The 465,145-nt window shown below is 41.5% G+C and overlaps 43 protein-coding genes, 2 long non-coding RNA genes and 5 other non-coding genes across 146 annotated transcripts; 29 read left to right on the forward strand and 21 right to left on the reverse strand.

Moving 5' to 3' along the window:
• Positions 1 to 1,866: 1,866 nt before the first annotated feature.
• LOC120285387 lies at positions 1,867 to 2,900 on the forward strand. The gene is made up of 2 exons (XR_005544690.2): positions 1,867 to 2,570; positions 2,645 to 2,900. It is a non-coding gene; the product is annotated as an uncharacterized LOC120285387 (long non-coding RNA).
• Positions 2,901 to 11,163: 8,263 nt separating this feature from the next.
• LOC120285386 lies at positions 11,164 to 12,105 on the forward strand. The gene is made up of 2 exons (XM_039298041.1): positions 11,164 to 11,548; positions 11,896 to 12,105. Exon 1 carries the CDS (start codon positions 11,164 to 11,166, stop codon positions 11,284 to 11,286), a length of 123 nt encoding a protein of 40 aa, XP_039153975.1. The 3' UTR covers positions 11,287 to 11,548; positions 11,896 to 12,105.
• A 615-nt stretch (positions 12,106 to 12,720) lies between these two features.
• On the forward strand, positions 12,721 to 28,279 carry LOC6725875 (protein-tyrosine sulfotransferase). 2 transcript variants are annotated; one of them, XM_039298039.2, is made up of 7 exons: positions 12,721 to 12,879; positions 15,248 to 15,378; positions 19,301 to 19,541; positions 20,063 to 20,242; positions 20,913 to 21,049; positions 21,116 to 21,314; positions 25,031 to 28,279. In XM_039298039.2, exons 1-7 carry the CDS (start codon positions 12,721 to 12,723, stop codon positions 25,490 to 25,492), a joined length of 1,509 nt encoding a protein of 502 aa, XP_039153973.1. In that variant the 3' UTR covers positions 25,493 to 28,279. The 2 variants fall into 2 exon arrangements, with proteins under 2 accessions (XP_039153973.1, XP_016039202.1); XM_016173845.3 differs by having other exon boundaries at positions 21,116 to 21,276; positions 25,031 to 25,125.
• A 266-nt stretch (positions 28,280 to 28,545) lies between these two features.
• On the reverse strand, positions 28,546 to 37,443 carry LOC6725876 (troponin T, skeletal muscle). Of its 22 annotated transcripts, none has more exons than XM_016172622.3 (10): positions 37,331 to 37,443; positions 35,051 to 35,098; positions 34,397 to 34,441; positions 32,423 to 32,446; positions 31,426 to 31,795; positions 30,409 to 30,627; positions 30,245 to 30,337; positions 30,099 to 30,179; positions 29,925 to 30,003; positions 28,546 to 29,146 (listed from the first exon to the last, which is right to left on the reverse strand). In XM_016172622.3, exons 2-10 carry the CDS (start codon positions 35,071 to 35,073, stop codon positions 28,890 to 28,892), a joined length of 1,191 nt encoding a protein of 396 aa, XP_016039224.1. In that variant the 5' UTR covers positions 35,074 to 35,098; positions 37,331 to 37,443; the 3' UTR covers positions 28,546 to 28,889. The 22 variants fall into 22 exon arrangements, with proteins under 22 accessions (XP_016039224.1, XP_039153974.1, XP_016039222.1 ...); XM_039298040.2 differs by having other exon boundaries at positions 31,423 to 31,795; positions 34,397 to 34,438; positions 37,331 to 37,441; XM_016172620.3 differs by having other exon boundaries at positions 31,423 to 31,795; positions 37,331 to 37,441.
• Positions 37,444 to 41,009: 3,566 nt separating this feature from the next.
• LOC6740114 (late secretory pathway protein AVL9 homolog) lies at positions 41,010 to 44,435 on the forward strand. Its single transcript, XM_002076959.4, has 4 exons — positions 41,010 to 42,372; positions 42,605 to 43,006; positions 43,070 to 43,250; positions 43,319 to 44,435. Exons 1-4 carry the CDS (start codon positions 41,343 to 41,345, stop codon positions 43,803 to 43,805), a joined length of 2,100 nt encoding a protein of 699 aa, XP_002076995.2. The 5' UTR covers positions 41,010 to 41,342; the 3' UTR covers positions 43,806 to 44,435.
• Positions 44,436 to 44,542: 107 nt separating this feature from the next.
• On the reverse strand, positions 44,543 to 46,998 carry LOC6740112 (golgin subfamily A member 4). Its single transcript, XM_002076960.4, has 4 exons — positions 46,793 to 46,998; positions 46,663 to 46,722; positions 46,215 to 46,599; positions 44,543 to 46,146 (listed from the first exon to the last, which is right to left on the reverse strand). Exons 1-4 carry the CDS (start codon positions 46,876 to 46,878, stop codon positions 44,650 to 44,652), a joined length of 2,028 nt encoding a protein of 675 aa, XP_002076996.1. The 5' UTR covers positions 46,879 to 46,998; the 3' UTR covers positions 44,543 to 44,649.
• LOC6740113 (selenoprotein BthD) lies at positions 46,986 to 48,132 on the forward strand. Its single transcript, XM_016181084.3, has 3 exons — positions 46,986 to 47,114; positions 47,174 to 47,626; positions 47,689 to 48,132. Exons 1-3 carry the CDS (start codon positions 47,085 to 47,087, stop codon positions 47,944 to 47,946), a joined length of 741 nt encoding a protein of 246 aa, XP_016039225.2. The 5' UTR covers positions 46,986 to 47,084; the 3' UTR covers positions 47,947 to 48,132.
• LOC27209458 (homeotic protein female sterile) lies at positions 48,094 to 51,345 on the reverse strand. Its single transcript, XM_039296966.2, has 2 exons — positions 50,569 to 51,345; positions 48,094 to 50,313 (listed from the first exon to the last, which is right to left on the reverse strand). The coding sequence occupies exons 1-2, from the start codon at positions 50,871 to 50,873 to the stop codon at positions 49,332 to 49,334; spliced, it is 1,287 nt and encodes a 428-aa protein (XP_039152900.1). The 5' UTR covers positions 50,874 to 51,345; the 3' UTR covers positions 48,094 to 49,331.
• Positions 51,346 to 51,581: 236 nt separating this feature from the next.
• Positions 51,582 to 54,073, forward strand: LOC27207641 (transport and Golgi organization protein 2). Of its 7 annotated transcripts, XM_039296967.2 has the most exons (5): positions 51,582 to 51,662; positions 52,074 to 52,470; positions 52,653 to 52,775; positions 52,926 to 53,226; positions 53,465 to 54,073. In XM_039296967.2, exons 2-5 carry the CDS (start codon positions 52,329 to 52,331, stop codon positions 53,919 to 53,921), a joined length of 1,023 nt encoding a protein of 340 aa, XP_039152901.1. In that variant the 5' UTR covers positions 51,582 to 51,662; positions 52,074 to 52,328; the 3' UTR covers positions 53,922 to 54,073. The 7 variants fall into 7 exon arrangements, with proteins under 7 accessions (XP_039152901.1, XP_039152903.1, XP_016039228.1 ...); XM_039296969.2 differs by lacking the exon at positions 52,074 to 52,470 and having other exon boundaries at positions 51,644 to 51,662; positions 53,097 to 53,226; XM_016183326.3 differs by lacking the exons at positions 51,582 to 51,662; positions 53,465 to 54,073 and adding an exon at positions 53,288 to 53,440 and having other exon boundaries at positions 51,801 to 52,470.
• Positions 54,032 to 59,275, reverse strand: LOC27206642 (RRP12-like protein). The gene is made up of 10 exons (XM_016182446.3): positions 59,008 to 59,275; positions 58,391 to 58,950; positions 57,407 to 58,317; positions 56,466 to 57,347; positions 56,266 to 56,400; positions 55,772 to 56,204; positions 55,441 to 55,703; positions 55,190 to 55,383; positions 54,607 to 55,126; positions 54,032 to 54,542 (listed from the first exon to the last, which is right to left on the reverse strand). Exons 1-10 carry the CDS (start codon positions 59,147 to 59,149, stop codon positions 54,440 to 54,442), a joined length of 4,143 nt encoding a protein of 1,380 aa, XP_016039231.1. The 5' UTR covers positions 59,150 to 59,275; the 3' UTR covers positions 54,032 to 54,439.
• Positions 59,276 to 59,586: 311 nt separating this feature from the next.
• Positions 59,587 to 97,344, forward strand: LOC6725877 (putative uncharacterized protein DDB_G0289263). Of its 7 annotated transcripts, none has more exons than XM_039296957.2 (11): positions 77,016 to 77,159; positions 80,014 to 80,674; positions 84,124 to 84,248; positions 84,402 to 84,808; positions 87,421 to 88,044; positions 89,314 to 89,734; positions 89,843 to 89,999; positions 90,066 to 90,313; positions 90,388 to 90,571; positions 95,152 to 97,110; positions 97,183 to 97,344. In XM_039296957.2, the coding sequence occupies exons 2-11, from the start codon at positions 80,416 to 80,418 to the stop codon at positions 97,185 to 97,187; spliced, it is 4,389 nt and encodes a 1,462-aa protein (XP_039152891.1). In that variant the 5' UTR covers positions 77,016 to 77,159; positions 80,014 to 80,415; the 3' UTR covers positions 97,188 to 97,344. The 7 variants fall into 7 exon arrangements, with proteins under 7 accessions (XP_039152894.1, XP_039152896.1, XP_039152891.1 ...); XM_039296958.2 differs by having other exon boundaries at positions 80,039 to 80,674; XM_039296960.2 differs by lacking the exons at positions 77,016 to 77,159; positions 80,014 to 80,674 and adding an exon at positions 59,587 to 60,489.
• A 749-nt stretch (positions 97,345 to 98,093) lies between these two features.
• On the reverse strand, positions 98,094 to 102,281 carry LOC27207332 (DNA ligase 4). Its single transcript, XM_016183038.3, has 4 exons — positions 101,803 to 102,281; positions 101,571 to 101,735; positions 100,605 to 101,515; positions 98,094 to 100,542 (listed from the first exon to the last, which is right to left on the reverse strand). The coding sequence occupies exons 1-4, from the start codon at positions 102,113 to 102,115 to the stop codon at positions 99,175 to 99,177; spliced, it is 2,757 nt and encodes a 918-aa protein (XP_016039234.1). The 5' UTR covers positions 102,116 to 102,281; the 3' UTR covers positions 98,094 to 99,174.
• A 26-nt stretch (positions 102,282 to 102,307) lies between these two features.
• LOC6725878 (ribonuclease H2 subunit B) lies at positions 102,308 to 103,731 on the forward strand. The gene is made up of 2 exons (XM_002106838.4): positions 102,308 to 102,883; positions 102,956 to 103,731. Exons 1-2 carry the CDS (start codon positions 102,457 to 102,459, stop codon positions 103,615 to 103,617), a joined length of 1,089 nt encoding a protein of 362 aa, XP_002106874.1. The 5' UTR covers positions 102,308 to 102,456; the 3' UTR covers positions 103,618 to 103,731.
• A 415-nt stretch (positions 103,732 to 104,146) lies between these two features.
• Positions 104,147 to 109,855, forward strand: LOC6725879. Of its 2 annotated transcripts, XM_016173847.2 has the most exons (6): positions 104,147 to 104,185; positions 104,569 to 105,092; positions 105,717 to 105,862; positions 106,613 to 106,805; positions 106,864 to 107,554; positions 107,616 to 109,855. In XM_016173847.2, exons 2-6 carry the CDS (start codon positions 105,003 to 105,005, stop codon positions 108,563 to 108,565), a joined length of 2,070 nt encoding a protein of 689 aa, XP_016039236.1. In that variant the 5' UTR covers positions 104,147 to 104,185; positions 104,569 to 105,002; the 3' UTR covers positions 108,566 to 109,855. The 2 variants fall into 2 exon arrangements, with proteins under 2 accessions (XP_016039236.1, XP_016039235.1); XM_016173846.3 differs by lacking the exon at positions 104,147 to 104,185 and having other exon boundaries at positions 104,566 to 105,092.
• A 220-nt stretch (positions 109,856 to 110,075) lies between these two features.
• On the forward strand, positions 110,076 to 112,392 carry LOC6725880 (fatty acid hydroxylase domain-containing protein 2). The gene is made up of 2 exons (XM_002106840.3): positions 110,076 to 111,876; positions 111,951 to 112,392. The coding sequence occupies exons 1-2, from the start codon at positions 111,161 to 111,163 to the stop codon at positions 112,069 to 112,071; spliced, it is 837 nt and encodes a 278-aa protein (XP_002106876.1). The 5' UTR covers positions 110,076 to 111,160; the 3' UTR covers positions 112,072 to 112,392.
• Positions 112,393 to 112,609: 217 nt separating this feature from the next.
• LOC6725881 (pyrimidine-specific ribonucleoside hydrolase RihA) lies at positions 112,610 to 114,685 on the reverse strand. The gene is made up of 3 exons (XM_002106841.4): positions 114,082 to 114,685; positions 113,089 to 113,535; positions 112,610 to 113,008 (listed from the first exon to the last, which is right to left on the reverse strand). Exons 1-3 carry the CDS (start codon positions 114,334 to 114,336, stop codon positions 112,625 to 112,627), a joined length of 1,086 nt encoding a protein of 361 aa, XP_002106877.1. The 5' UTR covers positions 114,337 to 114,685; the 3' UTR covers positions 112,610 to 112,624.
• A 1,770-nt stretch (positions 114,686 to 116,455) lies between these two features.
• Positions 116,456 to 117,905, forward strand: LOC6725882 (pyrimidine-specific ribonucleoside hydrolase RihA). 2 transcript variants are annotated; one of them, XM_002106842.4, is made up of 2 exons: positions 116,456 to 116,994; positions 117,052 to 117,905. In XM_002106842.4, the coding sequence occupies exons 1-2, from the start codon at positions 116,782 to 116,784 to the stop codon at positions 117,871 to 117,873; spliced, it is 1,035 nt and encodes a 344-aa protein (XP_002106878.2). In that variant the 5' UTR covers positions 116,456 to 116,781; the 3' UTR covers positions 117,874 to 117,905. The 2 variants fall into 2 exon arrangements, with proteins under 2 accessions (XP_002106878.2, XP_039153785.1); XM_039297851.1 differs by having other exon boundaries at positions 116,860 to 116,987.
• Positions 117,906 to 118,175: 270 nt separating this feature from the next.
• On the reverse strand, positions 118,176 to 151,589 carry LOC6725883 (glutamine-dependent NAD(+) synthetase). Its single transcript, XM_016172600.3, has 7 exons — positions 151,397 to 151,589; positions 140,986 to 141,105; positions 134,287 to 134,551; positions 122,002 to 122,297; positions 121,833 to 121,922; positions 120,344 to 121,777; positions 118,176 to 120,271 (listed from the first exon to the last, which is right to left on the reverse strand). The coding sequence occupies exons 4-7, from the start codon at positions 122,145 to 122,147 to the stop codon at positions 119,578 to 119,580; spliced, it is 2,364 nt and encodes a 787-aa protein (XP_016039239.1). The 5' UTR covers positions 122,148 to 122,297; positions 134,287 to 134,551; positions 140,986 to 141,105; positions 151,397 to 151,589; the 3' UTR covers positions 118,176 to 119,577.
• On the forward strand, positions 125,926 to 151,205 carry LOC6725884 (cytosolic carboxypeptidase Nna1). 22 transcript variants are annotated; one of them, XM_016173859.3, is made up of 16 exons: positions 125,926 to 126,333; positions 139,488 to 139,666; positions 142,889 to 143,041; positions 143,311 to 144,262; positions 144,435 to 145,221; positions 145,404 to 145,677; positions 145,940 to 146,220; positions 146,277 to 146,436; positions 146,491 to 146,649; positions 146,710 to 146,877; positions 147,899 to 148,014; positions 148,096 to 148,231; positions 148,304 to 148,885; positions 149,038 to 149,600; positions 149,658 to 150,050; positions 150,113 to 151,205. In XM_016173859.3, the coding sequence occupies exons 1-16, from the start codon at positions 126,240 to 126,242 to the stop codon at positions 150,897 to 150,899; spliced, it is 5,784 nt and encodes a 1,927-aa protein (XP_016039249.2). In that variant the 5' UTR covers positions 125,926 to 126,239; the 3' UTR covers positions 150,900 to 151,205. The 22 variants fall into 22 exon arrangements, with proteins under 22 accessions (XP_016039249.2, XP_016039250.2, XP_016039246.2 ...); XM_016173860.3 differs by having other exon boundaries at positions 148,304 to 148,870; XM_016173856.3 differs by having other exon boundaries at positions 146,710 to 146,778; positions 148,304 to 148,870.
• A 349-nt stretch (positions 151,590 to 151,938) lies between the features above and the next one.
• Positions 151,939 to 155,212, reverse strand: LOC6740116 (E3 ubiquitin-protein ligase MGRN1). Its single transcript, XM_002076962.4, has 3 exons — positions 153,591 to 155,212; positions 152,588 to 153,528; positions 151,939 to 152,522 (listed from the first exon to the last, which is right to left on the reverse strand). The coding sequence occupies exons 1-3, from the start codon at positions 154,847 to 154,849 to the stop codon at positions 152,353 to 152,355; spliced, it is 2,370 nt and encodes a 789-aa protein (XP_002076998.2). The 5' UTR covers positions 154,850 to 155,212; the 3' UTR covers positions 151,939 to 152,352.
• Positions 155,213 to 155,393: 181 nt separating this feature from the next.
• LOC27208834 (DNA topoisomerase 2-binding protein 1-A) lies at positions 155,394 to 160,082 on the forward strand. Its single transcript, XM_039296498.2, has one exon. It carries the CDS (start codon positions 155,554 to 155,556, stop codon positions 159,829 to 159,831), a length of 4,278 nt encoding a protein of 1,425 aa, XP_039152432.1. The 5' UTR covers positions 155,394 to 155,553; the 3' UTR covers positions 159,832 to 160,082.
• Positions 160,083 to 160,304: 222 nt separating this feature from the next.
• Positions 160,305 to 169,537, reverse strand: LOC6725885 (AP-3 complex subunit delta). Of its 2 annotated transcripts, none has more exons than XM_039296508.2 (13): positions 169,206 to 169,537; positions 167,898 to 167,993; positions 166,938 to 167,066; positions 166,726 to 166,866; positions 166,525 to 166,654; positions 166,300 to 166,439; positions 165,839 to 165,912; positions 163,741 to 163,889; positions 162,877 to 163,553; positions 162,202 to 162,811; positions 162,000 to 162,143; positions 161,805 to 161,937; positions 160,305 to 161,736 (listed from the first exon to the last, which is right to left on the reverse strand). In XM_039296508.2, the coding sequence occupies exons 1-13, from the start codon at positions 169,302 to 169,304 to the stop codon at positions 161,130 to 161,132; spliced, it is 3,129 nt and encodes a 1,042-aa protein (XP_039152442.1). In that variant the 5' UTR covers positions 169,305 to 169,537; the 3' UTR covers positions 160,305 to 161,129. The 2 variants fall into 2 exon arrangements, with proteins under 2 accessions (XP_039152442.1, XP_016039255.1); XM_016172598.3 differs by lacking the exon at positions 165,839 to 165,912 and adding an exon at positions 164,740 to 164,813 and having other exon boundaries at positions 169,206 to 169,536.
• Positions 169,538 to 169,759: 222 nt separating this feature from the next.
• Positions 169,760 to 177,814, reverse strand: LOC6725886 (gamma-tubulin complex component 3). 2 transcript variants are annotated; one of them, XM_002106845.4, is made up of 5 exons: positions 177,400 to 177,814; positions 175,514 to 176,839; positions 175,252 to 175,444; positions 174,858 to 175,179; positions 169,760 to 171,026 (listed from the first exon to the last, which is right to left on the reverse strand). In XM_002106845.4, the coding sequence occupies exons 1-5, from the start codon at positions 177,512 to 177,514 to the stop codon at positions 170,322 to 170,324; spliced, it is 2,661 nt and encodes an 886-aa protein (XP_002106881.1). In that variant the 5' UTR covers positions 177,515 to 177,814; the 3' UTR covers positions 169,760 to 170,321. The 2 variants fall into 2 exon arrangements, with proteins under 2 accessions (XP_002106881.1, XP_039152443.1); XM_039296509.2 differs by having other exon boundaries at positions 177,302 to 177,401.
• On the forward strand, positions 171,327 to 172,406 carry LOC6725887 (probable methylthioribulose-1-phosphate dehydratase). The gene is made up of 3 exons (XM_002106846.4): positions 171,327 to 171,586; positions 171,650 to 172,120; positions 172,196 to 172,406. The coding sequence occupies exons 1-3, from the start codon at positions 171,459 to 171,461 to the stop codon at positions 172,278 to 172,280; spliced, it is 684 nt and encodes a 227-aa protein (XP_002106882.1). The 5' UTR covers positions 171,327 to 171,458; the 3' UTR covers positions 172,281 to 172,406.
• LOC6740119 (peroxisomal multifunctional enzyme type 2) lies at positions 172,953 to 174,281 on the forward strand. Of its 2 annotated transcripts, none has more exons than XM_016181085.3 (3): positions 172,953 to 173,069; positions 173,171 to 173,336; positions 173,854 to 174,281. In XM_016181085.3, the coding sequence occupies exons 2-3, from the start codon at positions 173,204 to 173,206 to the stop codon at positions 174,066 to 174,068; spliced, it is 348 nt and encodes a 115-aa protein (XP_016039257.1). In that variant the 5' UTR covers positions 172,953 to 173,069; positions 173,171 to 173,203; the 3' UTR covers positions 174,069 to 174,281. The 2 variants fall into 2 exon arrangements, with proteins under 2 accessions (XP_016039257.1, XP_016039258.1); XM_016181086.2 differs by having other exon boundaries at positions 172,956 to 173,069; positions 173,168 to 173,336.
• An 878-nt stretch (positions 177,815 to 178,692) lies between the features above and the next one.
• LOC6740122 (programmed cell death protein 4) lies at positions 178,693 to 188,581 on the reverse strand. The gene is made up of 4 exons (XM_016180817.3): positions 187,990 to 188,581; positions 183,731 to 185,160; positions 183,464 to 183,603; positions 178,693 to 179,944 (listed from the first exon to the last, which is right to left on the reverse strand). Exons 2-4 carry the CDS (start codon positions 185,036 to 185,038, stop codon positions 179,872 to 179,874), a joined length of 1,521 nt encoding a protein of 506 aa, XP_016039259.2. The 5' UTR covers positions 185,039 to 185,160; positions 187,990 to 188,581; the 3' UTR covers positions 178,693 to 179,871.
• A 1,155-nt stretch (positions 188,582 to 189,736) lies between these two features.
• LOC6740121 (gametocyte-specific factor 1 homolog) lies at positions 189,737 to 190,486 on the reverse strand (the record flags this gene model as incomplete). The annotated part of the gene is made up of 2 exons (XM_039296510.2): positions 189,737 to 190,071; positions 190,139 to 190,486. Coding segments are annotated over 2 exons (579 nt in total), but the record flags the coding sequence as incomplete, so codon positions are not given.
• A 106-nt stretch (positions 190,487 to 190,592) lies between these two features.
• On the forward strand, positions 190,593 to 192,188 carry LOC123327344 (probable RNA 3'-terminal phosphate cyclase-like protein). The gene is made up of 3 exons (XM_044923573.1): positions 190,593 to 191,542; positions 191,608 to 191,764; positions 191,832 to 192,188. The coding sequence occupies exons 1-3, from the start codon at positions 190,730 to 190,732 to the stop codon at positions 192,014 to 192,016; spliced, it is 1,155 nt and encodes a 384-aa protein (XP_044779508.1). The 5' UTR covers positions 190,593 to 190,729; the 3' UTR covers positions 192,017 to 192,188.
• Positions 192,189 to 192,981: 793 nt separating this feature from the next.
• On the forward strand, positions 192,982 to 194,613 carry LOC27208495 (vitellogenin-3). The gene is made up of 3 exons (XM_016184044.2): positions 192,982 to 193,251; positions 193,319 to 193,701; positions 193,764 to 194,613. Exons 1-3 carry the CDS (start codon positions 193,047 to 193,049, stop codon positions 194,436 to 194,438), a joined length of 1,263 nt encoding a protein of 420 aa, XP_016039262.1. The 5' UTR covers positions 192,982 to 193,046; the 3' UTR covers positions 194,439 to 194,613.
• Positions 194,614 to 201,562: 6,949 nt separating this feature from the next.
• Positions 201,563 to 210,938, forward strand: LOC6725888 (protein retinal degeneration B). Of its 10 annotated transcripts, none has more exons than XR_001599851.3 (13): positions 201,563 to 201,703; positions 202,183 to 202,327; positions 202,389 to 202,580; positions 202,657 to 203,067; positions 203,336 to 203,664; positions 204,332 to 204,370; positions 204,700 to 204,775; positions 204,865 to 206,073; positions 206,143 to 206,280; positions 206,371 to 207,338; positions 207,404 to 207,576; positions 209,067 to 209,952; positions 210,262 to 210,938. XR_001599851.3 is itself a non-coding variant. In XM_039296506.2 (12 exons), the coding sequence occupies exons 1-12, from the start codon at positions 201,626 to 201,628 to the stop codon at positions 210,317 to 210,319; spliced, it is 3,816 nt and encodes a 1,271-aa protein (XP_039152440.1). In that variant the 5' UTR covers positions 201,563 to 201,625; the 3' UTR covers positions 210,320 to 210,938. The 10 variants fall into 10 exon arrangements, 6 of the variants coding, with proteins under 6 accessions (XP_039152440.1, XP_016022708.1, XP_016022709.1 ...); XR_001599850.3 differs by having other exon boundaries at positions 209,580 to 209,952; XM_039296506.2 differs by lacking the exon at positions 209,067 to 209,952.
• Positions 210,939 to 213,527: 2,589 nt separating this feature from the next.
• LOC6725889 (cathepsin B) lies at positions 213,528 to 215,622 on the reverse strand. Its single transcript, XM_002106848.4, has 4 exons — positions 215,290 to 215,622; positions 214,952 to 215,212; positions 214,649 to 214,816; positions 213,528 to 214,166 (listed from the first exon to the last, which is right to left on the reverse strand). The coding sequence occupies exons 1-4, from the start codon at positions 215,407 to 215,409 to the stop codon at positions 213,693 to 213,695; spliced, it is 1,023 nt and encodes a 340-aa protein (XP_002106884.1). The 5' UTR covers positions 215,410 to 215,622; the 3' UTR covers positions 213,528 to 213,692.
• A 293-nt stretch (positions 215,623 to 215,915) lies between these two features.
• Positions 215,916 to 216,893, forward strand: LOC6725890 (TM2 domain-containing protein CG11103). Its single transcript, XM_002106849.3, has one exon. It carries the CDS (start codon positions 215,987 to 215,989, stop codon positions 216,659 to 216,661), a length of 675 nt encoding a protein of 224 aa, XP_002106885.1. The 5' UTR covers positions 215,916 to 215,986; the 3' UTR covers positions 216,662 to 216,893.
• Positions 216,894 to 217,186: 293 nt separating this feature from the next.
• Positions 217,187 to 246,884, forward strand: LOC6725894 (diacylglycerol lipase-alpha). 8 transcript variants are annotated; one of them, XM_039296500.1, is made up of 16 exons: positions 217,187 to 217,775; positions 219,195 to 219,446; positions 237,262 to 237,356; positions 237,482 to 237,588; positions 237,648 to 237,752; positions 237,819 to 237,920; positions 238,133 to 238,310; positions 238,375 to 238,794; positions 238,867 to 239,391; positions 239,450 to 239,591; positions 239,653 to 239,757; positions 239,824 to 239,951; positions 240,906 to 240,929; positions 241,941 to 242,073; positions 243,797 to 243,826; positions 244,681 to 246,884. In XM_039296500.1, exons 3-16 carry the CDS (start codon positions 237,262 to 237,264, stop codon positions 246,559 to 246,561), a joined length of 3,975 nt encoding a protein of 1,324 aa, XP_039152434.1. In that variant the 5' UTR covers positions 217,187 to 217,775; positions 219,195 to 219,446; the 3' UTR covers positions 246,562 to 246,884. The 8 variants fall into 8 exon arrangements, with proteins under 8 accessions (XP_039152434.1, XP_016022701.1, XP_039152435.1 ...); XM_016173871.2 differs by lacking the exon at positions 243,797 to 243,826; XM_039296501.1 differs by lacking the exon at positions 240,906 to 240,929.
• On the reverse strand, positions 224,253 to 225,598 carry LOC6725892 (pre-rRNA-processing protein esf2). The gene is made up of 3 exons (XM_002106851.4): positions 225,201 to 225,598; positions 224,624 to 225,127; positions 224,253 to 224,550 (listed from the first exon to the last, which is right to left on the reverse strand). The coding sequence occupies exons 1-3, from the start codon at positions 225,523 to 225,525 to the stop codon at positions 224,336 to 224,338; spliced, it is 1,044 nt and encodes a 347-aa protein (XP_002106887.3). The 5' UTR covers positions 225,526 to 225,598; the 3' UTR covers positions 224,253 to 224,335.
• Positions 232,199 to 233,661, reverse strand: LOC6725893 (galactose mutarotase). Its single transcript, XM_002106852.4, has one exon. The coding sequence runs from the start codon at positions 233,561 to 233,563 to the stop codon at positions 232,385 to 232,387; it is 1,179 nt and encodes a 392-aa protein (XP_002106888.2). The 5' UTR covers positions 233,564 to 233,661; the 3' UTR covers positions 232,199 to 232,384.
• Positions 246,885 to 246,991: 107 nt separating the features above from the next.
• On the forward strand, positions 246,992 to 248,256 carry LOC6725895 (nucleoside diphosphate-linked moiety X motif 8). The gene is made up of 2 exons (XM_002106854.3): positions 246,992 to 247,429; positions 247,496 to 248,256. Exons 1-2 carry the CDS (start codon positions 247,143 to 247,145, stop codon positions 248,058 to 248,060), a joined length of 852 nt encoding a protein of 283 aa, XP_002106890.2. The 5' UTR covers positions 246,992 to 247,142; the 3' UTR covers positions 248,061 to 248,256.
• Positions 248,257 to 248,869: 613 nt separating this feature from the next.
• LOC6725896 (chloride intracellular channel exc-4) lies at positions 248,870 to 257,637 on the reverse strand. Of its 2 annotated transcripts, none has more exons than XM_002106855.4 (4): positions 257,217 to 257,637; positions 249,827 to 250,336; positions 249,293 to 249,403; positions 248,870 to 249,226 (listed from the first exon to the last, which is right to left on the reverse strand). In XM_002106855.4, exons 1-4 carry the CDS (start codon positions 257,301 to 257,303, stop codon positions 249,149 to 249,151), a joined length of 786 nt encoding a protein of 261 aa, XP_002106891.1. In that variant the 5' UTR covers positions 257,304 to 257,637; the 3' UTR covers positions 248,870 to 249,148. The 2 variants fall into 2 exon arrangements, with proteins under 2 accessions (XP_002106891.1, XP_039154077.1); XM_039298143.2 differs by lacking the exon at positions 257,217 to 257,637 and adding an exon at positions 254,755 to 254,778.
• A 622-nt stretch (positions 257,638 to 258,259) lies between these two features.
• LOC27208712 (nuclear pore complex protein Nup93-1) lies at positions 258,260 to 261,293 on the forward strand. Its single transcript, XM_016184274.3, has 5 exons — positions 258,260 to 258,545; positions 258,609 to 258,789; positions 258,869 to 259,672; positions 259,746 to 260,371; positions 260,450 to 261,293. The coding sequence occupies exons 1-5, from the start codon at positions 258,385 to 258,387 to the stop codon at positions 261,144 to 261,146; spliced, it is 2,469 nt and encodes an 822-aa protein (XP_016022700.1). The 5' UTR covers positions 258,260 to 258,384; the 3' UTR covers positions 261,147 to 261,293.
• A 31-nt stretch (positions 261,294 to 261,324) lies between these two features.
• On the reverse strand, positions 261,325 to 265,642 carry LOC27207721 (LIM domain-containing protein jub). 4 transcript variants are annotated; one of them, XM_039298139.2, is made up of 7 exons: positions 263,921 to 265,642; positions 263,511 to 263,540; positions 262,839 to 262,979; positions 262,601 to 262,770; positions 262,286 to 262,348; positions 262,030 to 262,195; positions 261,325 to 261,961 (listed from the first exon to the last, which is right to left on the reverse strand). In XM_039298139.2, exons 1-7 carry the CDS (start codon positions 265,287 to 265,289, stop codon positions 261,714 to 261,716), a joined length of 2,187 nt encoding a protein of 728 aa, XP_039154073.1. In that variant the 5' UTR covers positions 265,290 to 265,642; the 3' UTR covers positions 261,325 to 261,713. The 4 variants fall into 4 exon arrangements, with proteins under 4 accessions (XP_039154073.1, XP_039154072.1, XP_039154076.1 ...); XM_039298138.2 differs by having other exon boundaries at positions 262,286 to 262,363; XM_039298142.2 differs by lacking the exon at positions 263,511 to 263,540.
• Positions 265,643 to 265,954: 312 nt separating this feature from the next.
• LOC27206632 (AMP deaminase 2) lies at positions 265,955 to 284,092 on the reverse strand. 12 transcript variants are annotated; one of them, XM_039297000.2, is made up of 11 exons: positions 283,613 to 284,092; positions 272,783 to 272,927; positions 270,054 to 270,388; positions 269,396 to 269,431; positions 268,122 to 268,249; positions 267,953 to 268,047; positions 267,426 to 267,882; positions 266,912 to 267,366; positions 266,551 to 266,845; positions 266,379 to 266,489; positions 265,955 to 266,313 (listed from the first exon to the last, which is right to left on the reverse strand). In XM_039297000.2, the coding sequence occupies exons 1-11, from the start codon at positions 283,734 to 283,736 to the stop codon at positions 266,134 to 266,136; spliced, it is 2,361 nt and encodes a 786-aa protein (XP_039152934.1). In that variant the 5' UTR covers positions 283,737 to 284,092; the 3' UTR covers positions 265,955 to 266,133. The 12 variants fall into 12 exon arrangements, with proteins under 12 accessions (XP_039152934.1, XP_039152930.1, XP_039152929.1 ...); XM_039296996.2 differs by lacking the exon at positions 283,613 to 284,092 and adding an exon at positions 274,726 to 275,244 and having other exon boundaries at positions 268,122 to 268,240; XM_039296995.2 differs by lacking the exon at positions 283,613 to 284,092 and adding an exon at positions 274,726 to 275,243.
• A 2,712-nt stretch (positions 284,093 to 286,804) lies between these two features.
• On the reverse strand, positions 286,805 to 403,364 carry LOC6725899 (nuclear pore complex protein DDB_G0274915). Of its 4 annotated transcripts, none has more exons than XM_016172595.3 (9): positions 402,648 to 403,364; positions 340,822 to 340,982; positions 324,748 to 324,939; positions 322,923 to 324,668; positions 322,707 to 322,835; positions 295,138 to 295,304; positions 293,373 to 294,894; positions 292,787 to 293,250; positions 286,805 to 292,492 (listed from the first exon to the last, which is right to left on the reverse strand). In XM_016172595.3, exons 2-9 carry the CDS (start codon positions 340,960 to 340,962, stop codon positions 292,219 to 292,221), a joined length of 4,635 nt encoding a protein of 1,544 aa, XP_016039264.1. In that variant the 5' UTR covers positions 340,963 to 340,982; positions 402,648 to 403,364; the 3' UTR covers positions 286,805 to 292,218. The 4 variants fall into 4 exon arrangements, with proteins under 4 accessions (XP_016039264.1, XP_016039263.1, XP_039152928.1 ...); XM_016172594.3 differs by lacking the exon at positions 402,648 to 403,364 and adding an exon at positions 371,232 to 372,063; XM_039296994.2 differs by lacking the exons at positions 286,805 to 292,492; positions 292,787 to 293,250; positions 293,373 to 294,894; positions 295,138 to 295,304 and adding exons at positions 298,235 to 309,362; positions 309,925 to 310,008; positions 310,075 to 310,870.
• Positions 372,558 to 373,649, forward strand: LOC27207666. Its single transcript, XM_016183357.3, has 2 exons — positions 372,558 to 372,970; positions 373,363 to 373,649. Exons 1-2 carry the CDS (start codon positions 372,648 to 372,650, stop codon positions 373,466 to 373,468), a joined length of 429 nt encoding a protein of 142 aa, XP_016039267.3. The 5' UTR covers positions 372,558 to 372,647; the 3' UTR covers positions 373,469 to 373,649.
• On the forward strand, positions 390,825 to 392,181 carry LOC6740294. Its single transcript, XM_016180350.3, has 2 exons — positions 390,825 to 391,276; positions 391,346 to 392,181. The coding sequence occupies exons 1-2, from the start codon at positions 391,022 to 391,024 to the stop codon at positions 391,994 to 391,996; spliced, it is 906 nt and encodes a 301-aa protein (XP_016039268.1). The 5' UTR covers positions 390,825 to 391,021; the 3' UTR covers positions 391,997 to 392,181.
• A 16,975-nt stretch (positions 403,365 to 420,339) lies between the features above and the next one.
• LOC120285301 lies at positions 420,340 to 425,225 on the reverse strand. Of its 3 annotated transcripts, none has more exons than XR_005544558.2 (2): positions 423,353 to 425,225; positions 420,340 to 420,965 (listed from the first exon to the last, which is right to left on the reverse strand). It is a non-coding gene; the product is annotated as an uncharacterized LOC120285301 (long non-coding RNA). The 3 variants fall into 3 exon arrangements; XR_005544559.2 differs by lacking the exon at positions 423,353 to 425,225 and adding an exon at positions 421,167 to 423,344; XR_005544557.2 differs by lacking the exon at positions 423,353 to 425,225 and adding an exon at positions 421,073 to 423,344.
• A 5,723-nt stretch (positions 425,226 to 430,948) lies between these two features.
• Positions 430,949 to 434,486, forward strand: LOC27206397 (ubiquitin-conjugating enzyme E2 N). Its single transcript, XM_016173879.3, has 2 exons — positions 430,949 to 431,137; positions 432,738 to 434,486. The coding sequence occupies exon 2, from the start codon at positions 432,818 to 432,820 to the stop codon at positions 433,271 to 433,273; it is 456 nt and encodes a 151-aa protein (XP_016039270.1). The 5' UTR covers positions 430,949 to 431,137; positions 432,738 to 432,817; the 3' UTR covers positions 433,274 to 434,486.
• A 7,488-nt stretch (positions 434,487 to 441,974) lies between these two features.
• Positions 441,975 to 442,047, forward strand: Trnar-ucg. Its single transcript has one exon. It is a non-coding gene; the product is annotated as a tRNA-Arg (tRNA).
• A 158-nt stretch (positions 442,048 to 442,205) lies between these two features.
• Trnas-cga lies at positions 442,206 to 442,287 on the forward strand. The gene has a single exon. It is a non-coding gene; the product is annotated as a tRNA-Ser (tRNA).
• Positions 442,288 to 442,624: 337 nt separating this feature from the next.
• Positions 442,625 to 442,706, forward strand: Trnas-cga. Its single transcript has one exon. It is a non-coding gene; the product is annotated as a tRNA-Ser (tRNA).
• A 681-nt stretch (positions 442,707 to 443,387) lies between these two features.
• Trnar-ucg lies at positions 443,388 to 443,460 on the forward strand. The gene has a single exon. It is a non-coding gene; the product is annotated as a tRNA-Arg (tRNA).
• Positions 443,461 to 451,220: 7,760 nt separating this feature from the next.
• Trnas-aga lies at positions 451,221 to 451,302 on the reverse strand. The gene has a single exon. It is a non-coding gene; the product is annotated as a tRNA-Ser (tRNA).
• Between the last annotated feature and the right edge of the window lie 13,843 nt (positions 451,303 to 465,145).

Raw genomic sequence — 465,145 nt, forward strand, 5'->3', positions numbered from 1 at the left:
ATATTTAGCTCAATCAGTTAATTTATTGATTTGTAAGCCGCTGTTGCAAGCAAAAATCTAGATTGAACTAGTAAACAGCTTATCTTATAATTTTTCGATGAGTTGTTTCGTGTCATTCAATTTGATTTTCAACTTTTTACTTGTTTCGTCACCTACGTGGCCCTTTCTAAAAATATTAAAATATTGCAGCTTGTTATTCTTTCGAACTGGAAAACAATGTAAATCACAGTTTAAGTTTAAGTTACGTTTTTTTTAACACTTTAGTTTGCACATTTAAGAGTGAGCAAAAAAGCTGCCAGTAATTATATTATTATTATGGCTTATCCATAATATTTGTTCAACATTTTGCAATCCCATTAATATTTATTTTATTTAGTGCCTGAAATTTGTATGCAGCTAATGCATTTATTTTAATGCATTTTCCATCAACAGTTAAGCTGTTTTCTTTGCTCTTGCCATCGCTTTCGAAAAATGGGAATTATTTTTGCTGCGGTTACCACTTTTTGCGCTTCCTCGTCTCCTGGTCTTTATCACCTTCTTCTTCTTCCTCTTCATCTTCTTCTGGTTCCTGCTGCAACTTCTTCTGCTTCTTCCTCCTAATGAGAGTGCTTCAATTTCAATGCAGTTTCTTTTTTTTCATACAACTCGCGATTTTTTCACATGTGTGTGAAAATCTCCAGCTGCGGCTGACTGTCTGTGTGTGTGTGGTTGTGTCTGTGTGTACTTGCGATTTGAAGTTGCAAGAAGGGGCGCTTCATCGGTTCGCCGCCCCCATTGCCACGCCCCGTTTGTACCTTTGGGCGGAATTTTCGTTTTATTTTGTCAAAGTTTGTTGCACTTTTCGCAGTCAGCAGCGCGAACAAGTCCTTTGCATCCTGCCTCCTTTTGTCCCCTAGTCCTTTTTTTTATCCGCCAACATTTTTCCCATTCCTCTTTTTTTGTTTTTTGTTTAATACGTTTTTTTCTTTCAACAATTAGTCGCAGCTGCTGGAAGAGCGCAGAAATGCAAAAATGCAGAAATGCAGCGGTAGAAACAGACACACAAAAACGGCGATAATAGACAAAAGCGGTACAGTGGAGAACCAATAAGAAAAACATAAAAAAAGAAGAACAAATTCGTTGGAAAAATGTGTTTTTAAATGTAGAAAATCGCTCAAAGTTGCAAAATAATTAAATACAATAGACTTTGTATAATATTTGTTTGAAACTTTCTTATGAGAACCACTAAAAACATCTTCACTAATAAAAAAAATTCACTCAGTTAACTTTCACAAACATAACAGATACTATTTCAAAATGTATCTTTTAGGGCCAGTGAGCACTGTATCTGTATCTGCATCGCATAGTATCTCTGCGCTGGCTTATTTATGTACATATTTCACTTGGCACTTGTTATATTTATACGCTCCACACACACACTTATAGTTCCCCTTCCCCTCACCCCGTGTTCCCCCCGAACCCTTCTCCTGTGTGTCGTCATCAGTATGCCAGTTGTCACTTCATCTTTTTAAATGCGCCTCATGGTTTTCAATTTCGAGAAACAAGTGGCCCAAAAGTGCTGCTGCCCAAGTGCCCATATTACATCTACACGCAAAAAAAAACTCAAGAAATTAGCCATTTAAAAGACACACTTATAAGTAATAAAAATAAAGAAACTTTGAAGTGCGACTTTGCAAGGAGTTATTTAAATTAAAATGCTTAAATCTGTGCAGATTCTGCAGGAGAACAATGTTGAGTTTCTAGTTTTATTTATGAACTATCTTTTAGTTACTTAACAGAATAATAAGCATCTAAAAAGATTCTATAAAAGATTTGTTTCAAGTCGAAACAAAGGTATTAAATATTGTATTCTATCTATCTTTTAGCATTCTTATTAATTAAGATGTATATATCAAAAATATGCCGACAAAAATCGCAGACTAATCTAATAAATATCTGAATAGTAAGCTAATATTCCTTGTGTATTTCCCACCCCCGTGTAATTTCCGCTACCCCCTTTGCTGTCCTCGAACGACGCCTCTTTGGCTTTCGGGCAAACTGCAGCCAAATGAAATTAGTCATTGGAGTAGTTGGCTTAAAAGGAGCTGCCTGCGAACGCGACAGATATACGGATGCAAACTCAATAAGCCAACTAAATGCAGAATTCAAATTTATCCGCTCGGCACAGAAACTGGCGCACAATTTGCACACTTTTCGCCAGATTCAATTCTCAAAGAGAAGAAACCCTCCGCCTCCTCCTCCTCCTCCTCCTCCCTGCAAAGTTCAGCAAATTGCCGCCCATCCGTTCAGATCCCGAGCCATGGGATTGAGTCATATATACCATCACCATTACCATCGCCATTACCATCGTTCGTAATTCTTTGGAGCGGCGTAAAATCATTATTCGTCACGCTCAGATTGCCGCACTTGAGTGGCCAGGTAGATGTGTTTGCATACAACTCTATAACTCTGTCACACTCACCTGGTCTTTTGCATTTCGAAGTTGAAGTTGAAGTGGAAGTTCTCAAGGGGAAACCACTGGCTATGACAGCCGATGGTGTGAATCCATTTTGGGCAATGGAAAAATGGTGGTTGATAAAGGGGGCTTTTCTGGAAAAGTTCGGCTGCATTTCGTCGATATAAGATATTGAAAAATATATTTCAGTTTGCAGGGAATTCAAACAACTTTATGGGTCTGAAAGAAGTGATCTGTTCTACGTGGCATTTCATTTATTTGCTGTAGATTGACATATTTACAATGCATTCGATCGATTAGCTGGACTAAATGGTATCAAAAGTCATGTGGTTCACCTACATTCATTCATTTTTATCAGAGATTATGAAATCAGAATTAAAGCATTTCAATGCTTATCAAACTGGAATGAAAATAAAAATAAAAAAATAACTGCTGCACCTAAAAATAGCATATCCGCCATAAACATTTTAAGCGTTGTCTTTACGATAAAAATTACGATGCGAGTTGATGTGCTTTTACCCGGGGAATCGAACGATGAAATCTGCACACCTGTTGATTCTGCTCGGATACCGTTTTGGCCAACATGCAAGTGGCCTACTGAGTTACCCTGCAAAAAAGAAAAAACAGCAACAGAAACGTGACACTCGTGCCATTAATGGGCACTTTAGGCTCGAACAAAAGAATGAATCAAAAAAAAAATGAGGGGAACAGTACAAATTAATTATGAACAAAAACATTGTGCATTTATCATCATTCATTCATATTAACTTGGCCCATCAGCATTTCTCATCGTTCCCTCAAATCGCGGCCCATTAAAGGCCGGAAAGAAATAAAAACGAAATGAATATGAGAATAATGAAAATTAAGGCAAATATGCAAAGGGGGCGACACGCAACGTTGACTTGACTGTTTGTTCTCAGCTGGCCAACAAAAAATTTTGATGATGGCCTCCGAAGAAGAGGAAGGTCGCTCGTTTTCGTATATATTTTTTTTTCAATCCTCATTTTTTTGGCGGCGAGTTTTCCACTTTTTCGAACGTGGAAATGGCGATGAAGAAGGAGTGGGAGGGTCTCTGCAATTGCACAAATTGCCCCGGCGAAGTGAGAGAAAATTCTTGCCGCCCATCGCGAAGGGAAAAGGAAACTCCTTGGCTCCATTAAAAGTTGGGCCATTTGACAACCCTCTTTTGCCGCCGAAAAGAGAGAAGTTTTAATGGCCTTTCCACCAAATCTTCTCGGTGGGACACGTAAGCCCTTTTGTCAAGCTTCTCTTTAGCGCAAATATCAAAAAGAAAGCACGCCAAACAAGTGACGTCAGAGGGCATTAAAAAAAACCCAAGAAATACCACAAACAGAAATGCCACAAATAAGCTTATTTATTATTAAGAAACAATAAACTTTTATTTTTATTAGAACTCTCAGAATAACTCTAAGTTTTTCGTTCAGTGTAGAAACACCAGACGAAACGCCAAGAAAGTCATGCAATAATAATGTAGTAAATGGGGTTAATAGTATGCCATTTCGAATCAATAAAAAAAGTCGGGAAATACGCGTTCATAGAAACAATGATAAGTTTCAAGCTCCATTTAATCACATTATTTGAAAAGCGCCAGTTTATGCATATGAATTTGTATTTTTATGCAAAGTAGCCGACTCATTGCGTTTCAAAATAATTGAAGCACTTACAAATCTGTACACATCGCGGTAGCTGATAATTTATAATCAGCAAAAAAATCGTATTCCAGCGAATATATAATTTCTAATTAAGAAAAAATGGTTTAACATTTAATAGGTCAATATAAATATATATTAAATGCCTGGCGTTTATTATTTATTGTATGCTTCTGAAAAAACCCAGCCAACTAGAAAGTATCTTAGGGATTTGGGAATAACCAAAAGTCTTTTTTTTCGGTGCGCGAGTTCAAAAGTGCCAGTGAAATGAAATGAAATGAAATCAGGGGCATGCTTATCAGTTTTTAGCTCAGAATAATATAATAAAACGTCGCAACGCCTCTTCAGCGGAAACTTTGTTGCCAATTTGCATACAATGCAGTTTGTAATTTGCAATTTGCAGTTTGCATTTTACAGTTTTCAGTTTGCAACGTGCAGTTTTCATCTGGCGATTTTGCAGTCCGCCGTTTACAATTCACAATTCACTGGGCCGATATTGTTACATTTTGATCACTTTGTTTGCATTATTTGCAGTGAGTTACTCTATTTATTTTGCTTGGCTGCCGCACAATGTCAAAGTCATTTGATGTTTGATATGTGTGTACGTGTTTAAACTATATAGGCTTGCCTTTCAATCGATTTAACGATAAACGCCCTCTTTTTTAATTTTTTTTTTTTTTTTTTTTGTCATCAGAAGAGTTGCGGGTTCATTGACTCGCCGCATTTGGTATTATATATATATAGATAAATATATATGTGTGCGTATGAGCATTTCTTTCGCTCGCCATCTGGGGTGTTAATTACTTTTTGTTTTAATTGTCAATTTATTGGCGCCATATCGAACGCACCAATTTGCGGGCAAAGCCACTTTGAAGGCCATTTGCTCAAGGATTTTGCTTGTGCTGCTCGGCAAATGACAGGCGCTTACAACTAAATAAGCACAGTGGTCACTCGATAAGCGGCACAGAGGCAAATACTCAATTGTGATGATGAATTTGCAAATGTTAACTATCAAATGCAAAACGTTGCGTGCAAACTGAACCAAATTCGATTTAATACAGAGTGCAAGCAGTGTTATGAAATGTTGAAAAATGGCAAAATTCAGAACTGCACGTGAATTACATAAAGCAGTAAAGCACCTTACCATCGATGCGAATCTGAATGGAATTTTGAGTGAAACGTTTGTGGGTTTATTTCGGGTGCTTCATTCATTTGAGTAGGCAGCCGGCAACGTGATTGCATATTTATGCACTTCACAAACACACAAAACACGCACATGGGCCAAAAATCCCTGGTAACTCTCGACTGGTTCGTTTGGGTTGCCAATTTGAGCTAGTTTTCACCCACAGAAGTTGGCCTGCTCTTCCGATTGCCCACTGTGATGATGCCTGACGGTGTTCCCGAGGAGCTTATGGCCCTAAGCCCCTCAACTGTTAATTACAAACAAACCGAAGAATGCTCACTGGTGCGTTGGCCATCGGAAATTATATTCAACAAAGTGGTGTATCGTTGGCTTATCGCCATGGCATCGCCGGCATCGCAAAATCTTCACTTCACTTCCAGCCGGACTCATAATCTATGCCCGGTTGGGTTCAATGCACTTGTCGATTTCACAGCTGAATAAAGTCGGGCACGTCGCTTAGCCCGTTCCTCCAAATGAATTCATGTGCCCACCATACGTATATATACATATATATATCTGTATACTCACGTATATCCCCCGGATTCGACGCTATATTTATACAGCAGTTGACATAACACAAATTGAATTATAACATTTTTACCGTCTCCGCTTTCTCGGCCATTGGCATCAAACCATCGGTTTTTGCTTTTTTTTTTATTTTGGTTTTCATTTTTTTTTTAGTCCGTGTTCCGGTGACGTTTCGTGTGTAACGCGATCAGACGTTAAGTTTTAATTAACACATTTTCCAGGCAGCGACCCCGCTCCACTCGGATCGTTCGTTAAGGGGCTTTAGGGGGTTAAGCAGGGCGTTATTCACTATCCGCTAGTCACGTTAAATCTAACGACGCTGCGCTTCAGCGTGCAAATATTCCCGGAATATTCGCTCCATTGCATCCGCGAGCTGGAGGGGATGGGTGGGGGATTTTAGCCCCGTCAACTGTCCCCGGGTTTTGATAACGCCCCTTGGTATGGAACACACCCGCATCCTGGTAATGATGCCAACCAGTGATGGCAACTACATTATTTGATTACCAACATTCAGCAAACTTTTAATTGCAAAACACTGGCCGATTACATGAAAGTTTTATATGTACGGGAATAACTTTTTACATTTCTTTTAGATTACGCTTATTTAATAAATATAAAATTAACTATGTATTACACCTAGTGCTTGTTTCGCACACTAAATTATTCAGTTTATATACAAATATAGGTTATTTAATCACTGACACAAGGAGCTATTCCTTCCTGTTTACCAAAACCATTTGATTAGCAGTGGCCAGTGTTGTTTATAGAGACACATGTTGAAATCGTTCTATTTGCCTTATGTCAAACCAAACTGTCTCGGGAAATCAGAGAAATTTGCTCACAGACACATTTTGTTTGCCATTTATCAAATAGTTCGAATGCCAAACAAAGTGTGCAAATGAAAGAATGTTTGCCAAAGCAAAAGAACTTAAAGCCTTTCAAATATTTATAAATCGCAACAAACTACCAGTCTCTTGGCCTAAACGCACATAATTCAGCTGCACAAAGATCTAATTTCATTTTAATAGCCACATTTCATTTCGGTTTCGGAATGTTTGGCAATGCAGGCGGTTCAGATATTCGTTTCATATGGAAATTAAATGGCAACAATAAACCAACCAAAAGCTGTGAACCGCAAAAAAGCTTGTTTATTTTGGTTTTCTATTCTATTTTTTTTTTTTTAACAGTTGACCGTTTTAATTGAATTAAAAATGCCATCGTTCGGCTCATTTGCCTGGGATTAGTGATTGATGTTTTGGCATTGCTGCTCCACTCAACTCAACCCTGTGGATTTGTTTGGCCTTCTTTAACGTTGGCCAACACTGACGGGATTATAGCCAAGTTAGACAACTCAGAAGAACGGGGCGCTGCTGCATATTGTCTGAAGTAATTTATAATATCACGACGTGACGTGCTTTCGCCTGATAAATGAGCCGAATGTCGCCACGGAGTCAGTTTGCTAAATAATAAACTCTCGCCGCTCGAGCGGCGGGAAATGGAAATGCGGGGTACAAAATATTAAGAGAGAGCCACCACGTTTCGTTGGAAAAAATAATGGAATAGCCACGCTTCACCGGCTGGGATCAGCCCACATTTCCAACCCACTTTTCCAACACACTTTTCCAGCCCATCGTAGCATCATCGTCCCATCCCCCGGCTGGGAGAACCCATTTTCTTCCGCCTTTCTAACTGCGCTTAAGCCGCAGCGTTTTGTTTTCGCACTTTGCGCGCTTTAGTTTCGGAATTTTCCATCAAATCATCAACACTTCCCGCAGAAAAGCGTGGCTCAACATTATTTATGCAGATTTTCTTTCCACTTTCTGCCCGCCTTTCCCCGGGAAACAAAAGGCAGGAGATAGTGGGCGCAACAAGCGTGTGAACTAGCGCCAGGCTATGTGTTTCCCCAAAGTACAGTGGGACTGGATGGGCAATAATTCGGATATAAAGTTCACAACTAAAAATGAAAAAAGCTAAAGGCAAAGAAGAACTGTGAAAAACAGGAGAAAATGAGTAATTAAATAAGTAATTAAGTTTTTTAGGATGCATATTTATGTAGTATGATTCGTTTAGAAAACCAATAATTCATCTTAGTTGCTTCTTTTTTATTAGATTATAATTTTATGATTATATTAGATTTAGCTAATCGCCTAATTCGATTTCGAACCACTGTGCAACGAAGCCGAAAACAAAATGCCATTAAGCTTAAGTTGAGCATAACATAAGAACAAAAGCATCTGAGAACTGTTGGTGGAAATAAAAAACTCAAAGTCCCATAAAATAAAGTAGGAAAAACTCTTCGTATGCATAAACAATTTAATGCGTTCTCGGTGATTGTGTGTGTGTGTGTGTGTGTGTGTGGCGATACAATACAATTTACACGCTTATTAATTTTTACAAGACTTTAACCGACACTTGAGCCAAACAGCAAACAACCGACAACAAAGGCAACAAAAACTGGAGCGAATGTTTTCGAATGTGTGTGAATGTTTGCCAACATTACACACACACACACACACACACACACTGGCAGCGCACCTCTTCAAACAAAAATTCAACTTGGTTTTCGGGCTATTATTATTATTCTTTCTCTGTATACTTTTTTTTTTTTTTTTGTTTTCTGTATTTGCGTGGGAGCAGTGGGAATAAACGTAGAAAAGGGTTTTTTCTCTGTTGCCGTAGCAACTTTGGTCTAAAAAACTTTTTGGCACCCATTGCGAGCGGGGAAGTTTTGGGGTAAAAAATATATATAAGCCACAATTTTAGCATGCAAAATATGGCCAAAAGGAATTTCTATTTTTATTTATTTTTTAATATCACAACTTTTCGACACACGAAAAGCAGCAAAGCGGAGTATGTGGCAAGCCAAAGAACAAGCAAGGCCCTTTAGGGCTTTCTGTCATATGTGGAAATACATTTTCGGTGCTTATGCACTGCGAGAAAATGCGCTGTAAGTTGGGCAGCGCAAAATGTGGCAGTAGGTTCTCATTGTCGATCAGAGCTCTTTGGTTGGAAAAACTAACATCTACAGTTGTTTTTCAAGTAAACACTCTATCTAAACATTCTAACAATACTACAAAACTAGTTCAGTTCTCAAATGAATTCTACAAAAAAATATATAAAATTATATAATATAGTAAATAAATAAATAAATAAATAAATATAAAATTATATAAGGTGAGCATACTTATTAGATATTACTATTGCCAGAATGTTAAGTACGTGTCAAGTATATTGCTTTTGCCCCAGTGTAGTCACGCCCTCTCTGCGCCGTGTCCTTGCTTGTTGTGCTCCAGGTTTTTGGGGGTCCTTGGGATGGGGAGTGACCAACAAGTTGGCAGGATCAGATGGCAGGAAGCACACGAGCACACGCGCTGCAAAAGTGCATGTGTAATTGGGAATAACGAGATATATGTTTGCAGCAAACGCCAAAGGTGAAATGTGAAAGAAAAAGGGAAAGGAAAGGCGAGGGAAAGGGAAAAGGAAAAGGAATTGGCAAGGCCAAGGGAAAATGGGAAATGGAAGTGGGAGAACTCCTGCGACGACGACAAATTGCCAGCTTTTTGAAAGTTTTGGCCAAGCCAAAAAGAAAAAAATAGTTTCTAAGGTTGAACGAGTGACGAAAGCTCCACACAACCCCATCCAAATGAAAATCATTTTTGAAAACTTACGCTCTGCGTGGGCGGAAAACTGTGCGTGCAACGCGTGTGTGAGAGTTTTCTTTTGCCAACAAATAATTCGAATTTTAAATTAATTAAAGTTTTGCGGAATTGTAAAAGTTTACTGCCAGAGTTTGTGCGTAGCAAATAAAAGATAATTAATGAGAATCGGATTCCAATTCAGAAGGCGCTCGTTTGTGTAGTAATTTGTATTGAAAAGTATTACAAAAGGCGAAGAGCATAAAAGCTAAACGATGACTTTCGTTAATTTGTTAGGCTATAGTTTATAATATCTATGCTAAAACTAAAAAACCACTGTCATGCAGCCGTAAATTGGCTTTAATCTGTGATGTCTGCTTTTGTTTGGAGAGACAGCCGCTTAGTGAATGAATGCTTCATATTTTAGCCCGAATTCATCCAAAAGAAGACCTCGATGGCCTTTAAGCTTTTTAAGTTCACCCAGCACGACTCGTTGCACACTATACTCTATACATAGTAAATTTTTCGCTTTGTGGCACTTTAGTCTCCTATCTGCTTGCCAGTTGGTTGGTATCGCTCCGTGTGTATTTCTGTGTCTATCATCCATCCTGGCCTGGGCCACCTCGCTTCCGCTCATATGTGTGTCGGAGTTGGGAAAGGAAAGTTGAGAATTTAAAGGAATTATAAGTACTCGAGCATCTGACACGTCGGCCGCACTTGGGAGACTTGCCGGCACCGGGACTTGGCAGTTGGCAGTTGTCAAGTGTGCTCCGGCCACTCACTATTCCTCACTCACCCACCCACTCACTCAATCCTTTCCACCCGCTCTCAATCCTCTCCAGCCTGCCCGTTTCTCCTCCGAACGGGCGGAAAAACCCAGTGACGAATGTCGCCTGAAACTCATATGCACTCCAGCTCCTCCTTAAGGGCGAATAGTTGGAGGGATTTGCAACCACAGTGTGTGGGCAATTACAGTCAAACTAGCTTGGGTTGGAAAATTGATAACCTTGCCATTCAACTGGAAAGTTGTTAAATATGAATTTCAGTTCTCACGAGAACTATGCAAAATCACATGGCATCTTAAGTAACGATTTTACTTAAGATGTAACATAGATTCTCTATAGTTTTGACATAGAATATATTGGACTGTTAAGGGTACCAAAAATGTATTCCTATAATTAAATCTTAATTATTCAGTTAATTTCTTAATGTTGAAATTTCTAAATAAAGTGCAGGGTGCTCGATTGGCGGATACTCTCTATTGTTCTCGGTTTAATAATGGATATGGAATTCTGCTGTACTTCGGAGCACTCAGAGTCGCTGGGAAAACATCTGGTAAATGTCTTGTGTGTAAGCCGCTTACTCCGCTCCCTCCGCCCCCTCTTAGGTGCCCCGCCCCCTACTCATGCCCCTGCCCCTGCCCCTTGTCCCCCTGGGAGTCACGTTCATATGTCATATTGAAAAGGAAAAGAACAAATGTATCGTGGATGATTTCTAATCAAATATATCATGTGTTCCATCGCCCTGCCAGGGAAATTGTGTTTGCACTTTTCTTTCCTCTGGGCTTCTCCTCTACAGTTCTTTTCGTTTTGGTATTTTTTATTTATTCGTTATTCGTTTTTCTATTTTTTTTGTTTGCGATGCAAGGTGATTAATAATATTTCCATGTTTGCCATGTTTCCATCTGCAGGTATGACGGAGGAAATAACCGGCGATTGGAGCTACTACGTGTATATATCGCTGACGTTGGTTCCAGTCTATTTGGCATTTCGGCTCATTAAGTCGCTGGGCTGGCAGCTCTTCGTCAACAACTGAGCAAACATCTGGACCCGAAACTGTAGCTCAAGCTGAAGCTGAAGCTGAAGCAACACATATCTGTGGCACAAGCTGAAACTGAAGTTGCAGCCGTCATCAGGGGAATCCGTCGTCGCGGAAAAAAGGAAAAGACGAGCGGCCAAAGTCGTTGAGGTGCGTAGTCACTTGAGGTTGCCAGTCAGAAGCGGTCGAGTGCCGAAAGTCGAGTGTCGATAGTCGAGTGCCAAACATTCGAAGTTGCACGGTGCCAGCGAAAAAGAAGGTAACGTGATAGCTGGGTTAACTTGCGAAAACCGATGTGGAAATGCCCTGCGATTGGTATGAAAGAAAAGTTGAAACAGTGCGCTTTAATTTATTTAGCTATGGCAGTTATATATATTAACTAGCACACAATTTGTGTCCATAGAGTAGCGTATATCAACCTATTTGAGAAAATAGTTTAAAAACTGAGATTTTGTTCAAGTAAACATCCACATCCATGTTGCAATCTGTTTGCCATAGCGATATTTCCCCGTAGGCATCAGAGCATCGAATATCTTGACGGCAAACAATAATCCGTGGCAAACCATTTAAATATGCTTAACGTAGTCTTTGCTTTTTCCGTTGCAGCGTGTTATCAATGTATATATACATTTTGTAAGAATGCAATAAATGGAAAGCCAGGACTAGAAGAGTGATAAACGGGGGAGCCTGCAGCAGCTGCTAGGATTGCCAGGACAGTCGGGACACTGCCAGGATTGCCAGGATCGTGTTCTGTTGTGTTGTGCTGCGTTGTTGGCCAAGCCGAGTTGTTGTTGCTGCTTCTGGCTGGCCAAAAAGGAGCAAACAAAAGGCGAGGCGATGCAAAGCAATCAACGTCATAAGCAGGAGCAGCAGCAGGACCAGAAACAGGAACAGAGACCAGAACACAGACCGGAACAGGACCACCAAGACCGTGGACGGAGTTATTGTGGTGGCACCGCCAAGCCGCCGCCGCATCAGCATCAGCATCAGTATCCTGCACTATAGGCACATCACCGCCAGCCCGTCCAACGCCCAACACCGCATCCTCCCGATATTCCCACCCTCCGCATCCTTGGCAAACAAGTGGAGCTGGCATCACAAGGAGCAACACGGCAAACGGGGCACTGGCAACAGCAACTGCCTTGCTGTAGCAAAAGCAAAAGCCAAAGCAAAACTCTCGCTTTGAGGACCTCAAGAAAACCAATTTACATATTTAAGCTTTGGGCAAACGTAGAGCGGAGTAGCAACTAGACGCAATCAATAGGAGCTGGGAAAATAAAAAGCGACGAGTGGGCGCCTCCGGGAAGAAGGTAGCCACCCCACACACCAGATCAGATCAGCTTGGAGCAGGCCGGAGTAGACCACAACATCGTCAACCGCCGTCATCCGAATCAAAGGCCGGTTATCTGCGACACCTAGACCACCGCCAGAATGCGACTGCCATATCGAAATAAGAAGGTCACCCTGTGGGTGCTCTTCGGCATCATCGTCATCACCATGTTCCTATTCAAATTCACCGAACTGCGGCCCACATGCCTCTTCAAGGTGGACGCCACCAACGAGCTCGCCTCCCAAATGGTTCGCGTTGAGGTATGTACCCCCAAATCGAACACAATCTGTTTGCCCCACACCCAACTAGCATATCCATCCTCCCATCCTTTCCGTTCCGGAACAAAAAGAAAAAATTGGAAAAGCACACATAGTCACACCCCCGAACATCTACTTCCTTTGCTCCAAGGTGCGTGGCAAAAATGTAGGGATGTGAATTACGAAATACGAAATATTTAAATTGAATCAAATGGTAAAAGGGCTGATATACCTGGCGGCAAGCAGCAATCAGTTCCTCACAGATTCTAGGCTTGCCTGATTTGATAATCCATTTTTGATTCCGAAATCAGTGGGATGCTGAGCAATTTCAATTCGAACTTGATGGGTTATTTGAATTCCTGCAGCCAAATTGAGCCTATTCCAGGACATTGCTAAGCAGAGATGCTGTTTCAAGTTGGAACAAAAGAATGGAACTTTGGGCATTGAAAGGGATCTACTATTGTTATATTCAAATGCCTCCATTTAGGAGTGATTCCCCAACTCTGTTAGCCCATAGAGCTCTACATTTGTGTGACGCACTGTGGCGTCCACTTCCCCTCGTGCTGACCAAGCCAAACAAAAACATTTGCAATGATAAATCAAAGGAAAAAATGCATGGGAGTAGAACCTTAGCTGGATAACTAATTTCATGTTGGCTGAGCACAGATGAAAATCCAGCCACACCTCCCCATCCCGGAAAACACCAACCGCACACGCAAAACCAAAGCAAAAGTCATTCAGGGAATTTAACTGGTTATCGGATGACCGAACACGATTTTGTAAACATTAGTCGAGACCAAAATGGTCTCGTTGGAGTTGAAATGGTCGATGGCGTTGGGGTATATCCATTGATTAGCATTGGGAATATCGAAGGCGGAGGTCATAAGCAGCTTTCGACATGGGGAGGGAGCGGAATCGGAAGATGACGACTCCACAAAATGGAAGACAATGGAATGCGACCGAGATGGTCAAATCATTTCCACAGAGCATTAACACATCCTTGGTTCCTTGGTTTTACACATGAAAGGGGCCTTAATTCCGGGGATTTTGTGGGTCCAATTATGTGGAGATGTGTGTAGCCATGGCTTAATTCGGCTATCATGCCGCATGCTGCATGCATAATTATAATTATTTGGACCCATCGATTTATATGGCATTGCATTAAATTCAATGCAATTCAATGCACACAGAAATTCATCTTATTTAATGGGAAACACACTGTTCAGCCAAAACAAATAGTATAAATTAATGCAAATGTTACTGCATTCGGGTAATTAAGGAAGGATATAAATAAAAAAAACGCTTTAATTCCGTAGATTTGTGCGGCCAGATATGGAAAATTTGAAGCCCAGGATGGCAGGATGCCTTTTCGAAATGCGAAATCAAAACGTGACTTAATTAACCCTCTCAAATTGGCTGACGTGCAACACAGAAAGGCAAATTAATAGTAATCCAGGGATTAAAGTGGTTGGGCGTTGACCAAGTAGTATATTTATAAACAAAGCACTACGAACAATGGGCTTAAATTTCATAGACTTTAGTTCAGCATGCAAATGAGCAGCAAAAGTGATTGATAATTTAATCCATCTTTACTTGGCAGAAGCAAAAATCAATTTTGTAGCTTAATTGGGGAAAACCAACAACAACAAGTATGAAACTAATATGGAATGAGTGTGGATTTCAAGTTTTGAGTTCGTTTAATTAATGCTATCACGAACAATGTTAAATCTGTGTCGGTTCAAAATTCTATTTATCTTACAAAACACTTTGATTAGATACAAAAGAGAGCTATGCCACTTTTATCACCTTTCTAATTGAATGCTTATGATGTATGAAAGTCGATCGATTTCCCATTAGGCGGTTGAAAAAAACCCCCATCGCATTGTTTACCTTTGATAAGGTGTAAGGTAGCAAATTTATCACTGGCTTTTGGGCTAGCGAAAGATAAGGCTTCGTCCCCTTTTGGGGCTCCATATGGATAGCTCGCATCTATTTTTAGTAATGCCCATCACCTGTCGCCTCCACTTTGTATGTCTTCTGACGCTAATGCCCACGATGGCGTTGACACCTGCGCTCATTCAGCCAAAGAAGCCATCACCCACAATCCACCCGGCTCTAGTTCCCATCATCATCATGATTATAATGCAAATCATAATAATAATCATAATAATAATCATCATGGCCGTAAGCAAGAGCTATGCCATTTATTTTACGCCTGCAACTTTTCTCTAATTTCATTCCTCTTCTCTTATTTTTTATGTTTTTTTATCCACCTACACATTGACGTCGCGGATGCGGATGCGAAAACCCGGACACGGTTACGGCTACGGATACGGATGCGGATGCGGATACGGAATACGGACACGTTCAGAAATACCTCACAGATGACAATCAACGCGTTTATTCATACAACCGTGAGATGCCATTAATATTCATAGGCGGCGTGCCGAGATCTGGGACGACTTTGATGCGCGCCATGCTGGATGCCCATCCCGATGTGCGGTAAGTCTGCTGCCCGGAAACCCCAGCTGCCCTGCTCACCTGCTCACCTGCTCCTGAGTCCCGAAGCCTGGCTACTGGGTTCGCCCGTAACCGGATAATACCCTTTCCCACTGCGCGTCGCCTGTTCGATTTGATTGTTTGCCACAATGCCGCGGTCTCGGGGGCGAATGCTTCACTTCCTTCCTTCCTTCCTTCCCTCCCTCCTTCCTTCCAATCTCCCAATCCCGGGAGACGACGGAGGAGTCTTGCACATATCGGATATCAAAGGCGATTTATTGGTTTGCCATTGAACACGGGAAGGGTTGTATGTACAGTGATACGTTAAGGGTTCCAAGATGTTAAGTCATAATTAATAACTTGATCAGTTGTTCTTCCATATTACTTGTTACTCAAATACTCGTATTGAATGACATTTTCAATGGAATCAAAAGCGTTGAATTCCATTCATAAATGAATCCCCGTGGCGATGTTTTGTAAAAGGACTCGAAATCAATGCTGTCAATTCAATTAACATTTAATTTTTACCGAAGAGGAAACTCAATTTAAAGTTTGCCTTGTGTCACTTTTGCGTGGGAGAAGTCCTCTTCTTTGCCTTCGAGTTCAAGTTCTCAACTTTGACATATCACAAATCTTTATTATTCAAATATGTATATTTGCAATGGCTTGTATTTCTCACTTTTGTAACGAAACGCCCTTTTCAAAATTGAATTTTCATGCGAAATGCATTCCAGGGCAATGACTGCCGTAATTTAGTAGGAATTTTCATTTTCCTGAATTGCGAGAAAAAGTTCGAAGAAAACTGCTTCCACTTTAGTAGTTCAGATATTTCACACGTATCGCATAGCACAATCAATTTATTTGTTGGGCTTTCTGTTTAAGCTGATCTCGTTTATTTCTTAGCTTTCTATTGATTTAATACAAAAGAATATTTTTTTAAAAATCATGCTTTTAAAATAAAGTGCCTTATTCAATGTGAATTCCATTGCGTTCATTTAGAAGTGATTCAATGGGTAATATCCATCCCATCTCAGATGGCAATTTCCGCCACCTTGACATCTCATCAAAAGTTTGTTTACCATATTTTGCAAATCCTTTAAGCCATGAAATCTGCTAACCAAATTTCACACCTACTCTGAGCAGAATCAAACATTTGCCGACGATGCCTTGGAAAAACATTCGAATTCCAAATAATTTCCTCTTCCGTTTTTGGGGGACCTTTTCTGCTTTTGCTTCAACTTCGGCTTTTTGCACTGCCATAAAGTGTATTTCCACACCGCTCTCTATGGGGAAAATGTTGTAAATTTTAATATATACATTTTTTGGGGCGGTGCTCTCGGTCGGTTCGGTTCGATTCGGTTTGGTTCGAAGTTCGGGGTTCGGGGTTCGGTTCAACTCCCCAATTTCAATCTCCTTTCAACCTCATGCAGCCAGTCAGGCAGGCAAACCAATTCGATATATTCCGTTTCTGCCCTTTGGCAATTTTAATATTTTCTCTTTTTTTTACTCTTCATCCTGGCCTGGCCTCCATTTGCGTATCTGTATCTGGTCCGGGTTTTATCTTTCCGGGCATACCTTCTGGCTGCTGCGATATATTATTATAATAATTTCTTAAGTCTCCCTTACGCATGAGTAATTAACCATGGAATTTGGCGCAATCTGAAAATGAGAAATGGTCAAGTAGCAAAAGGGTTTCCTCGTGCTACAGCAACTAGTTTTTTCTTTTTTTTTTTTTTTGTTAGCCCCTTATTTTATTAACAATTTGCCTTTTTGCCCGGCCCATTTCCAGACCATTTCGCTCCATCCTGTCGTCCCATCGCATCCGTGGCCTATCCTGCGTCCTGGATCCTGACATCAGGATGCTGGGATGCCTGGATGCCTCACTGCTTGGCTGGTTGACTTGCTGGCTGGCTGGCTGGCTGGCTGGCAGTTGGGGTCGCTTTTTCTGATGGCTGCACAGCGCAATTTCCGCTATTTAAAAACCGACTTCCCTTTCCCTCAAGGATCTCACGGATTTTAGTTACAGAATGGGTCCTCGTCCTTTGTTCGCCTTTGCAGGACTCCAAAAACGTGGGCGGTGCAAAGTGTAAAACTTGCCTAAGCGTATGTGGAGTAGGTCACCCTCGTTGCCCCGTTTCCTCGCCCTGTGGCGCTCCACATACCCTCCTGGTTTTCAGATTAAATCTGGTTTTAGTATTTGTAGCATTTAGCATTTAGACTTGGCATCAACTAATTGAGTCTGGTGTAAGCCCCGAAACAATTTTGTGGGATTTGCATGGCGCTGGCACTGGAATGGGAATGGGAATGTGGATGTGGATGTGGATGGAAATGGGCATGGGGATAGAGGGATACCCGCCGAGATGAAGAGGCTCCCATGCTGAGGTGCGAACAAATGTAATTGGTTGGGGCCAGATAAAGTTGTGACCCCGATTTAGATGGTGCAAAATAGGTGACTCCATGTTTTCGGGCTATAAAATTGCGGTTTTAATGGGATTTTTTTGGGGGAAACTTTTGAAAATTCAGCCGGAAAATAATGTAGGGTAATTTGGGATTGATAACTTGTATGTTTATCTTGTTAAGTTTTTGGATTATTCAAGAGGCAACTAAACACGTCAACTATTTTGAATAGTTTTCTTAGTAACTGCGAGCACCTAAGTGTACAGATAACAACTTTAATTAACAAATAGATAATACAAGTTTACTTACAACTTAAAAGTTTATAAATTTAAAATGCCAAGCGCGATAACTTTAAGTGCTTACTGAAATTATGCACAATAAGTCGAATGTAACAAAATGCTGCATTAGTGTGTTAAAACAAAACATTAATATAGAATATGCTAATTAGAATTCACTACAAATTATTTGTTATTAACTCAAGCGTAGACCGTAATTGCTTAAAACTATTGCTCAATTTCATTCAATTAAAAAAGGCAATTAACTTTGATTTAATTGCTCTCAAAATTGTGCGGTCACACAAATTAAATCAAATATTTGATTTGTATCTTTGACATTAAGGAGCAATGGATAAACATGTAGTAATTAGTTTATTACCGCCCGCTACTGTTTTTGATATACGTTGATTAAATAATTTCGTATGGATCTCTGACGCACTTCAGTGGCCTCCAAAAATTGTTGAATCAACACAAGGCTTTGATCGACTTTGATTACTTTCCTTTGGGGTCATAAGTTCGAGTCGCTCTCCTTCTCATTTTTTTTTTATTTTTATTTTCAATTGCCGTTTGACTGGCGCTGCAGTGTGGGATATTTATGATAATTTACGCAATCAGGCAGTAATTTTTTGTGTGTGCTCTGAACTTGATTACGGAGCACTGCCGGCGGAAAATTCTAGAGCGGCAAACGAATCGTTTGAAGCCCTTTATAGTTCAGTGGTTTCTGCAGTCCTGGAAATCGGAGCGGGCCACACAGAAGAGGAGGGGACGCAAATGGGAGTTATGCACCAGACATGGAAACGCGACGGGAGACTCCACTTCCACATCCACATCCGCTGGAGGGTAACCCAAAGAGCTAACAGCGGATGGCATACCATTTCGTTTTGTCGATTGCATTAGAAGAGCAGAAGGATGAGGAGGAGTCGGTGGTGGAGGAGTCCCGAACTGGTCCCGTACTGGTCCCGTACTAACAAGTCCTAAACAGCTAACAAGTTGGTTAAGCTAGTTTAAGTAAGGGAACGTTATAAACAAATGCAACATTGAAATGATTGCAATCGTGTATTCCATTTGTGCTGCATTTTTTTACCCAACTGCTGAAAGCTTAGATTTCAAAATCCATAGATCCAACATGGCCAACAATGCACCCTATCCCCACGTGAACAGAAGCTGCCCCGCAGCCACTACTACTCCGCCGCTTTGTGTGTATATATTCTCATCTGTATATATATTTTTTTTGCTTTTTGGGATCCTTGCAGCTGCGGGCAGGAAACCCGTGTCATTCCGCGCATCCTGCAGCTGCGCTCGCACTGGCTGAAGTCCGAGAAGGAGTCGCTCCGCCTGCAGGAGGCCGGCATCACCAAAGAGGTCATGAACAGTGCCATCGCGCAGTTCTGTCTGGAAATCATCGCCAAACACGGCGAGCCGGCGCCGCGCTTATGCAACAAGGATCCGCTGACGCTGAAAATGGGCTCCTATGTCATCGAGCTATTTCCGAACGTAAGCACCCGCGGCGATACAATTTCCCCATCCTCCCGCCGCATCCTGGACAAGCATCCACACGCGGAGCATAAAAAACATAACCATATCAGTAATGCAATACCATTTTCATTTACCATATCTGAGTCTGGCATTTAAGCCATCCTCGGCCGTTGTCACAGAAATATCTCTTTTAATGGAAATTAACTGGGGTGGAGCACTGTCAGCCGAAAGAACGCCGAGGAGAGATAGCAACAAATATTTCATTAAACATGTTAAGCTGTCTCGACAAGCGATTTTAAATCTCTGCGGGCTTATAAAACCATCTTTGCTGTGTTACAATGTGATTAAAACGTAGTATTCATATTTACCGTGAAAGCGCATAAGCATAAAATATCAAAGTAGAAATGTAACATTTAAATGAAATGCATATACACTTGACTGTTAATATTTAAACACCGTTCTTTTTTTCATTTGTATTCAAAGTGTTAATCATATTTTTTTCCGGGTGCACCTGTTACCTGTTTTTCTGCTCGTTACAGGCTAAATTCCTATTCATGGTGCGCGACGGCCGGGCGACAGTTCATTCGATTATATCGCGCAAGGTGACAATCACCGGCTTCGATTTGAGCAGCTACCGGCAGTGCATGCAGAAGTGGAACCACGCCATCGAGGTGATGCACGAGCAGTGCCGGGACATCGGCAAGGACCGCTGCATGATGGTGAGTGACTCACTAGTCCTGGCCACCCAGCCATCCAGTAGTCAGATGCTCACATGCCCACCTGGACACCGTGCCATCTGGCCACCACGCCACCCATCTCAATCAACGATGATTAACTTGGTCGGGGTGCTGCAGTCTGGCACAGGAAATTAAGCGAGCTGACTTTTAAATTCCGCTGATGGCGGGTCTTAAAAAAAAGTGTATATTTAAATGTGTTCGGTCGGCATTTAAAGTGTTAAGTATTTGTAGTGCATTTTAAAGTCATTTAAGTAAGCATTATTCGCCTAAAGTGCTTATTTTTTATTTACCGCAATAAAATTGCAGTATTTCAGTCGTAACAATGGAAATAATAGTCCGAATTGGGAATATTATACCTCGTTATGCTCGTAATTTAATTCCCAATCGATTGGCATTCAAATTTGGAAATAAATTTTTTTTGGCATTTTTTGCAAATTTTTATGATGTTACCCCTTACCAAAAATGCAAAAATTAAGCCAAAAATTAATTTTTGTAAATCATTTAAACGGTGATAGGGAAAGTTAGCTGAGGTTGTTAGCTGCACAAAACAGTCGACTTTTAAACTGTGAGCCCTATTTTATTGAAGTTATAGCCAAAATATGAAAAGTATCAGTGTCCATACTTATCATTTGTATTTCTTTCTCTCCGCCAGGTGTACTATGAGCAGCTGGTCCTGCATCCCGAGGAGTGGATGCGAAAGATACTGAAATTCCTGGACGTGCCATGGAACGATGCGGTGCTGCACCACGAGGAGTTCATAAACAAGCCGAACGGAGTGCCTCTGTCCAAGTAAGTGAAAATCGTAGAATTGCGAAGGGACCATGTCCATTAATTCAACATTGAACGCAATCGCAGGGTGGAGCGTTCGTCGGACCAGGTTATCAAGCCGGTTAATCTGGAGGCGATGTCCAAATGGGTTGGCCAAATACCCGGCGACGTGGTGCGCGACATGGCCGACATAGCGCCCATGCTGTCCGTGCTCGGCTACGATCCGTACGCGAATCCGCCGGACTATGGTAAGCCAGATGCATGGGTGCAGGACAACACGTCGAAGGTAAGGTGCAACCCCGTCGGTTCTCGAATGCAAAACAAACTCAAAACACTGCCAAACAGCCACTTTTTTCATGTTACCACTACACCCAATCATACCAGGACAACAGTGATGCCAATGTCGAAGTTTCCATAATATTGATTTTATAACTCTTATATTCTCTGCATAGTGTTTATTATTTGACTTTATTTCACGTTTACACCAAAATGCAAAACGGAATTTACTACAAACTCTGTGGCTATGCGTTTATCAACTTTAAAATAATAATGAATAAAGCTTAAGCAAGCATTCTTTCCAATTTAGGGCTCTTAAGCTACTTCCATTGGCATCACCACTGTCAAACACAGGCAATTTCACTCTATCCCTATTCCACCAGCACCACCCACTGGAATCCCTTTTCGTGTCCTTTGTTTTTGTTGCTTGTCATTTTCCCAGGCTCTTGTTATCTTTCACCTTTCACTTTGGCTCTGGGCCGTTGCCGTTGCCGCTGCCGCTGCCTGTGTCATTGGCATATTTTGCACTTCCCTGCATAGCCCAAGCATATAACCCATACGCACCGTATACCATACCATACCATACCATACCCCGCCAACCATCAAAAACCCACCCACTTACATCACACACATTGTGCAACTCGTTTTTATTTTTTTGTTTTTTTATCCTTCTACTCGATTTCGTTCTGTATGTGCGATTTGTGTTTTGCTTGTTTGTTTTGTGTTTTGCACTTCGCCTTCTCGTTTGTTGGTTGCACCTAGCGATTTTACTTTATATTTCGTTCTTTTTCCGCCTTTTTTGTATTGTTCTTTTTCCAGCTACTTTGATTCATATATGTATGCATTGGCTGGGGTTACAAAGCCATGAAACTGTAAGGAATACCATTGATCACAATGATGGTCGCTTGGTGGCGCCATCTATGTATGGTTGATGGCGTGCACATTGTGCGTTTAAAGATGGGAAAAACTATAAAATCTCTTGTTTTTTTTTTAAATCCTGGTATATATATGGAGTACATATGAATTTAATCGAAATATAGTAGTCTATCGAGGGCAACGCGAAAAAATTGTGCAGTTTTTTCTTACCTCAAAGGTGCAAACTTTCGGCGGAAAAATGTAATTTCATTATTTATTTAGCACTTTCTGCCGCTATATATTTTACCAATCGAATGATTTTTTGCACGCATTTTTATAATATTTGACATTCATATGCGTTCGTTTATGCCATCAATAGTTGCAAGAGTTGATTTCCTGAATAATTTATCAAGATCCCAAGTGACATTGCAGCATTCAAGAACAAATTAAATAAATTCAATGAAATAATTTGTATTTTTTGAGCAGATTTCCGCCGAGATAGTTAAACATTTAAGCATAAATGGTACATTTTACTTGGAAATAACCATTGATTATCAGACAGTTAAGTTCATCGCTGCCTAGTGATTTTAATTAGATTATAATTGGTTTTTATGATTTGGCCAGGGATTCAAAGCTTTGCGCAGCCACTTTCCTTTTAAGTTAGTGATTACATAGCTAACAGCTGTCGCCGCCGGCCGGCCAACTGAATTTCCAACTAACGTTTAATTGAAATTTTCGGTTAACTTGGCCATTTTTACCGACCTTTCACCCCCTGTCTTCCCAGCTGGCTCCTCTCCTCTTTTTTTTTCCTGTCCCACCCGTCGGCAACTGGTATCTCTGTTTGCAAGTGCATCCTGCTGAGTTATGTCCGGAGCAGCGAGGCGTTAAATTAGCTGCTAATTAATTAGTCCACTCCTCGTTACTCCGGACCACTCGACTCGAGTGGCGTTGAGTTAACTCAAGTTCAGCTATCTGCGCGCTGATTTACGCCTCCTTTTTTTTTCTCCAGCATATATCTGCTTGTTCTGGAGCACTATAGTTAATCACAAATTGTGAATTCAGGGGTATTATTCATAAAAAGAAGAAGAGTAGTATCAAATGTAATTACACAAAACTGCAGAAACTTAAACTTCGGCTTGCCGAATTGATCGTTCCTTCTTGATTTTTGGTGTAATTTCTGATACTTCAACGCAACGATGAAAAATGAAAATTTTCACTCGATTTGCTGCACCTAGGCTGGGGGATTTTTTTGTTGTTTTTTTTTTTTTGCGGTGCCAGTGGTTTGTTTTTTTTATGATGTCCCCGATTTTTGTGCGTTTTTATTGGCCTGTCACAGGGGCACTTTCTGTTTGACAGTTGCAATTGCAATGTTTCCGCGCTGCTGCCAGTGGTCTGTCGGTGGGCGGCAGCTGCGGAGGGGGCGTGGCCGTGGCTTGATGGCATAAGTGGCAATTTATACATGCACGCCACCGGCAGACGGCAGGGATGAAGGATGGAGGAATGGACAGCAAGGAGATGGAGGTGGATAAATGCTCACGGGAGCCGGACAAAGTTAAGTCAACTTTCGCAATCCCCGCCAGCTTGACAGCCATCCGATCCCATGCCACCCCATCGCATCGCAACCCATACCGATTCCTATCCCCATTTTTTTTTTTTTTTCAGTACTGATGATGCCTCACCGGTCAGTTATCCCTTTGCCCCCTCGCGGATGCCACGCAACGTGCCACGCAATTAATATCAATTGAGAGTCCGGCAATTTCATTATATTCCTTAATTTATGTTAATGGCAAATATTTTAATTAATTGACGGCTATGCGCCGCAACCCCCCCATGCCCCATACCGTTTATTGGAAGAGAGGTGTCTGCAAACATTAAATATTTTAAACATATTTGCATATTTAATATTTATGCAAAAATTAAAAAGCGAGCGGCGGCAGTTGCCTTGCGTTGCATTGCAGCGGGGAAATTAAAATCAAATAACGAAACGTTAATACCCTGAGGTGGATGAGGTGGGTGGGCGAAAGGGAAAATAGCAACCGAGTCGAAAGGAAAAACCGCACAAAGAAAGAAAATGTTGTGAAAATTACGCTCACGTTGTAAAAACAAGAGTTTGCGTTCAGCTGCATTTGTACAGCGAAAGATAAACAGCAATCAAATGGAAATCTAAAATATTTAACAACCGACAGAATGCACGAATTAAACGAATTTGAATTGTTTTCATGCTGAATTTGCGAGAAAAGTCATTAAAACTAATGAGATGCGGAGATAGAATCTAAAAATAGGAGAATAGAAATTAAGAAACACATTTCTGTTCTTATAATAATCCCAAATTAATGTTCTACGAATCTTCTATGGTAACTTGTCATTTTAAGTTCGCTTTAAACAACTCATGCTAGAGTAAATATGCACAATAAGTGGGAAAGTCCACTTTTTTTCCACATTTTATGTGGGACTGACAAAAATACATAGAAACTGAAATAAGAGCCCAAGGCAGCTAAGGAATTTCTATAACTGTTTTTCTTGCGCTTTAATTTGCACAACTGCGACGTCGCAAAGTTGAACACCAAATTGTTGTGCTACCAAAGTTTTCGCTTTGACAGGCACTCAAACGTTTTGGCAGTCAAAAAAGAGGGGGCAGATGTATGCATATGCTGTATGCCACATAGTGCCGCAGTTGCAGCAGCAGCAGCAGCAACAGCAGCAACATCAGTCGTAATGAGGAGGCCATCGGCAGCAGCTGCAGTTGCACGGGAAATACACGATTTGCTGGGCTTTCGGTGGGGTGGGAGTGGGAGGCTTATTCACGCACAAGTGCGCCCATTATGAGTGGTTTAATTTGAATACGCATTTCGGTTCTGTCTCTACTTTCAGTTAAAGGCCAATCGAATGCTGTGGGAGAGTAAGGCGAAGCAAGTGCTGCAGATGTCATCCAGCGAGGATGACAACACGAACACCATCATCAACAATAGCAACAATAAGGATAACAACAATAATCAGTACACAATCAATAAAATTATACCAGAACAACACAGCAGACAGCGGCAACATGTACAGCAGCAACATCTGCAACAGCAGCAGCAGCATCTGCAACAGCAGCAATATCAGCGGCAGCAGCAACAGCAACAGCAGCAGCATCAGCAGCAACATCGTGAGGAGGAGAGCGAGTCGGAAAGGGAAGCGGAACCGGATCGAGAACAACAATTGTTGCATCAAAAGCCAAAGGATGTCATTACGATAAAGCAGCTGCCATTAGCTGGCAGCAACAATAACAACAACATCAACAATAACATCAACAACAACAACATCATGGAGGACCCCATGGCGGATACATGATATCCGCACATACCCATAAGACTGCCGCGTGGCAAGCATTGAACCTGGCTAACTCTCTTGGCTGCCGATAAGGACAACGATAATGATAACTGTTGCTGCTGCTGTTGCAAGAAACCAATTTTAAATTGTATTAGCCGAGACCTTTACATGCTTGATACATATATGTATTTGCATATAATGTACGTGTATTAATGCTTCGTGAAGTTACCAAAAAAAAAAAAAAAAAAAAAAACAAGCAGAAAAGCAAACAATTAACAAACAACAGAATAAGTAGTTACACTCTAAAGAACGTTTCGTGACGAAAAGACTTAAAGTTGCAGGGAGAAATGCCAATTTAAAAGCCAACCTCGCCCTGCGCCCTTTAATTCGTAGTAATTTAATTTATGCCTTAATTAATATCTCATAACTGGATTTACCTTAATGCGGGCTGGGCGTTGAATTATTAAATTTATTGTGCAATGAATTGCTTCATTTGGTCCATTGAAATGGTCAGTACAATTACTATTACCTTGATTACCAGCTAATCGTGTTCAACTGATAAGCTACTTAATTTAATGAAAAATGGCATTCATATAATTTAGTTTGAACTTTTGATTAAATGCGATTTTTGAAATAATTTAAAGGCGACTAAAATATGATAGTTTTTTGTTTAATCGTACGGTTGGCATTTACCCCTTTCCACGTCGTCTTACAGTCCAGAAACGCACTGTATGCCTAAATATTATTAAATGTGTTGCAAGATAAAATGATAACCACCAAAAGAAGCTGAAGAAAAAACGAGGAGTTTTTGCAATGAAGAAGATGCAGGAAATCCATTGCATACTCTCACCGACCTCGTTTACAATATGAAAAGATAACAAAACATTTTAATTTAGTTTAGAACTCTTTTTAAGCCTTTTTTGTACGAATGTTTTTTGAGAGACTCGTGTCGGTTTATCACTTAGAACCCCTTTTTTTTGTATCTGTAATTGTGTACATAAAATATAAATATCTGAATTATGTTTCCCACTAATCGAATGAATCTCTACCTGAAATTCGTCTATGGGCTCGCGGAATCTTTATAGGTTTTTATAAGAAATACATTACAATATAAGCACTGTTTATAGTTTGCAAACGGTAGGACAAAGCAAAACGAAGTGTTTAGAAGTGTTAAATTTTTAACGAAAAGAGCTTTTAAGGTGTTTAGTTTAATAACTGTAATCGTATATTAAAATATTTGCTGCTGATGACAAAGAAAAAAAGACGTGAACTAGTATAGAAATATTACAATTTTGTAAACTTTTTTTTGTGTTGCAATAAATTGACTGAATGTAAAGAAAACCAATTTAATAAAACCATATATATATATATATATCTATAAATGTATACCTTAAACTGAGTGTCTAAATGTATATGAAAGTTGTAATAGATTTTAAATGTATATGTGTGCGTGCAGTTAATGAGAGGAATCGAAGTTAGCTAAGCTAAATTATTTGGTCTAGGAAATGTACTTCAAACTCAAATGGCTGACATAGATCAGCAACATGAGGTCAATGTTTTATTTGTAAAATGAGAGATGGCGGCTTTTGGACAGACTGTACTTACACTCGAAGTTTGACAGTTATTAAAGACTGTACATTTGGATTTTGACAGAATGACAGCTTCTGGGCTAACTGTATTTCCAACTTTAAATCTTTCCATCTTCCTCAGTCATTTGAATTTGAAGGTGGTTTTTTGTACCCATTTTTTTTTTTTTTGTAGCAAGGAGAATATCCTTGCACACAGACAGACACTCACACAGACACACGAGCCTTGTCCGTCCTAACTGCTGTGTGTGTGGGCGAACAGGATGGCTATATTATGTACTTACTTGCCGTTAGCTTTGTGCTCAAAGAAAACTATTAATGTTTGTTTGTTATATTTAATTTCATGAAATAAAATGAGAATTGCTGACAATAAATAAGGAAAAATGATTGCTTAGAGGAAATTGAAGTTTATTTGATGGCGGCGATGGAAAATACCGCTAGCTCGCTAATAGCTAAGAGAAAGTTAAAGGAAACGAAAGTCAAACATAATATAAAGGAGAAAAGTTTATATAATGTGTGTTTTTTTGTAGTCACAGTGCGTGTCGCAACCATAAAACTATTCAGTTTTGTGATTAAAACCGCATCGAATTTGTGAACTATTATAAAAAATATATATAAATGTGAAACGTAAACTATTTTTGCTAGCTTTTAAGATGCATTTTTTTCTCAAAATTACGCCTGTATGTATGTAATATGCATAACTATCTTAATACCCATGTATTATATATATTATATTGTACATTTTTTTTGTGTGTGGAATTGCTGCAGTTAGGACAGGAATCCAGTCACCAATGTTGAGAAACTAACGATCTACTTGCAGCTGACAGACAATCAGAGTTTAAATGAACTTAAAATTACACTATATTGCACTCCGCTCCGTAATCCCAATATTATTAACCCAACCCGTTGACCCCAAAAATCCATCAAACCATAATGAAAAACGTATTTAGCCAATTGTAATCCGCGAAAATAGGTTAACTGTACGCTGCAAAGATCCGATATGGAAACGAATTAATTCTAATTACAACACATTTTCTGTGCGCAGTTTGTAGCCTAAGAAAATTGTACAATATTGTATTGATAACGACATCCCGGCAAAAGATAAACGATGAATCAAAAAAAAAATATATATATCTACGAAATTATACTGTACAAGAAAAATAAAATCAACTGAGGAAACAATAAAAGTTAAACATAAATGTAAAATCATGCAACCGAAAAAGTAGTATTTATTTTATTTGGCTGGCAGATCGTTTAGTCTTGCAATTTCATATTGTTTTCGTAAAGTTCTGGGTACTTTCAGAAAATTATAGAAAAGAGATCCACCCAGAAAACACCATCTTGGGCTAAAAGTTTACAAAGAACGCTGGGACTTCGTCCATCGTTGGATGAATAGGTAGGTATCCCTATTCCCACTATCCCCACTATGACGACGATGATCTGGAGACCCGATCGATACACACAGACATGCACACAAACAACAGAAAGTTTTCATAGATATGATGCCATAACACACTTTAATATCTTGATTGCTTATCTTTTTTTTTGGTTGCTTGTTTTTGGTTTTGCTAGTATTTGACTTAGTTGGTGTTGGTTTTGATGTTTTATTTTAAAAGAAATCTTACATTTCTCGATTCAATAAAAAAGATGTTGAGTTTTTGATTTTGAATAGCAAGTTGTTGGGCGAATAAGCTAAGATATCATAACTACTTAGTTCATTCTTTTACTTTTATTAAAATTGTTTGGCTTTGGTATTTAAATGTAGTGTTTGTTTTTACGAAAAGTGGTGAAGGAAAGTGGTGCGCGAGGGCGGGCCCAGAGTGTGGATTGGTCTATTCCTCCTCCTCCTCTTCCTCTTCTTCCTCCTCCTCCTCTTCCTCCTCCTCTTCCTCTTCTTCCTCCTCTTCCTCCTCCTCCTCCTCCTCATCCTCCTCGGCCTCCTCATCTTCCTCCTCAACGACCTCCTCCTCGACCTCCTCATCATCCTCGACGATGTCCTCATCGGCCTTGGCGTCCTCCTCGCCTTCGGGTGTCTCGGGCTCACCGGCCTTCTTGCCTGGTCGCTCGCCGAACCACTTTGGCAGTTTGGCTGTGGATTAAAAGTATCGGATTACAATTAGCATATTGCTGGTACAAATCGAAATAGTAAGGTAATCGAAACAAATCGACAGGAAACAGAAAAAATCATAATAAAACACAGCACGACAATGAACAAATTAATGAATGTTGTTCTGTTGTTGTCGTCCCTTTGGAAGGGGTACAGTTGATCCCCATTTACCCTAGCTACATAACTCGCATCTGATCTAAAGTACATACATTTTTGACGGCCGGTGTATTGCTCCTTCTTCTCGTTCCAGATCTTCTCGTTCGAGTCCTTGGAGATCTCATCCCAGCCCTGTGTGTAGTAACAGTGTTGTGTTCGTGTTTTGGTGTGTGATTTTATGAGCACAGTACAACATACAGTTGACAATTATGAAATATGGTACATAAAACATAGAAAGAGATAAAAAGAGAGTAGACGTTAGGTGCGATATTGGTTGTCAGCCGCCCAGAAAGACCAAAAAATACCCCAGTTTCTTGTCAATTCTGTTACGTAATTGCATTGACGACCCAACCTTTTGACGTTACTGTACTTTTGAAAGTGTTTCATAGCTTTACTTTTGGTAGCCTTTGAAATACCCAGCCCTTATTTTTACCGTGACTGTACTTTTAGTAGTGTTGGAACCACCTCAACTTTTGACATGACTGTACTTTCGGTGGTAGTGATACGAACAAATAACATAGTTTATGATGTAAACATAAAACAATAGATAGATAGATACAGAAGAAGAGAGACACGTAGACGTGAATGTTTCAGCGACGCTTACATTTTGTGCGCTGAGTGAATCTTTCCTGTCTTTCTTGCCAGGTCTTTTCTAAGGTTTCCGCATAGACCGTATTATAGCCCTAAATGTGCGTAATATTGATACAGTTTTACAAAGAGGCAACCCAAAAAAATACCCAAGTATAGTTAGCTTTAGAGAGGAAACACGAATACTTACACCCTCGAAGAGCTTCTTCTTGTCGTCATAAGAGCGGGTGTCCACACGTCGCTCATACTTGGAGGCGACTTGGATCTTGGGCTGTGGGGAAACATGGCACGTTAGCTATGTGAGCCAGGGATCTCTTAAAAGTAAGGCTAACTTACCGGGTATTTGCCAGTCAAAGCTTCCGGGTCGAGACCCTTCTTCAAGGCTTTGTGCCTGAGCTGTTGCTTCTGTCTTTCCTTCAACTCTTTCAACTGTCAATGGACATGGGTGTCAGCAAATGTGTTCCCTTGAGGATTATAGGCCTAAGCCAAGTGGTACTCACATCGTAGTCCTGACGTTTCTGCCTTTCTTCCAAGTCATACTTCTCAGTTTCCAATTTGACAATGAGCTCCCACAGCTCCTGGGCCTTCTCGCGCAGCTTAGCCTCGCCGAATCCTTCGATGGCCAAGGGCTTGATGCGGAACGACAGCGAGATCTTCTTCTCCTCCTCCAACTGTTCCTTAGTCTTGTTGCGTTCCATGGCGGCGGACGAGAGTCCCAACTATTTTTTGTTTCATGTGGCGAGTTTTTTTTTTTTTTTGGTTCGATTCGAATTTCGCGCAGGATGCGTTTTAATATTTGTTTTTAGTTTTGTTTTGCATAGCAGACACATTTCGTTGTGTTTTTATATATATGTAGTTATATATATTTTTTTTTTGATTTTTCGGATTTTTGAGATTTGATTTTTGGTACGTGCGGTACAAACGTGGTGAGAGACAAACAGTGAGAGAGATAGACACACACAGAGAAAAGAGCGCAAAACAAAGTGATATTTTGTTTGTTCGTGTTTGGTGTGTGTACATGCGTGTGTTTGTTTTGTTTGTTGTGTAAAAGAAAAAAGAAAACAAAAAAAATGTTTTGTTGTTTCAGTTTCACATTACAGTGTAGTGTTTTAAATGCACATTTTTAAGCGATCGATATGAACACAGACGATTAACGATTGAGAAATGTCGGAATGATCGATTTTGGAATCAAATACAATGGATAAACGGTTGTGAATGATCGATGGAGCCAAAAAACACAAACGATTAACGATTGTGGATGATCGATTCGGGCGCAACACAAACGATTAAGGATTACAAATGATCGATGAATTCAAAAACCGACGATTGATGATTGATGGACACGACGGGTGGCAAATGAGGAGTTGATATGGAATTGATTTGGAATCAAATATAAAATAAAAAGAACGAAAAAGAAGAAAACGAAAACAGGAAGAGAGAGAGAGACAAATGGGGGGAGGTGGGAAGACGGAGGCGTATCAGCAACCGGCATTGATGAAATCTCATATAATTACCACGCCTGCATCCTTCTTGGCAATGGTGAAGTTGGGGCCCTTCTTGTCCTTGTCCTTCATGGCCTGCAGCATAGCCTGGCGCTTCTTCTCGGCCTCCTCGAGACGCATGCGCTTCTCCTCGATCTCGCGCTGCTTCTTCTCCTCAGCCTCACGGACACGGCGCTCCTCCTCCTCCTTCTTGCGCTGGGCCATCTTTTGCTCCTCCTCGGCGCGGGTGACCTTGCGCTTGGCCTGCTTCTCCTTCAGCTTCTTCAGCTCATCCTCCTCCTTGGATCTCTGTTTGCGCCACTCGGTGATGTATTCTTTCAGCTGATCATCGAGGTCGGAGCGCTTCTGGTCCTGACGCTTGATGAACTCTGGGTCGCCCTCTCCTCTGATGATCGTTACGGTAAGGGACGGGTTCGGGAATGAGAAAGAACTCGATTAGTTAAATCTGTCGGATCGTGATCACTTTCTTCGATAGCCACTAGTACTACGAGTAATGTCTAGGCACTAAAATTAATTACAGAATTTTGACGGAATTTCTAACGGCCTGTTTATTTGTTTGGTGATTATATTTAGATTATTTGGTTCGATTTGGTTCCGAAAGTCAAAGAGTTGTTTTTACAATTAGTATCCACCAAAGTGCTGATGTGAGAAAGCATTAGATAACTACATTCTACGTATGGCAATACTACTACTCTAGTTATAAAAAAAAAAATACAGAAACAGAACAGAAACACACCAAAAAAGATAGGGGGATTGCTTCGATGGCACTGGAGTGGTGAGTTGTGGTGAGTAAGAGTTTGTGTTGAGTAGTGCTTGCTACAGAGGTACAGTTTACACCTTAGAAACTATTTTATTTATTTTTTTAATTTTTTTTATTTGGTTTTGAGTGTTTTACTGGACACGCACAGGCGGATTAATCGGGGACGATCTTAAGATAACTCTAAGGGTTTAGTCTTGGTTAGCGTTCTGGTTTCATTTGTTGTTCACATTTGTTTTTTGTACATAGACTTACTCGGCTGGTGTCTGAGGTGGTTTTCTATACGTGAGGCATTGAGGTGGCAACAAACATGGAGGTGGTGATATTTTTTATTTATATATATATATTGGTTTTGTGTTTCAAAAATTGACAAATTCACGATGGTTTCGATTGATTGATTGATATTTGTTGTGGGTTTCGGTTCGAAAAGTTCATACAAAATGCGATTGTTTTCGTTATTTCAGTTTTCAAACAAAAAGGAACGTTGAAAAGAAAGAGAAAAACGGTTGGTTGTTTAAAAAATTCATTTGCAAAATATATTGGTTTGTTTGTTGTTTTTTTTTTTTTTTTTGGTAAACGAAATGAAAGAAGAAGATAAGATGGAGAATATATATAGAGAGATATTTGCATAAAAGGTTGAAAAGAATAATTAATTTTGTAATGGTTGGTACGTAATTGTTTTTGGTTTGGTTTTGTTTGTTGTTTTCTGGTTGGTTGTTGTTCTAAAGAAAACTCAAAAATGATTCCAAGCAACGAATCTTTGTACAGTATGAACTGGAACTGGTACTGGAGCTGGTTCTGGAACTGGAACTGGTTCTCTGATGCATATGGAGCAGAAATGCACACACAAAAACTTGAAATTTTGTTCAATTTGTTTCAGAAATTGGCAAACGAGCATATACGTAATTTTGGGGCCAGGCAAATAGTAATTTGGGAAAAAAAACTTTTATACAGATATGTGGGATCTTTATAGGTCTTTCTTTCTTCGTTTCATTGGTTTCTCACACAATTTACTTACTTCCTGCAACAAGAACGAGATCAAAAAGAGATGGAAGAGAGAAAGAGAGAGATAAACAGAATTGATATCAATGATTTCCAAGTCTTATAGGCAACAACACTTTTGCTAAGCCAGGCCAGCGATAGGCAGAAAGTTAACTTTTGGTCAAAAGTCTTTTTTTAGAATTTGGAAATTGCGTTTTACGGCTTTGGAAATGTATTATCTTGTGGGGAGAGTCGGGAGATACGATGGTAAAAATAGATAGACAGATAGACAAAAGACGTGTTACAAGTGATACAAAAAATACACACTAAAAATCCGACTGGGTTCAAAATAATAGTGCAAATTTTAAATGAAAAATAAATGTACGCAATGGATAGGTAGGAATTTAGTTGTTTAAAACTTAAAATTGGTATTAATATTAATAAATAAATGAATTATTATTTATTTTGTACCAATTTCATTAAAATGGATGATCTACGTATACGCAATATTTTGCTTTTTTAATAGAAAATTACTACTACCATTATTTTGAACACAGTTTCATACACATGTGGGTGGTGGGGATACACACAGCTTTTATATACACAATTTGCCAATTTTTCGCTAGGTTTTTTTTTGGGAGGGGGTATGAACTATGAACTCGCTGCTTGAGTGGGTGTGGGGTGAACAGTGGGTGGGTGGGGTGGTTTGCTCTCGGGTTCCATTAGTAAATTTTGTACAATTATCGGATATTGATTTTGTGATCGTATACTTTTAATTCTAAATTCAATTTTGGTTTTTATAGACACACACAACAACACATTGAAAACAAAAACCAAAAGAAATAACAAAAATGTACACAAAACAGAATAAAAAATAAAAACCAAAGAATAATTAATAAACAAATAAAATTATTTACAGACGAGTACACAAAACAAAAATGTTGGGTTGGTTTCGGGTTTCTGGGTGTTTTTTTTTTTTTTAAATCTTTTTTGGGGAATACATATTTCTACCAATTTTAAAAAAGGGTGTTTTTTTTCATTGCAGACATTGACAAAATACAACACATATAGAAAATTTGGAATACAAAATGGTGGGCAAGGTTCGGTTTCGAAAAAAATCAAAAAATTGGTTATAGTTAGGGCAAAAAAAAAAGATAGACATAAGTGAACACCAATCGAGTTCTTTAGGCTGCTGCACCAAAACCAACAAAAGATGTCGACAAAAATCGGCAACAAAAATGTACTTACGTCTCCTCGCGGGTTTCCTCGACAACCTCCTCCTCCTCGGAGCTGCTTTCGAGTTCGTAATTAAACGAATTAATTTTTTTTCGATATTTTTTGGTTTTAGATTTTTGAATAAGGTGTTTTTTTTATATATTTTGGAGTGAAAGTGCAGGGTTACACACGGCACACGGGTGCAGAGGTGATATTGTTGATTTGTTGTTGAATTGTCGTGTGGTTGTTGTTGAATAGTTGTTGATTGTTATTAGTTGTTGATTTCAAAAGAAACGAAACGACAACATTAGCGGTTGTTCGAACAGATTCATGGGTTGTGGTTGTGGTTGTGGAGGTTTTTGGGATCGTGGTCGGTTTTTCGGTTCGGGTTCAGGGATGACAATGCGTGGAAATAGAGAGAAAGGAGTACAGATCAAAATAGGTGCCACTGGTAAACGTGATTACAAAAAGTTCTCTTACAAGAATCCACAAAAATCTGGTCGTTGAATTAGTTAGTACGTATAACAATAAGGGTTCAAACGAGACCTTCAAATACTTCTCTTCAACTTTGCTACTTTACTTAAGTTATCTGTTTACTTTACACACTTTTAAATCTGGTTCGCGGTCATACGCGTCGTATACTTAATATTTGCATCGTCTCCTACATTTCCCATGGGTTCTACTTACGTGTACTCTTCATCGTCGGACATGGCTACGGTTTAGGGTTGAAAAAACCTGCAATAACAATATACAGAAAAGAAAATGTTTAGTTAGTCTTTATATGCATATATTTAAGATAAACTTAGGAAGCCATTGTAATAGAATAGAAAAGACACCAAAAACGTGAATGTGTTCCATTATTATATTTCTTTTTGAATTCAATTGATATAAACAATAATGCTTATTAAATATAACCCCTTTTTTTTAGCAAAAGCAGCAACAACAATAGAGCAGCGAAATACAGGTGTACGAACAAATCAACTAATGATTGCCCTTTTTGATAACCTCTTGTCTATTTTCTATTCAGGGTTTCACTGTACTTGAAGCAGCCTTTGATCGCCCTGCGATAACTCTATAATTAGACGGATCTGTCCCCCTATATATATATATATATATATATATATATATATATATATATATATACGCGATTCCGCTGTGTATATGTAGGCAGGGCGACCTGTCTTTTTATAGCCGGCAACAATGTCTCGTCCTCACATCATAATCTTCCAAATTCAAGAAGAAAAAAATAAACGATAAATTCCGTACGCTCTGCTCTAAAATTATTTAATTTCCCATGCTATCTATATCCACATCTATATCTGTGTGTGTGCGAAGGAGAGAGCCGTAGTCCAATCTATGTATATCGGTGGTTTTTTCTTTTTCCTCCGATTTTTTCTCAATTAAAAATAGACTTTGGGGCAGTATTGAATTTCCCGAAAGCCGAAAGCTTCCGAAAACATCAAAAAGCTTCGGCGAAAGCCTTTTTTGAAAATTTTAGTTTTTTTTTACCTTGGCACTAAATCGGAAAATCTAGAGAAGCTTTTGAATTTATATATACGTATATATATATATTTGGGCGTACTGGTGTGGAATGAAAAGAAAATCAAATCAAATGCCATTCATAGATCGCCTGTATATATATACCAGTTATTATGCCACGAATTTATATATTTAATATGCTATTTGAAATGTCTGGGAATATGAATATTCTATTTTTATAATCTTTGCACTTTTGCGTGGAAATGCAATTGCTGAGCTTATATTTTTAGCGTTAGATAAACTGGGTCAGTTTCGGGGGAAGTGCTTGCAAATAATGTGAAATATATTAAGAAAAGTTCTGGAAAAATTGTACAAACTTTTCGATTGAAACTGGATTGACTATTAGAAATATACGTCCATCGTCTTATCACACAAAATGGTATGCCTTCAAAAACATGGTTTTGAATCTTACTTTTTGTCTTTTCAAGTTCAAAGTTTAAGTAAGTGTTAGCTACTTCCTGCCTAACAACACTAAACTGTCATATGCTGTTTTTATATCCTGTCATCTTATCCTTGTCGAATTTACTCTACAAATTTCCCTTTCTATAACTCGATCTATCTGTTTCCATTTATAGTCCTATATATATCCTCCAAAAACCTCCAGATCTCTATTCGCCATCGATCTTGTGTGGGTGGCTATAGTTCCGTCTCGTTTTCGCCTATTCTATATCTTTAACATCTGATTGGCGCCTGCGCGGAAAGCTATAGAAAAAAGTTTTCACTCTGCGTATCTGTGTGTGTGTGTGTTTGTGTGTGTGTGTGTGTAACTTGGACATTTTGCCAAGGTAAAAACACACTCGCGCACACATACGAATCGAATTTATTTTTAAAATTAGTCGAAAAAAATTTGAGAACTTTTCCTCTCAGATCATATAACACTTTCAGAAAGCAAAAAGATATACATATATTTTTATATGTATATATTCCTGTCTGGCATTGTTGTTGCTTTTGATTTTGTTGTTGTTGTTGCTGCTGCGGCTAATCCTGTTGTTGTAGTTGCCGTTGAATATTGTTTTTGGCGCCGCCAATGCCTGGGCGAATTTTTTCAAATTATTTTTAGCCTTTAGCCATTATGAAAAAAAAAAGTTTAAAAAAAAAGATTTTTGAAAAAGTTGGCTTCAGAGTTCGTTTTTGGTGGCTTTCAAGTCAAGTTATTCGCACTATTTGTTCGTAGATTGCACTTTAAAAAAATTTCAAAAAAAAATAGAATGTTATATAACACTAGGATTTTCCAATTCGTAACTTTCTTTTGTTGATGTTCGTGGTTCGTGGTTTATTCCCAAAGGATTCGGTTTTCTCGTTTTCGATAACTTTCTTTTCGTTTTTAGGCACACAAGTTTATTATATTTTCTTTTTATTCTTTGGTGATGCAGCATTTGAAGGAGATGTGAAGCAGCAGTAGAGCAGAAACAGAAAAAAAAAACTTACTTAGGGAGAAAAACAAATTGAATTGAAGTCCGAGCAGCTGACGTCGTAGGAGCGAATGCTGCGGTTCGACTAACCAAACTGACGATGAAAAGCGCTGCTACACGTTATGTTAAAGAATTTTTCGTCGCGTTCGCGGAAAAGCCATTTCCACGCACACACCGATCGCCTTTCTATATAGCCAATAGCTGGCCATGGGTGCGAGCAGGCCAGCGCTATATGCCACATATCGCTGGCCGATGTGGCAACAAGTGGGTGGTGGTGGGTGCCTGGTCGCCTGCCTGTGTTGGCTGTGTTCAATGTGTGTTTTGGGTGGATTTTTCAGGTGGGCTGCAGCTGAAACATAAACTTGTACACGCACACATCCGCCGTCGAGTTTTCCAATTTTCCATTTTGGCCAGAGCGAGATGAGGCATACGATATAGTACATACTATACTTTAGACCATAGAGGCGCACGCACATAACTAGATCATACATAAGTATATAGCGCATACGGACGTTCGGAGCGTTGGCGGCATTTTACACATTTGTTTTTGGAATCAAATATCGTAGAGCATAAATTTCACAGCCATTAAAAAGTCGGCCTGCATATAGTGCTCTATAATATATACGCACAGATGTTCGTGCCGATATATAGCACATATAGTTTGGATTCCTCAGCGGATCGTTGCAGCATTTGAACCCCAGAGTGCACGCCCTACAAAATCTCCAACCCAGCCCGCCCCGATCACCGATCATCCCCCTATACAAATACAAATATGTATATATATTTATTTACCTATATCTATATCGCGATCGAACTGCTGACGTCGAACGGCCTTAGGTGGCCCCATCGCATTGCCATTTGTCTAACACTTGAATCTATTCGTCATTGTTCCGATTTTCTTTTTTTATTTCTCTCCTTTTGCTATGCTATTTTTTATTTTTTATTTTCCTTTCTAACAGATACTTTTGCCAAATAGTTTCAGATACACTTACACGCCTTGCAGCACTTTTAGCTATCGAATTTAATTCATTCTTTATTGGTTTTTTTTTTTCAAAATATACTATTTGAAGAATTTGACAAAATCTCTTTTCCCTATATGCAAATTTTTCCAAAAAAAAATCAATTTTTTCATATCGTTTAATAAACATCATAACACAATAAGAAATATTAGTATTAAGTAAGCGTAGTGAAACATATTTTGTTCTGTATTCATAGCTTTCTTTCTAGTATTTATAAAATTAAAATAAAGCAAAAACTTATAATATTTTAATAAAATGTACTTTCATCTACACCGATTTCCGTTATTTTTTTTTCCAACATGTTTCATATAATAAATTATGAATTCTATAAGAATATAAAAAAGAAGAATTTGTACTTTTCATTTACATTTGAATCTTCTTAAATTATAAATACTGCAACAAAAAAATAATTGGGCTATCTGAAAGATACTCAAGTTCCCCAAAATCAGGATAAAATAATTGTTATATTTATACATGATTATATATATTTATTTATGATTATAGAAAAAATAATTTAAGCCCAAGAGGATTCCTATAATTCCTTGCATAAACCAGTTGTTCAAATAAACAGACTTCTGTGTAATTTAAAAAAAAAGCTATGAATATTATTTTAAAATTATATATATTACAATATTCCCCAACAGTAAAATTACTATATAGTCGCAAAGTTTCGGCATTTGTTTTGATTTCGTTTTTGGTTACCAAGTGTCTTAAATTTAGAACATTTTTGTATCTGCACCTCAGCGAAATGCAAAATGCACACACCAGATACGCAGATAGATACATATGTATGTGTATGGGTAGTTCAGTACGGTCTAGGTATTATGCATGGCTTGCCAAAAACCACAAAACTACAGAATCGCAATGGGACACAGGTGGGCAGGTCGAGTTATCTGGGATTTAGTGCATGAAATGGTCCGGGCGTGTTGTGTCCAGATATAAACGACATCTGTAAGCGCTTTTTGGCCGCTTCTAAATTTTGCCTGCCATCTGGCTGGATTCACATAACATCCTCCGTTCAATAAACAACTATGAACCTATTGCAAACATCGGGCTAAATAGCTCAGTGATCCGTAGACCAAAAGTACGGACATGTGCAGATCTTATATGTGGGCGTGAAAGTGGGTGGGAAGTCGGGTATGCCGTATGCCGTATTCAAGTAAATTTCAATTCGCATCATCTTCTGAATGTCCGAATATCAGAAAGTTAGAAAGGCAAGTCAGAATATTCGAAAATCAGGGAATAACAAATAGCACAGTTTCGAATTTTTGTTGTTCTATTTTTGGCCGTTTTGTGTGGGCGCTATTCGTCTGTAGCCTTCGGTTTTTAGTGCCGATCGTATGCACGAAGATGCCCGATATAAAAAAAAATATATATATATTAAAGTATGTATATGTATTTGTTTAAATATCTTCTATATGTCTATCTATAGGTTAGCTTTCTGGGGCGATGTTTACGGGCAACTGTGGGTAATATCTGCATAGATCAGGAATAACATAAACATTATCCAAGATCTGGAAAAATATTTGATTTCAGACAAGAAAGATGGCCCTGGGATTATATGAATGAACAGCGTATCCAAAGTCTCGAATAATTTCAATTGATTGCAATCAGTGCAATCTTAAATAATAAGGCAACAATATCGCATCACTTGCATTTTTTTAATGTTGTATGATGCAAGAAAATATTTGAAAGTCTATAATATGTTTCTTTTAATGTTAGATTTCAGTCACCAGAATAGTAAGATCTTCCTATTATTAACTAAAATGTATTTAAGAATTTAAATCAATGCACTTCCCAGCATAAAGTTAAAATATATAATTCATAAAGTTTTCAATGAATAAGATCAGGTCAAGCAAACATATTTTGTAAAGAACAAACAAGCGATGCGTGCCAATTTTAGAATCTATATGTTGGATGTTCGATTTAAAAATACGCTCTAACTAAATTAAATGAAATGAAAACGGACCAATTAAAAAAAGCAAAAAAAAATTGGGAAAAAGAAAACAACGGAAAAATCCATAAGAAAAAAAAGACACATAGAAGAAACCCCGAGATAAAACAGCAGAAAATATAAAAACGTTTAAGAAAAGAGCCATCATACACAGTCTGGCTATATAGTACCTAATGCTCCGTCTACTATATGTATAGTATTACACGTTTATTTTCAGAATTTGTTTTTGACTTAATTTTCGGCTTGTTGACACTTGGAAATGTGTATCAGTAGTCAAGCCAACAAAATCGCGACGGAAACCAAAATGTTACACCTATTTCAACATACTCGTATTGATAGTTTCGAAAAAATCATGTTGGTAAGTTCGATGTGTGCTTAAAGAAAATTATTATTTATTTTTGTATGAAAGTAAATGCATTTTTTTATCGTGCATTAAGTCCGATCTTGTGAAACTCGTAACTTCGCTCATTAAAATCAAAAAATGTAATTATCCTTTTTTTCTGAATGAGTATTTTCTCTTGTATTTGAAATAAATATACTTCTTGTATTGTTTCTTAATAAAGATTAAAGTGATACAAAAATAAGTTGCACTGTGAAGTTTTATTTTTGTTCATAGAGTGGTCAAAATCAATTTCTACTAGTTCCTTAATGGTTATTTTGAATTCAAAAGTAACCGCCAATTTTCGCAATGGTGTAGTCGATAATGCCATTGGTCGAAGGGAAACATATCGATAACCGGCAAATGCACATCTAATTGGAGTACAAAATAACGCCTCCTGATATCGATACGCTATCACAAACAAGAAAATAGAATAAAAACAAAATCGTTTGGAAATCGTAAAGAAAGAAAGTTAAATACGACTGACAGATAATTGCAAAACAAAATAAGTGCGCCGTGGTCCGAATAGAACAACAATTGCGTGGCGTGGCTACACGAGTGCGAGCGAGAGGGCCGATGTGGTAGTGGCCAATCCTATTGGATATTCATTTTGCTGGCAAAAAACGCATTTTTGGTGGACACCGCTTGCTCCTTGGTCCAAGGATAACGACCAACGATGGCCAGCGAGCCGGAGAACAAGCCACCGATCCTGCACATCCTCGTGGTGGGCTTCCACCACAAGCTGGGCTGCCAGGTGGAGTTCTCGCACCCGCCGCTAATCTCGGGCTCCACGGGACGCCACGAATGCCCCTCCGGCTGGAAGTACCTGCCCACTCTGGCCCTGCCCGACGGCTCGCACAACTTTGCCGAGGACACGGTGTTCTTCAACCTGCCCAGTTTGTATGAGCCGGCTGCGAGTATCTACGGCGTGTCCTGCTATCGGCAGATACGCGTGGAGAAGCTAAAGATTCGGACGGCGGACCTCACGCGCAGCACCGTTCAGAAGTCCGTTTGCATATTGGCCCGCCTGCCCATCTACGGGTACATCGAGGTGAAGCTAGCCCTCATTGCCGATGCCTTTTTCGATCAGGGCGACTTCTCCGGCACGGAACTGCTGGTCAAGGCCTACCAGCAGCTAAATGCCTGCCTCCAGGACGACGAATCGCGCCGCCCGTTGCGCCACTTTCACGTGGGCCTGTCCCTGCGCGAGATCGTACTCCATTGGCGCCACAAGACGCTAATGCTCTTCAAACTAATGCTGCTGCAGCGACGAGTGGTGTGTTTCGGTTCGCCAGTGCGCCAAATGTGCGTTCTGATCCTGGGCATGGCATCGCTGGTGCCGCGGCTGCTGGAGAAGGGCTTCCAGGAGGTGGCCTGTGTGCGCACGTCGCGTCCACTGTCGCCCATGCCGGATTTCACCGACTCCCTGCAGCGGGAGGCGCAGGCGGAAGCCGAGGCGGAACTGGAGGCAGTGGCTTCCGTAGCATCTGCCACCGATGAGCAGAAACTGACGCCCGAGAGCGCCACAGCGGTGGAGGGCGAGGCCGAGGAGCTGGCCCTCGTCTCATCCGCAGCGTCGGCGGGCGAGGAGCAGGCCAGTGGCGATGACACGTCGACGCGTTCCACGCCCAACTCACAGTCGCAGGACTCCTCGAACGGCAGGAACAGCTCGCTGACCAGAGAGGCCAGCGTGGACACACTGGCGTGTGAGTAGCCCATTAAGTCTGCCACCGATTTTGGCGTAACTAGCATTTTAGTCAATTGTAACCTTTGTTATTGCGTTCATTCATGTATGTACATACGTATTTATCATGCCATATAAGTGAATCATACTTGATAGGAGCTTACAGACATCAAACATTACGTATGACGCAGTTTCAGGGAATGTACTACGAAAAATATTGTTAACTGATCCGTGTGTAAATCTTTCGTCCATAGCCAACCTCGCCGCCTTGTGCGCTGTGAATCCGGATGAGTATCGGGCACCGGTCAGCATCTTCGCCAGCGGCAACCTCTGCCTGCCGTATCTGTCGCTACCGTACATGGACCTGCTCAGCGATCCCATGGTGCTCTCCTATGTCATCGGCACCTCAAATGTTCTCTTCCAGCAGAAACGTCAGCTGGCTGACGTTCTGGTGGACATCGAGGCGGCCAATCTGGATGCCCACGATCCGGAGCTCAGGCGCCAGCTGGTGCTGAGCACCGAGGATCTGCGCTACATGGACTACATCATGAAGCACGTCCAATCGCCGAAGGAGGATGCCGAGGGCAGCGAGTACTGGATACGGGAGCAGTTTCAGGGCTACATTCTCGCACTCTTGCGAACTGCTGTGGCTCCAGGTGGGTGCAATCTGGTTGGCTTTCAGTTGAACCATTCAATTAAAATGTATTTCTTGTTTACAGATGCCACGCCCAAGGACAACGATCACTTCAATGCGCACTTCATGGGCGCCTTCAAGCGCACCCAATGCTTTCAGGAATGGTACGACGTTAGGCCCGAACCCGAGTTCTTTGAGGCCCTGCCCGCTGGTCATCCCTTCGCCGGCACCTTGTCCGTGGCGGACATGAAACTGAAACTAGCACAGTAAGCGGTTAAAATCCAGAAATCCATACCGATGGGAATCTAAGTTTCTATACAATTGCAATTTGCAGAACCATGCAAAATAGCGAGAGTGGGCGAAAAATCAACCAGGCGGTGAACACGACGAGTCGTGCGGTGGGCGGTGCCATATCCCAGGCCAAGGGCGCCTTCTCCAGCTGGTGGTCATCCATCACGACGGCGCCGCCCAATGCAACAAATGCAGGGCCCGCGACCGGCAGCGCGAATGGCCAGGAAGGGGATGTGAGCGAAGGAGCTGCAGCCCAAGAGATCTCAGTTACATTCCAGAATCATAAGGACGTCGAGGACCTTGACGTGGCGGGAGTCAGCATCCACCTGGCTGGCCAGGAAGAGGCACACAGCTGCGACAAGCCGCAAGGCATCGTCGAGATTGGACGCGAGGCGGAGCTGTTGGACAAAGCTGCGCAGTCGGAGGAGCCCAAGATTGCGTCTGCCAGTCAAGCCGGTCGGCCAGGATGTGGCGGCGATGTGGCCACCTCGGCCGTGGAGCGCAGCAGTGGCGATGTCTTCATTGTCTGAGGACGTTAGCACTATCGGGGGCATTGTATAGAATTGAACTAAGCTAAATGATAATTATTTATTACGCAACATATTGTCTCAGTCTCAATGTTGAATTTATAACTACTACTCGAACTTCCCCCCCTATTTTTTGTATACCCATACATATTCTGTAGTTGGTTGACTTGTGGTACTAAGAAACCTGGGATTTATGATTGAGCGACAATATAATGAGATACATCACTACTACTTGGAATAATACCTCATTTTCGTTTATCTTAAGCCCAAAAATGACAAACTATATATTTACAAATGCGAAAAGCGCGCACAAATGAAATAATATCGAAATGAATTATTTGAATTGCTATAAATGCAAACGTTTTGTTACTTTTCCTTGCAACTTTGTGTGGCACAAGTCAATCGCACGCGCTAACCTAAACAAAATTGGCCAAATGATAATATAATTTAATATTTATAGATGCCTACGCTTAAGTTACCCTTGCCGTATTCACCCACCACTCAGTGTATACATATGTATAACCATGTAAAGCTAAACCGTTCCAAGTGCAATTTGTAATCCCAAAAAAATGCAGCGGAGATCCGTAATGAAATCCGTAATACGTGTGGCAATAAAGAACTTAAGAAATCTGATATTATGGAGTATCATCCCCTCCTTTGTCCAGGAACCGCCGTGTTCAACTCAATTTACCTAATTCAAATGTAATCAAAAATAAATGCATTTCATAAAACGTAAAAAATTGAACATTGCAAACAGCTTCATTGCCTTTTCAATTTGAAAACAAAGAGTACTCTTTAATAAATCCCTTACAGATCAACTGGACTACAGCAAAACATCCGGATCAAATCAATGATTCTTGATGGCCTCTAGCACGGGCTGAAAGGATGGCAGCTTGGCGGAGTACACCTTTTGCTCCACCTCGCTCAGCTTGGCCTGAGTCGCGTTGACCTTTGATTCCACGGCGAGCAGCGTGTTCTCCGCTTTGGCCAGCTTCTGCTCGCATTTTTCCAGGCGATCTTTGCGGGCCTTGAGATCCTGCTCCTGAAACTGCTCGGCGGCGGTGAGTAGATCCTCGTTCCGTTGCTTGTTGGCTTCCAGCTTCTCCATCGCCTGCTTCTCCTGTTTCTCCAACTCACCCAGACGGGCCGTTTGGTCGTACTGATCCTCGAGCAGCTGCTGCCTGTGCTGCGCATGCATGTCGCGCTTGGTCCGATAGCTGGCCTCCATTTTGGTCAGACGCTGCTTCTGCGCCCGCAACTGAGTGTCCAAGGTGGCGATTTCCGTGTCCAACTCGATGGAATCAGACTTTACTTTGGCCACCTGCTTGTCCAACATCTGACGCCGATCGATATTCTGCTGGCGGTGCTGCTGCAGAAGTTTGCCCAGCAACTCCAGGCACTGCACCCGCTCCGAGATGTCCTTTTGGTTGGGATTTAGCGGCAGAGTAAGGTCCGATTGCTGGCCAATGCCGCTCTTTATCAGGCCACAAATCACTGGGTCCATGCTCAGGTGGCGGACGTGCGAGTTAAAGACCTCAACGGAATCCAGTTGCTTTTGCTTGGCGCGGGACAGCATCACCTGCTGATGCAGCTCCAGCTCGGACACCTCCTTCACCTGGCGCTCATAAGCCTTGGAGTAGTTTTCCATATCGTCGCACTTCATTTGAAGCTCCTTTAGCTGCTGGGCAGAGAACTTCTGGCTGTTAACCGCCTGCTCCAAACGCTTTTCGTACTTCATTTGCTGGCGGAGATTAGACTGCTTTTCTTCTGCCCGGGCAGACAGCTGTTCGAATAGCTTCAGTTTCTTGGTCAGCTCCTCTTGACTGGCAGCTAGCTGTTGGGCAAGCTGGTCGTGCTCTTTGGTAAGACGTTCCAGTTTGTTCAGTTTATTGTCGTCGCTGGGATCATGCAACTTATTCTCCAGTTGCTGCAGTTTCGTTTTGAGATCGCCGATTAGCTGGTCTAAGGCTTTGCGATCGGGCAAATCACACTTCTTGCTGATCACCTGATCCCTGGTCTCCGCCTGCAGCTTGGCCTCCTCCTTGGTGAGCTCCTGATCCCACAAGGCAATGCATTTGCTAGCCTCTTCGAAGAGCAGACCATTGAGCTCTTCATCTAGCTGAATGGCGTGCGCCTGGGTGGTGGACATGATGGTTGTCGACTCGCAATGCATGCTATTCAAATACGAACTGGGCTGCTCCATGGTTTCCATAAACGGAAACTCCTCCTCCACCACATCCGACGAGGGCAGAGGCGGTACAAAGTCCATGAGAAAGTCCAGCAGGACGATCACATGGCCGAATGAATGCTGTGTTGTTGGCGATACAAGCCATGATTTGTTCACCTGCAAGTCACAAGTGGATTTAAGCATCAAAAGAACACTGTAAACCTAAGATCATCCCAGTTGCTTACCTGGTAAGGATACTGCAGCTTTTGCATTGCGCTGGTAATATCCTCGACATGGTTCTGGCCCACTGTCACCCGATTCCGCCAGATGTGATGAAACAGGAAGTTGAGAATGGAAACAAATTGCTTGATGGTCATGTGCCGCAACCCACCGGGCCGACTGAAGAGATCCGCAATTAGCCCTGTGGGAGCCTCGCTGTGCTGGATGCCATGTAAGTATTCCAGGATCTGCTGCGCCCGCTCCGCCACCCATTTCTTGTCGGAGTGTGGCGCAATTGCGCGCTCCGCAGTGGAGGGCACAAACCGGTGGCCTCGCTTGGGCGTCAAGCCCATTTGACTGGCCCGATCGCGCTCCAAGTTCAGCGGCTGCGGCAGACGCGATGCGGATGGTCTGTGCGGGATTGGATTCAGACATTACTGGTTGTGCATTCGATTATCAAATGGTTGTGCCTACCTTCTGGGTGCCGCCTGGCTGGAGGAGGGCGTGTGCGTGGCTGCACTGCGCTTTGTTGCCCTGGAAAAGGATACGCATATGCATCATTAACGAGATTGGCTCAGTTGGATTTGGATGCCGGGTCACTCACCTGGTTTGCCGCTTATCGGCAGTGCCTCGCTCCTCCAGTACATCGCCACGGAACTCGCTGGTCCGCCGGGGCATCAGGTGTGACATCTTGGCGTTATTGAAACTACGTTGATTAAATTAAATGTTTACTCAGTTTGATTGGGAATCGCGCGTCGTTTAACGCCTGTTATCGGCAAATCGATAGTTTCCAGGGATGCAGTAGCGACTGTCACCGCAGCGTTACTCAACCATCTGGCAGCACTGCCAAATAAAAAGTGCGCCATTTACTTAAAAATTCTGATCACTTTAGGATCATGCCACCAAAACGGAACAAAAAAACAGAGGTACGATTGAAATACTATATTATATCAATAGCTAAATGCATTTCCCAACGATTCTGCAGGCGCCAGTCGCTGAGCGGGATGCAGGCGAAGAGCTGGATCCCAATGCGCCGGTGCTCTACGTAGAGCACTGCCGATCCTGACGAGTCTTTCGTCGTCGAGCGGAGGAGCTGCACTCCGCTCTCCGTGAGCGTGGTCTCCAACAGCTTCAGCTCCAGCTGAATGCACTTGGAGCACCGCGGCGAGGAGCCTTCGAGTTGAGTTTGAGCGCTGGCGGAATGGGGAAGCAGGAGCAGGTGGAACTTTGGTCGGGTCTAAAGCGGGGTCCACCACGTGCTCTCAAGTTTCCCACTGTGGAGGAGGTATACGATCGGATTGTAGGGATTCTAAATGACCAGCAGGAGTCCAAGGAACTGACCAACACGCAGAAGTCATCGAAAATTGATTTAACGGAGTCCGAGGCAAAAACATCGCCAAAGAAGTCGGAGTCCACAGAGGAAGCACAGGGAACTGAGGTAGTAAAGCCCCAATGAGTCCAGAAAAAATTAACTCAATATGGTTTTTATCAAAAACAAAGGCACCTTCAACTTCGCGTAAATCCAAAAAGGAACAGAAATCCGAGGAAGAGCAAACTCAAGTCGATTCAAAGGAAGCGAAACAATCCAAAGAGCTGGCCAAAACGAAGAGACAACCGAAAGCCCAAAAGAAGCCGGCAAAGGCATCCGAATCCCAAAAAGAAGTCACCGAAGAGAAGCCTGTAAGCAGCCAGAAACGGAAGCGGACCACCAGATCCTCCACAGACGAGGCTACTGCCAGTGCCAAGCGGAGGAGGTAGTTGTGCCCAAAACAAAGCGTTCAGCAATAGTGCCCTATGATCGATGATTGGCAAATCCTCTCGAGGAACCGATCGTTGAGAACCCCTTTGCCTTTGTTGATCGCTCAATTTTGGACCAAAACTACATACATGAAAAATACTCGGGCATTGTTATTACAAAATATATTAAAACATCTTAGAAACCTATTTCCATTTTTGTTTTTTTTTTTTTCATTCTCTTGTGGTTCATTTTTGTCTGATTTTTTGCCTCTCATTCGTTAAAATTTTGTGGACTTTGATTCTTCCAAAATGTACATGTTTTTCTTTTTTGATCTTGTTTCAATTTTGTCCCTTCTTAGTTAGTTAAAATTTGTTTTCGTCTTTAGCTCAGCTTAATAATTATGATCCTAGAGAAAAAATTTTGGTTTTACGAAATTGTTTTTCCTTTTAGCTTCTTCTAATGCTAGAGATACCCTACCACTTGCCTAAATAGATTACAATTTGAATTGTCTCTTTTTTAACTAAAATTTTGGTTAAATAAAAAAAATTGAATATAATATGTGGGGTGGGGAGGGGTGGGGTGTCTAGGTGAAATAGTATTAAGAACATGCAGCAACAGAAACCGAGAGATTGCGATTAGGTGGAGAGCCAGTCCAAAAGGTGGACTTGCCTTAAGTAGAGTCGCAAATACAATGCATGCAAGTATGTATATATATATATAATGTCTGTACACCCATATATATAATGTACAATATAATGCAATGGGCTGGCGAACTGCTCTAAGCAAAACTTCGGAAACCAGATGGGAAATATAGAAAGTAAGTATTGCAAAACAATACAATTCCGTAACATAATACAAATTGTGCTGTTTCACATAAAATAATTGATTACGAATTGCCTAACGATGACGGAAAAGGATCCTCTTTAAATTCATTGTCTAACTTATGCAATGTTTATAATTGATGGCCTAAAGGTTTGCTACATTACAAAATTGTTCGAAGAATATTTGCTACATCCCTAAGTTTCCGCTCGAGTTATCCTATAGTAGGAGTTCGCCAGTCCCATTGCTAGTTCAAAAAACAACAATCAATTGGCTATGGGAACGTAAAGTTAAGAGAGGCGAAACATTGGAATTGTATTGGTTACGGCCTGGTGCGCGGTTCTGATTCGGTTATCCTGATTCTAATCCTGTTTCTGTCCCTGGTCCACAATGTATTTGTTTCCTTTCTTTCATTTCATGCTTGGCTTTTATCCTTTTGTCGGAGGGGAGCACAACAAACAGTGATCAACTAAGGCTTAAAAACTATATTTAAATTATGTGCGAAAAGTAGGTCGGTTCAATAGGCGAGAAAACACTGCGAAAAACAAGGCTTTGATTGATTACACGTCTGGTGCCGATAGAGCGGTTACAGATACTTCCGATAGTTGCGCAGATGGGCGTTCGCGTCCTCGACCACGCCCACCGCAGCAGCGGCACTCTCGAAGGATGGTGGCTCGATGACCATGCCGGGACTTGTCGGATCGCATGACGCTCCAACGGCGCTGTTTGGCCCCTTGGCTCGTCGCCTGCCACGTGTTCCCGCTCCCCGCGATCTGCGGCTGTTGGCCGAAGCTCCCGATGCTCCTCCGCCGCCGCCGGATCCCGAAACTCCCGCCAAGCCTGCTCCCAGGCTGCCGCTTAGGATGCCTCCGCTGGAGATTGGTCCTCCATTGCTGCCTGGCACACTCTCGCCAGATTCGATGGCCTCCAGCGAGGCGTCCAGCGCCGCATCCGTCGTTGTGATACGCGACCTGGCCGCTGCACTGCGTCTCCGCGAGCTGGAGCTACCGCCGGAAGTGCCGCCACCGGCGGCGCCTCCTCCACCACCACCGCCGCCGGAATCTCCACCTCGCTTGCCTGGGCGCCGCTTGCGCCTCTTTTTGTTACCATAGCGCGGATCATAATCGTACTCATCATCCGCCGGCGACTTGGGCTCCTCCAGTGAATCCACATCGTTCATGTCCATGTCATCGTAGAACCACTCCTTGGGCAAATGCTCCTCCTTGACGGCCTGCTGCTGGTGCTGGTGCTGCTGATGTTGTTGCTGTTGACTGTCCTTGCTGTCGGATGTATCACCGCCGGCGGCACCCAGTGAGCTGGACTCCTCCAGGCTGAAGGCCCCATTAAAATCGTGGGCAGTGTCGCTGTGCAGGGAACCAAGTACGGCCGGCGCGGCTCCGCCGCCCGTAAGCATATTGAGCGTTAGGGAGGAGCTGCTGGCCAGGCTATTGCTGCCGGGCATGGGGCCCACACCGCTGGTCAGGCTGCTCAGTCCCAGATTGACGCCGCTGGCCACCAGAGCTTCGTGCTCCTTGCGTAGCGCCTGGAAGGGACGCTCGGGAAAGCGGCTGTAAGAGTGGAAAGTTCGTTATTAGCAGGGATTACATGGAGCTCACTTAAGAAAAAACACAGGATTTGACGAGATTGAATGGCATATACACAAGTGATATTCTTCTAACCTAACTCGTTTTAAATAAGATTATCATAGGTAACAGACTCCTGGACTTTCAAACTCTAGTGCGCTTCACCAGAGCTATACCTAGCTTTTCCTTGTGCATGTGCCAGTCACTCGAATCCCCCACCGATTGGTGACGATACCTCACCTGTACATCTTGCTCAAGTACTGACGACGGCTCTTCCGCCAGCGGGCCGCCGGATACGTGTAGATCTGGCCCTGCCGGAAGCCGGGCATCCGCTGTCGCTTGTCCAGGAAGAGCTGCGAGTGGTTCTGGGCGACTCCTGTCTGCGGATCGAGGAATGGCAGCCGGTGGCGCCGTTCGCTGCACAAGCGCGTGTTGAAGTTGGCACTGTACTCGATCGTCTCCCGGTAGCTGACATCCTTCAGGAAGCTCTCGATCTTGGCCAGATTCGGCATGGAGACGATCTGGATGTTAACGGCGGAGGACATGGCTGTTCCTGGTCCTAATCCCACTGTTGGCTAACCTTAGAGTCCGGCTGTTCCGCTAATCCATCCCAAAGTCTTGGCAATTTCCGCTGCGCTCCGCCCCGTTTCTTATCGCAATTTTTTCCAGTGTGTTGTGTTCCGTTTCTTATCGCTTTTCGCTGCCTGTTTTTTTTTACTCTTCTTCGTCTTCCTCCTCTCCTCTCGACCGACACATACACGCACGCACACACACACACACACACACGCAAAGCTCTCTATCGATGTGACCCCGCGCCAGGGGGCGTGGGCGGCAGTGGGCGTGGCGAGGGCAGTACGTTTAGATCGCGATCTGCGGCCGGATTTTCCAATTGTTTAATTGATCAGAAATATTAACGTCGTTTTCACTGCTCTGCTGAATGCCAGTGTTACCAGATGGCGACATTATTTTCCCCCCAAATGTTCTCGACCGACCGGTATTTTTGTCCTAAAAAATCCACTCTTTCGCTTCAATTTTAGCGAGCAGCTTTCTTACCGATTTATGGGCTTGAATAGGTCTGGTAATTAATTTATGCATTGCATTACATAGCTATGCAATAGTATTTTCTAGTTTTAATTACAAACCTTTAATACAGGGTTTTTGGTTATTTTTCAAACATCGATAAGTTGTAAGCCATCGATTGCCGGGCCAACGGTCATACAATAGAGATGGGCGAGTGGCGATAACGCCTACCTGTTACGCCAATTTCAACATAGTATTTTATCATCTTGATAGACTCTGCACAGGCGACTAAAGTTAATAAGCTAATATACAAGGTATATAGCTTGGGAAATATAGACCAGTATTACACAATCATATTGACTTGTTCAGTGTACGATCAAGAACTAAATTCTTCAAATTTGAAAGTACGCATACAAATAAGTCAAAGATTCATAGATTGCACAAATAAATAATTGGCAATTAATAAAAAAGTAAAGGGCAGCGGTGGGCTAACGATTTCTTATCGATTCTCCTGTCAGCTGGCAACGCTAAACCAAAACATACAACAAAATTAAAAGGGAAATCAAAACAAGGGAACGCGGTCATTGAAATTTCAGAAAATACTGCTTTGTTTGCTTTAATGGGAATGGGAATGGCTTTTTGCCCCGTAGATATGTAGATATCACATGGAGGCACGGCTCGCAGCGAACACCCGCCAATCCAAACCATTTACATTTACCACCTAGATTAGCTGGGCTCGCAAACAACGGATAAGACTGTATATCAGCTGTACGTACGTACGGCTATTTGGTGATAAAACCAGCGCCATAGTTCCACTTCCACAAAGTAACAAAGAGAAGACTGAGCCGAACAACCTGCCATTCTGATGCCGACGCCCCACCGAGATTAAAGCCCACTTTTCGCGCCCCATCCGCAGTTGTCCAGCGACCCCAAGGCACTACACATCGCAACGATAGCCAAATACGCATAGGATTCCGACGATGTGCGTGATATTCTTTTGTGCGGACTCGAATCCGCAGCCTGGTGGCTACAAGCTCATCCTGGCCTCCAATCGGGACGAGTTCTTTGCCCGCGCCACTATGTCGGCGGCCAAGTGGGCGAATGCCGATCATGTTTACGGAGGTATGTGGTGGGGCTTATGTCCTTGGTTGCCTATGCTTAGATGGAGTATAATCCTTGACAGCTTGATGGCAGTCGAATCGAACGAATCCCTCACAAGATCTGCAGCCTAATTGGATTTCCAGCCACGTTACCCATAAGTGTGGATCAACTTGAGCAAATATTTATGTATCCCCCCATTTTAGGGATCGATCTGGAGCCGGGACGCGAGGGCGGCACCTGGCTGGCGATCGGCCACTCCGCTGGCTTCTTCAAGGTGGGCGCCCTGCTCAACCTGACCGGCGAGCCCAAGCCGCGCGATGCAGTTGGTAAACCCCCTTGAGCTACATACTAATCCAAATTGACGCGAGCACACGCACACACTCTCATCCATACACCTAACTAAAACTTTCACAACAGCGACCAAAGAAAAAGCAAAGCAAAAACAAACTTTCTTCGTTTCTGTTTTCTGTTTGAAGCGCACAAGAACATTTTGCAACCGCATAATCACAACAGCAACAGCACCGGCATTAACCTTTGCCCCAAGCCCACCACCTCCAACAGCTACCGTCATCCGAATCCGAATCCAAATCAGAACCCGAATACGAATCCGAGTAGGGGGCAATCGAATAACGAACATTTCTTACTAGGGCGCGGCATGATTGTGGCGGACTATGTCACCCGGGCGGACGAGGAGCACAGCATCCTGAACTACAACGAAAGGCTGCTCAAGGACTGCACCAAGTACTCTGCCTTCAACTTTGTGTCCATCGAAATTGGGTGAGTCCTGCAGCCCATTCAGATTAACCTGAATTATAATATATTATTATATGCCTTTTAGTATATATATGTACATATATTGCTTTATGCTGTCTTTATCTCGGAATAATACGTATAATTGCTGATTGCAATATGCAATAACATTAGCGATCCGGTGGCCATAAATTATACTTTCTAAACTTGATAAAATCGAGATAAGGACAAATATAAATGAACAACAAACATTCGTTCCCAATAGATCTGCATCCCAGCCCGCTCGCGTGAAGCTGCTGAGCAATGTGCCGCCCACGCTGGAGGATTTCCAGAACGGCGAGTGCTACGGATTCGGCAACAGTCTGCCGCACTCTCCGTTCGAGAAGGTGCGTCATGGCAAACAGGAGTTCGAGGCGATCGTTAAGGCGCACGGGGGAGCCAGCGTGGAGACTCTGTCCGCCCAGCTGATGCAGTTGCTCCGCAACAAGCACAAATTCTGGCCGGACCACGAGCTAAAGACACGTGCGCCCAACTGGGGCGAGGGATTGAGTGCCCTAAATGTCCATATCGAAGAGCATGCCTACGGCAGCCGCACACACACCGTTGTCCTGGTGGACAGCGAGAATAAGATGCACTTCATCGAGGAAACAATGACTGGGTTGGATCCGCACGGCGAATGGAACAAGACCCACATTGAAAAGGATTTTCAAAACAGCGTTTGACCACGGACAGGATGACGCAACTTCTTGACCTCAATCTCGTTCGAAGACTTTCCTTTTGTGGAATAACTTAATTGGCTGATATTCTACTAATCTGTATTTTGACTCTGGCATTTGCGATAATAAATAGTCATATTTACTATATATTTAATGAACATATAGCTTGTGTGGACTTCATCTAACGTTACTGCTCTTCTTTTCGCCACACATCAAACTATTTTGCTTTCAAAATTCTTTATTCAAAGTCTTTGCAGATCAAAAAACAAAAAAAAAAAAAAACATTATTACTTTAAATACATAACTATTCTGTTTCTGTTTTTCTTTATCTGCGGCATTTACAACGTCTCCACATGTTCATATATATTAAGTTATATTTATATATTTAAGCAAAGTAACAGGGGGAAATAATCATCAACGTCTTAGCTTCCTTATCAACAGACCGCACTATCCCGGTGTTTTTATACATCTCTATATCTCTATAGCTTTACGAGCCTGTTAGTCAGTTGGCTTAATCGTCTGCCCTACTTGTATTTCTTGGACACACGGCCACCGCCGCCTCCTCCATTTTCAGCGCCAGCTCCTCGCAAAACGCTCTTGAATTTTCGCGAGTTCATTGAACGTTTTCTGGGGGCGAAAGAGATGGAGGAGCATTAGATAGGGATGGGTATATTAATAATATTAAACGCACCTCTTGTTCAGAGTATTCCTAGTGAGTGGGATGTACGCATAAGGATCCAGTTGTCCTCTCTTCTTCATATCGCCCTTGGCCTTCTTGCTGCTGTACTCAGTGCCCGCTGGGCGGCTGGTGGATTTGCCTGACTTCACGGACATGGCATCCGAGTTTCCAGCTGCCAGCTGTCGATGGATGCCCTTGCCACCGGCAGTGTAGCGACTACTGGCAGTGGTTTTGCCCGATTTCATGCTCATCGCATCGTCACCCTTGCGTACCCGCTTGGGTACTACCTTCCGCTGCTGTTCATCTTCGTCGCTCGAATCGTCTTCCATGCCACGCTTAACCTTGGGTGGCTTGGCCATGGGTGCTTCGGAATCCGAGTCGGAATCGGACTCATCGTTTCCTCCCTGGCCACGAAGTGCCTTGTCGCTGATGATCAGGCGTCCATCGTCGGCAGTCTTGAAGCCACCGTTCGGCAGCTGAGCTTTCGTCTTTAGGCTCTTGGCAGTGGTGGCCGTTTGAGCGGAGCCACTGGCTGGAGTCGGGCAAAAGCAAAAGAAGTGATGATTTGTGCGATTTTCAAACGACTTCAACTTACTCAGCACACTGCCAATGGACTTGAGATCAGCCAAATCGACTATCTCATCGGGATCCTCGCGAATGAAGGTGCTCTTCTGTTGCTTAGATTTCTTTTTACGATCGGTTCTAGCTGCGGCTGCTGCTGCGCCCTCATCGTTAGTGTCCATGTCCTCGGACAGATCCGAATCGGAGTCAGCTAGCATATCATCAATGCTGTGGATGAGATTTTTGTAGTTATTTGCGTAATTACTGTGTATGAAAAACGCTTACGTGTAGCTCTTTTCCCTCAGACCGCTGACCAGCTCATCATCGGAGCTATCCTCCTGCGCTTCCAAGCTCTGTTTCTGGCGCAAATCCCTGCGCGTTTGCTTGCGGATCACCTTGAGTCGGCGATGGATCACATTGTCATCGCCGGGAACGAAGCTGGCCAGCTCCCCGGGACTAAAGCGAATGCAGAGCTTCTTAAGCAAATAACCGATCTGGAGGCGGCAGTATCGCTTCGTATCCTTGGTCATGGCCGACAAGGAGCGCATCTAAAGGAGGGGAAAGAACTGATTAGTCAGGTCAAGTGCCTAATTTAAATGTCGGCGGAAGTGCTCACAATTGCCTCCAGGTGATTGGCCACCAGTGGTATGGGCATCACTTTGATGAATGTAATCAGAAAGACAACGGCTGCCTCCGCTTGCTTGCGTGACTTCTGAACGAGGAAAACAGAGACTTGCTGCAGGACAAATTCCAGAGTGGCCACTGTCAAGTGTTCACCCTGCTGCTTGAGCACAGCCCTAAAGGCCAAAATTGTGTTCGTCACCAGCATTTCATCGCCATTAAATCCTGCCGTCAGGATATCAACAAAGTCGTTAATCTTGCCGGCATCCTGATAAAGTTGTGTAATGGATTTGATTAGCTGCTCGGCCACCGATTCCTTTTTATTGGAGAATTCCCTATAGTTGAGTACTGCCTCCGGAATGGCCTTCATCACAAGTTGGTCGTTGTACGACAGATTGCTGTGGCTGTCTATCAGGGACTTCAGGCAGCTGAGGATTGAATAATAATAGTTTAGCTACAGTTTAGCGATCGTTTGGCACTTTCACTTACTGCAAACGCGATGCCTGACAAACGGTGCAGCGGGTGCTAAATGAATCGAGAAGGATTTGCTGCAGAGCAATGCTGTTCTTGCGGGTAAACTTCTGGCATGACGGTAGCTCCGAGGTCATCAGTTCGCGAAGTAGTCTATAAATAAGAAGGGCTCATGAGTACACTGCAGTGTGACTATGGTTAACAACAATTGTACATACTCGTAGGTCTTCCTTTGCTGCTTCTTCAGCTTCTGCTCATCTTTGGCGACCAATTTCGATTTATCGTTCCTCAGAATGGGAGCCATGTACTTATCGAAATATGCTTTGATTCCCTTGCATTTTTGCACGCGCACTATGGCAGCATTAATGTCAAAGAAAGCGTCGTATTCAAAACTGGCCAAGGCACTGGCAGCCAATTGGGCTTGGGCGTTCTCAAAGAGCTCCAGTTGAACATCAGCCGGCGCCCGGGCAATATACAAACGAATGACTTCCAGGACACGCTTGCGCTGATCGGCCTCGTAGGTTCCATTCGGTTTCTGTGTATAGATATAGAAGAGGCGAGGCAAAAAGTTCTTGGCATACAGGCCAATTGCCTGATGGCATTCGGCACTTTGGTTTTCACCGAGCAGCTCCATCAGACCATCGTAAATGGGAGGCCTAAACTCCGGGTTCTTTTCCAAAGCCGAACCCACAGTGCGAGCCAGGTGTCGCAAGTACTCAGGATCTCTCGGCTGACGACAGAAACCAGGGAACAAGCCCCACAACTGACAGCACAATAGCTCGTAAATGTGAGACGAAGAATTGTTCTTCGCCTCGGCGAACTCCCTCCACTTCTGTTGGCAGTCCATGGCCAGTGGGACAATCTTCTCCTTGAAGAACTGCAGACTGGCACCGTTGGCTCCCTCACGGAGGAGGGGCAGCAGCCAGGATCGCTCCAGCTGCATGACGCCCTTGCCATCGGCAAGCGGTATAGCTGTTAGTACCAGTTCGGGTCCCAAAGCCTTGATGGCACTGATCAAAGTGTGCTCGATCTGCAGACGATGTGGGCTCTGGGTGTCGTAGCGCTTGCTGATTGTCAGCAGCGGGGGTGTGAGTTCCGAACTGAAAGCAATATAATATTATTAAGCATTTAAATATCATGGCACACATTGCAGACTCACCCGAATCGCGGTCCACAGGCCTCAAAGACGAACGAGAAGATGAGAATCACGAATCTGGAGATCTCTCCGAATGGAGCATTTAGCATCTTGTGCAGTGAAGCGATTATCCTGGCCACATATTGCCTGTTGCGCTGTGCATCCTCCTCCGTAGCACAAGCGCGTGAAACACAGTCTTGCAGCAGCTCCTTGATACAATTCGAGACACCGGCAACCAGCTCCGTTTGGTCCGAGAGCCAAAGATCCGTGGTGCAAACATCAATCAGACGTGGCAAGGTCTGCATGCAAAGATCCAGCTGCATGGTCGCCAAATGGAGGTGGCCCTCCTTTAAGACCGTCACCCAGGCGATCGTCTGCCGGATGTCGCTCTTGTCTGGACGGTACTCGTGTATCGCTGCCAGCAGTTTGGCGCAGAGTGAGGCATTTAAATTGGGGCTTTTCTTGCAGAAAAGGGCGTAGATTGTCTGGAAACAGTTCGTCCTAACCAGCACATTGGCCGCCGTCATAATGGAGAGCAGATGCTCGCAAACAGTGCGTATGTCCTCCGTCTTGAAACCGTATAGCGTCTCCTTGAGAAGCTCCAAAGTGTGCAGCACTGTCGTCTGTGCATTGGCCAGTATCTCCGGCTTGAACTGAGCCAAACAGAACTTGGCCACGCGACTGCTAGCCGGATGGTGCTTAACCTTTGGCTGCTCAACCTCTGCATCCTTTTCTTCGTCATCAGACTTGCTAGCCGGCAGCATGAAACAGCTGCCGTGAATAATTAAGGCAATTGCATGCTGGGCTCCCTTGCGGATCTTCGGCTGTGAGTGAATGCTGAACGCCAGAATGGCGTCAAAGTATTGAATCGTGGAGCTGTATGTCCATGCCGCATAATCCTGGGCGCGCAGGACGACAGAAAGGCAGCTGATTATCTGTAAATGAAAAAACAACAACGACGTTAAGTACGTATTGGTCAGCTTTCTGGTAAACACATTCTGCACTTACATGTCGGATGACCGAATGATTAGTGGCCTCCATGAAGCGCTGGAGCAGTTTCTGCATGGTATCAGCGGTCTGGGCGAATCGCTTTCTGAGAACCGGAGCCGGCACCGACTTAATGCCCATGGCAAGCAGTGTTACGCCGGCCACAATGTCCCGCTCCTCGGTGGCGGCCTCGATCTGCTCCATGAGCAGCAGGAAATACTCTGTGGACGACTCGTCACCGCCGTTCTCGCGGATGATTTCGGTGAGGGCGCTTAGAATGGCCAGCATCTCCTTGTGAAGAGCGGACGAGGCCCGGAAGCTGGTGACCAGTTTCCGGAAGCTTGTGTTGCTGCAGCCGCTGTAGTTGGAGGCGAAGGTCTGAAAGGTCTTAAAGGTGCCAGTGGGTGCGGTGCCGGTGAGAGCGGTGCCGGAACCGGACATTCCGTCATCATTGTCATCCAGTTTGAAATTTTTCAAACTGCCGGCCACATCGCTGACTGTTGTGGTTTCCGCATTAAAGGCCTGACTCTGCTCATGCTTGTGGACCGCCTCCATAGTGAGGCCGGTGGGCTTGGCGACAGCTGTAATTAATTTGGTTATAGGTGGTAACATAAGATGACAAGTAAGGAAGGACTCACCCAAACTTAAATTCGGCTGAAAGAAACGCGATTTGGCCTTCATGCGGTGCTTCATCTGGGTGGGATTGGAGGTGGCCGACTGGCCCTTGCTCCATATCTTTCCCTTGCCATTGCGCTTTAGCTTCGATCGGAATTTGCCCATGATCCACGCGAGAAATGCTCTAAAGAAACAGAAATACTCAAAGAACGCAAATCGCAACACGTGCGAACACCAGTGTCCCCGCTCGACCGATAGAACTGTCAATCGAAACAGCAATCGAATGGCAGACCAAAAATCGAGAACGTACTATTGTGAATTTCTATTCTAATCAAGTTCCCCACCTTGAATTGCAGTCCTGGCTAATTCTGCTTTGCTTACAAAAACTAGTTGTGTGCATAGTTTCTATCTAGAATAAATATCTGTTTCCCAAATATAAAATATATTTTTTTTTGATTAAAAGACTTAAAAATATTAGTGGTATGTCGATTATTTCAAGTTTGTCATAAGGGAAAGCCAATATATTTCAACTAAGCCCGGGTAGTGGTGAATTTCCACCCAAGCTATGCACCACATGATATCGACTTAGCCAAGACACCAACCTGTTATCGATATTCCCCTTATTAATGTCGATAACATACGTGGCCGGTCTGGCAGCTCTGTGCAACAAGTTGAAAAATAGAAGAAGCAAATAGAAACAGCGTCCGCAAATAGTGCGCAAAATAGTGTTTTTTTGTTAACGTGCAACAGTGACATTGTTAAGCCATTGAATGCAAGTGATAGTGGGACCAGAAAAACAATGCAAAACACTTGGCCACGCAACAATAACAATTGAGCAAGGCACACACACACACACACACATGTGCAGGCACCCACTCGTGTAAGAGAGAGAGAAAGAGATAGCGCGAGTGTGTGAGTGAGCGAGAGCAAGAACTGTAACTGTAATATAATTGATAAAACAAAAAACGTCAGGAGCAGGAATCCAGTGAAAGAGAGGCAGTGGCAGAAGGAGAGAGAGAGAGAGCTAGCGAGTAAGAGGACAGCGAAAAAGAGCTGAAAAAGGAGGAGGAATTGTTGTTGCTAAAAATAGCAACAAATAGACAGGGCACGAAGAAGAAGAAGACGACGGCAAATAAGAGCAAGAAGAAGAAGCGTTGACGCAGGCAAAAGTCGCAGCCTTTTTGGCCACTTGGACTCTTACTTTGTCCCGTTAGCCAGCTAACGCTCTCCCGGCGAGCAACAACAACAACAACAAACATCGATAGCAACAATAACAATAACAATATCAAGGAGTACGACATCAGCATCATCAACACAAAACAAAACAAAACAACAAGAACAACAACAGCAAGTACGACGACGGACCAAAACTATGCTTTTGAAATTCACAAAAACCAGTGGCGCTGGACCCTCGGCCGTACCGCTACTGACCCCCGCCCCCGCGCCGGGCTCCAGTTCGGCGTCCATGCAGGCAACAACAACAAGTTACGCGGCCCGCGGAACAGGTTTGTACCCCACTCTCTATCGCCCCTTACCCCCTCCCCCTGTGCCCCCCTAACTCTATGCTTTCCACTTCTCTTTGCTCTCTTTTGTTTTGATCTGTTAAGTTAAGGTATAAATAATACACCTTGCCCACTTTGACATCCGAATTTCTGTAATTGAAATTATGTCTCAGAATATCACATATTAATTTAAGCCACTTAAAGTTACATTCAAATAATTAAGATATATATTGAAACAATACTTAGAACTTATGGTAAATGATCTCTTCCATTTCTTACGAATTTCTCGTTCAATTCAATAGTCAACTTGTGTATATAATCAAACACTTGGTCATAATGTTCTTATTAACTGTTTCTATTGGACATCGGAATTTTGCTACGCATTTCTTTCGGCTCTAATAGAACCTGTTTTTGTTTACTTGCAAAAAATGGGTGGTGTTGAACCTTTGTATATACATACATATGTGTACATAAGATAAGGGCTTAGTTCTTTTTTGAACTGGAAAATGAACAACGAAAATAGCACATTTCATAGACAGTTTAGTAGTATGGCTAATAAATAGCACTACTTGTTATCCAGTTAGCTTATGGTAGATGGTGGCATTCAATAGATCTTTGCGAGAGTTCATTTGTTATTTGTATCTTTCATACTGTTTGTGGGCACTTGACGCAAATAGATGGCAAACAAAAATAGACCGCCCGAAGGTGTACACATATTTTGGGTAAAAATATTGCTCCCCCACAAATAATTCTTGATTGATTTCCGCCCCCTCTGCCGCCGCCCACATTCCGTCGCCCACTCTCGATTATACTCTATCGATATCAGCCATGTTAAAAGAAAAACACAAACAAAAACAAAAACAATAAGGAAAACACTATTTGGCCCCCACAAACTTTGCGACATTGAAAGCCACGCACGTGTACCAACACACACGTGCATTTATGCTTACACGCACGCACACAAGCGTGTATTGTGTGTGTACAATGCTGGCATGGGCGAGTAGTACAGGGCTTCCTCGATAAGTGGCACCTGTAGGGTGCAATTGATACCGGCAGTCTGGTTAACAGTTGTTTCTTGTTGATTTCAGCCCTATAATTCCCAGTAAGTTCTGGCGCATGTTTGTATTTCCAGTTAAACACATCACTTGCTAACTTCAAATTTCCTCTGTTTCTCTTTAATGTTGGCTTCAAGTTTCACCGTACGAGTTATCACTGTAATTGTACATGTGCTTTTTTTTTTTTTGACATTCTTTTCATAATCGTTTCTCGGCGAGCAAGACAAGTAGAAAGTGTTTTTCTTGAGCTCCAACTCCTAGGAAACACCTTGCGAATCCTTTTCAAGTTTTCCCTTCAACTGTTTGCTCGCTATTCAATTTCCCAACCCATTTTTCCGGCTTACCAGCACGCCCCCTGCCCCACCCCGCCCAACTGTCTCATTTCATTCCGCTCTCTTGAGCCATTTGTTTGCTCCGCTTAATGCTCATATAATCAAATTGAATTGAATTGAATTGAATGGGATGTTTTTCCAACAAGGTCGCGGCTCCTTGGCAACCTGCTGGAAAACTCAGTTAATGTATATAGTTTCCTTTCGCGAGGGTGTGTCTGTTTTAGATGGGAAAACCCACTCGAAAGCGAAATGGAAATGGAGACAATTGAAAGTGGCAGGACAAGGAATTAACAAAGTGTGTGTGTTGCACTTGTTGAGCAGCAAGTACAGTGGTCAGTAATTTGCATAAACCAAATAGAAATTATGCAACATGTATTGAACTTTCAATCTAAATGATGTTATAAACAATTCCATCTATGGACTTACTTAAATGAAGTTTTAAAAACCAAATTTTAAATCTTAAAAAAATCTGTAAATTGAATATATCAATGGAGCAGTGATTCCGCTTAGCGAACGACCACTGTATCCCAGCTGTCCATGATGCATTTCGTTTATTTTCGTCCAGCTGGGAAGCCCTAGGATGCTGACTGTAAATTAAGTGGACTTTGTGCCTCCTGCGACATTTGTCGATTTGTCTATTTGTCTATTTGTCTGTCTGTCTGCCTGTCTGTTAATTGCATCGCAAGTCTCGTGACTTGACTTAGTCAGCAATTGTTTATTGGTTAATTTAATACAATTTTCTGCTCTCTAGATTAGTTAATGATCGTCGTCGCTGGGCGGCCACTCTCGTTGCTATTGCCATTATTGCTATTGCTTTGCCCATCGTTGTTGTTTTGTTTTGTTTTGCTAGTCCGTCGTCTGGCTACAGGTTGTTTTTCGAATTTGTTTATTTTTTCATTTTAGTATGCAAAGCTACGGCGGCGACAACCAAGCGGCCACAACGACTTGAATAATTTCAACTTAGTTAATCAATTAAATTATGTATGAAAATCGTTTCGTTTGTTGTTGTTGTGTTGTTGTTGCTGATGCGACACTATTATAGTTTGCTCGCATTCCGCTTTGCCCTCAACTTCGTTGTTTACCTGAACTTAAATCTACAAAAAAAAAACAAAAAATACCAAATACCTATCACGAGCTCTCCTCTTTCCGCACTTTTTTCCACCAATTTTCTCCCATTTTTATGTTTTTACCCATTTTATGTTACCAGTTCTTCTCAATTTTTTTCTCTCTCTAATTCTCGGCGGCTTTCACCCAAAAATTTTCAATGACAATCACTTTTCAAGTTGCTTTCTTGTTTCTCGTATTTTTCGTTTCGAATGTCCGATAGCTGAAAAGTTCAAGGGTTTTTCTATTTACTCAGTTGTTTGCAACTTGTAGCTAACTTTATTTACATGCCTACTCACATTTCAATTGGCAATTTAGGATCCAGAAAATATTTGTTAAATATCTCTACATAGTGTTTCATTGGTATAACATAATTTTCAAATAAATTAAATGCTGTATTTTGTCTAACCATAGCCAATTTTTGATCAAATATTATTCAACATTATTGTTAATAAAATTCATTATATTAACATTGAATATTCTAACCAAAAGGGTAAATCCAAGTCGATGAATATGAATCATTTGATCATTTTTTGCGAACCCACCTCAATTATTTTCTTATTGCGACGCTAACACGCATATATGTACATAAATACATATATTTATATACATACGATATGATTGGGAGATACATATCTATAGGAATGGGTGGGAGCAGGTGGAGCAAGTTCATCACTTGCCCGATGTCGATGCATCATTCAAATAAACTTTTCGTTCAAAACAAAATGATTAAATTTTTTTTTTGGCGAGAGCATCACGTTTTGTTGATTGATGTTATTAAAGAAATGGTTTGTTGACTAAGCAGAGCAGGAAGTAAAAACAACATTCCTTTCATGCGTATTTATTAGGAATTTGTTAACAACATTTTGAACAAAAAAAACTGCGGTCTCCGCAATTCAAAAATTTTTCATCAATTTTTAAGTTACAATTTTCAATAAGTATCCAAATAAGTTTCTTTTTTTTTTCAAAAACACGATATAGAATTTGATAGAGGGCGCCAAAACTATTAAGTTAAATTACTATCATTATTGATTGCCAAATCTCACCAACCTCTTTTATGGCTCCACCTGAATTTCTTCGGTTTGGCTTTTATGATTACCTGACAACAACAACAAAAAAAAAAATAACCAACCTTTGCCAGCCAAGTGAAAAATCGAAATAAAGATATTGTAATGCCTGTCGGCCGATAAGTCCGCTCCGAAATTTATATATGCCCCCATTAAATGATTTTTTTTTTTTGCCAGGTTTTTTGGGGCTTTCTGTTTGCTTTTGTGTGTGCTTTCATTAAAGCACGGCGACAAACAGGAGACAATAAAATGCAATCAGAGCGTTTATGGGGGCATAATTTTTGATCCAAAGCAAATCGAAATTAGTGGGACCGTATTGTGTCCCCGGATATTGATTGAAATTGCCGAAGAATGCGTCATCTACAGGACTTTTGAGGCTCGAAATATTGTACTCCCCTCGCCAGCTGCATTTCACAATTAATTCTCAGTAAATGAAATAAATAAGTGAAACAACTGAACGGCCGTGAGAACAATATTAATGCAGCTGAATGATTGGCCCAATTCATGGAATATATGTGTGTACATATGCACACATGCGATATGCAGTAATTAAATGAGTGCTTTGAATTTGCATTCTGCATTAATAATTGCTCACTGGGGAGGAGGAGAGAACATTTTGTTATTTTCATATGAGGAGTCGCACAATCGAACATAAATTCAGTTTGGATTTTCAATCTTGATGCGTTTAATTTAAAATATTTGTAGATATTAATACATATATGGTGTGTATATATTTAAGAACCTATGAATGAACGAATGTATCTTCTTTGGATGTTTTCATTCATGCATTCGTTCGTGCGGATTGGATAACCAACCTACTCCATGATCATTCATCTAAAATTCTCCGCTCCATTGTTGTCATTCGATATGGCATTAAATTCCATTACGTTGCTAGATTATTCCACTGCAATGAGCAGCAGGGAAACGCGAGCCAACAATTGTCTAAGGTCAAAACGCAAGCGTTTCTTGGAAAATTGATCTAGTCCAGAAGCCGGCTTCCCATTTGATTCCACATGGCCCTTTCCTTGGCCCTTCAGCGACCCGCTATCGCCATCGACTATTGCAAAACACAATTGGCTCAAAAGATCACTGAAAGAAATATTTACTATATAGGATTAAAATATTTTTGGTTTAAGATCTTTGAAAAGAGTTAGAACACAACTATTAGATACTAGATACTCGCATTTATCAATTTGAAATCACAAGAAAATGATCCTCTGTGTTCTGAACATTGTACTTGTTTTTTCGAGTGCATTGGGGTTGTCCGGAAATGCCGTGGAGTGAAAAACTTTTCTCCGGCTTTTGTTGTGACGTACGACGACAACGTGGTTCTGCTGTCGTCATTCAGGTGAGTCCCCTCGTCCGACAGCCGGTTTCGAAATGCATCCGAGGGTGAGAAGATAAAGATGAGGACGGGGCAGGTGAACTGGACGAGGAGTCGCGGGCATCCAGGTGAGATGAGGTGGGGAGTTTCGCAAGCAGAGTGGGCCGCCCCGCCGGAATGGAAATTAGCGTTAGCAATTTATTTGTTATGCAGGTCGGTAATTGTAAATTGGAAGTCTAGCGCAGATACAGTGCGTTTCGCGATCATATCGTTTCGATGCTGATCCGTGGAAATACCAGTCGTGATAAATGATCTTCCAGCCCGTTTTATTCATATCGTTTATTCATGAATGACTCAATAGCCAGAGGGACGAAAATAACCACCTGATCATTCATTATTTGGAAAAGTTCGTAGTTGATTCCACTAACTAGCTAACTAACTTGGAATATGAATCATAATGAAAAGTTACACGGTTAGTTGGGTATAATTATTTGTGTAATAACAAATATGAATTCCCTCGCTGACACTAGAATGTTCCATAATTGAAAAGATATTTCGCTAAAACTAAATAGTTAATCATCGTATATACTTATAGTTTCATAACTAGAACTATTCACTATTTCCGTTCAGGGCATTTAAAAGTCCGCACAGTTGGGGTTGATTTTTTTTTCCAATTCGTATTGACCGCATTTTGAGCAGTTTAACCCTTTGATAAAACGCTGTCAGGCTAAAGACCCCGACTGTCGATATTTGAGTTGCGGTTTTATTTTCACTGCGATTTTTCTGGCACTCCAAGCGAAGGCATGGATATATCAGCCCAAATCAATTGTCTTGGCCGTGACGTCAGCAACTGGCACCAATCGACACTGCGCCGCGAACGTTTATTAATTTATTAATTTATGAATTATTATAATCAACGCCAATGGAGCCGATGGAACGCATCGAGATGTAAAGCCGGGATTCGATGCGATTCAAGCCATTTATTACTTCGCAATGTAGGTCTTGAATTTCACCAAGTTTCTATTTGCCAAATTGAGTAATTTCGCTAAAAGTTACGATTTGACGATCATCGTAGGAGATTTTCTTTTTATTGTGTATTTTTTTATGAAAACCCAATGCCACTTTAAAGTTGACTAACTCATATAACTAAGTGCCTTTCGTAGGCTGTAATAATAATACTTTCTCTCATTGGGTATGCAAACATATATCTCCATCAGTGTTTTATTGCCAATATCTGTAATATTCTGCTGTTGTTGTCTATTCAAAATGCCTTGGCCTTGAACCCTTGTCGTGTGTCATTCACATTGTCGAAACCAAAATGGGTGAAAAAAAAAAAAAAAAAATACGAGGTACATATTACTCGGCAAGAAAAAATGCGAAATGAAGTAGAAATGATAACTTGCAGCGTTCGTTATAATCAAAAAAGGCCCGGCTCGGTGTTGTATGTATATTGTACCTTTTGCCTAATGTTTGTTTATCTCTCTCGACTTTTGTAAAATCAGTATCTTGAACGTGACTAAACGGCATTCTCGTTGTTTCACCAAAAAAAAAAAAAAAAAAAATTGAACGGGGAATTTCACTTGCAGGTTACGTAGTATTTTTAGAATTTTGTTTCTATTATGGTTTGAGATAAAAATGTAATTACAAATGAGTATATATCTTGTATCTTAAATTAGTATATTCAAGTTAAACCTACGATTTTATTTAACCAAAAGTCATTTTTTTTTTTTTAATTTTTAACACTTGATTGTTTTTGTTTGCCTACAAAAAGAAGACAACAACATCACAATAAACTAGTGTTTTGTTAGCGAAAAGAGAAAATACGGAAATGCCGCAATCATCGCCGATTCTCACCTGCGAGATACTCGTATACCTGATAATATACCTGAATTTCGCGTACGAATCTTTTCTTTTCTCCTGCGTTTCGGACTTTTTTGCACTTTGGACACAGACACAAATCATCCAAATTATTTGTGTACATTGGCTGTGCGGCTTGTTGTCGTCTTGGCGTTTTCTGTTTTGGTTGACGAGCCCCACCAAATATAATAGAAAATTGGGGAGGGGTCCCAACGCACAGCCTTCGGCAAATATCAAGTGGGGGAGTGTGCGAGATGGGTTTGTATTTTATGTTATTTTCTAGCCCTGTTGCCTGGCTGTGCGTGTGTGTGAGTGTGGGGGCGGTCTTGGTCCATCGACTCTAATTGAAGTTGGAGCGAGATGGCTGTAGATGGGTGTAGAATGGGTGTTTGCCTTGTTGTGCGGGTGGCGACACTGAGCCAGAAACGCATTTGAAATCTTTGTTTGCCTATTTACTTTCATTATTTAAGTGCTAAACGAACGTTTTTCATACCCATTCAACAGAAAAGGGTAACACAATTAAAAAAGAAAATAAACTAATAATAATAATAATAACAATAACAATGAAAAGGGGTCTTTAAAAAAGTAACACAATTGAAAAACAACTTAGAGCCGCTTCAGACGAGTTTTCCGGCCCTATGGCGATCCTCACATGAGCCGAAAATGGCTTAATTTGAATATGAATGGACTCAAACTGTCTAAATAACACTATCATAACATTTGCATAGCTGGTTATGAAAAACTCACGTAAAGTCGATACCGCTAAATACGGGGATTTATCGAATTGCAGTGCCTGGCTTTGCGCGAAAAGTGTTGGAAAACGGATAGATTATAGTTGAAATCGAATATACCGCATAACCTTTTCTTAGATTTATGGTTAAATGATTAAAGTGTGAAGATTGTCGAATATGAATATACCTTTTACCATCCCATAAACCCCGAGACTCCATCTCTGTATACCGGTAGCAAATAGAACACCCAAAAAGATCTTATCATCCGGGGTCAGCAGAAAACAGAATCGCAGAGATAAAGAACAAATAGCGAGAGACCCAAACGAAACTTACCTGTTTGAACTGAACTATTTTTTCGTATTCGTATTTTGTATCTTGTATTTCGTATGTTCGAATTCCCCTGACCGCTGTGTTCCTCTATTGCGTAAATATTTGCCTTTTGTATTTATCGTTTTATGTAAGAGATTATTAGAATTTATGCTCTACCTTGAGTGGGGGCTTTGTGCTGGCGACCTCTGGCGGCGACGCGGCACGTGTAGCACCCGTTTTGGGAAGTGCGGGGGTTTTCGAATCGAAAAACCCACGCGGGGGGCTGGTGGTGCTAGATAGAGTTAGATAGAGTAGGGCTAAGGCTTCACTTACAGCCGCACTACTATTACTATTTAGTCTGTCTGCGAGATAATAGGGATTCCGACTCGACGGGGGCAAACCAATCCGAATCAAACCAGATCACATCAGATCGCAAAAGTAGTTCGCATTCGTACGAGTATTCGCCGTTCGCATTTTGATGACGATTTCTGCTTCCTCTTCCACGCAGTCTGCGGCGGGGTTTTAACGATCGGAGAACCCAAAACCAAAACCCATCAAGACCCCGACCATACCATATACCATACCATGCCCGAAGCGATCAGACAAAAGTCTTGCAATTACTTTATTTATTTAATTTTTTTTTATTTTTTTTTTTTTTTTGGCAAGGCAAATCGCAGACGCACAGCTTAGCGATCGCCGTCGGTCTAGTCGTTTTCGGTAATGTAAGTGGTCAAGGTTGACTTAAGAATACCCTGCAATAAGGGCAAGAGTATTGTCGTTACTTACTTATGGGGTATAGCAAGTTAAAATTATGACTTTGGAAATATAAACATTTCGAACTGCCGAAGATCGAGACAATTCAATTCAATATTAACCAGACTAAATATAGTTTCATGTTGTAAGCTCAGCTTAGAAGATTCCATACACCTCTGATCACGTTTATATAAGGAAATACGCTGTTGTCTGGCTTTTTCGCATGCTCTACGAGTCCAGTGGATGATCTTTGAAACCGCAGGGCATTCACAGGTCGTTGGCATACATACTACTTTGTGGCTGAGCGTGTTTTTGTTGCTTTTTCGCTTTGTATTGTGAAATTCGCGAGCGCAGACGTCTAATGTACACATTTGTACATATGTACATATGTGATCACCGCCTATCGTATCTTTTATGAGCTGGGCGTGAGCGGTGTCTGATAAGATTTTGTTTACTTTTCGCTTGGCGGCTGTCTCGCGATTCTCTCGATTTTTCGGCACTGCCAAATATACATACAAATGTACATATGCATGTATGTTTGTATGTACAAACACTTACGAGGTACGATTACGAATTCTATGAAAATTGCTGTCGAGAAGTGAGAAAACGAATATGTACATGCGATACAGCCAGCAGCTATGACGAACACTGCGATTTGCTTTGGCGCTTCGATGATGTCGGTTTTTGATTGAGGATCGCGATTGAGCACAGTTCAGCATCTTGAAAAGTGTACACATACATATGTACATACATGCATACATATGTACATATGTACGTATATGTTTAGGTCGTTTGTGAGTGGCTGGCCGCTAGCTACTGTTGTTGTTTATTATATTATATTGTATTATTTTTTGTTTTTGCTGATTCTGATTGCTGGCTTTTTGTTTTGGCCCAAGTCACGTGACGTGCGCGTGCCTCAGTTGTCCGCGTTTTCTGACGCGCTCGCTGCCCGCTATCTGCTCACCATTTCTTCCCTCGCCAATTCTTCGGGCTCATTTCTTATCATTCCAACGATTTGTTTCTGCACTTTCTTCGGCTTTGATTGTTCCGTAATTGCTTTCGACAATCTATCTGCGCCGGGTTCATCTCTTGAATGTTTTAGAAACTGCGCTGGTTTTCATTCATGAAATCAAATAAAACGGCCATTCATAAACAAATTAGAGCTTCCTTTATTGTTCCTGCTGTCTTATACAATCCATAATTTGAATATTCATAAAACGCCGGCGCATACATACACATACATATGTATTTTGGTATTGCTTTTAATTTTATTTTTTGCAAGAATGCAAGAAATATGTGCTCCACAAATTATGCTGGCTACTCTCATTACTCTGCCGTTCGCATCGATTTCTGGCTATATTCCATTATTGTTGCTATTTTTCGGGCGAACTCAAGTTGAGAATTATATGGTGATGTGTGTAAACAAAAACAATAATAAATCGCCCAGCGTCCAAAAACAAAAACACAAAAAAGCTGGTAAAAAAAAAGCAGAGAATCCGCAGTGGGAGAACAATGTACGAATAAGACTACTTGGATGAAAGATTTGAAGGCTGTGTGAATAGAAGAAGAACATCTAAACTGAGATATAGAAAACACTAGGGCAAAAAGAGGGGCTGGAGAAATGTATTATTTAGCGCATTTCGTGACATTGCTGGGAAGTTTAGTCATCCACTCGGTGCTATGAATTGATGAAAACGCACGACAAGCAAACCAAACACAAATACATCAATTAACAGCAATTTATTCAGTTCTTGATTAATTTACTCTTCGTTTTAGAGACATTTTTCTCGATCCATTCTCTTTATTTTTCATTTTTCTATCGCCGAGAAGAGAACTCACACTCCCTACGCAAGATATAGGATCTAAAATTCAGTCGAATCGCGTTAGTTTTGCATTTACCCTCTTTTTTGACCGCAAGTCAGTAAATGTATTATTAACCAAACATATATGTATGTAAAATGTATTCTTTTGCTAACCCAATCGTTTTTACTGCATTTAAATATGTAGAATAATGCTGACCAATCAGCTTATTGAACATTATATAATATTATATTTCGAATGAAGTGCTTCGGCTTTAATTAAATGTTTCCAAACTTCCCAACTTGACAATATGATAAATTACATAGTAAATTAATATCGAGCCTTTACAACAACGCCTATCTTTAATTGATCTTTGGTGAATCCCCGCAACTAGACGGTATGCTAATCAATTTAACGCGCAAATGCAAATTGTATATTTTGCATTGTTGCTATTACCGTTCGCTCTTCACCTCCATCTCTTTGAAGTCTAGTGGGCGTGGTCCATTTACATATGCTTTAAAGTGGTGAGGCCACGACAATCAACCATTTCCTCCCGCTGCTGCTGGGGCCAAAATACCAAATCAGGGACAAGTTGTTGTCATGGAACCTGTTATCAAACCCCTGGCCATCCACGTGATGCCAAAAGAAACAACCAAACAACCAAACACCCAACAACCCAACCACCCACCCACAACATCCATAGACGACGCAGGTACATCGGTATGGTCGCCGAAAATAAACATAGATCCCCCGGAAGTTCGTTATATGAATAAATGAAAATATGAGCGAAACTCGAGCAGAGCGCTTATCAAATTCGCCAATCTCTCTCCCTCTCTCTCCCACTCTCTCTCACTCTCTCTCTCTCGCGCGCCTTCAATGTTGGGGGTATGGCATTGGGAATTAGTCGGCGATCTCTCAGTTTTCGCTATGATGATGGTAATGCTGATATGATATGATATGGTGGCTTGGTGGCTTGGTGGTTCCCCCAATTCCCCCCGCCATAATTCCCCGCCCTTATCGCGCTGCCTGTGTCCAAGAGCGCGTTTGCATAATCTATGAAAAGAAACTGGCGATTAGAAGACACGCGCAATAATTCCCATTAAGTGCAAGAAGAAGCAGAAGAGATTAATTCGAATCCGAACATCGAACATGGAACATGGAACATGGAAGGAACTAAAGATCAGGGGTTCTCAAGTGCTGCTCCTTCATGGCCTTTTAATAATGTGCTGTGATTCTTTTTAATTGGCCAGAGATGCGGTCTTCAGTTTCTATTAATATTCGTTTTTTATAGGCATACGAAACAAACGACAATCTTATTTCAATTCAAATCTTTTCTTTCAAGCAATGTGTGTGTGTGTGCGTGTGTGTTGATCATGTGAAGCAGGTGTTCAGGGTTTAGTTTTTGGGAGTTACACAAGTTCAAGTGTATGTCTGCGATTGAACTGAAGTTATCAGCTCAAATTGTACTGTTATCAATTGTTTAAACCTTTGATTAAGCAGCCTGTTTATGTTTTAAGTGTTTCCGAAGGATTTCCGTAAATATTGAAATTGCCCATCGATACGAATCGCATCTAATCCGATTGGCAAGACTGCGATAAACGGTCATTAGTAGTACAACGAGCATTTGTCATTTATCATCTATCGTTTATATAAACAGCCGGCTACTGTTAACGTTAACGTGGCTGTTACTGCCGTGCGGCCGCTGTTAAGTGAGCATGCGTTTAACAGCTGAGATGGCCGGACGGCCAATGCGGCGTATGCGTGATATTTTCTACTGCTTTTGCTTAGTGCTATAATTAAATCAAAATGTAGCGTCAGCAAGGCAATTACAACAAATTTAAGCAAATTAATTAAACAATACAACAATGGAACGACGCGAAAAGAAGCACTAAAAACTCTTTTTCCTTGATTGTTGTTTTTGTGTGTCTTTTGAAGTTCAGTGGCGTTGTTATTGTTTTTACCAATTGTTGTACGTGCAACAGGGGAATAACAATTTGATTTTTGCGAGTTTTTCTGTCTGTTGATTTAACTTTTTTACGATCAGCAGCCGCCGTAAAAAAGCGCCATACGCAAAACGTTTTCAATAACATTTCGTGTCTGGTGTTTCGTTTTTTTTTTTTTTTTGTTTTTATTGCTGTACAAAACACTAAAATTGTTTACCGAAAATGTAAAAAAGATTTGTTAACAATTGTTGGTTTATCCCGCAAAAATGCGTCCAACTGCAAAAGCAAGCATATTTTCATTTGTTTGATATTTTCATTTCGAAGGTTTTCAATTTAAATGTTCTTTTTACTGCGAGACAAAAAAACACACACTTTTATTTAGTTAAATTGTGATAATATAATACAACTAATAGCCAAACTTTTTGCTTGAAAACAACATCGTAGCGCTGTAGAAAAATTCTTTAACCAAAAAACTTGACCAAAAAAGGTTGAAACGCTTTTTGTACGCTTTTTCCTCTTCTTTTGTTTACCTTTGTGGTTAGCGTTTATTCGTGGCGTCGCCAGTCAGAAGGGATTTGGATAGGTGGAGATAAAAGGGAAATGGAGAGGAGGAATCGCGTTAATCGATACGAAATAAATCGTCCGAGATCGTGATTAGGCATTTAACATGATTAAGATATTGGGCTACGTATGTATAGCGATATATCACATAATGTACAGCATCCGTTGGATGTGAAAATATTTTTTATTTTTTTTTCGGTCCGTCGCCTCCGGCGGAAAGTAAATGTCTTATATCGAGATCTGTTTTGGCCGATTTCCCATTGGCTAATTCAGAATTTGAAACGAGACGCAAAAAACAGGAATGCGGAGACAAATGATTGAAAATAATTTGGCAATTTTTGTAGCTATACTAATTAGAGTGCCAATCGAAACAAATCGAAGCGCGAAGTCAAATCAAATTAAATATGTGCCGGCCCAGACAGTGCGGTTCGTGGTTGTAAGGTCGTGGGGAAAAATGGCCAAATGGTAGAAGGAATGTATGCTAAAGCATCACTTCGAACTGTTAACAGTTTCTTATATAGTACAAACCAAATAAATAAATATTTTTATTTATTATTTCTATATACTTCACGGAAGTGCTTAGAATTCTACTTTGTAGATAAACTGCAAACTCCTTCACGATGAAGTACAGTTTTCCGGCTATTACTGTACCCCTGGTACTTTATTTCGCCTATATGTATATTTTTTGTCGTTGCAACTTCGGAAACTGGTAAAATTCCGAAACAAATGAAACATCGTATAAATAATTATAGAAGCCAATTGCTCCTGCAGGTCAAGTAGCTAATGTTGTAGTTGTTTTGTTTTGTCGTTGTGGCTGCCGCGTAGTTGTTTTTGTTGGTTGTACTACTGAAACTACTGATGCAGGTGATGAAACAAAAGTACAATAAACCGTATTAATAAGTGCAGGTTGTAACCTTGAACCTTGACAAATACGCGAGTATATTTATTGTATGTGGTTGTTGGTTTATTATCGTTGTTCTTGTTGTTGGTGCCTGGCTGTGTTCATTGCTAAGGTCGCCACGCACTAAAAGTAGGGTATAATATAATACATTCATCGGAACAGCAACAACAATCAGCGAACACAACAATCAGCAAATACACGAGATGTAATCATCATTTTTTCGGGACCATCGGGGGTTTGCGAGGGGAGCTATACTGTCAACGAACAAAATGTTATAAATTATACATCGCCGAGTGACAAATGTGCGCGATGGCCATTAAATATGTTAGTTATTAATTCAATTTAATCGCGAATCGAGCTAAGCTGCTTACGCACTGCGATTTGGGATCGATTAGTGCTCTAGCTATCTATCATCCCCAATCGAATCTACAGAATCTAGAATTCATTTTGGAGGTGTGAAAACATGGTGTGGAATAGATTTTATGTTATTGCCTAGTCCCATCCATAATATTGCTTTGAGTTTCGTTCGAATTGGTTCGTTTTGCGAAGTGAACAAATTGCTTTATTGCCATTACTTAATTACATATTAATTGTTTTGTTTTGATCGTCTACATTTGTCTTATCCCTCCCAGTGAAAAGGAAGCGCCAAAAGTAAATATTCAGGTTTTTATTATGTATTTTCTTTGATAACGCGCATAAAAAATGGGCGTCAACGCTGCGTATGCGCATTATTAGGTGCGTATGCGTGAGTGTGTGTGTGTGTTTGGCTCTATTTTCATGTTACCTTCGCATACACGCTCCCACTTTTCCCCCTACCCCACCTCCTCTGGCTGGTCCCCCTCCCCTCGATCATTTTCAATGCTAAGCCGAAAAATGTCAAAATTAAAAAAAAAAAAACTATCATCATTAGTTGTTGTTGTGGTTACTGTAGTTGTTGTTCTTGTTTTAATAACACGGTTTGAGGTGTGCGCGTGCTCTCTTTGCTCTGCCAAGAGCCGCTGCCTCTGCCGCTGTTGACTGCGACTGCGCTGCCTTTCATGGTGACGTCGGCGTTAACAATTTACATGTGTTGTATGCTGTGTTTGTTTTGTTACTGTTATAGTTGTTGCTAGCTTTTATCAACACTTTTGCTTTGGCACAGTGGGCTAGAGCGTGCTAAAACCAAAATGTAGGAGAAACATTCCAGCCGATTAGGAATTTGGTACACAATAACACCATTTCTAAAGTTATAACTTAGTGCTTAATTACACCACTAACAGTTTTAATCAAAGACCTTCAAAATCATTTATATTATTGCCGCTCTGTTTTATTTCGTACCACTGTTCGGCCATCGTCAACCAATAAGAAATTAACGCCATTGCTGATACTGTTATTGTTGTTGGCACGATCTTGTCGTTTCGCTTCGTGAGTGCTTCGCATACATTCGGAAAATGAGAGCGCTCGCTCTCTTTACAGCTGTCCGCTACGCTCAAGCTCACGCTCAGCTGGGCCACTTGACATGTGGGGCCAAAGCGACACCCCACCAACCCCCCTCGTTACGCGTGACTGTGGTGTGACCAAATTTGGGGCAAACGAATTTCGAAAAGAAAAAAATTCACCGTTATAGCTGCACACGAGATTTTAATAGCATTTAAGGCCCGGAGATGACAAGAAACATAGAGGAAAATGTGCGTCAAAATGGGACAGCAGATTATTTTTCTATTTTTCAAACAGCAATCAAATTAACAACATCTAATGGATCAGATTAAATTAACCATAAATGAACTCAAATTTGTTGGTGTTAGGCTTTGCCTTTTTTTGGTCACACTTGCCAAATAGTTGTTCGCGCCCAAGCGAAAAATTTACACAAATGCACTGGAAAAAAAAAGAAACTGCTTACAAATTTTAACTTTATGCGGAAATAATAAGGGATTTCTTAGTTGCTTGAAATCGTTCGGAAGAGTATCTTTTATTTGCAACAATATAAAACATAGGGCATAGTGATTGCTTTTCTTCCAGTGCACAATCCCTGGCATTCGTTTGTTTGTCCACTTATCAGCGTTTGTATGTGCGGACCTATGTTGGCACTCCGTTCTGTAGAGTGGCCCTGACTGTCTGCAAGTGACCGCAAAGCGAACGTGTGCTGTCTAGTGTTAATTAACAGCCACGCATAGCAGCCAAACATGAAATTACACACTTTGGGATGGACCGCTCTAGGTAAAATTTGGGAAAACAAAAGTCTAAAATGAATATTTTGTCAAACGAAAGTACACATACGACATGTGGACGACATGATGTCCCCTATTTCTATAATAATAATCAAGCTACACATACAGATATGATTATACTGATATGAGTGTTCCCTCGATTTTCATTTATGCATATAAGGTTCACCCTAATATAGTGCGCATACGCAGCGGCGGTCCGAAGCATAAAAAAAAGCGAAAAAAGATGAAGATGGAATGTGCAGGTTGCAGATCGATCTTTTGATTTTAATATTGATATCGCGGCTCCATCTCTCTCCCTCTCGCTCTTTTGCCGTCCTCTCTCTTTGTGGCTGCTTTATCAATTTGCGTTTGCAATCAGTGCGGACAAGGAAAGCAACAACAACAAATAGAAACTAGGCGCGCGCTCTGCTTGCTCACACACACATCGAAATCAATTAAACCCGTTGTCGTCATTCGGCCACGCGTACACTTGTTGCTCCATCTCAGTCGGCTCTTGCTCTCTCTCTTGGGCAGCTCTGCTCCTCCGCCTCCTCTTCGGTACCCATACCCCTCTGCTCTCTCGCTCACCACGTCTTCATTCAGCATCATTCGATTCGATTCGTTCTTTTCGCCCCGGACCGGACACTTGAGAGAGAGAATTCTCCGGTTCGGATTCGGATTCGGGTTCGAGTCTGCGCTAAAGTTATATAGCGCGCCCACCTTTTTCCGCCGCAGTCCATCGATCTCAGCGTAAGTGTTCGCATCGCCACTCGTCGCCGCTCTTCCTCTTCCGATTACGGGTCACGGTCTTGCGGTCTTGCGTTTCGCGACTTACGGAGCTACGGTCTACGGCTTACGGTTACAATTACGGCTACAAAACTCGTGCTGAAAATTCGCACTTTGTGCTACCCGCTTTTTTTTCTGGTGTGATGTGCTCAATTAACGTTCGTTATTTGAAATGTTAAAACTGGTGCGGTGCGCCCTTTTATTACCAGCCGAATAATAATGATCTGATCGCGGAATTCGAAAAAAAATAACACATATCTGCAATTATAGAAGAAAAACGAACAGACAATAATAACAACCGTAAATCGAAAAAATTTAGAAACGAAGAAACTATATATTTATACCAAACCTGTTTACATTGGGTTGTATTTATTTCTTGGCGCTTGGGCATAGGCATATAAACTTTAGCAGGTTGCAATTCTTCTTTAAAGTAATTCAGTTTTTTGTTTAAAATTAAAAAAAAAATGTATATACAAATATAACAAATTTATCTACTTTCTTTGTATTTTCTGAAGTTTTTCATGTAATTTTGAATTGCCTTAAAGTAAGTTTTATTCTCATGGTTCTTATAAAAACCATGTATATTTCTTAATATGTTCATTTTTTCACTGAAAATCTTGATTTAAACTATAAGTACTGTCATTTTTTTTGGTTCCTGGTTTTCTGAGTGAGGCCCAAATAGCTTCTTTCGGTTGCTCGGGGTTTATCTTATCGGCTTTTGGGCCGCGGGGCAGAATTCGACGAGCGGACAGTCCCTGCGCCTCTATATGTATGTAAGTCGCTTCCAGTCGCAAATCCCCAGAGCCGCAGACCACAACGAAGGCAACCGGAACCCGTCTAGAATCTCCCAAGCGCCAAAAAAGAAATTAAATACAACACAATTCTATACACAATTAATTCACTTTCTGTCTGTGAGTCCCCGCATACCAAATATCGCGTTAAAAACTTTTGTTTATAACAAATTTAAATGCGGCCAATGAGCAAAGCAGAAATAAGAATAACAAGAAATGATTATAATAAGTGATCGTAGAAGTCGGTGAAAGAAGTGTTTTCTTCGGGGCAGCCAAAATTATTAACTCATCGAAGTCGATTGTTAAAATATGATCTCTGGAAATATGGTTTTTTTTTATAAAAGTTAAAAGCAAAGTAGTTTTATCATTTAATGCAAATCAATTCGATTTTTGTGGGACTTTTTGTAATGCATTTCGTTGAATAGTTTATTAGTGCATATTTCCAAACGGGTTTTTTGTTTTTTGTGTAAGAGCAAGATTTTTGAAGGGATTTAGCTGGTTACTGTCGGAAAACAAAGGCAACTCAAATTTCAAGACTAGTTTCTTGAACCGTGAAATTTGTAAGCATCCTCGCCGCAGATTTCCCGACGCTTCCTGATCGTAAATTAAAAACGAATAATAATCTGAGCTGCGCGCAGATCAGATAAGATCAGCTTAGTTCGTTCTGCTCACTCGAGGCTCGTTTATTACACGTTCAATGTGGGTCAATGAAACAAGATCATGATTTTTCACAAAACCAACGGCTACATAGTCGCTACACACATTACACACGACACAGTACTTACATATATAAAAAAAAACCGATTGCTGATAAATACACCGTACAATTTCAATTAGCATTTAATCAAGCCAAGAACTTGCCTTGGCATTTGATTGTCAAAAAACAAATAAAAAATAATACCAGAGTACAGACCAATCCATGCCGAAACCACAGGCCATTGAAGGCAGTGCCCAAAAAGAGGCGGTGGTGGGGCTAACAGAAGAAGGGGCGGGGTCGTCGGTGCTAACACACTTATCTGTGTCACCTCGATTAGTCGTTAAAGTCGTGTACAAAAAATCTGAAATGCACTGAGCGAAAAGCAGTTGTAAAATGGTATTCAATACTGTTGAGACTAGTTCTTATCACAGCATTGAATATACCATTCATAGTTGAAGATTTCTTTACAATCTTTAATTATTATAATTATTATTCTCAGCATAAAATGTAGTTCTGAGTTTTGGAGCGTGTAATGTGTAGTTCCTTGAGACCTTGTGGAACTTGCCACTGAAAAAGGGCTTTACATTCCTATCCGAAAAGTAAAAGGGCATCCAAACAAGTAGAACAGGGAAGAATTTCGAGATCGTGTGGAACTCGTTTTCCTAACTGTAAAAGGGGGGGAAGATCATGTAGCAAAAAAAAATATAAATTAAAAAAAATAATAATAAGACAGATACCAGGAAGCTGTTGAAGGATCGAAAAAAGAAAAATGGAAAACAGAAACGAGTTCAACTTTTCAAGGCGCCTTGGACAACGAAACCAGTTTGGGGAAAGGGAAAAAGAATGCACTTAAGTTCCCCGTCCAATGCAACTTCTCACCCGATTATCATAATCATTATCAATATGCAACAAAATGATCATTAAACCATTGCGATCTCCTTATTTGCTGCCTGCTCTTGTCGCTTGGACTTTGAACCGCGCCGGCTATTAAAGAAGATGTGTGTATAAAATCAACATTTTTACATCGGTCAGTCGGATTCAGTTTTTGGCATCGAGCTGTAAAAACGAAATACAAAAACAAAACAAAAAACCGAAAACCCAAAAAACCAAAAAAAAAAACCAAACGGCCATATGAATAAATAAATAAGCGAAGTGCCGAAACAAAACAAAAACGAAACAACGAATTTTTCAACCTGTTTTCGAAGCGTTTTTAGTGCGTTTTACGAGCGTTTTCTAAGCGTTGCAAAATGTTTTTAAATTTTGTTTTTAACGCGTTTCGTTAGGGCGTTTTACTCTCAACTTTTCCGCGTCTCATGCGTTTTAATTAAAGTTGTATTTCTTTTCTATTTAAATAGCTGGTAGATACAAACAATTAAAGCAACTGCAGAGCAAATTTACCAACAAACAAAACAACAACACACACAAACAAATGTACAAAGCCAATCCAAAATTACAAATATTAATTTAAAACACAAAGAAACAATTAAATGTGCCAACAATATTTACCAAATCAACAAAAACAATACAAGTCAGAGGGAAGACAACAAAATCGATGCCTGTAAACATAATTATAAAATATACTAAAAGCACTTATCCCAAAAAGAGAACGAGAAACTCGAGGAGAGAGTAGAAAGAGTGAAGGAACACTAACTGAAAATAAATTAATTGCAACACAAATAGCCATAAGAGTAAACTAAAGTTAATTAAAGAGTCCAGTGAAAATTCAATCAAAATGCGATTCACCTACAATCAGTATAAACATTACGAGTCCGGTTATCGGATTCCATCTAAAATGCATAATCTGAGCCACCACAATAATAACAACAGCAACAATAACAATAATAATAATAGTAATAATAATAATGGGGGTGGCCACAACAACAATGGCAACAACAGTGGCCATCACTATGCCCATCACAACAATAGCAACAATGGCGGCAACAACAACACAAATTTCCAAGCCTATCAGCATCATTACAAAAGTAATTTCGGTAAGGATGTGTAAAGAGATATGAAATAGAAGGTATCCTTCAGATACTTGCATAAGAAAAGTTCGCCTAAATCTTATGCTTACATTCTGCCTACTCATTGTTCATATTCAATGAATGTTTGATTAGTTCCCAAAAATTCTGTTGTTGTTGTATCAATTTTATAGTTGCCCCATAAAGATACCCATTCGTTTCTCAAAAAATTATGAGTTTCTAATATCTTGCCAAGGGTTTTGCGATAGATAGATAGACTTTGCTGGAATTGCCAGCTGACAACAAGAGTTGGACGTTTTTTATTTGCCAATTTGGACGATTTATGGACAATTACGTATGTACAAAACATATATCCGAAATCCAGACATCGCCTTAATTGTACTATCCCAACATCCAATGCTAATGGCTGGCTTATCGGCAAACACGCCACGGTTGTTTAGACGAATGAATAAAAAAAAAAAAAACAAATCTCTTGTTGCGCCTCCGCTCTCTGATAACATGTCATTATCGATATGGATGGGTGTTCCAGGCCGGTATTTCCTAGCCAGTTCTAGCCAGCCCCAAAAGATCCAAACATCCAAGCTGAAATGTCGAGCTCCCCAATCTCCGATTACGCGAGAGGCGCCAGTTGTCGCCGGTGATTCAATTTCATACTCCTCCATATCGGGTTTACTTCTTGGTCGGTTGTCGGTTCTTGTTTAACGCTTTTCGCCAGTTGCCAAGTTTGGCGGAGCGATAAGATTACTGGCAAAACAGTAAAACTATAGCCAACAGACGCAGGCATTTCAATCAAACGCCGAACCACTTGACCAGCCCGCTAATTGGATTGCGGATGGTGACCAAAAAATGAGATCAGCAGGGAGAAGAAGTGCTCGTCAAGCGATCTAAACAAAATATGCCTTTTCAAAGTAATTGAACATTTCGATTAAAGATGTGTGACATTTTAAAGTACCCACTACTATCTACTTTCAATCGAACAAATTGGCCCGACTTCTTGGGTTCTCATTTCCGCTATGACATGGTTTTCGAACCACTTGACCGGCAGGAGCTCATCTTTCACAGTAGCGAAGGATGTACAAGTGGGGAGTGGGGGAGCACAGTGGGTCACAGTGGGCTGGGTTCAATACACTTAATTTATTGTTTTTATTGACAATCTGTTTTGGATTCACCTCTCTACGAAGCTGTTATTCCGTCCGTAGGAGTCTGCGTTTAATTATAGAACTTGCAAATTCCCGAGGCAACAACATCTGTGTTTAACTATTCAGGTTGATTCTTTACGCCAACCTCGCCCAGATCTTCTGAGCTGAGAATTGAATTAAAGTCACCTTATTCTTTTCTGCCAGCCAATTGGGTGCAAAGTCTGGGTGTCTGCTTCTGGTGTATCATCCTAGATAGACGAAAGTGACTTTAGGCTGGCTCCGATTGTCATATCGTTAACGTATCCATTTATCCGCAGTATCTTTAGTATCTGTATCTTTAGTATCTGTGTCTGCATATGTTTCTGTATCTGTATCTGTATCTGCTCTGTAATGAGACGACAGTTTAGCTGCTTGGAAACAATGGGCGCGTATCGCCGCGTATCATCTCCCACCCACCACCGTTTCCGATCCCAAACCGTGTATCTGCCTTATCTGCAGCCGTGCCAGGTAAAGCCCATTTGGCGGGATCCGTTCTGCGGGTTCCCGCTTTGGTGGCTCTACTTGCAGGTAGTAGGCGCGTTCCGCAAGCCCAACAATAAATGTTTGCCTCTTTGTTTGATTGCCAGCCAAGGTTAGGCCAAAAGGGTGCGGATCGCGTGGGTGTTTTATTTTCCTTTTTTGTACCCAAGAGCCAAGAGTCGAACAGATTTTCTCACCTTCCTCATTTGTGTAGCACCTATGTCTACATAATTTCCATCTTTTTCCGAATTTTTTTTGTTGTGTTTTCTGGGAGCGCAACGCACGTCACCGAGGGATATTCGTAATTGAAGATCAAAGTTTGTTTGCTTTCGTTGCTGCTATCAAAGGCGCTATTGTTTGCTCGACTCTTATCTCATAAATTAGCTCGTAATTGTTTAACGATTTTACCGGAATTAAGGAACGGAACATAGTTTCATAGGAGATTTCTACAGAATTAAAATGGATTTCGTTTGGGAAGTGGGCGTTCGAATTTGACAAAGTAAATAGTTATGAGTTAATTTTTGGGTGGATTTCTTTTTAGAATTACACCTTTTATTTGTCGTCATTTATAGCAGTTGACACTTCTTTATATTTGATTGTTTGCATTTTTCTATGTTTTCCCATTGGATTTGAAAGGAGCTATTTTATTTGTAAATGTATAAAAAGCTTAGGCAGTTGAGCCCAAAATCCTTTTTTCCCTTTTCTAATTTCCCTTGTTCGGTTTTATCGTTTTATTTTTTTCTTTGGCCTATCCCAACAAATATTTCTGAACCCAGAATACCCAATGCCCCCAGAGATATAACCCCCAGTCGTGTATGTTTGCAATTGATTCGCGTTTTAATTAAAATGCTCCGTGAAATACACATGTAAGTTCAAATAGGGAAACAGCGAAAGCCAAATATACGATCGACTATGGCATGGAAATAGTAATAATAAAGAAATAAGGCTGCCAGAGGAGTGGACCTGGACCCAAGTGGCGGCTTGTTAATGGGTTGGGTTCGCTTGGTTTGGTCGGGTTTGTCTGGCTTCCTTATCAGCGCACTCCGGCTCATTGTTCCGCTGGCTGTGCTGCTGCTGCTACTCCTCCTGCTGCCCATGATAATGTACAAACAGCGCCCAGCCAGATGAGATACGTATGTGCATGTGTGTGGCTATACTTGTGGGCAAGAACTTCATGTAGAGCAGCGGAAAATAAAATGAAATGAAATAAAATGAAGTGAAATGAAATGAAATGAAATGAAATAACGCTTAACTGCTGTTGAAATTGAAATGGAAATGCGAATGCGAATGCAAATGGAAATTGAGCTTCAATTGAGATCAACAATGAATGCGACAGTAGCATCACCATCACCATCATCATTGTTACAATGAAGGCGGATAGTGCAGCTGCAACAGATTCTATGCTCGGACTCAGACTCAGGCGAAGGCGACACTACTACTACACGGACTTTAGGTCTCCGGGTTTGCATTCTCCGGCGGAGTTCAATGCACCCCATAGACGTCGCAGCATTATCAGTTTCCCCTGGCATATAACTTGCAACTTGCGAACGGGCACCACAAATCAGACAATGTTTTCTTGGTTCGCCTCTATCTGGATTTTAATTCTTTTGTGCTCCAATAAAGCCCAGTACCATAGGCGCTATGTGGAACTGGAAATGAGGCGATCGTTGTACGCGTATAGGAGTTTTCACTTCCACTTGGCTTGACCTCATCCAAATGGATGAAACAAAAGACATACTTTATAGATATAATGGCAATCGATTAGTACTAATCACAACTCTTGTTTTACTTACATTCCAGGCATGAGAATGACCATGTCCACCAATTCCACAATGAGTGCGCGAATACATCGAAAAGGATTTCGCATACCATCGAAAAGACAGCCGGGTAAGGGATTGCCCGGCAAGCTGCACACCATATCCAGGGTGAGTCTTAATTACTAATTAACTAGCATACTTAAATAAACTACTTAAAAACATGAGCATTGGGAAACTTAACTCCAGTCTTCACTTGACTGGTGGCTTGAAAATGGCAAAGTTATTGTACTGATGGTTTCCATTTCGCTGGCATTTTTCCAGACGGGTCCTGGCAAAATGGTTCCTGGGAAGCGAATACCACAGCGACCCCATCCGCCGCCCTGCGACAACTCGAACGACAGTGGGCTGGGTTTCGATCAGCACACGGAGCTGAGATCCTCGGCAGGAGCTGGGGGCGTGGCTGATCCGGCGGCCAATGGAGGCAGTGGCTCCAATTCCGGCCAGCGATCCAGTTTGCTGGTCAATAGCGCTTTAACCAACACAGTGGCTGCTGCAGCAGCCGCAGCAGCTGCCGCGGTGGCCAGCAACACGTTGCAGCAGCATCAGCAGCACCACCAACAGCAGCAGCAGCAACAGCAGCAGCAACAACAGCAGCAGCAGCAGCAACAACAGCAGCAGCAGCAACATTCACCGCAGCAGCATTTAATCAGAGCGATACCTGTATCAAGGTGAGTCACTGCCACCACCACCTCCTGCCCCCACCCAAAATCCAGCCATATATGTAGATATGTCCCAAAAGATCTTCATGCGAGTTCATGCGCAGGCGCAACTCAAGATAATTGCCAGCTCATGATTTCATTTCGTTTTGCGTTTGATCCATGGTTGCGAGTGAATGAATATTGAATATTGATTGAAATACACCCCACAACTCAGATGCACAAACTTACACACATCGAAGAGATCGAGATCTTGTTAGATATTTCATTTATTTACCAGACTGCTGAGGTATTTCTTTGGCTGTCTGTCCGCATGTCTGCATGTCCGTAAATAATGGTAACAGATTTCATAGCCTAGGCGCGTTGGAGCCGCACCGTATAAACCAAAACCTTTGGGTCTTGTTTATAATATGTTGAACTTGTTTATAGATTCGGAACCCTGCTTTCTTTATGATGAGTACCAGCGAAGCAATGCATTTTCAGACTGACTACGCTTCGCAAATAATAAAAAATACCGAATCTGCATTAATTGAACTTCGGGGAAATACTGCTTCGCATTTGGCAATGTTTGTTTGTTTGTTGGGAATGGTCGGGCTCACAAAAAGCTGAAAACTCATTTCGGGAGGAAGAACATGGGACCGAGGCTCGCCAATAACTATAACAACTTCATTAGTTCAGTTTGGAAATTCATTTCGATAGGAACGCGTGTGCTGCTCGTGCGGTGATCGGATTTAATAAGAAATGCAAAGATATCTGTGGGATACCCAAAGGTACATGAATACTACTACTAAGTATTTAGTTGAGTTATAGGAAAGTGAATCGTTTAAAATCCTTGAGCCTTCTGTTGCACAAATATGCTTTCTTTTCTCCACACTCTAGTCTTCTGAAGACTCTCGCTGGACAGGTTTTGCTTTTTGTAGGTCATGGTGAATTTGTTTATTATAATTTAGTTTGACTCGATGCGGATTAAGAGATTTAAATGTGGTCTGTGTGCGCGATCGTTGCTGTTTCTTGCTGTTGTTGTGGTATTTTGTAGTCATAGGTATTGTAATTGCATGGCTACTATCTGTGTAAATCGCCGCATTATCTTATCGGCTTATCAGCTATTGCAAATTGCAGTTGGGGAATCTGAAAAGTGGGCAGAAGGCAGAACTAGGTGGGCTAATTCAGTAGGTGCTCGGCTCTTTGGGGGGCAACCCCAACAAGCCCTTATCTCTCAGAAATCCAGAGGGAAAACAATGGAAGTGTTGTGATTTTTATTGGGGTTTATTTAGGGCTTTCGTTAATTACAGGAACGATCGGTTAATTGTTAAGTGCTTACTTGTTTTTTTGTATCTATCGACATTGACATACAACTAGCAGAGAATATATATTTTCTAATGTTCAAAAAATGAGTTTTCGAATATTTGAATATTCTGTGTTGCATTCATTCGTTTTTCAGTTTGTTTGCCAGCTTTTTTTTGTTCATCTTGCAGATTTGCACATTCTTTGCTTGGCTTAATTTAATTAGCATGCATGAAAAATACGCAATTTTCTCTGTCGCACTTTGGCCAATGACTTTTAGATGCGGTTTGTTTTCTTCTGGCTGCTTGTTTCTGTTAGTATATGGACGCGATTACTTATACGCACTGTTGCCGCCGACCGCCTTGCGATTCGTGATTTCGCTTTGCTTTGCTTTGCTTCGTTTATTATCAATCAGCTGCACTCTCAGTGCTCCATTCGCCCGATTTGGGTTAGGATTGAAGCGCAGTATCTGCGCGTAGATTACGTATGCCCGTTATGGATGCAGGGAAATTATGGCATGCGACTTTATCAGTTTTATTAGCTAATGGGCGAACCTAGTTCCACAACTCAACAAGTTGCCTGTGGACTTTCTCATGAGTAACTTTAAACGAGCGCATATCTAAACTGGAAAAAGGTGCAAAGAACCGAGTCCATTGACATGAAACTAGTTATTTTTGATTGATTGCCAGCCAATCGTTGGTGTTGCGATTTTATCCAATTGACATACAACATTGTGGGCAAAATATATTGAAATCTTTTAACATTTTTTAGCTTGTAGCGTGTAAGTGTTTAGTTTTTCCCTATTTCCCTATTTTTTCAACCTTCAAGCGTGATATTGTTTTGATTTTCCTGTCCATTTAAATGAAATCAGTCCTCGATTGAGTTCAGGCCGTTAGTTCCGATCAGTTCCGTTGAGTTCCGCCGAGATCCGTTCAGTTATATTCGGTTTAGCTTTTTTTCTATTGAGCTGAGTGTCGATTTGGGTTCGTTGAATGCATTCGAAATGCAATCGGACATTGATTGGCGCATTGGAATTCGAAATCTATTTATTTGTAATCTCTTTCAAGACAAACAGATACTACGCTCTCGTCAATTTAATGCCAATTATGATTCTACCTAGATGATTAAATGGCAACCTGCCAGTTATGTTTGTAGATAGTTAGTTCTATATGCAGAAATTTAATCTACTATATTCAGGCATAAACTAGCTATCCCCAGCTAAAAGACAAAAACAAACGATCCATGAATCGATTTATGTATAAAACATTATGTAATGCGTGCGTGTGTTGCTGTTGTGTATCCATGTACATGAATGTCTGTATATATATGTTAACGTATAGATCGCGGAACAACACGAAAGTGATGGCTCACTGTCTGGAGGATCTGGACCTGATATCGGCGTCCTCGGAGGACGGCTCGGCCATTGCGCCGCCGGCCGTTTTGGACGAGGACACGGGCTTCGTGAACGACACCAAAACGACGACAGCCGGTGGCAATAGTAGCTCGGATCCATTTGGAGGCGTCTTCAAGGCAACCGAGGCAGCCGTGGCAGCAGCCGTTAATGCCTTCAATCTGCAACAGCAGCAGCATTCGGTGCATCAGCAGCAGCAGCATCAACTCTTTCAGTACAACGGATTGCTGTTGCAGCCGCAGCAGCAGTTGCAGCACCAGCAGTCGCAGTCGCATCACCACCAGCAACAACAACAACAGCATCACCGCCATGGCAAGCATATCAAACGCAAGAAGCTCGAGTGCAACCAGGTGGAGCTGGACAACGATGATGCCTGCAGCGAGGATGAGTTCATCCGCAAGATTGCCAGTTCGGTAACGATGTCACCCGCGCTCGAGGCCACGCCCTCGCCGCCGCCCATTGCCGCCTCCGTTGCACCTGCCACGACCATTGTTAACCTCCTGCCGCTCATCAGCAGCGGCAACAACAACAACAACAACAACATTGAGACAAAGTAAGCGGCGTGTTTTCTTTTGCAGCGTTAAAAAAAGAAAACAATGTTTGCCACACAAATAACTAATACGTTCCTTGGTAAATTTTCAATAGTTTAATTAAATTCTATAATTTAAAACCACAAATTGTGTAACCAAACTGCAGAACTAGATGCACATAATATTGGCAAAAGCATTGCCAATTGATTTACATATAAATTGCAAACCAAATAATTTAGACGGACACAAAATTTGTAGCAGCAAAACTTTCGTTAACCAAACAGACAAGATTGGCGAAAAATAGTCAGACTTAATTGTTAAAGTTTATACATGCGAAACAAAAAAAAAATGGCACACAAACAAATTTATAAAACAAACAACTCGGAAAGCACTAGTCTCGATAATATTTTAATGACCCAGAAATGTTTAAGCAATGACAAATTACTAGATTACCTTTCAAAATTTAAACAACAAGTGCCAGAAAGACGCAAAACAATTAGAAGCCGCCAAATAAATTATTTCGGTGCCAGAATAATTGACTCTGCGAATTAAAAAAAAAAAAAGAAAAAACACGTTTGTTATTCCCAGATTATTTACTTTGATGGCTTTGACTTTTGTTCTTTAATAATTTTCAAATGTGCGTTTGCTCCCATCTTTCCGTAGGTATTATTTACACATATATACATGTGCCTATGTGTGTCCGTTTGTAAACAAAGGCGTATAAATTCGAAACAATTGTAAACAATTGGTCAAAGCTAAGATTTATTTAAACAAAACAAAAAAAAAAAAAAAACAAAACAAATTGAAACGAAACGAAAAACCGAACCGACTGCAAAGTGCAGCAATGAAAATTTGCGAAAATTCCTTTTCGGCCTTTTTATGTTTCATGTGCGTGTGTGTATGTTTGTGAGTAATTAACAGCATTCAAAAAACTCATATATCATTCATTATTTAGCTATACATATTCAACTAAATCCGTATCTGTGTACGCGCAGCCCAGCTGCCTTTTCTATTTGTATCTAAAAAAGAACTCATGCAATCTCATGCCGCCCCAACATCCCTTTTTTTTCGGCCAGCACATGTGAAAAATAATACATAAATCATTTAACCCAAAACGAATCGAATCTAGATTTCCTCATCGGCCAAAGTTCAAGTACAAGTTCCGAGTTTTCTTTTAACGATCCTTAGACAAATAAACTCAGCCTTCGATTTTTAACGATCGAATGGAAAAGTTGCGCCAGTGAACAGACTAATACAATTCGATCTCGGTCTCTACTTGTTCCAACCCACAGATTCATATCGGCCAGGAATGTCACTCGCGTGGCTAACAAACGTCAACCCACTACCCCGCTGAACAGCGTCGCCAGCTCCAACGATGGCCAGGTGCAGCTGGAGATCTTGTCGCAGCCGGAACAACAGCATCGGGCTCGCTACCAAACGGAGGGCAGCCGCGGTGCCGTCAAGGATCGCAGCGGCAATGGATTCCCGATCGTCCGACTGACCGGATACGATAAGGTTGCCGTCCTCCAGGTCTTCATCGGCACGGACATTGGACGCGTGGCACCGCACATGTTCTACCAGGCCTGCAAGGTCGCCGGCAAGAACTCGACGCAGTGCAACGAGAAGAAGGTCGACGGCACCATGGTCATTGAGATCGATTTCAAGCCCGAAACGGACATGACCATCACTTGCGATTGCGTTGGAATCTTGAAGGTGGGTGCACGAAACTGCACAGGAGCACAAGTCCTCCATAATGACAGTTTAGATTTGTATAGTAGTGATAGATTGAAAGATTCTAATTACTTTTTGTTTTGCTTGCAGGAACGCAATGTGGATGTGGAGCACCGATTCCCCGAGCATCTGGCGCAAAAGAACAAGAAGAAATCGACTCGCTGCCGGATGGTGTTCCGCACCCAGCTGACCCGTGACGATGGCACCACCGAGACCCTCCAGGTCTGCTCGAATCCAATCATCTGCAGTGAGTGCTCAACACATTTAGCTGTTTAATTGCTCTGTATAATTAAATTGATGTTCGTGCCTTTAGCTCAACCACCTGGCGTGCCGGAAATATGCAAGAAATCATTAAACTCCTGTCCCGTTGATGGCGGCCTCGAGCTGTTCATTATCGGCAAGAACTTCCTGAAGGACACACACGTGGTGTTCCAGGAGACGTACGACAGCGTCAACGGCGACGATCCGGCCACGGAAATTGCAGTGCGCCAGCAGCTTATCGGCGGAACAGCCGCTCTTTGGGAACAGAGTGTTCTGCCGGACAAGGAGTACCTTCACCAGGTGCGTGTCCATTGTACCATTGATAGTGTATGGGAATGTGTGTAACTAACGACTATTTGCAATTCTGCTCGCAGACTCATCTGATTTGCACGGTGCCACCGTATCTGCACCAGAACATCCTGAAGCCGGTCCAGGTTCAGGTGTCGATCGTCTCCAGCGGCAAGAAGAGCGAACCGCACACGTTCACCTACACGGCCAAGGGACAGTACACGACGCTGGCGGCGGCCAGCACGTTAAGTAACACAATCCACGCCCAAGGTATCTATTTGTTGACTAAGCGTTCGATTGCACCCAACCAACCAAATTACCAACCACAAACTCCCATTCGGAGATCGCGACTCGTTAGCTGTATAGAAACCGAAAGAAATCGAGCATATCGAAATACGTTAAAAACGAGATTAAGATACATACTTGAGGTACTCAGGTTTAGGCAGTTATTTAAAGTGTATGTTTAGTGACATTTTTATTGTGCCTCAACCACGTTGAAGCTGCAATTTTTTTTAATTTCTTATATTGTTCAGATCAAAGAATCGAATATTAATTAGCTAAACTAGAACCGTTTGCGGTTACTCAAATAAAACTATTCGAATCGTATAAACTGATAAGCGATAGGTAAAACAATCTGATCTCTTCATGCGTTATTCTGCTCTTTCCTTTCCCCTTCTATTTATCTTCTACCTTCCTTGCTCTTCTCTTCTTACCTTGGTGGCTCTCTGTTTGCGGTTTGGCTAAAAGTATTTGCATTCATTATTAAATATATATTTAACAATTAGCAAGTCTGTGTGTAGCTAACAGAACAAAGAAGACTGTACGAAAGTGTTTTGCCAAATTAATATGCTTTTGAACTGAGATAATATGCAAAACGAAAATTAAGCAATTTCGTGGACTTTTAAAACCATTTCTTTATATTTAAAACAATAAGGCAAAAATATATTTAAAGTACGAAATGTGATTCAGAATAGTTTAAGGCTTAAGAGGAATAATTTTAAAAGCTTCTGTCATTATTCCCATCCATTTTGCCTGATAAACTACTAAAAGCCGTCGAATTCATTGGCTAATCATTAAATATACTAAATTAATAAATATGCATACACATGGGTCACTAAGAAGGGTTTGATTTGATACTCATTTCTTGCCTGCTACCCTTTCTGCTCCTTTTACCTTCATACTACTCTACCTACTACTCTTTATTTAGCACCGAATAACGCATGAAAATATCAATACCTTTTATAATTAAGTAGGGAAAAAGAACAAATCCAACGAAAAGTATAACATAAAATATAACTTAATCTATAAGCACAACAACAGAATGATAAAACAAAAAAAACCTAAATTAAATTAATAACCATAAATGATTAAGGCACAGGACTGTGCAAATCTTCGGAGAACCAACTCCTCCAGTCTTCCCCCACCTCCCGTCTCTCACTTTTACTCTCTGCTCCTCTCTCTCTCTTCGTCTCTGCTCCAACCCTCCGCCCAAAAAAAAATCAGGAGCGGAACCGGAAACTGATCGAAACAACTCTGCCGAATGAATGAACTTGATTTTTCCCTCCAAACCGATCCTTTGCGATGATGAAGAATAGTTTTTTCTATTCTATTTTAATATAATTTTCTGTGTAGAATATTTTCAACCATGCCTGAGTCGATTTTCCTTGCTTTTTTTAAATATGTGCTTAAACAAAACAAAAGTTTCGCTTTTCCTGGGGACTTTTCTTCTTGCTTAAGTTATGCGTGTGTCTGTGTTTGTTTGCTTGTTTGTTTGGTCGAGTGTTTGCGTGTGTGATTGCCTATTTGAATACGTGTGTGTTTGTGCCGGGTGTATTTTGAATGAATCGCAGAGTTTTCTTGATCATGTTCAGCCGAGAAAAGTACCCAGTAACAGATGAAGGAAAGCAAAACCAAAGCGATAACATAAAAGAAATCGAACATAAACCGACACACGACGATTCAGCAGCAGCAGAAGCAGCAGAAATATCGGGAGGATATATACCTATATAAACCAGACAAGAAGAACAGCAAGGCAGATCCCCCCACAAAAAACTGTTTTTCAAGTCAGAAAAAATGATAAATAACATTAAAGATCAGGATGTCTTTAAAAAATATAAAAACAACCGAGTAAAAACTCCCTTCCCCACCATACAAAACAAAAATCAAAAAAAAAAACAAAAAACTACCTCTCCCTCCCAAAAAAATATGCATATATATATTTTTACTTTATATTCTTCCTCCTTCCCCTTCTCTTAGCAATTTAGGTGCTCAATCTAACTATATAGTCAAATATGTAAATTTTTGAGTGCTATAAAATGCAAGGCCAAAATTAAATCAAAATTAAGTCATTAATCGACAGTCAATATAAACAAGTATATAGACACCGATATATCCTGTATCTCTCTATATATACAAACACGAACAGCAACCATAGCAAAGTGGCCAACGAAAAGCGAAGCAATAAATCGAAAGCTTGCCTGGAAAGCAACGCTGGACAAAAGCGATGTAATCGAATGAATCGCAGCAATCGCTCGATAAGTGACTGCCAATCGCTTGCGCTCGATGGCGATAGATACTCACACACCCACACACGTCACACAGACACACAGAAATCAAGAAATATAAATTATTTGAAGGACCTATGGCACCGAGACAGCAATATCCAATCCAACCGCATGTGAAATGATGATCGGCGACGGATTTTCAGCCCCAACGAGTCTTCAACAGCCACGTCTGCTCATCTCTAGCCCCATCTCTAACCTTCAAGAACAACAGCAACTACAGCATCAAGGATAATTTTAGGGTACTGGTTAAAAAAAAAAAAACCATTCAACTCTTACAGAAACCAATTACCAAACAATAATTACCGATTGACCAACGTACAAATTCTTTTTTGCCATTTCGTAATCCATTTTCTATATGTCTATTAATGAATACACACACACACACAAAATCCTGCCCTTCAAACACACACACACACCACATATACCATTACTATTAACTATAAGGGAAACCCATATCACATATAACCTTAGAGCATTACCTTTAAGCGTCTATATATATATCTATATATACCATATATTTTACGTACTCACATAAAGCTAACACCATCCAAAGATTTTTTGTCCTGTCCTGTTTGCGAATCCTTGCGATCATTCAGGAGTTGTCATATGTTAGGGCTCAGTTCATTTGGCTAGATTAGCTCTGAAATTGCTTTCAACAGGGTACGAAAATAGTTGCTAAATTTATTTATTCAATCATTGACACATTTTTTAATAATTCGCAATCCTTCATAAATACAGTAATGTTTCAATCAATTCATATGAAAATTGCAAGATGTAATTACATCTTAATTCTCCTACGTATAATTTCTTATAACTTTTTTTCCAGAAATTTCATAAAAGAAATATGGGTAAATTATTAAAATGTATGGTATTCTATATAGTGACATTTCTTCCCTATAACATTCATTGCATACCCTTTAAAGATCAGTTTCTGTTCTCTCCTGTCTAACCATACGATTCATGTACAGAAATTGCAGTTCTATGTGAAGACTGAACTTCAGTGGCTCGCTCCCCGAAGATTGAATGGAAATTTTCAATATGCAGACAGTGTCAGGGTCCAGTTAAAAATCGTTAACTCAAATGTATAAAAGAAAAGACACGATTATAACAAATAAGAAACCATAAGCGGGAACTTGGTCTGAAAGACCCCAAATAAGAGGTGGTAGTGATGGGACTCGTCTAGAACGAGTGGAAATTCAAGCATCGCTCGACTTCAGAGCCTCAACATTACGCCTAGAGAACGACATCAGGTTTAGATCATTGCGACCCCGCTTAGAAACAGAAAATTGAGATATTTGGGTTATCTGGCTCCTAATACTAATCCATAAACACCTTATATCTAAGCACTAGTACTTAAGTCCAGCAATTAGAAGTAACTATTATGTCTATTCATTAGAGCAACGAAAAAGCTTGGAGTGCGTCAATTGATTGATTGAATGATTGAGTGTATAAACTTTACGATTGGTGAATGACTGTTTGAATTGAGCGATTGCCGTTGAGTATTAGTTGAATGGTATAGTTTCGTAGAGTGTGGTGCTTTGAGATTATTTGTTAAACAAATCTTGTCTTTAGCTGTGTGCTTGATGAAGACTTAAGGCTTACTGAGAGGAGTCTGTCTGATCCCTTTTCGATCGGGTGCGTCTTGTCATTTGTAGCGTTCAATGATTGCTTTTATAATCGATCTGGTCAGCTTGGTGTGGTTTGATTTAGTCAGTCAGTCATTTCTTTCATTGTGCGTAAAGTTGAAAGAAGGAATGTTCTAAGAATACTTTCTTTCGTAGCTATCTTGTTGCTCTATTCCCTTTTCTAAGTGCCGTGTGAATGGTGTTGCCAGTGAAACTTCGCAGCCAAGCTTAAATACTCTTAAGAACCTAATATAAAATAGAAATCTAGTCTTAATTAGTGGCTAAGTTCTAGATTTAGATACCAACGCCCCTGCGGAGATGGCAGATCCAGAGAATTCGAGTGCTTTTCTATCGCTATCGCTATAGTTTAAGTTTTTTTTTAGTTTGTAAGTTGTAGTAGCCCCGGAATAAAGGGAAAGGCACTCGGATTTTACGGACCTCTCTCTTAGCAATCCCCCCTCCCCCCAAGACTCTTTCTCAGAAACCTGGCCTAGGATTAAGAGGCCCCCAATCCACCAAAAACAAAAAGAAAATACCCTGCCGTTTATTATATCTTTGTTTTTTATGATTTCTTATATTATGACCCAGTGATTCTTGCATGACATACCACCAAAATGAGATTACTAAGAGGCCTCTTTTCTGTCCATTGTTCCTCTTGTAGATGTGAGCGGTTTCATGGACACCACATCAGCGTCCAATGCGAGTGGCTCCAGTGGTTGGAGTGGGGCAGGCGGCTCCGGAAGCAACCCATCTGCAGGCGATAATGTGGAGGCCAAGCACGAGATCGATTCGGGCATGATGCCTCCGCCCATCACCACCCAAATACCGATGGGCGTTCGACGCTCCTCGCTGCCCAGTGTCACACCCATGATCACGGACCAGCAGCTGGTCCATCTCAACGCAGTGGCGGCCAGTGCCGAGGCCCTGAAGACGGAACTCGACGACAGCAACTCGCACAGCCCCCTGACCGGTGAATCCACACCGGACAGCCCCAACGCAGCCTTGCAGTATCATCGCTTTGCACGAAAGCCCAGCCTGGACACCATTATGTACGATCAGTCGAACAGTCTGCCCGGTTTCCCGGCCGTTGTGGCGCCGGCTACAGCTGCCGCCGTGGCCGCAGCAGTTGATATTGATCCGGCGGCGGTGGCCGTTGCGGTGGAAATGGCCGTAAAAAACGAGATTGTGAAGCATGTCGTGCAGCAGCACCAGCAGATGCAGGAGCAAATGCACGAGCAGCAGCAACAGCAACAGCAGCAACAACAGCAGCAGCAACAGCAGCAGCAACAACAACAGCCCCAACAACAGCAACAACAGCAGCAGCAACAGGTGCACAAGTTCATTGATGAGCTGACCAAATCCACTTCGGTGGTTTCCAGCAATGGCACCACCGAACCAGCTCTGTTCACCACCTCGGCGGTGATCGATCATGCCCTGACCGATATTCTGCAGGCCAAAGTCGGCATTGCGCCGCCCAATGTGGTGCTGGAGAGGAGTTTGTCCCTAAGCTCCACAAACTCCAACAGCTCCATGAGTGGCAGTGAGACTTCGCCGAATAGTTCACCTTTGACGCAGGATATCATACTCAATTCGGAACCGGCAGCAGCTCTGGCCGGAGCTGCTGCCTTGGGTGGCCCGGCGCCTGTCGATGTCACCGGTGGTCTGTCCACCGATATCATTATGAATCCCGCCGTTTCACCCTCGACTATTTTGTGCTCCGCAAATGGAGCGGCCACTGCCGTAGTGCCGAATATACTCGCACCTCACCAAGTGACCATGGCCAACTCCATTTTGAACGACATTGCCATGCAGCCGGAACCTACACAGCAGGATGCAGCTGTTGCAGCCTTGGCATTGAGTAACATCATGATGAGTCCACCCACCGCGGCATCGGGTGTGGGAGTTGGGGACACACTGCCACCAACACCAGCGACTATGCAGCCAGAGGTCGCAGCCACTGCCACATCCACTGCGGTCAGCAACATGATTATTAAGGCGGCGGCGGACTTTATAACCACCCAGGAGCAGGAGCAACACCACTACCACCACCACGGTCGCGTCCACTCCCATTCGCCACAGGCAGCTGTCGGAGTGAGCGGTATTCCTGCCGAGACGGCATCGGATCCATTGGTTAACCTGCTATTGAACCACTCAAACACACCAGAAACAGCGGCTGCTGCCGCTGCCGCAGTAGCTGTTGAAGCGGCCAACTTCCAGTCGATGAATCACAGTCACCACAGCCATCATGGTCATCATGGTCACAGTCACGGCCACGGCCATAGTCGCGTCCCAGGACACGTATCCGGGCATGTGACCAGTCACCATCGTGGTCACCACTTGCCGGTGGTGCCGCCGACACCACAAGAATCTCTGATCGTTGCGCTGGCCAGCGAGAATGCTCTGCAAAAGTCGGTGGCCACCGCCGCAGTGACCACCAATGGAGCAGTGATGACGCAGCAGGCATCTGCCCCGAACACAGCGGGCAGCATACTTCCGGCGGCGGTTGGAGCGGTAGCTGCGGCGGCCGCCGTGGCGGTGCAGCCGCCCATTCCCCAGGAGCTGACCACGATGTCGGATCAGGATCTGATCAGCTACATCAACCCGAGCACCTTTGATCAGCGTGAGTTTCGTACATATGATATCTTATGTGTATTGCTTACATACTAATTGATTTTCTTCAAATTGCTTACAGTTTAAACGGCTTCAGATCAACAAATTAAACTATGTGGACTTGCTTTTTTTTTATCAACGATAAATGTCACTCCTACACAGGCTTAGTCTTAAGTATATATGTAGTATATAGAGAAACACACACAAACAAAAAAAAAACACAAACGATAAGACGGAATAAAGGTTTCATGTGGACCAACTTTTTGACCAAGAGAAAGGAATAAAAACGGGATCAGAGAATAAAAACCACAAACACAAACACATTTGTAGCTTTAGATTTGCTTACGTTTAGGCATAAACCCTATTTAATATAATTACCTAAATTTAATGTTTTTTTTTGATTTTTTTTGCTATTTTAATATTGATTTAAAAAAAAGGATGAACTTATCTCAAAAGGTTAAATTAAAACAATGATAACGACTGCCATATACCTATGAAATATGAAGTGAAATCCCGAAAGTGAAGAATGAAAACCGAAAATGAAGAATTCAGTTATCAACCTTGAAAATCGATAATTATAGAAAGAACCAACTTTCATAAAACAAATGTTGATTACGCTCTTTGCTGGAAGACCTATTTTCATAATTAAGTCTGATTTGAAAACTTCCTTTTTATTTGTTTGAGAATTTTAGGTATATTTTACAATTAAAGCCTAACTAAACGTTTTGGCAGTAAAATTAAGCTTATTTAATTTTGGGTCAAAAGAAAAACCACGAAAGGAAATTATTATTATACAGTTAATAATTTATAAAAAAAAAATACATATTATGTGTAGCTACGAATATAATGAATATGCGAGAAATTCCAAAAGACTTTTGATTTAAAGAAAATGCAATTATTATTTTGTTTATGGTTTAATCATTTTTATTTTCAATTATATTGAAGGAACGACGAACACACACAAATAAAGTTGTAACTGATGTTATTACTATTATTATTATTATTATTATGATATCGCTATTATTATGCATACCCTAAATGTTGATAGTTGTTATGTGTAGCGTTGTAACCTAATTACCATGCCGGAATAAGAAACACAAAAGTGAAAATATAAGAGAACAAACCCACAACCAAACTACATTGAAAAGTAACGACTAAGTTTAGTATACCGATTGTTATACCCCAAATAAAGATCAAGATCGAGAGTACTCTGCATTTGTATGCCCAAGCCCAACAATTTATGTATAAACATCTACAAATATTCCAACCACGAATTTCGCCCACTCCCATGAATCGAACTAACTGAGAAACTTAAACATAGTTTTTTTTTTTTGTTGATATTAGCTTGGTAAATTTTAAACAATTTGATTGACATACGTAATCTATATGTTCATAGAGTCGATAAATGTGTTAAACAATCTCAGAGATTGCATATTCCTCATTAAATGTTAAAGTCAAGTCAATGAACGAAAGAGATAGAGTTAGTAGGTGCAAGTGAGATAGAGAGAGACAGAGAAAGAAATAGAGAGAGAGAAAGAGGGAGCGAAGAGCTCGCGCTTAAGAATTGTTAGTGTTAAATGTTATACACCTATATATACATTATTTATGTTATATATATACAAACATATATCTAACTTTACAATGAATAAAATAAATGTATTTTTGATGTTCTTATTGCCGAAAGTGCAGAACCGATAAACTATTGAAAATCCCGAAGAGAACTCCCTGAATTATGTAACCGAACTGTCGAACGTATCAATTGGCGAAATAACGAACCTAATATCCATACTACCCCCAAAATTTGTCCAAAATCCTCCCAACGGAATCAATACTATTCTGCTCGTTATCTCTTTTTATGTGAATAAAAAACGAAATCATTGAAAAATAACTTTTTTGTGTACTTATTGTCATTCTACTATTGTTCTTCAAAATATACATGCAAATCTTTTTGATATAACATTAGAATTCGGGATAATAATTACATAATTATGGTAAGAAATTAAATTACAATTTTATAACAATGATAACAGGTAAATTTTGTACAAAACTATAAAGCGTTAACAAACTCATCGAGTTAGATAAAAGAGTGCATAGGAAGTAGGATGCCTTCGCGATGGCACTGATGGATCCACGCCGAGTTTAAGACCTTGTCAGCGCTCAACTTGGAATGATTTTGCCGCCAGTGCTCCAAGTGGTCGTTATCGATGTCGGAAGACATACAGATAAATCCCAGATTTAGTTGCGGATCGGAATCGTCGACTATCCGGCCGCCGTTTTGAAGAAACAGAAGCTTAGCCAGTTCATCACCATGCGGACTGTAGAAGAACGCATTAAGGTGGCGGAACATGTTCAGATTCTTTTTCCCATCCAGAAGCTGATCCTCCAGAGCATTTAGGTTAGATGCGGTTATGCCAGCCACATTATCAGCTGTTAAATCAATGCCTTGAAGCAGATCCTGCAGCTCCTCCACGTTGGCAATGTCTTTGGTGTAGCTATCACCGTGCCGGTCAAAACATTCAGCCAGATCCTGCTGCAGTGGTTCAGTGGCCGCAATAAGATCTCTAGGCCTCAGTTCAAGCTCCTGCTTCTGACAGACCCTAAGCAGCCACTCCATGCGCACAATGTCACAGGTGCGTGGCTGCTGAAGGATGAGCCGCTTAACTAAAAACGTCTCATCGCCTGCGATGCAAAAGCACTTTGGATCATTGGGCAGGGGGTTCTCCACGATGCAGCCACCGTTTTTAACAGCCAGCTCCTGCAGCTGATGCTTGCTGTGTCGTCCGGCAGATCCGCTCAGTATGCAAAAGCTCAGACCGTCGAAGAGTTTGGAAGTGCTAGCGGAGGTGCTCGCGTCATAGCGCTTCTCATAGACGGCCAATCCCAGTCGGCTACGCTCCGAGGGCGTCATACGCATCTGCTTCCGCTTGGTGGTCACATCTTCTAGTCGCAGTTGCCGCTTGTTTAACTTCTTGATGGCCAAAGGACCCTGGCAGAGATCGTTAAACTCCTTCAGTGTCATACACTCGCTCCAGGGCTTATCATCTCGTTTCATCTCAGTGCGCGGAAAGTGCAACGATTTTCGGGTGAAAAATGCTCCATTGGGCGCCAGGTCAGCAGCCTTCACCTGCAAAATTACCGAGTTCTGCGGTTCGATCCACAGATCGGGGCATCCGGCCTTTTCCTTGGGCTTGTAGTGAAACCACAGTGGCGGTGGCTCATTGACTACATCGTGCCAATGTGGTTTAAGTGTGTGATTTAGCACTCCGCGCTGTTTCGTATTGTTGGCAACTACTCCAATACTGAAGACTTCGGGACGATTAGAGCTGCCTGGCGGCGCCGGCTGAAGAACTCCCAGTAAAAATGAGTCCACAAAGGTGCGCTTGCGATTGTAGAATGCCCCGATGATCAGCACATCGAACTCGGTAATCAGTCCTTTGATGTACTGGTTGGAAAATTGAAGTGAGTTCATATTATTGCACTCTGCTGAAAAGTGACTCTACTCACATCAGCCTTGTCCTTGTACCACCCACCGCCCAGTCTTACGCCAGGCTGATATCTTGATCCCTGCTTCTTCAGCACAATGCCTTCGGCGTGGGAGTCGAGTGCCTGCTGGTACAGCTCGTTGAACTCTTGAACGGAACCGATTTTGCGTGCACGCATCAACTGCAGCACACCCGACTGTTCAACTATGAGTTTCTGCAATTTGTACGCCCGCTGAATGTAGGTATGGTCCAACAGACTCTGGCCATTAAAATATAGCAGATCGTACACCACGAAACAGGGCTGCCAGCTGCCCTCCGGCTTTAGGCTCTTCACGTCCGTATTCTCGCCTTTTTCCCGAAAGCGCAGTTTGTTGGTATCCCACACCATCATCTCGCCGTCGAGTATGATGGACTCCAGGCCCAGCGGCAAAAGTCCCCTCAGCTTTGGCGTCAAGGTGCCGTGATCGTAGCTGTGGCCAAAGTTCCTGGTGTAGTCCACTCCATTGCGGGAAATGTACATGAAACGACCCCGATCGATGTGCAGCTGAAAGCGTTCGCCATCCATTTTGGTCTCCAGATAGAGCACATCCGACTGCATCAGCTCCTGGATGTCACCCGGAAATCGTTCGCACAGCATGGGTCGTATCTGGTGGAATGGCCGTATGACGGAATTCAGGTTTACAAACTTGACCGCCGCCTTGCTGTCCTTGCTGGTGCTGGCGTCTAGGTCGGTGGTTTGGTCTGCCAGCAGATTGCACACATGTCCCAGATCGGAGCAGCGCTGGTAGATGTCCTGCGCCTTGGGGTGCAGCACACCGAAGATCTTTTGCTCACCGATCCCCAGCCCGAGGCTCTTCAGCAGCAGCCGGATTAGCCACTTCTGTTCCTCGGGCGAGGCCTGCTCCGTAAACCGGATGAGTTGCTGCTGCTTAACTGCAAAGAGCGGGCATATTGAGACAGTCGTTCAGATGAGTTTAAAAGCACCCACCTTCTGTGTCCTCGTTGGCAATGGTGTCCAGCATCTGATGGATTTGATTCAGTCTCAAATTGCTGGGCGGATTAAAGCACCTTGGCTTAAGCACGGAATAAACAACATCGCCGTAGTCCCGGTACATGGTTCCGGTGCGGTGCTGCAGCCTGATTGCATCGCTGGCTAGTGGGGACAACAAAGAGATTCTAAATAAGCCTAAATGCCATTGCCAATAGGTATCTGCACTCACAGTCCGTGGGTAGCTGGAGCACCCTGATGTAGAGCCTGCCCAGCGCGGTGATTTGCAATCCATAGGTATCCCGACCCGTGTCCGCACCCGGAAGCAGCAGTCGCAGCACGGAATAGAAGCTACTGGCACCGTCCTCCGGCTGGTCGTCGTTTAATCCGGTTTGCCGGCGAAAGGATTCGCGGTGCCGGCAGAAGGACTCGTAGTAGCTCTTGAGGGCCTCCTCCTTGTTGACCACCTTTTGGGTGGCCTTCAGCTTCTCGAACAGGCCGCAGATATCCCGGAACTTGATCGTGCTGGCTATATCTACGCTCATTTTGTTGTTCAAAAACAATATACTGTTGTAAACAATTTCATCATTGTGAACATCTGTTCAAGCAATGTGACCGTGCTTGTCAATCAAAGTTGATACCCATTTTAGATTAGTTGCAGTATTAAGATGCGGAAGTTAGTGGCAGAGACTCTTTCAATTTTAAGCTATTCTATTTGGCATAAAATAGATAAAATAGTTTATAGGAACAAGTGAAAATTTGCACACTTTCAACTATAAAATACCAAAATTAATCGATAGACTTCTACTCATAACCAAAAAGGCGGCAAATTGTTTGTTTTGATTCGGTCCACATTTGCTTCACGCTCGGCAAATTATTTGAGAAAATGGGCAAGAAGGAAACGCGAGCGAGCAAACCAAAAGCTGATCCGGATGCGGAGGTATCTGTCAAAATGGGCAAGAAGGAAACGCGTGCGAGCAAACCAAAAGTTGATCCGGATGCGGAGGGAGCTGCCAAGATGTCCAAGGCCTCTGCGCTGAAGAAGGTGTTCTTCATGTCGCAGGAACTGCTGCCCAAAGATGCGGACGACGGGCACCTTCGGCTGGAGCTGTTTTTCCATCCGGGACATGGCAAGGAGGCACTGTTCATAACCCATCCCGATGGCAGAATGATGGAGCTGGTGGCGTTCGCGGAACCCCGTCGCAGTTGGTTCGTGGACAGCGAGGTCTGCTCCAATGGCAGAATCTACATGACCGCGCCCGTGGATCCCACGTTCCTGGCTCTTCATCACCTCCGAAAACATTGTGCGCAAAGTAAGATATAATCATTCGCTTTCGATGGTATACTATACTATTGTATTCTTGAAAATCTTTAACCACAATCAGGAGCAATGTCGCTGGACAACATTGCCGTGGAGGAGGCCAGCACCAGTCGTCTGCTTAACGAGATCCTCGACCCAGGGAACCTTAAATGCGTGACAGATGTGAAGAGCTCCGGCGAACAGAAGTTCTACAAGTACAACCAAGAGCGCACATTGGCCTGGTTGGCTCTGAAGACGCGCCAGGTGGCGAAGATCCTGAAGGAGAAGCAAGTCCACTGCGGCCACAGTGCACAGTCGCAGAATTTCGTGCGAAGCGAGAAACTGGTTGCTGAGAACGTTAGCAACGAAATGGACTACACGCGCATGGCTTGCGATTTTGTGGGACGGTATTTGGATGCGGATCTGCACGGCCTGCTCACCAGTTACCTGCACATTCCCAGCGAGATTCAGGCGATTGTTGAGGAGAAAGCAGCTGCCCAAAAGCGCAAGTCGGTGGCGGGCAAGAACGAGGGCAGCGACTCCAAGAAGATCAAGCTAAATGACAGCGATGCTGCTGCCAAGTTAAAGTCCAGCGGTCTGGTAGACAGCGATGGCGATCCCAATGCCAGCATCACATCGCCCACAGCGGCGCCTCTGAAGGAGCGTACGCTGACCGCCAAGGAGAAGGCCTTGGCCAAAGGAGCCAAGGGCACTAAGAGCATCGCATCTTTTTTCAAAGCGAAGTAGATTCACGTTTCACGGATCTTAAGAATATGTTTTCACTGCTAATTTTATACTTATACCCTATATACTATAAATTTACACTTTTTTTACAATAAATATAGTACTTCTAAGAATTAAGTTAGTTACCTTTTTAAGATTTGTATTTATAAATATGGTATTTTGAAAGTGCGCCTTTTGGGCGCATGCGCTCTTTAATCATCCCTCTTGATTCCGTTTGGTAAATCCCCATCAGCTGTTAGCGTTGCCAGGCTTCCAAGGAATTGGTTTACTTAGGGGCTTCAGTTCCAAATGTTGCGAATAAAGAGTTTCTTAGTCGATATAATATTTATTTTTAGGTATACATGTTAGCATATTAAGGAATGCTAATTAAACATATGAAATCAGAGTATACTAATCAAACCAACTAGAAAAGAAATTAAAATTGGGGATTCATGCAACAAATATGATTTCAATCCTTAGTTCATCGCGCGGGGTGGCAATCCTGGCCGACAGTTACAAAGCTGCTGGCTCCTTTGTTTCCGTTTTTGTCGCTCAGTTGTTGCTGTGCGCGCTCCCACGTTCGAGGCTAACGGTGAATTCCGCTTTGCGCCTTGATTCGCATTTCGCCACCCCCGTTACCCATCCACCCGCAACCGAATATCCTGCTACTCCTGCTCTTGTTGTTGTTGTTTTCTATATGCCTTGAATTTCGGGAACAACAATTACAGGGGTTACATTAGTGAATTTTCCCGTTAACCGTGTGTTCCAAAGACAGTGTTCAAGTTTAAATTGTGAAAGGCAGAGAAAGGAAAAGAGTGGCGTCACACGAAAGAAAATTTTCTTTGGCGTCGTCGAGGTGTTTGTGCCTGAGTGTGTGTGTATGTGTGTGTGTGCGAATGTGTTGTCGTTGGTGTGGCATAAGATAAATAATACAATGCAGCGCTCAGTTAGCAACAAATTCTCTCTTCTCTGCAGCAGCAGCAGCAACAACAACAGCAGCAACAGCAACAATCGCAACGCAACGCACAAAAGCATGCTACGGTAAATTGCATTTGGCGTCTGTCAAGGACAAAACAAAACGCTGTTTGTGTGAGTGCGACCACAACAACAATAGCAACAACAGCATGTGGCACAAATAACGGAACTGCAAAGTATCAACAGCAAAAGAAACAAGAAGAAAGCCAGATAGGAAAGCAAAACAAAAGGCAGGAACAAATCACACACGAGGGCCAAAACGGACACAAAACGGAGGCTGCGACAAAAAGAAAGCGAAGAATCGGAGAAAATAAGGGAGAGGCACACACTCCCCGCACCTCCACCCCTCACCAGCCCCATAGGACATTTGGCGCCAGCCCGAGCAGCAACTGCGACAGCGGCGTCGACTGAGGCAGCGTCAGCGGCTGAGAAAGATGTGGCTCCGTCCCTCTCCCTCGCACACAAACGCGCTGCAGTGTCTTCTGCTCTCCTTGTTCCTCCTTTTGGCGCTGCTGCCATCGAACGTAAGTGCCCTTCATTTCATCAATGTTGCAAGCACTCAAACTAGCATAATAACCGAAAAACAACAAAATGGTTATGCTGTGGTTCATTTTTAAGCGCATTTTACACATGTAAATTGTCAACATGATAAAAATCGGTTGTGAATTTATTTGTAACAATGCACGTATGTGCGAGCAATTAAAACTTTGGTTTTCAACACTGTAATATTTTGATTAAATACATACATATGTACAGTTATTGTGCCCTTGTAGCAATTTGGGCCCACGAAACGCCTTAAATAAAGATAACAGCTAATCTTTGTAAAAAGTTTCCTAAATAAACGCAAGCGCATCCATGTTGCATGCACATTTGAATTTTAATTTGATTGCGATTGCTTTCCCAACGGTAATAAATGCATGGAACACAAACATAAATATGAGCACAAAAACAAGGGCTCAGTACAGTGGTCGCTCGCTATGCAAAACACCACATAAATAAAATAAATAAATATTTTATTTATTGGCAATGGCACTTTCAAAGGTGGATCGACAAAAAGTGGAATACATTATTTTATTATTATAAAAAGTTGCTAATATTTCTTATGATTGCACTAATAATATATGCAATGTTTTGTTCCATTTGACCAGGTGTCTGCCAGATTTTGCGAGGGCTGCACTCAGGGCTGTTGCACCCAGGGCTGCTGTCCGCCGTACCAGGGCGGGCCACGCCCCCTTCCGCCCTCCTCGGACTCGCATGTTCTCAATCTGTTCTTCGCCACCCACTGGTTTTTCTGGTGAGTAGAGCTGAGCCCCGGAGAAGCTGCTCCTTTTCGAAATTGTAAAATAATAGGGATATTTCGTAGACAGTGATTCTTTTAATTGCGCAAAGTAGAAGTGATTTATTTAGTTACTGCGATGGTCAGGGTCATGAATTGCATTTGTTTTTGTTTTTGTGTTTGGGGATTCCCCGGAGGTCGTCTGCAAGGCCGTTCAATGGGGCCAGTTTTGGGGCGTTGGAATGGTGGGATGGATTGGATGGCGTGGGGCTTTCAGTGTGTGCTCTGGCCGGACTTCCAGCTGATTGGCATTGTGTGCCATGCGAGAGATATTATTATTATTGGCAGCAAAGGTGGCGCCCAGCGACGGGGTTGCGTCAAGTCAAAAGTCGAGTCAAGTCGAGAGGCTTATGCAAGCTGTACCCCCGTGCTAGGCCACCACTACCATCAGTGCGACCAGCGCATAGTACCGACCACCTCCCTTGGGGGCTGTGGAAATGGCAATGCCAACTAATGAGACACAAACGGAACCCGCCCACCACCACCCAGCTCATATAATCCCATCTCTTGGCCACCGAAAAGGCAAACAAATTTCAGTCGGAATTCGATTACGGGAACAGCAGGACACGGATCCGTATCCGCACCGGCATCCGGATCCGCTCCAATGGGCTTCTTCATTCAGTCGCGCCAGCTGCAAACCGAGCAGTGAATCACGATCCTCACTTTCATAATACAAAAAGTAATGTAAAATCTATATTCTTCTTGCAGGTGCGTGGTTGTGGCCATCATCTTGGCCATCCTATGTGCCTACTCACTATGGAAGAAGCGGCGGACACTTTGCGGCTGGGGATTCAACGAGCACCACACCCAATCCGAGGGCGATTCCGCCGGTTCCTGCTATGCACCTCCACAATACAGTCGCTGCAACTCGTTTCACCATCCGCCGCCGCCATATACGGAGGTAAAGTAATCATATACATGACCGGAATCGATTCGCTTAACAATTTCCATCTACTCAGGTGACCTCCAAGCCGGATCTGTATCCACTTGTCTTCACCTGCAACAGCGATTCGGGCAATGGCAAGGGCAACGGAAGCTCCAGCTACCTGATGGTGCAGTACTTCCGGAACTACATCGTCCGTCCGGCTGCCGGGGGATCCCTGAGTGCGGCCAGCACCGTCGACTCCCTGAGCTCCAGCTTCATTTGCAATGCCAATGAGGCGAATACCCTGGTGCCACCACCATACTCCCGGGCAGCCAGTCCGGAGTTGGGACTGCATCATTATGTGGCCCATGCCCATGCGCATGCCAATGCTAATGTCAATGCAAATGCCCATGGACACGGGAATGGCCATTTGAGATCCGTGGAACAGGCGCCACCGCATCAGGTGCCAAATGTTCCGCTGGCATCTGTGCACTACGCCATGCCGAGATCGGCATCCCAGCTGGTGGAAACGGATGCCTATCAGCCGAGACTGATGCCCGCCCAGACGCAGGCCCAGCACTATGCCACCGTGGCACTGGGCAGTGCTCCAGGCGGAGCAGCGCTCTACAGCACGCGGCTGCATGCCTCCCACGAGGAGGGAGTGGGCGTGGGCGTGGGCGTTGGTGTGGGCTACCTTCAGTCCCAGAGTGATCAGCACTTCCGGTACATGGCGAATAGCAGCAGCAGTCTCAGCGACATCTTTGTGAACAACAGCTGTGTGGCAGGTGGGTATTGCGATAAGGGATTCCCCATTAATTACTTATTTATTGTGATGATTTCTCGTAGGAATGCTACCCGATAGCGGAGGAGCTGGTAGTGCCTTCCATGGCGCGGAAAGTGGATCGGCCACACAGGCTGCCTCCCTGAATAGCCTGGCAATGGGCGGCTTGGGTGGATCGGTAACGAATGCCGCAGGCGCATCGGGAGGATCTGGCACACCGGTGATATACAGCAATGGCTGCATACAACCCAACCCGCTGCATAGTCTGGAGAACTGCTGCCAGCCATCGGCTCAGGTGTCCGGCGTGAGTAGTCTGGCCAACATTGGAACACCTGGCTCGCCGCCCCAGGCCACCAGTCCGACGGGCGAGGTGCGTGAGATTCTCGACCAGATCCGCCAGCTGCAGGCGGGCGTTAGCTACGAGCAGCTACTGTTGAACGGAACTGGCGCCAAGCCCCGGCTGCAGCACACGCTATCGACGCCCTCGAACTCCCAGCAGGTGTTGCAGCCCATCCTAACCACATCCGCATCCATTTCCGGCGGCACCAGTGGGCGGAGTAAAAAGTTCTTCACCTCCGGCAGCAAAACGCAACCCAATAAGGCTCTGTACATACCCATGGCCGCCATCGGGGGTTCCGGATCGGGCGCACAGCGCTGTGTGCTCAAGAGTCCGGTGAGCAGTGTCGTCAGCGGTGCCAGCTTCTTTGTGAACCGTGGCCGAGTTGCCCGCAAGGGTTGGATCACCCGATCGGCACCCACAACGCCGGGCAGTGCCCTGCCCCCCAATCGCCTCGGGGACGATAGTCCGCTGCTGCTCAACGAGCACGATGAGGATGCCATTGACGATGATGAAGACGAGGAGCAGGAGGTGGACGATCGCCAGCGGGATCACCAGGAGACCCAGCGGGTTCACGAGGATACCGACAGCGAAACGGAGGCGGAGGCGAGGAATCATCGTCGCCAGCATCGCCATCATCGTGGTCATCGTGGCCATCGGCGTGGACAACTTGAATAATAGTGGGCGTGGTCGTTGGAATCGCCAGTGTCATTTAGTAGTTGTTGTTGTAGCTCAAGGTTCTCCTTTAGAAATAAGCTTTTAAACGAAAGTGGAGAAATGTTTGGGAGCCGGCGGCACGCTTCTTAGTCTGAAGAATCCTGAAGAAGAGAAACGGTAGCAGATAGGATGGTTAAATCTAAGTTCCGTTTGTAGTATTAACAAGTTCTGTAAGATTTCTATAGTGCGAAACCCTTAATAACTGTGGATGAAATTTATCCTTTCTAAGTCAGCTTACATAAAAACGCAGGTCCTTGAAGAAATAATCTTATTTAAAGGTTAGAATATATATTTTTAATAATTTTAATAGAGTGTATTATTTATTTATTTATTTACTGTCCTAATTTGAAATATGTGTATTGTTTGAGGTAATCTATTAGTTTCGTGATAATATTTAAAAAGTGAAAACGTAGGCAGTCGAGTATAGTAATTGTAAGAATTTAAAACTAAGGCTAAAAATGTCTTGTGAAATTTTAAACTGAAAGAACGGCATAGAAGACAGATCATTTTGCATTATCCAAGAGTTTTGACAATAGTCCAATAAAACTAACCACTATATGTTCTTCAAACAGTATTATTAACCAACCCTAGCAGAAGTTTATAATTGTTTATAATTGCCCACAAGATATCTAATTTCGATTGAGGATTTGAAATGTCGGTTCGTTGAGCTTCCGTGAATAGATAAACAATTTAAATATACATATAGCTGTCCTTAGGTTCAAATAGTCTAGCAATTGCGAGATTTAACATTTAAGTTTTGTAAAAGTTGGGAAGGTTTCATGACATTTAAATTACACACCTACACACTCCAGAATTCGATTGTTTGCCGAATTTTATATAATTTTCATTTAAGGTTTGCCTAGGAACTTTAAAAAGACGAAGAACAATTGCACAAAAGATTTAAATCAATTTAGGCTAATGTGGTAAAAAATTGAAACAAAAAACGCATAAAAACCAAAAAGAGCAAAATTAAAAAGATTGCAGATTGTCGCCCAGATGGAGAGTTTTTGTAAGTAAAGTAGCGAATAAGGAATACGTTCACGCACAAACAATGCAAACAGATCACGTACAGATATATAGGATACCTCAGTTCGAGGAGATACTTTTAAAAATATGAAATATGCAAAATGCGCGGGCATTCGGTTTGGAAATTAGGGCAGGTGCACTAGAACGAAATCTAAAATTAATTGTGTATTCTAAACTAAAAAAAATTACCAAATGAGACTAAGGGGTCAAGATCCGGGGGCTAAACAAAAAACAATGGAATAGTTTGAATGCAGCAGTGCCTTTTCAACTAATTAAACCACAACCAAAAACAAGCAAATCTAAAAAACCGATAAAATGGAACCAGAAGTTAAATAGCTAATGCTAATGTGCATCCCCAGGCAAACAGACAGAAACAGATTAAACCGATTAATTAAAACAATCCAATGAACACGGCAATATTTATAAATCTGCTTAAGCGTTAGATATATGATGATACTATATGCGAGTATATATAAATGTGTACGTGACAATTACTTTATGTGAATGATATGGATTTTACAATTCATTGAGATTTATCCTAGATGGTTTCGTTGGGTCCCTTATCGATCGGTTATTTTGGCTTATTTCGACACGATCCAGTTCGAGTATCTGTGCTTCATTACACATAACTATATAATTAAACAATTAATTAATAAACTAGCATAGCAACAAAAACTGATGGCGTTCAATCTCCAATAAGTCTCCGAAAGCAAGTGAATTGTTTTAAAAGTCGGTTAACGAAAACCAAACAAATGAAACGAAAACCGAAAGAGAACTAAGAAATCAATTTAAGTCAAATATACAAAGATGAGAAATAAAAACAATAAATGAACAAAATTCGAATTGTGTTCGAGTTATCATCATCAACAATATCAATATCCCCCATCAACTAATATATATTATTATATCTCCCACAGGGCTTGAACTTTGAACTTGAAATCGATGAGATTTAGCAAAGCTGCGAACAACAAACGGTATGGGGTATGGGTACTATATATAGATGGACTCCTAATCTAAATACAATAGTAATGCTTGACCATAATCTGCCATCGACTGCGAAAGAAATGATAAGCTGGCTAGATTTCTAAATTCGTACGCAATATTAATCAGCTTGGACAGTCATATATAAAATCGTAAAGAGTACTTAGGGACCAAAACCCGAAAATCACAGTTGCAGCTCACTGGTCCTTGAAATGAGCTACTCCATGGTTATGGAAAGATGGATTAGGATTAGGATTAGGATAGGACTAGGATTATCTAGGATCCTAACTACAAAAATCATAATGATCAAACATTATTTTTAAATATGAGAAACTTTTGTAACTTAATATTCTTACTTACGAACAGAAGTCACTTGCTATGAAACTAGTTTCTTTAAGGGATTAGTATATTATATATTGCATATTCCACTGGCTTCATCAGACCACCAATGTAACCCACTGGGTGTAGGGCACCAAGGGGCCTAGGTAGCCAACTTCAAAGAGCGGCTAGCGGGATCCGCGAGTAGTTTGCGCCCAGACCTCGACCACAATGGACACCTTGCTGGCTGGTTGGACGCAGTCCGGGGATTATCTGCAGAATAGATGGACCTTGCTGCTGGACACCGTTGGTGAGGATTCGTGGCGCCTGTGGGTGGTGGGCAGCACGCTGGTCATCTTCATCGTATACTGGCTCTATGCGGGCATCTTCACCCTGATGGACATTACGAATCGTCCACGTTTCCTGCGCAAATACAAGATCCAGCCGGGCCAGAATGAGCCAGTGGATCTGGCCAAGTTGTGGCATGCCGTCAAGGTGGTGCTGTTCAATCTGACGGTGGTTAACTTTCTGGTCAGCTGGGTGGTGTACGAGTTCGTTTACAAATCGGAGAACAGCCAGGACATCCGAGTGCTGCCCACATTCAAGCGATCCCTGCGCGATTTGGCCGTGTTTGTGGTGCTGGAGGAGATCATGTTCTACTATGCCCACCGCCTGCTGCATCACAGATCGGTGTACAAGTATGTACACAAGAAGCACCATGAGTGGACGGCTCCCATTGCCGCCATCACGCTGTACGCCCATCCGGTGGAGCATGTGTTGGCCAATCTGTTGCCGGTGGCCACGTCCATTGCCATCCTGGGCACCCATGTCGCCCTGGCCTACGTGATCTTCGCCCTGGCCATCATCAACTCGATGAGCGATCACACGGGCTACAGTTTCCCATGGTCGGCGGGATCGGTGCGGTTCCACGACTATCACCATGCCAAGTGGGTATCCTGTCTATCCTCGCCATCTTCATAGCGTTGCATCTTCATAGCGACTCTGCTCCTCCTTCTTCCAGGTTCAACTACAATTACGGAGTGCTTGGACTTCTGGACAAGCTGCATGGCACATATCGCGCTCCCGCGGAGCAAAAGGCTCACTTGCAGAGGATTAAGAAGGTCAAGAAGAAGTCCAAGTAGTTCAAATGATTCAAAAACTCCTCTTTTTTTTTTGTTATATTAGTTTTTTATTGCTTAAATATACCAGAAAATTATTATATTTTTGGTATTTAAAAAAATAAATGGGATTTCTTTTTGTGTGTGAATGCTAACATAGAATTTGTATTAGTTTTAATTGTTAATTAATTTAAAGATACTTTCATAAGCAATAGTGATTGAGCACATTTTTTCAATTGATTTATACATAATTCTCTTAAAAAATAAACAGCACAAGCTAAAGTCTTACAAATATTACAACATTTTGATTTGTTCAATTAACAATACAAGCTTTTCAGAACCCACTTAGTTAGCTAGCCAATTTTGCAACCGTACGTCTAATCAAACCGATTAAGTGTTTAAAGCTTAAATTCCGATTAAGGTGGTGCCATCTCGGAACTGCTCTATGGATCGTGGTGTGCACCTGTTCCAAAAGCACTCTTATCGCCGAGACCCCCAACCATTATGAACCGTTGATAAATGGTGGAATCAAATGATAGCGCCGAAGAAAAAGGCGGGAATCACTAGAGATATGGGTTTATTGAGTGTCGCGGAGTAGGGCGCCGTCATCCAAGCCGGCGATCCATTCGCAGATCCGTTTGAAGAACTCGACGTCCACCAGCTCGATGATGCGCACGTTCTCCGGATACTTCTCGCGCTCCCGCAGATGATCGAGAACCATCTGGCCGCGGGTGTGGGTGCCCCGCAGATCCACGGTGGCGTGCCAGGTGTTGTGCCTCCGGATCAAGTGATCCTCGAATAGCCAAACGGCCACGGCGATGGCATCGCATGGGTTCCACGTATCGATCCCGTACTGCTCGATCATGGGCAGCCACTGGGCGGCCTCCACCTGGTTGAGCATGGTAATTGCCGGATGTCCGGCTTCCTTGGCCCTTGCAGCGAACTCCTTCAGGCGCCAGTTCTGCAGAAGAAGAGGGATTAGGTTACCATAGAGGATAGAGACTTTTTTTCAACGGCTGGAAAGCCCAAACCTGAACTCACAATGTGTATATTGAATCTCTCCGGGAGACAGGCCTCCCACGGCAGGATGGTGATGGGGCAGCGTGTCCTTAGCAGCACCGTGTGCGCCGCCTCCGGATCCGAGTGAAAGTTGAACTCCGCCGAGCGCGAGGAGTTGCCCACGCCCTGGTAGTTGCCGCCCATGATGAACAGATCACGGAAGTTATCCCCGAACTCCGGACCGTACATCGTATAGCCCAGGGCCAGATTTGTCAGCGGACCCACGGCAAATATGGTGATCTGTTTGGGCCTGGAACGGCAGAGATCATGGATGGCGGTCACCGCGTGCTCCGCCTGCACGATGTCCTCCAACCGAAGAGCGCAGTCGTCGGTGAGACAGTCACCGAATCCGTCGCGACCATGGAAATACTTTTTTTCATCCTCCAGAGAGGGAATGAGGGCATCTACGGCGCCCAGGTATATGGGAATCTGCAATTGGTAAACAATGGTCAGATGCAAAATCGAAATAATTTCAGAATGAAAGAGAAATTCGAATATATATCTAAAAAATATTCCAATAGTTGTTGGAACAATGAATGGCGCTTTCATTTTAAGCAATCGCAGAAAGAAAGACTTTAAAAATGTCACGTAATATTAAACGCCAAGCAATGCAAATTATTATTTTTATATAAGCTAATGTGGCGTTGTTATTAATTCTTTAAAAAAATGTATTCCATTTCTAATATGCACATATTCATAAATAAATATTTGATTGCAAGTACCAATGTACAACACTGATTTGTTTAAATATTTGCACACACAACACTTAAACAAAATATGTTCACATGTATTGGCTTGTATTTTTAATTGTTAAGTTTTAAATATATTAAATAGGCAAGAAACCAAAATGCAGCGTTACAAAAAACGATCTTAAATGCCTCAACTGATATTGAAATTTTTAGATTTTTAAATCATAATCACAACTCTATGGAATAGAATTTTTCTCTCTGTGCACTTGAGTTTATTTATATTTACGTCTGTGCGCTTGCAGGCATCCAGTATCCGTCGCATATTGCGTGCCGCGTTCTCCCTGCTGGTATTGCCGCATCCCATCGTGGTGATGGCCAGCAGATGGATCCCATGGCTCTCAGCCGCGTGCAGGAGCAGGAGCAGTGCCCAGGCATCGTCGCTCCCCCCATCGCAGTCGAGGATCGCGTATCTGGGCGCTGGTGCTGCTACTCCTTCTCCGCCTCCTCCTGCGCCGTTTTCCACTGTGCGTCCGTCCGCCATCGCCGGCAATTGGTGAATGTGCCCGAACAGCGGACTACGGACTACCCATATAGTATGCACATACGACAATCATCTGGTCGCCGCCGCCGGACTTCGTCTATCGGCTCGCCTCGGTTATGAGTGTGCCTCTGGCTCTGGTTCTGGTTCTGGGGCATGGGCATGGGCATGGGTATTACCAGAGCACCATATCGCGGAATTTCATAACGCTCGTTCTCGCCGTTCCCCGTCGCAACTCAACTAAACTAAACAAAACTAAACTGAGCAGCTCACATGTGCGGTGGGCGATAGCGATACTCCGTATGTCACCATGTGTGCAATTCAATTCATATCTGCGCTGTATTTCACGTTCGCGCCCAGCGAGAACGGGACAAACGGATAAGATGTGTGGGAATACGGCCACCAATCTGGTCGGCCATTGAATGCCCTTTCCTCAAGCAGATGTTATGCGTTGGAAGGTCGGAGTTTCCCTGATTATGATTATTATGGTGATCTATTTATCATAACTCGGCTAATAATGATCATACGGCGAAAACAATGACAGTTTTATGTAGCTTTTTACCAATGCCAACGATCCCTATCACTTTTTGAATGATTTAGGAAATAAAAATTTTGGCCATTTTTTGTAAGGGGTACCATCATCAAAATTTGCGAAAAATTGAAAAATCCTAGAATTCCCAAACTTGAATGCAAATCGATTGGGATTTAAAAAACAAACTCAACGAGGTATGACATTCCATATTTGGGTCATTATTTCCAATGTTTTGATCAAAATACCGAATATTTTTGTCACAAAAAATCTGCGAAACTATTTTTGGCAAAAAACTGAATTTTCAAGTTGGCTTTTTTGGCTATAACTTGGCTAATAGTGGTCACAGAGCAAAAAGAAGACCCATTTTATACTCCTTATAACCAATACTAAAAACGCCTTTAACTTTTAAACTAATTTTGTAAAATTAATTTTTGGCCAAATTTTTGCATTTTTTGTAAGGGGTACCATCATCAAAATTTGCGAAAAATTGAAAAATCCTAGAATTCCCAAACTTGAATGCAAATCGATTGGGAATTGAATTACGAGCTCAGGAAGGTATGTCACTCCCCATTTGGTACAGTTCCACCCAAGTTATGGCCAAACATGTTTTTTTTTTTGTTAAAAAAATCCGAAAAACTGACTTTTGTCAAAAACAGATATTTGAACAGACTTTCATTGTAACTTCGTTATATTTCATTATATAGCTAATGAAATTATTGCCTATACAGCTGTTTGCCAAACATACCTATAATAAAATAATAACATATAATAATCCCAATAAAGAGTACATAGGTATTTGTATGTTAAGTACATACAAACAAGATAAGCTAGTTTTGTCCGAATTATTTTCCCTATCAACAAGACTTTCTCCTAGAAATCTTTCTATGGCAATCTGCTGAATAAGAAGGGAAGAATTCAATTTACAATTTAATTCAATGAATATAAGAGACGGGATCCGAAGGGCAACTGGAACCACTATGGTTGCAACAATGGTAATCAAGTTGCGGCAGGTCGTCGCGATAATAGCGATCCATGGTGAGAAGCGCCCACTTGCGACACTTGAGGTAATCTAGACTATAGAATCTAGAATGCCAGACGAGAGTACATCCCATATAAGCAAGTAGTTGGAAATGAGCGTGGAACACCCACTTAAGTCATTAAACGACTATGCTTTATTTGGTTAATCTATTTTCTTATTCGCGAGTGTTGAAATAATAAGCATTTTTAAGAACAAAGATTCCTATGCTTAAGCCCAAAATAAATGCGATTAAATGGGACTTAATGTGACTGGGAAGTGTTCTTTCTTTTAATTGTTTATTAAACAAATTTAGCAAGATCTCAAATCTCTAAATACAAACCAGCTTAAATCAAAGCGAGAAATACAAACATATACCATGTATAGTAAGTTAATACTAATGATAATTCATTGAACTTCAGTTTTTTTGTGTATATATTTACTTCATTTTTTATTTATTAAACTTTTTTTTATTCATTTCATATTATTTTTATTTATTAAATATTTATTATTAAATATGTACAGCTGAATACCCTAACTATAGTATGATATCATATGTTACATGTTGTAAAACTGTTGGTAACAGCTGTTTAAATGATTAGTTCTGCAAATGATTAGTTCTTTTGAAATTTTAGCAAGTAACTAAATAGAAGGAGTGATTATTTACTTGAAATTAAAATGTTACTAAATAATAGAGCTGTAAAATATATTTCTATATATTCAATCAGTAATAATCGCGACCAGAACGGAATTCATCGTTATGCCCCCTGCTTTGCGAGCCCAAAAAAAACCATCCGAATTTAGTTAAATATAGTATTTTATTCATGGGGCCCAACATTGGGCGATAGTTCGTTCCGTAATCGATAGAAGCTGCAGCAACCAGTTTGGAATAACATTCGGCATGGACAAGAAGCACCGCCTCGTGGTCTACGACTGCGATATTGGGACCGATGATGCCTGGGGACTGGCCATGATGCTGCGGGCGGAGGAGCTGACTCTGCGCGGAGGAAGGACGTGCAAAGTGGTGGCCATAACGACGGTGCAGGGCAACACGGACGCGGACAATGGAACACTGAACGCCCTGAGGGTGCTGCACACGTTGAACAGGCGCGATGTGAAATGCTTTGACCAATCGGATTTCCAAATAGTGCTAACAATCTGATCTACACAGGTTCCGGTCTTTAGGGGCTGTTACGAGTCCATAGTGCCCCGCACATGGGAGTACACCAACTGTTTCCATGGCCAGGATGGCCTAAACGATGTGGGCAACTATCCCGCGGTCGATGTGGAGCAGGAACTGCAGCCGGAGCACGCGGTCAATGCCATGTACCGCCTGGCCAGAGCTAATCCCGGCCAAGTGGACTTCCTGCTGTGCGGACCACTTACCAACTTTGCCAACTGCATCAATCTGTATGGAAACTCATTTCTGACGAAGATTGGACGAGTCTATATAATGGGCGGCAACATTTTCGGCAAGGGCAATGTCACGAAAAGTGCCGAATTCAACTTCATGATGGATCCCGAGGCGGCGCACATTACCCTGGAGCGTCTGCTGGAGCCGGCGATTATCCTGCCCTGGGAGCCCTGCATCGATGGAGAGTTCGACACCACGCTCGACTGGCGACTGAATGTCCTCGGCGCTGTTGATCATCCCTTCATAGAGCTGCTCACGCGTGTGGAACGCTCCATGCTGGAGCCGCGAGGATTCGTCAAGTGGATCAGTTGTGACTCCCTGCTCACCGCCGCCTACCTCTTCCCGGATGCGATGATCGCCGAACAGCGGAAGTACTATGCCACCGTGGAGCTGAGTGGCAACCACACCCGTGGCCAGATGGTGCTGGATCACCTGCGCGGCCGGAAGGTGGACGACATCCATGGCAAGAAGATTAATGTGCACATCATTAGGCGCCTCACCAGTGGAGCGACCTTCCGCACGATCATCGCCTGGACGGGATTCCTTCCCAACGCCGATATCGCACAACTATGCGCTTAGCATCTTAAATATACATGTCACGTTTAAAGCAATTTCCAAAACCCTTTCATATGGTTTATGGCCTGATAAGGCATCAGGTGATCTCTGACTTGGCCACAGATTATACTAAATGGACTGGGAGAGAATATGCTTGTAGATAGGGGGGTTATTAGAAAGTCGGGAATGATGATAGCCCAATTACCCAGATATAAGTTAATAGCATACCTGTCATACGAGTGATGATTTGCCAACTGATCTCTTGCATCACTATAGATTCCAGATGGAACCATCGAGTGCCCAGTCCATTTGAAACTACAAAAATGTCTGGTGTATATATTTCCTTCTACAGAAGTGTATAATCAGTGTTCCATTAAATCGATCTGATGCGAGTGTTCAAATTCACAATGTGCTATATAAATCTACATGCTTGACTACCAACAAAAAAAAAGTTATGCCCATCTCCCAAGGAAGTGTTTTCAAAGATTGGGAATTAGCATAAGCTACATTGGTCTTACGTTCACACTTAAAATCGAATTTACAATTCAGAAAGGAAATACAATTTGAATTGCTCTTGTGGGTGCAATATGTTAAATCAACAAAAGTTTAGCTATAGTGAGTTTATAGATGTTTTTAGGACATTTTAAGCGAATAGTTGTGATATTTTTTAATGTTTTTCGGGCCTAAATTGCCCACAACATATATAATTGACCTTCCTAATTGGTTTTTTATAACGTGGTTTGCATAAGGGTTCAGAAATTGTCTTATGATCAACAAATTGATCTTATTAATAAACATACAGTGCGTTTTTAAAAGTGCAACTTTTGGAACATTAAAACATTAAAGTAATTTCCCCCAATTGGGTTACATATAATTTATAATTTTTAAATACGGTGTGTAAATATTTGATCATTATAAATAATTTGATGTCTTAAAAAATCAGGTAAAACAATTAGTTTAATGCCAGTTTAAACCGCACCGTACACAACCAATAACACAACAAGTAATATCTTTCATATGTAAGTTCAGATGATTTATCCGATTATATGTAAGGATGAAGGATCGCCTAGTTGATGATTTAATTAGATTGTTGTACAAATAGTTTGGACAGGCGGACGAACTGTTTGTCCAGTTAGTTTAGCTTGAGCATTAGACAAGATAAATCACTTTTCGATAAGGCAAACTGCAAAGGACTCTACGAAGGCTGACTACCTAGAAAAGGATCTGAACAAAATATGAATTTCTACGCCTAGGCCTACACATATGTATGCATTCCAATTCTGTATACGTACAGGATAATGCCTTTTGCTGCCGAATAGTACATCTACATTATGACTCCCAATTGCTAGATATGACAAAATTTAGTAGTAGTAGTCTGCTATCTTAATAGCAGTTATAGATTGCATAAAACAAATATTTTCTTAATTACAAAGGTTTGTATAAAACTATCAACAATTAAACGGATAAGCACATACTAATTAAGTATAGGATTTTCTTTGGAGGTAAATTTATTTAATGACCACATATGTAACTAGAACAGGACTGATATTTTTAAGGAAACATTTTTACGAGCAATAGAAGGCACATAGTTGCAAAAGATAGCCGATGCCTAATTACAACAAATTTCATGTATATTTCTTAGCGAGGCAGCAAAAGGTCATTAAGCTGTGGTTAAAAAAAAAATCTGTGTATAATATATAAATCCAGTGCATTGCGAGTATCGCGTTCCTAGACGGGAATGCCGGTGCGATCCTTGATCTTGCCAAGCACATTGACGTGCACCTTTGAGTAACCACTGGGCTTCTTGGACAGACCGCCTGGGGCAGCTGCACCTGGCAGCGGTACCGCTGCCGTGGAAATGCCCACGTCAATCGATGCGGACGCCGAGGCCGAGGACAACGGAGACGAATGCTTCGAGTCGTCCAGGTGGGAGGATCTCTGGGTGGAGAGCAGCAAGTCCTCGCTGCTGGGGCGCAATTGTGCCGACGATGGTGTGTAGATCGGTTGCAGCTTCTCCGCCTCGTCGTCAATGGCCTTGAACTGCCAGCTCCAGTTGGGTCGATACAAGAAGGGGCGATGGTCGAACCGATTATCATCGGGACTGTAGCTTTCCGCGTGGACCGACGGCGTCAGCACGGTCATCTTGTGACGATTGATGGCATAGCAGAGGAAGAAGTGCTTCACTTTTTCGGCCACCTCCTTGGGGCTAAGGTCGCTCTTCCAGGTGGCCACCAGGTGGCAAAACATGCTGTAGGGGCCGCAGAAGGACTGTTTGCGCAGGCGCCCGTACTGGGAGAGCTCCGCATAGGTCATTCCCATGTCCTCCTCGTCCGTCTGCTGCAGCTCCCCGTTCTCCTGCAGCGGTTCCAGTTCGGCGGTGGGCGGGGCATCGATGATGGACTCCAACACGGGCAGGTTGAATCTGGCAAATGGGAAATCGAGGTCAGTAAATTCTAGCTATATTCTCCGTCACGTAAAGCAAATATTAGCTTACTTATCCTTGGCATAGGTCAGAAACCTGCGTAGATCCATTTTGGAGATCCCACCAATAGGATTGATGTCCGCCGAGGAGCAGTCATATTTGGTGAGGTAACCGCGCAGCGATTCATCCACGTTGGCAGAGCCCAGGACGAGCAAGCCACCGGGCCTGTTCCTCACCCACAACGTCAACTGGGCAAAAATGTAGGCCAGGACCATGCGTATCCTAGATTGCATATTCTGCAATGCCAGATTCTGTCGAGCACATCCGCCCTGGGTCCGGAAACGAGGCGTCAAGCCAGTGACGGCATTGAATATGCTCAATAGGGCATTCACCGCCGAATCAATGCTGATCTCGATGTGGTAACTGCCCACTTGGTTGGCCAATTGGGCTGCCCGTCGACGGGTTTCCTTGCTGCTATTAACGCTGCCCATGTAGCAGGTGACCAGCAATCGATTGCACAATCCGGCGGCATTATCCGGTGTATAGTCCGAGTCGGCAAGAAGCTGTCGGATATCGTGGAGCACCTGGGCGTCGCCCAGCTGGACAGCCTGCACGATCTGCCGGCACATGGAGTGCACTATTGCGGCCGAGCTACTCGAATCGACACCACCACTTAGGGGCAGGAAAAATCCCCCCTGACCGGATCTCCTCAGATAGTCCCACAGCCAACAGGCCGGTCCCAGGGCAATCTCCTCCTCAGGCGTGTGAATTGGCCAATTCAGAGGAGGCGTCGACGTCTTGAATATGTCACTGTGCGTGGACATCTCAAAGTCACAGTGGATCCTTGGGTAATCCGCTGCCGATGCAGCAGTCATGCAGCGTGATCTCAGGCTCACTCGGTAGGCACGTATCTCCTCCAGATCGATGGTGGCCAGCGTGACCTCCACATCCTGCAGTGCGAACTGCTGACCGCGCGCCAGGATCTCGCCATTCAAGGCTATGGCCGAGCAACCATTGAAGTACACCCGCTGACCATCGCAACCTCGAAGATTGCTAAAGAGATAGGCTCCGCCGGCCTTGAAGCTGGCATTCCGGATGAGATCGCTGGTGATGTGCGCCTTTCGCAGTTCCATATAGCTGCCGGAGCTGTTCACTATCAGCTCCACACCGGCCAACGACATCTCGATGTGCTTGCTGCGCACATTCCACAGCTCCTCGCAGATCTCGTAGCCCAAACAGGTGTCCCTGGTGGCTATCACCGCATCCCCAAAGGGAACCGTCTGCTGACCCGTATGCTGGGCAATCATTCGCGGCAGCACGTACTCCTCCGTTTGCAGGGCTTTCGTCCAGGCGGTGAACCAACGCGACTCCCTATAATTGCCATCGTCGCACATGGCCATCTTGGGCCGGATGAGCAGGATCTGGCGGTTGAAGAACGCCACCCGACAATTGTAGGCCACATTGCGATGCATCACCGGCATGCCCACGTCCACCAGCATATTTTCGCTACGATTCGTTAAGTGGGTTAGGTTAATCCATGAGATAAAATATTAGCACTTACCACATGGGCGACATCATCACCTCCAGCAGCACCTCCCACGAGTGCAGGAATGTGTCCGGCTCACGGAAGTGGTCCTCGCAGCTGTAGCCACTGTGTTGAAAACAAATGGATTGAAATTGTATTTGTTTTTAGTTTGCTACAGGATTAGAGATGAGATCCTGCGACTTACCAAACTTCCAGCTCCGGTCCCGTGCGATAGCTGGCGCCCATGTCCTTGGCCTCCAGGATGGACTGCAGTATCCTCACCATGTTCCCCTCAAAGTCCAATGCCCATTGGTTCAATGTGGACACCGCCACGGTCACCTTGCGTCCCATTTTTACTGTGTTTCCTGTGTATCTTCCACTACGTTCAAATCCCGTGTTTTGTTGGTTGTTCTTTTTTAATTTTTTGGTTTGTTGTTTTGGTTCCTTGTTGTTGCTGTTTCGCTTAGTTTTATTGTCAGTTCAAAAATCGGCAGTTATCAACTGAAAATGAAGAATCGGAAACGAACGGAGAGGTGTCTTAATATGGCCAGGTGGTTCACAATGCAGCTGCAATTAATTTGATGGCAGCGATTCAATTCGATGGACTTGGTCGACTCTTGCAGCTTTTGGCTCTGTCTGTGTGGCATTGTTGATTTCGCTGTTATTGCTTGTTGTTTGTTGTTATGGCCATATATCTGGGTTATTGATCAAACAGCCGCAGAGTCGCCGGTGGCAGCGGTACTCGCAAATTGGCCCGCTGACGTAGCCGGCATCTAAAATTAGATGCTAAGGACCAAGCCAATGGCAGCGGCAGGATAATGGATAATGCGACACAGAGCCCATCGCAAATCGCTCAATTAACCCTCGAACTTTTCGAATTGCACAGAAAGTGGCTATAAACCAAAGCGATTTGGCAGTAAAACTCAAATGGATAAACATATGCTAGTTGCTATTTAAAAATTCGAAATAAATGGGAAATTCTTAAATTGATGGTACTATAGCAAAAGCATTTCCATATACATATATATTTGAAAGAGAGTAGATAGATGAATTGAAAATAATATTGAGACAATATATTTTGCATCGTATTTGTGTATTTATATATATTTAACTCTAGAATTTATGAAGTGCTTTCGGGTTAAATTTAACCCTTGCTAGTGTGTTGCACATTGTAAATTCCGCATGAAGTTAAGGCATTTCCGCTCCTTTGGCCACTTCCTTTCACACCCATGGCCCACTTTTCCACGTAAAAACTAGCAAAACCTCCCTAAAACATCCACCATTAACTCACTTTTTCCCTCCGGTTACCACAGCACCCCATATATCATCATTCATGACGCACTTTTGGCATTTCAAGCTGAAAAATTGAAAGCCAGACGAATAATGTTTGCACAGTAAAAATATGCAAAGAAAAGTTGTCGATTTAAATATTAAAAAAATAAACTAATATTTACTATTCGATGTAAGTAGATTTGTATTAACAGAAGTCAAGTGAAATATGCAACAAGCTTTAGTGCAAAAATAAAGATTTTAAAAACTAGAAATAAGCATTAAATACTAAGTTTTCTACTTCTATTCTATTGGATGGTGATCATTTTGTAGAAACAAGCTCAACTTAAATTGTTTACTTGAAACGATTGCGATCTTCATACATATTTTTGCGCAGTGTTTTCCGCAGCACCATCCTTGTACCTCACTTAACCAAAAAAACCTTATCCAAATTTACTTTGCCAGGCAACAAAAGTTTAAAGCACGCATACACACACATTCACACACACACACACACACATGCATGCATGCATGAGGTGAAATTTCGCATAAAGTTCAGAGTTCATTTAGTTTTGCCCGTAGAAGTCGCGCATATTTCATTTCTCCCGCTTGATGGCTGACAGGAACATTCTCCCCTCAACCGAAGTCGAGCTAAAACTCAAACTCAAATTCAAATTCAAATCCAAACTGGAGAACCAGAGGAGTCCAATGCCCCAACCCCAGCACCACCAAGTTGCCCAAGTTGCCCATAAAAGTCTGACAAAGTTGCGTTTAGGATTTTTCGACGCCTCGGCGTTTTTGTGGAAATGTGTAAAGATGGACTGTCAGGTGCAGCAGAGCTGTCAATTTTGGTGAAATAAAACGAAAATCGGGGTGGGGGAAAAGTTGGGAATATAGCTACTCAATACGATATGGTAGCCATTTGTTGATTGGTTTATATTATTTTAAATGCGTAAGCAATAAATTGATTTTGTTAATGATTAAATGCTAAGGATATCTATGCAGAGGGTGTCTAAAAGTGTGCTGCAAATCTTTGGAATATATCAAAGCATACTTTTGAGAAGCGTTTTTGAGTCTCAGAAGATTTTGTGCTAAAACATTATTAACTATTAATTTTGTAAAGATTTGATTTCGGATTTTGTAAAACGAACTACACTTTGTGTTTATAAATTGGCTTGAAAAGAAACTAGTTACAAACCTAAGGTTCAGCTTTAAAATGGCCACAACAGCAACACTGGTCAGGTGCCCACTGGTAAAGTGGGCGTCAGGGGCGTGGCACATTGACGTGCGCGTGTGTTTGTGTGCGAGTATGCGTGTCGCAAGCGAAATGCATTGAACTTTGAACCGCAGGCAAAGGGCAAAGCCTCAGGACTCACTACTAAGAACAAAAGGCCGCCATGCCAGTGCAGTGAATGAAAACTAGAGGAGAAAGCGGGCCGGAGAATGCAGAATGGAGAATGGAGAATGGAGAATGCAGAATGCGGAGCGCAAAAAAAAAACTTTTGCCAATTGGCAGCCAATTTTAATGGCACATAATCAGCAGTGGCAGCGAAATGGATAGTTTGAATGTGGGAATGTGGGGGGAATCGGATAAATATGCCAGTGCATACAATTATCTGCGATACAGGGTGTCCACGGTGCGGATTAATTGTAACTTTTAAATATATTAGCATATTACCATTTCAAACTGACATGTATTATCAAAAAGACTGCACTGAACTTAGTCATTATGCAAACTCAGTTTCTTTTACAGATTCCTGCTGATTTCAAAGCTAAATAATCCATATTTAATTGTGTTAATCAATTATATATACTAGAATCTGTTGTATTTTTTAAATAATAAATATTCGTGATTATTTGATTAGCTCTAAGTCAATAAAACACAAATAAAAGCGTTTCTGTTACTTTGGACTCATGTTAATATATGCAACTAACTATTAGAACTTCCAATATACATGGTTAAACGTTCTTAACTTCAATACATCCTGGTTAAGAAAGGCGAACACCCTGTTTCCTGGACTCGCATGTGCATTATGGCCCCAGGTGCTGGCACGCCAGGCGACCAGCTCTCTCGACTTGCCACAGGAGGAACTGCAGCTGGAGGTGCAGCTGGAAACGGAAACGGATATGGAGACGGAAGTGGAACAGGGACGGAGACAGGAACAGAGACAGAGACAGGGAGAGTGGCAGGAGAGTCATTGGCAGCGGCGCCGCATCCTGGAGCCGTGTTGCTACCTTTGCCGCTGATAGCTGCCACTAATGCAACTAATTCGCTTTGATTTGTTTGCCAGCCCGCGTCGCATTGTCACGAAGTGTTTCCCGTTTCCTTTCCGATTTTTCCGACCTTTTCGAATTTTCCGACTTTTCCGGCGGCATCGGAGCCCGTCCGGTGGCCAGTAGCCAGTTACCTGGTATCCGGCGTTGGGCGCCGTTCACCGTTAACATTTACCGCTCGCTTCAAGGTGAAAATACCGCTTCGGCGGGAGCGTGCATACATACACTGGGAAAAAAATATACACAGTGTGCATATTCAAAATGTAAAAATGTAAACTTCGCTATTAATTGTTATACAACATATAAATACAAAGTTCATGCAGTAAAACCTTTTATTGCTTTTTTTTCCTTTTTTTTTAGGTTTTTAGCTTAAGTATGTTGATTAAAAGCCTCTAGAAAATAATTTGGCCATAAAAGGATGATTTTATGCCCAATACTAGTCGCAGACAATTTATTTTGACTAGACAATTTTTCTCCAAGTGTACGGTTAACTTGAGATGTGAAATAGTGGAAACGAGTGTGCTAGATGGTCGCAGTGTGCCGTTTGAATTCTCGATACCCGGAAGTAAAAATGTACCCAAGTAGGCCCTGATAATTGAGTTCAGTTCGGCCAACAATATACACACTAGACATTTACACAAAAACCCATCCGTACCATTTTGTTTTTATTCATATTCACCCTTTTCTCACTCATTTAACTCACATGAACGCCCGAAAGGATAAATCGCATTCCTAATCGGGAGACAAATTCAGCACAAGGCTCGTCCATCAATCGCATCCACGAATTGGTAACCCAACATCCGCACATCAAGTAAAGTCACGTAATCTCAAGAAGATTTCGAGGACGTGCTGTGAAGGGCCAGACGGAAAAGGAGGAGGAGAAGGAACAGCGCTCCCGAAATGCAGAAGGGCGTCAAGGACAAGGAGAACCGGAATTCGGCGATGGCTCCGGAGTTCTGTGAGGTCCAACAGCAGCCATCCAAGCAAAACGATGGTGAGTCAAAATATATATCGCATATAATACATCTTTATTTATTAGAATATAATATACTTTAGAATATAAGTAGATATCAAAAAATATCTCCTTAACCGTTTCTGTTCATTTTCTTTTATATATTTTACATCCAAGCTTTTTCAACTCCTCTCTTTAAAACAATGAAAGTATGTATTAATACGATCTGAAATTTTACACAATTACATTGTGCTTAATTATATTGCTTATTTCCATTCCATATTTGGGTCATTATTTCCAATGTTTTGATCAAAATACCGAATATTTTTTTCACAAAAAATCTGCGAAACTATTTTTGGCAAAAAACTGAATTTTCAAGTTCGCTTTTTTGGCTATAACTTGGCTAATAGTGGTCACAGAGCAAAAAGAAGACCCTTTTTATACTCCTTATAACCAATACTAACAACGCCTTTAACTTTTAAACTGATTTTGTAAAATTAATTTTTGGCCAAATTTTCGCATTTTTTGTAAGGTACCATCATCAAAATTTGCGAAAAATTGAAAAATCCTAGAATGCCCAAAATTGAATGCAAATCGATTGGGATTTAAAAAACAAACTCAACGAGGTATGGCATTCCATATTTGGGTCATTATTTCCAATGTTTTGATCAAAATACCGAATATTTTGTTCACAAAAAATATGCGAAACTATTTTTGGCAAAAAACTCAATTTTCAATTTGCCTTTTTTGGCGATAACTGGACTAAAAATGGTCACACAGCAAAAAGGATTACCATTTTATACTCCTTATAACCAATACTAACAACGCCTTTAACTGTTAAACTGATTTTGTAAAATTAATATTTGGCCAAATTAGAAACTATTTTCGGGTAATACAAATACGGCAGTTTTCATAATCAAATTCGTCAGAACAAAAGTTAAACTATCTGCGTGATCAGTAAGGTTAATTGATAGGCAGCAAAGGGATTAATATAATTATTCAACCCTGCAGTAATCAATTAAACTGGGAAAATCGCTTGGCAAATCGAAGACCGCCATACTTTTTTCCGCTCGCCGGAATAAAAAAAAAACAAAAGGAGGAAAAACTTCCACTTCGCCGCTGTAGTTTTGGCTTTTTAGCTGGCATTTGACGTACCTGACGCCTGACGTCCACCGTAAATAGTTGCAATATGTTTCTTTTTTTGGTGCCGGCGTCTATTTTCGTCTTGGCTCCAAAATGCATATCAATAACGGAGAAAATAGCAGAGAACTGAAGGAATGGAGAAATGTCGAAACGGAGCACTTGCCGCTCTGTTTCGGCTCCTGTCACTGTCTTTTACTTGGTTATCCCCCGAAAATGCCACCATGCCCCGCTCCAACCGGAAGTGGGGAAATACCCATGGGGATTACGAACGGACGGATGGGCTTCACTGTGCTGCGGGCGGCCGCAGCCAAAAATACGAAACTAAACACAAAAAAAAAATAGAAAAAAATGCTACACGAAACCATTGAGCAAACACAACAAAAATTGTATATCAAAAGGAACAAAGGAGACGCAACCAATTGGTGAAGCAAAATGACATGCAAGCGACGCAAGGCTATAATATGGGGGTTCCATCTAGGCGGGGGGTCTATATCTGTAGGGGATCGCGGGCGTGTTGTTGCAGCTCGTGTTGGTGGCCGGGTTTGGGTTACCTTAGCTTGCCCCGTGGGCCTAATGACGCATTGCAGACAAAAACGATATGACGCCTCGTGGCAATATCCGGCGGAAATGAATCCTTGGGTGTGGTGGCAGCAAACTACGAACTACGCAGATTACCACGGTGATTCGATGATTATATTAATCGATACGTGGCAATCGCAGATTATCTTTTACGATTAGTGATTGCTGCGGCGCGATGGTATTACGAGTATGATTCTCGTGACAATCGGTAGTATGGGTATTTAGACTATATAGGGTTTATTTAGTAGCCTGTTTTTTGTTTTTTTAAAGCTTGTATGTTAATCAAGCGACTGGCATCTGTGGCACAGTTTTAAGGCAAGCGTTTCCCTTGCGTGGCGCCACCGCCAAGTCATTGAGATTGAGCCGCCCGTAAGGACCTCTTCTCTAAGGACGTCCCGCCGCTGCCAGGGCGCTGTCAAATGCCAATAAGCCGACATCGTCTCCATCTCCGCCAAAAACAACCAAGTTTGAAGCTACTAAAAAAATAAAAAAAAACAAGGAATTGGTGCCAAGCGGGCCATGCAAAACACACAAAGAATGGAGGAGCGAGACTTCGGGTTGGGGGGTGGGCAGCAATGAGTGGGAATCGGTATTGCCAAATCAGCTATTTTTATCGTCCCTTTTGGCTTTTTTAAGATGGATTTCGGTAAAGGAGATTATTACTATCTGATAATTTATTGCATTTTTGTACCAAATATTTATTCCCAATAATAGAACATCATATGCATACGCTTGAGTTGGTTATTTCACTTGCAAACTGCTTATTTTGAAACTGCGGCAATCTGTCATCGCCAAATTAAGTTCATGTGCCAACATTTTGGCAAAACTCAAATAAAACACAAATGTCAAATGGCTGCAATAATGTGCAAATATGGCAAATGGATATAGAAACTTGAAATATCTGTTTTTCATTTAACAGACTTGCAGGTTATAAATTTATGCCACTATGCGAAAATTTCATCATCACTGATGGAAATCGCTCACGCGCCAAAAAGTAGGCAACCAAAAAGGGCTAGACTTTCGCCCGAAAAGAAGGAGGCTCATATAAGCAATGGGATTTAGTGAGCATATTTTTATTATATGTATATTTTAAAATCGCAAAACAAATGCTACGCCAGTGGCGTTACAGGGATGAGTGCTGGGATTTTTCTGCGCTGTTTATATAGTCCATGTCGTGCGCAATTTATGTTAATCACGGCGGAGTTTCAAAGGGGAGATGGAGGAGTGGGGGGGGGGGGGAGGAGTGGTATGGCTGAGGGGGAGTTACAGTGCCACCCAGTCGCCCACTGACCCGCCCACCGCCTGCATTGCCACGTGTAGTAGGCCTACAACAAAACAGCGAAAAACTATTTTTTTGTTTTTGTTTAATACTCTAACGCGGTAGAGCACAACTGCATTTTGCGATCAAGTCTGAAAACGCATGGCATCTATAAAATAGTGATACTAATTAGTGGATAATAATGCACATCTAAAAAGTAGTAATATCAAGTTATGAGCTCCAATTAGTAATGATACAGATACCGTTATGAAACTTGGTAATTTGGTGTATTATCTGCTACTAAACTATCATGTTTTTAGTTGCTGCAGAAGGAGCCCTTGTTTGAGGGTATATCCGGTTCGGCCTTTTGTACGGGCCTTCAGTTTGTTTTTGTTGTACGGTTGTTTTTCGTCGGTGCCTTGCACAAAGGCAACGCCGTGGCAGCAACAATTTTAATGCCGTGGTTTACTGTGATTCGCAATTTCGCCAAAGGCAGCGACATCGACGTCGACAGAGGCAGAGGCCACCATTGTCGTCCGCGTTGGTTTTGCAGCTCAGTCAGCAGTTGCGCTAGCAGCTGAGCTGAGCTTAGCTGGCCGAAGAAGAGGAGAGCGACTCCGAGATAAACCGTTAGTTGGGCTGGACAGGCACGCGCGCGCCTTGATCTGTGTTCTTGAGTGCTGTGTGTGTTTATTTTTTTTTTGAAGTGCATCCATCCAAGATGACGGAGCGAGAGAGAGAGGCAATGTCCGCCTCTCTGAGCCGTCTGCTGAGAACCTTGAGCTCGGCTTCGATGAGCAGACGGCACTGCCCCCTCGCTCTCCTGCAGCCTATACCCTTGCATCAGAGCGAGATGGCGCTGGGGAGCGCGAGCAGCGGGGGCAGTGCGGAGAGATGCTGCAGCAGTTGCAGCGATGATAGCAACAACAATGAACGCTGCAAGAGCGCTGAGAGAGGAACAGCAGCAGAGGAAGTGGGCGAGGAAGAGGGAGTAGAACTAGAATCCAAGCAGGATGCTGACGAGGGAGAGCAAGATGAGCTGGAGCTCAAGAGAGATAGCAGTACCGTTAACGTCAATGTGGTGAGAGCCAACTTCAAATGCAATGACATGGAATGCTCTCTAGTCCTGGGCGACTATGTGAATGGTGAGTGCCGTTAGATGCTCCATGCCCAACACTGAGAAAAATAAAAACGATATGCTGGACTATGCAATTAAATATCACTTTCATGCAATATGTTAAATTGATACAGAGCAATTGCTAAGAAATACATTAATTGTACATACATAATTGATACAAATAATTTCACATAAAGAGTTTTTTTCCGGTGCACTTAGTTTTTCCACCCGCGTGCCACTCAATATGTTCACTCAAGCGCTGTCGACGGATAATGAAGATTCAATTTGATGTGTAAGCAAAAATAAAAGCGGAACAAAGGAAATCCACTCAAGAAGGTTACACAAGAAACGGATTTTGGGTTACCCTTAAAAGTATCTCTCAAATATTTATGATAAGAAATGTTCAAAGACTTCCGTAGTCTTGATAAAAGATAGCCAATATGCAAGCGATTATCAGCTTTTGCTGAATAACGTTTCAGTTTATTACGCATACGCCGTGTTGGCATCTCGTAAAAGTGTGTTATTTTAAAGAGGCTAGCAGTAAATTGTTTTAAAATAATTTAAGCACTTCGAAATGTATTTCTTATAGCTAGCAATTATCCGGTGAGCAAGGCAATTAAACATTAGTCTGCTCACCATGTCGTATACGTAATTTTTGTGAGTATATTTATTAAGGGGTAGTAGATGTCTCCTTCAATAATACGATTATGTCAAATAAGAAAAGAACCACTGACTCACTCCCTCTAGAGCTTAAACATCAAAAGAAGCATGCTCAATCTGCAGATATCCATCAGGAATATTATTCAGCAATCCCATAATTCGCTTTTCACTTCCAATTCGTGTACATCGTTTATCTCTGTCACAATTATTATACGGCATCGAAATGCGGATTCGGGTGATTTTATTTTTTGTGTGAACAAAAACACACATGTCGACCGCTGCCAAAATATGGCAAACGGAAATTTTTAATTGCAATTTGTTAATTTGCCCAAAGCGGCCAGCTCTAGCTGAAAAAGTAGAGATACAGTGCACATTGGCTAGAGAGGAAACATGAACTAGTTTTAGATTTAATTATTTAGATTATATTATATCAATAATTTTGTTCCAAAATATATAATTTGTAGATTCCAAGATCAATCATTATATACTTATAAGAACTGTGAATGCAACTGATTATTGAGTTTATAATATATCATATATCATAGATATATATCTTTAAAAAAGCTTTCAGATCGAAAGTTTTTAGTGCGTTAGACTGTAGAATCGAAAAGTGAGAAAAGTTCTTGGCGGACAAATCGGAGGATGGGGTGGCGAAAGCTAATCGCTGGCACAATTCGATGATTGACGAGGGCCAAGCGGCGCAGGGTCTTGAAAATCGGGGGTGGGGGTAAAGGGGGCGAAAATCAGCGAAAAGCGTGTAAAATGGACAAAGGAGCAGGTGCGCGGGGTCAGGAGGAGGACGGCATGCGTTTACGGTTCGGTTAGAGAGTCTTCTTTTCGCCTTGGCAGTCACGGCGTTTTGCCAAAATAGAAAACACATAAATTGCACGATCAAGATCATTGCTGTTGCTTTTATCGTTGCTGCAGCTTTTTCTTTCAACAATACTCTTGTGCGGGGTATTGTTGCATTTTACATAGATAAGCAACAATATATGTATATTGATTCACCAAAAACAAAACGTACTAGTACAAGTTTTCCACTTTGTTCTTTTGGGGTTTGAACATAATAAGGATAAGGATAACCTTTAGAAGAAAGGGTATATCGCATTCGGCTTTCTTCACCTTATATGGTTTATCTGCTTCTGCTCGCTGCTCAGCCACTTCGATGACATAATCTTAATCTCATAGGCAGAAGCAAATAGAAAAAGTAGGAGAAGCGTGAGGGAGGAGAAAGAGAACGAGAAGGGAGGACGATAGGGAGCGAGTGATTAAAAGTTTGTTCTTCTCGCTTGGCTCTCTCTCTCCTCTCGCTCTTTGACACCTGTTCGTTTTGTGTCCGCGTAGGCAGCTGACAGCTGCTGCTTCTTCCCCGCCTACGCACCCCCCTTCCGCCACCCACTTCTAGTAAAAGTTTCCCACGGTGTTGCACCCCTCTTGCCACATCACTGATTCTCCAACCTCCACCCCCCTTTGCCTATGCCGCTGAGGAGCGACTTTGACAAATTTGTTTTGGCATCGAGGCTGTGCTTTGATTTTTTTCCCTTCTTTCTTTTCTTTTAAATTTTCTATTTAGCTGCGACGTTTTTATTTTTATGCCTGGCTTTTCTAGCTATTAGAAAATTGTTAGAACTGACAGCAGCTGATCTTCTAAATGATTTCCCAAAAATTACAGGAATGAATATAAACATTTAGCATTTTATATAAATATTTTAAAAAGAAGTACGAACTACAGAGATTAAGTAAGCCAAGAAATTCGAATTGGTCGTTCAATAAACCGCTTAATAATACACTTTATCTGCTCTTAACTGGAATCATCTCGTTGTTTAGCAAACAATCTCTATACAGCGTTGGGTGTAAACGTGACCTGGAGATATTCGTATCCGTGAATCGCGCTCCACCTTCGGCAAACATTTGTTGCTCGTTAGAATATGCACAAAAATTCCACGAACTGTGTTCGTTAGTTTTTCTCATTTTTTTTCTATTTTCTTTTTTTTTTTGGCGTATCCAAGGCTGGTTGCCTTTGGCTTTGGCTTTGTTTGAGCCATCGAATCGAATTCATGTTCACGGCATGCCATGGATGGATAGGTTCCATGGGATGGTTAGGATGGCGGACTATGAGCCATAGATATGAAGTGTATGGGTATGTGTGTAGAGTGCCAGGACTACTGCCTTGCACTTCCTTGGAACATTAGACAACGAGAATTGGACAAAAGAGCGAGAGAGAGGGAGAGAGAAAGCGAGCGAGAACTGACGAGGCTTTGTTTATTTGTTTATAACAGTCGCAGTGGAAATTCGAGTTGGCTCACAACGGCTCGAATCATCGACTGCGGCTCAGTTTGGCCAAATCGGTGGTTATCATTTGACGACGCAATGCGAAACGAGCCGTACAAAGAGCCACAACAAAACAGCATAGTGTCATAGTGTCGTAGGATCGGATTAGAAAACGGGATCGAAATCGGGCTCGGAATCGGTTTGTGAATACCAACAATAATGCCGCCTATAGCCGCTATCCACTGCGATTGCATAAGGACCTAGTGTAAAGGATATATCCGAGTGGTTTGCATTTTTTCAATGTGTGCCAAAAGCAAGTGAAGCACGACGGTAGTGAAATCAATCAACAGTCTGTGCTCTCATTTGAGTCCCATCCCAAATACCGCATAGCTAACTAACTCTGCCCATCCTTCCCCATCATAATGCCGTAGGTATCGAGATACTATATATACCATGGACTTTGGAGGCGGTCGCGTGCAGTTCCTGCAGGCGCAGCTATTTCCCGTCTGCACGCTGACCACGTCCAGTGGAGGTAATGGGTCATGTTCCTCGGGATTATACCATATATAGTATTCATTATTATAACACATTTCCAAAAATGCTCATTTTAAGTGCTCTAAGTTTTTCATAATTGAGTGTAGCGCACTTATAAATTGCCTTCAATATCTTAAAACAGATAAATCGAAAGAAGATTTCTCATTGGTTATATGTATTATTTGTGTATTGTTATTTCTTACATTTTATATATTGTTTGCGTTTGAACTTGTCTGCCTATATGGCGTTTTACTTTTCACCATTAGCATAATAACATTTGTCAAATCAATTTGAGCCTCATCGAACAAAGTATAGGTACAGTAGGACATCTGTAACTGTAACCCAATATTTCATTTCAAAATATCGATATCAACAGTAAATTCCAACCGATTGCCATACATAAGTACATAGTTAGAAATAATCAAATACTCACTTTCAATTTGTTGTTAGTTGAGTTTGGTGTTTCTCTTGTACGAATAGATTGTCTAAGGGCACCTCGGTGTTGTTGTTCGTTAGGTTGTTGCTGTTATGGATAGTTCACTGTACTACATGACCAGCATGGGGAATTTGTTGAATGTTGGGCTTTTGTCACCGCCTGCGTCCGTAGGAAAATATCGTTGTGAATCGTTGTTCGCTTTCAAACTTTTCGCCTTTCCTTCTTTCGTTCTTCCTTCCCGCAACCTCACTTCCGGCCCCACCTGAAATCGGATAAAGTGCGGATAAAATGGAATTAGAATTAGCCGCAAAACTGTTTGATTTTGGCTGCCACTTGCGGCTGTCATGGCAACGCCAACACAAAATCATTAACACAGAAATTCCGGAATCGCAATTGGGAAATCAAAGTCAAGTCGTTGCCTGTTGTCAACCAAGAATGAGTCTATACTATGTATAATAGGGGGTATCCGAACTCACTTCAGTTCATTGAATTGCGATTAACGATGTTTCACCTGCATAAATCACAGAGTCAGAGACCCCAAAACTCAGAAGAAGACAGTAAACCCATTAATGTTCATTGACTTGAGCCCTCCTCGACGATTTGAATACGTCTAGCGTGGAATTTTCGCTTGGCTGTGATAATCGGTGCATATCAATTCCATACAAAGCGAATCGCTGCAGGCGAATTGGAAAATTCGGAAAATCCCTTAGCCAAAAGGAGCTCAATTACATGGATCTAGGTTATTGTAGTTGCCTGGCTAAACATTCTAAGGATGAGAATTTAATTAATTTGCAATTAATTGCAATTAGCAGGTCTCGCATAATAATGCACATTTTATTTTGAAAACCAACTACAAGTTAGTTACTAACTTTCAGTAAGAACGTATATTCCCCAAATCCAGGGGTATTTTTATATCTAGAACGATCTGAGGGGGCAATACCATAAAAGCGTCTGGAAAAATGGCAAACAAAGAAAATGTAACAACGAAATGTATTAAACAAATTTCACGAGAATGCAAATTGCAAACTCATAAACGGTGGAAAAAAAAAGGCAAAAATCGCCTAGGCGAGAAAAAAAAATGTCGAATAAAAATTGTGAAATATTGTGGGATGGCAATAATATTGCGCTTTTGCGATCTGCTCAGATTTTTGCGGTCCGGCCTCAAAGGCATTGGCCGAATGCCTGCGATTGGGATAAACAAAATGCCATAAATATTACGAATAATAATACAATTTAATGTAAGTAAATAATATGCAAAAGGCGGCAATTAGAGGCGATCGGGCGCAGATCTCTGGCTTTGCATTTGAGCATAAACATTTAATTAACGCCAAATTCCTGCTGTCGCTTTGCGGCAGACGACAACCGCATTGGCGCAACAATTGAAAATTGAAAGCACAGAGAGGAGCCCGAGCTTTCTATTTGCTAGCCCTTTCTCCACCGAAATTTCCCCCTTCTCTTTTCGCTTTTCCCATGAATGAACGCGAAATGTTTGCCCTTGTCCATTTGGCCAAACCACCGAATCGCCCATGTGGTCCGAGTGCATTCCCATGAAAAATTCAGTGCTTGAATAAAAGGTTTCATGACATTTTACCAACAACAAAAAAGTACTGTATTTACTTTCTTTATCTTTTTTCCAAAAGAAATTTCATGTGTGCAATTGCTGGCGACAAATGACATTTAAAAGCTCGCCAAATTGCAGTCCAAAACCAACAATAACAAAGAGCCACAAAAACCACATGTGCAGGGGGGGAAGAGGGGGTTTTGCGTGGGGTGAAAGGTCAAGGTCGCCGATTGAGCTTTGTCATTCCATTTGAAAGTGCAGCTGAAGTAGTTGAGTGCTGGATATTGTTTTGTGGTAACAGCTTAAGGATAAGGGCGTTTCAAAATGCAGAGTAATGATTTAGTTTTAAAATCCTTTGCCGTAATCCTTTTAGTTTTCGACAAAGAGTCTGGAAATTGACTTTTAGCAAAATGTTAAAAATTTTAGTTGAAAATTTTTAAACATAACTTTGCTAAATATGGTCAGAAAGATGAAAGAATAACTGCTTTGAAAAGCTAAATACCAATGCAAACTATTCCTAAAAGCCAAAAAGTTACAAGAAATTTTAATTCCAAAACTTGAATGCAAATCGATTGGCAATTTAATTGCGAACTGATCGCAAAAAAAAAGTCCAGTGTTGCACAAAGTACATTTGCATACTGAACTGAAGATCACCAGCAACAGAAGTCCTTTAGCTCACTCTCGCGCTTACACACGCAGAAACAGGAAGAAACAGCTGTAGTTGTAGCGAAAGCTCACCCAAACAATAACAATGGCTGGCAGACAAATACCCACACACACACGCTCGCAGGATAACGGTAAAGGCGAGAACAGCTGAGCGCGAAACTTGCAAAGCGAAAGTGCAAAAGCTCTCTCACACTCTCTCCTGTGCGATTTCGCCTGCTCTTTCGCATTAAATAATATTCGCAGGCAGCGACGCCGACAGTGACGTCGGCAGCGCGGCGACAGAACTGAGCATTCCACATTCGCTTGGGTTTTCTGTTTTAGTCAACAACAAAACGCGCAACGGCAAACGACAAAACAAAAAATACAAAGAAAACACACATTCGAAATCTCAAAACAAAATTGCAATATAACCGAACCAAATTCAAAACGTAATCATAATTTTAAAGAAAAATCAAAGACTCCAAATAAAAGACACAGGGTTATCGGAAATTCGAAAACGGAACATTAGAAACAATTTAGATCCAAATACCAAAAAAAGTGTGCCGCCATATATCGGTTTTCTATTGTCACCTTTCAGTTTTGTTTTATTGTTTTCTGTTTGTTCGAGTGCCACGAATTTTGAAAATCGTTGTTCGAAAGAATAACAAAATATCAGCTAATACGTGTGAGTGCTGCCCCCCTTTTTTCACCGCCTCCGCCACCCACCACATTTAGCGTCTTCTTCTGTTTTCGTTTCGCTTTCGTCGCCCGTGTTCCTTTTCGCGTTTTCGAGATCGTTTGGAGGAGCGAGTTCTAAATTCTGTGCCGGTAAGAACATTTCTTGGGGTTACACTGAGCGAAAAATAATCCAAGCATTGGTAGCATAATCTAAAGACTAGATTATCCATCTAAACTTACTACATATATTGCATACAAAACAAGAAACACATTTAATCTTGCATATTAACACGATTACTTTGAAGAATCTATAAGAACATAAATTTTTTCCAAGAAATCAATTTAAATATTAAAGATTTTTGTACATGCTAATTGACAAATGAATTAACATTGGGTTGCAAGTTTCATAAACACAAAGCACTTTATCTATCTTTATATACATACTATACCTATCTATATCTTACAATTGTGTATCTTGGCCATCTCGTTCTTAGCAAATCAAATAAATATTATCTATACATTTTTACATATTTCAAAAAAACGTATATCAACGCAAAGCAAAACAAACGACGTCTTTTTTATACAGTTTGAGTCAAAATGTTTTCGATAAATATGTACGAGCACTGTTTTTTGTAAATAAACACTTTTTGCAGTGCATTCACATAGAACCATTCAAAATGAGCCATGAATAATTTGACATACTTGTGCTCAACTGCTTCCACTGAAAAATCAAGTGAATAATCCCCTCGACAGGTTCCCAAAATAATTGCCAGAAGATCCCCCACAGAACTCTTAATAATAATACTTAACATATTCCCTCAATATGGGAAACTTTTTGGATTAATAGAATATCAAAACACCATTTCAAACAATCGAATATCTCTGATTAAATATTTAAATATTTCTTTACAACGATTCCCATTATACGAATTTGCATCCTATTAAATCATATTTTCTTTGTTTCGAGTCAAACTGCTTGACATTTAGTTGTATTATATATGATTTTCTTTTGCTGCATTTCTTTTGTGAATAATATATGTATTTTCTCAATTCTGATGTTCAACAAATTTGTTAAAGCTATACAGCCGACACAAATTTTATGGGCTTGCATTTAAGGCGAGCATAAGCCACATCGAAATCCATGGAAACTGCCGTGGGTCATAAACATAAAAAGTAAAAAAGCCGAAAATTATTAGCGATATTAATCGACTTGACAGGATCTAAATGGTTGGCTGCTGCGGAAAAACTTTTTCGCTGGAAGCAGCCCCCAAAGATTTACAGTTGGTTGCCAGGCATTAGCCCACCCCCCACATTTTCCGCTTTTCCAGCGAAAAATTGCAATAAAAGAAGCCAACAAGGAGCACAAAGCAAGGCAAAAAAAAAAAAAAATAAGAACACAAAACAAAAAACGATAACAAAATCGGCTTTTATGTGCTAATAAAAACCGACTAAGCAGACACACAAAGAAAGCACAAAGACGTGAAAGAAACCAAAAATTAATTAACAAAATATGTTGCAGTGGCGGGAAAAGAAACCAAAAAGGAAAACTACAAGCGAAATAAAGAGAACGTTCCAAAAAGCGCGAAATGAAAACGAAATATTATATGCACACACTAAACTTTAGTTGAAAATAATATAGGGGACACCCCCCACCTCCCCGCACATATGACAATTAATTGTTGTTGCCAAAAGTCACCCGAAATGCCGCTCATTTAGGCCAATATTAATGGCGATTTGCGCCTATTCAAAAGTAAACTTTTTAAAACTGGAAGAGAGAGGGGCAAACTTTTTTTTTTTTGGCACGACAAATGTTTATATAATTGCTGACCCACTGAATCCCATCGCATTCCCTCATAAACACACAGGCCTTGAGTTGAACATCATATCGGTCGAGTCTCTATATTTTTCAGTGCTGTAAAACAGTTCGTTTTTAATTCGGGAGCAAATCCCATTTCACAAAATTACGCAAAACAGCTTAAGGTCTTTATAGTTTAGCAAAATCAAGAAGTGTCCAAACTAGTTCAAAACTCTAATGAAAAGCAATTAAAGCGATTGAAAGGTATGAATGGGTTGGTCAATACAATTGTCATGGTTTGTAAGCAAAACTAGTGAAAGAAATTGAAGATACATGGATTCCAATAACTGCCATGCATAGCTTACATTTACATAGGTACTAATTATCCTCACTATTTTATTTCTCTTTCACAAGTATTTTACCATAGTACATAACCATGTTCCTCAACTATTTGTGAAGGCATCCGCCTATCGTCAGTTTCTCTTTACTAAGCCATTTCCCTGTTATCCTGTCTTGCAGGCTTCCTTGGCAGTTTCCTATCGAAGGGCCTGAAGACCAATCAGCTGGTTGTGAATACGGATGAGAAGACCCTGCGACCAGTTGCACGTCTGAAGGAACCGCGCGATCTCTTCGCCCTGCCGAAGGACAAGGACAATGACTGCTCACAGCAGGCCCCCAGATGGCCGGTGGAATGCCAGGTGAGTGAGTGGAGTGTAGTGGAGTGGCAGTTGGCCAGGGGAATCCTTCGCGGCCAACCTCAATCGCAATTCCAAGCACCAAGCCCAATCAATGCACCCGTCGAGGAGCCGTTGAAGGACATAGACGTAGACGAGGACGTGGCTAAGGCAAAAGGTGTCCTAGATTTCTACCCAGGATGGGGGATGAGCCTCAATGCCTTTGACACGCACCTCGTCTGCTGGCAGGGAATCGCAGGACATGCGTGCCGCGCCCCATAAATATTAATGCATATAAAAATCCGGCTGACGGAGGGTTAATGGGGTGAAGACCTTTAAAGGAGCCGCCGCAAATCCGAAGATATTACAGGCCAACTTGGCTAAGTCGAACTTTGGGTACAGTTTATATGTATATGAAATGGTAGCGCGAGGAAGATCATGAAAGTTTTAAGCACATTGGCAATCAACAAACTTCTTCTACGTAATTAATTATAAATTTGCACGGATTTTGACGGGCTAATGTTCGACTTAGGCGGGCGGGACTGTAGTGTCCCTCAACCATCTTGCCTCTATGTAGGTCAAATTGCAATAAAAGGTGCACACACTAGGCCACGCCCACACCAACGCCCACACCAACGCCCCCGCTTAACCCATGGCATACCCATGCGGCAAACGCTCGCCAAGTGCAATGAAAATCCTTTCGTTTCCGCTTTGAGATTTTATTTATTTGTTTTACCTTTGTTGTATTTTTTTTTTATTTCGTGCTTTTCCTAATTGTTGGCCAAGTCGTTAGCATTGTTAACAATCGATTTTATTTATTTGTACTCGATTTGCATTCGATGCGCTGCCAAATTGTGTTGGGCAAATATTACACATTACCCATACGCCCCGTCGGTCGCTCAATGAATGCGATTTATGGGAACTGTTAGGAGGTGGGATTTTGGTTGGGTTTCGCGGGGGTTTTCGGTGGGAGGAAGGGTTTTTTCAGGGGTCAAACAGAAAATTGGCCAACTGATTGATTAAACAGACGGCCACCGGGGGGAGGCGGGTGGCAAATGAAGCAATTGGAGGTCAATTGCTGAGCAATTTGTGGCGCAATTCGAATGAATCGAAAAAACAAAGGAAGACCAACGTTTCCTTGTCAATTAACATGGCTTCAAATGCAAACGCAAAAAAAATGGAATATTGTAACAGTGAAAAGAACTAAATTTCAATTTAAGGCGCATAAAATGTATGTAGCACAAACAAAAATATTTTTTTAACAGTTAGGAATAACCAATGAATAATTTTTACAATGAATCCTTAAGTTTTTGTAGTCCATACATTTAAAAATACAAACTCACCACATTTGCTGTCGCTGTCCTGCTCGCACTTCAGCTTCGTCGCTTTACCGTTAAGTCGCTGCCTTTTTTTTTGGCTCCAGGCACCCACGCACACATGCACACACACGCACACTCGGCAAACTGTAAATGCAATTAAAAGAGCAAAAATACACACATAAATAATAAGTCAAGAAAGTTTTTCGAGGGAAACGTCTTTCGTGTGCCTTCATCGTTTTTTTTTTGTTTTGTTTTTTTTTTTTTGGCCTTTTGGCCATGACGTCCAAAATGCAAACTCAAATAAAAAGTGAAATTCTCGAAAAGCGCCTTCGGTGTCGACTTGATTCGCTTTGTTGTTATTGTAGTAGTTGTTGCCACAATGACACTGGCATTGGCAATGGGCATGAAAAAGTTTGCTTCTTTTGTTGCTTTTTTTTTTGCGAATTTTCAATACCAGGAAAACGAGAGGGTCATATTAACTGAAAGCGACAGAAGGCAGACGGAATTCGTTGGGTAAAATAAACAAGCTAATTAGTTTGATATCATCGTACATACAAAATCGCAGCATAAATAAATAAAGCCGAAAAATGTGAGCAAAATAAATAGAGAACCCAAGGGAGTGTGGGAAAGAGACGGCTGTAGTAGCCGCAGAAAGAGAGGGGGATTGTTGCAAAAACTGACGTTGATATGTTTCAATTAAGCCATCACACAAACACAAATGTCTGCAAATCGCTGTTCGTGTGTGTGTGTGAGTGAGTTTGAGTATCAGATTTGCATGCTTTATCGTCCTGTTTTTTGCACAGTAAGCGTAACAGGAAAAACGTGGCAAATATTTTGGCAAAAATATTTCGAAAACACTCTTCAAGTATTTAAATGCATGAAGCTTTCCCAAATTTTTTACGGTCTGTGGCAAATCCCACAGCTTAATTTTGCAACCTAATGTTAAAGTTTATTAAAGATTGCATAGACAAACCAAAAGCAGCGTAGAAAGTACTCATACGCCATGTATGCCAAATGATGATAAATAATGTTTATTCGCTTATTCAGTATATATATATATAAACTTGATATTTATAGTTCAAATATGAAAAATGCGATTCTATGCCAATTGCATGTTTATGAGACAACATTGCGTATGAGTGATATTCAGATAATAGATCCGTGCAGCAGGTAAACTTGACAAGTAAACTTAACCTTAAAGCTTAAATCAAATTTATCAATTTCATTAGTAACTATTACCCATTATGCAAATAGTTATCGCCCCACTGTGCACGTCTTACATGTGTAAGCACATCAGAAGGCTAAGCAAATAAGCTGCTCAAGCTTGTGGGCAGAATTACAACGACGGGAAAGTCAGTAGAACACTGGAATGACATCAAAGCCTCAACTGAGGACAGTCAAAAGGGAAATGGAATGAATGGGAATATGGGGCTTCGCATGGGGCTTGGCAATCAGTGGGCAGCTGGGACACCGGGCACAAAGCAAATCGTTGGTCGTTGGTGACATGGAGTTTAAATGTAATAATATAACTCTGACTGACGTTCGTCAATTTCCTTGGCAAGGACAACAAATGCAAAAACGATGGGAACTGCCATGGCGAGTGACATCTGTTCCATGGAAACCAAATATCACTGCCTTTAATTAACGAGACTTTGAAAAAACAACAGGTGTCGCCGTAATGGTGGAAACTGTATTAATTACACTAATTAAAAGCGATAAGCAAGGACATTTCAATTCAATTTGGGATCGATAAATAAGTTAACTTTGCTTTAATAATTCAAGAAGAAATGCTAACGCAATAAACTGAACAGCAAAATATCAAAGTTGGATGGGTTGAATTATTGAGCGTTTTAGGGAATTTCTAGTGCTTAAATACGTTTTTTGTTTTTGAACTTATTATATATCTTGTCGTTCTCCTTCCATCCAGGTCATCGAGGAGCGCATCATACACATTCCGTACGTGCCCGCTGTGCCGGAGCCGCTCAATGCTCCGACGGGAAACGAGCTGAAACCGCGTCCCGTGGGCGAGGAGAACGGCATTGTGGTGTTCAGCTACAGTCCAATTAGTGCCGTGAACTATGTGAGTATCTTCAGAATATGATTTTTAAGCATAACATTCGCAAGAACTGATTTCGATTTGTAAATCCAATAAAAATTCATTTTCAATGTATTTTCAAATCGAAAAAGTCAGTATAACATGATGCACCTTGCACCTGCACTAACCAGTAATCGGGAAAATCGTATATTCATTAAAACAAAAACAAAATATTGGGGGAATTTAAAACTAACCCACCTTTGCGACCATATGAGAATGTGAAAACTAAAAAGGCAACGACAAAAACCACACAGGAAAAGCCCAAGGCGAAGAAGGAGGACGATGAGTCCAGCGACGAATCGGACTATTCCTCGGACTCCCGCCAGGATTCGACGCCTCCGAGCCGTTCCACGCCCATGCGTCTGGCCGGCGGCGGTGAATGTGCACCTGGCAAACTGAACAGCGTGTCCAAGATGATCAACAATGTGGACAATCGGTCCACCAGTGCGTCCCTAGACGACAACGATGACTACTACGATGATGAGTACGATACGTCCGGCGGTTATTGTGGAGGAAGCGGTGAGGCCAAGGAGAAGGCCATCATTAAGGATCTCATCGAGGCGAAGAAGAAGCGCTACCAGGAGGAGGCCGAGGTCACGCCCGTAGGTGGTGGCACAGCCCGAAATTCGAGAGCTGCCAGCCGTTCGGAACCCAGCAAGGATGCCAGCGATATCGACGATATCTGGAAGAACAACACCAGCGAATATAAGCCTGCCTCGCCGCGCTACGTGCTCAGCCAGTTTGGAAAGAATGTGACCAAGGCGGTGATCGACCGGATCGTGGATCACGAAGATCTCGTCCCGCCATCGGGATCCCAAAAGGTATCGAACCAGTTCGCCGTAGGCCCCGTCAAGTTGCCCAAGACAAACATGGCCCGCTTAGAGGTGGCCTTCGAGCGAAGTGCCTGCCAAGATCGATCCAAATCGCGTTTAAAGAAGGAAGCGAGTGGCAGTCGTAAGCGTAGGGCAAGCACCTCTGACGAGGACTCCAGTAGCTCTAGTTTGGGTGACGAAGAAGAGGATGAGGTGAATGATTCCGATTCGGAAGCAGAGAATAAGAGAAGTGGCGTGGGCTTGCGCAGAATCTTGGGAAGCTATTCGGCCCGGCTCGCTGGTGGCGCCGAAAAGTATCCTTGTCCCGGTTCCGGATCCGTTTCGGATACCGAAACTTTGGTGGGAGACGAGAGCAGGAGCAGGCTGGCTGGCTGTAAGCATATGGCAAATGGTGGGTCACTAGTTGGAGCGATTTTAACTTAACTTGGGGTACCAGTCAAAAATGGGTTGCTTTTCATACAGAATCAAAGATTATAGATTCAAAGTCGCTTCAACTTAATGCCCAAAAGGTTTTCTCTAGTTCCACACTAACCCCCATCCCCCAGCTAAAGGCCTGCATCAGCAAGACCTTATTTGCTCTAGGAATCGGCAGGCGCATTCGCGATCCCCCCTACGAGCGGTACCCCACACCCATGCGGCCACAGTGGCGGCGGCGGCAGCGGCGCTCGCCAGGGGACGCAACCGCGACAAGAACGGTTGTCTGGGTGGCAAGGACGAAAGGAACATGGGCATGGGAGTGGGAACAACTGGCACAGGCTCGATGGGCACTCGCACCCCCTCACCCGTCGGCAACAACGTCTTCCGGCTGACCAAGGATCAGCATATAATGCTGAGTTCAATGACCAGCCAGGAGACGACCGGCACTTTAATCTCGTCGACAAGTACTAACCAGACGACGACCACCAACTCGTCGCAATCGTTTCTTTGCTCCGATTTACCCCAAGCGCAGTTTAGCCGTTCGGCCGTCGGTGGTGCCCGCTTCATGACCAATTGCCATCCCATGAATCCGGAGGAGTACGACGGACTGGAGTTTGAATCGCGCTTCGAGAGCGGCAACCTGGCCAAGGCGGTCCAAATCACGCCCACCTACTACGAGCTCTACCTGCGACCCGATCTCTATACCAGCCGGTCCAAGCAATGGTTCTACTTCCGAGTGCGACGCACCAGGCGCAAGATGCTCTACCGCTTCTCCATTGTCAATCTGGTGAAGTCGGACAGTCTCTACAACGACGGTATGCAGCCGGTCATGTACTCCACGCTGGGCGCCAAGGAGAAGAGCGAAGGCTGGCGCAGATGCGGGGACAACATCTGCTACTATCGGAACGATGATGAGTAAGTATGGGTTAAACCCAATTGAGTTTTAAGTGCATATACCCGTAGAACTTTCGGATACTTTGATATCCCAGCATTTTTAAGTGACATCAAGTCTCTAGAGAAATCTAAGTGGGTTGCATAGGAAATTGTTCGCTGTTCAGCTGCATTTTCAACTGGTTTATTCCCTTATTCCCCACCAGAAGTGCCAGCAATAGCGCCAACGAGGACGACGAGGACAACTCCACATACACGCTGACCTTCACCATTGAGTTCGAGCACGACGACGATACGGTGTTCTTTGCGCACAGCTATCCGTACACCTATAGCGACCTGCAGGACTACCTCATGGAGATCCAGCGCCATCCGGTCAAGTCAAAGTTCTGCAAGCTGCGCCTGCTCTGCCGCACCTTGGCTGGCAATAATGTCTACTACCTGACGGTGACGGCGCCCTCCTCCAACGAGGAGAACATGCGGGTGAGCTGGGCGCACAAACTCATCTATCTCATGGCAATTAATCTGTAGACAAACTTTTGAAACTCCTGCACAAACAGCAGTGTGCTTAGATAAACTCATTCATTATATGCGAACAAAAAGTTGATAGCAGCCTAGGTCGTTAAAGTTATAATTAGCAATTGGAATTATGTTCCAAAAAGGCTCATACATATGTACACAAATTGTTCAACAATCTTCTACTAAGGTGTATGTTAAATTTCCCAATGTTCCCATTCAAATTTAGCGCAAGAAATCGATTGTGGTGTCGGCACGTGTGCATCCCAGCGAGACGCCAGCCTCGTGGATGATGAAGGGTCTGATGGACTTCATCACCGGGGACACCACAGTGGCCAAGCGGCTGCGGCACAAGTTCATTTTCAAATTGGTGCCCATGCTTAATCCGGACGGAGTCATTGTGGGCAATACCCGTAACTCGCTGACCGGCAAGGACCTGAACCGCCAGTACCGAACGGTAATACGCGAGACATATCCATCTATTTGGTATACCAAAGCCATGATTAGAAGGTGAGTTTGTCCATCTTTGGTTAACTATATTCACTGCTATCATTTGTTTATTGCAGACTGATTGAGGAATGCGGCGTGGCCATGTACTGTGATATGCACGCTCACTCACGCAAGCACAACATATTCATATATGGCTGTGAGAACAAACGCAACCCGGAGAAGAAGTTAACCGAGCAGGTCTTTCCGCTGATGCTGCACAAGAACAGTGCGGATCGGGTGGGTATTATGTGCAATCAGATGATACTGTATACTAACCCCAACCCATTGCAGTTCTCCTTCGAGAGCTGCAAGTTTAAGATACAGCGCAGCAAGGAGGGCACCGGACGTATCGTGGTCTGGATGCTGGGCATCACCAACAGCTATACGATCGAGGCCTCCTTTGGCGGCTCCTCGCTGGGATCGCGCAAGGGGACGCACTTTAACACGCAGGTAAGTTGCATGGCCATTCACTTCACTCGAATACCTAGATGATTATCGAATCTCTTTCAGGATTACGAGCACATGGGACGAGCATTTTGTGAGACACTTTTGGACTACTGCGATGAGAATCCGAACAAAGTAAAGCGGCACGCCAAGTTGTTTAAACAAATCAAAAAGATAAGAAAACGCGAGAAACGCGAACAGAAAGCATTGAAATTACAGAAAATGGCCGATCAGGGATGTATAATGAACGACAAATTAAAAGTGAAACGTTCTGTGGAGAAAAGTGTCTCCTAGGAAGGTTCTATCCCATCAATACTAGCCCACAATATAACTCTCGACACACACAGCCCGAAATCCAAAACAACAGCCACACATCGTCTTGTGCCGTTATTTGTATCGTTCTTGAACTATAATCGTAAATCGTTAATCGCCAATTGTCAATCGTAGATCGTTTATCGCATAGAGTAATTGTAATCGCAATTATTGTTACCAACTCGTCGCTGCCTGCGTTTTGTCCCTAAAGCGCTGCTGTGCTGACCCAGAAATCAAATCCCAAATCCAAAGCCATCAACATTATCGTAAATACAATGCAACAATGCAACACACAACAATTACACGTCGGCCAGAGTTATATGGCAGATATACATAGTTTAACGTATATCTGGGCATATACACCATATGCATATGTTATCCAATCGGGTATTACATGTATATGAGGCATTGAATTGTGTGAATTTTAATGCTCTCTATTTGCGCGTATCGCAGTTTTTCTAATGTTTTTGAGCACCCAATTGCGTGGCTAGGATATCTCTATCCACGCAATGGGTCCTTAGATTACCTCTGTAGATCTATCTATATATAATTATATATTTGTATATATACATACACCCTGATTCCGCACAATCGTAACTAGATAATGGCACACAGCACAGCATCGCCAGGCACAATAGGTCTTTTATCTTATCCTAGTCGCTCTAACTATGATTCGCGTTTCTTTCGATGTTGATAGTCGTAAGCGTAACCGTATTATTATAACCGGAAAATATTATTTTTTGAAATAAATACCATATCTATCATATAATTTACGTTTTTGACTTTTGCTTAGCATTCGATTTTTCTGCTTTTCACATGCTTTTAGTGATTCGCTTAATTAACCCGCACACTCACATTGTTTTAAATTGATTACATTTAATTTCCTTTTTTTTAGCAAATGTATGATTTCTGACTAATCCTAATGCATTAACATTTACAATAGATTTTAAATTTACTCAAACAACAGGACAGGCTACGATCAAAAATTATCGAAAGACTGATGCGAGAAGGCTCTAGTGCCGACGAACCATTGAATATACCCCTGTCAGATTACTCAAGGTGGGTCCATCAGCCAATCCTCTACTAACCCTAACTAATCTACTACTACTATCATATCATATCCATACCAACGATCATTAGCGACGAGGGCAACTGCAGCTCCAGCTCGGATAATGAGGGTAAACACTCGATAACAACGTCCGATCTGGAGGGACCATGTTGTGCTCCCACCCGAGCACCGCCCAGTTCACCTGAGGTCATACACGAAATTCGCAAGGTAAGTGGTTTGTCCCACTAGTTTTACTGCACTGCACCTGCACCCTATTTCTCCCCCCAATCCGAACTGCAGTTTCGCATGCGACGCATGCGCAAGGTGATGCACGAGCTGGACAGGATCTATTTTACGCCCCTGTTCCAGCGCAAATTCAAAACACTAACGACCTTGAAGAGGAGGCGTCAGAAAATGGGTGTCAAGGCGGCTCCAAGTGGAAAACGCCTTCGTGGAGGCGGTGGTCCTGCCACACCCACGCCCGCACTGGCCGTCCAAGCGGCATCTCCATTTGTAGAGACCAACAATATCCAGAAATTGCATACGCCTAGACAATTGGCCAGGAATTTGCCATCCAATAGTGATCAACCGGCTGGAGGCCAGAGTTCCGACAGTTCGGACAGCATGGATTCCTCGCAATCGGAATCGCTACAGGAACCGGATGCTTCAAGTGGTAGCACCGCAGCAAGTAAAGAGGTCACAAAGAAGGTGAAGGCTAGTGGTGCTGGCACCAAGAAGACGGCCAAAAAGAAGAAGTTCATGCCCACGGAGAAGAAGAAACCGGTGGTCAATCAGAAACTGCACGTTGATCGCAATTTCCGGCTGTGGCTGGCCAATAGGCGCATCTACATCTATCGTCGTAAGAAGGTATCTATCGTACAGGTAAAACGGTAAAAGGTTTAATAACTTCTAGACAACCTTATAAGTTAGGTACATACCTAACATATTTTTGATACATACTTATAGCACACAAGCACAACTAATTTAATAATTCCCCGATCTCGCCTCAAATCTCCCGCATCTAATCGGCTTAGTCCACGCAGGCGCGTCGCACTAAGGTTAAGAATAAGCCTACAAAGAAACGTGGCGAGGTGGTGCGCACCACCCTGGACCTGCCCACAACGGATCCGGGCTCGGATCTGCACTTCTCCACCGACGACGAGGAGCACTCGCCGACGTCCGGACATAATGGTTACGGTGCAGTGCCTCCGCTCCGACACACGCTGCTCCAGAGCGATCTGCAGAGGCGGTACATCGAGGAAATTGGCGATACGGTGGTGCAGAAACCAAAAGCGGCGCACATGCCGCCGGAACTGATTGTGACCACACCTTCGAAGAGCGGCACTCCGGGCGGTGGGAAAAAACTGGATGTCTACAAGCTGACGCCTCGAACTGCCCCAGAATTGGACACGGGTATTGGCATGATGCAACGACAGGCCGGAGGAACTGGCACATCCGCCAGACGAACCTATTCGTGGCACAATCTCGATCAGCAGGAGATTCCCAATGGCAGCGGCGGTGGTCAGGGCAAGGCCAACTTTTACATAGGCGATTCCAAGCCAGGAATAAAGACGATGACAAAACCGCTCCCCAGAAGGTGGGTGTTTCCAAATGATTTTGCGAAATCTAATTCGGTTTGCTTGCCTCTTTCAAGGAGTGTCCCGAGCAACTTCATTCCCCAGAGACATGGCAATGCGCAAACGGCCGATGACCTGCAGCTCAAGCTTTCGCTGAAGAAGAAAGTCTGGACTGGTGCGCACGGGGATGCTGATGGTCGTCCTCTGGCCTGGTACAAGGGTCACTCGATAACAACATCCCAAATGGCCAACACTACAACGACCATACGAAGTGCAGGCGGTGGTGCTGCAGGAGCAGGAGGAGCTGGAGCTGGAGCGGGTGGAGGTGGCAGTGGTCAGAACCGAAACATGTTCACCTCCAATGGCAGGGAGCAGACAGCTGCTTCTGGTGGCATCGCCATGGGTGTACCACCCGCCTTTGTGGGAGCACCACGAAGACACAGAAAACTGGAGCAAGTTGATCTATTCAAGTAAGTGGGCGATTACTACCTGGTTATTCCTCTATTAAGTCTAACGTTCTTTTCTATTTCAGTGCCTGTTCTCAGAAGCTGATGCTGTGGCAGCAACAAGAGGAGCAAAGGCGCTCCCATCCGCAACAGGCGCAGCGCCTACTAAAGGTGGAGGATCCTCCGCCACATTCAAGGGACCGGGAACGCGAACGTGACCGGGAGCAGCAGCCCTTCAAGCCCATGCACATGGTGAGAAAGTCAACGGGTACGACCAGCCAGGCCAAAGTCATCCAGGCTTTGGTGGCAGCCGAGTCCGGCGGTAAGGTGAAACGCAAGTCTAGTAGCATGATGAAGATAGCAGAGACCACGCAGCTGGTGACTCGATTTGCCCGGAATCGCAACAGCGCCGGAGGATCGACAGCACAGCAGCAGCCGCAGCAGCAGCAGTCACAACATATGCACCACCAGCACAAGCGGATGTTGTTCAAGGGCCAAGGCGGAGTGGGAGCTATGGGCGCACGGATGCACTCTGCCGGCGTGATGGGTCAAATGCAGGGCAACGGCGGAGGACGTGCGCCCAACAAATTCAAGACCGGCGGACTGGTGATCACCGCCGTGCAGCAACCGACCAATATGACCGGTGGAAGCTCCAGGCGGATGAGAAACGCAGCCGGATTGCAGGCCAAGGGCAGCAATGGCGCCTTGGGTTCATCCTCCGGTCAAATGCAATACCAGCGCAGCAATGCCAGTGTCCAGGCCAACAAGTCCGCAACAGAAATCTCCCTGGACACCGTCAGTCTGGTGCGGAAGGTGAAGACCAAGCTGAAGAAGCGCAAATCCCGCACTTTGTCAACAGGAGCACCGAAATAATTGATCCAGAATCTCCGCCAGGTGCATCACCGAGTTTTTCATTCAAAATTTTAGTCAAATGTAATCCGTTTTAGTCCCGTCCGTTTTCGTTACGTAAAAATGCGATAAGAAAATGATTAGAAAAATTAACTAAATAATTGATAACACCTTTAGGCGTATTTTATGCATATGTAAACCCGATCTCTGTACCTACAGTTAATCCCTAAAATATGTAATGTTGAAAGTCGTAGTGTGTATGTGTTCTTTTTTTTGGTCGCCGAAACGTTTTCTATTGAGATTTGCAATAAAACAAACAAAATGAGAAAATGTGTGCCACTCAAGGGTGAGATATGGGGGGATGGGCTGGTTGTTGGCAAATTTTGTAAATAAATAATGCTTGACCGCTGACCGAAAAATCAATTACACTACGCACATGTCCGGCAATCGCGGAGGAGGTCAAAAACTAGGGGGAGGGGGTCACCAAGTGGGAGCAGGACGAGAAGGTCCTGCTTACGTACCTCCGGCAAAACTACGGTCGCTCCGTCTCAATCCTTCGCACAATCAATTCAATCAAAACAGCCACTTTACCACGCGAAAAACCACCGAAAAGAAATGCTTAAACGGGCGAAAGGTAAACAAATCCAATTGGACAATTCCAAGGGTGATCTCTAGTGATGGCAGCTCCTAGCGGCCTATCGAAGCTTTTCGATAGTGCGGGCGCTGTTATCGATAGAGATTGGCAAAAGTTTTTTATTTAAATATTGCATTTCAAGTTAAAATTAAACTTAAAATAGGAAAAACTACACTTTACCCATGGGAAATGGTGTTTGAATTAACTATTTAATATAGAAATGTATTTGATTTATAGTTTTAAGACCACAATTTCGTATTATTTTGTTACTGCTTACTGCCCAAAGTATTTAATTTCTTTAGATTAATATATTAAATTACTTCATTCTTGCTAATATTGGGGTCTATTCACAAGCTACTCTTGATATTCAAGGAGAAATATACAAGCCACACCGCCCATTAATATGTGTAATTAATTTAACTCGATTTATACTGTGGAATGCAGCGCCCTAGCCGCCGTTGTTTATTGGATTTAGTTTAGTTATATACCCAAGCCATTATGCTAGATTAAACTACATACACATGCATGTGGGACGTGTGTCTTTTCGCGTCTGTGGTGTTTGTGTGTGTATGTATATACTGTATACTGGTTAAGTGTTGCGTCCTGGTGTCCTTATTCCTTGCTCCTCCTCCGCTCCATCCTTAACCTTATTATCATCATCAACACCATCATCGTCATCATCATTATCACTATCATCATCATTACCAATAATATAAAATATTTGTTCCTGCGGGCGGGGAAGCAGCATTGATTTAACTAAATCTAGGTGAACTACGAATAAATAGTTTCAACGCAAAGCTAAAACGAGAAAACGAATTCTGAGAAATTCAACTGAGACCGGCTCTAAACATTGACGGCATTCTGCAGAGCTGTCTTGTCATCCACGATAATATTGGCCGCCGTAGTGGTCGGATTGGAGCTGAGCAGCTGCTTGGTTGACGAACTGGAGGAGTAGCTATCACTGGAGCTGCGCGTCGAGGCCGAGTTGCCGCTGATTGGGCTGTCCAACATGTCTGGATGGCAGGAAGATATATGTTTTAATCATGAAACAATGTGAAACCGAACCAGTAGCACCCACCTGGCAGGGAGCTCACGTTGTTGGACTTCAAGTCCACAACCGTTGTCACCGATCCGGAGCCCACCATGTTGCCCACCGATGTGGACTTTTTGTGCAGGTTCTTCTTAACTGCACTACTGAAACCAACAACGACGGGTCCCACTCCACCTTGTCCGCCCACTGATCCTGCGCTCCTGCCCACGCTGAGAACACCATTGCCAAGGCTGCCGGCGCCAAGGGGATCACCGCTTTTGGCTCGCTCCGTGGGGCACAGTGGACTTAATATCGAGTTCTGAGTATCCTCCGGCGTGTAATAATCCGAATCCTCGGCCGTGACCTCGGCGGGTGAGGGTGCACCGCTTCCGCTAAGTTCTGGCCTCGGTTTGGAGCGCTTCAGCGATGAAACCTTCTTCAGGCTGGACTCCTCGGTCGGTCCATCACCAATGCTGCTCTTATTATCGACATCATCATCCGCTTCGAGGCAAGCCACCACCTGCTTCAGCGATTTGCTAGACACGTTCTTGCTCTTGCTGCCGGGTGATAGCAAAGGCGATAGCTTCTCGTTCTCACTGTCCACATCGTCATCTGTCCCCGCGGAGCCATCGCCACCGGAACCGGCTGTGGATCTGGGATACTTTCGTTCGTTGACAATCTGCAGCTTGTCCTGTTTCGGGTCCGGCGAAGTGGATGCCCCCAAAGTTGGCGAAGTACAGGTGGCCGTGCTGGACTTCTTCGGATCGCTTTCAATCTCCACAGAGTGTGTGGATGACCCATTGCCGCCGCCCGATTGATTGGTAATTGTGCCCACCTCACTGGTCGACGTGCACGTCGAAGCGTTCTTCTTGATCTTCGGTCGACGCTGGCTGCTGGACTTGATCGGCGATGTGGCCTTGATGTCAGCACTGGTCATTGTCGAAGCGGCCACGGTGGCAGCTGAATCCGTGATGTCGTGTTCGCTGTTCCTGAAATTGGAAGAAAGGCATCAGCTACGTACGTTTTTCGGTTAATTCATTCCATAGCTCACCTAGCCCTGGCCACATACTGTGGCGGTCCGTTGAGTGCCTCAATTAGTGAGACTGGAATATAGCCTGGCGGAACATCCACTGGCGCTGGCTCCCCGGCCGCCGATGTGGGCGTGTTCTGGTGCAGCACATGCGTGCTGATTCCCTTCTGAACAGCACGGATCTGAAGCAACGCCCGAAACGGAGCGCGGCAAATAGGACAGTTGTTGGCCTGGTAACGCAGCGAATCCGCACATGAATTGCACAAACAGAGATGGCGGCAGGGCAGGATGAGCGTATCCCTCGTCTCACTCATGCAAATGACACACTCGCTGCCATGATCGTCGATCTCCTCGTCCAGAGACGTTTTGTTCACGGCCTTGTTCTCGATGCCATAGATCTCCTGCAGCAGGTAGCACAAGCCATCCACAAAGATCTTTTGCTTCAGGGCACGCAGCACATAGCTGCCGTTTTCCGGATGATGATCGATCACACAGATGGTGGTGTGCGATTGGCGACACTCGTCGCTGCCCTCCTCCACCACACAGTGAATGGCCACCGGATACTGTTCTCGGCCGGGACTATAGCCCAGCTCATCCTCGGGCATCTGCTGCGGATTGAAGACATGGCTCGGCTGCGAGAAGCACTGATTGATGCCCTTCTCGTAGTGGTACGTCTCCGAGGTGAGACCCTCGCGCGGCACCAGCGTCACGCCGCTGGGACTGACATCCTCCGAGCAGAAATAGTAAATGGTAATGGCGCACTTGGCGTCCGAGTCAAAGGTAAACTCGATGTTGTAAGAGCAGGGCGGTGGTGGGGGCGTCATATCGGCATCACCGCCACCCAAACCCATCGAGCAGAGCACATTTCCATCTACATCCTCGATGGTGACGTTGGACTTCTCCTTGTCCAAATCCAAATCCCGATCAATCTCCTTCATCTTGGGCTTCTCGAGTACACCGCCCAGCTTCTTGTCGTTCATCGTCTTGACGAAACGCACCGACTCCTTGCGAATGTTGACCAGACTCTTCAGCGTCTTCGTGGGCTCATTGGCCTGCGGCGGGGGATACGGAAAGGCTGTGGGCCGATTGCCCAGGAAATTGAGATCCGCATTCTCGCCAAACAAGTACGATTCCGGTTGGGGCGTGTCGAAGCGCTCGCCGCCCATGATGAAGTGGGTGCCAAAGAAGTTACCCATTCTCGGTGGATACTTGTAGGCATTGTTCGTGCTCGGATCGGCCTCCTCCACCGCCGCGTTCTGTCTGCTCACAAAGTTTCCCATTTGACAGGTCGGTGCGCTATGGAAAACTGTGACACCGATCCAATATAGCTTTTGGCCTACGTTTTCTCTGCGCTTTGCTTTGGTCTATAATTCTATATCAGTTGGTCACCACCACACACATACAATGGCATGTTGGCATTTCACTTGTTCGGCGGAGAATGGCCGCTGTGTGTGTGTGTGTGTGTGTGTACGCGTCCTGCGAAAGCTGTGGTCGCCTTCAAGTGTAGGAGCCTTTAACCACAAAACTAGGACTAGTCCGAGTTAGTCAATGTCTGGATTACTTCTGATTTCCTTTCTTCTTTCTTCCTTTCTTTTAGGGCTGAGCTGCTGTCGACAACGCTTATATCGATATTTCGCTTGGTCAACGATTTCAAATGAAATATATCGATAACTTAAACCGAAACTGACATATAACTGTTTATTTTCGAAATATTTTATATATTTAAGAAATAGTAAATATAAAATCTCTACACCTAAGAAATGAATAATTATAATTACCCATATATATTATTTTTTAATTCACCGTCGGCGTTGCCACATACCTCAACTCGTAGTTGCCAACGAATCACAAGCCAGCGTTGCCAACGGATTTAAAGCAACAACAAACGGCGCCAAAATAGCGCACGCAAAAAAAAGTGCAGTGCGAAAATCTCCGCAATTTTGCAGCGCATCACGGAGCTGAGAACACACTCGCAACCGCCATCATGAGCATAAGCATGAGCATGGACGAGACCATCTGCGCGTACTTCGTGAACAATCTGAAGCCGGGCGATGGTGGCGCCCAGGAGGCCGACACACTGCAGCAATTCGAGGCGTCGCGGGAGCTACTGGGCCAACAGTTGGCGGAAACGCAGATCCGGCAAATAAAGCCAAGCGAGGGATATCCCCTGATCGCAGCCGGCAACCTGACCAAGAAGGACGTCTTTGTGCTGACCCAGTTCGAGGGCGAATTCTTCGAGCAATTGCAGCAGACGCGAGCACTAATTCTGGGGCCACCGTGCCTGATTACCTGCCTGCGGCGCAATGAACCCATTCCCGAGGGCAGCAGTGCCATCTACACCACGGCCATGCGGGATCTCCAGGTCTCGGCCACGGGCATAACGCCACAGAAGAAAGAGGAATTGAGTAGGCTCATAAACTGGATGGGCGGCGTATACTTTCAGAGCTTCGGGCATCGCACCACCCACCTCATATCGAACACCATAAAGTCCAGCAAGTACGAGCAGGCAACGCTGAACGGAGTACCCGTGATGCACGTCGACTGGGTGCAGTACGTCTGGGATCAGAGCCGTCGCAGCCAGCGCGAGAGCATCATGGCCACGGATCCTGATTTCGATAAGTATCGCCTGCCCATCTTCTTTGGGGCGAACATCACGTGCAGTGGATTGGATGTGGCGCGCAAGGATCAAGTTATGCGGCTGGTCAACGAGAATGGAGGCATCTATCATCGCGCCTTCCGCTCCCAGGTGGTGGACATCGTCATCACCGAGCAAACAAAAACGGACACCGAAAAGTATAAGGCGGCCATACGCTACAAGAAGGATGTCTTGCTGCCGGAATGGATCTTCGATAGCTGCAATCGCGGCTACGCTCTGCCCACAAAGGACTATGAGGTGCGGCCTGGCAAGACGTCGTCCACACCCACCAAGACCACTCGTCCGGGCGCAGCTCCCGGTGCAGATCAAACGCACCTCTCGGATCTCTCACGTATCAGCTTCGTCTCCGGTTCGCGTCGCATGTGCAGCGATCTTAGTACCGTCAACGAATCCGTCAGCAGTGTGGGCAGCAGCTCGCCCGCCAAGCAGCTGCTCAAGCAGGCCACTAGCAGTGGCCGAAACTACCAGCAGGTGCTGGCCGAAATTGAACCGCGCCAGGCGAAAAAGGCGGGCGCCTTTCTGGATGGCTGCTGTGTGTATTTGAGTGGCTTCCGCTCAGAGGAGCGTGAGAAGCTAAACAGAGTGCTGAATACGGGCGGAGCGACCCGCTATGATGAGGCCAATGAGGGCATCTCACACATCATTGTGGGCCAACTGGATGACGCCGAGTACCGGCAGTGGCAGCACGATGGTCTCATGGGTTCTGTTCATGTGGTGCGCCTAGATTGGCTGCTGGAGAGCATTCGAGCTGGTCGCGTGGTCAGTGAGTTGGTGCATCGTGTGTCGATGCCACAGAATCGAGAACCAGACGTTGCCTCACCTGCTAGCAAGCGAACCCTGCGCTCCATGAATCACAGCTTCAAGCAACCAACATTGCCCATCAAGAAGAAGCTTTTCGATCAGGAACCGGATCCCGTGCAGGAACAGGAGCACGAGGAGCCGGATCATACGCTGCTGGATCAGTACTCACAGGACCAAGGAGCAGTGGCACAACTGCCACCGGCAGATGTCAGTCTCCTTCAACCAGCGGCAAGTTCCACCCAAATGGATATACGCCAGCGAGTATCGATAGCCAATCCAAAACCTCCCGCTGCCGGTTTGCCATTGCCGGACCTCAGTGCCAGCACTCTATCCATTGATTTCGATAAGTTGGACTACTTCGCCGGTGTCTCTGTTTATGTGCACAAGGAGTGCTTCAACGAGGAGTTCTTCAACCAAATGCTGACCGAGTGCGAAGCTGCCCAAGGCTTATTGGTGCCATCGAGTTTCTCCGATGAAGTGGATTTCGCCATTGTCAGCTTTGAGGTAGCCTTCGACGTGAAGCAACTACCCGTCAGGGCCCGCCATGTGGTCACCGAATTGTTCCTGGAAAGCTGCATGAAAAAGAATCAACTGCTGCCCATCGAATATTACCACAAACATGTGCCGGCTACCGCACTGCGTCAGCCGCTCAAGGGAATGACTATTGTCGTGTCCATTTATGCGGGATTGGAGCGGGACTTTATTAATGCGACAGCAGAACTACTTGGCGCCTCCGTCAATAAGACATTCATCAAGAAGGAGAAACCGCTGCTGGTGTGTCCCAGTGCCGAGGGCTCCAAGTACGAAGGTGCCATCAAATGGAACTATCCCGTGGTCACATCCGATTGGCTGGTGCAGTGCGCCCGCTCTGGTCAGAAGCTGCCCTTCGTCGGATATTTGGTGGGCAAGAGTCCCGAGGACTTCCCCATATCACCGCGCTTGCGGGACAGCAATACTCGAACACCAAGAAGACCGAATGAGTCCACATTGGTGGCTCAGCCAAATGTAACCATGGAGGAGGCCGAGAACCAACCAGCGGGATCTGTCACACCAGTTACTGCTGGCAGTCCAGGAGCTCCTGAACTGACGCCCCTGCGCAACAAGAGAGTTTCCGAGCTAGCTGGAATACCAGGAGGCAGTGCTCGTCATCGTGGCAGCAGCTCCACATCTTCTCCCGACTCTCCATGCACGCCACTTAGCCAGGTGGGTGCCCCGCAGTACAATCTGGACTTCCTAGAGCAATTCGTTGAACGCCTGGATACAGAGGAGGGCAAGGATTGTGTGCGCGAGATTATCCGTGAAATGCGCGAGAACCAAACGCCGGAATTGGAACGCATTCGGCGGCAGGCCTGCACGCCCGTCAGTCGCAAGCATCAACGACCCACACCGGGAATTCCAGATTTTTGCCTCACTCCCGAGTTCCAGCAGCGGATGGCCGATGATTTTGAGCGGCGCTGGCGCCTGCCCATCCAGAAAATCAAACCAGACACACCGTTGGCCGTCATCAGGAAGCGCGTGATGCGGATCACATGCGAAACTCTGGGCATCGAATATGAAGAAAGTGATGCTAAGGTGCCAGCGCTATCGGAATCGCCATCGACGGTAAAGAAGAAGCCGCCAACCAGGACGACGCAGGCCACCAAACTCAACTTTGATAGATCACCGAAACCACCGAAGCTATCGCCAGGCAAAAAGACGCCTCTCAGGGTGTCCATAGGATCACCACGCAGCGGAACGCAATCACCCTTCGTACCGAACACACAGAGTCCAACCGAAGCAGCGCCGCCACGGCGATCAGATGGACCAACGTTAAGCGAGGAAGGTCAGAGCACCATTAACTTTGACAAGATTAGCTTCGAGGAGTCGGCCGTTCCCGTTATGGCCCCAGATGTTCCCGCAGTGGCGCCAGATGTCAAGCAGATCACCGACTACCTAAGGGACTGCGAATCGCGAAGGAACAGCCTGAAGCGCAGCCACGACAACGACATGGATTGTGGCGAGAGCGAGGTGCAGTATGTGCAGCCCTTCGAGTCCGAGGGCTTTGCCCTGGGCACCGAGGACATGGTCGACTGGCGCGATCCGGCGGAGTTCAATGCGGCAAAGAGAAGATCCTCTGGCGGTTCACCGAAGATGCAGCATGCTGGCATACCGTGCTTCAGCATCTCGTGCGGTGATGATGACGAAAAGCGGGCGGAACTAATCGAACGGATCACCCAACTGGGCGGGAAAGTGTGCGAGAATCTGGTGAACTATGACGATAGCTGCACCCATCTGCTGTGCGAGCGTCCGAATCGCGGCGAGAAGATGCTGGCCTGCATTGCGGCCGGGAAATGGATACTCAATATCCAGTACATCGATCAGTCTCATGCGCGTGGCGGCTTCCTGGACGAAACGCTGTACGAATGGGGCAACCCGAAGGCCATTAACTTGCCCACCCTGGCACCGGAGGAGGAGCCCATCGCTGCCGCCGTCCATCGTTGGCGCACGGAGTTGAGTGCGTGCGGCGGCGGCGCCTTCTCCGATCACCGGGTTATACTCAGCATGAACGAGAGGAGCGGTGCGCCCATCAGGAATGTGCTGCGTGCCGGCGGCGCCTGCATCCTGGAGCCCACTACTCCGTTCTCCAAAGATACTGTGGCCAAAAGTGCCAGCCATTGTTTTGTCGATGTGAAGAAGGCGCCGCTGTCGCCCCAGGACATGGAGTATCTCCACAAATGTGGTGTGCAGGTGCTCAGCCAGATTGCCATCAACGCGTATTTGATGAACGGCAGGGATGCCGATCTGGGAAAGTACCAGCTGCTTTGAACGAATCATTACATTCTGTGTACATGCATTGGATTTTTTGTTTGTTCCTGTTCGATATTTTGATATTTTGTAGTTATATAAAAGTTATTGAATTAAAGCCTTCAAAGGTTTAATTTAAAATAGGTTTAGTTTAATTAGTTGTAAGTCTAATTTTGAATTTTTGATTTCTGTTCTTCTTTTTTTTTAACATAATAAATTAACATCGTTGCCGAACTTCAAAATAAACAAACGGAAATTGAAGTCCAAAAACATATGATAATTGTATTTAGTGATTTATTTCTAAAAGTGTTGTTGAAAAATAATCCCAAGTCAAAGGGCAAATTATTTTTGAAAGTAATTTGACTATTTTGTCTTTATTTGTGTTACCCATTTTCTATTTATTTTATGAAGCGACTTTTGGTTTATTTCTATTATTAGTTCATTCCAACTTCAATTTAATAAAATAAAAAAAATTTAATAAATCAATATGCAACTGTATTGTACTTTTCATTTATTTAACGTTTATATATTTGTATGTGGGCTTGTGTGGGTGTTTGTTTGTATATAATATGCATGTATGTATGTATAATTTCACTTAGCTTCTGTTCCTTTTCTGTATCAGTTTTTGTTTTTTTTGTTTAGTAAATATGGTGTATAGCAGTACTTTATATTTGATTCATACGGTTTCACATGTATACATATATAATTTGTTTTTTACAATCCATGCAGTTTGTTCTATTCTCTGTGTGGGATTCATTATAAAATTCCATTTTATATAACTATAGCTATATAATTGTCTGTGTTTGTGGGTGTGTTTTTTTGTTTTTTAGTGGAATCGCATGCTCTAGGCTACAAATTCATTAAAAATAGATAGTATCCAGGAATCGATCTGCATCGCATGGCATTCTGATTGCCAGTTGATCTGTTTCTCAAATTCATTTCCGATTCTTTGCAGCTTTCTCTTCATGTTTTAAGCCGCAATTGGCAGACTGGCGGCATTTTACATTTTAAAATTACACTCCTATTTATTAATAATTATTTATATACGTATGCATATATATATACGGTTTATGTTGATTTATTTTTTAGCATATCAATTTGTTCAATGTTGGTTTTGTTTGTTTTTATATCGCAGCGATAATTTGTTTAGTTTTTCTTCATTCTCTTGGGAGGCAATTGTTTCAACTTAACGAAAATGGAGAGATTCTGAAGCTAGCTTCGCCTCTCACAAATTTCCGAATAAACGCGTAATAATGAATCGACACAAAAAACAATCGTAATAATGATTAATTATAATAGTGGAACTTGGAGCTTAGCAATTACAAAATCTCTTTGCTGGGCGTTGAGATTCCCAGTGGCTGTTCGTAGTCGCCGATCGAAACGATGGCGGATACGGATGCTGATGCAGATGCAGATTCGGAAGCCTTCTTCTTCTCCTTGCGCTGTGACTTCTCCTTTTTATGCTTCTTCTTGTGCGCCTTGGACGCCACCTCGGACGACTCCTCCACGCCCACATCGATGATGTTGCTCCCGGTGGCGGTGGCCAGTGCATCAGGCGCTTCATCCGTCGACTTCTCCTTGTTCTTCTTCTTTTTGTGATGCTTTGGCGCATCTGGAAGGACAGTTGAAGTGTTGTTCTTGTCGTTGCTATTGTTGCTGGGGGCGGAGGTGTGGCTGGGACTGGGAGTGGGCGTGTCGGCGTCAATGAGATCGATCACCGGCTGTACAGCAGCCTCCTTGCGTTCCCGCTTGCTCTCCCGATGCTCCCGCTTCACCTTCCTCTCCTTGTCCTTATCCTTGTCCTTTTTCCTATCCTTCTTGGCGGCGTTACCACCGCCGGCCGACTCCGCCGGCGTCTTGAGATTCTCTTTGTCCGCCGCTGACTTTTTGGACGCTGACCTCGCCGCGGGCGCCTCGAACTCCGTACTGTAAGGAGATTTAAAAAATACATTTAGCCATTTTTAATTCTGCGAAGCTCTCAGCTCTTTGATTACATGTCCAATTCAATGTCCAGGGCTCGGTGCGGATCATTTGGATCGTATTTGCCATCCTTGTCCTCGCTGTCCGACATGGAGACACCTTCGGGCATGTCCAGCGTGGTGTTCACAATGTGCAAGGGTTTCGGTTCTGCAAAGTGTTAAAGTCATAAGTCAATGTAATGGGACACAACATGTTTAACTCCGGCTTACCTCCTTCCGATTCGGAGCTGCTGTTGTACGCCACTTTATTCTTGGCCTTTTTGCTCTTTTTACCCTTTTTATGCTTCTTTTTGCCATCCTTGCTGCCCTGCGCCGCCTGCTGTTCCTGGAGGTACTTATCCGACCGCTTGGTGACTACAGAAACATATAATGTAAAATATAGCTGATTGTATAATCACTGCTCATAACTTACTGCCCACGCGCAGAGCGGCCACGCCCTCCATGTCCAGTGGCAGCTCCGTAATGGGTATGTCATCAATATTGTCATACTGATCCGCATTCGAGGCACCACTCGCCGTGGGCGTGGACTTGAGGTAGTGAGGATTGTTCGACTGCTCAATGAGACGAGCCATTCGCTGCCGCTCCAGTTGCTCGGGCGTGAGCTCCAGACTCTGTCGCCGCTTTGCGCCGCCATCAGCTGCCGTTCCTGCCTGCGTGGCACTAACAAATAGCTCATCCTTGTCGTGCTCCGAGGACGAACTGCTTGCCGCATCTTCCGGAGGCGGTGCATTAATCCACTCATCCAGATCGAGGCCATCTGGCAGGGGCACCTTCCGTTGCGCCTTGGGCGCCACCGGAATCAGCTCGCCTGTGAACAGCAGCGTCATCTCCTGGACAATCTCAATGGCCAGCGGCGGAATGCCGCCCTCCGTCGTCGTGTCCATGGCCATGGCATCGGTCGACGTGGTCAGCTGGTTGCGCAGCATCTCGATCAGCATGCAAGCGGAGTTGGCTCGCTCTTGCACCTCAATGTCGCTGGAACCATTGAAGTGCTGAAGCTTGTCCAGCACATGGTCGCAGAGCTACAAATGATAATGGGCATTCTCAGAAGAGATCATTTGAAAGTATGTATAGGGGGAGCACTTACTGTCACTAAACCAGGCAGATCCTGAAGCTCCAAACACGTGGTGGCCAGGCGGGCGAACAACTTGATCACGTTCTGCACATAGACACCCTGGATGTGACCGGGCAGTAGCCTCGGACGGAGCAGGATGTTGAGCGTCTTCTCCGCATCCTCCAGCTCGCCAGCAAACTCACCAACGATCCAGGCGGCGGCGTAGAGAACCTCGTACATGGAGTTACTTTGCGCCGAAACGGTGAACGTGTCCAGCAGATTGGTCATCTCGTTGACGGCAAATTGCCGGACCACAGGCACTCGAATGGCCACGTCAAGGAGTTGCTCTGCAATGAGGCGACCGTGCCGCGAGCCGGCCTCCAGTTGGATGAGCTCGACGAGCACAGTTAGATACCACTCGAAGTTGGTCACATACAGATACGAACTCTGCGCGCATATCTCGATCACCTTGTAGAGCAATTCGTCCCGATAGGCGGAACCCTCTGCCCGCTCCATGTGGCCCAGCAATCGCTTAACAATCTCCATAAGGTTCTTCTTCGAGACCATGCCGTAGAGAAGGTCCAGGGCGCGCAGACGTATCGATTCATCCTTGTCGTCCAGGCAGGCGAGTATGAGATCCTTGTGCGCCTGCACACTCTTCGGGTGCGTCTTCAGGATTTTCGACATGGCCAACAGTCCAAGATATTTCACTGAATGGGAAATTGGAAAAGTAATCGTTAGCTTCTTCAAATACTATGCTGTTTCCCACAAAAATCTTGTAACTAGAATTTAGTAACCAAATAAACAGCAAAACAAATTTCCAATTCTATCCTATACTAAAACGGTTCTAAAAAGCGTGTTTTTTGAAACCGGTTGGGAAAACTGGGTTATACTCACAGTTCTGGTCCGAGTCCTCGATGAGGATGCGCAGCTTCTGCACGCAGAGCTGGATGGAGGCACTGTGGTTGGGCATGCCGCTGCTAATGCTGATGAGCACCGCGATCACCGTGTTGATGCACTCGTACAGGAGACTCATCGCCGAGGTGCTGTTGAGTGAGTTGGGTTTGGTTTTTGGTTCGTTTTTTGTTTTGTTTTCATTTTTTGTTGGTGTTTCGGTTAGTTTTGATAATTTTTTTGTTTGTGGTTTGTATTAGTTTGAGAAAAAAAAGTAGGAACTTGTATTAAGAGTAAGCAGCGGTAAAGCGACAAACATTGCACTACAACAATAGCAAATAGCAATTAGCAATGGCAACAACAACGGTAGCAATATCGATAGCATATATATTGTGGTAGCGATAACAATTAGCGATTATTGCGATAGACATTGGGGAAACACAACATTGCGAAGCAACGCAGCAGCAAAGGCAACCAAAAAGAAAAACTAACAACAGCAACAACAACAACTGCAACGGCTCGATCATTTGTTTTTCTTTCGCTTCTTCCGATTTGACTAGATTAGAACTTTGGCTCTCAATGAGTGTGCTCGATAAGCAAAATATCGATAGGCAAACGACGAAATTATAGAAACAAATACAAACTTAAGCAGGATGGCGACAGTCATAAGTTGAGCGAGTGGGAGAGAGAAAGAGAGAGAGAGAGGTAACGGACATAAGAAGCTAGAAGATTTGTACAGTTAAATGATAATAACGAATGTATAACTTTCAGACGCACAATCATCGAGCAGCTTCAATTATCGATCAATTGATATCGACCATTAATCGGTCACTTAGCGATTTCGAATTTTTTGCTTTCGCCTTGCTATGTTGCAATCGTTTTCCACACATTTTTGGGAAATCGTATCGTATTTCACATTTTCAGTTAGGTTCAGTTCAGTTGATTTGTATTTGTATTTTTGTTTTGTTTGTTTGTTTGTTTTGCAATGATTTTAAGACTTGCCTATGAATTAGATTTGTGAGTGGTTCTATTAATTTCTTTCCTAGCCGGGGTTCTAAGGGGGTTAAAGCGCCAAACTGCAAATGCAAAGAGAAAAAGAAACAAGCAAGAAATTATAAATTACATACAATCGAAATCATCAACGTCCTTATCCACAAATAAAACTAGAACTAGAACTAAAACTAAAGCTAAAACCGAAAACGAAACTAAAAATGAAGTGGTAAAAGAAAAAGGTAAACTGGAACACTCTAAGAAGTAATTTAACTTTCTCTTAAACTGGCTGTGGCTGTGAGTTTCCTGGTCCTTTTCCATTCGGATTGGATCTCTTGATGATATGTCTATATATTTTTGTGTATCTCAGGGTCTTGGTTGTACATATATCTTCTTTTTTTTTTGTGATAGCGAAATAATAGTTGGTATAGTTCATCGTTTGAAGTTTGTTCTTATTTTGAATCAAGCGAATTAAGCAGTTTTCAACACAATGAAGCCAAAGGATAACGACTCGGTGTGAATTGAGGATGTGATCATATGAAGCAAAGCTTATAGACATAGATGGTTCCAAATATGGGAAACGTATTGTCACACTTTTATATCAACTTATAACTTGTTCGATAAACTTTGTTCATTTTGGGGAACATGGAACATCATGTGCATCAACATGGGTGTACAAAAGTTGTGTGTCATTGAAATTGCATTGTCAATTCGGGTAATTTCAATACATTTATAATAATCAATTACGACGCTCATGTGTTTTTTATTATTTTTTTTTTTTTTTGGGTTCGTGAAGGAGTGGCTGTGAAATATGTGATGTAGATAAATCCGAGCAAGATCGTTAAAGTAGATATACGATTTCGCCCTGATTAAATCAAAATAAGACATGGAAATAATTACTAAAGAATACAACAATGTCTGTGTGTTGATTCCATTTAAACAATTAGGATACGAAAATATATACCAACGAAACAATAATGGATTGTTCAATAACTAAATTGTAAATAGTAAAATGCTTTAGAGTAAATCAAAGCGCGTGCTGGTTTTTAATTAAGTTTTCTGGATTGGATTTTTCGTTGGTCTGATTAAAGAAAAGCGCGCCGATAAAAACCTGGAAATAATTTCAATTAGGGGCTGAGTCAATTTGCGTCCCAGCGCCGGTTCAATTGTCGTGAGGCTCGCGAACTAAAATTCATTCGATTTTCATTTGGCATTTCATTCAGTTTTTCAGTTTTCATTAGTATTTGTTTTGGAGTGGTTTGTATATATTATTAATTATTTTTTGTTGGTTCGTTTGGAGCGGGAGCAGAGGGAGGAGAGGGGGAGGAGTAGTTGTAGTGTTAATTAACTTTTTGTTAGACAAAAATTGAATTGTCATATATAAAGAGTATACATACGTATGGTATATACATACATAGTATACAGCTAAAACAAAATCGCCGTTTGTCCACAAACGAACAAACGAAAATCAAAAGATAAACGGATACGTACTTAAAACAGAACTTAAAATTCAAAGTAAAGTAATCATTGTGAATCTATTTGGTGGCCAGTGATCAGTGGATCCGCACTCACCAGCTTGATGATCTTGATCAGCATCCAGTTGTTGGTCGACGTGGTCATTAGCTTGAAGAAGATCGGCGCCAGGGGCAGGTAGTTTTTGGGATTCTTACGTGCTAGTTCACATATTACATTCACGGCAGCTGATTGAACACCTGTAAAACCAGAATAGTAGTGCATTAGATACATGGATTGCATGGAAATAGCTGCAGAATGATGTATGTGGTATGTTGGTTAAACCTGGATCAGGATCCTCCAGTTTCTCTTTGAGTTTGGGAAATGCAGGTCTCAATGCCTCGGGATAGCGTAGAAATACTTTATACATCATAAGGACGGCTTTCATGCGCAGATACGGTTTTGTTGAGCTCATCTGCGGATTAGTTGCGAATGGTACAAATCAATCGATGTGCACATATGATACCAGTGTCATAATATCCATACCAGTGTCATAATATCATTGGCCAAGTCGCGGGACAGATCGGGCGATATAAAGCAGCTCAGTCCACTGAGCGCCACACCCGCATCGTATTGGTTCTGTGAGTTGAGATCCTTGCGTATCATATTCGTGGTCAGCATGAGCAGCTGCAAATGTGCGGAAAATATACATCGAAATTGAATGCTTTGTTTAATGCAGTTAGTAATGTGAATATTACCTCGCTGTCCGGATGGAAACATTGGCTGGCCGCCAGGTAGCCAATTCGCTTGCAGGTGAATCTGGATGAGCTCATCACCTCGATGATGTTGAAGCCCGCCCAGGAGATGTCGTAGCCCAGCATTTGTATCTGTCGCAAGCGAAATCGAATCAATAAATATTAACATTTTCTGCTGATTGTGTGCAAATGTGTGCCTGCGAAATATGTGCGCAGGATAGGCCCAAGGACTCTCGTTAGCATTAAAATCTCCTTAGCTGCACCTAACACTCGGGGGTAAATCGCTAGTTACCTAGACTTAGCAATCTAACTAAAATTATGTGCAAGTAAAGATGGTAAAAACCACTAAGCTTATGTACCAGATTTCAGTTTTAGCCAACTTGATTTGGGATTTGCAGGATAGCAGTGCTATTATTGCCAACACAACTGTGCCCACTTTTGATGGCATCTTTTGGATCGCTTGTTAGTGGTGCGCCCAACACCACACCCATCGGCGTGGGCGTGGGACAAAGGTTCGCCTTGTTTCCGCCGATTCAGTTGTTAGCTTAACGGCTGTTGCTGTTTTAGTCCTTATTGTCGCACTTGCCTACAAGGACCCCATGTATACCGCCCGGCCCAGGCAATTTGCATCAAGTGCAGCCGTGCACTTGGTCGACTTTGAATGGCTGCCACCAGAATCCGGTGCACATCCATGCACACGCAATCATCTGCACTGCTGATTCTAATGCTAAGCCGTCGTCTTGGGTGGGGGAGAATCCTGAATCCTCTTTGGGCTGTCGGTGCGTCTAATCAGCTTATTTTTGAACAGGCCATTTGCGATTGTCTAATTAGCTTTTTCAAAAACCCCTATAGGTTCTAATAGTCCTTCATTATTGTGCGCCAATAGTGAGTTAATCATCTGTGGTGCGTCTTTTGTTTAAGGATTCCAAATAAGTGTGTAATAATGTATGTATATCAACTTACGTAGGTCAACTTGGCCACTGCATTGCACTTGACACTGATATTGTCCTGTCGCAGCTCCTGTTTGATCTCCTCGATGCACGTCGATATGTATTTGGCCTGCGGTGAAAGTTATTGTCAATCAATATGTTTATATTCTAAATATAGTATGTGAAAATGCGAAATGTGCAATGGCAGCACATAGTAAAACAACAAACATATCTGAGATTCGTCGTGGGGCTATCAGTTTTATGCCCACAGCAACAGAACCAAAATAAAGTAAACACAAATTCCAAATCGTACAGTGGCGGGTAAAACAATAGTGTTGTTGCATTATTTTTTTAATTTCGATGCAGTTGCTGATAAAATCGAATGTAAATACACAACAATTGATTGTTTACTCTTCATTTGTGCTGTACAAAATGAAAATGTGATAGCCATAAGTTGTTTACTTTAAAAGTTACATGGAAACTACGCCAACTGATGAGTAACATTTATTTGAAATTAAAACTGCACAATATTAAATAATTAATGATTCTTTTATCTTACTAAAACAAATGAATGCTATTAATTTAAGCACATTTGTAAATCAGCGCTTAGAGTGGACCACAAAAGAGCAAAAATAACAATCGAAATGCGCAGTGCAAGTTATAGAAATCGAATTCAATCAAGAGCCACTTATTTTTTGTTTACGTAGACAAACTTAGTTATTCTTGCATATATTCTTATTTCTCAATTGTTCTTATTGCACGATATGCAAACCATAACTGAATGGAAACTAATTTTTTAGCGATTTATTTATTATTACTTTGATTGCATTAATATTTGCAATTACTAACAATAGAAGCAATTGAAATTACAATTTAATTTTTGCAAATCACACGCTATTTTCTCTCCGTGTGGATACTCAAGTACCGTTAGCCGATCCTGCCAAGCATTCTGATAAGGACCAAATAAAAAGACCATCGGCGGGGGAATTAACGTGGGTAAATATTTGATAAAAGCCACTTGCTAATTAATTTGGTGCGTTGGGAGTTTCTGCGTTCGGCTTTGTGGTTCTTTTCAAGCTTTTCCTGCTTTTCCTTTTGCACTGTTGGCAGATGCCAAAACACTCACACACACACACACACACACAGCCACTTTCACCCACACACGCACACATGCAAGCACACCAAACTCTAATAAGATTCCCTTAATGCAAACGAAATTTGTCAGCCAATTAGCGAGTTCTAATTGGACGCACAGCTGGGCCGCTTTGGGGGGCGTGGCAGTTGGGGGGCGGCGGTTTTGGTGGGCGGTGGAGGCGGGGCTGCAAGTCCTGGGCACGCTTACCTCATTATCCTTGTTGTTCCTAATGCCGCGCACCAAATCGGTGAGGTTTTTATCAAACATACGCTCGAAAAAGTTACCCTTCACTTTTTTCAGTGCCATGTTTGCAGTTGCTATTGTTTTTGTTTTTTTCTTGCTGCACTCCGTGGCGTTACTTTGATTTGCAATCGGTGTCTCGCTTGGGAAATTGGGCTATTTTGGCGAAGCGATTTCAGCACATCACCGGCGGCAGCACAAAGCACTCACTTCCGTCTTTTTCCGATTTGTTTTCGTTTTTTTTTTTTAACTTTAATACGCTCGCAAACTAGAGGTGGCACTCAAATATGTGTTTAATCGATACTATCGATGTTTGCTGCACTTTGGTGGTTGGCTACGCTAAATAGTAGGTGGTTGTACTCACTAGCGGTGTAATGTTAACCGATTCGTGGACTGTCGATAGCTCGCTGCGCATTCGATTACAAAACCGTTTAAGATCAGCAAGTTTGAAAAAGAGGGAGAAGGGAATAATAAAAATATTAAATAATATTTCAGCCTGAAAACCCATAATAATTAAAAACTTTCAATGCAAGTAGCGTTTATTTCGAGCTCGCATTACGGTTTAAAACTTTTCAAAACATTAACTTTTTTAAAACATCCTTTTAAAATACGTAACATTCTCTTATGTTTACTTTTTAATTACAACACGGCAATTGGCAAACGCACTTAGGAAAATCTATTTCAAATAAGCTTCGATGTAAAAAAGTTAAGAGATTCGCAAACAAAAAAGAACGTTGCGTTTTTCGACAAACAAGTTCTCGCTTAATACTTTCGTTACAACTACTCAATAATTCTGTATTGGAGATATCTTAAGTTGATGGCTTGCAGCCAGACGATTGACGGCAAAGCTTGAGATATATATGTATAGAGGTGCAGGTTGTTTTCGATTCGAAGGCTTAGTTAATAATTGGATTAGCTTGTTTGATTGCTTTTCATTTCTTGGTTGGCTTGGCTCCAATGATATCGATATATCTCAAATATTTAGCAGCAATTGAACTGAATGAAGTGCTAATGCTGTATGGGATTTGGGATTTGTGACGATTTATGGGAACTGGGATGAAGCGATTGAATGAACATCGGTCGCTATTCCTGACAGGACGGCGTACATATCACGAAGCGACTGTTCAAAGCGAACACATTGCTCATGCGCATGTGCTCGAAGGTCAGGGGTTTGCTCAGATTGGTGTCCCTCTTCTTGTAGTACTCGTTAAAGTCCAGCCGAGTGCCAAAGAGCTGCAAATTCGGATCGTCGCTGGAGTTGAGAGACATTAGGAAAGAGCTGACAGCCTTTTCGTAATCGGTTGCTATGACTTCTAGGCCGCGGCAGGCGATGTCCATCTTTTCGGCAAACATCTTCGCCTCCTGGTCGCGCTGCAGGATCATATTGTTGGTCAGCCCATAAACACCCTTCTCTTCCGACTTCTCCACAATTTTCGACAGCTCCTTGCGGGCACTCAGCTCCTTAAAGCAGTCCTTGTAGAAGCTCGACTGCCACTTCTCCAGTTCGATAATGTTGTCGTACACCACCTCCAGCGAATGCTCCACACTCGCTTTGTTGCTGACAAAACAGCCCACCAAAATCGTTTGCAGAAACTTCTCGTGAGCTTCCAGGATTTCGTCCAACGTAGTAGCCTTCTGCATCTTCTTCTGCAGCTCCACCCAGTTGCACTCGATGACCTCAAATAGCACATAGTACTGCATCTGGTGGATAAAGTGCATGATCTCCGAAGTGAAAAGGTTCAGGCGGTGTGACGCCTTGCCGATCTCGGACTTCATTGTACGAAGGGCCTGAAAAGATGTTTAATATACAATATAATTTCAAAGGTAAGCAACATAAAAACAGAAAAGTTTATAATAACACTTACAGAATAGAACTACTCAAGAAAATTGAAAAAAAGTTCAAATGTAGCAATGTATAAGCTTGTAAAAAACGTTTTCAACGGCGCTATAAAACATTTTTGAGGTAATACGGTGATATTAACTTGTTCTCTAACTTAACTTTTGGAAATTATTAAATATTAAAAAACCCATTTCCAATTGGAAAATGTTTATCGTAACGGCAACGCTGTGTGTTAACAGCGATACACCGATTGCAATCGTCTATCGACGGCAGCATTGTTTACATTCGTGATTTGTCGCTTTCAGAATCCCTTTATCTCCCTTTATCAGCGTCGCACGGCAACGAAGATTACGTCCCACGAAAGTCACATTGTCAGCGAGATGGCCCTCTCGATCTTCAAAGACTTGCCGGCGGAGCATCCCCGCCATCTGATTCCCTCGCTATGCAGGCAGTTCTATCATTTGGGATGGGTGACCGGCACAGGAGGCGGCATGAGCATCAAGTACAAGTGAGTACAAGTGATACTATACATATATCCAGACAGCCATATAAGCCGGCTAATCCGTTTCAGCGATGAGATCTACATAGCACCGTCGGGCGTCCAGAAGGAGCGAATGCAGCCGGAGGATCTGTTCGTGCAGGATATAACCGGCAAGGATCTGCAACTGCCGCCTGAGATCAAGGGCCTGAAGAAGAGCCAATGCACGCCGCTCTTCATGCTGGCCTATCAGCATCGGCAGGCGGGAGCCGTCATCCACACCCATTCGCAGCACGCCGTAATGGCCACGCTCCTGTGGCCAGGGAAAACCTTCCGCTGCACGCACTTGGAGATGATCAAGGGCGTCTACGATGAGGCGGACAAGCGATATTTGCGCTACGACGAGGAGCTCGTCGTACCGATCATCGAGAATACACCCTTTGAACGCGACCTGGCCGACAGCATGTACGCCGCCATGATGGAGTATCCGGGCTGCAGTGCCATCCTGGTTCGACGACACGGCGTCTACGTTTGGGGACAGAACTGGGAGAAGGCCAAAACCATGTGGGTTGCCTCACTTCCTCTCAGACACCGAGCACTTTTATAGCCCTAATCGTTTATCCCTCTTCTTACAACCAGGTCGGAATGCTATGACTATCTCTTCTCCATTGCCGTGGAAATGAAGAAGGCTGGAATCGATCCGGAGAAGTTCGAGAGCTCATAAGGAAGTGAAGCTGATAAGCACGCACATGCTACTCGTCGTTTAACCCTATAAATTGTTGCATTTACTAACTGAAATAGTTAATGCTAAATAATAGTACTGAATAATGCTTGCGTTTTATGAACAGTATATATCATGATATATAGCATTTGGGGGGGTTAAGAATATTTTCTCAATGGGCTCGTGAGGTGACATATTTTTCCGAAATAATCTGAAGAGTCTTCAAGCCTTATCGCCGTTTTATGGGCATTTCAAACTGGGTGCGCACTTTGCACTAAATATTGGACAACAGCTGATAACCGCTGTTACGGCTTCATGTTAGGCCTTCCATGTTAATGTTAAAGTCTAAACTCCACACCTGTGACAGTGGGCTAAAAAGCGGTGAAAATACAAATGTTATCTAATACAGTAATTTACCATTCTTTTTCAATTTACACTCGCTATAAAAATAAAGTAATATCTCATAACCGATATAGGTTTAAATTAAATAGCAACCATATCTGAGATGCAAAAGGTCTTCTTGCAGCCTTTTATTTCATTCAGTGCATGCCCACTGTGCATCAGCTGGCTAACATTTGGAAGAGAGCGAGAGAGAGAGAGCGCGCGACAATAACAGCACAACAAGACTTATGCGAATGCAACAGGTGCGAGTGAGCGCGACATATAGCGACCGGTAACTTGCTATATGACCATCCCGCTCCCACACAACAGGGGCAGTGTAGTGAAAAAAGCGACAATAAAATCGCCGATTGCACGCCTTCTGCTCATTACTTCGCGTTCTGCTCTCAAAGCGTAAGCATTTTTTTTCTATTTCTACGACGCACAAACGCATCAAAGCTCACTGAACATTTTCTTTATTCTTCCGGAAAAACAAAACCGCTTACACACAGAAGTACCCCCACACCCACACAACAACAACAACAACCATGTCTCTGCAGTCGGACGCCGTTTTCCAGAAGATCATCGATGGACTGAAGGATAACGAGGCCAAGGCCAAGGCGGTCAACGGTGTGTTCCTGTACAAAATCACCAAGGACGGCAAGGTGGCCAAGGAGTGGAGTAAGTATCAGTTATTCATCGGCCAATGGAGCCCATAAAAACACGCACCACACAGACACTCCCACCGCGCAGCACAGGGGCGTATGTACACACATATATAGAAGGGTACTTTCGGACTCTGAGGTGGTGATTTTCCTACCCCCCCAAGTTGCTAACCCCTCCCCCCCTTTCGGTGGCGCTCCTGACCAGTGGAGAATACTAGTACGTGGTCTTTGCGTCTGTGTGTTTTGCATTTTGTAGTAGTCACAGTTCAAAGTGCACGGCGTTTGTACTTCGGCACCAGCTGTTGGCATTAACAAAAGCCACTGAATTGGCTATTTGCGCGATCTAGGGAATATATATTACAGCAACCGAATATACTTGCCATATATGTATGTATGTATGCCACTTGTTGCACAAGAAGTCACTTTAAAACGTTGTCAATACAGTTTCAAGAATAGAAGATCTACTTTGGTAGCAACTACAGGAAGCATATACCATGTCAAATGAACAACCTATTAACGAAGACCACTTTCAGCTCTGGACTGCAAGAACGCCAAGGCCTACGAGGGACCTGCCCAGGGCATCAAGGTGGACACCACCTTGACGGTCGCCGACGAGGACATGGTTGACATCGCCCTGGGCAAGCTGAACCCCCAGGCTGCCTTCATGAAGGGCAAGCTGAAGATCGCCGGCAACATCATGCTCACCCAGAAGCTGGCGCCGCTCCTGAAGACCGACGCCAAGTTGTAAAAAAAGGAGCGATCAACAACACAGCCCAGTCTGCACATTCCTCAACGAGACAGTGTGTGTGTGTGTGTGTGTTCTCTTTACACTTTTTTTTTCGTGTGTGTAATTTGTAATCTGTATTCGTGTTTTTTGTTTCACCACATAATTAATGTTATTTTTGTACGGAAAAACCCGTCTACAAAACTAGAAAATAATACATAAGGCGAAAACGACCAATTCCTGTGCACTTTGATACTACAAATGGGTTTATCGGTAAGTGGGTAATCGCTGCGGATTAGATTACAAGGACGGGCAATCTTATCGAGGTGTTATAGGTGATTTCTTGGCTAAAACCTTTCGAACTTCGACTTCCTCCCTACGACACAAAAATAGATTCCCCCACAACTGCCTGCTGCCAGATTAGCCTTTTAGCCTATAAAATGTCAGGTTTGTTTTTAATCTTTCAGTTTCGAAAGCTCTGAAAATCTATATAGTAGCTTTCTCAACCAGATAAGCTTGATTATAGGTTAGGTGGCTTCATAAATAGGCAGTCCAAGAACTCAAGGAATTTGCCTATGTCAAGTTATTCCTTATATTCGCAATTCCCCTAATTGCCTTCTGGCCAATCAATCTGAAATTTGACCTAATTTACCTTGGGAACAAAAGCCAAACTTGTGAATTGAAAACAGAGTCCGCTTGCTAGCAGTTCGCTGACCACTGGAATCACCATGTGCACTCTGAGTGGCACTTGGCAATCTAAATATGTGCATGCACTCGAAACGCCGATAAGAAGTCTAATAGCCAGCCACTCACCTTTGCGTTGCCCATCTGCTCCTTCCAGATCTTCATCGAGAGCACGAACTCCATGTGCTTCATGCGCCAGAGTGGCTTGAAGAGCACCTTGTACGTGGGCATGGTCGACTCCAGCATGGCGGCCAGTGGTCCGTGGACGATGTACTGCAGCGAGATGATGTCCCAGCCAATATCACCGTTGAACGGACGTTGAACAATCACATCGAGGTGGTTTAGAATATCCGGATCATCGTACTGGGCATTCGTACAGCGCAGAGCGGAATCCAGCATGGAGGTGAGATCGTTAGCATATACATCAAGGCCCGGTCGCTCCAGTTCGTTCCTGGGAAAGAGGATTTTCAAGTGTTACCAATGAAATTGAATAGTTTAAATTTCATTCAGCGAGAAAACTAACTTCATGTTCTCGATCAGAATGCTGATAAAATCGCCCTGGCCCAGCAGCAAGTAGCGTCGCATTCCGTACAGATGATCCAGCAGCTTGTGTGGACCCACCATAATGTCGAGGACGTGTTTGGAGGTCTGCTGGTAGCACGTTTCCACGGCCGCATGCCAACTGGTGTCCGGTGTGTACGAAAAGATTTGAGCGGCTGTAGATAGAGCATGGCATTCCATCATTTGATTTCGCTAATCCAATTTGAAAGGCACGCTTAACTCACCACTAGATTCCATGACCTTCATTAGTTCGTCGCGCTCCTTCATCATTCCCTGCTCCTCGCAGATTTCCCTTAGAAAATTAATGCATTTGCCCGTCATGAGTATCTTTTTGGCCAGTTCAATGGGCACAAACTTGGGCAGCATGGGCAATCGTAGGCGGAATTTATCGTGCCATAGCCGATCAACGCCCACATCTTTGATGGACTTCACAAAGAACTCTCTGTGAATATCGCTAATGCCGCCCTCCAGTATCCATTTGGAGATCATGCGCACCAATGGGCCACAAATGGCAGTGAGGAGATCCTCCACCAATTCATTGACCATATCGTTACCGTTGTCGAGGAAATCATACACGGTCGATGCCAATTCACCGCCCTTCTTTATCTGGCAGGCGTCGGCGATCTTGGTTAGCCACTGCATCCGGTGCAATGGCTTTATATACCAGGCGAGCAGCTTGAATAGCGTCAATTCGTCGCCGCTATCCATGTCCTCCTTGAATGCAAATCCACACATCGCGACTTGCCGATAGCGCTGTATTTTATCGTGAAGCACAGCCACTTGGCCGTGAAAATTCGCCAGCTCCTCCTTGAGCTTGGAAATCAGGGCCTGGCCCATGCTGCCAATGGCATTGAAGCCGGTCGATACGTCCGAGAACTGGACCACTCGGTCGTGGTAGTAGCCAAGTTCGGAGAGCCGCAGCAACATGCCCGCTTGGCCGGTGGTCAGGAACTTGATGTTCTGCGGATCCAGCTTGAACCGGCCCGTTACCACGTCCTTCTTCAAATACTTCCCTTGAACGCCGGTGAAGGAGTAAATGGCACTCATCACTATATCAAGTTGAGATTCGGAAAACATCTTTGTTGCATCCAAGTAGTTTGGGAAGGAGTGTTTTCTGAATCCGAAGCTGGTCTGTGAGGAATCGTAACTGTGGCATGATCCTGCTCCATTTCTGTTGACCAATTCCAACTCATTCAGATTGGATGAGGAAGAGCTTCTTAGGTCTAGTCGACTGACCAGAATCTGAGTGAGAGTATCGCACTGAGTATGTGGATCTTCGTTGGCAGACGACTTGTCTTCATCCGAATTGTCGGCCATCGAGAGCAGATGGGTCATTAGCGAGTGCCTCATGTGGGGATCGCAGTTCATCAACATGAGTTTTCCGTACAGCTCATGGAAGTAATCCGACACAGTTTTGCCATCCTCCTGCTTCCGTGCGCTGAGCAGATTCAATATCTTCTCGACACATTCGCGCTCAGTCAACATATTTGAGTCCCGAATGACCAGTTTATCGGCGGCTACCATTTGGCTTAAATCAGCTATTGCCAATTCTGTGAAAGATTAAACAAAGCATTAAAACAAAGGCAATAAATCCAACAATTATGTATAGTGTCTGGTGTATCTGTATCCTTGAACAAAGGATTTATTGATTTGGCAATTGTACGTATTGAGGACCTTAAGGATCTAAGAAACTTGCTCATACTTTTATAGTAACTTATTATATGTAATCAATAGTCATTTAAAGACAATTCAACTTTGGATGCTGTTTGGCATTTCAAAACTATCGACATTCGGATAAATATCTTCTTTTAACCAAGATGTTATATATATATATAAATATATATGTTAACTTTAAGCATTTAGGACAAACTTTGGTAATGGTTATTGCCACATTTAATATAGAACTATAAAAATATAAGTATAAGTATTGTTAGTTGCTTATCCCAAGATCTCTGTTTGAAAATGCGATGAAATATGTTGAGTTTCTGGGATTTCCTATAATCCTAACGCACGTGGTCGATTCCCAATGATGCAGGGCTCTTCCCGGAGCAGTCCGTATGCCTTGCGCGCCTGGACAGCCAGTGAGTGATTCCACATTCCCAAATCTCACCGTGAACTTCGGGCAGCTGCTTGCCCTTGATGCAGATGATCATCTCGTTAATGATATTCGATATAGCAGTCGCATCGGCAGCCACATCGTTGTCGACGTTCAGGTCCTGCGACATCCTGGTGGACCGAATTGTTCATAAATCCAAGCAAGCGCGCGTTAAACAGCCAATTTTGGATGGCTTGGTAATTGCGAAGTGGACAACAACTGGTGGCCAATAGCTAACGCACAGCTGATCCCTGGCTATAATGCGGCGTGCAGTCACTGGCAATTGCTCGGGATGCGTGAAATCTTCGGCGGATAGGATGAAAATGCATCCAATTGGCGCGTACTTCATACAAATTATTTATTAAAATTATTTAATGCAGTGTTACCGAATCCGGCAAACTGGACAAAGGCAAAGTCCTTGCCGCTGGCGGGCACACACTGGCAGAAGGTGCACCGATCTGGCAGCGCTCGCTTGAACGGGCTATGCCATTTGAATATCGTTCTACATTTTACATTAAAAATGTATTTGTCTCAGAATGTTATGTAATGTAGCATTTTAGTTTTACAGTTCTGTTTGGATGTGCAGCTTTAAGCTTTTATGTTAATTCCATTGCTAATATCTGGCAGCTCTGGGGCAACAAGCGTTTCCAACTCTCACTCGCCTGGTCACTCTGTCCGCTTTGCATTTGCAAAAACTTGTAAGCAAAAATGTTAAACTTAAAAATTGTTAATTTTTAGTATAAAGGCTGAAGACATAGATGAGACTTCGTCATGTAGCAATCCAACGGCAATCTCCTCGCAATTGGCTATAAGTAGTGTTTGATACCTACTGCTGGGGGAGGTATAGCTTGAAGCTTGCTGCAAGGATGTCTTGGGATTCCAGTGGACAAGAACTATCCTTCGTCCCAATGAGTCATCAGCAGCTGGATGCGGTGGAGCAGTACCTGGAGCAGCCACCACCCAACTACCCCAAGCATCTGACCTGATCCCTAGCCCAAAAGTCAAGTTGGAACCACCGGGTGGACCATTGGACCAGAAGGACTCTTCGCTAGCAACCCGCCACCAGATTTCAACGTGGAATATAATGTGTACATAATATGTATTGAAACAGAAACCTCCGGTATTAAATTTAGAACATAACTAAACTCTCATCCGGTTTACCTTATTCACTTCTATACGTAATTGCTTTTAATATCCGGAGATTTCTGTAACAACCTATGAAAAAAAAAAACAAAAATTAAATTATATCAATCGTTATATAAATGTATAAATAAATAAACGAAATTGCCCATTGGAAACGCATTATAATAAGTTTTTAATTTTATTTTTGATGTATATTTTCTGCTTTTAACACATTAGTTTATATATATATGTAGATATATATATTTAATATATATAGATGTGTGGGGCGCGCATGTTTAAGAATATGTCGAATTTTGTTTCTTCATGAAGTGTGTGAACATTTTAAAATATAAGTGCGGCGAAAACAAAGTCTTTTTTTCTTATCATTTAAAATGCAGCTTTTATTCAATCAAAAAAAAAAGCAAGCAGAATAAGATGAATCCGTGGGTAAATATACGTATAAAGTAAAACTAAGCCTAATTATGTTAGTCTTCTGACACTCAAAGTTACAAAAAAATGAAGGAAAATCATGATTTCGATGCGCATAGGAATATTATAAATGGTTTTCTCTCAATTTCAAGTCAATGGAATTTGTTTTGTGTAATCATCAGTTTTGATTGCGTTGATAGCATAAATCATCATCATTGGTTCGTCTCAATACAAGTTCAATTCAATCAACCCAAAAGGTGTGTGGTGTACGAGTGCCTATAACAGTTTCGTGTAAATAATATGCTTTGATTTCATGTGGCATCATAATAATGACGGGCGTGCTAAGTACGCCAACTCGCATCCTTTATGCGAGATCCTAGCCACCAATAGCGACCCATCTCTGCTCCTGTTCCTGCTGCTGCTCCTGCTCGTGGTTTCCGCGTACTCTTTTGGCTGGATTCTCGTTTCTTTCTTCTTTTTTGTGATCGTTTCACTCATCTCGTTTTTAACAAATATTTAAAATATACTTCCGAATTACGCTGGTAGTTACATGTAGGTAAGATATACGTTGTAGGTGTTTATGTAGTATAATAATGAATATAGTTTAAACGGAGATCAAATTCCGATTGATTGTTTGCATTTTTTTGTTCTTTTTTTTTTTGTTTTGTGTGTTGACCTTATCTGGATTCTGAAGATAAGTTCTTTTTATCAAGTTTGCGACAAATTCTTCATATCGTCTTTTGTTTCTTATAAATGTTGTATTTACTCTTTGCGTTCGTATGAATTTTCTTCTTTTTTTTTTTGTAATTTGGTGTTTTTTGTTTTTGTTTAATGTTTGCTTCGCTCTTGTTGCTCCTCTAGTTGTCAGTGGGTGGCTCTGGGGGCAGTTGTCATATAAGCATGTGCTGCATATAACGTCCCCGTTGTCCCCATGATTTAATCACGCATGGTGAAGGTAGTCGGCTTCACGTGGCCGCCGTCGCCCTCCGAAACGAAACGCTTGCGTCCGCTGCAAATATAAAACGGGGAAAAATTGGTCAGAAATTGGTAACACAATTCGAGTAGTAGTAAATATAATGGCCCTTGCAATTCGGTAAAAAATCATCTTTTTAGCCTGACTGATACATACACATTTACATTTGCTATTATTAAATAATAATAATAATTGAAACCTTATTAAACAATGTTATTTTCTTATTTTTGAATTACTTTGCAATATAGCTTTTCTTAAACAAAGAAATAAATGCATGTGAAATGCAACTGCATAATACTATCTCGCTCTCTTTCTCTCTCTTTCGCGCTGCCATACGCACTAAGCAATTATACAATTATGCAATGCATTGCCGCTAAAACAAAACAAGAAAAAAAAAAAAAAACAAATATAATACAAAGAACAAGGAAACAAAGAGGAGAAAACAAAAAACAAGTTGCGAAATGCTTGGCGCAAATTTGGTAACAACAATAACAAGAACAACAACGAATTTGCACAAAAGTTCATTCAACCGTTGACCCTTTTTCGCGCTCTCTATCTCTCTCTCCCGTTGGGGGTCTCTCTCTCTCCCTCTCCACTGCTCTCTTTACTGCAACAGCTGTGCAAAAGTAGCGGGTGAACCAAATGCAGTGGGGTGGTGAGGTGGGGGGGAGAGTGAGGTAAATTAAAACTAGTTTTATATATTTAAAGGGGGACACCACCAAGCTGGCCAATCAAAGGATTCTGGCCTAGAAACAAAACAAACACAACAATGGCAAAAACCAGCTGGAGCCTTAATTGTTGCTACTATAAATATGTGACCAAGTGGGGTACTAAATGCAGAAATATATCTATTTATAAACACACACACACACACTAGTGCGCTGGTGTAGAAGAGTCAATTAAAATTGAGGCAAGATAAGCGCGCGATCGCCAAAGCAAATAAATACAAGAGTTAAACAATAACAAAATATATAAAAATAAATCAAGAACAATAAAGCAAAAGCATAAAAGAGCGGGGACCCCAGAAAAAAAAAAAAACTGCAGCCAGTTGCAGTGCTGGCAGTTTGGCTACTTTATAGCTGAAACATTCCCATTTTATTACTCCTACGTTTCATTTAAATAAACTAACTCACTAAAAATGATCAAGCAGTAAACATTGAACTAGATTCTATACCACACTATACATTTTTTTCACATATATTCCTAAAGCGAATATAATGAAGTTATAGAATATAGCTAGAAAACAGCCAGCACTCGGCCCCATGTAGCGTTATGTCTGAGTCTCTTGGCATTGAGTTCAGCTCAAAAAAAAAAAACAAAGAAACAACAACTTTTGCAGTTGTAGTTGCGTTGGCGTCAAATGCAGTTGTTGTTGGGTGTAAAATGAGCGGTGTTTGTGTTGTTGTGCCTTTGCGGCTGCTGCAGTTTGTTGCTTTTCTAGTTGCTGTTGCTGTTGCAGTTGTTGTTGCATTTGTGGCTGTCGCGCGCTGTGGCAAAGTGCAATAGCCGCTGTCAAGGCGAAATGCAAATGCAAATGCAGTTACAGTAGTGGCAGTAACAACAACGACAGCAGCAACAACAGGGGCAGCACTACTAAAGTGGGAGTGGCAGAGCAGGTCGATAACAGCAACTTGGCAGCCATGTTTACCTTCGCACAAACACTAAAAACAAAACAAACAAAAAACAACAGCAACAACAACAAGACGCCAAAACGATCTTGAGCCACATGCAGGTTGTTGCACCAACAAACAACAACAGAATTCATAATAAAGTCCAAGCAAAACAACAACAATTCAGCAATGCAAAGTTTGCCGCGATAAAAAACCAATCGATAAGAGACGTCCAGCCACATTCACCCCACCAAACCCCCTACGTTGAACATGTTCACACGATGGAAGAATATGGATTTTTAATTACCCTCCGCCAGCCAGTCCTATTAAATAAAAGTATTGCTGTATTGCTGAAATAACGTAATAATAGTAACCTGCATTATACCAAGTAAATCTGTTAAATGGTAATAATTACGATAATACTAAAAGGATTCAGAATCCAGAAAATGCAAAGCAACAACTACGTAGTATTGGAAATGACCCATTGAAAACAGAAGACCTATGTTTACATCTTCATCTGTGCATACCTTTATACATATATGTACATACATACATGTATGTATTTATAACCGGTCACACAGTTACTATTATTTCCCATCAACTCTTTGCAAAAACACAACCATAAAGAAACAGAAAGTGGGAAAATAATAAAGCTGATCGCAGAAAAAGTGGAGGCAAGCAAGAACTCGGAATAAAGAATAAATATACATAACTAGCCGGCACCTGATAAACCGGCACAACAGCATAAACAATAAGAAAATACACAACACAAATATACGAAACAAAAAAAAAAAAAAGAACCAAAAGCAATCGGCGCGACTGCCTCAACGGATGACGCGTAGTATGTACATACATATGTACGTATGTACATACGTTAAGTTAATTCCAAAATGCGAAACTAAACTGCGCAATAGAAAATTCATAAACAAACATACATCATATATGTACACATACACCCAAAACACTCTGGCCACAAACGAAACACGTCTACATATACGTACACACTACTAGCCGTGTATGTATTGTGTATAAGAAACTCAGCCAAAAGCACAACACAAAAAAAAAAAAAAACGAAGACGCCAAAAAAATAGGAGAACAATAAACAAGTCGAAGCCGGCAAAAACACAAAATAAACACGTACATACAAGCATGCACATTTCAGCACAGCAGCGGTTAAAATAATAGGAATTCTATAAAGAACGAAATATGTTAACTGGTTTTTAAATAGCTAAAAAAAATATGTACTTTAAATTGCAATCCTAATTATTCATATATCTTAATAACATCACATCATATTTATTTAATCATTACACATTTATGTGCCCAATACTGTTTGTATTCAATAGGCGAAAATTAGAACAAACGAATGGCCTCCATAAATCTTTAGCTATGTAAGTCTACCCTTCGCCAAAAATAGAATAATCAAGCAAAAATCATAACAAAATCGACAATTAGTTCATTTTGCTATCAACCCGAATGCCAAGGTCTTATTAACAATTAATCCACACCTTTAATTATGTATGTATGTAAGTACAAACAAAGCTGACGATCTGATCGATAGACCCGCCGCTTTTTATGGAGACTATAAGTATGTATATTGAGTTTTAAGATTGTAAACAACAATGTATGTCTGTACGTATAGCCGCAGTTTATAGGGGGTACTACTACTTTGGGGGCGTGTTGTCTTTATAGCTGCTACGATTACGTAAACCCGTCTCGCTCTCATTACTAAGTATACTTTCTTGCAGGTAGTGGAGTGGATTTGTGTGTTTGTATACAAAGGTGGGCCTGCTCATCAGTTGGTAATCTTAGTTCTGATCATACGATTAAATCAAACAAACAGCACTTGATATCAGAAATTCAAGCCTATAGATGAAGTGATTCCACATTCCACCCTAATAAAAGTGTTTCCCCATTTCCTTAAGGACTTAACCCCACAACTTACCGCGATGGCACATTGTTTATAATCTTGTCGGTTAGGAATCCGGCGCGATTGCAGCGCTCGACGAAGCGATCGAGTATTATATAGGCCAGGGGCACATCCAAAACGATGTCGGCCATGTCGTCGAAGGCGCGCAAGAAACCCTAAAGGATTAGAGATGAGAGTTAATGGTAGTGTTGTGAAATGATTTCGGTTGTCAATGGAACTACTACTACTACACTAGACTAGTCCAACTATTTATAACTACATATGACTGTATGTATGACCCACCTGCTCCATGCCCGCGGGCAGCACCAGGCAGGTGAGATCTAGCTGCTTGAGCAGCTCGCACATGGCCTCCTCGGTGGTCTGGCTAAGTGACTCCAGTGTCATGACAATCGCCTCGTAGACGAGCTCGTGATGATAGTGTGGCACCTCGAGGGCACGCAGGCAGCGCTGTGCCTCGGCCACGTCGCGCGAGGATAAGTACTCCTTGAGCAGCAGCTCCATCTGCATGGTGATCGTCTTCACGGGACGCAGTGGCCCACCCATGCCCCAGACATTGTCCAAATGGGCCCACACATGCTTGTAGATAAGCGAGTCAGCACGGCGGAGGGCCTGTTCGGCATGTTCGCCCAGTCCCAAACGTCTTAGCTCCTCACCCGTCTTGGCCACAAACTTGGGCGGAATGCAGTCATCGGCCACGGCGCGGGCCATAAAGTTGCCGAGCATGATTGGCGCCTCTGGAGTGTCCAGAACGAGATCCGGCAGATTGGCCAACAGCATGTTGAAGCCCTTCTCAATATCCTTGCCGGTAATAACGCGTCCGTAGAGATCGGAGATCAGCACCGAGGTCATCTCACGCTGCGAATCCTTGTGATCCATGGCGATCTCCACGAGAATGCTGGTGACGTGCTCGCGCATCGGAGCCTGCAGTATCTCATCAAAGCTCAGTGCCACCTCGTGCGGATCCCCGTGCTCGTAGTACTCCAAGACAATGGGCTCCGCCAGCTTAAAGAACTCCTCGGGTGTTATCTCAGTGATCACCTCGCGCAGCTCCACATTACGATCGTTGCACTCACTATCGTAGTTGGGATCATTCTCGTCCTCATAGACCTCGGCCAGAGCCTCGGAACCGGGCAATCCCCAGACGCCCTTGCCGCCACCACCACCCTTTTTGGGTAGTCCGCGACCACGATTCAGGGTTCGCGAACGTCGGCTGTTCTTCCAGCGTCGATGTGGCACCACATAGCCACCGGGCGACGGCATAATTCTGTTGATTCCCAGCGCCGTTACACTTGCTCCACCAGCGACAGCAGCTCCATTGCCATTGGTTTGATTGGCACTGCCGCCGGAACCACTATTCTGTCTTTGGATGAGCCGCTTGGCCTTACGCTTAATCCTGCCATCCTCGACAGCCATCAGCTTCTTAACATGCCCGTTCGAGTGGCCGCCACTGCCACTCCCATTTAGCTCCACCGCCTCGATCTCTCCGTTCAGCTCACGCTCGACGGAACTCTCCTTGGAATCGGAGTCCGACGGTGGGGTGAACTGACGGCCGCCGTTGGTGGCGCGTTTGTTATTCGATTCCACGTCCATGCTGACGATGTTCTCAAACTCTTCGATATACGTTCCTCGTTATCCCCTTGGAATGCACAGCTCGGATATTGTAGATGTTTGGGTTTTGTACTGTGGCACCAGGTGCGTGGCTTCTTTTTTGTCTATAAATAAAATTGCAATTGCAATAGATGGGTAAAAGGTATTGGTTAACATTAAAGCATCAAGTTGGCAGAAAACTTAGAAAATTATAACAACAAATTTGCTTATGAATATGCAATTTAATCGTTTAAAGGAATGGGTCCTTCGGTGCAATTATGAAACTTGAAACTTTAGGAAAACATATGTACATATATAGAAGAGATAGAGACGTTGATGGCGTGGTTGGTTGGGTATCACTTTTCTAAGGGAACGCCTTCGTTTGTTTATTTTACATGTCGCGCCTTCAAGACGGGATGCTTTAGTCAGCGAAAGTTTTACTTGTTTATTATGCGTCGCGGCTGTGAAAAACATGGAACTAAAATAAATACACATGATGTCTGGCACGTAGCCGACAATGGCCCCTCAGAAACCCCTTCTTTCCAAGTTCAGTTAGGTTTCTTTTCGTGCTATTCAAATTTAATAGTTTTTGCCTAAATATAGAACAAGCTCTTTGGCATGACAATAAATTTAATGCCCACAATAATACAAAGTAATTGTAATGACAAGATCAAAAGTCAATATATACTATGTAGAAATGACTGGGGTCGCTATTTTACGGTTTTTTTTAATTATTATTATTGTTTTGTTTTTTTTTTTTAAGTGCTAACTAGATATTTCAACATCTTTGCAAAGAAGTTTATAGTTTTTTATTTTTAAGATATAACCATAATAATATGTTCAGCTTTCGCGCCATTTTTTTGACCGCATCTGTATATAATAACGGTACTGCGTCTTGGAAATTGCAAATGTTTGTCAATGGGCGTGGGTGTGACAGGGATAGCGATAGGGACATGTATCGAAACTCCCCTATAGACGAAATTCAAGGTCACGCAACAACAACAACACCAAAGCTACTACATAATCTTGTTACCGTTAAAGCTTTGCAACCCCCACAAGCAATATAGCCATCTCCTTCGCACCAACTCTAAATTGAAAGTTGCTTGTGTTTTCATGCCTATGTAAATGCTTTTGGTCTACATAAGTGCATACATACATACACATGTTTTACTTTTCCAGCTGCTTTTGTTTTCCCTATTTATTTGAAATGTTTTTATTCTGTTTTGCAATTTTAATTTAAATGCTATAATAGCACAAACATAAATATGTATTTATAAAATCAAATCAAACAAACCAATAAGAGTAAATAATATGGTTTATTTAAATTATGTACATTCGTTTTGATAAATTTGTCTGATTAATTATCGCAATTTTCGGTTGCAAAATTGTGGAATTGGCAATCGCTTTTCATACAATTCTTCAATCCATGTACATAATATCAGCATAATGCAAATGAAAACAAAGATAACGTGCAAAAATAAATGCCGCATGTGTTGTTTTTTGTGTTTTCATGTGTTGTTGTTGTTGTTTTGTGAGTGCTTTTTATATTGCGCCGCTTGTGCTTTCTCCTCTTCTTTAACCGCTGATTCTTATGTATTTCCCCCTCTGTAATATGTATGTACATGTACATATGCTGTTACCGGTCTTATGTTTGTTTTGCCCGGTATAACCTTGAAAATTTTGTGCGCCTCACGAATTTCTATGTTTTTATTGCCGTCTCCTTCCGGTCTCTTCCTCATCTGATTCTTCTTCTCCTTCTTTCGCACTTGTTGTGCCCCCTTTTTCGGATAACAACAACAACAGAAACAACAAAGTGAACATTTTTCAGCATTTTTTCGCATCTCTTTTCCTCCTTCGCGCTTTTTATTGATGCGTGTCCGAAATTATTTTTTAACCCCGAAATTGGGAAAAGGTTGAGTTGGTAAGAAGTTGAGAGAGAGATAAAGAGGAGCGAGGGAAAAGAGCATAAAAGTGACGCTTTCGAAATTGCGTCGCAAATATTTCGCAAAAAAAAAACTACATAAGCAATGTCCAATAAAAAGAACAAGAAAAAGGAGGCAAAGACGTTCGCAACATTGAATGCTGTTGTTTTTTTTAACAGAAGAGATCGAACTATTAGGCACACAGGAATTGCAATGTGTTTTTGAAGCTACAGAATTAATTTGAAGTTATTGTTATGCCTTTAATAAACTGAGAACGGTATTTGTTTGGCATCCAGTAACCAGAGAAATTGGAATTTGTTTGTATTTTGCCTGGAATTGTTTGCAAGTCCCCCAGCCCAGAACCCTTTTAATAACACATCTCGGGTTTTTGGAGTCATATTATACTTTTGGTCATATTGCATTTTTTCATAGGAACAATCTTAGCGTTTCAGGTAAATTGTACCATAATCTGATTTTGTTAAATACTTAAATAATCGTTAATTATGCACAGTACCAGGACTGCGAGTCAGCATTTTTGGTATATAATATGGGAAAACAAAATCGGATGACATGGAAACATTGGACTGGGCGTCGAATGCAAATAAACCTCGAGACAACGAAAATAAAATCAAAAAGCCTAAGGAACAAGTTTGGAAGGCAGAAAAAAAACCAAACAAATTCACCCCCCATCCAATGTGGGCAGCTGTTTTTTTTTCGGTTTCTGCTTTGCTCGTTTTAGTTTTTCTCGAATTTTCGGGTGCGTGCGTGTGTGCCGGTTGATTTTATCACGTAGACCAACGTTTTCCAATTGGAGCGAATGTAGCGCATCAACAAATTCTTAAATTTCACTTGTTTGAATTGAAATCATCTAATATGGCATAATTTTGTGACCGCGACTGTAATTTCGTTTTTGCTTTTATATTCGCATTCGCCGGCAGTTTTTTTTCGCATGTGTCTTTGAATTGGTCTTCGTCAAGATCGATGTTGTTGTTGTTGCTGCTGTTTCTGCGTTTTTTTTATTTTGCCACTTACCTAAGTGCTTTTTTTTTTGTCTCTCCGGCTGTTTCGCTCGCTCTCTCTACTTCTGTCTTTGATGCTGCAACAAGAACAAAAACTAACGACACGACTGCAACGACGTTGGCCCACTGCAGTTGACGTCGACGGCGGCTGCGCTGCTTTTATACGATGAGGAGCCTGTTTAATAGTTGTTGCTTTTCTTCGTGGGCTCCTTTTTTTCCCTCCCTCTCTTTCTCTTTTTATATGCGTGCGGGGGAGAGGGGTTGGCAAGGCAAATGGCAAAAAATGCACTCAAATATCTTGTGGCTCACAGAAAAAAAAATACACAAGTGTGTGAGTGTTTACTAAAAGGCTCCTTCACACGCGCATACACACACTCGCACACCCACAACCATTCAGTTGCGTGTGTTGTTTATTATGCCTTATTCACCTTCGCTATTGTTGTTTTTGCCGCTTAACAATATGAACTTTTGATTTTTTTTTTCAGTTGGATTGGAACAAAAAGGATTGGAGAACCGCAGAATCAGGAACCAATAACGCACACTGTTGTTCACGCCGTGAAAACTCAACTCGACTGAGCCAGAGAACGACGAGACGTGGGCTTTTATACTTTTTCGGCGAGACGGTGCTGCCGGACTGTTCGATTTCCGTTAAAGTGGTGACTTATGAAAGCGCACATTGCAAAGCTCCCCTTTTATATGGGGAAGTTTTTTTTTAAAGTTTTTAAATATAGGTACAAATACGATCCTATGTGGTAAGCGGCAGCTCCGATAAGTAGTTTTAAAGAAAAAAAAGGAAAGAAATGCATACATATGTAGTAAAAACATTCGGCTATATTTTTTAAAAAACGAAATAATACTTCATTTACACTTACCTTTTTATCAAAATTGAAAAACATTCAATTCAGTAAAAACTGTTTATTTTTATTTTTCCACGAATTATTGAACATGGTGGCTACACAACCTAAATTGCGGTACATTTCCACGTGGCGGCAGAAAGCTATGCAAAGGAAAACGAAGTAAATATTGAAAAGGACGGCGCTACAAAAACCAAATTGCTGTACATTTCCAAATGGCGGCAGAAAGCTATGCAAAAGAAAACGAAATAATTTACCGCCAATTGTGGCTTCACTTAACCGTTTTCTTATTTGTTATTTTAATTACCATATGAATATTTATGAAATTATATGTTGAAGATTCCTTGAATTAACCTTTATAAATTTTTAGTTTAAATACATATGTATTCAAATAATCGCTGATCTAAGCTAACTAAAGTTTTTAAATATAAATACAAATACGATCCTATGAAGTAAGCCCGCTTATGTGGAAAACTAAGTTAAACGAATGTTATTGAATCTTGAAGGCTTCTAGGAATCGTCAACCGAGTGCTCCGAGAAGTAGCGGTTTTTAAGATAAAAAGTAATAAAAACATTCGGAACTTAAATTAGGTAAGTTTTTATCAAGATTAAAATCTGTTTATTTTTATTTTTCCAAGAATTATTGAACATGGTGGCAGCTACGTAACCTAAATTGCGGTACATTTCGAAATGGCGGCAGAAAGCTATGCAAAAGAAAACAAAGTAATTTACCGCCAATTGTGGCTTCACATGATCTTCGTTTATTTGTAATTTTAATCACCATATGAATATTTATGAAATTATATGTTAAAGATTCCTTGAATTAACCCTTATAAATTTTTAATATGAATACATACATACATACATATTCAATTAAACGCTGATCTAATAACGCAAATTCCGTGCTCCTTTTTGGAAATGTATCAAATAACATATGTTTATTTGTATGTATGTTGTATATGTTTATATGTATGTGCATTAATGCGTTGTATGACTTGTATGTTCACATATTAAGGAAAATTATTCAAATCCATTAATCGCTTGCGTTCCCTTTTGCGGAACTCCTGACGAGCGGAGCGCGTAGCACCGTGCAGACTACGGATGATAGGATTCGCCACACAGTGGATATTCGGATTATATGTCGGAACTGGCGGCTCGGCATCCCAGTCCTCAACAGTTTCTTTAAGTTCCTTCTTCTCCTCACTTCCACTGATGAAGCTCGGGCACTGGATGACATGTTCCTGCAAAATGGGATGAACAATTGAATTTAATATTTGCACACGTATATATAATATATTCAGGAATTACAAATATATCGTCAATAGTGTACAAATGGGTGCTGTTATATGGACAGCGGGCCAAATTGGCCGATGGAAATTTCTTGGCACAACGCGGCAAATGGAAGGGCATGTTAGACAGCATTACGAGGTGGGAGCCAGCGTTGGGACAAATGACATAATCATAAAGATTTGGACCCGGAAACATTTTTACTCCCAATTTTTTTTTAGTCTTTTTTGAACTTCCTTCGCCAGCTTCAAAATGATAAGACCTTCGCAACAACAATTTAAAATCTCCTACAGCGTTTGGTATTTTTAATAGGAGTTTGCAGTATTTTTTTTCAGAAAAGTAATAATATAAAATACAAACTTCTATTGTTTATAATGCTTTGTGTAAATTATAAAAATGCATTCTGAAATACATTCATTTAGAAATAATTTGTTATGTTATTTACTGAAAGCGATAATTTCAACGCTTGACAGCCCTAAGGAGCGTTGCCATACTGTTTTCTATATCGATAGGCGATTGTCCGGCGATAGCCGTTGTTTACCTCTTTTAACGCACGTGCGACGATCATTTTGCTAAATTTCTTGATTAATTGAAGCATTTGGAGCCTAAAAGATGCCGCCCATTGCCCAGGAGGGCAATTGCCTGATTTACCGCGGCAGCAACTTCCTCAAGCAGCGCCTAATCCTCGCCTGCCTGTCCGGCAAACCGGTGAAGATCAGCCAAATCCGTTCGGAGGACGAAACGGCACCCGGTCTGCGGGAATACGAGATAAGTTTAATTCGCCTGTTTGACAAAATCACCAATGGAACCAAGATCGAATTGAATCCCGCCGGCACGAGTGTCATGTTCTCACCAGGATTACTGCATGGCGGTCAGATTCATCATGATTGCTGTGTCCAGCGTGGCATTGGTTACTATCTGGACGCCCTAATAGCCTTGGGCCCATTTTGCAAGAGTCCGCTACAGTGCACCCTGCGCGGTGTGACCAACAGCAAGGACTCGCCATCCGTGGACCACATCAAGGGCGCAGCCCTATCCCTGCTCAAGCGATTCCTCCTAGTCGACGAGGGCCTCGAACTCAAGGTTGTGCGCCGAGGAGTTGCTCCGCTGGGCGGCGGAGAGATCACCTTCAGGTGTCCGGTGCGAAAGAGCCTGCGAGCCATTCAATTCCAGTCACAGGGCATGGTTAAACGGATCCGGGGCACTGTTTATGCCTGCAAAGTGTCTCCGGCGCTGGCCAATCGCACCGTGGAGGCGGCTAAGGGATGTATGCTAAAGTTCCTGCCGGATGTCTATATCTACACAGACCAGAACAAGGGCAAGATGTCGGGTAATTCGCCCGGCTTTGGCATCTGTCTGATTGCAGAGACAACGGACGGTGTGTGCTTCGCCGCCGATTGCTGTTCCAATACAAGGGAGGAGTCGGTGAGTAGCCTGAAAGCCACTATGTAGTAGTATAGTAAAAGTATTATCTCGTATTCTCTTCACAGGACGATACACCCTCCATACCCGAGAATATGGGCAAGGAGGTGGCCCTGCGTTTGCTGGACGAGATTTATCGAGGTGGCTGTGTGGACTCCAGCTATCAATGGCTGGCGGCGCTCTATATAGCACTGGGCCAAAAGCATGTCTCCAAATTCCTCACCGGTATGTGCTCGAGAATGTAATTGAATCATGTGTGACTATAATGTGGTTTATTATAACTTGATTGCAGGTGCCCTGTCCAATTACACCGTACACTTTCTGCAACATCTGCGCGACTTCTTCTCGATCACCTTCAAGCTGGAGAATCCCGAGGCGGAGGACGAGGACGAGGCGGAGGATGTGCGTGGTGCCCAGAAGGTCCTAATGGCATGTGTTGGCATTGGCTACACAAACATAAATAAGCGTGTTACATAAACTGTTCTCTAGGCTAAACTTTGTAAGGAATAAACATGTATTTTTTTTTATAACATATTATATATTACATTTATTTTACTATGTATGTAACGTATAGTAATCAAATGTAGAGTAAAGTGCCTAAATATTATGTTTACCTTTTTTTTACGATAAAATGCACACATTTGCTTGATATTTTCCTTTTTATGCAATGCAATATTATGCAACTTAAGCAGAAGCGTTATTGTTGATGCAGACACAAACATTGTATTTACCTTTTGAGGTCTTAAGTCTATTGTGTTTTAAATTGAGCTCGAAATAATTGAAACATAATTGAAACTGCAGAAGCAGTTGCTATGCATTTGCATATAAATATAATGTATAAGCATTCACCTGGCGGCTGGTCATTGATTCCAATTTGGCAGGCTTCCAATCGCTGGAGGTCACACAGCCGGGTCACACCACCAGTTCCTCACTTGACGCAGGTGTTGCAAGTTTGTTGCCAGTTCAAGTCTAATCAAGGGATCTACACAAGTTGTTTCAATCAATCGTACTAGATTACATTTTAAGTGCACAGAACAAAAATTTGCAAGACTTTGGGAATGTTAAGCTTAATTAATTAAGAAAGTAATTAAAACCAAATGATAATGATGATAGAAGCATATTTACAGCCTTAAATTTCATTATGCAATATATATGTATATGTATCTGAATCTTACCACTTTATGAATGGATTTTTTGCCAACTTTTTGCCAAGTGTGAGGAGGTTCAAAAACCTTATTGCGATAAGAGAACTAACTAACTGGTTGGCGAACACATTTTCCCTTGACTTGCACTTTATTCACCGGCGACAGATCAGCAGAACGAAGGGGTGGAAAAAACTGGAAGCCAGACGACAGCCGACAACGACGACTTCCTGTGGTCAGCAGAAAATCGTTGGCCGTGCGCTATCGGAATCGGAGCTATATAAGCCAGAGATGGGGCTGGAAGAAGCCATCAAACGTCGTTTAGCGTTTGGCCTGATCTGATCCAATTCCGGAGTTGCACCAACATGATGAATCTGCGCCTTTGCCTGCTGGCCACCTGCCTCCTGGTGGCGGCCCATGCCTCCAAGGATGCCGCCAACGGGCAGCTGAAGCCCACCAAGTGGCTGACCGCCAGCGAGCTGGAGAACGTGCCCTCCCTCAACGACATCACCTGGGAGCGTTTGGAGAACCAGCCCCTGGAGCAGGGCGCCAAGCTGATCGAGAAGATCTGTGAGTAGAAACCGATGCAATTACTGTTGACATCATTTTACTGAGACTCCTCCTTGTGAATCCCTAGACCACGTTGGCCAAATCAAGCACGATCTGACCCCCAGCTTTGTGCCCAGCCCCAGCAACGTGCCCGTCTGGATCGTCAAGTCCAACGGACAGAAGGTTGAGTGCAAGTTGAACAACTACGTGGAGATGGCCAAGGCACAGCCCGGATTCGGCGAGGATGAGGTCACCATTGTCCTGACCGGTCTGCCCCAGAGCAGCCCCGCCCAGAAGAAGGCCATGCGCAAGCTGATCCAGGCCTACGTCCAGAAGAACAACCTCCAGCAGCTGCAGAAGAACGCCCAGGAGCAGCAGCAGCAGCTCAAGAGCAGCGACTACGACTACACCAGCAGCGAGGAGGCCGCCGACCAATGGAAATCCTCTAAGGCCGCCAGCGGCGATTTGATCGTAAGTTTGTACCATTGCTATATTCCATATGTATATGTTTATTTATGAACTTTAAATTGCAGATCATCGACCTCGGCTCCACCCTGACCAACTTCAAGCGCTACGCGATGCTGGATGTGCAGAACACCGGCGCCATGATCGGCCAGACCCTGATCGATCTGACCAACAAGGGTGTGCCCCAGGAGATCATCCATCTGATCGGCCAGGGTATCAGCGCCCATGTGGCCGGAGCTGCTGGCAACAAGTACACCGCCCAAACCGGACACAAGCTGCGCCGCATCACCGGTCTGGATCCCGCCAAGGTGCTGTCCAAGCGTCCCCAGGTCCTGGGTGGTCTGTCCCGCGGCGATGCTGACTTCGTGGATGCCATCCACACCTCGACCTTCGCCATGGGCACGCCCATCCGTTGCGGCGATGTTGACTTCTACCCCAACGGACCATCCACCGGTGTTCCCGGCTCCGAGAATGTGATCGAGGCTGTTGCCCGTGCCACCCGCTACTTTGCCGAGTCCGTGCGTCCCGGTAGCGAGCGCAACTTCCCCGCCGTTCCCGCCAACTCGCTGAAGCAGTACAAGGAGCAGGATGGCTTCGGCAAGCGCGCCTACATGGGTCTCCAGATCGACTACGATCTGCGCGGTGACTACATCCTGGAGGTCAACGCCAAGAGCCCCTTCGGTCAGCGCAGCCCTGCCCACAAGCAGGCCGCCTACCACGGCATGCACCACGCCCAGAACTAGGGCGTCCATGGCCACGCCACCTGGTTACCAGGGAAGTTCGATCGCCACGCACTTTCTGATACTCAGAACTGAAAAAACCCCGGAATTCGTAGTTTAGCTTAGAAGTTTCATCAAACAATCAAAAAAGAAAAACCTATAAAACCCCATAAAAATAAAAGCTGCAAATTTTCGAAAACTCAAGTTTTTTAATTTCTGGCATGGATTGTAACTTTTAAATACGTATAGTATTCAAAAAAACACACAAGAACTTGCTGGCCACAGTTTTTGGCCCACCTTCTTAAGTAATTAGAAAAATTTCCGAATCGAACGTACGAAAATATACATATTTAACATAGTAAATCGGCCAAACAACTTAAATGAGCTAATAATAAAAAGATAAATGCATATATCACAGTTGATCTTAAGCAGATGCTTAACCAAAAACAACACGATAAATAAAGCAAACAAAAAGTGCCTGAAATACCATTATGATACCTAATGAAAGGTACACGAAAGAAAATGTAGATAATAAATAAGCTGAAACGAAAATTGATGTCAAAATTAAGAAACTGCAGCTTGCAATTAACTAGTACCGTTAGATGCTCCTAAAACGAAGTACATAATTAATTAACAGGATTGCGAAGTTGGGATAGAAGTACGCACAAGGAGCTGGATGCATTAAGTGGACGGAAGTGAGAGTGAGGCAACTAGTGTCCGTTGCCACTTGATGTGCACTCAATTAAAATTTGCATTCGGCTTACCGTTAGAGCGACTACACGTTCAAAAATCACTGGGCAACCTGTGTAAACTCAATTGTTCCTTACATTTTTGGGACATGCGCGGTGTAAATGTCAAAGTTGAACTTTATCACATGCAATAGACAAACTAGAAAGGGCAGTGAAAACAGCAGAGTCGAAAATAGAGCGAGATAGGGAGCTGGAGTGACAGGAGCGGAATGACAACAGTTGGCGTCTTCTGTTTGTGCATGTCGTGACATGTTTGCTTTGACTCTGACCGAGCGGAATGCGCCGTTAAGCTTATCTTCTTACCGTACACTTAGAACGTCTTCTCTCTCTCTCTCTCACCATCTGCCCTTCAGTGTTTGTTCTTCTTTTTGTGCTTGCTAAGCTCTTGCTCTCGCTGCCTTTCTCGAGAAGAGAGCGCACAAGGACGCCGGGACGTTGGCATTTTGTGGGGCTCTGGCCATCCGAGTTTCTTGCAGGAATTACACTACCGTATATTATTCATTGGCCGATATGCATAAATCCAATTTACGGAACCCCCCCCCCCCCCCCCCCCCCCCCTTTTTCAGCCTAGCCAGCTGAGTTCCCGCAAAAGGAGAGAAAGGCAAAGAGAGTGAGAGTGGCGCTTTCTCGCGCGCTTTTGTTGCGCACAAATAAAGTAAGGGATTTTCCGCGAATCGTCAGTTGAGAATCGAGAAACGGTGGTGATTTAACTTTTTCGTTATTTAATTTAAACAGTAAATAGTTGTTTTCGAACAAATACTAAAAACATCTGCAATCATGAGTGATGTTGGGTTGAAACCAGTTGAACGGAACAATATTATAATATAAATGTCGGAGATTGAGTAGATCTAACGTATTATTTGAATGTACATAATGTAAATTATGTGGTTGATCCGTTATGTTAAGAAGGAGCAGCGAATAATAAAATTCATAATTTTTATAAGAGTCTGGCGATTTTGCGGTGATACTCATTTACGGAACGCCTCGCTCTCTCCGCTCTTTCCTCTTGGCTTTGCTTTTGCTTTAGCTTCGGTTTGCTTTTCGTCGTTCGTTCAGTTCAGCGTTCGGCGTCCCGTTCAGTTCATTTCGGTTTGGTTCATCTTACTTCAGTTCGGAATCAAACGCGAGCCGAGTCGCAATCGCAACTTTGCCGCCGCGCAGCGCACGCTGTTTTTTTTTCAGTGTGTACGTTTTGATTGCAAAAAGAAATAAGCAAACGCAAGGCAAGCAGCAACAACGCTGAAAACATTTTTCATCTGCGGCCTGGAAAAGCGCCCCAAAGAAAATGAATAGATAAATTGTATTAATCGCCCCATCGAGTCAGCAAATATCCACTGTATATTTATATTTTGTTGTGCGTTGTTCGTTGTTTTTTTTTCTTCTTTGCGCTTTGGGCCGTACTCTTTTGTTGTTAATTGTCCAGCTGCCCGCCTGCGAATGATAATAATGTGAGTTGGCCCGCTGAAAGTTGGTGCGTTTTCCACTGCTGCGCTTTTTTCTCCTCTGTTTGTAACAAATGGAATAGTTTACAACAAAATGCGCAAAATTAGTTAAGGATACTTCGTTTGTTGTGTGTGTGTGTGTGTGTGGGTGGCAGCTGCGTAAATGCGTAAGCTGCGTCGCGTTTGTGTGAGTGTGTGTGTGTTGGCTGTGGCCAGGTCTCAAGGTCCCGTTAGCTCTCTCCCACCGCTCTTCCTGTTTCACGCGTTTGCTCTCTTCTACAAACAACAACAAGTCTGTGATAAGAATTTTCCATGCGTAATTTTCACGTAAAGCTTTGTTTTGTTATGTTTGGTACTTTTGCACTTTTATAAATCGGATTAAGTTTATTACAGTTCAGCGATTTAAAAAGTTTTCTTAATTTCTTAATGATTGATTTTATAAAGAATTTTTTCAGGAACTTAAGTCAGTTTAAAATTAAAAATATTTATTGAAGAGCACTGACTGTTTAAAAAATATGCTTTTATCTAAAAATTATGAATTACTCAAGAATAATATTGTTAGAAATGTTTTCATTATGAGTTCATAAAAGATAACTTTTTTTTGGTAATGGTGCATACATAATTTTTTACACATGTCATTATACAAAAAAAAAAAAATAGGAACTTAACTCAGATAAAAAATAAAAACATTTATTCGAAAGCACTGGTCTGGAATTTATAACCATTGTTTTTAAAAAAAAAAGGCTTAAATCTGAAAATTATAAATTTCCTATGATTAATATTTTTCGAAATGAACATTTTTCAAAAATGAGTCTATAAAAGATATCTATGTACAAAATAAATATGATTTTATAGGCCCTTTTTGAGATGAACCAAAGAAATGCGTTTGTTGTGTTCTTATTTTTGCAGCTTATTGTATTTATAAATTATTAATAAGCACAAAGCGTGCCACAGGTGTGCACGAAGGAGTGAGCGAGACGGGGTGAGTGGGTGAGAGCCAAAGAGAGAGTACGTGACCTTTTTTTCTTGCTCTTTTCCGTCTAATTTAGCTCACTAAACTTGAGACTCGGATTTAATAGGCTTTCTTTCAACCTTTGCTTTCTTTGCATCCCAACCCGTATATTTCTGTCTCTGTCCCACAAACGCGTTCATTTATTTCCGCTTGAGTGCGTCTACTTTGTTGTTGCCTTTTCTTCCTCTTTTATTACCGTTTTTTGCACATTTTTCTACACCTTCTTTTTTTTATTTATTGTATTGCTTGGTCAATTACCATGGCAATTTATTTATCAGTTTGGCGTTTTTGATGTTGCAACAATTGCGCAAATTTATTTCCTCTATTTTTGCCATATAACATTTGTTCACCATTTGAGCTTCTGTCTGGCAGACTTAATAAAAAAATGGTTTTGTGCATAAAAACGTGGAATTTTACCCATCTTCATCTTATGATTTTACACGGAGAGAAAAGTATATCAAGCAATATAAAAAATAATTTAAATATCAGAGTTTTGTCTTAACAATAGGACATGGATAGAATGTGCATTGTGTTAATATATTTTAATAATAATAATGCATGAAAATATTTGTGATATTGCTCTCGCTTTTCTCTGTGTGCATACCCTTGCTTTACCCTTTGGTCACATCATAAACAAAAATTTTTTAAATGACAAAATACATCATAAACAACCACATTGAAGGCTACGTGCACTTTGGCCGGATCTTTTATAGCCAGCACATGTGTGCGTTTGTAATTTGTTTATTGATGCACAGTGGGCCGATTTTTCATCTCCGGGGTGCTCTCTCATTTTAGAAAAAGTGGCTTTCTAGTATAGATTTTTCGAATGCCCCCCGCCCCCCTAAAGCGAATCGTAAATAATGTCCATTTTTTATAAGCCTCATAAAGGAAGCTCCATTGTAATAAATCTTATCGCTGCAAAGTTTTTTCTCATCGTGAATATTAAGATTTCTTATCTGTTTTAACTGCAGGTGCGCTTTCTTATATGAACTTTTGCTGAATTCTTTAGAAGTCGCAAAAATGTACATATTAATATTAAATTGGATAAAGTAATTGCAGTTGTAAACAAAACTTAGCATTCTTCATTTAGTGCTAACTGCATACTGTTACTTTCGCTAACTTAACAGAATTTTCTTTTTGTACCAAAAAAGTTGATTCACAACTTTAAAACTGTGGAAGATACATGTTTTCGTAAATAAATTCTCTGCTTTTCTTATATATAGGCACACTTTCGATAACCTTTGACCCAGTGTAGCAAAGAAAATCTGTCGGCGCATTTTCTGTGTCACAAAATGTAATTATGCTAAGGAGGCAAAAAAAAAAAAAAAAAAAAAAAGTGAAGATGGGCGGAGAGTGCTGGGCGGGAAGGGGGCGTGGCATGGCAGGGGGGTGGGGGCCTCAAGCGGTGGCCATATTGTTGGGGCTTACGATTTGTTACGGCCTGCCATGTAACTGCCATGACATAAACATGTGCATGTCTGTGTTCGTGTCCCTTTCCCCACTTCCCGCTGTGCCCAATAATTATTCATTGACGGCCCTTCTTATTGTGCCTCTTATTTTAGCAACTGGACCCCCACCCCCCTCCCTCCACTTTCTGACAATGTCTATAGAGATCTTATCACGAGCAAACTAAAGAAACTTACCATAATATAACTAGATATATATGTGTATCAAAAGCTTCTTTTTGGTACTATCATATGGAATGAATAGATGTTATATATTAGATATTTAGTAGCTTGTTTTTCTTAATCTCATAGTAAATAGGGAAATCCAAACTTTTGCGCAACATGGTTGAGTGTTTTGAGTTTGCATGCAAAGTGCCACTTACATCAATTTACAAAATCCCCATTCCCCCCTTTTCGACCAACACACACACAACAGCTCCAATTAAAAAGTAAGCTCCTTTGGGATCCATAAATTGGATGGGGGAATACAATAGCACTTAATGAGTAGCTGGACAAATTTGTGGTCGAGATAAATGCGCGATAAGATCTAAACAGATTAGGAGTCTAATGAAGGTCATTAGCAATGGAAGTTCACAGCTTGTAAGCACAGTGAAGCTACATAGTTAAGAGGTTTAATTGCAGTTAAAGAATATATATGAATATTCTATTATATTTGATACAGACGTTCAGTTAACTTATATTGATTTTAACTGAAGTTTCGTTGCGGAAATACTCTTTACTTAATAAAAATGATCAGTTAGGTTCCCTTTAAGCAATACCCACTGTAATTACTTGATACGAAACTAATTAATATTTCTGCACGGGAATTCATCACTTTATTATCAGTCACAACGATAATTCCCCCATCGCCGTTTGTACTCAAACAGCACTCGACTTAAACACGTGTTGTTGGCCCGCCCATTTCTCCACCCCCTAAATTAGCCCACCTCCCACACTCCCTCTCCTCCCTTCCTTCCTTCTGCCCTGCCTCCCTGTTAGCCACATTCCGATAGGTCAAAATGCGATGCAAATGCGTCAGACGACATCCTACATAGCTATATATATATATATATATATATGTATACCCACACCTCCTGCCCCTCAGTTCCCCTGAGCTTGGTTGGTTGGTATTGCTGTTGTCAGCAGTCAACAATAAATCCAATTAGCAAAAAGATAGGAAAAGTCGAAATGGTTCAAGGTAAGAACAGCAACCAAATTATGCACGATAAACTGAATTTTGGCCAGTTTCAATTGCAAGCGAGGCAAAAGATTGGTAATAACTGGGAATACCTATCTAATAACTATCATAATATGCCACCAATCAAGTAACAAATTGATTATTTATGCAATTGAAAGTGAAATGGGCAAAGGGACATGCTAAATTGATAGTGATGAAGGTTGAACTAGTAGTTCTTCCGCTGTTCCTTGTGAATATGTACCTTACTTCTTGACCTTATCGGGAAGACGACTCACCTCTTGTTGTTGGCATTTAATTGACATTGGCCACCGGTTCGCTTCAAAACAGAAGAAAAAAGAAGGAACCCCCGAGTGCCCTCCACCCGCAAGTCACATCCGATTATCCAAATTGCTTGTCCAAAGAATTTTGTCCATTCCATTTCGCTGCTGTCACTCGAAATCAATAAATAAAATGGTAATTTGCATTTGAGATAGTGAGTTCTAGTGGTCTATTTTAAAACGATGGCCTTTATTTGCCCTTTGTTTAAAGCCCAATAATTAGCCTTAGAATGTTTACATCCTGTTTAAATTGCATTTGCAAAACATTTTGCGTGCTTTTCAAATCTTTTTCAGCACGTTTATAGCTAATAACATTCGGGATTATTACTTGATTTTTCAGTTGGCTGCGCGTAGTTTTGAAAGTACGCAGCTGAAAATGTATATACTTTTAGATAATCGCACAACAAAATATAAAATGAATACATTCATTCATCTTCAGTGAGATGCATATGTTTTGAAAATTCTAACGAACAATCTTCCCACCTTGAAGTGAACCTTTCAACTTCAACTTCAACATAGGGCTGTGCAATTTTAGTTTGCTGGGTGCCCATTCACTTAAATGTCAGATAGGCACCAGGCAGAAGCCATAGCAACTGTTCTAGCACACCTACGCACACACACACACACGGACGGACGCACATACACACATCTGGACCTGTACACCTACGGCCCCGGAAAATTATCCATAGAACAACCGCCGACTGACCCCGCCTCGTTTTTCCGATTTCCCCCATTCCGACCAGGTCATAGACGACGTGCCGCCACCCCACGCCAATCACCCCCCTCGCCACAAAAAACAAAAAAAAAAAAAAAAAAAACGTCGGACGACAGCCGCGTCGCCTTCACATCATCCAGCCATGACCAGCGGCGGCAATCGATGATTGCCATTCCCTCAGCCAACGAGAGCCAATAGAGGCAGCCGGAAAGGAGGACGCCCCGGAATAGTCAGTCGGTACCGTGTCGGAAGAGTCCGCCATTCGCAGAACGTCAATAGCCGGAGGGGAGTCCGCCATTTCAACGACAAGGACCCAAGTCACGCGGTGTCAACATGCTGATCAAGGAGTACCGCATTCCGCTGCCCCTCACCGTCGAGGAGTACCGCATCGCCCAGCTCTACATGATTGCGGTGAGGATTCCTATTTCTGCAAAGTTATACATATTATTAGTTTGCCTAGACATCTGCTAAATACTTTCAGTAATTCGCTAATCGATAAACTTGACCATTTAAAATTATAGGCAGTCTAAATCTTTGACTTAAAAATAGTTTTTTAAATTCCGAGTTTCGAAATAACTCATTAGTTGTTACAGCAGTTAAAAAAAAATTAAGCACGTTCGCAACAAAAATAAATACAAATTTAACGTTGGCCATTTCCGTTGTAAAAGTTCAACAATTTTCAAATGCAATCTTTGATCGTCACATAATATACAATGTGCCCGGAATTGTTTATTCGTCTTTGCACATTGAACTTATTTACAAGCTGTTTACAAAGCCAATAATATATATATATATGAAACGTTTGCACCGGAAATGCAATCGAACGAACTGCAGTTTAGTTTGATTAGAGCCATAATTATAATCGTGCCCCATTGATTGTTGATCCACAGAAAAAGAGTCGCGAGGAGAGTCATGGCGAGGGCAGTGGCGTTGAGATAATCATCAATGAGCCGTACAAGGATGGACCCGGCGGAAATGGTCAATACACGAAGAAGATCTACCATGTGGGCAATCATCTGCCTGGCTGGATTAAAAGTGAGTTGAATACCTTGTGTTAATTACGTTTTGTATGCTATAATTAATCGTTTGTGCGCAGGTCTCTTGCCGAAAAGCGCTTTAACCGTTGAGGAGGAGGCATGGAATGCCTATCCGTATACCAGGACTCGCTACACCTGTCCGTTTGTGGAGAAGTTCTCGCTGGACATTGAGACATACTACTATCCGGACAATGGCTATCAGGACAATGTCTTCCAGCTGTCCGGTAGCGATCTGCGTAATCGTATCGTAGGTCAGTTGTAGTTCTGCGAATAATGAATAATAGTATGATTAGGATTTTAGCTAATCAGCACACTTTGTCCTTGCAGACGTGATTGACATTGTCAAGGATCAGCTGTGGGGCGGTGACTATGTGAAGGAGGAGGATCCCAAGCACTTTGTGTCGGACAAGACGGGCCGCGGACCCTTGGCCGAGGATTGGCTGGAGGAGTATTGGCGCGAAGTGAAGGGCAAAAAGCAGCCGACACCGCGCAACATGTCCCTGATGACCGCCTACAAGATCTGCCGCGTGGAGTTCCGCTACTGGGGCATGCAGACGAAGCTAGAGAAGTTCATCCATGATGTGGCGCTGCGCAAGATGATGCTGCGTGCCCATCGGCAGGCGTGGGCATGGCAGGACGAGTGGTTCGGCTTGACCATCGAGGATATACGCGAGCTGGAGCGGCAGACGCAACTGGCCCTGGCCAAGAAGATGGGCGGCGGCGAGGAGTGCAGCGACGGTCAGTCCGCTTTGGCCACCTCCACTATCCTATCATCCACTTCAGCCTCACCACATACACTTGCTAAATTGTAAAAAGTATAAGTTTGCATAAAGATCAAGCATAAAATGAATGATGTCATTCTCATATTGAATTTCAAGGATAGGTCGTTAGGAAAGGCAGTGAAACCTTTGGTTAGAGCAAAACTTCTAGTCGTATTCATTCGGACATCCACTGGAAATGAACCAATGCAATCAATGTATTTATTATTCGTATTCGTCCATTTCAGACAGCGTCTCGGAGCCGTATGTCAGCACGGCGGCCACCGCCGCCTCCGCAACGGGCAGCGAGCGAAAGAAGTCCGCTCCGGCTGTGCCGCCTATTGTCACCCAGCAGCCGCCGAGCGCCGAGGCCAGTTCGGATGAGGAGGGCGAGGAGGAGGATGACGACGAGGACGAGAACGATGCCATTGGCACGGGCGTGGATCTGTCTGCCAATCAAGGCGGATCTGCGCAGCGCTCGCGCTCCCAAAGTATTCAGATGGCCCAGAAGGGCAAGTTCGGGTCAAAGGGCGCCCTGCACTCGCCGGTGGGATCTGCCCATAGCTTTGATCTCCAGGTGAGCCACATCCAGATGATGATCTATTCCCTTTGTCCTGTGTCCTTTGCTCGTTTCCCCAAGTGGATTTCGTGTGTTAACTCTGCAAATGAATGTGTTCTTACAAGTTCGGTGTTCCTTACGCAAATTACTTTTGTGTGTGTTTTCTTTAACATGACTGAAAAGTCAGGGAATTTGTCCATTAAAAAAGGGTTACTTTCAAAGATATATACTAGAGTTTTCTATAGAATAAGAATAAACAATCTTACTTAATTGCTTACTGAATCCAACAAAAAATAAGTCTTTATCTTTGACTAAACTAGTTTTATTCGAAGTTCAAAGCGTTTCAAGTTTGAAGTGCCATTTTTTGCTGCACTTATACTTCAATTTTGATCTAGTTTTGAATATTTTCCTACGAAAACACCTTTATTCTCTGTCTCTGTGTTCAATTTTCTGTGTGTTGTGTGTGTCGCAATGTCCTTTAAATGTGCTGCGTCTTACCAAATAATCTTTAATTTACCTTCCATCCAACACGATCCAACGACAACAACAACAACAACACAATCGACACAAATCGATAAAATCGATAAAATCAATAAAATCGATAAAATCGAATAAATTGAATATATACAAATTATAAACCAAATTACTATTCCCACATTTAAATCGAAAACAATCCAAAAATCAGTCCAAAAAGCCGCATGCAAAGACAGCGCCACGCAGACATGTAAGTTCCTCTCGCCCTCTCTCTCTCTCTCTCCCTTTTGCGCCCTTCTCTTTCTTTTTCATTACTAGCAATTGCCCAGCTAATAGCGCGTCATTATAGATAGTATAAAACCTCCAATGACCCATATTAAAGCCTCCTACCCCCCATCCATTCCCTTAGTAATTTGCTTAGTCGCAGTTTTTGATTAGCCAAGTTCCATTAGCTTAGCTTAGCCAAACTCAATGCCGTTTTTTTTTGTAGAACAGATTCCAAGAAATATATATAGCCATGCCTATAAATAAACAATTGTGTCTATATGCAAGTATTAATTCAATTTACGCACACCTCAGGTGGCTAACTGGCGCATGGAGCGATTGGAAGTGGACTCCAAATCCAATTCGGATGAGGAATTCTTTGATTGCCTGGGTAAGCATTGCATTATGACTATTCTTGCTCTCAAAAGCGCAAGATTTTTAAATTAAGTAAAGAAACTAATTTGTATTTTCATTTCATAGACACCAACGAGACGAACTCGCTGGCCAAGTGGAGCTCGCTGGAGCTGCTGGGCGAGGGCGACGACAGTCCGCCGCCACATGGCGGACCCTCTAGTGCAGCATCGGTGGGTGGGCGTGGCAGCTCGCGGCAAGAGGACAGCATATTCAATCAGGACTTTCTGATGCGCGTAGCCTCGGAGCGCGGCAACAAGCGACAGTTACGCTCCTCGGCCAGCGTGGATCGCAGTCACGATTCATCGCCGCCGGGATCACCGAGCACACCGTCGTGTCCCACAACCATTCTCATTCTGGTTGTCCATGCGGGCAGCGTTTTGGATGCGGCCAGCGAGCTGACCGCCAAGAAATCCGATGTGACCACATTCCGTGGCTCCTTCGAGGCGGTGATGCGACAGCACTATCCCAGCCTCCTCACCCATGTGACCATCAAGATGGTGCCGTGCCCCTCAATATGCACCGACGCCCTGGGCATTCTCTCCAGCCTGAGTCCGTACTCCTTTGATGCGTCGCCCTCGGCGGCGGATATACCGAATATAGCCGATGTCCCCATTGGAGCCATACCACTACTATCCGTGGCATCGCCAGAATTCCACGAGACGGTCAACAAGACGGTTGCCGCTGCCAATATTGTCTACCATGAGTTTTTGAAATCGGAGGAGGGTCACGGATTCTCCGGCCAAATTGTCATGCTGGGCGATTCGATGGGCTCGCTGCTGGCGTACGAGGCCCTCTGCCGATCGAATGGCAGCCAGCCGGGCACGGCTTCGGGTGCCTCGAATTCCGGCGGAGATGCGGCCACAAATATAAACACCCACAATCCGTTGAGCGCTCGTAATTCGCGATTGGACGACGACGAGCGTTTCATCGAAGCCGATCTGGATGCCAAGCGTTTGCTGGTGGCCCCATCGCCACGTAGACGCCGTTCCAGCTCCTCCAGCGATTCGCGGGCCACCAAATTGGACTTTGAGGTCTGTGACTTCTTCATGTTCGGATCGCCGCTGTCTGTGGTGCTGGCTGCTCGGAAACTTCACGATGCCAAGGCCGCCCTGCCGCGGCCCAACTGCCACCAGGTCTACAATCTGTTCCATCCAACCGATCCGATCGCCTCGCGCCTGGAGCCGCTACTGAGCGCCCGGTTTTCTATATTGGCGCCAGTCAATGTCCCACGGTACGCCAAGTATCCGCTGGGTAATGGCCAGCCATTGCATTTATGTGAGTTCTGTATTACTTACACATGTATTTGTAATGATTTTGATTGCAACTGTTTGTTATTCTTTCCAGTGGAGGTCATTCAGTCGCATCCGCAGCACTTTAACGATGGCAACAACCTATTGGCTGGTCGCCGTTTGTCGGACGCATCCATGCAGAGCACGATATCGGGTCTGATTGAGAATGTCTCGCTTAGTACGATCCATGCCCGTAAGAAGCTCGTAGTTGCCCGCTAAGAAAGCAGCTTTATTTGATTGAATTCGTATTGCCAACTAACTGATTAAACATTTCTATTCGCAGTGCAAAACAAATGGTGGGGCACAAAGCGCTTGGATTTCGCATTATATTGCCCGGAGGGATTGAGTAACTTCCCTGCTCATGCCTTGCCGCACCTCTTCCATGCCAGCTACTGGGAGAGTCCGGATGTGATTGCCTTTATTCTACGGCAGATTGGCAAATTCGAGGGCATACCCTTTGTGGGCTCCAACGATGACAAGGACAATGCCTCCTTCCATCCCGGACAGCCGAGGGAGAAGTGGATCAAGAAACGGACCTCGGTTAAGCTGAAAAATGTGGCCGCCAATCATCGGGCCAACGATGTGATCGTGCAGGAGGGCAGGGAGCAGCGCTTGAATGCGAGATTTATGTACGGACCCCTCGACATGATCACGCTGCACGGTGAAAAGGTGGATGTGCACATTATGAAGGATCCGCCGGCGGGCGAGTGGACATTCCTCAGCACCGAGGTGACGGACAAGAACGGTCGCATCTCGTACAGCATTCCGGATCAGGTATCCCTTGGCTATGGCATATATCCGGTTAAGATGGTGGTCCGTGGCGATCACACCTCGGTGGATTGCTATATGGCGGTGGTGCCGCCGTTGACCGAATGCGTGGTCTTCAGCATTGATGGCTCCTTCACCGCTTCGATGTCGGTGACGGGCAGGGATCCCAAGGTGCGTGCCGGAGCTGTCGATGTTTGCCGCCACTGGCAGGAGCTGGGCTACCTGCTCATCTACATCACCGGACGACCGGATATGCAGCAGCAACGCGTGGTGTCCTGGCTGAGCCAGCACAACTTCCCGCACGGCCTGATCTCGTTCGCCGACGGCCTGTCCACCGATCCATTGGGCCACAAGACGGCCTATCTCAACAATTTGGTTCAGAACCATGGAATCTCAATTACTGCCGCCTACGGCAGCAGCAAGGACATTAGTGTCTACACGAATGTTGGCATGCGAACCGATCAAATCTTCATCGTGGGCAAGGTAATCAGTAACAATCAGCTTTTGTGATTGCCATTTTAATAAGCCAATAAATGTTCCTTTCACAGGTTGGCAAGAAGCTGCAGTCGAATGCCACCGTGCTTAGCGATGGCTATGCCGCCCACTTGGCCGGTTTGCAGGCTGTGGGTGGTTCGCGTCCGGCGAAGGGCAATGCCCGCATGGTCATTCCCCGCGGATGCTTCAATCTTCCCGGCCAGACCGCGAATCCGCGGCGCAGAAGGTAAGACGCTGATGCCACTGGCTGGCGCTGCTATAGACGATCCACTGTACAGAGCGCACCCACTGTAACGCCCGATCCTCGCTGTGTATATACATGTATCCTGTGTTTGTGTTCAGTGTAAATAGGTCAAAAGCATTCGTGTGTGTTAATGTTATGTGTTTTGTGCACAGTGTACTGCCTTTAGCTGATTCGAAATAAGGATGCAAACGTGCAAATAGCAGGTTGTAGCTTTTGTTAACTTGTATTATAATATATTGACCAAAGGAATGTATCAGGGTTAGTTTATATTTGAATTTATCGTGAAAGATATATAATGAAATAATAGTATAATAATGAAATAGTATTCGGACTCAATACCTTCCGAATTAAGATGAAAATAGGATGTTTTTTTCCAAATTATGGAATAGAACATTTGATATGTATGTAAATAGAGTGAAATTGATTCAGCTGAAGGCAATATACCTGTATTCCATTGGAAACTGCTTTGTTGGTGTTTAGACATTTTTCTGTGACTTTCTGTTGTTCTGTTTTTTTTTTTTGTGTTCTGGGTCGCATGGCCGTTTATTTTGTCAGCCAGCCTTGTTTTCCGCTTCCGCCATCGAGTCGATGCAGTGGTAACCCATCCAGCATTCCCATAACCCACTAAACGTTTGTTGTGTGCGCCTTCTTCGGAACGAGTAATCTCTTGCCAGTGCGCGAACCTCCAGTTCCAACCTACCTAATCATGCCCTTTTCCCTTGCCATGACAATCTGCAGCAATGCTTTCGAGCTGCAGTTGGCCAACATCAGTCCCTGCAGCAGCAACATCAACAGTCCCAGCAGCAGCAACCACATCCTACTGGCCCAACTGATTGAGAATGCCATTGAAAAGGACACGCCAGCTGCCTAGGAAACTTACTAATGTGTAGATGAAAATACATCATTTTTTGTATGTTTTTAAGTTAATCACCAGCGTAAAAGTAACAGAAGCAATCTGTGTGTCTCACCAATCTTCTCAAAACTAGTCCTTCACGAATCGTATTGTACTTTATTTTACATTCTTAAGTTTCTTGTAGAACAAATGCCGTATTATTTATGCTATAAGCTATATACTATTATGATTATTATTATAATTATTATGATTGCATTCATGTACTATCTTAATTTGTATTTGTATGATATTATTTTGAGTGCGAACAAAAGCCAAAATGCAACAAAACATAAAAAATGCGTGCGCCAGTATTTAGTAGCAAATAAAAAAAAGCGTACAGTTAAATGGGCCTGTTGGAAATATATATCTTACATAGTATATATATGATTTATAATGTTTCGATTACGATTTTTATCTTTTCTTTGTTTGTTCCTTGATTTACGGATAACCGATACGAACAAATAATAATAATAATACAAACAAAAAATCGCTTAATGCTTCACGGCCTTAAAAACCCACCACGCTGTTCAAAACCCACCACGCCGACAAATACACCTCACGCCAAATACACCATCATCAGGCTGCATGAACAAGCAACGAATGAAAATTGAATTGCAACTCAAGCAAACCAATTGTTTAGAGCAATGAAAAACAACAATTAAAGCATCTTGTAAACAGATAGAAGCGTTGAAAACAAAAACAAAACATTACAGACAATTGATGTTAGAATTAGTGTTCTAGAATATGCCCAACACTCCCCACACAATTTTTCAGTTCCTTTGTTACGTATTTTGAAGCATACCTAGCTGAGCATTTTATTGATTGATTGATTGGTGTTGTGAAAAAAAGAAACAAAATTGATAAAAAAAAATACGATAAATATCGATCTTAGAAACGTTTCCATCTTAGAGCCAAAATTCAACTCTTTCTCAACGTTAACTCTGTCTTTCTTTTTCCAAACAAAAAATATCCAAAATTTGTCTGAAAAAAACAAAAACAAAAACAAATCCAACACCACACCAACACACACACCTCACACCACGCACACACACTGCCATCGACCGTGTCTGTCATCGATAATCGATAAACACAGCAACGAGACAGGACTCTCATCACCCATACGCAGTGGTTACCTGAAGCGCAAGACCTACCTGAGCCACCACTAGAGCAGCAGAGATGCAGATACAGATGCAGCTATATAGATCGATCCATCAGATAGAAGTCCTCAGAACCCCAATAGAACTCCCTTCGATATAGCGAAAAAAAATATATAGAGCCAATGGACAACAAGACCGATGCCTCCATATGCCACATCTGTGTATATACCATATAAATATATATTTATATACTATGCGCGATATATTGAAAGTTTAATGGTGTAATATATACATATATCAAATACCAAAATTTGCAAATGAGAAAAAAACAATTGTACAACATTTAACAAAAGTCAAATGTGTCACGCGGTGAGTATGCATATAAAGCACAGATTCTAATATTATATCTATATTCGAAAATCAACTAGTTATAGTTACTGAAGTTACTCTGAAGTAGATAGAAATTATGAGCAGCGGTGCTGGAAATGTCTGGTGACTTCAAAATCGCCTAAATGGGTGTCTAAAAGTATGCAATACTTTATTTTATCCCCTATGTGCAGTGTACTTTTGAACATCCTGCCGAAGGATTGGAAGTTGCCAGGGAATTTAGTGGCAGCCGTATGAATTTCTCACTAACAATTGATTTTTTAATTCGCTTGTATCATATTTAATCCTTAGGTACCTGGAAAGAAAGACTGTTTCCTCCTGTTGTTTGATGGTTTTCCAAACCACTTAAAGCATAAAACAAACATTGAAAACTACACGAAACAAAAGCCGATCGCAAAGCTATATACTAAATACAATTATAAATGATATATACAGAGATATATTCGAAATATAGAACCGTTTAACATATGCAAGTGAACCAAGTTCAGCCAACCAAGTGAGTTACAACAACCGAAGGACAAACTACCGAAACCGAAGATCTCCCAATGATTAATGATACCCACTGGAAGAGGAGCGAGGAGCGAGGAGCGCGGATGGAGTTGCAAATCAAAAAAAAGGCAAATTTAATGCATTTCTCGAGAAACAACCACTACAAAAGTATAAATGAACGGCTTCCGTAAACCGAATTAAAACCTAAAAGTAGATATATGTATCTATGTGTATGTGCGTGTAAAATTGACAAAAATACAAATAATCGGTTCTTAAGAAAAAAACCTAAATGTAAAAACTTCTTGAAATTGAATACAATCTCTTAACTGGCCCCAGAAATTTCAAATCTCCATAATTGTGATAGTCTTTCGCTACCAAAAGTTATTTAAAAAGATGATGAAACAGCAAATTATATATTTATCTCTACTAAAATTGTTATTCGAAAAGGAAAGACATTTCGGAATGAAACAAAACAAAAACATAAACTATTGGATATTGTGTAAACGTGAAACCCGATTTTGTGATACCAAAACTAGAACCGAAACCAAAAACCAAAGTTGAGTTCGAATTGAGGCGCGATCAAGCCGAAAACTTAAAAACCTATGCAAACAACTCAAGGCGACCTGAAGATTAACGGGCATTGAATCTGACCCATATAGTAATACATATATATATATATATACATCTCTAGGGTATATATAATACCACAATGTATGCAAAACCCCAATTATGGGCTGTCCACGCAAGTTAACTAAAATCTCTCACACACATCTTGTAAGCTAAAGAAAACGCTAAACAGAATTGAAGGTACACTTGGGACCTTAAGAATAGAAAAGATATATGGATATATTGATATATATGTGTATGTCATCTGTCTAATCTGTTCGATCCGTTTAGGTTTACCTAAGCCAAAGTTAGTTGAGTTAGGCGATTAAGATACTTCCTAAACTGAAAAGTAAACGCAAGTTAAAGAGTTTAAATCGATAGTTGTAATGAGAGCAGAGTAATTGTATGTAAAGATGAATATATACCTAAAGCATATACTGTATATTTATATAGCGCAACTACCAATTAAGGTCTTTTCAAGCTTGCTAACTGAAAAAGTGTTCCGATTAAAGTATTGTCCGGCTATACGTTCCTCTAACCTCCAGTTCAGTCGATTTTTAGCTATATTTCATTTCAATTATCCTTTGTAGCAAGTATTAAACTGCAAACTGATGGAAGATCTTGTAGAGTTTAAGATGAATCTCGACCTATGAAATGTTTATCCTATATAAGTGAGTAGTTCAAGGTTTAAGAACGAGGTAAAACGATGTTTAGATGAAAGTCCTATTAAATAACACACCAGATACTCATAGAGTCAAAGGGTTTATGTCTGTCTACGTAGCTGGTACATTAAGGGCATTTTTGCTATACATTTTCTATAAGTCCACGCCGACTTCCTTTCCAACTAGATCTATGTACTATTTGTAAATGAATAATGCGTTCAACTTCTCAGAATAGCAAATTTGAGCTTATCTTATGTGTTTAAAACGGCTCCATATCACTTTATTTTTGCGAGAGATAATCGTTGTTTGTTTCGGAAATTGGAATTATCTTTTAGTTTCGTCTATTGTTTGATATAAACTCCCCACCTAAAGCAGAAATAAGCTGCGGAAATAGAACTGGAAAACTCAAACGGATTCAGATTTCACACAATGGCATATTAGTGCTTGCTCTACGTGTTTCTAATATTTCATAACGATCGGTTGATTTATTCTTGATTTATCTTTGCAATTAATAGAACATCTATGTACCTACATTTTTCTCCTCCATCGCAATAAGAAATCCCAAAGCCAATAAAGCGTCGAGCGAAATTGCATTGATATTTTGAGAACCCACCATTTAGATGATAAGCTAAAAACCCCAAACTCAAAACGACGATGACTAATGCAGAAAATATAATCAAACAAAAATCTGAAAACAATACATAAGAAAATACATACATTGTTATGTATTTTAATTGCGAGTCTTAAGTGCAAAAGTCCAGGAATAACGAATACGCATTCAGATTGTAAAGAATTCTAAGAAGAGCGAAGCGAAAATCGAACAAATTATGAAATTATTTATTGACAAAAAAATCTACAAACCGATGAACAAAACAAAAAAAATGAGGAGCAAGCCAAATGCAATCTATTTACAAAATCCTAAAAAAAGCAAAGCAAGAATTACAAACCAAACAAATTAAGCTGAGCTGATTCCACGAAAATGGATATATATATATATAGATATATAATATAAAACTACCCAAAATTAAGAGATTTTTAAGCCAACAGTTGAAATTGAACTATGACAAATAACAAGAGTAAACCAATTCAAAAATGGCAGTAACAAATATTTTTCGATGTAAGCTGTTTGTTGGAAAAATATCGAGTTTCGGTGAATAGAAGAGTGGCTACAAAACCAGTCAGTCAATCAATTCACAGAAAATCGACAAGAGAGCGGTTGGTTCATGACAAGATAAAAAAAAAAAAAAAATGAAAATACAAAACAAATGTTCTATTTGATGTTGCAAATGAGAAAAATAAATAAAACATGTTATGTGAAAAAGATAATGTGTACAATTTGAATGCCCAGGGGAATGGACATTTGGTGCTGAAAATTGTGGGCAGCTACAACGAGATAAGTTTTACATATGCGTCTCTGTGATTAATCAACAAAAAGTTGATTTGAATGTAATAATAATTTAACACAACAAAATCGCAACAAATGACGAATGCGATTGCCATCTGTACTCTTTGTTTGATTAATCAAATGAGATGCTAATCACATTATAACGCGCAAAACGAACAGCTAATGTGGAACGATTGGCGATCCATTTTAATGTGTGTACATGGTATAGTGAATCACATACCCTACTATTAACATTAACAAATAGAAAAGGCTACGGTTTAGTTACGCTAAACAGTCATAGTATTGTTTTACAAATTCTTCGCTCTTTTGATTTTAACTATATCAAAATTTCAGTTTAATAATCATTTCTGTTGCCTGGTTTCTAGTTAGTGAGGTCCCACTGTATACAGGCAAAGTACAGTTCCACAGTCATATACAATACTTTATTATCAATCAGGTTTAGTTGTTTACATTAACTACAAACGTCAGTTGCGAATCGGAATGGAAATAATAGGAGGGGATGATAGAAAATAGAGGGTTTTGATATATCAGCTTGAGGCCGGAATACATATATGTAACATCTACAGCTTGGGCAGACCCGCCGAAATGGAGCTCTCGATGCCGCAGTGATCCTGGCCACGCAGGATGCGGAAGAATCCGTGATCGCCCCAATCGGTGTTCCACGAGTTGCCAATTAGCCAGTACGGGATCTTCTCATCGCCCCAAACGCCCCAGCCCAAAATGCGAATGGCATGACCGCCCAGCTCCTTGCCATGCTCGTGCTGATAGACGCCGTCCTTGTATAGAATGAGATCCTCATAAACGGTGAAGGCGCCCTCAACCGGTCCATTGGTCATGATCTCCTCCTGAATTTCGCGCACATTGCGCTTCACCGAGTACGACTTGGAGCCGAAGTGCTTGTCCTTGGCATAATCCACGGTGTAACTGCTCTGGCACACGTGCGAGCACTTGGGCGTTCCACCGCCATGGGCACATGGTGGTCGGGTTCCATTCACGTGGTGCTCACAGGGAGAAATCTCGTAAGGACGGCAGCCCTGCAAAACAAGTGCACATAAGAATCGATCTGGGAATTAGGTTTCAAATATGAGTTAGTAGCAGCTAAAACTTATCGTACGCGAATCTGGAGTGCATTCACGATATATGCCTCTGTGAAATATGGATGTTCGCATATGATATACATACATACTTATAGCTTTGTGTACATGGATGTTTGTATATGATATACTAAGCCGCTTTCTAGCGATATCTGTTGTATACAATTTTTTATGGCGTCGTAAACTGCGTCGCCAACTTCAAGTAAACAAAGAACAAAATCAAGTTGCTTTCTAACCATTTCGGCGTAGAATTACAATACGAATAAATACAGGTAACTTTTGCACATAAAGTATGTTTTTCATCGTAAGAAAACAAAACTTTCTGCAGGCAAAACCAACTGCCAAACTCATTTAAACCAGACTAAATATGATTTGCAAAATCCCATTAAAGATGGATGACAAAGCAGGAGGAGATGACCAACCTGATTAGATCCGTAGGGTCCTCCGCTGACGATTCCCTTGCGTGTCCAGTAGCTCCAGGCGGCGCCGGGGAATCCGCCATTGCAGCCAAATCCGCAGGTGTGGCAGCAGGATACGAGATCATCGGCCGAGAAGTGGAAGTTCACCTTGCCGCCGGAATGGATGCACACCTGCCCATTGCGAAATCAGTAAAAATCATTGAGAACAAACACAAAAGAGAAATAATAAAAAAAAATGGGGAAATATATCAGCTGGACAAACAAAGAAAGGAAGGGGTTATAAAATCGATAAGATAAGCTACGTACGCGATCGGACATGGCTTCCACGGCACCAAAGGCCCAGCAGGAGCCGCATGAACCCTGGTCGCGAATCTCGCCAATGGTTGGGCAGTTTGGCCACTGCTTGCGGGAATCGAACTCCTCGGGGAGCTCGTCAACGCTATTCATGTAGAGATCGCCAAGAACTTCGCGCTTATCGGGCAGTGCGAACTTGTGTGCATCCGGATGGACGCCCATCAGGCGGCGGATATGTCCCTCCGTTACGGATGCATCGAAATTGCGACCCACCTGTCGGATGGAATACGGGAAAATGCAATTTTCTTGTCACGTCAGCATGGGGGGTGGAAATGAACAAAGGAATTTACCTTCCAGGTTTTGGCCTTACTGCGCACCACCTCGATGAACTCATCCGAGAGCAGCGACGGCTCGCCGGAGGTGAGTGCCGCCACGGAGGCCGCGATGGCCACCAGGAGCAGTAGCTTCATTATTCTCGTCCAACGAATTTCCAACGCGCTGACACAGCAAAATTCAAACAAATCACAGCAGTAAAATGGCGGAAAATGACGCGTCGTATTAAACGGGCTCTCTGCTCCGTTCTTGTTTTCGTACTGCCCGTGAAAATCGGACGGGTAATGCTCTTTATGCGTCTATTATTCTCTTGTTTTTGTTCTGTCGCACAAAAAAAAAATGGTTCGCGCCCGCTGATTACGCGGCCAGTGTGTGCACACCGATGCAACAGGGCCGTTGCCTATCGAATGTAGAGATGAGCGCGTGATTGATTACTTACCTAAAATTAATAAGCGCATTATACTTAATAGCACCTCAATAAATATAGTTAACTAAAGACTACGATCACAGTTTTGCCAATAAATATGCCAAGGAGCACTTGTACTTGGAACTTGGAAGTTGTTTAACTGCATTTATATATTTCCATTCCATTACCGTTGCCGTGGTGCTGAGAATCGGAACTATCGGCAGGCCATCGCAGATAACAGAGCTCTGTTAACAGACCTAAGGTGTGGCCACACTGGCTAGCTATATTTTGATAAGGAACTCGCAAAGATGCGGATTTTCTACGGATTGCTGGCGTTCCTGGTGGCCAGACAGCACGGTGCCCAAGCGATCCAGGCACGCAGCGACAAGGAGCAGCCACAGACGGTGGTCTCCGGCACGGCGGTGCAGTCGGTGGTGCCCGTTCAGGCGCAACTGGGCTCCGGCATGGGACCCTCCTCATCGTCATCTTCGGCGTCTTCCTCCTCGGGCGGAGCTGGAAACTCGGCCTTCTATCCACTGGGACCGAATGTGATGTGCTCGTTTCTGCCGCGCGACTTCCTCGACTGCAAGGATCCCGTCGATCATCGGGAGAACGCCACGGCGCAGCAGGAAAAGAAATACGGATGCCTGAAGTTCGGGGGATCCACGTACGAGGAGGTGGAGCACGCCATGGTCTGGTGCACCGTGTTTGCCGACATCGAGTGCTACGGGAATCGCACCTTCCTGCGCGCCGGAGTGCCCTGTGTCCGCTACACGGATCACTACTTTGTGACCACGCTGATCTACAGCATGCTGCTGGGTTTCCTCGGTATGGATCGCTTCTGTCTCGGGCAAACGGGCACGGCTGTGGGCAAACTGCTTACCATGGGCGGCGTGGGCGTCTGGTGGATCATCGACGTCATCCTGCTGATCACCAACAATTTGCTGCCCGAGGACGGCAGCAATTGGAATCCCTATGTGTAGACGTGTGTGATATGCCTCTGTGTCATAGCTTTATGTAGTTAAATAAGATTAATCTTTTTCACTGATTAATTCGTAGTGTTAGGAAATTAACTTGCCCCTTATTTCATTATAAATACCTTTGACTAGTTAAGATCAAGCTGTAGGGGTTCTAAGTTATAAAATCATTGAAATTAATAATTTCGTACATATCTATTACATGCAAAGTAAGGACAAATAAATATTTAGAATTACAGTTGAATAGTTTTGATATGCCTCAGATAATTAAATGACTGCCTCTTGAACCAATTGTTTTTTAGTTTACACCAAAACTACACCATTGATCCGTGAAAAAATGCCCGCATGTCATCAAAACTTCCCTAGACTTTGCACAATCGTATTTATTTTTAATTTTAAAGTATTTTTTGTTCAATTCGAATGTAGCGCCACAGCTGTTACCAAATTTGTTCAGTGGAGCCATTACATTTGCGACAGCTGCTTTCTATCTATCGTTATCGGATGACGGCTATCGTCCTTCGCTATCGGGAAAGGGAAATCGAAAGTTTCGAGTTCAAACTCGAAATCAGTTGCTAGAAAGCTCGCCAACCGCGCGGTCAACGAAGACTGGCTGAGCTGAGCGGGCGCTTTCTCTTTTATTTTTCTCCATTGACGACGCTGCGTGCGCGTCGCATCTCTCCCCCAAGAAACGGCAACAACAATAAGAACTGCGCGGTGCATAAATAAAACAAACGAAAATATATATTTGTTAGCCGGGGATTTATGCAAAATACACAAAAATAAATAAGACAAGAAAAGCAAACTAGTGATGAGAGGCAAAAGTTATAACAGTACTTAAGTCGCGGCACAAGAACGTAAACACAAAATCGTGTGTGTAAATTCCATGGGAAAAAAGCTAAGGAAGGAAGAGGAAGCAGCAGCAGTACAAGAACAACAACATGAGGACGCCGACGTCGACGCAGACAGCGACTGCGACGCCGGCAGCGGTAGCGGCAAGACAATTCGAATATCTTTGGATGCTGTTAGACTAACGGTGCTTTAGTGGTTGTTCTACATAACCGCGTCTATGTGTGTACGTGTTTGTGTGTGTGTAAAGCGGAAAAGCAGCAAAAACTGAATGGTAAATAAGTGTAAACAGAAAGCAGAAGAAAGAAGCCAAAGAGTAGCGGAGATAGGGTGAGAGAGAAAGAGAGCGAGAGCGAGAGGAGTAGCGATTTCCATTTATCGATTCACCTGCAGCCGAAGCCATTCTATTCCATACCAGCATCATCGACTTAATCCGTTCGAGCGGGATTAAGGCTGCGCCGCCCACGCAGCGTCGACGGCGCAGCGACCGCATTACCGGTCGCCGGTAATTAGCCGCCAAGGCCGTCGGCGCTACACAGAAAGAAATGTACAGGTAGAAGTGACCTCATTAGTGTCACTTGATCAATACAAAGTTGCAAATCTGCCAACTTTGTAAAACAAGTAAAGCACTCTTAAACATTGCTTTCAGTTAATAGTTCATTTCTTATTTCACAGATCCTATTACTGCTTTAATAAAATGTTATACTCAAAAAATACTATTATTTTTATTTTATTTTTAGTAAATTGAGCGAATGACCAGCGCCGTTTTTTGCAGTGTGCATAATAGTTTTACATTCTGCTGCAGCGGTGTGAAAGTTCAGGCTCATTAAAAGCAACTGCGTGGCGGTGCTCGGCATTCGGTACCGGTACTCGATACCATCCGATACCGTTACTCGGTACTCGGCTAACGACGACGATGAAAACGAGATTAAGCGAATCCAGTAGCTTCCTTAATAATTAGCAGCATCCTGAATCGGAGTGCCCTGAATCTAAAGGAAACACTCAAGTCTATCAAAAAAAATGGCAAAAAATGGTTCCTAAATGGTTCCTAGTTTTTAAAGCACTTAGCAATGGGTTTTAAACTTTTTAAAATATAAAACATTTTGAGGTCGATCAATGAAGTATCTTTCGGTTTAACAGAGGCTAAGGAACTGAATTAATTCTGCTTAAATTACAGCATAACTTAACTTTTATGGGCACATTAAACGCTGAATGAAAAATGTTCTTATGGAGCCATTAACCCAATGTACTTGGTGCACTACAGTTAGAGGGAAAGCCCATTTGTAATGACAGCTGTGCTTTATTTCCTTGAACGTGTTTGAATTTCGAGTGACCAAAAGACAATTTAGTCGCTTAGTTTTGCTAAAAGTTTGGCTTTACAAAGTAATTTGCAAGCTTAAGTTGATAATTATGGTTTCATTCTAAAAACGCAATCAACAGCAATTAGTAGAAAACGCGTAAATGATAGCTATTTACAAACAACGAAATTCTATGGAATCTAGCTAAGTTTAGTTGCTCTTATAATCTCACCTTCTTTCCAACTACCTTCATTTAATTTTACTTTCGCGAACGAGAAAGTGTTAAAGGAAAACAACACGAATAACAAATAAACAAACAATAATGCTAATGAAGCCAAGCGTGAAATGTTTTTTCTCTATATTTTTTTAATGTTTTCGAATTTTGTGTGTTAAAGTGCAACCGAAGCAGCAAAGCAGCGGTAAATAAAAGCCATAAGATATTGCAAAAAGCATCGAATCGGTGAAAAGCGTTAACCGAAGCCAGGAAAAAAAGTAATAAACAAAAGAAAAAAAAAACTAACAGCCAAAACAACAAACATCAAAAGTTGCCAACTTTTTTCTCTTGCGACCGCAGCATCCGAAGAAGCAGCGGCGTCAGCAGCGACGCCCGACTGCAGCCAGCGTCGCGCTGGCAACAACAAATTGCGGTAAGCATTTTTTGCACACTTTTCCATTGTCTGGGGGAAAATTAAAATTAAAAAAGGAAACCCTATACAATTGCATTCCTTACACATAGAACTGATTTGATTTGATTTTAAAACTGGTATTTATTTCTAACCATTCGTAACATTTTTGCTAAAACAATGCTAATGATACAAGTTAACAATTAAAACAAACTTAAAACTTAATACTATTACATATAGAGTTAATCTATTTAAGTTAGCATACCTTTTTTAATACACAACCTCCAAGTTCCGATATAAAAGTAAGTGTGTAATGCTTGAAGATTTCAAAATATTTAAAATATTTATGTTTTTCAACTTTGAAGGCATTTTGAATATTCTTTTCTCTGTGTGCACACTTGTCTTCCATCTGGCTACACTCATCCATCTATATAGGTTTATATAATATATATAAATATATATATTTACTGATTCTTTCTGCCACACACACACACACACATTCACAGACTGCTGATTTTACTGTTTGGTTTGTAATTTTGCCAAATTGTAGACACAGCATAATAAGCACACAAAAAGAAACGAAACTACATATGTAGTTCAAAGTTTGACAGTCGACGGGAAATTGGAACGAGACTCGTTCCACGAAATAATTCACTTCAATTGCATAATGGAAAGGCGAATCCGCCGACCGATTAGTCAAATTAATTTTAATGGATGCATCGGTTCGTTTGATAGCATTTCAATCACTTTTATTGGACCATGGGTCCATTATATCATCGAATGGAATAAAGCAACGAACTTGTAACTTAATTAGCCTTTTGTGCATGCTTATGCATGTAAGTTTAGAAAGCTGAGATGGAATATTTGAAATTTGAAATCTATTTCAGTGAAAATCCTTTCTTAATCGTGTGTAGAATGCATTAGGATGTACTTTTTAAATGAATTGCATTTCAAATACAGTGAAATACAACAATACAGTGAAATCTAATTGAATTAAAAAAGGACGCTTGAATCAATTTTTCGATTTTTTATGCCACCATGCTCTGATAAAAAGCTAGATAAATGTCATCCCCCGTATTAGAGGTATTAGACTTTATAAGTTTAAAATCTCGTTGAATGCGACCAACCCCCACATTTTACGGATGATAACGATTTTCGGCCAGATAAAGTCATCCCCATTTCTAAATGATTGCATTTATCGTTTAACAGAATGAGACTGCAAGGAATATATGTATATACTTATATATTTATTTATAAAAATAGAGGAATACCAACAAGCAAACAGTCGGCGTAGAAATTGAAAATAAAAACAATAAAATTAAACAAAAGTGCTAAAAATAAAGAAACAACTTGTAAATACAAATAAATGAGCATAATTTATTTGCAATTTGAACTACATGATCGAAGAACTCGTATATAAAAAGTGAACTGAAAGTGCATTGGAAAGAACTTGCTTTGCTGCAATTTTAATTTCCTTCACGCTTCATTTGCTTTGAGTAATAGGTATCTTATAGTCCATACGTTTGCCATGCCAAAGCAAATGCCTATGGTCGCAACATTGGTTAATCATTTTCCTGCGTGTATGCAAGGTGGGTGGCAATTTTCGGTGGTGGCTGTTGCCTGCCAGCGGGAAAATGGAAAAGTGTGATGGGTTGGTGGGAGGGGGAGGGGGAGGGGATGCCAAAGGGAAATGGGAAAGGGCAGGAGTGCGACAGACGCCAGCCGAAAAAACAGGCGTATTTGCTGATTTTTCCGTAGCCGGCTTAGCCGTGTTACCCTGGCTGCTTCGCTGCTCCGTTCTGTCCATGTCCAAGCATTCCATTTTGCCATTTACTTTAGCCGAACCCCAGCACACACACACACTCACACACACACACACACACACACACACTGGCGTGTGGCCCATGCTCTCACATCGGGGGTTAGTTATTTTTGGGGACGAAAACCGCAGGAGCAGCAGTAGCAACAGCCCTCCGAACTTCTCCTCTCAACTGCGGAGGAGGATTCGCGACGAAGGATTGCGGATGGACCATGTGCCACGTTGCGGAGGAGATGTGTGTGTTTTGGCCCTGGAGTTGGCTGTACTGAGGATGGTATCCCGCGGATGCGATGACAACCAGAAAGCGAACGGAATGAGCCGATAAATCTTGGCTGAACCACTAAGTCCTGTTTAGCGGAGTTCGGGTTGCGATAAATAACTTCAAAAAGATGTTTATATTACAAGTAATCCAGGATCTAATAGCTTTGCTCCTTCATAAATCGAACATTTGGAATGGGAAATATTTTAAATTTTATGTGGAGGGTTTCATAAGGTATAACTATAACTATAAGTTATTCATCACATGGTTGCATTTGTATGCCATCAAGGATGAAACTATATGATTTTGAATTTATGGTGATAGTTTTCAATTACTAGAATCAATTTCCAAGATATTTGTTCATGTGCATCCGAGTCTAATGACTTTTGAAGGCCAATTATGCTGGCAAGCTCAGTCAGTAATTGATCAGTTTATATCTGGATCAGATGGCCATCCAGTAGCCAATCTCTGTGTCCGAAAGCTTGATTGGAAAATGTCAAGGGTGCTGCTCTGCTGTCCTTTTGACCATCTGTCCATATGTCTAGCTATCAAAGCGAACAAAAAAAGTGGAGCAAAAAAGTTGAAAAAATAAGAGGCGATGTGGCGATGATTTTGTTGCCTGTTGTTCTGTTTCTGAACTTTGAAGGATTTTTCTGCCCATCTAGAAGGATGCTCTGGCATTCGCGAGCGTGTGGATGTGTGTATCGGCGAAAACTCGCCATACAAACACATGTCCACAGGGCCACGCATAATACACATGCAAATGTCAAAGCTGCCAGGCTGTCGCCATAAGCGAAAGCGTCACTTGTGCCACCTTACCAGCCACCCAAGCAACCACCCACCTTGGCACCCATCATCATCCACCACGACGGCCATCGGCGAGTTTTAGCGGATTTTGTTTGTGCCGGAATGAAAATCGTCTTCCTTGTCATCACAGTATACCCTCGAATCACTCATTTGGAACTCTTTAATTTGTTGTACAAGATATCGGTGAGGGTACTCAAAGTACTTATCATTATACTTTCATAGCGAAATTAATCTTTAAAATAAAAGAGTGGTGGTCACTTTGAGTTGTAAAAAGTTTTAAAAAATATTTGAAACGCCTGCAAGTAGGCAACACATTTTTCAGGACTTCTTTCCAACTTATTTTATACCATTCCGTACAGTGAACTTAAAAGGTGTAGGAAATGTTCCGCTTCTTTGGTTCCACTCTACGGGGAGTGCACTGTATTGTTTATTGTTGCTTTTGCTATTGCTGCTATTGTGTTGTGTGTCATCCACGCATTTTCTCCATGCTCCAGTAAAATTCGAGGAGGGTTGTTCAAGAAACGCCCAAGTGGATGGGTGGGTAGGCACGGAGGTATATGTGTGTATGTGCACGGTGTGTGAAGTTTGAAAAACTCACCACCGTCTTTTGCCAAACCGGTCACAGTCGACCACTTCCTCTTCTCGTTTCTTACTATCTTTCACACTCTGGAAAAATAAGTCAGGATTGTAAAGCCGTTTATGAGTCTGGGCCTAAAAATAATGCCAAAATTCTTTTAAAGGTTGTTAAGTTTTTCAAATAAGTATGGAAGGATTGTGCTACGATATATTCCCGGTATCAGTTATTATTTTTTTAAGCTACACGTTGTATTCCTTTTTGGTTTTTAAAGTTTTCTGTGCTCTTGTTTGTTGTCGCATTTTTTTTTTGTTTGGCATTTTGTTTGCCACAAACAATTGCATACTTGTGCAGGCTCTAGACATTTGGAGCGTTCTTCCTGCATTCGGTGCGATTTTCATACCTGGTAATTTGTTGTTAAGGGGTATATTGTGTGGCTTTGAAAGTGTGTGAAAGCTTGCAGCAAAATGCAGTGCGTAGAGGGTGTCTGAAAGTCGGGAAACTTGCCATCTATAGCGTTCTCCATTGTTTTGTTTTCTCTTGGTGCAGCCTGCGGAGAAAATGCTGCCGCAGAAAGGAAGACACAAAGATGAAAATTGTGGCACTCAACACGTCGTCTCTTCAACTCCTCCCACCCATTCCAATTTTCGCATCTCTCTGTCTTCATTGAAAAATATCACTTAAAAGACAGTGGGAGGAGTGTCTCATGTTTATACTCGTAAATATTCAAATATGTTCGTTAATATATATGACAAAGTCAACATACCTATTTTAAAAATAACTTCTTATGGTAAAAATTGCTTGTTGTTTCTTAAACAGTAAACCGATGTCAACTTTTTCACAGTTTAAATTCCGATGTTCGCAATCACCTTATTACTACATTTTAACCATTAAAGTAATTAAGTTAAATACCATTATTTACGAACAACTTTCGGCCCTCCTTTGAATTTGTCAATGGATTCTTTTATATTTTATAAGTAATTTTACCTACCTGTTTCGTTTCACCAACATTATGGCAACCTTCGCGATAACTTTTGGCACGAACTCTAGAAACTCTAGATGCGACAACTCCGTGTCGTCCTCCTCCTCCTCGATTTCCATCTCGAAAATGATCATCTTGCGCTTCCCATCGAAGAGAACGGTGGCCACCTTCCTGCTGCCCAAAACGGCCAACATGTCGCTCTATCCGTCCAGTTCCTTGAAGGTGGCGCCATCGACAATGTCATGGATGCTGTGCGTCACAGTGGCCTCCCGTAACTTGAGTAGCTGACACACATCGCTAACACACACAATCGATAGTTTTGAAATTATCAATTTGCAGGGGCGCTAGTTTCAAATAATTTTGCGCGCCTAATTAATAATAGATTTTGATTTGATCTACTTTATTTAAGTTTATTTGCAATCTTGTTAACATTAGATGCCTTCTGCGCATTCTTCTTGTTGAACTCGAGATTTTACTGGACGCGTGTGGCCTGCCTGTTTAGGAGCTTGGGTAGATCGGCCCAGGTGAACTGCGGTAGGTACTTCATGCTCCACAGCGAGTCATAGAATCGGGACTTCTTGTGCGTGGATATCTGTCTGTTGTTCAGCAGTGGAACGATCTGTCTGGCCACACGTTTCGACTTGAATTCCACCCAACCCTCGGCGAAGATAATATGAGGAGACAAATCTAAAGTAATTGAGATTTAAGTATATACTGGGTAATCAGTGGGTCTTATATGAATGCCACTTGGTCCACTTACCTGACAGCTTCTGCGACTGCAGGTAAGCTCTGCCGACGGCGCCGTACTTGCCCAAGATCTCCCGCAGGCGGGCCATGGTCATGTCCTTGGGTATGCAGCATATGTAGATGATGCCCTTCTTGCTTCCCTTCGCGGCAGCCGAGGAACTGCCGGTGTCATTGAGGCTGGCCAGCTCCATTTCATCGTCGGCATCCGAGGGATGTGCCCCACCATTCGCAAACTCACCTTCCCCTGGCTGCGGATTATCCGAGCGCGTCTCCTCATACTCACTCTCCTCCTCTCCAAGGGGTTGCTTGAGCCCCTCCTGCCCCAAGTCCACGAGATCGGTTGGACGGGGCCACTTGAACTGCGGTAGGTACTTCATGCTCCACAGCGAGTCATAGAATTTGGAATTCTTGTGCGTGGATATCTGCTTGTTGTTAAGCAGTGGAACGATCTGTTTGGCCACACATTTCGAATTGAATTGCACCCAAGCCTCGGTGAAGAGGATATCAGGAGACTTACCTAAAGTTATTGAGATTAAAGTATATACTGGGTAATCAGTGGGTCTTATATGAATGCCACTTGGTCCACTCACTTGACAGCTTCTTCGAGCGCAGGAAAGCTCTGCCGATGGCGCCGTACTCGCCGAAGATTTGCAGCACGCTGGTCAGGGCCATGTGCTTGGGTAAGTGGGATATGTAGATGGTGCCCTTCTTGCTTTCCTTAGCGGCATCCGAGGAACTGCCGGTGTCATTGAAGCTGTCCAGCTCCATTTCTGCTTCGTCATCCGAGAGATTTGCCTCCCCATTCGAAGACTCACCTTCCTCCGGCTGCGGATTCTGCGGATCCAAGCGCGTCTCCTCATACTCAGTTTCCTCCACTTCCATAGGAGTGGGGTTGCGATTTGGCTCTGAATTCATTTTTGTTCGTTCTCGTGGGTCAAATAAATTTCGTAGTGCACGCTATAAGGATGACAGTTGACAAGTGATGCCAATCTACGTTTTTATCGAAGAGCTATCGATAAGAAAAGCATATCGCTTAAAAGCACATTGTTACAGACCATTTGATTTGTTCAGCTCTATTTTAATGAAGAAATCGTGCGTTACAAGAATCTTAACCATTCTTTTCGACCACCATTCCCTTTAAGAATTGAAAAATATCTAATTATTATTAAGAACGTCTTCAAAAACTGTTTATCAGACCATAGAGCGGTCACCTTTTTCACACTTGTAATTCCGATAATCGCAATTACTTTTTTACTGCACTTTGACCATTTAAGTAATTAAATTAAATAGGATTATTTTCGAACATCTTTTGGCCGTCCTTTAAATTAATGAATGAATTCTTTTATATTTATAAGGATTTATGCCTATGCCCTTTATCATTTTGGACAGACAAAAGTGCCCGTTTACAAATCGAAAAATTCTTACAATTTCCAAAACCAGAGCATTCAGTCTGGGCGCCACAAATTTTTCCATTTCAAATTGCAATCGTAAAATTCGCACTAAGCGACTACCGTATCATGCCCGAATATTTCTTAAAGCGGTATAAAAAGAAGCGTTTAAATGTTAATTAAAAATTATTTAATTTTGGTGCTGTAAATAAGTGTTAGAAACCCCTAATTAAATTTAGGACGCTTGGGCGTAATTTGTTTAAACCTATGTATATATGTTTTTAACTCCTTCATTTCTTCTTTTTGGGACTAAAATTCAGAGCAGCATTCTTTGCGGGTTTCCTGCTTGCCTTTTATCATTGTCCTGCTAGCGTTTTCCTTCCTTTTCCGCCATTTCCTTCGTCGCTTGCCTCATTCCATTGGATATAATAAATACCAAAATGCGATAAAATAAAAGAAATAGCGGACTAAAGAAATTAAAGATGCAAAGCAATGAAAAGCTCTCAGAACATTTTCCCACAGCACATATACAAATATACCAAAAAAGCAACAAAAAAAAAAAAAAAAAACAAAACACTCAAACTGGAAATTGCTTAAAAATGTCAAATGTCTTGCCTCCCTTTTCCTATTTTGGTCCTGTCATGAAAACTGAAAACCAAGCCAAACTAAACAGAAAAGCCAGAGCGAAGGATAGCTATCTATGGTCTTGTTTATAGTGTCCTATCCAACACTGTCAGAACTTTGGAATTTTAACCAAAAAGCTTGTCAATAATTGTTCTAGATTCGTGCATATCAAAATGTACTGAAAAGTGTTTCGATAAGGCTTCGTCTTCATGTTCACATAATTCACATTACTAAAACTAAATTGTGTACGCATAGATGTTCGTCATCTCTGGCTTAGAATATATACATCATGTATAATTTCATTGCTGGATGCATTAACAAACTGCTTAACCAAATGTGTTATGTCAGCACGAACTAGCTTCGATTTGAAGTGTATCCTTGACATATGCAGCGCTTTTATTTTATATGTATGTATGTGCCTCCGCGTTTATGCGCGATATATTCGCTATGGCTCATCCTATCCGTATCCACAGCCGACATCATCGTCTTTATCTCTATCGTCATTAAACGGGGCTCGTCATTATTGCCATAAAACTTTCTTTTGGTTCTTGTTCTTGCTCTTGTTTGGTTCCTGGCGCAACTTTTGCCACTGCCACTGCCGCTTGCCGCTTGGATGTCCTATCTCCATCTTGTTCTTTCCTATAGCTGCCATCTCTCTCTCTCTCTCTCTGCCGTTCACGTTCCGTCTCTCTTTCGCACTGTCTCCGAGTGCTGCTGGCATTGGCCTTTTAGTTCATTTCCGCCCGATACGCTGCCTTGTGATGACATTGTTTTTATGACGCGACCCCCCAGTTTCCTCGGTTTCCCTGCTTTTCGCTACCGCTTTTCCTTTGGCTCCACCGCCGACACATTTTACCTACAGACAAAGGATATGCCCGCCATATAAAAGCGATATGTACGTACATACATATACATATGTAGATATATGCTAGATGTGCGTACATATATCGTGCATGAGTTTGTCGAGCCTGGGCTTTCGCTCGATTCTGATCCAATTGCAACAAATAACACAAAGGCTTTGCCCCAAGTGAAGTGATGGATAATGGTGTTAGTGATGGGCCTGTCAATCAGCCACCGATGTGCCATATTGACAGAGACATAGACATCGGTGTCATAGATCTACGACGTGATTGCCGGTTACACAAGTCCGGAATTTAGGTCACGCAAATATTGCCATCGTTACTAGTTAATTTCAGAACATTTTTATGCATTTACGAATGCTCCGAATTGTATAAAAACAAATTTTGATATAATCAACGCTCTAAAAAAAAAAATTACTAAACTGGATGTGAAAAAAGTGTTGCGGTAGGTTGTCAATCAGTTTCAAAGCCATTTAATTGAACTGTCAAAAATAACGAGTATGAAACTGATGTGTTAATTTAAAATCAAATCAGAGCTTAATCAGCTGAGGGCATAGTGAATGTTTATTTGTTTTTGGAGGAGATTAAAATAGAATAGTTCGTAATGAATCATCGCTTAGTTGATAACACATATATACATTGAAATGTGAAGTGTGAAAAATGTATTTAAAAAAATACAAACTTTGATCTAACTGGTCAGTATTATTTCACACATAAATATGCAGTTTATAGTGATTCAATTCGTTGGCCACTAAACTGGCGACTGCGAGTGTGCCATGAAACATCGTGGTCTGTCGGGAAAAGAGGCAGAAATCCCATTTCGAGGGGCTGGGCGCAACATTAGCGGCTCGTTGGCGAAAATGCTGCCAAACCAAACCCCCTCATTAGATCCCCAACCTGCCGAGTTCCTACGTGTGTTTACCTTTCTCAAAGCGCTGGCTCGCTTTTTTCCATGCCACCCAAACCACCCACTGCCTCGTTGTCCTTCCGCCCAGTCGACCTGGTCGACACCCTTGACAAGTATAACCAAAATCGTTTCACCAAAATACGCAACTTTAATTATGGCTGCAAATATTTGTATCTTAATTGCTATATATTTTGCTGAGTTTCAAGCTTTCGTATAAATGATTATATTTATACATATACATTTTAAGAAAAATCTTTGTAATATTTTCTCGAAGTGCATGTCCCTTTGTTAATTTGGTTTTCTTTTTTTTTTGTGCCCTGTTTTTTTTTTAATTGCTTGAAAGAGAGGGAGTGCGTCACGCGAATGCTGAAACTATATAATATGGCAGAAAAGGAAGTGGAAACCACAATCAGAGTGTGCGGTCTGGTTTTATAAAGTTATTCATAAACGGTGACGAGGGGAAAAGGGCGCTGCATAGATGGTAGGAGGAGGTAAAGGGAGGTAAAGAGTAAAATGCAAAATGGGCGGAAGCGGGGGCAGTGCAATTAACCCCCGGAGGGCAAACTGCAGTTTCCGTGGAGCGGCGAGTGTGTGCGCCATTTACCTTTGTGTCGCGCACCCGAAATGGTTTAAAATCGGAATAATATATACCAAATTGCAGGGCAACATAAGCTGCCAGGTGGAAATTCAATTGCGAAACTCGAAATTTGCGGAAAAGCGGTCCCATAACGCCACTAAACACCAATGCCAGCCAATGGTACCGCCACAGGGGTCCAGCTAAATTTAGATCGATATTTCCCGTTTCGTCCCGTCCCGCTGGCTTTCGCTTTCGCTTTTTATAGACTTTAAGAAAATGTATTCGCAGGCAGCGTTCGCTAAATTTAGTATTACCAAAAGCAAACAGTCAACAATCTGGGGTACACAAAACATCAGGTTACATTTCCAATCGATCCAAAACGTGCCAGATGCCCCATTAGCCGCATATTCATGTTCGAGGGTCGCTCCATGAGCTTTGCAAGCGATTTTCCTGCAGGTTGATTGCGTTGTTTCTTTGGCTGGCATCTCTGCTAATTCATTAGCTTAACTGAAGAGCTGAAAACGTTGATACATTTTCAAAATTCCTTAATTGTTGTTGCAGTTCTTGGAATCCATTTATTTGTTTGCAGCCAGCAGACTTAAACGTAATGTGCTGGAAAATCAGTGTAGTTTCATTTATCCTTTGTAAGCACTTGTTACGCCCCGAGTTTCCAGGAAATGGGAAACGAACTACAGTTATATTTACTGGCGCAACTTCCTGCCCATTTCCCTAGTAAGCTTTGTAAGCTCTTTATTCTGTGTTATTTTGTATAACGACTTAATAATACAGAAATTCCAATAATAAGCATTTATGGAAAATGTTTATTCCATTTAATATAATAAATAACTCAAATATACGTATAATGGTAATATATTTTTAATTTTATACTAGACTAGCCTTGAAACTCCCTTTTCACATCAAGCATTACCGAACAAAAATGGCAAACAACTTTATTACGCACCTATTTTTCGAAACGCCCTTCTCTGCGATTCTCAAAGGGGATACATAAGAAGACAACAAACGCACGGATTAATTGAAGGGCCCTTCTCTGCGCTTCTCAATGTGCATACATATAAAGATGCCATCCAACGCACTGATTAACCGAAGCGCCCTTCTCTGCGATTCTCAATCGGAGTACATAAGAAGATGTCATAGAACGCACCGGCTTATAGAAGCTCCGATAAATAAAAAAGTATCTACAGCTAAATACGACTAGGGACTAGTGTGTGTTTCAAATGCACTTTAAGTGCAGTTCTCAGCCATGTCAATTTCAATTATTTCCTTACACAAGCTGGCACTTCAGTCTTAGATTGAACTGAATTGCAATTAATCTGTCATAAAGTGTTAAAGTTACCAACATTTTCTGACTTGGAAGTGCACAGCGATGGGAACTTAATTGTAAGAGGCAATTCTGACAATTTAACTTCATTTCAAACGATCTGAGGATTTATTTTGATACCGTGCTTGAAAATCAAGTGTATTGAAGTGTATAAAGTTCACATTTTTATATCGAATTCTTTCCTTTACGTTTTTAAGTAAATTTCAATAAATAGACTTATAATTTTGCGACCATAATCATCAACATTTCAAGCGAGATGTCACAATTGCGGTTTCACAAATGTAGGAGACAAATTGGTGAACAAAAGCATTTTCTGGGAATTAATTGACATGTGTCGTACTATTAATTTGCTTCCAACTTGAAGTTAACTGCAAAACACATACTCTTAGTAAATGGACTTAATGGCTTATCATAAATCCAGTTGTTAATTGCACCCATCACGGCTGTTTACCACGGATTCACCACTCAACTTCAGTTTCGCGATGCGATGGCGGATATCTCGTGGCAATTTGTTGATTCGAGTGCAGGCCACCTGTTCGTACATCGCCCTCTGGCCAAGGCATAGATAAATTGCTTGCATCGCGACTATCTTATCGTGTGGGGCCTGTTCCGCGATCCATCCAATAAAAGATCGATAGAGGTGTGTGATTTACTGGGACCACGGTGCACAGAACACAAACTACACACCTATCGAAAATTGCTACGAAATGTGCTAGCTACGGATGATTATTCAGCCAATAACCGTGACAGGAATTATCATCATTTATAATGGCAATAACTGAATAATTGAATATGCTGCGATATATGACGGAGACAGAACAAAAGAATGATTGCCATCAATTACTCTGCCCTTGCCCATTACGGCTTCTTCGACAGCTGCGTGGTTTTTCACACTACACTCGCACAAATCGTGTGTAGTTTCGGAAAAGCAATGCAAATTTGAATAGCATATTCCTAAATGTGTTTGGTTTTAAATTTTCATAAACATATGTATGCATATCTCTTCGATGAACCCTTTATCACCTTAATAACATGAAGTGTAGTTTAGAGAACAGAAATCCTTACAAAAGAACCACTTTTTTTGCAAGTGTACATAGAGAAAACAGTGGGGTATAATGACCATTCATACCTGCAGTTGGTGTAATGGGTTTTCGAGTTGCCTGCGGCTTCCTCGGCATTGTTCTTTCAGTCCGTGCCGCTGGTTCCATATCATGCCTCATTGGCGCCACCGCACGGAAAATGTCAGGATGGTGTGCAAATAAATGCAAAATCATGGCTCGTCATCCACATCGACACCGCATCGTCACAGTCACAGAGTCAGTCATCCTCGCCCATTGTCACTTGAAGTTCAGTTCAGCGAGGCCAATGGCAATGGTAATGCCAATGCCAAAGTTGCTCGCCTTTGGATTGCAGCTTTGGTTGCTTCAATGAAATCTGTCACCGAAATCTTTTCCATTTGAAAGGAAAGACTCGAGAGGCATAGCTCCATAAGGCCAAAGTTATAATTAAGATCGAAATTAATTTGACGACGATTAACTCAATGGTTAAAACTATAGGAACATTCTTGAAATCAAATAAAAGAGGAATGTAATATCCAGTATTTTTTGTCTTTTTTTTTGTCTTATTCAATGACGGTAACTATTTAGTCGTTCTTAAAGCACCCAAGTTTTGATTAATTTCATTCTTAAATATTTGGACCTATTTAAGTAGTTTTTAAATGTATTAATATTTTCTATGCTTGCTTTCTCCGATAAACAGACAAAAGCATTTCTTATTGCCAAAACAATTTTGCATTTACAACACCGTTAAAGCCTATAATGTACAGCATTTTAAAATTCCTTTGTGCGATAATATATGCAAATGATATTTTAATGGATAAGCAAATTTTATTTATTCAATGATTACTCAGCGACTGTAGTTATAGCACTCAGAAATTTTTAATTACTTCTCGCAACACAAAGTAGCTGCCATAGAACAAACCGTTCTATCGAAGCGCCCTTCTCTGCGATTCTCAAACGGACTACATAGGTAGCGGCCATAGAACGCACTGATTTCCCAATGGGCTCTTCTCTCCGCTTCTCAAACGGGTTTTGGTTTTCGCAGTGGTTCTTCGCCCAGGGCTTTCAGTTCCTCCGGATCGGCACAGCATTTCCACGATTCCTGAACGCCAAAATGGTAGATGGTTTCATGGAAATAGTGCTCGCCCGGATTGATGAAGATGCGTGGAAAATCCGGCTGATTTACGGCATCCGGATAGTTAAGCAGCTGAAGACTGAAGCCACAATGTTGCCAATAGCGGGTGCACCTTTTACCCAATATAGGTGGCTCACCAAGCGGTTCCTGGGGAAAACAATTGCCGGTGGTGAACCTAACACACGGCTGATTGCTGAATATTTCCATAAATCTCCCCGAATCCGGATGCAAAAACCTGCCCACATAACGCGTTCTAATTGAATCGAACTCCTTGTCGAGGGCAAAGCAAACGTCGTAACCCTTTACCGGTTTCTGTTCAAACTGGCGCACCCGGTCGCCCATGAATACTGGCAATCGGATATCGTATACGGAATCATTAACGTTCTTAAATCGACCCGTGGGAAGTCCGTCGCCTTTGGATGTTTCCATCGTTTCCATTGCCTCAATGTTGATTTGATGGTCAAAAATGCCCTTGATTCCGGTAGACTGACCGGCCAGATTAAAGATGATATGATTGGATATATTCACCGGCGTCGTTTGATTAGTGGTGGCTTCCATTTGTATAAAGAACCGATTATCGTCATTTATGGTGAAGTGAAGCAATACTTTCAATGTCCCAGGATATCCTTCGTGTCCATCCGGGGAGACATGACGCAAGGTGACGCCATCCGGCCGTTTCATTTCCAGATCCCAAATGACCTGATCGAAGCCCACAAAGCCACCATCAATCTGGTGCTTCTGCCCCAAATTTTTGGACACAATGACCCGTCGCTCGTCCATGATGAACTCGCCGTTGCCCACCACATCCGAGACTCTGCCAATTGTGCAACCAAAATGATAGTTCCTATACTTCGTATACCCGGCAACATCATCGAATCCAAGGACCACATCGGACAACTGGTGATAGGCATCTGGCACTTGAATGCTCTGGATTGTTGCGCCCAGCTGGATGATGGCCACGGACAGGCGATTGGTGTTGGTCATCGTATAGCGACGAATCACTTGGGCCTGCTTGGTAAACGGATTGGTCGCAATACCAAAGATGTCCTCCACAACCTTAACCATAATTAGGGATAAACGTTTTTTGAATTTTGAATTTAATTGAAATTTCTCCTTCTGTGTGAAATTCTTTTTGAAAGTATACTCAAAGTTGTTAAAAAAAAGCGGGTAGATTCTTATTTTCTCCCTGACGCACAAAACGCTTCCTAGGGTTAAACTACAGAACGCGCTTATTCCTCAATCTCCCCAGGCTCAGTACCTGGGTTTCATCCTGGACAAGCGGCTTACGTGGAGGTAGCACACTTTCCGCAATAACTTGCCGCGGGAAGCTCAGGAGGAAGCTGAACTGGATGTCCGATTCCAACAAAGTGCAATGGGTTCAAGAAGAGGTGACAAGACTAGCCATATCCTTATATACCATAAAAGGATCTGCTGATAAATGACTTATCATAAATCCAGTTGTTAATTGCACCCATCACGGCTGTTTAGCACTCAACTTCAGTTTCGCAATGCGATGGCGGTTATCTTGTGGCAATTTGTTGATTCGAGTGCATGCCACCTGTTCGTACATTGCCCTCTTGCCAAGGCACAGATAAATTGCTTGCATCGCGACTATCTTATCGTGTGGGGCCTGTTCCGCGATCCATCCAATAAAAGATCGATAGAGGTGTGTGATTTACTAGGACCACGGTGCACAGAACACAAACTACACACCTATCGGAAAATTGCTACGAAATGTGCTAGCTACGGATGATTATTCAGCCAATAACCGTGACAGGAATTATCATCATTTATAATGGCAATAACTGAATAATTGAATATGCTGCGATATATGACGGAGACAGAACAAAAGAATGATTGCCATCAATTACTCTGCCCTTGCCCCATTACGGCTTCTTCGACAGCTGCGTGGTTTTTCACACTACACTCGCACAAATTGTGTGTAGTTTCGGAAAAGCAATGCACATTTAAATAGTATATTCCTAAATGTGTTTGGCTTTCAATTTTCATAAACATGTATGCATATTTCTTCGATGAACCCTTTATCACCTTAAAAACATGAAGTGTAGTTTACAGAACAGAAATCCTTAGAAAAGAACCATTTTTTTTGCAAGTGTACATAAAGAAAACAGTGGGGTATAATGACCATTCATACCTGCAGTTGGTTTAATGGGTTTTCGAGTTGCCTGCGGCTTCCTCGGCATTGTTCTTTTAGTCCGTGCCGCTGGTTCCATATCATGCCTCATTGGCGCCACCACACGGAAAATGTCAGGATGGTGTGCAAATAAATGCAAAATCATGGCTCGTCATCCACATCGACACCACATCGTCACAGTCACAGAGTCAGTCATCCTCGCCCATTGTCACTTGAAGTTCAGTTCAGCGAGGCCAATGGCAATGGTAATGCCAATGCCAAAGTTGCACGGCCTTTGGATTGCAGCTTTGGTTGCTTCACCTTTGATATTTGGCCCGGTCTGCCCCGGATTCGCTGGCGAAAGGTAAATGTTTGCCGATAAGAACAGCCAGTTGGATCAATAGCCTTGAAATTACGCAGCTCGAACTTTAAGCTTTCGACACGTAGGTGATAAATATTGCAGCAATGAAATCTGTCACCGAAATCTGTTCCATTTAAAAGGAAAGACTCGAGAGGCACAGCTCCATATCTTTGCAAAGGTCAGCATTTTAAATTGGATACTAACTGAAGAAGGCCAAAGTTATAATTAAGATAGAAGGGTTCTGGGCATTGGACTTAATATTTGATGGCAAATTATTAACACAAAAGTTAAAACTAAAGGAACATCCTTGAAATCAAATAAAAGAGGGTCTCTATAGGGAAATAGATTTAGAATGCAATATCCAGTCATTTTTGTTTTATTTGTCAAGATTCAATGACTATAAATTATTATTTACCTTTTAGTCGTTCTCCAAGTTTCGTTTAATTTTATTCTTAAATATTTGGACCTATTTAAGTAGTTTTTAAATGTGTTTACCTTTTCGATGTTTACTTTATTCATAAAACCGAAAAAGCATTTCATATTGCCAAAACAATTTCGCATTTACAACACTGTTAAAGACTATAGAATTTTAAAATTCCTTTTTGAAATTTTCCATGTCGATAATATAGTTTGTTTATACATAGGTATAGATATTCTTTTATATAATTCACTTGGCTATGTAAATAATTAAAATGTTAATCTGTCTGCTTGATTTGTAAATAATATATGCAAATAACATTTTAGTGGATAAGCTAAGCTCATTTTATTTATTCAATGATAACTCGACGACTGTAGTTATAGCACTTAGAAAATGTTAATTACGTTGAGCAACACAAATAATAATTAGAAATAATGAAAGTCTATTACTGAATGATATAATGTTTATATAAACACAAATTGATTAGAAAACCATGGGTAGATAGCAACTAGTACGCAAGCTAATATGTTTTATTATATGTTAGCATGATTGAAATTTGCATTTCAAATCGTTCAAATGATCAAGGTCGTTAGTATATAGAACTTTAGAATATTCAGTATTCAGTTCTAGTCGAGGCACTCAGCCAGTTTATTATCTGCTTGTTTATGTTTATATTGACTGAGATCGTAAACCCATTTCGTCTATAAATAAGCCACTGGCGAAATCTTTGGCATTGTAATATCTAATGCTGATTCGGCACAAGTGAACTTTGCAATCGCAATTGATTTAACGTATTGATTATGCCGCCGATAAAGACGGTGAATCATTTGGCTGGCACTCTCGTGACCGATAAGTCGATAAGACCACAATACATGCATGTCTTCGCACCATTACTTAGCTAGTTATTTAGTTAGTTAGTCTTGTTAATTCCCGAGACTCCGGATATGCAAATATGAGCATGCATTCCCTTCTACGATTGCCATGTCAGGAGCGCCTTATCGAAACCCGATGCAATGTCAAGCCAGCGATTATGGTGGGCTTTTCCAAACATGATGACCCACACACGCCGCCCAACAAGTTGTTACACACAGAGAAAATATACCTGAGTTTGCTTTGCTTGAGAGGTTTCCCTCATTTAGAGGTTCGTCTGTCTTAAGTACCATTCTCTAGCTATGATGTTGTGTAATGTTTTCTTTTTTTTTGTGTGTGTGCCATTTAACCAATGTTGCTGCATTTCTTTCGGTGCAGTTTTACTTGCCACCCCCTTTTGACACGCCCTGCTCATGTCTGACCCTGATTATGCTTTGCTTTACATGGCACTATTGGTTGACATCGGCAGAGTGGGGTGAAGTGGGTGGCGGGCGTGAGGCGGAACCTTAAGCTGCTCCTCCAAAGTCGTTCGCTTTGCATATGTGCATGCAGGCATGACTGTACCGCCATTGAGCATTTGAATGCTGCAAGGGCTGCAACTTAATTTCCAACGGGATTACAATTTAGCTGCAACCTGCGACCAAAGTGGGTTGCTATGTAAATGCAAGTTTCATAAAATAATCATGATTGCTTTTGGTGCCACGATCTTTCCAGGCATATCGTACACACTGCGTATGAGTGATATAGTTGAAGATGATCACTCATACGCAGTGTTGCACATCGTTGAAATGCATAAATACCACATTGCTGTGAATTATGAAATTAAGTTTCATTTTTTAATGCGAACCTAATCTACTACTGATTATTTATCAATAATTTATTTATAAATGTTGTACTTTTTGGCGTAGCAAGCAAAGGTTATTTGGATTTATACATGCTATTTAGTTTAAACTAATTTCACTCGCTCCTTTCGATTTCAGATGCCTGGACTTGTGGTCTTCAGACGTCGCTGGTCTGTGGGCTCTGATGATCTCGTGGTGCCGGGCGCATTTCTCCTGACGATTCATTTTATATGGTGAGTAGCCACGTACCAATTTACTTAATCACCGATTATTGTTCATAATCATATTTCGTGTTTTTTTTTATTCTTTTTCTTCAACAACAAAATAAAAACAAAAAACGATCTGATTTCTGTGACAGTTTTGTGATTGTTAGCGTCTCGTTGGTTATCTTTGAGTATAATACACGAATTTTAAGCGTAAAATTATTGTTCTATCATCTAATAGGCTACTTGTTGATACTATTTTGTAAGTATACTGATTCACGTTCATTGGATTCTGTATTGATATTGATTCTTGCTTTGCAGTTTCAATATGTGTAGAAATAGGTATATGTGTGATCTCGATGCGTGGCAGTATTCTGGATGCCGAGGCGCGCACCTCAATCAATATCTGGATATATCTCAAGAGCCGTAAGTTATTGATGCACGCCCTGAACCATCCTATATGTAGTATATCCATTCTTATCTTCATTGCAGTGGTTATACTGTTCGATATTGCCTGGCTGGCGGTGGGATCCGTTTGGCTGGGGCACTACTACACCACTGCACCCATCGATGATCCCAAAAAGGTCTACATAGGTGAGCCAAATCGTAGATTTAGCTAGTGATTGTCTAGCTTAAAGTAATCATTATAAAGTATGGGTATATAGTATCAATATTTGTATAGTTTGCAGGTGTTACTATGCAATTTTATGCAAATACCTTGCCTTGTTTGGGTTTTCCCATTTATCCAGACTATAACCTATCAAGTGTTATTTACCTTTGTTATTCTCCTCCTTTCTTCCTCACAGCAATTATCATCTGCAATTGGGCTCTGGTGGTGATCACCCTCATCACGATATGGTGCACCTTCGATGCTGCCGGCAGATCCTGGGTAAAGATGAAGAAGTACCAGCGATCAATGCGCGAGACAGAGTCGCGGTTTAACTACAAGCGGAGCAACAGTATGAACCGCAACTGGCGACAAAGGTGAGTCAGAAAATGGTGGCAATGATCATTTAATAAATTTCATTGACTTCGCACAAACGCACAGGAAAGTAATGCGAGCGTACCAGGATAGTTGGGATCATCGCTGCCGCCTGCTGTTCTGCTGCATGGGCTCCTCGGAGCGCAACCGGAACTCGTTCACGGACATCGCCCGTCTGCTGAGCGACTTCTTCCGGGAGCTGGACGTGGTGCCGTCGGATGTGGTGGCCGGATTAGTTCTGCTCCGCAAGTTCCAGCGTCTTGAACGCGAGGCCATTGTGAGGCAGCGCAAAAATGGCACCTACGAGTTCCTCAGCGGCGTACCGATCACGGAGCGAACCCAGTTCCTAGCACTCAACGATGCCAAAAACTATGACTTCTTTCAAACGGTCATCCACTATATGTACTTTGCCCAGGGAGCCTACGGCTGGCCCATGTACGTCATCATCAATCGCAGCAAGATGTGGCATCTGGTGCCGGAACTGAAGTGAGTATGAAGCATGTGGCATATGGCAGGAAATGGCCAATGGAAACAATGTATATATTTCATTATTCTCAGATGCTTTGGCTGCTGTTGCGGTACAAGTGATGATACAGAGGTTATCCAGGACAACTGCTGCCTGTGCAACTATGCAGCGCTGAAGAAGACACTCCAGCTGGGCGACATCGATATCGTTTATGCCACCTATCACGTGGACGTGGGCGAGACGCCCTTCTTTGTGGCCATCGACTACACACATCGGGCGGTTGTGATCAGCATACGTGGTACCCTTAGCATGAAGGACATCCTTACGGATCTGAATGCCGAGGGCGAAGTTCTGCCGCTGCAGCCGCCGCGTGACGATTGGCTGGGCCACAAGGGTATGGTGCAAGCGGCGATCTACATACGCAACAAGCTGCAGGAGGAGAACCTCATCGAGAGGGCACTGCAACGGAATCCGGACCGTCAGACGCACACCTTTGACCTGGTGCTGGTGGGCCATTCGCTGGGCGCCGGCACAGCGGCCATACTCGCCATTCTCCTTAAGCCCGAGCATCCCACGCTCCAGTGCTTCAGTTACTCTCCGCCAGGAGGTCTGCTCAGGTGGGTTATGCTTGAGCTTTCGTGTTGGTTCAAATTGAAACGTATGCTTCCTTTTCAGTATGCCCGCCGTGGAGTACTCAAAGTCGTTCATCACCTCGGTGGTGCTGGGCAAGGATGTAGTGCCGCGCATCGGTCTCAATCAAATGGAGGCCCTGCGAGCGGACCTTATCAATGCCATTCAGCGCAGCGTGGATCCCAAGGTGATTAACATTTATAACATGCTCTCTAATATGTATTTAATACGTTTCTTTTTTCTTTTAGTGGAAGACCATTTCCTGCTCGGTCATCTGCTGTGGCTGTGGACCCGAGCCCACTTCTGTGGTCAACATGTCCGGCCAGGACACGCACATCAATCAGTACCAGGAGGTATTTAGGCACATATCTCATTCGATTTGTGCTGCGTACTAAAAGTTGTTTATCTGTATGTTCCAGGAGCGTGGCACTGCCCGTTCGACCAGCGCTCATCCGACGGACAGCTCGATAGCTTTAACTCTGCACCAGCCCTTATATCCGCCCGGTCGCATCATTCACATTGTGCGACATCATCCCAAGCCCGACGAGTGAGTAGCCCGAGTCCAACGAGCTGGAAATAAGTGCGACAGCTGGCCGCATCCGCATTTGTTTCCTCCTCGATCTCGCAACCCGACCTCCTGACCCACACCCTGATTTATTTGTTGATGTTTTTTGTTTGATTCGCGATACGAGATCCGCCTCTGGGGCCCAAGGTCTGTGCTAATTGAGGTGCGATAGCCAATGCTTATCGCCGAAGTGAGAGTGGTGGAGTGAAATGTCAAGCTGATCCGCAACTGACTCATTCGCAATGACGTCAGGGTTGTGTTGTCGTCGCTTGGTATGTTAATCTATCGCCTCGCCCATCCGTAGAGATGCATAGATACAGCTGATGATCTCGTCATCGGGAACGGGCACTGAACTCTCTATCCAGTTGGCGCCCTTTGCTAGTCGGTGGCTGACTCTAATTTTCGTCTACGATTTGACATACCCACGTGACTTATGGCCGAAACGTGCTGCTTCAATTATTAAATTCACAAGTGCCCCATTTCGTAACGCGATTACTAACAGAATGTAGGGCCATATTGAATTTCCAGACGCAGATATGCTTTAAAAATATATTAGTTAAATGAGAAATCCCATAAAACGTTTTCTTGGGCTAAATAATCATGCAAGACTAAGATATTTTACTTTAATATATCTTTCAATGCATTGAGATTTAATACTAATAAGAAACTCGGAAGATCTGGATATTTCTATATGCTGGGTGATAGTTTACGATGTTGTATGTACATATGTATGTATGAATGGTACCCTGCTGTCGGCGGAGTTCTCGATCGACTACTTTCACTTGTTATCGTTTCAATTGGTTTGGTTCGGTTCGGTTCTGTCTTGTTTCATTATGTTTTGTGTTGCTGAACGTGTTTGGTCGATTTCTGTTTGCCCCACCGTCCCGAAACCCAGTCAATGAGAACGGAAAATAATGTTAACAAAATGTTTTTCAGGCAAAAATACGACAGTGGTTGGAGGTAGGCACACACACAGACCCACCAGCCCATCAACACCCACAACTACACCCACATCGACACACATTTACACACGCACACACCTACAAAGCGCATCGCACACAGATGCAGATACTACGAGCACACGCATCCAAAAGATTGAAAGATGAAGAGCTTGAGCAGCGCTGCCGTAACTCAACTCGATCTCTGTCTCTATCTATCTATCTGTCTCTCCTGCCTCTCTCTCTGTCTACATATGTCTATTCCACTCTGCTCGTGTTTATGCTCGCCCTCTGTCTCTCTCTTACGCACACTTTCTCTGTGTCTTAGCTTGTTTGGTTTGTGTGTTGACCTAGTGAAAGCCCGAGAATTTTATAGATCTGTTTATTCTGTTAGAAGACTTCCTTCACATCCCATTTTGGTTAATCTTTGTTGCATGAGACAATACAATCACCGAAGCATGCATCGTCCCATCTCTACACGAGCTGAACTCTCATCTCAAATAGATCAGTTTTGCTAAAGAAGGTTGAACAAAAAGATCATGAGTTGAGAATTCTGCCTTTGTAAAGAGGTCCTTATATCCCTCTCTCGTTGTCGCCCTCTCTCGCTCTCGCATATGAGCTGGGCTATTATCCTTATAATTTGTGTTTGATATAGCAGATCATGCATGATATTAGACCCGAAAGTTGAAGAAGACAATACTTCTAATGGCCGGAGTCATGGAAATCCTTTCATTAATGAACTATATATTATATACAAATGTTTATTGCTGATAGATATGTAGCATTCATTTTTGTTTCCCTATCATTCTCTAATAAATCAAGTAGATATCCAATATCGATTACACATTAATATTTATTAGACAAGTAGAGATTACGTGTTATTGAAACATATCATATTGAAAGAGATTTCTGTGACAACTAAAGTGGTCCCCAACTAAAAATTTAGTTGGTCGGAACGTAGAACGTAGATATTTAGTTAGTTTAAATAGCCCAAATGTAAACTATTGCAATAAAGCTCTTGTGTATTTTGCAGAAATGTTCTGAAAAATCGGGAGCCCGTATATCAGGCAATCTGGGCCGATTCCACGGACTTCGATGAGGTGCTCATCTCGCCGGTGATGCTGCAGGATCACATGCCCGACAAGGTTCTCGCCGCCCTCAAGAAGGTAATTGCCGAGTTCGACGACGAGCGCGGCTCCTCGGTGCACAGCTATTCCACAGCCAGTTGATCAGATCCGGTCGAATGGACGGACGGACGGCAATGGAATCGAGTTGAATATGGAATGACTGATCGTTGACACCCTACACCCCCCCGTCGTCTTCGTCGTTGTCCTAGAACCGTATATAGTCTAACTATAGCCCTATAGCATACATATCTAGAGTACGCAGCACCGATCTAGTTAGTTGATTCGTCTACTGTACTGTGCTGTATTGTACTGTACTGTACTGTACTGTACTGTACTGTACCTTGCCCTTAGTCTAGCCTTAAGGTCAGAGGTCGCGAACGGCGAACCGCAATGCGCAATCCGCAATCCGCAGTTCGCCAAACCCATGACCACAAGCCACACAGCAACCAAAACTCACAAACACGAGAGCCACGCGAACGCGAATACCACCCACACAGTCATGACAAGCACATTTACACCGATGATGCCTATTTATCTATATGTAAACTCAATTACGTTAAACGTTATCTAGTCTAAGGCCAACTATCGCTTATAATTTCAATAATGCTAAATTGTTCGACATTGATTTGTTTATATTTATTTATTGCCCTTTTCTTTTTGATATATACAACAATTTGCTTTGATATGTATGTCCAGAGAATGGAACCGATACTTAGCCAGCACTACACACGTATAACCAAAATCCAGTAACTCTATTGTATTTATCGCTGTGTTAGGCATTGACCATGGACTTTGAATGTTTACACTTATGCCTAAGTTAAATTTATATTTATATACTTGTATTTTGTTTATGTGGCTTCGTCCATTTATTGTTTAAGTTGAACAGATGTAATTTGCATTTCGTTTTCAAAATCTCCGTGTTTCCATCACGCTCTCCAAATATCTCTTATATATGTTCACTTTAAAGCGTAAACTGTTTGTTTTTTATATGACGAATATACACACTTGTACTACGTACAAGTACTTGAATATGATTAATTCTTTAATTTATTTATTGCTTTAAATACCTTTAAATCGGTAATGGTGAATATTTAAGTATTTGCACATCTTGTAAGTTGCCCGATTACTACACCAGAATGCCCAGTTAATCCCGGCTTCGTTGGATTAAAGATGTTTTAGAAATTGCTCCGCTAGATGGAAAACATATATTATTGGTTTTTAAAAAGCCAATATATATATGCACACGATTGAAATTGATTTCATTTGAGTTCTTTTTGTGAAGATTTCATTTGGTAAGTTTTTTAAGTTCAACTATTATGCTTTGACTACAAATACACAACATAACCTATCATACTATATATATACTATACACAACTCCTTTAAAAATATCTGCTGCATGGGAATGGTTGTTGTAAAGCTTAAGGAATGGCAAAACAAATACATATAGTATGGTAGATGAAACGTATTGCCTTTTTGCTGAGCTGGGAGGAGACCCGGTCCCGTATGTGTGCTAGTTGCAATGAGAGAGTAGTGGATCAGGCTATAGGATAATCCCCTGAACGATTTTTCCACCCGACCCCACCCTTGATGATCTGATTCAGATCACAGTTAGTATATGCGACGAACTTCTGAAAACCACTGATGTATTTAATTATGCTTTTGTTTTGCTTCTTTTATGGAACTTAACGATTATCGATAACTGATAAACGAATACCGATTTAACCGATTTGTATGTGACCCGATCATCCGATGATGTGCACAGGTCGTGTCTTGTAGAGATCGAACCGTAAAGGCATGTACCACTCGTAGACGTAATGATAACACGACAATAACTACAACTACAACAGTTACAACAACAACTACGACAACACAAAATACAGATACCAGGTACAGCCGCCCGCCTTCTATATAAATTTGTTATCATTAAACAAAAGACTAAACCAACTTTCCATTTTGCTCTCGTTAAAACCAAACAAAATTTTTAAATATGTCAACCGAATTACAAGTCTCTCTCTCTATCTCTCTCTATGTATATTTCTCTCTCCCGCTCTCAACCTAACCTCAAACAATTAAAAAAAAAACCAATAACCTATCCAATTTTGTAAACTAAACTCTCTAAATGTAATCGTACTCGCTGTGTATGTACAACGAAAACCAATATCGATATTGTGTCTCGCACCCGTAAGCTCCCACCCACCCTCAAACCACACCTCACCACAGCGAACCATGAGCCACATCCTACTCGCTTAACTTGACGCAACTGTACTTAGTCACTCCACTTCACTCGCTAACTGCATCTGCTACTGTCTCTTTCCACTCTCGCTCATCTGTGAAACTGTACATACATGCATCCCACTCTCGCTCGCAACATCTACTCGTCTCTTTCTGCATTTATATGTAACTACCAGTTGTGAAGATCAGGATTAATTGATTGCTTGATCTGTTTCGATTATAGATTAGAAAAAATAACTGCAGTCGAAAATAAGGGTTTAAATGCCAACCAAGAATTAAAAATATATTTACGAAATCAGACCTATCAATCAATCAATCGGTTTAACATTTCAGTAGGACCACAACTTAGATCTAAGTTAAATGATCAAGTACAATCAAACACTGATCCCCACCACTCTCGCTACTCGCCTTTAGGTTGTAACAACGAGTGGGCCACGCAAGCCGCAGCGCCAGACCTCGAATGCATTCTCCACCGGATCGAACGAAGCAGCGCACGATATGGACCTCGAACCGCCGCATTGTAGCGGCCACAGTGTGCCGACGGATGCCATGAGATTCGAGCCGCGAACGGATCCCGACCAGATGCAGAACTCGATAACGCAGTCGCAACACTGCAAGCGACCCTCGCAAAGTTCCTACACGAACCTGAGCAACTGCCTCGTCCTGACGCCGACCGCCCAGCACAAGCTTTGTTTGGAGACGTCCTTCACCAACGGATCGACACCACACCAGCCAAATCAGCGGCTCACGTCGGCGGCCTCATCGCTCCTGAGCTCGGCAACCACGCCGTATGACATATCAAGTGCTCTGGACGACAGCCTGGCCACAGTGGCGCTGCGGCAGAGCCCCTCGCTGATCAGCGCTGAGACGACGGCCACGGTGATTGTTAATCCGGAACCGGATGCTGAGGAGATTGCCATACCACAACGCCTCAAGGCGGTGGCCTTCGATATGGCGCTCACTCCGCCGCCAACGCTGCCGGAGAGGTCCCTGCTCGGGCGCCAACACTCCGAGAAAAAGCCACGTTCTCTGCCGCTGGCCCATGTCCAGGCCCTTCGTAGAGCTTCGGATGCTGGTGCGGTGCCTGGAGTGGATTTACTGCACGACGACTGGTATGGCCTGGCCCCACTGGCCAGTCCCGAAACGCTGTCCGAGATCTCGAGCGTCTCCTCGCGAACCAGCGTCCCCATTAGCCTGGCCAACAGCATTGAGCGCTATCTGCAGCACATGGGCGTGGGCGTTGGCGGTCCGAAGGTGCCACTCGAGGACATCTTCGAGTCGCAGCTGCATACGCCCAAGGTTATGAGGCGGGCGCCCAAGTTCAGCGAGAATCTTGCGGGCTGTGCAGAGGACACCAGAAATCTGGATCAGTACAAACGGCTGGGTCGTGTGTTCATCACCTTTCCGCGCATCTTTCCGGATCAATCGCCAGCGGCGCATAGTCTGGACTCCAGCGACGATAGCTTTGAGTCTGCATCGGCCCACAGTCTGCAGAGATTGCATCTGCCGCACGGTGCCAATGCGGTGCAGAGTTCCAAGTCCGCCGATCCGCTGGACGGGGATCCCGATGCGACGAGGCAAACGCAGCCGGCAAAGAAGTTGACATTCAGCGATAGCGATATCCTGACGGACGCGGACTGCCTGCGACTGTGTCCACACTGTCCCTGCGATCGGGATGTCCAGCGTGGCTGCTGCACTCGCTCAGAGCACGGGAAGTGCGGCACAGAGAGTTCCGGCGGTTGTGGTGGTGCCACCATGGGATTGGGCTCCACAGATACTAGTTTCTACAGTGCCAGCTCATCGCTGGAACAGTTTGCCACACCGGCCCGGCAGAACGGTGGTAGTGGGGCCTCTGGCCCCCACCTGGAGGAGATACTCATACGGCCCGGCGTGTTGGAATCGCACTTTCCCGTTCTCGGCGGTGGCAGCGCGATAGAGACACCGGCTTTGGTGGCCCCAGCCTCACCATCGCCGCTCAGCAATGGCAAACGACCGGATGTGGTTGGTGGCCGGGTGAGGAAACGGCTCTCGTCCGAGGAGTTTGTCTTCTCCCGGGGCGAGGATCTGCCTATCCTAGTACAAATCGGTGATAGGAGTACCGGCTCTCCGGCGGGACGACGTCGGGCCAAGGGCTGCGTCTATCCGGCCGGGAATAGTCTCCGTTTGGACGCTGCTGCCGCTGTCGCCTCCGCTTCCGCATCGCCCACGTCCATTAGTAAATTTACCCGCACGCGCGTGGCCGCCGGAGGATTGGCAGCCAAACAGGCTGCCGGCAATAACGAAAGTAACGTTTAATAGTTGTAAGTTGCAAGCAGTACCTTCACCTGGACACACAGATGCGATTTCAGCCCAAAGTCGACAATTATGCCGTTGCCATTGCTTTCACACAAGCGATACATACACAAAACCAGTTGATTACAAATTAAAGGAACTCACAAGGAATCTAACATTTTGCATACCGATTACCTAAGGAACAACATTTAGCATTAACACACGAGCGTTTACTATTAACTAAATGCAATATGTATATTTATATACAGATATATAAATATATATTTTTTTGTGCAGCCAAGCCCCAAGCGACGAGAAATTTTAATAAAACGTTTTAAAAAAGTGAATACTCTGCAATGTCGTTAATTAGGAAAATGGCACAAAAAACTTTAAAGTGTAACGGTTTGGTGCTTAGTTGGAATATGGTATTTTAAAAGCAGCTGAGTTCACAGCACTGTTAAACGCTAACAGCGCACTGTGGCGCACAACAGCACACTATCGGCTGTTAACGGCTCTGTTTTGGTTTTTCAATTCCAATTCCAAAGTTCGTTGCGTTCGCATTTGTTTACATCATTGCTCGATTCGGTGTTCCATACCCAAACACGATGTCCCTGATTGCCCAGGCTAGTCGCACAGTGCCGCAACTCCTGTTGCACTTGAACCGCCATCTGGTCACCTCCAGTTCAAGCGCCGCATCCGCCACGTCCTCGAAACCGCCGGATGTCGACCAGTCAATCACTGCCGACCAGCTCCTCGGACCGGAATCGCAGCGCAGGTGCATGGAGAAGATGCGCAGCCTGCCGGCATTCCCGCGTCCCAAGGCGCTGACGCCCAGTCGCCGGGAGAAGCAGACGTCCGCGGTTCTTATCGCCCTCTGCCAGGAGCGGGGCACGTCAGTATAGCCAATTAAACGAGGAATGCAATCATTTGAATAAGCTGCATCGCTTTGCTCTTTCAGGAACGAGATATCCCTACTATACACCCGACGATCGCGACACCTGCGCAGCCACAGCTTTCAGATCTCCTTTCCGGGCGGCAGGCGCGATGATCACGACACGAGCTACGTGGACTGTGCGCTGCGCGAGACGGAGGAGGAGATCGGCCTACCGCGCCATCGCATCCAGGTGTGGGGCGAGGCCAAGCAGCTACAGCTGCCGAGGACCTCGTCCATTGTGCCAGTGGTGGGTGTGGTGCCAGACTTTAGCCTCTCCGAGCTGCGTCTCAACTGGGAGGAGGTGGAGGAGGCGTTTAGTGTGCCGCTCCAATCGCTGATGCTGCCCAAGGCCACCAGGCACACACAGTTTCGCAGCGGCTACAGCGGTCCCGTATTTGTTGTGGACCATTATCGCATCTGGGGCATCACCGGCTACCTGACGCACCTCTTCCTGCACTGCCTGCTGCCACCCAGTTTGCTGCCCGATTGCCTCAAGACGAACATCAAGTTCATTCGGCCCTTTAAGCTACCGCCCAAGCTGCCGCATCATCGCGAGCACTCCGCCGCGGATCCCTCGATGCGCACCTGACGAGACATCCGCGATCCGCCGACCGTAATCCTACTCAGGCTAGCACCAATGTGGTACTGTGATTGGGCCAAATGTGCTTCGCTCGAACCGAACAATTGGCCAATTCTGATGGTGTTCTTTGTTTTAGTGTACGCGTTAATTGTTAATCATCGGAGAGATTTATAATAAAACTGTTGACCATTATGTTGAAATCGAAGAGGAGCTCGTAATTCGAGCTAAAGTTTTAGTTGGAAGATGCCATTTAATGTTATTACTATTATTCAAGTAGTATGTATATATTAACTTATATCATGAAATGAACATCCGTAATTTCCGTGTTAAGTAGAAGGCAATATTTGTCTTTTTGTTTTTTTTTTATTTGTAATTTTTACTTAAATACAAAAAATACTCTTCATTTCCTCCTCTAATTTTCTTTTTTTTTTTTTGTTTTGTTTTTCTTGTTATGATAAAATAAAATATTTAAATAAAAATTAAAAATGGCAAACTTTCGCCAGGGAGCAAAAAAAAATCAAAATCATAATTTTGCAATAGAAAAAAAAAAGATTTGTCTTCGAATACAACAAAAAAGCTCCTTGCAGAATAAAAAATATAATATAAAATAAACATTTTGAAGGAACGGGAAGCGCTCCTTCAGGCGATCGATACATTTTAATTGACAGCGAGCTACATAATTATATTCATGCGTTTGCCTGTGTACATCTGTATGTCAAACACAAATGTTTTAATATTAATTAAGCAAACAAACATGCAGGCGGGCCAAGTAAGTCAAAGCCTTCTCGATAGATTGTGGCTGGTGTTTTGTTTTTTTCTTTTGTTTTTGAAATGGGGTTTAAATTAAGCATAGCTGAAGAAAGGCAACGCGGCTGCTTAAAGAACACTTGTTGTTATGCTTGCTATATATATAGTAGGTATATATATATATTTATATATAATATATGCATGGGTAGTTATATCCGTTAAGTATACATCTATGTATAGTCCTCAGAGTTGCTGCTGCTTGTAAAGTTGTCCAAAATATTGTGGTTGCGATTGCTGTATACTATTAGTTGATGTGTGGTGTGGCTGCATGGCTCTGCTCCATAGGAAACCTACTCCGAAATATCAATTGGAATGTATGTGGTAAACGTGGGCGTCTCCAGCTCCTCGTGCTTCTTCATTTTGAGACTCTGCAAGTGGCAATGGAGTTTCTAAGTTGGAGCCCAGTAAAATTGGCACAATGGCAAGGTACGCACCTGTTGCAGCTTGTAGTGATTGATAATGTCCTGGTCGGCCGGGCACGATTGTGTGAAGGCGTCCAGCTGGTACATGTGATACATGTAGCGCCACAGGGCCGTCAAGTGCGTCTGCAAGGAGTCGGATAGTGAGAACGGTGAGTCATTGATGTCTGGTCGGGCTTATTCAATCGATTCTATAGCTGATTGGACTTCGATTTAAAACCCATTTACGGTTAGTGGCTGCAGCACAGACCACTCACAATCAAAGTTATACAATGTAATAGCCTTAGATAGAGTTGCTATTAAATCTATATGGCAATACAACTCATCGCATTCATTCTTGCGCTATTAATCATTTGAGCAAAAATTCACAAAGCCACCAAGTCAATATTTGCCCTCTGCTTTCTATTCGCAAATAAACTCTTTATCAGCAAAAGTTTTCCTGACTAATCCATCAAATACGCAAATACGATAATGCAGTATTATTTGCGCATCGAAAGAGTTTCTCCTCCTACCGCAGCTGTGATACCCTGGAACCCCCCCACTGCTTACCGGGATTTCAAAGTCGACGAAGTACTTGCCCGCCACACGGATGTGCTGCAGGCGCGGCATCAGCTCACAGTCGAAGCAGCACATGGTGTCGCCGGTGAGGAAGCGCGTGTTGCGCGCGGACAGATGATCGTTGATCTTGCGCAGATGCGAGAGCAGGGCGTTGTTCTTGGCCTCGTCCTTCTTCACCAGCATCAGCTTCAACTTGACGTACAGGTTCTCGATCAGGGTGGCCACCTCCTTGTCCTGGACGAACAGATTGTAGCCGCCCGGTATGTTCTTCATGATGTGCCGCTCGATCTTCTCGTTCTCCAGAATGGCCAGCCCATTGTCAATGAGGATGGGCGGGTGTGTGGCCTCGAAATTGGTGCGGAAATCGGGCGGCGGCTTCTGCATATCCACCGTCGTCACCTTCAGGCTGATCGTCTTCAGTTCGGCCAGCAGATACAGGTCCATGAAGTACTCCTGGCAGAACAAACAGGCGCCCTTCCGCCTGCCATCGATGGTCGAGGCCTGCGAATCGAAGCGGAAAATAGTAATAAAATTAGGGAAACAAGCGTTTATTTAATCGAAAAGCGAGAGGGGTGCGGTGCCTGCAGCCGAAAATGTTTACTTGGCCATTTCGATAAGTTGGCTTTGCGGCGATACCATCAAGTGTTAATGTGGGTCACATTCCGGGGACTGGGCATTTTTCCAGCGATTGGACATTGCCTTCAGTCCACTTAATGAACACATAATGGCACATCGCGTGCCGGCAATTACTGATAAACACAAATCAAACAGAAATTTAACAAAATAAGACAACATAGTTTTCCATTATGATCATGTGACATCATCATCATCATAATCATCATAACCATAAACGTTCTGCGTTGTTCAACCGCCCAGCGTGGCGTGATGAGCCATCGAGGTTTGTTTGCTCGCCATTTTTTTGTTTTTGGGGGACCGGAAGCGATCCAAAGGCAAGACAAGCGACGTCGAGTGGACGACGACGACGATACTAGCCAAGCCAGACGAGAACTCTGCATCGCTGCACTGCCAAGGCCAGTGGAGGATAGGCAGATACATTTGTAGCTACACAGATGGCAAGATAAATAGTGAGACTTGGCGAACGGCAAGGCAATGCCAGCGCCACAGGCTACAGTGAGCACTGGCTAGTTGAGCCAGGTCTCTGCATCTGCATTCCAGCAATATCAAGCCGCAGATAAGGCAGGTATTAACAGATTAAGCGTATTTATTTACGTGATTATTTATAGCTGCCAGTGGTATTAAAACAAAACAAAAGGCGGAAATACTTCGAACTTCATCAAGCGTTCGGCAAATTTTAATGGAATTTATATGAGCATGATTTTGTGAATTTCGCACTGTTCCGCTTAGCCGGTATCCACTGTAGATCGATGGCATTGCTGCAGCTGAGAAGCAGCTAAAGCCAAACACATCACACAAATGATGACGATGATGTCATCAGGCGTGCGGTGTGTGAAGTTTACTTGTTGATTGCCGTTGCCAGCTTTTTTTTTTTTATTTGCTGCCCATATTTAACCCCCTCCCCCCCTCCCCCCTCCCTTGGCACAAGCATTTCTGCTGGCGTCGATAGCCGGCTTAACTTCAAATAAGCCCCAACGCCAGGCGGCAATCAATGTGCGTTTATATGGCACTGTGCATATTTGTATTCGTTAGATAAGCCAGCCTGCACTGCTGTTTTCACACAATTGCCACTACAGCGCACAGAAAGCGAAGAGAGTGAGCAAATCTACTGGCTGCTCAAGAACGAGGTTGTCGTGGAGCTGGGAGCATTCTCCAAACTCCACAGCGAATCCATGAAGTTTGCTACGCGGAGTAAGTATGTATGTATCTATGAGTATATGGGTATTTCTATTTCTATTTATATGTCTATACACCCACATCGTTATGGGTTATGGGTTATATATGGTTACGGTTCAACACTTGCCAAATACACATTTAGACTAAGTGATAAATATGATAACGTGGCGTACGCAATAATTATCTCCAGTTAACTTGTCGGTTTGTAAATTCAATTTTACGCACCAATTGCTGGCAATTAAAATATTATTTCGAATGCGAAGTTAATTAGCATTGCCCTGTGTGTTAATGGCTTAATAGCGAAACCCAGCCAAACCAAACCGAACCCAACCCATTTTCCAGCCCACATGGTCGCAACATAATCAAACTATGAAAGGCAACAACAAAAAAAATAAAAAAAATAAGCTACAATGATTGTGGGAGCGGTATTCGTATAATTTTGTATCTTTTTTTTCATTCCGCCGCGGTGCTTAAACGGTTCATTTGTATTCTTTCGCACATTATTAACTGTGCACGTTCGTTTACCTGGTCTACGCACTTCCCTCCACACATCCACAGTCCATGGCCCATAGCCCATAGCTCCAAGCTCCAAGCTCCATAAATTCCCAACTGACCCGGATTACTTTCAGTCCGTCGCACATATTCGTTCCGCTCGTATTTGTATTTCATATTTTCTTGGCCCGCATTTTGTTGACTCGATTTTTAAGGCCGCACTAATTGTTGCAGCAAGTACAAGTACGAAATTGTTAAATAAAACTAATAATATCGCATTACAATATTTTTGCCATCTCTAGCTAGCGTTGTAGTTTGCAATATGAGTTGCACAAATTGGAAATGGGAATTGCAAAATGCAAGACTAAGACGTGTGGCAACGTCGAAAGGTCAGTCGAAGTCAGTCAGTCAGGCAATCATCTCGAGCTACAGATACAAATACAGATACAAAGTATATGGAAAAAACTATGGATACAGATACATTTACAGATAGAGATACAGATACAGATACATAGACGGCGGTTGCAATTGACGTTTTCAAAATAGAAATGACGAGAGAAGGCAGGCCAAAAAGCAGTTAGCAAATGTCAAGTGCCATTCACGTACATATGCTTTAGATACATATATGTATGTACATATATATACTTTATATGGCCACATCTGGCTAATAAAAACTGACGGCTAAATAAATACCTAGCCAATATAAACGTTCGTCTTTGAATACGTTTTCGTTGTAGAAAAATAAGTTGTGGTTTTTTTGTTTGTTTTTTTTTTCCGGCTAGCCACAGAGGCGGTGAAAACTATAGATTTTTATTTTAGAGAAAAACTATAGATTTTCCATTTATTTTACTATTAAAGATAATTAATCTACCCATCTTATCAACCATCATTTTTGCATACTAAGTATTTGTGTATTGGTGAAAATGGTTGCTTAAACAATTGTTATGATATTTCGAAATGTTTAATTTTAAGCCCTATTATTTTGTACGCAATCGTACGCCCGTACATAGATATATGTACATATATGTACGCACTCAACATCTTCGATTTGTTTTCCTTTTAATTGTAAATTCGTGGCGCGATAAGATAGAGGGCGGAAAAGTTAAGCAAAGTCAAATAAAATGAAATTCGTAAGCTTTTTGCGCCAGCGACCAGAAATCGTAAATGTAAACGAAAATGAAATTGTTGGAATTAGTGGATGCCAGCCATGCTTTATTTTATTTTATTTATATTTTTGGTTCTTTTTTCTGGGTTGGGATGTGTGGTTTTATTTTGGGAACCGGTTCGCTGACAGCTGCAGCGTAATAATTTAATTTTAATCATGATCATGATGTTGGGGGCAGATGTCAACCTTGAGAAAAGCTTTCTTCGCACTCGAAGAGCGTCGATTCGATTCGATTCTCAAATGCCGGAGTTCTTTCATGGGTGCCACATAGGTACATGTATATTTATAAATATATATATGTGTGTATGTGCCATATCTTATCAAAAGTCGGGCGGCGGAAGTTATCGCCGCAGTTCGGTGCTGATGATGATGGTGCCTGATGAAGTAATAGCCAAAATAATAGAAATATAATCAGGCCAAGTGGTCGCATGGCAGGTGAAGTCAGCCGGCATATCTTGGGCCACAAATTTTTAATGGGCTAATGGGTTTTCCAATGCCTAATCGCATTTCCACCACCCAAAAACCGTTGACAACCTATGCCAAGGTATGTTCAAGAATTACGTTTAAATCTTGGTATTATTATTAAGAATCATATTGCACTTAATACAGGTAAAAAGTCATAAAAAATATACGATGTGAGTTACAAAAGGAAGTTATGAACATTAAAATGGAAAACAACAAATAAAACTCCACTAATTGTCAATTAGAACGAATGCACTTCAGTTTTGAAGTAAAGCGAGGGAAAATTGTGGGGGCGGGAAATTGTGGGCGGAGGATGTCAAGCCTTTGCGTGTTTTTCTTGGCTAAAAAGCCAGTCACACAGCAATGCACACACACACACACACAGAGAACGTGGGGGCGTGAATAAAACAAGAAATCAACGACTCAACTGTCACAAAACACAAACCATAGAAGCGGCAAGGAAGACACGTACAGTGGTACTTAGATTGGATGCACTTCCTTACAAAAATCCATATATATTTTTCGAATTTATCAGCACTTTAAAATGGTATTCTAATTTCAGACATGTCTATTACTCATTTAAAAATATATAGCTTAAATATATAAAGCAGTAATAAACAATAAATTAGGCATTATGAATTCCCTATCAATGCTTTAAAATATTTCATTTTATTTAAGTTTTTAAGCCAGCTTTATATTGAATGCCCACTCATTTCTTTGCAGTGTGTAAAAAGCGCCGTATTTACTGAGTGCAGCTTTTCATCTCGACTCTTTGCTGCCCCGTTGAAGTGACAACAAAGAAGCGCATTTTCCTCAACTCAGCACAACTGAAGCCGCAACAATCGCTTGGCGTTCAGTTGCAACAAAAGGCGCTAATTTAGCTCAAGTTTGCATGAGATTTATCCTTGGGTGGGAAAGGTTGCCCCAAAAGAAGGCCATTGTGTGTGGCAAAGAAACGAGTGCTAAGTGTTTCACATAAGTTACAAACCTCAAGCATTTGATGTATGTGCGTAAAATGAGGTAGCTAATTTTCTTCGAGTGCATTGGCGATCGCCTTTTGTTTTGATCGACGCTTTGTTTTGATTCGATTCGATGGCTTGGCCAATTTCTGGAAATCTCGCGTGGGCGATGACTCGCGGGCAAAGGCATTGGCTTTGGCTTTGGGTTTTTGCTTGAAACTGAAACCAACACCAAAGCCAAAAACCGAACTTGGAGCCGCAGCCAAAGCCAAGTCAAGGAGGCGGAAAAGCGCGCACGAGAAAAACCTGTTTAGCGTTCAATGATTGTTTTGTTTTGCAGCAAACGAAGAAACAAGAAAACACATTTGTATTTGTTTGTTGCCTGCACGCGCGGAACAGAGAGGCATGCCACGATCCCCAGCTATATATGTATGTAGCTGGATCCGCCGCTGCCACACTCGCTCCCCTTGAACCCCACAGCTGAACAATAGCAACAACACAGCTTTCCTCGGCGGCGGCAAATTGAACTTTCACTTTTTCGCTGGGAAATGGCTATGGAAATGGAAACGATGGGCCTTACATGGAGTGCGTTGTTATGTCAAAGATGCTTCTGTCACTCCTCTGCTGCAGTTTAACTATTGCTTTTAACTGGCCAAAAATCCAGGCAAAAATGAAAGAAGAAACAAAAAAGAAAAGAAAGGAAACAGGTGCTCCCAAGCACTTTCTCCCACGAAAACAGGAAAAGGGAGCGGGCCATGGACCATTGGGTTTTCGGGGGAAAATGGGGGATAAGTTTCGAAAGTGTTAGGACTAAAACATGGATCATACGATATGAATAGAATATGACTACTAATTTTAGCCATTACATATGGTATTGCTGTTTATTTTGGGAACAAAACTGGTTACGAAAACCTATTTGAAGTACACGATTGCTCATGGCAGTTGTTTTGCGGCGATTGGGTTTTTTTTTCTTTTCTTTTGGGAATCGAATGGTATAACACATGTTTGGGTTTAGGCAATGCAAAGGTGGGGGAAATTACTCATGGGCAGACGACTCGAGGTGCGGCCTCCATTTGCGTGGGCTGGATGAGTGGCCAAGTTGAGTCGAGTTTGCCAATAGAATCAACAACAGCAGGGCTCCAAAGTGTTCCGAAAACAATTACAATTACTTCGGCAAACAGTGGGAACCAACAAAAAAACAAAGTTAAGTGGAGTCATGCTCGACTTACAATTCCGGGAAAAAAAATAAATAGATTGCGGCCTATACTAAAAAAAAAAAAAACAGAAGGGTTCGTAATCTTTGACTCATTTTGCAATAATAGCACTCTTAAGAAAGATGCCAATGAACAATTGTTTTATCACAAGTTTTTTTTTCCACAATCGAAGAACAAAACTGATAAGAAAAGCGTTGTATTCGAGATGTCTTTTAAGTATTGGAAAAAAATCGAACAAGTTTTTGTTATCAATAATTTGTAATACATAAAGAAAGAAGACGCTACATATTATTATATATATTATATCATTAAATTAATCACACTTTAGGAATCTACTGCTATTATCTTGACCGCAAATGTGCGGAGTGCTAGCTTTTTGTTTTCTTCGATTTTTTGGAGGAGCATGACGTATGCGTCAAGAAATTTAGAAATCACTAAAAGATAAAAAAGAACCTCTAATTCACACACACACACAGAGAAACGTGCTGGTGGATGCGAAGGGGGCGGTGCGGGGGGCTTAGAAGAACTATGAAGAAGGAGCATTTGTTGAGCAATTGGCGCAATGAAATGTGATTAAAGTTTTTAGCAGATAAGAACCGTAGAAATATGTTACGTTCCACAAATTTCAGACTTTGCACACACAGCAATATCATGATAGTTATTGAATATTAAAAATATATTTCATATGAACAGCTCTAATAATTTGGAAAAAACGATGGCTTTAAAGTATGGCACCAAAAAGGTATGCTGTAAAATTTCATTTGGAATGCCAGAAGTTTCAAAATCAAGTTGATGCTTTAGAAATGGTTTATCATGGAGTTCTGAAAATCATAACTTAATCAACAATTTCGTTCTGTGCAGATGTGCCCGAGTGCATGTGTATGCGTGAGTGTGTTTGTGTGTGTGAATGTGCGATAGGGAGAAAAGGAGAAAACCGGTTTTGGCGATGCTTAGGAACCGCAAGGCGAAAGAGGAGCGTCGGCGAGGGGGGAGGGGGACGGGGGTGTGTGCTAAACGTATTCTGTTCGTTTTAACCAAATGTGACACACTGCAAAGTGCCACAGTGAGAAGCAGAAGAAGAAGACAACGAAGAAGGAACAGAGGAAGAGGATGAGGAACAAACGGCAGTTCGCGTTTTCCCAGTCGCTTCTTGTTTTTGCCTTTGTTTGCATTTGCTTCTGCTTTTGCCCCGGCTGCATTATTTTCACTCTGCACGGAAATTTGCGCAGAGCGAAATGGAAAACTGCAGGGGTATGCAAATGTCGCTGTTCGCTCACCTTTATGATCAATTCTATCTCGGGCACATCGAATTTACTGCTGCCGTTCGTCTCCTGGCTCTGCTGCGATTCCACTTCGGACGACATTGCGATATTGTTTGTTTTTATCGTTTGTTCTCGATATCTCTGATCAGATCGAAGAGTTTTTTCTTTATCCGCGTGACGAGGTGCGTGCGTGTTCGTTTCCTTTTCGCTTTTGTTGTGCTAATTTCCTTTGCCAATACACACACTCACGTACACAAGCTGTAACACACACAGGCAGCACACTCACACACACACAGAGAGACGGAGGGAAGAAGAAGCTCGCCTCGCAGTGTTTAAAAAAATATGCCGTTCTGTTCTACGATTTGCGCGCTGCTAAAGTCTATTCACGATTGAATTGATGAGCCGCTGAATAAACCAATCTGCACTGCGCGGAATACACTAACGCCTGCTGTTCAGCGTTACCAGACCGTCCTGTCTTTCGGCTAGCTAGCCTATAAATACCAAGCTAATACCAAATGTTTCTACAGTTGTAAGTACTCCCTCCCAATATCAGTTGTTATTGGGACATTTCAATAACAGATTGCGTAATGCCAGCAATATTAACAATTAAATAATTATTCTATTTTTCTACCTGTTGCTCGCATAGTAAATAGGGTATACTAGACTCGTTGGAAAGTATGTAACAGGTAAAAAGAAGTGTTTTCGACCATATGAAGTGTATATATTCTTGATCAGGATCTATAGCCGGAATCGATCTGGGCCTGTCCGTCCGCAATTTATATCGGTATACCATACCCTCCTTACACCAACAAAACTCCCATTTATTCCCCAATAATCGATATTCCAGAAAAATTATGAAATTTTGCGTTCGGGGAACTCTTTTGTTTTGTAACAACTTTTAGGTATTGAGAAATAATTTCTTAGTCTACTATCCATATAAATTTTTTAATTTAATATCAAATATTTCTTATTAAATCATTTGTAGACATTATTATAGTTATTATTATACAAAACAGTTGTACTATAAAATATACCAACAAGAATACCACCGATTGCAAACATTTTGGCGCTAAAATAATCCGGACTGGTCGCAACCAGGTGGCAGCACTAGCAGCTTGGTGTGCGCTGCGTTAAAATTATTTTTTTTTTGTCGGCACCGGCTTTTCCATCCCAATATTCCGACATGGATCTGATGGAGCTGCTGAAGCAGGCCCAGCGCCTGACGAACGAGACTAATACGGACACGGAGGTGCCGGGCGTGGAACGGACCATGTCCCAGGTTCTGCAGGCCACCAAGGAGTTTCACTCGCGTGTCACTCAAATGGGCACCAATGATCTGCAGGCGTGAGTATTTCGCTATAGGCCATGCGCCAACAATTGTTATGTTAACCGGTCATCCAAATGCAGCCACATACTGCTCGGCTCTAAGGGCGTGGATCTGCCCAAGCTCACGCAGAAGCTAGAGTCGCTCAGCGCCCGCCAAACCTTCGAGCCAATTGATCCGGTGACGGAGACCAATGTGCAGGCCTATCTGAAGAACGAGCGGGAGAACGCTATACTGTCAGTTATTGATGAGACAAATCGCAGTGTGAGTGCGCGAAACGGCATGCTCCAGGCAGACACCAAAAATTCTGAACTTTCTATTTCCATTAACTAATCCATTGCAGATATTTAAGTCTGTGGAGCGACAGAAGTGGCGTTGCATCTATTCGGAGTGGGGCGAGGAGAAGGAAGCGCTGCTGAACGCTCTGGTCGGACCGAACCAACAGGACTTCCCAGTCCAGTTTCATATGGTGCCCACGGCCATGGCTGATAAACCCACTCCGTACTCCCAACTGAATGGCCAAGAGCAGATGTACGCTGAACAGATCGCCATCCACAACCGTTCAAACATCCTGGGCAGACAAGGCCCTAACTTGATGACGACCTTTGCCCAACTGGCCCAGGGCTCCTTTGACGATGAGCCCGTGACCGAGATGTGGAACGTATTGGATTTTATGACCGCGTTGCCGCCAGTCTCGAGCAGCATCGATCCAATCAAGAATCGTCAGACATCACCGCAATTCGTTGATCAGGCCCGCACGTACTTGGAGCGCAGATATAGGACGTATATGAAAAAGTTTATCCTTGCGAATTTAGTCAAAGCGCGGCGGGGCGGAATCCCCAACGTGTACAATATGGTCCGCTCTTATGTGAGCGTTACTCTCCAGGAGCAGCGAGCCCTCTTCGGGCTGCACGACGTGAACAATGGCCAGCCGTTGTGGCCACATGTTTACTATAGCTTGCGGAGTGGCGATATGGACGCGGCTGCGTTGTACCTCAAGGAATCGGGAACCTGCCCCGACCTGCTTACGCTATTGACGTTGCGGAAGAACGGCGATAGGGACACCTTGATGGTCAAGCTTGAGGGTCAGCTAAAGTTGGAGTACACCAGCAGACTGCGCTCCTGCTCGGATCCCTACAAAAAGGCGGTGAGTGCTCGCCTTTTGCTAAAACTTGTTGCGTATATTCGTGCTAATCATATGTTTTCCTCTTTTCCATTAGGTATACGTCGTATTGTTGGCGTGTGATCCGCTCTTCACTAACGCAGAACTGATGCGCAGCATCGATGACTTCCTGTGGCTGCAACTGTGCATTCTGCGCAGGGAGGACCAAAGCGAAAACAACCTCGAGCAGCTAACGTTCAGCGGCCTGCAATCGCTCATTTTGGAAAAGTACGGCGAGAACTACTTCAATGCGCGTGAGAAGGCGCCGCTATACTTCCAGGTGCTGACGCTTACCGGCCAATTTGAGGCCGGCATTGAATTCCTCGCCCGCACCGAGAAATATCGAACGCACGCTATCCACATGGCCATTGCCCTAAACGAGATATCCATGCTGGGAACACCAAGTTCCGTGGAACAACCGCTTTTGAGCTCCGAACCGGACGACCCAAAACCCATGAAGCGACTCAATCTTGTGCGGCTGATCGTCATGTACGCCAAGTGCTTTGAGAGGACGGACACCAAGCAGGCGCTGGAGTACTATTACCTGTTGCGCCACTTTAAATCCGAGAAGGGCACTAACGTGATGCTCACCTGCGTCTGCGATCTGCTCGTTGAGAACTGCGACGACGCCATGCTAAAGCTGGTTTTCGGGACGGAGGATAAGAAAAACTCCTTGCGCTATGGGTAAGTCACGTTTGGTACTTTCAAAACATTTCGAAATCCTTTTGGCAAATAGCTAATGGTTTATTCTCTTTTATTTAGCGGCATATATGCGGAATTCCAAATGCAGGAATGCGATAAGTACTCCCTGGCCGAAATGGTGGGCGATGAGTTTACGAAACGCTGCGACTACGATTCGGCCATCGAGCTCTACTTTATTGGTGGCCAGCTGGACAAGGCGCTGCGCTTGGTGAACGCGCTACTGGCACAGGTGGTCCACCAACCAACGCAGAATGGAAGCGTGCGTAACCGGCTGGGCAATTTCATCAAACGACTAGATGCGGCGCTGACCGTGCGTAAATCGGACTTAGAGCCTCAAGTGGTTGTCACATATACGGTGCTGACACAGGTCAAGGAGTTCTTTGACCTCTATCACAAAGGCGCATTGCGTTCGGCATTAGAAATCCTGACCAACAATCATCTGATACCCGCCAGCTCATCGGAAGTGGACGAGTGTGTGGCGAACACAAAGCGCATGGGTCCCGAGGTCATCAAGGTGCTGCCCGATATCCTGCTGGCGGCCATGGACATTGTGTACCAGGAGTATGTGAAGCTAATGGACTCGAATGAAAAAGCTTCCGCTTTCTTGGATGAAAGCAAATGCCTCAACAAGGAGCCCGCCGTGAAACATTTGCGGGACAGGGCCAAGGCATTCACCAACATGGCTGCCAGCGTTCCATACCGAATGCCCTCGACCACCAACCAGCGGCTCGTCCAGCTGGAGATCCTAATGCACTAATTAGCCAGACTACTTGTACATTCAGTTGGCCTAAAATGAAACTAATGATTTATTTATGATTTATGATGCCCACGTTTTAGGCAATCAATTAAAATTTTGCATTTTCGCTTCTTAATATCCGAAATACATACCACAACATGCCATTAACCCACTGGAATATCCACAAAAGACTTTCAGATCAGAAGCATTAAGTATTTTATTGCATAATTTGAGACACCATTTGCTATTGCATTGAAACCTCAAGAGGTCTCAGGAACACCCCAGGACGTACATATGAAAAACACATCAATATACTTGTATCAAAATAGTATTGCCAACAATGGTTGCCAACTGTCGGAGATTTCAGGAATCCATTACATAGTTGCTAACAGATCCGTTTGGAGATCCTAGTACACTGCCATAAAAATGAAGAAAAAAAGCCATTAGCTTGGCCTTTGTTTTGTATAAATGCATTTGTTTTCACTTCTGTCTATTTAAGATAATATTGTTAATTGGAATAAGTTGATTGCGATAGTTTGTTCTGGTTTTGTGCGCCACTCAGTCGAAGGTCGGGCTGCGCCGCTCCGCTCATCCCATATACTGGTACGAAGCGCAGACGGGCTCCTGGTGACGGGCGTGCGGCGAGGATTGCAGCGCCAGACGTTGCAGGTGGCAACCGCGGCAGAGCAGGCGCCCGTCCAGCGGGTAACAGCGTTTGTCCGGCTCATCGGTCAGCTGCATGCCGCACTCCTCGCAGATGTAGCAGTCCACGTGGAAGTCCTTGTCCATCGAGACGACGCGCACAGTTTCGTCGGTGCCCTCGACGGGAGTGATGCCTGCCGAGAATTGCCGACGATTTCGGGATTAGCATTGACGTATATTCGGCATGAAGTTGTGAACCCACCTTTGCCGCAGCTGGCGCACTTGGGCGCAAACATTCGATGGTAGTCGTTGACGCAGTAGATCTTGTGGTCCACGTCCACGGTGAAGGGCACCCCGTCTAAGCACTCATTGCACACACAGCACCGGAAGCAGCCCGGATGATATGACTTGCCCATGGCCTGCAGGATCTGCGAGAGGGAAAGAGCGAGAGCGACGTCAATGTGAGTACAAGTTGCCCAATTAGAGCGGGATGGAAACGAATGAAGTGCAGTACGTACCATTTCCATGATCAGATGGCCACAGATGGCGCACTTTTCCGCCGTCTGCTGGAAGCCCGAGTACTGCAAGAGTGAATTCTTATTATTATTAATTAATGGCGTTGAAATCATAACAAAGCAAATGAAAAGGTAATTGTGTCAGTAACCAAAAATACCGATATATAATCATAAATGTAATCAAATTCAATAATTACTGATCAAAACAACAACACAACACAGTTGGGAAAGTGTTTTCTCAAAATGAAAGGGAGTTATTACGGGGAAAATCAATATTTTTCAGTCCTGACTAAACTGCAACTACAACTATCTTCTCACCATGTAGTCCTCCTCGCAATAGACCCGACCATGCACATTGTAGAACGCCTTGCCTCGCAGCGCCCGTCCGCAGGAGCAGCAGATGAAGCAGTTGGTGTGATACAGATTGCCCATCGCCTGGCAAGCCTGACCGGCACCCTTCACCTTCTCGCCGCATGTGTGACAAATGCCTGGTGATTGTAACCGATATTAATGTGAGTCAGAAATAATAGTGTGGTTGAGTGCTAATGATACACACCAAAGTATTCGCCGTGCTCCTCGCTCTGCTCGATCTCCTCCTCCAGCTGGCGGGTGAGCTCCTCGATCTTGCGCTGCGCCTCCGTCGGGCCAGCCGGACGCGGCGGGGTGACGCTATACGGCAGCAGATTCTTGGTGAGACCTGATGGCGGTAAAAAACAAATATTAGGTCATGCTATTGACTTGGTTTGTAAGGCCAAGTGAAGCTTAGTCAGCTTAGTTAGGAAAAATCGAAAATAAATATGCGGGCGCATTGTTGGGGCAAACTAGGCACGAATAATCAATCGCACGATTATTAGTCATGATCGAAAGTAATTACAATAAGTAAATCAGGAAAAGAAGGCTGGACAACAAATACTTGATTGAAAAATCAAATCAAATTAAAACAATATTTTTCTAATTATAATTCCCATCGACAAAACACAAAAGATATTTTTGCTTTAACGATAAAATCCCAATTTCAATCATGGTGAAATGAAAATGAAAAATATTGCATTCGAATCGGTTTCGGTTGCCATTGAATCGGTTCAGGTAAAGGACTTAAAATTAAACCGGTTAGCGGCAACCGTTTGACCAAAGTTTGTCGCCCCGCCAACCGGTTTATGATTGAGCGATGAGTGATGACACGAACGGAACCCAACCCCTTGGAGAAACCAAGCTCAGCCCGTCATACCTCTCCTGGGTTTCAAGGCAGCGTTAACGGCTGCGTGCAAGCATTTTTGGTGGGGGAAGCATTTGGATTCATTAGTTTGATTAATACAATCTCGAATGGATGGTCGTGGCAGTGATGGAATGTATCCATGTAGGCAGAAGCATGCATACATAGATACTGAAATATTTTTCACATTCAATACCAAGCCAGGCGAAATACATGTCTATACCTTATTATTATTCGATATTTAAATGATAGCTTTAGTTTAGTAAAGTATACCATGCAGCTTTAAATGAATCGATAGGATTTTGGCTCACTTTTCTATGTTCTTGGTATATGTATTGCATGTACTTCACCTAGGCGATGCAGTGTCTATTCCATCACTTAAAGTAATTCGCGATTTTGGGAACATACGATCGTCAGTCGCTTACCTGTGCTGCCCTGCGAGGGAGTGGGTGATGTGGCCACCGCCAGAGGAGCCGTCATCGCAATGGGCGTCGCCCGCAAGGAAGCGGTGGATGTTGGTGCTGCTGGTGCCGCTGCCGCTGATGTCGGTGCATTGGATGTGGCTGGTGGAGCTGCCGTGGCCATGCCCATGGCCAGTGATGACGTTATTATTGGTGGTTCCTGGACAGTTCGCTGGGCAGTGGCTCCCGTTGCTGCCGCCCTGCCGGTAGCCAATCCCGCTGCCGTATTCCTGTTCAGATTCGCCGTCATGCAAACGTAGTCAGAGCTATTGATGTCCTCTATATAGTTGGGATTAACGGAGACATTAATGGCGCCGCCGGGCGACTTAATGGGCGTGTGCTGCTGCAGTTTGGCCACCGACTGCGCGGTGGGTACGGGACTTAGGTGGCTGGGTAGCGATAGATTCCTATATCGTTGCGTGGGCGATCCCAAGGAGCTGGAACTGGCCGTATTGCTGCTAATGCTTCGCTGGTGCATGGGCGAGGCCAGCAGCGCATTGAGATCCAGACCGGCGGTGGACGAACCGCCCGAGGAGTTGGACGTGGGCTGCATCTCCTGATACATGGTGGCGGTCGCCGGCGAGGCCTGTGGCTGTGCCCGCTGGCCAGAGTGTGGAATGATGTTCTCGTAAATGGGCGCAGCATGCTCCTCCAGATCGCCAGTTGGCCCCAAAGCCGCAGAACGACCCGATGGTGGTGGTGGTCCTCCTGCTCCTCTGACCGTTCCCAACGATGCAGTTCCTTGATTCTCTGGCACCGGCGTGTGTGCAAAGCGCCCAGCCCGAATGGGCTGCATCAGCAGATAGCCGTTCAATATGGCGCTCTGCCTGCTCCCGGGACTTTGAGGCTGAGCCCTCTTGTGGTTTGAATCGAATTGGCCGTAGAACTCCAGGTTCTCGTATACCGGCGAATGCTTCTGCGGGGCAATCCGCTGGCCCAGAATCTGTGCGGTCGGTGCATAGATCTGTGCACTTCCGTTGTGCGTGTGCTGTATCTGCTCCACTGGACGGGGCGTGGCGTATTTGGAGGCGGCAATGATGTTGCCGCGCTCGTACAGCTTATAGTCCTGATTGTGATGAAGGTGTTGCATTTGCTGCATCTGATGTTGCTGCTGCTGCTGTTGACTTTCCTGCAGGTAGTTCTCAATGGCGCCCGGTGAGCGCTGGTAGCTTCGCATGGCCACGCCCCCGTCGCCAGGGCCACCACTGCCGCCCCCTCCTCCACCACCAGCACCACCTCCCCCACCGATGTGAAGACGCTGCATCAGCGTCTCGTAGTCAGAATCGGAGTTGCTGGGATTCCTCGCCTGCGTCTGCGTCCGCTGGGTGGTCATTCTGTCTTTTAATATATATGTATATTTATCCTCCAGATCCTGCTCCTCCTCCTTATCGTCTTCTTCTTCCGTCTCTCCTACTCCCTCGCCACACTTGCTGTCTCGCTCTGCGGGGGGGACGCCGCCCCGAAATCAACGATTGGCTCGCTTTTCCCGGTCGGAAAAGTCCTTAGCTAACTGTGCACGGCTAGTTGGCAATCAGTCAGTCGGCTTTTCCTTTATTCTATCAGCTTTTCTGCATTTTCTTTGTGCGCCTGCATTGGAAAATCAAAAAATTCGTACAGTGAAGTGTGACCGCCGCGGGTTACGTTTATAATATACCATCCGGAGGCAGACGAATATACCACAAAATATACTGCAGCTCATCGGGAGTATACGCAGCTCAATAGGGCCACTCTAAAATATCCAATACATATATTTAAAATTTTTTTTAAAATCTTTCAACGTTATTATTTAAAACTGTAAATTTAATTACAATTCTACTTATTTCTTCCTTATATTTTTTAGCTTGCAATCATTTCAATTTCGAAAAATTTGTGGTGTAAATTTCAAACATTGAAATTTTACTAGTTTTTAATTTATTTGAACTATTTTTTACTTTTGAACCCAAAGCTCGACACATATTTTTTACCTTAATGATTACTTTTAAATAAAAGTTTGATGAATAAGTTTCGTGTACAAGTTTTGTATATTTAAAGGTTTTGGTCTGCCGCGTTTACATTTTGGTTAGTACAGAAACATTTAAATTATGTATATAACTAGCGTATATATCTGCGTAATTTGCATTAAGTTAGCATAGGAAGCCACAGCAACGCGATGGAGCAGATGTACCACATGGACCAGACTATGTGGCGTTCATGTCTGCGATGGAGCACGTCTGGTTCACCTTGAAGATGTTGGACAGCTCGTCCAGCAGTGTCTCATAGCGATAGGCCACACGGATCTCTGGCACATTGGTGCGCGTGATGTCGTTGCCCATTATACCGTCCTCGTAGTAGATGGGTCCCAGCCACTGCTGTTTGATCTGTGGATGAAATCGGAATTGGAATCACTTGTCCGGACATAAACGAAAGCATGCTTGGAACTCACGGCATGTGGGAATCCGCTCATCATCACACTGTTCCTGGCCAGCTCGCACATGTCGCATGAGCTGAGCTTCCACACCTGGGCCGCAATGCTGTACTCCTCCATGAGGGGTTCCTGAAAAAGGGACATGGGTTAATTTAATGCTGACTATAAAAGCATATATAGGCTAGCCCACCTTGGTGAAGTGGAATTGCAAGGGATCATCCGTGGAGAGGGAAATGATGAGGCCACGGGCCAAATACTCTGGCAGCGGATTGCGATGGTAGTTGAGGAACAGCGAGTTGTTCGACAGCGGCGACATGGCGATGCCGATCTGGGTCAGATAATACAGATACTGCAGCACGGGCACCTTGCGCAGCAGAAGCCCGTGGGAGATGTTCTCGGCCATGAGGAAGCCACAAACTAGATGCTGCACGGGTCCAGCCTCGCCGCAATGGGGCCGCAGCACAAAGGTGTTCATGTTGCGCGATCTGATGTGGCAAAGTAACAGTGGGTTAATAAATCATATGTATCAATATCAATATACTTTCACTCACTGTCTAAACTTGTTCAGCACCGTCATGTTGGCGTACATATAGTAGATATAGTAGGCATAGGGCGGATTCTCCTCGTAGGTCCACTCCTCCGGACGGGGCACATCGTTGTCGAAGAGCGGATTCTCCGGCTTGGACTCATCGTCCACCGAATCGAATCCGATCACGTACTGCAGAAAGCGATGCAACTCGGGATGCTTACTGGGTCGGGCTGTCGCCTCGAAGAGCGGCAGGAATATGTTGTTCAAGATCTCCTGGAATGACTTCATCATCTTGTTCGACTTGAAGATGTCGAAGAGACGGGGTATTTGGATGAGCCAGCGAATGTTCGAGCTGTACACATCATTGTCGATGGCCCACTTGGCCAGTTTGTACCACTCATCCGGCGACTTGCCATAGATGGAGAGACGCAGCTCGGCGTTCTGGTACTTGGATTCCTCCAGATCAAAGGCCACTTCCTGGCAAGTAAAAATAAGAATTAGTTTATATTCGTAATTAGTTGTAAATTAATATCCACCTTTATGATCTGTGCAAAGTATTTGCCATTCAGATAGTTGTCCGTCTTGAGGAAGACCTCCCTGAGCCGTGACTCTCCAATGGGATTGTACTTGGAGTTGAACTTGTCGAAGCGATGGAACGTGTTGCGATCGGCATGGACGTCCAGCATGTCGACGGTCAGGTCGTAGGTGGTCAGGTTCATCGACTGGAACACCTGGGCCAGAGTCATTTGCTGGCCATTGGTAACGGTGACCACCTCGTTGGCGTTGTTCTTCAGCGTCTTCTTGATGAAACGCAGCAGATGCTTCTGGTTCATGCAGGATGCGGCATGGATGTGGGTGTCCACCTTGCGGGTGTTGTAGAAATCGCGATGCGGCACCGCCTTCTGGGCTGCCAGCTCACGCAGCTCGTTGAGGAGCACGTGCATCTGATACTTGGACGACAGATAGCAGAGACGTCGATAGCAGAAAGATTTCCTATGAAAGTCGAGCGTTTGACATTATTTCTATATCTTAATCGATTTGATCCTTTGCTGAAAATACTTACAATGGCCCATCGGCAATCATATTGCACATGACCTGCATGTCGTTCACGAATTGGCTCATATCTGGATATTCGAATTTGATCTCACTGCTTTCGTCCTGGAATGTTATTAGTTTGTAAGGATTCGTGGCGTGCTCGTGAGCAGACATATGTAAGCTAGATAGATACTTACATCATTCTCGTAAATGTGAAACACTCCGTTGAGGGGCTTGATCTTGAAATCTTCGTCATTGGGAAACTCGACGTTCCACGGATTTGTAATCTTCATTGGCGAATGTCTCAAATGGACATCTGCAGATTCTTAACAGTTTCGAAGCAATTTGGGACGAGTGTGTTTGTGTTAAATTTAAATTCAAAAATAGAAATTCGTTTAGTTTTGAAGGCGATCGCAGCAGCAATGGTAATTGGTACAGTTAGTGGCAAAAACAACACTCTACACTCAGGTGTTTGTGCGAGTGTTATTCTCAGTAAGTATTGGTGTCTACAACGTGCTTTAGAGTGGACCTTTAATATCAGTACACCTATTATGCTCTTATCTTTTTAAATATTCTATCTTCGAATTTTCTTTTAAGCTTTTGAAGCATAATTAAATTACGATTTTATGTCTTAAATTAATTCCTATTAATTTAAAGGACGACAGGATACTAGAAAATACATCTGAGTTCCACTCGTGCGCTACAAAAGCTTTCAAAGTGGAGTAGTTAAGTCTTTCCTTTTGTACAAGGCTTTTCCCTTTTAAAGGACAAAAAAGTGAGTGACGAACGGTGAGAGTTTAAGCTTTTATATCGTTTGTGATTTAAGCTGGGGCGTGTTTTTGTTGTTCTTTTGTGGTGGCAAATATTTAGAACACACAAGTAACATATGCAAAAATACAGTGGAAGTTAAATAATAAACGGTCAATGAAAACATCCATGCGAGTGTTTGACAGAAAGTTCAATTCTGCAATGTGTTTTTGCCAAGTTTTTATAGCGGGCGAAATAGCTAGAGATGAGTGTGACCAGCATTATGTTTAATGCAGCAGGAGAGGGAGACAACTGCAGATTAAGGTGGCCAATTTAGTATTGCATAATTGTACAAATTGGATGCAGCAATTAATCTTATAAACTATTATGCGAACTGGGAAACAGGTAACATAAATTATTACTATAGATTTAAGGTTGGTCATTAACACATTCTGGAAACTTATGTATTTGTTTTTTAATTACAATCACACTGAATAACTAAGAGCTGGCCACACTCTCTGCGTTGAAAGCAGCGTTTTTATCTATATTTTGAGGTTAGGAGCGTGAGGTAACCATTAAGAACACAAAACAAGATAAAGCAGTGCTCAACGGAAATCAAATTTCAGGCAGAAAGTTAGAAGGAGTTGTTCTTGTTGAACGTGGTGGAATAGTTGAATAGGAGGGAAGCGGGAAGGCAGGAAAATCGGGTGTGCACACGAATTACCTTGTATGTTCGCTACACTCATTTTGCGAATGATGTCTATAAGAAATAATGAAAAATACGAGAAGAGAAATAAATAGTTGATAAGAAATCAAATTGAAATAAAAAAAGGGGGCTAAAAAGGCTCAAACATATACATAGTATGTAACATAGACCGGCCAACTGGAAAACAGTTGCTCGTTAAAGGCTCTAAATAAAAAACGGAGGACATGAAAACGAAACGGAGAGAGACTTGAGCGAGGCGGCTAAGGCGGAGGCGAGATAGAGACGGACACACGAGCTAAACTCTGCAATTAAATGAGGTGGCAACGCCGGCACGTACAGTTTACACAAAACACTAATGCCAACTTGTATTATACATTATTCACTCGCAAGTGAATTAATTGCCATATATTAATAATATTTATAAATTGGGTGCATTACAACACTTAGGGACAATTGTACATTATTGCACTTTCATACATATTTACACATTTGCGATGGGCTGGGTCGATTTTATGAAATACACCAAAGCAGCGTTTAAGTTAAGACCACAAATCGACCCAGTCTATGCATTAGGATATAAGTCGAAGATACCACTGTACAGCGGCAGACCAGAAGATAGCTTAGCACTCTTCCTTATGGGAATGGGGGATTGGATTGATGGAATACAAGAACTCACCCGACACCTCCTTGACGGGCAGATTGTTGATGCGATCCTTGAGCTTCACTGTCTTGAGGAATCGAGCCGTGGTCGAGGGAAACGATTGATCCGACATGGCCATGTAGTGGCTACGCAGGCGCAGTGCCTCGATCAGCAGGGTCGAGGCCCGCTCCAGATCCTCGAGCGGCACGCCACTGGTGTCCTCACCCGAAATGGAGACCCGCTGAAAGTTGATGTCCGCATCGTTTCTCTCCATATCAACGACGGTCTCGCGGCCCTCGGTGCTGCTGGATGATTCCCTGTTTGTGGCCAAAACGGCGGCTGCGGCCACGGGTCTAGGTCCTGTAGCCTGCCTGAAAAATTGAGACAAATACCAAAATTATGAATGCTATATAAACACAATGCATTCAAAACACTGACCCTCCTAGTGTAAATAGGAGAGGAAATAGCCTCGATACATAAAGCTCGCTTTAGATTTCTTTAGATCTTACAACAATCTGTTACGGATTTAGTCACTGACAACTTTGGTACTACGTGTGTATGCAATATATAAGGGATCTCCTGCTAGGCTGACCATTTGCAATCATCGGGCTGATACTCGTAGCAGCGACCAAAGCTATAGCTGTCATCCGCGAAGGACATCCTGCCTGGACTAGTGACCACCGCCAATTGGAGCACTTCGCCACGGGTCTCTCTTCACTTTGATGGCGATGGAGATAGGGTAATGATCGATTGACCAGTTGATTTATGGCAATGCAAAGCTACCGATTGTCGCTAATTTGCAATCCAGCACGCTATTTAAGATACCTCTTGCAACCCCCAAAACCCCAATTCAAAGTTGCCACAAATTGCGTGTCTTGGTACAGTATCTAAGCTAAATTTCTATGCTTCGATTGTCCTTTGTCTGGCGAATAAGCTTTAGCAATAAAACAACTTAGATTCCTAAAAAACGCACAGAGTAACTGTGTTTCTTGAACTTCATATCTAAGATAATTTAAAGGGTACACACTCCAAGATCAACTCTCTAGAACTTAAAACTAAGACTTAGTTTCAATATCACTAGATGGGCAGATAATGCCCCTCCAAAATTGTCAAGCCTTCTGCAATATCTGAATATATATATATATAAACCCGTCACTTGGGGATTTCCCCTTTTTGCTTTTTTAACTGGCGTGCGAAACCTGTCAGAATTCTAAGTTTATGCCCAAAAAAAAGAAACTTGAAGTGTCCGTGCGAGTTGGAAAGTTTTTGCCAACGCCGCTTTTTGGCTTCTTCGCCTCTTTTTTTTTTTTATTTTCTTTTTTTTTTTTGAGCGACGCCTGGCGTGCGACACGAACAACAATGGATGGTGAATTTTAGTGGGACAGTGGGTGGCTATGGATGGGCTGGATGGCAGTTCGATGGCTGGTTTTGCCTATTAGGAGGGCTCAATGTCAGCGGAGGTCGCACAGGTAGTGTAGTACAGTGTAGTGCCAGGTGGGTAACTTTGGGCCGCGTTTCGCGCCGTTGAGCTGCCCGTTTATTGGATCGGAGCGTACTGAAAGTGACGGCATCCGCGCCAGAACTCAACCGTCGCTTGCAGTGGTTCTCCTGGCGGCGGGCTGACGGTGGTGGTGGTGGTTCATTACGCCATAAGCCCCGGCACCACCACCATAACCACCACTGCCAGCTCGATTTTAGGCGGCTTGGGCGAAAGTCCGTCACCTCCGTCGTGGCTGTCTGTCTAATGCACTTCCATTCAAAATCAAAACGTGTTCTGCATCGGTCCACACTTTCCCCGGCCAAAAATGAAAACCCAAACAGAAATCCGGACTCTGTCGGCAGACATAAACCCACTTTGGATTACCCCCGGGAATCTACTGCATACATTCACCGAACGCCCACCTGGCAGACTGATAATTGCAACGCCTACACCTTGTGGCCGCCTCATTACGGGGCTATAGAAACTGCTCATGACTGAATCCCATGCAAATCCTAATATGTTAAAATATGTGGGAATTACAAAATATTAAAAAAAAAATATTTCCATCTATTATGAAATATAAGAAGAAATGTATTCAGATCCTAATAATATGTTAAGATATGTTGGAATTACAAAATATTCAAAGTAAATAGATGTAGATTCAGATGTAAAAACATATTTTCATATGTTTGCAGATAAGATTTGTTTTTATTTTTGTCATCTTTGATATTTCTTTGTTTGTTTAATAGAGATTTTAGCCTTGAAAAAAATCTAACCTTTATATAGAAATGCTGATAAGGACTCAATCACGAGATCTGTGAACTCGTCGTGTTTTTTGTCTGCTTTGCATGTAAAGTAAACAAATCCGAGGCGAAGCAGAGCCGATTTAGGTTCGGATCTGATTGGTATAACCACATAATGGGGATTTAAAGTCACCGCACAATACTTATAAAGATTATTTTAAAAATTAAAAAAAAAGAACTTTCCTATATTTTGTGTGAACTTACATTTTGAAAGTGTACAGCTTCTTAAAAACGTATTATATTTTATTAAATGTAGCACGTAAGACAGGTTGTAAGTCCTATTAATAACTGATTAAACTGTAATATGTTATAGTTGCCAATAGCAAATCACTAAACTTTTGCTGATAAGAGAAAACTAATCAGGGTTCTTCTCAAAATTCAACAATTTAAAAGTATAATCTCTCGAAGCTAGATTAGCATTTAATTTTAATCGTTATAGGAACATCTTTATGATATATGTATATGTTGTTTCTAACACTCACTTTTCATTGAGATGGCGCTGGATTTGCAGCTTCTTCTCGATCTGTTCAATGGGAAATTGGGGCACTTCATAGGGCGCCGAGATCTCGTTGGTCACCTCCACATCAGCTTCGGCCTTCTCATCCACCGGGGAATCGGCGAGATCACCTAATCAGAAGAGAATCACATTTATAGGGATTTAAATAAAACAGGTAATGTTATCAAGTTATAGAGCCCATGTGGTGCTAAACCTACTGAGATCGTCTGAAGAAATGGTGGGCGTGGAGGAGGCGGTGCCCTTGTCATTTAGCTGATTCCCCATCGGTCCCCCATAAAGTCGAACATCTACGCGCAACCGATGGGCGGTGTCCATGCGATTGAAGTTCATGGCAGTGGAAAAGTGTACAGAAAATGCAGAGAAAACCCGGGAAATCGGAGGATCGTAGACAAGGTTGTGTTGTGAAGTAACTTGGTCGAGAGTTGTCGCCTGAATGAAATTGGAAAACGTCGAAGATCGGAGAATTCCAGGCCGAGATCAACCGACGTCGACAGAGGCAGCGACTGAGACTGCGACTGCAGCAGAGGCGCATCATCTTCGGGGGCACAAATAAATAATACAAAAAAGAAAATTAAACGAACTAAAACATTGGCTCCCAAGAAAACAACCAAACGGAATTGATTGGCGACTACAAATTGGCGAACAACAAAGTTTTAAAAAATAGAAGGGCACTGAAAAAGATTTACATATAAGCTTAGATTCACTGTGAAATTATTAATCTGAACTAACTGATATCAAAGATCATTTAAATAGATCACTTGTATTTTAGGTAATAATTCACATACAGATTATAATAGCTAATATTATGTATTTTTATTGTTCTTTTATATATTTTTTGCAGTGTAAAACAGCACGAAAGAGGCGGAAATGGTGGAGAGAGGGGCTGACAGTGGAGATAGCAAAAATACTGGCAAAATCAAAACACGCACTCAAAAAACAACAAACTAGATGAGGAGACTGATTAAAACGATCCGAAGTTGGAATACACTTCAAGGTCACAAATACAACAATAATCACCTATCATCAAAGGAATAAACCCGCGGCAAAGAATCATATTTAAGTGGGCTAATTATCTTAACTAAAAAGCTTAATATTCCACAAGGCACAGGAGAATATATTCGCAGAAGCTTGATTGACACAATCTAAACTGATTTATTATCTTTTTATTTTTGTATATTTTAAAGTATATAATATATAAGTTGTGGTTGGCAAAACGTTTTAAGATTTTGAACGACCACTTTACAGGGTATTATAACTTTCCTATATTTTTATATGGGTTAGTGCGACTTAAGAGATGTTGCGACTGATTGGCAGCGCAGCGACAGAGGATTAGCGCTACACTGAAACAATGCAGTGCTGCATACAATAATAAATAATTTAAACAATTTCCAGGCAACTGAAATGCGGTTTGTAAGCAACAATTAATATTTGCTTAATAAAACAAGCATAGTTAACAAGTTAACAAGTTTTTAAATACAACTTGTAAGTAAACATCATATCTGCATCCACAATGCATTTCTTCGAGTGTAGCGAACCGTGTGAGTTATTGCTACAGGTTTTTTTTTTTGAGTGAGAGTGCTTTGCTGTGTGCGTGGGAGAGTGAATGTCATTTGCTTTCTTTTTGCAGCAGAGAAAATAGAGAGAGAGAGAGAGAGAGGGAAAGACAAAGACATCGCAAGAAAGAGATGACATAGAAACATTCAACTTGCTATAATATTATAATAGGCAAGAGATGATTTGCAAGAAATAAGTTAACCCATCTTCATTGTTTAAAGGGCATGTTTTGCCCTTTTGTTTTGTTATGTTTTGTTATTAACTGGACTGCTGTGTTTTCTCGCAGTGCACGAGGTCAGTGGGTGGCGGTTGGGTGGTTCGTGTGGCTTGTGTCGTCGCGATGCATTCACTTACATGGGCAGCGGCTGGGGGTCGCCCTTAGGGAACTCGGCTTTTGGGGCATGGACATGGAGGTGCAGGCGTTGAGGCTCTTGCCGCTGGCCTTGCTGCCCAGCGGACCGCCGGCATTGGTGGCCGCATGGGACATCATCGATCCGTCAAAGGAGTCCACATCCTGGACGCGCAGCTCGACGGGCGAACCGTCCGAGGTGCTCAGCATTCCGCGGTACGACATCTCGGCAATTGAGATCCTGGATCCTGGGATCCTGAACGTCTATATTGGCTATCGGCTATTCCAAATGCGTGTTTCGTGTTGATTTGTTTCGATTTTTCTCCGTTGTTTATTACTGATTTCTGAGTTGTGAAAATGTTGAGTGTTTGTGTGTGTTTTTTTTTTTTATTTTTTTATGTAATTCCCCCGGTGACAGGTGTCGCCGCTCTGCTCGAGATTCTGCTCTGGGGCAATGTCTTTGGGCAACTGTCGGTTCGGATCGGTGGGATATATGCCGCCCGCGATCGACTGCACTTAATTTAGTTTGAATTCCGTCCGACGCAATTCGCGCATCTCCTACGCGCCTGTCTTTCGCTTTTTTCTTTGTCTACGTCTCAGTGTTTTCCTCTGCTTTCTCTCCTCTCACTCTCTATATAGTTTCACACCTCTCCCGATCCCAGCGGATCCAAAGTTTATATATCGGGTAAAGTTGGTAGGGAGCTTTCTAGTCACTCGCAAACACGGCCGCGGCACAAAGCTCGGAAAGCCCACAATGTTTGCTAATTATAAACAATATTTTGGATAAACAAACTGCATATATCCACGCCGAATGGGTGGAACGCAATGGGGGTTTTCAAGATCAAAGCTCTTCGAACCCAGTGAAATTATACATGTACATATTAGAAGAATAACACTATGGCATTGTCTTTAACATTGACATCTTCAGATTGGCTAAGAATGGGCATATGAATTATAGGAATAACAGTTTTTCCATTTATTGTGGATTCGGTAAAAAAAATCAAATTTTACGAAGGTCTTCTTCACTATAACAAGGATATAAGTGGTCATAAAGATCCCTATGATTTTTTGAAGAATTTAGGGAAATTAATTTTTGGGGTCAATTTTCACATTTTTTGTAAGGGGTATCATCAAAATTTGCAAAAAATGGCGAAAAAATAAATTTCCCATGTTTGAACACAGTTTGATTGCAAATTTAATTACGAGCTCAACGAGCTATGATATTCTTTGGTGAGACACTTACTTTTAAAGTTGTGGCCAAAAAACTGAATATTTTATTAGTGAAATTTTAAAAACTGTTTTTGCAAAACAAAAAATATTTCCGATTGGAATTTTCATCATATCTTGGCTAAATATGGTCATAAAGAATAACTGTTTTGAGCAGCTAATTACCAATGCTAACGATCCCTATCACTTTTTGCAGAATTTAGGAAAATTTATTTTCAGGTCATTTTTTCTCATTTTTTACATCATCAAAATTTGCAATGATCACTTGGTACCAAAAATCCAAAAATCTAACAAATTCGGCACAAAAACGCGTATTTTGTAATGCAAATTGTTTGATTTTTCGGTTTAAATTACCAGGCGAACAGAAATGCCAGAAGGTGACCAACGATCAGTTGGTTTTCAGTATACACCTGTTACTGATTATGATCACTTGGTACCTAAAATCCAAAAATCTAACAAATTCGGCACAAAAACGCGTATTTTGTAATGCAAATTGTTTGATTTTTCGGTTTAAATTACCAGGCGAACAGGAATTCCAGAAGGTGACCAACGATCAGTTGGTTTTCAGAGTACACCTGTTACTGATTATGATGACTTGGTACCTAAAATCCAAAAATCTAACAAATTCGGCACAAAAACGCGTATTTTGTAATGCAAATTGTTTGATTTTTCGGTTTAAATTACCAGGCGAACAGGAATTCCAGAAGGTGACCAACGATCAGTTGGTTTTCAGAGTACACCTGTTACTGATTATGATCACTTGGTACCAAAAATCCAAAAATCTAACAAATTCGGCACAAAAACGCGTATTTTGTAATGCAAATTGTTTGATTTTTCGGTTTAAATTACCAGGCGAACAGAAATGCCAGAAGGTGACCAACGATCAGTTGGTTTTCAGTATACACCTGTTACTGATTATGATCACTTGGTACCTAAAATCCAAAAATCTAACAAATTCGGCACAAAAACGCGTATTTTGTAATGCAAATTGTTTGATTTTTCGGTTTAAATTACCAGGCGAACAGGAATTCCAGAAGGTGACCAACGATCAGTTGGTTTTCAGAGTACACCTGTTACTGATTATGATCACTTGGTACCAAAAATCTAACAAATTCGGCACAAAAACGCGTATTTTGTAATGCAAATTGTTTGATTTTTCGGTTTAAATTACCAGGCGAACAGGAATTCCAGAAGGTGACCAACGATCAGTTGGTTTTCAGAGTACACCTGTTACTGATTATGATGACTTGGTACCTAAAATCCAAAAATCTAACAAATTCGGCACAAAAACGCGTATTTTGTAATGCAAATTGTTTGATTTTTCGGTTTAAATTACCAGGCGAACAGGAATTCCAGAAGGTGACCAACGATCAGTTGGTTTTCAGAGTACACCTGTTACTGATTATGATCACTTGGTACCAAAAATCCAAAAATCTAACAAATTCGGCACAAAAACGCGTATTTTGTGTAATGCAAATTGTTTGATTTTTCGGTTTAAATTACCAGGCGAACAGGAATTCCAGAAGGTGACCAACGATCAGTTGGTTTTCAGTATACACCTGTTACTGATTATGATCACTTGGTACCAAAAATCCAAAAATCTAACAAATTCGGCACAAAAACGCGTATTTTGTAATGCAAATTGTTTGATTTTTCGGTTTAAATTACCAGGCGAACAGGAATTCCAGAAGGTGACCAACGATCAGTTGGTTTTCAGTATACACCTGTTACTGATTATGATCACTTGGTACCAAAAATCCAAAAATCTAACAAATTCGGCACAAAAACGCGTATTTTGTAATGCAAATTGTTTGATTTTTCGGTTTAAATTACCAGGCGAACAGGAATTCCAGAAGGTGACCAACGATCAGTTGGTTTTCAGAGTACACCTGTTACTGATTATGATCACTTGGTACCAAAAATCCAAAAATCTAACAAATTCGGCACAAAAACGCGTATTTTGTAATGCAAATTGTTTGATTTTTCGGTTTAAATTACCAGGCGAACAGGAATTCCAGAAGGTGACCAACGATCAGTTGGTTTTCAGTATACACCTGTTACTGATTATGATCACTTGGTACCAAAAATCCAAAAATCTAACAAATTCGGCACAAAAACGCGTATTTTGTAATGCAAATTGTTTGATTTTTCGGTTTAAATTACCAGGCGAACAGGAATTCCAGAAGGTGACCAACGATCAGTTGGTTTTCAGAGTACACCTGTTACTGATTATGATCACTTGGTACCAAAAATCCAAAAATCTAACAAATTCGGCACAAAAACGCGTATTTTGTAATGCAAATTGTTTGATTTTTCGGTTTAAATTACCAGGCGAACAGGAATTCCAGAAGGTGACCAACGATCAGTTGGTTTTCAGTATACACCTGTTACTGATTATGATCACTTGGTACCATCATCAAAATTTGCGAAAAATTGAAAAAACCTAGAATACCCAAACTTGAATACAAATCGATTGGGATTTAAAAAACAAACTCAACGAGGTATGACATTCCATATTTGGATTTGGATTGGAAATTTAATTACGAGCTCAACGAGGTATGACATTCCATATTCAGGTAATTATTTTTGAAGTTGTGGCAAAAAATTTGATTATTTGATGTGCGAAATTTGGAAACACGGCTTTTGCCAAAGACGAGATTTTACAAACGGAATTTTAGTCATAACTTCGATAAAAATTGTCATAAAGATGAAAGAATAACTTTGTTGAGCAGCTAATTACCAAGGCTAACGATTCCTATCACTTTTTGAAGGATTTAGGAAAATATTTTTTTGTGTAAATTTTCGCATTTTTTGCATTTTTTGCCATGTTCAAAATTAGCAAAAAATGGCAAAAAAATAAAATTTCCATGTTTGAAGACAGTTTGATTGGAAATTTAATTACGAGCTCAACGAGGTATGACATTCCGAGTTTGGACTACTTTTTCATATTTTTTTGCGAAAATAATGAAATTTTTAGGTTAACAGCATTAAACAGCATATTTAAAATCCTAAAGATCCCTATCACTTTTTGCAGAATTTAGGAAAATTTATTTTCGGGTCATTTTTTTTCATTTTTTGTAAGGGGTTACATCATCAAAATTTGCAAAAAATTTAAAAAAATGTAATTCTTACTTTTAAATACAGTTTAATTGAAAATTTAATTACGAACTTAATGATATGCGACATTCCATATTTGGAACACTAATTTTAAAGTTTTGGTCAAAAAAATGATTCTTTTCTTTATTTTTGTAATTACCAAATTTGCGAAAGTGGCAAAAATTTAAGATTTTTAAATTTAAATGCTATTCAAATGAAAAACTAATTTACAAACTCGGCGAAGTACTACACATAATTTTAGGTAAATTTTAGAAATGATTTGGCCAAAAGACGGACCTCATTGGTCAAAAATGCATTATACTTTGCCACGCTTTAAATTGATTATGGAACTTTTGATTTGTCAACTTGAAACCACCTATATATGCTCATTTATCATTGTCAAATCGGTTCGTTAACTCGAGTATGATTCATAATTTCTACATAATGCTTATAGACCACCAAATTAATGACCCATTTTGGCGATGTTTCGATCGGATCGATCGACAAGTGATAAGTACGATAGGGCTGCCTCCTTGACACGCCACTTCAAGTTCGTAGCTTGCTATTCGTATTCTGGTCTGGTAACTTTCCTCTATTAGGAGGGCTCGGCTCGATTTGTTTAACGCCCTGTCAGAAGTGCTTATCAATAGCCCCCAGATGGGAGCCAAAATTGGAATTGGAATTGGAGTATCGGTATCGGTGGTTAGCGGTGGGTTGTTAATAACCCATGTGAAGTTTTTTCAGCTTTTTTTTTTCTTTGATAGCTTCATAGGAGAATTGGTTTGTTCAACCTGGTATTTGTGCGCTTTTCGCCATGTCTGCAAGTCATTGTCAGTTCATTTGCCTTATTTGCCGAGTGTGCGATATGCAAACAATCATACATATACTATACAAATGAATATCTATATATATGTTTATGTATATAATATATTCATACGTATATATAGAAAGATGGGCATTCTTATAGACGTGCATATATGCGTTTGTTTATCTGTTGTACGTTTCAATTTATTATTCGATTGTGCTTAAGCTCATTTCATTTTATCTCGTTATATTTTTGGCAACGCTCTTTGTTTTGTGTTTATTGACCGAATTGCGAACTTATTAATTGCTGCGTTCGGGATTTTCGTGTTTTTTTTTCTTTAAATATTTTTTTGTATTTTTCTTGGGCAAAGTGCCCACTGAGAGATGGCCACTATTGATTTTCACATGAAAATATGGCCAACTTTCTGCCGCCGTGACTTGCGTAATGCCAGCCAGGAAAAGTCGGCAAAAGAACGACTTTAGCCGCGGCTATACTTTCGACTTTCCGCTCGATTCGACTTCGCGCCGACAACTGACTCTGATTTTCCACTCAGTTTTGGTCGCTTTGATTGGAAAATCTGCCACACGTATATGTTATAATAAGCTATGACTATAAACAGCTTTATTTGGCATGACTATCTGCATTTAGTCTTGATTTCCGCCGTCGGAAAAGTAAGAGAAAAGCCAGTCGGAAAAGAGAAGGCTGAGCGTAAGAAAAGCCAAGAGAGTCGGCATTTGTGTTGTCACAAATAAATCATTTAGGGGCTTAAACAGTACAGGCATATATGTAGGGGTGGGAAATGCAGTATTGTTTTCTTTTTGCCGCCCGCCTTTTTATTATTATTATTTGTTTCTAATTGGAAAACCCTGACCTATGCCTACGATGGACAGAAGCCAGCTGCCGTGGGCACAGTGCTGGCTAACAATATAGCGCCAGGTGATCTTGATTTGAAACCAAGGATAACTTAAATTATTTATAAAATGTTTAGTACGTATGCTTGCCTTTCTAGTTGTTAAAATTACATTTTAGAGCCCCACTAAGATACATTGTAGCTTAAGTTGTAATTATGCGAATGGATCGGGACTTTTGCCATTCGGTTCCTTAGTTTCTCGCGCTGATTGAACAGAACACATTTCTCATAAGCAGCGGACACATGTCGACCAAATGACTGCCCCAATTGAGTGGATGATGATATAAGTATTAGAATGGGATCTGAGCACTAGATGCAGATAGGCACTAGGCAGATAGTAGATAATAGACCCGGTACCGATTCCCACGAATTATGAACGCGCACGTTCTTATGTACATACATGTGCATTCATATACATCTGTGTGTTTGAATGCGAATCGCACTCAAATTTGGATGTTGTTATTCACCAAGTGTATTTATAGACCGATAAGAGGAGTAATTCCGCGTACTCGTGTGTACAATTTTAGTTTCATAATTCTATCACTAACGTATATCAATGATTAGAGAAACGTCAACATATGTGCAATGTGCAAGATTGGCTCTTTACGATTTGATTTATAAGTAGTTACAAATAGATAGGAATCACAAGTATGAATAAACTTGTAATATGTTTATTATGTTTTTTTCTTACTGTGCAAAAGTAGCTGGCATATCTGAGTTGCTGATAAGGAAACATAAACAAGAAGAGGAAACGTAGAGAAGCGGAAGAAAATAAAAGAAGTAACTGTTTCTTATAATATAATTTTAGCTATTATCGTTTATATTATGTAGATTATAGCCTAGTGATATTGGTTTTCCGACCATTCCCCACATGGTACATATGTTTTATTTTTAATAAATACCTTTACCACTTGAAATACCATTTGAGTGTGAAAGAATGCCCATTTCTGGCCACCGAATGGCCACGTGGTGTTCGGGGCATCCATAAATTTAGCTGGACAAACAATAAACCCGCCCTGCCATGCTCTAGATTAGATTAAAGTCGTTGGACTGCACAATTCGAACGGAGTTGGGTTTCAGGTCCATGGGCTCTTATATTTTCCCTGGGGGGTTGGGTTTCGGTTGGATCATCACCTCCAATTCGCTTCTGCGAACCTTCCCAGCGATGAGTCAGTGCAAATAGAAGCGGCTAATTGGCCCACATACAGTCTGGCCCATAAATATAAATGTGTCTGTCTGTCGCTCTGCCGTCGCATGAGCTCGCCTCATGTTTAACCAATTTTCTAAATGGCTTCGTATTTGCTGTTAGTTTTGCCCATTGCGTTTGTTTGCTGCATCAACAGAAACGCAAAAATGCGAACCAAACAAGTGGAAAGTAAGTAAAATGTAGCACTTAAACTGTATGAAAACAATAAAAAAAGGGCACATAACAGGTATGCAAACACGGGACAATGTGAGATAAATTAGGTTTGCTTGAGGAATATTGAATAATATGCATGAAAAGTGAAGGAGTTTTTGCATCAATTCGATTCGAATTTTACTTTGGATATTAATAATATAATTCAAGATGCCTGTTCCGCTTTTGCTTTCTTGAAAACCCTTATTGCGGAACTGCACTGCAAGAAAAAAGAGTAATCGCACTAATCAAGAGATGGAATGAATGAGATTTGTGTGCATACAAGGGGGAAAACCAATGTTTCGTGCAATTTACTAAGATTTATTACCAACTTTTCTTGGCCGAGAACATTTTGACCCAACAGAAAGCGGAAAATCGAAACTAGAATGACGTCATCTGTGGACCACCAACACACACGCACGCACACACACACACGTACAGCTTGACATGCAACTCTGTGCATGGGAAAAGAAAGACGAAGATAATTGAAGGACAGCAAAAGGGATTCGTTGTCAAAGGAACCCCCCATCATCTTCCACATGGACATTATCATTATCATCAGCATTATCATCGCCATCAATGGACAAACTATAGTATGCATAGTGTACTTTAGCCAGATAATTTATGCACAGTTACCAGCACGCCTTTTTCTTGCCGACTGATTAAAATAATTGCATGTCATTGCGAACACACACACACAGGCATTGGCACACACACACACGCATGCACGCTGTGTGTGTGAGAGCTTCTTTAGACATGGAAGTGGAAATATTTCACGGCGATGACCAGTAAACGAGGTAAACGAAGGCGCAAAAGTCAATGCATCCGACACACACACACTCACATAGGCATACATTTCACACACACGTATGCAGGGGCGCAGGGGGAAAGGGGCGTGGTCGGGGGTCAGAAGCTGTCCCTCAAGTAAATGCTCCCTGTAACCTGTTAACATTGACGTAGGAGGAACACAAATCAACTACAGAATAATTGCAAAGTGCTTAGGTTGTATCATCATTATGTTAGGAATAAGCGTTATTTTTAAAGATACAAAAATAAAACTAACCCCTAAAAAAATGACTGCCTACGCCACTGTTTTCGTTAATCATTTGTAATGCAAAATAAATGCAAAATGAGAACGGCGAAAATTGGTTTCTTTTGAAACCAATCAAATTGTTTGGCTTCGCAATAGTGCAGCATGCATTCCACAAATTAAATTGCACAAAAGTGCAATAAATATGCAGATGAGTTGGCAATATATATTCACGAACAAAATGAAAAGTGCTCCATTGTTCGAAGTTATTGCTATTGCAATTTGAACTAATTTGAACTAAATATGCTTTTAGCTAGTGAAATTTAGTACAAATTTCAGATGATCTAAATTTGATCGGCTTGCTGTAAACTAAACACACACTACACCCACTGCGCCGGCAGCTGCCACGCCCACAGTGAGACACTTACCGCCTTTGCGCTTCTCGATGCGCCGCATCGTGGTGCAGCCCATGTCCATGTCCATCTCCATGTCCGTATCGAATCCGAAGCTGCGATAGCCCTTGGCACTCAGTGCGTCCGCGTAGCTCTGCATAGCCCGGCGCTTGCGATGTCCTTCGGACCGGGTTCGATCCGGTTGGAATTCGAAAACGAGCCTCTTTCGGAGCCTGCGGAACCTTCCGGATGGATTCGCAGAAGGTGCGACTCGAAACTCAGGCTAAATACGCAGTCACTTTCGAGTTTGGCACTCTACAAACAACTAACTCCCTATCGCTGTCTATATAAGTTTTCTGTTTTTGTGGTACTCTCACGCACACTCGATGGTAAAACACTATAAAAAAAATGCAAACAACAACCACAACAAACGGTGGTAAGAACAATAATACTGCTATTTCGTGTGCGATTGTAATAAAATTGGCGATTAACTTCTGTTCGGTGCGAATTTTTTTTGCGACTAAACTTTGTGAGCCAGCTCGCAGTGTGACCAGAGCACGAGCGATTGAGCTTGCAACTGTGAAAGCGTAAGCTTGCGATTCGCTACGTTAGCGAGGACATGAACCAGCAGAAGTACTGATACTTACCAGTAAAGTCAAGAGCTTTGTGCAACTCAACACATCTGGCAGCACTGGCTAGGAGCGCGCTTAAATTTGAAATTGTGCAAATTGGAATTAGCTTTCAATTAAAACAGATTTTGATTTTTTTAATGTATTTTATTTGCTTGTTGTTTCTTTTTATAATGTAATGCATAAAAATGGTGGTGTTTTGTTTTGTTTCATAAAATAAAACCAATAAACATTTCACTGTACTAGTGGAATACAAATAAGTTTACTTGTACACGACAAATAGTTTTTCTTGATTTTCACATTAAATTTTTGCATTCATTAATTGAGTGACAAAAAAAATGTTCGTGTTTCAGTAGTTTTCATTTTGGTTTTCTCCTTCTTTTTTTTTTGTTTTTTTGGTTTAGTCGTCGTAAATGTCTTTGTATAAGGAAACGCAAAAGATCTCCGAACAAGTTTGATTTTTGTTGCTTGTTTTAGTTCTCAGTTTTTACTTGGTTTCATTTTATTGGAACGGCTTTATTGAACTTTTGTTGTTGTTGTTTGGTTGCATATAAGTAATATTTGTTTATCGTTTCCCTTTGCATTTCGCATTAAAAACATTAATTCTTTGGCAGGCATTGCATTTCGTAGTTTTGTAAAAGTTTTCCTTCTAAATCGTTCTCAACGCAAGATTCGAATTCAAAACTGAAAAACGTAAGATTCGAAATATCTGAGAGATGTGAAAAAAATGGTTCATTTAATTTGATTAGTTCCATTTCAAATATTTTGGTTTTCCATTTATGTCCTGTTCAATTCATTACAATTTTGATTTTGTTATCAAATACACATCAATACGTTGGTAGTTTAAAAATTGTGTTTTCTTTTTTGCGTTTTCGCTTGTTTGTTTTTTTTTTTTTTTGATTTTGTCTTGTTTTGGTTTTGTGCTAAATTACATTTTAAAAATATGCTTAATATTTTTTGTTTTTGGTTTTTTTTCTGCTTATTTTGTCGCTTTAGTTTTTTGGTTTTAAGTCAAAGACACGAAAGTGAAAGAGGTTTTTGTTTTTGGTTTACGTCTGTTTGCTTAACTTATTATTTTGTTTACTCTGGGTTTAGTTAATTTTTTAGTGTAATGTGGTTTTGCATGCGCTTAATTTTAAAACACCGAGAGTTTGCTCAAAATTGTTAATGTTTTTGCTTTTCTTTCCGAATGAAGTTTTAAATATCGAAATATATATGTATATATATAAATTTTTCGTGTGTTTTCGCTAATTTTTCTTGTTCTTGTTAATTTTATACGTTTTGCCATTGTTTTATTGTATTTTTTTTTGCATTTATTTTTCCGTTTTTGCTTTTTTTGTTAATTTTATTTTTGGTTTAAAAACACCGAAAGCTTAAAATTTAGAGATTTTCCTAAAGTGTAAATTTTTTACAATTTTCCCCAATACATCTCTGGCCTTTTTCTGCTGTTTGATTTCTGTTTTGTTCTCGTTTTTGTTGTGGTTGCGGTTTGTTTTTTTTTTTATCTGTGGTGTCTCGATTTTCTGTGTCAACGAAGTAAGGTTGAATTGAACCGAATAAAATAACCCACTACACTTTTCGTTCACATTTCCCGTAAAAAACCATTAAAACTGTAGAATAGAAATCTGTTTGCTTGTAAAGCATATTGCTAAGCTCCTTCCGCTTCCGTTACCGTTCCGTTTTTCTGTTTCTGTTTCCGCTTCCGTTCCCGTTTCATTTCCGTTTCCGCCTTCGTTTCCGTCCCCTGCTCTGCGTACCGTTCAATAAATAGGTTAAGGAAAAAACTGTATCACATTTTCAATTACGTCTTTGTTCGTAGCACCTTCATAAACATACTCTCAACCCACCTGACCCCTAACCCATGACCCCTGACCCCTCTCTTTCTCTCTTCCGTTCCCCCCACTCTCCCTCTTAGCCCCCCGCCTATGTACAGACCTCTAACCTACCATACAGTTGGAGAAAAAAATTGCGCTTCGGATTTTATCACAAAAATAATTACAACTCTGTGCGAATGCACCCAACTCTACGCCCTGCCACGCCTAAACTAACATTGCTTCTAAGTCCCATCTGTAAACCTTAACCTTGACGCGATGCGTCTCGAATTGGTTCCATTAATTCCGCACCTTTCACACCCATATTTTCATATTTTCCCCTACTCTCTCGCTTTCCCTCGTCCGCTGTGCACTCGAAGAACTCAAATGAATCTATAGCCCATATATTGAAGTGGAAAATATAATGGTGATTGCAATTCCCCGCCAATTTAAAGCAACCCAAAGAGGCACCTAAAACTATGCGTGGAAATCCTTCACTTCGTCCTTGCAGACTGGAAAATCAAAGGAGATTTCGCATCTGAACCACCCATTAGACCAGTTTTTTTTTTCCTATTCAAAACTGTAACTGTTGTAAAAGTTGTTGTTGGGTTTGATGAAAAATGTTCGTATTGTAATTGGTGGTGAGAATGTCGATGAGATGATGATGTCAAAAATCAGTCTCTATTGCAATTTGTTCTATTTTATGTGGGCTTGCTCTATTTCTGGTTCTCAGTAAAAGTGTTAAATATTTTATTCGAATTGTTGCATCTTTGATTTTAGTTTTCATATTTGTTTTCATCATTTTGTTTTGTAGTACACCTTAGAAAAATATCACATTCTTTCTTCGTTCGTTCGAGAGACATTTTTATGTGCTTTTTTTTTTGTTTGTTTTTGTTTTACATTTTGTTTATTTTGCTATTTCGATTTGTATGTATTTTTAAAGTTTTATTTACACATTTAGGTTATCCTTTGCACGACTAAAATATATAAAATTTAAAAAATATTTGATTGAGGTCATTTCAGAATTATTGCTAAGTATTTCCTCCCATTTGCAAATTGCCACACCAGCTTTTCAACTCCAGCCATTCAACTCCGCTGCCATCCAATCGCTTAACCACTCGAATTTGATCTAAAAATGTTTTCCTTAGTTGCATCTTAAGTTTCGTATAATTTGTAGACACCGAATCTCTTGTTTATGTGTATATCAAAAAAAAAAAAATGTTTGAAACATTTTCCATTGTTTCCGCATCTCCTACGACTTATAAACCTTATAAACCCCTATAAATATTTAAAGAGACACGACAGCTAAAGTTTAGATCTTAGGTGAGAGACTGTTGAGAGAGTAGGAGAAATAAATACAATTTACTTTAGTTTGGTTTTGGTTTGGTTTAGTTTCCTTTAGTTTGCTCACAACATCAACAATGAAATATTATACTTTATAGATTTTGTTTGAGGGATTTTGTCTGGTATTCTGTAAAAATCTCAAAAAGACGCCTAACACCGAAAAATATATTGCATGTACTACATTTTATGTTTATTATGCTTCTGCTATCCATTCTTCATTTTCGTTTTTGCAATCGCCTTGGTTTTTTGTATATTTTGTGGTTTTCTTTTTTGAGATGGTATCCATTTAATGTATTTACATACATGAGTTAGTTGCTGTTAACAATTTAATTGGTTTTAGACAAGTTAAAATTGTTTTTCATCGTAACGAAATCGTCGTTTCATTTCTTTCCATTTTGCTCAACACTAAAATCAAAGTGTATCCAAAACTGATTAAAATGATTTTGACTACAATATAGAACATTGTTATATGGGTATGCCTTTTTCATTTTCCTCTTCTTTTTTTGCAAGTGAAACCTTGAAATTGTCTTAATTTCATGAAATCGTAGTTTTATTTTTGTTAATGTGTATTATTACGTTTAAAACTTTCATGTATTTTGCTAAATGATCTGGGGACACCCAAGCACTAAAGTAACTGATGTGGTTTGAAATAGGATAATAAAGCTTGCGGTAGGACTTTCTCTTTAATTATGCTAGGAATTGCGACAAGGTAAACATTATGTGTAATGCATTTGGCGAAATCCATGATAATGAAACATACATATGTATGTTTGGAAATATGAAACAAATGGCATAAATGTCCCTATTTTGGGTGTCCCTGGTGGTGAGTGTACGTGTGGGAGTGGAATACCATTAGTTTTTATATATGCTAGAATATATTTTTGTTTGCTTGAGTTGCTTTCGCGTATTAGTCAAATGAACAACATTTATATTTATTTTTTTGGGCTTTTCGGGGTTTTTGGGTTTTGTTTCAAAATATGCACGTCAAGTGTATAATATGATGTTTGTATATAATGTATGTATATATATCTATTTATATAAGTAATAGACACCGAAAACCACGTGTACATTTATGTATCTGTATATAGATATATTCTATGTATAATATTTGGATTTCTTTGTTATGCTTTTTTTCTATCCGTTTCCGTCTTATTTGGAATTTTTTCATCGCTTTCGCCTGGTTGTTGTTGCTGCGCTTTAAATCTAGGTATATCAATAAATATTGTATTTAAAAATGCATTAATTTGTAATGCCAAAAGTTTTCGTTGTTGAATTTTGTAATGTAATTTTCTGTTACACGTATTTTCCTGCATGTTGTCAATGCCTTAAAAAAACTGCCTACGTGGTAAATTTGTAATATATGTATATGTATGTATATACGAAATAAGAGTCTTAAATCCCTCCAATTTTTGGCTTAAAATCAATTTTTTTTTGCTCCTCCCGCTCTGCACATTCACAAAAAAATTCCAGTACTCGCTATTCAATTAAATTTCGCCTTAATTTTGATGGTGATTATTTTGCATTTAATGATTTTAATAGGTTTCCTTCATTTTTCTTTATTTTTCATTAACATTTACTTGCACACGCACACCTAAGAAAAAATTACTTTAGCTTTACTGGTTTCTTTAGTTCAGTTAATATTGCTTTCCTTTTTTTGGGTTCCTTAATTACAATAAACGTTTTGTATCTTACCGAAATGGAGTATTTATGACACACTTTGTTTTGCCCCTCCACTTTTCTTACCTTAGTTTCCTAAAATTCTTTTAAGGCGCATTTTCAACTATAAACATACAAAATAGTGGGTTAACTTAAGGAAGTGAAAATCGACGGATGGTTTCATATCGACGGATGTGCCCGAGATGGTCAAACAATAATGTGTTCGTTGCAAAAAACTTTATTAATAAATACTATCAAATAATAATTCCAAAATAATAAGTGTTTCCAAAAAAATTGATAATAATAAGAGTGTCATAACTGTAATAATATTCATACAAATAATTCATTCACATACACAGCTCACAGCTTGTTGTTGTTGTTATTGTGCTTAAAAACTTAATGTAGAGCTTGGAAAAAATAAAAGTAAAAGTAAAGTAAAACAGAGTTTTTCAAATTGATTTCGGCATTTGTGATGTGAACATAAAAAAATTAAAATTACGATTTAAAACAGAGTAACTTAAGATAGTAAGATTACAAATTTTGCATTATACTTGCTGGTTTTTGTGTTTTACAAAAGGCAGTGTTTGATTTTTGTTTGTGGTTGCAGTTGCAGTGTAGTTGTTGGAAAATAAATAGTAATTCAAGGAGAAATCGAGAACCAAAGAAAGGTAATTCTATAATAAGGTCCGCTCAAAAATTCACATCAGATTATCAATAATAATAATAATGAACTAAAACTATAACATTTGCTAGAGGCCCTGATCTTTGACGGTTCACATACTGACACAATCGAAATTGAAAAAACTTACATATGTATCGAGAAAATAAAGTGATTTGTTGTCTTTTCGCTACAATCAAGGTATAATAATTAGGCAAAGTATGTTGTTGCTAAAAAGGCATAACTCAAGGGTGCGGTTAATTAGTTAAACTATCACATAACATATATATTCCAAGGCAAATATATATTCGCTAAGATTGAACACTTAAGTTTGGAGAGAAAATGTAGGCAGAACTGTGTTGCTGGAGAATAAATAAATTACAAAAAATAATCGAAAATCGGGGACCCCATCATGATCGATATACGATATACTATATACGATACATGTGGATCCCCTTTGGATGGTAGATCTCCACATGCGCTGAATCGGTTTGCATCTGTCTCTCTCTCTTGCTATCGCTATCGCCAGCGCCATCTCTCTCTGTCTCTGTCTCTATTCTATATCCGTCCCTATCTCTAGGTCTATCGCTATCTCTATCTAACTAACTATTTTCTAGCCCTCTCCGGTTGGTAAATTAGGATTAGTTAACGCTTCGCTTTCAGCTTTCAGCTTCTATGTAATCATACGCTTTGACAATTCCTGTCTAGACTCATTTCGTTACGGGATATATGTATGTATGTTTGTATAATTATTATTTGGGGCGTGTGGATCGTGTGTGGACTGCTTGTGGATTGTGTGGGCTGTTTTCGGTGTGGTTAGTTGCTTCTCTTTAATATTTAGTTAAATTATGAGGTACTTGAAACTTTTTGGCACAGTGAAAGTTTTCATTTACTTTACTTCTACCACTTTACTTTGATTTGTTCTCAGTGTTTGTTTTTTACTTTCCACTTTTTTGGTACGGCAATTCTCATAACTCTTCTTATCGCGTTAGACATTTATTAAATACAAAAAACTTTGAATTCTACCCTTCTACGCATTTGAGTTTTTCGGATTCATTTCTTCATTTTTTACACTTTAATTCGATGTTCTTGGTTCAAGGTTGCTTGTTTTTGTTATTTGATTTTCCTGTGTGGTTGTATGTATGTGTCTGCTAAACTAAGTTAAAAATGAAGCAAATATCGGTTGAGAAATCATGTTGGGCTTTCTCTAGTTTATTGTTTTTATTGTTTAATTGCACATTTCGTTTCCAGCGGATGGACGATGCGGCAGCTGCAGGATTGCCAGCACCGTCCAATTTCTCTATTGCTTGCCATGGTTGCCATCGCTATAAACTATTCTTGCCTGTTTAGCTTGTTTGTAGGTTAGTTAAAACTTCAATGTTCTTTTCTTGTTGTGATCACAGTTAGTTTTGTGTTGTTGTAGTTGCATTTGCAGTTGCAGTTTTAATTGTAATTGCTATTGGTAATTGTTAATTGTTGCTATGTTTGTTTTTTAGTTTTGTTTTGCTTTGATTTGCCTTGCTTCGCTTTGCTTTGCTTTGTATGTATATAAATTAAACTATTGACGGTGGTAGATCCCATTCGTATCTCCTAGCTTTACAATAATCCTATAAACCAACTACGCCTCCATACTGAACATATGTGTATATATGCATGTAGATCGGTCAACCGAAGAATAAATAATGCTTGCACTTGCATCGTTGAAACATTGTTTTACATGTAGTATTTAGTGGTTGGCTTAGTTCCAGTACAGTTGCTGTACTAGAATTAACTAAAATCCCATATCGCTTATTGTTTTCTGTGGTAGGTAACAGAGTTTACTCAGTTATTGCATTGATCCTTGCAAAGTTAGTTTCCTCTCGTTTGCTCGGCTTTTGTTTGTTTTGTACAAATTGTTGCTAGTTAGCTTCTATAGATCGGTGTAAAATTAAATATATTTTATCTATTGTGTATATCAACGGCAGATCTGCGGTACTCCATTTGTTTCGGTAGAAAATACAGACTATTTTGTTTAATTGCTATTGCAGTGTCTGATGCTATTTGTTTGTGGCTGTTTCGTTAATGTTATTGTTATTAGAAATTATAAATAATTTGTCTCACAGAACCAAGTCGCATTTCGTTCCCATCTGCACTTAATCATAGTTGTAGAAAAACTTAATCTTGTGCTACGATAATAATTATAATCCGTAATTATAATCGTAAACCTTACTCACACATAATATTTATATTTTAGAGAGATAGGTGTATATTCAGAATCTTAAACACTTTAATACCCGTGCTAATTAGTTGCCCGTAATTTTGTTTTTCTCTAGCTTGCACCAAAAAAAAAAAAAAAAAAACACTCTAGCGAAAAAATGTGTGTTACATCGACCTAATCGTAGAGCTTCTGGTAATAATAGGATTTATACACATCGGCTTTATTATATCCTGTATTTAGTGTGTGTGTTGGTGTGGGTTGTGCCGTGTGTGTGTGTGAGTGTGAGCGTGTCTTATCGTGGAGCTGGTTCCTTATCTGCGTAGGAGCCGTCTCCTACGCGCCTCATCTCAGCGCGGCGCATTGTGGATGTGGGTGGTCAGGTGCTTCGACAGGTAGTCCGCCCGTGCGAAGCACTTGCCGCAGGACTCGCAGTGGTACGGCCGCTCGCCGGTGTGGATCCGCAGGTGGCGGGTCAGGTCCGACTTGCCACCGAAGGCACGTCCGCAGAAGAGGCACACGAACGGCCGTTCGCCGGTGTGCTTGCGCACATGCAACTTAAGATTCTCCTTGGAGCGCACACACTTGCCGCAAAAGGGGCACGCGAATCGCGAGGTGGCCGGTCTGAAACCGAACGAAACAGAACATTAGTCGAGCTTTTTAAAAAATACATTTTTAATTCATAGAAAAATCAAGAAGATCCAAAGGAATCCCTTCTAAACTAAAATTACTATTCCGCCATGTAAGCCCATAATATTTGCACATTGCATCTCTTTTAGGTAAATATTTTACTAATCTTTTAAACATAATACGATCCATCAAGTTGGTCTCGCCCCCTTAAAATATTACTCTTTCTAAGATTGCAATATAACAATATTACTCATACGCAGTGTGGTCTTAAGGGATCGAAAGACTCACCGCTTGTCCCTCTGTCGCTCGGCGGCATCCACGCGCAAGAAGTTGAGGATGGAGGCCTCCTGCGGATTGAGTCCCAGGAACTGCTCGTTCGGAATGCGCTCGGCGTTGATCAGGGAGGTGAGCGAGCTGAGGGAACTGATGCCGCCGCTCGCAGCTGAGCTGCCTGCGGAGCCAACGCTGCCGCTACCGGGTGCACCGCTTCCGGTTGGGCCGCTTCCGGTGGCGCCGGAACTGGCCTGTGCCTGGGCAGCGGCCACAACGGCAGCGGCAGCCGCCGAGGATGAGGAGCCGGCGGCCGAGGTGGCCACCAGTGGCAGTGAAACGTGGCCCAAGTGGGTCGGCAGCTGCGACTGCGGATTGTGGTGCTGATGCTGCGCCTGGTGGTGCTGCTGCTGATGGTGATGGTGGTGGTGGTGATGGTGGTGTGGGTAGGAGGGATCCGTTTCCAAGTGGTGCAGGCGCGACTGCAGCATACGTGGATTAGAAGGAAAGTAACAAAATTGTAAATTAATTTCACATCTCTTAAGATTCATTATAAAGAAGGTAACTTATGTATACATTTGTTACGATATCGAGGACTACTTACCCGCTTGTTTGTACTATGAATGCCGTCGGAGCTGCTAATGTTCGGCTCGGTGGCGCTGGTGGAGGCCGAGGCCGAGGAGTTGTTGTCCTGGTAGAGCATCGTGATGCCCGCGGAGTCGACGGTGTTGTCCTGTTCGTGCTCCTCGAGGTCGTTGGCCCGCGACTCGGCGCTCTGCTCATCGGCGGGACCCTCGCGTTTCACATTCACGCGCAGATCCTCGCCCTCGTCGGCCATCATGGGCTCCTGCGAGCTGGTGACCACATCCTGGTCCACCGAGGTCACCGATCCAGAGGCGGAAACGGAAGCAGGTGCCGCCACCGAGACGGAAATCGCTGAGGAACCGGGTCCCGAACCAGATCCGCCCAGTCGTCCGATCACGCCCACGCTCTTCTTCCCATGGAGCCGCTCGAGGGCGTGGTTCAAGCGATGCTTCTTGAAGCTCTTCAGGTAGCGGAACTGCATGCCGCACACGTCGCAGGTGAAGAGCTTGTCGGCCGGCAGACGAGCACGGTGATTCTGCTCCTTGTGCTTGGCGTAGGCGCTGCGATAGCGATACGATTGGCCGCACTGCTCGCAGATGAAGGGCTTCTCCTCGCCGGGGCCCACATGGGGATGTTGGAGGGCGGCATGCTGCTCCAGCAGCCACACGTTCGGGAAATGGGCATTGCAGACCACGCAGCGGGTCTCCTCCTCGATGGTCTCGCCGGTGACTCCCGGGCCGGCCGATCCTGTGCCGCCACCCGACGAGCTGAACAGCGAGGAGCACGTGTCCGAGGGACTCTTCAGCATCTGGCTGAGCTGCTGGGTGAGTAGCGGTGGCGTGGACGAGGTGGACGACGAGGAGCTCTTCTCCTTCAGATCGGAAGCACCACTAGAGGCGGCTCCGGCCAACAAAAGTTGGGTGTACTGTCTAAGACCGGCGGCATCAACAATAACACTGCCCGATCCCGTACCCGAACCAGAGCCCGATCCCGAGCCCGCCAGGATGGGAGTGCGACGCTGGCGCTGCAGCAGCTGCTCCAGCGACTCCTTGTACAGCTGGGCACTGCGTTCGCTGGGCAGCTCCATGATGGTCACCTCATCGCTGTCCGCCGAGCTGCGCTTGCAGCTATCCTCCCCAGAATCGTTGGACATGACTGTGGTGGAGCTGGTGGCCATTTGCTGGGGCGAAGGAGACGATTTGGTACCCTTGCCCTGCTGCTGCTGCTGGTAGAAGGCGGTGGGCGTGGGGTAACGCAGGTTGAATGACGCTCCTGCCGTAGGGCTTCCACCCAGACCACCTACGCCAGATCCTGCTGCTCCGCCGGTTTGAGGTTGCTGCGGTTGCTGTCCGTGCTTGTTGTATTGCGTGTCGCCGGATCGGCTGGCACTCACCTGACTGGTCGAAGAGGCTGTGGTCGCTGTGGCTGTGGCCGTTACCATCGGTTGACCAGCACCAGGCTGGTAGTCCTTGGTCAGCAGGTCGCTGAGTGTCGTGAAACGGTGCGGAAAGTCCTTGGGCGCCGTCAGCAGACCGCGTGTCCTGCGAAGGAGCAAAGTTTTATGGTTAACACATGGAAATTAGTTTATGTGATGTATTCCAAATTTATTTAGTTTTGTAGAATTATTTTCCAATCGTAATTTGGCTGTCAAAGCAGTAAACTAATTTTTCGATCAATCTTTTGATTAGGCATTCGATTAGTCTTTTGATTAATATTAGATTAATCTTTTGATTAAGCTTTCTTTCCACTCCTCTACCCATTCAATTGACCAATGGATCACTCACCTGAGGGCCTCCTCTGCCAACCAGGTCTGGTGGTGCAGCAGGCTGAGAATTCTGGACGGATCGATGTCGAAGAGGCTCAGGCCGAGGGGCGAGAAGGGGAAGGCGAAGGGTGTGGGGCAGCGACTGGCGGCCATGGCGCTCATTGGGGAGCTGAAGTTGCGTAGCAGCTGTGGGATCAGAAATCGGTATATATAGTCGGGTTCTGGCAGTACAATCTATATGCTGTTGGAGTGCAGTGCCTATATTTTACTGCTTTATATGATTTATTTTGTTTGAAGGGGGGGGTCAGAAGAGTTTGGGGCTGAAGTGGAGTTATCCTTAGAACTCTAAGCTGACGAAAAGGAGGAGCTGCTAGTCCACCTGTTCTAGGGATCGAAATCTATATGCTGCAGGAGGGGTGGTCCGGCTACATTATCAACTCATGCAAGGCAACTGAATACAAGGCAAGCAAACACTTAGAAGCTCACACAAAAAGACATCTAGATGTGAAGAGAACAATCTGGCATTTGGTGGGCAAATCAAAGTACGGAGGAGTCGAAACGATAATTCGATAGATAGATAGATGGTTGAAAAAGCTGTAGAGTAGTGGATAACATATACTTACATAGGTGACTGCTATTTGCGTTCGGTCATGAGTACGTTTTGGAAACAAAGGATTACTTAGGCTAGGATCAAGACTTGAGACTTAACACTTAGGAATATCCCAACAAAAAAAGAGTGCTTAAGCTTACCCAAAGAAGAAAAATAATAATATATTATCATTTGTGTGTTCACATATAGTGTTCACACTATAAACTTAAGCGTACACTTTATGAGTTCAATTCGGGTGTTTGAATCTAACTGACTCGCTGTTGCGAGGGCTTCGCCTTTTATTCATTTTTACATAGTTCTTATCATCTAATTATATCATGCAGCGCTTGTCTGCGTTTGCAAATGCAGTTGAGTTTTATTCTTAAATCTATGTTTGAGGCCTATGACCGGGCTAATAACCTCCCGCGTGGTCATATCTCTTGACACTTTGGCAAAAGGCCGCTGCAGTCGTACTTATCTGCAGTTGCCACTTATGCTGTCCTGTGACATGTTTATTGCAGCCCATAAATAGAACATATTTTACTATAATTCGTAAACTGGGAAAGATAGACATTTCAGACGCTGTCGAAAGTACTTTTTGAGGAGTAATTATTGTTGTATCCCCTAATATTGCTGTGCATCCTGCAAGTAATTGTACAATGCCTTGATTGGGCAGTCTTATAACTTGATGCTGTTCATTGCATCTTATATTAGCTGTTGTATTCCGAAACAGTCTAAATAGCCAACGGTTGGATCCACAAGGTCTACTTTTGGGAGTTCTGGCACGTCGTAGTTGGAACTTTTGAACTGTTCCAACTTCATTTGAAGTACCATCTCCAGTGCGGCAACTTCAGATTGCAGAATGTCTGCCTCATCTTGATCAAAGGCAGTTCTGTCTTTTCATCATTGCCAGTTGCTTGACTAGTTCAATCTCACTTGAACTATCTAGGGTTTCGTAGATTAGGCTCATCTGTTGCTTCACCCTGTCCGCTCTTCTATCCACCAGTTGAACCAGATTATTAACTGGATTGGAGCTCCGAGCTGATGCGGTATCAGATAATTTTGATACGCTTGGTATATTTATCTCTTCAAGTGTTTCTACCTTCAATTGTGACTCCTTACAGGCCTTGATAGCATCCATAGTTTTAATAACTATTTTATCATTAAAATATTGATGATCGTCAACTCCCAATTTTACCAGCGCATTGTTGTTAGTAGTAAATCGGACTACCAATACTTCTATTGCTGTTATAGATGCCTTTTCCTTGATGGCTTGCAGTATTTTGTTCTGCAGCTCTCCTTGGTCTTGCATCAATTTCACAGATCTTTCCGACAACATCTTGGGAAAACAATCACTGTGACATTTTTGGGCTTTCTGCTTGTTTTCTTTGGCGTGATCCGTTGGATGATTTTTTGATTGGTCGCCAAGTTGACCTGGCTATGCCTTGACTCACAGCTGATTGATCAGCCAAGGAAAGGTGGGGTAAAGCAACAGAATCCGGATCGAAGGGCCAAAATGTTCACACTATAGCTTGTGCGTTTAATGAGTTCAATTCGGGTGTTTGAATCTAACTGACTCGCTGCTGCGTGGGCTTCGCCTTTTATTCATTTTGACATAGTTCTTATCATCTAATTATATCATGCAGCGCTTGTCTGCGTTTGTAAATGCAGTTGAGTTATATTGTTAAATCTATGTTTGAGGCCTTTGATCGGGCTAATCACCTCCCGCGTGGTCATATCTCTTGACACTTCGGCAATCGTACTTAGCTGTAGTTGCCACTTATGCTGTCTAGTGACATGTTTATTGCAACCCATAAATAGAACATATTTATAGTTTGTCTACTTATCATGTCTAAACACATATTTAGACACTTAGGCTAGGATCAAGACTTGAGACTTAACACTCACCCAAAGAAGAAAAATAATAATATATTATCATTTCTATTTAAAATGATAGATTTTAAAGTAATGAATATAAAAATGTTGATACCCTTATAAATAAGAAAACGTTGAACATAGCCCAATACCTTCCCAACCCAATAATCAAATAAAATGTAATTGCTCTGCAAAAGTGATAATTTAAATATATATTTTTTACAATAGTATTGCCTCTTTACTATTATAAAATTATGAAAATAGATTTTGACCATGGCATCGCCACGTTTGTTAATTAATAAAAACTCGCGACGGGGAAAATATTTTTCAATATTTTTATTTATTTAGAATTTTATTTCATTTTCTTCATCTCTTTTTTTTTTGTCTGTTTTCCATTTTTTAGCTCCGCCACTTGCATCTTCATTCTTTGTTTTCTTTTCATTTTTTTTCATTCTTTACTCTGCTTGTATTTGTGTGTAAGAGTGTGTGAGTGTCGCGTGTGTGTGAACAAGTTCTCGAGTTCCATTTATTTAATATCTTTTCAATCGCTCGACTATTAGAAATGTTGTTAGGCATAGACTATAGACTATATAGCTAGCTATATATGACTGATCCATCTGCTGATCCTATAGGTTTTCATGTTCTGCATGTATTTATCTCCACTTTCTCTTGTTTTTCAATCTAGTTTTTTTTTTTTTTTTTTAACTTGCTGTCTTGATTCCCTCTCGTTAGCCTTTCTTCAATTATTTTTTGACATTCTCTGGGGAGTTGGGAAAATGTTTGGGATTTCGGGGCTGCGGATTGAAATTAAAACTGCTTTTGGAGGCCGTTCTCTGGAAACTTTCAGAATCTTCTCTGCCTGTTTTTGTGTTCTTTTGCAATCTTCATATTTGTATTTCGGTTTCTTGTTATAAACTATGATATGCCTTGCTTTGCTTAAATATTTTTCTTATTTTTTTCCTTCTTCTTCTATGCTTGTAATAATTTTCATATAAATTTGTTGTTCTGGGTACGAGTGTGTGGATTTTTTTTTGCTTTTGGTTTGCCTAAAATATGGTTTTTGCCTCGACTGTGTGTAAGTAATTGAATTCAATTTCGTTCTAAAATATTCTTCTTGATTGCTTCTATTTGTTTTCTTTTTCTTATTTCTTGCTCGTTTTTTGTTTGGTGCCTGAAAAGCTGCTCTCATTAGTTTTTAATTCTCGAGTTTTTTTTTTAGTTTTTATTCAGCATTGGGTCAACTCGAAAAATGAGTCGAGTCGAGTCGAATCGAATCGAAATTTGAGTGGAGAGTTCTTGTAAGTAATTATTCTTGCTCAGTGCTTTTGGTTTTTTTAGTTCTTGTTTCGACTACGAAAAAAATATATAGTTAGCGTATATTTTTAACCTTCCCTTTTTTCATTAGTAATAATTATTTTTCGTTTTCTTTTTTTTCGGGTATTTTCCATATATATCTGTTGAGTTCCCATCAAGCTCTCTTGCATGTAGAGTACAAAGTACCATTTGGAACTACATATGTATGTGTATATAGTTCCAGCTCGGGTGTGTTGGTATGGGTGCTAAGTATGTGTGTGTAGGTGTGTATGTGTGTAAAACGATAAGGAATGTACATGAGAGTGAAATGGTTTTAATATATTTTTATTTCGCTTTTGATGGTTTCTTTCATTTGCTTTTATTAGCCACAAAATATCAAAAACTTATGTCGAATTATAAAAAAAATAAATGAAAACTAAATTGTATCGATTGGAACTTAAATTGCAGTATATAGTTCTATATGTGTGTATATATAATTTGCATTATTTTAGAGTCATTTTAAGTTTACGTTCGCTCAATAAATAATGGGAAATTGCTTAACTTAGGATAATGTTGATGAAAATGTTTGAATAAAACTTAAGCGGGTGATTATTTAAGGTTTAGTTTTAGTTTTAGTTAGTCGCTGCTGCTCTTAGTGAATTTTTTTCGGCCGCGGCCTTAAATTAATTATTGTATAATTCTTTCATCGCAATCTCTTCTCTTTTTTTGTTGTTTTTTTGTTTTGTTGCTTTTCTGTGTGGTGTGTTTACAGTTAGTTAAGAATATATATTTATATAAATTATTTATGTATCTTGTATGTCTATATTGTAGGAACATATTGACGTAATCATAACGTATTGCAGCTATTTGTTCATCCTCTTAATTCGGTTATTGTTTATTGTTTAAACTTTTCTTCGGATATCGGTTTGTTGTGAACTTCATGTTATCTGTTTTGTTTTTGTCAGTGTGGTTTTAAAACCGCCCTACTCTGTTTATTAACCCTCATGTTAGGCAGTTCCATTTGCATTTGGAAAAACAGCTCATGGATCCCAGATATTTTCGGTGGAAAATCCCCCATTGGAATGCTTTCAAGTCGAGAGCTGTTTTCCCCTGCGTTTATTGATTTATGTTCAATAACTTAAGAGAAAATATTTAAAAAAAGTCTAAAAACAAACAAATAATAAGTGTTAAAAATTATTCGTAAAATTATTTATGAATGAGCCTCAATAGGGAACTTACAAAAATTTTCTCAACCGTCGTTTACTAAAACTATTAATTTGCTACCCATTTTTCAACTTTTCAACTTGCTTCGTGTGTGCTGCTATTTTGTATTATATTTCATATAATTATTTTGGATGCTTGGCTTGAATTCTTAATTCAAGATCAATTGGAACGAAAACAACTACGTTGAAAATAATTATTTTGCTTTTCCGTATGCTTGAAAAATTATCGAGGAAGGTTAAAAATGTATTTCATTCATTTTGCTTATGTCGAAAATATGGTTTTTTCTTTTTGGGTTTCTTTAAATTTATTAAATATGTTTACATTGTTTTGTTCTGGTGTTTTTTTTCTCAGTGAAAATAGTAGTATTCTCTTTCATTACTAAAAACTAGTTTAATTTTTTTGATAAATTGGTTTCTTGTGTGTCTGTGCTTGTGTGGCTTTTCCATTCACTTCTTATCATTCCAAACCTTTACTTTTCCTTCTTTTTGTTTTTGTTTTTGGGGATATGCAAAACTACTTTGTTGTTGTTTCTACTTTGTTTTCTCGATTTGGTTGAGTGTGTGTGTGTGTTTGTTGGTGTGTGTGTGGGCGAGTGTAGTATAGCTAACTGCCTAAAATTCGCAAATTTGCCTTGCAGTTTTCTAATAGTTTTTCATTTTCATGTTCATTTTTTTCGCCGTTCGTTAGAAACTAATTTCTTTTTTACATGCCGTAAGTACTTTTTGTATAAATGTGGGTGTGGGTTGTATGTGTGTGAGATATACTAATGTATAGGTGTGTATGTATATTTAGTTTTATATATATATGTATATATAGATCTCAATGCCTCCCATTGCTCGCTAAAAAAATAACTATCAAAAAAACTGCAATTTCCATTTTTGACTTCCTTGTTCTTGTTGTTTTTTTTTTTTTAGGTTTTTGCTCTGCGCGTTTTTATAAAATATTACTTTAGTATGTATAATGTATATATGTATTGTATATATATATTTTTTTTTTGGTTTTCGACTTTTTATTTTATTTTTATTCTGTTTTTAGTTTTGTTTTTTGTTTTTTTTCTCTTGTTTAAAGGGGATTAGGCACTACAGTGTTGTTTTTTCTCTCTTTCCTCTCGTTTAACCTTTCTGTCGTTTCTTTTGGTTTTTCCATGCTAATTTCCAAAAAATTTATCAGCTTTCAGCCTCCGTTTTCGACCAATATAAAATAAGCCCCACAAGCTAGTATTAACAATTTTTCTCGCTGGTTCAGCCTAAATTTTCCACTCGCTCCTCTGCCTCTCTGTATATGTGTGAGTTCCTCTTTTGCGTGTGTATGTGTGTGTGTGTGTGTACATGTACGTGTGTCTTGAGCTTATACCGAAAAAAATTGTTTACAACTTTTGAAGCTTTCTTTTAGGTTTCCAATGTCCTGCTATTTGTTTACCTCATACATTACTATATATAAATGTGTGTAGATATCATATTCATTAACTTGACTTTAGCGTATCAAAAAGTGTGTACGTTGTGTTTTGTGTGTGTGGAAATGTACATCTTGGAAAGGGGGGGGAGGGGCCTTTTCCGCGCTGATATTCTTTAAAAATTGGTTCTAGGTTTGTCTCCTGTTTAGCCTTACGTTTAGACTTGCATTAAAAGGTTCGCTTGTTTTTCTGCTGTGATTCTATTGATCGCATTTCATGTACATCTTTCAGCATTTTAAAAGTCAAAAATCGAATTGACCAATGTTTTTCGAGTTCTGTTGAAAGAGTATTTCGTGCTTTTAGGCGCAATCAGGAAACTAATTTGTTGAATTTTCGAAATAATGTCAAATTTCTTATGAGGAATTTTGAAAATTTTGAAACTAGTTTACCTGATTTTCCTGAACTCACACAGACGCCTAGTTTTTGAGTATATTTTTAAAAGTTATTCGTGTTTGTTTTTGGTTCGTTTTCCATCTCTTTATTTTTTTATCTATGTACAGTATGTCCTCGAATTGTTAGCTTGGCACTCAAACATATTTAGTTTTTCTTTTGTTTAATTATAGCTTTGTGGTTGTTATTCTTATTGGGGTTGTTGTTGTTGTTGTGGTTGATTTTATACGCCGATGAAACCAATTGCTAGTTATCATTATGTTTAGTTTATTGCGTTTCACTGTCCCGCTTGCTGCGCTTACAAGTTTCGCTTAACGAACAGAAAAAGGCATATTGAAAGTAAGGATTTGTCAAACAGAAACACATGCGGTATACAAAAAATATACTACGAATACTACGAACAAACAATCTTTATATACCTTGACTACAACTCAAGTTGCATTCGTTACAATTCATTTCCTTTGTCATTTGTTATTTCACTCTATCATTATTACATTTTTTTTGTTGCTTTTTCTATGTTTTGTGGTTTTGGGTTTTATCTGTAACACTGTAAAAAACGTGGAAAACATCTATGAGCTGGGTGTAAATATCAATTGTTACTTCTTGTCTTGTCTGTCTTTGTTTATTTAATAATTGTTTCTAATTATCGGTCTATCGATCGCTTCACTGTGGGTACTTAAATTATTTGTATTGTAGGTGATTATGTAAATCAATGAAGAAGGCAATTCGTCAACAGGGTACATGTGTGTAGGTATGTGTGTGGCTCAATCAATCAATCAATCAATCATATGTCGTCTTACGTTTGCATATGCCGCAATTCTTTTGGGGTCCGGAACTAGTGCCCCTGAACTTAGTTCTGCAGATTCATTTAAGTACAGTTGTGTTCTATTGACTATTGCTAACCAACTGCAGTTCGCTGATTGTATTTGGGTGCGATTTGGTTCGGTTTTGAGAACTAGTTCTCAAACTGATTTGCTGATTTCGTCAGTTTTTTCCTGGTTTATTGTCACTTGAGAGAGAGGGAGAGATAGAGTTCTATTGGTAAATGCGTAGGTATATGTTTCGGAACTAGTTCGGACCGGACCCTTGAACTTCGAAATTGTGGCATACTTCTGAGCGTAATCTAGCACTATTTTGTCATTTAAAAAAGGCATTTATTGCGTTTGGAGCAGGAAGGTACTAAGCGAGGGTCTATTTATTGTATAAAAACCCAGACTTCACACTTTCAACTATCCTGTGGTAACCAAGAGAAATGTAGATACAAAAAGAAAAGGTCAAAGCACTGACTCAGTTCGCTTCTCGTTAATATATTTTCATCTATTGTTTGATTGTGTAAAATCATTACTGTTCATAGCTGTTACGCTTATTATTCATTTGTCGTTATAGTTGCTGTTTGTTCTTGTTGATTACAGTTAGTTAATTAATTAAAAAAATACGCTTCAATTAAAAAATATAAGTCGATTGTAAACATTTTCTATGTGTGTACGTAATGCATTTGTAAAGCATTTCCTCCGCAGCCATTATGTTGTCTGTTTTCCATATTTCTATGTATATCAACTTTTTCAACACTTTTTTGTAAATTAGATTTGTGTTTAAATATTGGTACTATTGTTGTTTGCGGTTGCAGTTGTTGTATATATTTGGTTGTATATAATATATATATCTAGATATATACTGAGCGTTATATGCATATATAAATATTGTTTGTTGCTTGTTTCTGTTTCTGTTTCTGTTCTGCTGTTCTGTTCATTCATTAGTTATATTGTATTGGAAGAATCTGTGTTTACCCTGAGCACTTTTTCTGCTAGAACAAATTGAAAATGAAAAATTGAAAACGAAAATATGATTGCAAAAAATGTCTATGCCAAAAATGAAAACCGAAACGAACTTTTTAAAAGGTTCTCTTGCCGAAACTTGCAATTTTTGTTCATTTGATTTTATATATTATATTGAGTTGGAATTTGGTTTTGGGAATTTTGTTAGGTAATTTTGCATAACTGTTTTGGTTGTTTTTCTTTAATTATTTATTGATTCCGTTCTTCGTCTTTTTTTTCCGTTTTTGTGTGCCAAAGCTTTTCTCTAGGTCTAAGTTTGTCGATCGAATTTCGCTTGGAATCGTTTTCAAAACGAACTGAAAACATTTGTATTACAGTAGGTTGAGTATGTAAATGTTGCTAGTATGCATTGTATGTATATAGATTTATATAAATTCGACTTGTATGCAATTCTAGCGTAATTGTTAATTAACTTTATTCTCCCTCGATACCATCATGTTTTTCTCCTCTCAACTGCTATTGCTGTACAAGTTGAAGCTTCCATTTAGGCATATGTATATATATCCTAGGGATTTGGGGGGGTGTGTGTGTGTGTGTGAGTGTGTTGTGTCCGTGTCTGTGTGTGTGTATTTATATAGGTTCATATATAAATATCCTTACTTTCGCTTTTCCAAATACCTTGTATACATATATAATTTTGTATTGTTTTTGTTTTCTTGTTGCTATTGTGTTTCTTGTTCTTGTATATATAATTTTAAATTCCTGTTTCCTTTAAAATGCATTTTTGCAGTTACGCCTAATGATATTTTTCTTTTTCATTTATCCATTTATTTTAAGGGCTTTTTCTGTGCTGGGAACTAAAGGTAGAACCTAAAGCAGAAATCTTTAAACAGAAGCTGAATATCTCAATATATATGTTTATATATGTACGCTGCTTCTATGTGGGTGCTTTAGGTGCCTTTAAAGATATATTTAATGTATCGATATCCTTTCATTAACTTTAGGGTTTTCCAACAATTTTGAAACTAAATCTTTTGGAAACTAGAAGAAGCTAAATTAATTTTGAGTCTCTCGTTTCTATTTAGGCCTAAAAGTTCTTTACTCGTAAAATTTCCACTAAAAATTTGTGTTAGCATTGATTTGATCCAAAAGTTCTTTCTTCTCTCTTTTTTTTTACATAATTAAAAAAAAAACTGGCAACATTTGGACAACTAAAACCACAAAAGGAAACGAACAGAAAGGAGAAATTAAAAAGAAACTAAATTAAAAACAAACTGTGTGTCGATTTTTCCGTTTGCTTGGGGTCAATTGGCAATTTTGTATATTTTGCTATATGTTTATTAATTATTTTGTTTTGCTGTTGTCAAGGAACTTGTTAGAAATTTTTATTCTTGTTGCTGCTGTTTGATGGCTTGTTGAAATATTAAAAATAAAAATATAATTGAAACACAAATTAACGTTTATGGGGGAACCAAACTAAGGAACTTTTGATCACAACTTAAGCGCTAAGCAAATCAAATCTTATCAACTAAACTTAATGAGTAGTAAAACCATTTAAAATGAGGGCAAATGAAAATGCATACACAATGAATTTTTCAATGATATGTGAAAAGTTTTGGATGAGTATAATCATGAGAAAATGAAAGTTGAACGAAGAAAAAAAGGCCAAAAGTTTTATGATTTTTTTTATTTTCATTTCTTTTGTTTTTCCACTTAAGCTGCTGTCACTGTTTATTTTCGTCTGTTGATTTTGAATTTAAATTTAATCTTTGACATGTGTGTTTAGGTTATTTTGTTTCTCTGGTCGGTTGCCTTAGTTACTTTTCTCATATAGCTTACAAATTCATTGTGTCCTGGCTGAAAATCATTTAACAAAATAATATGCGTTTGGGTAATACATTACAGAACAGAAAGTAGTTCGAACTTATCAATGAAATAAACAAAAATATATCAATTTGTTGCCACGTTTTTTAGTTAAAATGGTTTGTTTTGTTGCTAAAGCTAAATAAATTTCATATAAGTTGGTATAATAATAATAACATTTCGCTTAAACATTTAGAACTAAATGTATATATATATATATATATTCATATATATTCACGTAGGTTTATATGTATTTAAAAAAAAAAATTAATAAGAGACACAGAGCATGAAACATTGTGTGTATGTATGTGAGAGTGTTTTTGTGGGGGTTGTTTTCAGTGCATTATTTAATTAACGAAAAAAAAATAGCGAAAAAAATTGTTTCCATTGAAATCGAAGCCCCCAACCCCCGCCCGTCCTTGTCCACCCTTTGTCTACTCATATTTCCTTGGAATGTTTTGGTTTTCATCGCTTTTCGATTTTCCCTGTTTGGTTTTCTGCGGCGGCTGTGCAAAGATTTTTTGGTCTGGCTGTGCCGAAAATAATATCAATTGTTTCCCCATTTTTGGTTTCTAATTTCCCCCACTGAAATGCAATTAAAATTATCGAGAAAGCTTTTGGTTTTTAATATAATTATTTATCCATTACTTGTATCGTTATTAATTGTTTTATAATTTTGTTTCTAAAAGGCCGAAAATCACAATTTTGTTTTGCTTTCTTTTTCTTCATTTGTTCCTAAAGGTTAAATTTTGTTTTTCATTACGCTTGATTATGTTGGATAATTGTTAATGCAGATATCCGTTGTGTTTGCTTTCGTTTGAACATCACAATTATTGAATTGATGCCGGTTGCTTCTACTCTCCTAAAGTCCTCTAATACTGCATGAGAAAAGTAAGCCAACAACAAAGGTGAAAAATGGCAACGCTTTTCCTCGCTTTTCCAAAATGCAAAGCAAATAATTCTCCTCCCCTCGATTTTTTATGTTTTTGGTTAAATATTTTGTTATCCATTAATTATTTACTATTCATGTAATGCTATCACAGCCAAATTGTTTAATCCAAAAGTTTTTGTGTTTGTTTCAGTTTTTCCATTTTTTGTTTCTTGCCAAAAGTTTTTTTTATTTTTTGGTTTAAAATTTAGAATTTTGAATTTTGTCTAGCGTGCTTTGTGTGCGTTTGTTGTTGCCTCTTTTTCATAATATTTTTATATTTAAAAATGTTTTTAAGTTTTTTATTCATTTTTTTTGTTTGTTTTTGCAGCTTGCTGTTCCCAATCCGTTGCCAAAAATCGAAAAAAAAATCTTTGCCCCAACCGCAGAAACGAGTTAATGATTTCCCCTCGATTTTCACGCTTAGCCCCAGCGACAAAAGATATTCACAAGCTTCCTTGGTTTTTATAGATAATTTTTGTTTTCATTTGTTTATAATTTTGAGATCGATTTGCATTTCTTGTTGTTTCGTTTGCTGTTGTTGCCGGGCTAATCACCTAAGTGGGTGGAAAAGGACTTTTCAGCGAGGATCTGCGGAGCTTCGGGTTTCGATTAAGCCAAAGTGGAGAATTCGTGATAACGTGATAACACAAAAAATCTATAATTACTTATTTAACGCTTGGGTATATCTAAGCTTTTCCATTTGCTTTAGTTTCTAGCACAAATTCATTATCGTAAAGCCTAAGGGGTGTGGTTTTTCAAAGCAAAGTAAACTTGGTTGGGTGAGTGGTGCAAAAAAAAAAAACGAACTATCGAAATTATGTGAGTTTTTGCGTCAAGAACTTTAATGGGTCATCTTTAAGCCAAATGTTGTTTTCATCGCTACAGCTACCCTTAGTTGGTATTCCTAGTGTGTTTTTCCCTCTACTACTCATATACATATATATATTTTTTTGGTTTATGTATAAGGTTTTTATAAATATCGTTAAGATCACAGATATTCTATGTAATTCTGCTGCTGCTGCTTTTCATTTACTCATTTTTTCATTTTCCTCAAATTTTATCTGAATTCCAAAAATGTCACTTTTATCGCTTTCTGCATCTGGTTTATATAGATATATAAATATTGTATATAGATATATGTATATGTTACTGTATAATAAGTTCTGTGAGTGTATAATATACGCGTGTGTGAGCGAGGGGATCGGGGGACTAAGTTGCACTAACTCACTATCGAAAAGAGTCCTCTATATAGCGATTCGATCTGTAGCCGATCAGCCTGTCTGTGTTAGCTTCTTTCTTGTGTCTTAGTGTGTTTTTGGGATATGTATGTTCTACTGCGTTCACTTGCGCAAAAGTAAAAACCGAAGACGCACAAAAGAATGCTACACTTAATGCATTGGTGAATTGTTGAATCGGTGTGTTGGTGTATTGATGTTTTTGGGATACCCGAGTTCACTTTGCTTTTACTTGAATTGAAAATTTGAGTTGGTGTTTTGGATTGTGGGGGGTGCTCACCAGTTCACTTTGCTTTTACTGATTTTGAGTGTGTTCTAGTTTCGATCGGGGACAGGGATTATGTATACTTTAAGCTACTTTAACGCATTATTATCATCATCAACATTCTACGTTATCGGATCCTTCGGCTTCGGCTGCTACTTAAAAAGTTACATCACGTGTGTTCACTGTTCTTTTCATTACGTTTACGTTTATGTTTATCTTTATCGTTAATCGCTATCGTTAGCATTACTAAATCGTATTCAATTAGATCAATTTTATCATGTATAGTTAGCAATTTTTTATGTTTTTAATATTTTTGTAAATTTCTTTTCAATTTTTTTTGCGCTTTTTCATTCTTGCCTATATGTCTTACATTCTCTAACATATACTTTGAAAAATATATATATCATATATATATATATATTTTTGTTTTATTTTTCTTTATCTTTTTATTAGATTCCTGCTACAACTCTCTCACGCTGCGCTTTAGCTGTTTTCCTGGGTAGAAAAAACGTTTCTCTCTTTTCTTGCCATCCAAAAAGAAGGGATAAATCTTTCCCTATCATTTCTTCTCATCTGTCTACAAGGACAGATCCTGTATCATCAAAAAAAAAAAAAAACAAGTTCGCTTCTTGGTATAAACTTCAACAATTCGACAATATGCTGCTATATAATTATTGTATATAATGTATATATTAATATAGATGATTTGTATATATATTGGGATATATATATACGGTTATAGCCTGCCTGCTCTATTGTGTCTGTGTGTGTGTTTTGTTGTGTTCGTGTTGGTGTTTTGCTGTCTCTTTCCTATTTGCTAGAGTTTCTGCTTGCCCAAAACTTTCAGAACTGATGCCTCGTTTACATAATTAATAAAATATATACATATGTATATACATGGATTCAACGGTATATACATATATGTGGGTGTGTGTGCATTGGTGTATTGTTGTGTTGGTCTCTTCTCCTCCTCTTCCATCTTCCTCTTCATTTTCATCCTTAAGTAAGTCAAAGTTCTTGTTGGATCGTCCTCATCAATTGTTGTTGTAGTTGAAATTGTTGGTGTTGTTGATGTTGTTGTTGGTGTGTTGCAAATAGTTTGCGTTGTTATTGTGGTTGTTGTTGTTGTTATTGTTGTTATTATTATAGTAGTAATAGTAGTAATAATAATAATTTAATAACAAACTAAAATCGTTTCACTATTGCGGCAACTCATCCTTTGTATCGACCGGGCTGCTGGGTGACAAAAACTTGCGCACGTACTTGGGAAAATGCGTTTTCTCGTGCGCCTTGAGTATCGTTGAGCGCGAGAAAGTTTTCCCGCACATATTACATCTGAACGGCCGTTCGCCTAAAATGCGATTTCCCAAAAAAAGGAAGGAAATCGAGGAAATACGTATAGATATAGATAAAATTGCTAATGTACACACAAATTTCAGATGGGGCATGATAATGATGTGGCCTAATCTAATAACATGTGTTGTTCTTGAAAAAAAAATATTTAAATGGTTATTCATTTATTGAATAATTTTGGTCTATGTTTATACTTTAATAAGCTTCAAAATCTGTAAACGTGGGGATATTTTTATAATAAATCCGAAAACATCTTTGGAAAAGTAGCATTACAATACTAGTGTTACCTATATATAGAAATTGCACAGTATTTCAAATAATTGGTACATTGGAATTATGGAACATTATTAATTGGAACATGTCAGTTTTTTTATTTTGAAGTTTTTAACATATGAAATAAGGCAACGGGTCGTATACGCGATTTGGAATTTATATTACGTATACGTTTTTTTAATGGAACACTAAAAATTGACTGAGCAAATAAAAAATTGTGAAAAGGGACTTCTGGACTATATATGATATATGCATTTCAGGGGCAACTTTTAGAACTATAGACTTACCGGTGTGCACGCGACAATGATCTTTCATGTGGTGGCGCAGCTTAAATGCTTTGCCACAAAACTCACATTTAAATGGTCGATCACCTGTATGTACCGACAAATGCGTGATCAGTGATGTAACATCGGGAAAACTTTTAGCACAGAACTTACACATGACAACACTATTCGGATCACTGGACGCGGCGCCCAGCAGCGCCGCTGACTGCGATTGTGCAGCGGCCGCCGCTGCTGCTGCGGCGGATGTGGATGGCGACAAGGAGCCGGAGGTGGCGGTACCGCCACCGCCACCACAGCCGCTGCTGCCGCTGCCACCCGTTGCCGCTGCAGCCCCCGAGCCACTGCCACTTCCGCTGCCGAGCATTAGGCCACCACCGTTTCCGGCCGAAGTTGCCGAGCGGGACAACGAACCCTGGCCGCCGCCACCGCTTCCGCCGCCGGAGCTTGCCTCCAGGCAGCCCGTCAAACTCTGGAACGTACAGCCGGTGCTGGCCAACGAGAGGGCCGCCTCCATGTCGATGCCAAAGGCGGCGGCCAATGCCGCCACCTGCTCCTGTGTATCGCTGCCGGAAGTGGCCGCCATGGCGGCGGCGTTCATCTGAAAGGCGAATGGCGATGGTAGGCCGGCGGCGGCCATGTTGAGATCGCCCAGCAGATGCGAATGGAGCAGAGCCGTGGTGGTTGGTTCGCGATACTCGAGCGTCTTCAGCGAGTGCGTCAGCAGGTGGCGGGTGAGTTTCGATTGGTTGGGGAAGGCCGAGCGGCAGTAGATGCACGGAAACATGTGCAGGGGCGGCGGCGGGGGGCTGTGTGGGGGCTGCTGCTGTTGCTGCTGATGCAGCAGGGCGGCTGCTGCGGCAGCTGCTGCGGCCGCTGAGCCACCGCCCGCCCCAACGCCCACAGCGTGTGGTGGGGGCTGTTGTTGTTGGTGGGGCGATTCGGACGTTTCCTGGAACAGACACCAAACAAAAATCCAACATCAACTTCTTTACTTGCTTTTCTTTCGATTTTTTTTTTAGTTTTTATATATTTTTTTTTTTTGGTTTGGTATTTTTTCTATGGTTTCGGTATTTTTCGCTTTGGATTTTTTTCAGTTTCAGTTTTTGCTGGCAATCGATTTGAATCTCTAGTTTTAGCATCGCCTCTCTGCTGGTCTTGAATTTTTGCTTTTCTTCGTTTTCTTTGTCTTTGGCAAAACTAGTATTTTTCTAACGGAAACCAAAAAAATAATCATACAATTATTTGTTTACTTGGAGTGAGTGAGAGAGAGAGAGTAAGAGAGAGAGAGAGAGAGTTATATATAGGATGTTCCAAACTAAGACAACGTAAATTATGCATTTAAAAAGAAGATAATCACAGAGTATTTACTTCAGCAACTTGCTCTCCTTACTTCACTGTCGGTAAAATAAATCAGCGTTGGAACTCTAGTATTTTAGTTGTACATGAGCGTGGGAGAGATAGGTAAAAGGAAAATTAGGAAAAAAAAAACAAATTACAAACTTTACAATTGTCGAGAAAAAAAAACAGAAAATTAAGGCAAGGAACTGAAAACGAAATCAATGAATCAATGTCATCAGAGAAGAAGAATGGAAAACTTAGGGCCTCGCAGGCCCTGCAATGCTCTCCTCCGGCTCTGCGCCTCTCCCTACTCCGCCAGATTTGGGTCTGGACCAGTTCTTGGCCCGTGGACCAGGCCTAAACCTTGGCCGAGTTCTTCAAACGTGTCTCAAACCGTTGGATGGATGCCAAAAAAACAAGAGGGGGTTTCAGCATTTGACTATCGTTGTGTATTTCGCTTGTTGTTTTTCATTTTCATAGTTATTGCTTTACAAGAATTGCATTAACAAAGTATCTGGTATTTATATAATTTTCGGTATTTTGGTACTTTTTTGCTTTTTTTTTTTGTTTTCAAGAAGTTGAATTTCGATTTTTGTTTGGGCGTTGTTCGAAAAACGTCGCATAATCGTACGTTAGATATTGATAAAGCTTTTTCATTGCTTTCTTTTTAATTTCGGTTTTACATTTAGCTTTTTGTGTTTTTTCTTTTTAAATATAGTTTTTGTTTGTGTAAACTTATTGTTAAAATTTGTTTTGTTTTGTTTTGTGGTTTTTTTTTTGCTTAAATTTGACGTTTTGACCAAGATTTTGATCAAATTTGGAACGCGGTACGCTTTATCGATTTAAAAGTTTAAATTTGGTTGAACAGTGATTTTTTTCGTACTTCAATTGGATTGTCAAATCAAAAACAAAAACTTTGGGGTTCGGGCTTATTCATTCGTCTGGCAACCAGACGAAAGTAAAAACTTTACTTAACTAAATAAAAAAAAAGAGCTATTCACCACGCACACCTTGCATACATTTTCTAATTCGTTTAATTGGGTTCTTTTGAAAATTTGGAAAAAACTGGTATCATTTTTGCCTGATTTGACAATTTAGCGCACGAAAAAAATCAATACAAATTAAAATGGTTAATCTGTACATAAATGTCCATAAATGCTTAAACAAAAAGAATACAATTTGGAATAAAAAACAAAACGAAAAAAAAACATACAAAATTTTGGGTTATTGGAGAAAACAAACTCGGGGGGCCAAATCGTGTTTTTTGTGTTTTTCAAATTTCGTGTGGTTCAAAAAGTCTCAAATCAAAACAAACAAAATATGCAATTGAGATAAGTTAAATCAAATCAGTGGCTTCACTTAACTATTTTCAAGAAGTTTTTCCATATGCCGCACTCTTTGATCGCATTAAACTCAAATGGTCGGATTTTACAGAAAAAAAAAAAACACAAAAATAAAAGGCACATTGACTCTAACGAATGGTTATACAAGTCATGGGAAATGTTCATTCAGCACAGCCATGTTCAAAAAACGCAGATCAACTTCTTGACAATGTCAATATTATCAAATCAAAATAAATGTTAAAAAACAATCAACATTTTTCTTTTTTCTTATCACTTTTTTTTATACTTAATTTTTTTCTTTTCAGTGTCTTCATTTATTTTCTTATTTTTTCTTTGCAAATATATGGCACAACGAAAAACAAAAAAAAGTGCAACAAAAGGCAAGAAAGTAGGGGATAAAGGTAATGGAAATGAAAAAAAAAAGTAAGGACGGAAAATGAAAACAAGTGAGAACGGAATTTCGGATGCGGATTCGAAGATCCATTTAGCCCAGAAGCTAAGAAACCTGCGCACAAAGTTCTATATCCTTGTGGTTGGACAAAGGGGAACGATCGAGTTTCCATATCTTATACATAGGTGGCACAGTTGCAGTTGAGTCAGGTATAACATACATTAACTTAGGCGTACGCATGTACAGTACGTGTGGTATGTATATATACCTAGAGAAAGAGACAGATCTTCAGACTTATACGTATGGTATATGGTATGGTATCATCAGGAGTCACAACATTTAGTTCAAAAGTTCAGGTAACCAAAAAATCGACCAACGGAACAACCAAACACACATTTAAAACACACATACGTAATCCTTTCGATTATCGATAATCGATATCCGATATGTCTTTAATTCAGTAGAGCACAACAACAACGATAAATGATATGGAAGGAAACAGAGGCATATATTATGTATACATACGAGTAGGTTTTATATAGTAAACACAAAAATGTAACGACAGACAGAAAGAGAGACAGACAGAGCGATTGGGTTAATAATTAGAAAGAGATAGAGTAAGAAATAGAGCTGAGAATTGAAGAAACCAGAGAAATGAAATTAAAGTACACAACATCAATTCCAAAAGAGTCAGAGAGAGAGAGACAGACAATAAGAGCATAGAGCACAATAGGTAAAAAACATAAAATATATCTAGGAACATAAAAGTACACACATTGAATAAGTTAAAGTCCATCAGCCAAAAGTATAAGTGAAAATGTTAACAAAAAGGATTAACAATAAATGATAATGATTACATGTTTTCAGCTTTTTTTTATTTGAACCATTAAATTAATTTAAATTTGACAATTTAACAGTTTCTTTTAAAAAACTTATAGAACTCGGGCATCGATTATTTTATTTCGAATTAATGATTGGGCAAAATTGAAATCATTTCTTTGACTGCATTTTAATAGATTTTCCTTGAAAAATTATAGTCACCTTAATTATTTGATTCAAGTGAGGAAGTTGCAAAAAATCGTCAAAGGACACACATACTATTTAATGCCCAACGAGCAGTTCGAAAATCGATCAACAATAGATTTTTAACAAAAGAAAAAATCACACACACATTGGCTAAGTAAAACACGTAGTAATGATTAATTAAGAAAATGAACGATAACAAAAACGAAAATATACGTTTATAGAGAGAAATGAAAGACATTTAGCTTATGGAAAAATAGAACACACACATTTACCATTTACATAAACGAACAACGAACGAACGATTTATGGTAAAAGCGTTCCACATTTAGATAATACATATATATCGTTGAAAAAATAGTATTATATAGTATGTTGGTCGAGTGTGATTTGTGGGTGTGTGTGAGCGTGGCATGTTGGTGTGTATGTGTGAGTTAGTTCGATTTAGTTTTCTATAATTTGATTCAGATTTCTTTATTTCTATATTTTTTTCTTCTTTTTTTTTTTGGTTGCATTTCTTGACAGTGATTTCTTTTCTTGTGGTTTTGTTTATACTTTTTTTGCGGTTATGTAGTTTAAAAAACACCAAAAGCGCTTTAGTACGATTCTTTGTTTTGGTTGATAAATTAATGCATTATATATATATATATATTTAGGTATATATATCTCGGTTATCAATTGCACAACGTTCAGATCTGGACCCCTCTCTTGTTTTATTTGATGGAGAATTTGTGGTTTCTTTTATATTGCTGTACCGTATTCGTATTGATTAATTATATTAAAAGCACAACACACAGTTTGACACATTGATAATATCGATATAGATAGAGACAGAGAGACAAATAGATCGAGAGAGACAGATAAAGTGACACACAGAGCGAGAGCGAGACAGAGAGTAAGTTTGAGACAGAGATAACAAGTTATAGCAAAATATTACATTTACAAGTTTGGTTTCAAGTGAAATCAAATAAAAAGGGCTTACAACAAAGGACTGCATCGTTTCAGCTAATTGTAATTGTAATGCAAAGAAAGGAAATAAATCGATTTATAAGGCTGGAAATCGGGGAATCGAATATATATATATATAAGTGGGTACGGTCCAAATTTTGTGCAGCGAATTTCGTTCTCATTTACAGTTTTTAGTTTGTCAAATTTTTCGGTTATAGGGGGGATTTTAGTTCAATTTTCTCACAAAGCGCAAAATTAAAATAGAATCTTCTGTTATTTATGTTTCTGTTTTCTTTTTAGCTTAGCTTGGCCAAAATGTTTGTAGGGTGTATGATTTCCATTTTATGGGCTTTATAACACATGCAGTATATACAAAAAAAAAAAAAAAAACTTAAGGATTCTAAAAAACAATAGATGAGTGTGCATTAGTGTGGGTGAAATAGCGATCTTAAAGCTATGTAAACTGAAAGGTTAGTAGGGCTGTTGTTGCAGTTACCTATGTATATGTTTCTTTTAACACTATTTACAAAACTAAATTGCGTTGTTAACATAAAGTGCCCATTGCTATGCATGAATACCAATTGCCTGCAGCCTTCGGCGATTCTCAAAAGTTTCCCCATAAATTTAATTGAGCTCAGCTGCTTGCAGGATGGGTTTTCTTTTTTTTTGGTTTTTGGTTTTTGTTGCTTTAACGGAGATTACTCGACCGATGCACCAGTAACTTACATCCACTGATGTTGCGTGATTTCTGCCGGCAAAAGACAGGCAGCAGGCAGCAAACAGGCCACCAAATAAACAAACTTTCCATTAGCCAAATTGCAGTTTCGACCTCTCCCGCTCTTGGCAGCAGCGGATTATTGAATAACCCCAGTGCAGGGTCCACCAAATCTGGGTCACCACAAGCACAAATGCCAAATTGAAGAGCGCAAAAAATTCGAAATGCGAAATGGTAAATGGTAAAGGGGATTAGGATGGCAGCGAAATGGGGAAATGGCCAAGAAGTAGCGCCCTAAGTCGATGAACCGCTTCGATACGGGAGACGAGTTCAACGAGCCTAGGCCTAGCCTAATGGAGTGATTATCTGGTCCTCCACACCTCCACTTCCTTTCGAGCTACCCCGATTTTCACCGATTTTCTCAGATTTTCCCAAATGCCCCAGACGCACTCCACATCTGATGCCTCTGCTGTTGCCACACTGCAGTTAATGTCCTGCGTTGTACACTTGAAGAAAATGTGATTGAACTTTACCAAGCTAACCAATCTGAAATTCAGTAGATTGCTAAGTATGTTTGCCCACGAAACACTGATTGACTGAAGGTCACAGTATGAAACTTATGGAGTTACGGGGAATTCCATTTTCCAATGTGCATCGAAGTCATCAACGTCTGCACCGCTTTGGTCGTCTTGAGGACCGACTTCGTCGTCATCATCATCATCATCGTCATCGTCATCGTCATAGTCGTGTCGTCGCCGCAATAATAATCAAATATCGATCGATGTGCGTCTGGTTTCGGCTGCCCCTTTGGCTTGCTTCTTTTTCTACGAAAAATTTTCGACGGTCGTCGGCCTTTTCTTGTTCATTTTGATGCCGTATTGCGGAGCTTTAAGCCATCGGCCTCAACCTCCCACCCATCGTCCTCAACCTCGACCTCCCCACTTTTTGCCCCAGCCCGTCACATTTTAATAAAAGCAAATTTTTAATGAAAACTCTCTTGGGTTTGCCTTGCCTTTTTATGCAGCCACGAGAGCCGTACACCCAACCATATATACACGTATATACATACATACATATATATATAAATTTCAGCTGGTTTGTTTGCATTTGGTGCGCTTAATTATTTTCCTTTTTTGTGTTTTTTATTTTTATTATTTTTTTTTGAAGGTCCCTTTTCATTGCAATCAAAAAATAGACGCAATAGATGACGCATCTGGCAAATATTGCGGAAACTCATAGAACTTTGGTCTGCTGGGCGGGCGAAAAGCGGAAGCGACTATTTCAAATATTCCGCAACTCTCCGTTTTTCGTAATATTTTTGCACAAATTATTATGTATTGTTATAATTCCTTTTTTATTTCGCATTTTTGTGAGCCCTTTGGAGCGTTTGCATAGATATATATATATATATAAATATGGTGTTTTGCCGTCTGCATATAAATACAAATATATATTTTTATTTGTGTTCTTGCATTTGGTGTCTTTTTCCACTTTTTTTCGTGTTTTTTCGCGGAAGTGGCAATCTCTGCGCGTTTCGCTGATTTTTTGTATTACAACAAATATGTATAAAATAGATATGTATGTGCGAACAAAGCAAACAGTCCAAGCAAGCAACCCGATGACGAACCCACTCCAAACGAGACAGAAGTCAGACCTCAAAGAGTTTCGCATTGTTGCAGATGCAGATGAAAGTTCAAGTGCAACTGGGACGGGGAAATGGTGACCCCGATAGGTCATAAGTTGCAGTATTGGACAAATACTCCACTTTTTGGTAAAATTACAAAGTATAACTACCTCTCTATAACTCAGCCGATGAAAAACTATCGAAGCCCAATGATTACTATCTTAGATACTCCCTTTTTATCTTAAAGATACATATGTAGTTCCTGAAATCGAATTTTGTTTCTAAAAATCCGATTTGCTTACCTTCAAGGCTATTTGCATTTTTTATTGAAAAGGCTTAAAGTCGGCGGAGGCTATTAGCAGTTTTGTAGCTTCAATTCCCCCTTATTTAAGCCGAAATAAAAACCGGGTAAATCGGAAAGAGGCGCACCAAGCCGGGAGGGGGCGTGGCCAGGAAGATGGGGTAAAGGGCGGAGAAGGGGCCGCCCACCAAAAAGCACTTGAAAAACTTTGCAATCAACTCAGCGCGGGGCATCGAGCGCTGATTACAATGCCGCGGCAGAGAAGTCGACGTCGCCGTTGCAGCGCCAAATGTGCAATGTGCGTGAGGGGGTGGGGCACAAAAAGGGGAGCGAACTGAAAGGGGGGTGTGGCGGTTGGGGCTCCTGCTGCCCCACACACAATGCAATATATTTTCGCTTTGGCATTTGTTGCGTTTTGGCAGCATTTTTTGTTGTTGACTCTTATTCTTTTTTTTTTCGCTCTTTTCGTATATTTGTTTGGATTTCCGCTGCCTCACAAAAATCTTTTTTTTGCGGTTGTTTTTTTTTTTATTTTTTTTATTTTGTGCATTGCATGATTGACAGTTGCCAGGCATTGATGGAGGCTTAGAGTGATGGGGTGGATGGGGTGCTGGGTGAAAGGGGCAGCGCTCCCCCTCAAGGCCCAAACCCCAGCGACAATACCTAAATGCATTCAGTCAAAAGTTGTGCGAAAGCCTCCGAATAAAAATATTAAAAAAAATATATGGATATCCCCGGCATTTATATACAAACATAAATCCATGTGGATGCGAACAGTGGCGGCACAAATATTAGGCACCCAAACTCGAACGCTTCTATTTTGAGCAAAAAGTTAATGGTCACGAATTAAGTACATTAAATGTTTAAGCTGATCATTCGTTTTGATTAAAATCTGTCCATAAAAAGTTTATATATTTGTCAAAAAGCAGCCTGTAACTTCGCTTATTTTGGTAAGCTCAATTTATATATTAAATTTAAGTGACATATAATTTAATTCCTTGTTTAAATTCTGCCAATAACTCGCTTTTTAATATATTTCGAGCAACTATTGACACTTGTGCCTTTGCATTCCTAATATTTCCGCCTTGTTTGTCTCTGCAGCAGCGTTCATATTACGCATACGCAATGTGGACGGCAAACAAACAACGCAAACGCTGACAAGGGCAGGTGATGGTGGAGCGGGCGGGGGTTGGGGCTGGAGCCCCCAAACAGGGGGGGTCTCGCAAAACGGAGGGGGCGGACTCATAAAATGCAAGCACAGCAGCGGCGACAGTTGAGAGGGCCAGCCTAAAGGTATGCTATGAAAAAATTGCATAAGAGCAGCAGCAGCAGCTCGAAAAACGAGAGGCAAAAAAAAAAAAAGAAAATAAGAGGAACGCATTTGTTTCAAAATTAAATACTCATGTGTGTGGCAGTGTGTGTCCGTGTAGAAAAGAAAGCAAAAAGTAAAAGAAAGCAAAAGTTGTTGGTTCTGTGCGTTGATTTTTGTTTTTGTTTTGGTTTTGCTTTTGCCTTTGTTTCACTGCAGCTACCCTCCTTATAATCATTTCTCCCCCTTTCGCGCCACCGCGAAGAAAGGGCCAAAGAGAACGGAGAAAGGAGTGCAGCGCAGGCCAGAAAAAAAAGAAAGTGTAAAAGCAAAAGTATTTATTATGCGGCAATGGCTTGGAGAGGCCTACAAGAGGCCTGCACAACATCAGAGTCAACGAATTGCAGCGCACAAAGTCGCCTATCTACACACACACACACACAACGAAAATCAAACCATTTTAAATGTTGGGGTAAATATCGTTATATAGTTAAAAGACTCTTTTAAATATTCATATTATTTACTTGCTTGAAAATCATTAGATATTTAAATGTAACATTTCTGATAGAACTGTTCCAATAGTTGACATAAATAATTAAATACAAACTAATTCACATTTATAGAAAATGTTTGAATTTGTTAAAATATAAGAAATAAATTATATTTATGTATATTTTAAACATCTTTTGAACCCATATAAGAATAGTATAAAAGGAATCGGAATTAAATGATTAAAGGAATGATTGAATCTTATCGCTGATATTTCTGAAATCAAATAGTTTGCTTTGCTTTGGTTTGATTTTCCCAAGTTGCATTAAAATTTCTCCGGTGCAACACACAACCGACCCTCACACAGATACTCGCTCGCACACATACACACCCGTACACACACACACACACACACACACACTAGCGCATTCGGCGTCAACGTCCGCAACTCGAGGCGGCTGCCACTTTTTTGTTGCCTTCTTTTGGGCTTTCATTTTCCCAAGCTTTCTTTTTTTAGATAAATTTTTATTTCAATTTATGCATGTGCGTCTCTGCAAGAGAAAGGGGCCGAAGGAGGGGTAAAGAAGGGGGGGGGGGGGATTTGTTGGAGATGCATATACATATACGATAAGCACCACGTAATGCTCCAGACTTTCTTGAAAGTTTATCCAGTTACGTTATCGAAAAATGCAAACCTTTGTCCGTCCTCATTGACCAACAATTCCACTATTGGAAAATTGGAAAATACATATGACTAAGTTCTACATACATTAAAGTTATTTAACAGGTATAAGAAGATATTGTGGAATTTTAATTAAATATATGCTTGATAAGCATATTGCCTGACTTTTAATTTCTTTAATCGCAAAACTTTCATCTTGAATGCATTGGTAGACCGTAACCTTGCGGCGAGTCAACATTACATTTTAATTTTCAAGCTTTTTTAGGTGCTCTTGCATTTTTGACAACATTTCCGCTGGCTTGGGCCATCTGGGGCCTGTCATCCAGCTTTTGCCACCCCGGAATTCGCCCTTAAACTCGTCAAGCGTTGCAACAAAGTGCGTTATGCATATATAAAATCTTTTTTTTTCTTGCTGCCTTTTTCCACTGCACTGAAGTAGGAAAAGCGGGCAGAAGAGGCTAGAAAACATAAGAAAAACGACAGTGGCTACTCGTGTTCCTTTTGCTTTCATTCTCCTATTTTTCGTCTTTTTTTTTTGTGTGTTTCAGCCCAACATTTTTCGCGTTTATCCTTGTTGACGAAAAATTTCGCTTAAAAAGAATGAGTAGATGGCGCGGGAGGCGGGGGAAAATGTAATGTGAAAATATATTTGCCGGAAGCTAAATGTTTTGCCAGGCGAGTACAGTTGTGCTTGCCGTGCGCCCAAAAGTATGCATTACATTCACTCTGAATGCGAGCCAAAATTAGTGGAGACAACCGCCGCCCAAAAGGAAGCGACGCGAAATGCCTTGTTCGCACTTGGGCAAAAAAAAAAAAGAATAAATTGAATATCGAGCCAACCAAGCAAGCAATTCCTTAGTTTTTCTTTTTGTTTTTTTTTTTTTTTTTTGGGTATGGACTCCCCTTTGTTTGTCCTGTTGCAACATGCGACAATTTTTCTTATTGTTTGATTTGAATATTTGATTTGGTTTTTATTTTATTTATATAGCAGTCTCAAATAATAAATGTACGGACATGGAAAGGCTGCCGAGCTGGATTAAAGGCGGCCATTGTACACACTGCGTATACTCTATTTGCATGTTCATTTGTTAGAGGCGACTGAATAATTCCACATCACTAGTGGGTTTGTTGAATCTATGTTAAATCGTGAGAATTCTTCTATATTTAATGCTTGTTTTCCAAGTATTTCTGCATCAAATTGCTTATTTGTTTTTCGCTTGCTCGAATTACTTTTCCTCCTGACTTAATTATAGAGAATCGCCTCGTCGAATCATTTTTTTGTAATATTTTCATCGCAAACTCCTGGACAATGGCGCCTCACTTGACAGCCATATTGAAAATTATAGTGTCGTAAACATGCAACTGCAACAACAGCAACAGCATTGGTGGCAAATAAAAAATTAAATTAAAATAGAAGGCCAGGGAATGGAATAGAGGGGGCGGAAGGAAGAAGGACCTCGAACAGAACATGGCCAGTAAATAAATAATACAAACAAAAAATTCCAGGGGTGTTGAAGTTGACGGGGGGTTTGGGCAGCAGGTGGGGGACAAAATTGCAAACGGAAATTGCCAACAATGTGTGGCAAGTGAAAAGTGGAAGTGGCCCACAAAACGAAGCGATAAAAACTCAACTACCATCGAAATAAAACCAAACACAAAATTCTATCAACTGTGCGAAAACTTATGGCATATGGTGTTTTAGGTGTGTAAATGTGTGTGGGAAATTTACAGAGAGATATTTACACATAGATATACGACAACAACAACATAGATTACATACACATAGATTGGATTAACTAACAAAATTACATAGACACTTATCGATAGACATTGATAGAGAGAGAGAGAGAGATAGCTAGCTAGAGGTAGAGAGAGACAGATAGAGAGAGATAGAGCGCTACACATTGAACAAAACATGAATACTATATAGAGCTAGGAAACTGAACAACTAACATTTGATACTTGGTTTTTTTTCTCAAATTACTTTTAAGGATTATCTTCAACTGAATAGAAAAAAGAAAAACTTTACTTTCTTAGGTTGGGAAAAACTTGATATGTATATAGGGCATAGTAGATATAGATGGATAAGTTATATATATATATATTAGGTAGATATATATGTATGGGTATATATATATATATGTATAAAAAATTCATAGACAAAGAACACGACGAAGAGCAAAAATATATGTTGAGTTTTGATTTTGTTTTCTTTTTGCATTTGTTTTTTGGATTTTGTATTTTGTTTTTGGTAATTAAATATATAAATATGGCATATTGAAGTATATATATATATAAGAACAGACAGAGAGAGAGAGCAATACTTAAGATATAGATATACATATACATATGTAGAAATGGAGTCGGATCGAGCCAGATTGGGATCAGATAGATCTTTTTTGCGAGACGCATCTCGGAATTCGTTAGATATTTTATCTTTTTTTTTTAACCTATCGAAGCAGCAAAAGCATTCACTGAAAGGCATCTCCTGGGACTGGAGTTTCTTTTCGAATTTTGGCAGGCGTTCGTTTCGAATCGTATTTTCAGAGGGGGGAATTCAGGGGCGGGGTCAGGGCCAGGGTTAGGGCCAGGGTCAAAGGTATTGCCAAATCGCAGACTTACCGACTCGTGGGAGGCGCGGTAGTCAAGGTCGCCGCCCAGGCCGCCGCCAGCTGATGCCGAACGCTGTTGCATGTGTCTGCTGTGACTGCTGTTGTCGTCCTCGCTGCAATCGATCTCCTTCTTGAGACTCTGCAATGGAATGGCATACGTCAGTGTCACCTTGGAATACCCTACAAACTGCAGCTAATATTAGCCTAACTGGCAATCACAACTCACCAATGGCACCGATTGCACGGGCAGGAGATTGGCCACGGTTCCCGGGCTCAGTAGGCTGGAGGAGGATGCTCCTCCCCTGCCGCCATCGTTGCCGCCGCCGTCGCGTGAGCTCCTGGACGCCGGTCGACCGCCGGAGCCACCAATACTGAGGTCCGAGGCGCCCGCTCCAGCTGCCTGGGCCGCTGACATGGCCGGCGTGGAGCGCTGCGATTCCATCGCCGCCGCTGCAGCTGCCGCCGCCGCCGCCGATGAGGATGGCAGGGTGATCAATGGCGAGGGTATCAATGTGGAGCCGGTGGACAGGTCCACGCCACCGCCGCCGCCCGCACCGCTGCCCATTTTCATGTTGAGACCCAGATCGTTGCTGCTGTTGTCCGCCTCATCGTCATCGTCCAGATCCATCTCATCGTCGTAGTCATCGTCGAGGATCTCACTCTTGGCAATCACGGGCATGGCATCCTCGTCATCCGAGTGCGTATGGTGCTGCTGGTGGTGCGGCGGATGGTGGTGCTGCGGATGCTGGTGGTGCTGCTGCGGATGCTGGTGCTGAGCATGGTGGTGCGTGTGATGGAGACGGTGCAGGTTGTGATGGGCCAGCCGCTGGGCAATGCCCCTGGCCATCGCGGTGGCGGGGCCCACCACCACGACATCGTCGTCTAGATCCTCCTCGTCCACATCCTGCTCCAATCGATCGTCCATCACCTGTCGCTGATGATGATGGCCACCATCGTCGTCGTCGTCATCGTCATCCACCGCAACCACGGAGTCCGCTGTGCCGCCGGATGTTGCTGTGCCGCCATTGCTGGCCGCTGAGGTTTTCCCACTACTAGTGTTGTTGTTGTTGCTGCTGGAGTTGTTGTTGTTATTGTTATTATTGCTGTTGCTGCTGCTGTTGGTGTGGCAAGCGTTGCTGCTACCGCTGAGGCTGTTGCTGCCGCCCTGCTGCGCTGCTGTTGCTGCTGCGGCGCTTTTTGGCTCGACATTTGGTCTTTGATAGAGATCCAACGGCATGGGCGTGTCCTCCTCCTCATCCTCGTCGTCCTCGTCCTCCTCGCGACCCCTTAGCATCGTCTCCTCGTTCTCGTCCAGCTCATCCACATCGTCCTCCTCCTCGTCTTTTAAGTTGCGACCGAGCAGCTCCTCGCCCAGCAGCTCGTCCGCCTGGTGTTGCTCCTGTTCCCGATCCTCTGTCACATCCACCTTGTCCGCCGGATGCATTCGCGACGATCGTTTGGCGGGCGTGGGACTGCTGCGATCGCTAGCCTCCCGCTTCTGCCCGCCAGTTGACGATGATGACGAGGTCGCCTCCTCCGAGTGCGCAACACCAGATGCTGCTGCGGCTGCTGCTGCTGATGTCACCGACGATGATGAGGATGTTGCTGCCGTGGATGTTGCTGCTGTGGCACAGGTTGCTGTTGTGGTTGCCGCCGTTGTTGTTGTTGTATTACTACTCCCCGCCGCCGCCGTAGCCGTTGTGGACGCAGATGTTGCTGCTGTCGCTGCTGCCGTTGCCGCCGCAGATGTTGCTGAGGTTGAGGTCGATGTTGCCGCCGCGGCAGTTGCCGTTGCCGTGGCAGTCGCCGCCTGTGTGGCCGCTGTGGCATCGAGCGCGGCCGCCGGACTGTCGGCCGACTTGTGGGCGGAACCGCCGCTACCGCCGCCGCCCTGCGGACGCAAGCGGTCCGGTTCCCGTTCGGGTTCGCGCAGCGTCGTGTTCTGGTTCGTCATCTCGGCCAGGCCCTTGACCTGCAACATGTGTACATCAATTGAATGGTATTACATTGGTATTACATAAGAAATGGCTGCTCTGGAAGGGACCACCCACCTTGAGGGATTCGGCTGTCTTGAGCAGCGCGGACAACTGACAATATTGCACGTTCACCTCGCCCTTGTACATGAATTCAACTAAGGTTTGCAGCTCGGCAAAACGGACGTCCTTCAATATCACAATTAGATGTCCTTCGGGGTGCTCCAGGAACAGGCTCTGGAAGTACGAGGAACAAGCCGAGAGGACCACCTGAAAAAGCATAGAAAATCCGCGTGGTTAGTCAAGAAAAAGGCAAGCCAGAATATAGAATCGACTCCAGACTAACTAATAGTGCCACATCTTTACTGCGAAATCTTTCAAATACCAGAGCACATCCACGCAAGTGTTAAGTATTTAAAAAAAAACAAAAAAACATCAAAAAAAAAAATGCTCCTTTTTAATTTTTCCGTTTTATCAGTCCATCATCTATGCGCTGCGCCCAAGGAAAAAGGCGCATTTTCCACGCTTTTCCCCCTTGAGCAGCGCGATGGTGCGGCAAGCATTTATTAGATTTACGATCTGCCTCGCAAACGCAGCCACAAATGCCGCTTTTGAAGATGCCACAAACGAGCGATCCGGAAAACGCTGGAGCAGCGGGGCAAATCGCTGTGGGGCGGGCGGAAAAAAGGAGCGCTGCGATGGGCGATTCAGTTGGAGTTCAATTTGGAGTGCAGTTCTCTTTTTTTCTTTTTCTCTTTTTTTCGCCAGTTGGCTGCGGGCGTCAAGGCGTGAACATGCCACGAATGACAATGCCACAGCAACTGCAACAGCGGCAACTGCAGCAGCAGCAACATCAGCAACTTGCAACTGGCAACCAGTTCCGATCCGTGTTTCAACATTGCTGTCGATTTTTATGTGCGCATGCACGCCTTGGGGTATGCAATGAACGACCGATATATATATATATACATCTACATATATCCCCAGCAGATCGGCCCAATCGTTGGCGGTTTTTTTCTCTCTTATTTTTTTTTCGAAGGGGGGAGTCGAGGAGCGACCATACAGCCATGTTGTAAATTTTCATTGCTGGCAAATTGAAAAGGCGTCGGCCTCCATTTCGCATATAGATTTCGCTATAGCCTAATGAGGTTTTGGCCTAAGACTGCGCTAACCTCGCTCCTGGCGATGTGCGCGTGAGCCCACTCACGACAAATATATCGAATCCAATCATTTATTTGCTTTATTCAATTGTGCATCTGCAAATGTTGCTCCAAATCTTTGTCTGAAAGTGGTTATAGACGTGCTTAAAAGTAGCAAACCATCTGCTGAAAAATCATTGCCATCTCTAGCACTTGCTCCTTTTTCCTCCTGCCACCCAGTCCGCCCCCCCCACCCCGCTCCAACCGCTCCTTGGAGCCTCCTGTCACGCGCCGTTTGCGCCAGAATTTATTTAAAAAAATGCAATCGGCATGCACACGCCCCCGAATCGCAACAACAGCGTAAAATGAGCGTTAATAAATTCACGCGCATATTAGAAGTCACGGGCGTGGGGATATGTTGTCGTGGGGGTTGGGCGGTTGGAAGGGGGTTTCCTTGGGTCCAGTCTGCGCACTCTTCGAAACTCTTTCAGTGGCATTAAGAAAATCGAATTTCCTGATTACACGATGGGCTTGGCCGCGAAAGGGGCCGGGTGGGGCATAAGGCGTCGCAAATTGGCAACACTTTTAATTGAACGTCGCTGCCGGTGGGGAAAAGGAAAGAAGCAGCAGCAGGCGAATAACGCCCCCAAAGCTAATGAACGCCAAAGGCTTTGATTTCTAACGCCACGGCCCAGTTAGTAAACATTTTCAGCTCTCTTCTATATATTTATATTTATATATATAAAAAAAAAGGGGCAAATCCTAGGAGTTGCATGTAATTTGCGGCAAAATAGTCAACAACATAAATTGCCAGTACGAAAGAGAGGGGCTGAGATCGCCAGAAAGAGGTGGCAAGAGGTGGGCGGCAGTCTAAACGATCGCATGTCCCAAGTGGGCGTCCACCTCGCCAACCGAAATTTAAACAGCAGCTTTAGCATGGAAAAAATTAAACTAAATGAACGCAGAAATATCTGCCATTTTGGCTCAGAAATTCCTATTCCAATTACACGTGCGTATAAATCAAGTGGCTAAAAGAAAAGAGTGGGCGCCAGTGAATTAACTTTCCTGGCCTAAAAAGCAGGGCGTTATCTTGGCGCTCTTATCGCGATCGAAGATCTTCTTCTCCCTCGTCCGGTTTTCCAGCTGAATGATCCTGTTTTCCGCGTTCGATTCTCGCAGATAGCGCCACTACGAACTGGGTTTTATGTCTCTTCTTCTGCAGCACGCACCTGCGCCGATTTGAATCTCCGCCCGCTTTTCATTCTTAACGCTAGGTTCGTTCTTAAGTTAGTGCAGTTTTCATTAGACCACCATATATTTTGGCAGATCCCAGAGTTTGGCTAACCTTTTTCGCTGAGCTGGCTCTTCGCTGGTTGCCAAACTTGGGTGTGACGGCTGAATCTGCTGGCTTCGCTGTTCTGCGGAAAGGTTAACATTTCTATTATGGGGGCACCACTCCCTTTTATAGATGTTTTTGTTTTTGTTTTTGTTGCTTGACCACCATCAGAGAAATACAACAACAGCAACAATTGCTGAACACTGCGGCGAAATATGCAAATTATTATGTTTGCATATCGCCGCCTTGCCGGGTCTCATTTTTTTGTTCCTCTTTTTTTTTAGCCAGCAATTTTCTGTGTGTTTGTGTGGCTGGCGCTTGCGGCTCTTTTTATTGCCGTTCTACCTCCTCTCTCACTCTAAACACACATACATACATACACACATATATATATAGATTTCGATTCTTCTGCAGCTTCTTCCTCATCGATTTTCACTCGCATTTATGTCTTAATACAATTTGCGCAGGAGATGATTCGCTAGGAATGCAATCCACGGACTACTACTACTACTACTAGTGCCTGATGATGGATGATGATCCCATCGGATCCTCGATCCGACTTTCCAACATTGTGATTAGCTTTTTTGTACGTCAATTTCGCATAATGTGTGCAAATTTATATAATTTAGCCAGATGGATTATCGTTATCGATTGCTTTCCCCTGCCGATAATTGTGTGTGTGGGCAATTTAATTTTATTGATTTTTTCGATGACAGGCTGAGGATCGCTAAACTGTGATTATCGATGGATTATCGTTTGATTACATCTATTAAGATACATTTAATTGATAAATAAATAGGCAACACACAAAAGCATTTGGTATTTAATATTTGTATTTACCAATAAGAGCTTCAAATCCAAAATAGAGTATTGTTTCCCACAACAAACTTTGCCCCTCACTTTTTTCCACACACTGTGCATTGTATATTTATCATAATATTAATAACAATTATGCCGCATCATCTGCTTGCCATTTCTGAAGCTGCTCAAAGCATTTCAGCAACTGATTAATGGCCAAGACCCGGTAGACAAGTAGCAATGGAAGGGGCAAAATGGGAGAAAAAATAACAAAAGAATACAATTTTATTTCAAAATATGGCATTTCTAATTTAACAACTGCGCTTCAAAAATTGCGTTTTTTTATACCGTCACTGTGCGGCTGTCTTTCTTTCGCATGCCTGCCATTTAATTATTTTCTTAGAGCTCATTTTGACGGGTGAGGGGGGAGCGCCTGAGCTGATGGAGTGGCGAGGAGGGCGGGGGAGACGGAGCGGAGCGCAGACGGCGGCAGAAACACATCACACGTTGACCTTGATATTCGCATTCGCAGCGCACACCACATGCACACACCATGGAAACGAACATAGAAACAGCAGGGGTGAAGATTTGAAAGTGTTCTTTAAATATTGTTTTTATTACTGCACAAAAAACGTTACATTTCCTGGATCACTACATTACGTGGAAAAATAAGCAAAAATGCAACTCTGCCAATGATGCCAAGGCCATGTAACAGTCAGAAAACGGTTAGTCATGCCAATGCACGCAGTCACATTCAATGGTACCAATATTTTTTAATTTTTGAGATATCACCATTCAATAAGTTTTTAGTATTTAGTGTATTTATTTGCCTATTTCTATCGAAATGCCCCCAAGTGTAGCTATGTACATGGATCCCCACACACATACATATGCAAAGCATTAAGTAGAATCGTCGACAAGAAGAGCGGGCAGAGGGAGTGAGATAGAGAGAGGGGCACACGCAACGCAGCTTTCAAAGCTTAGTTGTGGTTGTTGCTATTGCCATTTCCAATGCACGAGGGAGGAGGGAAAGAGAGGCAAGAGCGGCGACCGCGGGCGCCAGAGCGAGACAGAGTGGGCGATAAGCATTCGCAGATTGCGAATTGCAAAAACGCAAGGGAACACTCGGGTATAAATAAATAAATAATGCGAACGGACAGGCACCTACACACAATATGAAAATAAATAATTTCAAAAAATTATCTCATCAAAGTGAGCCGCTGTCGCCGTCTCTCTCTAATTGCGGCTGCAGTTGGGTGCGTTAATTTCCGGCTATTTCTATACCCCTCTCTCTCTCTATGTGCCATAAATCTCTCTTGATATTAAATAAATTTAATATATGTTTTGCCTCGTCTTTGGAACTGCTTCATCTTGCCCTGCTTTTATTCATCTTCATTTTCGGATTTCTGTACGAATGAGTGATTGCATAGACGCCGATAGAGAGAGGGAGAGGAAGCGAAAGGGATGGAGCGAGACGTCGCTAATGCGTTGACGTTGACCTTGGATTTAAAGTCCAAACAATTTTTGCGACCACTAACAAAAAGGAACGGGCAGACCCCAAACCGAATTTGAAACCAAAAACGCAGCAAAGTGGAATACGTAAATGAAATCTTTCGAACACGCAAGCTAGAATTTTAAGCTTAAAACATTTGCGCATTCCGTTCGATAATAAACGCCATCTGAAAAGTATTCAACTGTTACAAGGTTACAATACACACCCACTTTAACCACCCAAACGCCCCAACTACGCACATAAATCAGCTGTTTCCTCTGTGCTCTTATTTCTGCTTTTGCTTTGCTCTCTGCTTTTCAAGTTCAACGAGACGCGCCCCCAGAAACGCAGAAAATGTGCGTAAAACGTGCGTAAGGCCACGCACACGACGATGACGTCACTAAACCAGTTGGCCAGGCGAGGGCGTGGGGGGCTGGGCAGAGGCCGTTGGCAACTCAACCCACTTGTTGCCTTACGCGAGAGCAACAACAACTACAGCAGCGACAAAGTCACGCGAAACGAGAGACGAAATAAAACGAAGCGAACGATGAACGAACGCACAAAAACGCACACACTTGAGAAAAAACTGCGTAAGTGTGCGTCGGTGCGTGCTGGCATGCGTGTGTGTGTGAGTGCTGGGGCTTTGATTGAACGGGTTTTGGCGTTTATCATACCACATACATAGATACGTGTGTACATATGTATGTATGTACATTCGCGCACTCGCCCCACACACACACACAAACAAGCGTTCGAACATAAATCCGAATGACATTGAACTTGAACTTGGGTGGGAAATGTTTATACTGCGTTCCAAAAATGTACGACGGGTATGATCGATTAAAAACAAATTTGACTCTATTCAAAACAATACTTATTAACAATCGGTTTTTAATTTAGTACACATTTGCAACTATTTGTTATAAGGATTTTTAAGGAGTAAGCTGTATATTTACAGTGATCATCAGAAATCTGTAAAACATCTTTTGCTAATATGTATTTTAGTTAATATTTTTGTTTAACTAACTGCAGGATATTAAAGACTTCGTTTCCCACTGCAAAACTCACTTGCTTTAAAAGCGTCTTACGCACAAAGTTTTGGGTGTCAGTGTGTGAGCTTTTATCAACCGGTGCCGTTATCTGATGATAAACAAGTTCGTGTGATTGTATCTGTGTGTGCGTGCGTGTGTGCATGTGTATGAGTTAAGTAATGAAATCGGCTGGTTGAGTGGGGCGTTTGAGGGGGGGACATTACGTAGCAACTCGATTCCAAGGTCGCCAATGCAAATTTATGCGCATTCTCAAAGATTTATGCGGGTTTTTTCTCTTCTTACAGTTTGGATTGCATTGTTAACACAGTTCGTAATTAATTTATGGCTACTCAAACACTGGCGCATTAAATACAGATAAGGTCAAAATGGTAGCAGTAAATGTTCGTCAATCAATTGAAATCGTGTTATTTATCGCGCAATTCAACACCAGATTTGCGTATGTTTAGCATTGATAAGAGGAGCTACTTAACACTGGCACTTTTCTTTTACGCTATATTCTACGTATTTATCAGAGATAATAACTCATTCGAGGGTTTTCTTTGATTACTCTGCCAAATTGAAGCTCTCACTTTTGCAGCCTTATTCTCTCGACCACATTTGTGGACACACATCGATCAGATTGGATATCTGATCAGGTTGAGCAGCTGTGGCCGAGCTAATTGCAGGTAGAGACAGGTAGCCCGCTGGCAAACGACGGACGGCGCCACACAATAGCGTCTAAATAATATCCGCCCAATGGTCAGCATTGAGAATTTGTATATCACTCCACATTCCCTTCCAAGGGGCGTGGAGGGGGGCAGCAAGTGTGGAGCAAAGGCGCACGCACAAAAGCTGACGCCGTTGTCCCGGAAGGTCCGTCTGGCCGGTTCCGCAGGCCCTTCGGATCCTCTGACCCCCGGTCAGAGCCCAGATCCTGCCCAGCACTCAGGTGGGAGTCCTTTGTCATTTGCCTAACAATTGCGTGAGACGAAAATATGTATGTATGTATATCGCTGCTGGTCAACCTTTGTGGTCACCTGAGTTGGTTGGTTTTTCGGGACCGGAAGCTAACAAGACGACCACAAGAAGGGAAGGACAAAGCACGGACCCAATGAAGCGAGGAAAGGATGGTGGGAAAAAGGGATGCGACGTTCGAGATACCCTTTGAAATGTTCCAAAACAACGCTTGCTACTTCCTTTATCTCTTTATCTCTAGAATATAAGTATATGTTTCATTTGTACCTGCCAACCGATATACCCCTTTAGAGAGTATGCTTTGTAAACAAAGAAGGACAGCACTTGACCTGCCGAATATGAGAACAAATACCTGTGGAAACACGCAGGTTTTTTTGGGACTGTGCTTTGGTCTGCTTAGAGGTGATGAAGACTGATTTTGAAGGCCATTCGCTGGCCGCAGGATTATCCCACGCTAAGCAACAAAAGCGGCATGCAGAAATTATGTATGGCAACGCGCAACGCATTGTTGCCCCAACTGCAAACTGAAAGTCCCCTTGCTTCGCAATCAAATCAAAGAATCCGAGCCGCAGCACACACACACACACAAAAGTAATATTGATTTGTGCTGTTTTTGCTGTTAACAATTTGTTGCAAATTGTAAAATGTTGCCTGCAACATAATTTAATTGACACCGTTATGGGCACGGCAACAGCAACAACTGCAACGCAACTGGCGTTGCAACAACAAGAGCAGCAGTAACATTAAATACGATTCGATCAGTTGGTAACGAGTTCCTTGTGGCATGCAACAAATAACCGGAGAGAGAGGGAATTGATTGGAGAAAGACAGAGATAGCGGGCGTGTGCCATTCATTTTTTCCAATAATTTATTAAGGCAATTTTAGTTTGCAGAGATATTCTTTAGAAAAGGTTTTTAAAACTGGCGAATAATTTAAAGATAATAATTATAACATTAGTTTGCATATTATCGCCCACGATTTCTACACCTAAAATCCCCCGTTAAGCCATTCGTTTTAAACTCTCCTTTTGAATTTGTTCCCTCATCAACTTAATTTGGGTTTAGCTTGGGTTTCCTACAAACTCGCTGATTAATGGGACACATTTGGCCGCACTTTTTGTTTGGCGGTGATTAATCTTATTTTATGCAACACCAACACCCGAAAAAATTGCAAAAAAGCACTTCAATAAGCAGAAAAAATTAAAAAAAAATATATATGATCCGAGGGATTGAGAATGCGAATGCGAATATCAGCGCCAACGCATGCGCAACGCGATTTTTTTCAGTTTCAGATTCAGATTCAGTTCCTGTTGCTGACGTCAGATTTTGAGCCGAGACATTTGTGCATAGTTTTACTGCCTGATATTGTTGCTATTTGTTGTAGTTATAGTTGTTGGTGTTGCTGCTGCTGCTGCTGCTGTATTGCTGATGCTGTTGCCGGGCCACGCAGCTCGTGTCGCTGTTGACCTTCAAACTGGGTTTTAATTTAGCCTGGCCTGCGTTTCTGTCATCTCTCTCTGTCTCGTTCTGTCCATCTCTTTCTGTCTAAATGCTAGAATGATGGCCCAAAGGGTGGTGGGGAGGGAGGGGGGTGCTGGCGGATGGCTTTGGCAGCCGGCTTGTGCAACAATTACTAATTATATACTATACACAGAGTTGGGTTTCTATATCTATCTATAAAGCCCATACACAGCTGGCAATTCTAATGAGATACGCTATCTTTTTCTTTTTTTTTTGCCGTATGCGTTTCCAGCTCGACTTGAGTGAGGGGGTAGGAGTGGGGGGAGTGGGCAGAGGGAGGGAGACAGAGAGAGGCGATAGCCAGATATAAATCTGTTGAAAATGCGCATAATTATAGCAGGCAGCAGCAGCAACAGGCAACAAGTTGGCTTCGAGCGTCGTCGTCGTCGTTGTTTCCAGTCGTGACAAGAAAAGTTGTTAATTTTAATTATAAAAAATTTTATTTTACTCTTTTTTTGCACGTTTTATTTGAGTTTGCTCGCTGTCGCTGCTTTTTGCTATTGCTATTTTGCTTGCTTGGTATTTAAAGATCTGTTGCATGTTAGGCTAACAAGTGTAGGGAAATTGCGTCAACTTTTGAGCCGATATGTGTAATTAAAATGAGGAAAAGATGACAGGGAACCCACTTAGATATCATATAGCACAATTTAAATAATCTAAAATACGAATTGTTTCTTCGGGCACGAAATGTCAAGTCCCACTTAAATTTACACAGATAGTTTGATATGTTTAAAAAAAAAGCTATCTCTTCACAGTCTGTCCTGTCAACATTTTTCGAATACTTTTGGCCAACAATCGCATACTTAGGCATAACAAAAAGAGAATAAATGGAGCCGAAAATGTGGCAAAAATGTTAATGGACATGCTGAAAACGCCAAAACGAGGCAAAAAGCAAATAACTCAAAAAACGAAACCAAACACACACATGCGAGTGCACACTGCACATGCACATACGCGCCTGGTCACACTTTTCGAATACCCTAACAATCCATACGCATGTGGTTACAGTACATCAAGTGATTTGTAAAAAAGATCATACATTGTAGAATGGTTATTGAGATTTTCATTAAACTCTACAAAGTTTTTAATTTCATTTGCCACTTAAACTAAAACTATCGATTGCCAGTGTATTATGACTTCGATTTGATTCGATTTTTCTTTTCATTTTGGCTGGCATCCGCAGCGTGTATTTATCCATGTCCGTGTGTGAGTTGTAAATTAACAATTATTGGTTATTAACATGACAATTTTATACGATTTTAATGTATGCCTCGGCCGCAGCAGCGGCAACAACAGCAATGCGAGCAACGTAAAGAAATGTCGGCAAGTCACATTTGAAGGCATTTAATTGAATGCGTGAATTGCTTTTGTTGATTGCACTGACGTTGACTGAGGCAGCGACTGAAGCAGCAACAGCAACTGCAGCAGCAGCAGCAGCAGCAACAACAGCAGCAACTTGTTGATGCTGCTGCCGTGTTGTTGCATAGTTGGCCGCGTGAAAACGTGACGTTTGAGAGCGGCTCAGATTAACAGGCAGATTCGAATGTAAAATCTCGCTGCAACAACAAGCGTTTTGAATATTTTTGTATAATTTTCCAATTTAAATTAACAGTTTTGCTGTTGCCGCTGCTGCTGTTGCTGGATTTTTCCCAGGCCGAAAAAAAAGAGAGGGAGAAATAATAAATATTGCCGTCGGCAGCGAAAAATACGAGTTACGGCCTGCTGCTGTTGCTTCTATGCAATTTTTTTTTTCATTTTTTTTGCTATTGTTGCTGGTGTCCATTGTCTTAGTATCGGCGATTTTCCTCCCCCCGAGCACTTTTTATGTGTGTTTGTAATGTAATCAATTGATTGCTAATTGATAATTATGGCATACGTAATGCGAGTCGTGTTCTAAGCCAATTGCTTCATCGGCTGGTATGGGGGTGCTGATCCTACATTTTATGGTTTTAAGGCGAAACTCAATATCTCTATGAGCTAGCCATAAGATTAAGTTTAAGTTACAGTTTTAAATTAAGGCATTTTTTTTAAGGAAATTGAAGTTCTCACTTTTACAACTCAGGCACTCCAATTGCAGTCTTTTGCCATTATATTTGACATTTTGGCATTCGTGTTTTGCTGCAACCATTCACCACCTGATCGTTGTCCGCATTCACATTCGTAGTTATTACACATTTTATGTGGTTAATTATCAAATTATATTGTAGTTTGGCCTGTCTCGATGGATTAGCGCATTTGAGCCGCGTACGTGACCACGCGGCGTATGCGCAATGGCCAGGCGGTGCTCGACACATTACGCATACGCCACGTTGGCCAAGTGAAAACCGCAAGACAATTTTCAGTCGGCAATGTGCAACACGATGGTGGTTGAAAATTGAAATGATAATTGCACTTGCCCCACCCACCCCAAAAAATAAAACCACAAAAAAATAAAATCAGCCCACGCCTTGCTGCTCCACATTATGAGCGATGAAAGATAAATGTTGGCTCAGCTTTTTGGATTTTGAATTTTCGGCTTTCGGTTTTTAGGTTTTCCACGATTTGTTCGATTCGCGTTGTTAACATAAAATCGCAATTAGTTGGCATTTTGTGTGTGGGGCAACGGCAGCTGCTATTACTACGTGTGTATGCTGTTCTGTTTTATTAATAATCTCTTGTTACAAAATTATGCAAAACAATTTATCACAAATTTGTTTCTGGGGGGCTGTTTGCCATTGTGTTTGCTTTCCGCTGGCTTTGGCTAAAGGCGTGGCTGTGCCAAAAGATTTGCATTTACATTCTTTGGGCATTTTCTTAATCAGTTTTTGTGGGGTTTTATATCAAAATTCCATTGATGGCAAGTTAAATGAACAAAATAATATTAAAAAAAAACGAGCATTTAATATTTATATATTTCTCTTTTAATCATAATTATATGTTAAATTGAGAAATAAGAAATCAGAATAATTTGTTGCCTTTCAAATAAAACCTGCATACATTTAACAATTCAATTTCAATTGTATTTAAACACTTTGCGAATCCCACATAAATTAAGCACAATTATGGCACTTTTAATGGATTTTTAAATGAAATTTAAAGGCATTTGCTCTGAATTGTTTATGAACTTAAGCCACTATAAATTCGTGCTACTCGCAAATTTAAAAAAAAATGACTAAATATCAAATTTATTGACATTTGATTTTAATGTTAACGGGCCAGGCCAGCAAATTGGCGGGGCAGATATTGTTTGCCGGCCTGCAACATATGTTGCAAGTTGTTGCAGCTGTCAATAGAGGCGGTCACGTCATGTTGCTGTTGTTGCCAATGCAGTTGCTGCAGTTGCAGCATTGCTGCGGCAATTGTTGCTGCGTTGCTGCATTGCTGTTGCTGTTGCCGTTGCCGTTGTCTTGTCAAAAATGTGTTGTTGTCGGTGCCCGTTGTTAAGTGTTTTGGCTTAGCATATTTGTGGCATGTCTGGCATGTTGTTTAACACCCTGTTATACCCAATCGAAGCCATGTCCATGCAAATTTGCCAAAGAGAGTGAAAGGGTGAGGGGCTGGGCAACTCAATCAGACTCTTAGCTGACCAACAAATCAGCTTAAGACAACACACACACACACACACACACACGCACACTTCTCCCCCAAAAGAATAGGAAACGAAACTGAGAAAAAAATAATACATTTTTTTTGGGGTGCTGCAAATATTTGAACAGAAATTTGCCAGCTAGGGAAAAGTCATTGAAAGTCATTTGCCAACGTTAGGCGCTGACAAACCAGATCCCACACGCCCCCTTGCCGCCGCCACGCCCCCTTTTGACCTGTCCGCAACGACATTTGTTACACTTTGTTTGCCTTTCGGCTGCTTCGTTGTCGGCTAGTTCGCAAAAAGGAAAATACGGGGAAAAAAACGCCGCACTAAACGGGCAAAAAGTTCCAGGGGAATGTGAGGCAGCTGCGAACGATTCTCAAATCGCATCAAATATCAACCGAGCATACGTTAAATGCCTCAAATTGAGTTAAAGTGCCGACGCCCGTCTCTATCCGTCCCTCTTCCGCCCGCTTCCCGTCTCGCTTCCACACACTCGCACAGGACAAAAGCCTGTGGCAAAAACACTGAAGCCGAGGAAAAAGGCAAACTACAACTGCAAATGGTGGGTAAAAAAAATCACTTCCACACGATGATGCCCAGGAATCGACCGAAAATGAGCGGATCAAGGACTTTCTCAACCGAAACTAGAAAACAATCGCTGCAAAGTTTTAAACATTTGCGTAATTGCGTTTCATTACAATCGAATTGGTTCAATTTGATAGTTAAATACATACTCCAATCTAAAAATATATTAAAAAAAAAAATTAATTGAAATTGTTTACTAAAATTGAGTTATATCCTAAAACGAATAATTTTTCATTCTAATTCTTTCTAAGCTGCCACAAGTTTATGAGCCACCCTCGCAGAGCTGCACTCCACGCACGTGAGAGCATATTTGGCTTGGCTCCATTTCAGGACGCACGACCAGGATGCAGGACCATCACTTGGTTGTCGCCCATCTCAACCCCGCCTCCCCCCCTTCCACACGATGCTATCGTCGTTTTTTGTTTTTGGTTTTTTGTTTTTTTTTTGTGCCCCTGCCGGCTTCTTTTTCATTGAATTGACTTTGGCCTGGCTGAATGTCCTGGCCACTGATCCTGTGCCGACTCCTCGCCGCCTGAGTGGCTGAGTGCCTGCTGTCATCATTGCCTCGTTCATCGACACTTTGCTTTTTAATCAATTTAACAATTTTTTGTTCGGCCCCAACATCCTTTGGTGGTGTCCTTGTTTCGGCGGCCGATTTCCAAGGCGCCTGCGGACTCGTTTTGGCATTCGAAAGCAGCTCGATACTGCAATATACACATGTGTGTGTGTGTATGTGCATGTATGTATATGCAAAAGTAATTGGCAGTTGAGGTCTCTGGGTGCTGGCACTCACACGACGCATCCTTGGGATCCTTGGAGGCCTCCTTGGCCGATCCAACTGCCGCCCTCTGCTAAAACGTCAACAGTTGTTTCTCCGGTCTGTATGTGCATTTGCTAATTAGTTTGCCCAGGCATCAGGACATGTGTCCTGTGTCCTGTGTCCTGTGTTCTGTGTCATGTGTGCGCACTGTCCCCTTTTCTCCGCCTACTTGAATTGAAATTCTTTCTGTTTCCCCCAGCCTTTTCCCCCCACTCGTCCTTCCGCCCCCCCTTATCGTATGTGTCTAAAAAGGAAATGAACTCATCAGTTTGTTTGTTTGTTTGCCTTTTCTTCATTCTTCTGCCATCCATGCCTAATGAAGTTGATTTGCCAGTAAACAGAAAGTCGCAGGACCCACCCGAATGTCCTTTGCATTGAACTGGAAATGAGTTAATCGAGCAGTTTTACATTTTTTTTGGAGTTTGGACATTTGAATGCTCATACCAGAGAAAAGATTTAGATATTGTGTGTGCTTCAAAAGCAGCAAAACTCATTAAGATTGAAGTGCGGCTCATTTCCAATTAACAACAACAATATGTTTTACTGAGTTCCATTTTTTAAATTATATATATAATTATATACTTTGTTAGCTATTTTAGCTAGATATTTTGAAATGTCTATCCTTATCCTATTAGTTGCAGGCATTTTTGCAATAATGTCCAGATTGAACATTATTAACTAAAGTGTCAATTAGTATTTGTTGAGATACTTTCCAACCCCGCTAGCATTTCCAGTTTGCAGCGCCCTGTCTTCGGATAATTTTCATGCCCATTCTCATTTTCATTCCGATCATCGTCGCTGCCCCTTACTCGCGGCTAATGAAAATGTTTTCCGAGTGTCCGAGATGCACATTTATAATTGAACAATTTACCAGTTTTCCTCGGCCAGATTCAGAAATAACTTTATCAAAAGGCCGGGCCACTACTTACTACACCACTTCATCATTGCTTCTTCAGCTGGCCGCAAGTCGAGTTTTGTGTAGGAAAACACTGGCCACATTGGCCACAGTTAACGCAGTTAAATATTTTCCGCTTAATTTAACAGGAATTTCAATTGACAGACGTGAGCACGAAGTTGTTGTTGTTGTTGTTGCTGCTGCTGCTGCTGTTGCTGCAGTTGTTGTTGTTGTCGTCTGGGCAACGCATGATTTATGCACTCACACTTGGCGAGAGGAGGAAGAGGAAGAGCTAGATGGCTGCGGTTGCACTGCAGTCAATTTCCATTAGACGCTGACCTTGTCAACATGTTGCCAGCCAAGCAGGCAGCAATTGCAATAGTTGTTGCTGCTGCTGCTGCTGTTGCTGCCGTTGCAGTAGCAACATTCGCTGCCGGCGTCGCTGCTTTGGCTCGCGTTAAGTTGACAATTTACTGACAAATGTGTAAATTGCATTTGATCTTGTTGTTGCTGCCATTGCCGCTGCGTTAATTTATGCGCCTGGCATTTTCAAGGAAAAAAAAAACAGAGGTAGGGAGGTGCAACAATAACACACACACAGTTGGCAAAAGAGGGCAGCGGGGGGCGCCGCACAAGCACAGACGCAATGAACGCGACGACTGCAGCATCGACCTTGATCGCCAACTTCCGCATTTTACAGTTACAATTGACGCGTTCTCGTTCTCGATTTTCCCAGGCCTCTGCGGCATTTTCTTCGAGTGAACGGCGAAAAAGGTTCCAAGTGAAAGTCAACTTTTTGCAACATTTTTGACCATCGTAAATATCCAATTTATGCACAAAGTCGCTCGTTATGATTTTTCGGCCCAAAATTATAGGTTTCTTGGCCAGAAAATCGGCACTAATCGTCCAAATATGCAATAAAATATCTCTTTGAGCTCGTTATTAAATTCTCAATCGAATGGCATTCGAAATTCAAAGTCTTAATTTTTTGACAATTTTTGCAAATTTTGATGATGTTACCCCTTACAAAAAAATGCAAAAATTGGCCAAAAATTTATTTTCCCAAAATCCACCCAAAAATAATTCAGATATTTAGATATGGTAATAAGCTGCACAAAACAGTTATAACTTTACCAATGTGACCATTTTTAACAGAATTATGATAAAAAAGCGAATAGTAAAAATCGAGTTTTTGGTTTTTCTCATTTTTTGATCAAAAATAATCCGTTTTGTGGTCATAACATTAAAAATAATAATCCAAATATAGAATGTCATACCTTGCCGAGTTCGTAATTAAATTCCTATTTGAACTGTATTCAAAAAGAGGAAATCTAATTTTTTTCCATTTTTTGCAAATTTTGATGATGTTACCCCTTACAAAAAATGCAAAAATTTACCAAAAAATAAATTTTTCCAAATTCGTAAAAAAGTGATAGGATTTGTTAGTATTGGTAATAAGCTGCTCAAAACAGGTATTCTTTCATCTATATGGCCATTTTTTCCAAAGTTATGACGAAAATTCTGTTTGTAAATATCAAATTTTTGGGAAAAGCCGTTTTTCCGAATTTCGTTCATAAAATCAATTTGATTTTATGAGTTCGTTTTTTAATTCCTAATCGAACTGTGTCCAAAAATTTAAATTGTATTTTTTCGCCATTTTTCGCAAATTATGATGATGTTACCCCTTACAAAAAATTAATTTCCATAAATCATCTAGAGAGTGATATAGATCATTAGAAATAGTAATTGGCTGTACAATACAGCAATTATTGAAGTTTTATGAACTTACTTAGTCAAGTTTTAATGAAAAAAGAACGTTTTCGGTGATATTGAATTTTTTTCTAATGATATTTTCTGTTCTATGTACAAAAAATCACTACCTATAGTCTCGAACACACACTTATTCTTCTACTCCCAACATACATTGCATCTTATATATTCTTTTGCTCAAAAATATATATAATACCTTAGATATATGTGAGTACTCACCTTATGGGCTCTGATGGATGTGCCCTCTGAACAAACTAGTGTGACGTCCACCAGGCTCCCGTCTTGTAGTAATTGACTAAACACCCCTAACAGGTTGGATTGGTAATTGTTCCACCTCAAGCAGTAGTGCTCACTGCCCATGTCGGTGACAGCTTACGCTGCTGCAAAGAATAATAATAATAATAATAGTATTAACATTAATAAATGATCAGTTGCGTTGGGCGAGAAGCGTATGGAATGCAGCAGGGAATGACTCGACTCGCGATCAAAAGTGGTAGTAATTTCTTAATTTGGTGTTTTGCGGTTGCAGCTATTGCCGCTAATTGAAATTGCGTAATCAATCGCACATGCGGCAGATACATGCATTCAGATAGGTGTATCTTTGTATCGGTATCTTTAGATGCAATTAATGCCACAGCGCTTGCACAAATGCCAAACAAATTGCGAAATCTTGCCCAGAGTTCACAAATGTCACTGCCACCCAACAAAAAAAAAAAAATAGAAAAGAGAATATATACATATATATTTAGGGGTTATCTGCGGGAATTGGGGGCCATGGAGGGCGTGACTAGGCGTGTCACTGCGTTATTTCCATAACAAAATGCTGACTTTGCAATTTTATCCAAGTGTTTTTTTGCTATAGCATGTACAGAACATTGCTGGCAACAAATATTTCGGAGCTAAAATCAATATTTTAGATTATAAAACCCCTTGATTCACAAATTTTTAGAAACCAGAGTTTAAGAATATAGTTTATTATAGCACACTTCCGTTTAAACCCTTTTCTCTACAAGAACTGGTAATCTTTGATTAGCCATGCTGCATTTAAATATTCTGTAAAAAACCAGGCACTTTCATCCTTTTACTTTAATTGGCAGTCAATTTCAATCGGCTTAACAGTCTTCCACATCGCGCCATCAGTTTGCATTAGTTTGATGGCTAAATAATTAATCGAGCAGCCGACGACCAGCATTCGGCCAATCAACGAAACGATCTGAAATTAGGCAAGCCCCCACCTCGCAAAGAAATTGGCAACTGCCAGGCGAGCAGCGAGCACCCAACACCAATCCCCAATCCCCAATCCCCAATGGTAACAGCAAACATTTCCGGCCAAAACAACGCTGTTTTGATGGCTAACTGTCGCTGCTGTTGTTGTTTTCCTCAGCCCGCTGTTGCAAATCTCAGTCGCAAAAAAAAGGTTAAAAAAAAGAAAATACAGAAATAATAACGAAGCAATAAACTCTGAATTTATTTCAACAAATAAAACTTTGATTTATTGCACTACGCACCGGGCACACAGCATGCAACGGATCTCGGTCCCAGCGCCCCTGGCTACCCCCCATTTCCCGCCCCCTTACGAGCACTCCCCCTCGCCCCTCTCCGCGAGCCCCTGGAAATGGAGCCCCTCGAAGCGATTTCGCAGCCCGATAACGATATTATAGAGGAGTTAGAATCTGTATCTGAGGCCAATGCGATCGTAAAGCGTAAATTACGCATGCATTTTGTTATTTCCCTGTATGTACGCCTCTCTCTATCTCTCTCTCTCTCTTTTGGATTTTCCTGCCATTGGAAAATTCGTGCGAACTTTCAGTGGGGCACACAAACTAGGAGCTTGGCACTGAGAGAAATATACTGGCCATATAAAAAACGCCATTAAAAATTGGAGTTTATGCTGATGAGTTACCGTTAGCACGGGGCTATATCTTTTATTTAGCGATATTAGTACATACATATGTATATATATATAAGCTCAGTTTCATAGCTTTCGTTTCCCGCTTTTCTTCAAATTCAAATAAGTCTACAAATGTCTGAGATTAACAACAAATTTCCAGCTGATTCTAAATTGTTTTCCACGCTTTTCCACTCCTTATTTCGCGACTGGTTCTCAAGACATTTGAAAATTGTTTAGCACTTTTTCGTATGACTGTGTTTCCTTAACCTTTTCGCAGTATTTCCCATTCAGCTAAAGATCGCACACTCACACACACACACACACACACAGTGTAGAGAAAAGCCAAAATGTTGGCCTGGAAATTATGGCCCAAGTGGCAGGCAACACGCAATGGCTAAAGGTCGCCACATTGGCAGCAGCAGCAACAGCAGCAGCAGCAGAGGGAAAACTTCTTGCTGTTTTATTTCCATTTGCATGCAACGGCAGGTCGACACTTAATTAAGAGAAGTTGCTAGTGGCCATGTTGCTGCTGTTGCAGTTGCAGTTGCTGCTGCTGCTGTCGTGTTGCTGCTGCCCACGCATGATTTTTGAATTAGCGCTGTGTGTAGTAACAACAACTAATATAATTGACAGTTGTTGCTGCTGCTGCTGTTGTCGCTGCTTTGCCTACGTGTTCTGTTGCAGACGTCAATGACTGGCTGCAATGCATGCTAAGTAGGGGAAATATAGACAAAAAGCTAACTAAAAAACCAAGCCCAGAGAAAGCCGCTAAAAAATAGCAAAAGAATGGAGAAAAATCTGCTGTGTTGCATGCAATTTGGGTCTGTTAATTGTTGTTGCTGCTGCTGCTGCTGCTGCGATTTATGCCGCTTGCATGCTAATTATGGTCAAGGGGAAGGGGGGATTGGGGGTATCAGCTCAAAAGACGGCCAAAATGGGTGGGTGAGAGGGAACGTGGTGGGCGACGGAGGAGTGGTGGGGGCAGGACAGGCACGGTGCACCACCATTACTGACAACTAAATCAGTCAAATGATGATGACTGGCGGCGGCTACCTATAGAGTTTTTAGCCAAGTTAATGAGCAGCGTAAGACAGGCAGCAACGGGCAACAAAAAGGTGCCCTCCCCTACCCCCACACTCCCTCCCCCTTCACCATCTTCCTTTTGGCCAACTGATCTCCCACAGTGCACAGTTCTGGTCAAGATGCTGTTGCGGTTACTCATCCAGGCTCTTAGTTGGCTCTGTTTTTTCAATTAAAGACCCCCGTCGCTGTAGGTTCCTAAACTCGGTAAGCATATGTTGCTGCTGCTGCTTCTACTGCTGCTGCTGCTGCAGTTGCTGCTGCTGCTACTGTTGCAGCCGCTGGCTGGCCTAAAACTCATTAATATTGAAATTTGTTCGTGTGCATGAGTTATTAGCAATTTTCTAATTAAGGCTCCCTGACGAGCCGCCAACGATTCTTGGCCAGCCGCTCCTCTCTGCCCCTTTGCCCCTCTGCCCCAGCATTCCCTCCCCTGCCCCGTACCTCCTCATGCTTGGCCGCTCACCTGAGGCGCCTGCCCCCAGCCCCCTCAATGTCACACCCACAAGAAGGCCGCCGTTTTGCCTTTCATGTTTTGTTTTTCCCGCTTTTCCCATTTTTTTTTCATTTTTTTTTTGGTTTTATGAATGCGTTTTTTTTTCCTCAGCTGGCGGAGAAATTTGCATTTGATTTATTTATTTATAAACTTAATTGCCGACTGCTTTTAAAAGTGGGCGGGGCTGGCAGAAGCGGCGGAGTGTGAGCGGTTAGTTAATGTCGAAATTTATAACAAATTCAAGCAGATAAGAGGATCAGAATTGAGTGGGAAAATACAATAAATCATTTCGTACAAATGAATATTTCAGTTAAATAAAATATAATAAATAATAGCAATCTGTTTAGAAGTTCTATTTTATTCATGACTTAATACAATATTTTTTGTATAAGATAACAAATACTATTACCATGCAACATTCCCCATGAACTAAATATGATTTTGAATATTATTTCTTTTTTTAATTCTAAGCATTCCATTAACTTTCTTTCTAGGCAGCGACTACCAGCCCAGTTTCAGATGGCAATCAAAGTCAAAGTCTGGTCACTGGTCACGAGATCAGACAATGATCAATGATGATCTCCCCCTGCACCAACCGAGCCGCATCCATCCACTCGATCCACCCGATGATCCACCCAGGCGAAGAAGTCCAGGCTCAGAAGCCCACGCACACGCCAACAACCCACAAATGCTGGATGTTGCAGTTACCGTTGAATGTTGCAAGTCGCTGGCCGTTGGTTGCAAGCTGCTGCATCCTTGCAGTGCGTCCAGTTCTTGCGGCCGAAACAGCTGCAACTGGCAACTGGCAACTGGCAGCGGGCGAACCTTTTGTGGTCCAGGCCAACAGACAACACACTTGACTGATGAAGGCAGAGTAGAGTCCCCGGTTTGGCCACTTGTTTTCACGGCAGCGGAATGGGATTAGGAATGGGAATCGGAATGGGACTGAAGACTGAAGACTGAGGTCTGAAGACTGAGAATGGGAATGGGATAGGTGAACTGCGTGTGAGTACGCCTACGTGCGATGGCGGCACATTTTAAATCAAAAAGAAGGGCGCACGATGCAGTTCAGTTCAGTTCAGTTTGGCTGAGTTGAGTTGAGTTGAGTTGCAGTTATGCCGCGCCTCGTTTTTTCTCTCTACTCGATTATTAATTGCGATATCAGGAGGGGAGGCTGAGGGAAACGCGGGGTGACAGGCACTGTGCACAGCGAGAAAAACTCGATTACCATTCATTTTGAAATAGTTCTGCTAAAAATGGTGCAAATTTTAAGATATTTTCTTAAGCTAAGTTGAAATTTATATCTGTTTTGTATCTCTAATCTTGGTGTAATCATAAATGCAATCACTCATGCCTAACTGCTTCTATATCTTTATTTTCTATCTAAAAGTTTACAGCTGCAACAGGTGCTAAATAGCGCGAAATTTTGATCAGTGCAGGGGTGTTTGAGCTGCAAAACAGTTGCAATTTTGCTGTTGTTCGCGTTGTTTGAACATTGCCGACACAGTTTGCGATTATCATAATGCTGCCTGCGCAGCTCATGTTGCAGTTGTTGCTGCTGCTGTTGCTGTTGTCGATGTGAATGATGATTATTTTGATAAGTTGCGCAACATGTTGCTGCCGCACCGCCTTGCTGCCTTGCTTTCCTTTCCACTTCAACTCCAGATGAGCATCTCCCCTCAATGGCATCTTAATTGTTCCGCTGCGGCAACATTGTTGCCAAGGTGTTGCCTGCCTCAAATTGCCGCTTGTCACTGTGCGGAAGTTGCAGCAACTGCAGCAGCAGCCGCAGCAATAACGCGAGCAACAACTATGATTATAAATGCTTTTTATTGATTTATTAATCGTTGTCTGCTCGCTGGTGAAAGGATTTCGCTCTGGGCCTTATCTCATAAATTTCCAAAGCGTTTAAAGCAGATCTCTCTCTATCTCCCTCTCCCTCACTCGCTTTTCCCGCCACCTCGCCCCTTCGTTTTTCAGTTTCCTGCCAACAGCTTTCTATTGTTGCCTTGGCAAGTTCAAAGTGGCAAACGCTTTTGGCCAGCTGCTCTCTGCAGCTCCCACTTTAAAAGCTGACCCACGCCCACTCCCCAAAATGAAAATGGGAAAAACTCACACACACACGCACACACACACACACCCACAACGGACATGAAAATAAAAAGGGATTGCTGCCTCGTGTTGCGTAAAGAATAATAAAAACAACAAAAAGGCGCCGCGAAAAATGAAAGAAATATATGCAAAATTATTACCGAAAAATGATTAGGCTTAAGGAGTGTGTTGCTACACTGCTAAAAAAATGTATCAGAAAATACTAGCAGTTCTTCATATATATTTTCCTATTCTTTCATTTTATTTCAGAGACTTTGGGTTTTTTTCCTTATATTCAAACTTCAAGTTGCATGTGGAAGTTAGCCAAACGAGTCGCTTATTATGGAGACCTCGTGTGGCAAGCGAATATTTGAAAGATGCATCATTTGAAGTTGGCCAAATATTGCGTGCTCTCTGGACCGCATTAGCATAATTTTCGCGTTAATTTTCGTGCAGTGTGACCACAGATTGCTTTGTGTTGCTGCAGTTGCATTTGCAGTTGGTGCTGCAGTTGCTCTTTCTGTTGCAGTTGCTGCTCTGCCACCTACAATATGTATGGCTTAGGTGTCGCCTTTGTGGCACGAACATGACTTTTGGCGGCGCATGCGTGTTGCCTGGCAGTTTGTTGCCAGTTGCCGTTGTTGTTGCTGCTCTTGCTGCTGTTGTTCCACTGATTTACTGGCCGTTGCCGTTGCTGTTGTTTCGTTTTTGGCCAGAGATAAGCGCAGACAAACAATACAGTTGCTGCCGCACAATTTGCAGTTATTTGTGGGACGATAAGCCGCAGCAACAGCAGCAACAAGTGCCGCTGCGGCTGCAACTGCAATGACATATTGCTGGCAGGCGCAGGTCAGCGGCAATTGAAAGGCAATTAAATTAGATGCCCATACACACAAGACAAAACGAGATCAGCCGCAGAGTCAGAGTTGAGTTGAGCTAAGCTGAGTGGAGTGTTGCTGTTGCACAAACAGCCTTGAAACAAGACGATTGCTGCTGCTGCCGCTGCTGCTGCTGTCGTTACTTTGGCCACAAAATTTATATTATTAGCCAATTGTTGCTGCGGTGCAGGCCATGATGAAACGGCAAACAGTTGCTGCTTGGTGTTGCTGCTTTTTGCGTGTCGAATTTGACTATTTGTCGGGTTCTTTCTGCCGTTGTTGCCGTCGTCATTGCGCAATAATCATTTTCAATTTTCATATAAACATTTTGTTTTCGTTTTTGCGGCCGTTGCCGTTGCCGTTGCCTTCACCTCGTTGCCGCAAATCGTTGCACGTTGCCATTGCAATTATTCCTGGCATTGCGACAGCGGCAAACGACAACAACGTGCCAAGACCACCCCAATAGTCATTAAAGTTTAATAAGCTAGGGCTCTGAGTTGCATTTGTTGCTGCTGCAGCTGCGGAATGTTGCTGCTGCTGCTGCTGCTGCGCCTGTCACAGTCGCACTGCTGATGCGTTTGGGTCACCTGCAATGTGCAATATGCAAGCAGCAGTGCGCCAGGCGGAAATGTTCTCAATTTCTCCATCCAACTCCACTAATCAACTCTAGTCAAAAGTTGACGGCAGCAACACCTGGCCAAGATCATTCGGCCAGGAAGTGGCAAATGCGGCTCAGAATGTGCGTAAAATGCTGCAGCAACAGCTCAGCATCAGCATCAGCTCGTGGCATAAACAATTTCCGGGGGGGTTTTTTTTTAGCTCGAGTGAGTGAGTGACTAGCATTTAATCAAGAGCAATCAGCAGCAGCAGCATCGGCCATAATTGCTGCCATGTTGCACTGGCCACGTGCTCCATTTTATCAGCATTTTCAGCCACGATGACAACAGCAACTTGCAACTTGCCAACTGCAGCTTGCAACAGCAGCAGCAGCAGCAGCAGCAGTAGCAGCAACATTTTGATATGGCACACGCAATGCTCATTTGTCCGCCATCTGCCATACACACACTCACACACACACACTTATTTTTTGATAAATGCTTGCTGAGCCGCAAAAAAGATTTATGATTATTGCTTTGTAATTTGTGTTTAAAATATGCGCCGCCTTGTTGTTGCCTTTGCGGCAATGCTGGCTGCATAAAAATCAATTAGCAGACCCGAAATCAAAGAAGCTCGGCCACCACCAACATCGACAACAACAACAGTTGCCTTGAGTGCATAAACAATTAATGTTGCACGTTGATGGCTGCTGCAGCGCCACCTATCGGCAACCTTAATTTTTTTATTTCCCAGCGACAGGAAGATTAACAAAGCGTTACAGTGGACACTGGATATGTTGGGTATTTCCTATGCAGTTAAGTAGGTAATAAAATATAACATCACAATTTAAGTCGCATAAAATCAAATCAAAACTTTTTTTCTCGGAAAGCATTTAGCAAAATGGTATTTTTTTCCTAAATATTACGGCTCAAATCCCCATTTATGTTGTCATTAGGCAGCTTTCACTGTACAAGGGGCAGCGCTGGCTTGTCAGCTCTCTAAGCAGCCAATTAATGTTGCTGCCGTTGCAGCAACAACAGCAACATGTTGCATGCAGTGCAATTTATTAATGAGATTGCCCGGTTGATTACAAAAAGGCAAAGAGCGTTGTTGTTGCCGCTGCTCCCGCTGTTGTTGTCGCACGCAGCAGCCGCAGCAGCAGCAACATGTTGCCGTTGCCAGCGGGTGTTGCACATTTATTGAGCGCTTATTAGAGACTCCATCGTGCGTGCACCGCCCCGCAATCGACCCACACCAAATTAGGTGTCAAATGACAATGGATGGGTGTGTGAGTGTGCGTTGCAGTTTGCTGTTGGGCTAGCTGGGAGCGGGAGGGGGGCGTGGCAGGGGCAGGTTTGGTGCTTTGGGGGATTTTTCATATTTTTTTTTCGGGGGGTGTTGACGCACAGCTGGCGCGTATTAAGGTCAAAGAGCGATCGCAATCGCAATCGGATCGTGTCGCCCCAGCAGCTGTCAAACTCAATTCGCAGCTCGACTTTGCCACATGCAAAGGTCAGTCGCTGCAGCTGCCACAAGATTTTCGACATTAACTTGCCACACACACACACACCCCCTATGCAATTTTTTTTTCTCGTCCGCTTAGCATCATAAAAATGTCAAAGCTTTATTTGCCCGCTTCTTGTTGCTGATGTTGCTGTTGCAGTTGCGGCTGCTGTTGCTGCTGCTGCTGCTGCTGCTTGTGTTGCAGTTGCAGTTGTCGCCTCTGTTGTTGCTGTTGCCATTGTTGTTGGTACGGTGGCGGCTAATTGGCGTGTCATTGGCTGGAACGCAGGCATAAATCTGTTATTTTATACTCGCCTCGTATGTGCAACACACGGCGTATGAGTAATGTGAACAAAAAAACGGAACACAATAAATCCATGGCGAGCGGGGCGAAGAGAGAGAGAGGGGGGGCGAACAAAGTGGGCTGGGCGAAATGTTTAGAACAAAGGTATATATATAAGTATTTATATATAGTTTCTTAGGAAACAAAACCGTTGACTTTTAGTCATTATATTTTACTGAGCAAACTTTAATATTTTTCTGAAACCATGTGGCTTTCTTTCACGATATTTAATTGCTGTTGTTTTTTCTACCTTACTTTTCCTTGTAATTATTTTATTTATTACATAGCATAGTAAAGTTTACTTTTGTAATAAAAAAAAGCACCTATTTAAATACATTTACTGCAAAATGAAAATCCTTTTCCTATTGCTGTTAATTATTCCTTCATTTCACCATTCACTTTTATCTCTCCATCATTCAACCATTTTTCATTTGCCACTTTTCATCGCCCGCCTTGCCCGCCAATTACCGCACCACCCCCCACCGCTTGCTGCCGCCTTAACCCAATAAAGCCCCCCCGCCCACTGTCATTCCCGCTGAGCGGCCAAATTAACCCACATCAATCACAATGCAAAAAATTTCCATTTTAATTTGAACGCAACTTTAAGGAGTTGTGTCAGTTATTTTTAAGCCAATTTTCATAGCTAAAAATAAAATTGAACAGGAAAATGGCAAAAAAAAAGAAATAAGCAGTTGGAAAAGCTTAAAAGCAAGCCTAAAAATACACAAAGGGGCAGGCAGGCAGGTGGCGAACGGAAAATCTCTGTCAAAATGCCTATGCTCATGTTTGGAGTATATCAATCCGATTCGCCGTCCGTCTCTCTCTGGAAAAGGACGGAGCATTGGGGCAGCATCTATCGCGCTTGCTCTCTCACTCGCACCCTGTTGTTGTTAATACAATAATGGAACGCGGTCTGTTATAATATTTACAGCTTTGAATTAACTAACGAGCTCGAAAAGCGAACCGGTTGCAGCGGCAACAACAGCAACAGGTGTTCAGCGAACGCGACGCGGAACGCATGGAACTATCCGGAACAGGTTGGAACGTTTTGGAATCCGTTGCACTCAAAAAAAAAAAAATAAATAAATAAATAAAAAGGTTTTTTAAATTTATGACATTTTGGTAATGGAGTGTGAAGTGAGCGGCACTAGAGACTTTCACTCAAACAAACGAATCTTTAATTATGCACATTGATATTGAAATAACTGAAAACACATCTATTGCTTTAACAATTTTGAGAAGAAAGTTGTATTTAAACATATAATTTTACTTTCAAAGAGTCTGGGGTAAACAGTTTTTTATATATACTAAAATTAGTTGCATTTGAATGGAATTTAATGCTTTATTTAGGATGTGTTCCCTATCGCTTCAGTGCATCCGTGGAGCCTCGGAGCCTCGTGCCGACTTTCACTCATCCAAGCTGCCACACCCCCGTACACTAAATCCATCCTGCCCCCAGCGTCTCGCAGATCCCGAAACCAACTGCCCACACGCTAATTGCGGCAAACAAAAACGCACGAACGGAACGCAATCGAGAAGGCACCAGATCGGACCACCAATGCAGCAGCAGCAGCAGCGGCAGCAGCAAGTTGCAACCGTTGCTGCCACATGCAACATGCCACTCACCCAGACAGATACCGCAAAAGGAAAAAAAATGGGATGCGAAATAAAACAAAAATAGTAGAGGCAAAGAGGAGAAAAATTCCCATAAACAAATAAACACTTGACTTGATTGTGGACGCGACTTGGTTCAGAGACCAAAGCTACCACGGATCGGATCGGTTGGGATGGGATGGTATAGGATCGCTTCGGATCGGATCGGATCGGGGGCGTTATCGGGAGCAGGAGCTAGCAGCCCAGTCGTGCCGCATTGTTATGGATGAGGCGTCCCCCAACTGCAACTGCAACTGCATCAGCAAATCAAATTATGTTTAATTTATGCGCCGCACAAGAGGCAAAGTGCATCAAGTGCAGATGAGCAGAAAATTCAGTATTTTGATTTTTTTATTAGAATATATTGCTGAAATGAAATCTAGTTAACTGTTTAGATAATTAGCTTGGCAAATTACTACGATTTAACGCCAAACTTAGCCTTGAAAACGAACATCAGTAGTCCCGACATAATATTGACTTATAGACTGTGTTTTTTGAAAGTTTAAAAAGCGTTTACCTTTTAAGCATTTTGTAAGAGAGAAGTAAAAAAAAAACCCGCCCAGTAGCCAAGAAGGCTGAGAAGGAAGCCCACGCCACATCATTCATGCCACAACGTCACCAGGAACCAGGAACATGGAACTTGTAGCATGGGGCACATGCAGCAACCACTGCGGCAGTAACTTAAACTGCACCACCAGTTGGACCACCAGATAGCAATTATATATATATATATATATATATATATTTCTGTCTGTATTCTGCACTCCGCTTTTGTGGCAAGTGATTCCCCTTTTGGATTTGCCAGGCTTAGGCTGCTGCCATAATTTCCATCGCCGGTCGTCGCCACAAATCTGCCAACATAATTTTGTTATTTCACTGCCACTTTGTTTGACGTGCAAATGTTTAGCTTGGCTTCTTGGGTCCGGCACATCCTGGTTTTCGGATGATTTTTCAATTTGTGTGTGCCCCGTGTGCCTAAGACAATCGCTCTGAATGAAAATAAAAAATAGATGAAAAAAAAAAAACCAAACAAAAAACCCCACTGCTGCGGTTGCAACCCGTTCCGCTGTGGTCATAAGTAACTTTAAATTATGATGAAAGTAATTTTCTGCTTCAGTGGCGAACGCCGCGCCAACTTTTAGTCAGCGTCAGGGCCGCAACTTGATTTACGCCCCGAAAGGAAGAGCTGTGGAAAAAGCGATGGCTTTTGGGGCAATTGTGTATCCTACGATCGGTCGGACAGGAACCGGCAACAATAGTCAAGTGTAAATTAAGTAATTGCCGGTCGGCAGGAGCTGTGCAAGTAACTGGCAGCCAGTAAGCCAGTGAGCAGTAACCACATAGCAACCGGTAACCAGTAGCTGCTACCGTTGTCATTAGTGACAGGCCAACATGAGAGAAATGCCGAGGAGAGACTAAAAACATAACAAATGAAAAACCCCAGGATCGGGACTCCAAGTGCCACGACTTCTGTTCATAAATCTCCGTGCAACGCACACAAAATACGGGACACCCAGTGCCACCCATGAAAACCTGAACGTAGCTACATGGATGGATAGATGGCTTATGCAATGGGAAAATTGCAATCTTGCAGCCCTTTCCTTTTCGAATTTAGTACCTTAGATACTGAGCACAGATACAAATGGCATAATAATTAATATAATTGAACTGCTAAATCCACCTTTGTAATTTCTGTATTTCTTTTAAGTTGCAGCTAATGATAATCGTTGATTTCGTTGCCCAAGAACCCATTTGAATTAGCCAAGCCAAGCTCTGTAACCCACAGGGCGTTGATAAACCGCAAGTTCGCCCAAATTACAATATTGTTAGCCATTTGCAGCAATCCGAGTAGTTGTACAAATTTGCATAATAATAATCACCGCCAATAATCTAAAAAAAAAAACCGAACCCAATCCAAAACGAAAACGCACAAACTAAAGACAAATTACTCACAGCCGCCCCCGCAGGGCAATTAAGCCTGGCTAACACAAAAAATACAAAAAAAATAGAAACAGCTAGGCTAAAGGAAATCTCAAATCTTTGTAATGGACCCCAGCATATTTGTACAATTAACAGTTATGCATATTCTTTTTGGCCTCGTTGGAAGCTGCCGGACTTCAATGGAAATTAAGATCAGGCCATACCTGGCCAAAAAACGAAACATTTTCCACTGAACGCTGGGACATTTCAATTGCTGGTCAACTGAAACTAGGGAAAAAATCGGAAAACTGGCAAGAAAAAAAATTGGTAAGAGAGCGAAATATTTGGACCAGCAGCTGTTGGCAGGGATAACGAAAAATCAAAAAAAAAAAATATGTAAAAAAAAAAGTATGAACTCTCGCTGCCGTTTGGCTCGTTTATTGCTTGCTAAAACAATTTAAAAGCAATTTGAGTCACGTTCGGGAGTCGAGACGGGGGCGCGGGGATACGGATACTGAATGGGCATTCATTGAATTTGCATTTTCGTTGGTCGAACCAAGTCTGGAAGTCACCCGAAAAGCCGTTGCAATTGTTAGCCAAAGTTACTCGGGCACTTGGCGAAAAAAGTAGGCCGAAATGCGTTAATAAACTTAATTGATGGGCACAATGAAATAAATTAAAATTATATTTAATAAGAGTTTTTCGATGGTTTCCTTCATTTTAGAAACAGGCATAGTAGTTCATAGCTAACCTACTATTATTTAAATTTTTTCAAAATTGTTTAATTGATTCGAAGGAATTTCTTTCGGTGCGTTGGTGTGTTTTCTGTCAATTCTTTTGGTGTCAGATTTCAATTTTGTTTCGTTCATTTCCAATGCGTATCGTTTGCTTTAAGGCAACCACAGCAACAGCAGCAGCAGCAGCAGCAGCAGCAGCAACAACATCAAAATAGGCATTTGGCGGCATTTTTACAAAAGCCACCGCCGCCAGTTGCAAGTTTATTAATTCAGCAACAACTTTGCAACTGTTTTGAGTCAGCAACGGCCAAAGCAACAGCAAATTGTCATCCCCCGCGGCTTGTTTTTCCCATGTGAAATTTGCATTTTCATATGCCGAAGTGCTTGGCTGTTGCTGTTGCTGCAACTGCAGCAATTGTTGCTGATGCTGCTGCTGTTGCTGCTGCGTGGTCTCCACACCTTTTGGCAGCAGCAGGAGCAGCAGCAGCAGCAGCGTTTTGGCCATTGTGTTGATTTATGTTCGCATTTTGTGGTCATTTCTCTTAGTTGCCCGGCCAGAGGAAAATGTGACAGCCTTTAGCCAAATCAGCCGACTGGAATATGCATCTATATATCCATATGGCTCTAAGCATCTATATGCACACATAGCCCATACTTTGTTTGGCGGGCACTTGCTATTTAAGGCATTTTTACCTGCTTCTGCGAGTCGGAGTAATCTCAATTGCTAATTGAAGTCGTTCGAAATAACTCACCTGCAAGACAAAAAAGCAAAAGAGAAAGGAAGGCAAGTATTTAGTACGGATTCGTATTGTGAATATTTCTTAAAAGTATTTGGATAGGGGAAATGTCGAATAATTTATTTTATAAACAAACATAGTCTAATTCCCTGACAATTAAGCAGAAAATCCACCAAAAATTGTTAAAAATATATTTTATTTTTAAAATGTATTCGCATGACCCCAATAAGGCGTTGACCATTCGTTTGCTCCGTTCGCTCCGGAAAAGTCAAAAGTTATGGGTTTCATTAGGCCGCATTCGATAGGCAGATAACGAGTGACCCAGGCGGACTAACTGCAAACCTTCGAACGACTTGCAACTCCTTCGGTTGCAAGCTGGACGATGTGGCATTAGCACACACCCGCTAATCTGGGCACATAACTCCAGTTTCGTCGGCGATTTCGAGTGCGGTGTGCACAACAAATGCGGAAGCACTTTCCAAAGATGCAGACAACTTCTCCAATGATGGAGCCACTTATCGGGCGCCCCCAAAAATTGCATTTTTATACATATATATGCGCACATATATGTATGTATATCCTGCAGTGTGTATACATACATATTATCTGGAAAATAGTTGAGCGTAATCGAAATTGCGCATCGTTCTGGCAGGAGGAAAAAAGGCTGGAAAATTCGATTAAAGGCGACCAGGTAAAATGCAATTAGAGGGTGGGATGCGTTATTAATGTGGAGCGCGAGCTCTGGCAGCCAAACGAGCTGCAAAATATTGATATACATATGCCACATATGTGCCCCAATCCCCTCTGCCCACTCCCACTCCTCCCCCCTACACGCCAGATGCACATATAACATATATATATATATATATATAAACTCGGTCTAGGCATGCGGAAGCGAAAAAGCGCCAAAAGCCAGCGAAAAATGTGCGAAAAAACTGAGAGATGAAAACGCTGCGCGGAGAAACCAAGGCCACTAACCGCAGACTAAAGTACCCTTCAAATGGATATTAGCTACATATATTAAGTATATACTAAAGTCTAATCAAAGGGATTACGCACTGAATGTTTCATGCTAAATTAAAAGTTATGTATTAATATGCAATTTATCGCTTATGGATTACAATATTAAATACATACCTACTGCATCTGATACTATCAGACACACAAAGTAGCTCAATAATGTATCTTTTACTAAAAAATTAATAATTTTAAGGACATATTTCAATTGAAAACCAACTTAACAGCAGTTATCAAAAGTAGTTGAGAGTATCTAAGCCAAAGGAGCAGACCAAACGAAAATCGGTAGCCAAGGCGCTGCACAGTCCAAGTTGCGGGGCCTGACTTTATATTAGATTGCCAAGTGGGAGGTGTTCCCGCACACACTCAAACACACACACAGACACACTCACACACACTCACTCACTCACACTCACACTCAGACAGTGAGTGCACACGGATAGGGGCTAACAAGCCGGGCCAAGACTTGTGTTAAATGAAAACGCATTAAAGCTCGGCGAGCGTTTTCAGTGGGCGTGTTGCGGCTGTGCGAGGGGCAGCAAATAAAAAGGGGGCGGGGGAGGGCGCTATGAGGGGGCTGGGGGCGTGGCGGGCGGCAGCAGTGGGTGTGCCGTAGATGGCAAGCGGCGCTGCCAACTCGTTTTGCGCTGCCTCCTCCCCCTTCTGCTCCCCTCTAATTCCTTGATTAATTTTGGTATATACTTTTAATCGCGCGCGCAAAAGAAATGGGGAAAGCTGGCATTTCGAGTTGGAAAAGTGCAAGAAGCAGTACATATACCTATAGATCCCATAATCGTTCTTTAAAGGAACTGAAAATAAAATAGTAAAAAATCACATTTTGATTGATATTAATGCACAATTGTTCTTCCCAGCAAGTGGACAGCCCCAATGCAACCTCTACGATTGTCAATTTGCCACCGATGGTTGCGACGATGATGGCAAAATGATGGCGACGGCTTTATCGCTCATTGTCATCTCTATATGTATATATATATGTATGTATATATTTTCCGAGTGGGTACCTCCGATGTCTAATTGGAAAAACACGTGAGCACGCATAGCTGCGTAGTTGTCATAATTAGAGACTACTCTATAGCCAATATATTTATATATATATTGCATATCCGAGATCTAGATGGGCTGCCGCATAATGGGCCAGCGGATGAGACACTCTATTCCATTCGCCTGGTGGTGTTCGATATTGCCGGGCGTATGGCAACTGCAGAGGCGAACAGAAAACTGGGCGACAATTTGCTAGATTGATTGAGGCGTCGTCCCCAGGTTACCCCTTTCCCCAAGTCCCCTAGATTTTCAGCGTTTCAGAGTGTTCCTGGCTGCCGGGATGCGATCATGTTAACCGGTTCGAGCAATTAATGCCTTAAATGCGCCTGCCTGGTGTGGCATTGTTAATTAATAACACGGAACCCTCGCCGTCCGCAGATCGCAACGGCGACTAATTGTTAATGCAAAAATCGTTGCAAGTTAGAAAATCAATTTTTACTTTAATGACCTGACAGGTAAGTGCATATTAAAATCGACCAACTGGCCCTCCTCCTCGCTGCTTAAGTGTTAAGTGGGTAACTAAAAATATGAGTAAGATCGCCGATGTTACGGGCTGAAAATTGGCCAGCTCTTCACTCAATCGCAGATCGATCATTGGAATATTAATAACAATTCCCGAAAAAGAAAATTAACTTTAAGATTCCTATATCCTACTATTAATATGGATATCAAGGATTTGAAATTGCCGTTTTGTGTTTAAATAGATGCCTTTCGAACAAAAGCTATGCCCCTTAAGGCACACAATTAAGATAGTATATGTCTTTGGCTAAATTGGCTTTTCACGAAAATATGCCTTACTAATTATTTTCCAAGTGCTCATTTAAAAATATTTATGTTTTGTAAAATCCCTCGCACAGCTTCAAATATACTTTACGATTTATTTGCAGCGCCGCTCTGAGTCTCTCTCCTATCTTTTGGCGTTTTGTTTAAGCCACGCCCCCGAAATTGCAGTTACACGGGGCCAGTTTCAAAGTCACAACTCGACCGGCAACACTAAAAAAATTCCAAAAGAAACCGCCCCGAAAAAAAGCGCTTACAAAAAGCGGCAGAAGCAGATAAAAAAAAAACAAAGTGCAACCGCAGGCCAAAGCAAATAGTGTGTGGAGTGGGCGTGGCCAGTTGGAGCGATGCGAGTTGCTAGTTGCAAGTTGCAAGTCGCAAGTCGCAAGTCGCTGTTGTTGCTGCTGATGTTGCTGTTGGCGGCGGCGGCGCCTGGCAAATGCACAAGGCCAAAAGACTATAATTAAGCCATGCCAGAGGCCAACTCGGCCGGGCCGAAAGGAAAATGCGGCAAAAGGGAGGGGTGGCCGACAAGCGACAACTTCCTTCTAACCTAAAAACCAAAACTAAAAAACCTGGGCAAGGGGCGGGCAAAACAGAAAAATAAGAAGAAAAAAAAAAATGATACGCAAAGTGAGATGGAAAACGACTTTTATGCAAAATACTAAACAATATCCGTTGTGCGTTGTCAACAAATGACATGAAATTGGCAACAGCAGCAGCAACATGGGCAGAAGGAGCACATTTCCGTTTCAAGCTATTTCCGCGAGAGTCTCTCCAGCACTCGAGTGCCATTTGATTGGTAAGCAATTTACGCAGGCAGGCGACAGCAGCAGCAGCAGCAGCAACATCGGGCCAAAAGCGACCAGGAGGAGAAAGGGGCCAAAGGAGCTCAGAAGACCAGAAGACCAAAAAAGAATGTGCATGCAACATCTCGCGACCCTGACCCGCAACAACATGTTGCACGTTGAGCACCCGCCAGCAACAGATCCCGCCAAACAAAAAAGATACTCTAACTGCTCAAAATTTTAATAAAAGCATATGAAAGTATCTTTCTAGCTAATCGGTTGACACAAGTGCAGTAGACAAGAAAAATGATTTATTGGATTGTAAATGTTTTGAGAAGTCGTAAATCTTTCGAAACAAGCCTTTTGATATATGAACTTAAATATCAAGCAATGATTTAGATATTAAACAAGGGTTTTGCCTTCGACGTTAAAATGTAAATGCTTAAAAACGCATTAAACAATTAAACAAACCAAAAAAAAATACTATTACTAACTACAGTTAGTTAGTTATTATCAATTTCCTAAACCTTTAATCCATATTAACTAAAGGGCATCCATAGTCAGTTTTTAACCTGTGTTGCACTGACTGCCATCTCTTCGTCGTATGATCTTGTACGCATCAAATGTTGATGCCTCATGTGATGCCGTGGATGCTGGTCGAGCATCCGTTCGTCTGCTGATTTGTATATCTAATTTTCATAATCTCCTTACAGCAGCAACAGCAACATGAATGGCCACATTCGCCATGCCACAAGCCGCAAGTTGTTTCTGTCTCTGGTTGAAGGAAAGGAAATCAAGTCTCTCTGGCTCAGAGGCCTCATTTGAATGCGTGCCATGGATAAAAAAAGGGGGGGAAGAGGCCATTTTACCAGTGGCCAAAAGGGGATGGCCAGTGGGGCGGTGGGCTGCTTGCAACCACAGGCGGCACGTTTAGCAACGCATGTCAACGCAACAGCAACAACAACATCATAATCATCGAGAGAGCGCAGAGTGGGGGGCAGTTCTTTTGTAATTAACACAGAATCCGCTTCCGGCAACAGCCAGCATATAATACAGTTAAGAAAAAAAGAGTTGAATAGCCATAAACTATTCTATAAAAATATGATAGTACCAACTTCTATGATAGTGCTTCCAAAAACCGTTTACAACAACATCTTGCATTTTCAGGACAAATAAGGAAGCGTTTGTTAAAATAAATCTTTAAGATATGACATATATTCTATATATATTTAAAACTTCATATTTCAAGATCCTTGCTACAAAACATTCCTATTATTCTGCGCCGCAACTGTGTGTGTGCGTGCGTGCCGGCAGCAGCAACATCAACAGCAGCTACCTGCGACATGAGCGACATGGGCAACATGAGCAACATGTGTCCGATGCGTTTAGCGGGTGGCCCCGCTGCAATGTTATGTAAGCTCGGCTGCGACATCTTCTAGCTGCTGGCAACATGCACCTGAGCCACGAGAATGACGAATGACAAGACATGCAAACGAGTCGAGATGGCCAGAAGGGAATGGCATGGGGCCAGTATGGGGGAACAGATGGGGGGCAGATAAAGGAGACAAAGGAGAAAAGGAGACAAGGAGACAAGGAGACGTTGACAGTTTGGGCCTGGTCGTGGCCAAGATGTCACATTTCATTAGGCAGCTGGACAGCCGGGCTGGCTGCTGCTGCCGTGTATCCTGCAATGTTGCTAGTTGCTAGTTGGTTGCGGCTGCTGTTTGGGATGATGCATGGGCACCTGTTGCATGGCGGCGTTTTAGATTAGTCGCCTGTAATTAGTTAATAACATGGCAAGGCATGTCTAAATTGCAGTCGCGACATCAAATTGCAAGCGGCTGCATTTTGATGCCTGCATTTTGATTGATGTTGCTGCCGGGCCAGCAGCAGCAACACCAACAGCGTTTCAGTCGCCCGAACAATGTTATGCATATATTTAATTGATAAGTTTTTAGCACATGATAAATTTTAATATTGTGTGGCAGAGGCACTTGCTACTCTGACACAAGCCGCGCAGCACAAAAAGAGCCACTGATGCAGCAGTAGCAGTAGCAGTAGCAGCAGCAGCAGCGGCGGCAGCAGCAACATCAACAACAGCATTCAGCCACCTGTAGCTGGGGCAACATAAGCCGACATAAATCCATTAAAGCCGCACAAATTCCAAGTAAATTAAAAGCAGTTAAACTCAATTGATTTCGAGACGCAGCAGCAACAGTAAGAGGAGCAGCAGCAACAGCAACAGCAGCGGCAGCGGCAGCCACAACACCTCGGCAACAATAAAAATAAACAACCAACGAAAAAGGAGGGGAAAAAAATCCAAACTGAAATGGAAGCTGAAATGGAGACCCAGAGGCCTCGGTTCAATAAATTTTTATCGCAGCAAGCGAGTGTGTGTCCGTGTGGGCCAAAAGGAATGCGTTGATAGTGAAACAAGAGCAACGGCAGCAGCGGCAACAGCAGCAACAGGCTAACGACAACCGACAGCCAACAACAGAAGCCGCATTCAAGGCGTTGTACAAACACATACATAACAACAACAGCAGCAACAGCGGCAACAGCAACAACAGCAACATCAGCCACAGCAGCAACACTAGAAATTTTTGAGAATTCAGCCAAAAAAGAAAAAAAACGCAAAAAAGTTAAAGGGTTACCAAAAAAGGGTCACAACAACAAGGAGCCGCACATGACTCATATGCCAGCAACAGTAACTATCTGGATTTTTTTCAGCGCTTTTAGGGTTAACCTCTTGCAAATTGCTTTGATTAAGCTGTGCGAGCTCAATTGAATAAGTGAGTGACTGACTCACTGACTGGATGGCAAAGAGGAATATGGAAGCGTGATGTTGCCAGGACTTTATGGAGTCAACAGACTAAATCTCCTGCTAAAGGGGAAAAAACGTTGCAGCTTAGAGGAAGCACTAAACTGATGGTGGGGATAATTGTGTGGAAAAGTCCACTTGTGCAAGTTAACTGGCATATATCATTGCAAAAAATAGCTTTATCTTTTTCACAATTTCCTAAGCAATTCGTAGAAAGAAAAGATCCGGAAAGATTATAGCCAACACTTTTGTCGAGAGATATGATTTAATATAAATTTTTATATTTAAATATACGATTTTCTTCGCCATTTCTTTGCCACCATTTAACGTGGTCAAAGTTGGCCAAATATTTACCGGATCCAGCCTTTTAGCTTCATCATTTTCGCGGCACCCACGCATGGTTTTTGATAGCCCAACTGCACAACACACGTCCCCCTTCCCTTTTCCAACATTTGGGCAGCATTTACCATTTAACTGACCCAAACCGCCAACTGCAAAATGCAAAATGCAACTACTGCCACTTGTGCAACGGCAGCAGCAGCAGCAACAACAAAACTTTCTCTGGCCAAGAATGTGCGCAGCTGCAGCAACAGTTGCCGCAGTTGCAACAGCAGCAACAGCAACAATCCTCGCATGTGGGGATAAAGAAATGCTTGAGGCCCAAATGAGAAAAAAAGGAGGAAAATGAAAAAATAAAAGACAGAAATACGCGGCCAGATAGTCCCAAGTCTTCCGTCTTCTAGTCCAGTTCAAAGCTTTTGGTCCACTCAAGTCATTCATGGCAATTGAAAGGAGAGGGTTAAAGGGGCCAAAGGCGGGGGTTAAGGGGAGGAACAGCACCCGCCGCGTGTCGATTGAAAATTTATGATCACAATTTTGGTTAATGCATTTTCGTGTTTGTGCCATGATTACCAAATGTTATTCACGCTCCACTGACTCGCCTGGGATGTGTTTGTGTTCGTACACCGAAAGAAATATGAGATTGAATTGTAGGATCAGAACTTAATGGCAATACGATCATCAATGAAATAATTTTAGGTTTTTGAATTATTTGGTACTTTAGAAGCTGATTCAATCCCCTTTCATTTGGATATCCATTTCAAAAGTGTATCTTTCCTATATTTTTCCAAATACTGAAGCCTTTTCAAAAGCGGTTTCCAATGTTTCTCGAGTTTTTGATTTGTGTATGTGTGTGTGAGAGTTTCCTTGGTCAGCAATCAATGCCAAAATGGCGCGGGCGCATTGCGACTGCTTACGGTTAACTAAACATTCCAAACGCTCCAATACGACAAACAAACGCTGGATGCAAACGCCATGGCAGCCGTTTTCCAGGCAGCAGTTTTTCGGGACTAAGTATCGATTTTGGGTCTCAGGTCTCCGCTGGTGAACACCAATAAGTAGCCATGCTAAATGGCAGAGTTGTCACCCTCCCACATGAATACTGGTCATTAAAGCACATAGTGCCAACTATTAATTCGATTACTTAGTACTTTCGATCACTTGATACAGTTTTCAAGTTGGAAATTAGCTAACATTATCCAATTGAAACAACAGGTGGCAACCCTGGTCTAATACAATCCATTTCGGCGGCGACTTGGCAGCTGCCGTAAACACATTTCTGCTCGTTTCCAGTGGTTGTTGGTTGTGATTGTTGCTGCTGTTGTCGCATTTCCGTTTTGCTGCTGCTGCCGCTGCTGTTGCTCCCATTTTTGGGGTTAGGCGGCTGGCAGGCGTAGGATTGCCGCAGGAGAGCCGGGCTAATGTGTCTTGTAATTTGCATGGCCATTTGTGAAAAAAGTGAAAAGTTTTTGTTTCATTTTTGCCTTATTTTCTTGGCCGCCGCGAATCGCTGCTGTTGCTGCTGCTGCTGCTGCCGCTGCCGCTTTTTTGCGTAAATTATGCGGCATTTTTACCGTTGCCGGTGGAAAACAGTAGCACTTACAAGCTCCTTTTACGGCCGCCTGACTGCTGACCAAAAGCGGGCAAAAGCAGTTGGCGCTTTTCTCATTCAAAATAGTCACCAAAAAGCCCCGAAAATAGCAAAACTAGCGAAAAGAGCCAAAAAATGCCAAGAAAATGAGCAACTTTTTATGGTTATGATTGCGTTGTGTCTGCTGCTGCCGCTGCCGCTGCGAATGCTAAATATGCCATGGAAAATGGTGGAAAAATGGAAATGCCAAATGTGCCTGCCCCCACAGCAGCCGCATCCCTCCACTGGCCACGTGGGCGTATGAGCAATGTGGCTCAAGTTGCTGCTGCTGCTGCTGCTGCTTTCACACACAATTAGCGTATGTTGCATCTTTGTGTGGGTGTTGCACCTTCGCCCTCCCTTGCGCCACCCCGCCACCCGTTCTGCAAGCAGCTAAATAGAAAACTGCAGCATGTCCATGAATCATGCCCAGACTTAAGTCTATTGTTGCTGCTGCCGCTGTTGTCGTTGACACAATCAACAGAAGCTGCAGCAGCAGCAGCAGCAAGCAGCAGCAACTGAAGCAGCAACATGAGGAGCAACAGCAATTGATTTGGCCAACATCCGGGCTGCTGATTGCCAGCCCCTGACTTGGTTTCTTTGACTAATGATACAAACGACAACAGCAACAACAGTAACACCAAGCGCAGCAGCAACAACCACATTGCACAGCAGCAGCAACATGTTGCTGACACGCGCTCATCGTTAGCAATGCGAACGAACACTTGAGTTTTTCTCGCAGTGTTTTATGCGTGGGCTCCGCTTGGAATGCCTTAGACATTATGTATGGTATACTGTATTTCCTGAGAGTTTTTCACCGTCATTGTTGGTGTTGCTACTTGGGAATTTCTGGCATTGCTGCACTTGAAATATTTCGCTGCTCTTTGCTGATGATCTATGCTATGTTGCTGCCTGCTATGTTTATGTTATTCTTATCAATTGTTGCAAGCAGCAACATTTGCAGCTGCCGCTTGTGTTTTGCAGATGAAAATGCAATTAGTTATATGATAGCTTACCGCTAGGAATGCTGTTGATTTGAACCAAATCCGCCAACGATTGTTGTTGACACTTTGCTTAACTGGAAAGCCATTAAAATTGTACCAGCTACCGCTATAAACAGAACGATCTTCCAATGAACACATGTATATATAAATATTCATATATACAAACATAAAATCACGGATCTCTAAACAACCGACACCTGTTCGCCGCTCAATATCAAAAGAGCACGTGACCAAGCGGCAACATCATTGCTGCCACAACGGCAACATGTTGTTGTTCTTGCCGCCGAGCGGTCAACAGGAGAAAAACATATTAAAACCAAACAAAAAATTTAAAACAAATCCGAAAACAGCAGCGCATTCGCCTTGTAATATCATAATTCACACGGTGTTCGGCTGAAAAAAAAGGGGGTGTGGCACGGGGGCGGACGAGCAGCACGATTCCGATTGTGAGGCTGCGATTGCCGGCGGGTTAACAGCGATAAATCGATTGGGCCAAAGGGGCAACAGGTGGCCAAAATGACGCTACTTGCGTAAAGAAGAAAAAAATGCAAGGGCAAGGGCTAAAACACAACTGGTTTTTGCGGCAAGAAGCTGCCGAAAATACAAAAGCAAACTGGGTCTGTGGGCCAAACGAAAAAGGAAACAGTTAAAAGCGGCAATAAATAAGATCAAAGTCCTGCTGAAATTTCAAAGATCTTAAAACAAAGGAAGGCAAAATGAAAAGGAAGCGCAAAAGGCGCGCGTGCAACCTTGAGATAATTTAATCGGTTCTGTTTGAGAGCAAACACAGGCAGACACACTCACTAAATTAAGAAGAAAATAATTCAATATATATATGTATATATGTGCATATAAATAAAAGGAAAACTAAACACACACAACTGCGAGTGGCAAAATGCACGTCGATGATGCCGATCGAGCCAAAATGCAGTCGCAAACAATTGAAAGCATTTTCGCAAAAACGCAATAGCAAAACAAGAGCGAAAGCGTTGACAATAGAGGCGAGAAAACAATGCGTTGTGAAATTCGGTACACACAGAGAAAAAAGGGCGTACTTATATAAATAAGAAGTAATTTAAAAAAAATGCTGTCAGCTATGGAGATCCGCACAAAATACAAGTTTCAAAAAAGTAAAGTTTAAAATAATTCTATTTGACATATTTTGCAAGCTAAAATTTATTATCTTTTGAAAGGAATTCTTCTTTATTTTTGGTTTATATAATTATCTCATAGCTACACTTATTTTGTGCCCACTTAACCGCCTAAGTTTACCATCTATTGTTTTATTTAGACAGATCTCGAATGTTCAGCACGCATTTCCCCCAATGTTTTCCCCTGTTTTCCCACCCACTCCCCCCTTGGCCACGAGACTTGTGCAAACAGAAGGGAGTTCAATACAGAAGTGGATTTCCTGCTGCTCGATCAGCAACTTCTTCTTCACAGAAGGCTCTTAAGGAGCTAGCATGTGTATAGAGAAATGAGTGCTGAGCATCATCATCAGCAAACACTGATAAATTATTTGACAGATTATATTTGCGTTGAACTTTGGGCCGTGGTAAGAAAGACGGCGGCAACATTAATAAAAACGAGAACACATGCTGACGGCATATCTCAGGTGGGCAAAAAAGAGGGGGCGTTTCGCAAGGGGGGGTGGGGTGTAAGGGCGGCGGGGGCAAGGCACAAGTGCAGCCACAAGTTGATGAGGCAAACGCAGAAAGAACCAAAAAATGTGATCAAAAGAAAGGGAAATTTCAAATACCCTTACCAAACGTTTTAGAGTGATTCTTTTAAATGCAATAATTTAAAATTAGAAAATAGTTTGCAGCAATACTGCTAATACATAAAAAAGATTTTATGCAGAAATAAAAATTTTATTTCTCACAAATTCTTTCTCAGTTAAGTTTGTGTGCGAAGTTATTTGATTGCCTTTCAGGAAGTTTCCTTTTTTTTGGCATCTTTATAGCTTAAATACCCTGCCGTTTGGAAAGGGTATTTGCAACACAAAAAGAAGCATACTCCATGTTGCAGCTGAGAGAAAGCTTGGGGTCTGCTGCACTTTTGCCGTTGCTCTAACAAATGAGCGTCATGTCTTTGCCCGTCGCAAAACAAATCTGAGCAATTTTTTATGATAAATAACACCCGGCTGAGGGGTAAATAGATGGGGGAGATGCAGATGGAGGGGGTACGGGTTGTACGTACATACATACATACATACAACTGGGCAGAGACTGTTATATTTAGTGTAGGCCCCCGGGCAGTTAACGGCGAGCAAAAGGAAGGGGGTTGGGGGGTTAAAACGGTGGGGAGCGGCAAACAGCCGGCAGCTTGTGCAAACAAACAAATCGCCGTAGATTTATTTTAGTGCAAAAGCCTTAACACACTAAATTGCTCAGGCATGCGTGGGTTAACCATCTCTGGGGGCTTTGGAGTCCACAGGAGACTCCGAGCATGGCGATCCATTGCGAACCAGAGGGGCAGGCAGCATATCGATGTGGCGATGAAAAATACTGGCTTTCAACGCGGTAATTAAAAGATGAATCGTCCTCGTGGTCCTCACAGCCTCTATGCCCGTCTCACTCGCACACTAGCTCTCTCTCTCTTTCAGGCACGCTGGAGTTCGAATACAAATTATGCTTCATTAGGCCAGATAACGCCCCAGATCAAGGCTGGAACATATATCCACCAAATACATTGGCTGACCGGCAATAAGGCACGTATGTACGAGTATGTATGATTGATTAATGCTTTTAACATGTCCGCAGCAAATTGGAATGGAATGGAACGGAATGGCATTGGAATGTGCCGGCGATAGGCGGGAAAAGTCGAGCTAACGGTCTACGGAGAACAATTTCCACCTCGATTTTAAACTAATGATATTTCGCGTGCTCAATCTTTTTAGAAATGTGGCATTGTTAATCATTGTTAAAAGGGGTGTTGTCACCAGGAATAGTGGAATGAAACAGTTGCGTATAATTCCCAATCAACCATATTTTGATATTGGAACAACAGATCTTAATATAATTAACAGATACTTTTGACCGGCAACATATGTAAAACGAAACTTAATTGTAAAAGCCGAACCGTTGGCTCATTAATTCTCATTTCGCAGGATCCACTTCCGACCAAATTTTGTTTTATTGCGCTTTGTTTTTTATTCACTTATTTTTTATCAGCCAGCTGCAAAGTGTTTTTTGAAATTCGCGCGTGCCAAAAATAAATTTCAGCTTTAAAGCGAAACAAAACATCAGAAAACGGAGGAAGGGGCCACTGTTTTATTTTCCTGAGGATGTTACCTGCTGACTTCTGTTTCGGTTTCTGTCTCGTTTTAATTTTTATGGCTCGGAACCCTTGTCTTAAATGCGTTCTGTTCGTTTCATTGCCGTTGGCAGCTGTTTGTCGTTTCGTTTTGTTGACCCAAATTTCTTAACCGAAGATTTCTATCAGACGAGCCTGGCCAGAAGTGCATTCAAATTGAAACCCTTTTGGCCGCAGGGTAACCCCTTTTTGGTTTTCGTCTAGTGAAAGTTTCTTGGCGCGTGACTTCTTGAGCGTAGGGTAAACGAAAGAAAGGGTAAAGAAAGTGAGTTCCTGGCCAGCTGTTTGGCTAACTGTAAATGTACCGTTAGGTTCTTAACCCACCCCGGAGAAAGTTGTCGCTTCCCATTATTGCAAGATCAATCTATCAACAGAGGAAATGAAAGATGGTAAAGATATTTGTTTCCCTATAATAGCCCAATCGTGTGATACCGTCTGGAGAAAGTTTGTTTTTTAGGGGTTTGTGTGGGGAGAATGCGACAGATGTTTCCAGAGTGCCGTTGTACTCATTTAAAAATAAATTCCAATAAAAAATATAAAGTGCTTAAAGCTCTCTAAAGATTATAAATATAATAAAGAAATATAATAAGCTCTCACTATCAATAGTAACATTTTATAATGTCTGCTTTGCGACTTGATAGAAATCATGATTCCCAGGCTTACCCAAATTACATATTAGATTAGAGAAAACAACCTCCGCACACAGATTTCCGCATAGAACTCACCTGCAACGAAAGGCAATGAAGAGAGAAAATTAATATCAGTTTGCAGGAAAAATGAAGATGAAAATGGCAACTCTTATTAATAGACAATCAATCAGCGGGTTCCGACAAAAGGCCGACAGCCATTGTGGTGTGGAAGCAAGCCGATCTTGGCCAGCAATTCATCCATGGACCATGTATAGAGTCCATACACCGAACCCCAAGATAATAGCCACTGTATGGCCCCTGCTCTGCAATTAAGCGGCAATTCAGTTCAGAATCGAAATTGGAATTGCAATGGGAATGGCAATGGGCAATGGGCAATGGCAAATGGCAAATGGCCAATGGAAGTGGCCAGACATGGGCACCAAAGGCCCATGGTGCGGAGTCAAGTGCAAACACTTGCGACCTGTCAGCGGCCAGCAACAATGGCCTTCTTGCTTTTCCGCTCTGCGAAATTGATTAAACTCATTCATAATGACAACGGCAGCAGGTTCAATAACGAGTTCTAGAACTCTAACATTTGATTTGTTTCCCTTTTCAGCCAGAACCATAAAAATCGAATATACACAGTTTGCCTTTCATTAGGGTACTAAGTTACAACCAGCCAAAAGCCAAGTATTAATCAAATTAAAGTTTAAGATTTGATTTATTTAAGCAGTTTTCGAAGGAATATATTTCCATTTTTAAATCGTTTTTGTGACCGAAATATATATGGTTTTTCATTTCCCAGCTCACTTGCTAGCTGTTATGCTCAAAGCAGAGAGTATCTCCTGTCAACAGTCAATTGTGGCTAATGAACTAATGGACACTTCATGGCCAAAAGCAAGCCGAGTAAAAATCACTTCTCTTTCTCTTTTTGCTTGTGGCCTAAAAAGTGTGACCAGGCTCGGTTTTGTGGGAGGGGGGGAGCGGAGTGGGAGTGTCGAAAAATAGGGAGAAAGGAAAGGCGTGGCCTGCAATTTACACAGGCCGCACAAATGGGGGAAAAAAGATATGATCCAATTCAATTTAAGCGCGTGTCTCATGGCGAAGGTAACAACAATTTCAATGCATATATTTGTATTTGCAATGACCCAGCTGCCAGTGTTGTTGCTGTTCCTGCTTGGTGTTGTACAAATGCAATTACAACTAAAACACACAGCAGGGGAAAAACACGAGGAAAATTGGGGGGGAAACGGTGGAAAACAGGGGGAAGGGCTAGCCAGTAAGCGAAACACGAAGAGCCATCATACACACACCACCAACGAGGAGGTGGACAAAACGGGGTGGAGGAAAACAGCGGCTACAATTCTTTTTTTTCTGTTTTGCTCCGCCCACTTTCCCACACCCATCGCAACGAATGACGAATAAACGCGAATGGGGGAAATTAGGGGAAGGGAAAACAGAGCCAGTACGAAATTGTTTAAGCTCTTAACTTAATCAATTAATTGCAATTATAAATTTTGCATATGGTCACCCTAGAGCTTGTCAAAAGCACTTGGTCACACTACTTTCGAAATATAGTAAATAATTGAGAAGGAAATATAGAAACCATTTATAAATATAAAGCATTTCCACTTCAATCGCTGTAATAACAATAAATTCCCTTCCCAGTTTTGAAGCTCTTTCTCTTTGCCAAACTCCTCATAATTTTTGCATAACGAAAAAGGAAACGCGAATCAATCTACCCTTTTTTTCCGTATTTCCCCTCATAAAAAAAAAAAAAAATAAGAAAGAGATTGTAGCCGGCGGTGGAGGGAAGAAAAGGGAAGCGGCACCAGAAGAATTGAAAGGCGTCTGCATTTAGATGAGACAGAGTGGGAGGAGAGGCAATTTCGTGGGGCGGTAAGGGGGGCGGTTTTCCTCTCTAGGTGACGAACGTCATCGTCGCCGCACTCAAATCGTGGGAAAATGTTTTTCACGCTCCTGTTGCTGTTGTTGCTGTCGCTCTGTACTGCAGTGCAGTTGTTGTTGCCACGTTGCTCAGTGTCTACGGGTGTGTTGTTGGCATTGTTGTTGCTAGTTGTTGTTTGTCGACTGTGGGCTGATGAAAAGCTTTTTTGCCGCTCGCCGCAATTCGTTGCGCTGCATTAAGCAGGGCAAAAACATAGAAAAGTCCCTCAAAATATACAAAAGGCTAAGGCTTCAACTTGTGTATATTCTCTAAGGATTTTTAGTGTGTGAGTTTTTTGGGGAGAATCTAGAAGAAACCATCGAAAAAGTTGGATTTCGTTGGATATGCAATTTATTTACTAAGCTATGGATTCAGTTAGTTAACTAGAAAGCCATATACTAACTAAATTAAAATAAACCAGAAAATTGCGGACATTTGGGTACTTTTGTGCAGATTATATAGCCATAAATACGAACAGCAAAACGCAGCGCCGAATATAACATTCACCTGATCTTCCAGTCTGTTTCTTCGCTTATCGCACACGCATGCCGTGCCCTTGGACCTCCCCCTGCCGCCCACTGCCATCCACCGACCAAATCCACCGCCCACACGAGCGCACTTTGCCTTCGCCTTATCAGCGGCGAAAAACGAAAAAAAAAATGTAAGCGGCAGCGTTTATCGCCAAAACGGCTGAACACTTGCATATATGCAATTCCAAAAAATTTCTCCGCTCTGCGCGTTTTGTTTCTAATTGAATTTCAGGCGTTTTCAATTTCTTTTTTGTCAGCTTGCTTTGCTTTTACGGCTCTTTAGACTGATAATACACAAGCAAATGACTGATAAAGCCAAAGCCGGCAATAATAATAATAGAAACAACAACAACAACATAAAAATGATACTAGTGCGAACTGCAACAACAAAAATGGTCAAATATAATTTTCACGGCAGTTGAAGACATTTGCGCTTTAGCACCACGACAGAAAGTCTGCCATTCAATAAAATACAGCAAGAAAGCAATTGTAATGCTATAAAATATATTAGGGATTGCAAAATAGAATTTGCTGTCTTTTAAATTAAAATATCATAGAAAATATGGAATATTATATGTGTTTTACAGTACACTTTAGCTATCTTTTTGTATTTTAGAATAAATCCTTTTTTTTAAATTTTTTAATTTATAAAATAATTTCTTAAAACACTCTGAGTTGGTAATGGATTAAACCTGAAATGATCTTAAGCTGTAGAATATCTTTACGTAACTACCACATTTGCACGGCCCACACTGCGTATGCTTGACGCATCGCGTATACGCCATGTGTGTGTGCGTGTGTGATCGTGCGCTATATGCGATTTCACGCGACTTGACTCACCCCGTTTGCTTATGCAGCAGGCAGCGGCAAATAGAACACAAATATAACACCGCTCTGGCAAAGATAAATATTGCACAAAAACCGAATATCAGTCTCTAGGTGAATTTTTCTATTTCCTTTTCTTCTTCTTTTCTTTTTGTTGACCAATTTCCTTAATTTATATCATGTGTTGGCCTTTTGGACTTCCTTGAACTTTATATGCGTTATGCATGCATTTTCAAACGTGGCGTTTATTTCTTCTGCTCTTTTTGCACATTACACAAAAAAAAAAAAAATATAAACACCGACAAAAAAATGTAGAAAAACGTTGCAAATATTAAGAGTGCGGCGGATAATTAGGGGGAATTATGAAGGCGAACGGCACGAACTGAAAGGAATTTCTGCCTTTGAACACGTAGACGCGACGCAGACGCGATGACGACGCGGCAGCGACGCAAACGGCGGCGTCAGCAGAAAACGCGTGCAGCCTTGAGAAGATCGCGATAGCGACTGAAACAGCAGCAAATTCACCAAGAACATGCACAAATCTCAAGCGGTAAAAAAAAAATACAGAAGAGAATAGAATATAATCGCCAAAACGCCAGGCGATTTTTGCGCGCGTTTTAAAACGCGCGCGCGCACGCTTAAAAAGGATGTGTTGCAGCTATGTTGCTGATGTGTTGCGAATGTGTTGCTGTTGCTGTGTTGTGGCTGCAACAGTTGCTGCTGCTGCTGCTGCTGCTGCTGCTGCTGCCTCCGCTGTTGCTGCAACTTCTCGTTGCAGTTGCCTCAGTGGGAAAACGCGCGACGACGCATACAAATAACTAACTAACAGCGGCTGTAGTAAAATGACAACTGAAACCGCAGCAGGCGAAATGAAAACGAGTAACGATAGAGCAAAAAAAAAAAAAAGAAAATAAAATAGAAGAAAAAAAAATACAAGGCACACACACAAGCCACGGGCAAAATAAATAAAATAAAAATTGACGATGGGCAGCGGCGGCGACGACGACGGCAAACGCAGCTGCAGTTGGCTGGTTCTACGGGTCAGAGATGCCAAAAACGCTGTTAATTTGGCCGGAAAATCAGCGCCCGCTTGGCTTTCACTCGCGTTATGCAACACTTTATATTACAAAGCATTTTTCTCATCGCAAAGGACCTTGAAAATAAGGAATCCTTAGGATAGGAAATATCCTGACTCTATTGAAAAAAAAAGAACTGCTAACCAAGAGCATCCAAATCTTAAACTAAAATATTTTTTTTTTACGCACTTAAGTTGTTTTTAAATATATTTAATCAAAAAACCATTAGCAGTTCAACTTAAAAAAGGGTAAATAATCAATATATAACTGTTTTTTCTTAGTTTCAACCCAGATCAGCACTGATTCTAACATTCTTTTTGCAAACTTTTCACTTTTCGCTGCACTCACCGTCGAGATGCAGTGCGAGCGAGAGGCTGGCGGCGCGGCGGGCGAGCGGGACAGAGCAGAGCGGAGCGGCCAGTGCGACAGAGAGGGGGCGAGAGCGGGCGGCGGCACTTTGCTGCCACGCTTCGTCAGCTGTTCGTTAGTCGCTTTTTGCCTTTTTGTTTTTATTTGTCGTGTGTGCGGAAGTGCAGAGCGTGGCGTTGGCGACGACGCCGGCAGAGGCGGTAGCGTCGGCAGCGGAACGCAGCGGCGTAAGTGCAAGGCCAAGCGCGTGCGAAAGAGAGGCAGTGATGGTGGGAGAGAGAGGGAGCGCCTAGTGTGGGACAGAAACAGGTTTATCTAATTTTTTTTAAAAATAATTTTATTGTTTTATTTCACTCGATTTATTCCTGTTTTTTCTACTTTAGTTCACTATTTTTTTTAATTGGTTTTTTTAAACTGTAATTAATAAAATTTTGTTCTAATTCTAACATTAATTGGAAATTGATCGCTGTAAAATTGCGATTTGCGCGTTTTTCAAATTTCTCCAGAGTTGCCACCCACTCTTAACTCAGTTTACACCCACAATCATGCATGGAAATGCACTGAAAGAAATCAAGCATCGAAAAAATGCATTGCACTTTAAAATATTCTAGAAATTCACAATTGGGCTTTATATTGCTAACAACATTTGTTAAATATTTTCTTAATTGAATTCCATTTTTTCTTCTCCCATCCATTCGCAGACTGCACGTGCGTGCCCTTGAAAACTTAACCCAGCAATCGAGCCAAGGCAGTTGTTGCCAAGACCCCCCCCCACCAGTCCACCCATACCCCGCACCCGCACATTGATAAGCCCCCTCACCGCCCCCCTCCGCCCATTTCCGCGGGCACTTTCAAACTGTTTGCTGGCAAACAAAAGAAAGTGCACAAATTGTTGAAATTTTCTTAGCGAAATCAGCAACAAACGAATTCGAATCTCGCACGTAAAATGTTGCTAAGAGCCAATGGGCAATGGTTTTCATTGCCACAGTTTTTATACAAATGCGGTAAGGTTTTTCTTTCTTCCTCACTCTTTTTTTTTCATTTTTTTTTTTTTTTTTGCATAGCTATTTTTCGCCAAGTTGCGCAAAAAGAACGAAAATAATTCGACAAAAACTCAACACAAATCACAAGGTATAAGGCGTAGGATCTGAAGTACGCAAGGAATGGGAAAAGGGTAGAAAGTGCGGGTATGGCGACAAAGGGTTAAGGTTTGTTCAGGGTATAGAAAAATAATATAAATTTTAATGTGTATATTGACTGAAGCTCAATGGATTTTCTATTCCTTTTAAATAAATATTATATTCACATAAGAAGTTAAACTAAAAGATATATTTTAGCTTTATATCTTTTAGGGATGCATTTTTCAGCGATCGAGAAGAGTGTAAATGGCCAAGACTTTCTAAGTGTAGATATCCGCAGGCTGATTTACATATCTGTGCCGATCTGCACACATGTGCGGTTTGTGTGTTTGTTTGTTTGTTTTATGTGCGCAAGCTGCCAATTGCGAGAAAAAAAACTGCCATGTTCAAGGTCGTGCGGCGAATGCACCTAAAGCAACAGCAACAACAGCAGGAGCAACAAAAATAACAAACAATCGGTCATTCAGACGATAACATACGCAAAATGTTTGAGTTCTACAAATTGTAAAAAATAGTGCAGGAACCAAATGGCGACACACACCCATGAAAAGTACAGTGGGCCCTCGCGAATTGGTGCAAAGTTCTGATAGCTCTCGGTAGAAACATTTTTGAAGTATGTTCGACGTATACGTAATATTTTATCTTCTCAAGAAATAATTAAATAAATAATATCCGATCTTCTACTGTACGCACTCTCGTATTTATTGGTGTGTATATATATATTTATTTATATACATATATATGCATGTGTGTGTATATAGAACAACAATTTGCGCTCGTCAATTGCAAGCGCGTCGCTGCCGACGTCGACCGCGACTGCGGCGTCGCTGCCATTGAATTTTCACTGTCAAGGTCGAACGTTGTTCTGATGCGCAACGCAATGCGCAATGTGATCGCCGAGTGGGTGTGCGAGTGAGCGGGCGAGCGGGGGGAGGGTGGATCGCGCCGAGGGAGAGGGCCGATATGTGCGAACGAAAACGAGAACACAGCGGAGAAGGAGAACGAGTGCACAAAAGCTGTGGGAGAATGCGAAAAGAAGGAACACGGGGGGGAAAGAAACACACGAGAACGAGAATGTGGGAAGGGAATGGAGAATGCACACGGACTCTGCTTCCTCTTCTTCTACTTCTGCTGCTGCTTCTTCTTCTTCGCGGCACAAGGCGCACAGTGGGCGAGATCGAGCATCTAATAGCGAGCGCACTTTAATGAACTTGCAATTATTCGGACACAATGTTTAATAAATAGTACTTTCTAATTTACTAAAAAATTAATGAAGTGATAATGATAAGAAGTGTTAAATAACTAACTAACTAAATCTTAACCTTATATAAATTCCCTTCTACAAATGCCCCGCAAAGTATGCACTATTTTACATTTAATAAAGTAAAAGTATTAAGTAACTTAAGTAACATTTTATAAAATATATTCTTATATTGCTACATTTCAAAGTAACTGTTCTGAATAGCTATCAATTTTCTAATAATTTTAATTTTTATTGAATTTCCAATTCATTCTTTGGTGCTCCGCCCATTCCATTACCGTTCATCATATTCTTCGATCGATCACCTCTTGACCCACTGTGCGGGTGTATCGGTACGTACACATGTATGTGTTTGTGTGTGGGCGCTGTGGCGGAAACGATATGCGGCTTATGTAATGCGACAGCGACAACAACAATCAGCGGCGACGCGTTGGCAGCGTCGAGTGCATACGCACACGCTTCCACCGCGCGCCGCCCACCAAACCCCCTCGCCAGCGCCCCACTGCACACCCACACCCCAAAACCCCAGCACCCCCTCCTCCATCACCACCCTTCGCTAAACGCTTCCTGCACATTGTTGCTACGCTTTTCATATCGCTCGGCGTCTGTTTTTCTCTGTGTGTACTCTTATTTTTTCCCCTGCTTTTTTTTGATTTTTTACTTTTTGTTTTTGTAGCGCCTTTTGTGCTTTTTGCATGTTTTCCTATCGCATTTGTTTTCTCAAGTTCGCGCGCAGCTCTTGTGCAATTTGTCATAATACCGCCCCGGTGCTATCCAAGCTAACCCACTGTACCATTACCATTGCCATTCCCACCCACCCGCGCACGCGGCGTATGCGTAATATTTCAAGAGAAGTGCCGACAAAAAATTGCAGCGTTTTGTCAGCGGTAAAACGTAAACAAAAACAAGCCGCCGCCAAATGCACTTTTGGCCATAAATCAGCGAAGAGAATGGAAAAATCAGCTGGCAAAGGGACAACGGTGATGGGGGGGCGTGGCGTGGCGGGAATATCGAGGATGGTTACAGACCCGCAGGCGCCACGCCCTCTGCCGGGCAAATGAAGACATAATTTGACATAAGCGATGTTAAAGTTCACCAAATCCCAGCCCTCGAACATCAAAAGGCAGCGTCCAAACGAAACACAAAAAGTCTAGTAAAAAACTGGGATGCAACAACGAGCGCTCGGAAGCCGACGTTTTAATGCCCTAACCTGTTAAATGTTGAGTTAAATCTAACTGCTCTAAACATTTACATAGCTAAACATAAACTTGTCATTTTATAGTTGATGATTTTATTTGTTAGTATATAAAGCACAATACCCCTAAAATAGAGTATTAAAAAAAATAGTTGAGAGCCTGTGAAAAAAACTCTAAGCATTTGACTGCTGTTAATGATGTGGGGCAGGAGGAGCAAATGGGGTCCGCCGCTGATTGACTCGACTCAACTGGTTGATGGCTCCGCGCCTGCGCGGTCGGCACTTTTGGTGATAATGTCAAAGGCAGCCAGCGCTCTGCCACGCCCCCGCTGCCCGACCGCCCCCTCCTTAGACCACACCCCCCGCCCTGCGCAATGCTTAATCATGCAAACGGCAAGAAAACCGAAATGCAGCAGCAAATGCAGCGCCTGTCAAAGCTGCGATTAATCTCACTCAAGGAAAAGCAGGATGAGGGGCACAAAGTGCAGCAGCCACTGCGGCACTGCGCACAGTGGTTAAAAACGCAAGAAAATAAGCAGAAAAGCATTTAAATAGGAAATTTAACAATTTTAAGGGAGCCTCCTAGTAATAAACAATATAGTTATTTATAACTCTATTTTCAGATAACCTTCTTTTCATCTTAGTGACTATTTCTATTCATAGTGTTTCTTCCCTTTCAATCACTTTCGAACCACTGTGCCCAGCAGCGTCGGCACTCATAATTGAGATATGAACTTGGCAATATTTCATAAAAAGAAAATATATATAAAAAGAGCCAGTCGGCGGAGGGAACGAAAAAAAGGCGAGAAGACTGGTCAGCCAGTTGGATAGCCAAGGACCGACGACGGCGATCGCGGCTTGTTCGTCTAGAAATAACTTAATTGTCACTCAATTACTCAGTTTTCAGCTAAAAGCATTCATTGCTCTGGCTTAACGTCAAAGTGGCTCAAAAGGGGGGTAACGGGGCTGAAAAAAAGGCGGGGGGGATGAGGTGGTAAACCCTGGACAGAGGATGTGGAGCCATCTGTGAGTTGCAGTCGGATAGGAACCCGTTGCCTAGGCGTGAATAATAGTTGCAGCAAAGACGCGTCTTGGCCACGGCCGGTGAATGAAAATTGATGAGTTGCGACAGTTTTTGGCCAAAGGGCAAAATCACCCAGCGCAGCATACAACAAAAAAAAAAAAAAAAAGTACTAACTTAAGACCGAAATCTTTGATGCTCTGCAGATTTCATGTAGTGCAATAATATTTTGTTTAAGTACGTAAGTAAATATCAAAATCAAAAATTGTGGAAAGCCTTTCTTTTGGAATACAAAGTTTTCTCTCAATTCCCAAAGTATCGTAATACCCTATAATAGTTCATTTAAAATGTTAAAAATGCCAAATAGGCGCCCGACCCAGTGGAAAAAAGGGAACCTTCCTTGAACGAGCAAAGGAGTCTTGAATCGGAGGGACGAATTAATGGACAAACTACTTTGTCATGGTCTCGGTTCTTTGGGATTGGCCATCTCAATGCAACTATCAATCAAATCACTTGTGTGGGTGACCATTTGCTGCTACAAAAGGTCAAGCCATCCCTGATTGACATAAATGGATGCATTCATTTTGATCGTGGCCCACGATGATTGAACTTTGCTAATGAGCTTTATTGACCCCAAGGACCTGACGGATTTTATATAAAATTTGTAAGCTCTAATGATTGATTGACTTGCGCGTAGAAAAGACCTATTATTTATATATGTATAGAATTTGTGAGTTTTATGTAAGCTGGAAATGGGAAAATTCTCTGCTGTTTGATTAGACAATTTATGAGTGACACTAAACGCATTTGAACGGCATGATTGATTGATTGAACAACGAGGTCTAAGGCTTAAGACTAAAATTAAAATATTTTAAGAATATTGTAATTTGTAAGTAGAAACATTTAACAAACATGCGTAGCGATTTGCCGTGAATATTGAGGTTTACTTTCAATCTTTATGATTAATGCCCCCATTGAAATCACCTTTTTGCTGCTCTTATTTGCCCCCAACATAATTACCAACATTTAGTGCGCCTTCCATCATGATTGATGCCGTTTTCGAGGCCCTGCCAGTGCAGAAAGTGCGCCTTGAAAAGGAGTCCACCCGCAGTCACCCCTTTCACCCACAGGCCCGCCATAAATCGCCATAAATCCTAATCAAAACTAAGCGCAAACAAGCTGCATCCAGGGAAACGAAGTGGGGATAAAATGGAGGCACCACCTCTGGAACGTGAATCTATAAATCCATTAATGCCATTTACCGCATAAACATAAAGTAAACGCGGCCCAGGATGATCATCTACCCATGATGATGATGATGATGAGGATGGTGATGCCGCAGACTTTTCGGGGCATCAGCACCAACGGCAAAATTTGGGATCCCAGATTCAAAAAAAAACCCCCCATCTCAAAACCTCCTGTAAGTTCCCGCTGAACCAAAGCAATTGCTCCATAAAGTAAAACTAAATTGCTCAATAATTTTGTCCACATTTGATTATGTCTTCTGAGGGGGAGTTGGTGGGTGAGGTAGATAGGCCAAAGGAACACCGAAAACAATTTGTGTCGATATCGAAAGAAAGAACCTATTCAAGGAAAATAATGTTCTGATAGTTACCAAATCAGAATGTTCGAATAGGGTGTTTAGTTATTTTATATATTTAGTATAGTATTTTAGGCACGATTAATAACATATATCATACATAATATTATCATATTAACTATGATATATTAAATATTAGATATTTTAGAAGTGCGAGCATGCCTTTACATACCACAGCAAGTGATTGCAAGTGATTTCTTTAGTTGGGCTGCAAGTGCGTTGAATTTTTTCCTGTGTACCGTGAACTCTCCCTCGTGGCAACCCCGTTCCTCCCCCATCCAGCGACTGGCAGTCACGATTGTGCGGGGCAGGCCAACACTAAATTCAAAACCCATAAAGACATCAAAGCAGGCAACGCGTGTAACAATTTGCCAGCCAGCCAACAACAACCAATGCAACAACAGCAACAACAAATGCAACAAAACGCAAATTAACAACGGACCAACATACAAACATACATACATACATACGTACACTCACGGACAGGCCCAAAGGAGTCCCGAGATGTTTGGGAGTCTGAGAGGACAAGGACTGAGGATTGGGGTTTGGGGTTTGGGGACTTGAAACTGGGGACTACAAACGACGATGACGACGACAACGATCGTTCGAAAAACACAGCGAAAAACAAAACAGCAACAACAAGGCGACCTGGCCAAGGTATCCGCACCCGCACAAACCCAACAAGAACAACACAGTGAACAACACAGTCAACAACACGAACAACAGCAGTAACAACAGAAACAACAACCTCGGGCTGCCCAAGAAGATGCTGGCCAACACAAAATTGGCAGTGCTTTTGAATAGGAAAAAAGGTTGAAAGGGTACTCTTACGCCATCAGAAATATTCTATAAATTTTTTTAATATTTTTGAATAGTAACGATGGACTGCAAGCACATAAAAGATGGAAAAACTGGAAAGCCCTAAGAATAAATGGAATGGAATTTAAAGCTGTTGATCGTAAATACACATTTTTAAATATCCTTTAAGTTTAACTTTATCTGTATCATAACTTGTCTTCAGTTTGATGCTCAGCCTTTTCATTTCGTTGAAGGTTTTGCAATTTCCCGATAACAGAGACAGCAGACGAGGCCACCCACACGACAATCGGAACAGGTATTGTGCTTTTCCGATTTCGATAATGGATGAACTCCGATCCACTGGGAGAAAGATGGATTGCACAGTGAGAGAGAGAGAGAGGGGGAGAGATGCCGCTGGCTCACGATCGATGGTGCAGCTGAAATGCTCATTAAAAATGTAGAAAGCTAGCTCCTCCTCACCCAAAAGACCTGCGATCGATAGACCGATTTTTGCGATTACCCGACCGATCGACCGATTGCCCGATCGCTCGCTCGCTGTCAGCGCTAATCGCACGATCTTAATTTACAGCAACAGCAACGAAGCAGGACGACTACCGGCGACAGAGAGATCACTTGGAAATAGAAAGAGACGGCGGTATGTGGCGATATAGCCATTGCGATATGGAGCTAAAGGAAGGAGCTCTCCTCTGCGATGCGATCTTGGCCAATTTGGCGAACGCAACTTTCGCTTTTGCAGCCGACTGCTAACGATCGTCAATCGACGGCAATTTATTATTATGCAGCGATCGCTTGTTCGTATTTAATTCAATTAAAAGACGGTTAGAAATCATGGTAATTATGTTTACAGGAAAGCGAAAGAATGGCAATCGTGTTCGCCGGCGAATGGCAAGTGTAATTTGTAATGATCATTAATCGAATCACGATCCAGGTGAAAGAAAGAGGGAAAAGAAATATGCGTACTTAATCCAATTTTAATGTCGTGATCGGTAACCGATCTGGGATGTGGCAAACTAAACTAGATCGCTCGTTTAACAATCATTTATGTCACTGCAAAGCAGCAGATCTCTAAATTTATTAAATGCATACAATGCAGTTCACATATGCAGGTAAATCAAATGACGATTAAATCTAGCATTTTGGTGCAAACTAGAAGAATTGGATTACTAAACAATGTGAACTCTTCGGCCGAACAGAAAAAAACCCCTATCCAGATCTGGTCGAACATCAAATTGCAATTGCAAATCCATCACCATCGGCAGGAAGGAGAAAATCAAATATGAAAAGAATTCAGTACAGACACACAGTTACAATAATCAGAGCAACAACGTTGACAACATTGAACAACAACGCTTTCCGCTGCGCGATAAGGCTAAAAATCCAAACAACCAAAAACAATTGTTGGTGAGGCGTGTGTGGGCGCAATTTTCCATTGAATTATAATTTTTTCGCATTACAATTTTTCTTCTACAACTTTACACAGAAAAAAAATTTTATTAAATGTTATGTTAATATTAAATCTTTGGCAGTGAATAGTAGAACAACTTTAAGCAAACACCAACGAAAGGTCACTCAAATTAAGTTGTTGGAATGGGAGCATGGTCACATTGAAACTTAATGTCAGCTTAAGGAAAAAATGCGATGATCCGATTTAAAGTGGAAATTTGATTCCCGATTTCTTTTCGTGCACCTATCGCGCTCTCTTTTTCGCTCACTGTGGATTTTGGCTTGTCATAATTTTCATTACATGTTTTTCTGCCATGTTTGTTGCTTTCGTTGGGGGTAAAACCAAAGCGTACCTATAAAGCCTGATAAAGATCTTTCCATAGAGAGTGCGGGCTGTGCAACAACAACAACGAATCGCAGTTACAACAACAGCAAAACATTGAACAACAGAAAATTGCAACAATCTGATAAAGACAACAACTGAACTCAACTGAGAGACTCAATTGCGATTTGTGTACCGACCACGAAAAAAAGCTAAAAAAATATCGAAAAAAAAGAAAAACTGCTGCGAAAAAGTGCGTGAGCTGGGGCCTCCAGAAACTTGTGGGTTGCGAGTTGTTCAAGACAGTTTTGTCAAGGAAATTATCTCGGAAATACTGACAGTCGTTGCGGAAAGTCAAATGTGTTTCCTTAGCTCATAAAAAAAATCAAACAATGGCTATAAAGCTTACTGGTTCCTAAACGATAATATAATAAATATAATAAAAAATATTTAAAACATCAGATATAAAAATGTCTTTGAAAATATGTAATCTTAAGCATCTTAAACAATAAATAGTAACATGTTAAGTGGTCTTCTTCTAATTTGTATAGAACCATCAATGAGTTCATAAAAACGCGTTCAAGGACTGGAAGAAAAATGGTTTTTCCGGAAAGGAAACGCCAGCTGAACGACAACTGTGTCAAAACAAAACGACAACAAACAAAACACGAACAAAACTTGGCTATCTGTGTGTGCGCGCCTGCGCCTTCGATTTTCCGCACTGCCACGCCCCGTCCGCAGCGGGATTTCCATTGCCGCCCACCCACGCAGAATCCGTTGACGGATTGAGAGATTTTCCTGCAGTTTATTTTGGCTGCCTTTGGCTGGCATGTTTGTTGGACGCAGTGGCGCAAATCGGGGACGCCATGACATTATAATATGTCAATTTTTATGCCGCTTGGCAGGCGCGTGTTAGAAAATGTCAAAATCCAGCGGCGCAGTCAAACTCTCAAGTCAGCCGCACAGCAACAACAATCAACGGCAACTACAACATCGCAAAAAAAAAGGAGAAATACAGTAACAGTAACAGCAACAACTCTATTGTGCGCCCACGCGTTTTGTTCGCGTTTTAAAAAACGCGACCACTGTGTGGTGCTCGTGTCAAGCCCCCTTTAACCCCCTAATGCCCCCTTCCTGGAAAGCACCCCACCCCATCTCTCTGGTTGTCTCGGCATGTTTGTGCTCCGGAGGTTTTCATAGTTTTTTATTTGCCTGGCATCGAACATTTTTATGCGACTCCAGCGGACGCATTGTCAGGCGCACAGGGGTTAAAACCGGGGGGCGGGGGTTAAATGGGGGTGGGGAGCTCATGGATCTTATGGAGCACAACTCTTGATCGTGCGGGTGCGGCTGCTATACAAGAAATTAAATCAGGTAAAACACACTTAACATTAAGCCTTTAACAGATGAATAACTCGCATAGATCTCCATAAAATACTAAAAAAGAAAAGAATACTAAACGTATACCAAAACCTAATATTCTTAGAAACTTTTAATCAAAGGAAGACATTAGAGGAACCTTTTTCGATTTAAATTAATATTATGGCTATTTTCATATATTCAAAATCCTTGAAATAACCCATAAACTGTTTAAAATTTAAGTGCTTTCAAACTTTCCTTTCTCGGTAAGCCTCCTGCCAAAAAAAAAGTCACTTTTGCTAAAGGCCAAAGTAAGCCAAATCCCACGAAAATAACCCACAACAGAGGCCATGTCGCCGTTTTTCGTCGTTTATCACGCATCGCTGTCAAAATGTCACTTTAGCTTAGCGTTGGCAGGCGATATCTGAAAAGGAGAGGGACACAGGTAGTACTACTAGTAGCAGACTCCAAAGCCACTCCACCACACCTCCTGATATTTTCCTTTCTTTTTCCTCTTTTTAGCCGCTGCGCACGCGTAATAACGCATAACAGCAACAGCAACAAAATCACGTTAATGACAGCCAAAGGGGGGCAGCCCCCGACCAGTAACTCTCTTTTATTTTTTTCCTAGCTACTTCTCCTCGGGCGGTGGCTTCTTTTTTCCACAAACTCCTTTCAGATGCACCTCAATTCGCCTGCGGGCTAAAAAAAAATCTCGACCGCTGTTTTGTCACATCATTATCAGGTATCACTCCGCTCGGGAGTGAACGAGATAGTCAGCTGGCGGAGGAAAAGAGAAGGAGTGGGAGAGAGAGACAGAGGGAAGCTGCATTTTCGACATTATTGACATGACAGCGAGACTTTAGCAGGTGTGAAGGAATTCGCCGTGCCTGACACTAAATCATGCCCGCCATATACGTATGAGTGCGACTGTATTATATGTCCATGAGCGCGGTACTTTTGTCGGCGACTTTGATTGCAAGTCCGCTGGTCGTCGTGATGACGATGATGATGATGTTGCCACCAGTGGCGTTAATAAAGTCATCTAGCGGTAAACACTTCCCAGCAAAACCGAGCCGCGATCCACTGAAAAAATGTGAGGTAACAAGTTGTGGCCTGATTTAAAAGGCGTTTCTTAGGGCCTAGTCAACAGATGCTCGGCCTACTAATACGTACAGTGTGACCGTTGAACTGTTGAATCAGAGTGACCAATAGAGTGTTTAAGTAGCCAAGCCATTTATTCATTTGAGCAATTGATATCCCTATCCCTGCTGGCCAGTGTAATCAGCAATGTCAATTGAAACGTTTAACGAGAGCAGAGACCCAGCTGATACCCAAGACCACGGCCGTCCGTTTGGATCCGATCGGATCGCATCGGATCGGATCGCCTGATGAAGTCCCAGAGCAGCGGACATCGAGCCAAGCGAAGGAAAAAAGTTCCACAAGGCGGCAACAAAGTGTGCGCCTTGTGGTTGTTGCATGAATAATTCATAGCAGCGGCACCAGTTAATAACTGAGCCGCACTCCGCAGTCTGCAGCACAAAAAGTGAAAGCTCATAAGGCAATCAGTCAAAACGTCATCAATAGAATTAAGTAATCAACTCGGGGACCCAAAACAGCAGTGGCAGCAGGCAGCAAACCAAAACTGACCACACACAACAAAACGGGGCCAGTAAAGGCAACAATGGTAAAAAATAATAAAGGAATAAAAGAAGGGGGCAAAGAAAAAAAGAACGCAGCCAACTTCACATTGATTGCGGTCCAAAAAGGAGTCGAGAAGTCGAGAACAAAAAGAGGCGCGAGTGGCAGGACCACCGACAAAAAAGAGCACCAAAAGAGTGGCCAGCAGCAACGGACACTCCACGGACGGACAAACGGACATGCGGACACACGGATAAGCGGACATACGGACATACGGACATACGGACAACTGGACAACCGGACCTACGGACAGCAGTTGGAACAGCAGTTTTTATGGCCTTTTTCCTTTATCTGCTGCCTGCCTTTTTTCCTGCTTCGTTCTTTATTTTCTTTTTTTTTTTTGGGAAGGTCTTGGACCTGCAGTTATTGTGGTTTGACCAGTTGCAGGGCACAACTCAGTTGGCCACAACCACAAAGGAGTGCAGAGTGGGGCAGCCACAAGATATAGAACTTGGCCGGCCTGCCGAGGAGAATCTGTCGGGAAGCCAATGCAAAATTATCGGGTCTCGTATCAATGCTCAAATCCAGTTGGCATATTGGGGAATGCTTTGATTAATGTGCAAACATTATGTAAGTAAAATGGTATACGGAATCACAAGGTGCTTTAAGCAAATATTGTTAGATATTAGATCAACCATGTTTTTAGAGTTAAAATCAACGAATGGTTTTAAGTTTTAACAACTTACACGGCAAGTTCCAAATACAAACTATAATATATTCAGAGCTTAATAGTTATTATAAAAACCTACATTTATTCATTTATTCCCTGCAATTCTCAGAACACTCTGTTTTAAACGAACCCAATGACCTTTTGCATTATTTCAATTAAAATTCATTATGCATTATCTCGTGTCTATTCCGTCGCTTTCGATCCTTGTTTACATATTTTATTTTTTCACTCCGGCTTGCGTTTTTCGCTCTTTTTCTTTTTTTTTTTTTTTTGTTTGCCTTCTTCGAGGTACAATTAAAATAATTACGATAATTATATAGTTACAGTAGCGACAGTAGCCGTGCGGAAGGACACTCCCTCTCCCTTTTCCTTGGAGGGTGCGCACATTATTTTATTATTTATTTTATAGATTCCGGCATTTGTCGCCAGACATGCGACAACTGGGCGAGCGAATTACGCAGAAATTGCCATGAAAATTACTCGATTTACCCCCATGGCCCTTTTCCGGCGGGTCCTTAACCCTCTAAGGAGGGTCTTTTGGTCACATAATTAGCCATGGCGAATAATTAACATAAGTGAGGGGCAGGACCAAGGACCAAGGACCAAGGACCAAAGGACCCGAGGCCAGCTGGAACGTGCCCAAAAAGGAGCCAATTTTGCCGCTCTGCATTTGCGGGCACGCGTCTCGAAAAGTGGCGATATATACATATATGTACATACATATAAGCCCCAATATATCCCCTTATACATATTCACAATTTTCGGGAGATGAATAAATTACGATATTTTTTGTTTTTCCTCGATCCTTTGATTCGTTTCGTGTTGACTGCTTGTTGCCTGTTTGTATTCATCTTTATCGGCATCTGCTGCCTCGGGTTATCCACATCCATCAGTTAAAATGGTAATTTCAATAATTCCGTTGGGGATGAGTTTGTTTAAGGGACTAAAGGTATGAAACAACCTGGCATTTAGGAATTTTATTGATAAAATCAATTTTATCCAACCTTTAATGGTTAAATGTACTTTCGAGTAATCAAGTCCCCAAACAATTTAAAAAAAAACTAGTTTTGTACAAATTCAAATTTTAATAAACAAACACAATCTTAATCTGTACAGAGACGAGTTAAAAAAAACAGAAAACTAAAGCATACTTTTATGGAAACAAAAACATAAACTTCTATTTGCAAATATTGTGTGATATAAAAATGGGGTAACAGTCATTTTAAAACTAAAAAAGTAGATATTTTTATATCTGATATCTTAGTATTTTCTGATATGCATAGCATGACACAAATTTTTTCGCCTCGCAATTCTCCGCTGGCAATTTTTCTCGTGCTCCACTTTGATTTGCTTATCAAGATCAAAGAGATCGCTCCCATTCTTGTTTCCCCTATACCTTCTATTTCGATTTGAAACAGGCAGACGAACAGGAAGAACGGACTGCAGCATAGCGAAAAACCACACCCGCGCAAATCCAAATCTTCCCGAAGAACCACAGATTTTGACGTCTTGGATGTTGTTTAGAAGAGCTGCAATTTGCTGTGGCCTCCAAGTTCAACTAACATTAAAAGAAGTGCACAGAAACAAGAAACAGGAGAAGAAAAATGGAAGCTATGCGGCGGCGGAAGAAATGCCGCAGAAGAGAAGGATGCACGTCTGAAGACTGAAGAAACGGGGCGAAGAATCAAGCGAAGACAATTCAAGTTGCGTGCTCTGCGTGAGCGTCGTGCGTTTGACTGACTGAATGACTGACAAACTGACGAACGCCAAAACTGAACCGGGTCTAAGCCATAGCGAAGACTGAAGACTGAAGACTGCAGACTGAAGACCAAGACTGACTTGGCCCATCATCCATCCATTTATTTCAGAGTTTCTGAGCTGCAGTTGCGGGAGTCGCAACGGCAAACGGAAAACCAAATTATACACATGCATGCACTGAGACAAATTCTTAGTAAGCGGCTATCCTTTTCTAATTTCTTGATTCATTTCGTTGGCAATCAAACCCAAAATCTCTGCAAGACTCTCTTCAAATGGTAGTACACCATATCAGGTAATATTATTTTGGATTATTTTTCCAAGTGTACCCAAGTCCGAGTGGAAGACTGGGAAGAACACCTCCCGCACTCATCCCCCTTCGGGCCACACCAACACAATTGAAATTCCTCTAGCGCAGAAATTGCATTTCACGCTGGAAATGCGTGCTCTGCGTGCAGCAAGAGCCAAAACCAAAGTGCAACAGCAACAAAAAATTGCAACTGCAACAGCCACAATCATTGCTGCTGCAACAACAACTACAACAAGCACATCTAGAGCTGCATTCGCAGTCAGAAGAAAGACAAAACGCCTGTGATACTGTGAGAAGACAAGCTCTTGATGCACTATCAAAATTTGCTAAATTGGATAATAGGACAATTCGAAGGGAAATATTTGCCAGAACTGTAGCATAATTTTTCTACTTAATGCCAGTTAATTAAAACTAGAAGTAACTTTAAGTATGGTAACTTATTTTAGTGCTAGCTCTTTGATATCTATTCTTAATTTTCAAAATATTTAAAATTGTTTGCGAGAAAGAGTAACTACAGTTAAGAACTTGTGGAGCAGGGAAGATCAGTGGGAGGCTGCCGAGTAGCTTTCGGATCCAAAGTGTAGGTGCTGCGAAGGAATTGTGGGTTGCAGCTGGGCTCATTGCGTCAAGCTGGCAAATGCCAAAAGCCCAGCACAGGAAAATATTCCTTTGATATCAGTGCAAATAGAAAATGCAGCATACTTGAGGCTCTTGGTGAAGTTTGATCACATATCTACTGCCTACCATATGGTTATTATTTAATTATGAGGCTTAATTTCAGCTGGCATCGCACTGAAATCATCTGCGCCTTTCACATCCATCGCCTTACAACATTGTCATATTCAATGGTTATATCTTGTTGATTTTTCCCCACTACTCCGCTGCTACTTTGTTGTTGTTTACTTTTTGGGGTCTTTCGATTGCCAGAAGAAGCAACAACAAATCTGCACACTTCTGCCGCCGTTGGATGTGTTTGTTGACACTCGCAACTTTTTCGCAGCCCACACAAAAAGTGAGTGTGGAAAATGTGAACAGGATTCCCCAGATGAGGCAGCAATATAATGTGTAAATATTTTCAAAGCTTAAACAGTGCAGCAGTGCTTCGAAATTAAAGTATGATTGTTATAAAGTATATAATTTTGACCTTCAGTCGAATAAGAATGCCCCAACCTTAACCCTTTTTGATCAACTGAACATGACGTTAAATTAGCCATTGAACACCATTACCTCAACGTTCAATTCCACTTTCATTATCATATTATTTCCAATTGATTTATACATCAAGTTTTTTGCCTTACCTACCCCAATTAGCTCACTTTTTTACGACAGTTTTTTGATGGAACTTCAGGCCTTCGTTATTATATTTGCCTTATTTTACCATTTCGTTTTTTTTTTAACTTTCTTTTTTCGGTATTTTTGGCATGACGTCAAGCTGTTCCCTTGGCCGCCAATCCTTGTGTCAAACCGTTCTTAAGGGTAAATGGAAAATCCATTAATAAATAAAAAAGCGCCACTCACCTGCAACGAGAGAAAGAGAGAGGGAAAAATACGTTAAAAAAGAATTTCATTAAGTGCATTGGGGGTTCGACTCAGTAGGGTCAAAGGGAAAATACAAATAAAATTATAAATGGCTAGTGCAAACAAACAAAAAAAAAAATGGGTAAACTGGCCGGCAAAATGGCGACGCATATGTGTGTGCATCCACACACACACACACACACACACGCACAGACAAACGCATACATTGACACTAATAAGCTGCCGAGTTTTGCGTGTGTCAACTTTTGCACTTTTTGCGCAAATGCAAATTGTGTAAAGAGAAAATAAAAAAAAATATATATATTGAAAAAAAAAGATGAAAGAAACATATTTTCACACGAGACATGACTAAACCCCCCTCCCTCTCCGCCACCGCTGGCAATCAGCCCATCTCGCTCGCACACTGCACGCTCCAGCGATTCGTTGGGCCAAAAGGGAGATATATGTACATATATACAGATATATACAAATATGTACACACGGGCAAGTGCATTTATATATGCATATATGTTTACCTGTACTATAACTTCATTCCAATGGCCGCCCTGCACTTCCTACGGCCTATGGCCCTCTCTTTCTGGCGTTCCCTCAGCTACGAAAAAAAAAAAAAACATAAAATACAAAAAAAAAAAACAGAAACAAGAAAAGCCCATGCATATTGGATGTCTACGAATAGTCCAAATATTTGTTGGAAAATCGCTACAGAGAACCCCCAAAAACAGAAACAACAAACGGAACACGCAAAGCCCAAAGACAAGGCTCTAAAATGTACACTGCCAGAAAAGTGTTGCAAATTCAATAAGCGAAAAGAAAAAAAATAAAACAAGCTGGCTTGCCATTACTACTACTTTAAATTAGTAAATTCAGTTATGTATGCTCCAAAGTTAATTTGCTACCAATTTGAAAGCAAACGAACTATTTTGCGCAGTGTAGGTCAAAGAGGAGGCGTGGTGTGTGTGCTGGCTGCTCCTTCGCCCTCCCCTATTTATTTTTATGGGTAGGGTTAGCTCGATTTCAGCTAAGGACATCCACATCCACAAACACACAAAAACACACACACTGAAACACACTTACACAAAGAGCAAAACTAGAGAAATACACACTATTCTTCCTGTTCCTATTCCTTCAGCTACTTTTCCACCTTTTAACCCTTCCGTTGTTATAGTTCTTGGCTGAACGCATTTAATGGTCGAACAAATGCCTCTATTTTTTTTTTCTGTTGTATTTTTTGAGGGTGAGAACTCGCACACACACACACACGTGCAAGCGGTAAGGGTTGCTAACCCTCCCGTGCGTATATATATATATGTGTATATTTGTGTGTGTGAGTGTGCGGGATGAAAATAGTGCCCCTAGAGTGCGAAAGAAAGAGAAGGTGCGCTACTGGCACATTTAACCCATTGGCAGCCATTTTTAGTTTTGGCCACCACAAATCCAAGTTACTTTTAATGAAATGAGGGGTTAAGGGAAAGGTTGTGCCGATCAGCAAAAGCTATTCATCGATCGAAAACTACTAAATGCATACTAACGCTTGCGAGGAAAGTTTAAACTTCATTAGATACATTATATAAATCACAATTTACGTCAGTTTATATCATAAAAAATAACACTTTCTTATCGCCAGGAAGTGTGCATCTTTCTCAGAACCTCTTTAAATTTAAGAGCGCGATAATATATTTAAGATAGGTCAGTCATTTCCGTTTCGACTTCAGTTTTAGATCAATCGAGCTTTTTGTGTAATATTAGTTACCCTATTGATTTGCCGTTATTGTTATATGATTGTTATACATATGTGGATCGATCGGTGCAATGTATGCAGATCCATTGTGTCCAGCTGTTCACTGCACTCATTCGTTTTTTTTTTATTATTATTATCCAAATATTTACATCACTTCTTTTATGATGGTTTTCACATTTTTGTATCCCCATATTTGCTAAAGTTTGGCAAGACAATAATAGTGTTTTAGTATTTCTTCTACCTACATAGCAGGCTCTGACTTTTAAGTTTCCCCATGTCTGTAGTATCTGCTATCCCAAAATCACTTTAATCAGAGCGCTGGTCCGGAATAGACATTGTCGACTGACTTTCCTATTTTTTATTGTATCAGTAAAAATTCTCAATGTGTCACTAAAAATAAACGGCCAGATCGCTGAACGGAAAAACAAGAAAATTCGAAGTGTTATTCATTTGTTCGCCCAAGCACAGAACAAAGTGTGATTTTTACAATGGCCAAGGATCAAGAGGGAAACACATATCACCCATCCGCCCCGGACTCCACGGAGGACCAGAAGCGGGAGCAGCGTGCCCGCCTTATCAAGGCATTGAGCCGCTTCAAGCCCCGCGATGCCAGTCCGCTGCAGTTCTACAACTGCGTCCGCGAACTGTGCATCATGCACAATTGCAGCATCGACGAGGGTCTGGAACGAGCGGCGTTAACTTGGCCAGGACTTAGCATGCGCCAGCGGGAGCTGTACGATTCGGTAAGTGGAAGCCATGGATCAGAACTCTGTTGTCAAAGTGGCACATCGAACTATCTCCAACTATTTCAGCAACGCCACGCAGAACTGCCGATCCCTGTCCCACGTCACCTAATCTACCGAGCATTCCAGAAGGAGAGCAAGGGTCTCTGGTCCCTGGGCCGCTCCTCGGCGGGTGGCAACAAGCAGAGCACCCGCTACACCCTGGAGTCCTACAAGCCGCCGCCCAAGCTCTCCCGCCTGAAGACGCAGCTGAATGAGCGGCGTCCCAAGTACGACAATCTACTGGATCTGCCGCCCAAGGAGGCAGCTATGCGCGTGCCGCCGGAGCCGAATCGGAAATTTTCCAGGGTATCACCAGCATCGGGCCGCCGGATACGGAGTTTTACGCCTCCGGCTGTTACGCGTGTCCAATCCATTCGGCAGATTCTGTCGATGGCCAGTGTGGACATGAAGAAGAGCACACGGGTGCGGAATTCGGGAAAAAGCAATCGAACCAAGAAACCCGAAGCGGTAGATGCCGGCAAATCACAGCCGGATAAACTGGCAACCGGAGTTCCCAAGCTGACGAAGAAGAAGACGATCAAACGCAAGGTCATCGCCTCCAAGGCAAAGCGATTGGCCAAGGAGGAGGATCTGCTGTCCTCGAATAGCTGGGAAGAGGCCATCGGATGTGTTCGCCGGCGTCTCATGATGCACAAGCCCCTAAAGTCCAAATCCTAACTATATACTATATATATATATATGTATATACCCCTCAAAATGGTGTCAGTAAGTGTAGTTTTTACTTGTTAAAGAATTACATCATTGTCCTCAACTGAAAGGCTGATTGTTAGTCCTGCTCTCCTTTAAGACAACACATGCCCCTTATGAACACAAGATGTTAAATTAAAAGTATGTATTTATAACTCAAAATGTACATCATTTCGGCAATTATTATGGGGTTAATTATTTCGTTAGCATATTACGATCACAAGAAGAGCAAAAGAAACAGTTGAGAGGTGATTCATCAATTTGATGGCAACCATTTCGCCAAACCTTTGTGTTTAATTGATTCACCCAGATTAACGCATATAAACATACTGATTTCGTTCGCAACCGATCGCCAACATAAAAAGTGTCCAATAAATACTATAATTAAAAGCATTGAGATCTTAACATGAGAAAACACTAACAATTTTCTAGGCAATTTGATGGCATTTTATTTCGTCTATGGCCGCTTGTTTCTCGCTATTCCCGACTTCTTTTCCTATTAGTTTTATTTTTCTGGTTTCCAAGCGGGCGCAATCATTTTGATGAACCGTTAGTTAAGCACCAACAACAGCAACAATAGCTAATAAAACATTAACGCACACACTGGCATAGAAGCCCAAAAAAAAGATAAATAAAATCAGCAGAGGCAGAGAAAAAAATTCGCAAAAGTTTTATTTCACTTTTTTTTTTCTTTTTTTGCCAATCGGCACGCAGAAACGACGTTGAGCATTTGACCTAAATTCGGGGACAGCTCTTCTTCTACGTTTTCTACTATTTTTTTTTTTTGCGTTCTCAACGCGCTTTTGTGCGTTACCCAAAAAAAAAAAAAAAACAAAAAAAAAAACCGAAAAAACGAGAGAAACGCAAAAAATTCGCAAACTTTTTTGCGACTGCTAATTTCGCAAAGGCAAACAAAAAACATTTCAATTCCGCATAGAGAAAGAGAAGCGAAGAGTTGGTAAGGAAACAAGACCGAAACAACTGTACAAAAGTCAGTTTATTTTATTTAATTTTTTTGGGGGATTTTTGTATTGTTTTTTGATTGCCTATGTCACGAAAAATTTTGCGTTTTGCCTTTCGGCAATCTTCAGTTTTGCGGGGATATGTTTTCAGGAGAATTTGTATTCTACCTGTTTGGCAGAAGATTTTTACAATAGATATAACACAGAGAAATGCGATATAAAATGGTGGGTTTGAAGTAGTTTTTAAATATTATTCATATTGACATAGCCTATTGAGGTTATAAAACAAGATAAAATTCCAAATAAAATCGTGTAAAATTCTATTAACTTTCTTCTTTCTTAATTGTCAAACTTAAGCTGTGAAGAAAGTTACTGCGATCTCTGCTAATGCCTGATTATTTTCAAGGAGTCTTATCGACGCCTTTAATTTACTTTCTTCATTCTCGACGAAACTTTCTACAAACGTATAGTGTACGAAAAACTTTTTAGCCAGAACCAACCATCTAAGATTAATTTGAATCATCCGATTTCATTGCCATTCTTTCTTCTTTTTGGCCCATAACAATTTATAGATGCTATAGATTGGCAAAAGTTTTGATGACGCTCCAAAAAGACACATGTGGCATAAGTACTTTATTCAAGGGTATTATGATTTATTTAACGACTTTCAATGGCATTTTAGTAACAGCAAAAATTCTATTTTAATTATGAGAAATATATACATTTTAAGGTATAGTTTCAATGATATGAAATTCAAATTTACTTTATAGATAAATAATCAAAAGTAAAGCGCTTTTTTATCACCAAGATCATTTGGCTAAATTATAAACCTGCCGAATCTTGGGTTTCCCAATTTCTCTGCACTTTTTGTTGTAGTTTTCTTTCCTTTTTGCTTGTTGCTTTGCTCTTGCGCCATTTGACTTCCTAACAGCTTTTGTGGCTCCAAACATATCTACAGACCTACATACATCTACATATGAATCTGCTATTTTTTAAGTCGCTAACTAGGCAAAAGCCACCAAGTTAACCCAACTAGGCGTCCCTCGTCACTCTTCTTATACATATATTTTTTTCTATTGGGCGCTGCTGTGTTTTTGGCTTTGTTTTGTTGTCAAGCTGGTGTCCAAAATCCAAAAAAATAGCAACAAATTCAGCAAGAGCAAGAGTACAACGCTGATTACGCAATGCGTTCGGGAAACACACACACGCACATGCAAAAAAAAAAATAGACACACACAGGCAAGGTTTTTGTTTCGTTTCCGCGATCAACGCGCTTGCGAAAACTCACACAAGCATACACCGAAAAAAATTCGCAAATAACAACAAAGTAGCTTGTGCGTGCGACCCAATTGGAAATTTGACACACATTGACAGCGTAGATAGGCGAAAAAAATAGTGTGCGGCACGGAGAGGGGGAGGGGGGTGAAGGGGAGGGATGTCGGGGGATCAGGGAGTGACGAAGCCCAGAAGCAGCTGCTCAGATACAAAGATACATCCACAAGAAGCGCGGATACAAGTTCACATGTATCTACTGTGCCCGAAATGTGTGCGAAATGATACCCTAACCAAAGAGAAGGTTTCCAAACACCAGCAACATTTACAAAATACTAAAATTAAAATATAAACTTAAGTTGTGTAATAACTGATCCTCTAAGAATATTTAATAAAATTGAAAGATTTTCTTGATATATATATTTATTTTTAAACTTCAAATTTGTCCAATATTATGAGCAATTGTTTTTGTTCTTTTATATTATTAATAATATTAATAAAGGAAGGGCACAGCTTCTTTGTCAGCGTTTTCCATGGCGAAATTAAAAAGAGAAAATTTATAAAAATAAAAAAAAAGTGTGTGTGTGGGGGAAACACACATCTGCGGATTTGTGTGTGTTTGCACTCATTGCTCATTTGTTTCGTGGGCTTAGAGTAACTGGCAACTGGCCTGACCTTTGGCTTGACCGTGGGCGTGAATTGCGAATAGTTGCGAAAATACAAAACACAACAACAAAAAAAAAAAACAGAGTGTACTTTGCAAAAGAGCTGGAAAAAAAGAAGCTCGAAATGGCAGACAAAACTGTTTCTAGCGGGCTGCTTGTCGCACAGCTGAAATTCAATGCTATCTACGCACATCTACAAACACAAATTAGTTCAGTAGGTGCTTCGATGTTATTGTTTTTGTTGTTCCTGACGTTGGGGTTTAATTTTAGCTGGCTGTGGAAAAATTAAACATTTCTCAGTGCGAATTGCCAGCGAGAAAGAGAGATAGACAGTGCGAGAGAGAGAGAGAGAGGGAGCGGGGGAGCGTGGCTGGGCCCATAAAAAATTCGCACATTTCTGTCCTTGACACACATTGCGTATACGCAATCTACGCAGCCGGCTCCGCAAAGCTGATTTCGTTTATGAGTGCGTGCGAATTTTTTTTTTTTCTAGTTCCCCTCTTTTTTTCGCAATTTCGCATTTGTGTGTGACCCACATATGAAATCAAACAGATACAGATAACATATGTTTTCCTTTATATGCCTAGGAATTTTTGCATACACTTTTTTTTTTTTGCGGAAGACAAATTTGCATAGTTGGGAAAATATTGTTTGGCAAGCGGGAAAATTTCGTACTTCTCCCACTTTGTCATTGATTAATGAAACCATCGTTTGTGCATTTATTTTGCCCGCTGCGAGGTCAGAAGGTCGCAAACGCATCGCTAAAGTCGCAGCAATTGACAGCTGCCAGTGGAGGAATAGCGAATCGTATATTTTCAATGGTCAGAAAATGCCAAAAGTTGGCATTAAATCTTTGCTACTAAAACAAATTAATGTTTTGCGCTTTGAATTAATAAATAGCATTAATCAAAGCTTAATATTATCAAATAAAAAAAAAGTGCAGATACTTTGTATATCTAATTTGTGTGTATCTTCTCTACAACATTTTTCTTACAATAATTTTGCAGGTATATTTCTTAATTTTTGCTTAATGTCATGCGTTGAGGTGCTAGGAACGTGCCTTCTGCCGTTTTTCAGTATTTTATTTTTGTGCGATAACAAAATATTGCTAATGTTATATACAAATTCCTATATAATATATATAGGTTTCAGTCGCTCGGTACATCTCACCACACACACACATATAGTTCGCCCAAAAGTTCTAGTCAGCAAAGTGTGACTGATAAAAGTTCGTTTCTATCTTGGTGATATTTTTTGCCTATTCTTCTTTTTTTTATTTTTTAATGATTTTTTGTGTTTGCCAAACATGCGAAATTGCGTAAGCAGCAAGAGGCGAAACTCGAGAGAGAGAGAGATTAGAAAAGTGCGAGAGCGAGCGAATTGGCAAAAATGCGAAAATACAAAAAAGAAAAAGAATCGCAATCGCACACAGATACGCCAATACCAATGCAAATCTACACATTCGCACGCTCTTCAACTTGACTTTGAAAAATGTTGACAGAGCGCAAATAAAGAGAGGTAGCTCGCGATTTTCGGCAACATTTTTTCCTGTATTGCGGATTGTATTGTTGTTGCCATTTTTTTTCTTTTCAGCTCTTTTTTTTGGGTGCGTGCGTTGATCTCGCAGAATTTCGGCTACGCACTTTTTTGCTATTGCGAATTTCTCTGCCTTTTTTTCGCATTTACTTGTCATTGTGCGTGTGAGTTCATTGACTTTTGTGCGTTCTGTGCGTGCCTCTCTTTTTTTTTGGCGATTTGAGGCCTACAAGGTGTTGTTGTTTGGCCGTCTGTAATTTTTGTGCGTGTCGTTGATCTCTTTCAGGCCGAAAAAAAAATTGTGCGGGTTCATTGAACCCCTTGATTTGGGGCTTATGGGGCGTAGGAAAGTTCAATAGACTCGCGAATTTTTTTCGCGGTTCGCCTAGCTTTTATTCTGCGCTGTCGCTTCGATTTAGGCATAGAAACAGGCAGTTATTAATCATGGACGGAATCTGATTAAAGGGTTGATAAAGAATGGGTATTTGTGGGCTTTGGCTAATTTATGTGGGATATATGGGCATTAAAGTATGACAGCAAAGTTATAATCGATATGAATTCAAAGTAGTTTAAAATCAGCAGCATTTTGGGTATATATTATATTATTTATGTTGACCTTTCTTAACTTTCACAAATGTTACCCTATTTCATCCTTTGATCAGATTAAAATCTTTCCATTACTAAATTGCAGCTAATTCTTCTTATTTTAACTTTTCCTTTCTCTAGCAACCATTAGTTATTATTTTTTTTTTGCGTTTCTTCCATTAGTTGAACTCCTTTTGCCTTCAAAGATGAAAACCCGCCCGCATTTAGTAACGAATTCAACAACGCGATCCAACAATCGATCTTTCACGCCTGCCCCATCCTTCACTTTATTTTCCGCGCAATTTGCAGGCTGCCATCATTTTTTAACGCTTCGTAGTCGTGAGGGGGTGGAGTGCAAAAAAAAAAAAAAGAAATGCAAACAAAACCTTAAAAAAATATATACAAAAATAAATACATATAAAAAAGGGGTTGAGTTGCCTAGGTGAGAGCATAATTTATGCCAAATTTATGCATTTTTTTCTGCCGCTTCTTTGCTTTTTCATCGTCTTTTTGTCTCAACTTTCGAAAGTTCTCTTTTATTTCACTTTATTCGGCCTGCCAGTTTGGCCAAAGCCATGGGAAACATTTTGCAATGGTCAAAACGCGTGTCGATTCTGCCCGTTGGTGAAATTTCGTTTCTAATGTCCGCTGACAGTTCCGAAAAGGTCAGACATCCACTTATTAATTTGTATAAATTTATGGTAATTCTTATTTAAACGACAAAGAAATGTGTGAGCTTGAATGATTTTATGCAGTAAAACAATAACTATTAAAAATAACTCTTAAAAATGTTTTATTATTAAATATTTTGTTATCGTATAATAATTAAGCACATAGACGATAAAAAAGTTTTACAAATCGTAGAACTACGAAAGTGTCTGTTCTGCGGGCCATTTGATGTTTCCCCATTGCGAAAAAGTGTGCAAAAAACCGGTTGTTGTTTTAATTTGCTAGCGTCTTCCACGCGAATCAAAAGTGAGAAATTAAGACCGACAAAACAAAAGGCTGCAGAAACTGTCACCCAGAAGAAGCGAAGAGTCTAACGGGTTCCTAGTCTTCTAGGCGGTCGAAAGTGTTTCTAAATGACCATAAAAAAAAATATATAATAATAATTTACAGCTCTGTGTGCGTGTTCATCAGCTGCAATGATTATGTAACTCTGAGCGCAATTAAAACAAAAAATAGCGAAAAAAAACTAAAACAAAAAAAAAAGCGACTGAGCTGCTATACCAACAATGGCTAACTGAATTAACCTTGTTCTGTGGACGGAAATTGCACAGACACATGGAGCGATAGAGATACACTTTGTATCTTTATTTGTATCTTGTGGGGTCCTTGGCTATAATTAATCCACAATTACACATACACAGAAGGAGAACACGCAAACGGGGCCCCAGCCACGATCAGATATGGCATTTTTTTCCTCTTTTTTCTGTATTTTATTTGCTATTTTGTTTTTTTTTTTTTTTTGCTTTTTTTTTTTTGGCCAAACCAAACTGAAAAATTCAGCTCCGTCCGAAATGCTAATTGCCAATGGGTCAGACCCCCGGCTTGCATGTCGCTTGTTCCTGCTGCTATTAGTTGAAAAGTCAGTCACACAATGTGTCACGCAGCAAAGTGCAACTCCACACACACACACATACGCTTTTCCCATCGTTTCTCAAAGTGGTAAAAAAAAATAAGTAAACTAAATAAATAAGGTGGAAAAAAAACACGCATACGCAATGTGTTCCGGGCGGTCGGAGCGAAATTTGAAAGCGCACTCGGAGTTGTAAATCAGTGGGAAATCACTGCGGCAACGCGGATTTTCAAGGTTTCTGGCTCATGTGGAGTTCCACATTTAATTGTTTTAAATTTACTACAAATATTACTTTTCTTTACAAGATCTAAATCATATATTAAATTTTAAAATACATTTTATGTAAAAGAAAAATATACATTTAATACTAGCTTCAACGATTGCGACATAACTAAAGCAACTGGAATTCTAAAATTTTATTTAGTTGATCTCAACTTGGCTTAAAAAATGATTTTCTGCAGCCCTAAAAATTAGTAGACTTGTTTGTGCTTCCTTCTTGTTTTTTTTCCCCCATTTGTGCATTACTTGTTCGGCCAATGTTATGCATTATAATTGTACAATAGTAATTGTTGTTGCTGTGTAAATTAGAAGGCGGCTGTCAGATAAAAACAGCAACTACAGGGGAAAAAATGTAAAGAAAAACTACGAAAAAAAAAAATTGAACAACGCAACTGAGAAATGCGCAATAATTGATGCACGCAAAATGCGATTTTACCGCCCCAATGGGAGCGAGCGAGACGGCGCTAGGCTTGAGGGGGCGGTGGGCGGAGGGTCGGGTGGTGTTGTGTGGGTGGTATTTGGGTTTGAGGTTGGGGCATTGCATATAATTGCGTTATAGTTTGTAGCTGTTGCAATGCCACAGCGATAACACACACGCCAGCCCACACACACACACACACACACACAAACGCACACAAATTCACGCATGGAATTGCATTTAGGGTGACCATGCTCCTATTGCATGCGCACTCGCTCACTGCGTCTCTTTCTCTCTCCCACTGTCGCCCTCTCTCCCTTGCACAATGCCAACTGCACACTGCACATTTCTCTTAAGCTCCTTTGTTGTCTGCTTAAGGTCGTCTATTAATCACTTCCTATTTTGCGTGAAATTTAATTTTGTTTCTCCCCCGTTTCCTCCGATTGGTGTTACCCTATCCTTAAATGCTTATTTAACTTGGTTAGAGTGACCTTTTCTTGGAATGATACCTTCAAAACTTAGGACTTTTAAGCTTGCTTAAGTTTTAAGGGCTCAGCGACTTGAAAATATAATTAGGGAAACTTCAATATCGATTACGTTCGGGTGGCATTCAGTCAATTAACTATTTATAGTCCCATTTCAGTTGAAATTATATGCAAACGGAGAACTTGTTAGCCAACCCTTTTTCCAAAGACTTAGCTGGTATTATTTGAAGCGATTTGCATGCCGATTGCCTGAAGTTTTTGAGTAGGAAGAGTCTGTCAATATTAGTCGCACATAGGCATACGAGTAGAGCATTATCAGAAAAGCCCACGGTCTGAGTACCTGAACAAAACACCTGGGCCGATCGGGTTGCATTAATAATAATTAACGGCATATCCAAAGTGCGTATCTTTGGCTTGAAGTGGTGCTGTAATCTTTTTTCTTTCTGACGTGTGAGTTGGTGTGTTTTGAGTTCGGCTTTCAGTGTTTAGTGTTCAGTATTCCGTTTTCCGTAAACAGAAAACCTGCGACTGGCGCCACAAAAGCGAGTGGGAGTTGCGGGCGTGGCAACAGCAATAATAACAATTACAAATTGCACGTTGTTGCATCGTGAGCATTTCTGTTTATTTTATTTTTTCCTCGAATGCTTAGCTGAGCACGCATTTTCGATAAAAAAAAAAGAGAAAAAGAATGTATATGTAGCTTAAGCGATATATAGTGTGCATTACATAAAAAATAACTCATGAATGCAGCCGCGTGTGTTTTGATATTTGAACAGTAAGAAAACTAAATAAAAATTTAACACGCAAACACGCGGCGTATGCGTAATAAAAAAATAGAGCACAATGCGGAAATGCTTAAAAAGCGAGATTAAAAACCACTGAGCGCGTACTACAAAAATCTTATAGGTCAAACTGAATATAAAAACGAATAATATTTTATTTTACATTCGATACCCCCTTGCATTTAAATTCTTTTTATCGAATTCCGTTTATTTATTTTTTTGTTTAGCCCAAGTCATGATAACGGTTCTCCAATTGAGCGTGCGAAAAATCCAGAGAGATCTGTGGGCTGTCAACGCGTTGAGTTTGAGAAAAGCGCAAAAAGACGAGAAAAGCGAGAAAAAAACGGCATCGAGACAGAGGAAAATTGATTTGTCACGTTGCGCATAAATTGCACATAATTATGTAAGCAACCGTTTCTCCGTCGCTGCATTTTCACTTGGCAACCCAGCTCTTTCGCCGCTCAATCAATAGGAATAACTTTTGTTTTGCCGTCTCATCAATTAGGCCTTAATTTTGTCATAGTATGGCCAACTTGCACTTGGCCCGAACGGGTGCTAACGTTTTATTAATGGGAAAAGGCATTTCCCTCGATTCGCGACCCTGGGAACTAGGAAAATGCTAGAGGAAAACTAGCAAAACTGTTTTCCACCATGACAGACCTTTCGAGTTGTTCAGAACTTGTACCGCTTTCAATTTATCCGCGTTTCTTTTTTTTTTTAACGGCGAATGTGACCTTGTTTAATAGTAATTAATTGAAAAAAAAAATCATAAATGGTTTTGAAAAATTCTAAAGAACCTAAACTTTTTTAGAAATGCTAAGGGTATGAAAACACATGACGGGGTCATTAATGTATTTGTTTAAGAAAAGGGTTCATTACGGGGTTGTAACCCTGGACGATTGTGAAAAATGGTATTTCCGATTCGAAATTAGAGGCAGACCAACAAAAAAATTCACCTTTCTAGTGGCGCAGACAGAAGAATATAATATGTACTTAAGTATACCTATATAATGGACAAACCATTAGATGTGCTGAAAGGCAGGGTTGTCGCTCACACGCACACAAATGCCCGCCAATACACTCGCGGCCATTCACAACAGGGCAGCTGCTGTCAATCAAAGAGGAAAAAAAGCTATGACAGCCATGAACATGACGACTGTCTGTCTGTGTGTGTGTATTTTTGCTAATTTTGGAAACTGCAATTAACGCATGCACACACACACACATACAAGCGAGCGTTTGGCTAATTAAAACAATTTCGCAATTGTGCAAAAAAAAAAATTCAATTTAAGCAGAGAAACCTTCAGTTGAGCCAAGCCAAAGCGCCATGTTTGGCCACACAATTGTTTGACAGCAAACACACACAAACACACCCGTACTTTAAACCTCTTTTTTTTTTTTTTTTGTTGGTACGATCTTTTAGCATTCACTTCCCATTGTCAAAAAGCGCAGACGACGTCGCTCACTTCCGCTTCGATCAACTCGAGCCAACACACAAAGTAAAAAGAAGCATGCAAACAAAAATAATAAAATAAAAAGCCAAAAACCATATGAAATAAAATAAAACTTTTGTCATGCATTAAGATTTTTTGGTTCTTTTCCCCCCGATTCTGCTGGGCTTCACCCCTCTTCGCCCCTCCTCTCCTCTTCACATTATGATCCCATATGCGCAGCGACCTTGGCCTTCAAAAATAAAACACAAAAAAAAATGAAAAAAAAAAAAATTCGCAAATAATTTTTGCAGTCTCTTTTTTTCCTGATTGTGGTTTGGCTCGCCTTTGTTGTTTGATATTTTTTTTCGGGCCAAAGAGGGAATTGCAGGGGGCACCAAGGGGTTAAGACACCCTGTGTGGTTAATTGCATGAAAACTACAATTTGAGAATTTTGGTCATATTTATGAAAGCTAGCTTGCGATCGATTTTAGTTGAATGCTAACAATTATCTAACATTATTCTCAGTAAGAAATTTATTAGATTTTAGCAATTATTTATTATTCTTTGTGAAAGATTTCCAATAATAGGTATATATAAATTTAAAAAAATTATAAAATTAACTTACCTTAAACTAAAACACTCGCCAGTCGGGCGTTACCCGTCCAGCAATCCATAAGTTTCAATTTTCCAATTGAATTTTGTCGGGGGCCGTCGTCTTCGTCGATTTTGGATTGTTGTTTGTTGCAGTTGCTGTTCTTGTTGTTGTTAGCTTGCTGTTGTTTTTGTTGTTGCTGGTTGTTCTTGTTGTTTGTTGACTGATCTGTGACTTTTCGCTTGCGCCTTTTTCAAAAATTTTACTTTTTGCACACCGAAATATTGGATTTTGGGCTGTCTTGCAACACTGTCATATATTTTTGGGGTTTTCCGAAAATTTGAAATTATTTCCAAGTTCGAGAGTTTTTCCCTTATTTTTTTTTGCCTCAAGAAACGAAAATTGTTTTATTTAGATTTGGTTTAATTGGTATGCTTTCCTCCTTTTTGTTGTTGTATCCATAAACATTTAATTGGTCCAGTTGGTCGAATTTGTGGGTGTGTGGGAGACAGATGGTGCGTACGTGTTCGTTTTTGTGTGTGTGTGTGTCATTAGAGTGGGATAGAGAGAATGTTCTAGTTAATTCCTTTGTATCTTTTCTTTATTAGCCAGAGAGCGCTGCCAGAGTTGTAGCGTGTTTATCTTGTTGGTAGAGTTGATCGTAATAGAGTTGCCTTTCGATTTGCCGAGATTGCGTATTGTGTGAATTTGTTTGCCTTTAGCTTTTTGGTTTCTTTTTGCTGGTTTCTCTTTGAGTTTTACACGCTTTCTTCTTCGTTGAAATTTGGAATTTTGAAGAATATGCTGAAAGGATAAAAAAAAACAATAAATTAATTATCTGTTATTTAAATATGATTAAATTTATATTACTTCACAATTATGTTAAAAAAATACAATAAATAGCCCAAAAAGTTCTTACTTAATTCCTTTTCTACAGATGCAAGAATTTTTAATCAAGTTTGGCAAATTGAAGTTGAAGCTTACTTTCAACCGAGTTTATTGCCCCTGAGCACTTCTCGAATTTACTTAATTAAACGTCAAATTTGACTATTTACCTTAAATGTAGGCTATGGCAAATGTCACAAATGTGAGAGTGTGTTGGTGAAAACTTTCACTACTTTAATTACCCCAAAATGAATGTTATTCTTGTTTGGCCAAGAGGCGGAAGAGAAATGGGTGGTTTTTCGGGGGTTAAAAGTTGAATGGCAATGCCACATAGTCGACTGTTATAGTTGTTCTTCTTCTTGTACATGTTGTTGTTGTTGTCTCGAAAAGTCTGTTAACTGTCTGCCTTGTTGCCTCAAGTGCCACACACACACACACAAACACACAGACATACATATACACACACTCATTCAATCTCGGGTAGAATGTTTTGGTGAAATTAACACATATACAGTGATGAACACACACACAGTTATAAAGAGAAAAGTTTTCAACTGCAACATGTGGCAGGCGCGCTTAATTATGACGTTGCTCACAGTGAGCGACAAAAGTCAACCTTTGAATTATGTCTTCATGCAAATGGGGCTCACAAAAGGGGATTTCGGGTAGTAATACCAAAATCACAAAAAAAAATATTAATACACAATCTTAAATATATTATTTCATAAAAAATAACATTTTATAGCAAAAATATGCTTCCAAATGAAGTTTTTAATTCACGCTCTTGTTTAACAAATGACTTTGACCATAATTGCAATAAAAATTACTTCAGCCATTTAAATAATCTAATAAAATGAATAAAACTCCAAAATAGTTTTGGCCACCCTTTCCCGGATTTTTTTTTTTTTTTAGCCATGAAAAGGATTGTAGGCGTTGGATTTTCCCTCAACTTTTCGGCCGTTTGACGTCATCGCTCTTTCTTACTCGGTCTGCTCTTTTGCATATTTTAATCAGCCGCAAGTGGAAAATGGGGAAACACGAAAGAAAAGCTGATGGCTGAGTAAGAAAACGCCGAGCAGCATCTGGCAGTTGTGTCTGTGGTTGTGGCATTGAAAAAGTTTCCATTTTTGCCTCGACTTTTAACTTGTCGTTCTTGTTGTTGTTGAGCTCCTGTTGTTGGTTTTGCCAAGCATAAGTAGGTTCAAAGTTCAAGTTCAAGCACATGCAGAAAATGGCAGCAAATTAGCCATAGCTTCCTGATTAAAGAGGAAAACCTCTTGTGGCTTTAACATTTAGAAGTTATTATTACTATGTCTTTCCATTGGAAAATTGTAAATGAATCCAATTAAAAGATTTAAAAAGAACATTTAAGCTCAATCTTAATGAGTTTCAGGCAATAAAGTTATTGCTTACTTGAAGGAAGCCCACCTAGCAAAACGATCAGTTCAATTGCTGCGAAATCGAATGGGGCAGCACGCACTGATAAGCCTCACTTGGAGGACAGCAAACAGACAGAAAGAAGGCTCTAAGCCGGGGGAAATCCGGACGGGCCACGGATATAGACAGAAGTCAGGCATACGGACGGACAGACAGACAGACGGACGGACAGACAGTTAAACCAATGCCAGACATCCAGACGGGGAGTCAGACTGAAGTCAGACGGCGAGACGCATTGTTGATAGATACTCGTACTAGAAGCGAGTCTAGAAAATGTCTAGGGGTTCTACATCTGCGTACATGTGCATATATATATATATAAACATATATTTAGTGTGTTTATGTGTGGCAAATACATATGTAATTCCCATAAACAATGACGACAGGCTGCTTAAAATGTCTGCACAGCTGTTTGATGTGTGTGTGTGTTGCATCAACAGTTGAGGCAACTGCAGACAGTTGAAGATACACCCCACGCCCCCTTTACACCCCTGGAAGTACACGTGAAACCGCCTTGCACCGCCAACATCCCCACACCCCTGGCCACACAATCGACACATATTTATTAACCCTTGTGCAGGAAAGTGTCCTGATTTATGCTGTTAATGAAAGCTTTGATTTTTGCAAAGGGTTTATTGCCATCAAAAAGCTTTACAAAAAAAAAATATATATAATAAAAAAAAGAGTCAATGGAATGATATGTGGCTAAAATATTGTAAAACATAATGTTAGTAACTCACAATTTTACTATTAAAGATATTCAATAGCGATAAACTATTTGAAACGCGCCTAAAATATTCATTAGATAAATGCACGCCAAATTGGTCGAAAATGTACCGCAAATGGGCGATTTTCGACTCCCTGGAACACCAGTGGGGTTAAACTCGTGGCCCAGGACTCCAGGAGTGAAGAAGACACACAAAAATAAAAATGAAAATAAAACGCAACAAAACACAACAACTGAAAAACCCTCGACAGTGGCATGTTGCATATTCCGTGTTGCAGGTGAAACGCGCTGTTCTCGTTGAATGGGAAAAAGGGGGGCAAGTGCAGGGGAAATGCACGGGGAAAAGGGAAATGTCAGGGGGGAAAATGGCGAAGGCAATGAAGGAGAATGATGTTTTTTGAATGGGAATGGCAGAGGGTATATAAAAATTGCAGGGAAAAAGGGCTCCGAAGTCTGGTGGTACATAAAACTCAGCCCTTGGTTGGCGTCTTGCGTTTTTAATTTCGTTTTCTTTGTGCGCATTTTCCATTTATTTTATCTGTCTCGTCTGTCTGTCTGTTCCTCTGTGCCCGTCTCTTTCTCTACGTCCATCCTCCGTCCCGCTCCCTCGCTTCCTCAGCGATATGGACAACTAAACACGGGCAAGGACATACCGAAAGGACACCGACGAAATTCCATCCACTTGTGTGCAATTGTCGCCCTGCGTGACACAAAAAAAACTAAGAGAGATCGCCATAGTCGAGTGTCGCGACTATTGGATACCCACTACTTAGATAGTGAATTGTATGATAGCTTGGAAACCCAAAAATCCACTTGGGTAATCCTAAAGTATGTATATGTATCTCATGGTGTCAGGAACAATATACCCACTTACTATACGAGTAACGCGCATAATAAACACATATAGAAAATACCGCGGGCAAAAATGTTGACAATAAATTTATGCAATAGTAATAATCGAAAGAAGAAGGAGTATAAGGAATAGGTATGACGGAATAAGTACATCATAAATTGCAAATATAAATATAGCGCAGAAATACCAAAACAAAAAATTGATAAGGTGATCTACTTTTAAAGTTAAGATGGATTTTTGAAATGCTTCTCCCATTTAAACATTTTTTTTTAAATATGCATTTTAAAGATGTATTTCCAAAGAAATCACATATAAATACATAATATATATAACTTGTTCTTCAGTCAATTCTTCTGCCTGCAAAATGTTTTCTCCACAAAAGTGACGATATTTTATTAGAACTCGTGGAATTTTTGTGCATCTATTAGTGCTGTGGTTTGGTTTGGTTTTCAGCCTGGGCGACAGAATTCGTTGAATTTATGAAACTTTAGACGGCAATCGACTGACGACGGGGCGAAACCGAGGGATAAACGGACAAATGTCACGGCATCTCTCCATTTCGAGAGTGTTTTATATGGACTGGGAGGGGAAATGCCATAACGAGACAAATATAAAATATGCCAAACAAGTTAAGGAAGTCGAAGAGGTAAACAAAGTTTCCACAATGCAACAACCGCAATGAAAAGTGGTAGTCAAGCCTGCACTTTGAAAGCTGTCATCTGGAATCAAGTCATAAACAAGGCAATAATTGTTTAAGGAATTAAATTGTGAGTCCCCGGACGAAATGACAAAAATTTAATATTCATTTCTAAATAATCTGTATTATCTTAAAAATTCGTCTAGCGTAGAAGTTCATAATACAATTGTTAAAACCAAGAAAATGTGTGTACATGGCTCATTCACTGAGACACCGAGCTGCAGAATGACCGACTGTCTGGCGGACGGAATGATTGAATGACAGGCAGCAGAATGGTCAGTAACCCCTCAACCCCCTTTTGGTAAAAAGCCCCCATTCTTTTTGGCCGGCAACCCCTCTTCATAATTATAAAGTTCTTTTCTTGAGCGCGTCTGCAATATTTGCATAAATTATTGTACAACAAACAGCAGTTTTTTCTTTCTGCATTCATTTTCCAGAAAATGACGTTGTGAAAAATGCAGCAATCATTTTTTACGAACTTATTTTGTATAGTTTTTTTTTATTGTATTATTTCATTTTTTTTTTGTTTTGCATATGGCAATATCAGTGACGGAATTCCTGGAAAAACACATAGGCAAAAAGAGCGAAACAAAATAAAATACAAAAAGAAAACAGAAGATAAATACGATGGAGAAGGGGGGCGGCAATTACAGCGGGTACATTACACTAAAAAAAAATAGTACATTTTTTAAAATAAATATATTAAAGACTTGCACTAGGTTTAATGATTTAGGGGAAGTATAATATTTTGAAGAAAAGTTAAATAACATTTAAGTTAATATTGCTATTTAGCTTACTTTTTGCTGTGTTTTTTTTACTGTGCAGCAAGTGCAGCTGCAGCAACAACAGCAAAACGTCAACGTCAGCGGGGCAGTGGACAGTGAATATGAATGCGAATATGAGTTTGAATATGAAACCGACACCATGCCCCTCTGCCCCGCCCCCTTTTCGGTTGCACCGCCTACTCCTTAAGCAAACTGAAATCTCAGTGTCAGCGAATATCAAACAAATGCAACGGGAATCATCAACAAATTTGTCTTCGCAGGAATTTCGAACCGGAGATGGGGGAAAAATGATGTGTGGGGCCACTGGATCAAATTAACCAACACTGGTCACCAGGGATACTTTTCAACTTTTCTTAAAACAGTGATCTCATGTGCATAATATGATTAAACGTTAAGCAACTTTTTACCAAGAAAGAGTTTTGTTAGTTAGATTAAAATATTATAGCCCCGAAATTTTGCAAACGTACTTATTTATTACACATTCGTTTCCGAAAATTCTACTTCAACATCATTCTTTTGCCGGCAGTATTTTCTTTACGTTTTGCTGTCGTGATTCTGGTTAATAAAATAAAAGAGATACATGTCGTTGAACTTTTTGGCCATGTCGTTACTTCTTGTAAATATGTAATACAAACAAGCGGAGCACATTTTTGTTAAGTCAGGTTTTTGCAGAGCAGTGATTTTCCAATTGCCTCATTGAAATCAATCGTGGATATAATATCGATATATTATTATTTTATATTCGGCATCCAATTATGATGGCATTCTTAGTTTTAAATTGCATTTCCGTATACCGATTGCCGCAAATTGTTGAACCCCTGTCAACTCGGTTGATAACTTCGAGTGAAGTGAGAGGAAAGAAGTTGAGTGGTATCCAGAGGCTTACAAAAGAAACTTGCGTGGACGCCTCATCATAATCTTTTCCCGGCTTTTCCGCCCCTCTAGACCTCCTTGAGTTTTGTCTCACTTGCGGTTCGAGTTTTTCCCCGTGCGTGTGTGCATATGCCACGCCGTGTTTGTGTGTGTGTGTGTGTGCGTTTGATTCCTTCTTTTCGCACACACTTAAGCACGCATTTTAGGCGACATCCTAGCCCCCTCTTAACCCACACCCATCCCACAACCCTTTGACGTCTCGTGTTTGGTTTGCCACTTGGGCATTTACCCAAATGCAATCGATATGTGGAACACACACACACACAAAAACCAGTGTGGTGAAGGCATAGAGGCCCATGTACAGCAGTAAATGGAATAGTTATTTTTTTAAATTTAACTACGATTTAATATGCACTAAAATGTAGTTAAAATTCAATAAATAAAATCTATTGAATCTACTGAATTTTGGCCAGTACATCTTTGCATCTTCCTCAAGAAGAATCCTAGTATATAGCTTATTTAATGATAACCAATTAATATTTTAGCCAATAAAATCAATGCCTATCGAATATTCTATTGTTTCCCCGATTTTTGTTGTGTACCAAATGGGGGTTTGTTTTCGAGCTGGCTTCGTGAAATAATTAATAATAATTCATGACGCACAGCCTTGTGCCACTGCAATTAGAAAATGTCAAAGCGATGGCAAAAATAGTAAGAAAGGCGCAAAGGATGAGGAGTGGTGAGGAGGGGGGAATTTGAGTCTCGACCCTCTACAAAATTATGCATAAACGCATTTTAGTGCGCCTACAAGTAGGCAATGCCAAAGCAACCGAGTCGCCGAGCGAGTCGGCGAAACTACAAAGGACCTCAAAGCCCAAGACGATGACGTCAAAGGGGCAGGCGGGGCATAGGCGTGCAACGAGTGCGGGGTGGGGGGAGGGGGCAGTGGGGCGGTGCCGGGTCGGGACACTTTTGTTGCACATTGCGTTCCCTCTGCCAACTGAAGTGCACTTCTGACGCACTTCTCCTTTTGCGACCCGCAGGGAAGTTCATTCTAACAAATAAAAAAAAAACGAGAGAAAATATAAGAGTTTGCTAAAACAAAAAGAAAGAAACTTACAACGCACACAAAAAAAAATGAAACCAAAAGCGAAAGATTCGCAAAAAAACCAAGATTGCAATGCCCTGTAATCCATTGAATATAATGTATAAAAGTATACTCATTCCGTTGATTGCCTTTGATACACTTTATAAAAATATTTGTATATAAACTATTAATATCAATTACAGCATCGAATTTAATAATGTATTAAAATATAAACAGAGATAGTAATACAATTTGGCATTAGATATATATATTCAACTACTTCCAGTTCGGCTTGTCACCTTTTCGTCCTAATTGAAAGGGTATCTGATAAAATGAGCGCGGAAACGAAGAAATGCGAAATAAAAAATGCAGGCTCCTTTGATCCTGTCGCTGATGCAGCGCTCCTCCTGCTGTTGCAACTAACTCACGCAATTTTCAAAAAAGGTTTCTCTTTGCTGACAGCGCCAGCACCACCGCCAGCAACAACAACCATCCTTCTGTTGACAAAGGCTCAGAAACAACAATAACAAAACTTGGTTAAAAACGAGAGGGTGGTTGGGGCTGCTTTTGGGCTGGTTTGGAGCTGCCTTTGGCTGGGTGGCTGCACAGATAATGAAAGGTCGTCGAAGTGCGTCGCATTCATGTCGCTGCCCCCGAGAGCAGATGATGCCGACAGTAACATGAAAAACAGAGGCGCAACCGAATGAGACAGACGCCAGCCCGAGGGGGTGAAGAGGTGGTGGGGTGGGGGCTGGGGCTTTTGCTTCGCAAGGACCTCGTCCTTGGCAGCAAGGAAAGGGGAGCGGCGATGGGTGGCGCATGAAAGGAACTCGGCTGCTGTCGGTGACACAACTAATCAAGTGTTAACCAGTCCAAAAGCCTTCGCTGCGGTCACTTTTCCTAGAGGTGACAGATGGGGCAAAAAAGTAGCTAAGGCAACCAAAATGCGTAAGGGATAAAGTCCTTGCAAGGGAAGAACAAAAAAAAATGGCATTCGATGGGGGGAAACTCCAACAATTGCTGTCCTTTGACTGTCTGATTATGGAAAAGAAAGAAATGTAGGGTTTGAACACGGAGAAAAATGTAAATGATAATATATTTCTTAAATAATTTGTTTAGAATAAAGTAGATGAAATAAGTAAACCTTTCCTGATCATTTAACAAAACAAAAAATAGAACTAAGTATATATTTGGTTTTCAAGCAAGCTGCAGTGACTCTATTTTTTTGTAACTTTCGTTTTCAAGCAATTTGTGCAAGGTGCAAAATGCAGTTGCTCATCGCCAGCAGGGCAACATCATAATCACCATCGTCACAACGCTTAAACCACATAATAAGCCAGCTTTGTTGTTCTTGCTCCCGTTGGCGCACTGCCGCCTGTCCAAGTCGATTTGTCTCAACTGTCACATCAACAGCTATGCCATTCGCAACGGAAAATAAATAGGAAATAGAATAGTTATACTTTAAGCGTAAGAAAAAAACGCAGAAAATATACATATTTAAACGGTTTCCAACTTAATTTAGGCTTGCAATTGCAGTATTTATTTCAGAAACGGTAGAACTTTGAGCTGTTAAATTTTAAATATTTCATGTCAATTTTTTAAACATTAATTGCAGTTCTCTTTGATCTTAATTTGTTTCGTATTTAATTATTGGCTTTACCCTATCTCTTTATCGAAATAAACTTGCAACTGAAATTGACAGATCCAAATTTCCGAAAGGTGTGTGCTGTGTGTGCCCCCCATTCACTCTCCCCTCTCGTTTGGCCTACCCGCTCCCCCTCGAAAGTTGGCAGATGCAAAACGAAGGACTGCAAAAAAGAACTCATTTCGCATCGGCGACAAGTGCGCGAAAAAGTCCCGAAAACGCAACGAAAAACGGACAGAACATGTGTCGCCCCATCCCCTTTTTTTGGATATATATACACATATATATATATACATTTATATATACATATATATATATAAATATATGTACATATATGTGCCCCCTTTTCGGCACTGCCATGTTGTCCTCGGTTATGTCCGATGGACGCGATAACAGCAAAAACGACGCCGGCTGCTCTCCGCCTGTGTCAACGTTGTCGTCATCGTCGGGGGCTAATAAACTCTCCCGTTTAGGTTGTCGCATACCCTACATGCTGGGTATCTAACAAAATACTTCAGGTTGGATGTGAACAGTGCCAGCATGAATACCATATCCAACTTAAACCTATAATTACTGATAACCTTAGACGTCGAATGCAAGACTACGAACTATTACATACTCAGTATAACTGGAACATATGCACACTTGAAGATTATTTGTTAAGTCGTATTTTTAAACCTACAGAAAATATTTATGAATATTTATTTTTATCAGGATTATGATCCAATCCTCCAGATGTTTCAAATTATATTTATTATTTATTTATTTTAGTAGAATACCTACATAATATCTTCAGCTAAACTCGCATAACTGCCAAACTACCGCCTGCAAGAGTATTTTAAACTTCCCAACCCGATTATATCCTTTCTTAATACATTTTTTTCCTTCCGGAAGTGCGTGCGCCTCTGTGTGAGTGTGTGTGTGTGCCTCTGTGTGTGTTCGAGTTTGTGTGCAGCAAATAACAAATAAAATGTCCCAAAAAACAGCAGACCAGAATGCAGCAACACGGAAAACGAGCGCGAAAAAGTGCCCAAAAAAGGCGCTCCTTCCCCTCTGATGATGTTGATGATGATGGCTGATGAGCAGGGACCCCCGTAACCCCCCGTTGCCCCCTTCCCGGCGAGAGCTGGCCAGCGCGTTCCACTTCACAACGCACAGGAGCAAGAAGAAGAGGGGTCAGGATGCAATTGCAGTCAACCCCGAAAAACTCAACGAGCGGCAAGAAGAAGAGGCGACCAAATTGCCAAAAATTACCAAAAAAAAAAAAAAAAAATAAGAAAAAATAAAACTAAAATCGAGGGGGAAAAGGGAAAAGTCGAATACGGTGATACACTTACATAGAAATAAATCGAATATAGAGTGTTGCAAGTTACGCACTTTAGGCCATTCAACTTTCAAAAGTATCTTAAGTACCTGCATATTCGAAAAATCCCCCCTCATCTAACTTAATTAAACATAATAGCATTCAGTTACACTAATCCACTTTGGAATATTCGAACTGCATCGAAAAAATGCAAATACCCTGGTAAAGGACTCGAAAAAAGTGAAAAACAGGACGAAAAACTGCAAGAGATATACAAAATACCCGAAAAAACTGGCAAAAGAAGCAGAAACGAAAGAAGTGAAATATATAAATAAAATGTGAAGTGGCGGTTGCGACGCAGGAAGGACGAAAAGAAGGGGGTCTACATTTCGTCCTGTTTCGTCCTGTTTAACCCTTTTTCGCACACCGAAAAACGCTACACGAGCGAAACACGAAAATGTGTTACAAACCAGGGGCATTCCGCTTCTGGGCGGGATGGGGGCATTACTTTTTTCGGGATGGGGCAACCAGACAGACTGTGCTCTTTTTATATATGTTATTATATTGGTTTTAACTTGATGTGTTGCCTGAGTTTTGCTGAATTTTCTGTTGCGTTCATGAGAGTGGGGGGGGGAGGGGTGTTGAGCAGTCAGATTTCGGTTATGTGGATTCCAAAGACTGGAATGCAATTGACGGGTGTAGAAATGCATTTCAAATTGATTTGATCAAAAACATTATAATTATACCAAAATACCCAAAATATATATAAAATATATTGCAGCGAATACTTAATATTAAAGGGGTTTAATCAACCTTAGCCATTTAATTAGAGCAGTTTATTTGAATACGTATTTTGGGTGAGTGTAACAAATGCACTCCACTGCAGCACATTAAGGGGGTTTTTTAAATTGGGGCAAAACGCAAAAAAAAAAATTAGAGCGATTCGAAATTGGAATTGATAATTCTCCTGGTGCCACCATCATCATCCATGCGAAGGGTTGCCAACTCACGAATTTCCAAACCCCCTTGGCCTCCGCCCATGGCAGCCTTATTTTTTTGTACTGATTTCCTTTCTGCTTTTTTTGGCTGCTTTTACTTTCTGCATTTGCTGGCGGCGGCATCTTCGTTTTGTTTTTATGCAATATAATTCGCAGACCTCCCGCCACCCCCTAATAAAGTGTGTTTCCCTCATTTGCGCCCCCTTTTTCCTCGCCGTGTATTCCCACCCCAACGTTATACGCCTTCTTTTTTTGGCAATAAGCTTTTTTTCGCCAAATGCCGCAGGGTTGTATTTGCATAAGTGTTCGATGCACGTGAAAGGGGGCTATGCAATTTTTACCCTCATTCGCATTTGCGACTTGCTTTTTTTTGGACTTTTTCCCATTTTTTGGACTCTTTCCTATTTAATGGCTTAACTTTGAGGCAGTGCATTTGATGCTGCTGGGTGGTCAACTTTAAACGAATTCCTAATGAGCCAACGTCTGCTATCGATGGTTTTGGTTGTATCTGTACTTGTGACAAAATTAAAACATCGTAAAAGATACGAAACTTGTAATATATACATTTTATGTGCATATTTAAACTCTTAAATTTAAGATACTTTCAACATTATCTATTTAGTTGAATATGTATAGTGTAATAAACAGAACCTTCACTTCCACTTTCCATATTTATTACATTTCTTTTCAGTCCCCTCGAAGTTTCCGACTTCATTATTTCGATCTTATCCCAAACGAAGAATCTACCTGTTTCTTTCGATCGCCAACTTCTTCTACTTTTTTTTTTGGCCCCCAAATTGTTGCAGGTGGCAATGGAAATTTGTCGAAATATAAATTCCATTTCACTTTGAATTTCGGCGCGGCACTTCTTCAGAGGCAATGGGAACCCCTTGAGCGAAGATCGTCGATCCTTGAACCCTGTTTTTGGCCATATTCGTGGTTCCTTGCTCCTTGGCCATCATTATAATTTTTGGTCAACTGTGTGCGTGCGTGTGTGTGTGTGTGTGTGTGAGTGTCTGTTGACTGTTTGTCTGACTACGCTTTACGCTCTAAATACGCCAAAGATAATCAGCGAAAACAAACAGGCGGAGCAGGGAACGGCGACAGGGTCAGGTGTATAAATTGCACAAATATACACATATATGCGCTCACATATCTCAACATATATCTAAATACATACATACATATATATATAGATATACATTCGCAAGGAAGAAGGGAACTCCATGGCTCGTTGGCTTCACTGACGTTTTTTCCCATTTCATGCACTCGCGTTTTTTGGCTTTTCGGCTGTTTGGGGTTGGTTCTCTGTTGCGTCTGTTTGCTGTTTTTAGGGTCCAAAATCGTCTCGAAGGGTTACATAAAATTACAAAAAAAAAAAAAACAAAAAAAACCTACCGAAGCGATCTACTCAAGAAATATGAATATATTTTGGCCTCATCAAACGAAGGAGTAGACGTTTAGTTAAGCATTTTGCCAACTAGCTATACATGCATGTCTTTTTCTTCGGGAACATATAACATTTCCTGAAGAAACGTACTTCGCTTAGAACCTCATGAAACGTTTTGTAGTCATTCCTTGATAAGCTCTTTTAGCATAATTCCAATTCCTTGAGGTTTCCCCCACACAACATTGCGTAATAAAAGAGCAGATGCAGAAAAAACCAAAAAACACACGAATAAAAAAAACGTGTGGATGATGACGAAACCTGAAACTGGGCAAAAATAAAGGCGAAGGGAAGGAAGAAAGGGAATGGGGCCCAGAAGAACGAGAAGAGCACGCTCTAAAGATGTGAAGAGGGGTCTTCGGCAGCCAGAAGATGGAAGATGATGCTGGCGCATTGCGGTAGCATTGATTTAATCATCATCAATTATATGCAGCAGCAAGTTAATATAATAAAAGCTTCTCGCCGGAGATTCCCCCATATTCTCCATATTCGTTTCCTCTTTTGGGGCCTTCGGTTGTTGGCGCTTAAATGCAATTAACATAATGACAAGCAACACTTGTGCGCATGCGCGCATTTCACTTTATTCCCCCCCGCCGAAAGAGATGGACTGAGACGCACACGGTGCGACTGAGATGGACTGAGAGTGCCCCTTTGGTGGCTGTCAATAGTGCAGAAGATAATTATATCATAATTGATCTGTGGGGGGAAATGGAAAACCGGTAGCCAACTGCATAGACCAGGAGATCGAGCTGGCTTAAAAGCTTGGGTTAAATGGGGAACAGGGTTACCAGCGAGAAGATGCATGCAGGTCTGTGCACAAACTTGACACTTGGCAACACTGAAAGGTAACTTCAAATGTAGTTTCCACATTAAAATGTGGAATTTACCATACCAGGATTATTGAAGTAAATACTTAATGTAAAAATTTGGTAATATCAGTGCCACTTAAGGCTTTGAATACGTGTTACTTATAAGATTTGTTATATAGAAATGCTTCTTTCGTGTCGAAACAACGATTAATCATCCAAAAATCCTTGCCTGTTCTAACCATTTAAGTGTGCTACATAAAAATACGGGGCCAACATGCATACCCTTAATCATATAGAAAACGCAACTGTACCACACACACACACACACCCACATGCACGCACGCAGCTAGCTTAGAGGCTAAATTGCCAAAAAAAATACACAAAAATGGAAAAGAAAGGAACCCAGGACAAGCAAAGAAACCAACAAAAGCTGCATCAGGCTACCAAAAAAAAAATTATAATAAAACAAAAACAAACACAAGCCCGACATAGAAGAAGCTGAAAATTTGAACCCCTTTTTATATATATATATATATATATATATATATGTTCCTCATACATATCTTTATATATATATTTAGCTGTGAGTGTGCATCGAGAGGTCCTTGCACAAAACACACACACACACACACACACAAAGGGAAAAAGTCCAGAAGCAGGACAAGGGTTAAGAGTGGGTGGGCAGGCGGAGAGGGTGCGGGGGTGGTGGCATACAGTGACGTCGTCGGCGACTGCAGCGTCTGATTAATTGAAGTGCGAGTTTCGGCGAAATGCGAAAACGAAAAGAAACGAAAAACGAAAGCGCCGCCAAATTACATTTTCCCCAGCTCACATCCCACTTTTCAGATGCCTCGCACCCCATCTAACCCCCTTTTTCCAAGCGATTTCAAAACCCTCCAGCCCACCGCCCTCCCTCCATCATCGTTTTGCCCCCTCTTGCAACCGCAAGTTGCTTCTTGTTGTTTTTACTTTCCCTGTCTCTTTCTCCTGCCCCTATGCCCGTCTCGTTCCCGTGCTTATACCCCTCTCTGTCTGCTCCGGTGTCCTGAAACATTTAACGGAATTCTTTCTGTCTATTTTTTTATTTGGCTTTCGTTGCTTTCTTTTTCACTGCCTCGTTCTTGCGCCCATGCACTTATTTTGTCAAATGCAAATATAGACGTTTTTATATATATATACGTAATATATATATATATATATATTTGTGCGGATATATATATTTACATGTTCCAGACAGACAGAAAAAGAAGGCTCCATGAAATACAAAACAAAACATAAAAGCGAACTTGTTGAGGAAATCTAAAAATTTTGTTTAATTTGCTGCACTTTTTTCGACGGACGAATCCAGCCGGGCGTATGCGTAATATTTTTGTTATATGTAGTTCTTTTTATATTGGCCATTTGCCGTCTGGATTATATTGATTTGTCTAGACAACGGCAAGCCAAGCGCCAAAAATCGGTTTGGGGAATGGCCGTTACGGCTTGGGTATTGTACGTAGAATATCCCATGTTTTTATGGCGCTTTCGGCACTAGCAAAAAAGGCCATTGGCATTATTTTTTATACATCCCTCGGGTTTGTGAAGATTTTTTGCTCTCTCCTGTCTATGGGTATTAGTGTAATTAGTTTATGCCAATTTAAATTTAAATAAATATATACAAAACTTAAATCGATGTATATAGTAAAACAACTATATATATATATATATAAAATTTGATTTTTTAAGCAATATATTTGTTCAGCAAATATGTTTTTACTCAAGGGTCTTATGCTATGTTCATTTTCTGCACTAGCTTTTATTGAAAAACGTGTTCAGCACAACAGGTGAAACTGTGTAGCACATTTGCAATTTTTCAGCACATTAACCGCCATTAATCAATGGTTGCTCAAGCCACTAAACAATTACCAGCACTTAAGCATTTGGGCACAGAGCTACCCTGTACTCGCCTCTCTTCACCTTTTCGGCCATTTCAATTAATTCTGTTCATTTATACGAGGAGTATTCGTCTGCCAACAATGTTGCACCTTATTCAATTGCCGCCAACTGCACAAAAAAAAAAAATATTAAGAGATGCGCAAACAAAAAAAAAAACGCACGCAAGCCATTAAAAAAAAAAGAAGAAAAAAGGAAAGAAAAAAATACGAAACGAAACAAAACAGGCTGACTTGAGGCACTTAAAACACCCGAGACCCCATAATGAGTTAATAATTTCAGCCGCTGGCAAGTCGACCGGCAGTTGCTCATTAGTTGCACTCACAGGCACACTCACACACACACACACACACAATCACACTCGCGGAAAATAATTAGAAAAAAACACACGAGCGAAAACTGTTGCACATAAAAAAGAGAAGAAAAACACACGAACAAAATCCACACAAAGGCAACGCAATTACGCGAATTGTAATGAATTTTTGCAAACGAAAATGTAACTGAAATTAAACGAAATGGAAATGTCAAAAAAAATAAAACATAATACACCAACGTTTTGCAAACAATTTTTAGAATATTCTGCAAACCTTGTTGCGTCTGCGCATTATGGCAAAAAAAAAAGAGAAATAATACTATTTGAAAAACAAAACAGAAACAAAAAACGAAAGAAGCCATTAAAACGGCGCTCAAAACCCCCCACCAAGTGCAATGGGAATGATATTCGTTTGTATGGACCCATTTCTTATAAATATTTATAATTGCGATAAAGTCGAGAGACAGCGATGGGAATGAGGATAAGGCGCACCAAGAAGCTAGACAGTGCGTTTCGTCTTGTTAAGGTCTCGTTAGCACCCACTAATTAAAAAAATGCGAGACTCCATAGTGCAGGCACACTTAAATTTCAGAACAGTTCATATATATTAATTAACTCTATAAATTATATTTGTTTCAAATCGTAGCTTTATAAAATATACTTAATATACTTAAAATAAAAGCTAACATAACATTAGACCATTTTATAATGCTAATGCTATTAAACTTGCATCTTCAAGTTTTTCAATTTCTTTAGCGTCTTTTTTTTTCGCCCAATTTCCTGATTAACTAAGCTAAATAAAAAAGCGATGATTAGTTGGCGCCTCTGGTGGCGCCGGAAGTTCGAGAATTTTCTTCTTGCCACTTCTATTTGCTGGCGACTTCTAAAACTGACCAAGCATTTAGTTAACTTACTTTTCTTTTTGCCAATTTATTGATTGGCTTACTATTTATTTCTTCTTTTTTTTTGTCTTTTTTTGCTTTGCCGATATATGCATTTTATTTTTTGCCAGTTGTTGTGGCCCAGAAAAGTGCATTTCCATTTTACATATTTGATAACATTCAGCAAATTTCTATAAAAGCGCATCCGGTTCAAACGGGAAGTGCTACAGTCGTCGCCAAAAGAGCGGTTGATAAAAAAAAAAAATGGAAAGGGCGACAAAACTGATTCGTGAATAGAGTTATGTATAAGTCTGGGTATTTTATTGCCATTTTATATCAACTAACTTATGATTATCTTCACACTTAACTATAGGCATTACGATTCTTTAAGTTAAGTTCTTTATAATCAGCAAAAACTGAAGTCTGTCTAAATAATAAAATTTATATGCATAATCAAAAATATTATATCTAGCATACATTTATAGTAACACTGAACCTAAAGTGTATTATTTATCAAAGTTAAATTGTTTAGCACCTAATTTTAGCTAGTCACCAATGGCTAGTAATTTTGCAAATATTTTATTTAATTAACGCAGTTTTTTTTCAATTCAAAGTTATAGTTTATTCAAGGCTTCTATGGCCAAAATTAATCGCAAACAAGTTTTTGGCCAACACTTTCCTTTCCTCTCACTTCACACTTTTGCTATTAATCCATTTATGGCCAAAATTCATCCAAACCTAACACTTTTCTTATCGAGTAGCACTCCGTGTTCGATTTTTGACCCACGCAAACACTTCATAAAATAGTATCGCAACGAAGTGCCAAATAAATGATTCGATGATTCGAAAAATTGTTTGAAAAGGAAAAAAACTCACCATAAACGCCAAACACCGCAGTTTCAAAACTTTGTTCTCGTTCTTCTTCTTGTTGTTGGTGTTGTTGATGTTTTTGTTGTTGATGTTTTGGGTGAATTTCTTGTGGTTGTTGTTGTTGCACTTGCTGTTTGCATTGAATTAAATTTGACTTGATTTTTGTTTATTTCCACTTTTCTGCTTTCTGCGGTTCGCACAAATTTTTCACTTGGAAAAAATTGTTGTAATTTTGTTGAAATCAAAGAATTAAGGTGCAAAATAGGAAACCTTTCCTTTAACACAACCTTAGAGCATGTTTTTTGTTTAAGTTGTTTGCGTTTTTCTATTTGAAATGAAATTGTAGTTTTTGAGATGGGGAAAAAACACAAAATAATTGCGGGATATTTTTCGGTATTTACTTTAGGCTGTTTAGATTTCGAAAAATGCTCCAAGTCCAAAAAAGTTGTAAGTTTTTCTAAAGTTTTTAGCTTGTCGCTTTTGTTGTTGTTGTTCACACACACACACGTGAAAAGCCGCCTTGAGTTGTTGTTTCATTTGGTTGTTGTGGTTGTTGTTGCTGTTGTTGTTCTTGCGGTTGTTGTTGCTGCTGCAGTTGTTGCCCCTGTTGTAGATGTAGTTGTTGCTGTTGTTGTTGTGGTTGTTGCATTGTTGAAATACAAAAAAATTACGCTTAAGGATTTTCTTGCTTCTTTTGTGTTGCTGTTGTTGACTTTGTTAAAAACTTTCGCTGTTACTTCATTTATTTGTAATTTTTTATTTTATAATAATATATTTATAAAACATTTTTGTTGTGTTTAAGTTTATGCCTGGGAAAAAGTATACAAAAACTAGTGTTAGAAACCGACGCAGAGCACTTGAAAAAAATTCAAAAAAATAATTTCATGAATGAAGGACAGAAATGAATGCAAAGGACCTATTATTCGAAATTCGTGTTTCCAAAACCCGCGCACAAAAAACCAAAAAAAAAAAAGAAATAAACGATAAAGAATCCTAATTATTTTCCGTACAAATATTCGTAAGATATTTGAATATTTTGTCGCTTTGCAAAATTTAATTTATCTGCTGTTTGCGGCTAAGGCTAACGAAAATAAACACGAACGAACGTATGAAAGTGTCTGCAAGAACTGCAATCGCATCGCGTGTGAAATCTCTGCGAAAGTCCAAAGCCGACAGAGCTGCAAAACCAAAAAGCCTGGCCAAAAGCCCAAAACCCAAAGAGCATTGGCGTCGGCAGCGCGGCGGCAGCGCTGCGACTGCGTTGCTTCGTATTGCCGAGTGATTCCCGTTCGCCTATGTGTGGGTGCCCCTGCATATCGTAGTCCATACGTATGTGTGTGTATGTGTGTGAGTGTGAGTGGTGTGCGCTTGTACTAAGAGCGCCGCACGCGCTTCGTAAAAGAGCAGCGTCGGTGAAAAACGCAGCAAAGCTGAGCCAAAATGCACCTCGTTTTCCACCGAGTCACTTTTCTCTTTCACTCAATCGCAGAAAGTGCACGGCGCGGCGCTCTCTCTTCTCGCGCGCTCTCTTCGCAGTGGACAACGCAGCGTATGCGTAATCTGTGCGAGTGCAGCAACATATCATTCAGAAACACACACACACACTCACACAACCGTCTGCCATATGTTTCCCAAAAAGTTTTTGGGGTTCAACTAACAGGACAAAGAAAGGTCTAAAAATTTAAAACGCAGGACAAGAACTCTAGTTGAATGTGCATTATTTTTAATGTCTTCTATGTCCTCAAATGACCAATGTCTACAAACTCAAATAAAATGGAAACTATCATTTTTATCAATCTTAAAATGGGATGCATAATCAAATCTGATCGGCTTTGTTTTGTTTTGCAATAAAAATATTGAAAACTGATAAATTAAAAAATAAAAATTGGTTCGAAACTATTATTTTAAATTTTTTTATTAAATTCAATAAATACGCTTTAATAAATCTGTTAAGTTTTAATACATTTTCCAACAAAAATGTTGTAAGCTTATTAATTTTAAATGATTTTTTTAATTCACTTGTTTAAAAAGTGAAGATGCATGCCAAGAAGTAGTAAAGCACATGAAAAATGTAGCAATTCGTTCTATTTAATTTTCATACCAACTTTAAAATTTAAAATTGTAATTTTAATGCCCACACTAAAACCTAAATAGTTTTAGTTGAGTATGATAAAAACACATTAAAAATTGAAGTATGGAAATATTGAAACTTTAAATAATACAATACAATTGCCAAATTGACATTAAAAAACAAAACAAACAAGCTTTTGAAGTAATGATTGAAATATCAGAACTTTATACAATATTTAGGGTTCTAATAGGCACAACAAATTCCGCTCAAAATATTTTCAACAGAGCTCTGCGATATTCCGTCGGCAATTTCTAATCTGACGCCTAAGCTGCAGTTTTTTTTTTTTGAGTTTCTTTTTTTTTGCACTTGATAATCAATTCACAAATTCAGGCACATTACAATATTAGTTACATATTTTTTTGAGGGCCTGTTGGAATAAATAGCCACTACCTAGCAACCAAAAATTTGACTAAAATATTTATGCATTTAATTCGGAATTGACATTCTTTATAACTGCAACTATATTCTAAAAAACATAGTTTCATTCCTTCAAAACACTGGATATTTGAATCTTTCCTATCGTGATTTCTAAATGTTTTTATTAGAACTTGGCAACACTTGTAAATAAGAATTAAAAGCACACAAATTCAAACATAAAATGGTGTTCAAATGAAACATGAAACATTATGAATTTTCGAAATGATAAACAATATCCTTTGAATAGCTTTAGGTGTCCTTGGAAAACGCAATATCACTAGTTTCCCTCTCAAGACTTTCAACTTGGCTACGCATGATTAAATTCCTTGGAAAAACACATGTCCTTTTGGGGCACTTAAGTGATCCTCAACAAACACAAAATACGAAAATCGTGTAATTTTTTTCATATTATGTATGGTCCTTCCGGTTTTCTAGCACTTTGTCATAAACACTTTTTCAGAAACAGCACATTTGCTAAAATCAAAAATAGTTGCTGCTGCTTTCACTTGCAATATTTTATATTGAAAAAAAAATTCTAAAAACACTTGAAAAAAAAATGAAGTTGCGCGGCGCGATGTTGGAATTTTTACTGCTATATATATTTTTTTGGGTATTTTTGTAAAGGGAAGAATTTTATTTTGAAATTACTTTCGACACAGGAAAAAATGCGATTTTTTGTCGATGGATGATTGATAATATTTGATTTTTTTTCGTGATTGATGTTTTGAATGCTGGATTGTTGTGTTGTTGTTGTTGTTGCTGCTGTTGCCGCAGGTTGTTGTTTGTGTTGCAGTTGTGTTGCAGTTGCCGTTGCAGTTGGAGTAGGTGTGTGTGAATGTGTGTTTGGTGTGTTTGTTAGCCGAGACAGAGAGAGAGCTGTAGCTTTTCTTCCGCGGACTGCGTACGTGCGCGACAACGTGCGGATCTGTTATGATTCAATACGTTTTCGATACGTTTCGTTTACGTTGCCGGACCGCCGATGACGACAACAGCAACAGCAGCAGCAGCAGCAGCAGCAGCAACAGCAGCAGCAGCAGCAGCAGCGGCAGCAGCAGCACACACACACACCCGCACACTCATAGAATGCAAAAAAAAAAAAAAGGAGAAGAAGTAGCAGAACGCAAAAGCATAGTGGTCGCAACTTCACTCGAATTCGCGAGTGAAAACCTCGCTCCGAAAGAGCGAAAAGGCCGAAAAGAGTGGAGCAAAAAGCGAAAAACGCATTGCATGTGTGTGTCTGCCCGCGTCGACGTCGACGTTGCAGTTCGCGAAACTCTCTCGCACTCGGCCTTCAAAGAGGCCGCTACTTTTCGGCCCAAAGAGAGCGGACCGCTAAGGGAAAAGGAAGAGGAATAGAACTCGAACTCTGGCCAAGATTGAGTGGAAATCCGCCACGCCGCCAACTATTTCAAGATCAATGTGTTTTTCGGCAAGTAAGGTGGGAAATCTACTAGCACGCATTTTCCAGGATTTTTCTGGGAAAATTATATGTGATTTTTGGACTCACATAAGTTAGATTCGTTGAATATTTCAAGGGATTTGGTTTTGCAATTCTTCAGGACTTTTTTTTATAAATTTAAAAATTTAATTAAAAAGAGATTTTTTTTTATATACCTGAAAAAAAAATATTAGAAATAGCATCGTTTTTCCTTTATTTTTAAGGTTATATAGAGCTTAAGTACTTTGCAAGTTTTTTAGTTTGAAAAGTTATTATTTTAAGCATTCCTGTCATATTTGCATTTAAATTTTTAATCGAGGATTTTATTTATCAAGAGCATGCGAAATGTACCTCGAAATTAAAACGCTATTTTTATTAAATTTCTAAATATTAATTTCCAAGTATGCACACATTTAAAGTTATATTTAATAACTTTCAGTTCAATACCACAAATTGAAAAATATCTAGTAAAATAATACTTTTATATATATTAATATACAGTGATGCCAAACAAATATTTGTTTAAGAATGAAGTTTATGGGCTTCAAAGACTAAAATTAAAAATACAAAATAATCTAAAATGATTCACGTGTGCGTAACATCGTTTTGCCTTGCAGTTAATTGATCTACGCATCTAGCCAAATCTGATATATAATATTTAGGCCCCAACTGGATAATCTAAGGTGTAAAATATTGCACAGATAAGAAATATATTCCGCTGGCAACAGTCTAAGTTAATTAAAACTTTTAAATTACACAATTCTATGAAAGAAAGCGAACTATTTTATATTCTCTCCAGCACTTAGGCGGAAAATTAAGACAATTTTAATTCCATTTTTATTTATTTTTGGCAGAACGAAGGGAGAAAGAGAAAGAAGGGGTATGTAGAGTTTTGTGTGGGAAGATCGCACTAAAATAAAATTCACAATAAATTCTTGATCAACTTTGGCACAGTAAAAAAAATGTTTAGCTGTATGTTAAAACGATTTTCGTAGTTTATTTGAAATATATTTCTGAGTTTATTTTTTGTGGGAATTTCAGTGCTTTTTTCGCGACTTTTTTGCGATTTTCAGCGCTTTTTGCACTCACACACCAAGCGACGAGGAGCAAACGACACAACCGAATGAACGGACCAACTGGCGACTGCGGCGGGGCAACAACGACAACAACGGCGGCGACGTCGGCAGCGACGCCGGCAGAGCGCTCCAAACAAAAGCAAACAAAATAAAAAAAAATTGCGAAAAAGGAAAATAAAAAATTGGCAACCAAGAAACTACACACTCACACGCACACACACAAATCCGAGCTGCATTGGTCAGAGCTTCGCCAAAAGAGAGAGAGACAGTGGGAGAGAGATCGCGAATTTTTTGCGAATAAATGTTGCGCGCAACATGTTGCCAAAAGCGAAATGGCCACGCAGCGAAGCAAACACACACACACACACACTCACACACACCAGATGGCATGCAAAGGAAAAGAGAGTTGCTCTCTCGCGAATGCGAATTCTTCCCTTTTGCAAATTCTCTTTTGTTGCGAATTTTTTGTAGCTTCTTTTTCGCTCGCTTTTATCAGCGCTCCCGCACACAACTACACATACACCTGCTTCGCCGCTCTCTCTTTCGCTCCCCTCTTCCTACCCTTTCACTCAGCGAGAGATCCGCTTTATTTTATTTCAACTTTTTGCTGCCCAGAATTCGCACACATGGAAGCTCGTCGCAAAAAAAAAATACATAAATTAAGTGAGCAAAAAAATTAAGAGGAAGAAGCAGCACAAGAAGATAACTCAGCAAGCTTTGGGTTTGCAAAAAAACCAAATAAAAAAAAATAACAAAAACAAAAATTAGAAACGAATTGGGTGGAACAAGAATTGATTCGCGAAAAAAATGTGCGCGCTTTTTTGGGAAAATAGTTGGAAAGGTTCTGCCGATTAATGTGATTAATCACATTTGTGTATATTTAATTACGATCGCACTTGCAGCTCCAAAATCTAGCTAAAACTAAACTAAATTAAACTAATTAACTAACAATTTAACTAATAATTAAATTGGGATCTGTATCATTCATTAAAGAACCACACAAACTGGCGATCTGCAACTTTTATAAGTTGTGCATAGAAACTATAGGCAAATAATTAATTAATTAATTTAAAATAATTTCGATATTACAGTGCTTGTTTGAAACTGATTAATTGTTTTATTATACGGACTTACGCATTTTACTTTCAGAAATAATGTTTGAAATCTATTTTAAATTATATTCTTTAAATTTCTTAAATGAGGCACACAATTATACAACCTTTTTTGTTTTGAAAAAACTTTGTTGTGACAACTTTTGTCATTTTTAATGTAGCATTGTGATCTTTGCTGCTTGTAGGACCCCTATAATAAACCCTTTTTCACTGCAACCCTCGATGATCTTTCTTTTGGCTGCCCCAACAGCTACGTATGTATAAAATTCGCCGAAATCAGCTAGTTGCCAAAAATCCACCCCCACACACTTCTTTGCTTTGTTTTGTTTCGGTTTTCTTGTTCGTTTCTTTTTTATATGTTTTTGCACTTTTATCGTTGCTTTTGTTTTTATTTAGAAATTCGTTGTTTGCTCAATAAAATCGAAAATGCGACGACTCTCGGTCGAAAAAAACGCATTCGGGTGGGCGGTGGTTGGGGGTTGGGGGTTGGGCTTTGGGTTCCAGGACCTTTCCGTCTGCACGCAGTCGCCACACAAACACCAACGCACACAGACAGTGGAACGTGGAGAGAAACACTCAAATAAACTGGTGCCAGACATTGACTCCAAAAAAAACGAAACGAAAAACGAAAAAAAAACCTACAAAAAAGGCGACAACAACTCAGCCTATGTTGCACCAACCCACCAGCCAAAAAAAAAAAAAAGGGCAAAAGGAGGGGAAATAAAGCAAAACAAACGGCCCACAGGACGCAATTTTCCACCCACACAAACAGGACTTCGTCCTTTTTCGTTCGACCTCGGCGGCTTCGTGTGCTGCTTCTTGTCATCTATGTAGCTGCTGCCACATCTTCTTCTTGATATTTTTTGTGTCTGCTTCTTTTTTGTTGGCCCTGCGCTGCCAAGGGTTTCCTTTGTTCCCTCGACCGCCCAGCCGCCCACATTGCAGCCCACCCGACACGCCGACACCCCAACCAACCACCCACATCCACTCTAAGCCAAGTCTGTTGCACTCACAAAACGACGAACGCGACCCCAAACAAAAACAGAAACAGAAGCAACAAGAACAACACGAGCCGCAAGGATTTCGCAGGACATTGGAGTCTCGAATACCCTTACAACTGGCTGAGAATCCTCCAGAGATTTCTTCTGCCTGCAAACTTATATGACACCAACGATTACGCTTCAGAATAATGTATTTCCTAGAAAATTGCACATTTTCTATGAAAAATCTGCAGGATTTGAAAATATCACGTAATAGTGGCGCAAAGTATGCAACACAATTCGAAAAACTCAAAAAACTGTGCACATTTCTGAAATAAAAAAGCACTAGTATTACTTGCTATAATAATGTTGATGTTTATGCTTTAAAATCACTTCCTGGAGAATCAAGAGATATTTACTTTTTAAAAATAACGCCAAAACAACTAAGAAATTCTCGTTTCTGGCTAAAAACAAGCGAAAGCCATTTGATATATGTATTTTATATTTTTTGCGGATGGACACTTGTAAATTACAACAACAACGAGTCTAATGGACACTTTTGCCTCAGTTTTGCTGTTGTTTTTATTTATGCGTGCGTCTTTCAGCCGCCCCCCTTCGCCCAGCCCGCCCACTTTTGCTTTGCTGCCCTTCGACAGCAACAAACAAAACAGAACAAGAGAAATGGCAAAAAGAAGGCAAAAGGAAAGCGCCGCTTCTTTTTGTTTGTGTTTTCACCTTATTTGTTTTGCTCGTTTTGTTCGTTGCGTTTTTGGGCTCAAGAGTAGGCCTCTCGACTCGCAAGCAAGAGCACTGCGCTCTCTTAAAGTGCATTTGATTGCAAGTGCAGGCGAAAGAGAAGCAGAGCAAATTCTGATTGGAGATGTTGCTAAAGTTTTCCTTTGGCAACGTGCTGCTAAAGCGCATGTTGCGCGCTTCTTTGTCAGGAAGAAAAAATTGCTAGAAAGAAATTCTAAGAAAGTTTCGATGGAAATGAGGGGGAACTCAGGTGCTAATTACAAAACAATACTGAGATTTATTTCCCCCAGCTGAAGTGCTGTCAAAGTTTTGCGTTTTGAATATTACAAACAAAAATCCCAACACAAATAAATACCATTTTTTACGTTTCCCAACTTACTCGGTACTTTATACTCTTGATTATTTTTGCAATCAATTTAACTTTTACAGCATTTAACAAATGACTTATTTAAATAGAAGTCTTTCTTCACATTATTTTTGATTTAATTTGTTGTTAACTTGTATTAACATAATCAAAATTAATAATAATAATATTGTTTTGATATATGGAATAAACTTAAAGCTTAATAAATGGCTATTTACGATTGAATAAAAGCGAATACATCCTGAAACTATTTTGTTGGACTTCGGCTAAAGAGATATTATGTTCATGTTAAATATTTTAAAATTAATTGTAAGAAATGGATAAACCATAACCAAGCGGCCATGCGAATTTTGTAAAACGTAACCCACCCCCGGAATTACAGTTCAGAAAAAAAGAGCTAGTGAACGCCATGTTTTTGTAACTATGGTAGAAAATCGTCGGCCATTAAAATGGGAAAACAATGAATACGGATAGAACTGAAGGAGCAGTGAGTTGCTTAAGTTATAATACTACTTACCAAATTATATTTCCTCTCTGATATGATTATGATAAAATCCCGTTCAATTGCAAAATAAACTTATGGACTTGTCGATTTTGATACATTTTCATAGTTAAGCAATCGCTCTCCATTTCAGTTATTTATCTATCATTTCTCGGTGTTCTGGAAGAGGAAAAAAGGCATTGAGGTTTTCTATTCCGTTATACATATGTACATACTATACATCTATTTTCAATCACTTATTGTACGAAAACCAAGAAAATTGCCTTATATTCTACCACTTAAGAAGTGCCTATACTAGTTTTTCCTTTTACACTAAATCTTCATTTTGTAGCGGAACTCTTACACTCTTCACCTCGTCTTCTCTATTACTTTCTTCTCCCCCTTTCCCCCCACCCTTTCTATCCCTTTCCTTTGAAGATCAGCTGTAGCGGTTTGAATTTGGCCATATCGAGCGTAGAAATAGAGGAAGGCACTAAAAACAGCTGCAGCTCAAGAGCGAATAAAGGTCGCCTCCGTTCCGCCCTCTCTTGCTCTTTCATCCCCTCTCGCTCCCACCCACACACTTTCACACACACACACGTGCACTGCGTAGGGAAAAGCAGCGCAGTTGCAGCAGAAAAACAGATAAACAGCAAAGCAGAAAAGAGGCAGGTTGCTCTCTCTCGCTCTCACTTGTGGGCTGGACTACAGTCGTTGTTGTTGGTTTGGCCAGCCTAAAAACGGAGATCGCACGTGTGTGTGTGTGTTTGTGTGCGGTGTGTGTAATGCATATGGCTGACTTGCTGTTGTTGGTTTTGTTGCCCTTTTGCAGTTGCTGTTTGTTTTTATCTTACACTCGCACACACACATGCAACCGGCCTATGCAATCGAGCGAATACGAATGATAAATAGCATGTGTGTGTGCGAGCGAGAGGTTTCGCTTGTTTTTTTTTTTGTATTTTAGTTTTCTGCCTTCCGCCTTGTGGTTTTTGTTGTTGCTCTTTTCGGCTTCTTGTGCGTCCATTGGGCATTGCATTCGATGTGTGGGTGTGAGTGCAAGTGCGCAGTTGTGTGTGTGTGTTTGGACAGCCTCTCTTTTTAAAAACGCATAAATGTTGATTACAGTAAATTGACAATTTGTTGTTGTTGCTATCTCGCTTTTTGGGGTTATGTTTTTGCACTTGTCTGATTGGAATCCTGCACCGGCTCCTTTTATACATGTTAAATAGCACAACTATGTACAATCATTTTCTAAATCATTAATTTGCTCTCGAATAATACTAATGAAATAAAATTAATTTAAATATACATGCACATTTTGTCATTATAAGTCGTATTGTAATAAACGTTATTGGGAAACAGATGGTTATGAAGTTAAAACGCACATAAAACAATATTAATTAGTCCTATTATGCAGTTTATATATCGCTTTATAAAGTGCTTCCATCAATGATAAAGTTTCTCGAGAATTCTAACTGTACTTACCTCCAGTATGAAGCTAGGTTACATCTGATGAATATTCAAAACGCACATCATTGGTTTTAAGCAACGAAAACAATTATCAAAATTTATTATCAAAGTCGTCATGAAGATTAAATAAATTCCGAATACATTTATTACTGATTCCCGGGAACTTGCACTTTTTGCACTACTTCTCTTTTGTGTTTCTTCCAACTGGATTTGTACCGCCAAATTTCCAATCAAAATTACGGACGGAAAAAAGCTAAGCGCTCCAAAACCTTGGGTTGCAGCGTGCCGAGCAGCTGATTGCTACGAAACACGGTCCCATTTGACAGCCGCTAAGCGCTAGAGTTGTCACCGAAAATGCGTTTTTACTAGTGCGAACAATAAAATTATCTGCGTAAAAATAAAAAAATGCAATAAAAAACAAGATAAATAGCATAGCAAATATTTGAAACTATATTTCTGCTGATATTTCAACAAGAAAACAGTGCAATGGTGTTGCAAAAAAATTGAATTCAGATCTAGGCAGCCTAGCAACCCTGTCATTTTGACATTGCCGCTCACACGCACGCCACACAGACGCACGTTAGTTACAGCAACGCACACACATACTAGCGAACGGCTACATTTTTTTTCGAGTGTGCTCGACATTCATAATTTTTGTGGTGGAGCTGCCTGCAAAATCGAATTTTATCGTTTTGCCAACGAAGTATCGGACATAGCTGCAAATAAAGTTCAACAATAACTTGGCGCTGTTACGCTGTGAGTTTGTGTTTTACCAAAAGTTGCATACTTTATCGAAAAATCATTGTTTTTGTCCAAAAATGTTGTAAATGCCCGAAAAAATACCAAAGTGAGAACAACAACAACAGCAGCAAAAAGCAGGAGCAGCACCAGCAGAAGAAGAAGCACAGGCAGCAGATAAAATTTAATATAATATCGAAGAAGAGCAAGAAAAAAAGCCGTAAAAGTTGATAAATCGAATGTGTGTGTGTGTGTGTGTGAAAAATAATAATTGTGGCGTTCGCACCAAGTATTCGCCTTCTTTCCTATTAACTTAAATTCGCCAAAAACGCGGCGTTTGCTTTTCTGCTTTTTTTGACTCGCCCTCTTTGTCCCACCCATCCGCATATTCTCTTTTCGCCTTTGTCTTTTTCGTGCGCGTTGTCTGCATTTTGTCTGTGTGCGTGGGTGCGTGACTCGCTTCGTCTGTGTGTGTGCGTGTGCAAGCGAAATTGTTGCTTGTAAAAAAGGAAAATCTTATTAGGTGTTTTTTTTTTTAGTTTAATTGCCAACATTATTGATTTTTCAAGCGGTTCACCCCCTTTCTCCCACCGCATTCCTCCTGTCCAGTGTGCTTCTTCTTCCTCTGCGGAACTACGTGCATTTGTCACCCAAAAGGGAAATCAATAAGTTGGTAAAACAGCGAAACGCCGCACACTTGCACAATAACATTATGGTTAAATTATTGTTAGTTTTGCGTTAATAGCGCAATTTCTTTTGTTTGGTTCGAGTGCTTTTCGTTGCTGTTATTGTTGTTTTCCCAATACAATTTCTGGAAATTTCGAGGCCTTCATTTATTGCCTTTTGTTTCTTGTTTATCTGCGTCTTCCTTTCCCCTTCTCCTCCTTATTTGACTTGATTTTCCGTGTGTCTAGGAAATGTAAACAGTTAAAGGAGCCGCAAGGTCACGCTAAAAGGGATTGGCAATGGTAGGTGGGCTTTGACTTACACAGGAAGAAATTCATTTTAATCATGGGTTTTCTGTTGAACTTCGAAAATGTGTAACGGAAATAAATCCAGAATATTGTGAAACAGGAGGCGTTGACAATATAGTCTAGTTATCCAGAATCCAGTAAATAACTTTGAATTCCGTTCTTTTCTTTACTTCAATATAAATATTGATTTGAAATTTGAAAACATCTTAAAATATAAAACATATTTTGAATTGGTTTATTTTAGCCAGCTCAGTTACACTGTACGAGAGAGACATCTTTGTGGTATGCTAAATTCTGTAGCAAAACTTTCTTTGGGAAAGTGAAAGCCACGTATCAGACCGAAAATCCACCCAACCCTACACACACGCATCCCCAAAAAGAACGACCTTGAGCTGCAAAAGAAAAATTCTCTTTGATTTGTGACGCTCTTCCCCAAGAAAACCAAGTGAAGCTCCAACTTGCGAATGCTACTATTTCACCGATACCTAGTTAATCTAGTTAAATTAGTAATCGTTTAATTTCACAGTTGAAACCAGGATTTTAAACAGTATAGATAATAATTTATAGTCTTATTTACCTTGGGGATAGTGAATTATTTCGAGGATCTACTTAATTGTCTAACTTGACTCCGATCTCGTTTGCAGCTCAACGAGAAGGCCCAGACTCAATCCGCGTTTCCAGTTTACCGCGTAGAAGGAACGAAAGAGAAGTTACCAGCTGAACGATGTCCAGCCTGCCACGTCGCATCATCAAGGAGACTCAGCGCTTGATGCAGGAGCCAGTGCCTGGGATCAATGCCATTCCCGATGAGAACAATGCCCGTTACTTCCATGTGATCGTGACCGGACCGAACGATTCGCCCTTCGAGGGCGGCGTGTTCAAGCTGGAGCTGTTCCTACCGGAGGACTATCCGATGTCGGCGCCTAAGGTGCGCTTCATCACGAAGATCTACCATCCGAACATCGATCGTTTGGGCCGCATTTGCCTCGACGTGCTGAAGGACAAGTGGAGTCCAGCCCTGCAGATCCGCACCATATTGCTGTCCATTCAGGCTCTGCTCAGTGCACCCAATCCCGACGATCCGCTGGCCAACGATGTGGCCGAGTTGTGGAAGGTCAACGAGGCGGAGGCCATTCGCAATGCCCGCGAGTGGACCCAGAAATATGCCGTCGAAGACTGAACGCCCGAGGTCAGGAGGAAAGTCAGAAAGCGGATCCGTCAGTTGTATCGGCGATTTTCCAGAAAGTGGGTGCGTGACATGGACGGGCGGGTGGGGAAATTGCATACTTTAAAAACAACCAGAAAAACCTAAAGCATACGAAAGAAAACATAAAATAAGATAAAAAAGCAAGCAAGAAAAAAAAAAAAACGATTTAAAAACACATATTTTTTTTCGAACCTTCTGGGGCGGGATATACATATAAAATATTAATATATATATTTTTTTCAACCAATCGATCGGGGCGATCGGCGAAATGGAGGAGAGATAGCGAAAGCATTCTTTATGTAAGTCGTATACATGTATCCGAAAAAAACAAAAAACGAAAAAATGAAAAAAAAAAAAAAACAAAAAAGAAAACAGTAATTGGTTTTAATCGTTTCTATTGATTTGTTCGAGGGGTCTGGTGTCTATATACATATAGCCGTATATAATTCTATGTGTAACTGAAATAACCAACCCATAACCATTAAAACATGTAGCATCAGATAATAAATCAATTGGAAAGGCAACTAGAAGGGATTTTGATTTCCTTTAACTCGTACATTCGGTCGAAAAGTCATTTGAAAACTCGGTTTAAATGTCTATTCAAAATAGAGAGTTTTGAATGTATAATTTTCAGTGTTTCAGAAAATTTAAGATGTGATCGTCCAACTCGTAGACTTTACTTTTCTTAACTAGGTTCACCATTTCGATTTATACTTGAGCTTTGCCTGGGTTGTGTCAGAGTCCCTTTGATAAACGATAAATAGTTTTACTCGAAAACAATTTTTTTTAACCAAACAATGAAGCCTTTAAGCTATTAGTAATTTTTGAAAGAAAAATATATAAAAAATATACAAAAATATGATACATGAACAAAATACAATGAATGCATACACTATATATTTATACAAACAAAAAAAAAAAAAAAACAGAAGTAGTGGCTTGATTGCGTGAAAATTTCAAGTGCAGTTCCCAACAAAAAATGTGTACAGTAATTAAATGTTTGTCACCGAAATCACTAAAGGCTAATCCAAAAAACAATAGCAACCGAAAAGCAACCATAAATCAAAGAGTAATCGAAATAAAAATTAAGCAAATATTCAATTCAGTTTTCTTTAATTTTAATTAATTTTTTTCTAAGAAAAATAAATAAAAACGAAAAATTTAAATAAAAATTATAAAAAATAAACCGAGTTGTGTTTTATTTAAATAGTTAAGTGGTAATATAACTGAATGGTAAGTTTATTAACGAATTTAATGTTAAGCAAGAGAGAAAGAAAGAAATATACAACACTAAATAAATTATGAAAAAATGTGCAAAATTGGTTTCAAAGATGTGGGCGTGTTTTGGCGGTTAAGGGGAGTTGTAGTGGGCGTGGCAACATGGGTCAACAAACTCTATAACTGTCAAACTTATAACCGTTTTATTATAAAATTATAAAATCGCTTGAATTTATAACATTTAGCTTCGAATATTGTTTTTAAAATAATATAAAATATTTACAATTAGTAAGTTTTATAATTTATTTTAGTTATTTGTCTTAACCATTGTTTTTACTTCTCACGACTGCAGTTGTCAATCAGCTGCTCAACTTGGGACTTTGGAATTGGAATTTCCCTGTCGGCAGGCCTCCCACTAACCCCGGCTTAACCCTTCACTGGGTCCCCGTCCACTGAGGGACCTTCGGAGGTCCTGCGATGGGGAAAAGCGGCGTTCAGGTCTTGTCTATCTTTTGTGGTCCTCGCAGCGTGGGAGAGTGTGTGTGCTGGCCACTCCCCCCGAAAACGCTTTTCCCGCCTCTGATTGGGTGCGCTTCGCGGGCATACATATATACGTACGTATATATCTGGTTCTGGCGATTTCGAGGCCCCTGACCAACAACACAGGGCAGTCAAATGTCGAACCTAAAGCAATTTTTTCCCTCTGGTCTTTATTATTTTTCATATATTTTTGTTGTATTTTTTTTTTTGTATTTTTGCTGCCGATGTTGTGTTTTCTGTTTTTTGGTCTGTGTCGACTTTGTTTTTCCGGTAAGTGGGCGGCAGTGGGTGGGAAACGGGTGGATTTTCCGGGACGAAGGCAAACGCATATGCAAAATGCGGTATTCCATGGTCTGTGTGCTCGAGGATTTTTATCGGTAGCTTCATTATGTGCTGTTCTGGGCCAAGGAAATGCATGGAAAAGCGTCTGGTGAGGGGTGGGGGTGTGGGCTTGGAGGATATTTTCGGGTGAAGTGTGGGCCAGTGGTCAGACCATAACTATGGCCATTAATCGTTACAAGTGGTTCACCTCTCCACCTTTGTATTTGCCAGCTATCAACTGTCTTTTACACTCGCCTCCATTTCGATCTCACTGCTTCACCCCATTTTAATAAATAGTTTACCTTACTTTCCTCTTTGGATAGATAAAAGTCATGGAAAAACTCAAAGAAATATCTAAAAGGAGATGAAATTGGTAGTCATAATATTGAGAACCCCCAAATGATTGAAAGTTATAAAATAACTTATAATAAAGGATAAAAAATCACAAAGGATAAAAAACATTCTAAAAAATATCATTAATATTTACAATTGATGGTTCTGAAATTAATTAACCATAAATAACCATAGTTATTGTTTTGAACATTCCACGACCTTAATCTCCTCTTTGGCGCTTCTTTTTTAACTGTGATATATTTTATTTCTTCTGCCGGGTATCTGTTGGATTCTTTCTGAGAACCGAAGGTTTTTTATAGATTCGTATCTAGAAACTGACACAGCTAAATTAACCTAATTACAGTAGTAGTCGACTCTCACACATTCTTTCATCTTCCTACTGTGGTATGCACTTTTTTGTGAAACTTTTTTCCTGGGTACAGTCCACCCCAAAGGGCATTGAGTGCACCTCGTGCAGCTTGCCCTCTCACTCGCACACCGAATGCGCCATTTTTGTTTGAAAGCTAATCGAAAAAGGGCGTACAGCCTAGCCCCGAAAAATACCCGCACACACACCAGCACACCCACGTGGTACGTAATGTAATGCAATGTCCGGAAGTACAGTCAACACCCAAAAAGACCAGCAAACACAAACACAAACGAGCGAGCGAAATGGAGAGATGGACAATGGGAGAGTGGGAGTGAGAGGGAACTGCCACTCGCATCGCATTCAGCAAAACATCATCAAAATTGTAAAAATAAACAAAAGCCAACATGCATAAAACCAATTTAAATTAAGGCCAACACACACGACGCATACACGCACATGCAGCTCTGTGTGTGCACTAGTGCTGTCCCACTCGGCCACGCTAGTCCTCTCTCTTTCTGCTTCCCTTTTTGGCCTGTCCATTGCAGCATTGAACAAAGTTTCGGGCTTAGATGGTGTTTTTCTCCTTTTTTTTTATTTTTTTTGGTGTGTGTGTGTGTGGGAGTTACTGGACTTTGGTCTCTGAGTCTGCCTATAGCCACCGAAAAATCCTCAAAAATAAAGGATAGCAAGGGGACAAGGGGCTGTGAGTGAGCTGTATCCTTAATTGATATCGCAGCAAGGAATTTCTCTGCCACCCACTCAGGAATAAAAGGGAAAATACAAAAGGAAAAGACCCGGCTTCGGGCAGGATGAGCTCTGTGCGTCATGTCCAGTGATGTGAAGTATCTAGTTAGTGGTACAGTGGGTCCACAATTACTATCCATTACTTAAAATTGTCGTTCATTTACTGAGTTCTTTTTAAGTTCCATATTCATCACCTTGTTGCATAAGTACAGTTAGTTCCAAAACGTGATGCATGATTTCATTATTGTCCTAAAACGAATTTGAAAAATTTATAAGTGGACTAGGTCTACCAAAATAAAACCTATGTGTAATCTAGTTTATAACTATTATTTAAAGAAATTTTGTTGAAATCAGATTTTGCTTGCACCTCTCAAAGGTCAAGCAATCATTACCTTTCCCAGCACTGGTCATACGTATCTATCTCGTCGGGTTTTTAGCCGAGTGTATAGAAAGGGGGGCTTAAACACACACGCATGCGACGGGAGGGGGCTGGGGGAACGGGTGTTTTTTTGGGGGCATTTGGGTGGCATTGCAAACGCAACGAGGATACTGCATGTGATAGGTCGGAAATTTTCTGCCGAGCTCACAATCAACTCTTTGGACTAGGACTAGGAGATATATCCCACACACAGCCAACCTCAACCCCCCTAACTTTTCGTGGCGGCGCACCTGCAACACGAATGTGCAAGGGGGGCTGCAAGTGTGGCAGGGGGCGCAACTCTGAGGGTTGTGTGCAGGACGCAGTAAAATGGCGGCATCCCAGGCCTTTGGGCTTGGCCAAAGTCCATGTGTGCGCTTGTGTGCGTGTCTAGAACCCCTAGATGCCCCCCTGCACCACCCCTGCATGCCTTTGTGTCTGTGTGTGCGTTTCCATTTTGCCATTTTTGCCACCCACATGCCACCCTTTTGTTTTGGCTCGCCTTGGTAGGCACCACCCTCTCGGAAACCCCCCCGCTGGAAACCCACCCATGCCCCGAATTGTGAGGCAAAATTGAAGTTCATGCAACTTAGGTCTAGGGATGTCTGTCTCTATTTGACTGTGTGTGTGTTTTGGTGTTTCGGGTGGGTGTTTTGGTGCGTTGCATGTCTGTCCACACACACACACACACATACAGATGTAGTACATATAAATATGGACAGATAGATAGTGGTACAGTGCGTACTGTTGAAATAGAAAAGGTATGATAGATAAAATCAAAATTTATAAAACACTTAACAGAAATGAGTCATCCCTATACCCATAACCCATCTTCTAATCAACTTTAAAAACATATCTTACTAAATAGTGCAAAACTACTAAGCACCTGACACAACTGACTCGCACTGTACGCATGTACACGAGGTTGCATTTACGGATATGTGCGCACATAGTCAATGAATAGCCGCAGTGCCCTGTCCTGTCCATCTTCTCATGTTCGTTTTTCCCGGTGGCAGCCTATGGAAAGTTTTCCGGGAATTAAGTTAACAAAGCACACGTGAGTATTTATTTAAATATAAGTATTTATTTAAATATATATTCAACTGCATGTTGCTCTCGTGATCTGTGTTTGTTGTCTTTCACTAACATTTAATTAATAAATACTTTAATACAGTATTTGAGTTCTGCTTAAAGTAAATGTTATGTTGAATGAGTTATCAAATATGTATATAACTAGTTTTATAAAAAGCTCTTTGAAGTGTCTTAAAGCATAGGTAAATATGTTTAGGTAAAGTCCATGGTTTTAAGATTGTGTTGCGGTTTTCCTGTTTTGTGTATATTTTGGGTGATACTCGCCATTTTTTGTTTGCTATTTTCTATAATTTTTTTGTGTATATCTTTTATTATTCTGTTGGTATTTTGCTCCACGCCCCCTTCTTGTTTTTTTTTTTAACTTAGCTTGACGTTGACGATGACGACGGAGACCAAAAAAGTGGACGAGGACGACCGCCTACAACACACGCCTATTGTTGCCACCCCCCACACATGTATACAAATATTGATGCAGACACACAGACGAAAAGCACTCGAACATTTGCTTCGCATGTGGCCGTGGCAACCCTTTAAAAAATTGGACTCAGTGTGTGTTGTCCACAGTAAAAAACAAAGCAAAACCATATTTTAAACGAATTTTAAACCCTTACAATATCTTAAGACTATGATTAAATAACTACTGAGATGGAACACACATATTAAATACAAATATTATTAAGATATTTAATTTATAAAATAGTTGGGCGCCATTTATTTTCGTTTATAGCTTACACATTTTATTTGTGTAAGATATGTAGTATTTGAATGGGAGTGAAAACCCTGGTCCAGCTTTATGTATACGAGCAGTTGGGCGCCATTTTTTCAAATAAGTTTTTTGATATTTTATCCGTGTAGGGTTGCGGTATTTGTTTGGGAATGGGAGTCCTGCTTTTTTCGGCCCGGCCGGACACAACTTAACCGACAACGACGCTATGGGCGCATTTCGCTTAACGTTTTTCAAGCAGAAAATCGATAAGTGCGCACGTACAGGAACATATATAGCATATATACCCGCACACAGATATATATGTATATATATATATATATATAGCCACGTATATCCCATTGCACATGGCATATACACCATGTGTGTGGGCAACACAACATCATGCGTCGTAGGCCAGAGATGGTTTTCAGTTTTCCCCAACAGCAAATGGATGAGAAACAGTCGAAAGAGAGCGGTTCGTCGGGGAAAACAGTGAAGGGGGGCAGTGGGGACGGCGGGGGCGGAGCGATAGTGCAGCTGGAAAAATGGCCACGTGGGTGGGGGGAATGGAGGGGCTCCTGCTAGTTGGAAATCCCTACGTGCGCTTTGCTGTTTCATCAATTATTTATTTCGGTTTTGTGCCACTGGACACAGAGGACGGGGGCATGTTGGTGCGGCGATGGAGCATTGGGAGCATTGGGAATACTCAGGACAAAGCCCAGTACGGAGTCAGGGTTGCCACCCTCGAATCTTGAGCGCTACATACAAACAACATTTACCATATTGTTTGCTCGACTGTTTCCATCAAATATTCAGAGATCAATTGGTGCGGAATATTCTTCAGTTTCTTACATAATTTACCAGGCTTGTGAAGCGCACCAAAAAAGTCTAATAATTGTTTCTTTGAGGGAGAGAAGAGCTTATAAGATATACATATTCATTATTGAAATTACATATATAAAAGTTGGAAGGAATCTAGAATTATTAACTGTAATTAGTAACTATTAACTACTATTTTTCCAGCAATAGTTTATATATATTAAGGCTAATATAAAGTTCTGTGGCTTTCATGCCTTGAGCCACCTCTTTCTTGTTTTCCTTTCTACTTTAAAAACTAAGTTTCAGACGGGGAAAATGCAGGCGAACATTAATCATAGATTCGGGGAATTAATGGGGGGAAGGGTTTAGAAGGGGAAGGACGAATGGGTGAAGGTCCACCTACCGCAGTTGGCTACGGGTATTTTGACCAGGCCGAAAACGAGCGGCATTGTTACCTTAACCATCAATAATAACGCAATGTGGCAATGGGCAAGGCATCGAGAGCTGACAGAATTAGTTGCAAAAATTTATTTATGACTCTTTGTTGGCGGGGCATTGTTAGCTTCCGCCCGCCGCCCCCTCTCCAGGTTTATCCCCCTCCCCGCCCACCTGTGCTGATTTATGGCGCCCCGATAGTGCTGCCAATAATTGGCCAAAGAAGCGGCAGCGAGAACTTTTGTCTCCATCCCAAAGCGACCTGCGCTAAGAAAAAAAACTTTCCAGAATGTACAAAGGTAAGTTTTTCTATAACAAATAATGTGGCTGATTTTTAAATTGTTTTATTTTATATTTTTTACAATTAAGAATGTGGAAATCATAGATTTTGATATGGACATGGCTATTGGCTATTCTCTGCGATCTTTGAGATCTAAATAAATTGTTTTTAGTGTGTCCATTTTTTTTTTGGGTTTGTCATGGCCATGGCAGAAATCTCATTAAGTTTTACATGCAACGAACAACTGACATGCAAACTGCATTTGAACCAGGGCAGGGGGCTTCCCCCAGAGGGCCAACTCCGGTTGCCAAGTGCGTGGCAAGAGAGAGCGAGAGGATGGCGGCGTGCGAGGGAGAGGGCGCGAGAGAGGCGAGGCTGATTAGCATATTACCGTGTAATTAGATAGTTTGAAATTAATTTTAATTGTAACCGACTTGGCTTCCACACTAGCCAAGATCCCCAACGAAACGAAAACGAAATAGAAACACAGCACGACACAGCACAGAAAATCGAAAGAAAAAACGAAACGGAATAAATACTTTCGACCTTTCCCAAGCCCACAGAAAATTAGCGACGCCATTATATTCATTACCTTACACTTATAAATTTTATCAATCAATTCCGAAAGCATTTTAGGCGAAAATAAAGTAAGATATATGGGTGCCATAAAAATCGAATATTTTTTTGTTACGAACTGGATGATTAGTTATTTATAATACAAATTTAAAATATGGGCAATTTGGTCCTATAATCAACATGCACATATGTACTTACATCATTTACATTTTTCCAAATGTGTCTGTGATTTTTTTTATGGAAACCCAGACAGTAGGAAAAACGTAGCCAACAAAAAAGGCAAAAAATGCGTTTGCCGCAGACACAAATTATCGATCCAAACATTACACAAACACGCACACGGGCAGAATTAAGCAGCACCGAAAAGTAAAACACTTGGGTAAACCCCCAAAAAAGGTTGGAGCTGAGTGGGGGTGGCAGGGGAATTTTATTTTGCGGCAACTTCTTTAAGTTGTTCTTGATACAATAAAGTCATGACCTAACACAATATGTCCGTAAATAAGCCTGTGTAACAAAGGAAGGCCATTGCCCCTGAAATGTACCTGATATATTGGTTTTTGTTAGTATTTAGAGGTGTTAGAAAAGATGAAGGTATTTGCTTAAAAAATGTGTAACCTCAATCCCTCATATTTTTTTAAATAATAATCACAAAGCCTCGTTTCGCGTTGAAACTGAAAGAACATATAATAAGCTAGATTTTTTGCAATTCAACCCTTCCCAGTTATTATAGTTTACGTTCTGTTCTCACTAGCAAATGTTCTCACTCCAGTTTTTCTCGCCTCTCCCTCTTTATATTTGTTGTTACGGCATCGTAATCCAACTGACCGTGTGGCCTAATGGATAAGGCGTCGGACTTCGGATCCGAAGATTGCAGGTTCGAGTCCTGTCACGGTCGATCCTTCTATACTTTTTTTCAATATTAATATTTTTCCTTGAGCTATGAATATTACAGCTTTTTTTAATTGGCCAAGTCAATTGTTGCCACAAATATTTATAAGTTCTTTAAGGAACTAGAAGCCTAAATAGTGTATTGGGCTTGCCAAATAACAAGTAGCAGTCGTGGCCGAGTGGTTAAGGCGTCTGACTCGAAATCAGATTCCCTCTGGGAGCGTAGGTTCGAATCCTACCGGCTGCGGATGAAATTATCTTTTATTGTTTTTATTTTCTGAAATTAAAATAAATTTATTGTTTTTATTTTCTGAAATTAAAATAAAACGTTCTGCGCAACAGAACAAGTGAGTGTTTAAAAACACATTATTTTATTGCCATACAGAATTATCTCATTTAACGATCAATTTATATTTATAATGTAGTGAATTAAACTTTTTTTAATTGTGTTATAGAATTATGATATTTAACGATCAAACTATACTTAAAAGTAAAATAAAAATAGTAGGAAACGTAGTAAATTAACCTTTGGCCCTGTAATATGCATAAACTCCGAAAGATTGTTGGGACTTGATCAACAACAAGCAGTCGTGGCCGAGTGGTTAAGGCGTCTGACTCGAAATCAGATTCCCTCTGGGAGCGTAGGTTCGAATCCTACCGGCTGCGAAGAGTACTTTATATTTTATATTTTTTAATTTTTAAACGGTGCATTATTACATTTTTGAATATGTTTATTATATTCTTAGTAGTACAGACTGTGCCTTTCTGCTTGGCAATTACTTTCTGTCTAATGAATTTCTAAATTCTATAAAAATCCGCATTTTGATCATATTTCGTATTCAAGGAACCACATCTCAAATTTTTTTACCATGCCTATTTGTCTCGCACTGTGCAGACCAAACACACCAACACCACCAGACACGCACAAAATTATTTACATTTGCTGCTGACGAGTTCGTTGAACCTTTGATAACCTTTTTTGGTCTGCTTCTCGGCAATTGTATTTCTCTATATACTACATTTTTTGGCTGGCTTTCCTTAACTTTCGTTTTACCCTTCCGTCTGTGGGCGTATATCGCCGTCCAAAAAAAGCCTCAAAATGTCTTTGGTTCTTTTGCACCATTGACGTTGTTGCTTCCGCAGGTCAGAGCTCGGTGTAATCTTTGATATTGATCTTTATATTATTAATGTCTAAGTATACATAAAATGAATAAATAATTATGTAAAAGAATGTAAATATAATTTTCAATAAATCGTTTTATGCAAGGTTCATCTGCAATATGACAAACTACGATAGATCGTATTGTTTCATTGATATTGGGAATTTGGGACGCCGGTTGCGCAACTGACCGTGTGGCCCAATGGATAAGGCGTCGGACTTCGGATCCGAAGATTGCAGGTTCGAGTCCTGTCACGGTCGTAGCTCAGGTTATTACGACTTTTTTAACTTATTTTTCGTTCGTCCTATAATATATTAATATGGGAGATTCCATAGCCCCACTCATTTGTGTAACATGAGTGCGGTAAGCAGCAATCGTAACCAATTGGCATACCCAATTGAAAGATTTATTGGACTTTTACATGGGTCGTCCGTGGACGAATCAACATGTGGCTGCCACCGCAAGAAGCCCAACTTTGTTCGTTGGCTCTTGCTGCCTGGACTTGCACTGAAACAAATCTCTTTAACATCTGCAAAAAATAAAAAGATATTTTCCTAAAAGTATGTATTGTCGTACATTTGGTTTATAATTTTAATATTTAGCTTATCAATTAAATCTATGTGTGTCCGATACTTTCGTGTATTTTGTTATCTTTCTGTGTATCTGCTGGTGTCGTTGCTGCAATTGTTGCTAGCTTGAATAGCTATATACTTTTTATTCTCTTTTGTCAGCAAGCAGACTGAGGAGCAAGTTTTTAGCAACGAGAACGACACGCGGAGGAACAAGCTGGTCTACAAAGTGGAGGACGAGGCTGCAATTTATGTGGAGGTCCGGCTGTCCACAGTCCGCGGTCCAAAAGAGATCCGAGGGCCCACAGAGTCGGCTTAGCATAATAAACGTCAGAATTAATTGGATTTTAATTGTCTGTTAAGCGCTGAAATTAAGTGCAGCCAAACTAGATTGTCGGCCAGGCAGTGGCTGTGGCGGTGGGCGGTGTTTTGGCGGAAAATGTATTGCCAACTCGTAGCTGACTGCTTTATTCAGCCGACTTCAGCCATGAATGGTAGCCCCATTCCCCTCCAAGCCCCCCTTTTGGCCCGATACCGATCTTAACAATGCTCAACCAAGCGACACACAGTACACATATGAAGATTATTTGCATGTCTCCGTTCTGGTGGTCGTTTGTCCAACTCCAGGTCCATGTTGAGTTGAAACCACAACTCCAACTCCAACTCCAGCTACGATCCCAATTCCGATTCCAAAAAAAAGGTGCCTTGATGCCGCCGATTGCCCATCTTTGATTGGATGAAACGTCTCGGCATTCCTGACCACAAAACAGATAGCATATTAGTATAAACTAAATGAATATTATACAAATAGCATTAACTTGCTGCAGTAAAACTTTACAGTGCGAAATATATATACATATATATATTTTTGGTCGATTTAGTGTCATTTCAAAAGTGTCAAAACACAGTCGATTCCATAGTTAATCATATTTAAATTCTTTCATTGGTAATTCTTTTACAATTAGGCTTGCTACCGCCGTGATCCTTGTTTGTTGCCAGCAACATGTTGCTAAATTCCATCTTGGAATGTCAAGACAAAAAAATAAAACGAGGAGAATCACCAAAAACAGCAGGACCAAAGGCGACACACGAAAACGTTCAACGAACTTTGGCCGCAGGCTGAAAAAAGTGGACTGGGTGCACACCACTGCGTATACGCAATGCCTGAGATGTCAGGACATCAGCTGTTGGCGCTACAGGACTAAGGACTAAGGACCCAGGGCCCAAGACTCAGGACTCGGCGCATTTTGATTTACGCCCAGTGGCAAAAGAAGCCGAGCAGCGAAAGCCGAAGACGAGCGGCAAAAGGTTGAAAGGAGTTCAATGCACTCCGATGACGTTAGGGATAATCCAGCAGGACGGCAGGACTCCAGGACTTGTCTTGCTGTGTGTGCGTTAGTCAGTGTGTATGGACACGCACACGTGCCTGTGCACAGAGAAAAACAATGTACTACTAACTTTATTTAGAAACTTTAGAAACAACATTTTTTATAAGCATTATAAAAACAAGGATACATTTTAATATGTATCTTTTAAATTGAGTTTTTCTATTTGGTAAACATGTGTATATTGCATTGACGGAATGACGTTCATTGTTATTTATTTGAATAAATTATCATAATTTCATTTTGTTCAACTTAGGTCAATGTTTTTTGCAGTGCAGGATCCCGGATCCTGGGCGCATCCTGCGGAGGGCCATTGGCTTTTTGGGCTTCGCCGGCGCGTCGGCAGTTTCGGCGTCTTCGTAGGGCTTCGGACTTTTCGGCTCGCCGGCTTTTATTTTATGCCATTCCATTTTCGGGTGTCAATGTCCTGCGTCCTGTGCTGGTATCTGTGTGTGTGTGTGTTAGTGAGTGGCATGTGTCCTGCAGCGGAGAGCGAGCAAAAAAAAAGAAAACACCAAACGAAAAGAAAAAGTCCTCGATTCGCGCTGCGTTCTGCGTTACGCTCGTCACATTTTATTAGCCAGTTTGCAGGCTGCAGGACATTGAACGTCTGTCTCCCTGCGCGAGTCCTTTGTGTCGCAATAAATAACACACACATCAGTGTGTTAATGTGTGTGTGTGTGTTCGAGTGTTTGTGTGGGCCTTCCCTGCTTATTTTTGTTTTCTTCGGCTGCCTGTTATTTGTGTCCTTTTTGGGTTTAGATGTTGTGGGTGCATTGAACTGCAGGCCGCCTTCTTGACGCTTTTTTGGGGGCAATTTGTGTTTGAATTTGGCGGAACGCAGTTTTATATACCCTCTCCACGGCATGGACATTAATTATATATTTTCTACTGGCACATTGTTTTTAAAAATATAGGAAGAATGGAAAAGTTATGATTTGGTCATTAATTATATATTTTTTACTGGCACATAGTTTTTAAAAATGTAGGAAAAATGGAAAAGTTATGATTTTAACGAGATTTCAAGTCAAAATCACAGAATTATCATTTTAATTTTAAAAGACGGAAATTAAATTAAAATAAACTACGATTATTTGTGCCGTGTTTGTTCATAGTTCTATCCACTATTTCTTTGTTTAAATTTTTAAATCAGTTCTATCGCATTCTTATAACATAAGTTAGTTCCAGGGTTAAGGCTTTTACTTCCACAGGGTATGCGCAATTCGATTTTCGATCGGCGGTGACCTGTCAAAGGTTTTTGTGTGCGCGGCAGTTTTTTCGGCCAAACAATGGGTAGCGCCGAATATCCGCATATATATGTATATATCCCGATGCACCGTTATCCAGGACCTTTTGCGGATTAGGGCCGTGACAATTGCGAGGGCGAGCAAAGTTAAGGGTTAAGGGATCAGGGTCGAAGGCAGCTGCTGGCTCCTCTAACGGGAACACTTAACCCTAAGCATATTTTCGTTGTTTCTTTTCTTTTGTGTGCGCTGCATTTTTTTTTTTTTTTTTTACACTTATTACGCTTTTTTGTGTGTGTGAATTCTATTTTATTTTTGTTTTTTTTTTGGGATGGCGCTAATGATGATGAAGCGGCCAGGGGCGGGCGGAAAAAGGGGTAGCGGGTGTTCTGGAACAACTGGCAACTGTCTCCTTGATGCGTCCTTCAGGAGCTCTCTGGCGCATGACTTTTGCCTTCTTCTGCTGCCAACTTCTGTTGCAAGTCGCAAAAATACAAAACAAAAAACGAGACAAAAATGTACTGCGTTATTTTCTCCTTTTTTTTATTATTATTATTTTGTACCTTTTTTTTTTGCATGATTTTTTTTGGAGGAGTTGCAGGCGACTTTGTCTATGCTGCAAAAGAATGCCTTTGGGGCATTTAGATAAAAAATACATGAAGGAGCCAAAGGATACTAAAAAACAGATGGGCATGGGCGGTACGTGGGGGGTTTTCGACCAAGGGAGGCCTGCATATTGCACTTGAGATCCCAGCAGCAACAACAACCAAGTAACAAAAATAAAAAATACAAAAAAACAAAGAAAAACGAAAAAATAGCGACAACCAAGAGTAACAACGGAAAATTGTGAAAAAATCACAAGACGCACATAAAAATGTGAGTGAAAAAAATGAGGGACCAGGAGATGGGCAAAACAAAAACAAAAATAAAGAAAACGAAAAGTGTAATAGAATTTTCCAAGGGAAAGGAGAGCCTCGAGCTCAGGCATTTCCCTTCGCTGTTGTTGTTGTCATTCGCTTGTTGTATTTTATAATTTATAGAATTATGCAAAAGGTTTTTTGGCAGAATATCTCAGGTTGGCTCCGGAAAATCCGACCAGGAGTTCAAATTATATTGGATAGGCTACATGAGCAAAGGTTTTGGGTAAATCACCTACGAGTATGGAGCATCCAATATCTATTTCTATTTATAATTTGCTTAAGAAATATTTACAAAATATTGTGGAAATTAAAATATTCATTATATCTTAAGGTTAGTGGTTATAAGCTTTCAAGTTCGTACTATAATTTTGTCCATATAATTTTATTAATTTAAGATTAAGCAATATACTTCATTTATATTTTGCCTTTAATAGGTGTTTTATAAAGTTATGTTTTTCCCCAAAAATGCAGTCGAATTTAAGCGAACCTCAGCATAAAGATGCATCCAAATTTCTTCAGCCATCTGAGCCATCCCGTTCCCAGGGAAAAGGGACTCCTTCAAGGGCCTGACCGAATAATGCCCGACTCTCATATATGAGATGTCTATAAACTCAAACAGAGCCAACAATGTCGTCGCCTGGCTAATCTACAGCAATTTTTACGCTTTTCACAAGCAATCTGCAATACAAAAAAAAAAAAAAGCGAGTGAAAAAATAAAGACGAAATTGGGCGGCGTTTGGGGTGATGGTGTGTCTCAAAAGAAAGAAAACTTTGGACTTTGAATGCTCGGGAATTTTCCTTTTCATCAGCTTAAAAGCCTGGTGCAAGGACGAGTCGCGGTGGCGAGGGGGCGGAGGGCGTGACAAAGCCGGGGCCAAATGGAGAAGAATTATAAGAGGGAAACCGAGCGGAGGGGGCCAGACCCAATGATGATGAAAGATACATTTGTAGCGCACAGATACGCGTTACTTGTACTTTTTGTTGTGTGCACTCTTCTTCTGAATGTGCATCTCAAAGATGCCGACCCCCGTCCCACCCATTTACCACACCCCTTTCCCTCGTTGTGTTTATTTTATTTTTTCCGCATTGTCAACGCTTTGGGAGTCGTCGCCTCATAATCCGTTATTAATTGCCCAACGACATGTTACCAGGGCCAAAAGCACAGAAGCAGGGGAATAGGGCCAAGTTATCCAGGGGCTTGGCCACTCGATAGATAACCGCAGTAGACATAGAGAAAAGTCTTGAGATCGGTTCAGTATTTTACATTTACATTGTTATATTAATATGCATAAAAAAAAAACAAATGGTTGGCTTTAGCAAATTAGAAAGCGATATGGTTTTGTGATAAAAAGATGAGTGTTTAATAATTTTCCAATATGAGTTTCCTTTAAAATATAAATAGCGTTTTAAAAGAAAATCATAATTTTTCTTCGTGCAAACATATTTGTATCTTTTGTCTGCACAACTTCATTCAGACAGCTCCAGAAAAAGTTTTGAAACTGCATCGACCAGTGTTTGTGTGTGTGTGAATGTATCTGTCAGCTAGTACTTATATATATATATATTTATATACAAATATATATATAGATATATACTCTGCTGGCATATCGGTTTCTTCCGCGCCGTTGTTCTCTTTTTTTCCTCCTTGTTCGGTAATTTATTTACTCAAAACACGCAAAATTATTTTATGCAAATGATTTCTCAACGTTTTCACTTGCCGAGTTGAGTCAGCTAACCATATACGCCATATCCTTCTCCGATCCCGATCCCTTGACTCAAGTCCCCTTTCCTATAATTCCCATAACCCCCGGACTTGTCAGTTTTGTAGTCTGCCATTTGGGGGCGTGGCCAGAGGGCAGGCGTTTAATTCTTAACCCACGGAGCGTGGTCAAAAGGGTAACATCCGACTCCATTGAATGGGCACCACAATGCCTACATTCCGCATTTTGTTCGCAGGCATGGCTAAATAAATAAATAAAAAAAAAAAATAGCACACTGAGCTGTTTTCAATGTTTATTTGATAAATTGCTGAAAGGCAACATCTCTCTAAATATTCACAAAATAATCTTGAGTGATTTTCTTATTATTATGCATCATAATAATAACAAGCTTACTCGGCCATCGCTTTAAATCAGCAATTTCCAAGGGCAGGCAAAGCAGTTCAATAAAATTTGAACTCGATCGGTGTTTCAAATGGACTTAGATATATTCCCCGATATCTGAGCCAACTTCCCAGCACACATTTGTCAACTGGCGATTGCGGCATAATTACAGAAAAACTCCGCTCGAATTGTGACAATTTCCAGGTATCGCAAAGGCATCGAAAGATGAATCGGCGAGTTGCAGAAATACAATCGAATTAATGGAAAACAGAGCTTTGGAGCTGAAACAATTTCGACATATTAACCGCTTTGTTGGTGGGCGGGCACAAAGAAATTAATGGCGTGGCCAAAAGTGAAAATCTGCGGCCAAAAGCGATCGAAGAAGGTCAACAAAACTTTGGGAGTTCGTGTGAAGTATCGCGGTGTATCTATCAGATACATAAATTAGATGCATGCGTCACTGTTCGCCGGCCGTTTGCGAATTTTTTGTTTTACTTTTGTTTGTTCCCTGCTTGACGCTCACATAATTTTACATTCGATTTCCTCAATTAGCCGGCTCAGGAGCAGCTGTGCAAATTCTTTTTTTTTGTGTTTTTTTGTGCGCATTCGGTTTATTTCGCGCGCTGTATCTGTGCGATGAGCAGCGCTAAAAGTCAATTAATCAACGCAGGCTTTTGGCCGAATTTAGGTCAAAGTCTCTAGTTTGTGCGGTCGTTTATCTCGCTCGGAATGGCGAAAAACTCAAATCAGCCCAAGATGTACGCATATCTTAAATTTGCCTTCTTTCTAGCGATTTTAATACTCTTGTACAGGGTACTTAAAATTGGCATTGATTATGTAAAGAAGAGTAAGTGAATGTTAGAACCTGAATTCAATCTGGAATTGTGTGAAAAGGTTGTTAAGGAATTTATTTGAAATTAAATAATATATTTATGAAATGCCCTCGAACAGATGGTTTAGTTAGAGTTCGTTCAATTTATATAACAAAAAAATGGTTCAAAAAGGATATATACTTCAATATTTATAAAATCGATTTTTATTGTCTTATGTTAGGGCATTAAAAACGTATTCTCAGCTTAGTGCTTAAATTTTTGCAACTTTTTTCGACTTCATGCGTTGCTCTGATTTCTGTCGTCGATTTGCGCAAGTTGTCGTCGCTTGTTGCTTGTCTATCACTCACTTAGCATCTTGCAAATGCTCGGCGCGTTTTCTGGGGCCTTTTTCTTCTTCATTTATTTCATTTTATATACTATTTTTTGCCCAACTGCCTCTTGGGGCGGGTTCAATGGTCTCAAGAGTTCCTTGCCCCTCTTCAAGTTGAAGCCAATCTTGTAGCTTCAACTCTACCTACATTTTTGGCGATTTTAGTTGGGTTCAAGCCTCTGCGGGTGGCACTGGCTTAAAAGCCTTTAAAATTCAATCAATATGAGGTTAATTACAATGCCAGCTCGATGCTTTCTCGATTTGCTTGGGTTGTCCTAAAAAGAACGCATATATAGAAGAGACACAAGAAATTCTATTATACCTAACCATTGAAATTACAAATACTTTTAAACAAGATATATTTGTATGTAAAAACGTATTCAACATATATTTCAGCATATAGATAATTTCTTAGTGTAAATTGGACATTGCAATTAGTTTTGTATAAAATTCTTGCAGAGTGCATAACACAAGGATTGCTTAAAAACTGTTGTATAACTAATTTAAGGCTAAAAAATTGTGTTTTATATATATTCCTAATGATGTTACCTTTTGGATTTAATAGTTTGGTTTAATTATTTTAAAAAAGTGGTAAACCGCAGCCGGTAGGATTCGAACCTACGCTCCCAGAGGGAATCTGATTTCTAGTCAGACGCCTTAACCGCTCGGCCACGACTGCTTGATGATCGCGGATCGTCAAGTTAGCATGAAAAAAGATTGAATCATTTTTGGGGATAGGGGCCTCTATTTGAAGATATAGGCATAAAAAGCTGAGTAAGCAATGTGGTCAATGATAATGGCTATGAAGGTGAATATAGTTGACGTTTGTTTATGTTTAATGAATACTTATCTGCAATACTCGAAATATTTGATTTTATTTAGCCAAGTTGCGGCTTCCTCTTGAATTTGTTGCTCTAATTAAGTCAAAAAAATATCAAATTACTGATGAATAAAGATGAAAAACAAAAAGATTGCTCACCTTTTGTGTATGCTTTTTATTAGTTTGGCTGTTAGCTCCAACAATTTCCACACAAGTTAAGCGACTATATTTGTGCAATTATCGCACGATCAGCAGACTTTCACAATACCCCGGGTTGTCCCAAAAATATATCAACCGCTGTGATTACAAGGAAACTTTGGGTTTGGCCAATAGCATTTAGATCTTCATTGATACGACAATCGTTAAAACAAACCGAAATGGAGAAATGGTTTGTTCATAATTTATCACGGGAATGTTTTAAGCAGTTTTCAGCAGATATCGGGCCCAGAAACATTAGATCTAATATGCTACGCAGGGAAATAGAAAGCAAGACAAGCCGAAATTAAAAACCTGCCAAATACAAATTAAGCTGACGATGGGCAAAAAAGATTTTTGGAAACATCTTGACCTTTTTTGGTTCATTGACTTGCTTGCTCTACTCTTTTTTCAGTTTTTTTTTTGTTATTTTTTTGCCAACATCTGCGCTTGTCTGTATAAACGTATCTATCCATCTAACTATCTATCAAATTTGCTTAAATTTTAATTTTTGGCTAACAAGATTTTCGGTTTTATTTTATTTTAATTTTGCTCTTATGTGCCAACACGGCGCATAAAAATTAATTAAAAATCATAAAAGAAAGAAAGCGCCGTTAGCGGCCAGTGTCTTGCTATTCTGGCCTTCCACGGGGGGTGGAGTGTGGTAGCATTGGGGGCTGCGCAGGTTCAATGTATACGCTGGATATACACGCACAAAGTTGACTCAACTTCGGCCAAGTTCAATGCTCTACGCACTCTTATGTGAGTTTGATAATACACTGCCGGAACAAAACAGTTATATGGGGTATGCTGATTTCAATAGAATCACAGACTGGCCAAATATATTTCCGAATATTTATGTCATTTAAATATTTTAAATTCAATTATTTTTTGTGTTTTGTAAACATTTATGTTGTAAATTTGTATATGTATGCGATTTTAATAAAAGTTTTATTGTATTTCATTTTATTATCCTCTGTAGTTCATATTTTAAATATTTTATTATAAATTGTTAATGTTCCAGCAGGGCATTTGGCATTCAGCAAATGTATCTTAAAGTTGTGCGTTTGTATCCGCCAGCTACAAACGCACAAATGCGTGTTGAGGGCGTCACTCTGCTTTTAGCCTTGACAATGAAAATGTTCCATATATATGTATATATATATAAATATGTATATTTGGTTGCCAGATATATATGTATGTACGTACCCCAAAAAAAGGGCAGCCGATTTCAGGTCTACGGCCTCTGAATTTTGTCTTTGACTCCTGAAGTGCGTCGCTCTTTTTCGGGTTCAAAGGACCTTTTGCGAGGGAAACTAAGGGTAAAATAATCAATAAGTGTACTGCTAGTGGCAGACGGAGCGGCAAACGTTTCGCATCGCATCTAATTAAAAATGTAAGTCGGAGGCCTCGTTGGCAGCTTTCGGTGTCTATTATTTTGGCATTGCTCAAAATAATCATTTATCTTCTTAATCGCTGCTTGTCGGCTGGGGCTAGGGGTCGTGCATCCCCGGATCCCTGGATCCTTGGCTCCTTGCATCCTTGGATGGCTGTTGAGGATGTCCTGGCAGCTGCCAAATGTTTCTGTTGTCTGCCTTCGCTACGTCTTGGACGTATTTTTCGGCTTGCTCTGCCGTTAAATTAGAGGCAACTGAAACTATGCAGCCGAAGCTGTCTAAAGCTGCCACACTTCACTCATCCGCCACCGAAATCTCCTTAGCGTCCCCTTCGCAGGATAGCATCTTGTGCCTTAATACCGCCGGAAGGACTCGCGGCAAACGGACAGTTGCTCGGCGGAAATTTTTGGCTGATTTTATGGTTTTAATAAGCCAAATTTTCTGTAATGAGCCCAACGAGGGGAAGTTTTTAAATCTATCATTTCCTTCATTGATTCGAAAAGAAGCATAGCATTATGTGTTGTAGTTGTAATAATAAATTGAAATCGAACTTAAATATAACTTGAAAAAATCTATTAATAGACACGATTAAATATTTTTTAAAATAATTTTTACTTTTAGTAGGTCACGTGTGTGCCAATGCATTAAAAATCCAGCCAGGACACAAGGTCCTTTGGTGGCTCATAGTTATGTCTGGATTTTGTTGTTTGACACCTTCTTCTGCCGCCGCTGCTTTCTTTTTAGCCACCCTCCTTGAAGCTTTCTTTCTTTCTCTTGCATTTTTTTATAACGCCCTTTTGCAACGTCTTTATCTTGTTTCTTGTTGTGTTTTTTTTTTGCCGCTGGTTTTGTTTTTTGTTATCACGCTTGTTAATGTCATTCGGCGACATTCAGCCTTTGCTGTCCTCGTCCTTTTTGCCTCGCCTTATTAGCCGCCATTAACACTTTTGCATGACCCACCCCCCTCCCCAGACCACACCCCCAACCCTTTAACCCACCGACGCCCCTGCTTGCGGCAGACACTGTGGAACAACAACAAAAATGAAGTTGTCTTTTGGCTGCGAAGTCTGAGGTCTTCGGTTTGAGTCCTTTTTCAACCAGGGCGCTTCGAGAAATCCGCGCATTTTGTCTTGTTTCGTGTTTTGTCGCCTCATTTTGCCGCCAGCATTTTGGGGCACTTCCCCGCACCCTCCCCTCTCGAAAATTCAAGCCCCCCTTACAATTATGCCCCGCCGTGTTGGTTGTTGTGTTGCTGTTTGATTTTGGACATCCTTTTCGTGATTTTCTTCGTGTGACGCCTCTTGTTGCTGGCTAATTAAAAAGCATCTTCCATTTGCGGGCTGCCTTCGGTTTGAATATTTGGGGTTTGGGGTGTTCTTAAGATGATTTCGTGAGGGGAAATCTTGCATTCCGGTAGGCAAAGATCAAAAGTTGAATTTGAAATTTATTTTTTTTATAGAAATAACACTTCAAGTTGAAATTTCTTGTACAAAACGGGAGTAAATATTTACTTCAGTTTACTCTGATTTAGTTTTATTTCATTGCTTAATATAATATAATATCTAATATATACTATATAATATAATATATGACTAATAGAGCAGGATTCTTACTCATAGATCTCACAACAATAATGTTAAATACTCAATGACAGAACACCGAGGAATTGGTCAAACATTTCGAAGACCACCCGGCTACAATGGGCATTGGAATCCGGCAATAGTACAAACTTATTTTTCTATATAAATTGCAATTTGTTGTTGCTGCCGATGGTAATCAGAAGGAGGATATTGGCCGGCAGGGCAGACGGATCTCTCTTTCTATCTAAAATGCCGCTGTCGGTTTCAATTCGCTTCAACGATCCTCGCGATTGGCGCCAGCAACATGCTCAACATGCAACATGCAACATCTACAGCAAAGGCAACAGCAACAGTAGCCGGCAACATTGGCATTGAGTTTGAGTACAATTAATTGAACACCAACAACAAATCGATTGCGCGAACAACAACAACAACAACAGCAGCAGCAGCAACAACAGGGACAATAACAACATGACACATTGTGTTGTTCACATGCCGCCGCTGCAGGGCAACAAAACCAGATGAAGACGACAAAAAGGAGCTGCAGCAACAGCAACTGCAGCAATTGCAACAGCGGCAACAACCTGCCGGCAACATGTTGCCGGTGTACAAAAATGTAGCCTTTTGTTATTTGCCGACGTCTGCCAAGTGAACAATTCCCCCGCCGCAGCCACACTACAAAGCTAGAGATGACATCGGCGCAGTGATCGAGTATATCGTACTTAAATATATCGAATTTGTTAAATTTATCGTTGATTCATTGACGTAAATGGATAAGGAGTACTATGTTTTATATGCAGTTTAATTATTATTTTATAAGGCTGTTGTTTTTTGCTCGCAGTAAATCAACTTGCATTTATTATTGACTGAATTGGTTGATCAGATATCGATTTCCGCCTTGTCATCGCTATTAGCCATCAATAAGCCGGTGGAATAACACAAACACACACACACACACATCCTGGGTGTCTAATTAGCGTCAGGCTGCCGGCTGCCAACATGTTGCTGACAACTGAAAGACCCAAATGGCAGGGAAAAGATTTGAATAAAACCCATTTACCCCGACCCCGGTCACCCGGAAAATTGAATTGCAAAAGAATACAAAGAAAACTTTCACTTGACGCTAAACAAACATCTAGAAACGGGGAGGCGTGCATTCCTGTCAGGTGTCCTCAAAGGGAATCAATTTGCCAAATGACATAAACAACAAATCAAAGGGCGGCACCAACCTCACCTCACCTCCCTCCCACCATCGAATCCCCTTGGACCTTGTGACAGATGGATTTTAGTTACCTATTGATCGGTAGGCGGTTCGATTAGATTTCAAAAAGTATTGATATCTTGTATACAACATATAAAGTAATCCTATTTTAAGGGATCAGATTAAAGTTATTAACGTATCTATTTCTTAAGGATAATCGATGAGTACTCATCGATAAAAAGGTAAAAACCGACTGAAAACAAAAATGCAAATTTAAAAGTATCAAAAATAGGTATGTTGCATCATGTAAAATTAAAAAATTAAAGAGCAACATCTGTTTACTTCACTTAAACAAACAAATTAGCTTAATAAAACACCCAGAACTTTGGCGAATGATTTGTTTTTTACCAAATATTTTCCATTATTTTCCATATTGACATAATTTGTGGAGCTTTAGCTTGGCAGGACTTTTGGCAATTGGGCGCGGAATGGTTCGCTTGGATTCGGTGCCAGCTGGAAAACCTTTGACAGTCTTGTTGGCTCTATCTAAATGTCGTTCTAGATGGCATTTCGGCCTGGTCGGCTTGCTGTGCCGCTTGATTGACAGTTTTATTAAGACTGTGTACCCATAGATATGCATGCCGGTACATACATACGTACATATAGTACATACATACATATACGATCCGGTGAATATATATTTGTTATTTACCTGCCAGTAGAGGGACGATTCGTATAGACAAAAATAACAATTTGTGTGGGTATGACTGACAGGCTTCTGCTGCTGGTGATGACATGGCATGCAAAGATAGTTGATGTAAATGCCAGATACATGTGCTACGATAGTGGGGGCACTACAATTCGAGGGGAAGGGGGGATGGTGCTGGTCTTGTTGTGTGTGTGTGTCTTTTCTTTACGGGGAGGCGGTATTTGCGGAAGTGTCCGGAAACAGGCAAATTAATTAACACACTTGAGAAGTTGCCAAGCGCCGGCAATTAAAACCCATTAAATCAAGTTAAAAACTTTTTCGACTGATATCTGGTGGGCCAAGGGGCGGGGGGCTGGGGGCTGGGGGTTATGGAGTCTAGTCAAAGTTTCGTAACCTTCGCCATAAAGCCACTTAAGTGGGTCATAATGCAGACAAACAGCCAGCGGGCCAAAAGGAGCAAGAGCGCCAGCAAACTTCTCTCTGGCATATTTATGCTGAAAGCGAAATTGAAAACTTTGCCACCGATATATGCAGGCACACACACTCGCACAAACATATATATACATTACTAGATATATATAATGTATCTGGCGGATACATACAACAAATGGCACCGAATGAAAGAAAAGGGGCAACTTTCACTCTCCGCTCGCTGGCTGCAAACTTACGCTGTCTTCTTATATATGTACATGCATGAATATATATGCTTACATCTACATATCTATATATGTCATTGTGTTTATATAGCCATCTGGGCAAACATTAAGTGCATAAAAATGGCATTAAATTGTGCGCAAAATAGCGGCGAATAAAATTTTACTGCGACTTTTTTGCGCTGCTTTTCTCGTCTGGCGCACAAATGTATGCAATATGTGGCATTAGAAATCCGCATTACTATTTTTACCATTCGGATATTCTTCAAATGTAAATATTGCTGGTGTATCTATGGCATATATTCAATATTTATCTATGCAGTTACGTTTTTTAATAAGAAGTTTAGTATTGGGTATGAAAATAACTATTTTCTATGATTTTTGGTCACACAAATTAATCTTTAACGATAAAGTAATCAATATCGAGTGTGATATATCATATAAGCATAAATATCTGTGGATTGTATAATACTTTTCCTACCGAAATTCCTTATGCTAATTCAGGATACTTAACTTTAATCGCCCAGAATCTTGGAAGATTAACTAAATGAATTACCCGCTTGTTGGCGAAGTAGTTTGCCACTCATAATCTAAATTTCTCAATTGGGTTGACTTCTTCCATGTTCGGCGGAAAAGTTAAAAGTGTTTTCCCGCAGACGATTTTCCTCGCTTTTCACAGATTGTTCCCGTTGTTGTTGGCGCTTTTCTTTGACTTTAAACTTCCAAGTCAAACACTCACACTCGTACAGTATGGCGTCAAGTATTTATTGTGTGCTTTCCTGTTGTTTTCACCACCCACCGCCCACTTCTCGAAAGGAAAGTGAAAACTTTTCGCTAGCGAAAAAGTCGCGGATGAAATTTAAAACCAGTGAAATCAGGAAAATTCAAATAAACGGAAGGAAACAAACTTTAACATTGCTTCAATTCGAGCGATTTCTTTTGAGATACTCTTGTAATGATTTTCTATAAAGCTATAATAGTAATAATCCTATGATTGAAAATCAATTTAATCAATGATAAATAATCGTGAATTATTGAATTGAATAAATTATTATACAAATTGAAACGGAAGTTGGTTTATTAGTGAAGAAAACATTCATAGAATATTTCAGACTCATCCAGATTTAGTATTATACTTTTCATAATATCACTATTCTGACAACTAAATCAGGCAATTTATGGAATTGTATTATCAACAAATAATAAATAATTATAATTTTATAGATTTTTGTCTGGATTTGTGAACGTTTTGTTAAAAGTTTTGCTATGTTGTTTATTAAGTTATTACCAGAGAGAAATAGTTAATGTACACGATAAGGGTTAAATAATTGCGACAAGTGATGTTACTGTTGTGTTACCTATTTATTTCCTTGTGGGGCTAATCTTCGATTGCGCTTTCACCCCGCTCCACCGCTTGTGTGTGTGTTTGTGCATTTGCGTATGTAGTTTCGTGTGTGTCCTTTTGGTCAATTGTCCTTTTTCGTTGTCGCTGTTGTTGTTGTTGCCTTCGTGGGTCAAAACCACACACACACACACACACACATACGATACACACACTTTTTTGTTAACAACAACAAGAACAGGAGCAACAGACGTGTACGATTACCGGCAGCGCTGCGACTGCGCTGCCCGTGTCCACCTGCAGGGGGTTGCATTTTTAGGCCACACCCACATGCGAAATGCGACGCTTGCACTCCGTTGTGATTGGCCCAAAAACAATTGGCAGTCAGCTGCAGAAATACAACAACAGCAGCAACAACAAGGCATTGGGCGAAAAAGCGGAGGAAAAAAAATGCCAAACTCGCATTGTTGTTGCTGCAGTTGTTGTTTCGTGTTGCGTTCGGCAGCGAGACAAACAAAAGCAACAACAACGTCACCAACGGAGCAAAAATCGCCCCTTTTGGCAAAAAACGCAGCAAAGGAAATGGGCAAAAAAAAGTCTAACAAAAAAAGGCCAAACACACACACACACACTAGCAGCAAAAGAAAGAAAGAAAAACACAGAGAAGCAAAAACAAAAACACACACAAAGACAGGCAAGGCGGCAACAACAACAAACATGCGACGAGTGCAGCAGCAAAGCGAACGCGAGAGAGGGAGAGAGAGAGCGCGCGAGCGAGCGTGCGAGCGAGCAAGAGAGAGAGAGCGAGAGTTGGAGCGCATTGGGCAGCGCAGTCGGCGTCCTCTGCGTTACGTTTTGCTGCGTTTTGTGCGTCCCTTTGCCGCCCGCCCACTGCCACCCACCACCCACCACGCCCGCTTACCCGCTATTCGGTCACGTGTCGCAGTCTCAATCGCAGTCACAATCGCAGTCACTTCCGCCATCACCGCTACAATCAGAAGTCACCAAGCTTTTCTCACCGTGCAGTGACACCTACGACAGCTGCTGGCGATTCAGTTTGTAATAATGTGCGTTTACAAGGCCACTTAATATTTTGCTTAGTGAGCGAACGATATAGTAATAGAATACAGTATTAAGTTTACTTAAAATATCAATAAGTATTGTGTAACTTATGTACCCATATAATTGCATTATTATTGTCATTATCAGAACAATCAGAAAAGCTAAAAATTCGATTTTTGCTATTACCATTTTCTTCATAACTTGGCTGAAGATGCTCACATTGGTAAAATAATACATTTTTTGTGTAGCTAATTACCATTTCCAACAATCTAGATCACTTTTTTGAGGATTTAGAAATAATGATTTTTTAGTCATGTTTTGTAAGGGGTAACATCATCAAAATTTGCAAAAAATTACAAAAATTTAGTTTTTAAAATTTAAATGCCACTTAATTGGAAATTTCATTACGATCTTAACGAGATATGCTACTCTATGTTTGGACGAATATTTTCAATGTTCTGGCCAGAAAACCGATTAGTTTTGGCCGAAAAATTAAAAAAGCTAAAAATACGATTTTTGCTATTGCCATTTTCTTCATAACTTGGCTGAAAATGCTCACATTGGTAAAAAAAGTACATTTTTTTGTGTAGCTAATTACCATTTCCAACAATCTGGATCACTTTTTTGTGGATTTAAAAATAAAAATTTTTTAGTCATTTTTTGTAAGGGGTAACATCATCAAATTTTGCAAAAAATTAAAAAATTGTAAATCTTCAAGTTGGAATACAAATCGATGGGAAATTTAATTACGAGCTCAACGAGGCATGGCATTCCAAATTTGGGCCGTTATTATAAAAAACTAAGCAAGGAAATTATTTTTTTGGTACGAAAATCGAAAAAAAAGACTTTTGCCAAAATTAAGATATTAGAAAAATGGGGTTTTCATCATAACATATACCTAATTGAATGTTTTCCTACTGTTGCAAATTGAGAATAATTATAGTATAAATTAACTGCTTTAGATATCCTATCGCAGATGGAAACTGCAAATTTTAGTTTTGCATTTTCTTTGAAACGATTTTCCGCTCAGGGTATCAAAATATCTGTTCTGATTTTCTTTCTGACGAACTTTTAGCTTCTTGCGCTCGGTTATCTCCTTTCACTTAAATTTCTTTTGTTACTTGTTTTGTTTTATGGACAGGGAAATTTGTTCATCTTTTACGGCTGCTCGGTGAAAAATATTTTGGGTTGCCTGCCAAAAATCTTGTTGTCATTGTTGTTGTATTTCCTATGCTGTTGATGTTTTTGTTTGTTCGGAAAATGCTTTGTAGCTGTTGTTGTTTTGGCGGCATTATTTGTTGTCCACGTGACGTAGATACACTCAGAATAATGGGTGGCATTTTGTACGATACAAAAACTAACTTAGTATCAAAGCTATATTAAGGTGTCAGACAATTAAATTCTAAAACATTGTAATAGTCCAATCAATTAAAGTAATAATGGAACATAATTGTAAGAAAATTGCTTACCTTATTATTTTGATACATTTAGTTTATGAAATATCATACTTTTGATTTGTATATCTGGCTTTTGAGCCCCATTTTTCTGCAGTGTAACGTATTTTTTTGGCAGAGCGTCTTGCCAACTTTGGTGATTTCTGCCGATAGTTGTTGGCGGGCCTTTGGTTGCTGTTGTTGTCGCTTTTTAGTGTTATTGCCGTTGCCTTGCATCGCCTTGCATCGCATCGCATCGCGTTGCATTGCGTCTTTTGCCACGTCGACAGGCGCTGATATTGTTGGCCATAATGAATGCTGCGCTTTGGGCCCAACTTGCCGCCCACTTCAGCAATTTTTACCTCTTTTTGGCTGCTTTTTTTCGCCACAGATAGCAGACGGCGTAAGTGGAAGCGAGATGGCCATAGAGTAGGAGACAACGTAAACACTTTTGACATTTTAGTTTTCACGCCAGTTTGTGTGTCCTTAAGACCTGTGAGTGTGTTGGAATGTGTGTGTGTGCTTGTGTGCATGTCCTTTGTTGCCACTTTAGTTGCGCTTTTTCAGTTTTTTTCCACGTACATAACTATGTGTGTGTTTGTAAGTGTGTGTGATGTCACCCCAACGGCCTGCTTTCATTATTGACACGAAGTTTTTCCTGCTGCATTTTTCCGGGCGATGTGCGACCCTGTGCAAGTGATTAGCTTGGAAAATGTTACAGGGAAAATTTCCATATACAAGCTGCTAAATGTTATTGGGTATATAGTATGTGAGCAGCTCAAAATCAAGTGCCAAGAAACTTAAGGGGAGATTTTAAGTATTATTTATTATATTAATTTGAAAAATTTAAATATATGTTATAGCGAAATGAACAAATAAACTTTAAGAATTTATGCTTAAAATTAAAATATATATATTCTGTAATCCATTGCGGATGTACAATATTTTTAGAATTTTGCCAACAGCATGGAGCTGACAAGAATATGTAAGGGCGACTATTCACTAAGCCCTCTTTGTTTTTTAGCCCATTCGCACTTTGACAAGTGCGTTTTCTTGCAATGCATTTTCTTCATTTCCACATTTCCACTGCCTGCACTGCCACCCACAAAGGAAAGCTTTTTCCCCCAAAGTTTGTGCGACTTTCAAATGACTTTTTGGTGCGTCGGTTTAGTTGGCTGCCTTTTGTCTACACACACACACACACCCGCAAAGAGTTGTGTGTATACATATATATATATATGTATTTCTCAGTTTGGCTTTTTTCGTAGTTAAAGCGAAATAAAACTGCAGACTTGCACAAAACCAAGATATGAAATTCGATTTACATGGGTATACTTTTGAGGACTTTTATCAAATTTTAGCAAGTTTAAGCGCCGTAGTTTCCAGACGGAGAAAAATATTGCCCTCAGGCAGCTAATTTTATATATGATGCTACTTAATTAGTAGAAGAAGTAGGTTATGCAGTCTTCTTACGACTAGGTTGATATATCCTAGTGGATAACTTTGAGATACATGCAATTAAAAATGGGAACAAGTTGGAACATTTTTCCTGCACCAGATTCAATTTGCCATTGAACACTGACCATATTTACATGGATTTTTTTTCGATGAACTTCGTTTGGTTTTGCATTCATTAAGGGACCAACTCATGTGTAAACGTTTCTAATTAAAAATTGCAAAAATATTCTGCAAAAAATCAGGGTGGTTGGTAAAATCTATGGAGAAATGGCTCCTACATCTTCCTTTGCCCAACTCCTTTGCTTTCTCCACTATCTTTTTGACTGTGTGTGAGTAAATAAGCGAAACAAAATGTTGAGTGCTTGTAGAGGACGAAGTATAAAAAATGAAGCAATCAGTGCAGAAGCATATGAGGAAAAATTGTGTGGGGGGAGGGGGGGTAGGTTTTCCTGGGGGGTGGGGCTTATAGTTTCTGCAAAGGCAATCATAGGGATACACATCAATAAATGAAGGAGCCAAGTTCCGAACTCTCTACAGTTTTAGTTTCCATTTTTTTTCGGAGCTTGGCTGCCTCTTACAGCAATTTTTAATTTGTTTTTCTCTCTTTCTTTGGAATCGTGCTTCTCTTTCTCTATGCAACATGCCATCCATCTCACTCCTTCTTTTTTGGATAGTTTCTGCTGCTGGTGGTGCTATTCCTTTTTTACCAAGTCTTTTTTTATCCCTTTTTTTTTCAATAATTTTTACGATTTGTTGGCGCTTCAAATTTTTTGCCCCAGCCCCCCATTTTGCATATGTGTGTGTGTGTGTGTGTGTATGTGTGTGCAGGCCAATCCCCTGCGATACAACACCCCCCTTGGATGCGATGTATGTGTTTATTGAAGCGTAGCCATTGATTGGCAGGACATCTGCACACGGCATTCATTTTGAAGAGTCAGACGACTCCGCCGGCACCACTTAGCCACCCAACCACCCACCCGACTAACCCACCCAAAATCCAGCCAAACCATGCGCTTTTCCCATCATTGATTGCTGGCTCTGACTTTTACCCAATACCTTCGCCCCTACCAGTGTTGCGTGCTTGTGTGCAAACAAGAGAAATTTATTTGTTTGCTTGCCAAATGATTTCCATTTGTTTAAAGTAATTAATAGTTTTCAGCGGCGCTAGTTTTTGCGAATATCCTAGGAAACAGGCACATGGTAAAAGTAACTGAGCTGGACTTTACAGCAATTTCACTGCAATTTATACCTTTTTTTTGCAATAGGAGCTCTAAAAAATAATACAAAAACTAAAAAAATCACTTTATTTTTAACAATCACAATAGCAATGGCACACTTGTGCACTTTCATATTTCCCACATTTCCTCTGCAAGTTGCTCTTCCTTATCAGAATCACACACACAGAGAGCATTCTATTCATGAGGATATCCTTTTGAATCCCTGATTTTCTTGTGCTTAAAACTTGGCGAAACTGCAATTGCACCTTTGTGTGGCATTTTCTTAGCCATTTTTCGCAAGCTCCTTTGTCGATTTGACCTTGAGCTGGTCGTGTTTAATTCATTTTATGCCCTTTCGCATAAAGCGATTCATGTGCTCACCTCAATGATCTGTCCCATAATCAGGATGAGCGGTTAAGAGCCATCCGCCCTCGCCCATCTTAACCCGTCGACGGCACCCCGATCCATTTCGACCTCTTCGCCTTGGGGTTATATTTTTTTTTTGTTTTTTTTTATTTTTTGCGTGGTGCAGGAAAATAAAGACGAAACGAGGGCATTATGGTATTATTTATGGCGAAAATTGCGCCACAGTCCGGATGCGGCATTCACCCACTTGCCGCCCGCTTTTACCTCCCATTTCTTGGTTGTTTTTTCCTTCTTTTTTTTCAAGACTTTCAACGTCTTGGGGTGCGTGCAGCTTTTGGGGAAAAAGTAAAAGGAAATGCCAGTAAAATGTAATGTATTAAATTGTTTTGGCTGAAACCAAAGCATAAATATGAGATGGGCGAGAGGGCCAGAGACACGCACACACACACTCGCACGCACACACGGGTTGAAATAAGGGATGAACTACCCTTAGCCAGGCCAAAATGCGTTGCGGTAGGTCAGGGCAACTCGGGAAAATGCGGTGGCTCCTTCGCCGTTATTTCTCATTTTCGTGCTCTTACTTTACCTTATTTCCCATTTTCTTTTCGCCACGATTTTTATATACGTTTCAGTGTTTTCTTGTCTTCTTTTTTTTGGAGTAGGTCGCGTGGCGGGGTGGCCATCGCTTTTAGCCCTTCGCCTTTTACCGTTCGCCTAATGGCAACGCAATTTCCGCCCGAAACTGTTTAAAAACTCTTCTACGCCTACGAACACGTAGCGCTTGGCACTGAGAAAAATTCGAGATGTTTTTAAGAGTCGCGTTGGTAAGATTCTACAGGCCTGGTTCCAATATAATATAATATCTTTGCCTAGTCCAAAAATCCAAAAATCGTATTATGCATTGAAATTAAATGTTTTACGTCCTTGTTCAGGAACATAAACTAGCACTAACTAAACTAACTCTTTAAAACTAGCAACTAGCAACTAAATGTATGCTATTAAATATTTTTAGTCCTTTGTGCTAGTTGTAGAAAATCGATGTTCTGCAAATTCTGCAAACTTTCTTTTCGGGCTTATAATATTTCATTC

The sequence above is a fragment of the Drosophila simulans genome, chromosome X (genome assembly GCF_016746395.2).
Source record: "Drosophila simulans strain w501 chromosome X, Prin_Dsim_3.1, whole genome shotgun sequence".
NCBI classification, from domain to species: Eukaryota; Metazoa; Arthropoda; class Insecta; order Diptera; family Drosophilidae; genus Drosophila; species Drosophila simulans.

Excerpts from the sequence above, each read along its gene's own strand:
- LOC6725883 (XM_016172600.3), bottom strand. The coding sequence starts at position 122,147 with ATGGGACGCAAGGTGACCGTGGCGGTGTCCACATTGAACCAATGGGCA. Across the intron at positions 121,923-122,001 it reads GGACCGGAGCTGGAAGTTTG|TGGCTACAGCTGCGAGGACC; the intron begins GTAAGTCGCAGG and ends TTTTCAACACAG. Across the intron at positions 121,778-121,832 it reads GTGATGATGTCGCCCATGTG|CGAAAATATGCTGGTGGACG; the intron begins GTAAGTGCTAAT and ends AACGAATCGTAG.
- LOC6740119 (XM_016181085.3), top strand. The coding sequence starts at position 173,204 with ATGTCTCTGCAGTCGGACGCCGTTTTCCAGAAGATCATCGATGGACTG. Across the intron at positions 173,337-173,853 it reads CAAGGTGGCCAAGGAGTGGA|CTCTGGACTGCAAGAACGCC; the intron begins GTAAGTATCAGT and ends GACCACTTTCAG.
- LOC123327344 (XM_044923573.1), top strand. The coding sequence starts at position 190,730 with ATGCCGCCCATTGCCCAGGAGGGCAATTGCCTGATTTACCGCGGCAGC. Across the intron at positions 191,543-191,607 it reads CCAATACAAGGGAGGAGTCG|GACGATACACCCTCCATACC; the intron begins GTGAGTAGCCTG and ends TTCTCTTCACAG. Across the intron at positions 191,765-191,831 it reads TGTCTCCAAATTCCTCACCG|GTGCCCTGTCCAATTACACC; the intron begins GTATGTGCTCGA and ends ACTTGATTGCAG.
- LOC27208495 (XM_016184044.2), top strand. The coding sequence starts at position 193,047 with ATGATGAATCTGCGCCTTTGCCTGCTGGCCACCTGCCTCCTGGTGGCG. Across the intron at positions 193,252-193,318 it reads CAAGCTGATCGAGAAGATCT|ACCACGTTGGCCAAATCAAG; the intron begins GTGAGTAGAAAC and ends GTGAATCCCTAG. Across the intron at positions 193,702-193,763 it reads CCGCCAGCGGCGATTTGATC|ATCATCGACCTCGGCTCCAC; the intron begins GTAAGTTTGTAC and ends TTTAAATTGCAG.
- LOC6740116 (XM_002076962.4), bottom strand. The coding sequence starts at position 154,849 with ATGGGAAACTTTGTGAGCAGACAGAACGCGGCGGTGGAGGAGGCCGAT. Across the intron at positions 153,529-153,590 it reads CAGTATGTGGCCAGGGCTAG|GAACAGCGAACACGACATCA; the intron begins GTGAGCTATGGA and ends TTCCAATTTCAG. Across the intron at positions 152,523-152,587 it reads CAACGTGAGCTCCCTGCCAG|ACATGTTGGACAGCCCAATC; the intron begins GTGGGTGCTACT and ends CCTGCCATCCAG.
- LOC6725884 (XM_039297832.2), top strand. The coding sequence starts at position 129,993 with ATGACGGAGCGAGAGAGAGAGGCAATGTCCGCCTCTCTGAGCCGTCTG. Across the intron at positions 130,417-139,487 it reads CCTGGGCGACTATGTGAATG|GCTTCCTTGGCAGTTTCCTA; the intron begins GTGAGTGCCGTT and ends CCTGTCTTGCAG. Across the intron at positions 145,678-145,939 it reads CCAACGAGGAGAACATGCGG|CGCAAGAAATCGATTGTGGT; the intron begins GTGAGCTGGGCG and ends ATTCAAATTTAG.
- LOC27209458 (XM_039296966.2), bottom strand. The coding sequence starts at position 50,873 with ATGTCCTCCGCCGTTAACATCCAGATCGTCTCCATGCCGAATCTGGCC. Across the intron at positions 50,314-50,568 it reads TACTTGAGCAAGATGTACAG|CCGCTTTCCCGAGCGTCCCT; the intron begins GTGAGGTATCGT and ends CCACTCTTACAG.
- LOC6740294 (XM_016180350.3), top strand. The coding sequence starts at position 391,022 with ATGGCCAAGGATCAAGAGGGAAACACATATCACCCATCCGCCCCGGAC. Across the intron at positions 391,277-391,345 it reads AGCGGGAGCTGTACGATTCG|CAACGCCACGCAGAACTGCC; the intron begins GTAAGTGGAAGC and ends CAACTATTTCAG.
- LOC27208712 (XM_016184274.3), top strand. The coding sequence starts at position 258,385 with ATGGATCTGATGGAGCTGCTGAAGCAGGCCCAGCGCCTGACGAACGAG. Across the intron at positions 258,790-258,868 it reads TTGATGAGACAAATCGCAGT|ATATTTAAGTCTGTGGAGCG; the intron begins GTGAGTGCGCGA and ends AATCCATTGCAG. Across the intron at positions 259,673-259,745 it reads CGGATCCCTACAAAAAGGCG|GTATACGTCGTATTGTTGGC; the intron begins GTGAGTGCTCGC and ends CTTTTCCATTAG.
- LOC27207721 (XM_039298138.2), bottom strand. The coding sequence starts at position 265,289 with ATGACCACCCAGCGGACGCAGACGCAGGCGAGGAATCCCAGCAACTCC. Across the intron at positions 262,980-263,510 it reads TGCCTTGAAACCCAGGAGAG|GTCTCACCAAGAATCTGCTG; the intron begins GTATGACGGGCT and ends TACCGCCATCAG. Across the intron at positions 261,962-262,029 it reads GTGCGCCAGCTGCGGCAAAG|GCATCACTCCCGTCGAGGGC; the intron begins GTGGGTTCACAA and ends AATTCTCGGCAG.
- LOC6725877 (XM_039296957.2), top strand. The coding sequence starts at position 80,416 with ATGCGATTCACCTACAATCAGTATAAACATTACGAGTCCGGTTATCGG. Across the intron at positions 90,000-90,065 it reads CTCGAATCCAATCATCTGCA|CTCAACCACCTGGCGTGCCG; the intron begins GTGAGTGCTCAA and ends TCGTGCCTTTAG. Across the intron at positions 90,572-95,151 it reads TAACACAATCCACGCCCAAG|ATGTGAGCGGTTTCATGGAC; the intron begins GTATCTATTTGT and ends TTCCTCTTGTAG.
- LOC120285386 (XM_039298041.1), top strand. The coding sequence starts at position 11,164 with ATGACGGAGGAAATAACCGGCGATTGGAGCTACTACGTGTATATATCG.
- LOC6725894 (XM_039296500.1), top strand. The coding sequence starts at position 237,262 with ATGCCTGGACTTGTGGTCTTCAGACGTCGCTGGTCTGTGGGCTCTGAT. Across the intron at positions 237,357-237,481 it reads CTGACGATTCATTTTATATG|TTTTGTGATTGTTAGCGTCT; the intron begins GTGAGTAGCCAC and ends TTTCTGTGACAG. Across the intron at positions 238,795-238,866 it reads CATCTGGTGCCGGAACTGAA|ATGCTTTGGCTGCTGTTGCG; the intron begins GTGAGTATGAAG and ends CATTATTCTCAG.
- LOC6725889 (XM_002106848.4), bottom strand. The coding sequence starts at position 215,409 with ATGAAGCTACTGCTCCTGGTGGCCATCGCGGCCTCCGTGGCGGCACTC. Across the intron at positions 214,817-214,951 it reads TGGAAGCCATGTCCGATCGC|GTGTGCATCCATTCCGGCGG; the intron begins GTACGTAGCTTA and ends CGCAATGGGCAG. Across the intron at positions 214,167-214,648 it reads GACCCTACGGATCTAATCAG|GGCTGCCGTCCTTACGAGAT; the intron begins GTTGGTCATCTC and ends CTTGTTTTGCAG.
- LOC6740114 (XM_002076959.4), top strand. The coding sequence starts at position 41,343 with ATGGCCAGCGAGCCGGAGAACAAGCCACCGATCCTGCACATCCTCGTG. Across the intron at positions 42,373-42,604 it reads CAGCGTGGACACACTGGCGT|CCAACCTCGCCGCCTTGTGC; the intron begins GTGAGTAGCCCA and ends TTTCGTCCATAG. Across the intron at positions 43,251-43,318 it reads ATGAAACTGAAACTAGCACA|AACCATGCAAAATAGCGAGA; the intron begins GTAAGCGGTTAA and ends TGCAATTTGCAG.
- LOC27208834 (XM_039296498.2), top strand. The coding sequence starts at position 155,554 with ATGAGCATAAGCATGAGCATGGACGAGACCATCTGCGCGTACTTCGTG.
- LOC27206397 (XM_016173879.3), top strand. The coding sequence starts at position 432,818 with ATGTCCAGCCTGCCACGTCGCATCATCAAGGAGACTCAGCGCTTGATG.
- LOC27206642 (XM_016182446.3), bottom strand. The coding sequence starts at position 59,149 with ATGGGCAAATTCCGATCGAAGCTAAAGCGCAATGGCAAGGGAAAGATA. Across the intron at positions 56,205-56,265 it reads TGTCAGGCATCGCGTTTGCA|CTGCCTGAAGTCCCTGATAG; the intron begins GTAAGTGAAAGT and ends TTCAATCCTCAG. Across the intron at positions 55,127-55,189 it reads GTCCATTGGCAGTGTGCTGA|CCAGTGGCTCCGCTCAAACG; the intron begins GTAAGTTGAAGT and ends GCCCGACTCCAG.
- LOC6725879 (XM_016173847.2), top strand. The coding sequence starts at position 105,003 with ATGTGGCTCCGTCCCTCTCCCTCGCACACAAACGCGCTGCAGTGTCTT. Across the intron at positions 105,863-106,612 it reads GCCACCCACTGGTTTTTCTG|GTGCGTGGTTGTGGCCATCA; the intron begins GTGAGTAGAGCT and ends TTCTTCTTGCAG. Across the intron at positions 107,555-107,615 it reads GAACAACAGCTGTGTGGCAG|GAATGCTACCCGATAGCGGA; the intron begins GTGGGTATTGCG and ends GATTTCTCGTAG.
- LOC6740122 (XM_016180817.3), bottom strand. The coding sequence starts at position 185,038 with ATGGACGTGGAATCGAATAACAAACGCGCCACCAACGGCGGCCGTCAG. Across the intron at positions 183,604-183,730 it reads TGCCCGCGGGCATGGAGCAG|GGTTTCTTGCGCGCCTTCGA; the intron begins GTGGGTCATACA and ends CTAATCCTTTAG. Across the intron at positions 179,945-183,463 it reads ATAAACAATGTGCCATCGCG|CGGACGCAAGCGTTTCGTTT; the intron begins GTAAGTTGTGGG and ends TTATATTTGCAG.
- LOC6725888 (XM_016173864.3), top strand. The coding sequence starts at position 201,626 with ATGCTGATCAAGGAGTACCGCATTCCGCTGCCCCTCACCGTCGAGGAG. Across the intron at positions 203,665-204,331 it reads CCCATAGCTTTGATCTCCAG|TCCAAAAAGCCGCATGCAAA; the intron begins GTGAGCCACATC and ends TCCAAAAATCAG. Across the intron at positions 206,074-206,142 it reads TGGCCAGCCATTGCATTTAT|TGGAGGTCATTCAGTCGCAT; the intron begins GTGAGTTCTGTA and ends TATTCTTTCCAG.
- LOC6725886 (XM_002106845.4), bottom strand. The coding sequence starts at position 177,514 with ATGTCGCAGGACCTGAACGTCGACAACGATGTGGCTGCCGATGCGACT. Across the intron at positions 175,445-175,513 it reads GAAGGTCATGGAATCTAGTG|CCGCTCAAATCTTTTCGTAC; the intron begins GTGAGTTAAGCG and ends CTCTATCTACAG. Across the intron at positions 171,027-174,857 it reads AGCAGATGGGCAACGCAAAG|GCCCTTCGTACAATGAAGTC; the intron begins GTGAGTGGCTGG and ends ACATCTTTTCAG.
- LOC27207332 (XM_016183038.3), bottom strand. The coding sequence starts at position 102,115 with ATGAGCGTAGATATAGCCAGCACGATCAAGTTCCGGGATATCTGCGGC. Across the intron at positions 101,736-101,802 it reads GCTCCAGCTACCCACGGACT|CCAGCGATGCAATCAGGCTG; the intron begins GTGAGTGCAGAT and ends TGTCCCCACTAG. Across the intron at positions 100,543-100,604 it reads GGTACAAGGACAAGGCTGAT|TACATCAAAGGACTGATTAC; the intron begins GTGAGTAGAGTC and ends TTTTCCAACCAG.
- LOC6725899 (XM_016172595.3), bottom strand. The coding sequence starts at position 340,962 with ATGGGCAGTGAGCACTACTGCTTGAGGTGGAACAATTACCAATCCAAC. Across the intron at positions 322,836-322,922 it reads CCGTGCAATCGGTGCCATTG|AGTCTCAAGAAGGAGATCGA; the intron begins GTGAGTTGTGAT and ends ATTCCATTGCAG. Across the intron at positions 294,895-295,137 it reads TTGGCAGAGGAGGCCCTCAG|GACACGCGGTCTGCTGACGG; the intron begins GTGAGTGATCCA and ends GCTCCTTCGCAG.
- LOC6725878 (XM_002106838.4), top strand. The coding sequence starts at position 102,457 with ATGGGCAAGAAGGAAACGCGAGCGAGCAAACCAAAAGCTGATCCGGAT. Across the intron at positions 102,884-102,955 it reads CCGAAAACATTGTGCGCAAA|GAGCAATGTCGCTGGACAAC; the intron begins GTAAGATATAAT and ends AACCACAATCAG.
- LOC6725885 (XM_039296508.2), bottom strand. The coding sequence starts at position 169,304 with ATGGCACTGAAAAAAGTGAAGGGTAACTTTTTCGAGCGTATGTTTGAT. Across the intron at positions 167,994-169,205 it reads GGAACAACAAGGATAATGAG|GCCAAATACATATCGACGTG; the intron begins GTAAGCGTGCCC and ends CTTTCACCGCAG. Across the intron at positions 165,913-166,299 it reads TGATCAAGATCATCAAGCTG|TTCGCGAGCCTCACGACAAT; the intron begins GTGAGTGCGGAT and ends AATGAATTTTAG.
- LOC6725893 (XM_002106852.4), bottom strand. The coding sequence starts at position 233,563 with ATGGTTAAGGTTGTGGAGGACATCTTTGGTATTGCGACCAATCCGTTT.
- LOC6725890 (XM_002106849.3), top strand. The coding sequence starts at position 215,987 with ATGCGGATTTTCTACGGATTGCTGGCGTTCCTGGTGGCCAGACAGCAC.
- LOC6740112 (XM_002076960.4), bottom strand. The coding sequence starts at position 46,878 with ATGTCACACCTGATGCCCCGGCGGACCAGCGAGTTCCGTGGCGATGTA. Across the intron at positions 46,600-46,662 it reads AGCCAGGCGGCACCCAGAAG|ACCATCCGCATCGCGTCTGC; the intron begins GTAGGCACAACC and ends AATCCCGCACAG. Across the intron at positions 46,147-46,214 it reads AGCTGCAGTATCCTTACCAG|GTGAACAAATCATGGCTTGT; the intron begins GTAAGCAACTGG and ends TGTGACTTGCAG.
- LOC27207641 (XM_039296967.2), top strand. The coding sequence starts at position 52,329 with ATGTGCGTGATATTCTTTTGTGCGGACTCGAATCCGCAGCCTGGTGGC. Across the intron at positions 52,471-52,652 it reads TGCCGATCATGTTTACGGAG|GGATCGATCTGGAGCCGGGA; the intron begins GTATGTGGTGGG and ends CCCCCATTTTAG. Across the intron at positions 52,776-52,925 it reads CAAGCCGCGCGATGCAGTTG|CGCACAAGAACATTTTGCAA; the intron begins GTAAACCCCCTT and ends TTCTGTTTGAAG.
- LOC6725876 (XM_016172620.3), bottom strand. The coding sequence starts at position 35,073 with ATGTCCGACGATGAAGAGTACAC. Across the intron at positions 30,180-30,244 it reads CTTTGACTGGCAAATACCCG|CCCAAGATCCAAGTCGCCTC; the intron begins GTAAGTTAGCCT and ends GTTTCCCCACAG. Across the intron at positions 29,147-29,924 it reads ATTCACTCAGCGCACAAAAT|CCAAACTGCCAAAGTGGTTC; the intron begins GTAAGCGTCGCT and ends TTTAATCCACAG.
- LOC6725892 (XM_002106851.4), bottom strand. The coding sequence starts at position 225,525 with ATGAATTCAGAGCCAAATCGCAACCCCACTCCTATGGAAGTGGAGGAA. Across the intron at positions 225,128-225,200 it reads GCGCTCGAAGAAGCTGTCAA|GTAAGTCTCCTGATATCCTC; the intron begins GTGAGTGGACCA and ends CAATAACTTTAG. Across the intron at positions 224,551-224,623 it reads GCAGTCGCAGAAGCTGTCAG|ATTTGTCTCCTCATATTATC; the intron begins GTAAGTGGACCA and ends CAATTACTTTAG.
- LOC27207666 (XM_016183357.3), top strand. The coding sequence starts at position 372,648 with ATGCAGTGCGAGCGAGAGGCTGGCGGCGCGGCGGGCGAGCGGGACAGA. Across the intron at positions 372,971-373,362 it reads CTAGTGTGGGACAGAAACAG|ACTGCACGTGCGTGCCCTTG; the intron begins GTTTATCTAATT and ends ATCCATTCGCAG.
- LOC6725875 (XM_039298039.2), top strand. The coding sequence starts at position 12,721 with ATGCGACTGCCATATCGAAATAAGAAGGTCACCCTGTGGGTGCTCTTC. Across the intron at positions 19,542-20,062 it reads TCATCGAGCTATTTCCGAAC|GCTAAATTCCTATTCATGGT; the intron begins GTAAGCACCCGC and ends TGCTCGTTACAG. Across the intron at positions 21,315-25,030 it reads TGCAGGACAACACGTCGAAG|TTAAAGGCCAATCGAATGCT; the intron begins GTAAGGTGCAAC and ends CTCTACTTTCAG.
- LOC6725881 (XM_002106841.4), bottom strand. The coding sequence starts at position 114,336 with ATGGCGGACGGACGCACAGTGGAAAACGGCGCAGGAGGAGGCGGAGAA. Across the intron at positions 113,536-114,081 it reads ATGCCTGCAAGCGCACAGAC|ATTCCCATATACCTGGGCGC; the intron begins GTAAATATAAAT and ends TACCAATTGCAG. Across the intron at positions 113,009-113,088 it reads AGAGATTCAATATACACATT|AACTGGCGCCTGAAGGAGTT; the intron begins GTGAGTTCAGGT and ends CTTCTTCTGCAG.
- LOC6725895 (XM_002106854.3), top strand. The coding sequence starts at position 247,143 with ATGTCCCTGATTGCCCAGGCTAGTCGCACAGTGCCGCAACTCCTGTTG. Across the intron at positions 247,430-247,495 it reads CTCTGCCAGGAGCGGGGCAC|GAACGAGATATCCCTACTAT; the intron begins GTCAGTATAGCC and ends TTGCTCTTTCAG.
- LOC6725887 (XM_002106846.4), top strand. The coding sequence starts at position 171,459 with ATGGCCCTCTCGATCTTCAAAGACTTGCCGGCGGAGCATCCCCGCCAT. Across the intron at positions 171,587-171,649 it reads GGCATGAGCATCAAGTACAA|CGATGAGATCTACATAGCAC; the intron begins GTGAGTACAAGT and ends AATCCGTTTCAG. Across the intron at positions 172,121-172,195 it reads TGGGAGAAGGCCAAAACCAT|GTCGGAATGCTATGACTATC; the intron begins GTGGGTTGCCTC and ends TCTTACAACCAG.
- LOC6725880 (XM_002106840.3), top strand. The coding sequence starts at position 111,161 with ATGGACACCTTGCTGGCTGGTTGGACGCAGTCCGGGGATTATCTGCAG. Across the intron at positions 111,877-111,950 it reads CACGACTATCACCATGCCAA|GTTCAACTACAATTACGGAG; the intron begins GTGGGTATCCTG and ends TCCTTCTTCCAG.
- LOC27206632 (XM_039296995.2), bottom strand. The coding sequence starts at position 274,945 with ATGTCGTACCGCGGAATGCTGAGCACCTCGGACGGTTCGCCCGTCGAG. Across the intron at positions 272,928-274,725 it reads GACCCCCAGCCGCTGCCCAT|GTGATCTCGCCGATTCCCCG; the intron begins GTAAGTGAATGC and ends TCTTCTGATTAG. Across the intron at positions 268,048-268,121 it reads TTCACATTTACGAGAATGAT|GACGAAAGCAGTGAGATCAA; the intron begins GTAAGTATCTAT and ends ATAACATTCCAG.
- LOC6725882 (XM_002106842.4), top strand. The coding sequence starts at position 116,782 with ATGGACAAGAAGCACCGCCTCGTGGTCTACGACTGCGATATTGGGACC. Across the intron at positions 116,995-117,051 it reads ACACGTTGAACAGGCGCGAT|GTTCCGGTCTTTAGGGGCTG; the intron begins GTGAAATGCTTT and ends TGATCTACACAG.
- LOC6725896 (XM_002106855.4), bottom strand. The coding sequence starts at position 257,303 with ATGTCGTCCGAAGTGGAATCGCAGCAGAGCCAGGAGACGAACGGCAGC. Across the intron at positions 250,337-257,216 it reads AGATAGAATTGATCATAAAG|GCCTCGACCATCGATGGCAG; the intron begins GTGAGCGAACAG and ends TTCGATTCGCAG. Across the intron at positions 249,404-249,826 it reads TCGTCGACTTTGAAATCCCG|ACGCACTTGACGGCCCTGTG; the intron begins GTAAGCAGTGGG and ends GACTCCTTGCAG.